The 535,725-nt window shown below is 35.4% G+C and overlaps 26 protein-coding genes and 1 pseudogene across 49 annotated transcripts; 14 read left to right on the top strand and 13 right to left on the bottom strand.

Moving 5' to 3' along the window:
- Positions 1-4,526: 4,526 nt before the first annotated feature.
- Positions 4,527-12,630, top strand: LOC126756111 (endoplasmic reticulum metallopeptidase 1-like). Its single transcript, XM_050468950.1, has 12 exons — positions 4,527-4,647; positions 7,827-8,455; positions 8,517-8,719; positions 8,794-8,948; positions 9,259-9,648; positions 9,718-9,898; positions 9,956-10,140; positions 10,207-10,350; positions 10,411-10,510; positions 11,723-11,804; positions 11,873-12,173; positions 12,230-12,630. The coding sequence occupies exons 1-12, from the start codon at positions 4,645-4,647 to the stop codon at positions 12,395-12,397; spliced, it is 2,541 nt and encodes an 846-aa protein (XP_050324907.1). The 5' UTR covers positions 4,527-4,644; the 3' UTR covers positions 12,398-12,630.
- A 4,032-nt stretch (positions 12,631-16,662) lies between these two features.
- On the top strand, positions 16,663-31,817 carry LOC126757620 (endoplasmic reticulum metallopeptidase 1-like). 2 transcript variants are annotated; one of them, XM_050471669.1, is made up of 13 exons: positions 16,663-17,142; positions 24,201-24,702; positions 24,790-24,964; positions 25,023-25,107; positions 27,147-27,267; positions 27,340-27,494; positions 27,567-27,950; positions 28,018-28,198; positions 28,268-28,452; positions 28,523-28,666; positions 28,739-28,841; positions 31,173-31,555; positions 31,614-31,817. In XM_050471669.1, exons 1-13 carry the CDS (start codon positions 17,026-17,028, stop codon positions 31,779-31,781), a joined length of 2,703 nt encoding a protein of 900 aa, XP_050327626.1. In that variant the 5' UTR covers positions 16,663-17,025; the 3' UTR covers positions 31,782-31,817. The 2 variants fall into 2 exon arrangements, with proteins under 2 accessions (XP_050327626.1, XP_050327627.1); XM_050471670.1 differs by lacking the exon at positions 16,663-17,142 and adding an exon at positions 22,287-22,366.
- LOC126757623 (trafficking protein particle complex subunit 2-like protein) lies at positions 31,538-44,706 on the bottom strand. The gene is made up of 6 exons (XM_050471673.1): positions 44,592-44,706; positions 43,948-44,120; positions 43,782-43,869; positions 43,617-43,696; positions 43,350-43,546; positions 31,538-31,728 (listed from the first exon to the last, which is right to left on the bottom strand). The coding sequence occupies exons 1-5, from the start codon at positions 44,622-44,624 to the stop codon at positions 43,501-43,503; spliced, it is 420 nt and encodes a 139-aa protein (XP_050327630.1). The 5' UTR covers positions 44,625-44,706; the 3' UTR covers positions 31,538-31,728; positions 43,350-43,500.
- LOC126757624 (endoplasmic reticulum metallopeptidase 1-like) lies at positions 34,838-43,402 on the top strand (annotated as a pseudogene).
- A 250-nt stretch (positions 44,707-44,956) lies between the features above and the next one.
- LOC126757622 (protein Vhl) lies at positions 44,957-46,027 on the top strand. Its single transcript, XM_050471672.1, has 3 exons — positions 44,957-45,052; positions 45,114-45,390; positions 45,458-46,027. Exons 2-3 carry the CDS (start codon positions 45,139-45,141, stop codon positions 45,782-45,784), a joined length of 579 nt encoding a protein of 192 aa, XP_050327629.1. The 5' UTR covers positions 44,957-45,052; positions 45,114-45,138; the 3' UTR covers positions 45,785-46,027.
- Positions 46,015-50,691, bottom strand: LOC126757621 (WD repeat-containing protein 48 homolog). Its single transcript, XM_050471671.1, has 10 exons — positions 50,303-50,691; positions 49,928-50,147; positions 49,411-49,623; positions 48,764-49,342; positions 48,496-48,701; positions 48,332-48,436; positions 48,132-48,271; positions 47,880-48,075; positions 47,611-47,805; positions 46,015-47,545 (listed from the first exon to the last, which is right to left on the bottom strand). Exons 1-10 carry the CDS (start codon positions 50,345-50,347, stop codon positions 47,429-47,431), a joined length of 2,016 nt encoding a protein of 671 aa, XP_050327628.1. The 5' UTR covers positions 50,348-50,691; the 3' UTR covers positions 46,015-47,428.
- A 355-nt stretch (positions 50,692-51,046) lies between these two features.
- LOC126754471 (tumor necrosis factor alpha-induced protein 8-like protein) lies at positions 51,047-71,942 on the top strand. Of its 4 annotated transcripts, none has more exons than XM_050466447.1 (7): positions 51,047-51,255; positions 51,328-51,444; positions 65,867-65,944; positions 66,640-66,794; positions 67,026-67,163; positions 69,129-69,400; positions 69,506-71,942. In XM_050466447.1, exons 3-7 carry the CDS (start codon positions 65,881-65,883, stop codon positions 69,558-69,560), a joined length of 684 nt encoding a protein of 227 aa, XP_050322404.1. In that variant the 5' UTR covers positions 51,047-51,255; positions 51,328-51,444; positions 65,867-65,880; the 3' UTR covers positions 69,561-71,942. The 4 variants fall into 4 exon arrangements, with proteins under 4 accessions (XP_050322404.1, XP_050322403.1, XP_050322406.1 ...); XM_050466446.1 differs by having other exon boundaries at positions 51,047-51,268; XM_050466449.1 differs by lacking the exon at positions 65,867-65,944 and having other exon boundaries at positions 51,047-51,444.
- A 1,070-nt stretch (positions 71,943-73,012) lies between these two features.
- LOC126754473 (39S ribosomal protein L43, mitochondrial) lies at positions 73,013-73,863 on the bottom strand. Its single transcript, XM_050466450.1, has 3 exons — positions 73,646-73,863; positions 73,464-73,570; positions 73,013-73,402 (listed from the first exon to the last, which is right to left on the bottom strand). The coding sequence occupies exons 1-3, from the start codon at positions 73,780-73,782 to the stop codon at positions 73,065-73,067; spliced, it is 582 nt and encodes a 193-aa protein (XP_050322407.1). The 5' UTR covers positions 73,783-73,863; the 3' UTR covers positions 73,013-73,064.
- A 244-nt stretch (positions 73,864-74,107) lies between these two features.
- Positions 74,108-75,169, top strand: LOC126755524 (28S ribosomal protein S15, mitochondrial). The gene is made up of 3 exons (XM_050468160.1): positions 74,108-74,383; positions 74,438-74,571; positions 74,640-75,169. The coding sequence occupies exons 1-3, from the start codon at positions 74,175-74,177 to the stop codon at positions 75,113-75,115; spliced, it is 819 nt and encodes a 272-aa protein (XP_050324117.1). The 5' UTR covers positions 74,108-74,174; the 3' UTR covers positions 75,116-75,169.
- A 99-nt stretch (positions 75,170-75,268) lies between these two features.
- On the bottom strand, positions 75,269-77,123 carry LOC126755523 (cyclin-dependent kinase 9). Its single transcript, XM_050468159.1, has 4 exons — positions 76,770-77,123; positions 76,605-76,689; positions 76,281-76,538; positions 75,269-76,208 (listed from the first exon to the last, which is right to left on the bottom strand). The coding sequence occupies exons 1-4, from the start codon at positions 76,964-76,966 to the stop codon at positions 75,522-75,524; spliced, it is 1,227 nt and encodes a 408-aa protein (XP_050324116.1). The 5' UTR covers positions 76,967-77,123; the 3' UTR covers positions 75,269-75,521.
- Positions 77,124-77,704: 581 nt separating this feature from the next.
- On the bottom strand, positions 77,705-79,894 carry LOC126755642 (zinc finger Ran-binding domain-containing protein 2). The gene is made up of 3 exons (XM_050468354.1): positions 79,596-79,894; positions 79,233-79,468; positions 77,705-79,099 (listed from the first exon to the last, which is right to left on the bottom strand). Exons 1-3 carry the CDS (start codon positions 79,652-79,654, stop codon positions 78,282-78,284), a joined length of 1,113 nt encoding a protein of 370 aa, XP_050324311.1. The 5' UTR covers positions 79,655-79,894; the 3' UTR covers positions 77,705-78,281.
- A 693-nt stretch (positions 79,895-80,587) lies between these two features.
- LOC126757366 (uncharacterized) lies at positions 80,588-81,772 on the top strand. The gene has a single exon (XM_050471218.1). It carries the CDS (start codon positions 80,700-80,702, stop codon positions 81,513-81,515), a length of 816 nt encoding a protein of 271 aa, XP_050327175.1. The 5' UTR covers positions 80,588-80,699; the 3' UTR covers positions 81,516-81,772.
- A 1,231-nt stretch (positions 81,773-83,003) lies between these two features.
- Positions 83,004-88,708, bottom strand: LOC126757352 (putative uncharacterized protein DDB_G0282133). Its single transcript, XM_050471188.1, has 3 exons — positions 87,883-88,708; positions 85,657-86,757; positions 83,004-85,553 (listed from the first exon to the last, which is right to left on the bottom strand). The coding sequence occupies exons 1-3, from the start codon at positions 88,194-88,196 to the stop codon at positions 84,590-84,592; spliced, it is 2,379 nt and encodes a 792-aa protein (XP_050327145.1). The 5' UTR covers positions 88,197-88,708; the 3' UTR covers positions 83,004-84,589.
- A 1,195-nt stretch (positions 88,709-89,903) lies between these two features.
- Positions 89,904-130,772, bottom strand: LOC126757348 (mucin-5AC). Of its 3 annotated transcripts, none has more exons than XM_050471185.1 (5): positions 130,443-130,772; positions 126,523-127,780; positions 91,906-92,304; positions 90,732-90,875; positions 89,904-90,667 (listed from the first exon to the last, which is right to left on the bottom strand). In XM_050471185.1, the coding sequence occupies exons 2-5, from the start codon at positions 127,216-127,218 to the stop codon at positions 90,551-90,553; spliced, it is 1,356 nt and encodes a 451-aa protein (XP_050327142.1). In that variant the 5' UTR covers positions 127,219-127,780; positions 130,443-130,772; the 3' UTR covers positions 89,904-90,550. The 3 variants fall into 3 exon arrangements, with proteins under 3 accessions (XP_050327142.1, XP_050327143.1, XP_050327141.1); XM_050471186.1 differs by having other exon boundaries at positions 130,573-130,772; XM_050471184.1 differs by lacking the exons at positions 126,523-127,780; positions 130,443-130,772 and adding an exon at positions 96,820-100,038.
- Positions 130,773-140,794: 10,022 nt separating this feature from the next.
- On the bottom strand, positions 140,795-154,597 carry LOC126757365 (mitochondrial folate transporter/carrier). Its single transcript, XM_050471217.1, has 6 exons — positions 153,335-154,597; positions 145,853-146,006; positions 145,530-145,779; positions 145,338-145,451; positions 143,533-143,678; positions 140,795-141,102 (listed from the first exon to the last, which is right to left on the bottom strand). Exons 1-6 carry the CDS (start codon positions 153,486-153,488, stop codon positions 140,967-140,969), a joined length of 954 nt encoding a protein of 317 aa, XP_050327174.1. The 5' UTR covers positions 153,489-154,597; the 3' UTR covers positions 140,795-140,966.
- Positions 154,598-159,171: 4,574 nt separating this feature from the next.
- On the bottom strand, positions 159,172-186,318 carry LOC126757358 (coronin-1C-A). 5 transcript variants are annotated; one of them, XM_050471199.1, is made up of 8 exons: positions 185,987-186,311; positions 173,345-173,369; positions 172,512-173,280; positions 163,037-163,303; positions 161,915-162,328; positions 161,547-161,840; positions 159,996-160,196; positions 159,172-159,919 (listed from the first exon to the last, which is right to left on the bottom strand). In XM_050471199.1, the coding sequence occupies exons 3-8, from the start codon at positions 172,707-172,709 to the stop codon at positions 159,647-159,649; spliced, it is 1,647 nt and encodes a 548-aa protein (XP_050327156.1). In that variant the 5' UTR covers positions 172,710-173,280; positions 173,345-173,369; positions 185,987-186,311; the 3' UTR covers positions 159,172-159,646. The 5 variants fall into 5 exon arrangements, with proteins under 5 accessions (XP_050327156.1, XP_050327158.1, XP_050327155.1 ...); XM_050471201.1 differs by lacking the exon at positions 173,345-173,369 and having other exon boundaries at positions 186,259-186,318; XM_050471198.1 differs by lacking the exon at positions 173,345-173,369.
- Positions 186,319-186,768: 450 nt separating this feature from the next.
- On the bottom strand, positions 186,769-188,622 carry LOC126757362 (uncharacterized). Its single transcript, XM_050471213.1, has 3 exons — positions 187,659-188,622; positions 187,433-187,606; positions 186,769-187,373 (listed from the first exon to the last, which is right to left on the bottom strand). Exons 1-3 carry the CDS (start codon positions 188,262-188,264, stop codon positions 186,876-186,878), a joined length of 1,278 nt encoding a protein of 425 aa, XP_050327170.1. The 5' UTR covers positions 188,265-188,622; the 3' UTR covers positions 186,769-186,875.
- Positions 188,623-191,346: 2,724 nt separating this feature from the next.
- LOC126757369 (uncharacterized) lies at positions 191,347-192,127 on the top strand. Its single transcript, XM_050471222.1, has 3 exons — positions 191,347-191,492; positions 191,562-191,663; positions 191,731-192,127. The coding sequence occupies exons 1-3, from the start codon at positions 191,472-191,474 to the stop codon at positions 192,007-192,009; spliced, it is 402 nt and encodes a 133-aa protein (XP_050327179.1). The 5' UTR covers positions 191,347-191,471; the 3' UTR covers positions 192,010-192,127.
- A 5,323-nt stretch (positions 192,128-197,450) lies between these two features.
- Positions 197,451-197,912, top strand: LOC126757371 (uncharacterized). Its single transcript, XM_050471225.1, has 2 exons — positions 197,451-197,515; positions 197,578-197,912. Exons 1-2 carry the CDS (start codon positions 197,501-197,503, stop codon positions 197,890-197,892), a joined length of 330 nt encoding a protein of 109 aa, XP_050327182.1. The 5' UTR covers positions 197,451-197,500; the 3' UTR covers positions 197,893-197,912.
- A 3,118-nt stretch (positions 197,913-201,030) lies between these two features.
- Positions 201,031-201,668, top strand: LOC126757370 (uncharacterized). Of its 2 annotated transcripts, XM_050471224.1 has the most exons (3): positions 201,031-201,190; positions 201,253-201,430; positions 201,488-201,668. In XM_050471224.1, the coding sequence occupies exons 1-3, from the start codon at positions 201,176-201,178 to the stop codon at positions 201,571-201,573; spliced, it is 279 nt and encodes a 92-aa protein (XP_050327181.1). In that variant the 5' UTR covers positions 201,031-201,175; the 3' UTR covers positions 201,574-201,668. The 2 variants fall into 2 exon arrangements, with proteins under 2 accessions (XP_050327181.1, XP_050327180.1); XM_050471223.1 differs by having other exon boundaries at positions 201,038-201,190; positions 201,253-201,668.
- A 482-nt stretch (positions 201,669-202,150) lies between these two features.
- LOC126757363 (uncharacterized) lies at positions 202,151-203,906 on the top strand. The gene is made up of 3 exons (XM_050471214.1): positions 202,151-203,254; positions 203,317-203,450; positions 203,511-203,906. Exons 1-3 carry the CDS (start codon positions 202,302-202,304, stop codon positions 203,693-203,695), a joined length of 1,272 nt encoding a protein of 423 aa, XP_050327171.1. The 5' UTR covers positions 202,151-202,301; the 3' UTR covers positions 203,696-203,906.
- LOC126757355 (uncharacterized) lies at positions 203,902-206,833 on the bottom strand. Its single transcript, XM_050471191.1, has 3 exons — positions 206,732-206,833; positions 206,471-206,626; positions 203,902-206,408 (listed from the first exon to the last, which is right to left on the bottom strand). The coding sequence occupies exon 3, from the start codon at positions 206,396-206,398 to the stop codon at positions 204,479-204,481; it is 1,920 nt and encodes a 639-aa protein (XP_050327148.1). The 5' UTR covers positions 206,399-206,408; positions 206,471-206,626; positions 206,732-206,833; the 3' UTR covers positions 203,902-204,478.
- Positions 206,834-207,078: 245 nt separating this feature from the next.
- LOC126757360 (homeobox protein Mohawk) lies at positions 207,079-212,549 on the top strand. 4 transcript variants are annotated; one of them, XM_050471210.1, is made up of 10 exons: positions 207,079-207,168; positions 208,343-208,582; positions 208,968-209,344; positions 209,408-209,599; positions 209,668-209,819; positions 210,015-210,386; positions 210,609-210,707; positions 211,424-211,545; positions 211,623-211,838; positions 211,914-212,549. In XM_050471210.1, exons 2-10 carry the CDS (start codon positions 208,459-208,461, stop codon positions 212,033-212,035), a joined length of 1,776 nt encoding a protein of 591 aa, XP_050327167.1. In that variant the 5' UTR covers positions 207,079-207,168; positions 208,343-208,458; the 3' UTR covers positions 212,036-212,549. The 4 variants fall into 4 exon arrangements, with proteins under 4 accessions (XP_050327167.1, XP_050327164.1, XP_050327166.1 ...); XM_050471207.1 differs by lacking the exon at positions 210,015-210,386; XM_050471209.1 differs by lacking the exons at positions 207,079-207,168; positions 210,015-210,386 and adding an exon at positions 207,778-208,149.
- Positions 212,550-216,976: 4,427 nt separating this feature from the next.
- Positions 216,977-237,751, top strand: LOC126757351 (uncharacterized). The gene is made up of 8 exons (XM_050471187.1): positions 216,977-218,298; positions 218,515-218,680; positions 231,099-231,461; positions 231,579-231,686; positions 234,046-234,207; positions 234,285-234,389; positions 236,382-236,519; positions 236,592-237,751. Exons 1-8 carry the CDS (start codon positions 217,402-217,404, stop codon positions 237,443-237,445), a joined length of 2,793 nt encoding a protein of 930 aa, XP_050327144.1. The 5' UTR covers positions 216,977-217,401; the 3' UTR covers positions 237,446-237,751.
- Positions 237,752-240,637: 2,886 nt separating this feature from the next.
- LOC126757347 (sodium/potassium-transporting ATPase subunit beta-1-interacting protein) lies at positions 240,638-505,679 on the top strand. Of its 9 annotated transcripts, none has more exons than XR_007666727.1 (7): positions 240,638-242,880; positions 383,293-383,430; positions 390,708-390,788; positions 392,469-392,666; positions 392,777-392,837; positions 430,924-431,011; positions 505,624-505,679. XR_007666727.1 is itself a non-coding variant. In XM_050471183.1 (7 exons), exons 1-7 carry the CDS (start codon positions 242,827-242,829, stop codon positions 422,530-422,532), a joined length of 600 nt encoding a protein of 199 aa, XP_050327140.1. In that variant the 5' UTR covers positions 240,638-242,826; the 3' UTR covers positions 422,533-422,629. The 9 variants fall into 9 exon arrangements, 8 of the variants coding, with proteins under 8 accessions (XP_050327140.1, XP_050327134.1, XP_050327135.1 ...); XM_050471183.1 differs by lacking the exons at positions 430,924-431,011; positions 505,624-505,679 and adding exons at positions 410,178-410,232; positions 422,520-422,629; XM_050471177.1 differs by lacking the exons at positions 430,924-431,011; positions 505,624-505,679 and adding an exon at positions 410,178-416,227 and having other exon boundaries at positions 240,638-240,778; positions 242,142-242,880.
- LOC126757354 (angiotensin-converting enzyme-like) lies at positions 454,727-471,262 on the bottom strand. Of its 2 annotated transcripts, none has more exons than XM_050471189.1 (10): positions 471,201-471,262; positions 466,736-466,870; positions 466,136-466,666; positions 465,900-466,065; positions 461,643-462,006; positions 459,909-460,254; positions 459,621-459,841; positions 457,008-457,148; positions 456,662-456,834; positions 454,727-454,907 (listed from the first exon to the last, which is right to left on the bottom strand). In XM_050471189.1, the coding sequence occupies exons 2-10, from the start codon at positions 466,823-466,825 to the stop codon at positions 454,876-454,878; spliced, it is 2,064 nt and encodes a 687-aa protein (XP_050327146.1). In that variant the 5' UTR covers positions 466,826-466,870; positions 471,201-471,262; the 3' UTR covers positions 454,727-454,875. The 2 variants fall into 2 exon arrangements, with proteins under 2 accessions (XP_050327146.1, XP_050327147.1); XM_050471190.1 differs by having other exon boundaries at positions 466,772-466,870.
- LOC126757357 (angiotensin-converting enzyme-like) lies at positions 473,833-481,845 on the bottom strand. The gene is made up of 7 exons (XM_050471197.1): positions 481,761-481,845; positions 477,603-478,510; positions 477,187-477,532; positions 476,721-476,941; positions 476,521-476,661; positions 474,476-474,654; positions 473,833-474,326 (listed from the first exon to the last, which is right to left on the bottom strand). Exons 1-7 carry the CDS (start codon positions 481,800-481,802, stop codon positions 474,274-474,276), a joined length of 1,890 nt encoding a protein of 629 aa, XP_050327154.1. The 5' UTR covers positions 481,803-481,845; the 3' UTR covers positions 473,833-474,273.
- Positions 505,680-535,725: the final 30,046 nt, after the last annotated feature.

Here is a 535,725-nt window from a genome sequence, read left to right as displayed (position 1 = left end):
TCAACTGAAGTAGACGTTGAGTTGTTTTTGATAACACCAAAATGAAAAATGTCAACTAAAGTGAAGTTGAGTTGTAAACTATATTAGCGGGATAATTAGTTTTATTGAAGATTGAAGATACAGTACTATGAAGAATGTATAGAATTCTTTTGTCCATTCATTTTAAAACTTTAAAATTACCGTTATACATATTGCGTTTATCACTTATATATGTCCATATATGTAGACATGTTTGTACTCAACCAAACTCTGCAAAAAGTCTCTATTTGCAATAGAATTCATTTTCGGCAAGACGTCTCTCCCTTAAGAGCGAAAACACTTTTCAAGTTTATGAGATGTAAGTACGTATAAATGTTTCACTTGTGCGGGGGTTTTTGTATGAATAGTTTTATTCATCAAAATTATTAAGTCGTCATACAATACCCAGAATATTTATATTTATACTAGCTGACCCCGCAGCCGTTGTCCTGCGCGAAATTATGTCTTTTGAATTTAAATGACAAAAATTCATATTGTGTTGATTATCATTTATTTGAGATTTTGCTACATTTTTTTCAATGTAAAGCAGCTTTATAAACAACAATTTTTGGTTTCTGTTCCGGTGTACAGAAAAGATGGTTTTCCAACTCGTGAGCACGCCACGTTTATCTGGCCGTGTGAAAATTATAGCATTTCCAAATTTATGCCACACACTATGTGACTATCCTTGTGTCCTGTCGATTGTCACTTCAAATGCAATTTTCTCTGGAAACGGAATACGTTTGAACTGAAATGGCAAATCGTTAGAACTCAAAAGAAATCCGTAGAATCAAGCATTCTGCCCCATGTATTTGATAGGTGCAATCATATTGCGAAGCATTATAACGACAGATCCAACTTTGAGTCGCAAATGATGCGGTGGCATACCAAGCCTCTCCAAAGAATTTATTTAGAAATTCCACTGGATAAATCACTGTGTTGTCTTCATTGTCAAGACAATCGATCGATTTGTATGACCGCAAGTCTCCCGGAATTTGACTTTGAATCTTCCAGTTTAAGTCAACAATATCGGTATTTTTGCCAGCTAACATGGCGCATGCATTTAAGGAATAATTTGTCCAATGTTCGTACAAACATTCCTGATGAGTCCAACTTTCGTTAATTGATAAACGGCATATGGAATTGATATCAAACCACCGGAAGTATCAACCGGTATTGACCCATTTCCAATTCTTAGCGTATACGATGTAAAATGTCTTCGGCAATGTAATTTTTCGTCGTATCCCATAACTGACGGGAATTTGAAGGGTGATCATCGCCAAAAGTGTGCGAACTTCATTCCAGTGATTATCATGTTCCATCAATTGTAATTGTAATTGTATGTGTAATATCAAGGTATTTCCGAATAGAGCAAATTCTCGCAATCGGTTCACTGACGAAAGTTGAGAAAAAACTCGTAAATGTTAATTTTGTTGCTGGGGGTGTTTCCCCTGTCTGTACTGTATTCTCTTTGTTGAAATAGACTATTTGGTCATTCTCCAAATTAACTGCGAGACGCACAACAGTCGGAAAACGTTCATGAATCGCAAAAGTAAATATCATACAAAGCGCTTTATTGCAGTTCACGTATCGACCGTATCGTTCAAGACCAGTAACCGCCATGTTGCTTCCTTTGGTGACGTATTTACAAACGTATTTTATCGATTACACCAAACTGCAATACGCAACATTGACATGACTTTTGAATGTGAATTAGACAACAGTGGCGAATATAATACGATCCATATGTTGTCAACTGCGATATTCACTACTCTAAGTTGCATGGTCGTCTGATGAGCTACGACGATAGAGTGGATATCAATCATTTCCAGTTTGCGATTCTGAAAGAAAAGCAATTGGATATCGTTTCGTGCATTTATTGTCAGAGATACAAACCGAAGTGGGATTGTGGTGTCCGCAAGGTCCTTGTACCATATTGGTTTTCATCACTTCTTATAATTATGAATCTTTTTCTGCGTCAGGAATTTCCCCAGAAATGGTTTGTTCAATTTGATCTGGTGTAACCACCATCCACCATCTAAAGTAGAATGTGTACGTGTGACAAACCTCTCTGTTGTCACCAAACATTTGGACATCTAGCATCTAACAGCACCACATATACCTACATTACTCCAAGATAAAGTTCATGAAACATCGTAACTGTTGTTTGAAAAGTCGTGCTGTGATATTGTGACGATCGCTTGCTGAATGACCGCGATCCATAATTCCGCACGTAGTATGTCATCGCATTTTGGGAGTACTTCTTGCCTTGCCTTGCTTAGGCTGCCCATACGTTGATGGCAAAAAGTACGCCGACCGATATTACGGCGAGCTCTTCATGGCTTTGTAACGAAGTTCAATCTGCAACACACATAAAGTTTTCACTGAATAATTTTCAAAAAATTTTTCTTTTAAATAGCCGGAATAAAAAAACAAGCGAGCGAAATTGAACTATTCAAATAATTTACAAATCAAAATATTAAAAAACAAAACAAACAAAAATTGAAAAAAAATTTGTACATATGAAAAAAGTATATGTATGTATATAAGAAGATTAAGTATTCATTACACATATCGAGTTTTCATTGTTTTTAATATGCATTCTGCTATTCGGGGCGGAGACAAATCCAACGAATCAATAACCATGAAAATTGGTTCAGCAGATCTCGAGTTATAAGTGTCCGAACAAACCCGTCATTGTTTTGTATATGTATGTATGTATGTATATAGATTATCAAAGATAAGAAAAATTTAAAAAGTAGCTTTTACTTGGACATTAACTACAAATATTACCATGAAAATAACATAATTTAATAATAATATTATCAATTTTGCATGAATTCACAAAAATTCGCAAAATGATATTCATATGAATTGATATGATAGCATGTAAACGTATAAAAATACATGTAAGCCAAAAGGCCAACTTGCGTCTGCAAAAGCAATATACATACATATATTTCGGGGCATAATTTTCATTGAATTCTCAGCTCTGTTCACTAATTTCTGTTAAAATTTCTCCTGCCGAGCCAAAATTGGTGAAATCCACTAATAGAAAATTCATGGCTCTTGACAGTTTACACGCTTGTCCGTAGTTGAACCATCTCTATATTATAAGTTCTCTGGTAAAAGGCATTTGACAGGACTGTCAATCTTGCGGCAAAAGATTATTTCATGAGAATTTGTATAGGGGGGATGTATCATTTTGTTTTTTTGTTTTTTTTTTTTGCAAAACGTGCAATGATACACACATTAAATTTCGTATGTGCACCCTCAAAACAGACCCCAACCACCCCTGAAAATTTCATTGAAATCGGGCAAGCCGTCTAGGAGGAGTATGCGAACAGGAAGTTTTGCCACTTAATTTTATATATATAGATTTTGGTTTATTATTCTGAGTATTTATGTTGAGAAATTCTGTAAAGCTATTTGCAAACACACTAATCTTCATCAGGTGACACCGTAAATACATTGTGACAAAAAGCACCGCAAAATTGACACCAGAAATGATATTTCAAAAATATGTATTTGCTAAGTTTTTAGGACTGTCCTTAATTACTATGCCAAATATGAGTGCGATCTGTCAACCAGTTTGCTTACAGCAGCTACTTAATACGGTATACCTCAAAAACGTTACGATTTTTACAAGGGTTAAAAATATCGAACACCGAATTTGTCTCGAAATTTCTATTGGTTATCAAAGTTCGTGTGCGGAATCGTTGCGAATGTTGGAAAAAGCTTACGGTGCTTCAGTTTTATCAAAAACACAAGCCTACGAGTGGTACAAAGCCTTCAAAGACGGTCGAGAGATCGTCGAAGACATGTTTCGTTCGAGACGACATTCGACCTCTTCAACTGATGAAAATACTAAAAAAGTGAAGTAAAATCGTCAAGCAAGTATTAGAGAGATGGCAAGAGAGCTTGACTTTTCTCGCGAGTCCGTTCGAATGATTTTGGTGGATATTTTGAGTATGAAACGCGTTCTTGCTCGACTCGTCTCGATAAAGCTGAATTTTTTTCCAAAAGAGTGCCGTAAATAGGTCTCTTTGAGAGCCTTATAACTGCCGAGAAGACATGGATTTATGAATTTGACAAGCAAAAAGTCAGCAATCTTCGAAAGTGGCCCCATTTTCGGCCATTCCAAAAAGTGCTTATGAAGAGTGTTTCGAGAACTGGAAAAACCGTTAGTATAAGTGTAAAACATCTGCTGGGGTTAATTTTAAGGCGACAAAATAAATATTGATGAATAAATAAATATGTTGCGTCTTATTTACACTTTCAATTTTGTCACAATGTATATGAAGTTAACGGTACTTGAGCGTTATCACACAAGTGTCTTGATAATATATTACTTACAATTCACTATCGCTATAATTAAGTACTTTAGATTTCACACTTAATCAATTTATAATTCGAACAACTCGTGATTTTGTGAGTGTTTTTTTTTTCTCATATCGCTGCAATTTATAGTAACAATCTTATAAGAAACCCATATGAGGCATGTTTCCATTCATCAAAACATTTATTTCGTCGTTAGTGCCGGTGTGAAGAAGTTCATTTTTAGTGAGGAAATAATTCGGAAAGACAGCCAATCGATAATCAAGTGTAGTTGATAAATATATATAAATGGTATATACAATAAATGTATTAATGAAATAAAGAACATAAATATATAAACGTATATTTCAATGAGACAACAACCGATACAAAAGATACAATATATAGAACACCGTTTACACGACATCTGTCGACAGACCCCGACATATCCGGGTCTAACTAACTGGAACAGCCCTGGATTTTTATCCAGCCAAGCACTGTCAACTCGGCACCATCCCTCTAAATCACTTCAAGTATGTTTTCTGCCGCTACAACAACAACACAAAATATATCTACGAATAAAAACAGACCTATCCTTACTTGAACATGTACACATTGTTTAATCAAATGATATGATATGAGAATTACTGGAAAGATATAAAGCAACCCGCCCTTTACACGGAGCCAGAAAACTGAAATAATCGCGTATTCGGCATGTGTTCTACGGTTCATTCTGAAAAAATTTTCCTAAGAGACTATGGGTCTAAAACCGAATTCAAGCCAGCAATGTTTAAGGCGAAGCTTTTTTGGGATCATAAACATTTTTCGCCAGTTTTCTTTATTATTTGTCGAAATCGGCCAGATTGGTCAACTATATCACATATTTCCAATTTTTCAGATTTTTTAAACTTCACCCCAAAAATCGCTGGCTCGAACTCGGTTTTAGACCCATAGCATCTTGGGGAAAGTTGTTCAGAATAATTTGTACATCATTTGCCGCATTTTATAGAAAAAAACCGACCCGCTTTAATCTACAGTGAACTGGTGTATGGTGTATGTATATAACGCAGGATTGCTCTTGCCAACAGGTGCTACTTCGGACTGAGTAGGCAATTGAAAAGTAAAGGCCACTCTCGACGAACAAAAGCTAAACTCTATAAGTCGCTCATAATTCCCGTCCGGCTATATGGTGCAGAGACTTGGACGATGACAGCAACCGATGAGTCGACGTTACGAGTTTTCGAGAGAAAAATTCTGCGAAAGATTTATGGTCCTTTGCGCATTGGCCACGGCGAATATCGCATTCGATGGAACGATGAGCTGTACGAGATATACGACGACATTGACATAGTTCAGCGAATTAAAAGACAGCGGCTACGCTGGCTAGGTCATGTTGTCCGGATGGATGAAAACACTCCAGCTCTGAAAGTATTCGACGCAGTACCCGCCGGGGAAAGCAGAGGAAGAGGAAGACCTCCACTCCGTTGGAAGGACCAAGTGGAGAAGAACCTGGCTTCGCTTGGAATATCCAATTGGCGCCACGTAGCGAAAAGAAGAAACGACTGGCGCGCTGTTGTTAACTCGGCTATAATCGCGTAAGCGGTGTCTACGCCAATTAAGAAGAAGAAGAACTGGTGTATGGAAAAAATGTGATTTTTGAAAAAATATCATTATAACTATATGCCATAAAGCACATATGTTCATACTATATATCCTCAATTTCAGCATTTTAAATGTTGAGGAAGTTTCTACTATTGCATATCTGTGAAAAGTTTTCTCATCCGATTCGGCCATCTGCCTCTGATTGGAAAAGTGAAAGAAACATTAAAGAAACAGTGCTTGAAAATCCTTGTGTTGGCATTAGATGGATAGTATTTCAACATATTTTATGGATTGTGTCAATAACTTCGATTAATATTTTGGATATGAAGCTTGTCTAAGCTAGACTCATACCAGAAGACCTGAAACTTTTGCAAAGACGATGTCGAGTAGAGGTCATCAAATGCATCATTATTGGTTACAAGATATTTTCTCTACGACCTTTCTCGCTTCCTCGCTGCACGGAACCTAACACTCTCCCCCACTAAATCTACAGCGACCATATTCATAAACTGGACGAAGGAGTACAGACTTGACCTTAATATTGCAGTCGAAGACGTTAAAATTCCGACTGTCAATAAGCCTAAGAATTTAGGTGTGACGTTCGACAGCCCGTACTCCTTCACTCCTCACACGACCACGATCATTGCCAAAGCACAGAGCCGCAACAAAATCCTGAAGTCGCAAACCGGCAGCACATGGGGTAAAGACAAAGAAACGCTTTTGGGAAAATAAAAGGCTTCACTATGTCGCACCATTATGGTCATCTGGATGCAGTGAAATACACACGAGTAAGCTACAGACATTTCTGAATATTGAACTCCGGTCTAGATGCCTCTTAATGTCACCTATCGAACACCTGCACAGTAGGGCACGTATGCTCCCAATTAAGGAGCATAATAAAGCTTTCATAGAAATCATACCTGCAGTCACCTGCTCGTAGCGGAACCGCCTCCTAGAAGCATCAAGAGGTCCTTCCTCAATAATTCGCCGACCAGACTTCAGGCACAACAACCTTCAGTCATGCACTGACCGCCATAACATATCCCCTCCCTCGCAGTGAATGGCGTACTAGAAGTCAAACCACCACCTATTGCAGACGACGAGCTCAAGTTGCCCCGAAAATCGAGAGTTACTCTTGCGCAGCTTCATTCTGGATACTAAAGCAGGTTAAACTCCTACTTATACCGAGTCGACCCTGACTTACTGGACCAAATATGTGTCCAGCGTGCAACGAGTAACGGCATGACACTAATCACCTCTTTGCATACCCTGCTATCCCTACCCCTCTCCCTATGGTCCGACACAGTCGAAACCGCACGTTTCCTGAACTTACCATTAAATGACCTCGAAGACAACTTATTTAATCCTTACTATGCCAACGAGGACTAGGTAAACCGTAAAATGATTTGAATTTTAGGGACGTTACTTTCAGTACTCCCGGTTAAAGATCTTCTACCCGATTACGGAGTAGACCTTATATATAAATAGTTACCGCGTTATCTTATTATTACATGGGAGATCCAAAAAGCAGCCTTCTCGAACAGTTACAAAAAAAGTTGGCAAGCATCACCTCTTCAGCGTTCTAATTTTTATTGTTGTCGTAACGGTAAAAAATTATTACTAAGTATTTTTGAGAAATGTTGCCGAGTTGATAATCAGTCGTATACAAATCTTGGACCGTTCTAATTATGGAGACTCGACTGACATAAGAATCGCCGATTCTGCTCGATTTGAGCTCTGCTAGGGTAGCTATAACATATTATTTCCATAGTATATATCGATCTCAAAATATTATTTACTCATCACATATTTATCAAACTCTAAAATTATTGCGTTTTCTTTTCATCCGACAACTATTTTTTTAACTTTTTATAAAAACGAAATTTTAGCTCAGGCGAAATGAAAAACTCAACTGGTATTATGCGGCTTGCTTCACAGCATTCTGGATAATACTCTATGCGGCAATAGTGGTCCAACAGGTATACCACCTGCCCACACCACTCACACATAAGGATGCAGCAACCCACACAGACGAATTTATTGCTGGACGAGCTGAGGACTTCCTTCTTAAACTAACTAGTCTCGGTCCTAGGGTAGTCGGCAGTGAGGCAAATGAAGTGCAAGCGGTGAAATTGCTAATGGATGAAATTAGTGAAATTGAAAATCAAAAGAGTGATTACTTTGATTTTGAAGTGGATAAGCAAGTGGTCTCAGCTCAATACTTTTCCACACGTTTGTACCAGAGCGTACAAAATGTGATAGTCAAACTGAGTGCCAAAACCAGTAGGAGTCCAAACTATTTACTGATAAATGCACATTTTGATAGCAAACCAACAAGTCCCGGTGCAAGTGATGATGGCGCAATGTTGTCCGTCTTATTGGAGTTACTACGTGTACTGGCAACATCCAATGGACCACTTGAACATCCGATAGTGTTTTTATTCAATGGCGCTGAGGAGGAGTTGCTCTCTGCATCGGTCGGTTTTGTTCGCCAACACAAATGGGCAAAGAACTGCAAGTCTGAGCCGTAAAAAAATATATATAGATTTACTCTTAATTGATATTAATTTTTTTCAAAGGGTCGTAATCAACTTGGACGCCGCTGGTTCGGGTGGTCGTGAACTACTATTTCGTACTGCTGCCAATAGCCCTTGGCTTATGAACTACTATAGGCGGGTGCCACATCCGTTCACCAATGTCCTAGCTGAGGAACTCTTTCAATACAATTTAATACCATCTGACACAGATTTCCGAGTTTTTAGAAACTATGGTGGTATGCAGGGTTGGTGTGCTTCCATGATTGTCATGATTTATAAATATTTACATTCCAAATAAGTAAATTTGTTATTCTTACAGGTCTTGATTTGGCTTATGCCTATAACGGTTACGTTTACCATACGAAATTCGATAGCTTTAGTGTTTTTCCGAAAGCCTCCCTTCAAAATACTGGCGATAATGTGCTAAGTTTGGCGAAATCTATCGGTAATTCGCCTGAAATGAGGAATATCATGGTAAGTAAGAATGTTTTGATTCAAAAGCTCAATTTTAGAAATAACGGTCTAATATTCTTCTTCTCTACTGGCGACTGGCGTCGAGGAGAGTTTTAAAATTCCACTTACGACTTTTATTTCCGGCCCGTTTGAGATATACAGATTTCGATGGAACATGAAATTCCTATTATTCGTATCATAATTTTCAATAACACATTTGAATCTCGATCAAAAATCGAAAAAAAAAAATATTTTCGAAACTCCTTCGTGAATCTACTTATAAATAGTCCTGAGCGTTATTAATAATATTTCCTTAATTTTTATTCCTCAGACTAGTAACTACCAACCTGAATATTTAATTTTCTACGATTTCCTCGGCTGGTTTGTGCTTTCTTATACGCTGAACACCAGCATTATCATCAATCTGGTTGTATGTGCGGCCGCTTTGCTTGCGATCGCAATTTCACTTTACTTTATAGCAACGAAATCAAGTCTAAGCTGGCTTCCATTCACCAAGCATTGCCTACACACACTAAGCATACAAATACTCTCACTCGCATTGGCTGCTGGCATACCGTTACTCATCGCCTACTTTATGGATATTATAGGGTGTTCCATGTCGTGGTTCTCTGCAAATTGGTTAATATGCGGCCTTTACTTTTGTCCAGCATTTTTCGCTTTGGGCATTTGCCCCGCAATATTTCTGGAAAGTACAAAGAAAGTAAGTTAACACCGTTATTGTGTTTACCAGCGCTTTTATTGATTTTTGTGGAATGTTTATCTTTTCCAGCACGTGCTTAGTTTGAATTTTCGCATACAGTTATTTATGCACTCACATTGTCTGCTGCTAATTATTTTAACCATCACTTTAACCTTTTTGAATATTCGTTCGGCTTATATGTGCATGTTGCCGGTGTTGTTTTATGCAGCAGCTTTGATTATAAATTTAATAACACAACTGCATTATATCGGTAAGTACTGTTAGTTGCAGTGTTGGTACACTGACTTGATATTCTCGTGTCACGCAGGTCATTGGTTTGCCATTTCCGTTATAATGAGTCAAATAATGCCGTTCATGTATTTGACATATGTTGCGGAGTATTTATTTTTCATATTAATACCGGTAAGTGGGCGCAATGGCGGTTCGACCAATCCGGATTTAGTAATTTCTTTGGTTGCCATTTTAATTACGATTCTATGCAGTGGATTTTTGGTAAGGCAAATATGAGTTATTTATACACATTTCCTTGACAAATTTTTATTTTTCTTATTTTGCCAGATACCACTGTATTTTTGGTTTCGCAAGGCACGTTCGCTCATAACTTGCTTCTTGGCTGTCACTGTAGTTTCCATTATATTAGCTTCCACCCCGATAGGCATACCCTATACCGCACAATTAGCACCACAGCGTTATTCAATTCAGGTAAGTTTCGACAACAGATATCGGTCGAATAAGCAAACTTACGGTTTATTTGTCTAACAGCACACAAATCAAATATATCATAACCTCGATGGCAGTACACGCATCAACGAGTCGGCGATTTATGTCTATGGAGAAGATCGACATATTGAGACAGCGGAAGGTAAGTTGTTCGGGAAGAGGTATGCGATTTCAGTAACAGAATAAGTTAAAAACAAAGATGTATTCAAATTCGACTTCAATCACGAAATAGTATTTTCGGGTTACTAGCTCGTTTTTATCAAAATTATTGGTTGAACCATCGATAATCTTACTCTTCCTCTGCTTTCCGCGGCGGGTAGCTGTAATACACTTCACAAAACAAAGTTTTTTACTCTGTCTGTATGAAATGACAGCTCGTAAATATATCTTCAGATTGCTTTTCGTCCGAAATTCGGCAATTTTGCTTTTTTTCATACCCATTGAGCCAGAAATGGTCCTCATCGCTGAAAAACATTTGGCTCGAAAACGTCGGATCTTCTTGGATCTTTGCAAGAGCCCATAGAGCGGAACGAAGTCACTTGGGAAGGTTGAACGGCCTTAGTTCTTGCACAAGTTGTATTTTGTTCGCTTTCAATTTTAGATCTCGACGTAAAATGTGCCAAGTCGTTCCACACGTCAGACTGAGTGGCGTAGATAAAACGATATGACAGAACCTTTCCAAGCTACTTAGTACCGTATTTATTGGGGCACTGCAACCAAATACATTACTAGTTTAAGGGCAAATCGAATGAGTCTACTGGTGAATGAAAGATACGGGAGAATTTTCCTGTCATCAAATAAAAATAGCGTCTGACTATGACAGCGGAATGGAATCATAAGCTCCAGTTATGATTAAAACTTGATACCAGCCAGAGAAAGCGGTGAAATTGTAGGCTCCATATTCGTTCCAAACAGCACCTAAAAATTTGACTCCTATTCAGATCGCATTTTATATTAAACTTTCAAGCACCATATTTTTTAATGTTTTATATCAGTTGAAGAGATCGTAGGTCGTCTAGAACGAGGCACAAACTACCTTCAACGATCTCTTGACCGTCTTTGCAGGCTTTGTACCACTCATAGGTTTGTGTTTTTGATAAAACTGAATTACCGTTAGTCTTTTCGTTCATTCGTAACGATTCCGCCCACGAAATTTGATCAGAAATACAAAATTTGAGACAAATTCTTTGTTCGATATTTTTATCCACTGTAAAAGTTGCAACGCATTACTGATAATGTGTAATGATTTCTAGAGAACTTTAGCAGTTATCGCTGGACGCGAAGTCCTCTTAAAAGCAAATGCCTTTTTTTTATAGGGACAACATATACTCAGACATTTATTATTCGTTTTCAGATGTGATAAATCGCTTCGTAGCAATCTATGAATCCAGCGTTGTATGCAACGATCCATCGACTTGTCTACAAAACAGGCCCAGGTTAGTTACAAGTACATTACAAAATTAATTAATCTGAATTTTAATTGAAATAATTTTTTTCCGTTTAGCATTTTCTATTCGCCGAGCAGTTTGTGGCTACCCGTCAATGAGTCACCGATTATACCCAGTGAAAAACCAGTGCTAACGCTTACTTCCACAACTGTTTTGAATTCAACCAATACGCGACGTTACAATTATACTTTAACCGGTCCAGATCACATGGCGATTTTTATTGAACCAAAAACGCCTGCCAAAATCGTGAATTGGTCCTTTGATGAAGCAATTTTGACTACAGGAAGAAAGAATTTTGCTATCACATTTTCATATGGCGTAGATAGCAAAGCGTTCGAATTCTTTATAGATTTAGAGGTTTGTTATTAGATCCAGAGATCATGCGTGCTAATTTTATCCGCTTCTAATTTTAGCACACCGCCAATAATGGAACCTTGGGTAATTTAGAAATTGGTATTGCTGGTAATTGGATACACCAAAAAATTCAACGCGCTCAAATTTTTGAAGAATTCTTAAAGAGTTTTCCGGATTATGTAGCAAGCGTCAGCTGGATTGCCAGCTATGAAAGTTGGCTATTTTAATGTCTATTTTTAGGGCTTAGGTTAGGTTAGGTTTCACTGGTCAGCTATCATGCCATCCGTAGACCTACTGGTCCTTGGTAAAGCCATATGGAAGTTTTGTTTCATTTGAGGTGAAGTATCAACGCTTTTAAGAGCTACTTGATATCTAAGTTTGATACTTCGTCAAGTCCTTTAATGGTTAACCTTTGAGAAATAAAAAATATTTAAAATAAAATCGAACACAAGAAAAAGTTGTCTAAAATGTTTTCTTATCGAACTTACATATACATATACCTTTTTTTTGGTTTTTTTTTAAACGATTATTTACTGGTAATGAAAAACGGATCTCATACGACTATACTAAACGAAAACGGTCGTGATCGAAAAGCGGTGAGTCGGCGTTAAGTGCCTCATCAGATACTCCGAGAGCTTGATTGGAATGTTCACCTACATCCAGCTTGTAGTCCAGATTAAATGATTATTACGTGTACCTGCCAACGGCGAATTATTATTTTTTTTTTAAAAAGCTAGTGAAGTCGACGGCCACAGTTTTTTACCAATGCCATAGAGTATTTCTTATGATTGTACCTCCAAATATCTGGATTGTTTTCGAACCAAAACCAAAATTTTATTGTAAATAACGGGTGATCCAAGTACAGGTTTTCTTCAATTGCCTTTTCTTGGCAGATCATGCGTGAGTCGTGTCAAGCTGTCATGTTATTTTTTTGTTTAGTATTATTTGGCATTTAATCATGACAAGATGAACAAGAGAATGTGTTTTGCGCGCTTCGCTCAACTTATGGTCGACATAGTTGGCTTACTGAACGTACTCGTACTATTCGCATTACCTATCTTGAGACAGCACATTCATTATTGGAGTGGTCTATCTAGTCTGTCCAGCACGAAGTGAACAAAATATAGCAGCTGGAGCTAAAAGTATACACGAAGACCGTAGAGAATCGATTTGGCAACTTGGACTGACGTATAGAACAACTTGGCATATTTTACGTCGAAATCTTAAATTAAAAGCGTAGAAAATACAGCCAAGCTATATGGGCTCTTGAAATGTTCCAAGAAGGTCGTTTTCGAGCCAAATTTTGTTCAGCGATGAGGACCATTCCTGGTACAATAGTTATATAGAGTAAACAAGCAAAATTGCTGCAGTTGGGATTCGAAAGCTTGCGATTCGAAATGGATCACCCCCTACCCCTTTTTCCTTATAATGTGCAGAAACATGGACGACGATGAACTGAGATGAGAAAGCTTTTGGAATTATTGATATGACCGTTCTTCGTACGATCTTTAGAGCCGTACACGTGAACGATGAATATAAAAAAAGATGAAACCACGAATCAAGGGCGTCCACACAACCAATGGAAGGACCAAGTGCATAGCGACCTGCCATGGGATGTTAAACTGGCGTAACTTAGCAAAGGATAAAGACAACTGACAAAGTTTTGTGCTCTCGACTCACGGGCACTTACCCAAAATCATTTTAAAACATAATGGCAAACCCTTATCTATATAGAAAAAATATTTAGTAAAATAACTAGTCTTTTATTGAAAGCACCGATAATTCTATTACTACAAATATTGGTTGGTAAAGAAAAAAGAAAAACACCCCACAATTTGCTCCAACTACCGTGGGATACGACTTCTCAACATCGCATATAAGCTTCTATCGAGCGATTTGTCTGAAAGATTAAAACAAACCGTTAACAAATTAATTGGATCTTATCAGAGCAGCTTTAGACCTGGAAAATCAAGAACTGACCAGATATTCACCATGAGCCAAATCTTGGAAAAGACCCGTGAAGAGAGGAGGGTCGACACACACCACATCTTCGTCGATTTTAAAGCTGCTTTTGACAGCTCGAAAAGGAGCTACCTCTATGCTACTATGTCTGAAATTCGTATCACCACAAAACTAATACCGCTGTGTAAACTGGCATTGAGCAATACCAAAAGCTCCATCAGGATCGGATAGGATTTCTCCGAGCCTTTCGATACCAAACGAGGTTTCAGACAAGGCGACTCCCTTTCATGCGACTTCTTCAATCTGCACCTGAAGAAAATAATTCGAGCTGCAGAGCTGAATCGAAAAGGCACATTGTCAGCCTCGAAATCTAAAGCAGGATAACTCTTTCCAACAGGTGCTACTTCCGACTGAGTAGGCAATTGAGAAGTAAAGTCCTCTCTCGATGAACAAAGACCAAACTCTAATAGTCACTCATTAAGTCCTTTCTCAATCAACAAAGACCAAACTCTAATAGTCACTCATTATTCCCGTCCTGCTATATGGTGCAGAGGCATGGACTATGACAATATCTGATCAGTCAACGTTACGAGTTTTCGGGAGAAAGGTTCTGAGGAAGATTTATGGTCCTTTCCGCATTGCCAACGGCAAATATGGCATGCGATGGAACGATGACCTGTACGAGTTATAAGGCGGCATTGCATAGCTCAGCGAATTAAAATACAGCGGCTCTCTGCCTTGGTCATGTCATTCGTATAGATGAAAACACTCCAGCTCTGAAAGTATTCGACACAGAAATTTCCAATTGGCGCCAAACAGCGAAAAGTAAGAACGACTGACGCGTTGTTGTAAACTCCGCTATAACCGCGTAAGCGCTGTCTACGCCAATAAAGAAGAAGTTGAATGAAAAAACAAGTAAGGAAGGGCTAAGTTCGGGTGTCACCGAACATTTTATACTCTCGCATGGTAAAGTGATAATCGAGATTTCGTAATACGTCATTTACATATTTTTCAAATACCGTATTTTTGTAAAGTTTTATTCCACTATCATCATTGGTTCCTAATGTTTATACTCGTATTATACAGAGAAGGCATCAGATGGAATTCAAAATAGCTTTATATTGGAAGAAGGCGTGGTTGTGAACCGATTTCACCCATATTTCGTACATGTCATCAGGGTGTTAAGAAAATATTATATACCGAATTTCATTGAAATCGGTCTAGTAGCTCCTGAGATATGGTTCTTGGTCCATAAGTGGGCGGCGCCACGCCCATTTTCAATTTTTAAAAAAAGCCTGGGTGCAGCTTCCTTTTGCCACTTCTTCCGTAAAATTTAGTGTTTCTGACGTTTTTTGTTAGTCGGTTAACGCACTTTTAGTGATTTTGAACATAACCTTTGTATGGGAGGTGGGCGTGGTTATTATCCGATTTCTTCCATTTTTGAACTGTATATGGAAATACCTGAAGAAAACGACTCTGTAAACTTTGGTTGACATAGCTATAGTAGTTTCCGAGATATGTACAAAAAACTTAGTAGGGGGCGGGGCCACGCCCACTTTTCCAAAACAATTGCGTCCAAATATGCCCCTCCCTAATGCGATCCTTTGTGCCAAATTTCACTTTAATATCTTTATTTATGGCTTAGTTATGACACTTTATAGGTTTTCGGTTTCCGCCATTTTGTGGGCGTGGCAGTTGGCCGATTTTGCCCATCTTCGAACTTAACCTTCTTATGGAGCCAAGGAATACGTGTACCAAGTTTCATCATGATATCTCAATTTTTACTCAAGTTACAGCTTGCACGGACGGACGGACAGACAGACATCCGGATTTCGACTCTACTCGTCGCCCTGATCACTTTGGTATACATAACCCTATATCTGACTCTTTTAGTTTTAGGACTTACAAACAACCGTTATGTGAACAAAACTATAATACTCTCGTTAGCAACATTGTTGCGAGAGTATAATAATATCTTTATATTTCGTACGCCTCAGTGATTTCAAAAAATAAATTTTTCTTTGAGCGAACTTTTGTTAAGCCCCACGTACAATTCTTACGTATTAACTAATTATTGGTATGTTTTTGTCGCTGCGCTAATGACGAATGCCCTGAGGCGTAAAATTGCGCTGGGCAGTGACTAAAATTAAATCACTTTCAGTCAAACTGTCAACAAACATACAATGAACGATAATTTATCTGTATATATACTTACAATTATTTAAATTTATATGACGTTATGGAGGTCAAGTATATAGTACATACATATTTTTGGCTAAGGGCATTTAAGGGCCCTAGTTTTTCGCCTACTGCTCGCACTCCCGCTGCAGACATGCGAGCTTTGGTCACTTTGTTAATGCTCACTGTTCAAACAATTGTGTAACTTCGACTCAGTCAGTGACCGGCAGCTTAAGAGATAATTCCTACGACTTTAGTTCTTGAAACTCAGTGTTTAACAAAAAATTCTAAAAAAATATTTTTATTTAAATATTTGTTATTTTTGGAAACGTATTAGATAAGACTAAAACATCATTAAACACTGGAATGTGTGCTCTTGGGCAACCGATGTTAGCAAACACACAAACATACGTGACTCACGCACACATGGCCGTGTGTTTACAGAGAGTTTGAGCTTAAATTCATGCAGATTAAACAAATGACAGCGAAGAATTGTTGTTGTTGAAAAAAAAACGAAAACAAATTAACAGAGATTTGATTTTATTATTTACACAACGGATCACCCGCAACTTTATCAGCGCGCCAAAAGCAACAACAAAACGTATAGCATAGCTGCACAGGGAGCACACGGCTCCACCTCTTTCGCTTGATCTCTATGCGCTAGTTCATGTTTGTGTGTGCTTAAAGCTGAGTTTTTTTGGTTTGTTGGTGCAAAATGTTAACTCTCAAAACACTGCGACATTGGTGGCAGCATCAGTTGAGTCGTGACGGCCTACGTGATTTTTTCGTTCATGCAAACTACGCGCATTTTCGGCATTTTTTCCAAAATAAGGTAAACAGGCGGGTACAAATGAAAAGTTATATAATCTATACGATATTGATACATTTATTGGGCCATATAAAATAAAATTTCGTGTTTTCATATCTGGTGTTTTTGGAAATGAATAACTAACTGAGGTGATAAACAATTAGAGCGTCAATTAGGTGTTTTGTAAATAGTGTGGAATGAAAGTGAAAAATAGTAATAAAAACAATAAAAGCTAAGCAAAACTAACTAGTAAAGGGCTAACTTAAGCTATAATACCCTTCACAAGTGTATTTCTTATAGCAAATATATTTGTATACATAGCTTAATATGAAGCATAAACTGCTCGCGATCTTTTATGAGGGTTTTTATCTTTATTTTGAGCTGTCAGTTTGTATAACCGATATATGCTATAGTTATCCTATCTGAACAATTTTTGCGGATATTGCAGCATAATCTTGGATAGTGATTCCTGCCGAATTTCGTGAAGGTATCTTGTCAAATAAAAGAGTTTTCCATACAAGGAATTGCTTTTGATCGGTCAGTTCGTATGTCAGCTATATCCTGTAGTTATCGAATCTGAACAATTTTTGCGGATATTACGGCATTCTTTTGGATAGTAATTTCTGCCGAATTTCGTGAAGATATCTTATCCAACAAAAAACTTTTCCATACAAGGAATTTCTTTTGATCGGTCAGTTCGTATGACAGCTATATGCCATAGTAGTCCAATCTTAACAATTTCTTCAGAGATTTTAGCGTTCTTTTGGAAATTAATCCGTGCAAAATTTTGTGTTGATATCTCAACAAATGAAAAAGTTTTCCATGCAAGGACTCGATTTTCATCGAACAGTTCGTATGATAGCTATAGGCTATAGTAGTCCGATGTCGGCAATTTCGATTAATGAAGAAAAAGTGTCGGTGTATACACAGTATTGTCTTTATATTGGCCAAATATCTTCAGAATTTCCCTCTTTTCCTTTTGGGTGTTACAAACTTCACACCAAATTTTAAACAAGTTATCAGCGTATAATTACAATAATTTAATTTGATTTATAACGCACTATAAATTTCAATATATGTATACTATAAATTGTTCGTAAACATATTTCAGAGAAAACAAGATAAAATATGTGAACTTGGATATTGATAATTATTATAAAACGTTTGGCTTTAAGTGCGTGGACCGCTATTGTCTGGTTGTAAAATAAGCGTTACATTTTCATCGTAAAACTAACCAGAATTGTTCTTCCACTATTATATTATAAATTTTGACAAAAATGTTTCAAATAAATCAACCAAAAATTTAATTATTCATCAATATTTATTCACGTACCCCCCAGATGTACAATAACTTATGGGCAATATTGATTTTGGGCGGCTTTGCCTAGTTTTTTTTTTTTTCGAATCGACTTTTGGGTCATTCCGATGCAATTTCAGTTTGAGCAACAAGAAAAAATCTGGTGAACTCGGTAGTTGATCAATGTTATTCAATGCTTTGGCTTTAAATTCGGTCACAATATTGGCTCGATGCGATGGTACATTATCATCGGGTAAAATCCATGAATTGTTCTTCCACAATTCCGACCATTTTCGACGGATGTTTTCAAATAGAACTTCTTATTAACAATCTGTTCCTGCGGAATACATTCACGATACACCGAACCATGAATATCGAATAAACCAATGGGCATCATATTGATTTTTGGGCGGCTTTGCGTAGTTTTTTTTTGGCTTCGGCTCGCTTTTTCCCGTCATTCCGATGATTGTTGATTGTTTGCATGCCAAACTCATAAACCCATGCCACAGCGGCAGTTATAATGCTCTCCATGAATGTGAGATCGGAATTCGCAAGATCAAGCATATCCAAAGAGACTTGTTTACGTTACTCTTTTTCGGAAAAAATTCCGCTTTATCGGGACGAATCGAGCAAAAACGCGTTTCAGACCGAAAATTTCCACCAAAATCATTCGAACGGAATTCGCGTGAGATGTCGAGCTCGCTTACCATCTTTCCAATACTTACTTGACGATTTCAAGCATCAAAAGTGAAGGATACTTTTTTAATATTTTCATCAGTTGAAGAGGTCGTAGGTCGTTCAGAACGTGACTTGTCCTCAACGATTTCTCGACCGTCTTTAAAGGCTTTGTGCCACTCTAATGCTTGTGTTTTTGATAAAACTGAATCATCGAATTTAATTTTCGAGTGCTTTATTGTCACAATGTATTTTCGCCGACTTGGCACATCTTCCGCAGCCACGGATAGACTTGAGAAACAAGAGACTACTATTACCAATAGCGTCATAGATCGCCTTAAGATATAGAAACAGCAAGCATAATCGCATTTAATTCAATTTTTTTCTTAACCCATTTTACGAGACAGTATACATACCTAGGCGCTCATCGAAATTCGAAAATAGTCCCTTTTCCATAATCTCACACAAAAATCTTGAGTTAGTAAATCGAAAAATTGCCTTAGAGTACAGACTGGCTCACAGCATAGTCGTTAACTAAGGCTTACTTCATTTTTCCTTAACTGGAAGTTATTTATTCGTTCAGATCACTCATACGCTACGGTGTGTTACTTGCATATAGTTGACAGAAAGGCTTTTATACGAAGAACTTTATGAGAGGAAGATGTAAAATGTTGTTGTTGCTTTGTAAAAAATATATTTAATTGACAGAGGCAACACTTCCGTTAATATACAGTTAATATGATAAAAAAATAAGATATTTATTAAAAGTTACAAAAAAGTTACTCATACGCAGCGGCAAATCTTGAACTATTTGGTTATTTTATTTATTTCTATAGTTTTTCCATATTACTTTTTATTTTTTTTTACGTACTTAATATTTATTATACACTAATATTAGTATAACTGTTTTATAAATAATAATTATCTGCTTAATACTAAGCTTTAACGAAGGTCTTGTGGGTATAAAATTTAGTTTATAACTAATTAGATTGATATTAGATATTAGGCAACTCTGAAAGCAGTTGTCCTTTGTCAAGCAATCACCCAATGCGAGATTTTTGTAGAAGAAATGTCGGCTTCTACCGATTACATATATGGATTGCAGTGAACTCTTCTTAACCAAAAATCATTAAGCAGTTCTAGAGACAAGATCAATCAGAAATATGACCAAAGCAACTGAGGAACTTTTATAACGGGAAAGTGCAGTAATAAGATGTTCACAACATTAATTTCGTACAAATGAATATGTAAATGCTACTAATAGAGTAGAGTTAATAGAAATAAAAAATTATAGCTTCTCGTCATCTTATCAAGAGACTACATATGCCGCTACAGAGCCCTAAACAAAGCTTAACTTTGATCATTTATTCTGAGAGTAAGGAAAGAGGAATCCACTTTCTTTTCTTCAAGTTTTATAGTATTATTGTCTTTAGTATATAAAACTGCCTTAACCTCTCAATATCTAAAGCCACCTGTTATTTATTCTTAAACTGTATTCCTTTTTTTAATTCTAAAATGATTGATCTTCGAGCGACTTAGATAGTGATGCGAGCATCAGCGAATACCCTACGTTGGTTGCCTTTTATTTTTCGTGATTTGCCAACCCTAGCATTGCAATCTGGCAACTGACAATTTTAATCTAAATTCTGATTTTTTTATGTTACCTTTACTCAGTATGTTTGGACGTACCAGCGTTTTTTTGGACATTTACAGTAACTTAAAAAATTCATCTCGGTCAAAAAAAAAAAAATGAATGACTTCTTTTTATTACCGTGCATAAAGAATAAACTAAGAACATTCTTTGACATTTATTTTTTTTTTTTTGAAGATTATTTCTTTCGAATGTTGTCCACGGCTACATCTCAAAAAAACACAAATACAACAATTCTTTGCTCACACTTTCATTGCTTTATCAGGAGTATACTTTAACCTATTTATATCCAAACTATAACAATGGCAGTTAGCAACAAGTACAACAGTGTTGCTTCTTAACTTTACAAGGCAGTTTGATAAATTACTATACGTTTCATCGACACAATAAACATCAGAAATGATAACTAAAAATAAGAATTAACAATAAAATTTTATAAAATACAACAACAAATACATATATGATATCGATCTCAACACCTAACAACAAGGCAGACGTCAAGTCAATATTGATTTGATTGATAAAGCGATGCTAAGTACAGTACTGATTCTACATACCTGCATATACATAAATGTATATGTATATACAGTACATAATCAGAACGCCAAGCAACGTAAAGGATATCAAGATTTGATTACAAGAAAAATAAAAAGAAAATTTTTCTAACAAATCAAGCATACTATAGCGCCGTTTGATTAGGGTTATTAACATGTTTACGCTTTATCAGATGTGGCCATAAATTGGAAATAAACATTTATAGACCAAACGATAAATACGCGAAGTGCAAGGTGAAAATTTCGTAATTTAGACGGAAAAGGCAAAAAGATGGGTCTAAATAAATCTTAATTTTCTAAAAATATTTTATTAAATTTTACTTTATGAACAAAATAGTCTACGGCAATCGGATTACTACATCATATAACTGCCATACAAACTGAAAGAGCGGAATCAAGTTTTTGTAAGGCACCTTCGTATTTGTGAAGGCTATTACAGCTACGGTGTTACCGAAGTTAAAGTTGTTTTTTCTTTAAAAGGTATCTCCTAAGAAATTTCAAAGTTCATGCTATTAAAATTAAGGCGTGCGAGTTTGAAACTATAAGCTCAATAATTTTTTTAAGAAAAATTTTTGCAAACTCTTCAATATTTTCATTGTTTTAACTTTAAATTTGTATACAAGAAACTGTCAAAAATATATTGAGTATCCAAACTTAGTCTGGCCCATAAAATTCTTTGAGAATTTTTGTGTAATAAATCCGGAAAGGCACCATAAAGCTCATTAAGCACCAAGCTAAACAACAGAAATATTGTGCGGTATTTGTCACGTAGATCGAAGCATATAGCTCCATATATGTAGTGCAAAAGTACCCAGCAATTTAGCTAGCGTATGATAAATATAACACGCTTGCTTATCATTTTTATATCTAAAACTCCGTTAACCTTTTTGATTTTCTTTCTTTAGTGAAACAAAATCACCAGCCTTGCATTCTAATGCGTAGCGAAGATTTGTTTAAATATCAGCCTGATTTCAGTCTGCACTTACATATCAAAAATACTCTCTAACCATCGGGAACAAATTGTAATTAGGGAAAGTGAATAGCAAAATGTCAGAGGAAGAAGTGAAGAAAGTGAGTAAAGAAGCTTAAAAGGACAACCTTTTTTTTAATTGATTAAAGTGATCTAATATTGCAAAAGATCGGTAAAAAGGAAAGGGTATTTGGGTTCGGTACTTAGCATAGTGTTATGTGACTTTGAACACTCTAAGGACGTGCCAGAAATAATGAACTATTTTCAGTTCGTTGTTGAACGAGACTAACAAAAATTCCTGCCAAGTAATACACGACAAGTACTACACTACGGAGTTATTATAACAGCGCTTTTGATATCTGTCATTAACCATGACTAAAGCCTTTCATAATACAGGACTTCTGTGCAATAAATTTTCGGGAAGTTATCAAGGAGTAGTAGGCAATATTGGCCTCATATACCTTCTGATCAAATTTGACTCGGACTGAAACGAAAAAGTTTTATTTATTTTGTCAATAGATGTCGTTGCAGACGTATATCTCCAGTGCTACCAATCACATTGAGTCATACCATAAAGTGTTGGAAAAGTGAGATTTTAAGCTTAAAAAAAAATTAAAATCGGGGAAGTTGAAGAAAGGTTACGGTGAAAATAATGAAGAAATTCGCTATATTTTGAAATTTTCGTATAAAAATGAAAGTTTACGGAAACGATGCTGTATCAGTTTATGTAGCATAACAATGGTTCGCTGGCTTCCCTTCTGGCAATTTCGATGTGAAAGATGCACCTCGCTCTGGTCGATCTATCGTAGAAAAATTCGATGAAACGAAATAAAATCGAACCATTTCTGAAGCGAAAGGTAACAGGAGACTAAAATTGGATCAAATATGACAATAATGTGCGAAGAAGATCATGGTACAAGCGTGGTGAAGCTCAACAAATGATCGTAAAGACGTTTCGAAAAGTTATGCTGAGTGTTTGGCGGGATTGGAAAGGAATTATCCACTATGAGCTGCTCTAGCCTGGTCGAACGATTAATTATACATTTTACTATCAACAAAAATGGCCAGAACTGATCAACAGAAAGGGCTTCGGACTACCATTTGTTTCGATCAATGCAGAACTCCCTTATTGGAGTAAAGTTGGCTTCAAGAGAAGCCTGTGAAAATTACTGGTGGCAATTTTTCGCTGAGAATCCAGAAAATTTTTACACTCATGCAATAATGTCTCTAGCGGAAAAATTGCAAAAAGTGGTCGACCAAAATGGTACATATTTGGTTAATTAAAGCTCATTATAAATATAAAAAAATAAGTTGAAGTTTGATTAGAAATACGAAAAGACTTTTTCGACTACATACATATATTTGAAACTATACAAATATCTAGCGAATGGCGCTCCTGAAGGCTCCGAAGGACTGAAGAATATCCCAGCCGAGGCTTATAATTGGTTCAAGAGTTGACATACCCAGAAGCCTATATGAAGACAAAAATAAAGATTCGTATTAAAGTACTTGCAAACGTCTGAGAAATATATTGATAGAAAAGTCAATCTAAAAAACTCTTCCAAATCACTTCCTCAGCAGCATTATCAAATCGAGAAGCATTTACCCAAATACTAGTAAACGTAAGGGACACAATGCACATTCAATACGGAATCCAATTTTATTATAGAAAAAACTTCACTAATCGGCCGAAGGTAGTAGTTTTATAAAAAATCCTATTAAATACACGCTTTAGAGGTTTTCTTCTTCTAAGTAATGATAACTGGTTTTGCAAAAATGTAACGTATAGAAAGCGGTCTTTTCAAGTCCTAAAATTACATTTATATCCGATAGTTGGGCCTTTAATTACTGTTACTATGAGAGCTACAGCTATAGAATACTTAAGTACTAATATTCATTTAGAACCAGGAATGACAACCACTTAATTTTTTCCAGGTTGCACCAGATGAAGAGAAGGAAATGACTTATCACAAAAAACCAACCTCGAAGGTGCCATGGTACTTAGCGCCAGCCTTTATGATCTTCTGGCTTGTGCTTATATTTGCTGTTGTTATACCAGTTTTCTTCTCGCTACCCACTGGACTTACCATTACAAATGAAAGTTCCCATCCCAACAGCTTTATAGCGGAACGTGCTGAACGTATACTTATCAATTTCGATAGAATCGGACCGAAAGTGGTGGGAAGTCATGCAAATGAAAACCATACAGTAGAATTGCTACTGGAACAATTGGAAGCTATAAGAGATGTTATGCACACCGATCTCTTCGAAATGGAAATAGATGTGCAAGTGGTTTCGGGTGCATATATACACTGGACTATGGTGAATATGTATCAGGGTGTACAAAATGTTGTTGTACGTTTCAGAACGAAAGCAAGCACGAGCGAATCGTATCTACTGATTAATAGTCACTTCGATTCGAAACCCGGCAGTCCAGGTAAGTGTATAAGAGAGCGCCAAAGAGAGTGAGAATTTGTTTGTAGGATAGAGAAACCTTTTCTAATTGCATCAATAAACTTGACAGGCTCCGGTGATGATGGTGCTATGGTTGTCATAATGCTCGAGACATTACGCGTAATCGCCACTACGCGTACACCTTTTCAGCATCCCATCATATTTCTATTTAATGGTGCCGAAGAGAATCCTCTGCAGGCTTCACATGGCTTCATAACGCAACACAAGTGGGCCAAGAATTGCAAGTAAGTTTAAGATTGAAGGATTACGAAAGATTACGAATTAATTTACGAAAATTCACAGGGCTCTTATTAATTTGGATTCAGCGGGTAGCGGAAATCGTGAGGTTCTCTTTCAAACCGGACCAAATCACCCGTGGTTAATGGACGTAAGTCACTATAGAAACTATTACAATGATAACGATTTGTAGACGCTTAAAAGCATCCAAAACTACCCTCGAAAAAATGTATGTACATAAATAGCTCTAACCTTGAACTTATGACGCAAATCTCAAAGTTTCATCCTCAAGACAAGTATAAATTTGCCTAGTCGATACACGGCGCAATAGATAGATAAACAATTTTATGATTTTATTTGAACTTCTTAACAAAAAATTCTGTTATCTTCGAGTTATATCCAACTATCTGTCCACGCCGATAAGATTGAGGCACGAGCACTTACCGTGGAAAATCTTATCTCAACAACAAATAGTACCGCAAAATACATCGGTTCGCATACATACAGTTATGAGTAAGCACCAACTCTTATATGAGTCGGCGAGTTTGCGTGGGGTTAGCACAGCTTTTATCTTATATCAGCACCGTAATTATTGCTGAGCGTTGTTTGGACAATCAAATACACGAGTTGTATTCCCAAGACCTAAGCGATTTTGTATTTTTAATGGCACACTTACTTCATAAATTAATTGAGCACTTTATGGTTTTCGCAAACGATAAAGAAGTACGCGCCGCCTACAACTTTCGATAAAAGCCGATATAATACTGGTTATGATTAGATAAGCACACACTTATTTACCATCATTCATATATAGATATTTAAATCATGTAAACGTCAGTACCATTAGTTGTTCACCGGCTTAATTGCTTATATGGTTTGTTGATAGAAATACTTAATCTATATATAACGGTTAACAGATTTTTATCGGACTGTGAGACCGGGCGTTAGCGTGTATTTATGTAGATATGTATTACTTTCTACCATATATTCTCTTCGACTCTTCGTTTGAGTCTCTTGAGGACTTCCATGTAAAACTTGGCGTTGATGGTTTGTACAGGAAGAACAAATTCAACGTGATATCCCAAAAGACAATGAGCATGGTTTTCACTTTGGATTTGCTCATTCTTCCCTTTTTTGTGGAAGCAATCATCTTCAACGATCCATGACTCGTCACTTGTGATTACGTTATTCAAACGGGTCTGTCGCAGATTTACTGAGTTTCACACAGAATTCAATCGCGTATCTCTGCTCTAACGAACACTGCATTTTCGGCTTGCACCACTCACAGAAGCACGTCGCACGAAAATGTTTGTCCCTACTCTCCAGGTGCTCGGAGACAACTGACCAACCGCTCATTTGTTAGCTAGGAAATCCCTCTACCGAATCCAGTCGGTGCGCGCACGCTCCGAAGTACAGTCGCGGCGGAATCAGTCCCATTACTTTCTGGACAAACCCTGTACAACGGAAAAGCATGAACGATGAGGTAACGAGATGATAAAGCAGAGGGAACTGATCTCCGAAAGCCTTTGGAGCTGTCCATGTGAGCGATGAGAACCGAAGAAAACGGAACCACGAAATGTATCATCTCTACGTCGACATGAATATAGTAAAGCGCATACTAATTCAACGAATGAGCTGATTAAGGCATGTCGTACACAACCGCACGCTCCTTCAATTCCAAACCTATGGGTGGACAACGGGAGGACCAAATACCTAGGGACCATTCTGACGAGACCTCGAAATATACATATAGACTGGGAACTGGCGAAATTTTGCGTTCTCGGCTCAGACCGACCCACAATTGTAGTGCCAAAGAATAAAAAGATAAATAGTTAACATGAAGTTGAGATCTACCAGGACTGAACTTCGAAAGTTTTAAAGAGTGACAAGCCATATAAAAAGTTTTCCAAGGTTATGCTTCAGAAGAATATTAAGCTGAAAGCTTTCCAAAGTAATTTGAGCTTTTAGAGACTTTCAAGGAAAAGCAGAAAACTTACCAAAGCTTTCCAAGGAAGAGCTTTACAAATGTGTTTGAACTTTGCAAGTGTGATCAACTAAAAAGTCAAATATAATAATTAATATGAAATTTTATTTTATAATAGAATTAATGGGAAATTTCGGTTTTTAAAGATCTTTGAATAATTCCAAATAATTCTAGGGACATATTCTAATTGATTTACTTATCCACAGATTTACCGTAAAAGTGTTAAGCGCTCATTCGCGTCCACATTCGCCGAGGAAATATTCCAATCCGGTTTAATACCTTCGGACACGGATTTCAGAAACTTTCGCGATTACGGTAATGTACCAGGTAAGTACAGCCAAGCATAATGAAAAGACGTTGATATAAATCTTATGGATTTTTTTATGCGAATTCAAATAGGACTCGACATGGCACACTCATATAACGGTTATGTGTATCATACGAAATTTGATGGCGTCAGCCTTGTGCCACGTGGAACACTGCAAACTACTGGCGATAACATACTGGGCTTGGTGCGTACTTTTACCAATAGCTCAATATTAAAGGATCCATCTGTAAGTAAAGAGAAATAATAAAATCAACCAAAAAACATGTATACATTATATGATTTTCCTTACCACACTCAGCGTCACGCCGAGGGTCACATGGTTTTCTACGACTTCTTCGGTTATTTCGTCGTCTCCTATACCGAATCTACTGGGAAAATTCTCAATACCTGCGTCTCTGTGGGCGCTATACTGCTCACATGCATCTCTATGTACCTGATGGCAGCTGATTCTTTCGTTTCCATCGGCTATACTTTGCGTCTATTCTCACTCATATTCGTACTACATTTGATTGGTTGGATTTTGGCCATCGCATTGCCGCTACTTATGGCGACGATGTTCGATAGCGCTGATCGTTCGATGACATGGTTCACCAGCAAATGGCTTGTTTTTGGTCTATACATCTGTCCTACGCTCATGGGCTTGAGTGCGCCCACACTGCTATATTTGAGCATAAGTCGTAATGTGAGTGAAGAAATTATGTAATTAGTTCTATGTACAGTACATTTTCCTCTTTCCTTTTCTCCTAAAGGATAAAGTATCACAACCGTATCGCCTGCAAATGGTCGATCACGCGCACACATTGATCTTGTCTATAATTTGTATTCTTCTAACTTATTTGAGCATACGCAGCTCGTACTTCTTAATGATTCCACTACTTTTCCATGCCATATCCTTGGTCATAAACATGGTGACAACGCTGCATAAACGAGGTAACTCGGTTGATTAACAATTTCCATTTAGACTTTACACATTCCTCCTCGTATAAATCTCGCACACAGCCTACTACTGGTCAATCTTCGTCATGTTATGTCAAATTATACCCTTCCTCTACTTCACCTATCTGTTTCATGCACAGTTGATCTCTACAATGCCAATGATGGGTCGATTTGGTAGCTCAAGTAATCCGGATTTATATATTGCTATCCTTACTATTTTGGGTACTATGTTATCTATGGGCTATTTGGTGAGTTTCTACAACTTTTATTGTCCTTTATTGTATATTCTTATTAAGTTTTTCATTTAATGTATTTCAGATTCCGCTACTCAATATTTTCAGTCGTCCGAAGTTGGTTTTCCTTATTCTGCCGGCTGTTACACTTGTTATAGCCTTGACTGCAATGACACAGATCGGATTCCCCTATCGGCCAGCAACCAACGTACAGCGAGTCAATTTACAAGTAAGTTCGCATAAGCACATATAACCATTCAACCCCCGCGTGGATAAATAATTGATTTTATTTTTAATTCAGGAAGTGCGACGTGTGTTCTATGAATACGATGGCACGGTTAGTCGCAACGAGTCTGGTTATCTGTTTGATTTCCAAGATAGACGGAAACAACTTCCTTTTGCACGTAAGTAGATTTATAAAAGTTTAATTATACTCCTTTTAATACATAGAATGAAACGTTGGAGACCGAGGTGGAGGCCATGCCGATCCCTGTGATCCCCGAATAAGGGATCTCAATTTGGAGATTCGGTAAATGGTAAACCAATACAAACGATCGAAATGGATAGAGCACTTAAAGTCCTTTAATCTCTCCACCGGTGTGAGTTAGCTTTCGACTACTGTCAAGGCTTTGTTTAATCCGAAGAGATATGATGACCGAGTTAAAATTCAATTTAACGGCCATGCCTCTTCGAACCCGAAGCAGTGCGCGAGCAATTTTAGCCAGCAATTTACACTGCAGCCTTGGATAGACAAAACCAAATGATGTGTTACTCGACGGCTCTGCAAAATGCCAAAAGACGGCACACTGATGAGGAGGTTCAGAGTGTCATTCATAAGGCGAAAACGTTCAAATCCATAGGGCCTGATGGAACCAAAATGCTGACGCTAAAGCATATAGGCTCGACGTCAGTAAGTTACTTCACCAAGGTCCTCAACCTGTCGCTGATCACTCTTCAAATACCCGATGTGTGGAAAGTCGGAAGAGTGATCCCACTACTAAAATCTGGGAAACCCGCCAAGGGCAGTCCTATCGTCCGAAAGCTCTCCTCTTCCAAATAGTGAAGACACTTGAGGTCTTGCTACTCCCGACCTTCACCCACCTGAGCCTAGCAAACCACCAGCATGGCTTCCGAAAAGTGCACAGTACCCCCACAGCACTTAGTCATATACGCCCAGATAGTTCGTGGTCTTAACCAGAGCCAATCCTGTTAGAGAACGATCCTCGTAGCGTTGGACTTGTCAAAAGCCTTTGACACAGTCAGTCACACAACGCTACTGCAGGACATCGAAAAAACTACGCACCCTCCGGGACTGAAGAGGTGGACCATAAGTACCTGAGCGGTCGTCAATCATCCGTACTATTTCGAGGTAAAAAACAAAACTGAGAAGAATTATACAAGCGGTTTCGCAGGGTGGTGTCCTCTTCACGCTATTGCTTTACTACTAATTCACAAAACTCCCATAGCCGCCAGAAGGAGTTTTTATCATAATGTACGCTGATGATTGCACGTTGGGCAATGAAATCGATGGCATGTGTTCACAGGTAAACGGCTATCTCTCCAACCTTTCGCACTTTCTCTCTGCACGGAACTTAACACTCTTCCCCTCTAAATCCACAGCGACTATATTTACAAACTGGACGAAGGAGTACAGACTTGACCTTAATATTGCAGTCGATGGCGTAAAGATTCCGACTGTCAATTACCCTAAAATTTTAGTTGTGACTTTTGACAGTCTATGCTCCTTCGCTCCTTATATGACCGCGACTATCGCCAAAGTACAGAGTCGCAACAAAATCCTTAAGTCGCTAGCCGGCAGCACATGCGGGAAAAGACAAAGAAACGTTGTGGACAACTTACAGTACAATCGGCCTGCCGACCCTTAACTACGCCGCACCAATATGAGTGAAACGCAGACGAAGAAACTCCAGATTTGTCAAAATACTATTCTCCGGACTAGGACTCGATGCCTCTTGATGCCTCTTATCGAACACCTGCATAGTGAAGTGCATATGCTCCCAGTTAAGGAGCATAATGAACCGCCTCCTAGGAACATCAAGAGGTCATTTCTCAACTGCGCTGACGACGTCAAACAATACGCCGACCAGACTTTGATCGCAACTAACTTTCGACAAGCATTTCACAGTGGAGCCATCAACACCTTCACCAACTTCCTTTCAGTGAATGGCTTACTTGGAGTCAAACCACCACCCATTGCAGACCAGGAGATCGAGTTGCCGCGAGAAATGAGAGTGCCCCTTGCGCATCCTACTTATCCAGAATAGACCCCGACATATCAAATATATGTCCTGCGTGCAATGAGTCTCCGCATGACACTGGCCACCTGTTTGAATCCTCCTCCAACCCCACTCATCCGACACCCCTCTCCCTTTGGTCCGACCCAGCGGAAACAGCACGTTTCTTGGGCGTTCTGTTCGATGACGTCGACGACAACTTAGATAATCCTTACCAGCCTAACGAGGATTAGGTACAACAACTAACGTTGGAGACACTATATATACATATATACTATAGTATATTTAAATGATAAGAGCCGCTTAGTCTTTCCGTCTGTACAGACACGAACTATCCCCTAAATTTATGAGATATCAATCTGAAATATTGCATATGTTCTTTTCTTTCAAAAATACTATAGCATATAATATTCATTATTCTATATTAATTTAATACTACTTTCCAAATACATAATATGATTTCTTTATACTCTTACTCAGCATACGTTGATCTGGAAGATCTGTATAACATTAGCGATGATTGTGATAAATATATGATGTGTGGCATGCCCATATTCAACCATCGCACAACGAAATCGCGTCGACAAGCCAGTTTTCTACCACGTGAAGTGCCCCTTCAATTGCCCGGAGTTCCCCAACTGACACTTCTTAGAAAAAGTATCAACACTACCACAGAGACTATACGTTTCGAGTTCGAACTTGAAGGACCATCGCATATGAGCATTTTTGTGCAACCACTTGAAAAGGTGACGGTGAGTGATTGGTCCTTCTTGGCCGACATGTTGCTAAACGAGCCACCTTTCCACGTGTACTTCTCATATGGCAAAATTAGTACACCACTCACATTTTACATTGATTTGAAGGTAAGGGAATTTTATTTTATTAAAAATATAAACATTAAAGACATTTGTCATATTGCAGAAGGAGAATAGTGAATTTGACGAACCGCTAATGCAGTTAGGCATTTCCGGACATTATATTAGCTTTGAGCACGAACGCGATGCAGAAACAAAGAAGTTCCTTGCGACATTCCCATCTTATTCATATATTATGGAATGGCCGAGTTCCTATGAACGTTATATATTTTAAGTAAATGTTAATATTAATAATAAAGATTTAGTAAGAAAATTTTTAAGAAATGCCGCCCATGATTTTTTGTACTGCACGATCGAAATTTCTGTGAAGGAAATCATATTAGGTTGTCAAATATCTCCCTTCCGTTTCTTTGAAAAGTCTTGACATATGGTTTGGATATTGCGTTTAACAGTTATAGACGTGTAAACATGGAGTTCACTAACGCCGAAATTCGCGCTATTTTAAAGTTTTCCTTCCGTTAAAGGCAAATCCGCTAGAGAAACGTTCCGTGAGATTAATGGTGTTTTTGGGGATGGTACTCTATCACTTCGAACAGCGGAGGAATGGTTTCGATGATTCAGAGCGAGTGAAAAGGACACCATGGATAAGCCAGCCGGCGGAAGACCTGTGACGACGAATACCAATCAAATCATGGAAAACATCGAGTTAGACCGGCATGTGGCATCTCGTGACATCAACCAGAAGATGAGAGTTAGTCACCAAACCATTTTAAACCATCTGCAGAAGGCTATATACACAAAATGCTTGATATTTGAGTGCCGCATGATTTGACGCAAAAAAACTTTCTGGACCGAATCAACGCCTACGATATGCTGCTAAAATGGAACGAACTCGACCCATTTATGAAGCGGATGGTGACTGGCGACGAAAAATGGATCACATACGACAATATCAAGCGAAAACAGTCGTGGTCGAAGGCCGGTGAATCGACCCAAGCTGTGGCCAAGCCAGGATTGACGGCCAGGAAGACTTTGCTGTGTGTTTGGTGGGATTGGAAGTGAATCATCCACTATGAGCTGCTCCTATATGGCCAGACGCTTAATTCTACTATCTACTGCGAACAACTGGACCGCTTGAAACAAGCGATCGACCAGAACCGTCCAGAATTGGCCAACAGGAAGGGTGTAGTTTTTCACCAGGACAACGCCAGACCACACACTTCGTTGATGACTCGTCAGAAGCTACGGGAGCTCGGATGAAAGGTTTTATCGCACCCACTATATAGCCCGTACGTAGCGCCAAATGATTACTACATGTTCCTGTCCATGGCGAACGCCCTTGTTTGTGTAAAGTTGAACTCAACAGAGGCTTGTGAAAAGTGGCTGTCCAAGTTCTTCGCAAATAAGGAGGGAGACTTCTACGAGGAAGGTATTATGAAGTTGCCGTCTAGACGGAAACAGATTATCGAACGAAACGGCAGATATTTGAACTAATTTCTATCACTGTAACACTTTATATAAAGCATTGAATAAAGAGCAAAAAAGCGGAGATAATATTGTTGTTTCCTACACACATTCAAAGACCATCTTTTGCCATCTCTGCCAAAATCACGCCGCCGATAAAGACCATATCTTTTCGTTGGGTTTCAGGTTGCTCTTTGTCAAAATGCAACAGTTTTTCTTGTCTACATACATATTGAGCCAGAAATGGGCTACATCGCTGAACAGTACTTGACTCAAATACGTCGGATCTTCTTGAAACTTTTGAAGAGCCCATAAAGCGAAGCGATGTCGCTTAGAAAGGTCGAGCGGCTTAAGTTGTTGCACAAGCTATAAAACTTTCAATTTAAGATCTCGACGTAAAATGCGTCAAGTTGTTCCACAGGTCAATTCAAGTTGCTGCGAAAGACGCATATATGTATGTATATGTATATAGTATTCCAACTGCTAGTGAGCGGTTTTTAACCGGTTTATATATATCGCATATAAGGTTCTATCGAGCGTTTTGTCTGAAAGATTAAAGCAAATCAACAAACAACAAATTGATTGGATCTTATCAGTGCGATTTTAAGCCTGGAAAATCAACAACTGACAAGATATTCACCTTGCACCAAACCTTAAAAAAGATCCGCGAAAAGAAAAACGACACGCACCACCTGTTCGTCGATATCAAAGCTGCTTTTGACAGCACGAAAAGGAGCTGCCTTTATGCCGCTATGTCTGAATTTGGTATCCCCGCAAAACTAATACGACTGTGTAGACTTACGTTGAGCAAAAGCGCCGTCAGGGTCGGAAAGGATCTCTCTTAGCCGTTCGATACCAAACGAGGTTTGAGACAAGGCGACTTCCTTTCGTGCGACTTTTTCAAAGAAGAAGAAGCGATATAGTACACTAAAATTTCTTAATCACTTCAAATTGTTTCTCATATAACACCATTCTAAGGCATGAACTCCGAGAATATATTTCCTGTGGAAAACTATAATTTTAATTACGTAGACTTTGAAAACAATTATTTACCGAATCTCAATAAAAATAAACTTTGAAAAAAATACAATTACAATAAGCTGTTTTACACTTTCATTGTTTTATTACGATTATAATTTAAAATATTTATATCCAAACTATAACGATGGTAAAGCAGTTTGGTAAATTACTATTGGCCTCATCGGCACAATAAACATCAAAAATTATATGTAATGATAATAATAATAATATTCTATAAAATACAACAACAAATACATATTTGATACCGATCTCAACACCCAACAACAAGGCAGACGTCTAGTACTGCTTCTACATATGTCCCTTCATATATATTATATGCATATGTATATATATACATATAAGGTACATAATCAGAACGCCAAGCAACGTAAAGGATATCAAGATTTGATTACAAGCAATATAAAAAGAAAATTTTTCTAACAAATATAGCACAAGATATCGCCTTTTGATAAAGGTTATTAACATTTTTACTCATTATCGGATGCGGCCATAAATTGGAAATAAACATTTATAGACCAAACGATAAATACGCGAAGTGCAAGGTGAAAATTTAGTATAGAGAACGGAAAAAGAAAAAAGATGGGTCTAAATAAATCCTTAAGTTACATATTATCATATATGTAAGCATATGTTGTGCAAAAGTACCCAGCAATTTAGCTAGCGTATGATAAATATAACACGCTTGCTTATCATTTTTATATCTAAAACTCCGTTTACCTTTTTAATTTTTTTCTTTAGCGAAACAAAATCACCAGCCTTGCATTCTAATGCGTAGCGAAGATTTGTTTCAATATCAGCCTGATTTCCGTCTGCACTTACATATCAAAAAATACTCTCTAACCAACTGGAACAAATAGTCATTAGGGAAAGTGAATAGCAAAATGTCGGAGGAAGAAGTGAAAAAAGTGAGTAAAGAAGCTTAAATGGATAATCATTTTTTTTTTTTAATTGGTTAAAGTGATTTATTAAAACAAAAGATCGTTAAAAGGGAAGGAGTAATACGGGTGATCCTAGTAGAGGTACTTTTTTCAATAGCCTTTTTTTGATAGATCCCAGGTGAGTCGTGTTTAGCTGTAAAGTAATTGTTTCTTTAGTTTTGTTTGGCATTTCGTCATGGAAAGACTTACGACTGGACAGTGTTTACAAACCGTTCAACTTTATTATGAAATTTCACGTTCTGTAAAAGATGTTTTTAGCGCGCTTCACTCAACTTATGGTCAACATATTAGAGCTACTGAGCGTACTATTCGCAACACCATTCCCCATTTTAAAACCCAGCATTCATTATTGGTTTACATTCGACCAAATAGACCACGTCCAGGACGCACTTGAAGAAAATATAGCAGCCGTAGCTGAGAGTATATAACAAGACCGCGGAGAGTCTTCGCAGCAACTCGGACTGATGTATGGAACGACTTTACGTCGAGATCTTAAATTGAAAGTGTACAAACTATAGCTTTACAGGAACTGACGCCGCTCGATCTACCCAAGCGACATTGCTTTGCTTTATGGGTTCTTGAAAAGTTCCAAGAGGATCCGACGCATTTGAGCCAAATACGAGTATTGTTCAGCGATGAAGTCTATTTTTGACTCAATGGGAATATAAACAAACAAAATTTCCTCATTTGGAACGAAGAGCAACCTGAAGGGATTCAAGAGCTGCCATTTCTTCCAGAAATGAATCGGCGGAAACATCTTTCCCAATTTCGTCAAAAACGTGAGAACGTAACCGTCAATGGCGACCGTTACCGCGCCATGATAAAGGGACTACTTTATGTTTGAAATTGAAGCTCGTGACCTCAGCGTTATTTGATTTCAACAGGACATCGCCACTCCTCACACATCGTATTAATCAATGGATTTATTGAGAGCACAATTCAGTGAACAGATAATTTCACGTTTTGGGCCGGTCGATCGGACACCAAGAACGTGTGATATCACACCGTTAGACTTTTTCCTGAAGGGATTTGCAAAGTCTAAAGTCTCTGCGGACAATCCCGGTTCAATTCAGGCCTTGAAACGCAACATCACGTGTGTCATTCACCAGTTAGTAGTCGGAGCGCACGAACGAGTCATCGACAATTGAACTCAACGGTTGGACCATCATTTGAAAGAGATAATCTTCAAAAAATAAATGCCAAAGAATGTTCTTTCGAATGATAATAAACATTCCTTCATTAAATTTGAAGTTTCTGTACTTTTTTTTCGAAATTTGGCAATATTTTGTATTGTCGGCTCAGACCAATCCACAATTCTAGTATCAAAAGATTGTCAATATGAAAATGAGTTCTACCAAGACTGAACTTGGAATTAGAAGTTTTGAATCTTTTTCTGTAAAAAAGGAGACACCTTAATTGTAGATTTTTCCTTTAAAATATCCTAACAAATTACTATAAATTATACACCTCCGTTAATTTTCACCAGGTCGCACCAGATGAAGAGAAGGAAATGATTTATCACAAAAAACCAACCTCGAAGGTGCCATGGTACTTAGCGCCAGCTTTTCTGATCTTCTGGCTTGTACTTATATTTGCTGTTGTTATACCAGTTTTCTTGTCGCTACCCACTGGACTTACCATTACAAATGAAAGTTCCCATCCCAACAGCTTTATAGCGGAACGTGCTGAACGTATACTTATCAATTTCGATAGAATCGGACCGAAAGTGGTGGGAAGTCATGCAAATGAAAACCATACAGTAGAATTGCTACTGGAACAATTGGAAGCTATAAGAGATGTTATGCACACCGATCTCTTCGAAATGGAAATTGATGTGCAAGTCGTTTCGGGTGCATATATACACTGGACTATGGTGAATATGTATCAGGGTGTACAAAATGTTGTTGTACGTTTCAGAACGAAAGCAAGCACGAGCGAATCGTATCTACTCATTAATAGTCATTTCGATTCGAAACCCGGCAGTCCAGGTAAGTGTATAAGAGAGCGCCAAAGAGAGTGAGGATTTGTTTGTAGGATAGAGAAACCTTTTCTAATTGCTTCAATAAACTTGGCAGGATCCGGTGATGATGGTGCTATGGTTGTCATAATGCTCGAGACATTACGCGTAATCGCCACTACGCGTACACCTTTTCAGCATCCCATCATATTTCTATTTAATGGTGCCGAAGAGAATCCTCTGCAGGCTTCACATGGCTTCATAACGCAACATAAGTGGGCCCAGAATTGCAAGTAAGTTTAAGATTGAAGGATTACGAAAGGTTGCGAATTAATTTACGAAAATTCACAGGGCTCTTATTAATTTGGATTCAGCGGGTAGCGGAAATCGTGAGGTTCTCTTTCAAACCGGACCAAATCACCCGTGGTTAATGGACGTAAGTCACTATAGAAACTATTACATTGATAACGATTTGTAGGCGCTATAAAGCATCCAAAACAACCCTCGAAAAAATGTATGTACATAAATAGCTCTAACCTTGAACTTATGACGCAAATCTCAAAGTTTCTTCCTTAAGATGAGTATATATTTGCCTAGGCGGCACTCGGCGCAATAGATAGATAAACAATTTTATGATTTTATTTGAACTTCTTAACAAAAAATTCTGTTATCTTCGAGTTATATCCAACTATCTGTCCACGCCGATAAGATTGAGGCACGAGCACTTACCGTGGAAAATCTTATCTCAACAACAAATAGTTCCGCAAAACTACATCGATTCGCATACATACAGTTATGAGTAAGCACCAACTCTTATATGAGTCGGCGAGTTTGCGTGGGGTTAGCACAGCTTTTATCTTATATCAGCACCGTAATTATTGCTGAGCGTTGTTTGGACACACGAGTTGTATTCCCAAGAGCACCTAAGCGATTTTGTATTTTTAATGGCACACTTACTTCATAAATTAATTGAGCACTTTATGGTTTTCGCAAACGATAAAGAAGTACGCACTGCCTACAAATTTCGATAAAAGCCGGTATAATACTGGTTATGATTAGATAAGCACACTCCTACTTACATACATTCATACATACATGTTTAAATCGTGTAAACGTCAGTACTGTTAGTTGTCTAATTGGCTAATTGCCTCATTGCCCATATGATTTGTTTCTACAAATACTTAATCCAATACGCGTTTAATGTACCATAAACCGGTTGACAGCATTTTGTCGGACTGTAAGACCTGCCGTTTTTTTTCATTGGCCGCGTTTTTAACATGGCTCGCCTTCTCACTATAGCACGCCTTCCACATTGACATCTACCCTGAGGATACTTGGTCTAAGACCGGAAGTGTAATAGAATCGTTTCTGGCCACTCGCAAGTGAATGACACACAGAGAACCTTCGTCACTTGCATGAACTTCTACACAAGACTCCATCCTCCAGAAGAATAATATTTCGAGCTGCAGAGCTTAGTCGAGCAGGTTTAATCTTCTAGAAAAGTGTACAGATGCTAGTTTATGCCGATGATATTGATATCTTTGGCCCCGACAACCGCGCCGTTAGTTCTGCTTTATCCAGAACGGATAATAAAGCGAAGCAAATGAGTCTGGCAGTGAACGAGGGCAAGAGAAAGTACCTCCTGTCATCAAACAAATAGTCGTCGCACTCGCGACTTGGCTCCCACGTCACTGTTGACAGTCATAACTTCGAAGTCGTAGATGAATTCGTCTGACTTGGAACCAGTGTCAACAAGAACGTTAGCCTTGAAATCCAACACAGAATAACTCTTTCCAACAGGTACTACTTCGGACTGAGTAGTCAATTGGTAAGTAAAGTCCTGAGTAGTCAATTGAAAAGTAAAGTCATCTCTCGACGAACAAAGAACAAACTCTACAAGCCACTCATAAACCCCGTCCTGCTATATGGTGCAGAGACATAGACGTTAACAATATCTTATGAGACGGCGTTACGAGTTCTCAAGAGAAAAGTTCTGCGAAAGATTTATGTTCTTTGCGCATTGGCAGCGGCGAATATCGCATTCGATGCGCTATACGAGATATCCGACGATATTGACATAGTTCACCGAATTAAATGACAGCGGCTGCGCTGACGAGGTCATTTCGTACGTATGGACGAAAACACTCCAGCTCTGAAAGTATTCGACGCAGTACCCGGGGGAAGTAGAGAAAGTGAAATGCCTTCACTCCGTTGGAAAGACCAGGTGGAGAAGGATCTGGCTTCCCTTGGAATCTTCAATTGGCGCCAAGCAGCGAAAACGAAGAATGACTGGCACACTGTTGTAAACTCGCGTAAGCGGTATCTACGCCAATAAAGAAGAAAAAGAAGACCTGCCGTTAGCGTGAATGTAGATATGATTTACTTTCTGCCATGTATTACATATCTCCAAAGAAAAGCTGAATCAGGTGAAATCTTTCTAAAATCAAACTTTCGGATTATTTTAATATTTAAGCTTTCGAAGAGCTTTTAAAGATTTAAATACCATATACAAGGTTGAGCTTTACAGGCGTAATTAAATGAAGGTTAAAAAATCGCGACTGAAAGTTAATACCGCTGCGAACTCTCACTGTTATGCCGGAAGGACCTCTTTCGAGACGTTCGATACCAGACCACGTTTTAATCAACGTGTAATAAAAAGCTGGAAAATGTGATAAGCACCGCTAGTTGGTAAATCACAGTGAAGGACGATGCCACTGATGCACTCAGCTGACATTGACATCGTAAGCTTCCACCGCCTGCGCTGCCTTTTCCAGCCTAGAAAAGAAGCGAATTTGAAAAAGTGAAGGACTTCGCTTGTCTCGGTAACAGCATAAATACCACCAACAATCTAAGGGTGTAGATCAAGCGATGAATAACTCTTGCCAACAGGTGCTACTTTCGAATCGGTAGAACAGCAGCAGTTTCTTCTCGCGACGAACAAAACTTACACTCTATGAGCCTCGTAATTCTTCAAAATTACACTCTATAGGTCACGTATCATTCCCGCCTACTATACAACGCAAAAACATAGACGATGAGGAACCGAGATGATAAATCAGAGGATATATGAAAGTCTTTAGAGCTGTCCGCGTGAGCTACAGTTACCGAAGTAAATGAAACCAAGAAATGTATAAGCTCTATGGCAACATGAATATAGTAAAGCACGCACTAATCCAACGAATGAGCTGGTTAGGTTATGTCGTGCGCATCCGTACGCTCTTTCAATTCCATACCAATGGGAGGACAACGAGACGACCAAATACATAAGGACCATTCTAGCAACATCTCGCAAACGATAGACGAAAATTTTGTGTGTCCGCTCAGACCGACCCACATGTAGTGCCAAAAAAGGAAAACATAGTTAATATGAAATTAAGTTCTACTAGGAGTGAACTTCGTGGATATTCCATATTATAATGATTGTTACCTAAGAGCTTTTAAAAATTGAGATACCATATTAAAAGCTTTCCAAGGTTAGGCTTCAGAAGTGTATTAAGCGGAAAGCTTACCAAACGAGCCTGAGCTTTTAAGAACTTAAATATCACATAAAAGCTTTCTAAGGAAGGGCAGAAAGCTTACCAAAGGAGCCTGAGCTTTCAAAGAGTTAAATACCTCTTTTATATGGTCCAAGGAAGAGCTTTACAAATGTGTTTGAACTTTGCAAGGGTGATCAGCTAAAAGCTAACTAAAATCAAATAAGATAATTAATATGAAATTTGATTTTATATTAGAATTAATGGGAAATTTCGTTTTTAAAGAACTTTGAACAATTTTAAATAATTCTAGGAAGATATTCTAATTAATTTACTCTTCCACAGATTTACCGTAAAAGTGTTAAGCGCTCATTCGCGTCCACATTCGCCGAGGAAATATTCCAATCCGGTTTAATACCTTCGGACACGGATTTCAGAAACTTTCGCGATTTCGGTAAAGTACCAGGTAAGTACAGCCAAGCATAATGAAAAGCCGTTGATATAAATCTTATGGATTTTTTTATGTGAATTCAAATAGGGCTCGACATGGCACACTCATATAACGGTTATGTGTATCATACGAAATTTGATGGCGTCAGCCTTGTGCCACGTGGAACACTGCAAACTACTGGCGATAACATACTGGGCTTGGTGCGTACTTTTACCAATAGCTCAATATTAAAGGATCCTTCTGTAAGTAAAGAGAAATAATAAAATCAACCAAAAAACATGTATACATTATATGATTTTCCTTACCACACTCAGCGTCACGCCGAGGGTCACATAGTTTTCTACGACTTCTTCGGTTATTTCGTCGTCTCCTATACCGAATCTACTGGGAAAATTCTCAATACCTGCGTCTCTGTTGGCGCTGTACTGCTCATATGCATCTCTATGTACCTGATGGCAGCTGATTCTTTCGTTTCCATCGGCTATACTTTGCGTCTATTCTCACTCATATTCGTACTACATTTGATTGGTTGGGTTTTGGCCATCGCATTGCCGCTACTTATGGCGACGATGTTCGATAGCGCTGATCGTTCGATGACATGGTTCACCAGCAAATGGCTTGTTTTTGGTCTATACATCTGTCCTACGCTCATGGGCTTGAGTGCACCCACACTTTTATATTTGAGCATAAGTCGTAATGTGAGTGAAGAAATTATGTAATTAGTTCTATGTACAGTACATTTTCCTCTTTCCTTTTCTCCTAAAGGATAAAGTATCACAACCGTATCGCCTGCAAATGGTCGATCACGCGCACACATTGATCTTGTCTATAATTTGTATTCTTCTAACTTATTTGAGCATACGCAGTTCGTACTTCCTAATGATTCCAATACTTTTCCATGCCATATCCTTGGTCATAAACATGGTGACAACGCTGCATAAACGAGGTAACTCGGTTGATTAACAATTTCTATGTAGACTTTACACATTCCTCCTCGTATAAATCTCGCACACAGCCTATTACTGGTCAGTCTTCGTCATGTTATGCCAAATTATACCCTTCCTCTACTTCACCTATCTGTTTCATGCACTGACGTGCTCTATAATGCCAATGATGGGTCGATTTGGTAGCTCAAGTAATCCGGATTTATATATTGCTATCTTTACTATTTTGGGTACTATGTTGTCAATGGGCTATTTGGTGAGTTTCTACAACTTTTATTGTCCTTATTGTATATTCTTATTAAGGTTTTCTATTTAATGTATTTGAGATTCCGCTACTCAATATTTTCAATCGTCCGAAGTTGGTTTTTCTTATTCTGCCGGCTGTTACACTTGTTATTGCCTTGATTGCAATAACAGATCGGGTTCCCCTATCGGCCAGCAACCAATGTGCAGCGAGTCAATTTACAAGTAAGTTCGCATAAACACATATAACCATTCAACCCCCGCGTGGATAAATAATTGATTTTATTTTCAACTCAGGAAATACGACGTCTGTTCTATGAATACGATGGCACGATTAGTCGCAACGAATCTGGTTATCTGTTTGATTTCCAAGACAGACGGAAAGAACTTCCTTTCGCACGTAAGTAGATACATATATAAAAGTTCAATTATACCCTTTGTAACATCCAGAAAGAAATGTTGGAGACCCTTCCTTCTTCTTTCCCCGGCGCCTACTGCGTCGAATCCTTTCATAGCTGGAGCGTTTTCATCCCCTAAATTTATGAGATATCAATCTGAAATATTGCAGATCTTATTTTATTTTAAAGATGCTGCAGCATACAAACTAACCGATGAAAATCAAGTTCATGTTTGGAATCTTTCGTATTTGTGAAGGGTATTATCGGTTTCGGTGCAGCCAAAGTTAAAGATTTTCCTCGTGTTTTAATATTTATTATTCTATATTAATTGAATAGTACTTTCATACATAATATGATTTCTTTATACTCTTACTCAGCATACGTTGATCTGGAAGATCTGTATAACATTAGCGACGATTGTGACAAATACATGATATGTGGCATGCCCATATTCAACCATCGCACAACGAAATCGCGTCGACAAGCCAGTTTTCTACCACGTGAAGTGCCCCTTCAATTGCCCGGAGTTCCCCAACTGACACTTCTTAGAAAAAGTATCAACACTACCACAGAGACTATACGTTTCGAGTTCGAACTTGAAGGACCATCGCATATGAGCATTTTTGTGCAACCACTTGAAAAGGTGACAGTAAGTGGTTGGTCCTTTTTGGCCGACATGCTGCTAAACGAGCCACCTTTTCACGTGTACTTCTCATATGGCAAAATTAGTACACCACTCACATTTTACATTGATTTAAAGGAAAGCGCATTTTATTTTATTAAAAATATAAACATTAATGACATTTTTCATATTACAGAAGGAGAATTTTGAATTTGAGGAACCGTTAATGCAGTTAGGCATTTCCGGACATTATATTAGCTTTGAGCATGAACGCGATGCAGAAACAAAGAAGTTTCTTGCGACATTTCCACCTTATTCATATGTTATGGAATGGCCGAGTTCTTATGAACGTTATATATTTTAAGTAAAGTGTTACATATATACATGTATATATTTTTTTTGGTTCACATATGGGCGATATTAATAATAAAGAGTTAATAAAAAATGATTATCAAATCACATTTAAGCATTGCCGCCCATGATTTTTTGTACTGCACGATCGAATTTTCTGTGAAAGGAACCATATTAGTAAAAATAAATATTTCAAATAGTAAATTTTACGCGTTATAAGCACTTACTTAGAAGCGAGGGGCTCGCCCGGCGCATAAAATGGATTACAGACAGCATCCGTGTAAAGCATATGTAAATTTCGAAACATCTATTAGAGCAAAGCATTGTGTTAATATTATGAGCAAAAATGTACATAATTGCTTTTTCCAACTTTTATCTGCATAAATACTCACCGCTCTCACTTCATTCTCACGCAGTGCTATATTTCCTGAATCCACAACTATGACAAACTTAATTTTGGTGTTAGTCACAAAGCCATAACTGAATACGAAAAGCAAAGGAAGAATTAGATCAACAAATTTTGTATATACATATAAATATATTTAAAAAATCGCATACATCTTATGTGTCTCAGTCGAGTACAGCATACCCAAGTAGAGTTCTTTGGATTCTGGCGTAGCTTTACTGATAGGCTGACATTTTTCCTCAACGACATCGAGTGCAGCATGGACCCGATACTGAAGTTCCAGTTCCTTATCCATATCAGCTGTAGTTAGGTATAAAGGGGCATTCTGAAATTAAAGATATTTTCTTTAAATAATACGTTAATACGTTCAACCTGGCACTCGAGGTATTTCAAGGCTCACATATTTGTGTTTACATTTCTAACCAACTTGTTTTGTGATGGCTTTGTTTTACAATTAGGCTTTTATAACTTAAAACTAAAGACAATATGCTTAAAAATATCTAAATTTAAAAAGGAAACGTAAAATAAGACCTCCTGATTGTTATAATTAAGTTTCCGGTATTTTTCAAAATAGTTTTCTTTTTTTTTGTGGTTAATGTGCATTATTTCATCTGGCAATTTTCCATTTTTCGAGTCTCGTCATTCACACTTTTGTTTACAACCGCAACAAATGAGAAAAAACTTCTCTTCTATATGGCACAAAGCATAAATGCAGGGAGAGCATTTTAATTATACCTTACCAAAATGCATAGTTTTTTTTATCACAAATGCACTTCTTTGTATAAATAAAACTTACATCTTTCCCAATTATTGAAATGCACACAGCCATAGTAAATTTAAGAAATCAAATTTATCATTCTTGAATTAGCACACTACTACTCCACGGAGCTTGATGACAATTTATAATGTCGTGCTGCCAGATAAACACATTCATACCAAGTATTTTAAAAATGGTGATTTTTATTAATAATATTTTATTAGATAAGTTAAGATAATTGGAAAAAATAAAAAATTATTCTAATTACCTAATTAGAAAAGATGTAAATTAATATATATATCTTATGTTTGCGAAAAGACATATGCAAAATGATACAAAAATTTTCCGCAAAGCTGTTTGGAAATAGAATGTCAAAATGTATAAACATATGATAAATCAAAACACAAAGATTAATTAATCAAAACATTATAAGCAGGAATAATATTATAAGCGACTCTTTACGATATTAAGCAACAAATTTTTTGCTATTTGCGGCAACTGTATAAATAACCGTTCCTAAGTAATCATTAGAAATTTAACATTTTCTTACATTTTCCACAGGAATTGCGGTATATAATTAGCTGCTATGGCTTTGCCCCCTTTTGAACCACCTGATGAAGAATTCCCGTTCCACAGAAATGGATTTTGTGAACCTCCTTTTCAGCCCTGTTATGTGCTCTTCTTCAACACCACAAATCGCCATATCAAATTGTTTTGGTTCGACAACAACGAGACTAAATATCATACCTCATTAGCGCCAGGCCATCACGTCAAAACCAATACCTTCACCCATCATCCTTGGATATTTTGTGATGAGGATAGTAACGAATTAATGAGTGTAAGTGAACACTAATCTGTGGAATTTGTTCCAAATTTTTGACAGCACCAACTTAATATGATTGTAGGTGAATAACCTACCTAGATATTGGCCAATCCCATACAAAATGCGCAATCCAAATAATCCCGCACGTATGGTGCCTTGCCGCAAAGAGATCAGAATACAATACCCTTTACGAACTTTACGCGAAAGTTGTCTTTGCCGAATTGTAAATACGTTGAATCCATTGCATCCAATAGCGGCGGTTAAGATAATTGATGAACGTATGTCCGTACCACATATTTTGAAAAAAGAACTAAAACGGCGTTTAAGACGGCCACTGGGGACCGAACCAATCAATGAGCAGTGGGAGGATAGCATAGTTGTAAAATATAATATACCAAGAAATCAATAGATTTTAGTCTGATAAAAAATTTGTTTATAGTTAATATATATATATGTATGCATGTGTACTCTAAAGTTCCTAAAAGCATTAAAGTGTTTCGCTTTTAAGATTTTATACACTCTATACATATATGTATGTATGTATCTTTCCAATTGATTTTCTACTGGTTTAGCTCATAACTACCGCTAATGTACGTATAAATTCTAAGGTCGTATTTTATAAAATAAAAACAAATGTAATCATATATACAAATTTGTCAGTTTATTGGCATGAATGCAGTTGCTTATATTCCTTGTGTGAAATTTGAATTTCTGTATACTTTTAATGTATTATATATATTTTTCTCTTTCAATATAGTAAATTAATTTTATAATAGTTGCTGCTGTTATAGCAGAATTTTTGATTTCGTAATTTATTTTCCTTTTCTTTTATTTATATAATTTCGTATAGAATAGCTTTAAACTTATATTAAAGTAAACAACTTGTAGATAATACGCGCCACATACATTTTATGCATTAATACATATTATTCAATATATCCAAGACTAATATCTTAAACGTCGCTAGAATCCGTAAAATATATGTAAACAATTTTCAGACCGAGCTGTACGCTCGTTTTAAAGAATATTTAGACCACAGATATGAATACATAACAGATTTTGACAAAACATGTTTTTTCTAACACATAGGCATAGAAAATCTGAACACTGCCATTGTTCTACAATGCACTTTTTTAAGTTATTACTTTTAATAACGCAGAATTCGTTCATAACAATTTAGTTTACTACGGTTCATTTCGCGCAACCGCAAGCTGAAAATGAATCGCGCAAGTTCATTCCTTTGCGAATCTCACTTTCGCAATATCGTGTAAATAAATATGATGGTGTTATAATTTAATTACAAATAGTTTTTTTAGTTGAGTGCATTTACGTTGAATGCAAACGGTTTGGCGTTTAAAAGTTGGTAATTTTTAATGGATTATTGTGAATGTAAATTTCCTATACAGTATTTTCTTAAATGCAGAATTATTATAGGATTGAAGATAAACTAAGCAAATGTAATGTAAGCAAAAATAAAACAAAAAAGTTAGAAACAAAAAACGAATTAAATCCTTAATGCAATAACAAAAATGCATCCAAAAGTGAATTGGGCGTTAGAATAACCAGCTTATTTTTATATGCGCACATATTTAAATGTAAAAATTCTGTATATATTTATTTTGTTTTTGAATGCACGTTTTGTAAAGATATCGTGATTTCTTTTGCGAAATAAATAAAACAGATATCAAAAATCGTCAAACAAATGGTTAAACTGACGACACACATACTTATATGTGGGCGCATGAACATAATCTCTACAAACATAAGCACTAGCTCCCATCTAGACTAAGACTCACTAAAAATATTCATTTCTTGTTTGAATGTTTTGCAAAAATAAATTGCACTAATTTTCATTTTAGTTCGAAGCCAATATGCACTACATTTTTGACACCTTTCGTTGCTACATTGGAAATTTTGCAATATCTTTTTGGGCACAACGAAGCCAGATGGTGTTGATTAAATGGTGGCGAATGTAGGAGGATTCGTCTTTACTCTAAGCATATATGTTGTTGGTTTTGTTGTTGGCGTTGGCGGTAATTTTTGTCGAGACTATTCACAGTTTACCATCATAGCTAAAATTTGGCTTTGTCTTATATTGGAAAGTCAAATCGGTCGACTGTTTCCAAATGAAGTGACGCACCGTACGCAAGTCCATGTTAGGATCTACCACCTATTCGGATTTAATATGCATATAAATATATTTACAAAAATAAAATAAATCAGATTTATACTCACAACATCGTTACACCATAACTCGATGCGATCCTCTGCAGGTACTTGTGATCCCTCGGAATTCGCATCACTTTGACTATTCTGCGAAGAATTTGAAGCGTTACCGCCACTCGGTGTTGTCTCTGCGCCCAGTACTTTTTCCAAAACATGCTCGCACACTTTGCGACATTGTATAAACTCGTTGGCAACTAGACGATCCTGCAGTACAAGAAAATTATAATAAGTATACGCGTGATTTACTTAAGAGAACCGAATAAAAAACAAGAATTCACCTTTTTGGTACGTTCAGGTTTAATCATTTGTGGGTGCGGCTGCAGGAAGAAGGGTATTTTTAAGAACTTCGGAATAGTCTTCTCGATCACTACATCTGTGACCCACTGTGGTACGGTTTCGTGCAATAACGTACTTTCACTCTCTCCAGCTGCATCACGCACCAAAAGTCGACAAACCGTACGTCCACCTACCTCACTGTGAAACAGTTATTTACAGTTATTGAAAATGTAAAATATTTCGTAAATATTTACCTAAAAATAACCGGTGTGTGCTTGGGCACTTGAAAGTAACCATTTCCATGGCTATCTGGCTCCAATTCACTTTGTGGTAAGCTGTGCGGTGGTGTCCAGCTTTCTAATAATGCTTCCAGTAGTAGTTTGCCATAATTTATCTGGAAATAACAATAAATCGTTAGACATTTTATTGGTTTTATCATGACATGTTTACACACCTTAGTCTCTGATGTTGGTTCCGCACATTCTGGAAGTCCAGCCTCTATAGACACCCACGCAGCAAAGCAGTCAACTTCATCCTGGCCTAATACAATTGTTGGCATCTAATAGAAAGAGTTTAAAACTGAATTACAGTACGCTTCCTAACTTCGTTATGACTTACTCCAGTCTTTAAATCCACCGTAAACCAATTTGGAATGTAAACTTGTTTATTACGTTTCTTCAATTCTTCATCAAAATCCACTTTGCCCAAATCCTCTTTTTTCATTACACGCAGCACATCGTAAATAGCAACATTCTCCTCAGTATCCTTGGTTACTATATAACGTTTGTCGTTTAAAACGACACATTTCTTAACGGCCGCACCACCTAGTTTTTATATGAATACATTATTTATTTTATATTCACCAGCTTCATCTTGAAACTTTTACCTTTGATGCATGTCAGTTCTGTGTTCGACGCTATCGCCCACTGTGCGTCCATTCCTCCACTAGATGTTAAAGTACATTTGTCATATAACGGTAATTTCCAACAGCGTATATCTGAATTCCACGTGGTGGCCCAAACACCTGTTTTATCAATGTTATATCCAAGACTAAGCACTGGCGCACGCTCCTCACAAACTAATACCGAATTACTTGGGTTCCTTAACTCAGTTACTATGATATTCTTATCTCGACTGCCGGAAATCACATACTGAAAGTTTTCACTCATCAATAGCGCCCAAACACCTTCCTTGTGTACATGTAACGTCTGTATACACCGCTGTTGGCCCAAATTCCAAAGTTTGATTGTTCCATCTGAACTGCCAGAGACTACTTGACTGCCATCAGGTGAAACTACTAATGCACGTACATTTTCAGTGTGACCTCGCAGCTTCATGCTTCGTGTACAGGTACGAGGATCCCAAATACGTAATATATTTTCCGTTGAACCGCTAACAATAACCGTACCCGAAGGGTTCATAGCCAGACTGTATATAGAGTCCTTAGAACCGGTGAGACTAGAGGCTATGGTGGTAATAAATAATTTATGTGAATAAAATTGCATAAGTTAGTGGAATAATAGTTTGACTTACTTGTAACGGTATTGTTGCTGGCAGTCAGTGCGGTTAGGGTGTTAACGTCCCAAAGAAAAATTGCTTTGTCCAGCCCTGCACTTGCCACTTGTTCGCGATCTCTGGCATAGGCCAATGCCTGCACATAATCTCGATGTGTGCGTAGCGTTGACATGCAGAAGCCTTTATGGGCATTCCACACTTTGACGGTGGTATCACAGCTGGCGCTTATTACTATAAAATGTATAAGCATAATTTAATAATTGACAAAAAAAATTCTGTTGCACTATAATATCTTTCACAAATAAAAAGGAACATGATTTTAATCATTCAGCTTGTATGGCAGCTCCAAGCTGTAGTTGAGTATCGGCGGTACCGACAATTGGAGAGAAAAGAACGAATTTTCAGATCGATATCTCAAAAATTGAAGGACTATTTAGCGTATATACAAACAGAAGGACGGGCAGACAGATAATTCATTATGCTGTTCAGGGTATTAAAACAAAAAAAAAAAACAATAAAACATTTATATACTCACAATTTCTGCCATTACAACAGAGCACTATATCATTAACCCAATCGTTATGGTGTTCCATTGATTGTATATATTTCTCTGAAGATTCTGTTCTTGTGTTCCATACTCGAATAATAGCATCACGCCCAGCGGAATATAGCTTGCCATTATTGGGATCGAGTTGTAGCGCATTTACACCGTTTCTGTGTTGTTTTTCCTCTGCATCTCGTATTACAAACGACACCTAATTTGAAGCAATGTGAAAAAATTAGTTTACACTAAGCTTGTCCCATTCTTATTAAATTCCTTTACATCCACTTTTATGTGCCGGTAATGTATTGCATTTGCAATTACTTGGCAAACCACTTCAGTGCATTTAGTAATCACTTTATAACCTACCTGCATTTTCTTACGTCCACCTTGACAACCTTTATGCGTTAACATGTCTGTTACCACTAATCCCAATCAATGGTAATGTTACTTTGGCAAAGCAATGCTGATGCAATTTTTTCGGTCCGATTGAATATATAGACGTTGGAAAAAATCGTTGTGCCCTTCTATTTATGGTAACAAGTGTATGCCGTGGGAAATACTAAGATTTTTTTCTTATTTCGTTTTGGACAAGTTTCTGAATAAATTCTTTTTCGTCTACATTTATTTTCACACCAAAATAAAAAACAATTAAAACTTGTTAAACAAATTTTCACTAATTGTCCTTTTTGCACAGTTGTTCTCTTCAGATTTCTATACTCTTTCGGATAACTTACGCCTGCCTTGACTCTCTTTCGCTAATAAATTGTCAACATTAATGACAGTTCCACGCTGCGAATGTCAATCAAAACGTACCGCACTTGAAATCTGATAAGAAACATTGATAATGTTGTCATATGCATAGAATTTTTCTGAATATTTTTACGACATGAAAAAAATTCCTTAAATATAAATATATATATACATATGTTTATAAATATATGCCCTTTGCTGCTGTATACAAAAATTTGTTTAATCTTTCTTTTTTATTGGAAATTAGTAAATTTTGAAGTAACATTACTACGCTATGTGCAACTCTGTAGAATTTTGTTGACAAATAAACCCTAATGTGGTTTTGAGTATTTTCTTTTCAATTCAATTCTATATCTTTGGGCGATTGGTTGTTTGGAAATTGCGTCGGGCGATGTTGTGCATAAAAATAAAAAACAAAATTGAAGATAATAAATTAAATTTCAAGTTCTAATGACGTGCATTTGTGATAGCTATCCAAATAAAGCAAGTGTATATTTATGAACGTAACGCGAAACCAGATAGAAGTGAACAAAGGCACGAAAGCTTTGTGACGACTGAAAGTTTTTTAAGTGAAGTTTTTATGTGAGGAAATTTAAATAAATTAAACTAGGAAAGACTATAATTGCATTGAACTTCCATAGTGTTGTTTGGTGTAATAATAGCAACATAGCTATTGGCGGCATAACATTGGGAACTACTCTACAACTACTGATTCATTGTCATAACTTTTCAGGATAGCATTTTAGGAATTGTTCAAGGTAGGTAAATAAAAGTTTATATCTAATGAATTTGAAATGGATATAAGCAGCTACTACTTCAATTGTCAATCAATAATAGCCAAACTTATTTATGCATTTTTTTGCCTAAGAACGCAAACATACACATGCACAACGCAAACATTTTAGTGATAGCCCACATTAAACGCCTTATATCCTTGAGCGTCGTTGAACGGACGAAACGCACCCTTCAATCAAGAAATTTTACCATCATAGACCAGCGCATAAAAAGTCCTAAAACATGATTGTGAATGAAATAGCAGTGGGGTGTTGTTAAGCATGCAAAGGCACGAACGGTGAAATGAAACTTCCGCTACTATATGCCTATATTTGCGTTTGTTCAATGCATGAAACGAAATATTTTATTATTTATACAAATGCGTAGCATATCCATTCCACATATGATTTGTCTATACTTATCATGGTTAAATATCTGTTCTTTCTGTGGTTTCAGTTCCTATAGTATTTATAAACATACATACATACATATATTTGCCCCTATCCATACATACTTATGTATATACATACATATATCACATTTGTTGATTAAATTTTAATTCTGAAAGTTAATTACATATATTTTATTTTATTTTATTTCTCAGTATGCTACAAAACAAATTTATTTTGTATATTAGTAGACAATAATTTAGTATATATGCTCGTGCATTTAACGATATTATGAAATGACCGTTATTTCGTTTTTCCAATTTGTGCACTGAACAGAGAATATTAAGTTTGCCAAGCTTTTTCTTGTTTAAATACGTAAATATAAATACAAATATAAAACTTTATATCAATAATATTTCTATGCATCAGTATTCCAAAAATAAGGCTTCAAACCATAAAGCACGCCAAGTTAATTTAAATACGCACTATCATATCGTATTATATGTAAATAGAAACCAACTCGCTTCCATAAAAAGCATCTGCCTTCTAAACATAATAATTTCTAACCAATATACTTTTGTTTAAACACCGAAGCAAATCAAACGCTAACGCAACTATCATTTTAAATTCATTGCCTATGAAGCCCATTATTTGCAAAGTGAGTAACTGAAAAGACTCCCAACTGAAAAAAGTTTTTAACGTTTTGGAAAGTTTATTTGCTTCCACTTGGGCAGCACACTTGCTGTACGTTTAATCTGCAACACGTTATTACTTCAACCATATTTGAACCGGCAGTAATTTCCGGCTTTAATGAGGATTCTTTTACCGCTACTTTGTAATATAATTTTTCATTGCTTTTGCGATCATTACATTTAGCTTCGAGTGTCTTATTTAGTTGGCTCAAACAAATACCCCTTCTTTTCCTTCTGAAGAGCATACAACCACCACCAGCTAAATACATATTTAGATTAAAACATACATTAGTATGCACATTCATTTCAATTCGTTGGCACAGCCATAACAGTCGTTGTGTCCAATCACTTGCTTCTATTGTGCTGTCACATGCCCTCAGTAAGCCCAATGTGCCACCGCCGCTCAACGGAAACAATCCCCGTATGTCCAACGTATTTGCGGCATTTGGCGCGCATATACGCTTATTGGCTATATACATATACATACATACACATGTACTGTAAAATAAACATATATAAAAACTTTTCTATTTCATTTGAAGCTACAATTCATCTGCCTAAATGAATTCAAGCAAATCGATTGTTTGGGCTTGTCAACAATTGTATTAAATTCTTGTTAGTGTTCGAAAATTGTATGCACACATTCAAATAATACATACTTGGATAATTAATCTTTATGCCGTAAGCTAGGGTGTTAGTTTAATTTATTTGCGGACTATGTTATTCCCAACTTCTTATGTCAGCTGTTTTGTTGGACTGTATAGTATTGAGGTTTGTTCGTATACAAAAAGTTATATATATGAATGATATAAAATTATTCAACTATATATTTCGAAAAATTAAAATATTACACTTTTTTGTTGTAAAATCGTTGCATTTAGTGATGCCTTAAAAAATATGTAATTTAAATATTTGAGTCTTTATTTAATATTTGTGAAACTATACATTGTTTTATGAACTACGATTTTTCTTAATTATAATGTTTTGCTAACACCAAACATATGTTATAGATATCATTAGGTAATTACTTCCTAAGTTATTTCCCTTACAACTTAATTTCACGCAAAGATTTTCGTGTAATGTCTGTACTCTGTTTAAAAATTCCAAACGCCATAACTTCAACTTGTATTTGATTTGCACGGAACATGTAGACATGCCAGTATGAACAAGTGTTCAAAGTCACGTTAAAATGTGCAGTTAAAAATATTTACTGCGCTATTTCAGCCTGTCGACGAGGTGGGTGGCATCTGGCTGAGAAACAGGCTCTAAATATGCTTTACAAGCATTTGTATGTACTTGCATAAATATGTAGACGGGTTCATATTCACTTCCATACATGTAGATGCATAAATTTACAGGAAGTGCAATATTCATTCAACTAAAATATGCATTTTGCAACCTGACCAACTAAAAATAAATCACTCTAACAGCATGACTAAATTATTCGTGTAGGCATGCAGAGATTATGAATGAAAAAGTAGTCACCTTCGTATATGTACATATGTATTTACGTGCATTTATGCAATTTGTAGAGATTCACTCAGGTATTCGTGGCATGCCTCTCTAAATAATTTTAATCTTATTTATTAAAATGTTTCAGAAATAAGTATTAACTTTGTATTTAAAAATCTGGCACTCATATGACAGACAGACAGCACAGGGCGCTTCGATTTTTTTTTTTTAATTAGCGATTTTTTCTCTCCCGAATCTCAATAAGTGGTCATGCAAATTCATTCTAGGTATAACATACATAAGTATATGCATAAACTATAAAAATGTATGTACATATGTATGTCGAAAGCAATTTATTTTCAAAGTTTCGCAAAACCGCAACCTATTCTATAACTCAGAAAATTTATCCATATTATTGCCTAATGAATATGTAGCTTTAATGAATATGTAGCTTTCATGAATAGTTCGCTTATATACATAGATCTAAATGCCAATAGCAAAGCTTAAATAATAAAGGAAAATAATTAACCCGTGCGCTATTGTTTATTAATAAAGGCATACATATGTATGTATGTATACCATATACCCAGTAGTCAAATCTACTAAATAATTTATAAACTACTTCATAAATAACCATCCACCGTTAGCCCAACCGAATTGAAAATAGTGAACGGAAAATTATTTAGTAGTAATTTTCAAAACTGAAAGCTTCATAATTTCTTGCAGAAAGTTCTAACTGTTATAGTTGTTGCTGTAATGACAAAAATAAGTCTGATTAATGTTGCCAATTGGCATTCTTTCGACAAATAAAAATCCAAGTCGGTCAGTTTATGTAGACCCGACGCTTGTTTGAAAAATACACGAGTGATGGGTTTTTAGCTTTGGTACCGCCGACGTTAACGTAATTTTTTTAATTGAACTCGATTGCTATTTGAAAACTTATGTTGAAATAATATTTTTTAGCGTTTATCAAATTCTTTTACTTCTTATTGCGGCATTCTAAAAATAATAGTTCCATAATTATCACAAAAAATGTTATCTTTTCTAATAAGCTCCAGTTTTTATTAAAAACAGTGCCTTAAATTGAAGTCTTACACAATTGTATTTCCACAAAATCAAATAAATATTTATCATACAAGTACACGGTCTATTTATTAATTGATAAGCTCTTTAAATGTATACAAATGTTGATAAGTGCCACCCAGTGTCAGCGTCCGAAGAAACAAACAAACAATCATGCCAACAAAAGCTTAGCAAATCAAGTTTATTCCGTGCGTTAACCGACCAGAACTGTCAACAAATATTTTACACACAAATGGATATATACTTATGTATATATGTATGTATTTATGTTTGTGCATGTGCAATAACGCCTTCTCAACTAATTCATTGCTGAAATTGTGCGCACAATTTTAATCCAGTTTAATAAATCAACGCTGAACGTCTGATTGTCTGCGAAAAAGTTTCTCGACAGCAAGCTTTTCACTGACTCATAATGCATTTACGTAAATACGTAGTATTTTACCTTATCACTCGTTATCATTTTAAAATTACATACAAATTTCGTTACTTTTTGTTTTGTGTTTCCTCCGAATGTGTTTTGTACCGTTACAATTTGATTACTTTTGCTCGACTGTCATTACTCGTGCAATTCCTTCGCCTGCGTTCACACGCCACCCAGCTGATACAGTGCTACAATTAATATTCGTCGACACTTTATTGGAATGCGAACATTTGCTCTTTGTACGAGTCACTCCACTGAGCATTATAAATATTAGTAAATATTGTCATCGTCACAGCTGGAAATGATTCATAAATAAATTGTAGAGCACATATGATTTCCTTGCAAACTATATACATATGTACATATATATATATATATATATATGTATATACTTACGTATTTATATACGTATCTGGGCATGTGTGTTCTCAAGATGTATAAAGAAAGTGAGTGGATTTTCAAGAATTCGTCAAGATAAAGAAAATATTTGGCAAGCTGTCAAAATTTCATCACAATGTAAGTGAAAAGCATATGATAAAAATTTGTATGTAAAGAAAATTATGAACGCTACTCGTTGAACGCCCTCTAAGCACTCTCATAGCAACTTTAACGCACCGAATATTCTCTTCCAAGGCGTCAATCGTCTCGGGCTTGTCTGGGTAGACAAGTGATTTCACATAACCAAAAAATAGTCGATTGGTGTTACATCCCACGATTCAGATAATGGCTCTATATCGTTCCCTATTTACTGTAAAATTTTCACCGACTTCATTTTTGAAGAAAATTCCCAAACATTCCCTATGCGCATAGAGTACACCAAACAGTGATTTTCTAAGGATGCAATGGTGTCTCAACAATCTCTAAATGCGACAATTTTGCTTATTGCCGCACCCATTCAACCAAAAGTGTGAACTTCATCGCTGAACAATATTTTCTTGTGAAAGTCGTGAGTCGTCAGTGCGCACTGTACAGAGTCCCTCAGGATGCGCGTTATCGACTAGAGTTAACGTTGTCGAATTATGCTGAGCAATTATGTCGACCGAATTCTGGACGCAGCGTGTGATGTGTTGTGCCAACCGAACCGAATTTAAGGTTTTTGCCTTGTAATTGCAAAATCAAAACAGCTCTGGCGCAAATCTTACATTATTTAATTAAATTCAGTGGAACTAACTTTTTAAGGGGAACTCTACACCGTAATCGCAACTTTTCCACCTTGCTTAACGTTGGCGTGCAGTAGCAATCGCTTAGCGACAATTAAAAAAGTTCACTTACATACTTCACTTGCTTTTAATAACTTAGAGAAAGTTGAATTGGAAAAGTTTATCGCTGCGGTGACCATAGCAACGGATCTTTTCATCCAGTTTGTGGCACGAAAGTTGATTCTCGTACATGCTTTTGAACTTGCCAGCAGTAAGAATCGCCAATTAAACAGGTGCAGGTCTGGTATATAGAATCATATTTGCATACAGGGTTGTTCATACATAAGTTTCTTCTAAATTTTTTTTTTTTTTAATATTTTAACAATTGTCAAATGTTTTGTTAGATAAACGTTTTAATTTGATTTCACAAACCGAGGAAGGTCGATTGAAATTCCTACAACATCGTTATGAGTTACCAGAATTTTATCCGACTTATTTTTCTTCTTTATTGGCGTAGACACCGCTTACGCGGTTATAGCCGAGTTAACAACAGCGCGCCAGTCGTTTCTTCCTTTCACAATGTGGCGCCATTCGGAAATTCCAAGCGAAGCCAGGTCCTTTTCCACCTGGTCATTCCAACGGAGAAGCGGTCTTTTTCTTCCTCTGCTTCCCCCGCCGGGTACTGCGTCGAATACTTTCAGAGCTGGAGCGTTTTCGTCCATTCCGACGACATGACCTAACCAGCGCAGCCGTGGACTTTTAATTCTCTAAACTATGTCAATGTCGTCGTATATTTCACAAACATAGCTGATCGTTCCATTGATTGTGATATTCGTCGCGGCCAACGCGCAAAGAACCATAAATCTTTCGCAGAACCTTTCTCTCGTAAACTCTCAACGTCAACTCATCAGATGTTGTCACCGTCCCTGCCTCTGCACCTTATAGAAGGACGAGAATAATAAGTGGTCTTATAGAGTTTGGTTTTTGTTCGTCGAGAGAGGACTTTTTCCGAAGTAGCACATGTTGGCAAGAGATATGCTGCGTTGGATTTCGGGGCTGACATTGTTTTTGGTGTTAATACTGGTTCCAAGATAGACGAAATTATCTACGACTTCGAAGTTATGACAATTAACAATGATGCGGGAGCCAAGTCGCGAGTGCGACGACTGAATGGAAACATTTCGTTTTGCCCTCGTTCACTACCAGACCCATTCTGGATTCGATAGTTCGAATTATTTTCCCCAGCACGGGATTGAAGTAGTCGTACGATAGGTATTCGCCTTGTCTGAAACCTCGACGAGCTGAAGTCCTTCCCGGCAACTTTTAAACTAAAGGTTGTTATTTCGTTTAAATGTCCAAAAATGCACTAAATTTGCACACGAAGCATGTACTGAATTCTTGAAAGTCCATTTCAGCTTTTCAAGTCTTTTTGGTGGAATTTGAATCGTTATTTCTAACTACTAAGAGCAGCCTCTGCCAAAATTATATGGAAATAAAAACAATATGTTTATGAACCACGGGTTATAAAACACCAAAAAGCCATCTTTCATCAAGTTTTTTGTTCAGATATTCATACCTTTTGCACATAAAAATTTACTATTTACATTATTTGCATTTTTTAGAATGTCTGTAATAAATTAGCACCACATTTTACATTTTACAGCTATTTCACCTCTCCACATCCAATCTGCGCTTATTCTTTAGTTCTTGTGTATTATTAATAATTATTCAATCAAGAAAATAAACACATTAGACAGACTTATGCAAATAGTATTCGCATAACTTCTTACCTGAGAAGCACTGACCCCTAGCAAACTAGTCGAACAACTTGTCATAGCTAAAGCCGATTTCCGCTTGTTTACGAAATACCCTACTGCGGCATTCATTATGAAATCTCGCACATACTTGTCGCTGTCAACTCAGACTACTGTCTAACGTTTAAAACAAAAACAAAAGCCATAAAACAACAAGCTGCGTCTGTCTGAACTGTGGCTCCTCCAGCAGCTGGAGACTTCTGCAGCCCGCCATAATTAACAAACATACATACATACAATTTTAAGAGACACATGTAAGTGCTTAAACCGGCTGAGCGAGAGTAGAACACCCAAAGAAAAGAAAAAAAGAAAACAGATGTTTCCCAAGCAGGTTGTGCTGTGTTTGCGCATGTGCGCAGGGGTATTTATAGTTTGGAATTTAACTGAAATATGCGATTTTGTAAATAGAATGCGCGCCTGGAGCAGCTTGCAACTCCAAACAAACATATTTTATTCGAAGCAGGTCAACTTACACTGATGAACTGCTGAATGAATTGTACTTTTTTTGGTTTTGCTGTTGGTTGCAGAAAATATATGTATACGAGGGTTGGCATTTATATTTCGGGATTGGAGAACAAAAACAAATATTAATCAGCGAATATATGTAGCTTTATTGTTTTTTTTTTAATATTATTTATTAATATTTATAAACTTTTGCATGCGTTTGAATCAGTTGTCGAAGCACTTTTGTCACACTGATTCAGGTATCTCCAAAACAGGCGTTCTAAACTTACCAACCGCCGCTTCAGGTGTCGAAAAACGTTAACCTCTTAGTTTATCTTTTACGTAGGGGAATAAAAAGAAGTCATTCGTTGCCAAGAAAGGACTATACCGGTGGCTGGCTTATCAAATCGATGTTTTAAGTACTCAAAAATGCAGTTGTTTCGGTCGATGTGCGAGAGCTCGCATTGTCATGGTGAAGAATGATACGTCTTCAGCAAATGATTTTCCAAATTTCTTGATAGACAACCGGCAAACAAATGGTTGTATACCACTCAGAATTTATTGTTCTGCGTTGTTCCAGTGGTATCGTAGCGACATGTCTAATTTTTACAAAAGATCAGGCAATCATTTGATTGGAAGTGGTTTGTAAGCGAACAACTTTTGTGGGACTCGACTCGTGTGGTAGTTAACAGCTGTTTACTTTCGTGGTCATACGAATAAAGCTACGATTCATCATCTGTCATGATGACATAGACGTGTTTCGATGCACCGTTGTCGTATTTTTTTCTTTAGCAAATCTCTCCACCAATCAATACGAGTCTTTTGTTAGCGATTGACAAATTGTGTAGGATCCAGCGTGAACAAATTGTTTTTTTAATCCAATGTTCATGCAATATTAAATCTCACGATAGATCACATGACGATCTTGTAATATCAGTTTCTGCACAGCATCAATAGTTTCTGGAACAACTACAGATTTGGAACGACTTTCGTGAAATTCGTCTTGGAGTGGTTTACGACCTCGATGGAATTCATCATACCATCGATAACCACTGGTCCTTGATGGAACTTCATCGCTAAAAATTTAATTAAGTTGAATGATGTTTGGTTGCTTTTCCTTTGTTTCAAAAGTTGTAAAAAATCACGCGCAAAAATGTTCAGAATTTAATTCAATTTTTTTGCCGAGAAGAACATCAAAAATGTCAAACTTGACGATGATTTTGTGAGTTACCCCATTGCTAAACTAGGGTATCCAAATCCGGAAACATAAAAGGCAACCTACGTATGCTTGGATGTAAGACCACCTGACATCATGACATACTATATATATTTATGTAGGTACAATTGAACATCAGCTGTTTTCATTCATGCCATTTCTTAGACCAGTCTAATACATACATATACATATGCATATATTTATACGTACCTAGGATTGTGTATGTTTAGATTATTAATCAAACATGTGTATAATTACAGTCTCTTTAGTCTTAACAGTCGCATATGGTGTTTCTAACCCGAATACCATATTAAAAAGCATTAGAAACCCCAAGTGATCTAATAATAGAAAATAGTCGGTTAATTTAAACCCTTAAATGTGATCCCGAGTAAAAAACAACTACATTTTCACTCATTTATCATCAGTTTTAATACAAATATTTATTATATCCCCAAAAAAAGACTCTTTTCAAAGGAGTCGTCCACTTTTTCATACACTTGTTATGAGGCTCGGCTGGGATGGCCTTCCATACTTTTAGCGAAGTTTGGTTTCTTCGGTTTTGGCTCATTTTTTGAGCATTTTTCCTGTATTGTTGAACATTTTCGACATATTCATACACCCACGACTCGTCACCAGCAATGATGCCCTTAATGAAAGAGGGGTTCCCAGCTACATTGTCAAGCATTTCTTTCACGAAAGAGTCAGGTCTTTGGGTACGAGTTTACCACTAACACGCTTCATATTCAAAACATTAATAACCGAAATATTTTGAGTCGACTCTTATCAAATCAGTTGTATCCCTAATGACAATACGACGATTTTCAAACATTGTCATTAAGAGAGATAGCGAATTGAATGAAGCAAGTTTTCGATGATGTCTCGACCGCCATTCAATGCTTTGTGCCACTCAAATACTGGTGTTTGTGTTGAGGTAAACTCCTCAAGACCAGTACAAAGATCGGTCAAATTTGATCTAAAACTCCGTTATTTTTTTTTGTAAATTTTTTTTTTTTAATATAGCTAAAAATATGGTGTTTAGTACGTCTCGAAACATTCAATCTAGATCTTTTAAAAATTCACGAAAATGGCATACAACCTTAACATTCCCAACAAAAAATTTGAAAATTCCTGAAAAACTGCAGAACTATGAAGGAATACCCTCTAATACTCCAACTTATAATTCACTACTAATTTACATACATCATTTATTGTTTACATACTTTCATTTGTAATCTAACCGTAGAAGACCTAATTGCCCCATAATTTATTAATTTCCATTGAGTGGAAACTTGTTTGTATTGTTGTAATTCGACATGTAACAACTCGTGTTGCATAAGTGCTTAATCCTCTTGACTCATGGTTCCTAAAAAAGATTTGATAAGATAAAAATTTATCGAATATCGAAACTCACAGATAAAAACGTTACCCTTTTAGTGACTGAATCAAAAGTTGTTGTATTTGCCATAATAATTATTCTCCTTCATGGCTCTTAGTACGGTTCCGGTGATAAATCATTAGCGGAAATTATTGTGTTTTAACGAGGCAAGCGCCAATTTTTCCTAATGGTCAATTATTATCGCTTGTTTGTTGTATTTCAATTTTGGTTAGACGAAAATTCCATTAACTTTTGACCTTTTTGTGTTTTCTTTTATGAGCTTATACTTTATTCTATCACATAGTAATTTTGAAATATTAAATTAATAGACATTGCATATTTTTAAAATAGTTTGGCAATTTCTACGGCAGGTTAAGGCAACATTTTTTTGTCAGGGCTAAAGTAGTACTTTTCACACATGAATCTTTTATATTTAGTTTTTTTTTTCTATCTAATGCTGGTAGTTTAACATACTTTTGGATGCATTTAAACCCATTGTCGAAGCTCGTTTGCCACTCTGATTGAGGCATCTCCCAAGCATGCCTTTTGAAGACATCAACCGCCTCTTCAGGTGCCGAAAAATGTTAACTTCTTAGTTTATTTTTTACGAACAAGAATAAAAAAGAAGTCATTCGGTGCCAGTCGATGTGTGAGAGTAATCCTGATTTCGTGAAATACACCTGGCAAACAAATGGTTGTATACCACTCCGATTTTACTGTTCTGCAATGTTCCTGTGGTATGGTTCCGACATATCCAGTATTTTTAAAAGAACAGACAGCCATTTGCTTGGAAGTGCTGCATGCGGCTCAACTTAAAACACACATACAGTCGACTGATGTTTATGTTCGGGCTCATACGCGTTAATCCACGATTCATCACCTATAACGATGTCATAAACTTGTTTCGAAACACCATTCTCATATTTTGTTTATAGTACATTTCGACCAATCGGCACGAAGCCTTTTTTGAGCGATTGACAAATTGTGAAAGATCCAACGTGAACAAATTTTTTTACAGTCCAATGTTCATGCAATATTGAATGCATGCTAGTCCCAATAATGTTCATATTTGTCTCAATCTTACGACGGGTCACATGACGATCTTGCAAAATCATTTTGCGCACAGCATCAAGATTTTCCGGAACAACAATAGATTTTGGACGACCTTCCAGAAATTCCTCTTAGAGACCTCGATTGAATTCATCATACCATCAATAAACACTGGTCCTTGTTATAGCTTCATCGTTAAAAATTGAATGAAAATCATCGATGCACTGTTGCTGAGTTAATCCACGTCGAAAGTTGCAAAAAAATAATCACGCGAGAATATTCGGTATTTTTGTTGAGAAGAATATTTTAAGTTACTGTAAACAACACAAATAGCGCTCTTATGTCAAAATGTTCTGAGTATGCATGCCATCAAAAATATCAAACTTTACGATAAAGTTGTGAGTTGCCAGATTGCAGCACTAATAATATATACAGACAGGCAAATGAACATAGACGGACATAGCTAAATTGACCCGAAATCGAATAAATTTTGAAGGGTCTGCGACGATCTTGGATGTTACAAATTTCAAAGCAAACTTAATATACACTGTTGAGCGTTTAAAAAGTGTCGCGGATTTGTTTGAGAACAGGTCATACAGAGCAGGAAGACTGAAAGGTTAAGGACGCCACTAGAATTAAAACGAAACTTCAAGAAGTGGTACTATCTCAAGTTAATGAAAACTATTGCAAATTGCATAATTACTACTCATCGACCGTTTTTCCGGATCTTACCTGTAGCTCTTATTTGTCGATATTTTGATTTATGTTGACTTTACTTTCATTGATCGTCTGTCTCTCAATATTTTACAATCCGTCCAATAATCTGACGGAATCCAATTGATTTTTCTACTCAATCCCCAACCCTTTGCTAAGGATGACCACATACTTGTTTACTCTGACGTCCGCAGTGTGTCACTTAGTGCCGTCCTGCTCGTATCAAATGCGGTTTACGCGCACATCCAAGCGTTTGTAGCCAAATAATTCAGTTTGCCATGACACCACCGACCCATCAAAATTTTATTTGCTCAATAATATAACCTTTGCGTGAGCCTCGCAAGGATTCGTGTTTGTAGTTAAATTATAGTACCATTAAATACATTTTCCCCATACGCCAGACACTGCCATGTCAAGGTAAAAGGTGCTTGCGCCTTTCAACTAAATTTTTAATTTGTCGACGTGGCAAGTACACGAGTCTGCACAAATAGAATAATTGTAAAGCAAAGAACTTAGACCGGCATGTGGCAAATTCAGCGCGTACGCAGCACCTACACATACGCGCATATCAGCCTATGTGGACTATGTGAGCTCACAGAAGTAGTTGAGGGAGGTCCTCGTAGCTAACTGTAAACAAGAAATACTTGCACACGAACATATAGACATGCGTTAATGTATTCTTAGCACGCTATTGAGATTTAAAAATACACTCAACAATATATACAGACATGTAGAAATTAGAAACCGTCATATATAGTAAAAATATGCGTTGTTCTAAAGTTATGGCAAACATATAGTAGCATAGTTCTAGTGAAACGAAACCTCAAATTATCACCATTAACGTTTTGGTTTCGTCCTACTTCACGCAAGCTCTCAACTCGTAGTACAACGTAGTCTTAAAGTCGACTTTCATTCAATATAAATTTTAATGTCATTTGACTTGCCTTGATACTTTTAGATAGAGCTTTAAATGTAATGGTATAATTTACTTGACTGTTTTTGTTTTGCGGTCCCGGTTTTGTACCCGGTCAGCTCGCCAATATCTCTTATTGACCGATTCAGCACTTTTGAAACGCGTCTCTATCAAACGCAGCAAAATGCCCGATTTTACTACCCTGAACAAGGTATATTATGTTTGACATGAAGTCTTTAACAAGAAGAAGGAAAGGTCGGAGACCCTCAAATACAAATGATCAGCGTGACGAGCTGAACAGATTTAAGCATATCCGTCTGTCTATATATATATGTTTACTAGTCCGTCAGATAACGTTATGGTATTTTGCTTACATTCTTTCCCCAAAAAGTTGTTTGAATTGTCGATATCAGACCAGTATAGCCCTACAAACTGATCGATCAAAATAAAGTCCTTGTATAGAAATCTTTTTGATTTGAAAAATTATCGTCACGAAATTTGGCATGTATTATTGTCCAAGCCAAGGCTATAATATTCAAACATATTGTTTGAATCGGATTACTATTGTATATAGTTGCCATACAAACTGATTGATCAAAATAAAGTTCTTGCATGGAAAACTATTTTCTTATAGAGTATTGTCCACAGCAGCGCTACAATATCCAAACAAATTGTTCAGATCGGACTACTATAGCATATAGCTCATCAATTGGTTTTTCGGGTGTTGCTGAATCCTTAAGTAAATTGGAATCAAGAGACAGATAACTCTACTATAATTTCCTATCGCTCTGCCATATCTTCCTCTTTTGTATTTTTTGTTATTGTCGTTGTGGCGGCAGAAAACATTCTTGAAATAACTTCGAGGAATGTTGCCGAGTTGACAGTCTTCGATCGGATAAAAATCTGATCCGTTCTGATTACTTTAAACCGACTATCGTGCAAACGGATATTCGTTTAAAGATGGAACAATAAGATCGGGAGATTGTAGAAAATTTGCCTCATACAAGCCTTTCATCCGCTCTATTTATGGTGATAATATTTAAAAAAATCTATGAAATCGAAATATATATACATATATATATATCATCTGATCAAATTTGACCCGAACTGGTTTATTCAAACTGACCGTGCAAATCGGATCTCAACATCTCTTACCCATAGACTCAACACATTAGTGAAGAGTTGTCTATTTTTAAGGCAATAATCGACCTTTGTTTGAAAATTCAGGAAATTCATGATTTTTTTATTAATCAAGATAAAAATCAATTATACAATATATTTGAACTCTGTTCATTTATTGAGAGGTTTAAGGTACAGCAGCGTAATTGAATTACTTTAAGATTACGAAATTATAATTGTTTAGAACATTATACAGTAAATTAACTCAACACAAAACCTAAGTTGTCATAAAACAGTTAATTTATATTTCACATTTTGCTTATCGTTTCTAAATAAGTAAATAAACAGCATATAAATATTCTAACATTCCACTCAACACTGCATCAATGAATATTTATTATAATTTTGCAAATTTTCCCAACTGCACACGTAAAAAGCCTGCACTCACTCCTTAATGTACATACATACATATGTTTGTATATATTTCCAAATTATTGAAAATGAAAATCTCTTGCAATTTCGATTTTTCTTCTTATCCCATTTAAAAAATTGCATACAAACTAAACAAAACGACTACGATGTCAGGATTTGACAGCAAAATGGCAGCGGAAGGCTTGCGTCAGTGTCTGCTGCTATGGAGCGTCGACTATTGGAATCTAGAAGGTAAACAAGCGAGCACTCAACCAGTGAACCACAATCACCATATATCGCATATGAGTTATGGAAATAAAGCTTTTGGTTCTTTTGATTTTTCCAATTTAAATACTTAATGCCGTTAGATATTTTCGTTTGTGTGCTTGTTGTGTGTGAGGTACGTTTTGTGCCTTTGCACTTTTATGCCTTTTGTAATGTATTCAGTTTTTTCACATTATAATAGTTTTTTGTTTGCATAAATCAATTCTAGACCTTTTGTGTTAGTGGATAGTTATTCTAGTTTCCTTGCCTGACTTCATTGCAATAAAAAAAAAAAAAACTAGAAGTAATTATTTTCTCATGCAAATCGAAAGTAGTGCGCAGCAGACGCCCTTCATTTGAATGCAGTGGAGGCATGTGTTTTGTTGTTATTATGCACTTTCTTACAAATAAACGTTTCTTAAAATAGTTTTTTAATTTTATATAAAGTTTTTATTTTCTAAATAGTTTTGCAATTACATATTTATAAATCTATTATAAGGCGTATGTTGAGTTGTGTGTTTGAAAGCTGCGTATTATAGTATTTGTTATCTCAATTGTATTATTTATAAAAATTACGCATTTAATGCAAAAAAATAACTGTTTTGTAATATTATAATTTCATTTGTATTTATAATTTCATATTTTTTATTATTTTCATTGTTTCTTTTTTCACTTTTCTTCAGTTATGGCTGACAGCGCTTTCAAGTCGCGTGACATTGGCTTGCGTGCCCAGAAGAAGATCCTCTCGCGCATGGCCACCAAGAATATAGCGAAAACCTTTATTGACGGCACAACCGCATCGCTTCTTGATAATTTATATCGCCTTTGTAAAATGCATGTAAGTGCGCGCTCCAATCAACTTTTTCACCAGCTCCATACAAACATATGTACATATGAATAAATAAAATTTAATAACCACAATTTGTGAGAACTTTTCATATTAAGTATCTTTATATTATATACTCGTATATACTTACATACTTCCTTAATAAAAGCTGCCTCTTTTCTTACACCAACTTTCAATTGCACAATTGTATTTACATTTATATATCTACATACTTTAATGCAGACGGGCAACAAAGTTAAAGCGGAGAAGCTGATAAAAAATATAATAAAAATTGTTATCAAAATTGGTGTCCTACATCGAAATAATCAATTCAGTGCCGACGAACTGAAGGATGCGGAAGTCTTTAAGCGGAAGTTTCAAGTAAGTGTAATCAAAATATGTTTGCATATAAATATAATTAAATGCAAGTAAATATGTATATAACAACAAAAGTAATTGCAAATAATATTATAATTTATAACCAGTAAATATTAAAAAAAGGGAGATAATTCTTTAAATGTGTACAACTTATGTACACGAGTACACTATTCAGCTTTCATTAAGGGGTTACATGGGTTTCCTCGGGTAAAAAACAGCCTTTTTTCAAAAATTTTTTTCTGATAAAAAAATGAAATACATATTTTAATCGAATTTTTTATTGTTACTCTATTAGCAAAAATATTAGGATATTTTTGGGAAAAAATATTTTAAATATTTATTTAATATATTAATATACATATTTATTGAGTAGTTCTCGAGAAATCTTTCCAACCGACTTCAAAAACACAGTTTCACAGAAAAACGCGTTTAAAGACGCCGGTCTTAGCATAGCTAGCCTCGAGCGCACAAGTTCTGAAGGCTGTATCTCCGAAACTATTAATCGGATCAACTTGAAAATTGAGGACAATATTCTAGAGGTGTTGTAGAATTTAATAATTTTGTCAATAGATGTCGTTGCAGTCGCATATCTCCAGTGCTACCAATCACATTGTGTCATACCATATAGTGTTGGAAAGATGAGATTTTAAGCTTCATTTATCAAAAAAAAATTAAATTCGGGGAAGTTGAAAAAAAGTTACAGCTGTTCAAAAATAAGTCAAAATAATGACAAAAATCGCTATATTTTGAAATTTTTGTATAAAAAAGGGAAGAATGCCACGCAAGCCACCAATGAAATTTGTGAAGTTTACGGAGACGATGCTGTATCAGTTCGTGTAGCACAACAATGGTTCGCTCGCTTCCGTTCTAGAAATTTCGAAATTTCGATTTACACTGATGGAATATTGTCTCTAGAGGAAAATTTCGAGTCATTTTTTTTATTTATTTATTAGTATAAATATAAAAAAAGTAAGTTGAAGTTTGATTAGAAATATTAAAAGACTTTTTCGACTACTCAATAAATTAACTATTTTCATCCATTTAAAAATAATTTTTTAACGGTATTTAAAATATGAAAATTAGACATATTTCGAATGTATTTTGTATACCACCCTTATTTACCTGATCTAATACGAGTAAAATGTATATTGAACCTGATGTACTATGTAATCAAAATTGAACCGAACTGCCAAAAAAGAATACATTTTTTAGCAGAAAACTTGAGACCACTCAATCTAATTTTCCAACAAATTGTGATCAGCCTCGGCGGGGATGACGAATTTTGTTTACTTTTCCCGTTTCGGCTTATATTCAAGAATTAGGTCTTTCGATATGAATCTAACATGGACACGCTTCATACCCAAAAAAATTAATCAAAATTAGTTGGGTCGATTCAAAATACATGTGATTTCCTCTGCTATCTCTCTAATGGCAACACGACGATTGATCTAACACTGTTTTTTTTTAATTATTTTATGTTATCGTCATTAAAAGAGGTGGATGGATGACTCGTATGAGGCAAGTTTTCGATAACTTCTCGACCTTCACTTAAATATTTGTGTTCGCGATGAAGTAGACAAAAAACTTCTGCAACATTTTCAACGATTTCGTAGCCGTGATTCCATTGGAAACACAAAATTTAAAGCAACTACGTTGTTAGCTTTTTTTGGTGGTAAAAATTACCAAACAAACAAAGTGATATATGAAGATCTAACTTCACACTAAGATCAAAAAATTTGCACCGATCGGGGTAAACATTTTTCGGCTTGGACGCGCAGTTTTTAATGGTCAGTCCGAATCAATTTTGATCCGATAGAAACTCATTAAACAAGAGCTAACGTTTTTATCGTTTGTTTCAGAGTTTTGTATTACAAAAAAAAAAAATTACCGACTTGATTAATGCTTAAAAATTAAATTTCACCATACAATTTTTTGAAACATTTTATTTACTTAATCTAATTATTTCAGAATACACAACTTGCAGTGATTTCCTTCTATGAAGTAGATTACAGCTTCGACCTGCCGTATATGCAAAAGTCCATTGCTGAATCACATGCCACCCTCAAGTCAATTGTCCAACGACATCTCACCGAAAAGTCGCTAAATCGCATCGATGAAGTCTTTAACTTTTTCGGTGATACCGCACTCTTAGAGACCGCCTTCAAACCCAATTCGCCATATCGTGAATTAATGGGCAAAATTGTCAGCGACATAAATACTGCCATGGAAGCGGGAGACATGTAAGTAAGCGTGTGCGCCGTGTATGTGCAACACAAAATTTGTATTATGGACACTTTGACACGCTTACACACTCAACTCCTCGTCTTGTCTCGTCTCGTCCAAAGGACTGCAAAGTACTTTAAACGCGGCGGCAAAAAGCGAAGATGTGAACGCAAATGAAAGGCTTAAATGGAATTTAGGTCATTAGTATGGAACAAGAAACCAAAAATAATATATATAATAACAATAAAATAAATTACAGCACTTTTATCGAATACGCTTGTCTTAAATATTATAAATCACAAAAAAAGAAAGAAACATAAAATAAATAATGATGATGATACTAAATATATGTATTTGCGCTAACAAATAATAACAGATGTGACAGGCGTTATTGATGTATGTATGTATTTATTTATTTATGAATTATTATGGCGTTGATTATGTCATTGCCGATAATTGTGTTTTGATAATACGAATATTTTTGATGCTATTGATTGAGCATTCTAATGTTAACAGCGTTATTGATAAATTCTATCGATAACAATGATAATAATATTTATTATAAGCTAGTAAATATGAAACAAGCAAACAAAAAAAGTAATTTTTGAACGATTATTTTTCTATGGTGATATTAAATAAATAAATAAATAAAAAAAAAACTAGCACATAAAATGAAATGCAAACAACAACAAGGAATATGCACAAGTGCTGAGCTATTGATACATATTGAAAAGAAAGCATTTAAAGACAACAAAGCACAATTGTACAACATAAATAATATTATCGTTTATTTTAGTGTGAAGATTTGATTTAAAAAAAGTTTAATAAATTAAGAGAATTGAAATTAAAATTTCGAAAGATGCGTTACAGAATAAAAAAATCGGTTAAGTTGCAAGAAATTTCTTAAATTCTAATTCATTAACATAATTAATTTGTTTCAATAAGCAAAATTTGAAATTCGTCAATTATAAGTATTATTATTGATATTGCTTTCGCATTACCTTCGTATTAACCACTCAAATTAAACGAAAATATTATTCATGCGTACAATGGAATTGCAATAACAGTTTGGCGTCCTGTTCGTTTATTGATTGTTGTATCAAATGTATTGTTATTATGTAGACTAAGCAGATAAGTTTAAGAAGCTAAAATAAAAAAACAAAAAACAAATCGTAATGCATTCACAGGCTACAGAGTTGCCACAAATTTAACAAAAAAAAAGACGAAATTCGAAAAAAACCAAGTAAAAAACAATAAAAGCAAACTTTTTCTAAATTAACTACTAAACATTTGTATTAGGTACGCATGTGTGTACATAGTTTCAATACTATTTTTATACTACGACATATGTACAAGTCATTTCAACAGAAAATTAAAATGAAAATGAAAACTCTGTAAAAGCTCAATTATTGTCTGAGCATTAGGGATTTTTTCAACGTAGTAAAGACTCATTACACTGCAAAAAACTAAAACTAAAACTAAATTTACCCTAAACATATGTAATTGTGTACGTTTGTACGTTTGTAAACTACTATGCTAGTGTATATGTACTATGTATTTTAAAGGACTACGCAAATTATAATATCAATTTTGTATTTTCTATACTAAATGACTAAACATGAGTTAACTAAACTAAACATAACTAATATTAAAAGTTTTCGAGCTAACAAACTGAGCCTTTTGCGCATTATAAGCATTAAATTGAGAGAACGTTACAAATAATGCCACTGACTATTAAAAATTCGTGGCTTTCGTGAGGTACTATATTTACTACGCTAAATTGAAAAACTATTAATACAAAAAAATATTTCGCTGCATAAGTATATTGAAAGCATTCGAATCACTTTTTAAAACATTGCAAGGCTAATGTACTTAATTAATGAAGTTGAAGAAGTTAAAACTGAATTGCGCCGATCAATCATTGATCTCGTTTGAAAGAAAAGGATTTCAGGCTCGGCTTATGGCAAAGACATTTTCTCAGCAATAAAATTTATTAAAGCGCTGGCCAATACTACTATAATAATAATTTTGCTGCACCCTGAAATGCTTAGCAGAGAAATGCATTTAAGAAAAAATTGGTTTTTTCAATGCCATACACAAAAAAAGTAACGTGACGTTTTGAGCAATAAATCGCGGCATTTTAGTGTTTTTTACATTAATAATCGTAAACAAAAATTAAAAAATACCGTTGTACGAAAGTGAATTTATTTATATTTTTAATTATTATTTTTTTAACTCGGTAATTGAACTTCAAATCTAATTCTTGATTTTTCTCACTCTAAAATTGAATTTAACATTATTTAAATGGAAAAACTTGTATCCATAGTACTTGATTGGTCTTTAATATTTCCTTTTTTCCAATATTCGCTATGTGTAGTTCTATTAATAAAAGCAATGCATCACATTCCATGAGCTTATGCTAACCAATGTATAGATTTTTCGTTAATTGCACTTAAAAACACTTAATGTTTCCATATCCGAAAGCAACCTTAAAACGTTCTTTTAAGAATCGTAACAAACATATCGTTTACCGTTCTTTATTTGGATATACAAAAATAACTACATACATATGTACATGATTATTGTACTCAAATAATGTACTCGTATTTACCCACTGATATACCAACGATTATTATAATGTACAAGCGTGCATATACACACATACACTTACACGCACTAATACACTATAAAATTATACAATTCATAAATTTACTCAAAAGTTACCTTGAATTGTTATTATATTTTCTTTTACAAACATATTCTAAAATATAAAAAATCTTGAAATGTATGCTTATTCTTTATTTACAAAACGTATGGTGCATATTTTTTTATATTTTTACTATTAAATTAAAGTTGTATTACAAATTTATATTTCATATTTTTTGCGTCTAAAAATAATTCCTTATATTCAAGATGTAATGTACATGCATACACATACAAAAAATTATTGTTAATGAAAGAAACAAAAGTTATTTTAATTAGTTTACAACTATAACAGGTACATATATATTTATATTATTTGATATTATATGTAGTTGTCGTTGAAGAATGACTGAAGGTGTTATATTTCTTTGAAAATGCAGTAGCAATAATAGTCATATCAAATTGCTGTTTAGTTTATGTGCGAGTATTGTCATGAAATATATTAATTTAAAGTATTTTGTATTTATGCTAAAAATTTGGTGTTTTAGTGGTAGAGGAATACCATTAATTTGTTTTATATGTTATTAAGCCGTTTTAAGTTTTAATTTATTAAAGAATAAATATATGTTGAACACCACAAAAAAGGGCACTTTATTAACTTCAGCAACAATGTAAGTATCAACTGTTTCAAAAAAAAATTGAAATTTTGCTAAAATGGATGGCTGGCTTACTTGTTTTTCTACAAAAATTATCAAATATACACAACAGATCAGTATATCAGAGTTATTGTTGTTGTTTTTTACATTTCTGAAATATTTTAGAGGAAAGCTGCCGAATTTACAATACTTAGCCGGATAAATATCCTGGTGCGTTCCGAGCCTTACTGGCGGAATCTCAACACAGCCCTAACATCTGCTCCGGGGTTGCATTGACACGCACAGTTCTTACATATCCTTGCCGGTTTAAAAAAGATTAACAATAGCATATTTTCTTTTCAACACTTTAAACTATATTTTTTGTTCTATTAATTAATTACAATTATTCAGCACGTTTTTCTTCCAACACTTCATCTGTGGATTTGTTTTTATCAGCAAGACGCTGTTGTTTAAATAATTCAATAAGTTTATCAGTCGCCGATTGTTCCACATCGAGTGGTCGTGAAGCGTCTGCGTTGGGATAGGTTGCCACGTTTGCCTCTGGTGCTCGTAAAGTAAACGGCGTCCATGGACCTTGTATTGAAGGCACATCAGTATGCCACATTTTACGTAAACGCAATGAACTTGAACTACCATTCTGCGTTTTCAGCAGTTGAAGCCATTTGGAAATGTCATCTTTATTGGCATTGCGGCAGTTTAGCCATTCGCGATCACCATTTACTAAAATTCAAAATCAAATGTAATATTTGTGCATATATTGTGTTAATACATATTTACTTACAATATTCACCAACTAGTACCGGTCCACGATGACGGCGAGGTTTCACATAAACCACTACACCGGGATTTTCTTTGGCAAAGTCAACCAGATGGTTCTCAATGAATTCTCTATTTATGTAAGCACAAAATGTTTTTTAAATGTAAACATTGCAAGCAAGTAAAGAAAATTTTATAGGTGAGTACCTCATGCCACGGCTAGAGCCATTGTTCTTACAGAACTTTAATGTAACACGCTGCAATTGGCAAACATAGCGTCCAATGCCATTTTGAAGCGGCGCGCGTGGAAATCCAGATTTAAGGAATAAATGACTGTTCGACATTTTAATTTAGAACTTAGTATCTGGTGAAGAATCAAATTATTACTTATGGAGAAACAGAATAAGAAGCTAACCTATTTGTTATGGAATAAACAGCTGTTGCAAGGGTGGTTCTGTATTGTTTAATACTGAAAACAAAACCTAATGTATGCATATAAGATCTGATGCAAATGTAATTATTATATTTCAAGCTTATAATTCGACAATAAATAAAGGATAAAATAACGTGTATCCTACAATTTAATATAAATATTTATGCAATTATTAAATTTTTTATGTATAACAAAATAGCAACACTGTTGTGACATAACCTACTTTTAGTTGACATTTCGTAAAACTAATTTAGTAGGTTATTTTGCTTTTTGATATTGTTCATAATTTTAACATAAAATAAAATGAACTTTGGTAAAATTCTTCGCACATCCAGCCTACATTGGCAGTTGGCACGGGATTACGCCTTCAAATCGGATTTGAAAATCAAATGGGTACGTCCCGAAAAAATTCCCTGCACAAAGCCGGAGAAAAGTGGAGATTTAGGAAAATTGCCATCAATTAATGAAAAAGAATTACGATTGGATTTTAAAAACTCCAAAGAGTTGCAAGAGTAAGTGAATATTCACTTTAGCTATTGAATACTATAATTTTTTTTATAATATAGCGCCGATCCTCTCGTACAATCACTCTTTCAACTTGAAAATAACCCCTTAGCAGAAACTTCACGTTATTTACGTGACCAGATGATCAAAGAAGTTCAACGACATCCGCTTGATTATGGTTCTATGGAAGCCAAATGTAAGATCTTTTGGAAATTGTTAATGCATTAGTTTCTGTTAAATAAAAATACAATTTTTTCAATATAGTGGCACGAATGACGGTGAGAATACGAAGTATGCAAGAACAACTTGATAAATTTCCTAGAAATGTCAAAGTGAAGGTTTCTTTAAAAGAACTAATTGACAAGCGAAAGAAATTTTTGAAATATTTACGTCGTTGGGACTATAGAAGATTTGAATTTATGTTGGAGAAGCTTGATTTAGTTTACAAACCGCCACCAACAAAATTCCATTGGGTAACTAGAAAGGAATCCCTACAAAAGCTTACTGATGCGCATTGTGAACAGATCAAGGAGGATCGCCTTGCTGAATATCGTAAAGTGTTAAATGAGCAGAAGATTCCCTTTTTAGAAGACGCAATTAAGAAAATGGAATTTGTACGCAAAGAACAAATTGATTTAGAAATACCACTCACCGTAACAGAAGAGCAAATAGCAGACTTTAAAAGAGAACTTGAATATCTGAAATCCGAACGAGAAACAAAAACGGAAGATAGAGAATAATTAAAACCAAAACACATTGTTAAAACATTATAAAATAAATATTCGTTAACTAAATTTTATTGTCTTGCCATTAGACAGAGAAAATATATAGCGGTCCTAGTTGCGCCAGTTTAAAATTAACGTTTCTATCTATAGAAGCAGAACAACTAAACATTTACAAATATAAACGAAATTTATTTGCGCATACATTTTGCTGCTTCAGCCTTTAATTCAAATACACACACTAATTTTCATTTAAATTTAAATATATAAACTTATAACTAAAGCATGTACCTAATGGTAAATCTGAGTTAAATTGAAAAGTAAGAAAATACGGTTACAACGAACGGTAGCACAAATCTTCCAACCGTGTTAATGTTCACGGCATTCAACGAAAGTCGACAAAAATACTAAAAAAAAATAAGGACTACCAAACACGGTCTATCAAACTATTATCCTGTGGTTTTTGATTCATTGTCGCCATTTGTTGATGATAATTTCTCATTTGATTATTGCGACGTGGTTGTGCCAAATATTCGAACATACTTTGTGAATGCTGTGAAAGCATTTTGCTCAAATCACTAGGCATTGGATCAGTCCAAAAGAAGTCATGATTAAGCGCCGTGTCCGCATCGATACGTTTCTTTGGATCAAGTGTCAACAGCTTATCAAGTAGATCACAGCCATTTGGGTCTTTTACATAGGGTCGCAAGCGTTCTTTCACACGACGCTTTTGATTTTTAGGTAATTCCACCGATTTATATAATTCCAATTCTTCGACTCCAGACCATACATCCGGTGTAAATGAACCGCATAATTGAGAAATGAAGGTAAGTTGTTGTTGTTCTGTATTTCCTTGCATAATGGGCGAACGTGTCCACATTTCAGCCATAATGCATCCAGCACCCCACATATCGACAGGTGGACCATAATTACGATCACCGAGCAGCAATTCAGGCGGACGATACCACAACGTAACAACCCGATTTGTATAACGATTTTTTGTATCGTTTTTCGGTATACTAAATGCACGCGCCAAGCCAAAATCCGCCAATTTCAACACACCATGCTTGGTAATAAGTACATTTGCTGCTTTCATATCACGATGCAGGATCTGTAAATGTTACACAAAGAAATATAGTCTAATAAATTGCACATTGTTTCACGAATTTGTAAACATGTTTACCTTATTGCTGTGTATATAATATAAACCGTTTAATAGTTGCTGCATAACCTTCTTGATTTCGCCAAGACTGAATTTAACATTGATGTTCGAGAGCAGCCCGGCCAAATCGTGTTCACAAAAGTCGAAAACCAAGTAAAATGTTGAACGGTAGCCGTTACTTGCAGTCGCTTTTGTACGGCAAATTTCGATTAGATTCACCACGTTTTCATGCTTTAACAATTGCAGTATACGTATTTCACGAAGGGCAGTAATAGGAAACTGTAATTTAATAAATTTATATAATTGTTGTTAAAATGTATTTCACAATAAAAAAAATGTTCTTACGCCTTCTTTTTCGTTATCCATTAGCACTTTCTTCATAGCGACGAATTTTTTGTTACCCTTCTTTTCGCGAGCTTTGAACACTTCACTGAAAGTGAAAGCGAATTACAATTAAAAACCGTGGACACATAAAGAAATGAGTGTTTCAATTTTGTTGACTACACTTACCCGAAAGTGCCTTGACCGATTTTTGCAACCTTCTCATATTTAGAAGATTCATCACAATATGGAAAATCATATTCTTCGATGTATTTCTGTTTTTCGGCCAATGAAAGTGTTCGTGATGAACTAGAGGACGTCACGCCAGGCGTCGACTGCATTGAATGCGGATGCGGAATGTGTTCATCTCGTCCACGAGAGGACATGCTGTATGGCCAATCTTGCCTAGTTTTAGGATTTTTTTTTATATTGTTACGTTGCCGTTTTCGATCGTGTTTGTAACCTGCACAATTTCAGCCTTTTAAACTATTTTTTACTAATAAATAATAAATAATCTTTCAGCAACGATCTAATATTCTTAGAATGTAATTACTTTTTGACAGTTTATGTATTTTGCAGTGATAGCTGTCATTTATGAGCATATGATTCGAGACTCGAAACGATGAGGTGATTCACGCACTGTGTTTACTAAAATACTGCCGGAAAACTCTATGCGCAACTTTCTTTTATGTCATATTTTGGTAAATTAGGCTATGTTCACACGCTGACTCATTTTGTCGCCCAAATAGATTTTTGTAGACAAAGACACGACGCAGGAATCGTTGTGCTCGTACTCGTTCGTTGCTACTCAATCCGACATTCCTTTTTATTGCGTTCTTTTCATAGTCATATAGCGCTTGGCTTCAAATAAATTTTTATATTACGTTCGGAAATTTGTTTTTAATATTTTTTTTTGTAAGTAATACGCAAATGTATTTAAATATAATATAAATGTGTTAGATGTGAATTGTCCCTCGCGTGGACGCAATAAGCGATACCGAAAGATAATTCCACGATAAAGAACGACAAGAACGCCTTCGTCTGAACGCAGCCTTATACTGCAGCATGAGTACCCAAACCCACCCATTTCTTTACCTACCTTGAGAAAACATTTTAAAGTTAAATACATGTCTTTTAAATTATAGTATTTATTGCATATAATGGATAAGACCTTGGATATAATTTTATCATTTTCAATTCATGTACTTCATACGAAGCTCTTCTTATATACCATTAAAGTAATAGCAAACTAATACATTACGTTAGAGCTGAAAAGCTAAGTATGTGAAATTTTCTTAATTTTACAAAAACAAGTCATAAATAACTGAAGTAGCTTGACTGCAATGAGCTACGTTCATTAAAGTACTAATATAAGTTATAATGCATATTTTATTGTTCTTAAAATACCAAAATAGTTAGGAATAAAATCACTTCAGGTTAATATGTATGAACAAAGGAATAATTGAACAAACAATAACTATGTGCAAAATCTAAATTGTGAAGATAAAATATTTAGTAACGTCTATATATTTTTCAATACACAACTGCTTTTTATGTATATACTCCAAGCACAGGCGTTATCCTCTAGGGACATAATTTTAATCAGGATAGATTGTGATAGAAGACGCAATAGTAATTAAGAAATGCGGTTGCATTCAATTTTTTGCTTATAAGTTGTCAATAGTGTATAGTATTATGCGTTCAGTGACGATTTCTCGAGCTGCTAAGAGATCGTGAACGATTGCGACCGCGTCTTTGTTTGGAAAGCGTTGGTGATTGGGAGGTACGCCTTTTACGTTTTGCCAATGTTACTGATGAACGAGAAGATGATCGTGAACGTGATCTTGACTTAGATATATTACGTCCGGCTTTTCCGGACATATGTGAAGAGGTTCGAGATGTTTGTGAATGCGTTTTGGAAGGTTCACGTGAACGCTTACGTGTGGATGGTGCTGATTTAAGGCTGTTTGACACTGTAGTCTTCCGATCCTTGGACGTACTGCGTTGACGTGATTTTCTTGATCGGCTGCCCGAACGAGAACCACCAGAACTGGAACCTGAGCGGGTACTTGAAGTATAAGATGATGATGAAGAACTTGAGCTGGAAGATGTAGAAGATCTTGATTGGGATCTCGAACCGCTGCGAGACCGCGACAGTGAACGTGAATGTGAACGAGAACGTGAGCGACTGCGTGAACGAGATTTTCGTTGCTCTAAGGATTTTGTGCTTGATTTGGGTTTTTGTTCTCCTCCTCCAGGAGTTACTAAGGTAACTGGCGTTATTTCATCGTCACCCCACAAATCATATTTCGAAAGATCACCGCCATCATCTTCTTCGTCGTCCTCTTCTTCGAGAGCATCTTCGTCTGTATCGTCATATTCTTTTTCATCGTCATTGGATTTTTCATTATCTTTCATCTTTCGCTTTTTCAAGCGTCCATATTCGTCATAGTCACTGTCGGAGTCAGAGCGGTCCTTATATTCGACTACACCACGATCATTATAGCCACCGCCATAACCTAAATAAATGAGATATATTAACATATACACAACTAATTTTTGATTAATACACACATTAAAAAAAAAAAGTTAAACTGAAAACAAATATTTTTAATGATACGAAAACATATTAAATCTGGATGAGTTACTCACCAGTACGCTCTTCGACATCGCTAAATTTGGGTGCATTACACATATTGCAAGTTTGTCGACGGGCCCAGTTTACGTTGGCACATTTGCTGCATTGCCAATCCTCAGCTGAGAAAAGACCTCGCGATTTCTCGGCGGCAGCCTTGCCTATTTCAGTTCCCAATTTCTTCTTGGCTGCGGAACCTCCACCGCCAGATGAGCGTTCCGGGCTGCGTTGCCCAAAACTCGCATGACGGCTTCTGTAAGGCAAATTTCAGAAATCGTCGGAAGAAATTTTAGTTATATGATAAAACAAATAATTGGCTTTTTGCTGCGAACAACACTCGACCACCCTCCTCAGACAGTCGACAGTTAGCTGCAACTCACTCGCTATCACCGAAAGCGGCACCAACGCCAGCTCCTGTTCCGGTACCAGCACTCGACATTTTTTTTCTAAACTTGTTTTTTGCTTTCTTTCCACTTTTTCCGGCCAATTATTTGCCGTCACCTTACTGCTACAGCGTAATTTGCATTAAACGAAACTATTTATTATAATCTTTCAAAATATATGTTTATTTTTAATATAATTTCTATATAGCAAACAAAATTAATTTTGGAAAATAATAGCAGAATTTTCCTAATCGATTTTTTAAGTTCTACAATTTTCGCGTGCTTCTCTTTTCTTTAGATCTCTTCTTCTTATTTAATTACAGAGAACGTCAAATATTTTGAATGCATTCAGAGAACAAACGGAAATTTGATTCAAACAGGGTGTTTTTTAATTTTATTTTTTCTTTAAGTTAAGTATTTACAAAAAATATTATTTATTAATTGATGCTCTTATTTTTTTTGTGAGAGACACAATATATTAATTTATTCCCGGATAGAAATCAATAACTGTTCATAAACCAAGAAATTTCATACACACATGTGCAAGTGATGAATAGTTAGCAGAGAACGTACATTTTTGGAAATTCATCATGAAATACGCCAATTTGTACAAATGTACTTATGTGCTTTATGGTGAAATCCGCTAATATAACACAACACAACATAAACCTTCTTTTCAAATCTACCTTCTCTGTAGTCAACTTAAGGTTGGGAAATATTTCAGCTGTTTCAAAAATTAAAAATATCTCTATCAGATGGTAGATGTCTCTACATTCAAGTGGTGAACACAATGAGCGCGACAGACTGCAAACGACATCTGCCAAATATTAGAATACACACATTCTTAGGGACACAGTTATTGAGGCAGTCGCAGAACTACATAACTGTGTCCTTAAGAACATGTGTATTCTAAAATTTGACAGATGTCGTTTGCAGTCTGTCGCGCTCATTGTGTTCAGCACTTCATTCTCTGTATGTTTATGTTTTCCGCGGTCGGGAGTGTGTTTGTTTTCTTCGTAATTTCATTTATTAGTCAACTCGTCGATTCCTTTGTCATACTCAAAGCATAGTTTTTTTTTTTTAGAAATTTTATATTATAGCATGGAACCAAAAGATAAGGAAAGTGTTAAGGAGGATTTGGTTACCACAAAGCCGACTTTACTAAATGTTATGTGTTCAATTTGTTTCGATTTTTATGAAAATAGTGATCAAATCTATTCCACAACCTGTGGTCATATATTTCACAAGAAATGTTTGTACATCGCACTTAAAAATTCAAAGACCTGTCCAGAATGTCGTCGCCCATCGGGAAGCAACCGAGTACATCCTATATTCCTCAATTTTGGTGAGCGCACCGAAATGGACTTGAAATGGAATGAATCGAATGCTTCTGATGCCTATGCAAATATACCTATTTGGACTCCAATATATGGTTTAGAATGGAATGGCTCACAACGTGTCCCGCAGCCTCCACCAGAACCAGACGAAGCAATTCAAGCAGGTACAGATTTCGAAGGTAATCCCACATATGTGGCTCGGGTTTATTTTGAAGACGATCTTCTGCCGGCCGGTTATGTGCCATCTAAAGGAGTTGCATATGCGTCGCACGGTTGTAATGGCTATACGTTGAGTGAAAATATCGAATTATTGAATAACTTCAAACACCAATGGGTAGCCGATTCAAATGGTCACGTACCAGAAGGTGCTGTAGTTGGCGGATATAGTGAAATCGGTGAGGATTTGTATGTGGCACGAGCACAATATAATCATAAAATAATGTTGGGAAAGGTACATCCGTCGCACAGGGTAATGTATATGCCATACAATGGCATTGAAGTGCATACAAGTGAATATGAAGTATTGGTGCAAGAAAAGGCCACTGTTCAAAGTGATGGAGGAACGAATAATGAAGCTTAAACAGAAATAAGCAAATATTTGATTACGCACTTGCAACATATGTATATATACATATTCGTTGGATTATTATATTATTATTAAAAATAATCAGTTATACGGCGGCAAATACGAAAAATCCTTATCTTGTCATAAACATTTTTTTTTATAAATATGAAAGTCATAAGTGATATTAGAAAGAAATGTAATAAATCCTTAAATTGTACTTACTGTTATGTAATCATATAAAAATTTAATTAAAAATATACTAAAAAAAACAATTTTTAATTATTTTATTTTTTGGTAAATAATTAATAATGTCTTTGGGGCAAATGTGAAAAATCTTGTGCGGTTGCATGTTTCATATATGTACATACATATGTATGTATGTATATAATTTTTTTTTTTTTTTTTTTTTTGCTTTGGGATTTATGTATGTTTAAGAAAATAAATCGAAATGTTTATATTTAAAAGATTATCATATATAAAAATGTCAAAGATCGTACATTAAATATGAAATCGCGTCGAAAACTCAATTAGCATGCCGCACATATGATGAAGTACGTATTTTTTTATATGATGACGCAGCACTAGTAAGTATACATATGTGGAAAATATTTTATATACATACATATGTATCTAAATATTTGTTTCCAGAAATATTAACATTATGAAGTTATTTTGTAAATAGTGATAAAAAATAGTATTCTCAACAAGATTTTTATATCATAAACATGGTATACAATGTTTTGCAGGAAGTTAAAAGGATTGGAAACTCTATAAAGTATATAATATATGTATATAAGTAGGTGATCATGATGATGAGCTGAGTCGATTTAGCCATGTCCATTTGTCTGGCTGTCTGCATACGCGAACTAGTTCCTCAGTTTTTGAGATAGCGAACTGAAATTTTTTACACATTCTTTTCTTTCAACGAAGGTGCTCATTTGTCGGAACTGTCGATATCGGACCATCTTAGCATATAGTAGCTGCTATCAAACTGCAATACAAACCGAAAGAAGATACAAAATGCTTATACCCTTTTATGCTATAAAAATGTTGCTGTTAAGAAGAAGTGAAGGGAACTCAAATTCAAGTTGTAAAAAATTTAAAACAACATTATTTTCCACTTAACAAATCTTTGATTTTATTGTTTTTTTGTTTAACTAGCTAATAATTAATAAATGTATGTTATGTATGTATTAAAACTATTTGCTTATGTACTAGGTGTTCAATATCTTTCATTTGTTCTCTTAGAAAAATCATACAGTATGAAATTTTAAATTCATTCCACTCTACACGCGCTCTTCAACACCCAATATTGAATTGTGTTACATAATTTGATTTCGCAATGTGTTTAGTTTTCATTCATTCACTGTAACTAATTAATTTATGCTTACATTTACAATTTTTTTTTTAGAAATGTGTTTTTCTTGATTTAAAATATCTGAATTCGCTTGTTAGATATTGGTTACATAATTGTTGTTAAAAAAATATTGTGACAGCTGTATATTTCATTTAAGTTAAGACCGACGATTTGTTTGTATATTTTTTGCGTAAAAAATATAGTATATATTTACAAAGTATAATTAAAAAAAAAAAAAACAATTTGTTTGTATGTTTGTGATGTACTCAATGTGACTGTTATCGATAATTAATGTTAAATTTAATTTAATGTCAATGGCAACACATAATGAATGGAGGTACTAAGAGGCTTATTATGTATTTATTAATTATTAAATGTTCGTTCAACACTTTGACTGACATAACAACGGGCAACTTGTGCTATGTAAAACTAACACAAGTAAATGGCGCACTATATAACCTGTTAAGGGACATAATAATGATTTCAAATGCTTGCCTATGTATTTTATAAATAATTGTATGGTAATATTTGATTAGTCAATTGTTTTTTAAGTTTAAACATTAATATAACTAGTTACATTAGAAATGTTTTTATTTTGGTTTTATGTTGAAAATTGGAGTAATTAAAAAACAGTTTCTCTTTAGTTTGGTTATGAAATGCAAATCAATGATTAAACATATTAAATTGAAATCAAATCCATAGCAATATTATAAGAGTTCTGTAAATGAAAGTAATTTGTCCAAATTGTATTACTGATCATTACAATTACAATTTCAATTTCTTAAAATAATTTTATAGTCCCTTTTTATACTAGCGTTATGTATATTTATAATTGAAATAATATATTTTAATAAAATAATGCAATGTCTAGGTCAAAATATGTTACAGACGTAGACGATGGGCTTAGCGTTAACTTCCAACTAGATAATTTGTGCTAAATTGTATGCTTTTATTACAATTTTTGCTGCAAACCGTGCGATTAAACTACTGCTATATACAATCTTATAAAAGTTGATTCAAGGTTACTGTCACATGGCATTGATAATGGTTATACCTGCTGCATTTACCAAATTATTATATGCAAGCTTACTTTTTACAACAATTTTCATTGCTCACCAAGTGTTAGTCAAAATTCATTGTTAAACTGTCAAAGATGCAATTTAAAACAAATTTCTTTGTTGCTCTCACAGCTGATTTGTTTTTCTATTTTTTATCAACAGTAAATAAACCACAATCAGTTAAAAATAAAAATTTTAAAATTGATATAATTACATTAGTAAATTAAACTAACGTTTAATCGCACAGCCTTCATAAAATGCTCAATAACTGCTGATGCTTTTTTTAATCAAATTAAAGATTTAAAACACTTTTGATTTGATTGGTGGTTATAGTTTTTAAATAACAACTGACTACTAACATACAACAATAATAGTAAAAGAAAAAAGTATTAAATTAATAAAAAAAAAACAGGCATACAATTTGTACCTGGATGAACTTAGCTAATAAATGTGTGTATAAGTAAACCGTGAATAATAATAATAAAGGAAACAAAATAATAAAAAGTAAATAGTATGTAAACCACACATGCAGTGTAATCGACGTCCCTCTTTTTTCGTCAATATAGTTCTTGTTATTTGCTTATGCCATTTTTATGACGCTTTATGTTTTGCTTTTCATGCAACAAACGTTACCGCGGCGCATGCTCGGCCACCTTCAACGTATTGGCCTCATCTCACTTCTTGGAAGACAAGTAGTTCATATACTTGGCAGTTTGACGTGCATTGCGCACCAGTTCGCTGTTGTCATTTTTCGTATCCCATGTATTGTCTTCGGGTTGGCCATGTAAGCTATGGGTATCCTCCCAACGTTCTTGACGCTGCTGTTGGTTTTGCCGTGGAAAGTTGCGATTGCGCGGACGACGATCAAATGTGCTTGACGCTTCACTTGCCAGGCTGCTTTGGCTACTATAACGTGGATTGAAATTACGTGAACGCTGTTGTTGCTGATGTTGTTTATGCGTAGAAGGGCTTTGGCTACGACGATACGTTGACGCATTGCTAGCACACTCATCGGCGTCCTCGAAATGACGTGATTTGCCTGGACGGGGGAGGGTACGGGCGCGCGATGAACTGCGACTATTCGATTCGGGTCCATTGGAACGATATGAAGAGTTTTCATCATGATATGAGTTATGCATGATATTGTTACGTGATTGACGCCATGAATTACTGTGTATGTTAGTATCTTTATGTTGTTGCTTTTGGAAGCGCGGTGGTTTATCATAGGTTTGACGATTATTAAAATTACGATTGTGGCCGCGTCGATAATTATTGCCACGCTCATAGTTGCTAATGTAGGAACGTTCACTGCGATCGTCTGCATGCTGGGACTGTCTGTCCCAATTGGAATTGGCAATTGAGTTGAAATTACTACCGCTACGTTCCATTTTCTCCTGCGAATGTCGCAAACGATCATTTATGCTGTACAAACGAATGCTGCCGCCGTCGCTGCGCACACTTTGATCATCATCGAAACTGGTGCTAAAACGGCGTTGTTGATTATTTTGTGGACCATCGTTATTATGAAATTCGTTCTCGCGATTAAAACGTGGCGCACGCCAACGAGGTAGCGGTTTTGATTCATCCTGATCTTCATCATGTTGTGACGCTGACGACTGGTTATCATGTGGACCATCCCTTTGGGAGAAATAATGAGATAAGTTATTGTCGGATTAGGCAAAGAGTATATGACGAGATTTATAAATAATTTGTGTTTAACTTTTCCTCCGTTGTAGCTCACCTTTCGTTACCGGCATTTTGCTGATGTTTCAATGGACGCGGTGAATTACGTGGTTTTTGTGAACGCCTAGCATTTCGGCTAGAACTATCATCATCAGTACGCCGACTAGTATTACCACCTGATGAATTTAATTTGTCACTTCCATTACTTAAGCGTCCCCCAGTCTTTTTGTTATCAAAACCTTTAGCACCATCATCATTATCATTGTATTCCTGTTCATAGCTATTAAACTCATTGCCGAATTCGCCTTCATATAATGCATCTTCACACACTTGCTCACTCCATTTTTTGGTTGACAGCTGTGTGTCGTACAAATCATGTGTATCATTTTTCCTATCATCATTTTCAAGAACTGCATTGGTAGGCGCCTCCACCGATGAATCTGTACTAGTATTAAGTGGCGGCTGAACCTGAGGTGGTAGTGGTGATAACGGTTGCGGCTGCACTAATTGCACTTGCTGCGCTGGCACATATACTGGCAGTGATTGTGGTTGCAAAGCAACATTGACGTTGTTATTGCCCTCATCTTCTACGTCTTGCACTAAATATTTTGTGTACATTTGCTCGAGTTGTGTACCCAAATTTGTAAAATTACTATAGTACAGATCGAGTGTCATTAGCAATAACGCTTTTACGGTGGCACTTAATGCCGGTTGCTCAATCAAATTACGTCTTATGTGGTAGAGCAGTTGTGTCAGTTCGTCTTTATGTTTAACGCGTATTATATCACCGTTTAGTGTGATTTGTGATAGTATTAATTTAGCTAATTTCACATTAATAGGTTCCAGTGCGCTAACTTCGCGTATAAGTAAGCTAAGTAAGGATTTGCCCAATATCGTAATAGGCGATTGGTCAGCTAAACGCACTCGGTTATAATATTCACCCAATAGCGTAATAGAATTGTAAAGACGTTCCTTATCGTGGATACGATATGTATCGGCATTTAAATAATTTGCTTCCAGCACCTTTAGCATGGCACTACGTATTTTGACATCTTTCATTGCCAGTTGGTCAAAGTTGTGCGATGAAAAGAGCATGGCGAATTTCAATGCCATCTCACCGTCCGCCAAAGCCTTGTCATTAATATAATCCATGCATTCACTGTGAATTAGAAATTATATGTTACATATGTATGTTAAATAATTTTAAAACAAATACATTAAAGTTTAAACATATTTAATCAGTATAAAAAAAGGAAAAAAGTATGATGTTTAAGGTATAAAAACATTGCATTCATAGACAACAAACAATAGACTAGTTTAAGCCAATAATTATTATGGTAAAAAATTTGTTTATAGATAATTTCTGATTGTATTAGGGCAATGACCTGCAACGTTCAATTAAAAAAAAAATTAATCATAATCAGTCAATAGAAAATTTTTTTCGTTGAAGATATAAAGTAGAAAAAATATGGTCACTTATCGTGCAAATGTACGCGTACGTTTGTTTGTACGTACATAAACAAACAATTAATTAAACACATTTGTATCTTGAACTTCAATTGTGGACGCAGAAAACAAATGCACATCGATATGAGTTGCTAACGGTTAAAAGCTCGTCATATGTGTATGTGCAAATACATACAGACAAGCATTATGCAAGGTCAAGCGGAACATCTGGTTATTTTATGAAGTTCACTGACAGGTGGAATTAAATACATATGATTATTTTTAAATTCAGATTGGCAAATTAAGTAGCATGTTTTTAAAACATGTGGGTGATAGTAATTTCTTATGTTTTTGTCCATACTAATAAGAAGAAGCTAACAAGCAAGCTTTAATTAGGTTCAAAACCTTTTATAACTTATAAGAAAGAAATTTATAGAATTCTATGTATACTTCGTTTTCGCATTTTTATGCGTCCATGAGCGAAAGCTATAAAATTGACACAAAATAACTTTGGACGTATGTATTTAATCTAGGCAGTCTTCGTTAAAGCAAAACTTGCAAGCATTCATTCACTGGACAAAATCGTATTAGTCACATACTCTACAAACGTTCGTATGTATGTATTTATGTATAATATAATTATTTGTTGGCTTGAAAACAAAAACAAAGAAAACTAAATTGACAATTGGTTCATGCTTATAGATGTACGGTTTGGTTATCGTGCTGTAAATGCCAGTACCATGTGCAAAAATTTGTTAATGTTAATATAGCTCCAAATAAGTGTTCACATACTTCGATATTTTTTAAGAAAATTATTGCAATACCATAAGTTACTCACCATAACATATTTTCATCGTGTACTAGCATACAGAAGTCTGATCGGATAGCTCCAATTTTATGATTCATTTTAATGCCGTCATCCTGCAGATCGAGACCTCTTATCATTTCTACAAGGTGATCGTAAGAACAAGCGCCTGGTGGCAAGTTAAAGGCTGAGTTTAAATTTCCTGGTTGTAGAAAATTACAAACGTCGTTTAGGTTGCTTACTGCACTACCACTTTCAACGTAATTGGTTCTATCTTTGCCTCCAAGTTTGATATTGCCAGCAACGCCATTCCTGTTGTAATGGGCCGCCGCATTATTATTGGCCATTGTTATTTGCAATATATTCTAATTGCTTTGTTACACAGTGGCTGCAAATTTGCTAGTGCACAATTCTTTCTTGATGCTTTTTCCAAATGCAATATAATGAAACTATCGAATAATGTCCTCCGTTTACACACTTCTTTCAGTTGTTCGTCATCAATTATGCACAATTCCTTATTATAATTCTTGTTTGTGCGCAAATAAAGCGGTCAACTCTCAATATAAATGGCCGAAAGCAATATAATGCGATTTGAAGTGACGTACGAAGCACCGAAACACATATACGGGAATACGGGAACGCGGACAAGAAGCTAGGTAGCGAAGAAGTCAAGCAAGTAGGCAATAAAAATTAATGGTCGTGATGGCGCTATTCATACCAATATCACCGTCCGTCTTTTCACTCCAAACTCCAAGTTCTGCAACAAGTGCACTTTTATGCCACAAATAATGTAAGTTATCTATATAATTGTATTTGCAATTTGTTAAAATAATAAAAAAAAATATATAATTAGCACTGCGTCTCGTGGAAATGCGTTTTTCACTCGCGCTTTTTCAAGAAACAAGAAATTGAAAGACAACTAAAAGAAATATGAAAAATGCGAAAAATGTCAAAATCTTCAAACTGAAATGTCAATCAGAGAACGAAGCAATAGTACAGTGTCTCTCAAATGGTGCTGTATTGCTGACAAAGCATTCCAATTGGACCATTTCATTACGGGAATTTAATATTTTTTTTAAATGAACAAGCTTAAAATTGTGTATATTAATTATAAAATACTCAATTTTTCTGTGTAACATGTTATATTAAGTTAAATACATCTCTAATTGAAAAGCCAAAAGCATTGCGACCCTGTTATAATTCGTTTCTTTTGTATTTTCTCGTTTCCCTTTCCGCCTCATTTTGACAGTTGAAGTTGGTGCGCGCGAAAAGAAACGTTTAGAAGCGTCTTTTTAGTGTTCTGCATGTTTGGTATAAAATCTAATAAATTTAAACAAATACGGCGTTTACTATTTTGTGATTATTTGTGTGAATTAAAGTGTTTTCAGTGATATCAATATTTCAAATATTTGCATTTTGTGTTTTGTGCTCTTGTAATATTTTAGCGTACTTACAAGTGGAGCTACCGCAGGCAGAAAGAGGTACGTAAAGTTTTTTTTCTGATAAATTGTATTTAGTCTAATTTATTCTGAAAGTAGACGGCAGCAGTTTCCATGTGATGTATGAAGTAACTTCCTTTTGGATCACAGCACTTAAATGGATGATGCGGTCTTAATGTGCAAACAAAGTATGTATGTATATGAAAACAAGGCGGAAACTACCTGCCATTTATATATGTATGTTATTTTATCCACGAAGCGTCACTAACCTTTTGAATCATTACAAATATTGCTTGTTAAAGCCACTTTTTGTCAAGCAAACCATTTTTCTATTTAATTTTTAACAGGAAGATGCATGGAAATGTATCCAAAAATAAATGAATATTTATGTTTACTTAATACCACGCTGTTATTCAGGTGTGCTATAGAAATATTTCTTATTTGCGTGTTAGCTATTGTTATCAAATGTGGTTGGAATCCAGAACACAAATAAGACAAATAAAAAAACATCTCAAAATGCTTATCGCAGAATACTTTCTCTATAAAAAACAAAACCGAATCCTAAATAGTTATCATAGCATTTAGTTATCTCGAGTAGATGTGTTACCTCTACAATAAAAATCTCATTTAATTTTATTTGATAAAAAAGATTAACATAACAAGCATTTAAAAATACATAGTACATATTTACGTGCGATAAGGCACTGAAATATACGAGTACGACTACATAAATACATACGCGTTTGAAATTTGGTTATGCAGGCGTATGAGGGCGTATAAAATCTGTAAATCGGCTACGAATAATTTAATTTTAGTTAGTTGCAATAACGTATATATGTATGAGTTTACCAATTATTTTTTTCTCTTTGCTTTCAAGTACTTAACAACGACGTTATACACTTATTCATACTTAAGTTCTAAAGTTAAAATTTATGTCTGCATGTATATAGTATTGTATTTATCTTGTATTATGTAAGAGTGTGTGGATTTAAATAACATTTTAATTTTACTGATGTATTATGCAACAAATCTATGTAAATATAATTTGTATGATTTAAATTTTGTTTTCGATTCATCGTACAACGATAAAGTGCGCGATGCTCAGTTAATGTGGCAACGGACTTAAGACTTAAGGCTATTGCGCAAAGCGAAATGCATTCAACTGACAAAGCATTCGTTCAATTACAATTAACTTAAATGTTTCCCAATGGATGCAGCAAGTTGTGTGTATGATTTTATCCGTCTTTTCTCAAGGGAACTGGTCAGCAGGAACATTTGCCTTTGCTTTCTGTTGACGATTGTTCTGCGGAACTATTTAGATTAAATTTCTCACTGTCAGCTAGGTCAGCGGCGCTGATCAATTTGTCGTTGAGTAAAATCTGCAAAAGTTTTAAAAATAATTATAAAAACTAAGAAAAGGTGAATAACAATATTTACGCTCACCTTGTTCACTAAAGCCCTGGCGGCCTCATCAATATTGATATTTTCCTTGGCTGATGTCTCATACCAGCCGGCAAAACCATTCTCACGTACATACTCGTCCATTTTCTCGGGTGTGGTCACAATACCTTGTTTTTCCTGATCGCACTGTACAGAAAATTGCAAATAATTATTGGAATACTTATGCATATGTACATATGTAATTTAAAAATATAAATATATTATATACATATATAAATATATTTTTCTTAATCTTTCTAGAGTTCTTACAACTGTTATATGGAAAACTTTTTTATATGACAACTTAGCTTATAAAATTTATCATAGGTTACACTACTCAACAAATCTGAAGGAAAAATTTGCGACTGACGTGCTAAAAAGTCGGTGGTGTATTTTAAGTGCCCTGATTACGAATTTGAGTTCAAAAATTTTTCATCACGCACAGCTTTTTTTGTAATTTTAGTAAATGGTGGTGATTCTCCTTGACTACAACACAAAAAATACTACGTGTTTGAAAATTTTTAGTATCATTTTCGGTTTTAGCAACCCAAATAATAGCAAGAAACAGCTTATAACAAAACAGCGCATTATAGCATACAGCTGCAATACAAACTAACCGAACAAAATTAAGGGGTTACATGGGTTAACAAAAAATCGAATATTTTTATTCTCTTATTAAATTCTACAACACCTTTAGAATATTGTCCTCAATTTTCAAGTTGATCCGAGTAATATTTTCGGAGATACAGCCCTGAGAACTCGTGCGCTCGAGGCTAACTAGGCTAAGTGCGCCGTCTTTAAACGCGTTTTTCTCGAAATTATGTTTTTGAAGCCGGTTAGCGAGATTTCTCGAGAACAACTCAACCGATCTTCATGAAAATTTTCACAGGTCTTTGAGATACAGTACTTAAAGGCTTGGGCGAAGGATTTTTTTTTTAATTTGTCGCGAAATTTTCACTGAAATTTTAATTTTTTTTTAAATGTCTGCCAAAACCATAAAAAATTATAATACAATATTTACATAATTTTTTTTAATGAAAAAAAAAAAAATAAACTGTTTTTACTCATGTAACCGCTTAAGATATAGATCTTTTTACATCACTTTGTGAAAAAAATACGCCTGTGGAGGATATTCTACATAGCTTCGGCACAGTCGAAATTTCTTGTTTTAACTTACCTTATTAGCTAACAGTATACAGGGTATCGGGCTGCCATCGGGTAACTGAACTTTCGAATCCAAATCCTCTTTCCACTTACTCACACAATCGAATGTGCCACTGCGTGTTACATCGAACACTATGAAAGCACCAACGGCTTCTTTATAATAAACACGTGTCATATTGCCGAAACGTTCCTGACCGGCAATATCCCACAGTTGTAGACGGACGGTTGTATTTGGATCCCAATGTAGTACTTTCAATGCGAAATCTACACCGATTGTGGCACGATAATTTTGACTGAAAAACTGATGCACATAGCGTTTGATAAACGACGTTTTGCCCGTGCCCAATTCGCCGATGACTAGAATTTTGTATAGATGCTCACGCTTCTCTGTGTTCGCGGAGGTCATAATTGTCTGAAAAGCAGAAAGCAACAAAAATTTTGTTATAGAAACAGATACAACTTAAATGTATTATAGATTTCACTACTAAAGTATATACTATAATTATATATAAATATTTGTATAAAAATATATTTTATATATACGATTCATCTTCTGTTTTTGAGCTTATGTGAGACTACTAGTCGTACTGTTTAAGGCTCACTCTGGCATCACTAAAGCGTGTATATATTGATCTTAAATTAGAATTAATTGAAAATTTAAAACGTCGTTGACTAATTAGTCACTGCGCAATTGCTCGGAAACAATGAAAGGAAATTTCTGTTCCAAACAGCATGTGCCTATAGTAAGTGTTTTGTTTGTATATATGTTCGTGTGCATGTCAGGCATGCTTTAATCTCATTTTCATTAACACACTGCACATTTGCGCATACATACACCTGTATTTAATACTTTATGTATTTGCATTTAAGCCTTTAATCTCTAGTTTCAAATCGTATTAATGTCAATAGGGCTTCGTTGAGGAAATTATCTTTGACCTGCCATTTCTTATAAATCGATTTACATATTTGACTGATTTATACCAATGCCGTAGTGTTTTGTTCCACTAGTTCATATTGATATTAAGTAGGGCAAGCGAACTCGCTTTTTTGGTACCCATAATCTTCGGAAAAAATGCATCAAAAAATTTTTTATATTTTCCACATAGAAAATACTTGAAACTACCAAAATTTTAACACCCTGCATTAGTTTGAATGATATTAAATAATGGTCTATCGTAAGTACTACTATGATTGAAAGGAGAATTTTTAATTTAAACTTCGCGCGTTTTTCGAATTGGTAAATTTTTTATCTGTAAGTTGGTAGTTACTTAATGTTTTTTGTCATTAGTATTTGAGATACGCGTCGTTTTGTGAGGCTCTAAAATTGAATTCTTCGATGTTTACTATGTCTGAATTTATTAAACAAAGAAATCTCATACTGCATTGGTTATTCGTGACAATTTCGCCACATTTTCAACTCATATCGTGCTGCAACCACCGCATACGCCTGATTTACCTTCGTGTAACTTTTGGCTATTTAGCAAATTCACACGACCACCTCGAGGATACCGTTTTGACTCAATTGAGGATATAAAAGCTGAATCGATGAAGGCTCTGATGTCCATCAAGATGGAAGATTTTTCCAAGTGCTATGATGACTGGAAAATTCGTTGGCCTAAGTGTATTGCAGCGGGAGGGGTTTACTTGGAAGGAGATAAAATGGACAAAATTCAACTTTCAATTTGATCACAGTAATATCTTGAATCGTCATCAGTTTTTTTATTAGTAGGAGATATATGTAAGTGACACCTAATGATTATTACAACGAAATAGCTTGAAAATAGTCTATACACTTCTGACTTTCTGAATTTTAAAAATGACGTCAATAAAATTGCCCGTGTTTTGTCCTTGCCCAATTCACCGACGAATTGTTTATACAATTTACAATAAAATTGTTTATAAATGTACAGCACCGTGGTGAAAACTGAATACTTTTAATATACTTTAATATACTGAATCTAGTCTATATACTATTCTTTTTTATTGGCCTAAGAGGATGGAGCCATGTGTAGAACATCACGCAAGTGAGGAAAGTTCTCTGAGCGCCATTCACTTGGGAGTGGCCAGAAATGGTTCTTCCGGTTCCGGTCTTAGACCAATTACCCTCTGGGTAGCCAAAAAAAATCGTGTGAAAGCGGGCTAAAGTTAGAAGACTAATAATCCCTACCCAAGGTTGTATGCTGGGTTTGGCACCCGCTAAACACCTTCAATGAGAAAGGCACAACAGCCTTGTATGAGAATCCCCTCTTTTGATGACGACCACTGCAAACGTGTTAAGAGTCTATATACAAAAGAGAAAATGAAGAACGGTGATCTAACAATTGAAACCTAATTTTTTAATTTTGGATGATCCAGCACCAATGTAAATGGTCAGCATGACGAGTCATCCGAAGCAGCTCCCCAGTTTTTGAGATATCTAACTGAAATTTTACACACATCCCCAAGGAACAGTTCAGTCGGAAGGGCTTATATCGGACCCCTTAGCATATAGCTACCAGACAAAGTAATCGATCAAAACCCAGCTCTCGTATGAAGGTATTTTTATTAAAGAAAATATTCTCCCGAAATTTGGTTTGGATTATTGTTGAAGACAACAATAAAACCTCCGAAAAAGTTTTCAGATCGTATCACTGTAACATAATAGCTGCCATGCAACTCAGTCTCAAAATCAAGTTCTTGTATAGGAAACTTTGATTTTTGTGAAGTTAGATTAGGTTAAACCAGATGGAGTTCAGTTACTAGGTCCATGAGAAGTATTCGCTCCTTAAGAAGCCTGCGCTCGACGCAAATTTTAACAGACTCTATTGCCTCACTATCGATACCTACTCCAGTGTATCACACCGTGGGAGCCCCAGATGCTTACAGCGTAGCCTTGCCAATGCGGGACAAGTGCACAAGAGATGCTCCATTGTTTTCATGTCTTGCTCTAGAAATTTCATGCAGTCTTCTCAATTTGCCAACCCCATTTTATGGGGCCTGTTTGTATTTTGACCATGTTCCTATAGTATCTTCTATCGAGTGCAAATAGAAATTTTGTGCAATCCGATCTTCCGTTTTGCACATGACTTCTGAAAAGTATTTGTAGCGTCGTGAACATTTTTTACAACATTCTTCGTACATATGTTCTGTGTCGTCACAGAAATATGCATGCGACTAATGTCGCTTAGAAGCATTGTTGGGAACAAAATATCCTTTATAAATAAATGAGATTATTGCTGAACCTTGCCCAATCAATACATAGCTGCGATAATGGAACGTTCTGTCTACCAGTGTCTACATTAACTTTTTTGTTTTTGTTTGAGTAAAATTATTCAGCAAAAAAGATAAATTTTGTGAGAATTTTGAATTCTTATGCCAAAACATTCAGAATGTTGGAAAAGTCCTTTGGTGATAATCGCACGGTACAAAATAATTCAAAGAGGGTCGAGAACGCGTTAACAACGAACCACGTCCAAGACGGCCGTCAACATCAACTGATGATTAACACGTTAATAAAGTAAAGAAATCGGTGCTTGGGAATCGACGATTAAAAGTCAGAAATCTTACTGACATCGTTGGTATAACGAAAGGATCAGTGAAAACCATTTTGAAAGATCATTTGGGACTAAGAGAAGTGAAAGCGCGATTGGTTACAAAATCACTTAATTTTTTCGAAAAACAGCGTCGCGTTAATGTTTGTGAAGCAATGCTTTCCGATTACCAGGATGCCATGAAACGTATTATTACTGACGATGAGTCTTGGATCTATGCTACTATTTGAGTGTTATGCGCGAAGCGATTCGTAAAAAGAGGCCGGACTTATGGACCGAGAACTCGGATTTCGCAGCATGATTATGTTCGTCGCATACTGCATTGATTCTTCATAAGTTTTTCGCCAAATTTTCAACCAATATCAAGCCGCAACCACCGTATTCGACTGATTTAGCTTCGTGTGACTGCTATTCAGCAAACTCAAACCACCGGTCCGGGGAAATCGTTTTGAGTTAATTGAATAATTGAGCTACCCACATTGAAGACTACGCCGGAAATTGACTTTTACAACGGTTTCGAGGATTGGAAAAAATCTTGGCGCAAGTGTAGTGGGTCCAAGGGGGATTACTTTGAGGGATACGATGTAGATGTTGAAGAATAAATTAAAAATTTTAAAATTATGAACAAATTCTTATTATTTGTTGCTGATATCTAAATCTTGTTTTTATTTTAACATTATATAACTAATATTTAACACTTAGAATTTTAAAGGAAAACGAAAAATCATATTTCATATATTATGTAGTTATCGGAGAAAATTATTATGAATATATTTTGATACCAGGAGCTTGCATGCTAAAAAAAATATTTTAGCGATTTTCATGAAGGATAAGAAGAAATAATACTATAAACAAATTAATGAAAATAACTTAAAACTAGAAACCCTCTTTTTTAACTACTCTAGTTGTAGATCTTCTTTCTATTCTGTGTTATATAAAAAAAAGTTTCATGATTTATCAATTTTTTTTGCTGCCCTCAACGCCGATTAAGTAAGCTTGGAAACTTTATAATCGAACCATCATGAAATATTTAATATATTTATATTTAGCAATCAGGGAACTAACACTGTTTTTATTTAGAAAAAGTGAAAAGAAAGCACTGAATTCAAATAATTCGAAATCAAGCAATTGACATTCAATTCAGAAATTCCAAGAATGACCACGGTAAAATAAATAGAAAATTACCGTTTCTTTAATACAGGAAAATCACGTGTTAAATACAAGAGCAAATACCCTAGACACTTGCTAGGCTTCTTCAATTGCGAAAGAGAATGGGGAAATATTTTCTAGCAACTGTTGCGCCAATGTAAAATCACTGTTAGGTTTTTCCCACACAACACTTAATTGCAAAAATAAGCAACAAGGAGCATGACTACACACTTGCACTGCATGCTTACCGGTTCGATATCCTGCTCCATGGTTAAATCGCCAAAAGCCGGCATCTGATTATCGTCTGAATCGTATTCCGAATCTACTGAGTAGTCGCTGGCAGCGGTTTTTTTGTAATTCAATTTTTGGTGACGTTGCTGAATACGCTCGAAATCCTCGTCAAATGTTGACGGTTGCGATATATAACGTATACGTCGACGACTGGACTCACTGTGTGAATCGCTACTCGGATTTGAATCGTAAGAGCTGTGATCGTGCAAAGGACTGTCGAAGGATGTGGCCAGCGGACGTACCACGCTACCAACGGCAAAACGTACAGTCGGCTGTAGAGGAGGACCGCGCGTTTGCTCCTCTTGATCGAAATCGTCACTAAACGCGTGTCCTGGCAAATTGGAATTGCGTAAGTTATTGCCCGAGTAGTCGCTTGGTTGTGCACTTTCCGCCGAAGAAACGACGTCGTCTGCACCACTGCTGCTCGCTGTGGTAACTGATTCGTCAGCTATGTACAATAATGCTGCTGACTTGTCCGCGTAAATGTCACTGTATATGTCGGGGTCTGGAAAAATGACTTTACTCGATGATGGGTGACGAAAATGTGACGATGATCGAGTTTCAGGTGGTGTGCTTGTTACTGTTGGTACGTGTGGTGGTGTGTACGGAGGCGGTTGTTGGTAATTCGACAGCGATACATTCGAGTGCAAAGAATGCGGAGGTGATGCAGTGTCGTCCACCAATAGTTGTGGTGCGACCGACACTTGGTGTTGCTGATTGTGTGGACGCGATTCCTGACGTTGCGCTTGTTCGGTTTGTTGCAATGGTTTATCGATAGATGCGTGAGACTCCAATTGAAATTGTATCTGCTTTCGTACTGCTTCTAATGTGGCAACTGATGTGTCTGTCTTCTGGGTAGGCGCGTCTAGCGCAACTGTAGCGTTTGTTGGCTTCGTGTGGTTTTCTTCAATGGTGACGACATCTGCTATGGCAGTTACTGTTCCTTCATTTGTGGTATCATCCGTTATTGGTGTTGGGATTGCCAGCGTTGGTATCACGTTGCTGCGACTTGCGAACTGTGGTGTGGTCGCCGACGCAGACGCTTTTGACGTAGCTGTACTAGCTTCGTTCTTTGCCCCAAAAGAGGTTAGTACTGTTGGACTTGGTTTAGGAAAACGATGACCGCGCTGCAATGGATTTGCTGAAGTGTGCATCAATTCGGTTTCAGCTTCTTTGCTTGATTTTGCTGTCACGTCACTACTACTTCCAACTGTGTCCGCCGCTTTAGTTGACGCACTTTTACTCGTTGCTTGATTAGTTGTGGATTTACCGCCTTTCGCGCGCTGTCTTTTACCGGCAACGGCTGCTGCTATACTAACTGCTCCGAAAGTTGAACGCTGCTCACGTCCCGGCGACGGTGAGTTGAGTGTGGCTGCTGCGCGCGTGCTGCCCTTGCGTACGGCGCCTGTGCTGGCCGTTGTCGGATCTACTGTTGGAGGCTGCGCGGTGGTAACTACCCGACTTGGTTTGGCAGGGGCGCGTTCGCTGGGCGGTGTGTCACGTGTACTCTGTGTGATAACGAACTTCTCGTCGGTGGTTATTGTTGTTGTTCGTGTAGTAGATGTTTTTTGTACTGTTGCAGCGGTGAGTTTTGGTGTAGACGTTGGCGCTGTACTGCCACTGGTGGTGGCTGTGGTCTTTATTATGGTCACTGCCGCTTCTTTAAGTGTACTCTTCTTCGTTTTGAGCTTCTTCTTCTTCTGCTTCTGGTCCGGTGCACTCTTGGTAGGCGATGCTACGGCGCTTTTATCTTCTGTTATCGTTACCGGCGTTTGCACGGTGTCACCGCCACCAACACTTTCACAAGCACTCGGTTGCGTCTTATCTTCAATAGGTGTAAGATAATCCGTTTCGCTTGGTGCGCCCGTTACTGCAGTGACGTTAGTTTCATCAGCTAACTGTTTCTCGCCGACTTCTCCCTCTTTTAACTCTCGCGCTGCAGAACGCTGAGTATCACTGAGTGATATTGTTACCTTGCGCTTTTTATGCTCTTCGAGTTCATCAGCCGGTAGTAAATGTGCGTCATCTACGGCATCGGTGTCTTCAGCGAGTGTTTCTTCTTTTTCTTCTTGACTACCCTGTACTAAATCACCTTCCTCATCTTCGTCAATGCTCTTCTTAGTACCACTTGCTTTGGATTTCTTCAAACCGCCGAGCAAAAAACGCTTTGCTAACTTACTTTTCTTCTTGGGCTTCGCTGCTGGCGATGCGGTGGCATTGGTGTCACCAGTATCTTCTCCGCCGCTAGATAATACCGTTTCCGGCGCTGATGCGATCTCGCACGAGGCCCCACCAGCTAGCGAACTCTCAGTGGAGGTATCCTTCGAGACGCTATATTTTTTCCGGCCCGAAAGTTTGCGTAATGCCGACGTAAAGCGCGAACGTGCCTTACTTTTACGCCTCGTTTCAGGATCGGATTGAACACATTCACGATTGGCACTCAAACTTTTCCCACTTGTGCTCGCACTATCATTTGGCGTGGCCGCAGCCGTTCTTTGCAAATGTCCCGAAGACGTGGTCGCTCCAACTTCTGCTAAGTCCAAAGTTTCATCATCCGTAAGAGTTGTTGGCGGAACTTCAATGTTTTGCATAGTACAAATGCTACTACTTTGCCGTTAGCTTTCCGGTCAAAGATTGCGCACGCCGTACTGGACGTGCCACAAACTCTCACAAGCGATTGCTTCCCTTGAATCAGTCACGAATGAACAACCGGCTTTTGACACTAAAAACACAACCAATCACGAAATTCCCTCGCGCTCTAAGGCATTCTTGTTGAAATCACCTTTAAAAAGTATTAATCGATTTTGTCGTTGGTCACACGTCCAAAAAGATTTTCTTTTATGAATGTTTGTACGTTGTATTTGTAGGGTTTCTTCTTATTTTAGATAACTTTGGCACCATTTGAAAAACTATTAGACACTTTATTGTTCATATTTATAATCAAATCAATTTTCGCCACGAAACAATCACCGAAAATTAACACCTTCCAGATTTGAGTATCCTCAAACTTTTATATATTTTTATATGTAACTATGTATGCACATCCTTTCAAAATGCTGGCCACATCAGCATATAGTACTTGTAATTTGCATCATTTTCACTATTCACCGGGTCTTCGCCGCTTGTGTCAGCCAGCAATCTCAGTCAATCACCATTCAAATTCGCACTGAATTTGTTGTGTTGTTCTGTTGGCTTTTATAAAGTTTTTACGTGTGTTTAGTGCAAGTGCAACAGCAAGTTGTTGTGCTGAACTGCGCTGAGCTGAGCTATGATGTGTCCGCTAGTCGTCAGCGTAAGCCAACCGCAAAATGTTGCAGGTGTCGGCTGGGGGGATGATAACACAGCTAATTCGTCTACATACAGCAGCAAGAATCGGGTGGTTTTCATTTCACCAGTTGCTCTGTTACGCTTTGCGTCTAAGTACATTTCGGTTTTACTAGACTTTAAGCCTTTCAGCAAACTTGGGTGCTAGAGTACACGGTAAAAATCAATGCAGACAGAAATGGTCGAAGTAAACGTGTACATAATAGAAGTTGAACCTCAAGAACGAAATGAAAGGTTGCGAAAAATATTTGAAATATAAAATGAAATTCGAAAAGCAGAAAGTATTGTATTTCTAGATTCTAAGGGCCATAAATACGATTTGTGAGAATTAAAAAAAAATGTTGTATCAATTGTTTTGAAATTTTAATTTTTATTTATACATATTTTAAGAACATTACTATTTTGAAAAAAATATTAAATATTTTTTTGAGTTATAAGCGATTGCCGATAGCGTCAAACCAGGTCCTCCACTGCTGCACTGATTTTGACTTTCTCCGTGGGTGAAACCTAAAAAAAAGTTCTTTAATTGAAGGTATTGTTCATCAAATGACCTACCGTAAAAAAATTTTTTGACAAACGCCTGTTTTTTCTTTTAAAGAAAAAGTTTAATTTTTCCCGAAATTTTGATCTTTTTGGCCTACCAAAATTCGATATTTGATCAGATAAAAAAATCTAATTTAAAGATTAACTGATGTAGCGGAGTGAACCGAGCAGCTACACTTTAAAAGACTGTGTCTCAAAAACTATTTGAGATATCGATTTAAAATTTTCAATCGCTTTTTTTAGAAACTTGACACTAGATTTACTGAGGGCTTTATTCAAACTCAACCTCAAAATTTTGTAATTCATTGGGTGATCAGTTTCAAAACTAGTTTTTTAAAGGTTTGAAAAGTTTAGAATTTTTTCTATAGAAGAGAACTCCCGAAAATGCTATTTATTATCACGGCTTCTTTAGGAATTTTGATCAATTTTAGGAAAAATATACCAATAGAATTAAAATAAATGCGGGTTTCACGTTTTTTGTCCAGAAATGATTTAAGGCTGCTATTTATTAACTTGGTATAAAATTTCTTACTAATATATCCATCAATAAGAATCAAATATTTTTTTACCACTGAAACCTTTGACAAATTTATTTAAATTATTCAGCGGCGGAACTTAAAAATGGCGAAAATACGCGGCTTCATTGGTTCCTTTGGTGAAGTAGAAGTCCATGGGTTAAAGTTGTGACTTTGGAACTATCACTTGATGTTGCGAATCCTAATCGAGATGTCATCCAGAATTGCTTACCTTCTGATATCTCCAGTCGACTAAAATGCGAGGAGACGCTCAGCCAAAAATATCAAAACACGCCATTTTTCAAAAACTTGGCAGCTTCCAATATCAATGGCCTCCCATAACGACTATCAATTAAATTTTCCATATACGATATATGTTTTATGACCTCTAGATGATAGTTTTTACACGCCTTAGCAAATTTTTTATGAGCTGAAACTCTCTAAAGCGAATACAGTTTTGGAAAAAGGACCAAAGTCGCGGATGCTAGATCTGGCGAGTACGAAAACTGAGCAATATCTTTTGAATGTGTTTCGGTGACTACTATTTCTACTAATGTTCTATTTGCATAAATATCTGGTATTTTGGCTTGAGTCTGCCGTCGATGCCTTTTCAAAATAACATTAAAGCGTCGGTTGCCGAGACAATTTTCTTTCCTTTTTTGATGTTATCATCGCATTAGCAAATTTTTTACGGCGCTTTATGTCACTCAAATGCTTGAATTCTCAATAAAGTACACTCAGAATACACTAGGCAACATTTTGAATGATTTCGTTGGGGTTTTTAAAAGAGTTATTTACTAGTAAAGGCCTTTTTCCTACATAAGATTAGAAATTTTTATTTTCAGTGTACTCTTGAGTAAGAGTTTTAGTTGTAGTACGAATTAAAAAAAATTAAAAAACAGCAAAAGCATGTTTATATATAATATATTATATATTATAACTCAAATCTAAAAATTTGTTTAATAAAAAAAATTCCATAAAATCCCTTAGCACGAAACTATAGAAAAAACCAGTAAGGAAGGCGCTGAGTTCGGGTGCAACCGAACATTTTATACTCTTGCCACTTGCAGGAATGAAAGCCAGGGTAAAACCTTATGGTGATGCCAGAGAAGGAATCCAAACAGTTTTATATAAATACTTATATACTCTATATAACAGGCTCAGGGAAGTATTGACCCGATTTAACCCATTTTTGATATACAGACATATCATTGTCAGAGAAGGATTTTCCATGATTTTCAATTATATGTCTCACACATTGACCGAAAATTTCGATCAAATGTCACCCAGAGATACTGGCTTCCACATACTCGGTACCTAAGGGCTTGAACAGCTTCGGTTGGATTTGGACAATTTTTGGTCATAAGATGGCATACCTTAAAGGAATTATTTGTGTAAAATTTGATTCAGTTATATTAATTACTTGTTGATTTAAAATTATAGGTGAAGACAGACAGTCACCCGGATTTCTAAATTTTTCTTATCATCCTGGCATATATATATATAACCTATATCTAACTCGGATAGGTGAACAAAACTATATATATATATATATACTCTGTAGCAACAGGTTGCAAGAGTATAATATTGAGTTAAAATTCAAATTTGAGTTTCACTCATGCATATCATCTCATTGACAATTAGACTTTCTTTCCCTCTTTTCTACAAATAAACAAAAAAGTGACACATATATGTACTTATATACATATGTATATGTATGTAGAGAATATGTTATATATACGGGATACTCAATTCGGCGTAGCTTTTGAACTACAAACAATTGGTATTGAGTACATTTGAGAACGATCAAAAAATGTTCAAGGGAAAAGGTGTACATACTACACTTACATACATACATACATATGTACCTATGCTCATAAATAGGATTAATTTAGAAGTCTTATCACATATTTTATAAAAAATATTTTCTTTACATATGTAAAGTTGTAGATGCAAATGGTATGTATGTATTAGTTATGCTAATAAATATAAAAATATAAGTCCGTTTGAAAATACCGCTGTTTGTTGAAAATAATTGAGTCCACTGTATGATTAAGCAGTTGTCGGGCGATCTTTGAAAATTGGCATTAACATCATTTCTTTGGCGATAAAATATAAGGTCAGCAATCTAATGTGTTGGGTGTGAATATGCAACTGATTGCAAGTATGCAATACGATAGTATTAATCATTGAGAATAATTTCATTCATGCGTGTAGATTTTTTTATTAATTATCTACTAATTCATAAATTTACGTGATACATACATACATACAACTTTGGCATTGACACATTCCGGGAACACAACTCATGAATGATGGCAAACTGCATTTTTACCCTACACACTAGTAGATTTGGCAAGAATTGCACGCTGAAAATAATGCTTAAATATTTCTTGGTTAGAAAATCGGTTAGTTATTAAATAGCGACTGAAACAAATTTTGGATGAATAAATTGAATGATGATATATTTATTATTTCCAAGCTAGAAAATCGGTTAGCAAGTGAGTAGTTTTGAAAAAGCGACTAAAGCATATTCTGGATGAAAAAATTGTGATTTTTAATATTTTAAAGCATTTAAAACCCTTTAATTATAAAACACAATTCTTATCGAAATTAATATTTTGAAGTTTAAAAGTAAGTTCTTATTTAATTTTTTTATTCTATTGGATCGTCCGTCCACTAAGTGGTTTCGTTTGTTAACAACAGCTGATATTGAAGCTTTTCAGAGCCAACTTTCACACTTAAGCGCTTTACCATTATATGCATTTTCGGCATATTTTACTGTTTTACTTAGAAGGTATGTTGACCGAACCACAATGCCAAAATTGGTTTGCAAAATTTTCTTCCGGCAATTTTGATCCTGGGGATGTCAGGAATCTTGAACCCGATGTGAATAAAATTAAGTCGTCAGTCAATGCAAATCGTCGAGTAACAACTCGATAGATTGTTTACATGAAAGGTTTAGGATTAATTTCGAAGCTTGATTTATGGGTTCCTCATGTTCTTCAGGAACAAAACTTGCTTCATCGCGTTAACGACTCTGATTTGCTTGTCAAACGTAAAAGAAGTGTTCCATTTTTGAGCCGCATGGTTACTGGCGAGGAAAAGTGAGTGTAGGTCTAAATGGATGAACCAGTTCCAATCACTTCGGTGGCCGATAGTCAAGGAAAAAAGTTTATGATATCACTTTGGTGGCATTTCAGAGGAATTGTTTATTTTGAGCTTTTGACCCACAATACCACGATTAAGTGTTATGAAGTGTGTTATGATCTGCTGGACAAATTTAGGGATGAATTCAAACAGAAGAGGCCACAATTAATCAATAGAAAAGGTATAGTGGTCCACCAGGATAATACGAGACCTCATATAAGTTTGATGACTCGCTGTAAGTTTTTGTAGCTTGAATGGGATGTGCTACCACACCCACCTTACAAAAATTTTTGAATGGGAGAACCTTCACCTCAAATCAAAAACTACATGGATTTTTTCAGTGAACGGATCAAACGTTTTATGAGCGCGGCTAAAAAAGGCCTTGGCCTAAGATTGGCCAAAGGTATTGCATCAAAATGGAGAATCAAATAATTTTATAAAATGTTTTACTCAATAAAAAAATCGTGTTTAAATTAAGATTTTACTTGGTGAACGAGCCAATATTTCAAAATCATATGTAAATCTTCCGTCTGCAGCAGAGTTTCAAATGTAAAATTAATAATAATGATGAAAGTTGGATATATTCCTTAGGCCTTGGCCGAACTTCACACCTCCTACCTGTGGTTTGTAGCCTTGTTTTATCCCTGAAAGAGGGATTTATACTTGATCTACCTATTTTTGAATTCAGATTATTGATTTCTTCTCAAAATGTGCATGTATTATAAGCTTTGATCATAAACTTTTTACCCCTAAAAACTTGTCTAGCTTGAAAATCTCCAATTTATTAAAGAGTAATTTAAGTACACAAAACAAGTAGATTTTCAAACACAATGTAAGTAACGGTTAAACTACTTAACTAAAGTTTTGAAATCAAATCTCTATAATGCATGCACATGCCCACTCGTACTGCACGGATAGCATCTTAAGTAACTGAGCAGCAAGCAAACTTTGTAATGCGGAATTACAGCAAATTTCAGTTATATGTATATCTACTTATGTATATAACTATACGAAAGTATATTCAAACACAATTGCCTGTCAGAGCTCAAATAGAAACTTCGAATGTTTCATTATTGGCAACACCTTCCTAAAAGTTGTAAAGACGAGCCGAAATGTGCAAAATAGTTGCTAATGAAATATTTTTCTTCTCACCTGAATTAAGAATAATACATTTATTTATATCAGATATAAAGACAATAAATTGCCACACCACTTGTATTTATTCCTAATGTCAAAAACTCTGCTGTCATTCTATGCAAACTCTGTCCGGCAGGGTTTACGAGCAATTGCAAACTTTGTGGCATTCGTTCGAACAGGAACCGATCATTGACGCAGAAAGGGCGACAACAGCCGGCATTATTATGGCTTCCTTACTAGCGTAGCATAGCATATCTAACGTTAGTTAATATTACCAAACACGATATTTCCGATCGCTTATAGTTACTCTGAACGCATGTGCTTACAGATATTTGTATACCGCATCGCAAGTGGGCATGTATCATTTCACTACGTTTATAGTTCTTAATGATAAGCAGACGGCTTATGATTGACAACTAAGGTTAGAAAGAAGGGAGACATACATACATACATATGTTTACTTGTATGAGCATAAACATGCAACAAGCATATTCTGGAATTTATTATGATTGCAATAATCGATTGTTTTTGTTTTGCCTTAGAGCAATTCTAAAATACGCAGTTTGCTTATGAGCTCATACAGAGTATTTACATATGTTGGTAAGTATGTATGTCTATGCATAACTGTCTGTAGATAAGATTTTGTATGACTAAAATGCTGGACCACCTATGTGCATTGTATATAGTAAATCGTGTCAGAAGTATTGTCTCCTATTGAAAATGATTTTCTGTCACCCTTATTATCACTACATCGCCAAGCTTTGATTGGTTTAGGAATTTAGTACTGAGAAAACAAAATGGTTCCCATTAGGAGGGTGGCCTGTTAAGTCAGCGACATTTTTATACTCTCGCAACAATGTTGCTAAGGAGAGTATTATAGTTTTGTTCACATAACGGTTGTTTGTAAGTCCTAAAACTAAAAGAGTCAGATATAGGGTTATATATACCAAAGTGATCAGGGTTAGAGTCAAAATCCGGATGTCTGTCTGTCCGTCCGTCTGTCCGTCCGTCCGTGCAAGCTGTAACTTGAGTAAAAATTGAGATATCATGATGAAACTTGGTACACGTATTCCTTGGCTCCATAAGAAGGTTAAGTTCGAAGATGGTTCGAAGATGGTTCGCCCACAAAATGGCGGAAACCGAAAACCTATAAAGTGTCATAACTAAGCCATAAATAAAGATATTAAAGTGAAATTTGCACAAAGGATCGCATTAGGGAGAGGCATATTTGGACGTAATTTTTTTGGAAAAGTGGGCGTGGCCCCGCCACCTACTAAGTTTTTTGTACATATCTCGGAAACTACTATAGCTATGTCAACCAAACTCTACACGTTTTCTTCAGGCATTTCCATATACAGTTCAAAAATGGAAGAAATCGGATAATAACCACGCCCACCTCCCATACAAAGGTTATGTTGAAAATCACTAAAAGTGCGTTAACCGACTAACAAAAAACGTCAGAAACACTAAATTTTACGGAAGAAATTGCAGAATGAAGCTGCACCCAGGCTTTTTTAAAAATTGAAAATGGGCGTGGCCTCGCCCACTTATGGACCAAAAACCATATCTCAGGAACTACTCGACCGATTTCAATGAAATTCGGTATATAATATTTTCTTAACACCCTGATAACATGTACGAAATATGGGTGAAATCGGTTCACAACCACGCCTTCTTCCAATATAACGCTATTTTGAATTCCATCTGATGCCTCTTCTGAATAATACGAGTATATACATTAGGAACCAATGATGATAGCGGAATAAAACTTTACAAAAATACGGTATTTGAAAAATATGTAAATGACGTATAATGAAATCTCGATTATCACTTTATTGTGCGAGAGTATAAAATGTTCGGTGACACCCGAACTTAGCCCTTCCTTACTTGTTTTATAAAATAATTGTTTTTTAAAGCAGCTTATTTTACTATTTTTAACTCTTCCGAATACCTATTAATTATTTAATTTATTCGTTTCAATAATTTCAATTATTTTTTTCTTGATTTTACGATCGCAAAATTGATTCTCTTTTAAGAAATATTCGGTATAAGCATAAAAAGCCGAAATCGGAAATTCTACTGTTGTATTTGACAACAACCCATGCCAAATTTCATGAAGATATTTTATCAATTAAAACAGTTTTTCATAAAACAACTTGATTTTCATCGTTCAGTTTGTATGACAGCATTATGATATAGTCGTCTGTTAGCAGCGGTTCCAACAAATGCTCAATTCCTTGAGTAGAAAAGGACATATGTATGTATGTACATGAAATTTCAGATCGATATCTCAAAAACTGAGAGTCTAGTTTGCGCATATATAGACGGGCGGATACATATGTAGACGGCATAGCAGCATCGATTTACTTGTAGGTCGTGTTGTTGATCATTTTTAAGTTCTCCATTAAAGACTGTCCACATAACCGAATATCTTCCAAAACTGGACAAATTTCATGAACAAAACGTTTTCATTATTATTTTCATACAAAAGCAATTCTTATAACCGTGCATGAGTACCAATGGCCGTACACGGACACCATTTTGGTAATAGTGCTTTCAAATTATCTGCGATAAGCGGACAAGATTTCATAAAATTTGTCAAGAAATTTGTGTACAATTTACAGTTTTTAAAATTTTTATTTACCGGACAAAAACACACTGCGACAGTGGGTGTCCCGTTATGAGGAATTTGACTGTGTTTCATATTTTATGTTCTGACTGTTACAAAGTTCGTGACAAGCTGAACTGAACTGGACTGAACTCATCAGGTTGGTATTTGATTTTTAATGCCATGCCCAAAAAGGTCTACTGAGTCAGTTAAGAATTTAAGGAAATCTAAATGGAAATGAAACTCTAATCAATTTTGGTTATAAATTATTCAGCAAAAAAGAAGTACTAATTGGTTGCAATGGTTTTCCTCTGGAATTCAGTTGATTCATAGTAAACAAAATTTCCCTCAATGTAGACTGGAAAACTTTGGTTAGATTTTAATAATAGTCGAATTTCGATATATTTGTTAGTTTTGAGAGAGCTCCTCAACGTTATGCGAATCTAGACGAAAGCTCCTTTTATATGTTAAGCATTAGTTTACGTAGTTTAAGTCAAATAAAAATGTACTGGAACTACTGAACTTTACTACAAAAAATAGCGCTTAGACCTACTTCTTGACAGTCATACTATATACATATGTACATATGGATATATACACAAACGTCTAAATCGACTCAGCTCAACATATGATCATTTATATATACATATATTCCGGAAGGTCTCCGACGCTTCCTTCTGGGTGTTACAAACTTCGTGACAAACTTAATATACCCTGTTCAGGGTATAAAAATAGTGCTAAGACCAACTTCTTGACAGACATACCATACGGATATATGTATGTACATACATATGGATATATACACAAACGTCTATATGAACTTGTCGTTCAAATCATTACAATTCCCTTATAGCGCACACTTTTATTTATGCTTCTGCCTAGTGTATGTACATATGTATGTATGTTTAATATGTATGTATGTATTAAAGTATACATATGCGAGTACTTAAATTTCTTAGCTTACCACAATGACCCAATCATTTAGTTACCCCAACTTGCGTTACATCAATCAATAGTTGATTAACTAATAAATTATATTTTTAGATGTGGTAAGGATGAACCACAGCAATATATTAAGTTTCACTGTGGTTTCTGCATAACTTTTGCTCTGTTTATTGCAAATATGTGCGGGTATTGTGAAATGTGTTGCGAGTTCAGAGGCTTTAGATGCTTCAATGTATATTGGTACAAATGTTTAATAGTATATTTTATGTATTACTATCAAAGGATTTGTTGATCTATTGAAAATAAGTATAACAATTTTGAGAAATGCCTGGATTTAATCAATTGTTTTACGCCAAATTCTATCACACATTTTCATCTTTAAAGCGATTATATAGTAATAGAAACTATAGGCACATGAAAGCAAGTTGGATTAATTTGTGATAACTTCGAAACATTGTTTTCGGCTTGGCTTCTCTAGGAAATACCTTGTCATCAAGTGTGACCAGACTGATTAAAAACAATAGGGTCCTTACGTACGTTGTCAAGTATATTTTGTGAAAACAACTTGAGGTCGTTTTTTTACAAAAGATTCAGATCTCATGGTATAAGTCTAGCCCAAAACACTTCACAAAATGTGATGAATCGATGCTTAAGAGATGTTGAAAACCTCTGATATGAGCGCACATCTTCTTTAACTTTTTCAAGAACAGAGTTTCATGAACTTCACCAACTTTTAGGTGAACAAAACTATAATAATTTTTGCGACATATTGCGGGGATGTCTGTAATCTATAGGTATCTAGATAATATTTGGTAATCCGACGTCGTCTGCTCTTATATTATTCTTATTAATTATATAATGATAACGCAATACCTTGCTCTATGAAATTTCTAGAAATAATCCGACATCACTAAGTACAAGTGTACCCATCACATTCGAACATATTTGTTCTACTTTTTTGAAGCACAACTACTGATATGAGTACATATAAATTATTTTTCTAGAACATTCATAGGAAAACTAGTACAAGTTAATAAACTTTATATAATAAAATTTTATTACGACAGCATATATTAAAGAACTTAACTTAGTTTACTTGAAGGCTAAATATAAATGGCTTTCTTGTCTCGACAAAAAGGCGTCATACACGCATATGTGCATATGTATTATACTTGTCCAAATTTGCGAAAACAATCTGCAAAACAATTTTATCTCATACTGAAAGGAAAAAACATCTTTAAAGATTCAGTTCCACTACATACATATTAACATACTTTTGTGTGAAGAGTAAAGAACCTCATCGGATTACCAATGCAAATTGGTGTAGGAAACAGATGAAAGTCATAGGTATTTACATATAGGAGCTTATTTGCCAAATCATAGTAACTTTTATATGAAACCCATTTAATGGAAGTGAATCTACAAAACAAAGTTTTGCCATTGTAGAACTGTACGCACAGTTGCATAATAATTGTGCTTTTTTTAAGGCATATAACATTTATTTAAAATGGAAAGCGAATGAAATAGCCAAAATGTGGATTTATTATACCCTGAACAGGGTATAATAAGTTTGCCACGCAGTATGTGATACCCAGAAGGGAACGTCGAAGCCAATGTAAAGTACATAAAGCGTCCACCAGCAAGTATGAAGTGATGTTAAAACAAGAAAAAATGTTAACTTCGGTTGCTATAGTTAACCGATCTGAACAATTTCTTCGGAGATTACATTGTTGCTTTAGAAAATAACCTGTGCCAACTTTTGTGAAGATACATTGTCAAATGTGAAAGTTTTCCATACAAGCATTTGATTCCGATCGTTCAGTTTGTATGGCAGCTATATGTTATAGTGGTCCGATATCGGCAGTTCCGACAAATGAGCAGCTTCTTGAAGAGAAAATGACGTTTGCAAAATTTCAAAACGATATCTTTAAAACTGAGGGACTAGTTCGTATATATACAGACAGACAGACGGACAGACAGACGGACATGGCTAAATCGACTCAGCTCGACATACTGATCATTTATATATATACTTTATAGGGTCTCCGACGATTCCTTCTGGGTGTTACAAACTTCGTGACAAACTTAATATACCCTGTTCAGGGTATAATGAAATATCACAATCTAATTTTGTCAAAATAGGTTCTCTTTTTTCGTTATGCAGATAATTTTATGCCGTTTCTGATTTGAAGAAAATGTCTTCCGAATAGCCTCCACGGTTCCGTTTGCATCTCTTCATCCGCTTTCACAGCATTTCGTCTGGCATTTCGGCTATAGTGAATTAAATTTTGGCTTCGAGCACGTCGAGCGTTGATTTAGATTTAAGGAATTATCTACATGGGTTTACGGGTTTCGAAAAATTGCATTTTTTTATTAGCTTATTAAATTCTACAACACCTGTATAACATTTCCCTAAATTTTCAAGTTGATCCGAGTAATAGTTCCGGAGATACAGCCTTGAGAACTTGTGCGCTCGTTAGGCTAAGTGAGTCGTCTTTAAATTTTCATTTTTTTTTGTAAAAATGTCTACCAAAAATCCAATTACCAGTTTTTTCCTTCGTTCAAGTTCTAAGTTAAAGTTTTAACTAAAACAAGTATTTTTTCACTTTAGATGATTCTGTAAGGAGTTATCCTGCCAACGCGACGTTTTTTTTCCGAGGGTTCACCGGAAATGGCGTCGCTATGGCCGAGTTTAAAATATTTTTTTTCCAAAAATTTCAAAATTTATTTGTGTATATGTATTGTGTATGTCTGTAACAATAAAAAATTCTTATAAAATATTTAATTTTTTATATGAGAAAAAATTGTTGGAAAAAATGCTGCTTTTTACCCGAGGAAACCCCTTAACATACCCACAGAGAAAATAATCTAGAGCCATTAAATCACATGATCTTGGCGGGCTATTCGACTGGGCAACATCTTGAATCTAACGAGCTTCGGACGTAATGTATCCAAGCTTAGACGTGAAATATGGAATGGCGCCCGTCTTATTAAAAATAGAAATCGTGCGCTTCGATTCCATCAAATTTCGGTGAAAAATGGAGTCAAGATCTTGTTATAACGCTCACAATTGATGGTCATTTCCTGCGAAAGAAATAAGACCCGATGATGCCACCATACTACAATCCGTACCAAACGGTCAATTTTTTGCGATGCAATAGCCTTTCCTAAACCACAAGGGGATTTGACTCACCCCAATAGCGAGAATTTTTTGGCGAAGCCACTAAGCCAGAAATGGGCTTCATCTGAGAAGATGATTTTCCGATGAACGTGAATTTGTGTTTTTTGGGAAAACATGAATTTTTGTAATAATCTTGCACAATTTCAAAGCGTTTTACCAAAGTGAAACGTGATTCGTGACTTGTTTATTTGTGGGAACCGCTGATATCAGACAATAATAGGAAATAAGTAGCTTATGCAAACTGATTGATCAAAATTAAGTTCTTGTTTGGAAAGCTTTTTTATTTGATAAGATATCTTTATGAAATTTGGTGTAGATAATTGCCCAAGGAAACCCTACAGTCTTGGGGAACTAAGCATGGTAGCTATATATTCGAAAGATCTAGCAAAACTTTTATCATTGAATGCGAACCGTTAAGGTTAAGTCAGTATGGATTATAACTGAAAACAACCGCACGACAACCGGGTCTATGTAACCGGACAGAAGTGGATTTTTATTTGGCCAAGAACTGTCGGTAGCACTCGTCAACTAGTTTTCTGTTATTCTTTAAGTAATTTTAAACCTCTATAAACACCCTTTATACACATAAACAAGAATCTATTAACCAAAAGTCAACATTGCAAAAGCAGTGAAAGGAAAATGCTTTTAGTTTTAAGATAAAGGCGCTTGACTTAGTTCGTATTGAAATCAACAACTTTGAAAGCTAATACATAAACTCATATCTACACATACATCCACCCAACTATTCGTATGTATGTATGTATGTTCAAAAACAACCGCACCTCAAACGCCGATAAAAGTGAAAAGGAGTAGCGTTCATACCTTTAGCCGGTATACCCTTAAGAAGTGTCCTAGTTATGCGTGTAGTAAGCGCTGGCATGTTTAGCACGCTGATGGCCATCTAAAGATTAGCTTCGTGCATTTATTTTGAAATCCATATTTACCTGCTAGCTCTATTCAATATGAATATTTATAAAACTGTAAGCCAGTATAAATATACGCATGATTATACATATATGTAAATAGGTGTACTCGTATGTATGTACATATATGCAAATATAGGCTCATAATTATATGAAGTTCTCACTCTTTTAGAGCTGAAATCCTTTTTGCACAAAATATTACAAGCTTTAAACAGTTTAAATTGTATATGACAGTTGTGACAGTTTCATTCGCGCATTTCTATGAGTATGTGACCTCATTTATTTTAAAAGTTATTCTTCTGAGATTTATTCATTCGAAACTTCTAAGCGGCATTTGAAAAGCTTTCAACATTAATGGTGCGTAACCTATTTATTCTCAATACGGTCGTACTTATTTGGTATAATACTGAACATTTGCTCCATTACTCTTTTCATTAACCGCAGAAGTCGTGTGATGGTGAAGCCCTTTCGGTGGATAGTTGGTTGAAATCACGTTAATAAAAACTTGTAAATTTATAGTAAAAGTTTTATTTAAAAGCAATTAACTGTGTAAATCTCCTATAATACCACAAATAAACAACGTAATTTGTTGAATATCACTCATACGCCATGCGGGTCCAAGCTTCAAATTCAATTCACCACTTCATATTACACATATGTAATACATTTGAAGCTATCTGTTAAAGCATAATAATGGTAAAATATAACCAAAATTAAAATTTTGTTCAATATTAGTTGTTTCTATTTTATCTTCTTCTTCTTTAATTGCCAATTCGTATTCGAATATTGGTGATCATATAACATTTAATAATACATATGTACAATATTAATAAGCTTAATAATAATATAATAATTTAATGTTTACATGTTAAATATATCTATTGTATATTAAAAAATAAAAAAAATCGCAGATTTTGAATTGTCGCAGCATATTTCTCTCTATCTCGCGCCACATCTATAAGGTTGCCAACGTTCTGGATTTCTGTCCATTGTCGAATGTTTCGAAGCCTCGAAAGTCTATTGTATATCGTTATATAATATTATCTATTTTAGGTGACGATATAAAACGTACCATATAGGATCTTTATATTATATGTAGTAAGAATTAGGTAAAATTTGTCATTTAATGTGGTCATGAATAGCTATGCATAAAGGAAAGTAGGGAGGATCTTTTACCTTACAAAAAAACATCAAATTATTCTTGGAAATACAAGTTGTAGAGCTTTCTAAGTGATATAGAATTTTGGTTTTTGGTATATATTGAATTAATATTGCTCTGTTGTATGTGTTTCTAACCGATATTTGGCGTTCGACACATTCTAGGTCATCTTCTAGAAAAAATTATGAAATTTTTGTAGGATGAATAACGGTTTTTTTAAAACGACGCTACAAAATTATACCGATTCTTTGCCATTTCATCATTGAAAGATATACGATCTAACAACGAGTCGAAATTATTAAAATTTACTACGGAAATTCGGAGTCATTGGAATCAAGTTTAAGAGCGGTACGTCCAATTTATGACAATGAGGCTCATTTCTGGCTGAATGGCTTTGTCAATGAGAAAAATATGCGTTATTGGTCAAGCAGTTACCATTGCATCCCGAAAAAATTACGGGTTGGTACGGTTTATGGGACGGCGGCGTTATTGGGCCGTACAGCTCTACTTCTTTCTATAATACACGGGCAAGCCGAATCAATAAACATTTTTTCTAAGATTTGTACAATCTTTTTTATGTTTGAGCGAAATTTGAACTCCATATGTCAAAATTAAATATTTTTGAAATTTGTATTTCCAATGGAATCACGGCTAAGGAGTCGCTGAAAATATGGCAGAAGCGTTTTGGAGAGTCTAACTTATCACGAATGCCAGTATTAGACTTTCACAAAGCATTCAATGAAGGTTGTAAAGTCATCGAAAACATGTGAGTCATCCATCCACCTCTGTTAATGATGTTAACATCGAAATATAACAAAGTAGCGTGCCTGAAAATCTTTATGTTAGAGGTAGTAGAGGATCTGGACATCTCTTAGGGAACCACTCAACTCGTTTGGTTAATGAAGTGTGTCAATGCTAGACTCGTACAAAAAAACGTCAACGTGAAACGAGTTACTGCTGGCGATATGTTGGCTTATGAATGTGACAAATCTAACAATCTAGCGAATCTACTTTGAAATCTAATTACTTTGCTATATTTAATTGTATTACTATATATTTTATTTTGTCCAATAAAGGTATTCACTCGGTTACAGAAAATGAGAGGGTTCTCCATAGAGGCTACTAAAGTATTATGCATCCCTTATGTTTCAACAAGAAGGTTCTGTTTGCAGACATTTCAACTAATTTCAGCGAAAATAGTTCATGTAAATCGGAGTTTCTCTTTTTTCACTTATTAAAGGGATCTACGCAGAGTCTAACTTTTGGCCGCTAAGATGTTTTTAAGCATATTATCGCCTTCATGATACACTGAAGGTCTTAAACTCGTATTAATATATGATTTAAAGAGAAATAATCACCTAAAAATTCTGTTTCCATTCACAATATGCCGGTATAAAATATTGTATAAGCCGTGTTCGTATCGGTACTTTCCGCTCATTACGTCTAAAGAGCTCTTAAATTGGGTTTAGTGGAATTTTTGTCTATAAAATCTATTTCGTTCAGTAAATTTCTCATATTTAGATTATTTGGCATGATTTCTAAATACATATGTATTTAAGTTATTCCTTTAACTAAGGAAAAGAAAGATCGGTATGAGTAAAAAATGAGTAACAAAATTTTTAACTACCTTCAATCTGTTTTCAATCTGTCTGCATTTCAATGAAAAATACTTTTATAAAAGCAATATAATCGACGGTTTTGAAATGCATTTATGGACTTCGGATAAATAATATATTTCAGAACAAGCTTCATATCTTCAGTGGTTGCCAAATAATTCTTTTACAACGACGAACTTGTTTACCGCGATCGTAATTATATAGAACATGTATACTTGCTTATATATAAGTATGTACATACATACAAGTATATGTAGTCATAATACTGCATACTTCGTTTTACATTGATGCTGATAAAAATTATCTCTCGACAATGCAACACACGAAGCTTCACTTTCGGTGCCGGGTGCAAGATGCTATGGAATTTGTATATTATACAATAGCATTTTCTGTGCACTCCATACCCATATGCCACGTTGCTGGCGTCTTCATAAATCATTTTACAAAATCTCACTTTTATCGTAATGACTCGAGATTTGATTATTTACTATACACTTTTCCTTGCGATAACGCTGATCTGTCTATTACTAACCATATACAATCATTTGTGTTATTCCGTTATGTCTACTTTGCGCTCGCTCTCAATGAAAAACTGCTCACGAAGATCTTTCTAGTTCTACGTAAAGGCGACAAAAGCAAAAAACATTAGCGAGTTACTAGACTGACAACTTTGCCTAGTTCATACATAAGTACATATACATATATATATATTGTATTACCAGTTTGTTGAACCACAGACACCAACAAGTTGTTTACTTTAAAAATTATCTTTAATTGTTATAAATAAATAGTGCACAAGCACTCCATGAAAATATGGGTGAACGCATAACACTAAGCAATAAATATACTTAACTAAGCACACTTCATATTTAATAAATGCTGCACTATTTATTTTATGATCTTCATACATATAGTTATGCGATTATATATATTATAAGTGACGGAGATTGTAAAATAACTAGAAGTTTTAACATACTCGTACATATATATTTGCATATTATAGCCGCTGGCAGACAGAATAGTCTGGACACAGACACTTGCTTAAGTATTCGGGAAGGTCTCGGCGAAATTGCCCACTTATATGAATAAAGCAATTAATCCGGTTTTGCTAAATTCGAAGTAAACAAGCATTACATTGTATTTGTAAGTACTATGTACTTAAGTAAATTTGTATACTTAGTAATGTTCATACTCTGATTGATAACACTGAGTTTAATCACTTTGTTTTGTGTACGAAATGAGAGTCAGTAGCTAGTTGGCTCAACATACTTACATACATACATACATTATGCCGAAATCAATAAATTTGGACAATATTCTGTTTCGACAAATATTTCTCAATAAAAATGTTCTTTACTGCATTTTGTAAATATTTAAAGTTAAGAAAAGTTTTGGAATCAACTTCAGCCCTTTTAGCTAAAATAAGCTGACAAGAAAAGTGATCCTAACCCTTGTTTGAAAGAAAACAATGTAGAAAACATCTTAACACTTTCTTCGTGACTTTCCCGCTTTTACGAGATCAAATCTTAAACTCCTGGGAGCTCACACTTTCAGACACCCCGCTGGGCTAGTGGGAATAGAAATAAAATACTTAAACAGATTTATATTGCCCTCAAAGCACTTTGTCGACGTATAAATTACAAGAGTTCTATATTATGATTTTATAAAGAACTTTATATACCATATATATAGTAGTCCAAGATCGTAGAAATCAATGTCTCAAGGACGCTTATCGTTGGCTCAACTTTCATAGTTTGCGGTATACTTAAGCACTATCTGGGCTGAAAAGTCCATGTCTGACCCAGAGATCGTGCCATAGATATCCGTGGTTGAGTTAGTAAACATTATTGACTTCTCAAAGGAGGGCGTGGTTAATATCGGGTTATCCAAGTAGAGGTACTATTTTCAATAGCCTTTTTTTTGACAGATTACGCGGGAGTCGTGTCAAGTTGTCACGTTATTTTTCTTCAGTATTGTTTGGCATTTTATCATAGAAAGACTTATGTACGTCTGAACAACGTTTACAAATCGTTCCACTTTATTACGAAAATTCTGTTCTGTAAAGAATGTGTTTCGCGCGCTTCACTCAACATAATCGACTTACTAAGCTTACTATTCGCAACACCATCACCCATCTTGAGACACAGCACTCATTATTGGATAATACTCGACCGAAAAGACCACGTCCAGCACGCAGTGTAGACAATATAGTAGCTGTCGCTGAGAGTGTACACGAAGACCGTGGAGAGTCGATTCGCTGCCGTTCGCAGCAACTTGGACTGACGTATGGAACGGCTTGGCGCACAAAATACAGCTTGTACAAGAACCATTTAATTTGAAGTTTCTGTGTCTTTGGGTTTTAGGGAACCTCGAAATGGATCACCCTTTATCTTACACAATTTTTTACAAAAGAAAAAGAGTTGCTTGCGATGTATTCTATCAAACTGGCACTACTCAAAGTCTATAAAAAATTATTTCTGTGTTGACTTGAGGAAACATGGATCCAAGGATAAAACTGAGTGAAATTGGAAGTGCTGAGTGCTGGCCGATGAAATTCGGCTAACAAGGCTTTAACAGGAATTTATAGAATTATTTGCTTCGACTCCCCCAAAATGGCAAAACAACAAGTCAGTAAACAATATTATTGTGCGATATTGGATAATTTGGATATCGAGATCAAAGTTAGACGAAATTGTTATCCAATATTTTTGTTCACGATCGCTCTTCAATACAATGTTAAACAATAGTAAAGGGCTTGTAAAAAGGAATCCACTAATTTGCATTAAATTTAGTTAAGAGTGATTCAAATTAAGTCAAATATGCACCGCTTTAATTCTTCTCCTATTGGCCACTTCTGAGCGATTGCTTCCGTCAGACGATCCGGGTCTGAGTTAATAGTTTGGCCGTGGGGCAGTGGAATACGTTTAGTAGACGAAACCTTGCCAATCCCACCAAACACTTTGCACATTTGTGACCGTCAATCCGCCTCAGAACAATTCAACCACGACCGTTTTAACTTGACCTTGTCGTGATTACTTGGGTATGTGGACTGATTTAATTACATACATATGTATGTAAGTGCTCTCAAAATAAAAAAGTTCTGATAATTTATTATACTGTTTGTTATCTTGTTGATATTTTATAATTATTTGAGTAACATATTTTACAAATATTTATTATCTATGTAGATATGTACAATATCATATATTAATTAAATCCATCTTTATTTAATTCCAGCCAACATAACGCTAAGGTGAGTGACTTTAATTTGTAAACGATTTTTTTCAAAAATAAATTTTTTTAGTTACTTTTAATGTATAGTATTTGCCCTTAAGTAAAACTAGATTTTGAGGTATACAAAATTAATGACTATATTTCATTCACTATATATTGTATAATGATTAATTGAAAATTTACCATTAAGATAATTAAATAAAACAAGTGTGTTAAAAAGCATTGAAAACAAACGCTTAGTTAAAAGATTTATACATATTTACATGAATGCTTAAACAGCACAATATCAAACGATTTCAATATAAATAGCCGCACAAACACTATGGTACAGTGAACTACAACTATAATGGACTGCGTGTGTGTATAGTTTTGTTTATAGCAATCTGGGGGAACTTATTTATATTGTAAATATATTCAATAAAACTTTACTATTTTTCTTGGAGTCTCGTGTCAACTGTCACCATGGTGGATTAAAAATAATTACACGGACTCAGGCAACCATCCGATCAATTTCACCATTTGAGACTTCTTTAAAGTTAATTTCTTGTTCATCGCTTCGTATAAATAAAGCCAAATACTTTACTTTTTTAGCTTTACTAACTTAAGCATTCTCTACTCCAAAGTTTTCTTAAAATTTTTCCTAATTCTCGGAACATACCAGAAGTATTTTCTATATAAGCTCCAAGTCAGCTGTTTTACGCTCTCATTGACATCACTCGCATACATTTTAAAAGTATTTCACTGTGAGCGCATTTGTGTGGCACTCAACAACGAAGGAAATATGAACGCCGAAACATTTAACGAAAAGCATGGTATTAAAAGTGAAATAATCGATAGACATTGAAAATCAACTATTTCTTATTTGATTATTCACCACTTTGCATAAAAATAACATACACAAGGTCAAAGGTCAATTAGCAGCTCATGATGGGGGGTAGATTTCGCAGGTGGTGCTTTTGAAACACACTAACATCATAAAAATCATGTGCCATACAACCCACTGAACGATATTGGAAAAGCGAAATTGCATGTCTTGAAGTGATTATTGCATAAAAATAAAAAAAATTAAAAATTTATCGTGTGTGCCTGCACATACACATACATACATACGTATTGCAACCGACTGCTAACACTTTCTCATAAAAGTTGGCACGTCATGTGCATGTCATAGTCGTCATTTCATTTTTGCCATGTTAATTAAGGCTTTGCACAATGTGTCTTCATACACGTTAAATTCATACTTTCATATGTACATGTATACATACATATATATGTATGTACATGTGCTGTACCTATGCGTTTACATTCGTGTAATTTTTATTTTTATGCAATAAAAATTGTGATATAATTTTGGTAACAAATGAACATACATACTTATATACATATAATATACATATGTAGCATATGCAGATATACTATAGCTGTATACTAAGTAAAGAAAAATTTTATGAAATCTTGAACTTAATTAAGTGAATGTGCCTCTGGTTGGTCATCTGCAAAATATGAGCTTGAAAGTTTAATATTTTGAGTATACATTGCGACAAAAAACTGGAAATTGTAAATAAAACGCAAAATATTTAATTATTCATGAATAATTATTTTGTCGCCATGAAAATAATATCCACCAGATGTAATACACTTATGCCAACGATTTTTCCAGTCCTCGAAACACTTTTCTTAAGCACTTTGGGGATGGCCCTAAGCTCCTTCAACGAGTTTTGTTTTATCTCTTCGATCGACTGAAAACGGGTTTCAAGGAGCGGCAATTTCAGTTCAGGAGCAAGAAAAAATTACACGGTGCCTAAGTCTGGTGAATATGGTTGTTGTTGTGGGTATTTATTGCGTTTTTGGCTTTAAATTTGGTCTCAATGCATTATCATCATGTAAAATCCATGAATTGTTCTTCCACAATTCCGGCTGTTTTCGAAAGGTTTTCTCACTCAAACGCCACAATATGGCCAAATAGAACTTTTTATTGACCGTTTGCCCCTCCGGAACAAATTCATGATGCACCAAACCACGAATATCGTAAAAACAATGACCATCAACTAGATTTTTGAGCGGCTTTGGCGGTTTTTTTTTTTGTTTTGTTTCGGCTCGTGTTTTTTCCCTTCATTCCGATGATTGTTGACATGTTTGCATGTCAAACTCACAAACCCATGTCTCATCGGCAGTTATAATTATCTCCATGAATATGGGATAGGAATTCGCGAGGTCAAGCATGTCCAAAAAAAATCTGTATACGGTACTCTTTTTGAAAAAAAATTCTGGACAGGTCGAGCAAGAACACTTTTTATGCCGAAAAGTTTGCACAAAAATCATTCAAACGGACTCGCGATCTGCCGAGCTATGTTGCCATCTCTCTAGCACTTGCTTGACGATTTTCGAACACCATATCCTTCACTTTTTCAATATTTCCATCAGTTGAAGAGGTTGAGGATCGTGCAGAACAAGGAAATTATATAATAAAATAAGACTAAACTATAAACTTAAAAGATATGAAAATTTAAATAATATAAATTGAGCACTGGGTGTGCAATAAGAAAATTTTTGCGGAAGCTTTTAAAAGAATTTTCGAGTGAACCTTTTCTTAGATACTAGCTCATGTATATATTTTTGGTAATCAACGATAGGAAAAAGAGATTGCCTCGCAAGGAAATCAACGATGACTGCTTGGACAACTAAATGCAGTTTTCTGTAAAGCCATAAGTTTCTGAGTACCGTGTACGATTGGACGCAAAGATATATCAGCGTTGTAACGAACTGGTCGGCCGAAAGTGGCCTCACCATTAAGAAAAACTTAAATGGTTCTATTTACTAGGAGGTACAAGATCCAGGACGCATCACTGCCGCGGGTGGGAAGCATGCGTTTGCAACCTGCGGATTCAGTGAAGTATTTAGGACTCGGTCTGGATGGGAAGTTTGCATGGAAGCCTAATATCGAAGAGAGCACAAAGAAGAAGAAGAAGAAATCGATTGCATTGTACTGCTCCAGAGAAGCCATTGGCAAAAGATGGGGTCTTTCCTCGAAATTAGTCTACTGGCTCTAGGACACCATACTCAAGCTATAATGTGCTATGGGATCTTTGTGTGGTGGCGCGCCTTAGAAAAGCACACATTTGGAAGTTAGAGAGCGTCCAACGAGCAGCGCTCATTAGCATGCGATGTGCTCTAAAATCGACTCCTACCAAGGCACATGCCATTTTGAATACATATATTGCAAATAGTATCGCTCAAAAGTGTATGGCCGCGAAAGTTGCCATCAGACTCAGAGTATCTGAAATGAACGAGTGTCTGTCGAAAATCTTCGTACGCTTAGACTTTATACCGGATCTTTTAGGATCATGCAGTCGCTATAACAAACTTTGGCGACTGTTTCTTCTTCCACATACCTGTGTAGAAGTTGTGGGTGGGTAGAAGCCATGGGAGAATAGAGGCAGTTAGCTTCTTGACGGGTAGGTCAAAGCTTTAGGGGAAGGTTGATGGAGGGGTTTACTGTTAGGAATTCTCTGTCAACTTCAGTTTCCGACTACTTGTTTCACAAACCGTGCGTTCAATACTGTGGGTGCCAGACCACAGAGAATCGCAGGCCAAAGTAAAGCTAATTAGCTAGCAAGAAATGGTATCCTAGCTTAGCTCTTTGTAGATGGAGAATAGGTCGGTGCTGCCCTCTTCTCGTGTGTTCTACTACTGAATGGCTGGGCTTCGCGGAACTTGACGAACGCTGGGCTACAATCTTCTCTTGGGCTGTCGCAAAATCATTTTGGTCCAAGTTTGATCGCATGAGATTTTTTCCCTCAGTAAAGCCAGCCTCTTCCAAGTTGTGAAGATTCTAACAGGCCATTGTCCTTTTGGCGTCCATGGCGCAAGTTTGAGAATCCTACCGGACGCCTTCTGACGAAGCTGAATGGAAGAAGACGCGGTGGAAACATCTCAGCACTCTCTTCTTAATTGTCCCGCGTTTACGAGATTGAGACTTTACCACTGTGGAGCTCACACTTTCAGATATCCCATGAAATTGGTGAGAATATAAATTAAATGTCTAAACAAATGTTATCGGCCACAAGATGTTTTTGTTAACTTATAGGTTCGAATTACAGAAGTTCTATTTTTATGGATTTTTTTTTCGTTTCGAAATTATATGTGTTTTCATGGAATTGAACATTGTCAATTTTTTTTGTTTTATTTCATGCAATTTTTTTTAAATTTGTTACATGCTTTTAAGCATGCTCTGAAAATATATTTTCCGTTGTGCGCTAGAATTTGAGAAGAGACAAACTCAATGGCAGACCCTTCAAAAGAGTTGAATGTTTTATTATGATGTGTTATTATTATCCCTGATGTACATCTGAGTTGGTAATTTTAAAGCTTCTATATTCCGCATTTCAAAATTTTTCCTCAACGAACTTAGGGTGGCATATTTTGCGTTTCTGCACAAAAAGCTGTTATAAAATTTTTCCCAAATAGGTAAACAACTCTATAGACACAAACATTTATACACACGTAGCATAATCAATTTACCCCCAAATTCGTAATGTCATTTTATTTACTATGGCACACTTCACACGTCATTCGACCATTCAAAGACGAATGCCATATGCCGGAACCATGCGTTGGGAAATGTTGCGTGTAGAAGAGTCGCAGACACGCATCCACCGTTGTACGCAACGAAGTGGAAAATTACGTGTACCGTGTGTCTACACACATTTATGTATTAACGAAAGCTTGGAAACAACGAGGCATGGAACACGAACTGCAGCAAATTATCGACAAACGAGCTGACAAATAGCGGCTAATGCGGTAGAGGAGCTAACTTGTGGAAATGAGTGGACCAAAGGTAAACAAACAATGGAAAAGGCGAATAAAACAAAATTGCTAAACGTAAACAGAGAGAATACAAACAAAAACATTAATTTTAAATAAAGGCTGCTGAAAAATAAAAGGGAAGACATAGTCAGAGAATTGCAAGATTGAAATTTAAGACATGGCACGTTGTAAACAATTGCATAATTGGTGCAGCACTAACGGAGCATAAAACGTGAAAACCAACAACGTTGCGCACTGCACGTTACAACTAGTACACCTTTGTAATTTAAATGCAAGCAATGTCTGCACGAAAACGGTGTCACTATAGCTAGCATAGTCTCTGTATGTTGGTGAGGTTTGATACCTTTTGGAATTTATAATGGCGTTTTGAACTTGAAAATTTCTATTTTATTAATTTCACTTTTATATCGGAAACGGTATTGTGGGTGCATATTCGACATTCCATTCCGTTTCATATTATTAACAAAAGGCTTTGTGTACTCATATTAATTTTACAAGTACTAAGTTCTCTTCTTGCCACTCTCGCTTTCCATCTTTCTTTTACTAGAAAAAATTTGAGTTTATTTATGGAAAAACTTTAAAATTATTACTAGTATGGGAATCAACCAATCCGTAACCTTAGTACCAACGAGCACGTAACTATTACGAGATGACTAGTGTTATCAAATCGATAACAACATCGGTTTATACTTCATTACCCAAAAGCGCTCAAAGAGAAAATTATAATCATGTAGTATATTCAAAAGAAATACTTACATATATCCTGTATGAAATATTGAACTTGAGTTTGGACGGAGTTTATGCGTTCGTGGCCGAAGATGAAACGCAGAAAGACGGGTATATACATATGTATGTATCTGTAGAACGTGCTCCGAAAACTCTTTTATTAGCCTGAAAGTCCTTTCACGGGAATTCTTCAAGTATGATCTACATCGATTATTTGGAGAACTACTTCACAGCAGTGTTTGACATGTTTTATTAGCCTGAAAGCCATTTAGAGATCCATCAGGCATGATTTACATGGATTACTTGGATAACTACTTCACAGCAGTGTTTGCCGCTGTAATTTTGTGATCAACATAGAAACGTGGATGGACTGGTATGCAACAGAGACTAAGAAACAGTGGATTCACCCAAGAAATCTGCTTCGAAGAGGGGGAAAACTGCTATTACTTCGGCTGGAAAAGTTGTTTAGAGGAAATCACTAATGATTACCAAGAGAAGGGTAAATCGATCACAAAACTCTATCTTAAATAAATTCGGCACCGTATTGCAGAAAAATGGCACGATTTGGCGAAGAAAGAAGTGATCTTATATCCTGACAAAGCACTGACTCAGACTCGCCGTCGTGTTGATTGAGTTAGAACACGATATGCTGTTCCAACTAACTTATTCCCCATATTTGGCTCCTTTCGAATTCTTTTTGTTTCCAAACGCTAAAAAGCCTCACGGCGATCAAAAGTTTCCATAAAGTTTTATTTTGTAGACCACCAGAAAACATATTTTTCAGATGTGTTAAAGAAGTTGGATCATACTCGTACATAGCTGGGTGAAGTGTACCGAGTTATGGAGAATTTCAACACTGTGTTTTGAAATCAAAATCCAAAATTTTCGTTATTTTTTATTTATATTATATTATTCTTAGCATATTCGAGTTCTAGGAATATCTTATACTGCCTATAAACAGCTACAAACTTGAAATGTTTCCTAAATTATTCACTGGTAAGCTTTTTGATGCAACGCTCCCAACTTCATATATTCTGTAACTAGAAAACTCAATACAAACGAATGACGCCGCTAGTTAGAAGTGGGAAGAAATCTTTTATACTTATATTGATGGCGTTTGGTTTCAAAGCATTCAAAAAATGTAACTATTTTCAGTAAGTTTCCTATGTACTTGTAGTTCAGAAGCATTAGTGCCGCAATTTATTTTGTACGTAACCGGTGAAAACAGAAATTAAATTACTCACATTTAACGTAACAGCTGATCAATTGACAAAACCAATTGTCAACTGTCAATAGATAGCAATTAATTCCACACAAATGTTTGCTTTTGTTTTATTGTTTGAAAATAACAATACTACATGAGCTTATCGAAAATGCACACAAATTCCTAAGTTAAACAATAAAATAAAATAATACGAATAAAATGCGATGAATCACTATTATTTTGACCGTGAATCCCGCAAGTCATTTGTGAAAATTTATTTGTGAGTGGACTTGTGCAGGCATTCTTTCGAATCTAATCAATGAGCATACGAGTTAGATATGAATTGGCATTGATAAAGTTTGAAGTCAGCGCAAACTATAACAATTTGATGTGTCATAAAGAAAAAAATTAAAGTTTTGCCTACATATGGTATATACGAAGGCAACGGAGGCAGTTATAGGAATATTTAAATATATAAACAACTACTTCTAAAACTGCTTTCAGAGTTCACTACTGTGTATTTTTAGAAAATGTGCTTTAAATTTGTGCTATCCAAGTTCCAACTTACCCCATTTCGTAACTGTCCATTATTGCGATTTATATCGGTGCCATTGTTTGGGCTACCAGCCGCGCCATTTGCCACGCCTACGTTCATGCTGATCGCTTCCACAGCGTTATGGTCGATTTTATGTTGATTATTTGTATGCTTCGCTTCACCACTATCTTTCTTTGTTCCTGGACTCACTATAATCTGTTGGGCATAGAATGGCTCCTCGGTGCGTAAGGAAAATGATTGCGATAGCGTAGCAGCTGACGAGTCGTTACGCTTTTTTCTGCCGAAGAGCGGAGATTGTTTCTTGCTTAGAGCACCCAATGCCGCTGCGTCTTCTTCCACCGCACTATATTCCTGAATAGCTTGTAAATTATCGTTATGCAGAGTTTTATCTTTGCGTAGGTCCACAGTTGTTGATGTCGAGACAATGGCACTTTTGAAACGATCAAAACAGTAGGGTGGTGTTTTAGTACAATTGAGGCATGCGCATAATGCTGATGATATTGTCGGTGTATTCGAGGCGTTAAAATCAAAGCTCTCGTCGTCTAGTGGGTTTGGCTTATAAGGCGCCACCGGTGGCAGTCCCTTCGGCGTGTATGGTGATGAGCATTCAGACGAAATATCGTTATTGATGCAAATACAATCGGTCAGATGGATCGAGAGTGCAGGTCGTGAATGCACCGCTACACTGCGTATAATCGCGCTGGCCATACAATGAAAAGGACGGCTCGTCGAGAAATTGTTCGCAAAGCTGGTGCGAATGTGCGAATTGATGCGTTCAAAATACGTGATTGCCGGTGTTTGTGGGACGGATATTGAATAAACACGTGTGGTGTATGCGCGTATTTACTGCAGATCGTACGGCTGGTGATCTTTGGACGGCAGTTATTATCACTCTTCACTGACGATTATTGCAATGATTCACACTTTGTTTTGATTCTTATGGTTATTTTTATTACGAAATTATCTGTTTTCTGGCACACACTTAACGGTATTACACTTGTAGGATTTTGTAAATATTACACTTATACTAAAAGTAATGTTTGGTAACCAATTTGTTTGTATGTATATGTATATGTATGTGTATATTTATATTGTTCACTTTTAATAGAATGCAAGACGTTGGGAAGTTTATCAATCATTCATGGCTTTCAAGGTCAAAGTACTTTGTTATCTGCTTGCTGTTTGTTGCTCGCTATCACAGTGCCTGCCATGAATGTTTTCTTTCATAGCGAAGTCACAGTTCAAATCTATTATAAATGCCGTAAATGCTCTGCAATTAAAATGCAAAAAAATTAATATTTAATAATTGAAGCTATTAATGTTAATAAATTGAATGAAAACTGATTATTAAATTGTTAATTAAAAAAATTTAATATTATACATTTTTCTTTCAAATGAAAATGTGTTTTTGAAGAATTAATTTTTAAATTTTTGTAATGAGATTATTTAAAATATTTAACTTTTTTATTTAATGTTTGAATTTATATAAAAAAATTAAAAACTTTATTTTAAGCATAAAATTCTTGTTTAAAATTATATATTATTCAAGCATTTCTTTGGAGAAGAGGAGTGAATGAAGGATGAGAGGAATGAAGTGAAGTTAGTTAAATTTATGTTTTCATATTAAAAAAAATTTTTGTTATCCAGTTTTGTTTTATGATTTAACCATCTAATCAAATTTAACCCAGACTAAAAAAAAAATTAATACAAATCTTCATTCTCGTCTTCAAAACAGGCGCCTGAGCCAATACAAGCATGCCAACGATTAATATAATTTTTTATGCACTTGTTAAAAGCCTCGGTTGGGAAGATCTTCAAGCCCTTCAGCAATTTTTGATTTTTTCAGCTTCGACTCATTTCTGAAGCCCCATTCGTTAGATTTTTGGTCAGTTTCGACATTCATATTCATAACCCACGTTTCATCATCAGTAATGATGAGTTTAATGAATGTGTGGTTCTCGATTACATTGCCAAGCATCTCTTTTGCTTGACAACTTGTTTGCAAAATATCCAGGTACTCGTACCAAAAGTCCATTCCTTAAATTTTTGGTCAGTTTCAACGTTCAAAAATCCACATTTCAGCACCAGTGAACTTGATGAATGTAGGGTCCTCAGTTACGTTGTCAAGCATCTCTTTTGCGACCTGTATTTGACAACTTGTTTGCAAAAGATCCAGGTACTCCTACCAAAAGTCTAGCATTGTCAAGCATCATACGTAAAATACCAACCATAAAGTGTTGAGTTGATCTATAAGAGATGCGGAGATGCTTTGCTATCTTTCTGATGCCAACATTATAATTTTCAAGTACTGTTTTTATACTCCTTTCGATGCTATCGTTACTAACAGAGTTGGACGACTTACATGAGGCTAGTTTTTGATGAATTCACGACCCTCAGAAGCTTTGGGTCACTTAAATTTTTTTGTTCGTGATAAAGTAGACTGCCGAAAACACTTCTCCTAAAATTTTCAAGATCCTTAGCCGTAATTGAAAGCACAAAATTCAAAGCAAACTCATTGTTAATTTTTTTCTATCGTAAAAACTGTTAAACAAACTGTTCGCCACGCCCACAAACAGCTTCCTAATACACATTATTTGACAGCTAATAGTTGTAGTTTTTATCAGTCCGGATCAAATTTGATCACATGCTAAATAGGTTTACTCCGAATTTTCCCTTGTTATACCCTGAGTAGAGTGCATTAAGTTTGCCACAAAGTTTGTAACACCAAAAAGGAAACGTCGATAAGTATAACAAGCTGAGTCGATTTAGCCATGTATGTAGGTCTGTTTGTCTATATACATATGTATGTATACGCGAACTAGTTCCTACATTTTTGAGATATCAGAAGCTGGCCCTTTTCCGGAATTGTCTATATGGGACCACTATAGGATGTATGGCACATAACTGCTAAACAAAAAGAACGTTCAGAATCAAGTTCTTCTATGAAAATCGTTTGAATTTTACGACATATCTTTATGAAATTCGGCATGAATTATTGCTTTAGTCTATAAATCTAGAAATCTGCGAAGAAAATTTTTCAATTCGGATCACTATTGCATACAAGCTGACCGCTCAAAATAAAGTTGTTGTAAGGAATCTTTTGTATTTGTGAAGAGTATTAAACGGGTTGCTACGATGCAACCGAAGTTAAAGTTTTTCTAGTTTTTAGATTAGAATTTAGAAGCATTCAACCTTTGTACATTTGATCATCATCAACTTTGGGCTGCTTTACGCGTTTATTTGAATAAAATTTCCTTACCACATACATACATATGTATGGATAGAATTTTTCGCAATCTTCAATCACTGTTTAATTGAATTAAAATTCATTGCTTCGGCTTACAAACCATCTTCCGTAGAGTTTAATGAACTGCATTCAGCGGTTTGGTCACTTTTTTGTTTATGCAAACGCAGAAAAGTTCTAAAGACCTCAGCGAAAATCAACTCCAAAACTGAATATGTTCAATTAGAAACAGTAACAGAAGAAAAAGTAATAAATAAATGATGAAAGTAAAAACAACAAATCGCGACGAAGCACGCAAATTTTTTTTGGTCAACAGAATTTATGCAAAACTGGTTCGAAGTATCACAACAAAAAGCAATTAAAAAGAAAAGAAAACAAACAGCATAAACAAGCAGCAAAAAAATAGAGCACCTTCTCAGCTACTGTCAGAGATATATTATCGAAATGCTGTGCTGTTGAGGGACACAACTGTAAAGGCAACAACAAACGCAATTAAAATGCTCACGGTGCTTTTGCAAACGCCATTTTGGCATTTAACTTTTCACTCACAAAACAATTGGCGAAGAATAATTGACATTTAACTACTTAGGAACACTACGGAAAAGCACGACTCCTTCGTTTACATACAGACACCGCCGAGGCATGAATACATCAAAACAAAAGCATTGATACAAATGCGAGTACAAACCTGCTCGATTTTTGATTTTTATTTTATTTCGATTTACTATACGAGTATACCTCTAACATTTGAGGCTGTCACAAAAACAGTTATGCACTAGTACATTCAACACCCACAACAAAGCAAAAAAGCTTAATACCTAGCCGTAATTGCCAGCTCTTTCTTAATTCGAGACGAAAATTTTCGAACGTGTCTTTGAAAATAAGCGAAATTTAATTAAATCACTCTAAACCCGGAAAATTGCATATTATTACAAGCATTAATATACGTATAACAAGCTGAAAATGTTTGAACCGAAAATCGCACAGCTGCGCCCACGTCCAGCCGCAGTTGTCTCACTTCGCTAACTAATTCGGCAATGTAACAGCGCAGCGACAACGCGTCCACCAAGTCCAATGCAAGTAGAGCCACACACATACCTACGTACATAAGTTCATAGCTGGTAGCAGTGCCCGGCAACGTCGAAAAGTCGAATTGCGCCAAACACGGTAGAGCAAGCAGCAAACGGAGACCGGCGGCCAGCCAGCTGTCGTGGCAATGAGAGAGCAATCGGTCGGGCTGTGTACTGCGCCAGCGCCGACAACGGGCTTGATAACGTGTATATAATAATAGTTACTTACGCTTTGTCGCTATCATTTGCAACCGACCTCCTCGACCGAGCGTAAAAAGCAGAACAACAACAGCTGTGCTGACTTTTTGCATACTTAGTCATTGCCGAGTTGGAAATTGAAAGTGGTTACGGCTTTTAAAAAAATTACGGTTTACGAATGACATCCTTCATGCCAGCTAGTTTATTTGTTTTAACTTTCCGGTCCCAAACTGTAAAAAAATTAATTTTTTTATTGGACTTATCCACTAATTTATCCATAGAGAGAGTAAAAGTGCAATACTTCAATTGGTTGTATCAGGGTACAGGATAAGCGGTTCGTTCATATTCTCAAAAAAACAGATTTTTTATTATCATGTTTGGTGATAGTTCTTGTTACGTCCTGAGCAAACATTCCTCCTAAATATTAAGGAGTGTCCCCGTTTGGGGGGGATTTGCCAGAAATAAATCCGAGTTCGCTCCGGTTAAGCAGCCCCGATTGTAAGTTGAACACAAATTCGTAAACCATAACTTCAGTTATTCCAAGTTCGGAAGTATAATTTAAGTATCTATGTAGCTGTTTCAGAAACTATTTCATTAAATCTAAATTTCGAACTCTTAAACTAATCATTGTTTTAATAGAAACCTTTATTATCTTCTTCAAAATGGTCTTCTCTTGAGTCAATTGGTTATTCCTACTTCGCATACAACTTAGTTTTGGCTTGCTAGTGCTTTAAGACTTCGAATGAGTTTGTTTTATGATTCCAAACGACCAAGCCCAAAGGTTTAGAGCGAATATTTTAGTTTTAGGAACTGAAGCAAAAGTCACAGATAAACAATCTGGATTGAAACTTTCGAATTAGAGACTCTTCCACTCTCTTTTGCTAGCTGTAGGTTTTTTTATAGAATGATTAATTTTCCTCTTTCTCTGCTTCCCCCGGCGGGTACTGGTAGTGTTTTCATCCAATTGAATGACATGACCTAGTCGCTGTCTCTTAAATCCGTTAACTGTGTCAATGACGTCGTATATAGTACTTCGTACAGCTCATCGTTCCATCGACTGCGGTATTAGCCGTTACCTATGCGCAAAGGACCATAAATCTTCCGCAGAACCTTTCTCTCGAAAACTCGTAACTCATCAGATGATGTCATGGTTCATGCCTCTGCAGCTTAAAGCACGACGGGGATGATGAGTGACTTGTAGAATTTGGTCTTTGTTCATCGAGAGAGGGCTTTACTTCTCGATTCCCTACTCAGTCCAACGTAGCACCTGTTGGCAAGAGTTATTCTGCGTTGGATTTCGAGGCTGACGTTGTTGTTGATGTTAATGCTGGTTCCAAGATAGACGAAATTATCTACGACTTCGAAGCTATGACTGTCAACAGTAAAGTGAAAGACAAGCTAAGCAAAGCCAATCCAAGCCAAGCGAATGCGACGACTGTTTGTTTGATGACGGAAGATATTTCTTCTTACCTTCATTTACTATTAGACCCATTTGATTCTCCTGCAAGGCGGTAATACCATTAGAAATAGTTCCAAATTTATATCCAACTTTTTTGGTGAAATGCGATAGTACTCGCACTAATAGCAAGCTTTAGTATTTTCTATCTTTAATAAATAAAATTTGGAATAATTTCCTTTTGGGTATTATCTCAAGCAATAAATTTGCTTAAAGGTCTCCAAAATTGCATTCGTCTCTTCAATCTTGGTATTTTGCCTTGGTCGACATAGCTGAGCGCTCGCCTAAGATGAAAGAGAATAATATACATCTAAGCAGACCAGTTGTAGTATGTAGAGCCAACCTAAGCTCAGCCCTTTCACTTTTCATGAGACTTGTACAATTTAAGCAGAAATTAGACAGCAACGTATTGCTTAACATGAGTGACGTATTTTACAGGTAAAAATTAAAGCACCTACAAATGAGCATATACTTGCATATATGTTACGACAAATATAACAGTAATCATAAATATATACAGTAATTAAAATTTAAAAACACCTACAATTTCACCCAACGAAAATGAGGCGAAAAACGTCATCAAACGGATATTACTTCGTTCCTTTGTTTGACGTTTGTTCTTGTTATGATCATTTAACAGCGATTTGCTAAACGCTTTCATATTTAACATTACTTAACAAATATAACATCGAATGTGTTCGCTGCGTTTGCTACCTGGTATAAATGTTAGAAGTCATTGGTTTTTGTTTTATTGTTTCCGTGTCGACGATGTCGAGAGCGTTTAGCACCTAAGCATTTCTCACTGCACTTTATGTACATATGTATGTATATGTATATAAGTAAATATGTATTTAGAGATGTGTATAAATTCTCTGCGAACTCTCCGTCTTTTTTATCATTTTTGTGCATTGAATTTCAATTTGATAAGCAATGAACTGAAACAACGTATGCAAAATTCTAGAAACTCAGACAATATATTATATACTAAGAGTGAATAAGACGAAACACGATTTCATTTTATTCTCATCAAGTGATTACAAACGATATACGCGGCCAATCGAGTAGTTATATTTGATGCAAGTTTAAACACAATGTAAAATAGCGTATCTATTTATATGGTGGATTAAATTTCATTTACATAAGAGTCGATGTGCTTATTATACAATGTATGTACTATATAAATATTTCTCAGTACTAATAAACCTAATAATAATGGAGATTAGCACACGGCAACCTTATAAATATTGAAACTTGTATTATACCTTACCAGCCGCTAATGACTGTCGGTCACTGAGTCGAGTTCGCTTTATTAGGTATTGCGGTGATGCTTTAAATACGGTGTATGCACTTGAATTTGTTGTAATTATAACAATTTATAAGCAATTCCATATGAATGATACACTTTTAAACTATGCTCTCTTCCACTTGGAGGAAAATTTTTAGTGGAAATGCGCCCACATAAAGTGAGATTTATACTTTAATATTTATTATTATTGCTGCCTTTATGCCGCGATGTCTGAATTTGGTATCCCCTCAAAACTAATACGGCTGTGTAAATTGACGTTGAGCAACACCAAAAGCTCCGTCAGGATCGGGAAGGACCTCTCCGAGCCGTTTGATACCAAACGAGGTTTCAGACAAGGCGACTCCCTATCGTGCGACTTCTTCAACCTGCTTCTGGAGAAAATAGTACGAGCTGCAGAACTAAACAGAGAAGGTACCATCTTCTATAAGAGTGTACAGCTGCTGGCGTATGCCGACGATATTGATATCATCGGCCTCAACACCCGCGCCGTTAGTTCTGCTTTCTCCAGGCTGGACAAGGAAGCACAGAAAATGGGTCTGGCAGTGAACGAGGGCAAGACGAAATATCTCCTGTCATCAAACAAACAGTCGTCGCACTCGCGACTTGGCTCTCACGTCACTGTTGACAGTCATAACTTTGAAGTCGTAGATAATTTCGTCTATCTTGGAACCAGCGTAAACACCACCAACAATGTCAGCCTAGAAATCCAACGCAGGATAACTCTTGCCAACAGGTGCTACTTCGGACTGAGTAGGCAATTGAAAAGTAAAGTCCTCTCTCGACGAACAAAAGCCAAACTCTATAAGTCGCTCATAATTCCCGTCCTGCTATATGGTGCAGAGGCTTGGACGTTGTCAACAACTGATGAGTCGACGTTGCGAGTTTTCGAGAGAAAAGTTCTGCGAAAGATTTATGGTCCTTTGCGCGTTGGCCACGGCGAATATCGCATTCGATGGAACGATGAGCTGTACGAGACAACAGCGGACAACGAGAAGACAGCGGCTACGCTGGCTAGGTCATGTTGTCCGAATGGACGAAAACACTCCAGCTCTGAAAGTATTCGACGCTGTACCCGCCGGGGGAAGCAGAGGAAGAGGAAGACCTCCACTCCGTTGGAAGGACCAAGTGGAGAAGGACCTGGCTACGCTTGGAATATCCAATTGGCGCCACGTAGCGAAAAGGAGAAACGACTGGCGCGCTGTTGTTAACTCGGCTATAATCGCGTAAGCGGTGTCTACGCCAATTAAGAAGAAGATTTATTATTATTATTTGTATTATTTTGCTTTTTTTATACCCTGAACAGGGTACATTAAGTTTGTCACGAAGTTTGTAACACCCAGAAGGAAGCGTCACAGGCCCTATAAAATGTATATATAAATGATCAGTATGTTGAGCTGAGTCGATTTAGCCATGTCCGTCTGTCTGTCTCTCCGTCTATATATATACGAACTAGTCCCTCAGTTCTTAAGATATCGTTTTGAAAATTTGCAAACTTCATTTTCTCTTCAAGAAGCTCCTTATTTGTCTGAACTGCCGATATCGGACCACTATAACATATAGCTGCCATATAAACTGAACGATCGGAATCAAGTTCTTGTATGGAAAACTTTCACATTTGACAATGCATCTTCACGAAATTTGGTATAGATTATTTTCTAAGATAATAATGTAATATACGAAGAAATTTTTCAGATCGGTTCTTGCATGGGAAACTTCCTCATTTGACGATATATGTACATATCTTCACGAAATTTGGTCTGAATTATTGTTCATAGAAATGATGTAATATCGGTAGAAATTGTTCAGATCGGCTCACTGTAGCATATAGCTGCCATACAAACCGACCCATCGGAATCAAGGGCTTATAAACTGTATAAGTCCCTCATTATTCCCGTCCTGCTATAGGGTGCGGTGGAACACAGCATCTAATGAGTTGGCTTTAGGAGGGTTCGATATAAAGGCTTTAGGGTTTTTAGATTTATGGTGACATAGGTAACGGTGAATCTCGCAGTCGATGCAACGATGAGCTGCACGTGGTATACGGCGACATTGACATAGTTCAGCGAATCAAGAGACAGCGGCTGCTCTGGCTAGGTCGTGTTATCTGGATAGAAGAGAAGACTCCAGCTATGAAGGTTTTCGATTCAGTACCCGCCGTTGGAAGCAGAGGAAGAGGTAGACCTCCACTCCGTTGGAGAGATCAAATGGAGTAGAATCTGGCTGCACTTGGTATTTCGAATTAGCGCCAAGTGGCGAAAAGAAGAAACTCGCGCTGTTGTTAACACGGCTATAACCGCGTAAGTGGTGTCTACGCCAGTGAAGAATAAGAAGAAAACAACCAATATGATTGTAAACATTTTACCCGCTCGTCGAATAAATATGTTGAGTTCTTTAACAATGTTCTTTAATACAGATTTATGCTAACACCTGAAGGTATTTCCCCGGCTTTGATCCTTGTGAAAGCATAAAATGTTCGGTGACAGCCGGACTTAGCTCTTACTTACTTGATAATAATGGCTTTTTTACTTGGTTGTTTTTCGGAGAACAATTTCACTTAACGGGATTTGAATCTACAATTTACTTAGAGGTAATCATGCTTTTAGGACAGTCTTTGGAACAGCATCCCCACTCTTGAAATCATCATATACTATACATATGTTTATAAGCATAATATTGTTTAGAAAAAATATTACTCATACGCTTCGTACAACCGCGCCTTCACATGGATCTAATTATACCCAGCTATATAACTATCATAATCTAGATTAGATTTACAACTATTAATATAAAGACCCGCTCACCAACCAATTAATGCAGGTTGCCTGCTCGCGGCCAATTGTTTTACCGTTTCCCATGCTACGTATAAATAAATACAAACATATGTGTACAGTAAGTGTAAGTGAATAAATAAGTATGTCGATACGTATGTATACTTTTAACAATGGCCGCAAGTTGCTTTAATTCAGGTTGCACTAAGATCCGTTGCAAAATGTGGAGTTGTGTAACAACTTTTACACCGGCAATTATATTGTTTTATTATATACATATTTATTTACTTAGTTTTGTTGTGCATCTTGCTCTGCTCTTACTTCACTGTTTTAACGTACATTTGGTTTGAGATTATGTTGTTGCGAGTTCGTGATATTCAAAATGAAAGTAAAACTTCGTTTCTTTCTGCCAAGTAGCGGATCTTTCAATGTTTCTTTCCGTTATATTTTTTATTTTTATTTTTTTGCTGTCATCTAACAACTCACCGGAAGGTGATCGACTTGGCATTAGATGCAGAAAATCGATGTGCAGTTATCAAAAGTAAAAACAATCAATGTCGCTCACATTGAACTGGTTTGGATTGTCGGTGGATAGAGGCCTTGACATGCCGCTTAGTAATTAACGGTGATTGCTCTTAAAGTGAACATCTGTGCGTTTAAATATTAAATTAGTTGGTTGCGGTTAGTAAGATGTTATTAAGTGTGCGAAAAGTTTATTTAAAAGTGAGTGGATTACAAGTAGTAAGAGTTCATATGCTCTTATATCCATCAACTATAACCGGCACCTGCGCTTCTGATATAATTTACTGTTTACGTTTTGATATTTGAAGTACATTGTCTACATACATACTATATTATAATATAATGGTACGCATAGTCTTTTTTAAGCAGCTTCTGAACGACTTTCGACCGTTCTTGAAGCAAAGTGGTGCTACTGGTTTTATTTTTATACCCTGAACAGCGTACATTTACTTCGCTACGAAGTTTGTAACATCCAGAAGGAAACATTGGTGTCCCTGCTTCTTCTTCTTAGTTAACAATAGCGCGCCAGTCGTTTCTTCATTTCGCAAAGTGGCGCCAATTGCAGATTCCAAGCCGAAGTCCTTCTCCATCTGGTCCTTCCAACGGAGTTGAGATCTTACTCTTCCTCTGCTTTCCCCGGCGGGTACTGCGTCGAATACTCTCAGAGCTGGAGTGTTTTCGTCCACTCGGACGACATGACCTAGCCAGCGTAGCCGCTGTCTTTTAATTCGCTGAACTATATCAATGTCGTCGTATAACTAATACAGCTCATCGTTCCATCGAATGCGATATTCGCCGCGGCCATACATCTTTCGCAGAACTTTTCTCTCGAAAACTCGTAACTTCGACTCATCAGATGTTCTCATCGTCCATGCCTCTGCACCATACAGCAGGACGGGAATAATGAGTGACTTATAGAGTTTTGTTTATGTTCGTCGAGAGAGGACTTTACTTCTCAATTGCCTACTTAGTCCGAAGTAGCACCTGTTGACAAGAGTTATTGTGCGTTGGATTTCGAGACTGACGTTGTTGTTGGAGTTGATGCTGGTTCCAGGATAGACGAAATTATCTACGACTTCGAAGTTATGACTGTCAACAGTGATGTGGGTGCCTAGTGGCGAGTGCGACGACTGTTTGTTTAATGACAGGAGATATTTCGTCTTGCCATCGTTCGCCACTGGACTGATTTGCTTCGCTGCCTTATCCATTCTGGAAAAAGCAGAACTAACGGCGCGGTTATTAAGGCCAATGATATTGGTGTGCCTATAAAGTATAAACATATAAGGTGTGTTCCAAAGTGAACCGGACTTTTTGAATCTAGCGCCCCCTGGTGGCGCCATCTATGTGTCGACTGGTGCGTTAGAATTCGCTATCGATTGTCTAGTGAGAGTTTCATGACATTTCATTGATTGCAAGTGAAGTTATTGCGTTTTAAGTATCAGTATATTTGTGTTATTGGTTCGAAAATGAGCTTCGAACAAAGAGCCAACATTAAATTTTGTTTTAAAATTGGTAAAACCTTTACCGAAACGTTTCAATTAATGAAACAACTTTATGGCGTTGATTGCCTATCCTGTAGCAGAGTGGACGAGTGGTTTCAACGTTTTCAAAGTGTTCGTGAGGACATAAATGACGATCAACATGTGGGCCAATAAAAACCGTGATCACCGGAAATTCCATCGAAACTGTGCGTGAATTCATCAAAAATCAGCCGAAATCATCATTGAAATTCATGGAAATGGAATTGAACATCTCCAAAACATCGATTTATCGCATTTTGACCGAAAATTTGGGCTTACGAAAGGTATGTGCATGGTGACGACCAAAAATTGCTCAGAATCCAACATTCGAAGGACGCTTGTGACTGATTATTTGACCAAAAATCACATCTTAACCATTATAGACTGCCCGTATTCATCTGATATCGCACCGTGCGATTTCTTCCTTTTCGGAAAAATGCATTTGCCCGTGAAAGGAAAGCTTTATGCAGACGCAGAGGCCATTCAAAAAGCTTGCACCGGCATACTGGCGGCCTTACCGGCCAATGAGCAAAAACACTCGTTCGACATGCTTTTGGACCGTGCAAAATGCTGTATTGAAGCAGAAGGAGACTATTACGAATAAAATAAATTGATTTTGCCGAAAAAACCATTTGTTGTTTTTTTTTTAAAGTCCTGTTTACTTTGGAACGCACCTTGTAAATGAACTGCGTGATGAGCTGAGTCGATTGTGAAAAGTTCTTGTGCGGAAAACTTTTTATTTGACGAGAAATCTCCATGTCAAAGGATTATTGCCCAAAGCGAAACTACAATCATTGTTCAGATCGGACCAATTCAATAACGTATTGCCATTTTGCAGATAATTTCATAATGCTACTCTCATAGAAACCCTTGGCCCTTTTGGCCAAAAGCAGAACCACCGATTTTCATAAATTCACCAGCAAAATCGTTAGTCATAGACAAGTACAAGCAGCAATCACTTGATGCCAGATCTAATATAAGGTGGATAAGAACATGCCAGCCAAACTCCCGGTGCTTTTGGCGAATCACTATCGATGCGTGGGGCTGACGTTGTCTTGATCGAATGCAAATCCTCTCTGAATGACCAAAGTTGGCTACTTTGGAGCGATTGCTTACTTCAGATGGTGCAATTGTTGACAGTACAGCGCCGAATTAAGAGTTTGGGCGTAAGGGAGCAGCGCATTCTTAGAAGATTCCCTGCCAAAATCACCAAACACATAGCAAAACCTTCCTGACGTTTACTGTATCATAGCATAAAGCTATCTGAGAAGCTCTTTTATTACGAAAATTTATCTCTCTTACGCTATATAGCGTAAACCACGTAACCTAAAACGTAAGTAACCGATTACTATTGGAAAAATTATGGATATCTTTTATTACACCTATTGTGCCTGTCGCAAACAAGCAGTGAAAGGCATGAGAATACCATTTATTAAAATTCATTAAAATCGCAGGAATATGGCTTCGCGATATGGCTTGATTATGAAAAACGTTTTCTAGTATCAAGATACTAATGGAAATTTATTAATTCGTATGCAGTTACGTTATAGAAATTTGAATATGTATTTAAAATTGATTTAGAATATAATTTAAATACTCCGAAATCACTCAGAAAACTGACAAGTGAGATAGTGATGCCTACATTCAGGCGTTATGACATTAGCAGAATATAAATATAACATACTTTTAGGCGCAAGTAAATTATATAGGCACACGCAACCAACAGCACACATATATACAAATATATATGTTTATGTGTATATACATATGTAGCATTGTTCGATCAACGCTATGCCGACCTGCCTAGAGCCGTAAACAACTGCTGAACACAAGACTTTACTTTTGCTGAAAGAGAGCGAGAGTTAAGCAGAACACATATTTTTTCGTTATATCACATTTGAAAGTAGATGCTTTTATTTAACAAATAAAATTTAACACTTCACGTCGATATTACAAAATTTATAAGAAGAAGGCTTAAAATTAGCAATTGGAATAGGATTTTTACGGAGTTTGACCAACGCCGATATTGATAGGAAAATAGCATATTTGATAGACAATGATACCGAATCAATTTCAGCGTGCGTTGTATTATCTTACACAGGCAAAGAGGAAGAAAGGGTTGCGGTGACGCAATCACCCATAAAACGGAACCCAATTTGATAATTAGAAAATTCATAAGCATACAGAAGAAAAACGTAACTAAAACTGGCATATCGTATTAATATTACAGAGTAGCTTTCTTAATTAGTTCATATTAGGTAACAATAAAATATAACTACTAAACACTTATATAGGCGTTATAAAGCTATTTAAACCGAAGGAATTAGTTAATTTTTGGTTTAGTCTCTTTGTTGAACGACTTCTTGGCGTCCTTATGTTTTGGTCTTCGATCTTTGCAACAAATAGTGCGACACATTCTCATATATAACAAACGTTATCATCGTCGCCGGCAGCACCCGCGTCAAACTGGCTTGGATACCTTTGTAGAAACCGACCGCACCTTCGTATCTGCAATTAGTTTGGGGCGAGAAAGAAAATAAAATGCGAAGATTAATTAATAAATGGTGTACAAAGACGCTTACCTCCAACGAACGTGCAAGCAGTATTTTAAATTTTCATTCAATTAGCAAATAGATTCTGCAAAACTGTTTCAAGACTTACATTTTATAATGGTTTATATGTATATGTAAAATTTTACAATTAATTTACCACAGTTGCGAATTGGTTAAGATTGAAGCACGTGCACACTACTTACTTTTTTCGTGAGCTGCTTACATTTTACTGTTTTTTATGTTTTTTTTTTTTTTGTGGGTTGAGGCCCACAGGTACGGCAAGCTTGGGCATGTGACCAAAAGCATGTTAAAGGCGCTAAACAAGTTCGATCACACACGCACACTCACCGCAGGCATAAACGCGGCAGGAATGGGCACCAACTACGAGCACCTAGTAAGTTGAAAAACTACCGTTATTCGTACTTTAAGTTAATAAAACCTTTTTTGAACGCTTCAAGTATGTGTTTACCATCTTGACAGATATAATTATGCTTTCATAAAAGCTTTTTTTTAATATTTTCATTTTTTTTCATCATTTGTAATAGAACATTACATTTTTCTTTACATAAGAAGTTGTGAAGAATCTTTTTGCCAAATGAATTAATTACTTACAAACTATAAACATATGTTTTTTATATTTTTTTTCTTATGCTAAGTTTAAATAAGTGGATTTTGAGCTCATTAAAAGTGTTATACGGCTTGTTTACTTTTATTGTGCAAGATATTTACTTCATATTTTTTGTTATATTCTTTTATAATTTTTTTTGAGAACTCGTTGTGCATATTACGTTTAGGATATAGATAAAGTTAATAGCTTATATAAATGTACGTATAGATTATGATACTGCAGCTTACGGACCATAAGTTCCAACATTTACATAAGTTACGCGTATTAACTTATAAACGAAAATACGAAATTTCAAGACTGAAGTTTTTTTCTTTTGTGTTTTTGTCAAGCAATATATTTATGGACATACATACATATTTTAAATAACCTAAATCTGTTGCTTGACGTTTATGCTTATTTCCTTTTCGTTTATTATTCGTCAACTACAAGCCAATTCATTTCATATACATAACTACGCAAGAATACGAACAAGAAAATTTGTATCACAATTGCCGACAACATACATTTGCTTTCGATTAAACTTACAAGAAAAATAGAAAAATAGTTGCTGTATAATTTTTCTAAATTTACACAATTTTAAAATATACTATTTCGATTTTATTAAATTAGTAAATGGTCTAGACTTATGTAATTAAGTTGTACAGATTGGCGGTTTCAGTGATGAGAAGAATAAATTATGATATTTGTTTTTTTGTATGCCAACATGAAGAGAAGACTTATGGACTAATGTCTATTTAGTAAGTTTCTCTACAAGCTATTGGAATCTTTAACTTAAAATTATTTCAAATAAACAGCAGTTACATTAGAAGAGAAAAAAAAAGAGAGAGTAAAAGAAAAACTTAACAAAAAAATTTTAAAAAATTAAAAAAAAAAATTTAAAAATTAAAACAAAAATTTTTTTAATTAAAACAAATTTTTAAATAAAAAAAAAAATTTTTAAGTAAAAAAAATTTTAAATTGAAAAAAAAAACTTAAAAATTGAAAAAAATTTAAATAAACAAATAAAAATCAATAAAATATTTATATTAAAAGTAATTAAAAATACATAATACAAAAAAACTTAATTCAACTACAAACAAAAAATTTAAACTATTTCTCAAACGCAGCAGTTTTTTACTTTTGCTCTAAACCAAATGCATTAGAAATAAATAATCGAAAGTAATATTATTAATTAAACTTCCAACAATTTTACTGCATGGTGTAGTTTTCGCTGCAAAAAGCACGCTTGTTTTCCGTTAAGTCAATAAACTATGCGCTTCTCCGTCGCCAATAAATTGCAAATCTTTAGTTTCTTACAGCTACTTATAAGCTGACGTCACATTCTATTTTGTTTTTTTTTTTCTCATAAGTGTAAGCAATACTATATATATACATATGTATTAAGCAAATATATTTAGACACATTTCTAATTAAAATGCTGCAAGTAGTTTATATATATCTATAGTGGAAAAATTTTTTGAATATTCGATCTTTCAATTTTTTAGCGCATATGTTGTTGTTTTTTGTTATGTTTTGTTTCAGTAAAGTTCTTATCTACTTAATGGAAAATCGTTTCACACGCGAATCTTACACTTCTATTCGCTAACTTGCTTGCTTTCTTTCACTCTCTTCACTTCACTGTATATTACTTCACTTAATCTATACACAATGCTTTAATTGGTTAATTTTTCCCAAATAAGCATGACCATACAAATATTCGGTGTGACATGAACTAAATATGGTGCTAGGCCTTTATAAAAACCACGCATACGTTCGTACCTCCATGTTTGCTTAATGCAATCCCATGAACTTGTGTAATTAAGATGATGATCCTGCATGCGTGCACGTATCACCTGATAGGGATATGTGGCGGCAGCAGCGATAAGCTTCGATATAGCAGCGAATGCCAAATACTCCGATGTGGCCTGCAAAAACAAATTGTGAGGAAATATGCGTGAAATAAATGGGAATTATAAAATGTTACAAATTTTTAAAATAATTTTTAAAAAATATAACAAAATATGCTTCTAACTTTTTTAAAATTAATTTAAATATTGCGCATTAGTTCACTTCCATTTATTTTATATCCTTAACATGATATATTAAGTTTTTAACACCCAGGGGGGAAATTCGGAGACCCTATAAAGTACATATAAATGATCAGCGTACCAATCAGCGTCGATGGCAGCCATGTCCATCTCCCTGTCTGCCTGTACATACGCGAACTAGTCCTTTAGTTTGAGATATCGGTTTGAAATTTTGCATACGGTCTTTCTCACTACGAAGCTGCTCATTTGTGAGAAGCGTCGATATCGGATCACTAGAGCATATGGCCGCCATACAAACTTAACGATCAAAATTAAGTTCTTGTATGAATTTCTTTTTGAAGAGATAACTCCATGAAATTTAGCATGGATTATTATACAAGGCAACGGTACAATTTCCGTAGCATTTTTTAAATCAAACCACTGTAATATTAATGTGAAAAACAGCTGTCAGAGTTCCTTTTTTTCATTCACAACAGATTGAAATTGGCCATTTTTAACAATGTTGCCAACGAAAAGTCAGGATTAATTGGGAGTTACCAACGGAGTTAACTTCACTAATTCCTGAATTAATCCGGATTAAAGCAGTTAACGCTGCCGTCTGTCCAGCCTATAACATATAGTTGTCATACAAACTGATTGATTATTCTCTTTTACGTTTGAAAAGTTTTTAACGTTTTTTTATTTGCGAATTTAAGAAATGATTAGAAAAGTCCACCTCACACTACCCGCACGCCCGTAATCGTTTACTGTTACCTGTGACAGTTTAATTAAATCGCTTTGGAAAGGAAGCACTTGTGCTTGAACAACAAAAAAAAACTTCGGTATAAGCAAAATTTATTACCATGTTTTTCGGCAGAAAGTAATTAACAAAAAAGTGCAACGTACGAATGTTTGTGGTATATTGATTCCGTGTTATCATTTTTGTGATAAAGATAATAAATAAGCAAACAGACAAATTTCTGCGAAAAAGTCGCTCGACATACAAGTATATTTCAAAGTCAAACACACGCTATACATATTGTACATTGTGTTATTTGGATGATGGCCAAAAGAAAAACACTCATTCACACATTTTAAGAATGAAGAGCGGAAAATTGCGCGTGTGGCCATCGGCAAATCATGTGATGCTTGTATGGGCTCTTATAGTTATGTAGCTTATATAGGCGAAGGATATGCAAATTGAGATTCTAACTAGTCAATATGTATAAACATGTTTATTACGGATGGGTAAAATAAGTAAGACGCGTGTGTAGGCTGAAATTGCGTATTTTTTGGTTTTTTTGTTGCAAAAAAATATAATAATAGGAATAAAAGTGTGGCTAACACATTTCCCTTATTAATCTAATTTCTTTTTATTTTTTTTTTTTTTATTTTTTAAATGTTAACATTTTTTTAAATTATTTTTTTAATTTTAAAATTTTTTTTTTTTTTTTTTTTAATTATTTTTTTTTTTTTTAATTTTTTTTTTTTTTTTTTTTACTTAAACAATTTTTATATTTACTTTTTTTTATATTTTAAAATTTTTGTTTTACTTACCAATTTCGTATCGATCGGCAATTTGCGGTATGTATTGTAATAGTTCTTCATCTCCTCATAGGTCATGAATTGCAAAGCACCATGAGACACGCCAAGTATGCCGGGTACAAAGCCCTGCAATTAAACATTAAAACAAAACAACAAAAAATTAATATATATTTTATAGTAATATTTATCATTTAACAAACTTACCCGGTACAAACCACGTACACCCTCCTTGCGGTAGATCTGCGCCAGCGCATCCACCATACCGCGATATTCAGTGTGTTTGCTCGAAGCCTCAGCGCCATATTGTAAGCACAAACGGGTCTTCACCACCCAAATGGGGTTTGTAAGAATCAGCGTGAGCACACCAGACTCAGCAGCGGCCAACATATGCAATGTCGGACCCAATGGCTGTGTCGTATTGCCGCCCTGAATGAAGGTCTTAATTGTGTTGTAACTGTAAAAAAAATATATGAAAAACGCATAAATTAATTTGATATTCAGGCGTTTACATGCGCACAAATACTTACAACATGAAATAGAGACCCCATGAGGAACCTGAACCCCAGATATTTGGTGTGACACCCTTGTATAGGCCGCGGAAGCCTTCCTGTCGGAAGATGGTTGAGAATGCGCTGCTCAGACTGCTATATTGTGGTACTGTGGTTGTGCGTCCATCATTCACTGTAAGATTGTAGAAAGGAAATTGTTTGTTTTATTCATTTTTGTGGTTCAACTTTTTGATTTTTTTTTTCATTTGTTAATGTTCTAATACTATAAAGTTTCTACTTAATAAACGTAAGACCTAGCTAATTATGTATAGGTGTTGTATAATTTAACACCACACGGGTAATGGGAGCACGGTTTGTTGGCATTGACGTCAGTATATTTGTATTTACATGCTGACGCTAAATTTGTATTAACGGGTGTCTGCTTTCGAGAAAATATTGTATTATTTCGAATTCAAATTCTTATTTCTCGCTTGTCATATAGTATATTTTTTCTAAATAAAATAATTCTTTAATATAAATTAGTTCTTTTCAACAAAATAATATAAGAAATGTGTGTATAATTTATTCACAAAATTCTGGTGCATGATTTCGTAGCACAAATTTAATTTTCTACACATAGTAGATACATATCGTCACCTAAAATGCAAAACAACATATCATCAAAAAAAATTTAAAATCGTTATCAGATATAATAACCAATATATAACCATTTTATAACGAAAACTGTAATTTTATTTCAATATGAGAGTATGATAATCAATATATAACCATTTTATAATTAATACTCAAGTTTTATTTCAATATGAGGAGTCTCTATTATATCGATTTTTCTTCGCCTGTAAATTTTTGAAAAGTGATGTTACGTTATTATGTATTTTTAGTGATGATATATAAAACCACATATAGTATATGATGGGAAATTAAATGAATTCTAATATAAACACTCAGAAAATGTCTTTGTCTACCTGCAAAACAAGAAATGCCGAAGAGTTCCTAAAATTGTCAACCCCATAGCAACAACGATAACAAAAATATTTGCAAAAAATATATTTTACTCAAGAAAAAATATATAACAAACATAAATACATACATACATATGTAGTAATTAAGTTTATTTCTCTTTTTATAACATATATCTATTTGCATTTGTACATATGTATGTGTCACATCACAAATAACTGCATACGTCAAATACATTTTTTGTTACCACAGACGAGCCCTCTTGCGCACTTAGCTACAGATAGTCGCTTTAAAAAACAAACGGACAAAAAATATATGTATGCATATGTACACATTCACACGTATATATATATATAGAAATAAATCAAGTGGGTTTAGATGAAAGTGCAAACATTACCATTTTTATACCCTGAACAGGGTATACTCGTATTAAGTTTGTCAGAAAGTTTTTGTAAAACCCACAAACAAACGTTGAAGACCCTATCAAGTACATACATACATATACAAGTATACAAATGATCGGCGACGAGCTGAGTCGATTTAACCATGACAGTCTGTCTCTTCGCCTGCCCGTTTATCCGTCTGTCGGTATATACGCGAACTACTTTCTCAGTTTTCGAGATATCGATCTAAAATTTGCCATACGCATTTTTCTCCTCAAAAAACTGATCATTTGTCGGAACCGTCAACATTGGACCACTATAGCATATAGCTGCTCCACAAACTGAATGATCAAAATCAAGTTTTTGTACAGAAACCTTTTTTATTTGACCAAATATCTTCACGAAATTTGACAAAGATTACCTTTCAATCTTCAAATAAATTATTCAGATAAGATCACAATAGCATATTGCAGCGATAGGAACTGACCGATCAAAATAAATTTTTTTAATGGAAACCGTTTTATTTGTGAACCGTTCGAACGAAGTTAAGGTTTTTCCTTGTTTCAATTTAAAAAAGTAAATGAAATGAACTGCAAATTAAGTAAAAACCATTTTCATATATTATTTTATACGCTGATAAAGAAAATTGAAATTCTAAATAAGTTTAAAACTTAATATTTTTAGTATACATAACGCTTTTAAAAAAAAACAGAATAATGCATTATTTTTCTTTAAATAAAAAAAAATAAAAAATAAAACTTTACTTTCATTAAAAGTAAAATCTACAGAATGTGTTGTCACCCTTAAAAACAAAAATTCAATGCAAAAAATTTTATACCACTTGCTTGTTATTCTCACGTCCGTAACCCTTGGCCCATTGTCGAATATTCGAATATGTGACAATAACAAAATATATAATTAACACAAAAACATCAGATATTTTTAATAGTCAACCTGCTATCGCTTAGTAGCAAGCTATTAATGCTAAATACCCATCAACTCAGCTGTTAAAAAAAATAATAATAATAACATGCAAAAATTAATAGCTGCTATCGCCCGACCGAACAGATCACTAATATTTATGAAAACGCTTATCAGAATAATGATAAATGTATATATTATATTTAGTTATTTTCAGGCATAGCAACGTGCTAAACTTTTGCTGTTTAGAAATCATTATTTTTCTATTACATATATTTATTATTTGATGGAATATATATAAATATTTGCATATTTAACATTATAGCTTTATTTACAAAATGCAAGCATTCATATTTGACATGAGCCATTAGATAGCAATTAGATAAGCCATGCCAGTTTCGGCAAAAACATTTATAATAATTATATTTTCGTTATCGCCGGACCGTTAATGTACATGTGGCAAAAAATAAAGAACAACTTCAAGTGTTGACAACATTCTAAGCTAAAAATACAATAACAGTAATAAAAACTCAATTCAGTATGATGAGCAAAACAACTTCAGAACTTCGCTGTACAGTCTGTATAGCAGTTTCTTAGTTGTTTTCGCAGCATTTGGCTAAAAAATGGCCATGTGCTCAAAAAAAGGGGCTCGTCACTGGCACGTTTACGCACACGATGTTTTCACATCGAAATAGCTATTTTTAGACATTACAATTTCATTAGCTGATTCGCACTTCTACGAGTTGCTTACGTAAGTAGTTAATAGTTTCGCTGCTGACAGAAATATTTCTTGTATTTTTTAATTAAAGCAATGGAGAACTGCAATATTCTGTTAGAAATTAATATTAATTGTAATACTGCAAAGCTTTTGTCCTCCACTCATAAGCACAAAATGCAGTCATTTAGTTGGCAACAAATTTTACAGGAGATTTGCTGGCCTTGAGCTGGGCTTGAGGCGACCACATCAACTCGCTCATAGAAGCTAGCAAGTCTATGTGTGCAGAAAAACAAGTTTTTATTACAAAAAAATATAAGAAAGAAGTAGAAGACGCAAAAGAAAAAATGTTAACTTCGATTGCACCGAAACTGTAATACCCTTCACAAACGCAAAAAATTCCTTACAATAACTGGACCGCCATCTATCAGTTTGTATGGCAGCTATAGTGATCCAATCTGAACTTTTTCTTTTAAGATTAATTATACCTTTGCATTGGACAATAAGCCGCGCCAAATTTCGGAAGAATGTCTCGACAAATAAAAAGTCTTCAGTTGGTATGCCAGCTACGTTGTTGTTGTTGGAGCAGCAGAATTCTGCCGGGTTTACAGACCTTAACCGGATAAAAGATCCTGGTCTGTTTCGGTTACGTAGACCCGACTGTCGTCGAAACGTTGTTCCGATATCGACAGTTCCGACAAATGAGCAGCTTCTTGAGAAGAAAAGTCCGTATGCGAAATTTCAGATCAATATTCCAAAAACTGATGAATTAGTTTACGCATGTATGTATATATAGACAGATATGGCTAAATCAAGCCAGATCGTCACGCTTTACATGTTTTGTAGGACATTACACGTTTCCTTCTGGGTGTGTGTTACAAAATAGATGCATCCTGTTCAGGGTATAAAAATACAAAAAATAGTATCTAATCATTGGATTATTACTCATACATAAGTACATAAGTACACATGTATGTATGTATGTAATGCCGAAACACACATGTTGACTCATATACTAAACTTAAAAACTGCATTTGGAGGTCTTTTCAAGCAAATGATTAAATTAAAAAAAAAAACTTAAACAAATATTAACTGCTTTTGTTTTATATTGACTGCATACACGACAAAACTTACGAATTAAAAAAAAAACACATAGTAAAACTGATGGAAACATGAACACATAACAAAACAAAAAACATAAATAAATGTTTATAATACACGTCAATAGGTTGATAACATTGTTCAATGTAAGTTAACAACCGACTAAACAACATTGCAATGGGGCAACAGTCAGGAAGTGAGTGCGTGCACCAATATTTTCCGTGTAAACAAAAAACTAAACAGTCGAAACAAAGCAATATTCAGGTTTCCAGCTCGCTGTGGCAGTTGCATTTTGAAGTTTTGCTTTTGCACAGTCAAATGAGATGACTCACCCAATTCAACAGTTTATAGCCAGTACTTACTGACGGGCGGACGGGTGCGACAGAAAAACCGAGGCAACGAAGCAAATGTTTACGAACCCTGGGCAAAATCACTTGAAAGCGCTTAGCAACACGCTGATATAGTACACTCGATCACTCACACACAGCAATGGGTTGAGTATAAAAGAAGCAAACATTTCAAATAGACAGGAGCGTAGTATATACCACAAAGAACGTATCGAATAATAAACATTGATGGAAATAGGTACATACCTAAGTATATATGTACATAGATAGGTATATTAGAGAGTAAATGCAGACATAGGCTAGGTTTTTTTTGCTTTTAGTAGTCATACGAGTTTTTAACTCTTTTTCACTTTAGCATTGTCTGTGTTTGTTGTTTGAATAATGAATATAGGTATCATGGCAGTGTTGAAATCACGTGATGTTTGAATGTACATATAAATAAACAAATTTTATGCACACACTACATACATACATATGTATAGAAATTAGTCTGAAATTAACAGAATTTAAATTGAATTTTTTATGAGGAATATTTTTCGAGAAATTTCAGTTCAAATGTATTTCTTTATTTTAATAAAGCTGAACACTTTGTTACTGAAACAATATTCTCCCCCAGTGATGTACATATGTATGTATGAACTTTTGTTTGATGCCTCTAAACAAAACACAATAACAAATCAATTGTTAAGTACATACTTGTATGTATGTAAGTATGTATGTACATATGGTGCACACAAAGAAACTAGCGTGTCATTAGAGATTTCTCAAGAATGTCGTTACTCAATCTGTGGCATTTTTCACAATGGCAAGTATGAAATACACGAGACGTAATCTTTTATGTATTAAACAGCTGACAGACAAGAATGTTTTTCATATACAAAATGGTTTATTTGGCATTCTAATAGACTACATTAGCAAATATGAGAGCTGAGATAAAAGAATATCCAATAAGAATAACCTAAGGTTTCAAAAACTTCTAAATTAAAAAAAAATTAGATTAATAGATTAAAATATGCATGACAATATTTTTCATCCAAGTGATTTTCAGTTAATAATTAAAAGTGTATTCAACAATATTTGGTTTACTGTCCGCTTAATAGAAAATAATCAATGTAAATAATAATACACAAAAACAAATTTCAATTACAACTAGAAACAACTAGACTAGTTGGAAAAATAATGTGGATTAGTACCGTCGGTCAGACGTGCCATTGAAACCAATCAGCAATTACTTCCTATACATTAAGCACATATTGTTACAAAGCAATACAACTTAGGCATCAGGGTTATTTGCTTGAAAAATTTTTATTAAATTTTTCCATTTCACTTTGCGTTAATACATAAAACGATGCACCGGTTGGACACAGACGGTTGAAATGAATTACATATTATTGTTTACAGACGCTAAACGGAAGTGGTTGTAGCAAATGAAAATAATGTAAACAGTGCGTAAAATGTGTAAATAGCTTAATAACTTTACAATCGCCAGCTCTAAACGCAATTCGCCAAAGTTAAAAACAAATATGTTTACATAAACCTGTAAGGCTGATATCATATAACTAAAGACGCACGATTGTGTTGTTAACTAATTTTTCGTTTAAAAACAAAGACGTGCAAATAACTATTGACGTCAATCGACAGAATTTACCCAACGATAAGCTGAACCCTTCAGTTTCCGAGAAAATATGAATAATAGTTATAAAATAAGAAAAACACATATTTAAAAAAAAAGATTGGTGCGACAGTGTCATCAGCTGACATGTGCCGATAATTATCGGCACAAGCTTTTTGTAACTATAATAAATAAAATTCGTTTTCATAACAATTTAAATGGTTGAGAAATAGCGGTAAACAACTTTGGTCGACAACAAGTCTCTGATGCATATAAACTAAAGTAAAATCAATAATCGGGGCGTTAATAGCATTTAACAATGAATTAGTAATAAACAAATTAAACAAAAACAAGTTGAAACGAGTGTTATTCCCCAATCCCGTTAAGTGTGCAATTGTGTTTTGTTTTCATTTTATTTTATTTTAGGCCATAATTTTTATTGTTGATTACATCTAGAATTTTGTATCTACAAATTCAAGAACTCTATTTTACGGTCACTGATATAAGGGCTTTTACAGCCCCACACTATAATATTTTATTTAAAGTTTAATTTTATAAATTCAGTATGTATTTTATATTCTTTGACTAATCAGTTCATAATATACGAAGAAACTAGCTGACCATGGTGAAGTCAACGGAAAAAACCATGTACACTTGATGTGTTATATTTACGTATGCACATACACATGTACACACAAGCCGGCTTAATGCGAATTGTATACATTACCAAACAATATGAATCTAAATACCTCCGCGCGTGTATGAAATTAAATATGTAATATGTACATATATCGCAACAATATTTGCGATGATGTCTGCAATAAGTTTGCTGTAGCTTTGGTTGCGAGTATTCGCCATTTGTTTGCTTTATAAAATTAATTCTGTCATTCTATAGTGCTTTATTTATTTTATTTCACTATTTGGTTTGGCAAAATTTCCATTTTCCTATGAACTGTTATCACGTTCCAGACTCGTGCGAACTAGCATTGGCTGTGGGCGATTATTTAGTTAGCTATTAGTTAACTACTTCAGGAAACGTATTGGCGTACAAACGTACATACATTACTATTTGAACATTGTACTCGGCAAAACATATACATAATTGGCAAAAGAGAGATAAAGTTGTTGTAGACATCTATAATTATTACTCAATTTTTAATTGGTTTGAATTAATTGACTTTAAATTTTTTGCGTCGTAGTCAAATCGCTAAAATGGATGATGACTATAGCACGCGTTCTTAGATATTTTATCAACGAAAGGTTAATATTTAACAAGCCAGTAAAAATTTACCGACTGATAATAATTCAATTATTTGTCAAATGAAGGCATAATACGTTTTCATTACCATTCAAATACTACTTTTTTTTTCTAACTCAGAAAGTAATATTATTTGCGTACTTTTTACCTATATAAAATGTATTTGTTCTAATATTGGGATTGATTGTTAAAAGGAAACTTACCAGCAAAACGAATTTTTATCAAGTCTAACGGATGCAATATTAGCGTCGACGTTACGCCACCCGAAATGCCAGCTACTAAATGCTCATATTTTACATGAGAGGATAAATTCAGTTTCCCTCCAAATTTGGTAGACTTTGTATTCATGGCAGCCATTTCTGCAGAGTCCTTTTTATCTTCCTGTTCCTTCGGCGAAATTTTTGATGTTTTTCTGTTGGTGTCGGTAATTTTGTCGATTTTGTGTCCAGTTGGACACTCGTATAACTTTTATATACAAACTGTGTATATTAATCCTTATATTTTTATAACCGACTACTCGAACTGCAGCGCTTTGTGCTTTTTGTAGTTTGCTTATTGGCTTTTTAATATTTCTAAGTTCCTTAATACAGTTTTAAACTGTGCTATAATTTTCACACGTACAGCAGAACGATTCTTTTCCATTCATTCAATTAAATAATTCTAAAATTGAGTTATCTCTTACTTTTATATCAAAACTTCATAGCTCTTTGGCGAATGTGCTGTTCCCGCAGCAATTTTTAGTTTCTAATTGTTATTAGTGTCAAACTATATAATAGATACTATTTTGAATATGTATTCTAATATTTATTTGATCAAAGGAACTCCTTATTCTTTGTGCGTAACTGCTCCGCTAAGCTGCTCGATTCAGTTCTGGCACTGGTTTCGTCTTTTTTACTAACTAAAAAGCTCCCGTTTTCGCCTTTCAGTGTAATAGATAATTCTTTTGTAAAATGACTGCTAAACATCTTCCCGTGGAGTAAGTAATTGCTGCAATTCTTTTTATTTCAGTATATATATGAAAAATTCCTTTATGAATCGTTTTCTTTGCTCACGACTGTATTTTGTCTTCGGCTCTGCCTCTGTATTGATGATGAAATTTCATCGACCCGTTAACTCAGTCGTGGAAAAATTCACAAAATCGTCAATAAGTCGTGTTTAATAAAAATTTCCCAAAGTTTCATTTATATTCCTGTATTCCACTCCTTTTTGCATTTTCTATAAGCTTATTAAATAAATTATGTAATTCTCCGCAGTCTGCAATTTTCTTTGTTGAACTTGTAATTATTATTCTCTAGCTGTTATTCCAAGGGTTATTGATTTTCCTCAACATTTATTTGTTTACACTTCAATTGACTTATTTTATTTCTTACTGAAAATATTTTTTATTATTTAGCTTGCGAATATTCAAGAATTTTTCACACTATAAATTTTCCAAACTGTACTCAGCAAATGTCAAAATGTGACTGCTGAAATAGTTGACAGCGCACAATAATATCGGTTGGCATCGCAAGATGCCAAAACCGGTTTCGCTGATACGGGTCGGAAATGCAACACTTTAAATCGCGTTGCCACTCCACTAAATAAATTATCGCTGATATTGTTTTTCACTAGGAATCGAAACAAAAAAAAATTTCTATATAAAATTCTTATAATTATTTTTGAATTTCTATAATGTCAGAGAGTGTGAAATGAGATTGTTTAAATGTTTTTCTAAGGCCTCCTTTTTATTTTGTGGCGATAATTAAACAGGAAGTGACATTTGCTAATAATTCGTTGAAACATTTATAAAAACAAAGAATTTGAATTCCTTCGACGATTTCATTTCAAATTTCTTTTTGTAAATGTTGATTTTGAATTATATCCCTACCGAAATAACTGCTTCAAGAACTAATCTCAACACACTAAACTAACTAATCAAGACACATTTGGAACGAATAGTATTAAATGAAAATGTATTTATAAAGGTATTTATCTTGGGTTTAGCATATTCACAAACTTATATCAAAATTAACGGTTGATCAAATTGAAAGGTGAATTTGTAATTTATACTTCCTGTGTTTTTCAAATAGGTACATTTTTTTCTGTTGGTAGTACTTAGTTACTGACATCTATGCTTAATTTCACGTCAAAATATTCATTAGTATTTGAGATACGCGTCGTTTTGTAAGGCTCTAAATGTGAATTCTTCGATTTTTGCTATGTCTGAATTTATCGAAACAAAGAAGTGTGATTAAATTTTGCTTGCGGAATGAAATTTCGTCTGCAGAAACGTTGAGGATGTTGCAAAAAGCCTTTGGAGATCAAACTCTGTCTTCTAAAAATGCCTACAAGTGGTATAAAGAGTTCAAAGCCGGTTGTGAGAGTGTTGAGAAAAATGTGATGTCAAATCACCCAAAAACATCGACTGATGAACATCACGTCAAACAAGTCAAAGAAATGGTGCTTGAAAATCGTCGATTAACCATTAGAGACATTGCTGATAGTTTGGGCATATCATTTGGATCGGTGCAGGCGATTTTTAATGAGGAATTAGGCTTGAGAAGAGTCAAATCTCGAATGGTTCCAAAAACACTAAATTTTTTCGAAAAAGACCATCGTGTTAACATCTGTGAAACGATGCTTTCGGACTATCAAAACGTAATGAAACGCATCATAACTTGAGATGAGATTTGGCTCTACCCTTACGATCGCGAAACAACCGATCAATCGAGCGAATATCGTGCTGAAGGCAAGCAGAAACCGAAAAAACCACGTCAAAGTCGCTTAAAAATCAAGGTAATGTTGACAGTTTTCTTCGATTATCGTAGAGTGGTGCATTATAAATTCCCTTCGCCGGGCCAAACTGTCAACAAGGAATATTATTTGAGCGTTATGTGCCGTTTACGTGAAGCTATTTGCCTCAAAAGGCCAGAATTATGGGCTGACAACTCTTGGTTTTTACACCACTATAATGCATCTTCGCATACCGCATTGGTTATTCGTTATCATTTCGCCAAATATTCAACAACCACCTTACTCGCCTGATTTGGCCCCGTGTGACTTCTGGCTGTTTAGCAAACTCAAAAGACCACTCCAAGGACATCGAATTGACTCAATTGAGGATATAAAAGCTGAATTGATTAAGGCTCTGATGTCCATCACGACGGAGGATTTTTCCAAGTGCTATGATGACTGGAAAAGTCGTTGGCATAAGTGTATTGCAGAGGGAGGGGATTACTTTGAAGGAGATGAAATAGATTTGCAAGAATAAATAAAGACTAAAAATATAAGAAAATTCCTTTCAAGTGATCACAGTAGCATTTTCGACCAACCTCCAGAAGAATTTAGGAAAAATTGTGACGAAGATTTTTCTGCTTAAACTTAATTCGAAACCAAAAAACTATCTATTTTTAAAAAATTATATATTTTCGCGAACCCGTAGCCAATCTCCAGAAGAGTAAAAGTGGTCTGGCGAAGAGAAAGAGTTTTCTGCTATTATTTTAGACATGAACCTGATAGCAAAACTGTTAAAATTGGTTACCGTGACACCCAAAACCGATACATATTCTGTTTCGAACATCAAACCAATAATATCTGAATTCATGACACCTACTACTTTTTTTTTATCGGTTTCAATTCTGATTCCGGCAACTATCAGATTCCACAACACCCCTGATTATCCCAAAAAAATGTTTCTTATAAAAACAATCCACATTAATATTTAGTCTGGCAACTGAAAATTAACCATTAGAAATAAATATATACAATATTATCGCTCATTCGTTTTTATAACCGTTTTTTATTTCGTCTGTATAAATATTATCAAAAACTTTATTTTATGTGTAAATCACTTTTCATTCACACATATTTAGCGTTTGTATATTTTATTTAATACATACTCATGATTATTTATATGCAATTATGTTTGTATAATGGTTTGCTAGTTGAAAATCGGCAGGAAAGCATTAATGTAGCTTTTTAAGAGACAATGATTCTCATAGTATATGTATGTATGTATATAGAAAATGTAAAAGTGTAGAAAAGAAAACAACTAAGAATTACAATCGCATTTATTGAAACACATTCCATAACAAGGCATTTTTAGCAATATAAAAAGTACACAAAATAATAATATAAAAATAGCGTAAAAGAGAGACATTTCAGAACAAATTAAATATTTTTAAAATAACGTAATGTGAATACATTAAAATTATAACAAATGAGACAAAAAAAAAACAAATAATGTTCACAAAAAATAAAAAGAAATTAGAAAGTACACAAGTTTCGAGGAAACATAAAACATACTAATATCTCAAAGAAAAGTAGTAAATAGTAGCTTTCTTAATTTACGTACATACGTATACATAATTTATTGGTTTGACTGGACCTTGTCATGTTCTTCACAAGCAGCAAGCAATTTGTTTTTTAGTATCAAAGCTAGATTTTAGCGCCTGCAACATTTGCCAATGCAATAAGTTTACCTGCTCATTTATTTGCTTCGCCAGCAGAAACATTTTCTTCACACACTTTATGATTTTTATTCGCTTAATATAAAATTTACAACGATCTTGTTTTTAAGTTTTTCAGTTATCAAAAATTTCTATATAAATATATATTATTATGTTAATTAGTTATGCTTGTCGCATACTTGTAGTAGTAGTTTGCTTTATGCTTTACATATGTATATATATTTTTTGTAATTATGTAAGTATATGTATATATACTAAAAATACATTATTAATTTGGCATAAATTTTGTATAAGTAAGCTAATTTTAAAGAGGACGACTCGCAGCATTAGACAGACAGCAGAAACATGAAAATATTCACGTTTGCAGTTTCGATATTTCTTCCGATCTAACCATATACAATGTGAATTTTAGATTTTATAATTTAATATTCTTATATTCAAGTCTCTGCTATAGCTGAACTCCGTGTTTTAGTAGTTTGTAAATTCTTTTTGGTTAGTTATTCTCCTTCCGATTTGTTCAGTGGCGTTATTTTTAAATAGGACTTTTGTGAATGAATAAAAGCAAATAATTGAACAATAAGAATGCACAAAACTTGTCATATTACAATTTGTTTAAAAAAATAAATAAAATTCTTAAAATTTTTGTCAACAAATTTTGTGATTTTAATAATAAAGCAGATTGCAGATTAAAACTGAATATTACACAAAAAAATTGAAGTTTTTACTTTTATATTTTTTCAAATAAATCTAAATAACGATTGTGTATTGATTTGTATTGAATCTGGTTAATTTGGTAAGAAATTCTGCGCACACAACATTTGTAGTTCAATTATTCGCCTAATTTTAGTTCAATTTATGCATTTTTGTATTAAGAGTTATTAATTAATCATAATCACTTGCTAAAATTTTAAATTTTCCTTTGCGCATGCGCGTTGTTAACAAGCATGCAGATTTTCGTAGCAAACATTTGTTTTTAATATGCGCGTGAAGCAACAACTGAGTGTAAATACATAGTTATGTATCTTTATTTTGTTTATTTTGTAAGGTTATTTTACAACGCGAATATTTGTGAGCTAAAAAGGCAGCAACGGCGGGAGAAAAACACATACAAGTGTAAACAACTAATTAAAAAACGTTCACTATATTTATGATAAATGTACAAATAGTGTGGTTAATAGTTATACGTATGTGTGTAAATTGGTTTTAAGTGCGCCATTTGAAGTCAGTCTGAACCATTTTCTTAGTTCCACGTAGCCTGAAAGATTTATATTTTATTTTACAATGAATTCAAAAAGTTTTAATTTCATTTAGGCCTATAAGTGCATATTTTTAATTAACAGTTAATTTTAGTTTTGTAGCAGAGAGTGTGTGTAGCTTTTATAAAAAATAAATTGAACTAACTATACGAAATGACTTTGCTGTTCGAAAGCATATAACCATTCGAGGCGTTATTTTGTTTAATTTCGGCACAGCTAAACTAACTGAAAGTGTGCGCACTTAAACAGTGTGTGATTAGTCGTCTACTTAAAGCTCTCTGTTTTACCATTACTGAAAAGAGCTTGCATTATGTATAAATAAAAAAACAATACACATCAAGTTATAACTACTCTTTTACAATGGTAATTTACAAGTTTTCGTTTTGCTTTATTTTGTGTTGTTTTTTAGTTACAGACAACTTTTAACGATTTTCTAACAAGTTTCCTCTTTTTATATTATTTCTTGTTTTTAATAGTTATTTGCGATTTATTTTTTATGGTCTAACTAAAGCACATTTATACTGATTTTTGATAGGGCGCGCGTGTGTGTGTGTATGTATGTATTGACAATTTACAAACAATATATGTATATATATAAATTTTTTAATTTTATTTTAAAATGTAATAATGAAAATGTATCTTTCTGGTTTTCATAAAATTAAAAGGTGGAAAAGCTATTTATATATTATTTTAAAAATAAATTAAAAAATCGATAAAATAATATTAATATTAATACAAACGAAACGTATTTTGAATCGATAAAGCGTCGCGCAGCAAGTTTAATTAAAAATAGTTATATATAAATTTTTAATTAAAATTCATCGTCGTTCGCGGCAGTCGGATGACTCTGATCGTTGGCACTGCTATTATCGTTGCTCTCCTTTTGCGCGCCGCCATCCGTGGCCGCTTTGGACGAAGAATTGCCATTGCCGGCAGTGACGGGCGCCGCCGCTGGTCGTGAATCGGTATCGTCGCCTTCTTGTGCGCGCACAGCCGCCTCCAGCGCGCGTATACGATTCTCATGCTTCACAATGATCGCCTTCAATTTGCGTATCTCATCGGTGATATCGCGCAGATCCTTTTCCTGCAAACAACAAAAATTTTAAAAATTATTTCAGTTTGTTTCCTTGTGTTCGTATTTTGTTTATTTGGTTACTTACACTGACACCGCTCACAAAACCGCACCCGCTCGATGCATTGTTGTTATTCGATGTCGCATGATTACCACCAAGCGCTGCGCTGCTCGCACTCTTCGAGGTGCCCGCTGAGGCCTTGTTGAGGATGTTCGCCTTCTTTGTCACCGACAGCGACTTGCTGGCCGATTGTGAGACATAGCCACCCTGTACAATAGAGACACGATCCTATTTAAGCGTTTTAGCATTACTGTTCCGCTCGCTATGGGAGCGGAGGGTTTGGAAATTAACAAAGAACACAACGAAAACACAACAACGCCGCAAAACGTGCGTGTTAGCGGTGGTGGTGATGATGATGAGATTATCTAAGAAAGTTGTTGAATGTATGTGGATGGTATGGTGCATGCGTTGTGAAAGTTTGCATGAAAACGGATGTTACTTCGTAAGTAAGCTTGCATGCATTGATGTCTGCTTTGAAGGTGATTTAAAAATGTTTCTAATATTTCTAAGATGTGGAATGTATGTATGTATGAATTCGAAGCTTTCTTTGATATATAGCATGTATGTATGTATGTATGTATATTTTTGTATTGCATGTTAATGCATGAAATGATTTTTTTTATATTTTGATGTTAATAATATATTTTCTTAACATCTTTGCTTGCTGGAAGCAACAATTAAAAAATAAATATGCTTAATTTTGCATTTTGTGTAGTTTATGCTGTGAGTGGTGTATAGCGCAGTTTAACTAGCATTGAACAATTGAAACGTTTTAATTCAAACTGTAAACAAGTTCTTTCAAAAATTTCGAAGAAAAAGATAACAAATATTAAGGCTTAAGTTAGTTGTCATTCAAACAAGTCAGTCAGCTGTTGGCAGCCATTGAACAGAACCAAATCGTAAATGCAAAATACCAAACGCACAAAATTTTAAATTGGAATACAGATTTTCAAAAATCATAAAAATTATATCGTATAGAGTAACGCATATTGAAATACAGAGATTGTAGCGCTGCCTTAAGCAATAATCTTAGGATATTTTGTCAAATAAAAAAGTTTTCCATACAAGAATTTCACCTCGATCGTTCAGTTTGTATGAAGCGCGGCGGTTCGCTTCTTGAAAACAAGGACGTGTGCAAAATTTCAAATCAGTATCTCAGAAACTGAATAACTAGTTCACGTATCTGCAGACAGACGGACCGACAGAGAGAGAGAGAGGGAGATAGAGTGGCTAAATAGACTCAGCTCGTCACGCTGATCATTTGTAAATATATGTTAGAAGGTCTCCGACGTTTCCTTCTGTTACAAACTTCGTGGCATACTTAATTTACCATGTTCAGGGCATAACAAATTATTAAATTTAGAAAAATTTGGAATTTTTATAAATGAATGAAATGTTTTGGGCTCGTAGTCGACTCAATCCTTGGCATTAACTTTCCATTCGTTTACATCACCGGATCGTTTTTATCACCGAAACATAAAATTAAACCGAAAAAAATATGTCTTGATACTAAGTCCATACCGTTTATGTATTCCAATTTTATAATTCACTGACACACTCTACACCCAATACACTTACTTTTAATGAAAATGTCAATGGTTCGGCATCATTTCCCGCAATCCAATCCTCGGCAGTTTGTGCCGCATCTTCGGCTAAGGTATCCGGATACAGATCCTCTTGAAAGAGATCCGATTTACGCGGCACTGTCATCGAGATCACCTGACACAAGCCGTTATTGTTTAGCCGGTAGAATTTAGCTATTTCGCAGGTTGTGACATCGCAGCCACGCTTTGGCATCATGCCAATACCACGTTGGGGATCTGGCGTTTGAAATGTGTTGATGTAATGCACGAACGGTGGCTCGGGCGTTATCTACAGTAGAAAAAAAAAAAAAAAAAAAAAAAAAATTAATACATTTTTTTATTTATTGTAATTTGTGCAATTACCTCAAAGTAGCGTATAACAGAATCGCCTTTACCGCATAGGTAAATCAAATTCGTGTCCGCATCGTAAAGTGGGAACATCACACCGTTTGATGTGTCCAACTCCACCATGACGATGGGTTCATTAAGAGCATCAGGTGCGCGCAGCGAATACTGACGTTCCGATGAACGATTGAAACCGGTGGTGAAGATGAGACCATGACGCAGGAAGATGGCACGCGTTGCCTTCGATCCTTCGTGACAAAGTGCTTCGCTTTCTATTTCACCGTTACGTGGATCATAGATACGTATCTTTTTATCCTTACATGTGGTCACCAATTTCGAACCGTCCCAGTTGAAACATGCACTATATACAACATCCGGATGCGAGTCGATGTGAACGAGTATTTCGCCAGTACCCACATTCCAAATGACAACCTATGTGAAGAACAGAAAAGTTGTTATGAGTTTGTATTCGTGATAAAGTAGATTCCCAAAAATATTTCCAACAATTGATTAATCGTACAAAATTCTTATTCAAGTAAGCTGTTTAACTAAAAAAAAAAAATAATCCCTCAATCCAAGTCCGGGTCAAATTTGATCATGTGGTATGGTATTTAGTTATTTATCTGTCATATTCAATTAACCAATATTTATTTTTTAATTACAAAATATTTTTTCTTCCTAGATTTCAAACAAAGCCAAACAAGCCCAGTCCGGGTCAAATTTGATCTTATGACATTTAATTATTTCTCTGCCATATTCAATTGTATCTTTTTTAATTACAAAATATTTTTTCTTCCTAGATTTCAAACAAAGCCAAACAAGCCCAGTCCGGGTCAAATTTGATCTTATGACATTTAATTATTTCTCTGCCATATTCAATGGTATCTTTTTTAATTGCAAAATATTTTTTCTTCCTGAATTTCAATTAGTAACCGTAAAATTAAACTGTTTTGTATTTTTTTTTGTGCTCGCAGGTTCTAATTCTAAAATATTTACCGTTTTCTTCTATCAAGTTGAACATCACTATAAAAAAAAACCCACCTAATATTTCTTACATTTTTTTCGTTAAAATTTTATGAAATCAATCTGATTTACACTAACTCTACAAACTTGAGCACAATTATATTCAATTAGCCTCACCTGATTGTCCGAACCCGCCGTCAGCAGAACATTCAATGCTGATGGATGCCAAAGCACAAGACCGACACGACGTTGATGGAACACCAAATCGACAACTGGTTCGGTGAGCGTGCGTGACAGACCGCCATCGGGTATTTGCCAAACCTTAACCACACAATCCTCAGAGCCGGAGGCGATGACATTGTCATTGTGCGGACACCAGGCAATATCTAGAACGGGGCCTTTATGGCCTCCCACCAATGGATGATCGGCAGCTATGCGACCAACCTGCAAACATAAAAAATTAAAAGTTTTATAAGTTAATATAAATAATAGAAAGATCAAGTGTCAAATAATAGAAGTAAAAAATAACATTAAAATTATACATATTTATTTGTATAAAAAAAACGAAAGGGAACAGCTGAAAGTATTCTATTTTTGCATATGAGTGTCAAATTAATTACATCGTTACACCCGCGTAAATATGCTTATATTCAAATGTACGCATATATATTTGTAGTTGGCCTGTGTGACGTTATTTCAACCTCATTTCCTAATTTCAGTCCGCACATCGCATATTTCATTTTCATTTACGGTCTTCAAGTGCGCCCCTCTATTTTTGCCCCAACTCTTTTCAATGTTTATTTGTATTTTATGTGGATTTTCAGTATTTTCATATTTTCGTGAAAAATAAAAATGACATAGTCGTCGAGCCACCGATTGCCACACCAGCACAATTCGCATTCGATATTTATCACCTGCTGTGAAAAACACTCCTTGCCGCACGCAAACTTGCTTGCTCACGTCACATCGGTCCAATATTTGCATATACATATGTACATATACATATATAATATATATGTATGAAGTATATTTATGCATATACATATATTTCAGGAGCTTGTGCTCGTAAATAATAGCAATGTGCCGTGAAAATGCGTGAAGCAGGTGCTCAGACTCATTCTCTGAGATTTGTAATAGCTCCCAAGCACCGAAACCGAAACACCTGACAGCCGGTCATTAATAGCATTAAATTGCGAACTAAATACATGCATACACATGAACATATGTTTATTTGCATGTCAGTATGTCTGCACTGGTTTATATTTGATAAATATATTAATTTTTTATGCAGATTTAGAAGCGTTTTATAAATTCAATTACTTTAAAATGCCATAAAATACTTTAACCGATTTGAAAGTACTAACCAAACTAGTTTTTTGTAACATATATGAAAATTCATATAGACGAGAACTGCTAGTTTACATTTTCGCTTTTAATCTTTAACCATTTTAGTAATTCGTTCTATTTTAAATGCGTCTAACTAACTACATAAGGGGTTTTTCCAATTCTGTAGCACTTTTAACAGGTCAAATTGTTATTATTTATAGAGTTTGTTTAAACGTCTTGCTATGGTAAAAATAATGAAGAAATTATGCCAATGAATTTTTACATTTCCAAAGAGGAAGGAGTGGCAGTGAGGCACAGTCCAGATTTTCAGCACTTACGTCATTATTTAGATGAAATTTCACCACTTTTTTTAATATTCAATTATTCAATGGCTTCAACATTCAATTTTGCGAATATCATAAAAAATAGTAATAAACAGAAACAGCTGATCGCATAAGACAGAAAAAAGCAATAATGAATATTTTTCAGTGTTGTGTTGACATGGGAAAATTATAAAAAATCTCCTTTTCTGTATTTAATTTAGAAATTACGGGAAATAAATTAATACCTAAAAAGTACGTAAGCACGTTGAAAATAAAAAAATATTTTTCAACAACACTTGTATCCAAAATCCATCAATCATTAAAACATTTAAAAATAAATTGCGGAAAACGGTGGATTAGCAAGCTTCTAAGTATTAAAGGAAAGTGATGTATATTTAGAGAGATGAATTGACAAAATAGCACTAAAAGATTTTTTCCAAAATGGGTAGATTTTTGTATAATATATTGTATATACATATCTATATTATTATACATATTGTATATCACAATTATTAGTTTCTTATATATTTTTTAAATAAAATATAATATTCTGCACTTGACAATTAACTTAATGCAAGTAGTGCTCATGTGTTATATCTGCAATATGTAACACATGTGTAATTAACAATTTGCTACAGAACAAACAACAACAAGAAAATGTTTTGAGGAAATCCCTTTATTTGGCCAACAATTGCGAGTAATCTAAAAATAAAACTGAGCAAGGAAGGCATAAAAATAAGAAAATCAGAGCAATTTTGTACATATATATATAAATAGACGATTGAATCACGTACTGAGATTAAACCATTTCCATCATTTCAGTGACTAGTCGGGATTTAGCTTTTATGTAGATGTTTGCAAAAATCAGAGGTAAAGTAATGATTAAGAAGAGTAATTAACCATCATATACGGAGTAGGGGCTCCGGGGTAAAGCATGACACGGATAAATGATCAATTCAAACGAGGTTAGAGCTCCCAAAGTACAGCCCTTGGCCGAATAAAATGCGGGTCAATTCCGGTAACGTAAAACCGGCTGTTGTGGGAATTGCGCCTTTGCGCAGCTTTGTTCTGGAAACTGTAGGAGGTTAAACTCCCATTTATCCAGAGTCGACCCTTAACCCTATTAAAGTACATTAAATTCTGAAAATATATATTATTTGGACATGCAAATGGATATAAGCCCTGCATTTAATTAATTGCTATTGTAGTTCTGATATGAAAAAAATAATAAACCGTTAGAAGTTCATTGCTTTAGAAGAAACTTTAATTGCTACCAATTCTTACATCATTCTAGGCTTATTTGTTAGAAAACCAGCAAATTGTCTGCATGGTTGGTACATCTCTCGATATGCGAATGTTTGGTTGAGTGCTGAGAGACGCAACGTTGATGAAAAACTAAAATTAAACATTTATTTTTAAATAATACTTCACCATGTTCGCAACTCACGCACACACACACAAGTTAGGTGGTGTTTGTGTGGCAGTATAAACTTTTATTTATTTTTTGACTATTTGAGCATATTATTTCACTAATCAGTGAAGAATAATAAAACAACGGTGTTTTAAAAAAATTAAAAATCTTTAATTTGAAGCTGATGGGTTTTCTTTTTTTATACCCTGAACAGCGTATATTAAGGTTGTAACCCCTAGAAGGAAATCCCGCAGACCCTATAAAATAAATATGTAAATAATGGGTTATCCAAGTAGAGGTATTTTTTTCCAATAGCCTCTTTTGACAGATCACGCGTGAGTCGTGTCAAGCTGTCATGTTATTTTTGTTCAGTATTGTTTGGCATTTCATCGTCGAAAGACTTATTTACGTTTAAAGCTTCGCTCAACCTACGGCCAACATAGTCGGCCTATTGAGTGTAATATTCACAACACCAACACCCATCTTGAGACCAAGCATTAATTATTGGAAAATATTCGTCCGAATAGACCACGTCCAGCACGCAGTGAACAAAATAAAGCAGCCGTAGCTGAGAGTAAATAACAAGACCGCGGAGAGTCTTCGCAGCAACTCGGACCGTGGTATGGAACGACTTGGCGCATTTTACGTCCAGATCTTAAATTGAAAGCGTACAAAATACAGCTTGTACAAGAACTGAAGTCGCTCGACCTCCCCAAGCGATATCACTTCGCTCTATGAGCTCTTGAAAAGTTCCAAGAAAATCCGACGTTTCCGAGCAAAATTTTATTCAGCGATGAAGTCTATTTCTGTCTCAACGGTAAACAAGAAAAATTTTCGCATTTGGGACGAAGACCAACGTGAAGGGATTCAAGAGCTGCCATTTCATTCAGAAAAATAACGCTTTGTTGCGGTTTGAGGGCCGGTGTAATCATCGGTCCATATTTCTTCAAATGCCGGTGCAAACGTAACCGTCAATGGCGGCCGTTATCGCGCCATGATAACCGACTATTTAATGCCAGAAAATGAAGCGCAAGATCTAGGCGACATTTGGTTTCAAGAAGATTGCTCCACTTCCTACAGAACGCATTAATCAATTGATTTATTAAGAGAACTTCGGTGAGCAGATACTTTCACGTTTTGGGCCGGTCGATTGGCCACCAATATCACACCGTTAGACTTTTTCCTATGGAAATATGTAAAGCCTAAAGTCTATGCGGTCAATCTCGCTTCGATTCAAGTCTTGGAGTAAAAAATCACGCGTGTCATTCACCAGTTACTACTCGAAATGCTTCAACGAGTCTTCGAAAATTGGAAAAGATTACTTAGATCGGGATACTATAGCATATAGCTGTCATATAAACTGAACAATCAAAATCCTCATATTTTATGTAAACTTTTGTACTCGTGAAGGGTACTATGGCATCGGTGCAAATGCGTTTTTTCTTGTTTATTTAAGGAATATTACACAACAGAAAAATTTGGGAAGTGAAACAGCTTTTTTTCATTTTCAATTTTTGAATATAGTACTGCAATTTAGCAATACTGCAAACAAATGCTGACACATTTTAATTATGAAATTTATAGCTAAAAAAACTTTCCCAAAATTGAATTTATTAGCGCTTGAAAGAAGTGGCTGCAGCATGCCAAACGTACACCAGCAGCCACGCAACACCCCCCACGCCGCCGCATGCTGTGTGTGCAGCAGCGCAAACGTCGCTAATTTAAATTAGAATTTTTGCGCGCGTTACCTCAATTATTGGTCAATTGCCAAAATCTATCGTAGTCGTATGCTATTTTTAAGCGATATATTCATTCTAAATGAAAAATCACTTTCGAATACGTTTACGAAATTCTGCTACAAACACACACACATACACACACACACGCTTGTATGTATTTATTGTATTCGTGCCATTTCCTCATTCACCGCACTTTCCCTTCTACATGCAGCACACGCAGCAACAGATATAGAAGATAATGTTTTTTTTTTTGTTTTTGAACAGATTTAGAAAGTAAAACTTTTTGGAAGATTTTTGCTTTTGGCCTACGTTTGGCCTTACGTTGCGCACAGCAGTAGGGGTGTACGCCCACACCCAACGCTTCACCAAAAACGCAACGCAACGGCGCGAGCAACTAACGACCAGTGGTCAGTTGGCTGCTAGTCTTTTGTTGTTTCGGTGCCACTGCTGTTTGGCGTTGGCTGGCGATGGTCTGCGCTGTGTTGCTCGCATTCAAATAACCAACGCGAGCCATTTGTAGATTTTCGTGTAATTTCGCATTCATTTTGCACCCGATTCGCGTTCACATTAGTTCGCAGTTGTGTTTCGCATTACTTTCACATGATTTTAAATTTAAATTAATTTTATTTTCTCATTTTACTGCAATAACCCTATGCCTCCGCAATTCTAATTCATGCCACGATATTTTTATTTGCTTATGCAAATCATAAATTTATTATAAATACAAACTGGGCTAAATTTAGTTCCTTTTCCCTACACGCGCTGTCATGCATACATTCCCACAAACATATGTAAGTATGTAGATCGGTGTGTGCGCATGTTTGTGCATGCATGCACCTTCTTAAGACTTCACCTACCGTTAAGACACACAAAGAGCGAAATTTTTATTTTAACCTTAACCTTATTTGGAAACGGCTTCAGCAGTCCAATTAGAGAGAAAATACATTTATTTAAAGTGTGCATGTGTGCAAGTGTGTATGTATGAAAATATGGTGTGTGCATGTATAAAATGCTTTGCATTGGAAATATTTAAAAATAGCTTTATTTATATAATAAAGACGTTGAAGATCATTTGAATTTTGTTTTTGATCTCACACATTTATTTATTGTACGAGTTGAAGGACGAAGTTTTCTTTGAGTTTGTGTATGTGTTTGTTGTTTACACAATTTTGTAAAATGCTGAAAATATGTTGGCGTTGGAAGGCTCGCGGTCTATTTATCATGATCAGCAATTAGTAGAAGAAACTATTTAAAACTGCGCGAAGAAATTATCAACGGAAGCAATTATAAATATATTTACATACAAATATATACATATGTACATATGTATAAATACATACATATGCGTTTTATAAGTATGCATATATATATGTACATGCATATGTATAAGTTATCATGCGCACTTCCTTGAGCTGTCTTGACGCAAACGTCTTGGCTTTGGCGGTGACTGTTAGATAGAATAGTAAAAATTTCCACTTTCAATTGAAATATTATAATTAAATATTCCGTGTATGCTTAACTAATTAACTACATGTAACTCGTATCCAATCCTTATCAAATCGCTGCCAGAATTGGATTTATCCCACAAACACTGTACTCTAAATTCTTTATTCCTGTGAAAGTACATTCGATGCCATTAAGTATGGAACTCGATTTCTTTTACATGGCTATCACGGACACGCCTGCAGAAGTCCAGGGGGCCTATTCTGTAACTCGATTCGAAAAACAATTTACTCGAATTCGGATTTTGTATATTCTGTAACTCGATTTTCGGATTTTCAAGCAAATTTTCGAGTAAAATATTCGTTAGCTTTTGAGTTGTAGAAAGCAAAAACGGAAATTGTACGTATTTTTCCTGGCACAACTTTCGCATAATGATAAAGTAGATCCGAATTTCGAATAGAATACATTTTCGAATCGAGTTACAGAATAGGTTACCAGATGCTGAACTCAATTGCCGACGGTTTTCTGGTATAAATCGGTCGATACTGCTGCAATTTCACGTTCATTATTCGTACGAAGTTCATCAATCGTCGCTGCCTTGTTGGCATAGGCCATAGACTTGATGTAGCCTCACAGGAAATAGACGGCCAATTGACTGGGTCATTTCGTGAGATATAAACGTTCACCAAACTTGGTTTTCAGTAAATCGATTGTGACATTCGCTGTGTGGCGCCGTCCTGTTGGAACCACATATTGTCCAAGTCCAATTCGGGCCCAAAATATTCGGAAATCATTGAGCGGTAAGCGTATGTAGCCTACTACACCTGCAAACGAATACCTAACAGGAACTGGTGCCTTAAACCAAATATAGTCATATGGATGTACATATACGGCCGTCATTTAACAAATTATAACCTTGAGCACTGGTTTGGTGGCCAGCATTAAAGAAACAATAATATCCTGTCCGAACGAGGCGCTTAATATGCTCCTACATCAACTGCCAAAGCTGAGTTCACACGAAACGTAGTAGCAAGTTCGGCCTTCAGGATACAGGAATTAGGAAGTTGGAACAGGAAAGAATATGACATTGCGCCATCCTGCACCAGGTATATTTCAATGCTCACTTTCGGGTGAGCATGCCCTCTAGAGGTTAATGGAGAAAAGGATTAGAAGGGGAGGAAGATACTATCTCTATCTATAATGACGGATCCAAAATGGACAGCGGAGTAGAAGCATGAGTATACTTCAATGAATTAGACATCTCTGCTTTTATCTGTCTACAGAACTCAGCCAGTATATTCCAAGAAGAAGTACACAGTATAGAGAAGGCCTGTATAATTATTAGGGTGATTCAAAAAAAAATTTTTTTTTTTCGTTTGGTACTCGGAAAAATAGGTTCGTAGACACCTCTAAGAAAACTTATACTATGAGTTTCAACATTCATAATAATTATTTTTCATTGAGTTATAAAATTCATAAGAAATAAAAAAATTTCCCAAGAATAATCAAACTTCAACCGTTAATATCTTTTAAACGGTTGAGTTTACGAAAAAATCGTGAAGACCTTTTTTGTAGAGCATTCAATTTCCTACAAAATCTAAGGAACAAGATATTTTTTCAAGTAGTTGGAAACGAGATATAAATTTTTCTATAAACAATTAACTCATGCTTGGAGAGGCTTTTCTTAGAGGTGTCTACCAAACGATAAAAAAAATTTGTTTTTTTGAATCACCCTAATAATTATATTGAATAACCACGGGAGGACACGGAAAGTAACCATATACACGGATAGTCAGGCAGCACTGGTAGCCTTGTCGCCGCCAAGAATTAATTCTAAAGTAATAATCAATTGCAGGTAAGCTTTAAGCTCACAGGCAAGACAACTCCACTTATGCATAATTTGGGTTCCCAGTCATAGGAACATTTTCGGCAACGAAATGGCAGACGAGTTGGCAAAGCTAGAAACCTCTTTAGACGAATCAGAGGCGGAGCTTAATATCACGCCCATGTACAAATAGCTCAGAGCAGATGGAAATCGAAAACATCATACAATATAACAAAGCAGATATGACCCAAGTATGACAAAAATAGAGCCAATGACTTATTAAATAGATCCAGAAATAGTATATACAGACTTACAGCTACTACAAGGTGGCTTCCAAAGTAAACAGGATTTTTTGAATCTATTTTGTTTTAAAATTGTTAAAACTTTTACCGAAACGTTTCAATTAATGAAACAATTTTATGGCGATGATTGCCTATCCCGTAGTAGAGTGCACGAGTGGTTTCAACGTTTTCAAAATGGTCGTGAGGACATAAATGACGATCAACATGTGGGCCAATCAAAATCCGTGATCACCGGAAATTTCATCGAAACTGTGAAATTTCAGCTGAAATTATTATTGAAATTCATGGAAATGGAATTGAACATCTCCAAAACATCGATTTATCGCATTTTGATCGAACATTTGGGTTTACGAAAGGTGTGTGCACGGTTTGTTCAGCACAAATTGACTGACGACCAAAAATTGCTCAGAATCCAACATTCCAAGGACGCTTGGGACCGATTATTTGACCAAAAATCACATCTTAACCATTATAGACTGCCCGTATTCATCTGATATCGCACCGTGCGATTTCTTCCTTTTCGGAAAAATGCATTTGCCCGTGAAAGGAAAGCGTTATGCAGACTTAGAGGCCATTCAAAAGGCTTGCACCGGCATACTGGCGGCCATACCGGCCAACGAGCTAAATCACTCGTTCGACATGCTTTTGGACCGTGCAAAATGCTGTATTGAAGCAGAAGGACACTATTTTGAATAAAATAAATTGGTTTTGCCAAAGTAACTAAAAGGTTCTAATTGCGCCCATGTGGGCAGCACTTTTATCGACCTACCTTACCTATTTTTTCAATGATTTATAACATTTTTTTAATAAAAACAAAATTAAGGTGATACAATAATTTAAAAATATTCGAAATAATAAACAAGAAAAATTGGCTGAGAATATATTGGGTTGGTTTTGTTTTCAAAAATATTCAAAAATCTTTTTTTTATTTAATTTAAAAATTTAATAAAAATAGTAACAACATAATGAATAGATTTAAATAAAATCGAAAAAGATATTGCTGCCACCTGACAAGACGACCGTCAAACAGTGTAGTGTAATGAACGTATTTGTGATAAAAAAAATAGTTTTCTTTTCTGCATGACGCACGTAGTCCAACCCAAACGTCATTTCACCCACACAATTTCCGAACGTTTCTTTTCACTATTTTCTACACCATTTTAATTATTTTATAGAAATCGCCAGTAAGTCTATTCTAAATTCTTTAAACGTGCGTTAACGCAAAACTCAAATAATTTCTTATATGTACAGGCATGTATGTATGTGTATGTGTGCTTACTTACCTTATTGTGTGGCAGTACAATGAATGCTCCGCCGCCAGCGGACTCTACAATGATCGCCAAGAATTTCGGATTCACCGCACAGAATGTGGAGTCCCAACTGCTTTTTGAGACGCGTATATTGTCGTAGCATTGCTCACGTTTCAGTGCCTGACCGTAGACGTGACGAAATTTCGAACTTCGTACAACGCGAAATGACATTTTTGTTTTTGGTTGCTCTTAGTTTACTGCTCCTCTACAGTTGCTACTGCTACTATGAGTACTACTACTATGTATGCTTACTGTAGTAGTTGTTGTTGCTGTTTTAGTGGTATTTTACCGCTTTTACTTAGGATTACTAATTATTTTTTATTTATTTTTTTTTTTGTAACAAAAACTTTATATTTTTTTAATTCACCTATTTTGTTTTTATTTTGCTTTGTATTCGCGTTTTGCTGAGTTAGTAGTTGGCAACTTTGTTGTTTTTTTGTTTCAGTTCTAACGGAAATGTTTGGATTTCGAATCGGTGTTAGTCGTCGTCGTGGTTGTTAACTTGGTTTATTTATTTGTAAATTCTCGATTCTTGACGCTTGACGATTGATGTTGCTCGATTTGTTAGTTTCGTGCTTTTATTGTTGCTATTGTATATATTTGCAGTTATGTATTGTGTATTTATGCTATTTGATCTGAAGTTGACTTTGTTTGGTTTACTGTTGTTACAAGGCTTTGCTACTGCTTGTCAACGCGATTTCTTCCCTCATTCGTGCACAACACACTTTTTGACGTGTCGAATCTGCCAATTAGAATGAAAAACTATAAGGTAACTGCTGCTAGATTAAATAAATATATTTGTTTACAGATAAAACTCCGATAGTGTGTTTACTGTAAACAATTTAAAGAAAAAATGCACTTTATGGCTTGTGTTTATTTAATAGTTGCGCTCAACAACTTTGTATTTATTATATTATATTTTTTACGTTGATTTGTGCTGTTGTCGGATCTATGTAAACATAACTGCGTCTTTTTATGACATTTTTTTTAATTTATTTTTTTTTATTTAATTTTTTTTAAAAAAAAATAACGTAAATATACACTAAAATACAAAATAAGTTTAACGAGGGAAAAACGATGTTTCATAAGATTTGAAACAAAAAAATTTTGGTTATAAAATGATATATTGTTATACAAATTATATATTGGTTATAAAATGGTTATTGGTTATAAAATGGATATATATTTGTTATATTTTACAGCGGAAGCTGAACATTTTATGCTACACATACATATGTATGTATAGGTATAAGCTCAACTTCGATTTTTTTGATATTACGTTGTTTTTAAGACTTTTTTCAATTTTTTCAACTGATATTTTTTTTATAAAAAACCAAATTTTACATATATATGTATGTATGTATGTATATTACAATGTTACATATTTTTTTACATAAAAACTTCTATGCTTTTCCAGTTATGAAAACTGCCTTTGCAAGTTCATTTGCAAAATTCAGTGTCAAAATATCGTTAGCGACCGCAAAGCTGTAATTTATACATATATCGTAATCGATATGTATGTCATACGAAAGGCCCTAACCTACGACAATTTTCCCGTAACAATTTTAACAGTACACACACACGTTATACAGTTGGATGTGCATCACAGCTTGCTAATTAAATCTTTATTACTTTTATGAGCTTGAAAGATGATATGTTTAATTTTCAAGTGTAAAACACAAACAATTGATAGACAAACAAACTTGAAGAAATAAAACCTTGTTATAAGTATTTTAAACATTGTTTATACATATAGTACATGCATATTATATTTGCCTTTCCATTTGATCAAATTTGAGCCGAACTGTGACCAACCTTTATTTCCTAACCTTTTTCTTATTCTCTCCTTCAGCAAATTTCGGTTTAAAAGCGCCATTTAATATATTGTTGGATAGTTTCGAGGTCATATTTATAATTTCTCTTCGTCAGTAAGGATGCTTTTGATGAATCTGCAGTTTCCAGCCAAGAATGACATGAAACTCTTTCATTTGTGAGAGAGCTTGCAAAATTCACATTTTTTAGAACAATGATGGCTCTAATAAAAAAATTAGTTCAAAAATGAATTTTCAAAACTTCCTGAACTCCATCGCTGCTAACGTAATCAGGGAACGCGTTTGAGCGACAAATGAAGGAAAAAGAGAGAGTATTGCAGCATGCCATCTTTGTCTCAACTACGTAGCCAAGCAACTCTTTTTCGGTCTCTACTTGAGATCGTATTTGCAATAGATTCAGGAATATTACGACATGCTTTATACCCAAAAAATTAATCAAAATGATTGTCATTTACTTGGACGACTCGCATGAGGCTAGCTTTCGATGACTTCACGACTTCACTGAATGCTTTATGCCACTCAAATACTCGAATTTTTGATATAGTATACTTCCAAACATACTTCTGCAACATTTTCGAAAATTCTGTAGATGTGATTCCACACACACAAAACTTCAATCAATTTAAATGGGCCAGTCCGGGTCAAAATTGATCATATGGTACTTGCAATCCCACATTTCGTAATTTAGAATAATTTCCTCAAAAATATAATAAAAATAAGATGATTTTATTTTTTAACAAAACTAATTAATTTCTTTGTAAATTTTTCAAGGTCAGTAAAATCATAAACGCTCTTTCAATTTCCTGATCTGACAGAAATGCTAGATAGTTTCTATATCGAAAAATAAAATATCGAAAATAAAGTATTCAGTTTTAAGTTTACAAGTTTTCGGAAATAAAGCTTTCAACACGCGCCTGTTTACTATACATTCTGTTTCTATTTCCTTGTGCATATACTACATTTCTGTTGCCACTAAAACGGAAATGGCGCGATAGCACCACTATAATTTCTGACGAACAATTTTATGAGTCAATATGTATGTATGTATGTATTTAAAGAAAATTTTGTCATAATTTCTTTTTCAACACCTCGTACATTTTTTGACCTTCGGTAAAAGGAAAAAGTCAAAAAGTATAAAACAAAATAGGAAAAAGGCGATAGAAAAAAAATTAAATAAAAATAAAAAAAAAAAAAATAAAAAAAAAAAAAAAAAAAAAAAAAAAAAAAAAAAAATTAAAAAAAAAGAAAAAAAAAAAAAAAAAAAAAAAAAAATTAAAAACAATATTACTTATTTAGCATAACTTTTGAATCGATAAACAATACAAATATTTAAACAATAAGTTTTTTTTTAATATTATTTATTCTTTTTTACCAACATACTTATGTATTTATGTTATTTGTTAAGCGTTAACCCACTTTTTCAACGCTTAACACGGACGGTCTAGCGTGTTGCCATAATTTTTGTTGCGCAAACAACGCATTCAAAGATGTTTAGTCAATGGGCTTGTGTCATATACATGTACATACATACATATGCATGGTATATAAGGTAAAAACCATAAAATTTTGGTTATTCAATAAATTTGGTTGACACAGTTCGATAGTTAAAATTGTGTGTGTATAGGGAGTTGCTGATATTTTTCCACACAGATAACGGCAAACACAGCGCTTGACTGCCACCGATAAGTCGTGGGTTCAAATCTTATGCCTTGGTTGGATAACATCAAAATGTTAGCGTGTCCATACATACATATATACATACGTGAATATGGAAACACAAGCAGACAGTAGTAAATCTGCATTCACTTTCTGCCGTCTGTTTTTATAATGAGATAAGTGAAATCGCAATCCACGCTTTACAAATCATAACTCTATGTGCGCTTAGCATTCAAGAAAAAATACATAACCAAGATAAGTATATACAAATAAGAACATTAGCCGACTCTTATACGGAAGTCGATAAAAGTCAGCATTGGCATTTAACGACCGCATACTGTTCTTGTTCTGAGATAAAGCACACTTTTCCACTTCATGCATATGCAACAAGTCTGACATTTACACATAACTGTGTGCAGCACGACTTTATTATGTATGTATGTATGTACAGCTACTGATATAAAATTCTGACATTTAGCACGAGAATGTGGCAGACAGTGAAACCAAAATGCACTTGCAAGCAACAGATTAGCGTTACATACATATATACATACATTATGTATTAGGGTGTTCGTTAATTTATAAAATGATTATTTTCTGCCAACCCCAGATGCTTCAAGAGCTTTATTATACCCTGAACGGGGGAAACGTCGGTGACTTATGTATGTATACACTGTCTACGCCAATAAGGAAGAAGAAAACATACGTATAAATGATAAGCGTGACTGAGAGTCGATTTAGCCATGACCGTCTGTCTGTATATACGCGTAGCAGTCTCTCAGTTTTCGAGATATCCTTTTTAGAGCAAAAACTAAAATTTCAGGGGGCATTTACAAAAAAAATCAACTTGGGTAACTAACGCGCACCCTAATGTATATATACAATAACGTAATGAATATTAATAGTAAAAACTAATTGTAAACATGTAACTTGCTAGTTTTTAGTGAAATCGAAAAAATGTGTGCTTTTCTTGCACTTCACGCTCCCCTTTGCATTCTATGCATTCACTGCACTCGTTGATATTGTCAATTTGCTCCTAATTTGTCTATGAAATCATAAATAAAAATACGCGCATCATAAATTCTGTATTTGCACGCGCAATAGCCATTTAATAACGCTCCATTGCATACCAAAACAAGGCGGACACAACGGCAGACATCGCAAAAGCCAACGTGGATGACAGCATTGCTAAAGCGTGGCAAGCGTTATGCTGCAACGTGAAAATATTTCAAGTTTAATTGCGATTGCAATTTTTTCACACATTTAGCAAACTATTTCGTTTCAGTGTGTAATTAATTACAAAGTTGTTATTTACTCTCAACGAATGGGATGGCAACTTAGCAGCATACTAATCGATATTAAACGGTATCAACTGACAGCACCAGCTTCAAATTTTAAATGACTAATCTTCACATTATGGAACGATTTTGAAAAGTTTATATCTATTATTATTATTTTTTAATAAAAACAGTACTAATGCATTGCGGAGTGACCACGAAAGAACTTGTTGCATAATTACAACACAATATGCCATACACGTTTGGAGTATATAGCGACAGTACAAGTGTTAGCGGCGAGTGTACTTGCTCGTAAAATGCGAGCGTCTTGTAAAAAATGCACACAATATGTGAGGGAGCGTACCGCTGTAGTAAGTAGTTGGTTTAATTGTGTAAAAATATTTCACTGATGTCTGCAACGCGATAAGAAACCACATTTGCCTCTACTGCTGCCGCATATTTTTGCTGCTGATGACACATCACAAGCATTCGGTATCGGCGATGGAAAAATAGCAAAAAAAGAGTAAGGCAAGAAAAAACGGTAACTTCGGTTAAAACGAAACTATAATACCCTGCACAGATTTCTTATAGCATAGAAGGGTATAAAAAGATGTGTACCTTGATTTTGAGCCGTCCGAAACTTGTGGAGATTTTAGCGTTGGCTTGGACAACAATCTGATATACATATATCGACGCAGCTCGTCACGCTACACATATATCATACCGATGTTTCGTTCTGGGTGCGAGATGAATAAAATGTACCTTGTATAAATGAACCAATAATACGTTGGTTGCCTTTTATATTTCGGGATTTGGCAACACTAGACTGTTGCAGTCTGGAAACTCACAATTTTATCTTAAAATTTGACATTTTTGATGGTACATATGTATGTGTACTCAGAAATTCTTGATATACGAGCTTTATTTGTGTTGTTTACAGTAACTTAAAATATTCTTCTTGACCAAGAATGAAATTAAATCGCGAACATTTTATTTTTCACAACTTTAGACGTGGATTAACTTGGCAACAGTGCATCGATAAACGTAACTCAGTTTTTGGCGATGAAGCTCTATCAAGGGTCAATGTTTATCGATGATATGGTGAATTCAATCGAGATCGTAGAGCACTCCAAGACGAATTGCGGAAGGTCGTCCTTAATCAGTTGTTGTTCGGGAAACTATTGATGCTATGATCAAAGTAATATTGCAAGATCGTCATGTGACCTATCATGAGATTGAGACAACTATGGACATTGGTGGGACTAGCATACATTTAATATTGCTTTTGACTGTAAAAAAAAAAAAATTGCCCACGTTGAATACCACACAAGACATTCTTCATCACGAGAATGGTAGCTCTCCAAATCGACTGAAACAACTGCATTTTTGTGTACCCAAACCATTGGTTTGATAAGTCGTCCTCCATAAAGTCCTGACATGGCACTGAATGACTTCTTTTTATTTACGTACGGAAAAAATAATCTAAGAGGTCAACGATTTTCTACACCTGAGGAGACGGTTGATGCGTTCAAAAGGCATGTTTTGGAGATAACTCAATCAGAGTGGCAAAAGTGCTTCGACAATTGATTCAAATGCTTGTAAAAGTGTACAGATCTTAATGAAAAATATTTTGAATACAATAATGCGAATTTCGATGATTAAAATTTGTTTTCATTCTCGAAAGCCAAAATATAAAAGGCAACCTATGTATAAACTAACGGTATAATCATTTTAAATGTACTGAAGCACGATGTGGTTAAAGTAAAAGTGGTTCATTGCATAAAGTGCATTTCTGCAACAAGTATCAAGTCAATATATTGGCACAAACTCGTTGACTTTCAATTTTTCCATGAATTAATAAAATAATAAATATTAAGAAAAAAAAATTATAGAATAATATTTTATTAATCTAATTGCAAATTATTGGACTAACATGTACACTCACCTAGTGCAACCTACACCTTCATTTATTTAACTTGTCTTATCAAAGTAAATATAACGGATATTATTGATAACATTATTCGAAGAAAAAAAATGTGTTGAAAATTCGTCATTAAATGAAAAGAACTAGATACAGTTACAAAAAGACCCACATAAGTCGATTTTTTAAGCACAAAAATATATTAAAGTATATTAAGACAAAAAAGCACCAGGAAATTCAAAAAAATTTATTTTGCAAAGTTGATAGAACTGTCCTCAATTGTGATGAAAATATTAAAAGAGTGAAGGATATGGTGCTTGAAAATCGTCAGGCAAGTGCTAGCATCCATTTGAATGATTTTGGTGGATACATATTTTGTGTATGAAACGCGTTCTTGTTCGACTGGCCCCGATAAAACTGATTTTTTTTTTCAAAAAGAGTACCGTAAATAGGTCTCTTTGGACATGCTTTATAGTACGAATTCCGATCCCACATTCATGGAGAGTATTATAACTGCCGATGAGACATGGGTTTATGAGTTTGACATGCAAACAAGTCAATAATCATAGGAATAGAATTCATTTTTAGTCGACGAAGAGATAAAACAAAATTCGCTGAAAGAGCTGAAGGCCATCTCAAAAAGGGTTACCAGAAAAATCGTTGCTATAAGTGTATTACTTCTGATGGGGATTACTTTGAAGACGACAAAATATATATTGATGGATAATTAAGAATATTATGCGTTTAATTCACAATTTCCGGGTACTTTTTAGTCACAATTTAAATTATTTCTATATGACAATTCATAGTTTTAGGCATCGAAATGCAGTTGAGAAAGGTTTAACCTATCTAAAAAAAAATACATACACATATTTATACATATGTACATATGTATGTATGTACATATACATATGTACACCGAACCGACCTGCAACGTTTGTCTACAAGCTCGTAACCATATTCTGGTGGACATTTCACAAAACCTTTCGTCTTAATATTTCGTCGCTCACAATCTGCAATCGCAGTCATATTTATGCCATAAGCATTTTAGTACAAATTTGGCTATCGATTGCTTATCAGATTTGTGTTGAGAAATTTATATTAAAACAATAAGTATAATCAAATCGATGAATAAATTATTAAAACACATTTCATGCCATGATGTCATCCAGCCGATGAAATGATTTTTTTTTTTTTGCGAAAATGTATAAAGCAAAGTGATAAAAATGAAAGCAGAAACAATAGCAATTAATACAGTGTCTATACAAAAATAACAACTAATATAAATGATAACTTTATCATATCTACATATTTATATATGTACTTGATTAAATTATACTCAAATATTAGTACATAGTATACATTTTATGTATTACGAAAGTGCCAGCAGTAAACGCTAAGTCACTGAAATTTATGACTAATTGCAGATATTGCTGCCGCAACTACCACCCATTACTTATGGAACCAAACAAGGTAAGATAGTTTTGTTTTTGTAGCGACAGAAAAAATTCCTGAAGTAATTTCGACGAATGATACCGAGTTGACAGTCACTGGCCGGATAAAAGTCCGCCCCGATCACTTAGATCGGACTGTAGTGGGAACGGAACAAGGTTAGATCGACGGCCATATAAGATCCTGGTCGATTCCGGTAACGTTAACACGCCTATTAACGTAATTGCCACAGCAGTTGGTGCTACTTAAAGGTAGGTGGACCAAATTTATATCCATTCTGCCAAGAAGAGGCAACTCGGTAGCATTACCAAAATTATTTGCATAAAAATTTGCAAATAATTTTCTTAATTCACCATCAAAGATAAGTCAACAAATGTTTTTTATCTATCAAAAGGAGGTTCTAGTTTATAGTAATCTATAAACAGTTGATGGGTTTTATAAAAAGCTTTTTAATAGAAAAAGACTATTGCTTCGTTCCAAGTTTGTGCAAAAATGCCGTATTAAGGAATACCAATGAACATAATTTACGATCTTCGCATTCGTGGCTTTCGTATTGAACACAAATCTCCGTATGTCTGTTTGGTAGAGTGGAATGTTTTCTGAAAATCTGACATAAAACTTGGATCCTGATTCTTTTCCGCTTATTGGCTGAGCGAGCTGAGTCAATTTAGTCTTGTTTCTTTCTACCAAAGAAGCTGCTTATTTGTGGGAACTGTCGATATCGGACCACTATAGCATCCGTTCTCAAGACAGTCGGGTCTAAGTAACCGGAACGGACCCAGATTCTATTCAGTCCGAGGACTGTCTTTTCGGTACCATGTTTCGAAATTCGTCCATGAATGTTTTCAGTATCTACAACAAAAACAACAAACACTTTAGCATATACATAGTTGCCATAAAAGATATAAGATATGACCGATCAAAATCAAGTTCTTGTATGGAAAGGTTTTTTATTTGGTGTTATATATGTACATATATATACATTCCAACCTACCGATCAAAATCAAGATAAATATCCTTTTATACCGCATTTTGCTAAAAGAAATTTACGTGTGAAGGGTATAATAGCTTCCAACCAAATTTAACGTATTTTCTTCTTTTAACTTTATAATTATATCCAAATATCTACTAAATAAATATTAATTGTGACTACTATAGAAGATCGTAAATCAACACGCTGCTGCAGGAGACATCGACAATATCTAAGATCAGTCATACGCACATATGTACATATGTATATTTGTACAAATATATAAATGTACAAACACATATACTCATGTGTATATGTAAAGTTTGCGATACAGTAGCCAAAATGCAATCGAAGACATGGAGACGACTAAGGCAGCACAGCAAAAGCGTACATTGCAATGATGAGCAATGCCAATGCGCTGATAAAGACGACACAATCACTTGCAATGAGTCTCCACGCTCGCGCTAGCACCACTGCTGGTGCTGCTAATGCAGCTGCTGTGTACGGGGCCCTGTGGTAGGCAATAAGGATGATGACGCATTCGCTTCGAATCCATATCACACACAAACATTTACACACACACACACACACAATTGAGTAGTTAATTTTGCCCTTTTTGCTATTGCTATAAATTATTACATTTTTTTTTGCATGTGTGTTGCACATTCACCAGCTCCAGTGTGCTAATGATTACTGCATTTATAAAGCTTTTTCAAATTATTATTGCTTCTGGTGACAAAAGTGCCAAGTGTCTGCCTGTTTGTCTCTGAGACACTTTGCTACACTAAATAGTTGCATATATGTACATATGTATGTATATTCTTTCTGTCTGTCTGTTTGTCTGCCAGTCCGCCTGTTAGTTAAATGTCTGCCGCTGTCCAACTCGGCACGGCAGCTATCTTTAGCTACACTCATATGAATATGTATGCATTTATCTATTTTGTAGTTGTTTTAATAGGTTTGTACGCTGCTGTTTGTTAGTTGTATATCTGAATGACTGACTGACTGCCTGCCTGCCGGCCTGCCTCACTGGCTGATGGTCGATTGCATTGCCGCAAGTTGACAAGTTGCTCAAGGCGTTGAAGCATTGCGTTGCTAAATCACATTTTTGATAATACCACTTTGGTGATGTTGCTGCTTGTGGTTTCATTTTGAGTTTTCGAAATATGCCTGCGTCCGCTATGCTGACTAGGCTATGGTTAGTCTGCGCATGAATGCTTGCTCGCCTGCGTCACATTGGTTGCATGCCAGCGTGTGTGCCTTGCTTGCTGTGCGACAAGTGAAAGTGGAACTCTATTTCTAATTTTAAAACAAGTCGAGTACTTTTTGTTGATTTCTTTTTGGTTTTGCTTAATTTGCCGTTTTATATATTAATATGTTCTCTTCGGTATGTATGTAGTTTTGTTCTACTTATGGATTTAACTGAATTTCTAATTTTTAATCAGTTTTTAAATTGTAAATGGAAATTTTATTATCAGATAATTTGTAAAATCACAATATTCTAGAGTACATTATGAAACTCCATAAATCTCGTGAGCTACCGAACATATAGTACATATGTACGTATGTATGTACATATGCGTTGATAATCAATGTTAATTAGATTTCTACATAGTAATAGATGTATTTGTGTATATCTGAATATTTTCGTCCACTGGAAAGTAATTTCATACAAACATATGTATGTTACATAGCTATGAAAGTCGCATATTTATTTGGGTTCCTACTGCCTACAAAGTGCAAAATTTTGAATTTAATAGCAGATAAACATATAGCATTTTTATTAGTCTGCAAATACGTTACAAAATTTACTTAATTTTTCGTTTGTCCGGCTTTCCTACTTATGCCATATATAGATAGGCAGTCGGCCGCAGTATGCCGTTCTTTGGTGCTGTGCGTGGGGGCACTAACCACAGCCAGCAAACATACAAACACTACATTCATACACAGTCTCGACAGCCATATGATGCAGACGACTTTGGACGTGAACACACGTTTGCGCGCAAGCGCTCCAGCGCTTTAACAAAACAGCGCCACTCACTTCACCTCGATTTCTTGCCGCACTCTTTCACAGTTGGAGGTCACGTTGTCGATTTGTTTTCACACTTGCTTAGCCATTTGATGTTAACCTTTGCTTTACATGATTTTTGTTGTTGTTGCTGTTATTATTTTCCTTTTTTGCTACACATTTATGATTTCTTAATGACTTTAGCAGTTATTATTTGCTATATTTGCATGCCGGCTACTGTTCGCTGGCACATACATACATATGTATGTATGTATCTACAAACGTATGAGTATATATAAATACATACATACATATCTACGTACATTAATGTATTATACATTGGTAGCTGTGCAATAATTAGTCGAGTAGTGCGTGTGGGGAGATGTGTGGCGCCCCATCTCATATGGTAGACGGTTCGTTTACCCGTTGGCGCACACTTTTTTTATGTGAACGAACGTAGTTTTGCCATTATCACGATGAGTCAGTGCGAGTTGTTCGATGCAAGAGTCCCTATGCTTAGAGCTAACACTTAAATGATGTCCATAAAATCGGCTCTGACTTTAAAATGCAATTACGTTTGAAAAGAAAAAATTGCAAAGTAATATTGGCATTTCCAAATCAGCAAAAGCTTTCGTGAAATAGGTATATATTAAAAATAATCTCTATTTATTTTAACAAAACGGTAAATTAAGTTTTCTACGATCTGCATGATGAACTTCGTTTGTCTTCCGTTCGTCCGTCTGTCTGTATATTTACAAATGAACTGATCCATCAGTTTTTTGAGATATTGATGTGAAATTTTAAACTCCCCAAGAAGCTGCTTATTTGTATTGTAGTTGTTGTTGTAGCGGCAGAATTCTGCCGAGTTGACAGCCCTTGGTCGGGTAAAATTCGTGGGAATGGAGCTGCTCATTTGTCGGAACTATCAATATCGGACGTCTACAGCACAAGCTGTCATGCAAACTTAAAGATAAAATTCATGCTCATGTTTATATGCTCCAAATTGACATAAATTATTGATGTTGTAGAGTAAGAGAGTCCTTGGCCGGATAAAAATATTTCAGATCGGATGCCATGCAAACTAAACGGTTAAAATCAAATTCTTGTACAGAAACTTTTTTATTTATAAAGGGTATTATATCTTATAGCAACTGAAGTTAAATTATTTAATAGGAAATATTTATTATCAGCTCTTTAATAGATGACATTCATATTTTTTATTAATATTTATTTATAATTTTTTAATGTGCAAACATATTTTAAGTAACCGTATAGCAATTATTATTTATATAATTTCAGTTTTCCCTTTTACTTGTGGTTTAAATACATTTGTCGTTTGGCTTTAGTACACTTGAATTCTTAACGTAAAAAGAACATTCGCCGGTTTTCGCCCTTTTCTAGCCACTACAAAAACAATGCACTGTACAAATGTCCTTGTGTAGAATGACTTTCGACTTGTTGCACATTAGGCCTATTGCAATGACCAAGTGTATGTGTCATGTGTAAATATACATACATGTAGGTATCTATAAAATGTGAAACAATATTCCGTTACGTTTTGCATATTCAAGATATGTATAAGAAAATATGTTTTGTGTAATTTTGCGGCTGCTATTTCTAAACAAAACAATGTATATTTATGAATTAGAATGCATTGACAGCAAAAACTTAACAAAACAAACAAAAATATTGCATTCTCTCAAAATTTACGGCGCTCCCAAGTAAAATATAGAAGCTTACGTGTTGCAAACAGCATGCGGGGAGCAGTGCAGTACCAATCGACAGAGGCAGCAACATTTTTATTCCCTTTTTTGGGTGTTGGACTCAGATAACACACTCTCGCGTTTATCTTGCGGATACGGCGCGGTGTGTGAGCAAGAAATCACCATGGCAAAAAAATAACCAACACGATAGTTGCTTCGTTTACTCTAACGTACTCTTGGCACTGCAAATGTGCGAATTCCGCACGCACACAAGTTAAGCGACCAGAAGCACACATCAGCACACACATACATACCTTGAGTGTTTTGCGTAAAAGTGAAAAAAAAAAACATACATATATTAAAACTGCCACAAAGTATTTTTCACCACTCCGGTGTTTTAGTTAGCAATCCTTTAGGCATTTATTTATTGTCCTTTTTGGATGTAATCATTTTGTTATATGTAATTACATTTTTAATTTGTTAGCATTTTTACACTGACAACACAAAATTGACCCATAACAGCACAAATCACGTCAACACTTTGCGCTTGACGCTTGACGCAGAGAATATCTCAAAAAATATAAATGAAATACAAAAAAATTGCCGCTCAGCGTTTCACATTCACTCACTTTTCTTTAGGATTCACTTTGGATTTTTTCAATTTCAATTTCCCTTTATCACAAACGAAACGCGCACAAAGTTTCCCGTGTAGCTAAAATAAATTCAAATAGCTTTGTTGCACAGTTGGTGTACAAATTTCATCCGTGTAAAATTTCTATTTTGAAAGAATTGAGAACTTTTAAAAAAATTTTAAGGGGAAAGAAGAAAATCCAACAAGAACGAATGAAGAAAACTCCCGACTGCCGATTTCCGACTGATTACGAATAAAAACTAAACTCACTAATCTGACGACGAATTCCGGTAGACTGGTGAACTGCTAAACTGGCAAACTCGATTTCTCATCAACTGACACAAATTCAACTAACCAAATTCCGACATAAACACGAATCGCCAATTCACCACAATCAAAATAGTGTGTTATAAGAAAACGTCAAAAAATGAGTGGTGCCAGATTATGCATATATATTTATAATCTACAATAAAAAATAAATACCAGGGAATTAAGAATTTATCGCATTTGGCCGAAAAGTTAGGTACCACAACAGACCAGTGGTCTAAGCTGTCGAAGTGCGAACACGGTTAGGATCGACCTCTAACTTAACCTAAAGAAATGTTGCTACCACCTCTAAAAATATGTTAAAAGAAAGGTATTTCGACACTAGAGAATGCTCAGCGGAAGTTTATATTGGGCGCTAATGAAAATATTGAGATTTATTTGTTTGTAATGTCTGTTGTTTAAAGCCCTTAAAGACACAAATTTTTATATTTCGTTGTCGACAATAAACATATATTTAGTTTTTAAATGACTTTTAATTTCGTATTCCTTTTTTCATATGCAATAAAAATCGAACATATACACTCGTTATAGGCCCTGGTCAACCCTTTTTAATCCACATATCAAAAGCGAGTTGTTTCCACAAGTTTTCCAGTTTTCGCTAAATAAAGAAGTTCTTGTATTTTTAATTGTAGCATCGCTCGTATGTGCGGTTCCCTAACATTGGCCAATTGTAAACCAATACTTTCACCAAACACTTGACACTCGCGCATTTCAGAAGGTGCTAAGCCAATCGGTACGGCTTGCAATTGATTTGGATGAACAATGGTAATGGGTGTTTGATTAACAAGTGGTGGGACGGCAGATTGTGGCGGTTGTGGTGTTTGCGGTTGTAGAGGTGGTGCGTGTATTATATTTGGAATGGGCATTGTTGCGGCAGAAGTAGACGATATGATGGGATCATTTTGTATGGCATTTATTGAAACTTGGCTATGAGGTTCTATATCCGCCCTTGTAGCTTCTACATTTATAGAAATTGGTGGAACACCAATAGACGAGCAGACACGCTTCCGTTGCACGCGAAAAGATGTATCCGGCTTAACATTAGCGTGAGGTGGATTCTAAAATGCAATAGGTTATTTCGTATAAAATCACAACTTAAAAGAAGTAATTTTTTTACCATTTCATCATTTGGGTTGGCGAGCGCAACAGTTTCTGGTTTTGAATTTTGACGTTGAATAGCTGTTTTTGACTCGTTAGTTGATATTGTATCCAGTTGTCTTGTTGGGGAAGGGCTAACCGCTTCAGATTTCATCATAGACCTTCTGCTCCTTTTTCTGCTATTGGCATTAGTCTAAAAACAAAAATATTTTAAAAACTGCAATTTATTTTTTTAACTTACTTACATTTGTTATAGCTTTAGCATCATCTATTCCATTTTCTAAAGCACTTGTTTTAACATTAACTGTTGAATCGCCAAGTGTCAGTTTGGAATCTGTCTCGTTTGCTTCCGACCATATCTCGTCTTCGTTAGTTACCTCACATACAGATTCACAAAACAATGATGGCACAACACGTTCCTGCCCCTCTTGGTATGCATCCAAGTCATCAGATGCCGTTAATGCCTCCTTGAAAATATCATAATACTCCCACGCAATTAAAGACTGCATACCACTATCTTCCTTCAATCTATTCTTCTTATAAGTTTGCAGCATATTTCGATATTTCAAATCACAGACTTCCGCAGTTAATGAAAAGTCGCACAAACCTTGCCGTCTCATTTCAGTGGCAATCTCAGACCACAGTTCTTTTTTCTGTCTAATACGTTGTTGGAACTCTAGTTGCCTTTCAAAACGCAATTGCAGCATAACTCGTGTGCATTCTGGTGTCCACCGGGTTTGCGCTTGAGGCGATTGTATCTCCCAATTTTCACCGGTTTCGTTGCAGTCTGCGGCTTCAGAGTCACCATTTTCTTCGAATTGTGGTTCAGTTTTGTTTCGCTTTGATTTCATTTTATATCCCTTTAGGTATTTAAGTGATCTAGTTATTTTTTTCTTTAATTTATGAGTTTTAAATCATTTGCGGAAAATCTGCATTCACCATTGATACCAAAATTCACGATTTGCTTCAATCAACTTTCGTTTGCTTTTTCCTTTTTTATCAACTGTTGCCAAACAACAGCCAACCTATGCAAAAACAACAAAAGTAAGCACACCAAAATGCACCACCACTAAGCGCTATTGCTTTCAACTGTGTTGCCACCATTTTGGTGAATCTGTCAGCAACGAAACGCAAATCGAACATCGTTTTTCAAAACACCGCACAATCGATTTAGCATATTGCTTTGGTGCAAGGGCAGCGGTTGTATTGGTCGACGATTTGACAAACTCAGCATTGCAACAACAAATATGTATAAATCCGAGACGAAAACCAGATGACAACAAACCAGAAAAAATATGTACATATACTATGTATATGCGTGTGTCATATAAGTAACCCAGTAATGAAAAATCGCAGTATCTGTTGGAAAACATTAATTAAGTTTAGGTATTATATAATATGTATATATTAGTATGACGAAGTGAGTTGATTTAGTCATGTTCCTTTGCATTTGCGCGAACTATGTAGTTCCTCCGTTTTTAAGATACCGATTTAAAATTTTGTACAAGTTCTTTTCTCGCCAAGAAGCTGCTCATTTGTCAGAATCGCCTATATCGGACCACTTACCACACCATATAGCTGCACAAACTGAACAATCGGAAACAAGTGCTTGCATAGAAAGTTTTTCATTTGATATGATCTTAGACAATGCTGCATTTTTCGAAGAAATTTTTCAGATCGGATCGCTATAGAGTACACTATTGTAGGACTCCCAGAGGGATTCTAGTGCCTAGACTTTACTGAAATTATGGAGGGAACACTTCTCCAACCTGCGAAAGCATAACGACATGGTGAACTCGATTCTCCAATCGATGACGATGAAGAAGACGTTGCATTTCCCGACCATGAAGAACATCGAAGCGGCGGGAGCCGATGGATTGCCGGTCGAGCTATTCAAACACGGCGGCGAAGAACTGATAAGGATGCATCAGTTTCTTTGCAGAAAGCGGCGGGAGCGACGATGGATTGCCGGTCGAGCTATTATATATAATAACGGTTCGGCGAAGAACTGCAAATCATCAACTGACCAGATGCATCAGTTGAAAAGAGAATGGTGTGTCAAACTGCTTTTGACAGCACGAAAAAGAGCTGCCTTTATGCCGCTGAATTTGGTATCCCCGCAAAACTAACACGGCTGTGTAAGCTAACCTGGAGCTATACCAAAAGCTCCGTCCGGATTGGGAAGGACCTTTCCGAGCTGTTCGATGCCAAACGAGGTTTCCGACAAAGCGACTCCCTTTTGTGTGACTTCTTCAATCTACTCTTGGAGAAAACAATTCGAGCTGCAGAACTAAATAAAGAAGGTACCATTTTCTAAAAGAGTGTACAGCTGCTGGCGTACGCCGATAATATTGATATCATTGGCTGCGCCGTTAGTTCTGCTTTCTCCAGACTGGACACAGTTAACAGTCATAACTTCAAAGTCGTACTTATATAATTTAGTTTATTTTGGAACCTGCCGACAGGTGCTACTTTAGACTGAGTAAGCAATTGAAAAGTAAAGTCTTCTCTCGACGAACAAAAACCAAACTCTACAAGACACTCATACCCGTCCTGCTATATGGTGCAGAGCCATGGACGATGACAACATCTGATAAGCTTGCGTTACGAGTTTTCGAGAGAAAAATTCTGTGGAAGAACCATAGTTAAGCGAATCAAGAGACAGCGGCTACGCTGGCTAGGTCATGTTGTCCGAATGTTGTAAACCCGGCTATAACCGCGCAAGCGATGTCTACGCTAATAAAGAAGAAGTACTATATTTTTGTTACGACTTTGTGTGAAAGCGGGTAGGTCCGGAGTTTTAGAAAAAGGAAAAATCGCAATATCGGTTGGTAATTCAGCTACATTCTTTAGAAAATTGTTATTGTTGATCTAGAAAAGAACGACAGAAACAATTTCCAACTCCCAAAGCAACTGTTTCCATGGTTAATATAAATGTATGATGATCTCTTTGAATCGAGAGTGCTGTCAAAAGGGCATTTTTTTATAACCTTTGTCAATGGGAAACATAAATTTTGAGATAATTTGGTTTTTTGGGATATTTTTCAGATTTCTTCGGACAAACGCTATTATGTCGGCGATTTGACCTTGTTTTGATCGACAACTGTAAGTGTTAATTCGCCAAATAATTTGAGGCTATCAACTCAAGTCTAGACAACTTAAGTCCTTGGCGGGATAAATAGTTTGGATTCGTTCGGGTTACGCTTTCTGTCGGGAGAACGGGTTTCTTAATAAGTGATTTTTGCTTTAAGGGTCAAGAATATTAGAAGTAGCACTACCTCGACTTTGTACTAGTGCAAGATTGGACATCTAATTTGTTCCAATATTGTGGAAGTAACTGTTATGCGAACGATGTTAGCATTATAAGGATCCACAATTTAACATTAACATGACATTCATGTGTATTTATAACATACTTATGTACGTGTACATATGTTGATATGATTGTATATATTCAACTATAAATACCTGCAATATAGTAAATAGGGCACTGTAACCTTGTCCTATACTGTAACAGCAGTCACTGTCGTTAAAGCAATAATGGCTTTTGCAATCCATAGATATTAAGTCTGAAGATCATCGCTGCAAGAACCATTAAAAGACTTGAATAGTTGTCAGATTCTTTTTGCCACAAATAGAAAATGTCTACTGCTTACAAAAATCCCCCAATGCGTTACAAGTGGACATACATTTACATATGTATGTACGCCTAGAAATATTTAACACACATATATTTAACACACATATACTTACATATACATATGTATGCTTTTCCATATACATATGCACTCGAATGAGAAATAAAATATCATAAAATCTAAAAGCCAGCTTTTCATGCGATTTCGATTTCTGATCCTCATGCATTACGATGCGCCGATTTCACTATAAAAGATGCGTCAACCTGTGCACCCAGATCAGTTCCGATTGCAATTTAGGAGTAAACAAATCACTTCTTAACGAATTCTGAACGTTGCCGCTCCAGCAAGTTCAACGTTTGAAAGGCGTTAATTAATTTATGAATTTGGTGGTAATTAATAGTGTAAACACTTAGTCGAAATATGGGGATTAACAGCGGAAAGGTAAACGAACACTTAAATGTAGCAACAATAACAAGATGTCTAATAAAATTTTATATTTTGCGCATACAGTACCTTTTAATTGTTGGCCTCCTGTTGCTTGTTGGCCAATATAAAAGCGTTAGTGGGTATCCTCAAGCTGCTAAGGCTACTGCGCTGGCAAGCGCAGATGCGGTACGTTGTGTCCATTACATTTATGCCGAGCACATAATTTTTTACTAAAAAGTATTAAATTTTTTAGCAATCCAGTGGTGAGAACGCCGGTGCCCTTGCCGTGGCGTCTGCTGAGGCAGATGCCGATTTGAAGGGTTCGGAAACCTTTGGTTTTGGCTACTATCCGGGTGTGATTGGTGGTGGTGGTCTATATGGTCATGGCTTAGGTTATGGCGGCTATGGTTACGGCGGGCGCTGGGGTTATGGCGGCTATCACGGTTATGGCGGTTATGGTGGATATGGTGGCTACGGAGGCGGTTATGGCGGTGGTTTCTATCGACGTCCCATTTATCCAGTGTGGGGTTGATAGTATTACTACAAGTATATAAATATCTGCTCATCATCAGTATTAAAGGCATCGCTTAACGGTTATGGTACTTACGTATATGTATATATTACAAATATATTTTCTCTATATTAAAACTTTAAATAATGAGTGTTTTAAAATGAACTACTAGTTATTTGAGCGCAGTTGGGGGCAAATAGAAATGGTTTGGTCCAATCTTGACAACAAGCCGCATTATTACAACTTTTCCTTTTAAGTGCATTGAGATAAATCACTGAAAAATCAATACGTTCTCTATAAAATCAACTAAAAGGTTGAAAATATTTATGTACATTAAAAGAGGGTCGAGAATGGGTCGAGAATGGGTTGACGACGCGGCACGTCCAGGGCGAACATCAATGATCAACACTTATGATCAACACTTATAAAAAAAGGAATTGGCGCTTGGGAATCGAAGATTAACAGCCAGCGATCTTACTGGCATCGTTGGCATATCGGAGGGATCAGTGAAAACCATTTTAAAAGATCATTTAGACCTAATAAAATTGAAAGAACGATTGTTTCCAAAATCACTTAATTTTTTCGAAAAACAGCGTCGCGTTAACGTCTGTGAAATAATGCTTTCCGACTACCAAGTTATCACGAAACGTCTTATTACTGCCGATGAGTCTTAGATCTATGCTTACGATCCGGAAACAGGCGATCAATCGGCCGATTATCGTGGCAATGGTGAGCCGAAGCGGAAATAACCACGTCAAAGCAGGTGAAAAATCAAGGTTACGTTGGCAGTTTTATTCGATTATCGAATTCCTTCCGACCGGCCAAACTGTACAAGGAATACTATTTGAGTGTTATGCGTCGTTTGCGCAAAGCTATTCGTAAAAAGAGGCCGGAATTATGGGCCGACAACTCTTGGTTTTTCCACCACTACATTGATTCTTTGTGAGTTTTTCGCCAAATTTTCAGACAATATCGTGCCGTAACCACCGTATTCGCCTGATTTAGCTCCGACTTCTGGCTATTCAGCAAACGTTTGAGTTCGCTCCGGGGAAACCGTTTTGAGTCAATTGGCCCAAATGTATTGGGATCAAGGGGGATTACTTTGAGACGACATTGATTTTGAAGAATAAATTAAAAACTTTAAAATTATGAAGTATTAGTACTATACAATGGAATAACAAAATTTCATGTGCGGAATCTTTGCGAATGTTGGAAAAGGCTAACGGTGATTCGGTGGTACAAATTCCTCAAAGAGAGTTCGTTGACGACATGCCTCGTTCTGACGACTTTCGACCTCTCCAACTGATGAAAATATTAAAAAAGTGAAGAATATGGTGCTTGCGAAACGTTAGGCAAGTATTAGAGATATGGCAAGAGAGCTCGACATCTCTTTCGAGTCCGTTCGAATGATTTTGGTGGATATTTTGGGTATGAAACGTGTTCTTGCTCGGCTTGCCCCGATAAACCCGAATTTTTTTTCAAACAGAGTACGATTGTTATCGAATTTAAACCCAAAAAGGCAATGAATACCATGGATCAACCACCGTATTCACCAGATTTGGCTCCGTGTGATTTTTTCTTGTTCCCAAACTGAAATTGCCGCTCCGTGGAACCCGTTTTTAGTCGATCGAAGAGATAAAACAAAATTCGTTGAAGGAGTTGAAGGCCATCCCAAAAAGTGCTTCTGAAAAGTGTTTTGAGGACTGGAAAAATCGTTCTCATAAATGTGTTACATCTGGTGGGGATTACTTTGAAGGCGACAAAATAAATATTGATGGATCATTAAAAAATTTACATTTTATTTACAATTTCCTGGTACTTTTTTGTCACAAAAATTTCGGTTTGTAGGTGTGGCAATAGTTCGATTGCGCACAAATACTTCTTTGAGTTGTTTTGTTACACGTGCTTAAAGATTTATCAATTTTTGTTCAAATTATCGCTTGTTGGACAGACGGACGGCCGACAGACTTCCGGCAATCAATTCACTTCGCTATTGTTATCATTTTGATATTTGCAACTATATTCGTATGGTACATAGGTGCCTTTTATATTTCGGGATCCGAAAACAAAAACAAATTTTAATAATCGAAATTCGCTTTATTGTTTTTCAAAATATTTTTCATTAAGATCTGTACACTTTTGCATGCGTTTGAACCAATTTTCGAAGTACTTTTGTCACTCTCATTGAGGTATCTCCAAAACATGCCTTTCGAACGTATCAACCGCCTCTGCAGGTGTCGATAAACGTTGACCAATTTGTCTATTTTTTAAGGACGGAAATAAAAGTCATTCAAAGCCGAATTGATGATCGAATGGATGTTTCGAGTGCTGAAAAATGCAGTTGTTTCAGTCGATGTGTGAAATTTCGCATGATCGTGGTGAAGAGTGGCTCGTCTTCGGCGGTTGGTTTTCCTGATTTCTTGAAAGACAACTGGCAAACAAATATTTTTGTATCACTCAGAATTTACTGTTCTGCATTGTTCTAGTGGTATGGTTGAAAAATGTTCAGTTTTTATATAAAAGCAGGACAACATCTACTTGAAAATGCTTCGTGCGCGAACAACTTTTGTTGGATTCGGCTCATCTTGAAACATGCATGCAGTCGACTGGTCTTTACTTTCGCGCTCATACGCATAAATCCACGATTTATCACCTGTCACGATTTCATAGACATGTTTCGAAGCACAGCTGGCGTATTTTTTAACATTTCTGATGACGATCGAACAAATGTTGTGGGATCCAACTTGAATTGTTTTTACAGTCAAATGTCCATGCAATATTAAATGTATGCTAGTACCACTAATACTTGTAGTAGTAGCCACTATCCTCACGGTAGGTCATATGACGATCTTGCAATATCTCTTCGCGCACATTATCAATAGTTACCGGAACAGCAACAGATTTAGGACGACCTTCACGAAAGCCCGTCTTCGAGTGATCTAGGACCTCGATTGAATTCACCATACCATCGATAAACACTGACCCTTGATGGAGCTTTATCGCCAAAAACTGAATTACGTTCATCGATGCATTGTTGCTGGGTAGATCCACGCCGAAAGTTGAAAAAAATAATAGCATCAAAATTTTTGCAGTTTAATTGAATTTTTTGGCTCAGATGCATATTTCAAGTTACTGTAAGCAACGCAAATAACGCTCGTATGTCAAAACGTTCTGAGTAAGGATAACAACAAAAATGTCAAAATTTACGATAAAGTTGTGAGTTGCCAGATTGCAACACTAGGGCAGCCAAATCCCGAAATATAAAAGGCAACCTACGTATTAGTGTATTTAAACATGTCAGAAGCAAAGCTCTAAGCGACATTTGATCGAATCATGCCTATCTTGTCGCTTTTGCAGTTTCTGTTTAATTAATGTTAGATTAGGATTAATTTTTCAGGGAATCAATTATCTTTTTTTAATCGTATATGACATATTTGTATGTATGTGTGTATATTTAAGGGGTGTATAAATGAAGGTCAAACAAACACCTAAAACTGAGGCTTAATCATTATCACGTTCCGGCATTTACGCTTCAATTTCGGCTTCAAAACCAGCAGGAACAACAACTACACCAAACACAGTTCGCGTTATCATTATAAATAAATGTTACTTTTTTTGATTGTTTCTTAAGTTTTTTTTTCTTCTCAAAAACAACGCGTTTATTATTGTTTTCATTGTTTTTTTAAGATGCACATATTATAATTCAATCAAATAGACGAAAATATAATATTTTTATACCCAGTGAGTGAATTTGCATGTCAGTTGATTCACAGTGTCTACTTGGTGGGTGAATATTTTATGTCGACCAATGTGGATCGGATCATGCCGACAAAATTCGTACAGGATAATAGTCGTCCGTCCGTCCAGCTGTCTGTCTGTATGTGTACTAGAGCAGGTCGATTTTTTTCTATAAAATCGCGTATGCGAGAAATATTCTACGGCTCATTCTGAACAACTTTGCCTCGGAGCCTAAGTGTCTCAAAACGGTTTCGAGCCACCGATTTTAAGACGAATTTTAAAAGATCGGATTAATCGGTTATAAGGGATATATAGGGATTGTCCGGAAAGTAATAGGACTGAAGTATAAAAACTTTCAAAATAGGCTTCTTCTGCGTCAATGCAGCGCCGCCAGCGAGATTTCCAAGCATTGAAGGCGCCACGGAAGACATTCTCTGGAAAAGCCTTGGGAGCCGAGTTGCATGCTGCTTGGATCCCCTCTGTCGTCTCAAAATGCTTGCCTTTCATCGGCCTTTTCAGGCATGGAAACAAAAAAAAAAAGTCCGGGGAAGCCACATCTGGGCTGTAGGGCGGCTGCAGAAGCGTTGACCTTGGTAGCAGTTCGCAAGAAAAGCGGTGTGAACCGGGACGTTGTCGAGGTGCAACTTCCAACCGGCTGCGATGTCTTGTCGGACCCAGTTGACCGTTGGTTAGAGTCTCTTAGGACCTCCACGTAAAACTTGGCGTTAACGGTTTGTCCAGGATGAACAAATTCATGGTGAACGATGCCTTTGACGTCAAAAAAGACAATGAGCATCGTTTTTACTTTGGATCTGCTCATTCATCAGCGATTTCTTCACAGTCCTCCAAAAAGGCCTGGTGCCACCGAAACACATCATTTCTTATTAAAGCAGCATCTGGGTAAGCCTGCTTAATCATATCAAACGTCTGTGTCGCAGATTTAACGAGTTTCACACTGAATTTAATCGCGTTCTTCTGCTCTAACGAACGCTGTATTTTCGGCTTGCACTAAAACTGGCTCGAAACCGGTTTTGGATCTATAGTCTCTTAGGCAAAGTTGTTCAGAATTATCTGTAGAATATTTTGCGCATAAGTCATATTTCCGTATTTTTGGCTCACTGCAAATCAACGCGCTGTAATGTATGCGAACTATTGTCTCAGTTTTTGAGTTATTCATCTTGGATTTTGTACATGTCTTTTTCAACTCAAGATCTTGTATGGAATTTCTTCTTACATGCCGAGATATCTTCACGAAGTTTAACATTGATTATTGTCCAAGGTAACGGAAAAAATCTCCGAAAAAGATTTTCCGAGCGGACCACTGTTACATATAGCTGTCATACAAACTGATCGATCAAAACCGAGAAAATGGAAAATTTTTCATTTGAGGAGAATATCATAAATTCGATAGCAACAGAAGTTAACATTTTTTCTTGCTTTTTTTGTGCAGATCTCAAAAACTCTTAAATTCTCGAAAATTTTTTGATAATTGCAATGATTAACTGCGCATTGGGTTTAAAAAGTGCAATTATTTACTTTTTATATATACAAAAAAAAAAAAATTGTTCCCGTTTGAATGTAAAATTTCGTCATTTGTTATGGTTTTGTTATTTCGGCATTTTGTTGATAACCCACCAAACGTGTTTTCTATTTTTTGTTCATCCCAACAACTCCTCCACACAGGTATAAAAGCGCCAAAAGTTCTTGAAATTTATTCAGTTTCATTGCAAGATTTAATAATTACACAAGTGACAATTTGAAGCGTATTTGAAGAATGGCTAAAATAATGGTAACAAACCCGTGCCATTTTAATATGTACAAATTATTTACCGTTATACTTGTACTTTACAGATAATCCTCGCTGTTTGCGTTGCCCTAGCAATGGCGCATCCAGATGGTTATGGTGGTCGTGGAGGAATTGGTGGCGGTCAAGGTGGTTACGGTGGTGGTAGTCTAGGCGGACACGGTGGTGGTGGTGGTTACGGTGGCGGTGAAGGCGGCTTTGGTGGACAAAGCGGTGGTGGTTATGGTGGCGGTCTAGGCGGATATGGTGGACAAGGTGGTGGTAGTGGTTATGGCGGCAGACAAGGCGGACATGGTGGTGGTGGCAGTGGTGGTGGATACGGTGGTAGCGGCCGTGGTGGATATGGTGGCGGTGGCTACTAAAACTTTTCTAAGGCTATAAATCAATTGACGTATTAAAAGTATTCATAAAGAAAAAATAAAAACCGTTAAAAAAAAGAATTTCTAGCTAATTTTTTTTATCATAAAATAGATAAAAGGAATTCCTGTTAGCTATACTTGATGGCTGCCCAACGTATAGTTTCTTCAGAATTGTTAAATAAGCACTAAGTTTTGGTGAAACCAAATGTTCGATGCTCTCAGAAATTGTGAGAGAATAAGGTGCGTGAAATATTCCTCTGTCTATACAAAATGAGGTCTTGGAACCTAAGACTGGTATATAAAGGGTGATCCATTTCGAGGTCCCCTACTTTTTTAAAGAGAAAAACACGGGGATTGTTTATTATTATTCGAAAGAACATTCTTTGGATTCTATTTTTTGAAGATTATCTCTTTCAAATGTTGGCCGTGACTACGTCTCAGATGCTCCATTCGATGAGTCCAATTTTCGATGACTCGTTCGAGTATTTCGACTTATTTGAAAACGGGACCACAATCGTTTGACGAGCTGAGTCGATTTTGCCATGTCTGTCTGTCAGTCCGTCTCTCGGTTTATACGGGAACTAGTCTAACAGTTTTTGAGATATTTTAAGGTATTTTTTGTATATGTGAAGGGTATTAGTTTGATTATCTCAATTAGACAATAAAACATAGTAATTTGAAATTTGGAATTTTTTCAATAAAAATAAAAAAAGTTTCTGAGAATAATAATTTTGTCACGGGAATTTTTAAAGTTTGAAAAGTCAACTTTATGAATATGTGCTGGCTATTTTTGAGAAACGAAAATTAGTTGGTGAAATTTTAGTTTGAATGAAAAAACGAAAATTCCTATATTAAATGTATGGGAACCTAAAAAAAAATAGCGACCCCTTAGAGTTAAGCTACAGCGCCTGGCTTGAGGGAGGATTTTTTGTTTGTCAATCACTAACATTTTAGGGGGTAAGAGTTGAAAAAATAAAATCAAAAAATTTGTTTGAAGCACCCTAATGCACACACGCCCACAAAACATGCACATATATGTACATACATTTTGAGTTCTTACTTAGAAGTTCACTGACGTCACATAATTTTTGAATAGAAAATGTTAAGTTCAACTACGTGAGGCGGCGCAAATTCAAATTCAAATTCATTATTTATAACAATTAAAGCTGGGCTTGCCAGCTTCATAAACATCCAGACAAGTGGGCAAAGGAAGATATGTATATGTGTGTATGAAAATTTCTCATATGTTTGTGTTCTGTTTACCTATGCTTAGACACAAATATGTTTGAAATAAAACATTTGTTTTAAGTATGTACATAACATTGCATACACATTCATACATACAGATTCATACACGTGTTCGAAATAATAAGAACAATTAAAGTGAACGTAAAAATCCAAGCATAAAATGTTTGCAAGATGATTTTTTAGACGCTGTAACTTGAGTAAAAATGGAGATATCTTGATGAAACTTTCTATGTGCGTTCCCTGGAAAAAAATTATGAGTTCGTAGATGAGCGTAATCGACCCACTGTTCCGCCTACCCAGCGCTTATAGTTGACTTTTTACAGAAAATATAGGTAGTAGTGTGAGATATGTATATAATTGAAATTTGGAGAGACCTTTCTTGATAATAGTATGTATATCTGCGTATCAAAAATGGGTTGGATAGGGTCAATACTTCCTTTACACCCTATAAATATAAATTTTCGGACTTCCGGTTAACTTTATACCACATACATATATCGGCCAATAAGCACTAGGCTACGCTGCCCTATCGCAAAGTCCTTTCGACCCTACACTAACCTAGGTGGATCGTGTGCAAGTAGTCCACTGACCTCTCCGCCTTCAGTAAGGATTGCCTTTCCCTAGTTGTAGGTGATATAATTAGACAGTACGCTATCGGGGTCCAAGCGGTAGGGTTGAGAATTTTTCCGAATGCCAGTTGTAGAATCTGTTTGAAAGAAAACTAGGCAAAACCAGATGAGATTTCACTGAGCTGGAGGGAATAGAAATAAAACGTCTGTGGACCACAAAGCGCTTTGTCGACTTATGAGATCTGATTACAAGAATCCTATTTTATGATTTCACAAACGATAGCAACCGAAGAGTGATTGTCAACTTGAGGATCAGCTATTGAACTTAACCTAGCCTAACCTTCCGCAGAGATACGCTTTTTGGAAAGGATCGACAAAAGTGATTTAAACGCACAAAAACTAATGGCATCTACAAGTTACTGCCAAAATGTAATGTAATCCCGTTTTATTTTATTGAAATTTATCTGTCGATATGATTTTTCTCATAGCAGTGGAGAGCCAATTCTGAACTCAATCCACCTGATTACTTGCCGTATCTTCCTTGAACGTGAAATTTGACGTTTCTGGCCTTATTCCATACAAATTTTTAATTTTTAGTAACGGCTAAGTTCTGTACTCCGCCGTGTTTTGTTGGCACAATTGTAGTAGCTTACAGGATAACGTAATATACGTAAAACATTTTAGAGAAAGGAGTTATGTTCGCCTTTCAAAAATTTTTAACAATGCTTCGATTCCGTACATCTACATCTGTAAGATGCCAGGATATACTAATTTTTACTCGAGTTATTCGTTGTTCGCACAGACGGTCGGTCGACAGGCAGATAGACTTTCGAAAATCAACTATCTTCATCATTTAAAAAAAAATTTTATATATGCATATAAGTAGATAAATGGATAATAGTTTTTAAAGGAATTAGGCTATTCAATTATGTATGTCTCGAATCTTCAAGTCATTAATCATTGCACATTTCTCTTTGTTGTTCTAGCAGACTTTAATTAAAGTAAAGTAAGCTTTCATTTTTTCTAAGATTTTATTTGTCTTGATTAAAATATGAAAATAAACACAAATATATGTATGTATGTATATATGTATACGCAGACATCTTTTTAGTTTTTAAAAACCGAAGGTCAAACAAACACCAAAAATTGAGGCTTAATCATTATCATTGTCGGGTATTTTGGTTTCATTCATTCATTTGGCTGCAAAACTGGCAGGAACAACAATCACAGCAAAGACAGTTTCGTGTTATCATTGTAAACAAATACTAATTTTTTTTTATTATATTTCGGGGTTTTTTCTCAAAAACAATGTCGATTACTGATAATCCCACCAAGTGTGTTTTCTAGATTTGAATTCATCCTATCAGCTTCTGCTTTCCAATATAAAAGCACCAACATTTTTTAAAATGTTCAGTTTCATTCAAAGATTTAATAATTACACAAGTGACAATTTGAAGCCTATTTGAAGAATGGCTAAGCTAATGGTAACAAATCCGTGCCATTTTAATATGTATAAATTATTTACCGTTATACTTGTACTTTTCAGATAATCCTCGCTGTTTGCGTCGCCGTGACAATGGCGTATCCAGGTCATGGTGGCGGTCGAGGTGGTCACGGTCAAGGTGGTTACGGTCAAGGCGGTTACGGTCAAGGTGGTTTTAATGGCGGTCAAGGTGGTCTAGGAGGCGGTCAAGGTGGTTACGGTCAAGGTGGTTATGGTCAAGGTGGTTTTAATGGCGGCCAAGGTGGTCTAGGAGGCGGTCAAGGTGGTTACGGTCAAGGTGGTTTTAATGGCGGTCAAGGTGGTCTAGGAGGCGGTCAAGGTGGTTTTGGTGGACAAGGCGGATATGGTGGCCATGGTTATTAAAATTTTCGATTATATATAAAAAGTTTTAACACCACAATTAATTGACGCGTTAAAAGTATTAAAATAGAAAAAAAATAAAAACTGATAAAAAGGAATTTGGAGCTAATTTTTATTGATAATAGACAGAAAGAATTCTGGTTAATTGCACGCAACAAACAGTTTTTCCAATTGTGAGATTATAATTCGGTAGCTGTGACTTGAGATGATAAATTATAATAAAACAACGTAACTGTTAAAATTTTCTTATAGTTTTAAACTTGTCACCTCAAACCAAAATTCATAGTACCTGATTAGTAACTACTTATATAAACGTATAACCGGTTGGAATACTTAAAAATCCAAATATACCAATAATCCTTTGCTGTGCTTTTAAAGCATAATATATTCAGATTATGTAATAAATAGTTAGATCATAAAGAATTTGTTAAATGGAGGCTTTGGGGGCATTAAATAGTTCCCAAAGTACTCAATCAAAATAATTCTGTGTTGCCTTGTGATATGTAATAACGAATAATTGGCAGCTACACTTTTCTCCTTTCACTTTGACAAACAGCTGATTTTTTCTGACCAAAACAATCGATTATTAATTCGCGTTCTTCTGTTTTTTTCCAAACAGCCCCAAATACGTAAATTTGCATTGAATAATAGTTGAAAATGAAATAAAGTTATTTTTTAAATAATCAATACAACGTCAGTGAGTCGAATTGGTGCGACGTACGGTGTTCATCATGGCAATGTTGACGCGTCGTACATCACCCGGCTCACCAAAAGCTTTACAACGTTTTCAAAACTGCATATCCTTTCTATGGCCGTCATTGCATTCAGGTACATCTCAAGACAATAGAATACAGCGTAAGTCCACCCAACTGGACACAATTGATTGTTTAACGAATGAATTAGTGAGTCGCAATTCAAAGAAATGGGATGAACTACGAGACACGCTTATTAAGAAAACCAACAAAAGTGATTTAAGTGCACACAACTTTAGTGATCACAACGAAATGGTATCTACGAGTTTCGGTCAGAATGTGAATATGTTGTCCAAAGGTGTTGTAAGCGATTTACAAGCTATTCGTTCACCACAACTGGGGCTAGATATACGTTCTTTATCTCAAGCACAACTGGACAATTTATTATTATCTACGGTGGAAATAAAAAATAAACCAGATTTTCTATACCTAATCAGGCAATGTTTACGTCACAAACAGTTACCATCGAATGAAGTACTCTTGGCTTGTCTTAAATACCTCATGCAATTGTGTCGTTTGCAACAGATTGACTCATTGGCAGATTTGTGTAAGCTACATGAACATCCACTTGTTAAAACCTATGCCAATTTCGCACCGTTCAAAGCAATGGCACTATGGCGAAGTGGAAGTGCCGATATAGCTTTAATGACATTGCATCGCGGCTATGGGGACTGTATGGAAACGGATGAAGGCAGGCGAATGACGCGTAACGTATTTCGTACTATTGTTGAAGAAACATTAGTGCAAAAGAGCGATGCGGTCTTAGTGTCACTGATGCAAGTGGCACGCTCAATATATAAAGAACAAAAAGATATTTTTGTTGTCGCCTGTGTGTGGAAACAGTGTTTCGCTAGTGAATGGTTCTGTGACCAAAAATCCGCAGCAGAGCTTTATGAACATTATAAAGAGCTACAATTACTTGTCGCGCGACGGTATGTTTTGTTGTGTATGTACATACGGTACGAGTTAATAACACAAATATTTTCATCCATAGTTCAAGTTCTCTTTGTTCATCATTTTTACGTGCGAATAATGTTGATGCTGTACATCGGCTAATTGAAGCGTTTTTACAAAAAGATCAACGAGAAGCTTGCGCAAATTGTCTGGGTCAATTGTTTAATCACCAATGTGAGTAATTGGTTTTTTTTTTTTGAGGAAGTATTGAATTAAAATGTTCTAATTTTAAAGATTTGCGGAGTGATTTAAGAGCTTGTGCTGAGATCATTAAGTCTTGCAGTGAACTAGGAATGCCGCTAAGCGCAGTTCAAAATGAACAATTTTTAAGTTTGTTCCTTAATCAACCGGCAACAACTGCTGTACGCAATGTGGGTCATCAATCAAAACCAATTAAAGAGTTCCAGTATAAATTTTAAAATATCGCGAAATAAAATATGACTTCAGATGGTACTTTATTTTTTTTAAATTATCTGTAAACGTTTTTGAAGTAAGCGAAACATATAGTATTTATTTTTTGTTGTTAAATAGCGAAATGTTACACTTTACACCTGACAAATATTTGTAAACTTGCACTAATAATTAATGGTTCACTATTCAAAGTTCTAAATAAAGCAATAAACAGTTCAATATTAATAAGTATTATTTATAAATAATGCATTAATATATTTTAAAAGTATTAAATTCGACGTTAAGGAATTATAGAATTAAATTAAGGTTTTATTATTTTATTTGGGTAGATCCTTAATTATCCTATTATCATTGCAACGTGTTACCAAAGGAAGGTAGCGTAGTGCCTCTAAGCACGTACGTCCTTCCGGTCCTCAAAATCAACACTAGAGCCAAAGGCACATTTATTTTTTCCATGTGTATTTAGCTTGGATCTAAATTTTAAACATTTCTCTCAAAATTCAAAACGTTTCATATGTGTATATTTGTCGATAACAATCAGCTGATATTTGGCTCGTAAACAAATCGCTGTTATCGACTTGCTACTAATTTTATTTCCGTTTCCAAATCATGAGCAAAACTGCCAAAAGTTACCGCTTGCAGAAAGTAATTCGAATCTTTAATTTAATGATTTTGATACTGTGAAGTCCCAATAAAAAAATATAATATAAACTGCATTGACCATTAATTTCTACTTATCCACATCAAGAAGTTCAAACGTATTTATCGAAAATAATACTGCAATTACTATACTAAGGGTCGTTATTATTCCCGTCGTCCTCATTATCGCTTTCACTTATAAGTGTCTCTGATTTGTTTGCCTCTGTGGCTGCAACTGTTTCCGGGACACCTGTACAATCCCGGCAACGCAGTATAAAATGTTTTTGGCAAAGCGGACGTAGGCATTGTTGGCACCGCGTTTTTGTTTTTCGCGAATTTTTACTGGGACACTTTCGGCAACATAAACGACTTTGTAAGTTTTTTGGAAATAACTTGATACCGTCAGGTATTTTCATTTTATCTGTTTGTAAAAAGATAAAGTTAGTTTCTCCATGTGCCTCGCTTGTGGCGCTGGCGAATAGTTGGTCGGTTGGCTCACCCAGAATTTCGGAGATTTGTACTTTTTGTGGCAATGTTAAACGATTCGAATTAAGTTGTCGTTTAAGTTGTTGCTGTGTTAGATATAGACCAAGATGTCGTTGGAAGTTTCTTTGTTTTATGCTTTTATCGCCATTAGAAGAAAGCACAAAAAGTATCCATGAATTTAATGCGGCATAGTCAAGCATGTTCTGAAAGAAATTAGCCGAGAAAAGAACGCCATTGTATGGTATTGTATGTCTCGTTGAGTACGTACAACATTCTTTGTTGTAAGTTTTGCATGCATTACAGCTTAAATTGTATAAACGTTCTACATTTATTGTTTTCGGAATGCCGCTGGCCAAAAATTTTCCCGGACAAGTTTCGCTTGATATTAATGTGCAATGATCCGAGTATAATCTTCGCCAACCACTGTTCGACGCGTGGTCTGCTGGCAGCTCCAAAGCATTATTGGGCAACATGCCTACTACAGACAAGTCCATTTCCATCAGTTTATTCGTTAGTTCTACGCTAATAAATTTTGGCGGAAGTACTACATTTCTTTTGCTTCCTTTAATGTCGGATACCAGTCGTAGCACGTCACGTTCCGTATAACCCCCTTTTGGGTGCAGAATCGCATTGCACATATAAAGAGTCTTTGCATCGCATAACGTTAACAATTGCGAATCTTCACTTGAATTTGTCAAATTAATCAGCACTTCGTCAACGGAACAATTACCACTTGGTGCATAATATGAACGACAGTTTACTAAAAACTTGTTCCATATATCCAATACTGACCGGGAATTATATTTCTTTCCATTTACGTCATTTTCTCCAAAGCTTAAACATTCGTATATAAATTTGAATCTTTTCAGAGGCATTGTGGCGCGAAATACAGCATTTCCTAACTCCAATGACCATAATTCGTCCAGTGGTCCATTATGAGTAGCATTACGAAATATACCACAAAGATAATTAAGCCCTATCCAAGCGCGAAACTCTACCGCATCGATTAACCGTTGATGTGGCAATTTCGCTCTCCTTTCCTTTATCTCTATGTTGGTGTAATGCAAAATTTGAGTGATAATTTGTTCATCAAGAAGTAAACTCCACATTTCCAGTATACTTCCCATTGTGTGGGCGGGCCCTTTGCCTCTAGGTTGCAGCAATTGTAGTGCAGATTGAAACTTTTCGTTTTCAGCTCCATTTGTTCTCGCGGTTTTCCATAAAAACCCATTAAGTCCTCTGAATTCATCTTGACGTCGCTTTCTTTTGTTAAGTTGACTTGTTGCATTGTTTTCATTATCATCACCCTCACTTTCATCAGTTTCTAGTATGTCAGCATCCTGATATGTGTATGTGTAGGAATTTTGTGAAGTAATTTCCACATTGTTAAATAAAGGATCAATGCAAGTTTCGGATTCTTCCTTGAAATCCGCACCGCTTGGATTTACATCCACCAGCGTATCAAATTCTGTTGCAGGAATAGAATTTAAAACTTTCAGTAATGAAGTGTTATGCTGATCGCATTCATCCTCTTCTGAATCATTTGAACGTTTTATGTTCGACAGCACCTTTGAAGAAAAACTCATAGTCGCTGACCTGATACAGATAGATATACCATTTTATTGAAAACATGTTTATTATCATATGAATTAACTTACGTGCCCTACACAAAATATAATGGGTTAATAGGTATCCAGGGTTGCAATAGTGTTAAATCGAGCTCCAATTCGTGCTTAAATTTCATTAGAATAAATTCGATTACTATCAACGCAAATGAAAGGAAACGCGCCTTAAATTTTGTTCCACGAAGTACACTGAAATCAAAATATACACTTTCAACATTAATCCAAATACGTGTGATTCAAATTCCACAGCCCTGTAGAAAGTGCATAGCAAAACAAATGGATAACTGCACCTACATCTTCTTAATTCTTTATCCACGAATATGTTGCCAAAACGGAACTGTAAAGGCGCAAAAGCGAAGTCAATTCTGCCTTCGTTCGCTGCTTCGGCTGTCAAATCGGCTCTAGCTCGATGTTCGTTTCGTCTACTTTTTGATAGCATTTTAGGTATTGAATGGAATCGTTTGTTGTATGGTTAACGCAATCGGTGTAAAACTGTGAAAATTCCGCGAGCATATAAATCGAAATTGAAAATAAATTTCAAAGTGGTATATAAAATTGAACAGCTTAAATAATTGTTTTGTGTGTACACAATAACAAAATTTGTGCGATGAAAATGTCAAATTGACATTTTTGACTAGTTGACGGACAAAACTTCATTTTTTCTGCTTTGTGAAAATTATCGGTATTTCGCTGTGTCTACTGCTTCTATTTGACATTCAACGACATTTGAGGTATGGAATATAGATATTGGTGATGTCAACGTAGCGCCTATGGATCTTTACAAAAGCTCATACATTGGCTAAATAAATAAAATAATAAAGTTTCAGTTTGGATACAAAGAGACAAATATTGGAATATCGTAATTTTCTGCTGTACATAGATGTTACAACGGCCTCGGCCATCTTGCGCAGAACTTTGGCTATTGTATACTCCACTTCTGACCTATTTTTTTTTTGTTTTTTTTTTGTATATATTGAGTATATAATTAAAACGCGTAACTTAACCGAATATAATTATTCCTACATTAAAACATGTAGATTCGGTTCGTTCGGTGATGTTTTGGTGAAAAACATCTCCCTTAGCATCATACCAAAGCCCGCTGGGTGGTAGAACATTTTTATATTTACTTATGTATTTCATATATTTCATTCTTATTTAAAATATTCCAATGACATTTCCTTCCAATTGCATTTTTCTATATGTCACTTTCTCACCAATTATTTTGTTTCCGCCATTTTGACAAAAGAAACGAAATACTTTTTTTGCTTTTAAATTATTATTCTTTTATCAATTCTATTTTCGTTGAAAGAACACAAAAAATTCGAGTATATCTGTTTCATTCTCTCTTTAAGTTGGAATGGTGTAAAACGTCATGGAGAACAATAGATGACAAATGTCAAACGCGTGCTTCATATTTCGTGGCGTTCAAGTTTATTGAAGGAAAAAAGTTTGAAGTTTAATTAGTCAAAAATCGCAGTAGAAATTGACGTTTTGTGGATTTTGTATACAAATGCATGTCAAAAGCCACTGGAGCCGGCAAACTACTGTATGATAAAAACGCAAGTCTAGAGCTATCTAGGAAAACTATAGGAAGCATCCAAGCAACTGCTGACTTGTGATCCCTAAGGCAACTTTGTTAAAAAATTGATTTTAGAAAAACGCTTTAATCGTATTTAGGAGACAAAATCACTTGAACACTTATATATCAAATAGTAAGCAGACGTTTGGCGGCATATTTTAATTTTGACTCTGAATATATCAACTTTTGAATTTTGTAAGACGCTTTGATTTTTTTCTTTGAAATATCGAATTAAAAATAAATTGTAGCATTGTTGATGAAGCCAATTGGTTACACTAGTTGTATTAAAGATTTTAAAAATAGTTTTCGTTTTGTATCATCCCCAGGTTACACGTTGGGCTGCTCCAACATACGTTAGTAAGAAGATTGCTAATATAAATGATTCTGTAGCATTGATCGTGCGAGTTATAAGAGGAAACAGTCACTATTTCAAAGATTCAAAATGCTCTCACCGGACACACTGCATCACGAAGAAGTCAATTTGGCGTTAGACCGACAAGTACGCCAAGACATACAGGATATGGCGCAAGAGGCGCAAATACAAGCGCAGATTATAGCGCACGAAGGTAAATAAAAATCCTATAATTGTATGTTATTAATAAATATACTGTGACGTTATGCTAGCAAAAACCCTTAGTACCGATATTTAAGACTTTTAGTGAAAGACAGTAGCGTTGACAATAGCTTAGAATGGAATGACAGACCGGTGGCACTTGACATCGCCATGCCGGCTTGTCAAAATACACTATTTGACAAGGAAATGTCACTTGCATGCCAAATTGTAAAAAAGTTATTTGGTTTACACACTTGCAACAGACTAATTTTTAGGTATTGATTATATGAAAATATTTTGTTGAAGACAGTTCGGTCTTGAGCGGCATCAAGTGGGTGCTACAAATTAACGCAAATTGCAATATCGTATATAACACAAATTTATATCTTTATTTGTAGCGCGAGATCGATTTCAATCTACATCGAGCGTCGAGGAAGATGGTCAAGAAGATATTGAGCATGACGGTGTCACCGTTTTGGGTGTTGTTGAAGCCGATGATGATGATGACGTACATCATCATGAAAGCATTGTTGAAGAGGATTTGACCGAACACGATTTGTCTGATATGCAAGATGTCAAAGATTTCAAGGATATGTTAATGGAATCCAATGATGGCAATGCGGACAATTCTTTAATGCGCAAGCGACGCGGCAACCTGCCAAAACAATCTGTTAAGATCTTAAAACGTTGGTTGTATGAACATCGCTACAATGCATACCCTAGCGATGCAGAAAAATTTACACTATCACAGGAAGCTAATTTGACAGTTCTGCAGGTGTGTTATCAACTGTAATATTTGTAAATATATATTTGTTAACTTTAAATATATTGAAAAAAGGTTTGCAATTGGTTTATCAACGCCCGAAGACGTATATTGCCCGAAATGATACGACGTGAGGGTAATGACCCCTTACACTTCACCATTTCAAGGCGCGGTAAAAAATTGAACTCATCAATAAACTCATCAAATAGTTTAAGTGCAAGTGGAATTGTACCAAATCCTATTACCGGCAGTCCAGCATCTGAAGTGGTAAGCATTTTTAATACATATACACGTAAAAATGTATTTTAAAATATTTGTTTTGGTTATTTTTTTAGATCGTTGGCGCGACGGAGGAAGTTGAGGGTGATGAGGTGCATGATGGCGTCGCAAATGTACTAACTGCGTTAGGACATTTCGTACAAACGCCTGGCGGTCACATGGTTAAAGTTGAACCAGACATGGAGTACGATGATAGTGTAATTTATAGGTATGTCGAAAATAATTGGAAGTCTTCGGACAGTTTAATATTTATTAATTGCTTCTTTTTGTTTAAATATTATATAAATGTATTTTGCTCTTGTCAACCTCATTCATTAATCACCAAATATTGCATTTATTTCGTCATCAATCAATCAATCAAAAAATCGAATAATTCGAACTGCCTTCAAAACCATGCGAAAAGGTGGCAGCAGGCGATTGCTGCCAATCCGCAAGGCTTTCAAAATTTGCATCCACAAATTCAGGCGAAAATTTTGGCAAAAATTCAAGCCGCTAAACAAAGGCAAGCAGCCGCCAATGCAGCCACCGCCGCTGCTGCTGCTGCACAAATGCAACAGCCTTCATACAATACTAGCACGGGCGTTATGCAAAATCCAGATATTGCTGCTGTTGCAGGTTTGCCAGCTTCTCCGCCATCTTCAATCAACTCGTCCGCGGCGGCACATTCTCAGTATCCGCACAGTACGAAATACTTCTATTCACAAACACTCAATCAAATTTTTCACATCCAGAATAGTATGCCGCAAACGAAGAATTCATATTTCAATGCGTTGAGGTAGTCGGACAATGGCTTGTGTTGTAAATGCTTTGCTTTTTTATTTCATTGTATAGTTTTTCGCTGTTTGTGTGGTTGATGCACTATCATAATTTAATGTAATTTTATTTGGAGCATTACGATTTTTTAATAGCGAATTATATTTCACTTTGGTTGTACTTTTGCAAACCAAGGTTTTGTGTTTTTGGTTTTTAATAATAACGTGTATTTATATTCTTACAGATCGGAAGATGACAGCGTCAACGAATATGATTCGTGCGAGCCACAAAGTGAGGAGGAAGGCAAATTTGAAAGCTCAGACGCTTGGCAAAGCGTTATGAAGTAAGTTTTTACAATGCGAATAAAGCATTTAACTACACCTATTGCGAACAGCTCAGTAGTAAAATTATTGTAGCTCTCTTGTATATATGTACAAATGTTAGATTTGAGTCTTTGATATTTAACTATTGTACAAATGTTGGATTTGAGTATTTGAACGTTAATTTTGCTAAAACATCATTTTTTATGTATTTATTAAAACAATATTTTTTTTCTAATTTGTTATAAAAAAAGGTGTAGTTATTTGGCTGCCCACAATTATTTTCTCTTTTACTATTATACTTCTTTGAAATTTTCTTTCTATTTTTTTTTGTGTTCAATATGTTTTTCGAAAATTTCCGATATTTACACGTATTTTTTGGTCTACAACCCATGTCTATTGCCTGCCTGGAACTTTTCAAAATTTTTCCAACATCAATACCACCACCACCATCACTACTGCCACTATGATTGTACCACTACAAAAACAAAACACATATAACCTATGTAAACGTAAAACAACACACCCCCAACAACAATATCTTGTTAATATCTTCGTCACGTGTGTGTTTGTACGTTGTTCATCTCAAACAAAAAAAAAACAAAAACTCCCACCCACCTCCTCGTTCCTACGCTCATACCGCTTCATTTTGGTTATATGTGACTTCACCGTCCGTCCCGAAATGAATGCGTAAACTTATTTCGTCTATTGAACGTTTCTTTTACGGGACTGTTTTCAGTACCGAGGAAGTAACGACCTCTAGTCCAACTGCAACGAATAACACCTATTGGACGACGGCATCACATCCGCACACGACGACGGCGCAATCTGCAATAGGTGTTACTGGCGCAACAACAACAGGTACGGCACTACACTCTAAACGATGCATAATCGTGTAGATCTACTTTAATTGCTATTACTTATCTCTTTCCCCTCAGGCAACAATGTGATAGCGGCTGCCAATGTGAATGCGCTGGTCACCCCAATCGAGTGTAAAGCTGAACCGGGCGTAACAGTGGGCGCTGAAGCAACGGTTGTCACATCAGGCGTCTCAAATGCGTCTAACAGTAATAATAATAGCGCAAATGCAACAAATAACAATACAATTACATCAACCGTACAGGTTATACATCCTGGCAGTCATCTGGTGAAAGGTTTGTCTGCACTTTTCTACCCACAAAATATCCGAAACTACGGTAAAACTGTCATAAATATTACTTCTTTTGCAGGTGTCATCCGTGACGATAAAGATAAATTTAAATGTTTGTACCTGCTGGTGGAGACGGCAGTGGCCGTGCGCCAACGTGAGAAAGAGCAAGAAGACGAAGATGTGCATGTGCTGGGAAATTAGTTAGGCGACCACCAATATCACGCAATGAACAATACAACAAAACGAAGAAATTCATACATCCACGAACTGTTTGCAGTGATGTGTCTTTTGTATAGTGTCAAAAATGTGAAATTAAGCCTTGCTTTGCAACAGTTTTATTTATGCTGAAATTGCTGATAGCTCATCGTTGTGTGAGCAATAATAACACTTCTAAGCACTAGTTAGTACCATACATATAGCGCAATAATCGGTTACATTTCAAATATTTTCTGCTTGCTGCTAATGTTCAATATTTCTTATAGCATATGTTAATTATATTCGTTTTTCCACTTTAATTTCGCAACTACAATATTTACATTAATTTGTCAATGTTTTACATGAATTACATTAAACGCGTATTTATCACTTTCTAATAATTAAGTGTTTTGTATACTTGGTTTGCAGATGCTCATATATCTACAGATTATCAAATGAAAATACGCCAATTTGCCAAATAGCTACTAATAATAATAAATTATATTGCTTTAACTTTAAACTTCCTCTATTTTTTGCAAAAGTGCATTAGACAAATTTACAACAATTTCGATAATAAGGGATTGTCGCAACAACTGATTACGGTCTCTTCTGCGCGGTGCAGAAAATGCTAGGATTCTTTTTATTTATTTTTTTAAATATTCAATACTTTTTTTTTATTTTATGTTACACACACGTGCAAAACTCTGCGTGGTATTGCATGAAAGCGAATATGTTAATTTGTCTTTTATTAATGCTCCATTTAGTTTTTCCATATCCTTCCTTTGGATTTTCTACATTTTTAAAATAAACAAAGAACAGCTGATATGTCGCTTGAGAGTTGTTATAATGTATGGTATTTCCCGCTACTGCCGCATTGCATCATTTAAAACTGTCAAAAATAAATTGTGCACGTATATTGAAAAGTCTAAATTGATTATGAGCAGGATTATCTCTGATTATGAGTTTGAAAAAATGGAAATCAGGTCCGTAAATAATTTTTATTTTTTTTTTTTTTATTGAGTTTCGCCATATTTCTCAAAAAGCCATCAAATATGTGTTAGCAAATTTTAGTGCGTTTCTGCTTAACCTCTTGTTTAAATTTAAGAAATTATTTTTTACTTTACTGATGCAGTGTGGCGAATAGCTGTCTAAAAAATTAAAAAAGAAAATTTTTAAATTTGATTTTACAAAAAAAAATTAATTTCACAAAAAAAATTTAATTTTACAACAAAAATTCAAATTTAGTTTTACCAAAAAAAAAAAAAATAAATAAATATATATTAAATGCGTAAATGTAACATATTTCAAAGGGTTTACTTACAAAACTAGTTGATAAGCATTTTACTTAAACGCGTTGTACACATGTAAATTAATTGGAAGAGCGAAGAAAAACTTGTAAACAAATATAGAAATGCATAAATAATTATTAGTACTTTTCGCAATTTGGAAAAAATTTAAAAAAAAATTACAATTATTTTTTACGGTCCAAACTAGCACTAAGCCTAGACAATAAGCTTTCTTTTAAATGATAACTTTCCAGCCCGCTAACTTTTCGTTCTACGTCATAGATATAAATAATGTCGGTACCAATTCTTAATTTCTGACCTTTGTAATACGAAAATGTGTAAAGAAATTTAGCAAACAAATTAAAAATTTACTTAAAATCAATTAAAATATAAATATAATACAAATATAAATATCGCAAATTGTTAATCATAAATGAGAAACAATAATTCATATATACAAATAAACCACAATTTGTCTAATGAAATAAAAATTTAAAAGTGAAAATTACTAATTTTAGTAGTTACATATATACATACATGACGACTGAAAGCATTGTTTTCGTATTCCTTAAAGGAACAAATCAACTTGGTATGATTTTTAAATTTTACCGTTACATACATATAATATATCGTTATTTATTTTTTTGCAGCGTTAACCAAATACAGCGGCTTATAAGTGAAGTTCCTTGTGCTAGACTATCCGCACTAAAATTTGCTGCATTATAAATAAAATAGCACAAGAACACGCTTTCCTGACTCAAAAACACATTGTGGATCTCTATACTGTTGCAAGGTGTTAAATTTTGAAATTTAGGACATTAACTGTATCGGGACTGACCTTTCCACTAAATTAAGTTTTAATCACCCAGCAATAAGGTACAATTTTCTTTTTAAATTACATTTTTTCTAATATTTTTTGTGTCAATGTGATTCTTTAATAATTATTTTAAAGGTTCTCAGTGTTTTCCAAAAAGTTTTGCATCGAATTTTATTAACATTGACTTATCCGTGGAACTTGAAATTATGTTTCGTGTTCACCAACAATAATTTAAAATAATCAATCAAAATCAAGTTCTTGTATGAAAAACTATTTTATTTGACAAGATATATTCAGGAAATTCTGAATGGATTATTGTTCAAGGCAACGGTACAATCTTCGAAAAAATTTATAGGATCGCATTAACCGCACAAATTGTTTGTTAAAAATCAAGAGAAAGATATGAAAAACTATTTTATTTGCTATAAAGAAATGCATCTGAAAAAATTTATGATCGCATTAACCGCACAAATTGTTTGTTAAAAATCAAGAGAAAGATATTTTATGCTATAAAGAAATGCATCTGTGATGTGCATACCAGCTAAGGTTCCGCCGAACGTTAACATTTAATGTTAACATTTTTTAAATATAAAATATGTACGTATATAATTTATATTTATTTTTATTATTATTATTTATTTGTTTTCATTTCAAACCACTCCATTCCTTTGAATTTGTATTTTTTTCTTTTTATTTAAAGAATTTGTCCCACATATACATATATGTACATATTTTAATTTATTATTTCGATCTATATTTGAACATAAAACATTCAAATATATTCCTAAAATTTGATTTTTTATTAATTTATATTTCCGTAATTCATAATTTTCTTTTATTATCATTTTATTATTATTTCAATATGATTATTTAAATTAAATTCGTATTTGTTATACTTTTATTTTTTTTTTATAAATTTTTTGTCTATTTTTATATTTATATGTGGTTTTTTTATATTATCTTATAATATTTGTTTTTAAATTTATTTACTTTGTATTTTTATTTAATTTTTTAATTTTTTTTAAATTTTTTTACCAGTTTTTTTAATATTTTATTTATATTTTTTATATGTTTTTATTTTTGTTTTTATTATTATTTTATTTCCACATCTTATTTTATGTATTGTAAAATTTATTAATTTATTTTATTTTGTTTTCGTTTAGATTATTTTATTAACACAAAAATACATACTATATATTTTCTTATAATTCTATTTTATATTCAATTTCGTTTACATTTTTTATACTATTATTTTATTTATATTTTCTTGTTTTTATTATTATTTTATTTCCTCTTTTTATTTCATGTATTGTAAAACTTATTAAATTAATTTTTCTTATCATTTTATTTTATATTCAATTTCATTTATGCTTCCATTCATTCCATTCCATTCAGATGTTTCTTTTATAGGTTATGCGATTTTCATTTGCTCTTATTATTTCAATATACATATGTATGTATGTAGTAATTATTCTTACTGCCAACTTTTGCCTACATTTCACTTAGATTTTCCTCACTTTCATATAGTATACCCAACAATAGACATACCTACATATGTACATATGTACTTATGTCTAAAAATATATACTTTCAACGGCTTTTTGTGTCAGCCCCATTCATTAAGCCGGCATAACTGCAAGTTGTCTCAGCAATTTATAACTGAGAGTTTCGCCAACGGCTTTACAACTCATTGCACTCATATTAGTATATATGCATGTATGTGTGTGTCTAACTTTGCGGCTGTGATTGAAAGTTGCATTCATGTGTGTGTGTTACCACTCGTGTATGACGTATCCGCTAGCGCTCTCAGTTAGTCAGCTTAGTATTCGTGCGAATAAGAGTACGATTCGTATAACCGGAGATTTTTATATGTATGTATGTAAGTATATGGTACACATATCACCAAATTCGGTCATAGACGAGTATAATGAACTCTACGGTCAGAATGTCAGTGTAGATTGTTAGTAGTTGCTCGAGTTAATTGGCTATATTCTACTTCGCATCTCACCAACAACAAATATACTTACCAAATTTGGTTTGCGGTGCTTACCGAAGTTGGCGTCGATTTGCTGCTTGAACGTTCTTAGGCGGATACAATAACACATAAATCTCGTGCGTGTCAGAAAAGAGAGTGAGACTGTTGGTCAGTTTTGAGAATCAGGTTGCAACGTTGAACAGGTGTTTTCAATTTCTGCAGAAGTAGTTCGAAAGCTTGGACTGAGTCCAGAAAGTTTTTAGAGAGAGCATAAATTATATTATTTATTTGGAATTGTAATCTAACTTAGGAGATAATTTCACGTTTTGGTCCGGTCGATTGGTCATCAAGATCGTATGATATCGCACTATTCGATTTTTTGGAATGATAATAAGCATTCTCCATTAAATAGATCACCATTTAGAAGTTTGATGATCCGCCAATCTGTCAGCAGTCGAATTTGTTGAGCTGAAAACCATTGCAGCTACAGAAATGGATGGTAAAAATAATAAAAATTAAAAAAAAAAATATTTTTTATCGATAAATTATTTATTACTTAAACCTAAACGTATTTCAAAATTAAAATCGTGAGTCAGCATTTCCCAATGAGCGGTCATAATTTCCCTATGATACGTGCAGGGCTTCCCAAATATCGTTTAATAAGTGAATAGATCAAGCCATTTCTGCTAAACACACTTCCGGTTTGTTTTATATGACGGTGTTTTTTATGACTGGTGTAGTCATACTACTTACACATTCTCGATGCATCAGCATAGGTCACCTTTACATACATACATACTAGTACTTAAAAAATTTTTTATATACTTTTTATATCGCCCTCACATTGGTTGTGGTAGTCCGTACAACCAGCAGTGCCACTCAATGAGCAGCTGTTGCCAGCAATGCGCATGCCCAACACATATCGGTGTAGCGTACCAGCTGGTCGATATGCGCACAGCAAGGTCGCCTTCGCCATCGTCAACGCCATTGCCATCGTTCGCCAGCTCGCTGGCTTTTACGCTCGCTCGTAAGCATTGCACCAGTAGAGATTTGCTCATCGACGTGTACGTACGGAATTGGAAACTCGTGCGGTAAGGTCGTGCGAACGCAACACTGGTTCGATAGCGGCAATGTTCGGACGCGAATCGCTTTGTGCTAATTAACATTTTTTGTTTATAAACAAACAAAACAAAACGCCGGGACGCCAAATATAATTTAAATACACCTATGCGCAGGCAGGTGCACTAAAAATAACTGTTTAGATTGCTAAATAAATCAAAATGCAAATGGAATAATGGGTGGCAGCAGGAGTTACAGCGTGAGCAGCACGAGCAGCGTCGCCAGCAGCACGAGCGGAAATTACAGTGAATACAGCGCCGCCGGCAGTGAGGAGCGTTGCAAGGCGACAAAGTTGGTATACAGCCGAATCGCCAGTCAGCGTAGAGCAACTGCCACAGGCGCGGCTGGCACAGGAGGTGGTGTAGGAGTAATGGCGCCACAGACCAACCCACAGCAGCAGCAGCCGAAAGTACAACGGGCGCGGTCACAGCGTATTATGTGTCGCTGTTGCCTATCGGAACAACAGCCGGCGACACGTCAGTCTTTGGGATCGTGCTCCGAGCAGGAGCTGGATGAAGAAGAGGCCGCGCACTTGGAGTTTGTGCCGTTGGACACCTTGGCCATGGTGGATTTGAGCGACGACAGGTTTGCAGCTACGTCGTCAGCGGCCACTGGTGACTCATACAAGCCAGCGTTAAGCAGGACATCCCCGGCCAAAGGCAATAAAGTCAATAGTATGTCAACAACAAGCCCTGCCAACAACAACAGTCGCACTGGCAGCAGTAGTACTAGCGGTGGTAGTAGTAGTACTACTGGTAGTATCAGCAGCACTCTGCTCGACTGTTTGAATGCTTGTGCGCAAATAGGCGCTTCACTGGCGGACAATGAACTGCCTCAGCACATCTGCCTTGACTGCTGTCACACGCTGGAGATGTGCTGCGAGTTCATACGTTGTGTACGGAATGCGGACAAAATTCTACGCAGACGCTGCGCGCTGCCGGTAAAACGGGTGCGACAGCAGCAACAACAACATTATTGGCAGCAACGCCAAGCAGCGGGCATGCCGGCTGTCAGCGCTGCCGTTTATGGCGAGGAGGGGCCAGCTGCGAAACGTAGGCGGCGTCGCGAAGAGGTGTGTCTGCGTGTATAAATATATGTGTGTATGTGTGTATATGCGCACTCGTATACTTGCATTGCAATTGCAATAGCATTACTCGCTTTAAATACTTATGTACATATGTATGTATATCATTTGCTATTTTTGTTTTACATCGTGTATTACTATGAAGTTGCGTAAAGAATATGTATTTTTAATTCAACGTGTGTAAAAAAATCTATTTTATCACAGAAAGTGTCGCAAGAACATCGCTTGAGTATCGCTCGTGCCGATGTCAGTGCAAAAAGTCTCGGCAACAACACGCCCAAGTCAATATCCTTGCCGAAGTCGTTGGCGACGCCGGCGTCAGCAGCGCTGTCAGTAACGTCAACGCCAAAGTCATCGTCAGCTGAGAGGGGTAAGTGCGTAAAAAAAGCTATATATAAATATGTAGTACATAACAAATTTTCGACTTATGTATTTGTATAAACATATATGTATATATGTGTGTGTGCATATGCGCCTTGCACGCCGCATGAGTCAGCCTGTCATTTGTTTTTGTTTTTGTTTACTTATCGTTTTTGTTTTCTTCGTATGACTTTTAATCCACCACATAAGGCGATTGAAAATGTCAGCTGTGTTGTTGCAAGTGTTTTTTCGTAAAAATTCTGCGGATTTTGCGATTTTGGAATTTCAATAAACTTAATTTAATGCAAAAATATTGTGTGAAAGTAAGAAAATATGCATTTTATATTACATTTAGTGAAGTGTGTGCAAAAATATAAAACATGCGTTGCTTATGCGGTGGAGTGGTTGGTGAAGTTGTTGCAGCAGTTGCAAAGCTGGTTAAATAAATCAAAAGTGTTGCTATTTAACTAAAGAGTTTTATATAATTGTTTTGTGCCGGCTGATATATTTTTAGAACAAAATGTATGTGAGTTAAAGCAAATTAAAAATTCTGCTGTTTAAGTGAAATTATGAAAATGCAAGCAAACATTGTCAGCTGGTATTGTTACCAGAGTTGTATGTATGTACATATGTATGTATGTATGTATGTATGACCAGAATGTACTTTTATTTGCTTATATGCTCTATTTAGTACAAAATGCAAACATGCATACATACATACATATGTACAAGTATGTATATTCATATGTACATATATTTAATTGCTTTGTAAAAATTTAAATTAAATGTGAGTACGTACATACATACATATGTACATACATATGTGTATCTGGATAAATAATAATACACATGTACATACTATATACAGTACAGCATTTAATATAGCATAAAAGCTTAAGTAAAAAGTAGAATTCTTATCTAGAGATTCTTATTTTGATCGGCCAGTTTGTATGACAACTATATTATATTTTAACGGGTCTCTGCCGTTGGTTTCTGGTCGTTACAACCTTCACGGTGAACTTATTATTGGGTAGTCGAAAAAGTCTTTTCGTATTTCTAATCAAACTTCAACTTATTTTTGTTTCATTTATAATGAACTTTGATGAACCAAATATGTATCATTTTGTTCGACCACATTTTGCCATTTTTCCGTTAGAGATATTATTCCATCAGTCTAAAACTTTTCTGGTTTCTCGGCGAAAAACTGCGACAAGCAATTTTCACAGGCTTCCTTTGAAGCCAACTTTACTTAATTAAGGGAGTTCTGCATCCCCTTTCTGTTGATGAGTTCTGGTCGTTTTTTTCGATTGCTTGCTTCAGTAAAATGTAGAATCTATCGTTCGACCAGGCTGGAGTAGCTCATAGTGGATAATTCCTTTTCAATACCATCAAACATTCAGCATAAGCTTTCGAGGCGTCAATCCTGGCTTTGCGACCATTTGTTGAGCTTCACCACGCTTGAACCATGATCATTTTCGCACATTATTGTCGTATTTGATCCATTTTTCGTCACCTGTTACCATTCGCTTCAGAAGTGGTTCGATTTCATCTCGTTTCAGCAAAGAATGACAGATTTTAATTCGGTCAATTAAATTTTCCACAGGCAATTCATGTGGTACCCAACATCGAGCTTCTTTGTTCTTCTTTATGTCGCTATCAAGGCCAGTCAAGACTGTTATGAGATCGGAACTGACACAAAAACGCAAGCAGCGGGAAATGAATCAAAGAGTTTTTATAAATTTTGTGGTCTTTACCAATATTTTATATGTAGGTGTATACATTTTTTTTCATATTTAATGAATACATTAGACTTACGAGGAAAGTGAGTACTCCAACTTATCTGAAGAGTTTAAATTTGTTGTAATATTTAAAAAATAATATTTTCCAGTTTTAACCAATAAGTTAGTCTTAAATATTTCCAAAAAATAATTAGGCTTGTGCATATTTAGTGCTAAAGTTCCAAACCAATTGATTTCTTAAGTAGCCTACTCCTTTGTATTTTGGTTAAAATACACTTTAGGGTAGTAGGCTCAAGGCGCTTTGTCGATCTGTAAGGGTCTTATGAAGCAGTATATAAGTGTTTATAAGTACCATAACGGACCGAAGTTCTAAGTTGCCTATGTGAGTTCCTTCTTAGGATCGATCTTTTAACCTAACCTAACCTAACACTTTAGGGCCTTAAAACATTATCAAATTGATAACATACAGTAGTTAAAAAAAATCAGTAACATACCGCGCCTACTGTCCAAACGATGTTAAGGACTCTTTATTTCCCCCTGAATATTCTCTTGAAAAAGCTGATCCTTATGACCATACCACTTTGAGAGCAAATATTAATATAAACTCATTTTATACACTCAACTAAAGCTGTAATAAAGATTGATATGAACTTATTTCTTCAAAGTTCTTTTTTGTGAGCTCTAGACCGGCCTAACGCCTTAAATCTTCAATGTTCTTACTTATTACACTCGCTTTAAAGATACCAAAACTATATTGTCATCTCTCTCATAAGAAGTGCATTTAAGAAACCGGTTCTAATAGCATAAAGTGTTACATCCGCTGGTCTGTATCATTGAAATCTGGCAGTTACAAATAATTTCAAAGAATGGCTCAATAAGTAATGTGCCGCATTTAATTAATGTAGCACCTGAGGTCTTTTACCAATAATAGCCACTGGTTTGGCACAATTCAATGCTATTCTTTAGAGTTTTGCCGTTGTGCACCAACAACATTGTAGCATTTACTTTGTGTTTTTTCTGAGCAATTAAGGCATTTAGGCGCCCAAGCGTTCAGCAGCTCTGATTTTTTCACCAACAAACTTGCCTTACTTTCTTACTCATTAGTCAATTCTGAGGCATCATTATCACACTTCCCTTTCACTATGCGGTAGGCAAGCGCTTTTTGTTTTCCTCTACACTATTTACTTCAAGACTACGCTTTATTAAAGATGAAATTATGCTCTATGCAGTCAAGTAAATATGTAAATGCTTTGCGATTTGCTTGCGTTCCAAGTGGGCTATTGCTACCTGCGGAGTGAATGTTCAATACAATGCGGCAACGGCACATAGCGGCGCAGAAATGTTCAGTTATGCAAATTATTTGGAGAGATAATGGCGAGTAGTCAAAATGAATGAAAAGAAGTGTCAAACAAATGTTGTGAATTTCAATGAGTTACGAAGTTGCGAAAAAAATAAGAAATTGAATTGCCATTCTAAAATTAAACCATACAACTTTGCGAGCTAATAAGATTATTAAGGCAGTTAGTAAGGTGAAGCGTAAAAAAAATAAGAAAAAAACGTTAACTTCGGCTGCTCGGAAAGTATATGTAATACCCTTCACAGGTTCTTGTATTATAGCATAAAAAGATCTTTACCTCGATTTAGATCGATCAGTGTGTAAGGCCACTATGTACTAAAGTGATCCGATCTGAACAATTTATGCGGAGATTGTAGCCTTTCTTTGAACAATAATGCATGCTGAATTTCGTGAAGATATCTTGTCGCATTCTTTCGTCCGACCATATTCTACAAAGAATCTGATGCATGCTCCTTATCAGTTCTTCGCCGCCGTATTTGAATAGCTCGACCGGCAAATCCATCGGCCCACCGCTTTGTTGTTCTTCAGACGGGTAATTGCTATTCGAACCTCTTTATCGAGCCATGGAACGTCCGCTCCATCGTCATCGGTCTTGATACCTTCTGTTAGTCGCCGCATCTTTGTATACAATTTTCGAGCATCACCCCTGTCGGCCAGCTTGTCAAGCTTTTCGTATTCACGCATTTCATTTTTTGTCTGCAAATGCGTCTTGTTTCCCTCTTTAACTCTCGGTATCAAGCACGTGTTGTGGTCGATTGCAACGTTGCAAGGCAAGCAGTCTGTTTTCTTTCCACTGCGACACCTCACTCCTCATCGTAGCAGCTGCTTTTTTTCCCTTTTACGAAAACCAATGGTTTCGTTTATAGCTGTACGTAAGGAGCTTGAAGTGCCGTCCAACAGTTCCCTTATACCGAGTTGCTGATGAGTGGTCTCAGAGAGCAGGAGTGCAAGTCGGGTAGAAACACGTTCGGCTGGCTCTTGTGATTGCAGCTTCTCGACGTCGAACCTTCCTTGGGTTTGTTAACGTGCGTTTTTTGCTGCATGTCTAAAACACTTGAGACGTGTCTTCCATCCATCACAACATGATCGATCTGGTTGGTGGCTGATCGATTCAGATATAGCCAGGTAGCTTGATGAATTTTTCTATGCTGGAACCTAGTACTACAGATAACCATATTTCGGGTCACTATTTTGACATCGTGGTGGGGGCAGCTCTCATAGCTGCGCTTCAAGCGCTCACAGAAGACATCTTTGGTCATATCGTCCTCCTCTTCCGTCGAGGTTTGGGCGCGAATCAGCGATGAGTTAAAGAAGTTCACTTTGATGCGGAATTGTAGCTAGACGTTCATCCACCGGGGTGAATGGCAGTAGTAAACGCCATATGGACCTAGTCGCCTCAGTCCTTGTCCCGTCCATCGCATTTTTTGAACGGCAGTGATGTTAGCCTTTACTCTAACGAGGACATCTACCAGCTGGGCAGCGGCACTTTCCCAATTAAGGGACCAAACATTTCAGGTCCCTTAATTTGTAATGTTTAACATGTTTTCAGGGGTCGTCATCGAAAGGAGGGTCACTCTTCCGAGACTATTTTATTCTTTTCATTAGTAGTCTTAAACCCGGGTCCTAAACCAAGCGCATAACCCTATGGTGGGGATTTTTCGCCTTCTTAAAGGTATGTTTTTGGGCTACTCAGAGGTTACTTGTTTTAAGACCGAAAGTGAACTGCTTGAGCCATATGTAAAATAATCGTTTCTGGCCACTCCCAAGTGAATGGCAATCAGAGAACTTTCCTCACTTGCGTGAACTTCTACACGTGGCTCCATCCTCCATACTTGCATATTATACATAAGTAATTCTAAAATACTTAAGTAGACTCAACTGCAATGATATATGGTATATGTATGTTCATATTTTTATTCAAAAGGCGGTAATATTTAGATACATACATATGCATACCCAAACAGCCACTACAAAAGAACTTCCTCTGCCCACACAAGCAGCGCGCCTGGAAACAACCGCGGACCTGAGTTATTATTTTTTACTCATTTGTGTACAAATAAATGCAGCGATTAAATGCCAATGCCTATTCATTTTATATGGATTAGGTGATGTATGTACATATGTATGTATGTACACATTTGTATGTACTTTATGTACATACTTCTTAACCCACTCTGCTTATAAAAATGCTCGCGTACGTACCAATGCGTGCTTGTACGGGCAAATAAAAATAATTAGTCTTATTTATTATTTCATTTACATGACCATTTTGGTGTCTTAAGACATTACGTTTGGACAGAAAGAATAAATAAATTGCGCAAACTGTGATAAAACATACTTGCTACTTTATGTTAGGGTGTGACAATTTTTGCTGGAAAAAAAATTTTAAATAAATTTCATAGAGTTAAGGTATTGATCCTATATACCGGATTCTCCCATTTTTTTTTTAAATATATACTATATATTTGAGACACTTATCTTTTATTAATACAGCAGTTTAAATCCTCATTTCCGGTATATATCTATTGTAGGCAGAAATATGTATTATCAGATTCTCTCCTTTTTAAAAAAAAATATACTATATATCAAAGACACTGATTAATGACGTTCTATTCCGAGGCAAAAAAGGCCAAAGGTACTGAAACTGACGTTCTATAGCAGGTAGGCCTACTTGTGTTTTAATTATAAACTAACAAACTTAATAAAAAGAGATCTAGAGCAATTAATTTACTATTTAGAAGCTATGAAGCTAAAAGTGATCACCCTAATGCCATGCATATTTGCTCAAGTAAAACAAAAGTGGTGTATATTTCAAAACAATGAACTGACCAGGTATATACTATATGTATGTATGTACATATATTATTAGCGTTTAGCATTCTAGAGCTGAGCTCATAGACAACAATGCCGTTAATTAATTTTGAAGCATAATAGTTTTGAGTGGGTGTTGTGTATTAAAAACTCTAATGTCAACATGACAGCCTACGTTGGAGCCGCACTCGATAAGGGGGAAAGCCTACACTGTCTGTTTCACTGTCTGCCATAAATATACACACACACACATATAAAATTAAACATGCATGTGAAAAAAAGTGATTACCCGCGGCTTAAAGGTAGTAAATACAATTGAGCGATCGGCCTTAACTTGGGAGTTGAAGTTTTGGTAGCGGTTTGGCTGCCACGCATACACATACATACATATAGACATATTTACCCACGCAAGTCGCCTCGGTCATACATATGTATGTTGATCTCATTTATTTACTTGTTTACTTGTTTTATTGACTTATTTCATTTCATTTATTTATTTTCTCTTTTCATGAGCAAAAATTTCGATTTCATTTGCCTGAAAGTGAAAAAGTTATATATTTAACTCAAGAAGAAAACGTTAACTTCGATTGTAGCTAAGCTAAAATACCCTTCACAAACACAAAAGGTTTCTTAATGCTTAACTTATTTGGCATTCATATGTATAGACATATTTACCCACGCAAGTCGCTCGGTCATACATAGTATGTTGATCCATTTATTCTGTATCTCGATTCGTAAATGTATTATATTTAATAAAGAAGAAAAATTCGGATCTCACAAACAGAAAGGTTTCTTAATGCCATTATTTGCATTCAAGTTTGGACCACCCTGTGCCTATTCGAAATTCGGAAAATATACGTACAATTTTCGTTCTTGTTTTCTATAACTCAAAAGCTAACGAATATTTCATTCGAAAATTGGCTTGAAAATCCGAAAATCGAGTTACAAAATATAAAAAAATCCGAATTCGAGTAAACTTTTTTTCGAATCGAGTTACAGAAAAGGCCCCCAGATGGTCCATCCGTTGAGTCCAATTTTCGATGACTCGAATGACATGCGTGATGTTTTGCTCCAAGGCCTGAATCGAAACAGGATTGTCCGCATAGATTTTAGACTTTACATATCCCCGCAGGAAAAAGGTGTGATATCCTACGATCTTGGTGGCCAAGCGACTGGCCCAAAACGTGTAATTGTCTGCTCACCGAAGTGTTCTCTGAATAAATCTTTTGATTGATACAATCTGTGGGAAGTGGCGCCGTCTTTTTAAAACCAAATGTCGTCGAGATCGAGAGCTTCAATTTCAGGCGTCAAATAGTCAGTTATAATGGCGCGATAACTTTTTCCAATGACAGTTACGTTCTAACCGGCATCATTTTTGAAGAAATATGGACCGATGGTTCCACCAACCGTTTTTTTCCTGCATGAAATAGCAGCTCTTGAATCTCTTCAGGTTGCTCTTCGTCCCAAATGTGGCGGTTTTGCTTATTTACATTACCCATTAAGCTAGAAATGGGTCTCATCCTTGAATAAAATTTGGCTCGAAAATGTCAGATCTTCTTGGAAGTTTTCAGGAGTCCATAGAGCAAAGCGATGTCACTTGGGAATGTCGAGTGGCTTCAGTCCTTGGCACAAGCTTCTTTTTGTACGCTTTCAATTGAAGATTTCGACGTAAAATGCGCTAAATCGTACCATACGTCAGTCAGAGATGCTGCAAACGGCGCCCAATCGACTCTCTACTTTCTTCGTGTACACTCTCAGCTACGGCTGCTATATTTTCTTCACTGCGTGTTAGACGTGATCTATTCGGTCGAGTATTATCCAATAATGAATGCTGGGCCTTAAGATGACAGTTTGACACGACGCGTGATCTGCCAAAAAAGGCTATTGGAAAGAGTAACTCTTATCTTAAAAGTAACCGTTATATTCTTCTGGGTGTTACAAATTTCGTTGAAAATCTGTTTAGGATATAATGAATGTTGTAATATTTGTGTAAAATTTTACAACAATATCAAAAATAAACTCTGAATTCCTTTCTCGCTGCATTCTCCATCGGAATTGTGGATAAAAATGTGCCAGGCAACATTAATCAATGCCCTCGAATGCCATTTCTAATGCATAATCTTACACTACAATGCATTTATTTTCTCAAAAAGTATATACGTATGTACATATGTATGTATGTATATAAGATGGTATGTTAGCATGTACATACATATGTATATATGCCCACATTCAAGTACAATTGCAACATATTTGCCCTGCATTCCGATAAAGCAACAAATCCACATTCGAAAACAAACGTCTGCACACTCAAGGCAGCACAAATTGAACTTCATATGGCATCATGCTTCAAATAAATTAAACAATTTATTCAAAAAGTCAGCTACCGCACACAATTTTACTCATAAATATTTATCTACAAACCCACTAGACGCTCTGGTGTGCCATAGGCGAGAGATATGCAAATGAATATACATACATATTTATATCCACAAACATAAATTTATTACTATATACTCCTTTTCAAGCCATATCTAAGCTTTGTCACAACAACAATAGCAATAAATATCTTTATTGGTTTAAATAGTGATTCACAGATCAACAACGAAATCCCTTCATATTAATTAATTTGTCTCCATCCACTGAAAAATATATTTCATTCATATGTTTGCCTTCTTTCATACCGTTATTTATGTATTTATATGTATATATTTACATATATAGTTCGTTTGTTGTCAATTAATTAATTATTGAAACGTTTTAACTGCTGCTCATGCTCTACATATAGTATGTGATTCTTCACAGTTCTGTTAGAAATATTCTTTTATATTTTGAGCTCAATAGACAAACTCACATACGCAGTTTTTTTATCGAAAAATTGGGAATATTTGGTGGTATGTTTCAACAACTCTGAACTTGCGCTCAATACCTTATATTAATTGACTATTTCAAGTAGTCTCTATACTATTCTTTCGAATATTAGTAGTCGAAAAAGTATTTTCGTATTTTGTCAATAGATGTCGTTGCAGTCGTATATCTCCAGTGCTACCAATCACATTGTGTCATGCCATATAGTGTTGGAAGGGTGAGATTTTAAGCTTCATGTGACGCCATTTTCGGTGACACCACGGAAAAAAGCTCCGTCCGTGTTGGCAGGATAACTCCTTACGGAGGCATCTAAAGTGAAAAAATAAGTGTTTTAGTTAAAACCTTAACTTAGAACTTGGACGAAGGAAAAGAAAACTGAAAATTCGATTTTTGACAGACATTTAAAAAAACACTGAAAATTTCAGTTAAAATTTCGCGACTTTCATTTTTTCAAATAGTTGTAATCAAAAAAAGTTCTTCGCCCAAGTCTTTAAGAATTGTGCCTGTGTAAAATTTCATGCAGATCGTTTCAGTAGTTCTCGAGAAATCTTGCCAACCGACTTCAAAAACCGTGAAAAGCTCGTTCAAAGACGACGCACTTAGCCTAGCTAGCCGATTACTCGGATCAACTTGAGAATTTAGGAAAATATTCTGGAGGTGTTGTAGAATCTAATAAGACAACAAAAAATTCGGTTTTTTGAAACCCTTAAACGCATGTAGCCCCTTAAAGAAAGGAATTTTTAAATTGTTTGTTCACAAAAATCTTGCTGGGCGCCAGATTCTAAAAATTCTGCATACTCGTTTATTATTCGAAGCCAAATTCATGGAATTTCGTTTTTGTTTTAATTGATTTGGGAGATGGTGAGTCATCCACTTTTCAGCTGACTCAATCAAATAAATTAAGCGATGCTCTAATTGTAATTTTTGTGGATTTCTTTAATGTTTCGCCGTAACACTCTATTTTTATAACTTACTGGCTTACAGGGATGAAATGGTTTTTAAGCAAGAAAAACTGCTGTACCGAATATCCTTCATAGGTACATTTCTATAGTATAAAGGGAACATCATAAAATTTTTTCTTATCTTCAGTTTGATCGTTCAGTTTGTAGGACAGCTATATGCTATAGTTGTCCGATCTAAACAATTTCTTCCGAGATTGTAGCAATGGTTTGGATATTCATATTTGCTAAATTTCGTAAACATGCCTTGCCACATAAAAGAGTTTTCCGTATAAGGACTTGAGTAGGATCAGTCAGATCGGCGGTTCCGAAAAATGAGCAGCTGCTTGGTGAGAAAGAGTCGTATGTAAAATTTCAGGATGAGTGACTAGTTCTCGTACATACAGACGGATAGGCAAACGAGCTTGGGTAAATCGACTCAGCTCGTCACATTGATCATTCATATAAACACTTTATAGGGTCTCCGATGTTTCCTCTTGTTTATGACATCGTGGCAAACTTATGCCCTGTTGTATTCGACGTAGAATTCCAATATTATATTTTACAAAGTTTAATCAAGTCAAACAATTCATGAGAGTTGTGTGTCTGACTTCTTCAGAGTAATGGAAGCTATATTTCAATGATCTCGATTTCTCATATATATATTTTTTAAAGAACTTGAAAGCGTGGGTATCAACTGAAGCTAGAACTAGCACAGATTCGATTGATAAAATGTAAATAAATAAAAAATAATAATTTGTGGATTGGAAGTGTGCATAGGGACGCTTGAAGTGTATCTCAACAATTAAATAGGAAAGTAGTTTTAGCATATCAAAGCACAACTAACGGTTAAGCAGCTACGAGTCTGTTTAACGCCGAAATAACTAAAATCTGATACTTGAGACAATCATCTCAAAAGACCAGGTGGCTTACATACTGCGTGAAATATTGGTGCTTAGAAAATTCTTGGCGCGATTGGTGCTGCTTCTGCACAATCAGGACAACAGGCGCAATCGTGCGATCCTTCACAGAAGTTTCTGTTTTGCTTCCACGTTCACGAAATGAACAGGCAACTTCACCGCGCGAACCTATTCCGAAAAAGACAAAGACGCTCCATGTGCTCACAGTTTTTTAGGATTTCCAAGGCACATCGGCTACCTGGATAAGGAGAAAATCGTCACGAAGCTATACTATGTCAAATTATTGGAACGATTCGTCGATGAATTGCAGAATAAATGGGCCCAAATGGTGACCCAATATCGTTTTCTCCACATCTGTCCCGGTGGAGTATGGGGTCATGTGTAGAAGTTCACGCAAGTGAGGAAAGTTCTCTGATCGCCATTCACTTGGTAGTGGCCAGAAACGATTCTTTTACACATGGCTCAAGCAGCTCACGACTTCCGGTCTTTGATCAAGTATCCTCTGGGTAGCCTAAGAACATCCGTTCGAAGGCGAGCTAAAGTGAGAAGGCGAAACATCCCCTACATAGGGTTGTGCGCTGGGTTTGGGACCCGCCACGTACAAAACACTACCAATGAAAAATTACCAACAGCCTCGGAAGAGAAACCCCCCTTTTGATGACGACCATGGCAAACGAATTAAGGACAACAGGTGCTACTTCGGACTGAGTAGGCAATTGAGTAGTAAAGCCCTCTCTCGACGAACAAAAACCAAACTTTATAAGTCACTCATAATTACCGTTCTGCTATATGGTGCAGAGGCTTGGACGATGTCAACAACTGATGAGCTGACGTTGCGAGATTTCGAGAGAAAAGTTCTGCGAAAGATTTACGGTCCTTTGAGCGTTGGCCACGGCGAATATCGCATTTCATGGAACGATGAGCTGTATGAGATATATGACGACATTGACATAGTTCAGCGAATTAAAAGACAGCGACTACGCTGGCTAGGTCACGTTGTCCGAATGGACGAAAACACTCCAGCTCTGAAAGTATTCGACGCTGTACCCGCCGGGGGAGGCAGAGGAAGAGTAAGACCTCCACTCCGTTGGAAGGACCAAGTGGAGAAGGACCTGGCTACGCTTGGAATATCCAATTAGCGCCACGTAGCGAAAAGAAAAAAACGACTGGCACGCTGTTGTTAACTCGGCTATAATCGCGTAAACGGTGTCTACGCCAATTAAGAAGAAGAATATATTTTATAGCATCTCTGACATTTCCATTTAGGTGTGTCCCTTGACTGTAAGACGACTGAGACTATTTACTAAACTAACTGTAATGGTAGAGAGTAGAAGGTTCAGCTGTAATATATGTAAGCAGTCGACCTCACAGGTCTAACGAATTCTCTCTTCCGCTCTATAAACGCGATAATCACCAGCATAGCGGATTTAGCTGCTAGGCGCAAATTATCACAGTAAGGTAAAGTGTGCTTTGCAAGGTTTTAATGGGTGCTATACTGATTAAGTTGCACGAAGGGGAGTTATGAGCACATAGTGATTATTTATGAAGTCATTTCCTTTGCCAACATGCGGCGCTTAAGTAATTGGCAGCTTTAATAAGCATGTTGAATGTACTTAATACACAAAATATATACATACATATGTATGTATACAAACATATCTCCATAGTTATATATATATACATATACATATTTACTATACATATAAGTATATACCGACTTCATTTCAACCCACTTCAATTATGAACATGCGATGACCTAACAACCTCAATTTGCTTTTCTTTCTTGCAATTTCAGATGAATTGTTGGACATTAGCAAAGCACTGGACGGCGTGGAGAGCAGCTTTGTGCGCTCATTTGACAGTGGCATTGAAGTTGACGAAGACTTGTGTTCGGTCAAATCGAGCGATTGCAGCGCGAATGAGTATCCGTTACGCTGCCATCTGGCGAAGTATGAAGGCTACACTTATGTGGTCGCCGAAACGCTTTCACATGATCTCGAACGCTTCCACAGAAGTGGCCGACCGCAGGCGTCTGCTGGAGGCGGTGCTGCTGCTGCTGCTGTTGCCGCCACCACGCCAGCGACTTACAAATGCGGTTTCTGCATATTTGAGTGCAGCGTGCGGCAGGAGTTGAACAAACACTTGCAAATGCATTTGGGTGAGCTGCTGGCGCATTGTTTCGCTGCAATCTGCATAAATGAATGCATTCACTGCAATAATATTTGTTTTTGTTTTTTTTTTTTCTTTTTCTCTTTATTCTTCCATATGCAAACAGGCCCGCCACAGCACAGCTGCCGCAAGTGCAATTTCGTTGGACACTTCAAGTTTCTACTGGCGCAGCATATGCGTAATGTGCACCACTGCGCCTTGGAGGGGCAAGAAGGTAGGCAGCACTTTCTAGTCACAGTACACAACGCATTTGCGCGTAATCGCTATAAATAAGTTATATTGCTTAAATACTAACACTGTGTGAGCAAACATTTTTATACCCATCGTATCTTGTTGCAAATGGTAGAATAGTTTTGAAGATTCCAAGTGTAGCCAGGTCCTTCCCACCTGGTCTTTCCGGAGTGGTCCTCTTCCTCTGCTTCCCCTGGCGGATACTGCTTCGAATACTTTTAGAGCTGAAGTGTTTGGGGTCCAATCGGACGAAATGACGTAGCCGCTGTTTCTTAATTCGCTGAACTATGTCAATGTCGTCATATATCTCATACAGCACCGCGTTCCTTTGACTGCGGTATTAGCCGTTATCTATGCGCAAAGGACCATAAATATTTCGCAAAATCTTTCTCTTGAAAACTCGTAACGTCGACTCATCAGATGTTGTCATCGTCCATGCCTCGGCACTATATAGCAGGACGAGTGTCTTGTAGAAATTGGCCTTTGTTCGACGAGAGAGGATTTTACTTCTCAATTGCCTACTCAGTCCGAAGTAGATCGCATTGAATTCCGGATGTTTATATGTCCGTTCGCCTTTCTATGCGAGCGATATCTTGGTGGATCATGGTACACGGGTTCGTTGGCACTCTGACGAGGCAAATATATATTGCTACAACCAAGTCACAAATGTTGCTACTAAATTCAAGCAGTATGCCTACAGGGTCCTAGTAAGGAGAGACTAAATTATTTCTGAAATATTACCAAAAAACAGGCTTAAGTCATTCCACTAGTTATGTTGAAGAATACAAAAGTCAAAAGCATTCAGCAGTTATATCCACTTCCAAGTTAGAAAAACTAAATTTTTTTTTCTAAGAAGATCCTGTAACCGATCTTCAGGAAGAAAACCCGAAACTAAAACTAATCGATCCAAACGAGGTTAGGTCTCCGAAAGTACAGCCCTGCGCTCCTCCACTCCTTATACGGCCACTATTATTGCGGAAGTACAGAGCCGCAACAAAATCCTTAATAGCTAGCCGGCAGTACATGGGGAAAAGACTAAGAAACGTTGTTGACAACATATAAGACAATCGGCCGATCGGTCCTTAACTACGCCACACCAATCTGGTCGCCTGGATGCAGTGAAACGCAGACGGGGAAGCTATAGACATGTTAGAACACTGTACTCCGGACTACAACGGGATGCCTCTTAATGTCTCTAATCGAACAACTGCACGGTGAGACCCGCATGCTCTCAGTTAAGGAACATAATGCACTCCCCTCCAAGCAGTTTCTGCTGGGGTGCTTTCGTAGAAATCATTCCTGCAGTCACCTGCCTGAAGCGTAACCGTTTCCTAGGAACATCAAGCGGTCTTTCCTCAACTACGTCGACGGCATAAGACAATACGCCGACCAGACTTCGAACGCAATTAACTTCAGACATGCACTGACCGGCATTCACAGTTGAGCCATAAATAGCTTCACCGACTCCTTCTCAGTGAATGACGTACTTGGAGTCAAACCACTACCCAGTTCGAGTTTCCGAGAGAATCGAGAGCGACCCTTGCGCAGCTCAAATATATGTCCAGCGTACAACGAGTCCCCACATAACACTAACCACTTCTTTGTATGCCCAGCTACATATCTACATCCTTCTCCCTATGTTCCAACCCCGTCGAAATGGCACGTTTCCTGAGCCTACCGTTGGATGACCTCGATGACAACTTATCTTGGCCTATGGCTAAGTCAGATTTTTATGCCGGCAATGTCGGTTTGTAAGATTTTTTTAATGAATTGAATCTGACATATTTTTCTTATAATAATATGACCATAATATAAAGATTATGGAACTCCCGGCTGACTTTATACTGCATATATCGGTTAATAAGAAGGCATTTCGCTACTAGAAAGTGAAGAAAAATTTCGATTTCAAGCTTTGAGTACTCCATATATGTATATTATACAATATATAAAGAATATGGGTATTTTCTTCCCTCACCCAGGTCCACTCTACAACATTCTTCGCAATCTCCCAGAACGTCTAACAGCTGGGATTGGCCTGCTTTAGCCCTTCCCTACTAATTTTTTTATAGAGCGTAAGTGGAAAAAATTTGAGGGTCTCTTATCAGCTAAAGGGGTTTCTTGAACTGTATCACCACAAAAAAAAAAAAAAATCGTGAATAATTTTTATAAACAATGCATATCTACATACATATGTAAGTATGTATATTTATGCATGTATTGGTTTTCTTATCATAATTCATTTGTTTACCACAGAAGTAGCGAGTTCATTTGTATGCACTCTTACATATTAATATTAATTTTGACGTCATTTCTTTATTTGATTAATGTTTTTGTTATTGTAGTCAATCAAAAATGTGCCGAACGGGGTGGCGGTGATATCGCACGCGGTTACCAGGGCGTCGGCGTCGGCGCGGCAGCGGAGAGCCCCAAATATCATTGCCATTTATGTGCAGAATGTTTTGTCAATTATGATGGCTTGCAACAGCACCGAAAATCGCACAAAGGTGTGTCATTGTAGCAAATACACGCTTCATAAATAATCTAATATCGATTGTTGTTTACTGTTTCTTGCCTTTTGTAGTGTTTTGCAAATGCACCATGTGTACGTTCAAGAGTTCGACGCGTGAGAATGTTTTGGAGCATATGGCCAAAGTGCACAAGGTACTGGTTGAGCGGCGCTTAAGCGGTGAGTAAGTGAGGTGGGGTGGAAATGATAGAATACGGATACAAAAAAAGAAGATTTTATTATGAAAACTCAAAAAAAAAAAAATCAATGTATGGAAGAAGCGAGAAAGATGTGTAATGTGTTAGAAAACTACTGTAAGTCTGACCCGTCTTTTTATCGGTCTGCGAAGTTTGTTTCAAAAAAGGGGAACATTTAGTGGTACAGCCTGAAAAGGGCGACTTTAGGGATTTAAAAAAAATATAGTTTGTTAAATGTTTTAAAATTTGAAGGGTATATTTATACACCTTTAAAGAATTAGAAGTGAAGAAAAAAAGTGTTCGAGTTACTGCTGGAGTGGTTCCGGCCTTATCCATCGGTAAAATCAAAAAATCTACTAAAAGTTATTACCTACGGTCGAAAGAAAATACCAAGCAAGTATTGAATTTTACCCAAAATTATTATTTTCTCCAGCAGTAGGTTGAAGAAGTCGCACAATAGGGAGTCGCCTTGTCTGAAACTCCGTTTGAAACTCCCGATCCTGACGGAGCTTTTGGTATTGCTCAACGTCAGTTTACACAGCCTAGTTTTGCGGTGATACCAAATCCAGACCTTTATGTCTTTTCTTGATGTCGAAAGCAGCTTCGAAATAGAAGAAGAGGTGGTATAGGTCTATCTTCTTTTCAGAGACCTTTTCAAGATTTTACGAATGGTGAATATCTAGTAGTTTTGCGCAGATTGTGAAGTATCCCATTTTGTGGATTGGCAGAGCACACTTAAATTCCAATCATCGGTCATACTTTCTCCCGACCATATTCTACAAAGAAGCTGTGGCTGCTCTTTATCAGTTCTTCGTCGTTGTTCTTCAGACGGGTAATTGCTATTCGAACTTCTTCATGGTTAGGCAATGGAACGTCCGTTCCATCGTCATCGATTGGGGAATCGGGTTCACCATTTCCTGGTGTTACTATGATTTCACTGCCATTCAGCACGCTGGAGAAGTGTTCCGGTCCGGTCTTGAAACCTTCTGTTAGTCGCCGCATCTTTTCGTAGAAATTTCAAGCATTATCCCTGTGGCCCAGCTTGTCAAGCCCTTTTTTGGCCTCTCACTTTTTTGTCTGCAAATGCGTCTCGCTTCCCTTTTCATCTTTCGGTATCCATTCCATCCCGCACGGTCGATCGTAACATTGCGAGGTAGGCAGTCTGTTAACTCCCCACTACGACACGGTAGTATCGTACCAGCTGTTCTTTTGCCTTTTCCTAAAACCAATGTTTTCGTTTGCAGCCAAATTTGAAATGCCAAATCATAGTTCCCTTATACCGAGTTGCTGATGAGTGCTCTCAAAGAGCAGAAGGGCAAGTCGAACAGAAAATCGTACGTCTGTCTGTCGGACGTGAAATCTTCCTTGTGTTTGTTGACGTGCGTTTTTTGCTGCACAGAGGCGGGTGCGAATCTTGGCTGCAACAAGGTAGTGGTACGAGTCGATATTAGGACCTCGGAGCGCATGCACATCTAAAACACTGGAGACGTATCTTCCGTCTATCACAACATGATCGATCTGGTTGGTGATTTTTCGATCCGGAGACAGCCGGGTGGCTTGATGAATTTTCTTACGCTGGAATCTAGTACTACAGATAACCATATTTCGGGCCCCAGCGAAGTCGATCAGTCTCAACCCATTAGGGAATGTTTCATCGTGGTGGCTGAATTTACCGACCGTTGTGCCAAAGATACCTTATTGTGAACTATTTGCTCCAAAAAATATGCTCGTTCCGGGTTTATCCTTTGCCTGCAATAAGCAGTGACTTTAGACTTTATCTGATCCATAAATCGAACATGTCGGAGTTATTTCACTAGAGGTTCCTTCATTTCGCTTCAAGGGTCGCTAAAGTTCTAAAAAATAAAAATAATCGGAAAATTTTGTAATCGTGTACGATATAAACGTACTCTATGTGTATTTAAATAATATTTAATAATTAAAAAGCCATACAATTTATATCTTCTACTTGTTTCAGTGAAATATATACCGCTCCAACGAATCAACGCTCAACACATGCAAGAGCTTACGCCCACAAAAAATGTAAGCGTCGCTACGGAAACGAAATTTATACCAAAGGACAATAAGTACCGCAAACATTTGTGCCAATTTTGTGGTTAGTACAACAGCACTCCCGTTATTTTCCCTCAAACACCAAAAATGTATAAAATCTTATTATTTTTTTCAGGCAAGTGTTTCGACCGGCGTTTCCATTTGCTCAAGCATGAGTATGGCGTGCATCGCATCGAAATCGAACAGACGAATAGCGACGTTGATGTCGTGATCCGCACGAAATTACCCAGCTACGGAGCTGGTGGCAACTCTAGCAAGCACACGAAGCTCAAGTATTTGCGACAACGCAACGCCGTGCAGGCGGCACGTCAACAACGTTACATCGAAGATCTTGCGCTGCTGGACGAACAGCAGCCAGGACAGGATATTAGCAATAAATTTCAATGTGAAATCTGTATGGCAGTATTTATGTTCAATTTCGAATTGAAATATCATATGCGCACACATAAGACCAGCACACATACACAGACCACGGTGGGCAGGGATTTGGCTGATAAGCGCACTGCCACGCCTCCGCCAACATTATCAACTGCTGCTGTTGCTGCAGCCGCCGCCGTCATTGTACAACCCGAGCCGAAGCTAATAAACGCAACTGTTAAGGAATGTGCGGAGATAACAGTGGAAAATCGTGAAGCTGCTGACAACGGCGAGTGCGATGCGGAAAGTGATGACGATGTTGAGGTTGAAGGTGATGGTGAAGGTGATGGTGATGGCGATGCCGACGACGAGACTTTAAAGTTTACGCCTGACATCTCGCATAATATCGACGCCACTTTGACCGGCTTGTCCGATGGCGTGGACTTGGATTTGATGGCTTTGGTGGCGCCGCAAATGTCACCGCTGGATTCGCTGGATGCTAGCCCGGCCAGCAGCAATAATAGTTTCGATATCAACTATGATGATCAATTGTATTTGAATGATTTCGATTTGGGTCTGCTGGATTGCAGTGGCGTGTTCGCGGGTTTTTAATCTGTAAAATTAATTTTAAATTGTGGTGTATTTGTTTTTGTTTTAAATATTTTTTTCGCTTGTTTCGAAAGAGTTTGGAGTATTAAAATAAGAAAATTTATACCTACACGCATACAAACACAACAATATAGACATTAACACACACGCACACATACACAAATTCGAGGAGAACAAAAGTCAGAGACTGAGTCAAGTGAAAAGCAATACAAAGACAATTGTTGCAATATTTTTTTTCAGTAAATTGTATGCGCATTACGTAAACTAGATGAAGACACTTACTTTGGTAGAGCAGTGTAAATAATTTTTTAAATAAAAAAATCATAGTAGGTTGAAACTCTTTGGAAAAGTAAGAAAAAATAACAAAAATTAAAGGAAAAGCAATTTATGGTTGAGCTGAGGTCGGTAGGAGCAAGCTAAGGAACGTGCTTGAATTTTTAAGGTTTACAAAGGGTTTATCTCGATTTCCGGAAAAACTACGAGTCCAAGAGAAAAAAGTTAATTGGCGAAGTTGTAGCTGATGAAAAGATCTACAACTCTTGCATTAAAGGCTGTTGCACATAACCTCAAAATTTATATGAAAATTTTGAATAAACTACTTTTTTCTTAAATTTTTGTAATTTTTTCTTAAATTTTTGTAATTTTTTCTTAAATTTTTGTAGTATTTTCTTAAATTTTTGTAATTTTTTCTTAAATTTTTGTATTTTTTTCTTAAATTTTTGTAATTTTTTCTTGCCTTTCCAACGAGTTTGAACCTGCTATGTATTTTTTCACGTTTTCCAATTTTCAAATTCTTCTACACTGGTCTATTTCTAGTAACAGTAGCAATAATTTAATATATAAAGAATATTAAAAATCTTAGTAACCAAGTTTCAAGCACAAATATCAAAAAGTAGCAATAATTTTTACTTGAAACGCTCAAATTTTTTTTATATAAATCAAGAATATTTTCATTGTATTTACTTACAAATTTGCACAGATTTTTCTTAACTCTTTTGTATTAAGGTCTTGCAAATTTTTCATAGGCATTACTAATTTATTATAATTAATTGCAATTAATACTTTTGTCTGCCACTGCATACTTGCTAATACAACTTTTAATTCCTAAATTATTTATTTATTTTTAATTTAGTATTTTATGCTAAAATTTCCTATGTTTTAAGTATTATTTCCGTTTACATCCTTCGCCTCCATTACCATATGTAATTTATTTTTGTAATGTAAAAAAAAACTAATTTAAAAAAATAATAATTTTGGTACCATTAATTTTTTTTACAACGTACCTTTCAATATTGCATTTCACATATTTATACACATGTGTATAACTTTCCATTTATTTGTATAAGTACTTAACCCGCAATTAATCAAAAAACTAATGATGAAATCATTTCGAAAAATATAAAATTAATAAGCATTCACAAACAAAGAAATATTTGTTTTATTTATGGAGGAAAACTTGAACTGGTATTATTTCAAATTTTCCAAAATATTATGGATTCCAGTTCGACACTTGTATGTTAGCAATATATACCCTTAGTTATACGTAAGCGCTCTGCCTTCAACCTTTAGTAATCCTAAAATGCTACAGAAGTCCGTTTTTTCAAATTCCAATGTCTTAATTGCTTAAGAAAAGGTTGAAAAACCTCAAGACAGGTTCCGGCAAATGCAAAAATTAAAAAAAAATGAATTTACGAAACTTGTAAAGTGGTTTTCAATAAGAGCGCTACAAAAACGGTTTGGGATATCAATGAAATTCTTTATTTCTGTGAAAGTGCATTCGAAGCTATTATGTATGGAACTCGATTTCTTTTGCATGGCCATCACGGGCACGCCTGCAGAAGTCCAGAAGCTGAACCCAATTTTCGACGGCTTTCAAACATAAAAAGGCCGATACTGCTGCAATTTAACGTTCCATATTCATACGATTTTCATCAATCGCCGCTGGCTTGTTGGCATAGACCATAGACTTGATGTAGCCTCAGAGGAAATAGTCTAACGGCGTTAAATAGCACGACCGAGGCGGGCAATTGACTGGGCCATTCAGCCAGAAATGAGCCTCATCGTTGTTGCTCACCCCAATTCACGATTCTGGTGGTTAAGCGGCTTCAGATATTGCGGCAATTTCATCTTGCAAAGAGGTAGGACAAGATCCTTTCGCGGACCTCACAAAGATGCACAACGCTTGAAAACGACGTGTGTTAGAGACTGATTTGGATCTTCCTCAATTGATGCATTAGCTGCAGCAATATTCTCTACTCGACGCACTTCCTTGTCTCACTGGCACGGGAACATTTTGTACTGTGCCTGTGAATTCAAACTTTTCCACTAGACTCTCAATTATGATCTGACAGGACTATTACGACGAATATAAATTGGACGTGGCGCTCTTAAAGTTGAGGCTACTGACACGAATTTCGGTAGTATTTTAATTTTTTAAACCCAAACAGTTTGAGATTGAAAATACAATTTTCATTTCACAAAAATCGGAATTAAAAATTGGAATTGAAATTGAAAATCTATTTTTAAGTACAAAATTATTGATTAATAAAAATCGCAACCCTGCTTTAAGCCATGCTACAAACAGTGTTTAAATTATTAACTCGGAATTTTCAGCAAGATGGCTTTAGACTAAATCGCTTAACAGCAAACTGTATATTTCATCTAACGGTTTTTTTTGCATCCTCTTTGCATACTCCATGTTCCAAATAACGGACTTTTTTCTCCACCATTTGAATTCAAATGCACTTATCATAGACAAAAACCTCAAAAAATCACTCAATTCACATTTGAAAACAAATATGCCTTCTTTTTCACTCACAATTATAATATGCAGATGTGCAACAAGTGGCTAGTAATAAAGAATATTGCCATATTTTTGCAATATATAGTTAATAAAATTTACATACATTCCTAAAACACCTTAAAGTGTCAACATCAATCATTTCCGCCTCCATAACAGCAATTTTAATATATAAAATAAACGATTTGCTACATTAAACATGCGCCATCACATTTATATACGCATAAAAAGTAATAAGCAACCAGCTGGCAGCCACTTCAAACACTTTTCACTCATTCGGAGCGAAAGAGACAACACTAGTGCGCCTCCTATTAGTTAATTGCTCAATGCTTGCGGCGGCCACTATAGCAAAGAAGCCATCATCAAACTAGTTTCAGTTTAGTTTTATCCGTTGGACGAGTAAGTGTGTAGTGAAAAGTAAAATTCGTGCATGATTCCCGATCGGTGCGCTAGTGTGTCGTCGTCGCCATACAGTGTCGCGTTCAGTGTGTTAGTAAACGAAATTTAGGCAGAAAACAGTTGGTTAAATGTGCAAAGTATGAAATTCATTTAGAATTAAGTCATTTCATAACAAACGAAACGAAATAATTGTATATTTCACGCGTAGGAAAAAATAACAGTACTTTGCGAAGTGCATTCGCCGCTAGTAAATGCAACGAAAGTGCATAGGCATTCGCAGTACAGCAACAAGAAGCAAAACAGCGAATGGACTCTTTTCGTGGTGTTTACTTTGTTGTTGTTCTTATTACGTGAATGCGTTGCGGTTTGAAGGTGTTTGCATGCGTTAAATGCGGGTCGCCTACTATTGTGTGTGCGAGTTTGCGTGTATTTGTGTTGAATTCGTTGATGTGTTTCTAGTTTGAGTCATACCTGCGGAAAAAGAAACAAATTCCAACGCAGCGCAAAGCAATTGTAAGCCAAGTGGTGAATGAGTGTGTGCAAAACAGAATTGTAGAATTAAAAGTAAATAAATTATTAAACAAATGGCAATTGGAAATAAAATAAAAATAAAAGAGTAGAGTGATGATGAATTAGTAAACACCGGAAATGATAAAAGTGTTGGAAAAAGTTGACAAACCGATCTCAGTACATACTAAGTGCTAATATATCTATGTATGTGTATGTGAGCATATGCAATTAGAAAGCAGTAACAAAGAAAGTCTAAAGAAATGCTTGCAACGATCTGCGCTATTGCTATTTATTTACCTTTGTTGACGTAGGTCAATAACTTATTGAGTTGTGTCGATGATATTGAAAAGCATAAGTAAGTTAAGTGTGCACTAAAAAACGTGAAGAAAAGTAAGAAATTAATTATTTGAGCTATTCAAACGTACAACAAACAAAACAATCAATTCAAGCAACAATAGAAGTAGAAGGTACGAACAAGATAAGCATAACAGCAGCGCAATAACAACAATTGTTACCGGACATTTCTAACCAGCACTAGGCAGAGAGGTGTAAAGTGAAGTCAGCATACGAAAAGTGGCATCAGCGGCAAACACAACGAGCTGTTTACACGCACACCTTTGCACATATTGCTACTTCCACTTTGTTCGCATTCTTGAATTTTTGCTGTCCGTTGCCAGCAAGTCGCATACATGAACTTGGTGCGACTGTGTGCCGGCAGAAAGCAGGTTTTCCTATAGTGGAAGGCAGGAAGATATGTAAAAAGTAATTACAAGCAATATACATACATATATATAGATGTATTAATGTGCATTTGCGCGTATGTGTAAATAAAAGAAGTGAGATCAAGTCGTAGATCAAAAAGGGTAACGAGTAGAGCGGTGACAGTTGCAAGAGAAAACGAATTGTGCAGAAAATTTCCAAGCCAATTAGTGTAAATGTTAAGAAAATATAAAATTAAATAAATACTAGTGCATTTTTCTGTAATTGCAGTGCGTTTTTTTCGAGTGTAAAGAGTGCAACATAATTAACCGGTAGTGTTTTACCGCAATCTTGTGCTTGCAAAGTTGTTCAACGACTTTGCAGTAGTTTTCGACAATTTTTAGTGAAATCGTGCTGTGCCACAATAAAAAGCGCACGACTTCAACGGAATTCAACGCAAAACCACTACAACACTTTTGTGCAACAGCAGCATTAACAACAACCAAGTTTATACAAAAAAAGACTACCAACGTAAAGCATTTGCCAAAAGTTCTGACTACGGCATCACCTACTTTTGGGCACTTCAATTCGAGTGCATAGCCAGCTGCACCTACGTTTGCAGGCCGGAAATGCCAGCGTGCTAAGTAACTTGTGAAAGTCGCCAACTCCTTTGTGCTTTGCTTCTGAGTGCTTGGGTGCATACATATACTAAATCCTTTCACATTGTGCCGACTTTTAGTGTTTTCTTGGAATATTGAGTCAGCCCTACATTTGTACGTCCCTAGCGTTGATTCATCTTAGCTGGGCAATAAATAAACGACATCTACAGAACGGAAGCTGCCGCACTTGCAACATTTGCAGTGGCATATTTCTTGACTGCTGACTTCGTTTTCCTGCGGGCAGTGGATAGCGCTTTTTAAGCTGTATATCCACATATCATTTTCTGTCCCCAACTTTTTAATGGAATAATTATGTCATGGGATCTTGTACGCGACGACACTTTATGCTGTCAACATGCTTGCTGCAAATGGTAAGTTTTCAGAAAAAATATTTACCAATGTACATATGTATGTGCAAATGAGCATATTTTTTCTAGGTCATTTTTAAAGAGCGTATATACATACGTATGTACATATGTATGTATGTTTTGTAATTAGCAACGAAATATCGGTTTAAGTGCTTTCAATGAGTTTTATGCAATAAGAATTATTAAGCGCGTATAAGAGTGAGTGGATAGCAGATGTGTGTATATAATTATTATAATTATACGTTTTCGGAAGGGCGATAATATGCTTTAATGAAAACAAAAGGTGTTAGATTTTGTTGTCCAAAGTTTAGATTCGATTAGAAATAATAATATTTGAAAAAATAATATTAATAATAATACTTTGTTCAAAATTTGATAAAGCGAAAGTGAAAAAAATCCTTCCTTATTCTTTTACCAAAATCTGTGAAATTGAAAACATATTTTTTAAATGCTAATAACTAATGCTATTAGAAAAATTAATTTTTTTTTTTTTATAAATAAATAATTAAAATCAAAAAACATTAAATTTGTCTGCGCAGAAATTATATTACACTTCACAAGTGGATTTCTCATGGCATAAAAGGGTATAAGATGTCTTTATCCTGTTTGTAACTCGTCAGTTTGTATGACAGCTATGTATATGCTATATTACTCCAATCGGAACAGTAGATTTGCAGATTACACCGTTGCCTTGGAAAATAATCCATATCAAATTTCGTGAAGTTATCTCAACAATAAAAAAATCACCTGGAAGTTCGAAAATCTTTGTATTAGGTATGTGGGAGCACGATTCATCCAATTTTTGACACACAGACATATCATTTTCAGGAAAATATTATCTCTGTACTTCAATTAAATATCTCCAAGATTTGAAATGTAGAAAATCTGAAAAACTGAGCCTCTCATATCACTACTTCTTCCAAGGCAGATTATTATATACATATACCATATACCAATAGTTCTAAGTTTGTGAGATTATGTGGACACCAAAATGATTAATTGAGGATCATTTTTATATATTTCAAAAAAATAAGTTAGTTAAATAAATATTTCCGGTAATTCCATTTACTTGTTATAAATATTTTTTTATTACTTGTGATGACGTAGATTCGCAGTTCCAGCGCGATATCCATTATCAGCTTATCGAATGGGAATTATATACACTGTTTTTTATACCCTGAACAGGGTGTATTAAGTTTGTCACGAAGTTTGTAACACCCAGAAAGAAGCGTCGGAGACCCTATAAAGTATATATATAAATGATCAGTATGTTGAGCTGAGTCGATTTAACCATGTCCGTCCGTCCGTCTGTTTGTATATATACGAACTAGTCCCTCAGTTTTTAAGATATCGTTTTGAAATTTTGCAAATGTCATTTTCTCTTCAAGAAGCTGCTCATTTGTCGAAACTGCCGATATCGGACCACTATAACATATAGCTGCCATACAAACTGAACGATCGGAATCAAGTTCTTGTATGGAAAACTTTCACATTTGACAATGTATCTTCACAAAAGTTGGCACAGGTTATTTTCTAGAGCAACAATGTAATCTCCGAAGAAATTGTTCAAATCGGCTTACTATTTACTATTTGGTATGGATTATTTTCTAAGGCAACAATATAATCTCCGAAAAAATTGTTCAGATCGGATTACTATAGCATATAGCTTCCATATAAACCGAACACATAGTTACTAAAAGAAAATTCACCTGTGAAGGGTATATTAGCTTCGGTGCAGCCGAAGTTTACGTTTTTTCTTGTTTTTATTACGTTTTATTTGTATTTATTTTTGCAAAAGTGAGTAGTAAAAATGAATGAAAAGGAAACAAGTTGAGAGCATTAACACCTTTAATTCAATTAGTGCAAATGAAAGTGATAAAAATAGGTCGCTAAATGGACAGGCAAACAGAAAAATGTGTAGTGCCTATAAAATTTGTTGTAATCGTGCTTTAATGCGTGCGTTTAAAGACTTGTTGTAAGCGTATTTAAGAATTTAATTTTTTTCCTGCTTCTCCTTGATCTTTGTGGCGCAATTTAAATGTTTAATGCAGCTATGAGCTTAAATAGTGGAGATTTAACGGTATATTGTCTTACTGCTTTTGTTGTGATGAAACTGCCGTAGGGACTAACGTAAAAAATATTTATTCCTGAAATATTTGTTATGGAGTTTCTCATCATTTGTCATCACTACCAAGTAAAGCTGCCCAAACTGGAATAAAACCTTCGTACCTCAAACCCTTTAACTTCCACACTCTTTAACAACATTTTCTGCACAGAATGCAAGAACATGCAGTGCCTGCAAATTTATTTTAGATTAAAAAAAATTTCGTATTCAAGTGTTGAAATGTTGAATTGCATAATCACTTTAAGATCGACAACACAACTTGCGGCATTGGCGAACGCTTTTCGTTGCAAAATTGCTGCCGTCAGATGAAAATGCTTAAAACCGAGATAAAACCAAAGTGGGGGAATACCATACATACACACATAAATGCCATATGCAGCACTAAAGGCACCCGTAGCTGCGCGGTAGCTTCCATATTGGAAGTATATCCAGCAAGTTGCTTGCCAACAACCGCAGGAACCCATAAGAAGACATGATTCTGCAGATAAATATACATAAGTACATGTATGTATGTGTATGCGGCAACTTTTACACAAATATGTAACGCTGACTTTCTATATATTGCATTATGGCTGCATGCTGCACGTGTGTGTCCGTTGCGCGTAATGCACAGTTGGCAAGCTGCTGCAGCGCCATAAAGGCAAGAAGCCACGCTACAACTGAGACTGAGAACCAACCAACGAAAATCCCAAGGAGATTTTCCAACAATCTTACATATGTTTGGATGTGTTGGATTGTTTCTGTCCTTGTTGTTGTTGTGCCATATGGCGTGTTGCGGCGGCTCCTACTTCAGTTGCTTGTTGCAATGGCTGGCGTTGGTATGGCAGTTGAAAATAATCGGTTATAAATTTTCCATAAGCAAGCTTTAAGGAGCGTCGTCAAGTACCATGTGTAGAAATGTGCTCGTTTGTGTCCTGTAGACATTTGTTGGATGCTCAAGACTGGTTTGAAGACGCGACAATTTGTAATAATCTACTGACATGACGATGAAGTGTTGTTAAAAAGTAGAAATATCAAAAATGTTAAGCAGATAATAGATAAATATTGATTTGGCTTAAGCGGTTACATGGGTTTCATCGGGTAAAAAACAGCCTTTTTCAACAATTTTTTTCTCATATAGAATATGAAATATTTTATTTTTTTCTCACATACACCATAAATAAAAAATAGAAAAAAATATAAATTCATCTAAAGTGAAAAAATACGTGTTTTAGTTAAAATCATAACTTAGAACTTGGACGAAGGAGAAAAGCTGAAAATTGGATTTTTAGCAGACATTTTTATAAAAAAAAAATGAAAATTTCAATGAAAATTTCGCGAAATTTTTTTCAAATAGTTGTAATCGAAAAAAAATCCTTCGTCCAAGTCCTTAAGATTGTATCTCAAAGATCTGTGTAAAAGTTCATGAAGATCGGTTGAGTAGTTTTCGAAAAAGCGCTTTTAAATTTTGTGTCAAAATTTTCAATGCGGTCTTCTGTGAAAGTTTGGTTTATTGGTTTTGGCCATTGGTAGGCAAAAATCCGGGTCAACTCTGATAACGCAGCACTGGATGTTGTGACACGTGTTCATTGCCACCCATTGAATCCCGCTCATTTAGCCCCTCCCTCAATGTGGTCCGACCCTGCCGTAACAGCACCTTTTCTGGCTCTCGCGTTAGATGATTTCAATGAACATTTACTCGTGCATTGCGAACTAGACAAGCTACAACTACAAAAATAGACAAAGACTACAACAAAAACACCACCAATAGGTCCACCTGGACCTATTACTGTCGGGGAAGTTCATATTAGTCAGATCCATGTGTGGTTATGGAGGTCGGTTTCTGGATCTGTCACTGAGTCAGACTGATATCTGAATTAAAATTACAGCAACTAACTCACTAACTGTAAATTTTTAACACAAAATATAAATAAATAAATATTTTATAAATAAGACTGATCTTAATTAGAAAAAAATTTCTTCACTTTTTTATTCCTCATCGCCTATCGGATTTCATCCTTATTGGTACTAGTACGAAACTAGAAAAAATTGTTGCAGCGATAAAGTTTGATAATGCGTACCACTTTTGGTACTCAACTGTACTGAATGCAACCAGCTTAGAATGTGTGCCTCTCTCTGCAGGGTATATGCGTGTGTATCGCGTTTGGGAAATGCAAGCGGCGGCTGTGGATATTGAATTGCTTGGGCGACCTTCGGGGATTGCGCCTCCCTGCAATTTATTGCATTTGTGAAACCAGTAAAAAAATTAATGTGCTTTAGTGCATTTGTTGTTGCTCAATGCACGCAAAATATGGAAATTATATATATGTACATATATACATATATACAAACATGTAAATTTGTGCAAATTTTGCATTTTAGCTGCGAAAATATAGAAAGTGAATTTGCAGGTTTAGCAGAGATTACTCTTAAGCAAGCACTACAGATAATTGCAGATCTGCAAATCTGCCAAATTATGGCGAAATTTGCTTCTAACACCCGACCGTTATTATCAGTGGAAATTTCACATAAATAAAATTGCAAAATTTGCATGCGAAATTTATGTTTTACTTTCTACGAAGCACGCAGCGCAAAATAAAAGCATTTTTTTCGTATTCTACTCTTACTTCGCTTTGTGTCCACTCAATGGCTGGCAATAGTGAAAGCCGCATAATCGTTCGATCGCCAGCAAATTGCTGAAACCGGCCAAGCAAAGCGAAGCAAAACGAGATAAAAACGCTGAAGAGTGGCCGAGGCGCTAGTAAAAGCAAAAGCAAACGAGTTAATAAATTATAAATAAAAATAAGTGCAATAAAAATCAAAAATCATACTCGTTGCATGTTTTGTTGTTGCTGTTTTGCATAAAAACATCAACTAAGCGACGCTGCAGCGCTGACAATGCAACGCACGGCAAAAATTAAACAAAATTCAGTGGCAGCAGCAGCAACAACAACATGCTGCAAATGTGGTTGCAACAGTTAGGCAGCCAAACCGGCGTGTCTGCATGTGGCAACACATGTCGCTCACTCGTTTTCTTGCCGCTTGACAGTTTTTGCGCTGTGGTGTCTTTTGTTGCCGATTTTTAATGTATTTTTGCAGACGTTCTTTTATTAGAAAAAATGTATACCCAGAACGCTCAAATTTTGCACACATACTTTACTCTCCAAGAGGTTGCTTATTTGTAGGAATTGCCGATATCGGACTACTATAGCATATAGCTGCCATACAAACTGTTCAGGCAAAATTAAGTTATTGTATAAATAACTTTTTTATTTGACAAGGTGTCTTTACCAAATTCGACGCAGATTAGTATTAAGGCCAACGCTACAGTCTCGGGTAAAATTGTATAGTTCGCAGCACTGTGGCATATAGCTGCCATACAAATTGGCCGCTCAAAATCAAGCCCTTGTATGGAAAACTTTTTTATTTCGCAAGTTATCTTCACAAAATTCCGCCAAGAGTGTTTCCTAAAGTATTTCTACAATCTCCGATAAAATTGTTCAGATCGGACCAATATAGCATATAGCTGCCATACAAAGTGATCGATCAAAATAAAGTTCTTCCATGGAAAACTTTTTTATTTCGCAAGTTATCTGCACAAAATTTGGCGTAGCATATTTTTCAAGGCAACGGTACAATCTCCGAAGAAATTATTCAGATCGGAGCACTATAGCATATAGCTGTCATACAAACTGGCTGATAAAAATCATGTTAAAGACATTTTTTATACACTTTTTTGCCATAAAAAATGCACTTGTGAAGGGTATAATAGTTTCGGTGCAGTTATATCTTCTTTTTATTCATAAATATAGATATGTGTGTATGCTTGCATGTATTCTATGCTTTGTTGCTGACTTTGCCTGCCCTGCGGCAGTTGATAATGCGCGCTATTCGCTTGCTTTTTATGTTTTGGCGGATCAATAGATGCACTCACACATACATAGATATGCACAGTATGTATGTATGTACATTTGTATGTATATGGCGCTGGCTGCCAACAAACTGCCTGCTGCTGCAGCAATTTCTGCTGATGCGCCTGACGAGCAACTTGATGTTGTCTTCAATTTGATTTCATTTTGTTGTTGTTGTTGTTGTAGTTAATATAGCGCTTCACTGCGCTACTGCCGTTTTTGTCATCGATGCTGGAACTGTATTTTTTCGTTGTTGTTGTTGTCACGGCTGTAACGTTGTTGTAGTTGCTGCCACTGCTGTGGTTTTTGTAGTTGTTGTCACTACTTTAATTTCTGTTGTTGTTGTTGCTACATCTGCAGTTTTTGTTGTTTCTGCTTCTGCAGCTTATGATGGACCTCATTTCGCCCAAGCGTTGCAATTCAGTGGCTCTCAACTCTGGCCACAACTCGCAGTATTTTAGTGGCTGCTAAGCGAGTTGTGCTGTTACTTTTATTGCAAAAAAATACAAAAACAACAACAAGCAGCTAATTTTGTTGCGCGCTTTCTATATATAATATTTCAACTACATGGGGGCCAAGTGCAATTCGCTTGCAACTCATTGCTGCTGCTGATTGTCTGCACTGCTGCTACTTGCAACAGTAAATTTGCTGCGGTTGACAACTGAAATGTCGCGTTTCACGTGCTTTGTGTGTCAGCAAGTCGAGCGGCTGATCGAAAGCTGGCGGCTGAGTTGCACCTAATGTGTGGAAATGCAAAATGAACTCACTTGTTTGGTTTTATATTGAGTTTTATTTAAATTTCTTCATGCATATTTCACACTTCTATTTTTTACATGTATGTATGTATGCATCTTTATAAATCTGTTTGTATTTTTTGACTAGCTGTCGTACAGAATCTATTCAACTTAGGTTTAAATTTTGCGAATTTTCAAATAGTGTCTTATGTTTTTTTTATCAGATGGCAACGCCATAAACTCAATTTAGTTGAAATTCTCGCTAAATAAGCCTCTCTTGAAGTCCATACTGATTCTTTGTTACTTTTGATTATTTATAAAATCGATAAGGGTGGCAACCCTGTAAAATTGGTGCTTAAAATCAATTCTTAAAAACATATGCACTTTTATAACTCACTGTATTGAAAATTTTCTGTTTAAAAGCCATTATTATGGCATCTCGATATACCATCTGGAAAATTTGACCCGGATGATTTAAAATCAGATGGCAACGCCATAAACTTAATTTAGTTGAAATTCTCGCTAAATAAGCCTCTCTTGAAGTCCATACTGATTCTTTGTGACTTTTGATTATTTATAAAATCGATAAGGGTGGCAACGCTGTAAAATTGGTGCTTAAATTCAACTTTCAGAAATATACATATGCATTTTTATACCTCACTGTACTAAAAATTTTCTGTTTGAAAACTATTATCAAACCATTTTTACTTAGATTAAGGTGGCACTGCCATATACCATTTGACAAATTTGACTCGGCCTAGCAAAAAAAAAAAACAATTTTGACGTATTTTAATACAAAATTCCGGCCTTCTCCGTGCATGAAACCTAAAAAAAAACTTCTATTAGAAGATATTGTCTCCACAATGTCTTACGGTCGAAAGAAAGTCTAGTATTGGCATTATGAAGGCGTTAAAAAAAAGCAGAATGGCCGGTGAAAATTCGATTTTTGAAAAAAAATCTTCTTCTTTACTGGGGCAGACCGCCTACGCGGTTACATCCGAGTTTACAACAACGTGCCGGTCGTTCTTCCTTTTTCATTCCCAATCTTGAGGCAGCTTTTGGTACGTCAGTTTACATAGCCGTATTAGCTTGGCGGGGATCCCTCATCCGAGGCTTTTGCGGGTTCCAAACCCAACTCATTTGCCTTTAACTGAAGCAAATTCGAAAATTCCTGTTCTGAGACAAAATCGTTTAAAGATAAACTAATGGAAATTGTCGATATCGATTTAAAATTTGGTAGGTTATTTTTGAAGGTATACCCTATCGAAATGTGAAAAAATATATTTTTTTTGTAAATATCACATTAAGTGTGTATCTTAAATATTGTTTCTTGACTTATACTATCGTAGTTTAAAGCAAGAAAATTGAAATATTCATACTTCAAGGTCAAACATAACGATGGAAAACCAAGACAAGCCCATTGGCTACTCCTAATGAACACTTGTCAAAAGCTATTTATGTGACAGGCACAACACCTTCTCAGTTCCGTTCGACTCAAGAGAGCATGCGATACCACATTAAGTTGGTACAATAGCTTGTGATTTTATCTTCATTTCTTATACTAGTTGCATGTTCGATTCGCTTGCTCTCCAAGATTTGGCGATTCGATTCATGGAATGAACAAACAAGTTATTACTTTTGGCAGAATGGTGCTTGGCTCATCTCATTTCATCATTCTAATTGTAACTTCATTCTATTTTGGCCTGGTACTTTGTTCACAATTAAATTTTGGATTATTTGATTTGACTTACCACATACATTTTAACTATTGTATATTATATAATTTGCGTCTGTATGTATTTGCAAAATTAATTTAATGTGTCTTTATATAGTCAAAATGATGTTCAGCACCCTAGAATGGCGAGTAATCATCAGCAATGTGTCACTAAAGTGCTCTACATCAATTAATTAATTAACTAAATTGTTCATTAATTGGCAATAGAGCAAAAGTTCACTGCGCTTGACATTCAATTTAAACGCGCCCACATGTGTGGGATTATATATTAAATATACATGGACTTATATGGAAATGTGTATATGTATATGCGTACATACATATATAAAGGCTATAAAACCAAAACTACAATTTTCATAAAAATACAAACTAGAAATTATTATTTTTTACATTTTGCTTGAATGACATCTATAAATTATTAATTTAATTTATTTAGTAATAAAATATATACACTCGAAAAAAATATAATAAAAAAGTAGAGAAAACGTCAGTTTCAGCTATACCGAAGCTCTGATACCCTTCATAGGCGCATTTCTTATAGCGTAACAGGGTGTAAAAAGTTATTTGTCTTGATTTTGATCAGTCACTTTGCATGACAGCTATATGTTCTAGTGTTCCGATCTGAACAATTTTTTCGGAGACTGTACCTTTGCCTCAAATAATAATCCATGCCGAATTTCGTGAAGATATCTTTTAAAATAAATGAGATTTCCATATAAGAACTTGATATTGATCGTTCAGTTTGTATGACACCCACATGCTACAGTGGTCCAATATCGGCGGTACCGACAAATGTACATTTTCTTGAAGACAAAAGCACGTGTTCAAAATTTCAGCACGATATCTCAAATATCAGGGTATAAAAATATACTTATGTATATATAACCATTATGACTATAAAGAAAATCAAGTTAACTCGCTTCTCCATCGTCATTACGTAGGTTGCTATATATATTTCTGGTCTAATAATGTAAATAGGCATATTTATCAACGAAAATTGTTTTTTTTTTTTTTTTTTTTTTTTATTTTTTTTTTTGTCGATTGCTGTTTTGTTTGGGCTCATACGCATAGATCCATGATTCGTCACCTGTGACGATCTTATAAACGTCTTTTGAAGCACCGCGATCGTATTTTTTCAGCATTTCTTTACACCAATCCACACGAGCCTTTTTTTGAGCGATTGTCAAATTGTGCGGCATCCAACGAGAACAAACCTTTTTACGGCCAGGTGTTCATGCAATATTGAATGTATGCTGGTGGGAGAAATGCCTAGGCATGCCTCTATCTGAAGGTATGTTACATGACGGTCTTGCATTATCAGTTCACTTACGGCATCGATGTTTTCTGGCACAACGGCTGTTTTTGGACGACCTTCACGGAATTCGTCTTTGAGCGAGCGTCGGCCACGATTGAATTCATTGTACCAGTTTTTCACAGTGCTATAGGATGGTGCTTCATAGCCATACAAAGATTTTAGTTCATCGATGCAGTCTTGTCGTGATAATCCACGTCGAAAGTTGTGAAAAATGATCGCACGAAAATGTTCACGAGTTAATTCCATTTTTTGGCCGAGATGAATTTTTTAATTCCCTGTAAATAAAACAATTCACGATTAAATGACAAAACGTTCTGAGTGATGTTATGATAAAAAATGTCAAACTTTCCAATGGAAATGTCAGATTGCACCTGGCAACACTTAGTGTTGCCCTAGGCCAGAATATATATAGCAGCCCTCGTATATGTCCGAAAATGTATTTCTATACAATTTTATACGCATTTAGGCAATGTTAACGTCATCATTGTAATCATTTGTATTCAACTGTCAGCTGTCATATTTCGCGCTTTTAGTTTTATTATGTTTATGGTTTCTGATTTTGGCCCGCAGTCACCAGTTTTTGTCGAAATAATTTGCTTGTTATGCTAATTTCGATTATTTAATATATTCATATAAGCATGTTGCTACAAATAAAAGAGTAAAATAATTATATATATGTATACATATATAGGTATTTGTTTTTGTCTAAAACAATAAACTTATGCGTGCTGATAACTTTACGATAAGGCCACTCGTCATGAATTTCTGCGATAAGCAGAATATACTTGGAACGCTGCTCAGTAGCTGTTTGCTTAAATAATTAAACACATGTATGTAACTACGTTTGTATGTACTTATATTTAAATTTAATATTATTTCTATTAATCAGCCATCGTTGGCTTATCGTTATCATTAACGAAATTTGGGGAGAAGATATGAATGCTTTTGTTCGGTTGTTCATTGAATTTCATTTTGAAATTTTATTTTAAGATATGTACTAATATGAGCAAAACAGAGTAAGACTTCGTTCATAATTTTATAATTCTTAATTTATTCTTCAAAATCTATGTTGTCCCCCACGAAGTAATTCTCCTTGGTTACAATACACTTGTGCCAACGGTTTTCCCAATCCTCGAAACAGTTGTTTCCGCGTCGTAAGCATAGATCCAATACTCATCGCCAGTAATAATACGTTTCATGGCATCCTGGTAGTCGGAAAGCATTGTTTCACAGACGTTAACGCGACGCAGTTTTTCGAAAAAATTAAGTGATTTTGGAACCAATTCACTTCACTTTTCTTAGGCCCAAATAATCTTTCAAAATGGTTTTTACTAATCTTTTCGATATTCTAACGATGCTAGTAAGATCTCTGACTGTTAATTGTCGATTCTCCAGCACCAATTCGCTTATTTTATTGATCATCAGTTGATGTTGGTGGCCGTCCTGTGCCTGGGTTCAACGGGTTCTCGACCCTCTTTCAATAATTTGTATCAATTAAAAACACTTGCTCACTACAAATAATTATCACCGAAGGCCTTTTCCAAAATTATGAACGTTTTGGCACCAGAAATTTGTTTCCAAACAGCAAATTTAATGGAACTTCTTTGTTGAATAATTTCATTCATCGTAAAAATCGCCGAATGCACTTTATGTGTCCAAAGATTTTCGATTGGGTTTAGGTCCGGGCTGCATGAAGGGCCGTCTAATAGAGTCACCATTTTTTTCTAAAACCATTGCTTTGTACCACGCGCAGTATGTTTCGGGTTGAAAATCGCTTGCTGGTAAATCCACGTTACGGGCATATTGTGATCAGCATATTGTAACATTACGTTGTCCATAATTGACATGTGTTTGAACTGATCCTTATGACATGGCACCCCAAATCATTATACAGCCGCCACCATGTTTTAAAGTGTATTTGAGGTCCAACTCCTTGCATCGACGCTTGCAGACATACGTTTTTCCACCTGAAGAAACCCTATTTAGCTTGCTTTCATCAGAAAATAAAACTATTTTTCACTCTTTTAGTGTCCAATGCCGATATTTCTTTGCAAACTCTAAGCGGTTACTTCGATTGTGTTCAGAAAGTTATGGCTTCTTCTTTGAAACTCTTCCAAAGAGTCCTGCCTCACGTAAACATTTTTGTACAGATGGAAAATTTGTGTTTTCTCCGAAAACCGCAACTCGAGTTTGATTTGCCGTCTTATGGGAATCTCCTTATGTCTCGCGAATAATTAACTGGTCCTCGCGAAGAGTCGATTTCCGACCTCTATTCTTTCTTGGAACTTGTTTTGTCGCTTTATTCTGTTACACTGTCTCCGTAGGATTTCCCATCTCTGTGCATATGCACGATAACAGCCCTACTGTCCTCATCGCAAGACTTGCGCTCACCCATTTTTTTAAATTATTTAATTACTTAATTGTAATCTATTTCAAAAAAAAATATAAATATATAGTTTTCTTCGCCTTGAAAATCGCTGGCTGGATTCCCGTTTAGATCCAACTCTTTCCGCATATTTCAATATTTGATATTAGACGATTCTAGTGATGGTTAATTCTAGTGATTTGATCTCAAATTTTGAGTAACGAAGATTCGCATTCAAACGATAAAATTTATCTATTGAACACTGCTAACTTGCCAATTGGTGGTCTAAACCTTGTGGCATTGAAATTGATATCTGTTCTCAAGTGCCTAGCATCCAGAATACTTCACTTTTTGTATTGAAAATTCTGGCAAGCAGATGTCTGTCTCTCATTCATAATTTTTGGAATATTTCTGCCGCAAAAGTGTGTGAATGCTATGTTGCCAATGAAATAGCAAACCGGAAATGACGGATTTCTCTTTTTCAAAATGATTTTTTGTGTCACATTTTTTCGCTATACATATATATATGTATGTATGTATGTATGTATGCCCCTACATATGGATACATTTAGGGATTATCTGTTGTTCATCCTGCTTAAAATGAAAATATTTGCGATGCGTAGATATTTAGTATAAGTGAGCACATATGTCATTAAGGAAGAAGAAGCACATATATATGTATGGCTTCAACTAGTCATTTGCCAATTTCGTGCGTTTCTGTATGTATGCTTGTCCTATTTACAAATATGTATGTACATAGATACATTAAGTAGTCTCTTACACATATTGTTCATATTTTTCACGCTACTTTGTTTCTGATTTTTTATTTGAGAACTTTCTGCCATTACCATTACAGAAAAGGTCATTCATTCATACTCGCATCCATATCCATGACTTGTGTCACGCTGTGCAAAATACGGCTGCCATGCGTGCGCAGTTAGTATGTGCTATATTATGTATGTTTGTATGTGTTCACCTATGTGTCTGTAAATCGGTGTGATGTGCGAAAAGATAAACTTCAACACTTTGGCTGTGAAAATGCGGTCTATGAACTCATTTGTGTCTTTTCAAATGTAACGGCCATATGTATGTAAATACTGTATATATGTATATGCCTATCTATGTATGTAATTACATTTAGAAATGCACATAAATATTACATACGTGAGGCAAATATGTTTTTGAGTATGTTTTTTCAAGCATATACATATGTATGTATGTGTGGTCATATGGTTGTAATTTTCGCTTACCGTTTTACACAACAATTTCTATTATTATGCTTTTGTCGGTAATTTCGCATACTGTTTCGGTCTTTTATGCTTCCGTGCATAACCAAATTATGCTATAAATTTTTCTATTATTTATTATACAATACTCGTCCATATGTTTACCTGTCTTTCAAATGTGGTGTTACAATGTAACGGTAAATTTGGGTTTATCGCGTATAATTTATCTATGATTTAAATTACATAACCGTGTGGTATTTGTATACAGTTCTGATTAAAATAATAGCACCATCACAATATAGAAATATAATATGGAAGGAATTATGGCCAAAACATTAACCAAAATGTCTTGGGTCGATCCATAATATGCTTATGTTGACATCCTCTAGCACTGTTTCTTTAACTTTTTCTACTTGTATGTTATCATCGTCATTAACGAAGGTAGATGAACGACTGGCATGAGGCAAGATGACTTCACAACTTTTACTGAAAGCTTTGTGTCGCTCATATACTTGTGTTCGTGATAAGGTAGATACACCAAAGCACTTCTGCAATATTTTCAACGATTTCGTAGGTCTGATTGCAATGGCAATACGAAATTTCAGGGAAACTCGTTCCTTATTCTTTCTCCATGGTAAAAATCACAAGACAAACTTTTCGTGTATAATTGACTTATAGAGATCAAATTCAGACTAACATAAAAAGGGTTGTAACGATATAGGGGAAATTTGCTCATCTGTTCGGTTTGTTCGCGTAGTTTATATGGAGCATCCGGGTCCAATTTGATGAGATGACACAATATAGATTTGGCTAACTAACAACACAGGCTTTTTGAGACCTTGTTCAGATATTATCTATCGGTCGAACCCTACAAAAACTGCTTTGTTGCATCAATTTTAAAATCTACAAGTTAAGCTTTTAATTTGGTAGAGCTCATAAGCTCATCTGACTCGTAAGACGTTATCTTCTCTAACACTTCTACATAAGCAACTCCTTAGCAAAACAATATCTTACCGAATAAGAACTAGTAATGAACTATCATTTTGGCCACCTTACTGATATATAGTACATAGATAGGACCGACCAAAGTCAGGGTAAATTCCGGTAGCCTAAAATCGGTTATACGATGATAATAGTTTTTTCGAAACACTTGCGTTATTCTGAGTTCTGTCACATACGACTTCGGGCTGAACATTTTCCTTTAATGGCAAATCTAAAGCATTCTCGCTTATCCAATCCTCTACACAAACTAATGTTGAGCTTAATTTCTTTGAATACAATTCGTTAGACGACTTTTGGAAATGTAAAAATACCTTTTATAAAAGAAAGGAAACTTTATTGTTACAAGAGCTAAATTTTTTATCAGCACTAGTTATAGATTGGACGGAAATGTGGAGTAAAATATAAAAACACGGGGTTATGCCACTGTAATGAGGCCGCCGAATACTCTCTTTTATTAGATTTATCATGCTAACTGTGTTGTTGTGTCGTCCAATGTTTCTAATTTTTACAAGAGAGTATTGCTCAAAATTTGTGAGCAGAGAAATGGCGAATCGAACACGGCTATTATCTGAGTAACTTCAACGCTTCTTTATCTTCTTTATGGGCGTAGACACCGCTCCCGGTTACAGCCGAGTTTACAACCGTGCGCCAGTCGTTCTTCCTTTTCGCTGTTTGTCGTCAATTTAAGATTTCAAGTGTAGCCAGGTCCTTCTATACTTGGCCTTTCCAACGCAGTGGAGGTCTTCCTCTTCCTCTGCTTTCCCCGGCGGGTACCGCGTCGAATTCGAATTCGGACGGCGTTGCCGCTGTCTCCTTATTCGCTGAACTATGTCAATGACGTCGTATATATAGTAGGACTAGGATGATGAGTGACTTGTAGCGTTTGGTTTTTATTCGTCGAGAGAGGACTTTACTTCTCAATTGCCTACTCAGTCCGAAGTAGGACCTGTTGGCCAGAGCTGGTATCAAATTCAGACAAAGCGGCATAGAGGCAGCGCCTTTCGCGCTGTCAATAGCAGTTTTAAAATCAATAATGAGATGGTGTGTGTCGATCCTTTTTCACGGGTCTTTTCCAAGATTTAACGTATGGTGAATATCTGGTCCGTTGTTGATTTTCCGGGCCTGTAGTCACACCGATAAGGTCAAATCAGTTTGTTGACAGTGTGCTTTAATCTTTAACACAGAATGCTCGATAAAATCTTATTTGCGATGTTGAGGAGGTTGACGCAGCTTGTGGGGTCTCCCTTTTTATGGATGGGGTTGTTTCCTCCATAAACTTCAACGCTTGATAACTGTAATTTTCGAACAAAATGTTCTAACAACTAATATTATGAAATCAAAGCACTTAGTATCGAAATCATGTTGCTTTCGGTGATTTGTAGCCAGCAACATGTTGCTAAGGCAATCTATTAAGTGATTATTTCTTGTGAAAAAGGAATAAAAATATATTATTTTTGTATTATAAATATGTGCTTAAGCTTAAAACGCACCCACCACTTCGGGATAAAAATAATTATGCTGTCACAAAGTCACATTCTATCGATGTCATCAACTGCTGCCTGCAATTATTATTATATTGTTAAACACATATTTATGCTACAATATACATATGTATGCATTCATGCAAGCCATTAATTTCCTTTTCATGTGCGTAATTAATTTATAGCTGACGCTCAATTTTGCATTAATCGTTTTTGAATTCTCGACATGCAGCCGAGTGTGTGATTATTGACTTTTAACTTGGCACCAACTCAACTCAACTCAGGCAGCGCTTCACCTCGTTCAAGTGCATTAGTCACACCAATACGGCGAATGACGGAACCTACGGAGCACGACGGAACACTTAACGCCGACGTGTGCACAAACATATGTAAATAAATAAATGTAAAAAGAAAAGTCAAACTGAGAAACTCATTCATTTCTACTTCTACATATGTATGTATGTATATCTAGATATGTTTATTTTTGTAATCAGATGAGCGTTGAGACTGAATACTCAGTTAGTGTGACACAATCGCAGGTAGAAAATAAAATATTGCAGCGGCAGTCAATGAACCACTCGGCGACGTTGCGCAAGGTTTTGGTGAAAATAATATTGTTTACAAATAAAAAAAAATGGAAATGAAATTTAGTGAAATGAAGGAAGGAAATGATCAAAAGTTCGTTGAAACGGCTGAACCGATGGACTAGAAATTTTCAGAAGATCTTCCTAGACATAAAGTATTGTATTTGTCAGTTTATAATCAAAGAAATAAAATTTTGTTAAAATTTCGATTTTTAAAGCCACTCTGAAGTATAAATTTTTTCACAAAAAAATGGGTTTTTCTTAAAGCCGCCATTTTGAAAAAAATAAAATTCTGATTAGCCCAACAATTATTTACTGTATTTGTTTATTACTATAATAGTTTTTTTTTAGGTTTTTGATATTGAGATAATTTTAAGGGGTTCCATGGGTTTCCTCGGGTAAAAAACAACCTTTTTTCAACAATTTTTTTTATCATATAAAAATAAAATATTTTATTAGAATTTTTTATTCTTACAAACATACACTATTAACATAGAAATCCTGAAATTTTTGGAACAAAATATTTTAAACTCGGCTTTTGCGTCACCATTCCCGGTGACCCCTCGGAAAAAACATGCGCCCGCGTTGGCAGAATAATTCCTTACAGGATCATCTAAAGTGAAAAGATACGTGTTTTAGTTAGAATCATACATAACTTAGAACCTGGACGAAAGAAAAAAACTGAAAATTGGATTTGTGGAAGGTTTTCTGAAAATTTCTCGACTTTGTTTTTAATATTTGTAATCGAAAAAAATGCAACGTACAAGTCTTTAAGAATTGTATCTAAAAGAAAAGTTTAAAAGTTCATGAAGATCGGTTAAGTAGTTCTCCAGAAGTCTTGCCAACCGACTTCAAGAAAAGAGTTTCGAGAAAAACGCGTTTAAAGACGGCGCACTTAGCCTAGGTAGCCTCGAGCGCACAAGTTATCAAGGCTGTATCTCCAAAACTATTACTCGGATCAACTTAAAAATTTGGGTCAATATTCTAGAGGTGCTTTAATAAGAAAATAAAAAAAATCGATTTTTTGAAACCCGTAAGCCCATGTAACCCCTTAAGAAAGCTTTTGCAAATGTGCGTACCTTACTTTTGCCATTCTTTACCCATATCAGGCTTTGCTGAAGCATCGTTCATATTTATTAAGCGTTTAAAGTGTTTTAATTTAGGTAAATTTTGGTTATATTTTATGAGTTTTGCTTATTCATTTTATTTATTTACTTTTACGCTTTATTTGGGAAATTTTAATAAATCAAATAAAAATTTTCAATATGTATTTTTTACTTTTCGCCAAGTTTTTGTACACTAGCATCTATCTCGTTACCTACTTTTTCAGTTTCTCTTTGCGAATTATAAAATATCAAAATACATATATGTATAAACATTAGGGTGGATCAAAAAAAATATTTTTTTTTCGTTTGGTACTCTGAAAAATTGGTTCCTAGACACCTCTAAGAAAGCCTCTCCAAACATGAGTTCTTAATTGTAACGGGAAGGTCCTCCTTCTTACAGTTTTCTATTTTTTCTTATTATCAGATAAAAAAATTTATATCTCGCTTCCAACTACTTGAGAAAATATCTTGTTCCTTAGATTTTGTAGGAAATTGAATGCTCTAAAAAATGGTCTCTTATGATTTTTTCGTAAACCCAACCGTTTAAAAGATATTAACGGTTGAAGTTTGATTATTTTTTGGGAATTTTTTTTATTTCTTATGAATTTTATAACTCAATGAAAAAAAAATCATTATGAATGATGAAACTCATAGGTTTTTGGAGAGGCTTTCTTAGAGGTGTCTAGGAACCTATTTTTCAGAGTACCAAACGAAAAAAATATATTTTTTTTTGATCCACCCTATTAAACATACTACATCTATACGCTATTTATTGCTTTTAGCTTTATTCTTTATTTCGTTACTACTTTCAACAATCAAAGCTCATTTTACACCCGATTGCATGTCGTCATTGTCGCCAAAGGGAAACCTAAAAACTACACTTGTAACTGTATATTTGAATGCACATACATACTATGCATATGTATACATATGTATTCTGGCATCATAAAATAAAAAATAGATAAAGGAAACGAAAAATGAAATCATTCGATTCGTGCTTTTGTCGTCTTTGTTTTGGTAATAAATTAACACGAATTAGTCGCCACAAATTAACGAGAATTGACTGACTTATTTTCCATAAAAATCGCTAATACGCAATAAACGTGATAATCTGTGTTGCGGGTGCAATCAGCGATATTTGCTTCCAGGTATTAGATCGCAATAGCATCAGCAAGGGATTTTATAATTACTTATTTTCAAATGCATTGATATTTATTTTCAGATACTACATACAGATTGCCAGTATAAGTGTATTGCATTAGCAGATTTGTAAATATAAGAAATCAAAATAAGGTGTTATATTTTGTATATACAATATTGTGATATTTATGTACTCGTATTTAAAAATACCGATTTTTAAACTTTTAGAGAAACTTGGCTTTTTGGTATATTTAATACTTATGTATATTTTCAGTTGTTCAGTGTACTTATAAGTCACTCAAACTCATTTCCTTGACTCATATTTTCTAAGCGTATTTGCATTAAGACTTCCATTCGAAAAAAAATATTTGCAGAACTCAGACTCTCAACTTAGTAAAAAAACTTTCCGGAAATTCAACATTACCATATTCCGCCACCGTCGAAAGACTATTCAATAATGCTTAATTTGTTGAAATATAATTTATTAAACGATCAGCGTTTGCAACTAGAAATATTTGCTAAAGAAAATTATGAAAATTTATTTGATTAAATTTAACATGAAAATTTTTGAATTCAAAAATAATTTCACAACTTATTACACCAACATTTTATCAGTTTTTAATACTAATTTTGGGAATAAAAAATTATTGAATCTGAAAGTATATTCGTTCGGTTTGCCAAAAGATGCGTAACTTGATTATCGTTCTATTGTTTAAAAATGTGGTATATATGTACATATATGATACATATGGACTACGCTATCCTTTCATATTTCTAATCAAACTTCAATTTATTTTTTTATATCTATAATGAACTAAATATGCACCATTTTGGTCGACCATTTGTCATTTTTTGCTAGAGACATTATTCCATCTGTAAAACTTTTCTGGTTTCTCGGCGAAAAACTTGTGACAAATAATTTTCACAGGCTTGTCTTGCAGCCAACTTTACTCCATTAAGGAAGTTCTGCATTGACCGAAGCAAATGGTAGTCCTATGGTGCAAGGTCAGGGCTATATGGTAGATGCAACAAAACCTCCCAGCCAAGCTCTCCCAGTTTTTGCTGAATCATCAAAGATGTGTGTGGTCTAGCGTTGTCCTGATGGAAGTCGAAGCCCTTTCTGTTGATCAGTTCTTGCCGTATTGCTTACTTCAGTAAAATGTAGAATCTATCGTTCGACCAGGCTGGAGTAGCTCATTATTCAATACCACCAAACATTCCAAAAATCCTGGCTTTGCGACCATTTGTTGAGCTTCACCACGCTTAGACCATGATCTTTTCGCACATTATTGTCGTATTTGTTCCACTTTTTGCCTCCTGTTACCATTCGTCTCAGAAATGGTTCGATTTTATTTCGTTTTAGCTAAGAATCGCAGATGTTAATTTGGTCTATTAATATTTTTAAAGACAATTCATGTGTTATCCAAACATCAAGCTTCTTTTTGTAGCCAGCCTTTTTTGAATGGTTCAAAACCGTTTGATGATAAATGTTAAGTTCCTTAGCGATGTCATGGTTGCTTATGTGACGGTACTGGTCAATTTTTTCCATAATTTCATTGACTTTTTCAACGATAGGTCGACCAGAGCGAGGTCCTTTCTAACACTATATGTTATGGCACTATGTGATTGATAGTACTGTAGATATACGACTGCAACGACATTTATGGACAAAATACGAAATTCCCAACATACAATATTTCATTAATTTTATCACAAAGAGCACAACTCCAAAAAAAGGAAAATTAAAAAAGCATGATGATCGAATTTTTCCTACAGGGCACTCAACATTTTGACTCAATACACCAGCTGTCAGTTATTTTTAGCAAAGAAAAATCTGTTTCCATCACTACTTGTTGTTTTTGTTTTTACTGCTAGTCGCATTTGCATAGTTGTGTTGGTTTTAGTCTGTTTTTAGTGTCTGGCAAAATTTATGGGCAAAATACCAACGGCGACCAATTCGACATACTTTTGAGGCGATTTTAAAGTGACATTTAGTGGCGATGCATCTTCGGCGTCTGACTAACGCACTGCGTGTGTATTTGTCTATGTGTGTGTGCAAATCATGGCTGAGTGCGCCCAGCCCAGTGCGACCCAACCCAACCCAACCCAACTCATTCGGAAGAAGTCATTTGCATGGCCAATCGAGCGTTAAGTGACTTTTGTTTAGTTTACAGTTATGCTTTTTCGTATAATTTTATTAATGCCGTTGTTTTATCACTACATTAAGCTTCGGCGCGCTTTGGTGCTTTGTATATTTATATGTGTGTATGTGTGTGTGTGTAAGTTATTATGATTATTGTGTTTGTATATAAAAAGTAGATTTATTCTTTAATTCATTTCATAATTCAGCTATTTTATTGTCGCTTATTAAATTTTTTACAACTCGCACTTTATGAAATGTCAAAATAAAGAATGCTAAACATAATTCAAAGCAGAAATTATGTTTTGTTTAAGTTGCTTATCAACTTCATTCGTAATCTACACAATGTGCACTTTCCAAATCACTTAGTCAAATATGTGTGTCACTTAAATCAATGATTTCATTATCTCTTCGTGAAGATTTTTTGTGGTTATTGTTGTTTTAGACGATTTGAAATCATTGTAAAATGAAAAAAAAACAGGGATAAAATAAATAAATGAATTTTAGAATTTTATAAAAATTCAATCCGGGTATAAATAACTTAAATCAAGTACGAAAATGTTTAACGAAAAAATTATCCAACCCAACAAGAGTAGAAATGTATATGTGTACATATGTATGTATTTTGATTATATACAAGAATTTCATCATTTTAAACTTGATTAACGAATATTTTCTTAAAAAACATATATTTAGTTCTACAATGCATTAATAAATATTTTTTCTTTACAGGTATGTATTACATTAATATATTTGAAGCTTCTTGCACTGGTAAGCTAAATTGTAAATTTATATTTTCATTAATAAAATGCGTTTTTGCCGAGTATTTCAATCTCAGCCTTTTATAATTATTAATGTAACAACATGAATACAAAGAGATTTCTGTTTCCCAATGCTTCTTTTTCTTTGAAAGAACAGCATCTCTTTGGTCCACAGCAGTCCTCTTCTCACTTCCAAATTCAAATTGATGTTAATGGAAATATGCATTGAAGCCAAGTCTTTCTCTATTCGGTTCTACTAAATTAATTAAAGAAATCAGGAAGTTAAAAATTGCTTGTAAAAATCCCTCACCTTTGCGAGTTGGCCTTTCGAACCGTACTGCAATTTAGGATTGGTTCAATGTTTCTAAAAAACTGCGATTACGATTTTAGTAGAAAAAGGTGTAAGATGACAAAACTAGTATTTTAAGTCGAAATTGGGGAAAATATTCATAGAAACTTTGTTAGAATCGCACCACTTAATCATTCAATAATTGTTATGTTTTCTGTTTGGACAAAACATTTATGGACACTTTTGAAGGTTTTGCCGCCTGAATAATTGTTTTATGTTGGATCTATGTACTATGCAAAGATAAACTAAGCTGGATATATGGACCTTCTTCCATTTCCATTCCAAGACTCATCGCTAGTAATAATATGTTTCACGACATCTTGGTAGTCGGAATGCATAGCTTCTAAGACGTTAACGCAACGCTGTTTTTTGAAAAAATTTTGAAATCAATCGTGTTTTCACTTTCCTTAAACCCTAATGATCCTTTAAAATGGTTTTCACTGATCCTTGCAATGTTCCAACGATGCCAGTAAGATCTCTGACTGGTAATCGTCGATCCTCAAGCACCAGTTTCTTTATTCTATTGACGTGTTCATCAACAGTTGATGTTAATGGCCGTCCTGGACGTGGTTCGTTGTCAACGCGTTCTTGACGCTCTTCGAATGATTTGTACCACTCAAAAACACTTTCTCACAACAAACAATTACCATCGACGGCCTATTCCAACATTTTTAACGTTTAGTCACCAGAAATTTGATTTCCACACAAAATTTAATGGAACTTCTTTATTGAATACACACTTTATATACAGGAACATGGGTAATGAGGAACAGAGAGAGACAGATAGAGAGAGAGAGACATATAGCTGTTCTCCACAAGGTTTTTGGAACCTTCCGCGTGAGCTATGAATATTGAAGAAGTTGGAACCACGAACTGTATGAGTTCTTCGGCGACATAGATATGGTTAGGCACATAAAAATCTAACAAATGCGCCACGTCGTTCGCATGGAAGACCAATGTGTAGACCTGTCGGTACTTGGGATGCACAACTAGCTAACCTCACAAAGTATAAAAGAAACTGGCGAAGTTTTGTGTTCTCGGCCCAGACCGCCACACGGTAGTGACAAAGGAGAAGATGAGGCAGAAGATAAGATAGTTGACAGTCCTTGGCCAGGCGTCTGGGGCCGCGTATGATAACCGAAAATTCAACATCTTCCTACTGTGCCGAAGATACTTATCTACTGCTCATCTACTACTACTCCGTTCCCACGAAAATCGGGTTTAAGTAACCGAAAAGGACCCGAATTTTTGTCCGGCCAAGGACTGAAATTTCTTCAGCAATATTTTCTGCCGCTATAACAACAACAACAACAACAACAACAACATACTTCTTCTTCTTCTTAATGGAATAATCACTTGAAACTAAAGCTCTCTACTAAAAAATGTTTCAATTTCTCTCTGTCTCTGAAATATTTCTGCAAGCAACGTTCGAAATCGACGCGCGTGACAAGCTGCTGCGGTTGCACTTAATTGGTGGCATGCTGCTCAACGTGCCGCCAACAGCGGCAGGTGACATTTCAACAACGCTGCTACAAAAATACAACATTTTCATAGAGTGGATATAAATATGTATGTATATTACACGCGTGTGTGTATGTACATTTGCTTGTATGAATGTAGCTGTGTCGTGGCGGCTTTGTGGGTGATCGTGCTCGTTTGCGGACGGTCGATCGACGCACAGCCATGCAAATGCATAAATCAACCGTTAAATGATTGCGTAAAATTTATGCATTTTTTCACGGTGTTTTGATGTGTTTTTGTTATTGTTTTCCTTTTGGCGGCACAAATTTCCGCTTAAATGGCGGCGTTGGAATTTTAAATGGATTTGTCAAAGTGCGCTTGACAGATGGACAGCAGGCAGCTAAGGTGGAGTGGAGCTAAGGTAGCGAGGAGCGTGGGTGTGGATGGTTGTTTTAGGCGAACAAGTGTGAGGAGTGGCAGATAGCGCGCTGTGGCAGCGAGTCTGCTGCTCAAACATTTGCTATTTCAGCTGCGACATTTTTAAGATTTATTGACACTTTAATGGAGTGACATATTTCACAGTTGTCACGCAGTGAGTGTGAGAGAAAATGCATGTGATAGTGTGTGTGTGTGTGTTGCACATAAAACATTAGCGCCAATAAATCAACCAAGTTGCCTAGAAATTAATTAAAATAAACTAACTTTAGTTCTAATTTTTCAATTTATGATATTTCTGTGTATGTGTTATGTAAATATGTATGTGTTATGTGTATATGTATGTATTATGGTATATGTGTATGTATATAAGTATAGGTGAGTGAGTGCTGAGTGTGTTTGCGCTCAGCGCGCGAAAAGTTTGCGCCTCAAACAAGGCCCAAACTCGAATTTTTCATTTGCAGACAAATTCCCATATACAAAAGCTATGCTTTCGGCTTTTACCGTTATACTTACGAGTGAAAAAACTCATTGTAAACACAACCTAATTTTTTGAAGTCAAATAAAATAATAAATATGTGGCCGAAAGCGCCGCAGGAGTGCAGCAAAGTGGCGGCTCTTTGGCTGACACCAGGAAAATTTGTTGTCGGCGCGCAAATAGTTTGCGGCAACAAAGCCAACAGCAACAATGGTGGAGTTGCCTGGTTCGGCTCGTACCAAAAATTATCGTTGCACACATGTGTGCATGTGTGGCGGCAACGTGAAAGTGACAAAAACTTGGTCGTCAGACTTGCCTACAACAAAAACCGAAAAAAACAACAACAACAATGACAACAATGACAAGAAAGTGGCGAGCAATGCGCGAAAAGCAAAAGCACGCGCATTAAAGTTCAAAGTAAATAAAGTGCCATAACGGCAATAACAAACAAAAAAATATGCACAACAACAACAACAATGGTAGTAAAATTGCAGCAGCAACCAAAACAACAACAATAGCGTCATGCAATTGCAGTGCCAGCCATATGACACAGTTTTCAAGTCTCACTTTTTTAAGCAATTTTATTTTTGGTTTCGAGCTTTTTGTTGTTTGCTGGCATTTCGCTTGCGGCTCGAGCTGTGCAACACGCGTGCCAAAAACAAATACACTTGCATCCAAGCTTACACACATACACACATGCATATGTGCCCATATATAGCCAGCCAGTTTGCCACTTGCCGCATTCCAACGTTCGTGCGGCACTTTCATGCGCTCAGGATGCTGCCAGAAGCGGCGGCAATGACTTGTGCAAATAGAAAAAGTAAAATACTTTCAAGCTTCGCTATAAGTAGTTTTATTTTTTCTCGCATACACATTTATTAATATTTATTTATTTGCGCGTATTTGGGTCTTGGCACTCGCGTGCGTCGCGCATGCACTTTGTCACTTTTACTTTTGTGTGCGCCGCACTTACTTCGCGCTCGTTTGTTCAATAAAACTTTTACAAGTGTTGCCACTCTGAGGCACTTAATGTGTGCACAAAATGCTGCAGAAAATGGTGGAGATATTTTTGAGTAAACAGCGTTGGTTAAATACAATTATGCTTGTACTTAAAACAATTCGTAAGCTCATTAGGGTGGTTCAGTTTGTTCGTGAGCGGAGTTAAATAAAATAATCGACGCTGTAATACCCTTCACATGTGCATTTCTCATAATAAATGCCACTTAAAATTGCTTCAAAAGATCTTTATCTTAATATGGATCGGCCAGTTTGTATGACAGCTATATGCTATAGTGAGCTGATCTGAAAAATTTCTTTAGAGATTATAGCGTTGACCAAAGCAATAATCTGTGTTAAATTTCGTGAAGATATCTCTTCAAATAAAATACTTTTTCTAACAAGGACTTGATTTTGATCGGTCAGTTTGTATGACAGCTATATGCTACACTGAGCTGATCTGAAAAATTTCTTTAGAGATTATGGCGTTGACTAAAGCAATAATCTGTGTTAAATTTCGTGAAGATATCTCTTCAAATAAAATACTTTTCCTTACAAGGACTTGATTTTGATCGGTCAGTTTATATGACAGCTATATGCTATAGTGGTCTGATCTGAAAAATTTGTTCAAAGATCATAGCGCTGAGTAGAAGAATAAACTGTGCCAAATTTTGTGAAGATATCTCTTCAAATAAAATACTTTTCCTTACAAGGACTTGATTTTGATCGGTCAGTTTATATGGCAACTATATGTTATAATGCTACAATAATGGCAGTTGCGACCGAGTGAACGGTTTTCTGGGGAAAAAAGAATGTGTGCAAAATTTCAGTTCCTTATCTCAAAAACTGTGCGGTATTTTTGTATATATAAGGTTTTTCCTGAGAAAATTTTTCACAGTATTTCAGAAAACAGAAAGAAGAAAAAGTCTACCAATTTTTTCAAATAGCACATATTTTGACGTAATAATTTTCGATTGAAAAAGTTGAAAATAAAAACGCATAAACTTGGTTATTTGAATTATTCATATCTTCTTCTTAAAGCTTTTCATGTAATTTTTTGCCATAGGATTATTACAATTCTCCGGAAATCGAAATAAACCGCTATTTATCGTTGAAAACTCCCCCTTCCCTTCCACTTTCTGAACCGTAAATTATTTTCCTTTCATGTTATATTCTTTCCCTTTTCCAATGGATTTTTCTGGTCGAATGACCGTAGGCTTACTATAAAAAATATTTATGCTAAGTTATGCTTCAGACCGATCTCCGCGACCGCTATCACAATAATCCTATTTGGACAGTTAAAATACCTGTGTTTAGTTATCCACTCTCATGTTTTGAAAAAGCGCTTTGATCCTAACGCAAATCTTAACTGATAGCTAATATCTATTCCATCTAAGCCGAAAGTACAACATCCAAGCTGTTTAATCCTTCCAGACCACTTTGACAAGCGGCGTCCGTCAAAGAGCTCAAATAAGTAATTGAAGACTCAAGGTCGTTGTTCGCTTAAAATATCTTCTATTATGGCAAGGTAAACCTTGCTCAGACTGAATTCAAGTGCCTCAGTGAATCTTTTGCATTCTACTCCCACAGCCGTGGATAGCTCATCCGTATGGCGATAGTTACTGAGAGGATTGCGAATTTGTCCGGTAGCAACGAATAATATTTAAGCTTATTTTTATTATTGTGGCAGTAATTGTAATAGACCATAGGTCTTTCTCAACCTGGTCTGTCCAAGGAGTGGTGGTGTTCCTCTGCTTCAGCCGGCGGGTATTATGTCGAATACTTTCAGACTGAGCCAGCGTAGCCGTTGTCTTTTAATTAGCTGAACTATGTCAATGTCATCGTATATCTCATACAACTCATCGTTCCCTCGACTGCGATATTCGCCTTCGCCAATGCGTAAATGACCATAAATTTTCCGCAGAACTTTCTCGAAAACTCGTAACGCCGACTCATGAATTGTTGTCATCGTCCATGCTTCTGCCAGGACGGGGATGATGAGTGACTTGTAGAGTTTGATCTTTGTTCGTCGAGAGAGGACTTTACTTCTCAATTACCTACTCAGTCCGAAGTAGTACCTCTTGGCAAGAGTTATTCTGTGTTAGATTTTGAGAGTGACGTTGTTGTTGGTTCCAAGATGGGCGTAATTCTGTACGACTTCGAAGTTATGACTGTCAAAAGTGACGTCGGAGCCAAGTCGCGAATGTGCCGACTATTTGTTTGATAACAGGAGATATTTCGTCTTGCCCTCGTTCACTTTCAGATTTATTTACTCCGCTGCTTTGTTCAATCTGGAGACGCGGTTGTTATGGCCAATGATATCGATGTCATCGGCGTACGTCAGCAGTTGTACACTCTTGTAGAAGATTGTACCTTCTCTATTCAGCTCTGCAGCTGGAATTATTTTCTCCAGCAGGATATTGAAAAAGTCGGACGATAGGGAGTCGCCTTGTCTGAAACTTCGTTTGGTATTAAACGGCTGGATAAAATCTTTCTCGGACCTGATGGAGCTTTTGTTGTTACCCAACGTCAGTGTATGCAGCCGTATTCGTTTTGCGGAAACTCCTTTTAATTGGGGGTATTTTTCTAAGTGGCGGGTCCCAAACCCAGCGCAAAATTATATAGAGGGATACTTCGCCTTCAGAGGATACTTGGTCTAAGATCGGAAGTCTTCAGCTGCTTTAGCCATATGTAAAATAATCGTTTCTGGCTACTCCCAAGTGAATGGCGCTCATCAAGTGAGAACTATCCTCACTTGCGTGAATTTCTACACATGGCTCCATCCTCTTATACATCCTTAGTTATCTCAGCGTCCTTGAAATTTGCATCGTTTACTCGTAAGGCATGACTTGGATTCTTTTTACTATGATTTTGATCGAAATTCAACAATAAATTCCAGAAGTTTTTTGTCAAATGCTTTTGTCGACATTAAAGGGGCTAAATTCACAAACTTTTATCGCAAATAGAATATGAAATTTTAATTATTTTCTCGCAAGTTTTAACCTTACGTTTTAAAAGTCACGTGCACACTCACATACATATGTATATGCAGAAGTAGAGATACTTTTATGCGCAAATGACGTTACCGCCTCTTTGTGATCGCAACAATCGATGGCGAATTGCGGTCAATTAAAATATGCGCGAAAAAAACTCATTAATATGTGCGTCATGCAGTGAGTGCCTCACTGCTTAATTAATAATTTCATTTATTATTATTTTTTGCTCATAAGCGCACAATGCAACCGAGAGGCATAAATAATAATAGTATTGTTGTTAATTAAATTGGCAATTGCAGCAAAAGGTTGTGAAAAGGAACAAATAAATATAAATAATTATTCAGAGTTTGAAAGGGCAATATAATGCATTTATAGTAAGTAGGAAGTAAAAAATTGAGGTGAATAATTTTAGATAAACAATTTCTCAAATATCGTTAAAATAATGCATTATGGAGTTATTGGAAGTGATGAGTTCACACTTGAAGTGTATAATAATAAAATGGAGAAAATTATTTCGTTCAACTAGAAGCTAACAAAAATTGTTAGTTTAATATCTATGTAAGCTGGGGATAAGTCGCATTAATTCATCATTCCAATTTTAAGTTCGTACATCTTCAGTCCCCAGATTTTTCAAGTTTGTCTCTTAGGTCTCATCACCTGTTAATATAGAAATTGGTATGAATTACAACAACTTTTAACCCTATATACCTATTATTATCTATTATTTGAGCACACCGTCTGTTCTTGTATTTTCCATATCAATGTCGTGGGTCCTCGGTAAAACAGCCTTAACTCGTCCAAGCAAGTCTAAAGGTGCTCATTTTTTATTCTCTGTTGATATATGGCTTCACATCATTGGTTATCTATTTCAGAATCCACTTTAAAATGTGAATAGAAAGTACCCGGAAATTGTAAATAAAACGAAAAATATTTAATTATTCATCAAAACTTATTTTTGGTGGGCTTTTTGATTTCGGCTCGTTTTTTACTCTCCATTTCGCTGATTGTTGACTAGCTTGTATGTCAAACTCATAAACTCATGTCTCATCGATAATTATAATGCCTCCATGAATATGGGATCGGAATTCGCACGATTAAGCATGTCCAAAGAGATTTGATTACGGTACTATTTTTAGAAACAAATATAACTTTATCGGGATCGAGCAATAACGCGTTTCATACCCAAAATATCCACCAAAATCATTCGAATGGAATCGAATCTTTCCATCTCTATCACACTTGCTCGACGATTTTCAAGCACCATATCCTTCGAAGGTCGTCCAGAACGAGGTTCAGAACCTAAAGGTACTGATATTTTATTCTCTGTAGATATATGGCTCCACCTCTAACTAACTCTTATCTATTATATTTCAGAATCCACTAAATATTGTTTGTTTACTAAGAATCCACTTTTACCTCATCACATGATCATTTTTAATTCGAAATTAATATTTAATCATTGAAAAAGTTTATACGTCCAGCTTTTTAATGTTTTGTGGAAATTTAGTTAGATTGCGATATTTTGTATGGGATTCAAACTCTGAAAATATTGAAGTTATACCCTTAGTTAGAAAAATCTATAATTTTTCAACCCCTATTTTTTCTTATCTAAGAATATGAGACCGACATAGAAACTACTTTAGTAAACTAGAGTATTTTTAATGGATAATTCAATTTTAAAATCTTTATTACACTAAGTTCATAATATTTGTTTGAGAAGGCAGAACATTTTCTATTTTTCCTCTCTAGGACAAATATTTCTCGAAAGATTGGAACTCAAGATCCATCGACAGTAATAAAAACAAATCCATTCCTCTCAAATTTAGTGATTAATTTTCTATTATACAATCTGATCCAATTTTAGACGGACTGACAAAGAAAACTACATTTTCACGCATTTTATTACAAAACTTTATTGCCTTCAAAATAAGCTCCTTTTGTGTTTTGGCATGCCACTGCTTAATCCAATTTCCTATACACTTGCTATACGCTTCCCCTGGGATGACCTTCAGTGCCTTCAACAAAATTTTATTTTTTTGTGTGTTTCGCCTCATTTCTGACGTTCCAGATTGTTTGACAATTTCTACGTTATATTGATAAATCCATGTCCCGTCATCTGTATTGATGCTTTTATATGAATCAGAGATCCACAGTTACGTTGCCACGCATCTCTTTTGTGACTTTTACTCGACGTCGTTTTTTTCGAAGATTTAGATCTTTTGGTACGTGATTAGTAAAGACACGCTTCTTAGCTAAGACATTAACCAAATTGTGTTGGCTCGACCAAAACAATTCTATATGCAATCAATACATCCCATAGCCGTGATCCCATTGAATCAACACAATATTTCAAAATTTTCGTGCAACGAACATAATATAGGGTTTTACCAATATAAGAAAAAAGTTTTTACCAGTCCGGGTCAAATTTGATCCTGAGTTTTTTTTTCAGAAGGATGCAAATTTTCCATTATGCGACTCTAGTGAGTAATATACTGCACAAAATTTGAAAAAAAAAAAATTGTTTACCTGTCCGGGTCAAATTTGATCTTAAGTGTATTTTTCAGAAGGATGTAAGTTTTCCATTATGCGACTCTAGTGAGTAATATACTGCACACAATTTGAAAAAAAAAATTGTTTACCTGTCCGGAACAAATTTGATCTTGAGAAGTATGCAAGTTTTCCATTATGAGACTCTAGGGAATAATATACTGCGAAAAATTCGAACTCAAGCCACAAAATCCCAAGAGAGTAATAGCACCAAATTCAATCCAAACAAAATTAAAGATCGTCTATGTATTTATTTGTTGTATTATGGCATTTCAAAAAAATATTTTTATAATTTTTTTCAGATCATTTTCATATTTCCACACTTAATTTCACACTTTTTCAATACAATTTTAAAACTTTTTCATTTAAAATACTTTATCATTGTGTATATTGCTCAATTACTGGACTTTGCTGGCAACTAACGGTCATATTTTATTTTACCTTCTCGTATATTGAAAATAAACAGGTCATTATTATGTGATTGCCCTTAATAATATGACTGATAAACGATCTAAATATGTAAATTCTTATAAATAATAAATAATAGTGTGGCGCAATGTTACGAATTGGCGTCCATTCAACACATTTCACAATATTTTTATAAGCGAGAGCACACACACAAACACACGTGCATGAGAAAATGTCGCACTTTAATTTACACAATCAGAACAACAAATAAATTCTTTATTAACAATATTAATAAATCAAAATTCTTGCGGCAGAAGATAGAAGAGATGCACAAACATATTTTTGAATGCTTATATATACGTTTATGTATGTATGTATGTATGTATGTACAAAACATTGAAAAGGTAATAAAAGATAAATTTCCATGTCAAACAAACTATAAACACTTGTCGCAATGTTTGTCTATGTGAGTGTGTGCATGTATATAAATTTCATTTTTTATAATAAAATCAAACGCAGCCACAAACACACATATGTACATACATACTGTTGTGGTCTACGCAACCGCCACCTCAAAGCCACTTCGGCCTCCATTAAATATTAGGCAGACGAGTTTATTACGCCTTCACCGCCTCCACTTCCGCCTCCTACTGCAAATGTGTCGTGGCGACACAACGAACCGGCTGTAAGTCAATAATAACCACAGACAAGTCGTTGCGAGTTATGATGTGCCACAGCGGCGCAGCAATAAGCGGAATAATGCGTCAACCTGACGCCTAAACAGATGCTGCTTCTGCCACATCTCCACTTACATATGTACATATATACAAAAGTATATGATATTTGTATTTGTATATTTATTGCCACTATTTGTTTTGCATTCGAACGGTGTTGTGTGGCGCACGCAATGCGAAAAGTGTTGCGTTGGTGGCTGTGGACGCAGCGGTGGCAAATCATGCGTTGCGTATGAATTCCTTTAATGTGCGTTGGGGCGCCATAAGTCACCGAGAAGCAGTGGAAAGTGTGAAGCTTTCAATAAAATAGACGGTCATACTTATTTCAAAGTGTTTTGATGGTTATATGAACAAGTATAAATTGAATTTGTTTACTTTTTCATACCTCACCGTAAAATATTGATCTATAGGTATGGCAATAACTCTATATTTGTTGATGTAGTTAAAAAGTTATACGATTCGAATATTATTTTTTGAAACATTTTCATTTTTGAACTACAGCGTCCTGAAATTTGGACATTGATCTTACACTCATGTTGCTGGGCTGCCTAATTGGCAGCGTTTTTTAATTAAATTATTTTTAGTAATCGTTAAATAAATTGTTTAGACATAAGACCATTAAAAATAATATAGAATATTTGTATATTGGTTATGTTTTATAACATTAAATTTTTAGAATTTTGTTTTCAAATATTTTTGTAAATTTTTCTTTCATCTTTTGGCTCTCCAATATAAAAAAATTGTTTAATATTTATTCTGTAAATAAAGCCATGTGTTCTTTGAAATCATTGCTTTGCAAAAAATCAATATCTTTCTGTTGCTTTTGAAAAAAAATTTAATTTTTTTTATTCTAAATTGTTTACTTAATTTTCGCAATATGTCTAAGTACTTTTATTAGGTAAATTTGCCCAAAATTTTCCACACTCAATAAATTCCTATTTATACACACTTCAATAGTTGCCAGGCGAAAGTTTTTGGCGTGTGTCTTAATTATAAACAAATTTTTGTGTTTTTAGTTTATTTAGTTTTTGTCTAATATCGAGGTTGTTGAGTTGTTTAGTCGAAGAGACCGAAACCCATGTCGTCGTCTTCCTCGGACTCCGACTCCTCCTTTGTCTAATATCGAGGTAAGGTACAATGATCTCTCTGTATTATGGCGCTAAGACTTAAATGTGCCATAACATCAGTTATGATGAGTTTCTTGAGCTTTTCTAGCTGTAATTTTGCAGCATAAATAATTTTCGTCTTTGAGGAATATGAACAAATTTAATAATATTGTTGCGAAAGCTTGCTAAAAGCTTTTGAAAGCTTTTTCTAAATTATATAAGTTACCTGAATTTTTATTCCTGTGAGTTTGACTGTGAGTAGATTTCATTCTAGTGAAAGCTTGCTAGAAAGCTTTGTAAAAGCTCATCATAAACTATAACAACAAACCTAAATATTTGAAGATACTATTTATGGTTCTTTAACTTCGATATAACCTCGTAAGCTATATCTGCGCCAATAAAGAAGAAGATTTATGTTTCTTTATTTAAATAATTGAACAAAATTTCGAAAGCTACAAAAATGTAACGTAAATACTTTCCGTAAGCAGGTATTGAGCATCTTTTGAAACCAATTTGTGTCGCTTATATTGCTTTGCACCTTGAATTTTCACATTGAATCTTTACCAGACGTAGAAACGACGACTTTACTTCGGCAAACATTTGATATAGAAGTTAATTTTTGCCATTTTTAAATTAAAATCTTCCGATTTTTGTTTTCTTTTCAATATTACCTTTAAATATTTTTGAACTGATCGAAAAGAGTATGACCATAATACTATGTATAGGTTAATAAGATACCTAATATGATTGTATTCCACTCACAATTTCTTTGAGTAATGAATTTTGATTTTTTTCTGTAAGGGTTTTTCAGCACTTGAAAATATTTCTCCACTTTTGATCGTCACAAATTGCGAGTGTAAAAAGATTTTCGGTTGCACCCGAGTTTACCCCTTTTATTTCTTTTTGAAGCCAATTATTCTATGACAAACAAGAATCAATCTAATAATTTTTAAAAAATGTAACTCTTCTGAAAAAATATTTTTAACTATAAACTAGCTTATTTTTCTTAATACCCCTAAATTGGTCATTTAAATGGGGCATTGATCTCCGGGAGTGTTTTTACCACAGTAAAGGTCATTCGCTTCATGAAGGGTTATTGTCTTTGCTAAATGTAAACAAAAGTTTCATTGACCTCACCTAGTCTTTGACCTCGTAAGGGTTGTTGACATCACTAAAATAAAAAAAACGACCTAGACAGATATTGGAGTAGGTTATCTGGCTTAACCAGAAACCGTTAGTATCAAATTTAAAATTTAACCGCAATGAATATATCATATTCCTCTGAGGTATGCTATCTATAAATGATTAAAATTGGACTATATTTTTTAAGGCCACAGATACTGAATGTGTGAACCTAAGGTTGGCTTTTTCCGAAAATATCGGTAAATCTCTGAGGTACATTAAAAAAATTGTGTAAGCATCATTTCATCAAAAATGGGTAAGATCTGGTCAGTATTTCTTCCATATATCAAGCTTGATAACCATACATATATGTACATATGTAATCATACATATCGATCAATCTGTGAGGTATCATAATGAATTTCAGAGAGTTTTCTCTTAAGTCACGAGTAAACTTTTCCGTATAATTAATAAATCAATTGGGAGAGTTGCATACTTTTCAGCGCGAAGTTAAAAAAAAAATTATGTGTTATTTAAATAAAGAATTTAATTTAATTTAATAAGTATTTTTACTAAATATATTATTTAAATTTTGGAAATAAATAAAAATGAAAAATTTGAGTTCTTAATTTATTGCCATAATTATAGCATCTACTCTTTGTCTTCAAATCGTAGAAATTTTTTGTTCCATGTTTTAAATGTGTTTTATCCTTTGTACTAACAATAGACGTCCTCGATTCGTCTTCGATTCGGCACTTTGCTAGCTATAACTGATCTCTACTCTTCTATGAACAAATTTAGTTATGAAAGCAATAACAAAGTAGAAGTCTGTAAAAAAAAGTATGTAAAGACCCTTAATGAGGTATAAACGTTTGCTATGCTATAACTATGTGACTTATGCTACTTGCTTGTTCGATTCTTCAGTCTCTATGTGGTATCAAAGGCAGCTAATAAGCTCACTCATTTATTGTTGTTTAATTTTTCCATTTTGTTTATAATTTTTAAATGCAATAACAACACTTATAAGCTAAATAAGTTTTATTTATAAATAATTATGTATATACATTAGGTCGGGTCGATTTTTTTACCTTAAAAGAATCTTTGAGGAAAATGTTCTACGGTTCATACTGAAAAACTTTGCCTAGGAAGCTATGGGTACAAAATCGGTTTCAAGCCACGATTTTTGGGGCAAATTTTAAAATATCTGAATTATCGGGTGTATGGGAGATATATACTGTTGTTAAATCTTGCTGATTCCGACAAATGTTCAAATAATATTCAAATGCATCTACGTATTAAATTTCATTGTTATATCTCAAAAAGTTACGAATAAATTTTATATAGTCCCTAAAAACTTCGTCTTGAAAAACGGTGGCTCGAAACCGGTTTTAGAACCATATTATTCTTAGGAAAGTTTTTCAGAATGATTTTGAACATTTTCGGCATACTTGATTTTTCTATTTTCTTGTCTCCCTAAAGATCGATCCGCTCTAATGTATCTACATAACATATGTATTTATGCTTGCCATAGGAGAATGTTAGCGCTGAAATATTTGTGCGTTTTGTGCGAAATTCTAAAGCTCTGGCATTTCCTGCTAACTAATTAGTTTGGCGTGGAAAGATTTTATGCGAGAATTTCCAGACGCAGCTGCAGAACACCAACTACACAGCCATTTATGGTGGAAAACCAGCGTGCCACATATTTCGCTAGGTATGAATCTCAGTGAGTGGCATATAAATGCTGCTAACTTATGTCTGTGGCATTCATTTCAACGCATTTCTCCGCATAATTTTATGCAGCAGCATTTCTCAGCGTTTAAAAAGCGTGAAGCATGCTCTTTATCAACTTATTTATGCATGTTGCAACATACAACGCATACAAATTTATATCATTTATGCAATATTTTCTTTTTTCCTTCGTTTTCTATGTCAGCAGTGTATTTCTGCGACGCTGTAAATCTTTGAAGCGTAACAGCTTTCGTCAACCGCCAACTCGCTCCCACCGCTGAGAGCCCAATGGCATCAGTTTATGTTTACTAAGCATTTTCCGCACTTCACTGGCAACTTTGGAGCCAACTAGCGCTTTATTAAACACATACCTAATTATATTTGTGTTTGGTAATATGTGTGTGTGCCGTTTCCACGCCACTGCGCCTCTCCACTCTTTGGCTTACACTCCATTTCATTTGAACATTTCAAACGCTTCACATTCATTTATTATGGGCATAATAATCGCCAGACGCAAACGTGCGCCACAAGGCCTTTGAGTGTGTACGTATGTATGTATTTTTGTATGTGTGTGTGTTTGCAAAAAATGTTTTCGACTGCTAAAACATACTTACGCATAAATACAAGTATAATTATCTGCTAGTGCGATTTGCTTGAAATTACTATGATTACTTTTTTATCCGTCTTGATTATTATTCTATTGCTGCTGTTGTTGTTATGTTATTATTCGTAGGCAAGTTTAAATATGCTTATCTAAGTTAATTTATACAATGTACGCACGCTTAGCCGCCTAGTGTGAGAAATCTTTTATGTAAATAAATAGCAGGCATTTAAATACAATCACACACACACACACACATAAACACATACAAAACATATACTCGTGTATGTTTATAAATAGCTGGCTCGCCCGCTGCTTGAATATCCACTGATGCTAAGCGTCTGCATATTTATTTAAATGTTCTCATTTATTGCTGCCAAATTTTTGTTATTGTTGCTGGGAAATACATTATTCACAAACAATTTAATTTTCTTTAATATTTATGCCAAAAAATTTTTTGTTATGAGAATTATTTTGCCTTAATAGTAGGGTTCTTACTGCACATTGTCCAATAGGCTTTTACTATGCGGTGGGGGCTTAAAGTTAAATTTTGTATTTAAATTTTATTTAGAAATTTTTTTAATTAAAACAAAAATAACAATGCTAATCTTTTTTTAATTTTAATTAATTTTTTTTTGTAATTATTTTTAAAAATTTTGTTAATATTTTTTAATAAATTTTAAATTGTTATTTTAGATCCAGTTTCCTTTTTCTTAATTTTTATTTGCTTTCTCTTAGTTTTTTTACTTTTTTAATTTTTCATATTTATTTTTATTTTGTTTTTATAGTTTTTTAATATTTTATAATATAAATTTATAAACATATTTTAATCAAAATATGTTTGTAATTCTTTACGTCAGTAAACAAAGTAATTCTTGGTTTTTAAAAATGTTTAAAATATTTCCGTAAATTTTTTTTATATTTTTCCTTGATTTCTAACTTTTTTAATTTTTTATATTTAATAAATTTGTTTTTAATCAAAATGTGTTTGTAATTAACTGAATATTGTTTTTGAATTTTTTAAAAATATTTTCATATAATGTCTTATAAATTTTTATGTGTGTATTTATGTTTTCTTATTTTCCTATTTTTTAAATTTTTCTTTTTCAATTTTTTATATTTATTTTTGAATCTTTTATAATTTTTATTTTATAATTTATTATTTTTCTTTATTTCAATCCAAATATGTTTGTAATTACTTAAATATTGTTTTATTAAGTTAAAAAATATTTTTAAATTTTTTAAATTTTTTTTTGGTTTTTTCTTAGCTTTCTTATTTACAAATTTTGTTTTAATTTTTTAAATTTTGTATAGTTTTTTAATATTTTATAACTTACAATTTTGTTGTAATAACTTAGATATTGATTTTAATTATTTAAAATTTGTTTCTTATGTTTTTTTTTTCATATGTTTTTATATGTTTTAATAAGTTTTTTTAGTTTTTTTCCTTTTCTAAGGTTTGTTTTAATCTTTTAAATTTATTTTTTATTTTTTATAATTCACATTTTTCTATTTGTGTTTGTAATTACCTAAGTATTGTTCTTAAATTTTTAAAAAATATTTTTTGTGTATTATTCTCAGCTTTTTATTCCTTTTTTGACATGTACATATTTTTTTGAATGGTTTTTTATATTTTAATTGTTTTTATTGTAAATATTTAATTAGTAATAATTATTTAGTTTTTTTATTTGATAATTTCTTTTAATTAAATATATTTTGAAATTCTTGTTCAATATTATTTTCAGAATTCAGATTATTTTATTTTGTTTTAAGTCTTTTAATAATTTTTTTTAATTGTTAAATCATTAATAATTATTTAATTTTTTTATTAATTTATTTTAAATAAATTTTTTAATTTGAATTTTTTTTTGATATTTTTTAGAGAATTTATGTTTTTTAGTTTATTTTTGAACTTTTAATATTTTTTTGTAATTATTTAACTACTAATAATTACTTAATTTGTTTGTTTTAAATTACTTCTAAATAAATTTTATATATTTAAATTTTTTTGTTTTAATTTTTTTTTTTAATTCTATTTTGTATATTTAATTTTACATATTATTTAAATTTAAAAAATTAATAGTTTTATTTTATCATAGCTTTATTTATATACTAAATGAATATTATTTTAAATTTGTTTTATATAGTTTAATTAAAATATTATATAATAATTTAAATGGGTTTAAATTTTTTTTTGCCTTTTTGCGAATTCAATATTTTCATGTGTTTTTCTGTTTTGTTTTTAAATACATACTTATTTGTTTATGATTGAAGTTTACACTTTATGTTAAACGAAATATTTTAATTTTTTGAAGTAAGTTTTTAATATTTATTTCTTGTTTTTGTATTATTTTTGTAAATTTTTATATATTTATTTAAATTTTTTTTTTAAATATTTTTTTATTGTGTTATTGGTTTTTGGAAAAAACAATTTTATATATCTACTTTGAATTTTTGAAAATATTTTTTATGTATTTATTCTTGTTTTTTATATTTTTGGAATTAATTCTTTTTATAATTAATTTTTTTAAACAAAAATTATGATATTTTTTATAGTTTTTAAAATTTCATAATTTTTTTTAATTTTTTTTTTCTTTTTTTCGTTAATTTTTTTTTGAAATCCTTAAAATATTTGTTTTTCATAATTTATTTTGCGAATTCTATTTTGTATACTTATTGAGATTTTTTTTATGTTTTTGATAATTCAATTTATTTGATCAAACATTTGGATATATTTTTTACAGTTTTTAATAAGTTATTACCTTTACTTTTTTAATTGTTTTTTATTTCTTAGTTATTTTTTTTCTTTTGAAAGATCTGTAAAATATTTTTTTATATTTTTTTAATCTATGTAATTTTTTTTCTATTTTGTATATTTATTGTGTAATTTTTATGGTTTTTTTTATTATTTTACTAGTTTTTTTTAATTTTTTAAAAATTGTAATTTTTATAATTCATTCCACAGTTTATTTTAAACTAAACAAATGATATTATTAGTGAGATATTATTAATTTTTAATTATTATTTTAATATTTATTATTTTTTTATATTTTCTTTGTTATTTCTGCACGCTTTTTGTTCTCTATTGTCTGTGCCAACTTTATTTTTATTCGCTGATCTTGCATCTTCCATTGTCTGACGCTTTCGGATTGCGCAAGCTATTTCAGGGGAATTCTATAGATGTGTGGCATGCACCTGTTGACATTTTGTGAAAGCAAGAAATGATAAATTTATTAGACATTTTATTTGTGTGGGCAATAATAGGCGCGTCATGGACGGTGAATGTGCCGTTTAGTTTAAATTGTTTTTATACAAAATAGCACTTTGTTGTTATTTTTGTGCATTTATGTATATATAAATTGGCCTTATAGTTTTATTTATGCTTAGAATTTGTTTTATTGTTGTTTTTTAATATTTATCTTATATTCTTATGTTTTCGAAGTTATACATTTTCGTGATCTAGCTCGTCGGAGCCAATAATTTTGTTGTGACAATTATCATTATGTTTAGTAAATTGTCGGCATGTGTGGGCGCTGAATGATCTGTTTCAGAGCTTTATAAATATATTTCACCAATTTTCTTTTTTCGAAAACGAAATTTTTTATCTTTCTCAATTTGTTCTATGATTACTTAAACGGTTTTGGTACTCTGTGCCAGTCGTTTAATTGTTCCGATAGTTGGTGCCAAAGGCTTTTTTATACTTTTCTTCCATTGCTACATTTTCAAATATAATATTTTTTATGAAATGGAAAATTTGTATACATTTTGTTTATTGAAACAATTTAATTCGCCGAATTCCTTTCCGAAGAAACCTTCCAATTTGTTTTATAAGTTTGTTGGTTTCTTGACTAGTTTGATTTTTGTTAATAAATCGTATTTCGCAATTAGTATTTTTCCTTACATAGTAAGTCTATCTATCTGCATATATACATATGTATTTTAATCTAACTTGCCGCCTCGACACCTCTTGTCTCATGAAAGCTCCGCCGCTCGATCGTAAAATTTTCGCGCAACTCAATTGGGGGATTTGTGTTTGTGTGTGATTTTGACAGCTAATGGCTAAAACGCATTGAGAAATGAATATTTTTTCAAGTTTTCAAATATTTCGTAAGAATTTTAATTGCAAACGTGTCAGACGCCTTGAGACATATTGTAATTTATGACGGAATATTTGCACAAAGACGGGTTTACTATCTGCAGATAGGTATATATTATGGCGTGTGTCATTCAATTTATATATGAGAGTAAATATGTGCAGATTTTCCTGATAGGCTGGATTTTCCTTAAACTGGTATTGGTGTCATTTGGCTTTTTCATATGCAATCTAAAAAGTAGGAATTAAACTTAGACACTATTTGGGTAATGCCGTATCTGAAAGGCTTACAGTTTTATACATCAAAACAATTTTAAATAATAATTACGACAGTTTCATTCCGTTACCTTTTTTGTTTGACGTTTGATAGCAAATTGTAGCAGTCCGTGACGTCATGAACTAAATGAAAGCGGTTAAGGGGTCAGTAAGGTAAACTTTTTTCAAAAAATTTTTAATTTTTTTTGCATTTTCTGTTCCTTTATACCCTTAGAATTAATGTAGAAATCCACTTTACCATTGAAAGGTTTCGATTTACATTCATTCTTAGGATCTCCCATTAAACCCTGTGGATTACACTGCTTATGGTTTCTTTGAATTTGCCCAATGTTTTTTGATCTGATGATTCTTACAATAGAAAGCTTGCAGCGAGGAAAATTATGTAAACTATTTTCTTCTGGAGAAGTGGTTTCTAAGAGTTACACAATTATCTTTTAGCTGATGTCAAATAAGTGATGTTACTGAAAGGTCTGTGCTCATACCGAATAAAACAAAAAAATTCAGGTTAGGTTAGGTTAGATGGCTGATCAGAGATCACACGTGGACTAATAGACGTAGTCCTTAGTGAAGCCATAGAAAAGAAAAAATCCTGTGTTCGAACTTAAAAATTGGCAAAACACTTAGTAGCCAATACAATTTGCACAAACGTTTAATTTTCACTCCCGCCAGTTCGGTGGGATGTCTGAAGGTGTGCACTCTCAAGTATTTAAGTCTTAACCTCCCAAACGCGGGACAATTGTTTCCACCTTATCTTCTTCCATACAGCTTCTGCAGAAGGCGTTTGGTAAGATTCCCAACCTTTTGGCTTGGCAGGGGCAATGTCCTGTTGAAAGCCCCACAACTAGAGAGACGCTGCCGATTCTACCGATAGCGGTTCTAAAGTAGCTTTCTTTGCTAGCTCCTGCAGCTTTACATTTACCTGTGATTCCGCTGTGGCCTGGCGCCATTACAAGTCTTTATTGGCTGCAAACACGGCTTGAAAAACACTGCAATAGTCAGGGAGTCTAAAACTGGAGTTGATAGATCGCTTCTGACAGTAAACCTTTCCATCAACCTTCCCTCCAAGCTTTGACCCATCCGTAAAGAAGCTCACTGTTCCCTCTCCCAACGGGTTCTTTCCACTCACAACTCCCTCGTCGGTATAAAGGCAGAGAAGGAGCCGCCAGAGTTCGGTTTGGCGACTCTTATGTTCCAAGTGATTTGGCATGAATTCAAAGTGTGTGAGGATTTTCGAGTGTTCAGACATGCGTTCTTTTAGGAATCCAGATTCTCTGAGTCTGATAGCAACATTCGCAGCCATACACCTTTTGACGATGGCTTCGGGCAATATGTGCAAGTTGGCGTTAATTGCCGTGGATGAAGTGGACTTTAGTGCACCATAAGTATATGCTGATGAGCGTTGCCCGAGTTTCTTTTTTGGACTTTTCTGGGATCCTCCACTACATAAAGATTTAATGTAACATAATCTAGAGGAAGACTATTAAGTAACCTTCATGCGGCTTGAAAATTGTTTCTATCAAACAACAAATTGTAATTTTTCGGATCAAAATTAGTGGCCAGTTACATTTTCAGCCGAATTTAGCCATTTTTTCTGGTTTTTCTGCTATTTTTATCCATATTTCATACCGCTTTGCTTGATTATTTATGCCAATTCCTTGAATGTGGCGAATCGAACAAGCACCTAGTAACAGCTTTAATGAGGTATCTACATGCTTTCTTGTATTGAATTCAACTTTGTTGTTGCTTTCACATGAAAATTTATTAGCAGAAGAGCTCTCAGGGAGTCTAGTATAATATAAGTCTAACTAATGTATAAGATTAACGTATTTAAAATATGGTTTCCTTAAACTAATGCCATGTCACTTGCGGAATTACGGACAGCGCAAGTATATTTGTGGGATTAAGGTTGTTCAATATTTGTCCAAATAAATATTAATCTTTGCAGAAGTTAATCCGCATACATATATGTATGTATGTATTATATGCTTTATATAAGCCATGCTATGATGACTGTGTTATGTGTTATGTACATGGATATTTATGTGGGCTGATTAAACAAAAGTCGTGCTTTTGAGACAATTATAAGACAAATGGAATTTGAAAATTTAAGTCAATTTAAATTAGTGAGTAAAATTAGTCGATCTGCTGAAGAAATTATTGGTTTAAAAATGTATATATTTTTTTAAATTATATTAGTATAAGTAAAAAAAAATATCTTTTTTTGAAATATTATTTTTTTAATATAAATTTTTATATTATTTTTATTTTTGCAATTTCTGTTTTGAAAAGTTATATCACGAAGTAAAAAAATATCTCTTTGGAAATAATATTTTTTTTATTATAAACTTTTACATTATTTTTTTTTCAATTCCTCCTTTTAAATATTATTATTTTTTTTTAAGAAAAATTTTCATTAGTGTTTTTTTATTACTTCTTGGCCCTACACCTTGCTTTTCTAATCCCGAAACTCTGCTGAAATAAATTCCCTCTAACAAGCTGTTCATTCCTTCAAGTTGGCAAATGTAACGCTCTTTAATTTTCAATTTTCCACCTCCACCTCTGCTGCTACAACTACAAAGGCATGTAAGTACTTATTTAAGCACACAAGGTATTGTTTTAGTACTATAATATCGGCTGTTGTTGTTTAATCGCTTTGCTCGTATTGAATTTCCAATAAGAACTACACATTAGCGCTCTTTGCTGTGTTATTTGTTTTTGTTTTTGTGTTTCTGTGGTAGTTAAGACTCAAGAAACATGCATTTTAATCCACTTTTATTTTCTCACATTTTCTTTGCTTGGCTTTTCACTTTTTTCCCCCAAGCTGTTTTGCTGCCGGTTTCAGAATGTGGCAGACCAACGGTAAGAAGTCTTTAAGCAAGGAAAGAACAAACAAAAAATTAAAAAAAAAAACAAATATTAAAAAAATAAAAAATCGAAAGAAAATAAAAAATTAAAGAAAACAAAAAAAAATTAAAAAAAAATATGTAAGAACTAAAATTAAGAAAACAAATACTTATAGAACAACAGCAACTCATATGTATGTATATATGTATACTTTAGATGCACTTGTCATAGGTATATACATACATATGTGTATAATATTGTAAAACCCTCATATCATGTTTGCCTAGTCCTTCTTGTTTATTTCCACACCGCTGTTTGCATTTCTTGTTTGCTCACTTGCTGGCTTCTTCTTCTTTTTGGCTGCTCAGGTTCCTGCCGCTGCTATATGCCGCTTTCAACTACGTGCCCTCCGTTCACTTAAATATCCAGTTTTCTTCAAATATTCCTTTTCAATCATAAAGCCGCTCTAGAGCGGCAGTCAATCTGCCTACTTATTTAGGCGTCTGCCTACGAGCAGCGCAGGTACATTCCTATTATATGTTGGAACTACATACTATATGTATGTATGTTTGTGTGCAGTGGTATTCAGCGCCTTAGTTGTACTCGTGTTTCCTGGCGCACATTTTACTTGTTCATTAGTTTTACCTGGAACTGCTGCATAAATAACAAGCTAAAGTAAAAACAACAGGAACCTTTTTTACTGTGCACTCATATTTAGTTGTAAACAGTGGTGAGCAAATAAATTGAGTCATTTCATAGCTATACGGCAAATGTGGCTATTCTCACGATATATGTTGTTTTGGCTCTACGAAGGCGTAGTCAACGTTCGAGTAATGTTCTATGATGTCTTCGTCCGGTGAAGGGCTCGAAAAGGCTATATTTGCTAAAAAGCTTGAACGTGTCCACGCGGTTCTCATAGGCATCTCTTGTGGACTGCGGACTACACCAATGATATCACTTAATGTCATTTTACATATATGTAGATAATATACTCTTGGCTGTGAAGTTCGCGCTAAGGCTCAGGAAAGCTGGGAACCTGAAGGAGTCCAAACAAGGACACGCTGAAATTCTTTTCAACTGCAACAGCATCTCAGAAAACTTGGATCACTGCGTCGCAGAGGTCTTTCGGGCTCTCTCACAAGCTTAGTTGAGGCTGTCAGACCACTGTAGGATTTTTTCAGGCAGAAGTGGCTGCTTTTAATTTGGCTTATTGCTACGAAGTGCAGCCTCTTTCAGAGAGGTGAGCATTTACTACGACAGGATTGTGGAAATACTAGCGTTGAGATGGCTTATTGTGCCCTCAAAGCTAATCAAGGAGTGTCTGTCTTCACTAGAAAAAACATCACGCTATTTAATCATCGGACTCATTTGAGTGCCTGACCATAGCGGAGTCGCTGGCAAATGCAAAAACCAACGAGCTGTAAGAGGGGGTACCCTTGCCCTACTCATATTGGAATGTGACCCAGTTGTAGCTCCACTGGCATTTTGTACTTTAGCACTGAACCCGCTGTTGTCGACCCGCTTCGGTGCGACTGCTAGATCTTTTGATCTTTTGGGTTAGAGTAGAACGCAGAAGATCTTCTGAATTACTTGTCCATGGCAAAATGCGGTACGGCTAAATATCTTGGCGGACGCAAGTTGTTAAAGTTGTATTGAAGATTGTGGGGTGGAAACATCCAAGGACTTTCTTCTCCATTGAAACAGTCGAAGACAGTCTTACCTTCACCGTACCAGGAGACATAGCCGACACTGACATTGCTTAACTTTTCTTTACAATATTCGGAAGACGAATTTTTGAAATCTCTTCGAATACCTCTCATATGAGGTCTAATGAGTTCAAATTTCCATTTTTGAAGAATAATTAAAAAAAAATTATTGTCTCTGAACTCAAATTACAAACTCTCCTCCGGTTTAGGCAACCAAATATTTCTCCTTTTATAAATTTATTAAACTTTGTATTGATTTGATTTGAATACTCAGGTTAGGTTAGGTTAGGTTAATCTGGTAGGCTAATGAGCCACGCATAGAATAGTTTTGGTCCTTTACGATATCAGATGGAGTTCAGTCCATGAGAAGTAGTCATCCTTTAGAATGCCTGCGCTTGACGGGAATTTTAACAGACTCTGTGACCTCACTATCGATACCTCTTTAAGTGTATCATACCGTGGGGACCCCAGATGCTTACAGCGTAGTTTTGCCAAGTGCACAAGAGATGCTCCATTGTTTCCCTGGTACTTTGCTCTAGACATTTCCAGTAGTCTTCTCGATCTGTCAGTTCCATTTTTCATCTGCCCATATACTTATTTTTTTCCAAAACAATAATTGTCGTAGTGCTGTTAATATTTTTGTCGCAACTGCATCTATTCCTAGCAACTTGTTCGCCTCAGCTCCTCAGCTGCGTGTTCACCAGCCAGACGAGTTTCACGTGCATTTCTTCAATGCCAACAACATAATCATTAACTCATTGTGCTTGTACTCTATATTTCACACATACATATGTATGTCTGTCCGCATGCACTTGTGTCCGCATGCACTTGTATCCATATGAGAGTGTCTGTCCGTCCTTCATCATCATCAACACACAATCAGCAGCTTCAACTTGTGCTCTATTTGACTATCCCAAAGGTTCATCTGTTGCCTCTGTCTCGACCGTATGCGTTCAGCTGTGCCGCGAGTAACCCGTTTTTCAACACACGCATACGCACATACACACACATACATATGCACTTGCTCACTCATTATTTCTCTAAATCGCATTTTTATAGCCTTTGTGTCGTTTATGCCACAGCGCGCTGCAGCGGTTGCACATTTTCATTTTATTTGATTGTATTTATTCTTTCTTAAAATACGCACATTAAACAAGTAGTCCTCTCGACACTTCAACAAAAAAAAAACAAAATTTTTCGCTTTCTGCGTTTCTTTGTCTGCTTTGTACTCGTACATGTGGGTATTGTGCTTCCAGTCGGCTGCTTCGGCGCTTTGCGCAAAACTTTTTCAATGTGGCACCAACGGCTTATTGTGGTTATTGTTGTTTTTATAGCAATCCACTAATGTTTAGTCTCGTTGTTTTGAAATGTCCGTCATGTCTGTTTGCGAGCGATTATTTGTTTATAGCAATTCATAAGCGTTAAAAATGTGTGGTTGAGGATTTGAAGAGTGTTCCATGAAATCTGTGAAGCTGTGTGGATCTACATACATATGTACTGTATATGTGTGGATGTTGCCACCCAAAGTCGCCACTGTGATGACAGCTTTCGGTGAACTTGTCGAGTATGAATTCCTGGAACCGAAATTGATGACTTAAGACATAAAAAATAGCTATGAAATATTACAAGGGTCCGCATAGTAAGTAAGTTAAAAAAAAAAAAAGAAATTTCAGATCGATATCTCAAAATCTGAGGGACTAGTTCGTGTGAATACAGACAGGCGGACATAGGTAAATGGGCTACGGTCGTCTTCCTGATAATTTTTTTAGAGTCTTCGACGTTTCCTTCTGTGTATTACAAACTTCGTGGCAAACTTAATATGCCCAGAGAGTTGTTTTATACTCTCTCAGAGAGTGAGAGAGTGTCGTGGTTTATAAATGACCTTTTGTGGTTGAACGGTTCTCGAAAATGATGACTTTTTTTCTTGCGAAATCGCATTATTTACCCAAAATTGTTATTTAGTTTTTAGGCTCTTACAACAAAACCACGTTTTCTGCAATATGAGAAGTTCTGTTATATAAAATTCTTGTCTGGTTTCGATGAAAATTACTCATATATGCCGCTCTAATTGGTTTCTAGTAAGCGACCATACATTACCAGATTCGCTGACATCATACTAGCGAGTAATCATGCTTCATTTACCCGAAAAAAATGTATGACTGACAGCTGCGTGTCAGCTCTTAAACAATTAACAACAAATATAACATAATTTAACGGTTACATAAGTGAGTGTTTAAGATATCTGGAACATATAGAAATAATTAAATTGTTATTAAAATTGTTGAATACAATTTGTATTAAACAATTTGTGGAAACCTCTTATTGAGAAAAATATTGACAGTATGGTAATAAGTATTAGTTGGCAATTCGGTTAAGCTTTCTCAATTATTTCTGGATCTCGATATTCATACTCTGTGCAGGGTATATGAAAATTTCGAGTTTGTTTGGAACACCTAAATGAAAACTAAGGAGACCCTATGAATTATTCTGCTATGGGCAAAAAATAGTAAGACTTTTTAATATAAATTTCGCGCGACAACCTATTCGTTGAAATATTTTTTTCCAAGGTTGGTATGACTGTCAGTGACACCTTCCAGCCAAATTTCACTTCAAAATAATCATTAGTGTTTAGTATACGCTTGTCTTTCTGAAGTAGTACAAAAAGTGTCTTCGTACGATGAATTAAATTGTTCAACAAAGATGTACTAATAAATTTTGTATGCGGAATCAAATTTCTGGTGCTGAAACGTTAAGAAAGTTGGAAAAGACCTTCGTTAATAATTGTTTGTCGCTTTGATTGGTTCAAAGAGGGTCGAGATCTCGTCGGCCGCGAAACACGTTCAAGATGGCCAACAACAACAAGTGATGATCAGCACGTCAATAAAATAAAGGAATCGGTTCTTGATGATAGACAATTAACAGCCATAGAACTTACTGGCATCGTGTGAGTATACGTAGGATCAGTGAAAATCATTTTGAAAGATCATTTGGTCAATTTTTCGAAAAACAGTGTCGCGTTAACGTCTGTGAAACAATGCTTTTCGAAAGTCGAAAAAACCACGTCAAAGCAAGTCAAAAATTAATGTTCTGTTGACAGTTTCCTTCGATTATCGAGTTGTTGTGCATTCCGAATTTCTTCCGACCGGTCAAACTGTAAACAAAGAATATTATTTGAGTGTTATGCGTCGTTTGCGCGGAGCTTTTCTTAAAAAGAGGCCGGAATTATGGGCCGACAGCTCTTGCTTTTTGCAACACGATAAATGCACCGTCACATAGTACATTGATTCTTCGCGAGTTTTACGTCAAATTTTCAACCAACATCGTGCTGTAACCACCTGTTTTAGCCACGTGTGACTTCTGGCTATTCAGCAAACTCAAATGACCGCGCCAGAGAGATAGTTTTGAGTCAATTGGAGACATAAAACGTGAAACGCTACGCGTTTTGGAGGCTCTTTCAGAAATTTACTTTATCAACTGTATTAAACGGTGGCACAAGTGTGTTGTGGCCAAGTGGATTACTTTGAGGGGGCCAACATAGATTTTGAAGAACAAATTTAGAATTTTAAAAGTCGAAAGCGTCAATAAAGGACCACTATAGGATATAACTGTCATAAAAACTGTAAAATCGAAGTCAAGTGCTTGTAAGGAAAACTTTTTCTTTTAACAAGATATTTTGACGAAATTTGGCATGGGTTATTATTCAAGGTAACGGTAGAATTTCCGCTGAAATTGTTCGGATCGGATCACTATAGCATATAGCTACCTACAAACTGAACTGAATGGTCAAAATATAACTCTTGTACGGAAACTTTTATATATGTGAAGAGTGTTATAGCTTCGGTTTAATCAAAGTTAACATTTCTTCGTGTTTGGCTTTTAAATCGTCCTGAAACCCCGTGAAGTTAGTATGAAAGCCAAAAATATACCCAAAGTTGGACCTTGTCTTAGTATGGATGAAAAGTACGTAATGACGAAATGAACATTTCTATTTAATATACAGCCATGACGTATAGCCTTTTCCAATAGTTAATAGATCGATTTACCGGCCTTTGCTCCATTAAAGCGCTAATTGAGATCGATTTGCCACACAAAATATAAATCCTATTTTATTACATTAATTCTTAACCGAATTGAAATCGAACTGAAACTAGAATGTAACACTGAAGGTTGTTGTCCACACTTTAAATTTTGCATATTTTAATTCTGAGGGTTGTTGTCCAGGCTGTCAAGTTGGTTGTGTGCTTTGATAATAATTTATAAAATAACAATCAGCTGGTGAATTTTAGTCATCAGAAAGACTGCAAATTGAAGAAAACAAGCAAGTTAACAGTTGATCATTAATCGAACTTATCGTTGATCGAGTAACCGGCTAAATATAATCTTAATATACTAAATTAATTTGGCTATGCGTAAAGACTATTAGTATGCACTGTATTTAAGGAAGAAATTTTAATTTCTATTTAATGTATAGCCATGACTTGAGCTCTCTGACCATTGCCGTACCACTTCCAACCCTTAGATTTTTGTCACTCTTTTTTAGCGAAGTCATTCAAAAGTACTTTTTGCAACAGAATTCCGTTCAAAGTAACACTTACAACACAACTATATCCCGTAAGCAGCAGGAAATACCAAACTAAACGACAAGAAATCGGACACTGTCGCAAAACATGAATAAATGAACACACATAATGTGCTCGTTGGCTTTAATACTCAATATACTATATACAAATATATATATATATATATATATATGCATCTGCACACAAGGATCAAACAGCTAAATATCAGTTCTTCCAACCAGGCAACCAGCCACTTTTTATGCTTGCAACTCTGCTGTCGATAGTGTTGTTGCTAGTGGCAAGTTGTTGGTATTGGCGTGTTGAACGTTGCATGTCGGCGAGTCTGTTGTACAAGCAAGCTGTAAGCCCATTCAAGCATTAAATGACAGGTGCATGAGGTGTACATGTCATTTTTACACAAACACACACATGCATCATTAAGCCACACACATATACATATTTATATGTGTGTGTACGCCCATGCACAATATCCACTGGGTGCCTTGAACCGGAATCAGTGTGAGTTGACTTTTTAACTTTGTTATGCTACTCGTATTTTTATATTTTGCTATTACAACAACATATTATCTGTTTGTTTTTGTTGTTTGCTGTATTTTGCGGTTGTCATCGTACGGTAGCACAGTTGTTATTGCAGCTGTTCATATGCTGCTTATTGCTCTTTAGTTACGCTTAGTTGTTGTTATTTTTGTTTCTTTTTTCACTTTTTTTCTAGGCGTTTGACTTGTAACGGCTATTAAGGGACAGCGAGTTCACAGTTTTTCTTTATTTGTTATAAAATTAAATTGACTTTCTATGTTGATGGTGGCGAATGTGGAGAATGTGGCATAGCGGGCAGTGCGAAGCGCTTATAAATATTCATAACTCATTTCGAAAAGTTTTGAAATGAAATTTAATTCGCGGAAATTGACTGAATTACATTTCTATACATACTTGCATACATATATACATATGTATGTGTACATGACTTTTTTACTACACTCTTTACCACCTGCCAAGCAATTGTGTGGCATAAAAAGTAATATCCTTAATTGTTAATGGAATAATTAATGTTCGAAAGCTATGCGAAGTGTTTATGTCTTAACCTCCCAAACGCGGGACAGTCAAGAAAGCAGAGTTGAGCTATTTCCACCTCATCTTCTTCCATACAGCTTCTGCAGATGGCGTCTGGTAAGATTCCCAGCCTTACAACATAGACGCCAATAAATGGCCTTTTAAATCCCTCACAACTCGGGAGACGCTAGTCTTACTGAGGACAAAAAAATCACTAGACCTCTTGCGATCGATCTTGGGCCAAAAGACTTTCGTGACAGCACATATACCTAAGGTGGCTCAGCGCTGTCCAAGCTTCCGCGAAGCCCAGCTATCAGTAGAAATGCCTGATTGGAGGGGAGCACCGACCCGTTCCCATTCTATCGATAGCGGTTCTAGGGTGCCTTTCTTTGCTAGCTCCTGAAGCTTTACAATTTCCTGAGATTATTATAGACTAGAACACTACCAACACTAACTTCAAAGGCTTGTTGAAATAATTTGGTTTTTATTTAATGAAATTTTAAATTTTTTGTTTATTTTAGGCCAAACGGTTAGATGGGAAGTATTTTTCCAAATATTTTCCATGATAACACTATAACACTACTCAACAAATCTGAAGTTTCCTTCATTTGCGACCGTTGTACTAAGAAGTCTGTGGGGTATATGAGGTATCCTGGTAGCGAATTTGGGTTCAAAAACGTTTTTCACCTAAAATTAGCTTTGTCATTTTAGTAAATTGTGGTGGTTTGATTACTAAACACCTTGACTGCAATACAAAAAATCCTACGTCTTAGGAAATTTTTACTAGTATTTTCGATTTTCTTCTTCTTCTTCGTCTTTACTGGCGTAGACACCGCTTACGCGATTATAGCCGAGTTAACAACAGCGCGCCAGTCGTTTCTTCTTTTCGCTACGTGACGCCCATTGGATATTCTAAGCGAAGCCAGGTCCTTCTACACTTGGTGCTTCCAACGGAGTGGAGGTCTTCCTCTTCATCTGCTTATTTTCGATTTTAGCAACCCAAAATTAGCAAGAAACTGCCTCTAATCACAGTCGCAAATCTTTGCAAACTGGTGTAATTAATACTGTTTATTTCCGGATGCACAAGTTTTCTAAGAACTTGTTTAAAGTACTTATATGTAGTTTTAAAATAAAAAAAAGTGTTTGAAGAAGTTCTTCAGACAAAACCTTTAAACATCATTACCCACCTGATTCTTGATATGAAGGAACGAAATAAGTCATCGAAGGTAGATATAGAACTGCATATCGCGTGGTGTTATCAATGCAGTGTTTTTTAGTGTTTAAAAAGTCGTCTTGCAACTTTTTTGTAATATTTATAATTTTTTCGTGTTTTTTTTGCCGTATTTCAGCTTGTTTTTCACATAATAAATAGTTATAAATCATTGAGCCTTATCGCGAACTTCGCGTAAACGTCATTCCCAATGAATAAAATCCCAAATTTGTGTTTTCTTATCGTGAACTTCACATGAAAAAACGTTCCTAACCGTAACTGTTATTTTTTTCACGAGAACTCATAAAATTCATTCACAAAGCAGTTGAGAGGAAACAATTTTCTTTAAAATGTAAGTTTATTTTATTAACAATTTTTTTAATCTAAGAAACTGTTATGAAATAGGACTAATTAAGTATGGATATGGGAGCTAGTTTAGTATGAACTTCACGGAGAGCAAAGTAAGGAAATTATTTCTATCTTTTAATTTCAAAGAACAAGTTGTTGTATAATCGACAAATAATTATAATTCTTGGGAGAAAATATTCACAATTCAATTTTATATTTTTTTAAATAAACTTTTATAACCACTTTAAGTATACCGTAATACATCTGAAGCATCAAAACGTTTAGAAAATTTAAAATTCGAAGAGCGCCTAAAGCCAGAAATGTAAACATCATGTCAATTTATGGCACTTTTAATTTTTTTTCGAAATTTCGGTTAATTTTTATTATACAAAGTCTGTCGCAAAAGAAACAGCACTGTTAAAAAAACAACAAAAAATTAATATTTTTCAAAAGTTATATTTTTTTAATCAAAGTAGTTTCCTTGTGCTTCGATACAGCGTTTAGCCCGGTCAATTAGCATTTCAAATGAGTGTTTAAGGTCATTTTTCGGAATGCTCTTGAGAATATCGGTCGTCGCCTTTTGGATAGCTGAAATGTCCTGAAACCAGTGTCATTTCATGGGCAAATGAAGTTTTCCAAATAGGTAAAAATCACAGGGTGCCAGATCAGGTGAGTAGGGTGAGTGATTAATGGTTAATATGGAGTTTTTTGTCAAAAAATCAGTGGCAAGCGTCGACCGATGACACGGCGCATTATCGTGCAACAGGCGCCAGGACCCTGCCTCACGGTATTGTGGTCGAGCACGACGAATGCGTGACAAAAGACGCTTCATAACACCAAGATAAAAGATAGCATTAATCGTTTGGCCAGGTGGGACGAACTCTCGGTGTACAATACGGAATCCTAAAAAGAAATCAGCATTGTCTTTATTTTTAACTTCTGAAGACGACCGACTTCTGATCGTCACAGAGGTCCTCACGACCTTCTTGGAATCGCTTAAACCACTCATGCACATTACTACGGGATGGGCACTGATCACCATAAACTTTTTTCATCATTTGAAATGTTTCAGTAAACGTTTTCCCAAGTTTAAAACAAAATTTAATATTTGCTCTTTGCATTTTACGACCGATGACCAAAAGCTGCTGTCACCTTTTGATCGATTACATCGATTGTAGTTATCCAATTGTCTTAAAATTTTTACGAAATGTCAACAAGAGATCAAACTTTTTATTTCATATACCCACCAATAGGTGGCGTCACCAGAAACAGTTATATTTAAAAAGTTCTGTTTCTTTTGCGACAGACCTTGTATATACCATATATTAAAACTCTGCCAGCCTTAGCTTAAGGTAAGAAAAAAAGCAGAAGTGACTACCACGGGCCAAAGTAGAATATTATAGTATTCTTTGTCCTAATAATTCTATTATTTAATTGAAATTTACCATTATTCTTACATACACTAGTCAAATATGTTTGCATACAAAGGAATAAAAACATAACAAATATTAATTGAAAGCAAAATTCATAGTTTCTAGGTACTAGTTGAGTACCCTTTACGATACAACCCCTCTCTTAAGCGCTTTGGCGTTGAATTTACGAGATTTGACTTCTCCTCCAGTGTGATTTTGCTCCATTCCTCAATGACAACACTTTTTAGCATTTTTTTTCGAAGAAATATGGTTTTGGTGGATTCGAAGTTCTAACTTATTCCATATGTGCTTAATGGTATTGAGACCTGGTGATTGCGGGGGTCCGATGTAATTGTTTGGGCACATTGTAAAGAAGCCTAAGTTTAACCATTTCTGCGGTGGGCTTGGGGTCATTGTTCTGTTGTAACAAATAGCTATCCTCCAAACTCAGTTTTGATCTACTTTGCTTAAAATTCGCTTTAAATATATTCAAATAAACTCTATTATCCATTTTTGACCTTTAAATTTTCGATATTGCCCACTCTGTTATTAGACATACATCATTTCATCACCATCACCGTGTTTTACTGTCACCGCAAGATATTGTTTATTGAATACAGTGCCGAGTTTTCGCCACACAAACTTCAGTCCTTTTATTGTAAATATGCAAAATTTGATTTCGTCTGGGAAAACTGGGAAAAAGAACCTGTTTCCAAACCTCCGCTGGCTTATTGATATACTCATTAGCAAATGCAACTCTCTTTTGCCTGTTCGTCAATGATATGAATGACATTTTCCGTGCGACACGGCTTCTAGAACCAGCATTTTTGAAAATTTTACACACCGTGTCACTGCGAAATGTTTTCTGGAACTTTATTTTAACCTCTTACGCGACATTTGAAGCCTTCACTTTTGGATTTTTCTGCAATTCGTTAAGGATATAGCGCTTTTCATGATCATTTAATTTAGGGGGACGTCCTGAACGAGTGTTTGATGCGGTGGAACCCATCGATTTATACGTTCAATCACTCTTTGAATCGAGTAGTGTATTCTGTTCACTGTTTGACTAATTAAACGGAAAGATTTTCCTTATTTCCATAACTTCACGATTATATCTCTTTCACTGGCACTTGTTGGCTTTTCAATTCCATTTCACAAAATCTTTTTTTTATAACTAAAATTTCACAAAAATACTTTAACCACTACGAAAAAATCTGATTTAACTAAAATCAGTGCAGTTTGACCTGAAAAAATCCTAGGATTTTCATTGTTTTGTTTTGTACGCAAACTTATTCTGACTAGTGTATGTAGTCATCCGTCGAAAGGGATCTGTTTTATAGGCTAAAAATCATTTTGAGTATTTTATTATGGGATGTTAAATCCTATATTCTCCAGTCAAAAAATATATATGTATAGGCAACAAGCTAAGAGAAACTAACTGTTATACATGTGCAAACAAATCAAGAGAATACCTCAGTAAAGCCGTAGAATCGCTAACTCGCTCCAATTGACTTATGACGGTTGTTTGTTCGATTCGCCGCCCTCCAAAGACCGAAGTGGAAGAAAAAAGCGCTGAGTAATATTAAATATGCCTTGAAAATCTTTGATTTCGTATTTACGTCTAAATGTTTTTCTGCATTTTTCGGTATTTAATATTGACTCAAAGTATTATGTCTTTATGTCATGCCATTTATTTTGATCGAAGCTAAAATTTTGATTGCATGTCTGCTTGATTAAACTCCAAAACCCAATTGCTTGGCCTAAATCTATTTATATTTCAATACATATGTATATATAGTACATAAGCGAGTATTAGCTATTATGCCCATTCTTCTAACACCCTTGCAACTCCGATTACTGCCGAAAGAGTTTCTTGTCTTCTGCTAGTGCGCGGAATGGCTCATAATCTTACATATTTGCAATTTTATTTATGCAAGCGCACCACCGTTATATATTGTACTTACATATAGCTTTCGAAATCAGCCACTTCCCATCTTCAGCTCAAATCCATTTTCCATTTATAAGACACTCCTTTGACGCTGCTGTCGTCGCCGGCTGTCAGCAGGTTGCAGATTGCGAACGAATTCTTACTTTCGTTCCAGTTTCGTTGCGTTTTGTTTTTGTGCTTTCTAACATTTTCGTAGCTGATACACGAACATTACGGTGAAATTGAAAATCATTTGGCAAACGTTCTCGTGGCTCGTTTCCGTTGTTAAAATTTTAATGTTGCAATTTTCTTGGCATTGGCACAAAGATCATTGCAGCCAACAACAACCAAACACACACAGATGCAAGTTTAAGTGTGTGTGTGTGTGTCTAGGCAAGTTGCAAGTAGAATGCAAGTTTTTCGAATGGGGCAAGAATGGATTGCCGAATGACAGCAGAGCAGCGACGGCGGCAGAGACGTTGCCTGCACCCTCGATAATCTCCGGCCAGTAATGTTGGCACAAAAGCAACAATAAATCGGAGAAACATTTGCACGGCATAAAAACTGAAATATGGGCTGTGACAACAACAACAATTACAACAACAAGGTATTTAAAGTGCAGCTCTGCTAACACAAACGCAAAAAAGTCGAACGTTTTGTTTTCGCATTTCACATTTTCGAGCAGCGCTGCCGCTCATACGTGTCCGGCCAGCGCTTGGCGGCCTTCATGCTTAGCCCCCGCTGCCTGCTGGCCGCTCGGCTGTTGTGCGCATTGATTCATTCGGTGCAATCACGTAAATCGTATGCCATTACATTTGCAAGCATAATAATGCCAATAATATGCTGACAGCAAACAGCAACAACAGAAAACAATACAAAAATTAACAACAACAACATCAGCACAATAAGTTTAGTCAAGCCCTACAACATTCGAGTTTTGCCCTACACGTCGTTGTGGCAGCCCCAATGCATTCACACATACACGCCCTCAGACACACACACACACACATGCACAGTGATTTCTTTCGCCCCTCTTTGCAGCCGGTTGCATTATTTTCGCAATTTCACAAATGCTCACATGCGATCTCGTTTTCAATTTTATGCCATAAAATCTTTCGTTGTTGTTGTTTTTGTTGTTGTTGCTATTGCTGTTGATTTGTTGTTTCGTAGGGATTTGCAATTCGATTAGATTTTCATAACTTTCCACCGGCTGCCGCCAAAGCAATTTCCCGCTTTCAAAGGTAATTTTTCCAACCCTCCAACAAATTGCTTTTGACCAGGCTAATCCATTGTAATTTCATTAAAAACATATTGTTTGTGCATAATTTGTTGTTGTGAAATGCATTTGTTACACTTTCATTTTATTTGATAGACAATTTTGCAATTTTGTTATTTACCTTTAATCTCTTTGATACTCGCGCACAATTCCTCGGGGTATTTAGAGCTTATTCTCCCAACGGTAGTTTGTAGTAATGAAATGGTTAAATATTGCTTGCGGATGTCTGATAATTTATATAACGGGTGACCGAAGTAGAGGTACTTTTTCCAAAAGACTTTTTTTTGACAGATCACGCGTGAGTCGTGTCAAGCTGTCATGTCATTTTAGTTCGTGGAAACTGAATCAGCTCGACCTTCCCAAAAAACATCGCTTCACTTTCGAGCTAAATTTTGTTCAGCGATGAGGCCAATTTCTGGATCAATGGGTATGTTAACAAGCAAACTTGCTGCAGCTGCCATTTCATTCAGATAAAACAATGGTTTGGTGTTGTTTGTGGGTTGGTGGAACCATCGGTCCACATTTCTTCGAAAATGATGCCGGTTAGAACGTAACTGTCAATGGAAACAGTTATCACGCCATTATAACCGACTATTTGACGCCTGAAATTGAAGCTCTTGATCTCGGCGATATTTGGTTTTAAAAAGACGGCGCCACTTCCCACACATTGCCTCAATCAATGGATTTATTGAGAGAAGACTTTGGTGAGCAAATAATTTTATGTTTTGACCCGGTCGATTGTACACCAAGATCGTGTGATATCACATCTATATGTGGATATGTAAAGTCTAAAGTCTTCGCGGAGATTCCCCCTTCGGTTCAGGACTAGTCGAAAAGCTCGAGAATTGAACTTGATGGATGGGCCATCTGGGACGTAACCGGCCAACATTTGAAAGAGATAATTTTCAAAAAATAAATGCCAAAGAATGTTCTTTCGGATGATAATAAACATTTCCCATTAAATTTTAAGTTTCTGTATGTGTTTTATCTCTTTAAAAGAGTAGATAACCTTGAAATAGATCATCCTTTATAAATGATTTCGCATATGCTTGAAAAAAAAAAATTCAAAACAAGTCAATCGCCGATCAAGCTCCACAAAATCTTCCAGAGGCGTAGTTTGAGGCTGTTGGTGAATAAAGTTCTAAAATATACTACCAGATCTAACATTCAATGCGATGCTATACTTATATCCATCGATCTGCTTTCTCACATTCAGCAGTTGGATTCGCTGCACTAAACCTTTGAGAGTGACAATCGAACAAGCATACTATGGTGTATTACTCATATTTTGATGCTCTCTTGAATAGAATTCAATTTTATTAAATTATTGTGGCTGTGGCGACAAAAGACAGAGCTTAAACATGGCAAATCGAAGACGTATACTATTTTTTTAGCGGTTATACATGATTGCTGTTTCTAGGACCCCTTTGGTTTTATTCTGCTGGACTAGCTTTCTAACCAGTAACCAATTTTGCTTGAGACTACCATGGTTCTCTGTAGCTTCTTTGTTATGCAAGTTGTGCTTATTTCAAGCCAAGTTCTTGCCAGTTGACTTCTCAAAGGCAGTGAAAGTCTTTCCTTTAATTTTTATCTTATTTAGCATTAAATTAAAGGCTTTACTCTCGATAGTTAAAATCTTCCGACTTAGATGAAATATGCACCGTTTTGTGTAATAACTTGTTGCCATATTAGAGATAATTTTATAATGCCACTTTCATAGAAACTTCGTCGTAAAAAAATCGTCTCGTTGGTAAAAAGTTTGGCGCAGTCAATTTTCAGAAGCTTCTCTTGAGACGAATTTTTCACCAGCAGAATTGTAGGTAACAGGTAATAATAACTTAGTCCCAAGTCTGGACTATACGGGGAATGTATAAGAACAGGGCAACTTCTGGCGAGTCACTATCTTGTGTGGGGCCTCGCATTGTCGTGTTGGAACACAATTCCTCCTTAGCGATGGTTTCCTTTAAACGCTCCAATTTTTGACAGTACAAGTCCGAATTAAGAGGTTGCCCGTAGATGATTCTCTGCTTATCCCACTTCCCCTAAAGCAAAACCTGACCGTCAATCCTGTCTTGGTTACGGTTTACGATGGCTTATCGTCATTTCACGGCAAATGTTTTCAATTGTCATTGTCGCATATAACCCACTTTTCATCACCAGTACCGACCCGCTTCAGAAATGGATCGATTATGCCGCGATTTAGCAACGTTTTGCCAATGGAAATTCAATCCATGAGATATATTTTTCGTTAACTCGTGTGGTACTCATACAACGGAACTTATTTAAATGGTACCAATCAGTTTTTGTTCAACGTTAAGCTGGTGTATAATCAATACAGTTCTTACATGACGTTCAAATTCGATGTTTTCCATGTATTTATCGATATTTTCCACAATTGGTCTTCCAGAGCTTTTGACATTCAAATTACTGGGACAGAACCGACAAACTCAAAATTGATTGTCTGTTATAGTATCAGATCCATAAACACAAATCACATTATGAACAATCTGATCTAAGCGATGTCGTGGTTACTCTTCGCTGGTGTCCATCTTTGACGTGTGCTCAAACAATACTTAGAAGCAATCAAAAAACTGTCTGAGAAGTTTATTTGGTACGAAATCTCGTCTTTATAACATCATATAGAGTAACTGTATCAGATTTAAACCACCAGAGATACGGTTTGCTAAAGTTATATATTGGAAAAATAATGGATTTATTTTTATTAGTCCTTTTACATTGTAGGTAGGTGATTTCGAAGATTGCGGCAGACTTGACAGCCTTTGATGGTATTAAAATCCGCGTTCGCTCCGGTTTCCCAAATTCGAATCATTAAATTGTACATAGTCTACATCTATTCGTTCAATATACATACATATGTAAAATATAATGACGCGCTAGACGAATGACTTGGGTCTGGCAGTGAACGAGGGCAAAACGAAATATCTCCTGTCATCAAACAAACAGTCGTCGCACTCGCGACTTGGCTCTCATGTCACTGTTGACAGTCATAACTTTGAAGTTGTAGATAATTTCGTCTATCTAGGAACCAGCGTAAACACCACCAACAATGTCAGCCTGGAAATCCAACACAGGATTGCTCTTGCCAACAGGTGCTACTTCGGACTGAGTAGGCAATTGAAAAGTAAAGTCCTCTCTCGACGAACAAAAGCTAAACTCTATAAGTCGCTCATAATTCCCGTCCTGCTATATGGTGCAGAGGCTTGGGCGATGACAGCAACCGATGAGTCGACGTTATGAGTTTTCGAGAGAAAAATTCTGCGAAAGATTTATGGTCCTTTGCGCATTGGCCACGGTGAATATCGCATTCGATGGAACGATGAGCTGTACGAGATATACGACGACATTGACATAGTTCAGCGAATCAAAAGACAGCGGCTACGCTGGCTAGGTCATGTTGTCCGGATAGGCGAAAACACTCCAGCTCTGAAAGTATTCGACGCAGTACCCGCCGGGGGAGGCAGAGGAAGAGGAAGACCTCCACTCCGTTAGAAGGACCAAGTGGAGAAGGACCTGGCTTCGCTTGGAATATCCAATTGGCGCCACATAGCGAAAAGAAGAAACGACTGGCACGCTGTTGTTAACTCGGCTATAATCGCGTAAGCGGTGTCTACGCCAATTAAGAAGAAGAATGACTTATGAGGTGCTGTTTTAATTCGTCGGTAGGGTACTCCTGAGCTCGGATCCCATGAGTAGTCGCCGAATATTTGGAAACATTAACATCTAAACATGTTTGAGTATATATCGTGAGAGGGTCTTATTAATTTAAGCCTTATTTACTACAATCTTAATATCTTAGATCTAAGAAGATCCGATCCGATTTCGGAAAGCCTCTCCTTGATCCGTATTTGTTCTCTCAAAATGTTTATTCAACATTTCCATGACTTGTGTTGGTATCTACTCCATATACCAACCAAAATTAGCTCTCCCTTACTTATCAATTATTATTTAGCTTTTATTTGGCTTGCAAAGCTTCGCTGTTTTGCTATTTATTTTTGCGCATTTTACTTTCCGCCTGAGTGATTATTTTGTATTTGTAACTGCAAAATAATACAATAACTATAAAAGTAATGAAAAGAGAAAGAATGTATTGAAAAAAGAAAAAACTGAAAAAAATGTTGTACAAATTAATTCGAATAAATTGACTGCACTGTGGCACAAAGCCATAGTAGTTACGCTTTGGAAAAGTTATTTTTGTTTATTTTCTAATGCGGCATTGTTTGGTCAGCTGTTGCTAGTTGGAGCGGTGAGAGGAAAGGGGTTAGATATTGAATAGTTATATTGTAGAAAGCGCATACGATGTATACATTTGAAATCCGCTCTCCCTGCTGGTATTGAGTTGCCAACGCAGTTGCGCGTACGTGTATGTGCGTAGATACGTATGTATGTGTGCGTTTTTGAAAAAGTCATTAGCAACGGCAGCTTTGCGTTTGTCGCTCTTCAATTTCACACTATTTTCCGTAAAATTTTACTTTTCATGCAGCTGCAACTAATACTCTTTACTATTTTGTTTATTTTCTCTATTTAATTCGCTTGCCCTGGCTTTGGAGCTTATGTTGCATATATGTATGCACATGTATGTATGTGTGTATATATGTGTTTCTATGTGTGTTTGGCTTCAGTTTATAAATTGATTGATGGAATTTAATTGTTGGTTGTTAGTTCAGCAAAGGATTTTGTGTGATTTACTAACTCACACTAAGCAAGCTCTAACGGTACCACAACTGTGTGTGCATGTGTCTTTGTTTGTTGCATTGTTGGAGAAATTAATTTCGAAATATAAATAAATAAAAAGTTCTAAATCAATTATGGTCTGTAAATGGCCATTAGCAATGTGAGCGGCAGCTGCAACTAATCGAATTGCAAATAAATTTACGACACAGCCACAACTTGTACTTAATTTCTGAAATATGTATGTATGTATTTTATGCTGTGATTTTTAATGCATTTATTGAGTATAACATCAAATTGATATTTGTTTTTCGATATTAACTGGAAAATATTTTCTCTCTTTTGCAGGTATGTACTCGTTGAATGCTTGAAATTTTAAGAATAATAATATGGTAAGCTAGTATTAATAAATACAGTTATTTATTAGAGCAAATACTTGAAAAATATATATATTTTTTTTAAATTATAGCAGACTAAAAAACTAAAAAAAAAACAAGAAAACACGTTAAAGTATAGAAATATACCCAAATAGTACACAAATCATATACATTCCTTATAAGAACTTGATTTTGATCGGTCGGTGGTCCGTTTATGTCGGTCAGTCATTATATGCTATAGTGATCCGAACTGAACAATTTCTTAGTAGATTGCATCATTGTCTAAGACAGAGATCTATGCACACATCTTTTTGGGCTGATGAGGGATAGCCAACCATCACAAGGCTCGAAATCGTCTCGCTGGCGAAATCGTCTACAATCTTTTCCATCCCTTTTAGAATGAAGCAAGTAAGGCTAATCCTTCATTCTAAAATGAATTGAAAAGATTGTAGACAATTATCGCTGAAAATTGCACCCGTAGACGCCGGTCAGCACGCGTACAGAGTAGGCAGATCCACTAACACTGCTCTTTGCGAACTTACGGCTGAACTCCAGAATTAGCTGGAAATGGCGAGGTATACCGATAACAATGTCATAATGGCACGAGGTAAATTTGAGAACACTCTCTGCGATATAGTCCAAAAGCCTTTAAGTCTAGTTAAGGGATGGGGCAATACGGTAGGGTTTAAAATCAACCTGTCAAAAACAAACGTCGTCTCTTTTACTAAGCGAAGATTTCTTCCGGACTTGAGACCCGTAACACCCTAAAGAGGTCAAATATCTTGGCATCACGTGGAATTAACACTGTCCAGAGCCACCAAGGCACTCATGATATGCAGACGCCTAGCCGGTAGATCCTCGGGCTGCAAACCAGGTATCCTCTGGTGGCTGTATACCATGATCGTAAGGCCTATTGTCACTTATAGAGTGTTTGCTTAGACATCGAAAGCAACGCAGTCTTCGGTAGGCCTTCAACTATCGGAGCTGCATCTGCACTTCGGTGGCAATGCACACTTGCCCACCGCAGAATTGAAGTCATGCTGGAGCTTACACCGCTGCATCTAGTGATCAAACAGGCAGCCACTCTGTTGCTCATGGCAGCAGAGGGTTTTGGCAAAGGGAAGATAATGTCGTCTCAACAAATGAAGGCGTTACGAAGAGGGTAAACTTCTCAAAGAAGTTAAGAGTTACTCTGGGTACTAAAGAGGAGTGGAGTGATTCCACGCTTCACCTACTACTGATGGGCAGCACTATCCAGTGGTATACTGACGGCTCTAAAAACTATGGAAACTGGTCCCACACCATAAAGGAGTTACTCCACACGGAGAAGAGAGCGAAGAGAGAACGACACTGGCAAGAGGCAACTCGTATCACATGTTTACCGATCCGGCAAGTTCCAGCTAGAACTCATACAATTATTGAATGTTGAGCTTTGCTGGGGCAAGAAGCTCACTACACCTCTTACGATTTACTTTAGTCAGAAGAAGGTCTTGAGATCGCACGGTTGGCAATATTAGAACAGAACTTTCCGAGCTCGCGTGAGGTTTAAGAATTCAGTAGTGAACCAACAGAAGTGAACCCGTTCCCAAGCTGCAGCTAGTGAAACAAAAGTACTTCACCTAGTAAGCTCATCAGTCTTGCAGTTTACAGTACCCAAACCAGAGTAATCATGAAGTAACACGTTGCCGAGTTAAGTAGTCCGGACATCCCTCCATTAGTCTATTGGGTACGTCAGTGAGCCTAATATAGCCGTCCTGCTATCAGACTGGATAGTCATTACTTTGAAAGAGGCTTCACGAATGGGAACCTTGAAATTGATGATAATAGATAGCGATCGACAGTATACTTTAGCACCAACCCTCCCTTAAGCTTTGATTCAACTGCAAAAAACTCAAAAACCCCCTTCGCAGCGACCATTTTGCTTACGTGCCTTCGGTGGAGGAAAACGTTATCTATATATTCAGCTTCTCTGAGTCGGGGAAATATTTTCGCGACCACACGCTATTCGGCTATGCACATAGTCTTTTGCCGAAGGAAAAACTGATTGAGAACTTGCCAATACACACACTATATGTTGTACACTAAAGCCACTTTTTCTCCTTTCAAGGCACCCAGAAGTAAATAACTTGTTAAGATACTATTCGTGAATGACCTTTCCTCAGAAGTTCGAAGATAAAGATTTAACTTTTATTGCGTTCAACATAAAAAATATTTAACATCAAACTGCTATGTGAGCTCCAAAATTATTGATATCCAAGTCCTACGTCGAACCATTGCCAGAAGAGTGTGAGTGCGAGAAGAGTGCTGCAAGTTGACCCAAGCCAGCCAACAGCGTTAAACAAGCTTCTAGAGGGAAAAACTAAAGATCAGATTAGCAAAGCAAAGGTTAAATAAACAAACACGATGACTAAGGAATTTAATATTTAGAAAGTGCTAAAGCTGCCTAAGTACACCACTACGTATGAGTAATTGAATTTAATGTGCAACAAGACAATGTTGGCTGTTGGCAGCGTTGTAAACGACAACTAAACATTTGCTCACACGCAAACACACATCACAAACACATACATGTATGTAAGTATATACAGCAAACACATGCACCGTAAGTGATATGAGTGTGCAAATGAGCTGGACTAGACAAAGTAGAAGAGGTAATAAAATAAACATGAAAATGGACAGCTCGGACATGAATAAACAGCATTTCACTGCAGTGTTGCAAGTTGCAGGTTGCACACAGAAAGAGTTGCACGTGCATTGGTCATAGCCAGCAATTAATTGCCGTCAGCCGCGGTCGCTATAAACATGCAAAAGCAAGACAAAACAAAAACGAAAACGAAAACCAAACAGAGGCACAAAAGACAAATGTGTCGTGAGTCAGTGAACAGGTATGCACAACTAACGCACACACACACATGCATGCGTTAGTGGCAACAAAGACGCACCATGAAATGTGCAAAAAAATAGTTGCAAGCATAGTAGTGGATGTATTGCATTACGGCGAACAGCTTCTGGTAAACACATTAAAATTTTGGATTTATTGACTGCGCGAACGCGTCAAAGTGCATGGCAGCGAGGTGCAAAGTGCGTTTGCTTGCAACTTGGCTGTGTTTGCCAGCGTGCGAGGGTTGCTAGATAAGTTGGATGATTGCCTATGCAGACGATATAGCGCTTATCGTCAAAGGAAAGTTCCTCAGTACTGTTATTGACGCAGAGGAAACAAATTGGGCAATCGTAAACGGTCTCGCCATCAATCCAAATAAAACCGAGATGGTTTTATTCACTAGAAGATAAAAGATCTCGGCGGCACCGCTGCCGCGAATGGGAGACATCCGTCAGCAACCAGCCGACACAGTGAAATATCAAGGGCCCAACCAGGATAAGAAGCTTTCATGGAAGGCGAATGTCGAGGAGAGAGGCAAAAAAAAGCATCGATTGCCTTCTACTGCTGTAAAGGAGCCATTGGCAAAATGTGGGTTCGCTCATCGAATGTAGTTTTCTGGCTCTACGACACCATAGTGAAACCCCTTATCTTTTATGGAAGTTTTATGTGGTGGGGGATTCTAGAAAAGACCACACTTGCAAAGAAACTCGAAAGCGTTCAGCGATCGACGCTCATAAGCATGTGTGGAGCACTAAGGTACATTCCAATCATGGCACTTACCGCCATTCTGCACATATTGCCCGGGGACATCGCCGGAAGGTATATGGCTGCGAAAGCGGCATGGGTCTGAACGCTAGGAAATCCTCTCTTACTTTGACTTTCTGCCGGATCACTTGGACCATGAAGTCGCCAGACCGATTTTCGGCGGCTCATTCTGTACCCACATACCGGCGAGGGAGTTGTAGGTAGGAAGAAGCCATTGGAGGAGAGAGTCAGTGAGCTTCTTCACGGATCGGGAAAAGCTTGGTAGAAGGTTGGTGGAGGGTTCCACTGTTGAGAGCTCTCTATGAACTCCAGTTTCCGACTTCCTGACTACTGCAGTGTCTTCCTCCTTCAGAGAAGTGACTATCCACTCAGATAGCATAGCGGCATTACTAGCCTTGAACTCATTTACAGTGCGTTCACGGCTGGTCGAAGAGTGCCTAACCTCGCTATCAATAGCATCGAATGCATTTGTGATAAGACTGATATGGGTGTCAGGCACAGTGGAATCGCAGAAAACTGTAAAGCTGATGACCTAGCAAAGAAACGAACCCTAGAGCCGCTATTGGTAGAATGGGAGTGGATTGGTGCTCCCGTATCCTCGTGCGGTCTACTACTGAATAGCTGGGCAAAGATGAGGTTGAAACAACTCAACGCTTCCTTTCTAACTGTCCCGCGCTTGGGAGTTCACGACTTAAACGTCTAGCATCTATATAAATGTGGAAACAACTTTCCTTCTTGTCTGTCGAATGGAAATCAGGAATTAAACGTCTAGCTTTATATGAATGTTTAGCTTTATGGTGTCCTTCGATAAAAAATAATTATGTTAGGTAATCGAATGGAGGTTCATTTATATATAGCCCTACAGGTGATATTTCATTCAGTCTCATGAACTCCAAAACTCCTATATATCTAAGCCGAGTTCTAAATTATGATGGTCAGAAGAAGATAAGGTGTCTTTCATATCTACTTCACTGCACTTTTGACATGTGTCATTGATGAAAAATGCCTATACGACTCATGTACGATGCCAGTAAGTTGAGACCTGTGACTATGTAGGACAACAACCGTCCTGCAGTATTTCTGAGACCGTGTAAGTAAGAAACCCTCCACTCCCTTGCACACGATTTTGCCAATACTGCATGTCTTTAAAGCATTCAAGCTCACCCTGAACCGTTTGTATGGTGAAAGCTTTCGGAAAATGCTTATATATCGTTTTTAGCGACTTCCGCCTTTTCTGACCTGGAACTGGTAATTATGTTAGATTTATTTGACAGAGTTGCATCCCTATGTCATCTAACTGTCACTTGTCATGAAATGTCAAACTCATAAACTTAACTATATAGTTATTCACAGCTAATAAATCAAAAATTCAAACTTCCCGACCTTATCCAACCACCTCCGTACGCGAGTAAATGCACTCACATGTTTATGGCAATGCCGCCAAGTGGCCTTTGGCTGCCAGCCACTGCACCTCAAATGCGACACCTACTGTCGGCTGGCAGGCAGCTTTTTGCTGTAGCTGCATTAGCACGAAACGCTTTTGTCCTTTCCATCACTCTTTTTCCCACTTTTTGGTTACTCAACTTGTGCGCTTAATAAGGGCTTGCATTGTGTTTGCTGATACTTTGGGGTTTTTGCACTCGCCTATAATGCAACAACACTCATAAATATATATTATAGCATAGACGCGCTTGCCCCCTCGCAGTTGGATACCTTCGTCACGCACTTGTAGTACTCACAAAGATCGTTTCAGTTGTGGCATTGCATGTCGCGCCACTGCCGATGTTAATTGCCTGTAATACGAGTGGGTTTTCACAGAATCGCTTAAGTGGCGACAGACGTGAGTCGCGTGGCCATTTGCAATGTTTTAAATTGCATTTTATTGTTTTTAATTTTTTTCGAATTCTTTGCAATCTTTCATTTTAGTATTTATTACGTTTTAGTTTGTAATTAATTTTTTTTCTGTTGCTTTGTTGGTTGTCTTCTATGAAACTTTTAATGTTAGGTCCCAGGTGCTTTATTACTTAGTAAGCTTTTATGTTGGCTGGCTAGACACGAAGTTCGAATACCTTTATGAGAATGATTGTTGCTTAGTTTGGATTATTGTTTTGAATTCGAGCTGAAAATTGTTAAAATCATGAATTAGAAACAAAAATTTTCAAAATATACACCGTTTTTAAGATAAAAAACATCCTATCTTTCCTGAAACAACGATTAATAAATCCAAAAACAGTAACTAATAAAATTGACTGTGAGCCTCACAACTAGTTTGATCAAATGACTGTAAAGCTCATCCTCAGATGATCTCAAGTGTGAAAATTTTAAGTGCAATAAATGGTGTAAGTGCTACTTGTTGAGATCATCTGAGGATGAGCTTTTCTGTCATATGTATATACAGTCATTTGATCAAAAATGACTCGGACTGAAAAAAAATACCGCTCTTAATACAGATCTTTATTATCGCTTTCAAGATTGGCTCCTGAGTCTTTAGTGCCTTCAGTGAATTTCCGTATTTTCGGTTTCGTCCCATTTTTGAAGCGTCGTTCGCTAGATTGTTGAACAGTTTAGACGTCATATTAATAAAACCACGTCTCATTTCTCGACTAAAAAGACCACACTGGCTGTAGAATTTTACTTGCCCCAAATTATCACAAGCCATGGCTGTTTCAAAGCCTATTTCAGACGATTCAAACACGAAAGAGATGACATTTGTGATATTTGCGGAGGCGAGATTTCAGAATACAGGCTCTACATTGTGGTACAAAAGGTGTTGCCGCTGTTCACAATACGAGCAAGAGCGGCGATACTTAAAGCAGACATTCAGTTTACAGCCAACCTCTGAAAACTTGTAAACTTGGTTGAATCAAAAGATAAATGAAACGCGCAGAAGCGGGGAAGAGAATTCCACTGGAGCGCGGACCAAACAAAGGCATTTCAAAATTACTAAAGGATATGGGAATGGTTTGGAGACAAACATTGCACGGGCGGAATGAGATATCAATAAAAGTAGAGCCAAGTAAATTCAATCTCTAATTGGAGGTATTCAGACTATTGCAACAATATGAGTTGCTCAAACTTATTCTTTATGGGTTATGGCTTTCGATGCTTCCACTCTTACAAAAAAAAAAAAAAAAAAACACAAAATGTCTTGTCACCAGGAATAATGCTTTTGATAGATGTAAGATAGGGCTCAGTTGTCAAGCACCTATTTTGCGTACTTCATCCTGGGTCGCTTTTGTAAAATATTCAGGCCTGTTGAGCCCATTACAAAGAGATTTCGAGAACCGCTGCTATCTTTGATCTTTGATGCTAAGAGAATGATTTTCTAGCATTGTTTCTTTAACTTTTGCGATGTTATCGTCATTAACAAGTATGGCTGCTTTGTGCCACTCAAGTAATTGTGTTCGTGATAACGGGTGGTACAAGTATAGGTACTTTTTTCAATAGCATTTTTTTGACAGATCACGCGTGAGTCGTATCAAGCTCTAATGTTATTTTTGTTCAGTGTTGTGTCTGTGTTTTATCTTTGAAAAGCTGGGAACCTCGAAATAAATCACATTTTTCGATTTAGGGAAGAATGTTTGTAATGTCTTTGGACTAGATTTTTCATGCAAAGCACTACCAGGACATATTATCTTTTTCGTTGAACTTAATAACATCAGCTATGTTAAATGGCGAGTTGAGCGTAGATTTGGCATATTTCAGTATGGCTCAATAATAATTCTCTTATTTATTGACTCCAAGCGTAGTCAGGAACGAAACTAAAGTCGTCTTATCTGTATTGGTTTTTAGTTTGTACCATGCGTCATTATTTCAGAATTTGGTTGCTGTGGATCTTATCTTGTCTTGCTAGAAATTTCGATAGATGGCGCTGCTTTCATGTTAACTACAAAACTGTTATTTGCCAAGCGATTTCCATTATTTTTTGTGGACATTTTTTTTTTATAAAAATTAACATTTCTCAGCTTTTTTCTTAGTAAATTATGAAAAAGTCAAAATTTCGATGGAGACGTTTTTTTTCCACACCATAATTAAAATACAAATTATCACAAATAATTGTAGTTCACTTCATTAAAGTGTTTATTAATTAATTTACGTATACTTAAACCGAAAAGTACAAATTTTCAAGGAGAAAATGCCAAACAAACTGACAAATCATTGCTTTCATTGCAAGGGAGAGATACCACACAACAGCCTGCGTTGTGTTTGCATTTCACTTTAGTATAATATTATACTCAATATATAAATGTGTATATGTATATACTTTATATATATGTAGGTACATATGTATATAGTAGCTAGGAACTTGTTCATACAAAGCGGAACAATATTTGCTCAATAGCAATATTTTATTGTCGATGATGTAATCTATTTGTTTGTACTCAATCGATTTGCCATGCAGTTGCAGCTCAAGGTGCACAGACACATATTTGTTTGTTTGTTGGTATATACATATGTTTGTATGCAGGAAAAGTCTACAATGAAAATGCACGAAAATATTTCTTTGCAAAATATTTATTCACTGAGTCACGAAAATTATAGCGAGGAAATTGTGTCGTGACATAGTTTTTATAGATCTCAGACAGACCACAAGTTTTATGCCAGTACGTATGTTTGTATGCATTAGTTAGGCGTTTGATCCGAATTTACTAAAAATTTATGCTGAAAAACTTACAGGTGTTCTTCTTGGAGCAACTACGTATATATCGTCACATAAAATGCAAAATAACGTAACATCGCTTTTCATAAGTTTATAGGCGAAGAAAAACGATATAATAGAAACCATTTAAATTGAATTGAAATTTGAGTTTTTGTTATAAAATGGTTATATATTGGTTATTATACCCTGAACAGGGTATATTAAGTTTGTCACGAAGTTTGTAACACCCAGAAGGAATCGTCGGAGACATGATCAGTATGTCGAGCTGAGTCGATTTAGCCATGTCCGTCTGTCTGTCTGTATATATATACGAAATTTTGCAAACGCCATTTTTTCTTCAAGAAGCTGCTCATTTGTCGGAACGGCCGATATCGGGCCACTATAACATATAGCTGCCATACAAACTGAACGATCGGAATCAAATGCTTGTATGGAAAACTTTCACATTTGACAAGATATATTCACGAAATTTGGTATATGTTATTTTCTAAGGCAACAATGTAATCTCCAAAGAAATTGTTCAGATCGGTTAACTATAGCATATAGCTGCCATACAAACTGAACGATCGGAATCAAATGCTTGTATGGAAAACTTTCACATTTGACAAGATATATTAACGAAATTTGGTATATGTTATTTTCTAAGGCAACAATGTAATCTCCGAAGAAATTGTTCAGATCGGTTAACTATAACATATAGCTGCCATACAAACTGAACACATAGTTACTAACAGAAATGCACCTGTGAAGGGTATTTAGCTTCGGTGCAACCGAAGTTAACGTTTTTTTTTGTTGCATCTGACAGCGATCTCGATTTTGTATTTGATGATACGCTGTTCTGAATTTTAGGTCACGATATATACTTAGTTAGCATAACGGTTTGTTCACTACCTTAGAATAATTGTATTTTGTCTCACTCTGTCTCTCTACAACTTTTCTATTTTTTGGTTGCGTAACTGCTTGTATTAAATAAAGCTATATTTGCTTTTCGAATGACATCAGTTTGAGAATACTTAGCAAGTAATTTTCATGTAAGTGCAAAATTCATTTTACATTGTTGTTATTAATTAAGCACAGCTCTCATAGTAGGCTCACTTCCGTGACAAACTCGATTTTAATATTAAATTAAACTCAGAATTAGAAATAAGCTCAACTACCCCTGGTTTTACTGTTAATTTTTTTGTCGAACAGAATCAGAACTTAATGGATTTTAAAATATGCTCTATTTGCCCAGTCCTTCATTTCTTCATTTTTTTTTTAAATAGTAGTTCTCCTTCGCGGTTTTTTAATGCGTTTCGCTTTTATAACAATTTCAACAGCATCAACATTTAGGCAATAGCTCTCTTTTCTACTTAAATTTATTAGGTCTTAAAGTTGGCTTTGTTTATATTGGTTGGCTGTCACGTCATATAGAGACTTACACGTCCTTTGTATTGTCAGAGCATGATTAAGTTTAATTTGAGCTAAAATATACGTCATATAGGACATCAACTACTTTTTCGCACATTAAGTACGATTTGATATCTAATTTTGGTACTTCATCTAGTCCATTGAACTGCGATATCTAAGACGAGGTCTGAATAAGGTCGGGCATAGGCAGAGGAGGTGTTCCAGCATCTCTCTCTCATGCCTATGTTACTTCCCTGCACTTTAAACTTGTGTCATTATTAGTAATGTTAATATGGCTCATACGGATACTCCTAAGGTATTCTATCCCACCCTGATCCGTCTTTAAGTCCTTCGGAAGTGTCATAGTGTATTGTTGTTAGCGACTTGCGTATTTCTTGGACTGGTTTGTCAGCTATTTCCCGTTTTCCGGAACACCCTTGTGACCCCAGTTTATATGCAGCCGCTATCCGGCAACCACTGTATCTACTACCTCCCTGCTTTAAAGGACATTCGTTAACGCAATGCGATGTAAGATTATTTCATTAATTGTCGATCGTTTTCTTCTTTCGCCTTTAACTCCTTCTTGTTGGGTTTTGCCTACTCTTTAATGCCGAACTAGCACCCGGAAAGAATAGAAAACGACGCTTTTGAAGTATGAGTATTTCATGGACCGTGGCGCCTTTGCGTTGTAAAACGGGTTTGCCAGCAAACTACTTCTCCCACTTTCGTTTGAGCTGATATCGTAACCATCTTTTTTCATCGTTTGTCTCTTTGTTGAGTTTTTTGTCAGAGAAACTTTTCTCCTAGCTCTTTATACCTAACATCAGGTAACTCATTAGCGTTGGCAAAAGTATCTATACATTCCCCTTTCCCCAGTGTCATTGATCACACCTGCTCCAGGAACTCAGTTGGCCCAGTTGCCAACCCGATACGGTATTGGTAGCGACGTCCATTGCCCAGTTAGCACCCGTGAGGAGGATATAGTTAAGAGGCTTCGGCCACAAGTCTTAAACTTGCTGTAGATCTTCGAGTTTCGAGTTAAGTAAAACGTGGTATTCGTCGGAAACTCGTTATGTCTGCATTTAAATATTGATAAAGTATGTTTTCTATCTCTTTATAGTTCATTAAATATCTATGATCTTTACAAGAGAGAGAGAGAGAGAGAGAGAGAGAGAGAGAGAGAGAGAGAGAGAGAGAGAGAAAGCACTTGATAGACAAATTGAGAGTTAGATGTGTAAAGATAAAGAGAGAAAGATGCAGAAAAAGGACAGAAATGTTTATATTTATATATAGAAATATATATTTGGATATATATACTATATACTCGTATATTTATAAACGGGAAATATATATATGTATATATATGTATATATACTTAGAGAAAGAGAGTGAGTGAGGGGGATATAAAGACCAAAAAGACGGAAGAGAGAAAAAATAGCAGTAGAGGGACGGAGGAGATAGATAGTGAGAGAAATTGACGAATTGAGTGAGAGGAGTGAAAAGGTTGCTTTATCATAAAAAAGAAAGCAAAAACTATTTTTGGTAATTGTTTAGGAGTATCTACCTTCCGATATACATATCTACACATGGATTATATTTACTATGGATATGGAATTTATATTATATAAGAAGTAGTCCTTCGAAAATCAATATAAAATTCTTTATATTCATCACAGAAAACCAAACCAAAGCACCGGCGACTAAATGAAGAAATATACTTATTCAATTAATGCTTGATTACAGTGATGGAAGAGAACGCGCGCGCCGCATCTAAACATTTCGCGTCATTATCAGTATAACCTAATTTTCATGCCAGACACGGGTGGGCCATCAATTGGCTTACTCGGCGCTTGTGCGCTAGCTAAACTATTTTCCTCTATTTTGAAGCACATGCGTCTGTGTGTGCGTGTGTTCGCGTGCGCGCGGCGAGCGAAGCCACAAATGGGCGGCCACAATTGGAGTAGCTCCCAAGACAGCGCTGTCGGACAGACACCAATTCACCAAATGGCAAAATTCCAGATAATGGACGAAGCGTGTGGGAGGCGACGCGACTTTGGCAGCGCCGCGTGAATTACACGCTCAGCCTGTTGGACAAGAACATGTGTTTAGTCATTAATTACGCGCGCACACTCTCACACACACAAGCGCACAAAAGCTTAGCATAATCGCTGAATTGCCGTTGATGAACTTCGCTGCGATGATGGATGGAAAATAAACGATGAGTTTGGGTACAAAGAGAGAAGAGGAAGAGACACAGAGAGGAGAGGTCGGTGCTAGAGGGGGTTAGCGAAATAGAAATTAAAACAATTTGATGCTGTGCGTGGAGGCTGCATATGTGTATTATATTATATATCCATGTCTGTAATAAATTCCACTTAATTTAATTTCTTAAATTTACTTGTGTCTCTCTGTTAGATTTTTTTGTAATTTTTATGTGTTTGACCATGATGACGAAATTTCGAAATTTTTTATAACAAATACCTGCAGTCTATTAAAAATTGTTTACAAAAATATTAATTTATTATGTTGTTGCATAATTAACGAAATTTAGCTCCAAACCAACGTAATTTTACTCATACGCCCCGTTCGTCCCACGTGAACGCCTCTGCCTCACGCATTGCATAACAACACTTTTATATCTTGCGTGTGCCGTTCGGCGTGTTGAAACATTGCCAGATTGCTCCTCACAAATTTAATTGTTTGCATTCGTTTTCTTTTTCGCTTAGTTTCGGTTATTTCTATTAAGTTTGGCATTAATATATTTGGTATACTGGCTAGCGCAGCAAGAGTTTCGGTTGCTTGCCCTCGTACCCACGTAAGTTTTAGTATAATTAAATTGTGTAAGCGTGTGAGTAGAACACGTGGCTCACTTAATTGTTGTTTTCAATAATTTTTATAATTTTTTTCATGTATTTTATATCTTAGTTTGAAATTATTATTCTTCTTTGTACGAATTCGTTAAAATATTGTGTTGCCCGAGACTTCTTTATTAAAATGAAAATAAATCTAAAATTTATTATATTATGTGCTTGAGAACTTGACTATAATAGCTACAAGTATAAAATAATCGGATGGTTCGTGTAAAATTTTTATTTCTTATATGTTAGCTTCAATATTTATCAAAGCATTTTGCAAGAACAAATTATTTTTTAAGTACTATGACTTCTAGAACCCCAAAGGCACATGATGAAATATTTCTTCCCAGTTTCTCTTATTTAATTTTGATCGGTTTTATTGCACTTTCTGATTAGGAAATGGTTTCAAGACTAGTTGATGTGGTTCGAAACTTTGCTGACATTTCAAATACAAAGACACTTCAGTTATATCTCTCTATATAATTTTCAATTTCTCAATAAAATCAGACTCTCAAGTGACAGTAAAGTCAGACTACCAATAGTTGATAACTGTTTCGTAAGCTCAGTTGGAATTTGAATTCTTTTCCTGCTGAATTATTTTATAAAACAAAAAGCTTCATACTGTTTTGGTGATCTTCTATGTTCTTCATTTCTCACATAAAAATCATTATCTCTGAACCGTTGAAACCATCTTTTTGCATGTTGCTTCTGATAGAGCATGATCATCATATGTCCCAACAAGCATTCTACCACTGGCGTGAGTAAGCTTTGGAATACTGTTAAGGCTTTGTCTAACCCGAAGAGATATGATGATTGAGTGTAAATTTAATTTAATGGCCATGCCTCTTCGGACCTGAAGAAGTGAGTCAGCTATTTTAGCTGGCAATTTACACTGCACCCCTCAGTAGAAAAAGTCAAGGCATGTGTAACCTAAAGACTATGAGGAGGTTCAGAGTTTCGTGAACAAGGCAAAACCTTTCAAATCCATTGCCTCTGATGGCATCAACATACTGATGCTAAAGCACTTAGGCTCGACGATAGTAAGTTTCCTCACCAAAGTCCTCAACCTGTCGCTGACCACTCTTCAAATACCCGAATTGAAATTCGGAAGTGTGGTTCCATTAGTAAAACCTGGGAAACAACAAAGAGGATTCCTATCGTCCGATAACTCTCCTCCCCCCTGTAGTGAAGACACTTGAGGCCTTGCTACTAATCTAGCAAACCACCCCCATTGCTTCTCTTGATGCCTCCTGTCGAACATCTGCACAGTGAGTCCCGCATGCTTGCAGTTAAGGATCGTAATGAACTTGTTTCCAAGCAGTTCCTGCTGGGGTGTTTTTGCTGAAATCATCCCTGCTGCCATCCGTTTGAAGCGGAACCGCCTCCTAGGAGCATCCAGCGTTCTTTCCTCAAGCACTGATTGCTATACACAGTGGTATAATAAACACACTCACCGACTTTTTCTCAGTGAATGGCGTACTTGAAGTCAAACCACCACCCATTGCAGACGAAATGTTCGAGTTGCCGCGAGAATCGGGAGTGACCCTTTCGTAGGTTCGTTTTGGATACTGTAGCCCCGTCGAAATAGCACGTTTCTTGGGCCTACCGTTGGATTACCTCGATGATAATAGATAACCGTTAAAACAACAAAAACACAGGCATTCGATGCGACTCTGCAGCATTTTTCTCCAAATGAACACAAAAAATTACTGGTTTCCGCAAACCATCACTTATCTCACCTTTGCTGCTTTAGATTCTTTGGTATATAATCCAATTTTACCCGGCCTGATATAAAAAAAAAATTTTGATGCATTATAATGCAAATATTTATTTTTAATTTAGTCCCCTGAGCCAATACCAGCGTCCAATCCAATCTTCTATAGAGTTGTTTTTAAGCCTCAGCTGGAATTGCGGTCAGTGCCTTTAGTGAATTTTGGTCTTTTCGATGTCGGCTCATTTTTGGAGCTCCATTCGCTGAACTGTTACGACAGTTTCGACGTCATATTAATCGACGTCGTTTTTGCAAGGAATCCAGTTTTTAAGTGCGTGTTACTCTTCGTACCCAAAACACTAAGCAAATGATGCTGAGTGGTTCTATTAAAGATATCTATTATTGCTTTAAAGCCAGTTCGACGAGTTTAAAGACCTGTTGTTTTTAACTTTTTCGATGTTATCGTCATTAACAGTGGTGTATACTTCGGCCGCTATGTGACGCGGTATGGCAGGAAAACACGAAAAATAGTCCTTGTGCCTTTTAGTGGATTTACAAATTGCTTTTTGGCGATTGCCACGCAACTATCGGTGCTAGGCTAGCGTAGGATATGTCAAATGAAAGCACTATATGTAAGCGACAATGACCTCCACTGGAGATTTGAAAATGAAAAAGTCCGGGTCAATTTTGATCGAATGGTCATCTTGAAGAAATGTATAAAAATACTACTGGCATCAACAATTACACTTTTACCATTAAATAGACTAAATACAATTCTATTGAATAGCTTATCTATCTTGCTGTGTTATTTTTTGCTTATATTTCTTCGCATTTTTATTTTATACACGCTCCACTTTAAGCCGCTCTAGCAACTGGCGGCAAATCACTTTTTTGTTTACTGTCCATTACCACCTCAGCAATTCCGGCATTAACTAAATACCCACAGTTCATTAGCTGCACACGGAATTCGGCCAACAGACTTGCCACAATTAAATAGAATCGATGGCGGTGCAACGCAGGCAGCCAACAGCCGCAGCCGCAGCCGGGACCACCCGCCATTTAACAACTCAATCATTGAATTTAAATCTCTCATTGCCGCAGTCGGGAGTCGGCAGCCCGCACTTCGCAAATTAGCGCAAAATTCCCAGACAGAGGAAAAACAAAACAGGAAAAAATAAGAGAAAATAGAAATTAAAATAGAAGACAACAAATCCAATAGGCAAATTAGTGGCGATTTAGGTCGAAGAATTTTTTTTATTTATTTATTTATTTACTTACGAACACGAGCTGCAACTCCTCGCAGAAAATGCGCCTTAATCACATTTACATATTTACAAGAAAAGTTTAATTAGAAACAATGCTCCATGCGCCCGCTCGCTCTTAGGAATGAAAGCGAAAGCTTGGAAGAGAAGTGAAAAATGCAACAAAAAAGTTATAATTTTGAACTTTGCTCTCTAATTATGCAGTTTGAAGCTCAGACAAATGCGCTTGCTAGCTAATATCCACTTATTCACACACACATACACACAAACATATTTGAAAAAAATAATGCTTAAACACACACCTCACACCTTCATGAGTGCGCTACCTTTGAAAAAGGCGGCGAAAAAGTTTGCTCTTCTTTCACTCGCCTTAACTTTTCATTTCTCATTCAGTGTTTTTTTTTCAAATTTTATTTTTATTTTTGTTTTTGCCTTGATTTTGCTCCTGTTGCAACATTTGATTGGCAACGCAACGAAGGTCAGTCAATACTTTGGGGATTTGAGTACATTTTTGATTAGGTACAAGAAGCGAAAGTGTAGCAGCAAATGTTCGAATCAATACGGTAAAAAGTTTTCGGTTGAGTTCGAGTGCAAAATTGGCAGCGAAAGTTAGACACAAATAATAATCTTCTCTTTTATCGGGGAAGTTGCGCTTTGTTGTTATCGTATTGGTTTTGTTGTGCGGAAATCATTAAGCTTGGCGGATGGGATCAGCATTATGATTGGAAAAAGAGAATTTTTGGTTTTTTGTGAGTGCGATTTTTAAGCTTCGTATGACTTCGAAATTAACTCTAATTAGAAGGGCAGATACCGTTTGGACGCTTTAACTTTTTGCTTTTCTGTGCATTGCGGACTTTGTCTCTTGGTTGACTTACTGCTACAAAAGTGAGTCTGATCCGAAAATCGCAGCTACATATATTTAGCTTACAAAAATTGAGTTAGAAAATGGGTCTTAAGAAGGTTAGTGACAGTTCAGATGTGCCTCTGTACGATCCATGTATTTTCACCCCCCTAGCCCTACAACCCTTCAGTAGCCTATGAAAAAACGCAGTTTGTTAGAAAAAAATAAATTTTTGGTTTTTTTTCACGATTACCTGGTCACTATGTATAGATGGTCGTGGTCTCTAATTAAAGTGCTCATATGCGGCTTCATGTCAAACATAGCTTGCGTCATCCAGTTCGCCTTTTTTAGGCGCTAATGGCTGCTAAAGGGTGTGATGAAAACAGGCAAATTGCTTTTTGGGCGATTGTCATGCCCTCAACGGCGCTAGATATTGATATGGCAAAAGAAAGTCCTCTTGACGATCCAATTTATTTCAGCCATCAACATTACATATTTCGGCCGCTAGATGGCGCGGTATGGCGAGAGTGGTCCGATAAATACTTAGCGCAATGATTTGTTTCTCAACATATTCTCCTTCTAGCACGATACATTTGATCCAGCGATGCTACATTTTCATTAACCGGTCTGACTAATACGCTTTCTGTAAGTCCCAAATGCACCTAGAAAGCCTTGGCGATCCTTCCAATCATTTTACTCCCTTACAAGTGACTTCAAGTTTGAAAACAAAAAATAGTCGCAGAAGGCCAAATCTGTAGAATTGGGTGGACGCGGCAAAAGTTTGTACCACAATTCGACTAATTTGGACGTGTCGAGGGTAAATGTTTGGGTCATTATTGAGAAAGAGATTTTTTTTGTCAAATGGACCGGTTTTTCTTGCAATATGGTGTCGAATTCAGCATAGTGAAGTTCTGTGACTATTTAACACCCTTTGCCACATCACAGTTAATTCCGGTAAGCAGGTTCGCCGGTGAAATCCCTGGTTTCTGCTTGTTTCGATTCTAGTCCTTCCAACATTAGTCTCTGATGTGCATCAGTGGATCCATGTTTCATCGACGATATCGATATTACGCTAGTATTTCGATAATCGTTTTGTAGCTCAGAAAAGTAGACTGCATAATATAATGTATTCGATATTATAAAGTGTTGCCTACATTTTGGCGCCAAACGTATAGATATATAGTATGTAAGGGCATGACTTTCGAAAACGTAAATCATAATTTTATGGGTACTTTTCTGAGCACTATCGAGTTTTTGAAAGTCGAATTTTGCCGTTATGCGTCGTGCATGCTGGTTAACTGCAAAACTACGCTCAGACGAGAAGCTAATATATAAATTCTTATTTTCTACCTTGCACTATTTTATCCTTGCATAACTTCGTCTTGTACATATACATACATATGTATGTATGAATGTATCTACATTGTTGTAAAAAAAGTTGGAATTTCTTTGTTATGCCATGTTATGTTATGTGCACGTGTGATAAGTGGCAATAGATTAAACTTTAACACAGTTTATGCATTCATAGTTTGTTGCCAAGCGCTGTACCCCAGTTGCACGGGTGCTCGGAAACAAAAGTGCAATAACAACAGCAACAAAAGTCGTAAATCAAAAGTGCATGTAGCACACATACACATAACAAGTTTGAGACATAAAAAGAAGAGAAATTCGAAAAATTTAATATAAAAAGCGAAAGCAAGTGTAAAGGGTTAAGCAAAATCCACTAAAAACGCTTAAAAATTATGTAAAAGGGAGCAAGAAAAAGCAGAAAAATATTAAGAAAAATAAAAAAAAACGTTAACCGAAGCTTTTATACCCTTCACAGGTGCAACTTTTATAGTATTAAAGGGTATCTAAAAACTTTAATATTGATTTTTATTGGTTAATTTGTATGGCAGCTATATGCTATAGTGGCCTGATCTCAACGTTTTTTTCGGAGATTGTATTATTGCCTTGAAGTATCATTTATACCGATTTTCGTGAAGTTATCTTGTAAAATAAAAAAGTTTTCCATACAAGAAATTCATTTTGATTGGTCAGTTTGTATGGTAGCTATATGCTATAGTGATCCGATCTGAACAAATTCTTCGGAGATTGCACCATCGTCTTAAAGGTTAATCTATGCCAAATTTCGTGAAGATATCTCGTCAAATGAAAAAGTTTTCCATACAAGCAATTGATAACGATCGTTCAGTTTGTATGACAGCTATACGCTATAGCATGCCGATTTCGAAGATTTCGAAAAATGGTCGGCTCTTTGAAGAGATAAGAACTTGTGCAAAGTTTCAGAACTATATCTTAAAGACTAGACCTAGTTCGCGCATATACAGACAGAATGATGGACCGACGGACAAGGCAAACTATACCCTCGTCATAATGGTCATTTATATGTAAGTATATTTTATAGCGGTTTATCTTTGTGAATGTTACAAACTTCGTGGCTAACTTAATATACCCGTTTCAGGGTATAAAAAGAGAGTCATTCACCAACAACCACAAAGAAAGTTGTAAACATGTAAATATTATTATTACAAAAATGCAGCCCAGGTCATTGGAAAGGCGTTAAAGCGAGCTTAACAACATGCAACATGCCTTCACACAAACAGTTAGCTACAAGCAGTCGGAAATACATTGACCCACACATGTGAAGACGCAGGTGACTCGCGGAAATAGCGTGGGCTACTGGAGTTTTCGCTGCAGCAAAGCACATGGCAGCAAATTTTGGGCTGTGGCAAGAGGGAAAAAACATTTTTTCGGCTTTGTGGCACGCATGCACTACTTGCCGCCCACTCGTACACGCCCCACGCGCCACCTTCGCCTTCAACTTTTGCCGACTTTATTAATTTATTGCGACGCTGCTGTGGCTGCCACCAAAGACTGTCTGCTTGTGAGCTGGTGGGTGGGAGGCAGGGCGAGGGCGCGGTTGCGCTACTCGAAGGTGCAGCACGTTGCATGTTTTTGTGTTTTTGTGTTTTTATGTACTTTTGCGCTTTTGTATGTATGTGTGTTGGATATTGGCGGAAATGGCGCTCGTGCACATTTGTATGCGCTCGCATTTTTTCATATTTATGCGCGCGTGCTGGCAAAGTGGGGCATGGACGTGTTCATGTTGCAGTCTTTCAATGTTGCATGTCATATGCGGTGCGGGCGTTTGCAACTATCTTGCTTATGCGCTTTTATTTATTTATTTACGCGTTGCAAAGTGCGTGCTTACTCAGGTATGAGTGTATATGTGTGTGTGAGTGTTGGTGTGGGTGTGGGTGCGATCGTGTTGATGTAATCACACTTGCAACACACCTCTGCCCAGCCATTTGCAGCGCGCTGTCTGACGGAACATTGAAATTCATGTCGAGCATCGCCATCATCCACTTGTTTGCTTGTATTTGTGTGTTTATTTTTCTTCTGCCCTGAGAGCGAATGTTATTTTGTTGTTGTTTTTGTTGTCTGTGTTTTGCGCTTGTTTCTCGCGGCTCTTTGTGTAATCTTTCATTCATCGAGTCATTCATTTTAGCGCCTCTCATTGCTGCTTTTGACAGTTGACTGGCGAGATAGCGTCGTCATTCCGCTTGATTGCTGGATCTCTTGGTGAAGCGTCGTAAAGTGTGGCGTATGTGTTGGTGCGTCAATAAGATTTGCCACATTGCCTTGAACTTGCATGTTGTGCATTGTGTGGATACATAAATCGACGAGTAATATTTAGTGATATGCAGCGATAACTTTTGAACTCGCTTGCGGGTTGTTGGTTTAAAGTGGAAAGTTTGCAAATAAAGCGCTTCAGCGAGCCTTATGGGTATGAAGTTGGCAGCTTGGATCAAATATCTATGTAATATTTGAGATTCGGTGTTATAATTTTGTATACTTTATATAATATATGGTTTAGCTATGAAATCATTTTTATTTAAGGTTTTTGTAAGTGGAATAAGAGACATATTCCTTAATTATGCTATCTTAATGAGCAGAAGGAGGATCCGAGTCAGCAATGCAGTTTGTTAATCTATATTTTTAACAGGTCATTTGAAAAGTCCCCCGTCCTACCATAGAGAAAAACAAACTTCGTATATTTTATTCAACATTTTTAGCTCTCTTCAAGGATGATACACTGATTAAAGCGACCCTCCAACTTTTCGATACCATTTTTATAGAATGATTTGTATTTTGCTTCAAAATAGGCCTGGGTTTCGGCGTTTACCTCTTCATTCGACGAAAATTTCTTCTCCGCGAGCATTTTCTTTGAGATCTCTGAACAGGAAATAATCGTTAGAGGCCAGATCTGGAGAATATGGTGGTTGCGGAAGCAGACCGAAGCCCATTTTAGGACTGTTTGCCATCGTTGTCACTGGCTTGTGACATAATCCATTGTCTTGGTGAAACCGCATTTTCTTTTCCTTCATATACGACCGTTTTTCGGTAATTTCGTACTTCGAACGATCCAATAACGCGATGTAATTGTCGCTGTTGATGGTCTTTTCTTTTCAAGGTAGTCAATAAAAATTATTCTATATGATAATCCATTTGGAGGTTCAATACTTTATAAGTAAAAAAACAAAAAAAACAAGTAAGGAAGGGCTAAGTTCGGGTGTCACCGAACATTTTATACTCTCGCATGATAAAGTGATAATCGAGATTTCATTATACGTCATTTACATATTTTTCAAATACCGTATTTTTGTAAAGTTTTATTCCGCTATCATCATTGGTTCCTAATGTATATACTCGTATTATACAGAGAAGGCATCAGATGGAATTCAAAATATTGTTATATTGGAAGAAGGCGTGGTTGTGAACCGATTTCACCTATATTTTGTACATGTCATCAGGGTGTTAAGAAAATATTATATACCGAATTTCATTGAAATCGGTCTAATAGTTTCTTAGATATGGTTTTTGGTCCATAAGTGGGCGAGGTCACGCCCATTTTCAATTTTTAAAAAACGCCTGGGTGCAGCTTCCTTCTGCAATTTCTTCCGTAAAATTTTGTGTTTCTGACGTTTTTTGTTAGTCCGTTAACGCACTTTTAGTGATTTTCAACATAACCTTTGTATGGGAGGTGGGCGTGGTTATTATCCGATTTCTTCCATTTTTGAACTGTATATGGAAATGCCTGAAGAAAACGACTCTGTAGAGTTTGGTTGACATAGCTATAGTAGTTTCCGAGATATGTACAAAAAACTTAGTAGGGTGGCCACGCCCACTTTTCCAAAAAAAAATTACGTCCAAATATGCCCCTCCCTAATGCGATCCTTTGTGCCAAATTTCTCTTTAATATCTTTATTTATGGCTTAGTTATGACATTTTATAGGTTTTCGGTTTCCGCCATTTTGTGGGCGTGGCAGTGGGCCGATTTTGCCCATCTTCGAACTTAACCTTCTTATGGAGCCAAGAAATACGTGTACCAAGTTTCATCAAGATATCTCAATTTTTACTCAAGTTACAGCTTGCACGGACGGACGGACAGACGGACGGACGGACAGACAGACATCCGGATTTCAACTCTACTCGTCACCCTGATCACTTTGGTATATATAAACCTATATATGACTCTTTTAGTTTTAGGACTTACAAACAACCGTTATGTGAACAAAACTATAATACTCTCCTTAGCAACTTTTTTGCGAGAGTATAAAAAAAACACAGAAACTTCAAATTTAGCGAGGTATGTTTATTATCATTCGAAAGAACATTATTTGGCGTTTATTTTTTGAAGATTACGTTGAGTCCAATTTTCTCTGACTCGTTCGACTGGTAACTGGCGAATGACATGCGTGGCGTTTTGCTCCAAAGTCTGAATTGAAGCGGGATCGTTCGCATAGACTTTAGACTTTACATGTCCCCACAGGAAAAAGTCTAACGGTGCGAAATCACACGATCTTGATGACCAATCGTCCGGTCCAAAACGTGAAATTATCTGCTCACCGAAGTGTTCTCACAGTAAATCTATTGATTAATGCAATGTGTGGGAAATGGCGCCACCTTGCTGAAACCAAATGTCGTCGAGATTACGAGCTTCGATTTTAGGCATCAAATAGTGGGTTATCAAGGCGCGATAACGGTGTTTGATGGCTACGTTCTCCCCGGCATCATTTTTGAAGAAATATGGACCGATTATTCCATTGATCCGTTGGTTTTTTTTGATGAAATGACAGCTCTTGAATCTCTGGTTGCTCTTCGTCCAAAATTTATTTCGTCCAAAAAATTTTCGTTGGTAACATTTGCTCATTTCACTACGTCTAAGCTCAGCATACGAATGAATCCTTGATGGTTGATTTTCCTGGATCAGTGTCCGGAAAGTCGTCATTGAGCAAAGAAGCGGTCTTCTTCTGTAATAATTTGCACGCAGTAAGTAGCTTCAATCCACAAGACTACAATTCAGTATTTTAGACCAAAATTGTGGGCATAATAGAGGCTGCTAACCTATTTCTCACTGAGCTATCCGCAGTGACAATACTTAATGTCACCGCATTAATTTATATAAGCGAGCAATAACTAGACTCTCAGTAGGTAACTCGGTCGATATGATCTGGGTACCCAATTATATAGGAATCGAAGGAAATAAAAAGCCAGACGAGTTGGCCCGCTCGGTGGCAGTCAGGAACTCAATTTGTTTAAGCTCTTTCAAGGAATATTTGGTAGCAATAGACTTTAGAGAAACACCTTTAAGTTTGGAACACTAGCAACACAGGGCACATGATGACAGTATATATGACAGTAGTCAGTCAGTTTTAAGTTAAGTATGCCACTGCAGTATATTTCAAGCTGACGTCTTTGCTATTGCGAAAATTGTAGAGCTGGCCTACAATACACCTTTAGGCAATTTCAGGGTCAACATTTACGTGAAAAGCCAAGCAGCAGTCAAGGCAGTAACCTCGTATCGCGTATCGGCCAGAAATGTCTTTTGAACCAGGGTAGCGGTGGAAAGTGTTGCCAGAAGCAAGCAACTTAACTTCTACTGGGCCAGGCTCAAAAGGCATCGAGGGCAATGAAATAGTGAACGAGTCACGAATGGTGTATGGCTAACGAAAATGTGATCAACATTGGGAAAGCCATGCATTGTCTATACGACGATCTGAACAGAAGCATGGTAAAGAAAATCAAAACCCGATGGAACGTGGTACCTGGGTGCAAAACTGTAAAATATGTGCAAAACAGTAGGTCGGAAGTACACAAAATTCCTATTGGCACTCGATAGAAGATACTATAGGAACATGATCGGAATGCTAACTGGTCACAGTCTCTGTGGCGACACACGACCGCACAATGGTGCTGACGGATCGAGAAGACTGCAGGAAACGTCCATAGTAAGGCACCAGGGAAATAATGGATAATCTCTTGTGCACTTGTCCCGCATTTATAAAACTACGCTTTAAGCATCTGGGATCCGTGAGCTATGATACACTGAAGCAGGTATCGTTAGTGAGGCCGCAAAATCTGTTAAAACTCGCGTCAAGCGGAGGAATCCTAAAGAATGACTACTTCTCATGGTCCTAGTAACTGAACACCATCTTGTATTGCAAAGGACTAAAACTGTTCTATGCGTGGCTCATTGGCCTACCAGATTAACTTTACCTAACCTACCAAATCCACCACCTTTTTAACGAATCAAATGTTGAGAACAGTATAAAGGAGATAAAACCAAGAAAGAAAGCAATATTGTCCTGATGATAAGATTTGACTCCTCGTGAATTTTAAATGTGTCCAAGGCTCAAATATTCGCAATCTTCAATCAAAAGTGAAAAAATTTGGATTTTGAAATAAAAGAAATTAAGTTGAGAAAAATTTAGTAAGATTTAATTTAATGAAATGCGAAAAATCTTCAGCATTGGTTGCCCTAATACGGATTTACATAAATACAGTTGAAATCATAAAAAATTTGGTTAGACGCGTTCCTCCATTGCATAACTCCAATTTACTTTTATAGCCGGCCCAAAGGCCATAAATTGACCCAAGCCGGCGATAAACAACCAAGCCAAACTATCAAAAAAGTGCGTTTATCAAAATTACCTGCGAAACTACTTTCCTCAATTACTCACACCAACTAAATGAATACACTAATTAGCTATAAAATGTGTGTTGGCAATATTAACCGTTATATATGTGTGTATTATCCGTTATACAATCAACTGAAATGCATAAATTGCCTACAATGAGTACTCAAATAGTTTCAGTTTCACCACTTCCACCGCAAAACCACACCTTTGCCCCCACTTTTCATTTCTGGTGAGCCGGCAAACTAACTTTACTCGTTTTTTTGTTGTTTTCTTCTTTGCTGATTGCCACCAAAAACGCATTTGTTGCAACAAACGCGATGAAACTTGACTCGTAAATTGGAGTGACCGCAGTTAATTATGAAAACAATTAAAGGAATTCAGCAACACCGCCGAATAACCGCACCTTGCGATGTCGCCCTCACCACCCGCCTTTCGCTTTTATGTGGCAACGGCGGCGCTGCGACCCATTAGCCTTAACACCATTTGCAGTCGAAACGAAAATAACAAACAGTTAGTTATTTCAATGTTTGTATATATATATGTGTGTGTTTTATGTTTGTTTGTATGTGTGTGTTTACAGAAGTGCAAGCTGAAGGAGGCGTCGGAAAAGCGCTCGCCTTGAATACCAAAAACACCAAAAGTGGTGCAGCAGTTATGTACTCCCTTCTCTTCTTCCTTTCTACTGGTCACCTTCAACATTCACCGCACAATTGCTCGGGCCAAAAAGGAGGTTAGCTGCAAAGCAACAACAAATCAGTACAAAGTGCAGCATGAAAAAGCGTATCGCGTGCCTTCGGCTCGCATTTCGGTTGACGCGACCACCCAAACAAACGATAAACGTCTGCAATTTATAAAATTAAGTCTGAAGGCGACACTCCAACGAACAATGGGCGAACATAAAAGAATAAAAACAACAACAAGCGAAATGTAATTGGTAAATGCAAACGGAAGTGAAAAATGCGCTCAAAATGAGATTGCTTTGTTTCATAGTGTTTGTGATTAAGTGCGTGTTTTGCTGTGCATGTATGTGTGTGTGTGTAAGTATTCGTGGAAAAGTGCAATTAAAGCGGTGCAATGAAGTGTCGACGACTGCTCGAACCACCAACGCCCAACACGCAATGCCAGGCGGTTGTGGAAGGGGGGCAATTTGGTTGCTTGGTCGTTGATAATGCTACTTGGGCTCAGGGGTCTGAAAAAATTCATTAAGAAATATGCAATTTTATAGTTAATTTTACTGTATAAGACTTACGGAAATATTTTAATCGACAATGAGTTATGTTGAAACCTGCTTCAGTAATGTGTGTCTATTTAGTATTTAGATCTTCACTACTTTTATCGACCTTCTCATCTTGAGTGAGGGAGCACGAAGGCCTACTTTCAAGTCTTGATCCAAGTCTCATCTAAAGGACGCTGGTCCCACAGACTTATACTGGACATCCACTGGTCAGGCGGCATGTGGACCTGGATTTCCATCTGACCCAAATACTTATGGGGTTCTTTAGAAGCTGCCTTTACAATTTCCACAAAGGCATTAGTCCGAACTGTCCGAGAAAATACGGCAACTTCAGCTATTGTATAAAAATCCTTTCTACTTGTATATAAGAATTTGATTTTGATCGGTCAGTTTTTATCGCCGCTATACTCTATAGTGGTCCGATATTGGAGATTTCCGACAAATCAGCAGTTTCTTGGGGAAAAAGGGTGTGCTCAAAATTTCGGATTGATATTTCAAAAACTGAGGGTGGCTGAAATCAGCAAAATCATGACCCGCTGAAGGAGAGGGGCGGTGAGCTGCTTTACGGATGAATCAAATCTTGCGGGGAGGGTTGATGGAGGGGTACGTTGTCGGGGACTTTCCATCAACTCCAGTTTTAGGCTTCCTGATCACTGCAGAGTCTTACAAGGGAAGGAGCTGTCATTAAGGTAGCAGTACATCTACTGCTCTAGAGCGCAGTCTCCTTCTGAGTGGTGACTATACACTCCGTTAGTAGGGCAGCGACATTAGCCTTGACTTCGCTGACTGTGGAGGAGTTCCTATACTCCTTATTTCTAGCGTCAAATTTCTTTAGGATTAGAATGGTTTGAGTGCCTGGCCACAGCTTTATTGCGGTTAACTAATACTGATGAGCTTGCTAGGACAAGTACCTCAGTCTCAGTAACTACGGATTGAAAACGGATATAAGCTCCGTTGGTTTCCTGTGGTTTGCTTCTGGACCGCTGAACCTCAGAACCAACTTTTAATGGTTATAAATGTTTTAACTGGACACTGTCCCATCGGGATTCATGCAGTTAGATTGAACATCTTACTGGATGCTTGTATCAGCTGTTTGGAAAAAGATGAGATAGAAACATCTTAACACTTTGTCCTCGAATGTTCCTCCGATTTTGCTAGAACAAGGCAAAACATCTCGGTTTTCATACACTTAGACATCCAGGTGATAAACTAGAAATAGACATCAAGCCCCTTAGCAGACTTATAAAAAGTTCAGGACATTCAGCGCCGATAGCTAATATCTGGCCATAGGAATTTTTCATTTGACTTCACAAAGCACTGAGGACAATAGTCTAAGTGCGATTCCTCCGCCACCTAACCTAATGTTAAGCTCAAGCATTCAGCTTTATTATAATATAAAGATTTGTCACTATGTTTTAAAAATGATTCCGGCAAGTAACCGCTGAGACTGGCTCGAATAAATTCCAGCCGACAGACCCGATTTTCGCGCACTTCGGGCCGTATGTCAGCAATAACTCGTCAAATATTCTCTTTCAAGGCCCAAATCGACTCAACCTTATCTGAGTAGACAAGCGGCTACAAATCACACCACAAATAACAGTACAGCGTTACTAAACCGTAATGCGTTCACCATAATTTTCTTCAAAAATTGTATTGTTTCGTTTGCTGTATGGCATGTACCACCGTCCTGTTAGAACCAAAGGTGTCCGCATCAACATCCTTCAATTCAGGCACTAAAAAATCATTGATCATGGCTCCATGGCGTTCCCTATTGACCCTAATTTTTTGTCTGCCTTCATTTTTGAAAAAATGTGGGCATACCAAGCAGTGATGTTTTAAGAATGTCATAATGGTGTTTGAAAGCGTTGTTTCGCTGTAAGTCTGTTCATTACGAAATGGTGAGCCAAACTGAGTACAAATCAGGTAACAACTTTCAAAAAGATTAACTCCAAAATAAATAGTGTCTTATTGAAAACTAAACGTATAAAAAACACACTGTAGAAATAAAGATTAATCAGAATTTTGATTTTAGACAAAGAAGGGCTCTTCCTTGAAATTATCATTTAAAACCAGCGTGAAAAAAATGATTTAGATTAGAGCACTCTTTATTCCACTTTCTTTATTTGCTCATATTTTTCTTACATGAAGGTCCCTCTCAGTTTCCCGAATTTTCCTCTATACTCCAGTTTTCTAATTCTATGCAGTATCTTATACTTTAAAACTTTTGGTTAGTTTAGGGATGGTAAGGTAGGGGAGTAATAAACACTGATTGTACTCGACTCGCCAATAAACCGAACTTAATTTTTAATTCTTTGAAGAGATTGGGTCATAAGTAAAAACTAATTTGTCCGTCTTTTGAAGTTCCCAAATAGGAATATTTTGATTTGAATTTTGAAGTTGAGATTATTGCGAAAATAATTTGTTTTCAAAGACTCGATTTTGATGACTTATTGTCAGTATTTGATATATGATATGTACATATGTATGCACCTCGTATAAGTAGTATTAGCTCTTACTTTTTATCTCCATTTGATTATGCTGGTCTCTGGGAATTATATCAGCTGTTGTTCGATTCGCCACTCTCCAAAATTTAACTTAAGGAACAACATGTGTTTAGAAGGATCGCCGGCAAAGAGTATGGGATTACCACCTTTAGCAAATGCTTAGCCGGGATTCACCTGCCGCGATAAACTTAAAATTATGAATTTTAAAAGCATTACTTATTTTATGGTAATCTCAAGAGCCGGGTATGTTTGGTGAATATCCATATTTGGTTCAGTTAATGTTATTATATTTGTATATTTAAATTTGCACCTTCTATGTTTGCATATTTTCAGCATTATTATACTATCACATATCAAATTTCATGCTTTCAAGTTAAAGTAAATATTTACTTGGATGACAGCGAACCCACAACAAAATGTTTGTCTTCCTTCAAATATAATTTTCTATGAATATTATACAATAAATATACACAAGCCTACGGAATTAATATCGTAAATATTTATGGGTCCACAATGTGATGTATTGCCAACGACAAAATCAGCAGTTTGACGTTTGCGATTAGTTCGTCGCACGCGGAAAATCGAAACCGAAATGCTGTCATCGATACGTCAAAGCGCTGACAGTTTAAGCGGGTGACAGCCACGTCAGGCCACCGACGACAGATATGGTGCGAGCATTAGCATAACGCCAGCACGCAGTTGGCAGTCCAAATACTGTTGGCAACAAAACAAGCAATAATCCGCTCCAACTGTTTTGTGTGTGTAAGGAAGGGGCTTTCGAGTAAAGCACAACAAAGCGGATGAGATTATAAAGTGGCGGTGCAACTGTTATGGTGGTCTACACATAAGGAATATTGAGACATTCTTTAGAGGCATATTTACTAAAATTACATAATTTTCTGTTAAGCCATTTGGCAGTGTATAGTGAATGTTGAGTTTTATGGGGGAAAAGATTTGTTATCGATCAGTAAAGCTATCTTCAAGCTATCGGAAATAAGATCTTATGAAGCTTGATCCAGTGTGACGGAGAATACTGAAGAAGTTTATATTTTGATAAAATTGGGGAAGATCAAATAATAAAAGAAGTTGTTACAAAGGAAAATAACTAATATTGATATTTTGAAAGCATGGACCTGAGAGTGAAAGGAGGAGCCGCTGTCTTTTAAGGGGGCATTCAGGTCTCAAGTTCTACTCAACCGATTAACAAGAAATTTTACACAGAGCTCTCTTATACATTATAGTATCGCACTACGAAGAGCTTTTGAAAGATTTTTCTTTTATTTTTATTTTTTAAAAAATTCCGAACCACAAAAAAACGGAAAATACGAAACTTTTTTTCAAACCTCCACCATTTTGTAATTTTTTTTTTTTTCAAAAACGTTTCGTAGTGCGATAACTACACTTTTACTCTTAACGGATTTCGCATAAATTTTTCCAGAGCCAGCTCACAACCCTGGTGAGCGGATGTTTTACCTTTCCACTTAAGTTCGACTCTAGCTACCCAGAGGGCACTTGGTTTAAGACCGGAAGTCGTGAGCTGCTTGTGCCATATGTAAAATAATCTTTTCTGGCCACTTCCAAGTGAATGACGCTCAGGAGATTTTCTCACTTGGGTGAACTTCTACACATGGATCCATCCTCCTTCTAAAGCTTAGCTTGGGTTTTCTAGTAGGCTCATAAGCCACACATAGACCAGTTTTGGTCCTTTGAGATACCAGATGGAGTTTCTATACAAAGTCTATGCGAAGTAGTCGCGCTTGACTCGAATTTCAGACTGTGTAGCCTCATTAACGATTTCCTAACGATACGTCTTCCAGTGTCTCACACCGTGAGATGCCCAGATGCTCTAAGCGTTGCTTTGCGATTGAGGGACAAATGCGCAAGAGATACCTTATTGTTTCCCAGGTGCTTTGCTTTCGACACTACCTGCAATCTTTTTGATCTATCCAAGGTTGTTGGAAAAACTTTTAATTTTTCGAACGGGTGACTTAAACTCATAAACAACTGGGAATCTACGCAAGAATACCTAATAACCCACTAAGTGATCCCTTTAGGAGCTTGCCTGTGGCAAAAATCAATACAAAAGACAATTTAGTTGTAAATTAATTTCTATTGGCGACAATGGTTACTAGTAAACATGCGACCGTCCATTACCCACGGCAGTTGGGCAGTCCCTACTGCCATACCCATGTCGTGTGTGTCCACAGAAACGTTGGCACTGATGTCAACGTTGGCTGTCAGCATTGATAGTGCTTGCTGGAGCATGGGAAGGTAGTGATGATGGCTCAAATGGTGGTATTAGCAAGAGTCATCATCACACTTTTTCACACACACACAAACTCATTATGGCTGACGAAGCCATAAATCTGCCAAATTAACTTGAAAGCGCTTAGCGACGGATAAAGTGAGAAAGATAGTGGAAGAGAGAGACCGTTGTCTGCTGTCAAAAAGTAGTGTTCAACAAATGAAGTTTTCACCCCCTGCCCTTCCTACATTTCTTAGTTATCGCTCATCAACTCATATTTACTTTACAACTAAAAACTAATAAGAAGAAAGAAGAGGAAGACGCTCTTTTCAGAGTTGCATGCGCTAAGTGGGCGTCCCAGCTGGGCGGCGGCAGCAGCAGCTTTGCATGTCAAATGACACAAAACTTTTGCCGCGTTAACGGTAAAGGGAAGTTGTTGGCACATTTACTTTCTTATTCGCTGAGCGACTTTTAAGTGCTTAGCTGCTGCAAATGTAAAAAGCTTTAATCCACTTAACTAACAAGCATTCGAATAGCTAATTTTAATACTCATAACTGCTACAAAAGTATTTACTCACTCGTCGTTGTGCTCAAACAATTTAATTCCTGCATAAATGTGCGTTTTTGTAGCTGCAGCTCACTTAAATAGAGTGCTGTAGGTTGGAACTGCGTGCTTTTTGTGGACCTGCCTCCTTCAATGACAGCGAAAGTTTTGCTTGCTCTTGCAAAATTTCCACGCCAAGATTGGCGGACAATGCCATGCATTTTCTAGCTAAACCCTTTGCGTTGACATTGTGAGGAGTGGCTCACTTTTTTGGCGCGGTGACTTTGCTTTTGATGCTCTGCTAAATTTTTGGCTTATTCTTTTGACAGTGTTTGTTTGAAAACTTTTTTCATGACATACTCGAAAGATGGTACAAATTCGTTTTTAATTTGAAAAAAAAGTGTTTGCTGAAGACTAAAGTATCCTTTTAGAAAAACGAAAAAAGGCTGCCTACAAAAGGAAGCTCGATGATATCACATGAATTGTGTGTGAAAAATTTAATGGACCGTATTAACATCTGCGATTCTTTGCTGAAACGAAATGAAATCGAACCACTTCTGAAGCGAATGGTAACAGGCGACGAAAAGTGGATCAAATACGACAATAATGTGCGAAAAAGATCATGGTCCAAGTGTGGTGAAGCTCAACAAATGGTCGCAAAGCCAGAATTGACGCCTCGAAAGGTTATGCTGAGTGTTTGGTAGGATTGGAAAGGAATCATCCACTATGAGCTGCTCTAGACTGGTCGAACGATTGATTCTACATTTTTCTGCCAACAACGGATAAGATTGAAGCAAGCAAGCAAAAAAAAAAACGGCCAGAACTGATCAACAGAAAGCGCTTCGCCTTTTATCAAGACAACGCTAGATCACATACATCGTTGATGACTCGGCAAAAACTGAGATAGTGTGATGCATCTACCATATAGCGCTGACCTTGCACCATCCGATTACCATTTGTTTCGGTCAATGCAGAACTCTCTTAATGGAGTAAAGTTGGCTTCAAGAGAAGCCTGTGAAAATTACTTGCCGCAGTTTTTCGCCGAGAAACCAGTAAAGTTTTACACTGATGGAGTAATGTCTCTAGCACAAGTGACAACCACACATCTTCTTTGTTTTATCCATCTAGAGAGGTTTCGTATGATTGTGGTACAATGCTTAGCTCCTGAGAAATCGTGTCAGTGCTTACATGAAGGTTAGACTCGATGATTTTCATTATTTTATCATTATTTTCGATAATTGGGCTTCCAGAACGTCAATCAAAATTATCGGAACTGTATCGACGAAACACAAATTTAATGTGATTGGCTGTTTTAGTATCAGGACTATAAACATCATTCATATTTTCAGCAACGTGGCTTGCATTTTCGCCTTTATCGAAGAAAAACCAAGCAAAAACTCTCTGTGCGGTTCTTTTAGTTCGAAATCTTAGCTTGTTATAAAGCTTGATGGCACATATACAGCTTGTGAGATACTGATTACTAAACCATCAATTGGAAAATTAATCGATTTCTTTTTGCTTCGCATTATATACTATTGAACTATATTTTCGGTCTTTCTTTGTAGCAGGAGAACTTATGGATCAATATAACCCAGCCGTTTGGTCGGCGGGTTAAGAAATTCTATTTTTATCTATTATGAGTACAAAAAAACTATTTTACCCATTAAGTCTTGATTTAAGTTATATTACCACATTTTAAGTAAAACTAAAACTGATAATTTATTAGAATAACAATTGTTATCTACTATACTAGTTTACTAGTTTGCACGCCTAGAAATATACTAATGATTTTTTTTTCTCTCTTTCAGGTATGTAAATTTCCAAATATGTGCAAAAGTTATACTTTTAACAAGTGGTAAGCTAAATTTAACTCTTCGGCTTCGCCAAACGACGGTCTTTTGTCACAGACTGTGCTATTTTGAAGACAAATCGTCTCAAAGGTAATGGTTCCGACCAAGTAGGGCAGTGATAGTATCATATCTTTGCTGGTGATCCTTTGTCTTATTTCCAACTTCTTCTATAGCATCTGGAATTCGTGAAGGAGCTTGATCGTCTAAAGTTTACATTTTAGAACTGAATTTGGTGTGGTTAACGTCTTTTGTGGGCTTTTATGGGCTTCACATACATCCGTACCTGTCCCTTAACCAATTTTAGCAAAGTTAAAACTCCACTACTTTGAAATTTGGGACTCATTTGGCTCGAAGAATAATACCTCACTCATTTCATCATATACCCTTCACATACCACTCACTATTTTCTTCTTCATAAACGTCTTTCTTTAGTTGTGAAGCCCTTACTATAGTTTCAATAGTATTAAGGCATTCTCATATACACTCCTGATTCCAAATTTGTTGTATTACTACTTGTGCTCATGGAAAAAGGTGAGGTCGAAACACTTCATTGTCCAGCTTTTGCAAGACTGAGGTTATAACATATCGGCAGTCATACCTACGGCGAGCCAGCATAGCTAGCCGAAACTTCGTTGAGCCATGTGTGCCTTTATTATCAACTTTTTAAGAATTCTAGGTACCAGAACAATTTTCTTTGTTCTCTTGGATTGATTTGGGTATTAAAAAAAATATTTATTATATTTTATAAGAATGATTTATAACTAGATACACAAGCATTAAATTTCGAACTCGAGTTCGTGGCATTTCTAAAATTGTTATACCATATAATGAAGCTACGCCTTTGACTTTTTCTGGAACTAACGTATCTTTCTTAATTAATGCCTTAGTATCCCTATTTTTAAGGTAACTTTCAAAGAAAGTCTAAAAGTCAAACAAATCAGGGTTGAAATACCTTTTATGTCGAAATTCGATACCAGCGCCACCTGTAGAGTGAATGTTGGACAAATTATGACTTTTCTTTTAATGTATTGGATTCCGCATTCAAAACATCAATAAATCTGATATTTTATAAATATATGCAATTAAATATATCTACACTCTACCGCAATATGTATGTTGAAGAACTTATATTTTTGAACAACAAAGGACCTTAAATCTCCGCATCCCCATTTTATTTACGTAACTAAAATTTAAATTTCAGCCTTCAGCTAGCCCAGTAGGCCTCAAATATAGTTAACATAAGTATTTCATATTGCATTATTGCCGTTAACACATTATGCATTCTCCAAGTGTGAAAGCTTGGGCTTGCCAGTAAATAAATTTTTGGATCCACAGTATATCGTAACTGCAAAAACCAAATGTACAAGGGCTACAAGCAACCCAAATAATATTTCAGACGAACTTCGTACTCAACTCCGCTAGTGCCATGAAAATATTGCCTTTTACCACAGAACTTGAAACAAACACGTGCGTATATATGTTCATATGTATAGTGTGTGCTACTTTCCAAAATCCGAAATCCAAAATAAAAGGAGCATTTATGTGGCATTAGTGGAGTTGGTGCCACATTTAGCCGCCGCAGTGTAATTTCACTCATTTTCAGCCACTAAATTTCATGCTACTGCTTATGTTTGTACATTTTCAATTGTACTTTATTGTACCAGGAAAAAACAGCAAGTAAGGGTCTACTAATTTCGGGTGCACCGGAATTTTCAGTTACTTTAAACTTTTAAGTCGTCTGATTAGGAAAAGTAGTTGGATCCTTCTTCTATCTCATATATTTTTGATATCAAACAGGGTTAGAGATCTGTCTGTCCGTAAAGCTGTAACTTGAGTAAAAATTGAGATATCATGATGAAACTTGGTACACGTATTTCTTGGCTTCATAAGAAGGTTAAGTTCGAAGATGGGCAAAATCGGCCCACTGCCACGCCCACAAAATGGCGGAAACCGAAAACCTATAAAGTGTTTATAAATAAAGGTGAAATTTGGCACAAAGGGTGGCATATTTGGACGTAATTTTTTGGAAAATATATACTAAGTTTTTTGTACATATCTCGAAACTACTATAGCCATGTCAACCAAACTCTTAGAGTCTTTTCTTCAGGCATTTCCATATCAGTTCAAAAATGGAAGAAATCGGATAATAACCGCCCACCTCCCATACAAAGGTTATGTTGAAAATCACTAAAAGTGCGTTAACCGACTAACAAAAAGTCAGAAACACTAAATTTTACGGAAGAATTGGCAAAAGGAAGCTGCACCAAGGCCTTTTTTAAAAATTGAGAATGGGCGTGGCGTCGCCCACTTATGGACCAAAAACCATATATCAGGAACTACTTTACCGATTTCAATGAAATTGGTAATAATATTAACACCTGATGACATGTAGAAATATGGTGAAATCGGTTCAACCACGCCTTCTTTATAACGCTATTTTGAATTCCAATGCCTTCTCATATATACATTAGGAACCAATGATGATAGCGAATAAAACTACACAAATGTATTTGAAAAATATGTAAATGACGGATAATGAAATCTCGATTATCACTTTATCATGCGAGAGTATAAAATGTTCGGTGACACCCGAACAGCCCTTCTTACTTGTTCTCATCTTATTTCATATATTTTTGATATCAGGACTAGGAAAATATTTCCACCAAATGTCAGACATCAGTAAGAAAATTACCGTTATTTTCGGTCAATCGTAAGCACTGAGCTCATATACAGGATTTGGGGGTTAAAACAGAGATTGTTCGATTTCGAAAATTTTTAGTAAGAGTTGCCATATATCTCTGTTATGTTTCGTTATCTTCTTTGTTGTTTCTAGAGCAAAGTAAAATTTAATGAAAGTAGGCGTGGTTGTGGATCTTCTCGATCATTCTTATATTTCGTTTCCGGCTTAAAAATCGTATATACCCTTTGCAACACATTGCGTTAGTTACAAAAAAAGCAATAACAACAGCAAACGATTAGCTACCGGTGGCCATAGCGTAGCGGCGGTTATGAGTCGAACATGTGGTAGAGTATTTTTGGCCTGCTGCCCAATGCCTGACATGACCGCAACATATCCAGTTATGTTCGTATTTTATTTCACAGCCCATATGCGCTGCTGTAAATTTGCTCGTAACTGTGTGTTCGTGTGTGTGTGTGTGTATGGGTGCGCAGCTAGTACCAATGACCGGAAAAGTAATGCGGGCTCACGACCTATTGTACTGCTGCAGAATTTCGTTTCAATTTGTTGTGCTCTTTTCTTTTTGTTATTTTTGTTTTTGCGCCTATTTGAGTTTTTGACCAATACAAGCTCTGTGCGAGTGCCTGCTGCTGTCTATGTACTTAGCAAACTTACTACTCGCTAAAACATGCATTCTGTGTTTGTATGTGTTTATATATATGTATGTATGCGAGTGTATGTGTGTGTGTATTTGTTTGTGTGAATTTCTGCAGTTCTGCAGGATTGACCCATTTCAATGTGGCTATTATGCTGCTTCTTTGTTTTCATCACATATTGTTTTATTGCAATGATTTTGGACATTTTAAATTCGGCAATATTGCGTTGCCAGAGCGATGTATTTTATATATTTTATTTTCGTAAAAATTTTAATTGTTTCGGTCATATTATTTTTGTTGTTTTTTTTATTGTATTACTATTCATTTTTATATTTTTTAGAACAACAAATTTTATTTTGTTTTAAAATTAATAAAATTTTTGCAATTAATTAAATTTAAATAATTAATTATATTTAATTAATTATTTTAAAATAAATTTAATTAATAATACCTAAATAAATTTAACTGTTTTTTTTAATCAATTAAGTTGTTAATAATAAATTAAATTTAATTGAAAAATTTTTTAATTAAATAAATTGTCAATACTTAAAAAGTAATTATTTTTTTTTTATTCTATGTTTTTTATTTTTAATAAATTTTTTTGTTGTAATTTTTTTGTTTTGAAAATATTTTTTATTGCATTTAACATTTCTAAATTTAACTAATTGTGATAGCTGACTTTACTGTAGTAGAATTTTGTTTTGGTTAAAAAATATAACTCATATATTTCTCATATTCTGAAAACAAAATATACTAATTATTTTAAATTAATTAAATGTTAAAAATTAATTAATTAATTGATTAACTTGATTTTTTTTATAAAATAATTAATTAATTTTTTATAATAAATAATTATAATTATGTAATTAATTACAGTAAATTTAATTAAAATTTCATTAATTAATTACATTTAATAATTTTAAAAAATTTTCTTTTAGAATTAATTAAATTAATAATACATAAATAAGTTTAATTGAAAAAAAATATTTTTTAATTAATTAATAATAAGTAATTAAATTTATTTAAAAAGTAATTAGTTTTTTAATTTTATTTTACGTTTTTATATCTTATAAATTACATTGTTATTTTAATTTTCATTTTGAAATTAAATTAAATTTATTAAAAAAGTAATTAATTTTTTAATTTTATTTTATGTTTTTTATATCTTACAAATTTCAATTTTGTTTTATTTTAATTTTAATTTTGAAAAAAAAAATTTATAAGTTTTTATTGTACTTAACATTCTTAAATTTTAGCCACCCGTGACAGCTGACTGACAGCCCAGAATCGGATAAAATTGGTTTAAGCCATTACATGTCTCTTAAAGACAAGTAATTTTTGTATATGTAATCGGGCAGTGGTTAGTATTCATAAATATATACATTCTTACTAAGAAGCTTGGTAAATTCATATGATTTAGGGCTAGTCCGACAACTACTTAATTGCATATGTCGCTACTATCGCAAGAGAAATTTACTATCGGGGTATACACAACTTTTGCGGACCTTGGTTTAGACCGCGTGTGCTCGGATGTTAGAAGAATGAAAAAAGCTCCAAAACAGTCGGTAATTCGATTCTTATAAATCGAAAAAGAATTAGCACTTGGATACTGCATATGGTGACTCTTCTCTTTAAGGAACTTCAAGAATTAGTTTTACATAGTCGGCGTTTATGAGTCATGTGGCTGACACGTAGAATAATGTAATAAAAGCTCACGATCTCGTATTGGCAAACCACTGATTGAAGATCCGAGCCCTCTCCGGACGACAAATGCAATCGCAAGACCATTTAACAGCAGTATTAGATGCAGTTCAACCGTAATCCTTGAGAGTTGCTCTGTCGTTTTGTACCCGTCACCAAAAATGGATCTACAGGTAAACACCAGAGATCAATTAACAGACGAAAAACAAAAAACAGTGAACTTAATCAGGCGAATCTGTTCCTAAGCACGCGAAGACTATCTTAATGGCCGGAAAGGGGAAGACTATCGTTTTCTTGGACTTACATCGTCCTATACTTAGAGAAAAGAAAAACGGTTAAAGGCCGAATTATTGAGCTGATTTGATGCCAAACGGCAGAAAAGATCACCCCTTTTGGCCTTAATCGGTTGAGTTATTGGTCAAAATGCTATCCCATTCTCTATATCTACCAAATTTTTCGCATTAAAGAAGTTGAAACATGGCTAGATGATCTTTGAAATTTTTTTTGTTTTGTTTTTTTACTTTTTTAGGCTATGTCTTTTCTTGATTTAAAAATTATATAATTCCTAAACTCATGAAGTTTTTCAATACATTTACATTTTTTGTAGTGTTTCGTTTTGGCGTGTGTTTTTTTCTATAATATTTCTGCCTCGCCACTAGTTCTCTAGTCTAGCTTAATCTTCAGACACTCACTGTGTCCACTTGTGTGTGCATTTTCGATTGAACGCAGACTAGTTTTTCGCTTATCATTTGGCTGCTCGCTGTAGTTGTGCTAGTGTTTTCATGATTGTAGTTTTTTCTGCTTTTTTTGTAGCAATTCCGCACGTCCCTTTCGCAACTGGCCAACTGATATGAGTTTCATTCATCGATTCAGTGAGTCAATTGATTGTCTTCGTGCGCTTATCAATTTACTGCAATTTAAACTGCTGCGGTTGTGTGTTCGTTTCAAAGCGTTTGACGTGGTTTGCCTTGTGCCAGGCAGTCTGACTAACCGAAAGTGCACACATACACATACATACATGCATTTATGTGAGGTATTGATGTAAGCAGAGTAATAATTCTATTTGCAATTTGACTCATTTCAATTGGTCACACATACACACATGCATACATGCATATGATACTGTTATGTCATAAATTAATGCGCAAAAGAGGAAGATTTTATTACATACACACATACAGTTGCCTCACTTTCATAGTTATATACATACATATAAGTATGTGTATACTCATATGTATATGTATGTATGTGTAAATGAAATTTGCAACTATAATCTCTAATGCATAATTTATTTATGCGCATAATTCGATTACTCAATCGACTGAACACTTTTTTATAATTTTTTGTTTTTTCTCGCACTCAGTCACACGCCAATTTCGCTGCGCAAAAAATCTGCGTGAAATTTAAATCTTAATCAAAGTCATAACTGCACTGTTCACGTATAGAGATATGAATATATGCACATACATACATATATACATATGTGAATATGTAAAGTGTTGCATTGAAGCTCAGTGCAAATTGCATTAAATTGCTCAAATGCAGTCGTTTAGCTGCACATGCGTACACATTTTTGCACGCATAATCGCACATTTCACTACCCACATACACACATACATACATATATGTAAAGTATATCAATTTTCTCCGCTGACTGCACATTTCGATATTTTGTTGCATAATTTGTGTTGTAATATGAGTCGGAGAAATGAAAATTGCATAAATTTCGCAGAATTTTCATTTGCATTCATTCAAAACTGCACTTTCGCTGCGAAATGTGTAGCGTACAAATTAAGACTTTTCGATGCCGAAATCGACAATAAAGATTCAACTATTTGCTTGCTTTCGTTTTGCAGCTGAGTATTATATTAAAGCTCTTCTACGATACCTTTTTATATTTTATCAGCCTTTTGAAGCGAGTCGAGCATATTGGTACCATTGAATGGATTCAGTCATCTGAATATAGGTTAACCCAATCGGTACTTTAAACAAGAAAAAACGTTAACTTCGGTTGCACCGAAGCTAAATACCCTTCACAGGTGCATTTCTGTTAGTAACTACATACATATGTGTTCAGTTTGTATGGAAGCTATATGCTATAGTAATTCGTTCTGAACAATTTTTTTTTTGATATTATATTGTTAAATTAAAATCCACGCCAAATTTACTGAAAATATACGTCAAATTAAAAGTTTTCCATACAAGCCCTTGATTCCGATCGTTCAGTTTGTATGACAGCTATATGCTATAGTTAACCGATCTGAACAATTCATTCGGAGATTACATTGTTGCCTTGAAATAATATAAAATTCGGTGAAGATACATTGTCAAACTAAAATTGAAAAAAAATAAAATAAAAAAAATACAAAAACTTGTAGTGAAAATTGATTTCATCGGCAGTTCCGACAAAAAATAAAAGAAAATGACGTTAGCAAAATTTCAAAACGATAATTAAAAATGAGGGACTAATTCGTATATATACAGACAGACGGATTTCGGACATTACAGACGGAAGTGGCTGATTCGATTTAGCTCGACATACTGATTAATTTATTATAAATAAAAATTAAAATTATCGTGACAAACTTAATTACCCTGTTCAGGGTATAAAAAGGCTCCGCTGGCTTTATGACCACGGCCTTTGATTTTCGTTTGGGCCTGTTATTTGTTCTCTGACTAGCAGCTATATTCCTATTGTCCTTATTTTGCGTTTTTATGTGCTTCCTCCCCCCTTTTTAATCGTTTAGGCAAAAATTTTTGCCAGTAATTCGTTTTCGTTCGTGGTTGCAATTATAATTAAAATTAAAATTCGCGCGCAAAAATAAAAGTTTTAATTGATACGGGGGCGTGATGCATCTGTTTAGAAGTCCGCGTTTTTTTTTGGATTTTCTGCGATTAGACTTTTTCTACGGTAACTTTTGATTACGTCGAAGAATTCGTCTAGTTGTGTCTTTCCTTTCTTAACATCCATACTGACGTTCTTCTGTTTTGCCATCGCCATCTTCTTTATTTGCATATTTCCTTTTTAGGAATTCTGGTTTCCCGTCTAAATTTGGGTATATGTACTCTTGTTTCGGTGAGTTTTGAATACTATTGACAGCTGAAGTGCTTTTCCCTTCTCCTTGTTTTGCTGATGCTGCTTGTGTGGCCGGAGTTTCCCTGAAAGCTGTTTTTTCTCCAGATATGACGGGTTGTTTTGGCGTGACCGTGAGTTCAGGGGATCTAAGTATCCTACCATTCCCGTATTCCTCGTCCTGGCGATCTTTATTTTGTGGTTATTTCTGTGTGTGTCTTTTTGTTGTTGCTGTGTATTCATTTTTTTCTTGTGGGTCTCCTCTTCAAGCCGCTATCACTGCACATTGTAGCAGTTGCTCTTTGTGAACCCCCTGGTTATCTATGTAAGCTCTGAGGTCATGAAAGGATGACACAAGTTCTTGGGATTTATGTTCAGAGCCAGGTTTGGACACGAATCAGGATTGTGTGTACTTAAAATATAAATAAAAAGTCGGTAAAAAATGATTATTTAAATAAAGAAATGTTTTCATTTGTAGCGATTTGCCGAAAAGCTATCAGAAGTCGGACCTTTGGACTAGAAATCCGCTGAAACAAAAAAACAATTGAATTTTTGTATGACGTTGACTGTGACAATCACTTAATAAGAAATGACCAATTTTTGTTGTTGTTGTTGTAGCGTTAGAATTCTACCGAGTTGACAGTGCTTGAACGGCTAAAAAAATCAGGGTCCGTTCCGGTTACGTAGACCCGACTGTTGTGAGAATGATACGACTTCGTCTGCACGCTTGGTTGCAAAAATTAAAAATAATTAATTTTTTTTTAATTATTTTTTTTAAATTAAAAAAGCTAGTTTCAAACTGCAAAAAGCAGTGGCAACTGTTATTGTTTTTAATTAAAACCCGAAGTCCTCAAATTTTTCTACGCAAACAGCTTTAATGTAGAATAAATCCTAAATGTTACGTATACGCCATGTACCCCTTTTGATTCCCTTACATACACTTATGCACCTATTAAGTGAACATCTGCACATAAATTGATATTAAATTTAAATATCGCTATAAACAAGCATCAAAAACTAACGGTAGTTATTAAATGTCATCAATTGCGGTTAATTTCGAAAATCAAGCAAAGCCAAAACCGTGCACTTCACACTAAATGCTTTAAACGAGTGTGGTAATTGAAACAAATTATGAGTGATAATATTTTATTAGAGTGTACTCCAGCACAGAATGGCCCATTAAATTTGTATTAAGCGAGCGCTGCGTTTTTAAAGCACAGTTACATATACTTGCGTATATAAAAGTGTGTTTGTGTGTGTGTGGTTACAATTACAGCGTCATGTGGACTTTTATGCAGCAATTTCCACTATCATAACGCTGTCATTACTTGTTGTTTGAATATTCAATTTCTGGCCACAGGCGGTTAGTTGGTCACGATCGACTTGCCGGCCTGCATACAATTGCACAGTGGCTTATATGTGTTTACATGTGTGCTTGTAACTACCGGCAGGCCATCAATGATTTGCGCTGTGATAAACTTAATGTAATTTAATGCAAATATAGTGGAAAAATATGATGTGTTGTGATGCGTTAAGCAGTGCGACAGCATTCTTTTCTGTCTTTATATATTGTATGTATGTATATGCATGTATATGTCTGCTTGTGTGCTGTGGCGTTGAAATGCTGTGTGATTTAATGCTGAAAACAAATCATAGATTTGTGTAGGTTATGGTTTCACTCTGCGGTTATTGCGTGAAATTAAATATGTGCAGCAGAGTGGGTATAAAATAGAAAAAATGTTCACACCGGCTCGAATACCCTTCACAGTGGCATTTCTTAGAGCGTAAAAGGGTTTAACAAGTTCTTCAACTTGATTTTTATCGTTTAGTTTGTATGGCAGCTATATGCTATAGTGGTTCGATCGAAATAATTTCTTCGGAGTTTGTACCGTTGCCTTGAAAAATATGCTGAGCCAAATTTTGTGAAGATATCTTGTAAAATAAGAAAGTTTTTCATACAAGAATTTACTTTTGATTGATCACTTTGTATGGGAGCTACATGCTATAGTTGTCCGATATTAACAATTTCTTGGAATATTGTAGCGCTCTATTATATAGTACTCTAGGTAAAATTTCGTTTAAATACCTTGCCAAATAAAAAAGTTTTTCATACAAGAACTTAATTTTGATCGTTCAGTTCGTATGACAGCTATATGTTATAGTGGTTCGATTTGAATAATTTCTTCAATAATTGTAGATTTGCCTCAATAAATAAGTTAAGCCAAATTTTGTGAAGATATCTTGGAAAATAAGAAAGTTTTTCATATAAGAACTTTATTTTATCGGTCAGTTTGTATGACAGCTATATGTTATAGTAATCCGATTTGAATAATTTCTTGGAATATTGTAGCGCTTTATTATATAGTACTCTAGATAAAATTTCGTTTAAATATCTTGCCAAACAAAAAAGTTTTTCATACAAGAACTTGATTTTGATCGATCAGTTTGTATGACAGCTATATGCTATAGTGGTTCGATTTGAATAATTTCTTCAATAATTGTAGATTTGCCTCAATAAATAAATTAACCCAAATTTTGTGAAGATAACTTGAAAAATAAAAAAGTTTTTCATATAAGAACTTTATTTTATCGGTCAGTTTGTATGACAGCTATATGCTATAATGGTCCGATTTGAATAATTTCTTCAATAATTGTAGATTTGCCTCAATAAATAAATTAATCCAAATTTTGTGAAGATAACTTGAAAAATAAAAAAGTTTTTCAAATAAGAACTTTATTTTATCGGTCAGTTTGTATGACAGCTATATGTTATAATAATCCGATTTGAATAATTTCTTCAGATATAGTACTGTTGTCTGAAAAAATAATACATGCTTAATTTCGTAAAGATATCCTGTCAAATAAAAGAGTTTTTCATATAAGAACTTGATTTTGATGTTCAGTTTTGGTTATAAAATAGTTATATATATATTGGGTATCATATAAGATTTTAATTTTTTTTTTTTTTGATGATACGTTCAGGGCATACAAAATTGCAATGTTTAACTATACCATATATATCTGCTTGTAGATATGTGTCACTCCTATGAGTTCATCAAATTTGTGCGGCGTCAAGTGCATGCAGCGGTTGGCTTAAATGAATAAAAAAAATAAACTCGTGTCTGTTTTTGTAAAAAAAAATAAACAAATTAAATTGCAAGCACTCAAGTGCACATGTGTGTGTTTGTAATTGTTTGCGGTTGAAGCTGTGCCGCAATTAAAGGCAGTGTGTCAACATTGTTTGGCTTTTCGAGCGCAGTCACTTGTACTGCTTTTCCGGGAGTAGCGGCTGTTTGCTTTCGATTTTTTTCCACATTTCGTGTTATTCTTCTTTTCATCTCTTCCTGCTTCGCATTCAGCTTTGCATACATTGCCATTGGCTTTGCTTAAGAAGTGGGTATAACTAAATAAAGTGTGTGTCTTGTGTAAATGTGTGCGACATGCCCGCTTGCAAATCCTGCTAACACAATTCCTTGGCCAATCATTTACCCTGTACGTGTGCGCCGCAACAAGAAATGCTAATGGGAAGAAAGAGAGAGAGAGAGAGATCGGTTGGGAGGAGAATTAAATCATTGTATCGTCAGGCGTAGTTGCTCTTCACTAGGGTGGGTTAGAGTTTTTGCAATTACCGTTAAATTTTTATTCGTTGAGATTCTTAATTTTCTTGTTTTATATTCAAGAAAAATATAAAATATTTATTTTTCGAAATACCATTTTGATCTGATGAGTGGAGTTATATGGAACTGTTTTTATATAATCTGATAGTATCCATTATGTTCATTCAACTTAATCTAACCTTATTAAAACTTCATACAAATACTTCATTTAACTTAGCATAAGCTTACTTAACTTATTCAACCTCAACTGAGCAGATTTTGCCAAAATATCGAGTACTAACCTCTCATAATATTATATATTAAATATGCTAACCTCAAAAAATTTTGGTACCCCAATTATACAAGTAAGACCTGCCTCGTGGATAAAAGTCAACTTTACATACTCACCTCCACACTTGCCACACTTCAGCTGCCCTCTTTTCTAACACTTTTACCGCCAACTAGCCTCCTAGTCAGCTCACCTAGCAAGTGCGCTTCATAATATAAAGGACATGCTCCACTTAATCGCTTGCACATTGAAGTCGGCCGCCTGGCTGCTTGGCTGCTTGACGAACTGACTGCTAGAAGTTTGCACGTTGCATGCCAAACGTGATGTGGCACAAACAAAAGGAATAAAAGCCAAACAAATAAATCTTACACAGCGTGCGTCTACGGCAGGCAACTAACTCTTAGCTGCAAACACTATTGTTTATGCAAGATATATATATATTCATACATATATACATTTACTTCTTTATGCTCTTTCACTTGCTGCATATATATGTATTTGTGTTGGTTTTTCCTGGTGGCAGTTGACAAAAAACTGCGTGTGGAGCGCCAACTTATTGCACCTTTTTGCTGCAGTTTCAATTAATTCTCGCCACAATCTGCCGCTTGCCCCGCTTTTCGCTGTTACATTGTAAGCTGGAGTGTATTTTACGACTATAAGGTTATAATTCAATATGGCAGCACACACACACACATGCATTTGTAATTAAGCTACAAACTAACACAGTGTGTTCTGTTCGCAACTACCTGTGCCAAGTTGTTGCTTTTGTGGCATTAAAATGTTTTTTGCCTGTGGCTAACTGACACTTTTCAAGCACAATATAAATATTAAAATATTCACATACACGCACAAACATTTAAACACATGTATACTTACATATGAGCATCTGAATTTCATAAATTACGAGCTCGAGCTAAGCTCACTGCCAGATTTTGGCAACAAAATGCCTGTTCACATGTTCGAGAGTTGTATAACTTACACTACCAAATACACACACAGGCATATATGTGTATATTCACACACACATACATATCTGCATACATACATATATCTATGCACTCATACATCTTTATGCACTTACTTACCTCCTTACTTACTCGTAAGCTCTCTCTAAGCCGCCTTGATGCGCTGCAATACAATTTGTCAGTTAAAAACCGACAGTGCAATAAAGTATATTCCATTTGACAGCCGAGCTGAGTGCAAGCCTCTTCTGCTTCTTCTTTCTTCTTCTATAATCCGCAAAATTGCCGATTATTGTTGGAAATTGTGGCAAATCCTTAATGATCCCACAATGCAGCCATAATTTGACAAAATCCCCAAAGTTGCTTTAGCTTGGGTTAATTGAATTTTAGTATGCACTAACACACACACGTATACACACACATGAGCAGTGCCATATTCTGTGTATTAATTGAACTTAATATGTGGTGGCTCAAATCTTTGAAATTTGTGGTAGTTAAGTCAGTTAGTGCGTGAGCTTTTAAGTGAGTCGAGCTTAGAAATTTGTTTTATAACAATTAATGAAGAGTAACAGCTATGTCTTCAAGTTATTTCTAATATAAAAAGGGAAACTCAGTATAGTGCGAAGAAGGCTTGAATAACTTTAAAATTGGAACCAGCTGAACTCCCCCAGATTTTAATTCCTTAAGAATAGCTCGGCCTGAGCATTCACTATATGAGTAGCTTGTACTTTAGACTGAGTCGGGAACTTGACCTCAGAAGCCAGTACGGCTGCGCAAAGCTTAACCTGAGCTGAGTTCTCTTGATTTCCACGTGGGATCTCCATGCACGGCTCTTATCTTATGTAAGTCCAATATATTTTGCACTTGTGCTTGTTGGTAGTAACTGACCACATATGTATGTAAGGCCAATTGTGGACTGCCTAAGGCTATACATTTGGTGAGCCACGGTTCTAGAGTGGCCAACTGCGCATGTAGTTTGCTCAAGGCGACAGTATAATTCCTACAAGACACCAACAGTGCAGTATCCTCCTCATAGGTTGTGGCCAAGTAAGAACCAAGCCAAATTTTTGTAGCCTATATTTATGTGAACCGTATTCCAGTAATGGCGTTCTGTATCGACCGAAACAAATGGTAGTTGGAAGGACCAGCCGCTGCTCTCCCCAAATAGTTTTTGACTGATCGTGGACAATAAGACTGAACATTGTCGTGATGTAAAATTATTGCCTCCTATCTAGTTGCAAATCCGGGTGGTTTTTAGCAACCTCTTGCTATATATTTGGTGAGTTGTTGTCAATAGCGTTTCCCATTAATAGACTTGATCCGGTTTTAGAAACTAATATACTATATACGCCTATATATAATCCCACAATATATAATATTCACTTAGTGTCGTGGATATTCAGCTTTTCTGTTGAATTCGCTGGTTGATCAGATTTCACATAGGACTTTTTGAGATGAGTGTTGTTGTAATGAATCCATTTTTCATCACTATTCACAATCCGATGCAAAATGTAGCTTTCAAACAGAATTTCAGACGTGCAAAATCGTCTTTGAAAGTTTCTTGGCTTCAATATATATAACACCTATGGTTACGCTACTAATGGCAAACATCACGAACATAATTATAGGCCATCTAAAATTGTCAAATCACTTGATATTGAAAATAAACAATTACCTTTCTTCCGCCCAACCGATGCAAGGGACGCAATCTGCATATAGGCGGAGGGATGTTTCGCCCTCTCACTTTAGCTCGCCTTCAAACGTATGTTTTTTGGCTACAAGGGTTCCAGAGAGCAATATTCCAATATAAGTCTAGCCAAAATGGTAAAAAGAGTTTCAGTAACAAACGAATCTCTTAATTCTTTAAACCATCATTCAAAGATTGCCTACACTTGGGCGCTATGTTAAAATGACTTTCATTTACTTTTAACTCGTTGAATTTTGTTGGAAATTTTTATACGCTGGAAATCTCCGAGTACGTATATATATCATGCATATTTATAGAAGCTAAAACTATGGATATTTTTCAGCTTCTTGTGTGTAATTCTTTAATATTACTCCTCAATGTAGGCAATCTTTTTTTGTTATTTTCCATTTCCTACTTATAATGAAATATAAATATTAAATTTAAAAAGGTGATAACATAAAAGTGTTTTTAGATATGAATTTCTAAATTTCATTGATATGTTATAATTGTGGCTCTCTTAGTTTATAAAAACTACACGAAAAATAATTTCTTTCCTTAAAAATAACCAAAATTTATTTACTTTTCCATTCATGCCATAAAGCCATTAGTTTTTCTTTATGTTCTTGCAAAATCTCCATTAAACTTATTAAAATTATTTACTTACGACTCAAGAGAATTCCTGCTTCTTCTTCTTGCTGAGCGAAAACTACTCGATGAGAGTGGAAAACAAACAAATGCAATAATTTGAAAGAAATTCAGAACTTTGGCAATAAAAGCAAATTTTCCACTTAATTTCACGGCGGATAGTTGGAAAGAGTCAACCAGGCTGAGGAAGTGAAGAATGGAAATAATAAAAACAGACAGAATTTAAGAGGGAGAAACTATTCACAAAAAAAAAAAAAATGAAAAAAAAACGTGAAGAACTGAGAAAACGAAGGTGATGAGAGCGAAGTTAAAGACATTTTTCAAACAACTGACCATAAGCGAGGCACAGGCGAAACATACATACATACATACATACACGGATTATATGGCGCGAGTGTGCGAGTGAAAAAAATGCGAAAACTTCAACGAAAGTGGAAAAGAAGTTTCTCTGACCAAAGTTGCCACCAGTCAGGCTATGAAAATCAATTATTATAATTGAGCGCCGAAAGAAGATTAATAGTATTAGCTAACGAAACTGAGTGACAGTGAGAATGAAGAGGTGCGAAGGTGAGCAAATGATAAGAGCATGAGATTTAAGTTTTTACAAAAACAAAAGCAAAAACAAAAACAAAGAAGTGTTTCAAGAATAAATTGTGCAAAAGTGCAATTCTCTGGAGTAACTCGCGGGTAAAATACTGTGCTGTAAAATTTTTGTCTCTTGTTGTTGTTGTTGTGCGAGTCACAGCTTTGCCGGCAGCGCCGCAAATAAGAATGCAGCAAATTGCCGAGCGGTTGCTAGACAAGTAGACAGATTAGCGGACAGACAGATAAAAATTGTTGCGAGACAAAACAATGCAATGCGGCAAAATGGCCGAGCGAAACACAATAAAAACAAAACAAAACAAAAAAAACCACTCACAACAACAATAAGAAGCAGCATTGTTGCCATTGGCGACAAAACAGGAAATTTATACTTTGTTGTGATTATCTAACAAATTTGCTCTCGCATTCGTAACTCGTACAATGCCCCACGCATTGTTGTTGTTCGTATAAACGCCACTTATTCTTCTTTTTCAACTGTCTTTTCCTTTTTTTGTTGTTTTAGCGCTACTGCAGCTAATACCGCTGCCTCACAGCCGCCCGCGGTGCCGATGCGTTGCATTGCCTCTATCGGCGCTCGGTTGACGGCTGTCGGCCGTCGACTGTTGCCTGCCAGGCAATGACCAAGCTCGTCTGTCTAACTGCTCGCCTACTTTGCCTCACTCGCTTCACTGCAACTGCAAGTGTTCTGGCTGCTGAAGCTGCCTCAAGCAGCTGGCTGCATTTGTACTTGGTAAGTGACTGGCCTGTCAGTTGCTGCCACTGCCAGTTTCGCCATTTGTCTGTCCGTCAATGTGCATGGTTTTTGTTGTTGCACAGTGCGCGTATATTTGGTTTCAATTGCCAAAATATTGCAATATCATATTGCAGTGGCTATTGTCAGTGGTGGCGATTATTGTAGGGGTGAGTGGGGGTAGTTACATATTTACAGTTATTTGTACTAATTTCATCAAATATTTCATCATATTATATAGTTTAAACTATAGGGTTTTGTTGATGTTCTTACCAACTGATCCGAATTGACAAACATTTTTTCGGGTATTTTAAGGGTTTATGTGGGTTTCATCGAGAAAAAAAACGGTATATTTTTAAAATTTCTCGATGTTTTTTGTTTTTTGTTTTTTTTTTTTAATTTTCGCTAAAGACCTTGTAAATTACATCTCGAAGACTTGTGTAAAATTTCCTTAAAATCGGTTCAGTAGTTCGCGACGAACGACTTTGAAAACACAGTTTCGAGAAAAACGCGTTTAAAGCTTTATGTAACAACTTGGCTGACCTGGGACCCGTAACTTTTCAAGGCTATAACTTCAAAACTATTACTCGGATCAATTTTAGCATTTAAAACAATATTCTAGAGATGTTATAAAATTAAATCGATTGTTTTGAAGTCGGGTTCCAAACCCTTTAATACAAATTTTTATTAACGGCGTCAGAAAAACTCTTTTTGAGCCAATACAAGCCATCCAATGTTTAATCTAATTTTCCATAAATGAACCTCTCCTTATTTTTGAAGCACCATTCGGTAGATTTCTGTACAGTTTCGTTATCATATTTCAAAACCCACGTCTTGTCATCAAAAATGTTGCATTTAATGAATGTAGGGTCCTCAGCTTGTCAGTTGTCAGACATCTTTTTTGAGACCTGTACTTTTTGATATGGAGAGTTTATGCAAAATATCCGGGTCTTTTGGTACGAGTTTAGCATTGACTTGCTTTATACCCCAAACAAAAAAATTAATGAATTTAAAAAAATATATTTTTAAGTCGATCCATAAGTTATGGAGAGTCTCTGCTATCTCTTTTCTGAAGTCACAAACGTAAAGCACTGTTTCTTTAGTTTTAATTTTCGATGTTACGCTTATCGTCATTAATAGAGTTCGATGGATGACCCGCATGAGGCAAGCTTCACAAATGGAAAGGTTTTCCAACCTAAAAAGAGTTCGGATCCGGGTCAATTTTAAACAAATGGTACTCTTAAGATTACTCGCCGAATAATAACTATTTGTTTCTAGCAGTAGCCAGCCATCATACATATGACAAACATATCAGCCACCATACTTCTCTTCTTAAGTGTTATGGACTGGTTAAGCTTCTTCGTTTGTTTTTCACTTATTCTTCGATATACATATGATGTAATATTCTGTAAAACTTTGCCAGTATAAAAACATTTTAAAAGCAATTTGGTGATTTTATCTTGGAACTTGATCTTTTTTTCTTTAAAAACAATGATTTACAGATTCTCCCTTGAATCTTAAAGGGTATACATGGTGCGCTCCAAAGTAAACAGGACTTTCTGAATCTTGCGATTGTCCAGTGAAAATTTCATGACATTTCATCGATTGGATGTGAAGTTATTGCGTTTTAAGTGTCAGTATGTTTGTGTTATCGATGCGAAAATTAGCTTCGAACAAAGAGCCAACATTAAATTTTGTTTCAAAATTGGTAAAACTTTTACCGAAACATTTCAATTGATGAAACAAGTTTATGGCGATGATGCACGTATTGTTTCAATGTTTTCAAAGTGGTCGTGAGGACGATCAACATGTGGGCCAATCAAAATCCGTGATCACCGGAAATTCCATCGAAACTGTGCGTGAATTCATCAAAAAAGCCGAAATCATCATTGAAATTCATGGAGATGGAATTGAGCATCTCCAAAACATCGATTTATCGCATTTTGACCAAGAATGAGACTTTTTTTGACAATTTTTGAATAAAATAAATTGATTTTGCCGAAAAAACCATTTGTTCTGTTTTTTTTAAGTCCTGTTTACTTTGGAATGCACCTTGTAGGATTATTTTATTTAGCATTTACATCATCAAAACTGGCAGAGGTTGAATAACCGAGATTCAAAACACTTCTCTCTTACTTACATTTGACAAAAAAGCCGCTGTTTCACATGTTCATAAAAAAATTAAAATGAGTTTGGGTATGTCCCATGCGGCTTCTATTTACCTAAAATTTTTGATGAAGGTTAAAATATGTTATGCTATGAAAGTTCTCTCTAATATTTTTTATAATATATTATATAATATTTTTTAGTACGCAGTTGATTTATAGGTTTTTCCACGAAGCTGAAGGGTTCTCTAGTCGATTTTAGGTATGGGATTGATTGTGTTAAAATTCAAACAGCCAAATTTGGCAGAGGTTGAATAACTACCATCAAAATGTCTTCTCTGTCCTTTCCATTCCAAAATAACCTTTGTTTCACAAGTTCATAAAACAATGTATAGAGAGTTTAGGATATATACGACTTCTATTCAATTCAAGTTTTTGTTAAAGTCGAGAATGCTATGAAAGTTCTCTCAAAATAATGTTTATTTAGCACATAGTTAATTTAGAGGTTTTTCCATGAATCTTGAAGGCTTTCTAGCCGATTTCAGGCAATATAAGTATAGGATTAACTTTTTTTATTATTTACACCGTCAAAATTGGCAGAGCTTGCGTAACTGACATCCAAAACATTTATCCGCTCTTTCCATTGCACAAAATAACCACTGTTTCACAAGTTCATAAAACAATATAAAGAGAGTTTAGGCTGTATGCGACTACTATTCACTTTAAATTTTTGATTTATGTTGGAAAGTACTTTAAAATACCTATTTAGCTCAATGAGTCAATTTCTACTTGAAAAAAAGTCATAAAAATCTTTATTTTTATTATAATTATATACAAAGCTAACGTAGGCCTCTAAACTACTGACACGAAAAAAATGGCAACTTAAAAAAATAAGAACTGTTTTATTCGGAATTATAAAACTAATACACAATTCTACAGAGAAATCACAAAAAAGCATACACACTTTCCTATTACTAGACAAATACCCGATAATATCCCTTTTTCCCATATTTATACTACACTCATGTCTGCTGTACTATATGTGACAGCATATCTATTTCCAGCGGCAGTAAGTTGACACGTTTTCGAAGCAACAAAATAAGCGTTCTCCGAACTCACTGCTCTGTCAACTCTCCTCCCCTCTGTCATCTCTCACTTCCCCCCTCTGCCCTTATGATCGGTGCTTCAAAGCATGTTCTTATATTACTAAATATTTGTTGCACTCATTTCGAGACGCTGGTTGCCAAGTTACCATTCGCGCTGCCACCTTTTTTCGCGAGTGATTTTTTCCAGGAGCACGACGGCGCCACTCGGTGGCCTTAGTGATATTTCTTATTAAATTTATCGAATATTTCCGTCTATTTTGTATTTCTTTTCATGCTTCAATTGTTGTTGTGCTTATACCGGAAATATGAAAAATTCGTTCGGGCACGTACAAGCAATGACAATAACAACAACAAGAGCGAAGCAGTAGTAAATATAAATTGCAACTAAATTAAATTTAGTCGTAAAAAGTTTGACCACAAACACTCGAAACCGAGGCGGGCGGCGTGATTAACCACTTTCCGCCGCCGCCGTCGCCGCCGTGTCCGCGAAAGTTGTTCACCGCCGCTCGTTGCTTGTGGCTAAACGCGAACTCACACTCATTGTTGTTAGTATTGTTGTTGTTCAGCTCAATGCCAACAGCTTCCGTCGCGGCGTCAGCTTCTGTGGCATTTGAGTTTTACAGCGGCCGCGAGTACGTGCCACCGTGAATCAGTAATTTGTGTGAAATGTTTGATGTCCATAGTGTATGGGTGTGTGTTTGTATGTTTGGGCAAACTTTTTGTAGGTGTTCTTCGCTCGCTGCGCTGTTCGCTTGTTCACTTGCCCGTTAAGTGCTTGTAATTTAATTTGTGTAAATCATGGCTGTCCACTCCGCGCTGCAACAATATGTTGTAGCAACACTTCACACTTACCATACTTACATTCAAACATACTTTTGTACTTGTATACCGTTATTTGAAACAAAACTACCGCTCGGTGAATTGCTTAATGCGGAAGCATGTTAAGTGTTGTAATAAAATGAATCAACATTTTTGAGTTCATTCACTTTGCACTTTTTATTATTGTTCAACATATAATTAAGAAAAATACGTACATATGTATGTGTGAATGATCAAATAACGTTCATTGATAATGTCTTCAACTGACTCAAAACGGTTTTCCCGGAGCGGTTCTTTGAGTTTGCTGACTAACCAGAAGTCGCACGGAGTTAATTAGGCAAATACGGTGGCGAAATAGTATTCCTTGTTGACAATGGCTGGTCGAAAGGAATTTGGAATGCACCACACCTCGATAATCGAAGAAAACTGTCGACATGAACTTGATTTTTCACCTGCTTTGACGTGGTTTTTTGTTTTCGCTCACCTTTGCCACGATATTCGGCCGATTTATCGTCTGCTTCCGGGTCGCAAGCATAGATCCAAGATTCATCGCCAGTAATAATACGTTTCATGACATCTCGGTTGTCGGAAAGCATTGTTTCACAGACGTTAACGCGATGCCATTTTTCAAAAAAATTTATTACTTTAGAGCCAATCGTGCTTTCACTTTTTCTTAGACCCAAATGATCTTTCAAAATGGTTTTCACTGATGATTTCGATATTCCAACGATGTCAGTAAGATCTCTGACTGTTAATCATCTATCCTCAAACACCAATTCCTTTATTTTATTGACGTGTTGATTGATCACCAGTTGATGTTGATGGACAACCTGGACAGATTCGTCGTCAATGCGTTCACGATCCTCTTTGAATAATTCGTCCAAAACAAAAACAGTTGCTTTTTTACAACTATTCTCAAAGTAATTTGCTATAGGTCCAGGAATCGAGCTGTTTCGACTCGGTCGCTTCACGTAGCAACTCGAGCTCACGGACTGCGATGGATGGTGTGTCGACTCCAAGGACGTCATTTACTATATAGTAAATGATTGTGTTAATATCGTCACTGTGAATGACGTTCAGTAGAGTTTAAAGTTTGTCAAGTTTAAAATTACGTCGGTATATTACTATTCTCCACGACGTATTGTGTGAAAGAACTCTTAATGTTCTTAGGAGGCGGTTCACTGTAGGTAGACGACTGCAGGTTTATTTATGCCTAAAAGTACCAATGAAAACTGTTTGGTGAGAAGTGCTATATGTTCCTTAAACAAAAGCCTGTGGACCTCTGTATGTAGGTTTTCGAGAGGAAATTGATATCAAGAGACATCCTGTGACGGGCCGGAGTACAAAGATCTGAAATTTCTGCACCTTCTTCCAAATGTGCTACCTGCTAGCGACCACTTCGCACTGGAATCTTGTACTTTGGTAATGATTCCGGCCATATGACAGTGAGGGAGTAGAAACTAATACACGTAACATGTTGAGGTCTATTCCGAATTCCTGTTTCCATTTAGTGTGGTTGCTGTGGTGCTGTGTGTGTATGAAGAAGCGAAACGCATATCGTCGATTCTATGAAGGACCTAAGCGTATGTTTTCAAAACGAGATTCTATTATTCTAATTCAGTCAATCACCATTTCGTGAAAATAAACACTACTTCGGGTTGTAACGTTATATTGAAAAGCTGTGTCCAACAAATCCCATCAGTATGGGAATGAGTCGGTGTTCTCCTGTCCACTTGGGTTCTGACGCTGTATATGTGGACCCCGCGCGAGCTTAGCAAGCGTTGGTCAGCAGGCGACACACGAGAGATTGCGAAACCTTTTTGAGACAGAGTTATATTGAATTACTTACTTCTAGCAAGGTTCTTCTTGCCGCAATAAGAGTGGTTTTAACTGGTAACTGTCTTGTTAGCTTTTAGGCGGTGCGACAAAAGATTTTAGCGAATGCTACTTGCCAAGGTGGCATGGAGCAAGTTGAGGTGAAAATACCAAGCAACTGTCTTCTCCACTGTCCAGCGTTTGCCAGACTAATGAAGTATCTGGTTTGTCATACTTTCTATGAACTAGGACTAGACGGTCAAGTCTCAATAAATATGTGGCAGACTGAATATAATTATACAATATTAGATTATTAGAAATACGAAAAAACTTTTTCGACTATCCAATATATAGTAATATTATACTAATGATATTTTTTTCCCTTTTTCAGGTATGTAAAATTTCAAATATGTGCAAAAGTTATACCTTTAATAAGTGGTAAGGAAAATTTAACTCTTCAGATTCTCTCATATCCTCATATCATAGATCACATGCGTAATTTCCAACTTCTTCTGCAAAATCTGGCATCAGAAAAAGATCAAGTTCTTTAACGTTATCATTAAAATTTACATTTTTGAACCAAATCCGATGCTGTTTGTGTATTTACTGGGCATAGCTATTTGAAAACTTGTGTACTTGTCTCATAATCGTTTTTCTTTACTCCTGTTCCGTCGGCACACATTTGTCATGAAGAATAATTCTTCTCCTCATTATAAGGTGGATGCATAAAAAAATTACAACCAAGTTCCAGGAGCTTTTGGCGTATCACTGTCGATGTGGGTGTGTTTGGCTTGTGGTTGTCCTGACGGCACTCATTTCCTCATCTGTTGGCCAAATCTGTCCATCTCTGAACTATTGCTTACTTCGGACAGTCCAATTGTTAGGAGCACTGGCCCGAATCAAAAGTTTGGTAGCAGGGTAGCAGCTCTTAGTAGATGACTCTTTGCAAATCTTACCAAACATATAGTAAAGCCTTCCTGACAGTTAGACCTGGCTTGTCCTCCGTTTCCACCGACTTACCGCACTTCGAGGACGACCGTTTTTGCTTAATACGAGTATCATCGTCACTGAATCACTTTTCATCACCATGGTCTGCTTATATAACTGATAAACTGATAAATATGACGAGCTGAGTCGATTTAGACATTTACGTCTGTCTGTCAGTATATACCCGAACTAGTTCCTTGGTTTTTTGGATATTGATGTGAACTTTTGCACACGTCCTTTTCTATTATTATCCAAAGAAACGTACAAAACCGAAAAAATTGCTCAGATCAGATATCGGTAGCATATACTGCCATAAAAACTGAACGATGAGAATCAAGCCTTTGTATGGGAAGCTTTTTTGTTCGGCGAGATATCTCCAAGAAACTTGGCACAGACTATTGCCCAAGCCATCTATGTAATTTGCAAAGAAATTGTTCAGATCGGATCACTATAGCACATAGCTGCCATACAAACTGACCAAGAATAGTTTGTTCTTGTTCTGGTGAAGTTACATGGAAATGTCTTCTACAAAATTATTATTATAAATTTTTTTTCAAAATGGAACCTACCAAATAGAGAAAGGAATAAATTAAACTTTTTCTTAATTTTTTTTTTATTATTTTTAATAATTTTTATTATTATTTTTTTTCGTTTTTATTTTTTAACATATCTCTTTTTCGAACACCAAATACACCAGCAATTAAATTGAAGCACAGAAAATCATTTAATTGGTATGTTGAATCACTGCAGCAGCAACAGCAGCAAGCAATAGCCGCAGCAACCGCAACAACAGCGGCAGCAGCGTTCATAATGCGTGCAACATGAGCAAAACCGTTAACACAGCCGACGTGTCATGAATGAATCATCACGTAATGTGCTGAGACACAGCTGCAAACGTACTCACATACATACACACATGCAATTAAGACCACATTAACGTAAATGTGGAAAAAATTGGCAACACAGAGACATGCGGCATGCTTACAAGCACTCGCATGAGCCTGCGCGTTATCATTAATCTCGCTATAGACACACTCACATACAAACATTTAGTCACACTTGCACCTACGAGAGCCACCTCACTCGCCTCATTTGTAAGCCAACTTCGACGTCATGTTGCACTTGGCTTGCGGCTGCTGCAATGGTCATTACGCACACACATATATATACATACATATATATGTATATATACATACATATATGTTGGCACTTACGCACTGTCGCATTAATTAGCGTTTAATTGCAAATGCAACATTAATTGCTTTCACTTGTCTCGTTGTTGCCTGTCGCGTATTTGTTGTGATTTTCTCGCTGCGATTTGCTTTTATTGCCACATCCATCTGTTGCTTTCGTGGTAATTGCCTTGTTGTGGCCATTGCTATGGCTTTACTTGGTGCATTGCTCGCAGATTGTTTACCTCGTGCCACGGCACTGACCTCGCTGCCCACCGTAAGCGTCACATGTGTCGCCAATCGTGCGCCGCTCTTCAATTTCTTGCGCTTTGCTGCTTTGCTCTGCGGCTACACACGTTTCTTTGAACTAATTTTCCGTGAATTACTATGAAAATATATTGGTTTCTATTTTTGAGTTGTTGTTGTTGTTTGTTGTTATGCTTAGTCCACTTTTGTGCCGTTGACACTTTGTGTTATTGACTTTTGTCGCACACTGTTGGCAAAAAAATATTTTTTTTATTTGATTTTCTAATTATGGTAGAAAATGTTGTTATAATTTTTGTTTGTTGCAAAAGTGAAATTCAGAAATATTCAAAGCTTTATTGCGAATTGGTAATTGTGATGTATTTGCTAACTTTCTTCGGAATTCCTCAAGGGATTGTATCCACTTGCAAGTCAGCAAATAAGCGTCTTTTCTTGTGAGTTTTTTTTTTTTCGAAGCGGCATTTTATCCAATAAATAAATAAAAATAATGCACATTTGTAGTATTTTATGTATTTTAGTAAGCGGCAATTTATTTTGAAAAATTTTGGATGCCCTTGTTCCCGTAGTCGAGCTCCAAAAGCATCTCCGCGAAAATGTGTCAGACAGCGAAGAAGGTTTTTCTTGGTGGTCTACAACTTTGCTTCCGCCGTTTTTTTGTAAATTTAAGACTTTATTGTGTAAAAACGGTCACAAAAATGTTATATACATGAACTGAGGTGCTCGTTAGCTAGACCGTGTGCCATCGATCGGAACAAGTGGTAGTCAGATGGAGCAACGTCTGGAGAATACGGCGGGTGGGGTAAGATCTCCCATTTCAGCGTCTCCAAATATTTTTTGACCACCTTTGCGACGTGAGGCCGAGCATTGTCATACTGGAGAATGACTTAATCGTGTCTTTCCTCGATCTGCTGTGATGGTTTCACTTGGCTTTAGCAACTCATAATATATCACCCCCAGGCTGGTCCCACCAAATGCAGAGCATGACCTTGGCGCCGTGAATGTTCGGTTTTGCCGTCGACGTGAGGCATGTCCAGGCTTTTCCCATGACTTTCTTCGCTTAGGATTATCGTAGTGGACCCATTTTTCGTCGCCAGTTACAATGCGATGTAAAAATCCCTTTCGGTTGTGCCTTTGAAGCAGCTGTTCACATGCAAAGAAGCGCCGTTCGACATCTCTTGGTTTCAAGTCGTAAGGTACCCAGTTTCCTTGTTTCTGAATCATCCCCATGGCTATGAGGCATTTTGATACGGCTTGCTGTGTCACTTGCAACGATTCGGCCAATTCCTCTTGGGTTTGAAACGCATCTTGGTCGAGTAATGCTTCCAATTCAGCAATCTTCTCCCTTCCACCACCATGCTGGTCTTCGACTTCATAATCACCATTCTTAAAACGTTGAAACCATTCGCGACATGTTCTTTCACTTAGGACAGCCTCACCGTACGTATCCGAAAGTATTCGATGAGCCTCAGCCGCACTTTTCTTGGAATTAAAAAAGAAAAGCATAATTTCCCGGAAATGTCGAGAATTCGGCTCAAAAAGTGACATTTTCAGTTGAGAATAAATTTGGGATGCAAACAGATCTCTACAAATATTTTGTTGGGTTAGTGTTGACACAAATGTCCAAGATCGATATAAAACGATTTAATCGACCAGTGCTTGACCCAAGAAACATCTATTGGAAAACGGCGGAAGCAAAGTTGTAGACCTAATATTAAAAGATAAATAATTTTTCTTGTAATATTTCTTTCGGAAACCAGATTTCTAGCTTTATCGTCATACCTAAAACGATGAAGATTTAATTTAAAATTATTTCTGTTACTTATTAAGATCTTTGGACTATTTGCGTCTATTGTATACTGTCTTCATTATCCAACTAGATGACAACATTGCTGAGAACTTATTTATTTATTTAAAAAATGCGCCTAAATGTAGGCAACACTTTGCTTGTTTCGTTGAATACAATAAAAAAGTTTTGCTTACATTTAGTTTTGAGTTAAACAAGAGTAATTTAGGTTTAAGTTTGAGTTTAGATTTCAATAAGCGTTAAACCCCGTAAATTAGAATATAATGATCAATTAAGTGTAAAATATAGGCGCAAATATTAATAACAACAAAAAATGTTGCCTACCTTTAGGATTCAATTAAAGGGGTTACTTAGATTTCTCTTTTTTTTCTCTTTCTTGCAAAGTAATATTGTATATTTCCCTTAAATATTTTAATGCGGTCGTGGTATTCCATTATTCATAATTGTATAATATTCGAGAAGACAAGTATTTGTACGATCCTAAATATGAATACGTTGAAATTCTTCTTAAATGCGTTATAATATCCGGTAAACAATTATCAGCAGCGCAGAGCTAACTTCTAATGGTTTCTTCTCTGTGTTTGCGCCTGTGAAGGCCCTGTAGGTCCATTAATGAAGGACAAAAGGCGCATACACTGTGTCATAAAAATACACGGACATTGTAAATTAAACGAAAAATATTCAATTATTCATCAATATTTATTTTTTCGCCTTCAAAGTAATCTCCAACAGATGTAATCCACTTATGCCAACGATTTTCCAGCCCTTGAAACACTTTTCATAAGTACTTTATCAGGTAGCCTTCAGTGCCTTCAGCGAATTTTGTTTCATCTCTTCAATTGACTGAAAACGTGCTCCACGGCCTCAATACGGCCAAATTGAACTCTTTATTGACCAGCTGTCCCTCCGAAGCAAATTTTTGATGAGCAAAACCACGATTATCGAAAAACAATGAGCATCACCTTGAGTTTTAGCTGCTTTGGTTTGTTTTTTTTCTTGGTTTCGGCTCGTTTGTTTTGCTCCATTCCGATGATTCTTGACTTGTTTGCTTGTTATATGCTCATAAACTCATGTCCCATCGCTAGTTATAATGCTCCCTATGAATGTGGGATCGAAATTCGCACGATCAAGCATGTCCAAAGAGACTTTTTTTACGGTACTCTTTTTGAAAAAAATCAGCTTTACTGGGGCGAGTCGAGCAAAAAGATTATCAAGATTATCAAATGAAAAATTTTTTGATTCAAGCACTTGATTGCGAACGTTTACCTTATATGATAGGTAGATGCTCTGGTGGTTCGATATTGACAGTTCTGTGAAATGAGTAGCTTCTTGAAGAGAAAAAGTCATGTGTAAAATTTCATATCGATATCTCAAAAACTGAGGCTGCAAAAACAGACGGGCAGGTCTAAATGACTCAGCTTGTTATGCTGATCATTTATATACATACATATACTTCAAAGAGTCCCCGACGTTGCCTTCTGAGTGTGACAAAGTTCGTGGCAAACTTATTATACCTTGTTCAGAGTATACAAAAATTGTTGTTGGTCTTTCTTTATTGCCATTGCCTGAGGAAAATTTCTGCTACATGTGGCTCATATATACATACAAACATATTAGCTGTAAATTCGAAATACCACATTAAATTTAATTAATTCTACCCACAACTTCAAAGGACAACAACAAATTATGGCAAGCAGGCAAAGATTACCACAAATTTTCACGCGTGTTGCACGCAATTAAAACGAGATTAAACAGCAACAACAGCGCATTCCCACTCGCTACGCCGCTCCATAATTTCATACTCCTTTCATTTCCTTGCACTTGGCCATTTTTCACATAGTTGCAGTTGCAATTGCAATTGCAAGCACTCAGCTGCCGCTGCCACTGCTACCACCGCTGTTGCTGCCACTGCAAATGCCATTTACACTGCCACACATGCAGCTTCATGCCCTTTGCTCGACTGCTTTTCACTGCCGAATTACTGACATTCGCCAGAATTTTCCGCATTCGCCATTTTCATCATTTTGTGCGCATTCCGCGCGCTTGCAACAAAGCAAAGGCAGGCAATGAAGTGCCACACACAGGCATAAGCGTGTAGCAGTAATAAGGTGAACGAAGCGTGTGCAACAAAGAGCAGATGTTGCAACATAAAGAAAAGTGTGGCAGGGCGGCAGCGGTGTGGCAATGCAGCGCAGGCAGTTGCAATTGAGGCATGCCACTTGCTGCTGCAACAGCTGTCTGGGAAATTTCACTTGCCGACTGTGGTTGCTGCCGCACGACGCAAAGTGCTACAAATCAAGAATATCTACTGTTGCGACTTACTCCACTTCCTCCTCTTGCTCCTCACTTTGTGCTCTTTACCCGTTGTGCTTGAAAGAAATGCTCAAGCACGCGCGCACTCACTCAATCATCGCAATCCAACGACGTGGCAACATACTCGCATCTGCAGCAATAAAAGCGCGCTGTTGCTGTTGCATGCCACATTTAAAGCAATGCATTGCGTGTGGCAGCAATTGTTGTTGTTGCGAATGTTGTTTTGTTGTTGCTTTAATATTGCCTGCAGCTTGATTAATAATTTGCTTGTATTCTTTTAATTACGACTGAATGTTTTTCCGCTGCGCTGATTAATTGTTGCACAGCCGTCGTGTTGCCGCCGGGCAGAATTAGAGTAGAGTCTGTTTACTGATTTCAAACAAAGGCAAGTAAGTGGGCCATTTGTGCCTAATGATGTCATCGCATTACTTGATGTTATGATATTTTCGATTAAAGAACACAAAAGAATGGTAACTTCGCCTACACCGAAGATATAAGTTAGGTTAGGTTAGCCTGGTTTGGTAATGAGCCATGCATAGATCAGTTTTGGTCAATAGACATCAGATAGAGCGCCGTTTGCTAATTTATGAGGTGTCGTCAACCTTTAGGACTTCACTACACTTGATGCGAATTTAAGTTTGCTCTGTGGCCTCTTTTAGTATCTCCGTGGGATCCACAAATGCTTGAAGTGCTGCCTTATCAATAAGTTATAAGAATAAGGGAACATGAAACACAGTTTCTCTGGTGCCTTGTTCTTGACAGTTCCTGCAGTCGACTTAATCTTTTGATCTTTCATTCTATTGATCTCTGATCTCGTCCTCATTCTGCAGACGTGTGCCGCCACCAGACTGTGACCATTGAGTATTCCATTCATCTACCCCCTTCTATCGAGTGCCAGTAGGATCTTTTATATTTCTTATCTACCGCTTTACTCATTTACTTTTGCGGATTTGCACCCAGGGAGGTCATTCCATTACGTTTTGATCTTCCTTACCATGTTCCTGTTCAGATCGTCTTATAGACAATGCATGGGTTTACTAATGTCGATAGCGGTTCAGGGAGATAGCCGTACACTACTCTTGGCAATCTTATCTACCTTTTCATTGCTCTTAAAGCATTTGTGAATAGACACCTAGTAGAAGTGAAGTGTCTGTTTGCAGGCGAAACTCCCCACTATTGTTCTGCTTCCCAAAATACTTCTACTCGATTACTCTTTCGATAAATAGTCCAGCTAGATGTAGCTTCACTGTTTTTTCAATTGCGAATACCTCTGCTTGAATTATATTGCAGTGGTCAGGTAGCTTAAAAGCCTTATGGATCATGTAGTCGGTGTTTGCCAAATCGCCATTACCCACCGAGTTATACCCAAAGTTTTTATATGTAAATTCTCTTGCAGCCAATAGTTTTCCCCCCGATTTTGGCGTGCAGTTTTCTGCTATAAGTGGCAGGTTTAGAACCGCCTTTGGAACAGTTCTTAGAGCTCCCGTTATGCACAGCTCAACGAGGCGCTGAACCCTTTCCATTGGGTTCCGGAAGGTTGACTACTACACCGTAAGACATAAATTGTCTTTGTAAGAGCGCATGAGGGAAAAAGCCTCCAGATTGTGCCGAGGATCTGTCTTCATGCGTACAAGGCATTGCTGGCGTTTCTTACTCTTTCTTTCACATCGTGCTTCCACAGCCGTTCGCTGTTCAAGATTACCTCAATATACTTGGTGCGGTCCTTGAGTGAGATTTGTATCCCTTTGTCAAAGGGAGTTCTACAATTCACAAATATAAACTTCTACTCAAGAACTTGATGTTGATCGTTCAGTTTGTATGGCAGCTTTTGCTATATGGCCCGATATTTGGCGGTTCCGACAATTCAGCATTTTCTTGGGGGAAAGCCCCATGTACACAATTTCAGAATTTCCTTACAAACTTCGAGCCAAACTTAATAAACCTTTTGCAGGGTATAAAAATTAAATCTAATTTAAACTTAACATCTTCAAATCGAAATTCGATGTTAAGACTTACTTGACCCTCTCCCAAAAAGTATTTTGGAGGGAAGCAAAGCGTATAAATATTTATTATATTGCGTCATATAGGTTAGGTTATATTTGAGGCTGGTTTCCGCGACGGATCGCTCGTCACAGTTCTTTGTGTTACTATAATAAGTATCAATTTCTACCATAAGCAACAAGTCATAAGCTTCAAATGTGGTTTGAAAGTGATTTCGGTCTTTCACCAGATTTCGGTTTTTTACCAGATAGCTGTTAAAATTTTCCAATAGCTAAATTTTTTGCTCAAGAATAAATCCAACTCCAATTTTCTCAGCTGAGTTCGATCAGCTTATAATCAATCTAATATGTGGGTGTATGTCTTCGCTAAATTATTAGCAAATTTCTCATCCCAAACGTGATATTTTTGTGAAATGAATGTAACCCATTTTTACATGTTCTAAAAACGTGTCGTTATTAATATTGTTAGTAATAGGAAAGTGGTTCCGAGAAAGTAAATATATTTGAAGGTTTTTCTGTAATGGTGGTGGTCAGTTGACCATGTTGGAATCATTCCGTTGCTTAAAAATATCACAGGTATACAGTTTTTTTGAATTTTAAGTAGTAACTCTAAGTTTCAATTAGTCATCTCTTAAAAGTCGAAAAACCGCAAGTTTTTTTTATTTTATACGAGTATCACATTATTGTTACAGAGAATTAGACTTAAGACTTCAATTGTTTTAAACTTATGACTGATGACCACAGAGAGTGTATTAACAGTGAGTCATGAGCCGTTTGGTGTGTAAACGGTGATATTGTCCACTGAATGATTATTTCAAACAATCAAAATACGGAATAGAAATAAGAAGAAAATAGTTCCAATTTTAATCTGAAAGAAAAACAAGAATTTGGGTTAAACACAAACAAATCATAACGTTGTTAAGAATCTTGAATGTCTTCAGGAAAATGATATTTTTATATAATATAATTATAATCAAGTAATTTGAATAAAACCGCCGTTATTTATTCCGCATTTCACACTCTCAAAAAGCGCTTAACACTAAATAAAATCGCTCTAATTCCTAGCAAGTTATATTTACAATTCTTTCAACGAAAGGAAATGAACAACTAGGACAAGTGTACAAATTTACGAGTTTTCAAAGTGTCCCCTCGATTTACAAGCCATAAAGTAGTGCCACAAACTTGAAATGAACTAAGGTAACACACATCCACCAATACTGCGTCTCCTACTTATAAAGAAATTTAAATAAGAATGCCATTAAGAATGGGAATAAAATGAAGAGCACTCAACCAAACTCCAGACTGCCAGAGTTAGCCATATATTTACATGAGCATGTGTGTTGGCAGGTGATTTATTTGCGATAAAAGCAAACTTGACCTCAACAAAAATTTATTAAGAAATCAACACTTCTAACCACAGCTGTGCTTATTCCGACTTTTTATACTTATAGACATGAATGCTGGGTACACGACTGGAAAAATTTGTAGAAGTGGAAATATTTCTAGTCCAGCACTGCTCTTTTTTGTACTAATTAAAAATGATTTATTAATCAATCTCTAGCCGTTGATAAATATTAACTGTTCACTTGACAGGTATTGAGTATTTGTACCTGAATTCATAGTCAATGACTAAAGCACTTGGACCAGGTGTATGTTTGTCTTACTCGTTGCGGAATTCGGAAATTAAATCGTTACAATGTGCCTCTTTATGGTAAATTCTCCTAAATCTACAACGATCTGAAAAAATACATCCCTGTACTCACATGACAAAACTAAAATATAGAGAAATCATTCCTATAATAGTGGGTTTTTAATTAATCTATGAAGCTTATAAGACTTCTGCCTTATTGTATAGTTTACTACAACTTTCGCTTGATTTCTGGTTCTGGTTCTGGAAGCTTAGAAAATTGATCATTGTATAGTTTACCACAACTCTCCCTTAATATTATATTTGGTTCAGGATCTATATAATTATTTTCGTAAGCATATAGTTATTAAAAGGTCCTCGATATCACTTTCATATAAAGTTTTTAATCTTTCTGACGTTTTGTCAAAAATGTTCATCAAAATTGTCTTTGGTGTCAGTGGATGATCCACAGATAACGCCCTTGGCAAGTTATTAGAATAAATTGATGCTAACGATTTGAATTATAATTATTTTCCATATATAAACAATTATATTCATTTCAAGAAGGCTTCGCAAAACCAGTGTTGCAAGGCAACTGTAAAAAATAATACTTTGTATTGTAAAATACTAGTTTTTCGAAACTTCCTACGAAAGAAAATGCCCAATTATTTTTTGTTTTACAAATTTTTATCTATCAGTTTTTCTCTACTCCTTTGACTCCACAAATATCGGGAAGTAATGTTATTTATAGCAAATGCTCGCATACTTTAAGCAGATATCTGTCCAACTAACTTTCTAAGCGTACATTTTCGAGAGGAGTTTGTGGAGTTTAGTACAAAATTAGTACTGAATGTAATAACTGCGTGAATTATAATATTTTAAAACCATTCAAAAGAGTTTTAGTACCAATTCTAACCTAAAAAAAAAGAAGTGGACTTCTGAAATATATGGTTTATTATAATTCTTCATATTTTTTAGTATTTGATAGAACTACGACGAAAAACATGCTAATATTTCCAGTTTTCAGCAATATTTTTAGATTTTGAAAATGAAACTTCGTTTCAGTAAAATATTTGGTACTAAATATTTTAGAGTTACTGAAGACAATCTAATGACCATTTAGACCTTAAATAGGCGTAGTGAGGTGGAGAACCCTTAATATTTATCTCTAAATATGTGTAAAAATTAGTACTAACTCTAAATTGAAAACCGAACTGTTCGATATGAGTTATTTAGTACAAATTTTGATTCATCAACGATTCCTCATGTTAGAAAACGTGACAAATCTTTATAAAACTTTTATATTAGTTTAAAAAAGGCCGAAAATTAGAACTTTTTCGAAGTCGTATTAATTTTCTTCAAAGTTTTAGTACTAGTTAAATATGAATGATAGTAAAATTTCTGGAAATGGCACCAAATCTTTTTTACTTGTTAAAAAATCACCGAAATTTCGAAAAATTGAGCGATATTGAAGTTATCCAGACATTTCTTGAAGTAGCTACAAATTTTTAGTACTAGATAAAAATCACCGAAGTTTCGAAATTTAGTACTTTTTACTGTTATTAGTACTAAAATTGAGCGATATTTAAATTTTTCGAACATTTCTGCAAGTTACACAAAATTTTTAGCACTCGTTAAAAATCACTGTAATTTCGAAATTTAGCACTCTCTACTATAATTAGTACTAAAATTGACCGATATTGAAATTTTCCGGACATTTCTGGAAGTTGCAAAATTTTTAGTACTAGCGAAAAATCAGTGAAATTTCGAAATTTAGTACTCACTACTGTCAGTACTATTGAATTAAATTGATAGTACTAAAATTTTTAAGAAAATTAGTACGACTTCGAAAAAGTTCTAATTTTGATTTTAGTACTACCTAATTTCCTGTATCTGTTGGTTAAGAAATAATGTTAAATACGAGTATAGTTAAAAATATTTACTACCAATTGAAAGTGCACGAAATTTCGAAATCGATTTTAGTACTTCTTAATATTCACTATCTTTTGGGTAAGCAATAACAACAAGTATGGTCCCGAAAAAGTACTAAATTCGCTCTACATTGCTGATAGCTGCATCAAATTTTTAGTACTAGTTAAAAATCGCCGAAATTGCAAAATTTAGTTTTCACTACTATTATTAGTAGTAAAATCGATATTAGTACTACGTAATTTCCAGTATTTTAGAACCAATAAAAATGTTTGAAATTTCGAAATTTAGTACTCTTTACTGTTATTAGTACTAAAATCGACTTTGGTAATTCTTAATATTCACTAACTTGAAGACAAGCAATAACAACAAATATGGTTCCAAAAAAGTACTAAATTCACCATAACCTCATTTGTTCTGAACTAGCTGTTCTTTCTACAAGGAATCGGATTTGCATACTTGTGAACTTTTAGAACCGTATACACACTAGCGCATGCATATATGCATATCTAAAGCGGATGAACATTAAAGGAGAATGCCTGATTGAAAAAGTAAATAAATAAAACTTTGAATGGCCGCTTTGCCTGGCCGAATGACCCATAAACAACGCAGAAATAAAGCAATAAAAGCGAAAATGAAAATTATAGTAAACAACACGGAGCAATTGAAAAACATGATGCTTTTTATTATGCGCGCACAGTCAACAACAACAACAAAATAAAACTATCACAACAACAACAACAACATATAAACAATAGTGGAGCACGCTCTTGGCGCTAACAAAGTGGAAGAGTGTGAAAAAAGTACGAAAGCAACAATTTCAATATTCAAGTGGAGACATGTGTGTGTGTTTGTGTAAGATATACGTGTGTATATATGAGACATGTATGTGTGTAAGGGATTTTTGTATGTAAGTGTTATATATGTATGTGCGTATAAATTGCGGAAAGCCATGTGCGGCGAACACTCAAGAATTAAATTACAATAAAAATGAAAAACACCTTTGTAGTTGTGTTGGTGTGTGCGTGTGCGGCGCGTTCACTACATTGAATCGAAGGGCGTTTCGAGTACCACAAAGTGGAGGTGGCAGGTGGCGCGTAGTGCCAGCGGAAGCTGCATTTGAAAACAACTGTAAAACCAGCAAACGAATTGAGCCCTAAAGTTTCGAGTGGAAAATCCACAGGTCGACCATTGAAAGGTGGCCACAATACCAATTGAGGAATTCGCATAAAAACCGAGGGTGACGCTTGACAAAGCCGAAAATTCAGCATAACGGTATACATAGAGTACATGCTGTATGCATTGCACTGAGTGGTAAAGTGCTCGTGTCACGTCGCGCGTTGAAATAAAAGTTGAAATCGCAAAGTGGAGAGCAGAATGAAAACCAATTACATAAATGCCAACTGCAACGGGAAATGTGAAAGCGTTCTCTACAGCAACGCGCACAACTAAAATGGAAATTACAACAACAGCACGCGTTACTTAGTTTCTGCGTTTATGTGTGTGTGTGTGTAGCTGGCTTTGTGGAGCGTTTATTTTCGGTTTCGTTAAATGTTTATTTATGCTTGCTGCCATGAAAAATCACTTCAACAACATTTCAGCTGGTCAAGTTGTTAATGTGTCAACAGGAAATCGCTGCCGAAAGCTATTCGGCAACTAAAAGCAAAAAGGAAGTATAAAATAAATGGCGTAAGGTGGCACATAAAATAAATATACAAAGCGTTTAAATGCATATGCGAACACACATGTCGGTTACATGAAACCATAAACAGTCGATGTAAATATGTATGCACGAAAAATTTCCCAAGCACGCGCCGGAAACCAACACACATGCGTTGGGTTGCAGTTTGGGTAACGCACAGTGGGTGTGTTTCGAGCAAAATGTTAATAAAAACAAAGCAAAGAAATATGTTAACTTCAGTAGCACTGAAGCTATAATACACTTCACAGTTTCAAGTTTTGTTATAAGAACTTTGCTATAAGAACTTTGTTATAAGAACTTCGTTATGAGAACTTGATATTGATCGGTCAGTTTGTATGACAGTTGTCCGATCTGAATAATTTCTGCGTAAATTGTATCCGTGCTCTGGATAATAATTCATGCAAAATTTCGTGCAGATAATTCATCAAATAAAATAGTTTTCCATATAAGGACTGTATTTTGAACGATCAGTTTGTATGGCAGCTATATGCTATAGTTGCCCGATCTGAACAATTTCTGCTTAAATTATACCGTTGCTTTGTATAATAATTCATGCAAAATTTCGTGCAGATAATTCATCAAATAAAATAGTTTTCCATATAAGGACTGTATTTTGAACTGTTTTGGATAATAATGCACAATTTCATCAATAAATGTAGCGCTGTTTTGTAATAATCCATGCCAAATTTCGTGAAGATATCTTTTCAAATAAATGCGATTTCCATACAAGAACTTAATTTTGATCGGTAAATTTGTATGACAGCTATATGCTATAGTCGTCGGATCCGAAAAATATATTCGGTTATCGTAGCATTGCCTTAAATAATAATTCATGCCAAATTTCGTGAAGATAATACATCAAATAAAAGAGTTTTTCATACAATGACTTCATTCCGATCCTTCAGTTTCTATGGCAGTTATATAGCATAGTGGTACGATACCGGCGATTCCAACAAATGAGTAAGTTTTTTGAGACAAAAGAACGTGCGAAAAATTTCAGATCGATAACTCAAAAACTAAAGGACTACTTTCCGTATATACAGACAGAGGGACAGACAGACAGATAGATCTATCGACTCAGCTGATGCCAAACTATTAAGTGGGTGCATAAGAACCTCTACACGACAGCTGGTTCTTCTTTTCCGAAACTGGCCACGATTTTATTCGACCAAGAGCTGCAATTTCGGCGATCTACCCCATTTGGATCGGTAAGTTTTAGGTAGTCGACTGGATGTCGTGAAACGCAGACGAAGAGGCTTCAGCTGTATTAAAATACTACACACCGATTGATTACAAGTACCCTCTTGTTGTCTCCTGTTGAACATTTACATAACGAGACTCATGCTTCCAGTCAAGAAGCATAATGCATTCCTCTCCAAGTTGTTTTTGCTGGGAAGTTGCTATACCTGCAGTCGTCTTCTTGAAGCGGAGTTGCCTACTATGAATATCAGGAGGTCTTTCTTTGATTACGTCGTCGAATCGAACAGTACACAAACCAGACTTCGGACGCAACAAACTTTAGACACGCACTGAACGCCATTCATAGTACAGTTATCAATATCCTCACCGACTCTGTCTCAGAGTATGGCGTACCTAGATTCAAAACACGTAATCTTTACAAAACCAATGAACCCCATTTATCTGACATCTTGAACAACTTGTTCCCTAAGTTTCGATCCCGTCGAAATAGTATGTTTCCTGGACGCACCGTTAGAACAAGAAAATATTTGCTCCTCTCTTAAAAGAAAATGAGCTCTATTGACTCAGTAACGCCTCAAAGGCGCTCACAGTGTTCGAGATTATCGTTATCTAACTTTCATATATCCAGCTTTTCTGCGAAAATCAAAATTTTTTAGATTTTTTTAATAATACTGAGATCTATTTCTCATATTTGTGGAAAATCAAAATTTTTTTAGAATCTTTAAATAATTGAAGCTTTCGAATGAATTTTTCGTCAAAATAAAATTTCGCAAAATTTATTTTTTTTTACATTGAAATCACTAAGGATAAAATGTTAATCAAAAGAAATAAAAAAAAAAATGTTACTATTTTTTTGTCGACACCGACCCACTGTGCTTTGTATATGTCACAATATTTTGAGCACGTGGCAAGCTACTTTATGCAGCTACATATTTGGGCAGCGTTGGGTCAAGGTTAACTGCCGCAGCAGCACATGTGCAACAACAACACCACAACACAAACGGAGGACAACACGAATTCATGGTTTGTTTACTGATCTTACTCACACCGCCGCACTCAGACTTTACAGCATTACTTCGCCATGCTTTCACGCAGCTTATTTTCTCTTTGCACGTATGGGTGAGTGTACGAGCGCCTCACCGTGTCATTTGTACAAACATCGCAGATTTTAGCACCGGAAATGGAAAATACATCGGAGTGGTGGTCACGACTAGCTGAAACCGCACACCACTCACTTGCGTGCGTGTGTGTGTGTAATTATGTGTGGTTGCCTGTAGAAGACGCGAAATGGAACACTAAGTGGCTGCTTTTAGACTACTGCACGGTTATGGCGCTTGTGCAACCATGGGTGTCCACCGCCGCAGGCGCACACACACTCTTTCATACTCCTCTGCGGCTACAATGAATATTTCACATTCGCTCTTGAATGTTGCACTGATTCCTCTGCAATTATTACGAAACAATGGCCACTTTTCGCTCGTTGGCTCTCGCTCTCCCATCGGACAGCTTAATCACACAGTGCAGTTGTTGTTATTGTTGTGCGCCACTTGTGGGTTGTGTGCGGCTTAAGCGCTTCGGAGTGTCTGTGTGCGCCACGTGTGTTTGTGCGTGCCTTTGTGGCAGGTGCATGGCAGGCATTTTGCGGGCACCTCAGTGTCGCTGTGCGGTTATTAATTGTTTGTTGCATGAAACGTGTTCATAATGCGGAGTTGTTGCATTTTAATCGCTTTGAAAACCGTTACAATATTTATTGGCGGTATTTCAAAAGTGTCAGCGTGGAAAGTAAATATGTCTGTTGGCGGTTAGCTGAAATAAATTGAATTTCGTGGCATGCGAATGCATTTTTTGTTCTAATGAATGTGAATTTAATATGAATGTGTATGAAAATATATATGTAAATGTGTTTATTTTGTTTAAATTCTATGGAAAAGTTGATAGAGATGAAAGCTGCAGAGTGAACCCACATTTATTTCTATTTGTTCAGCAGTTTTATGAAATTATGTTTTATGAATTTTTTAAAATTATATTTTGCTGCGAAGAATTTTTTATCGGTATTCAAAGAGTATAAGAAATAAATTTTTAAGTGTTTTGTTTAAGAGTTGAACCTTATTTTATCACTTAATTTAGGTATTATATCTGGTATGCTAAGCATGACTCCATACACACCAAGTTTTCCAATAGAGATGATTTGATTCCTAAGTGTCATTTCGGACATTTTTAACACAATAAAGAGCTTTTCCTTCTCTTTTTTATCTTGTTTCTTTCTCCCTCACTTCTTCATTTTCTCTCTCTCTCTATCTATATCCCTATATCTCTATCTCGATCTCTCTATTCTTCTCTTTCTCCTCTTTATAAGTATATATCTATTTCAGTCTTTTTTTTTTATCTCTATCAATCTTCCTCTAGTCTTTGTTTTTAACAATCTCTCTCTATCAATCTCTCTCTCACTCTCTTTCTATCGATTCATCTATTTTTCTCTCTCTATCTCATGTAAGCCCATAGATATTTTTGATCGATTCGAACTCCTACGCAGTTAATGAATTAGTAAAAAGACAAGCAAGCTTTTGACCCTCAATACGGTCTGAAGCTCCGAGATTACTACGCGGCGTACCAAAATAAAACTATGCCACTCCAAACATAAGTTCACACTTATAACGCTACGAAACATGGAATCTTGTTGCATCTGGCACTTTTCAAACCGATGAAAATGGTGCCACTGTCTCTAAGCCTTTGCGGTCACGCACAAATCAAACAGTCTCTCTGAGCTGAAATTTTCAAAAGAAAATGGTGGACATGTTCTGAGACGATATCCAGACACAATCGCTCGGAGCGCTATCGACTGGAATCCACAAGGCAGTTGGCAGAAAGGTCTGCCCGCGCTAACCAGGAGAAAGAACTTGGACATCGAAACATCTAAAATGAAAAAAGTTGAAACATTGTGAGAAAAAAGAAGAGATGAACTATTAATTGGAAGAAATAAAAGTATAAGTTCTCCAGCGCGCTTGAATACTGCGAGAAGAGTTTGGCGATGCGATTGACCTCAAAAAGTTGTCATTTAACACCATTACACTACCTCTTGTGGGTATATTTGGGTGTATTTGAAGTCATTGGTCTTTAGCAATAGCCCAGACACTCTTCAAGTTTTAGAATGCAATATTGAACGTGCTACTCATGACTTACGGGTTGAGTTAGTGGAAAAAGTACTCGGAAATTTGGTTCATCGAACTCGTTCCTACAAAAAAAATGTCGGGAAGGCCATTTGAGTGATAACTTAATGATATTGATTGCACTTCGAAAAAAACATTTTAATTTCCTTAAACCTGTTTTGTTTATGTTTTGAAAAGAATCATATCACTCTTATTGTAAAACCCTCTACTTGTTTGGTAATGTTCGAAGGAATAAGATTTTCGATAATAACTAGTTTTTTTAAGGCACTTTAAATTTAAATTTTTTCACCTAAAAAAATACAGTTTTTAGAATGAATCTTGGTTATAATAAGTTTTTGGTTTTTGAATTTGATTTCAGCAGAAAAATCTTCATCGACAGACACCTTTTTCGTCTTTTCTTTTTGGTGATCTACTAGGCTATCAGGGGAATCCAAATTTTTTTATTTTTTCCATCGCCGCTTATTGAAGTACATTAAATTTTAAAAGTATATTAAATTTTTTATATTTATTAATTAAAATGCCTATTCTAAAACATTATTCTCGGTAAACATCGCTTAACCCCTTCGCATTAACATAAGACTGTTTTAACTAAGACAACAACCTGATTTTAATGTAATTTTCTTTAACATTTAATTATACTTATTAAAAGACGAAATTACGGTCTTCTCTATATCATCTATATCTATAACTATATATACTTATATAAATCTGAACAATCGCTTATCTTTGAGATCTATAATAAGTTGTCTGATCTGCCTCGTTCCGACAAATAACATATGTCAAAATACTTCTATGTATTAAATTTCATTCAGAAATCCCGCAAATTTACGAATAAATTTCATTATTATCAAAAGCAAAACTTTGCCTTGAAATCGTTGGCTCGAAATCGGTTTTCGATCCATACTTTCTTAGGCAAACTTCTTTAGCATGATCCATAGAATATTTTCCGCATATGCGATTTTTCTGTTTTTCGGCGCGCTACAAATCGAACCCCTCTAAAAAGCATCAACTTAATAGATTTTGCCTTTCAAGTACATGAAGGCTTTTTATGAACATTATTGGGTCTTAAATTAGTTTCTTCAACGCTGTTATCATGTATGGTAGCACATTATCCTTGTTAATACTACTTTTCTTAATAGCATGATAACAGCGCCATCCAGCGGCTTTAAACTTAACTTTTCCTCGATATGTGCTGTTACATATTTCATATGTGTAGGTGCATATTATTATAAAGAAAATTGTATTGTTTATTGAAAAAAATCTGACATTATGCATAAATACAGTTGAGTATATTTCAGTGTTTATTTATTTAATAAATAAAGTGCTAATTTAATTATATTTTGCAATTTGACTTAGTTAATGTAAATAAGTGGTTTTGGTAACCATGTAATTATATAAATTAGTTGTAGTAAAATTTTGCTAGTTATTTCTTTTACTGCAGTCAAATGTTGATTTACATACATACTCCCATATATATCTATTTGCATACATTTGTTCAAGTATTTGCAAAATTATTCGACTGCACTTGCTTTGCTGTTTATTTGTTGGCTTCAAGTATGAGTTATGCATGTCAGAACTACTAACATTTAAACATAGATATATCTACATATGTAAACAAGTATGTACATATATACTCACTATATTATTCAAGCTGTAGTTACTCTTGCTTATCCGAGTAAGGTAATCACATCAGCCACTTCGAGTCAATTAGTTTCAATTACGGCACACATGTCAGAAAATGACACTCAACTTAGAGTGTCAGTACGCAGATAAAGTGGTAAAAAAAATAGTAAATTGAAAATAGACTCCATCTTGCAATAGATACATTGGATGTTGAAAACTGAAAATGAAAATTATTAAGAAAATATTTTCTTATGTTTTGGAGGAGAAAAAAATTACTTTTTAAGAAAAAAAAAATATTTTTGGTTTGAAATTGATGTGCGAAGCGTTTTTATGGAATTCTTAGTTACATACATATGTATACATATACTTATTTATCTATTCTGCATACATTTTAAGCCTAGAACTCTGCATATTCACAGCATTTCTGCAAGCTTGTTGCTTTTTGCAGTTGTTGCTCTTGTTCGAAATTGCAATTGCGCAATAGCACACATCTGTCGATTCTAACACAAACTGGCATCAATTATCGCTTCAGTGCGAAATGTCTTAGTGTGTGTGTGTGAAAATTATGCAATGTGCAAATTTATGCGTTTGACTGCAAGGCGAGTGCCCAAGTGTGAATGACCAGGTGCCTACTTGAAGTGCTTGTACAATGGCAGAAATACAAAGGAATGGAGGCTGTACGAAAATGTCAAATAATTGTTGTTCGTAATTCCATGAAGCTCAATTCTTGATAGAAGATTATTTTGAATATATCATATCTCACCAATAGCTCACAATATATCGTCACCCAAAATGCAAAATAACGTATTATCACTTTTCATAAGTTTACGAAAGGAAAAACCATAAAAAAGTCATATTGAAATAAAATTCGAGTTTTGGTTATAAAATGGTTATAAATTGGTTAAATATCGGTTACATATTGGTTATAAATTGGTTAAATATCGGTTACATATTGGTTATATATTGGTTATGTCTGACAGCGGGTGGTTGAAATTTTATGATACATACATATATGCAATATGGCGTAGTAAGCAATGAAAAACTCAATTTCCATTCTTTGATGATACGTAGTTTTGCATTTCAGGTGACGATATGTATAGAAGTACATACATATACCACATGTATATATGTACGTATATATATATATTAGGGTGGGTAAAAAAACGAGTATTTTTTCGATTGATGCTTTGCAAAATAGATACTCAGACACCTCTACGGCAATTTCTCCTAGTATAACCTCTTAAATGCAATGTTAAGTCTCTTCACTTCAGAGTTTTATATTTTTTTTCTTATTTTCAGCTAGAAATTTCATATCTCACTTACAACTACCCGAAAAAATAACTGGTTTCATAGATTTTGTAATAAATTTAATTTCTCGCGTCTTCTCTGCAAGCAGCTTGACATTCTCTCCTACTAAATATACATATGTATTTAATAAATAGACGAAGGAGTACAAACTGGATGTTAATATCATCTTAAGGATGTGGCGTTAAAACTTCGACTGTCAACAACTCGAAGATTTTCGGAGTTATATTCGAAAGATTTTGCTCCTTCACTCCTGTTGTTGTTGTAGCGGCAGAATTCAGCCGAGTTGACAGTTCTTGAGCGGATAAAAAATACGGGTTCGACCCGACTGTCGTGGGAAAGGTTCCTTCACTCCTCATACGATGTGCTCACTGCGAAAGTACAGACTCGCAAGAAAATCCTCAAGAGGCCAGCCGGTAACAGATGGGGAAGATCAAAGACTCGATCTTGATTGATCGGCCGATCATGAACGTAGTGAAACGTCGACTAAGAAACTTCAGACGTTTCAAAATACTGCACTCTGAAAGATTGCAGTACGCCGATGTCTCCGGTTGGATATTTACACAGTGAGGCTCGCATGCTTCCGGTCAAGGAACATAATGAACTTCTGGGAATATCAAGAGGTCTTTCTTTGATTACTTCGACAACATCGAACAATGCGTCGATCAGATTTCGAACGCAATAAACTTTATCAACGTACTGACCGCAATTCACAGTGAAGCCATCTACATCTTCACCGACTACCACTCAGTGAATGCCGTACTTGAAGTCAAAACATCACCCATTGAAGACGAAGAGCTCGTCTTACCCCGATAATCTATAGTGACCCTTGCTCAGCATCGTTTTGGATACTGTAGCAGGTTAAACTCCTACTTATCTAGCATCGACCCCGACATATCCAAAACATACATATATATTCAGGGTCCGCGCATTAGTCTAAAGACCTTTTTGTGTGTCCAATGACCCGCACTCATCTAACGTCCCTCTCCTTATGATTCGACCCCGTCGAAACATCAACATTCCTGGACCTATCGTTAGATGATTTCGATGACAACCAACCCGAACCTTACCACCCAGGCAGGGACTAGGTAACCTCAACAACAACAATAATCAGTATTTTTTTTAAATAATTTTGGACTGACTACATTTGCACTTCGAAATTTTATTGAACATTTTTCAACTGTCAAACCCGTGCTTCATTGTTTCCGCAGTGTGACGTCATCATAGCAGTCGCTAATAGTTTTGTACTAATTAAATTCAATTAAATTGACAATAACAAATAGCTAACCAATCAGCAAAATCGAAGCCATCAATTCAAAACATATGGTAACAATTACATATGTACTTCTGTATATATATGTATATATTCCATATGTATATAGATGTCTGTATATATATTTAGTTACTTAAGTATATGACTTCATACTCGCATTTAGTGTAATGTTAATGACTTTGCGCTGCGTAAAGCGGCACAGTGTTGCAATTGAGGGTAGTAGGTCAGCGTTGACCGTACAGTGCATTAAAATGCATCCAAGTGTGCGTGATAGCTCGTAAACGCAAGCAGAAGCACATAAATTCCTTTGCACTCGGTTGCACTGCGGCTACAATTCAGCTCATTGCACATTTGATTGATATTTTAATTGGAATTATTGATGCGTCGCACAAGCATACAAATGCACATATGTATGTAAATATATTTAAATATAATTATTTAATATTTCTCTTTGATTTGTATGACATTTTATTAAATATTTTCTTGTTTTTCTTGTTCTTTTGCAGATAACAATCATCGAACGCCAAGTATTCGACTTTCTCGGATATATGTGGGCGCCCATTTTGGTCAATTTCTTTCACATAATTTTCATTATTTTGGGATTTTATGGAGCATATCACTTTAGAATAAAATATATAATAACCGTAAGTAGAAATTTTTGAAAGTGAATGATTTTAGTTTTCGTTAGCGAGTACATATTGAATTAAAATTATGGGGTCTGATGCTTAGTGGTGAAAAAAAAAAACGGAAAATCATTATAAATGCATATGGGGTATTCCACACCAAATCGACCACTTTTGAACCCGGAGTGGGCCGATTTTTTTTTTAATTTCTTTTACTTTTTTCATTTTTGAAAATTTGACAATCTTTTTTTTAATAAATAAAAAATATATAAAAAAAATCGGCCCACACCAGGATTAGCAGAGATAGTTTTGTTTGAGGAAAAAACAAAAACAAAAAAATGGCGAACTTCCAAAAATGACGATTTTACTTAAAAAAACCGATTATTTTATGTAATTGATCGTGTTAAATTTTTTTCGTGTATTTTTTCGAAAAGTTCATTCAAAAACAAAATTAAAAAAAAAAGTTCCCCAAAGTCAGTTTCCACAAAAGTTATGGCTATTTGAAAATAAAAAAGCCTGTTTTTGAAAAATTCATAACTTTTTTGAAGTTGGACAAAAAATTTTGAAAAAATTCTCAAAAATGTTTTTCAAAGGGTAGAAAAGGATGGATAAGTTTCAGCAAAATCTAAAGGGGTCGGGTTCAAAAGTGGTCGATTTGGTATGGAATACCCCATATAACATTATCAATTTTACTTTATAAAAAAACGAATACATATTTTTTAAATCGCTTTTTCTTGAGAAATATTTTAAAGGAGTATTCTTTGTAACTTTCCTGTTATACATATATTCCGTCGCAGAGGCTGAATTTCTTCGCTTGAATTTGTATAGTTTTCAAAATTTTGAGCCCATAGTTTATCCACGTACACGGATGGTGTAAGCCATGGTGGCTGTTCATGTACATTGCGCTCTCATAAGATAGATCGCATCGGCGGTTTTGCATCGGCCACTAACTGAAGCATAAGCATAGCGAGATGCTTTGGAAGGGACAGACTTGGACCTAGATAACTCGTAAGCCAACATGCTTTCGATCAAGTCCTTTATAGGTTATGTTTCTAGTTTCTGTCTTAAATAAATTAAATAAATTTTTCAAAAGCTCAAAGGTAGACGAATCCTTAGTAATACATTTCAGCATTTAGAGCTCTCCTTTCAAGCATTGTTTTAACTGTAGATTCTTTTTTATGAATTTTTGTTACTTTTTCTAAATTTTTCAGATCATTTTCGATTTTTTGATCATTTGGAAAGCAGTTTTTTTCTTACAATATATATTTCGCAATTGATCGTGGAAAATTAACAAAACTATGTTAGGTTAGGTTAGGACTGTACTGAGAGTGGTGGTCATAATACTGCTAACGGTTTGTAGACATCTAATCGTTATTAAGAATTCAATGTCGTCCGCATATGCCACCATGTTAGGGGCCTTGCCACCCAAGTTCCTTAGCAGTTTATTCACCACCAATTTCCATATAAGTGGAGATAGCACTCCACCTTGCGGAATACCTCTATAGACTGCTTTGATAATTTTAGCGCCGTTCCGTTTTGTTCTTATCCTTCTGGAGGTCAAGTGGCGTTGTATAGCAGCATCAACTCCTATTGACTGGATATACTATTCAGAATAGATTCCGTAGAGACATTGTTGAACGCTCCAGAAATGTTCAGGAATGCTTTGAGAGCGTATTCCTTAAAGTCAAGAGCCCTTTCAATATTGAATACCAGTTTATGGAGTGCAGTCTCTTCTGATCTGGCTTTCGTATATGCGTGCTGCGCCTAGGACAAGCTTCTGGGGGCATTGATGTTAAGCTTATCGGCCTAAACTCTTTCGAGTTGGTTGGGTTGTATCTACCTGCCTTCGGTATGAAAATTACAATGGCCTCTCTCTATGAGTGGAGCGCATGCTTTTAGCCACGGCTTGGATAGACAGAGCGCATTCTATAGCAATGCTGGAATGATTCCGTCCGTTCTGAGAGATTTGTGTTTGTCAAATAGGCGAATTTACCATTCTAATTTATTCTCCGCAAAGATGTGTTCGGTAAATTAGCAAAAGTAATAAAAATTATTTAATTTCCTATAATATTTCTCAAACATTTTCATATATACAATGTCTTCGTCAATCTTAAATGCACAAAAATCAAATTTAGTATGGGCTAGTTTTGTATAAAATACGAAAAAATACTTTATTCCCAGTTTCTTTACTTAGCGTTTAATTTTAGTGATTTTCATTTAAGTACATACCCTTAAACAATACAGGTCAGTGTATTTTCGTTACATGCCACCAATAATCGATTGACTTTGTGCTTAATAACAGTAATTTTCTCACTCTTTTGTAAGACTTGATTTCAGTGCTCATATAAATGTTTTATAATGTACATATAATATAAATATTTGTACAGAAGTATGTGCATATTTTTGTATATAATTATATTAGTCACATACAACAACACTTACCTGTCAACTTAGCCCAAAATAGTCGAATTTCGTAACACAAATGCAACTCATTTATTATTGACGTCACATTCTAATTTTTTGGGTTGTTGTTGCCACATTTATGCAGTAGGTGTACTATTATAAGGCCTACTCACGCACTTGGTACAATCGTCGTAGCCCAACACCGAACACTTGACTGTAACGCTATTGGTTCTGGGTAGTACTTTGGTTAGTGTGGCGCACGTTTCCGCTTAATAGCCGACAGCTGCTTTAATTTCCAATAACCAAAAATATGAACAAACAAAAAAAATACAAAAACAAAAATAAAAGAACTAAAATACCAAAATAAAAATGCCTAGTATTATAAACATACATATTTATTTCTTTATTATTATTCTACACAAAAGCTTTTTTTGGCTTGGGCTCAATTTGATTGCTTCGACTTTTTGTATCCAAATCAATATTTGGTACAAGAAAATTGAATTCTATTTATATATTATCATAAATTATGCATATGACTTACTGGAAATAACTTGTGCTTTAATTGTTTCGCTGCTGGTACTCGTAGAGTTATAAAAATCAGTGTTCAAGCGGTCGTCAACTTTAAAAACAAAACCTTTTCTATTCTCCAATCGGTCAAAGTTGGCCACTTCTGGGCGACTGCTTCCCTCAGACGGTACAATTAGTGACAGTATAGATCCAAAAAAGTTTAACTGTATCGGTTTACCTCATAGTAGATGATTCCCTGTCAATCCAGCCAAACATTCAGCAAACCTTTCTGAGAGTTAGTCCTGGCTTAGCCGACGTTAGCGCTGGCTCATTGTGATTGGGCCTTGACAATTTTCACTTGAGTTTGACGTAAGTGACCCACTTTTTAGCACCAATAACAGTTCGCTTCAAAATGGATCGATTTGTTTGCGATTAAGCAACGATTCGAAGATGGAAATTGGTTCATTGTTGTTTTTTGCGTTAACTCATTTGGCTCCCAAGACTTGTTATTGTATCCAGCCTTATTTAAATAATGTCAAATTATGTTTTGGGCCATGTACAGCACTAAGACAGTGTGTATAAAATTTTCGATTCTACATAAGTTTTCATTTTCGTAGAATGCCCCACTTCATCCTTCACTTACAGTTTTCAAAAAAATGTGTAAATAATACATTTGATATTCAATATATGTAATATACAAGTATACTATATATACATATTCTTATCAAGAGAATTATCTAAAATTTTTTTATTTTCATATAAATAGTAATGTAAACACAGACAAGCGGCGCAAAGATAATAGAGATAAAATAGTAAACTTCCGTCATCAAATGGTGATAACGAGCTGACAATAAATAACAATTCCCCACATTGTGGTTATCTCTGCTGCAAATATATATCCACAAACCTACATCTGTATGCGTATATAATATTACGATATCCTTCTATATGAATTTGTAAATGTGCAAATCATAAAGAATATCAAAAAAACAAGTAAGGAAGGGCTAAGTTCGGGTGTCACCGAACATTTTATACTCTCGCATGATAAAGTGATAATCGAGATTTCATTATCCGTCATTTACATATTTTTCAAATACCGTATTTGTGTAAAGTTTTATTCCGCTATCATCATTGGTTCGTAATGTATACATACATATGTATATTATACAGAGAAGGCATCAGATGGGATTCAAAATAGCGTTATATTGGAAGAAGGCGTGGTTGTGAACCGATTTCGCCCATATTTCGTACATGTCATCAGCGTATTAAGAAAATATTATTTACCGAATTTCATTGAAATCGGTCTAATAGTTCCTGAGATATGGTTTTTGGTTCATAAGTGGGCGATGCCACGCCCATTTTCAATTTAAAAAAAAGCCTGGGTGTAGCTTCCCTCTGCCATTTCTTCCGTAAAATTTAGTGTTTCTGACGTTTTTTGTTAGTCGGTTAACGCACTTTTAGTGATTTTCAACATAACCTTTGTATGGGAGGTGGGCGTGGTTATTATCCGATTTCTTCCATTTTTGAACTGTATATGGAAATGCCTGAAGGAAACGACTCTGTAGAGTTTGGTTGACATAGCTATAGTAGTTTCCGAGATATGTACAAAAAACTTAGTAGGGGCGGGGCCACGCCCATTTTTCCAAAAAAATTACGTCCAAATATGCCCCTCCCTAATGCGATCCTTTGTGCCAAATTTCACTTTAATATCTTTATTTATGGCTTAGTTATGACACTTTATAGGTTTTCGGTTTCCGCCATTTTGTGGGCGTGGCAGTTGGCCGATTTTGCCCATCTTCGAACTTTTAGAGGAAGCCAGGAAATACGTGTACCAAGTTTCATCATGATATCTCAATTTTTACTCAAGTTACAGCTTGCACGACGGACGGACGGACAGACGGACGGACAGACAGACATCCGGATTTCAACTCTACTCGTCACCCTGATCACTTTGGTATATATAACCCTATATCTGACTCTTTTAGTTTTAACCGTTATGTGAACAAAACTATAATACTCTCCTTAGCAACTTTGTTGCGAGAGTATAATAAATAATATGTAATGTGACTATATAATAAATGAACCAAGCAATCTACTGCACGTGCTTATCAATGTTTATATCTCAATACATATATAAATAAAATGTCACCACAAACACACCGCTTCAAATACGTATGTTTGTTTATTTGTATGCCTGACTGTAGATATGAAACAAACAGCTAGAAAGCGCCCACAACAAATAATCACTGCATAAATAGCAGAAAGCGATGAGGAAAGTTTATATGAACTCGCTTTGAACCCGCAGCTGTGATAAGTTTTGCTTTTGCGGCTTGGTGTGGCCAAGGCTTTTGATTTTGTAAATGCATTTTTCTTATTTACATATGCAAATGCGTACATTCGCCCCGTTTGATAAGCGTGCTTTTTATCTAAGTTTGAGCGAGTTAAGTGAAAGAAAGATGTGTTTATGGCATACGTACATATATGTATGTATATACATAAGTGTGCCATTGACTTGGCTTAGTATTTTTATACCCTAAAGGAGGTATATTATATCTACATATACATTGTGACAAAAGTACCAGGAAATTATAAATATATTGTCCCGCCTTCAAAGTAATATCCAACAGATGTAGTACACTTATGCCAACGATTTTTCCAAACCTCGAAAACACTTTTCATAAGGACCTCTTGGGATGGCCTTCAGCCCCTTTAGCGAATTTTATCTGTTCGATCGACTGAAAACGCGTTCCATGGAGCGGCAATTTCAGTTTGGGGAGCAAAAAGAATCACACAGAGCCAAATCTGGTGAATACGGTGGTTGATCGATGGTAGTTATTGTGTTTTTGGCTTTGAATTCGATCACAATCGTGTGAAATCCATGAATTGTTCCTCCTCAATTCCGGCTCTTTTCAACGGTCGCCTTTATACGTCCAAATAGAATTCCTTATTGACCGTCTGTGCCTCCGGAAAAAATTCGTGATGCACCGAACCACGAATATCGAGAAAAACGATGAGCATCACCTTGATTTTTGAGCGTCTTTGGCGTGTATTTTTTGTTTTCGGCTACTACTATCATTGTATGCAGTTATAACTGTTACATATGTAACATACCAAACTCCAACACGATGGTTTTCACTACGGTGCGCCTAAAAACATACAAAGTCAGTACGGTACCCAATTTATAAAATATTTTTTATTGCCTTCTAGGTTTCAAAGACTAATACAGAATTTTTTGAAGCTTTAGGTGTGACCAAATGTAGGTATACTGGATATGAACCTGCCAAAATTTGCAATATACTGTCTATTGCAGACAGCTTTCATAATATGTTGCCTACATTTCGGAGCGCGTAACAAAATAATATGACCTTTAAAAGAATTAATTAGAGTAACGGGTCTAAATTTGCTCAAATATGAAGTAAACTGTGCTTTCTTTTTAGAGTGCCTAATTCTAAAAAAATATTAATTAAATACGAGTGTTTTGCCACAAGTTAGTGGTGTATAGCATACTTATTGGGGTTATTTATATAATTATGTTTATGTGTGGGGTAGCAATACTGGAAAAATAGAGTTTCGAAAATCTTAACAGTTGTTAGACTTTTAACTGATTATTTGCATATTTACATTCGTATATACACGTATGTATATACTGCATAAATACAAATATTCTGGAACAAATCTGCTTACAAACTTTCATGCTGCACATTCAACATCTGCCCATAATTACCACCAACGCCACGCGCTCATAAATGCATTTTCAGTATTAATTCAGCAAATTTATATTCAACAAGTTCCCCCCAATTTGTACTAATTTTTTTTTTAATCTTATCTAATCAATTCTACGTGCTCGCTCGCTATTTATATATAATTATATACATTTGTATGTAATAATTTTCAGCGAAACCAAAAATTGTCAAAAAATTCTTGTGACGGCACTGTCGAATTCGACATACAAAACATATGCTACTAAGAAAACACAGAAATATTAAAGCTTATCACTTCTGATTGTCGCTGCGCTCAGGGGGTGTGCGCATACGCCGTGGCGTCGTCGATAGCAAATCAGCTTGTTATTGCATTGCTAAAGTTTATTAGGTGCTTAGAGATAAGAAGTCGCATAGAAAATTTGCTTTTGACGATTTATTTTTGTTGTTTGGTATTTTTTGTTTTTTTCGGTACAATTTTTTTCCGGTTGAGTTGACACACTTTAAATGGGGTTGACCGAAAACAGAGTCAAACAAAAAAAAATTGTTAAATATTTTATGGAGATTATTATTTAGTTAGGGGCGTATATAATGTATATATTTATGAATATTATATACATACATATATATATTTATATACACATACTAATATATATAATTATGTATTGTTATATACTCTGTGTTTTTCAGTATTTAATATGGAGCTTCATTTGGATCGGTTGGAATGCTTTTCTCATATGCTTTTACCTGAATGTAGGCATATTGGATCGGGTAAGTTATACATATAAATATTTGGTAGTATGCATAAATATGTATAACAAAATTTGTATATAGTAAATAACATTCAAAGTGTTTGGGAAAAATACTCAAGATATGAACTAAAAATAGGCCAAAAATTTCTTTAAAAAATAAAAAAAAATTACTTATAAAAAATGTTTGTCAAAAAAAATTCTTGAGAAAATTTTTATTATTATATACAAAAGGTATTATACGATTTCAAAAGTTATACAATCTATTTAAGTTCAAAATATGAAAAAATTTCTTTAAAAATTTGCGCAAAAATTTTTTTTTTAAATATATTAGTTTTAGGTAAACTAAACTTTTAAAAATTTAAAAAGATATATATATTAAAAAAAATAATAATAATTCGTAAAAAATCCAAAGTTTCCTCTAATATTTTTTTCTATACAAATTGTTTTTAGAAAATATGTATTTAACAAAATTTAAAAAATAAAATACAAATCTTTAAAAAATTTAAACAAAAAGTAATTAATTTTTTTTAAAGAATGCTTAGTATTTCCCATAAAAATTTTCCACAAAAATTAAAATGAATTTGAAAAAATATATAAACATATTTTCCATAAAAAATATAAATATCTTTGAAAATTTTAAACAAAAAAAAATAATTATGTATACTAAAAAGAAAAACTGTTTTCAATAAAAGGTTTCACCAAAGATTAAAAAAAAGTTAAAATAATATAAAAAATATTTTCCATGAAAATGTGAAGTTTTTTCTCATAGTTTTTTTTATAAAAAATTTTATTATTAGAAAAGAAGAACCGAATTTTTAGCGTGTTGATGTCTCACTATAAAGAAAAAATTTGGTAAAAATTATTAAAAATATTTCTCATAAAAACATAGTTTTTGTTTTTAGAAACATTTTAGTATAGGAAATATGTAATAAGATTCAAAAAATTAATAAACTATATAGACTTTAAAATCAAAAAAAAATTTAACAAAAGGTAATTACATTTTTTGAAAAATATTAAAAAATACTTTTCATAAAAATTATTTCAAATTTTTTTGTAATAGTTTTAAATTGAAAAAAAATTATACGAAATATACTCTAAGATTTAAAAAATATATAATATATTTTAACAAAAAGTAATTACAATTTTTTTGAAAAATATTAAAAAAACTATTGGAAACTATTTTTCATAAAAGGTATTACAATTTTTTTCTAATATTTATTTTTTGAAAATTAAAAAAAAAAATTTATAGCAAATATAATAATGCAGAATAAATAAAAAAATATTTTTTTAAAGGAGATATTTATAAAAAAATAAAGTTTTTTAATAATCTTTTTTTATAATATTTTAAAAATAGTAATTAAAAAATTTTGGAAATAAGTAATGCATTTTTTTAATAAAAAATTGTTAGTATATTTTATCAATTTGTTTTGTGAAAAAATTTAGTTATAATGGCGTTTTATATTAAAAAATATTTTTTTCTCTCATTCATCAATTCCGTATTTATTTATTTTTTATTTTTCATTATTTTATTTTTTTTTTTTAATAATTTTTTTTTAATTTTATAATTTTTGTTAATTTTATATTTGCTAACCGCCTATGCTTTCCAAAAAAAACATTTTTCATTAAAATAATACATACGTTTCTAACATATTCTTTGTCTCGCATCATATTTCCCCCCAAATTTCTTTTCTCTCAATAGGACAGCGACCTGCTAAATTTGGGCACCGGTAGCGTCTCCTGGTTTGAGGTGAACGGTTATGGTTGCAAGCCAACATATCCAGTCAATATCACCTCCGATGATCCATTTCGTCCAATACGTCCGGAACGTGTGGACGATTGCTTATTAGATTATACTATAGTCGAAATTGTACAGTCGGGTGTGCAATGCGCTTTAGCGGTGAGTAATGACCTAAGAACATTGCTTTCCTTTTATGAATCTATGTAATATCTCTTAATATGTAACGATTTTTTAATATTTTATAAATATTTTCTCTCAACTTTTTTCAGTTACTTGGTATTTTAGGCGCCATATTAATAAGTTACATATTCCTCGATGAAGATGACAGATGTAAGTTGAACATTTTTTAATTATTACATATTTTTTTTTAAACAAATTAGTAGGAAATAATTTCAATTAATAGGTGTGAATTAGATTTGGTGCAGATTTCGACTTTTATATAATAAAAAATAAATAAAAAAAATATTTTTTTATGCAAAAATCTTGTGAAACTAACACAAAAGTATTAAAAAAATAAGTTTAAAAAATAATATGGAACTATAAAAAAATATTGAAAATATAACAAAGGTGAACAAGAATGGCAAAAATACCAATAGTAAAAAAACACTGAAAAAATGATATTAAAAGTTTAATAAAACAAAATAAGAAAAAAATATAAAAAAAATAATAAATTAAAACAAAGAGTAAAAAATAGCGCGTTTGTAATTTAAACTACTGAACTTCATAAAAAAATATTAAATATTAAAGTTTTCACTATATAAAAAACTAGGAAATAAATATAACAATCAAATAATTATTAAAAATTAAATGATACCCAGCGGGCAGTAAAATGGAATTAGTTAAAAAAATATAAGAATGCAAAAAAAAAAATTAATATTACTTCAGTAAAAACATTATTGTGTAAAAGTTTTTTTATAAAAGAAATATGCTCTCCATAAAAAGTGCAAACTTATAATATCGTTTATGTTTTTAAAATATTCAGAAATAATCGGTTTTGTAAAATAATTTTATTTGAGGGGTGAAAAACGAAAAAACGCAGTTTCTACTCATTCCGCTAGCGAAAAAAAACGTGTTTTAATCAAAATGTATTTTTCGATAAAAAGTTCAAGTATTCGATAAAAATCGTTTTCGATAAATTTGTTTTAATTGAATGCCAACACTTGCTTATGTGATAAGATTTGATATTTTCGATTTTAATATAGAAAATAACGCAAAAACAACAATAAAAATATAATATATCGATAAATTTTGCGGTTCCTTAACAGCTTTATATGAAAATATATGGCATCATATATGTACTATATACCAAAAAATTAGAAAATGCAATCTTATAATATCGGTTATGTTTTGAAATATTCAGGAATAGTTAATAGTAGTTAATTTATTAAAAAATAATTCGATTTGAGAGGAAAAAAACGCAGTTCATACCCATACCGCCAGTGAAAAAAGTTTTCTTTAAATCGAAAAATATTTATCGATAAAAAATTCAGGTAGTCGATTAAAATCGATTTCGATAAATTTGTTTTAATCGAAAGTCAGCACTTGCTTTTATGTTAAAAGTTGATATTTTCGATTTTCATTTGAACAATAATGCAAAAACAACAATATAATTATAATGTATCGAACGTTTGGTGTATCTCCACAGTTAACATAAAAAATAGAAAATGCAAATTTATCATATCGGATTTTTTTATGTATGGTTTGATGTATTCAGGAAAAGTTACTCATTCCGTCATCGAAATAAGCTCTCTGAAATTAAAAAAAATTGTATCGATAAAAAAATTAAGGTCATCGATAAATTCGATTTCGATAAATTTGTTTTAATCGCAGGTTAGCATTTTCTTTTATGTTAAAAGTTGATATTTTCGAATTTAATTTGAACAATAATGCAAAAACAACAACTTAATTATAATATATCGATAACTTTTGAGGTTTCTTGTCCAGTCCATTTCAAAAATAGAATTCTGTTTGCATATATGTATATTGATATATATCTATTATATATTCCTCGAGCAGCTCAAGCTTTTGAGATTTGTATAAAACGATTATTTATTAATAAATACCGTTACATAAAAATAGTAAAAATTTTATATTCCACATCTAAAATGAATTTTTTGCGGGAGGGTTTTCTCTTTGACTGTTAATAATTCGTTTTTAGTATTTTTCTGACCTTCTCATTCATGAAATGAGCTTTCCATATCGCTTACTGATTTAAGCAAGCCTTAATAAGAGAGTTACAATAAAACCTCACTTGCGCTTTTAGACGTCTTACTACTAAAAGCTGTTTAGTCTCAATTTACTGCCATGCTATTGTTATCATTTAAATGGACTCTAGAAAGCCATCAAGTACTAAATTCGAAACCTCTCAACTACAAAGTTCCTTCAAACTCTTTTTCGTGACATATGTCTGCTTTCGCTTTCAAAAAACTGCTTTCTTTTGCTGCAGAAATCCCTCGCTCAATGCCACTGTCAAAACAAACATAATAACCCCGAAGTGATGTGCGCCCACCAGCAGCAGCAATATCGACATCACTCACCTTCATATTGACATTAGTGTCAAACGAGAAACTTTTCACTTTCACAACGCGCCCCACTGCACCGCACCGCCAACGCATAGAAACTGCAGTTTTTTAAACTCATTTCGTTTTCGTTTTCATTGCCACCAACAGCGACGACGCAACCGTGACGGCGTGCGACAAAAAAGCTGGTTAAATCCAACTCCCACACACATTTGTATGCATAAAGTCGGCTATCAGTTGCTGGCTTGACTGGCGCTTGTTTGTTGAGCCATTTTTCCTGCCACGCACACACACACGCTTGCATACATACATATGTATATGTACACTTGCACGGCCTTTTCTTTGTGTGACAGTCGAGTCAAATGCTGCTTTACAAATCAATTCAAGTGCAGGCAGCTAACTATCTCCGCATAAAGGAAATTTGCATTGCCATTCATTTCGCTGTCACATGTATATGTGTGCTCCCTTTTTGTTTGTGTTGCGGCCGTTGTTGTTGGTGGTGATTTCCAAGTGAAACGGGCAGAAATGTGCTCATCAGCAGTCAGTTGTGCTGCCAGTCGCAGCCGTCGCACCCAACTCAAAATGTCAAGTATGAATGAAACATATACCCGCCTACACATATAGGCATACATACATATGTACATACATCCTTATGTGTGGACTAGTTTGGTTGCAGCACGCCTGTAGTTCACTCGCCAGCAGAAAGTCCTCCAAAGTGTGCGTCTCAGTACTTATCCTCGCGCTTGCCACATAGACGGCGCATGCGAGTGGGGTAAGCAGTTAAATGTGTTAGATATAGTTCTAGTGTGCGTGTTTATATGTACGAATATTAGGGTGGTTCGTAATATTTAGGAAAAAAGGGTTTCAGTTTAATTTTTTTTAATCGTTGGAAAATATGTATATATTTTTTGTATGTTTATATTGACGAATATTAGGGTGGTCCGTAAAATTTAGTACAAAAACAGCTTTCAGTTTAAATTTTCGTTAAAAAATATTTTTTTGATTGCTTATAAGGATATGAAACGTCTTTGAATATAACAACATTAGGGTAAGGCTAAAGAATTTTGAAGTATTAAGTAGCAACTTTTTTGTATGTTTGATAGCCTCCTTAATTTACATACTATATATGTACATGTATTTATATATGCAAGTGGAGCAAGAAGTGTAGCATTCTGACTAAAGAATATAAGTCGATTTGGAAAATTCTGATTGTATTACATATTTGAACTTTCTATATTTTAATAAAATATTTTTTGTGTTGTCATAAAATACTACAACTAACTAAAAAATAACCAAAAAATATACAGATGGAAATTATAATTTTTTTTTAATAAGGCCCCAACCATCACGTCTGACATTGTCAGTCTAATTTATAAATATAATACATTTTTTGTGTCTTTGCGCAAATCGCGTTCCAATATGACAGCTGGCTTAGCTCCCACCGTTGTCCTGGTGTATAGCAATTTTATGGCATACAGTGCGTATGAGTGACATACTACATTGACGACGATTAAAAGCCTTTGGTGCTGGTTGTGTCGGCACAGTTTCAGCTTGTGAATGTTGATGCTCACTCACAGATACATATACAGTATTGCGTGAGAAAATAGCAGCATAAAAATATTTTGGGGCTTCTATGAAGATTTCACGATTTGAATTTATGTATGTGTTATTTTAATGAATTAAAACATTGTAAAGCTCCTTTGCAGGTTTTTTTTCAAGAGTAGAAGTTGTTGAGGATTTTCAGCCTTGCAATAGTCATTAATGAACAAGAATAATTTTTTTTTTTATTTTCTTCACTTCTTTTTTTGTTCATTCGCTTTAAATATTTTTTAAACAGGTGGCAACGCTCCAAAACAATACGCCGTCCGTATATCAACATTACAATTCTTTTTTAATTTTTCATTTATTGAAATTGAAAAAAGTGGCAACCTTCTCAAAAATACTCATGATTCTTAAGCATTTCTACATTGATATCCACTATTGGAATACTAAGTTTATTTGTTTTGTTCTCACTATATATTTTTTAAACAGGTGGCAACTCTTTCAAAAAATATGTCGCCACATTTCTTAAACACATTTTTGGGCCTCCGTATTTCAACATTTAAATTTTCTTTTAATTTTTCATTTATAAAAAATTGAAAAAAGTGGCAACCATCTCATAAATACTTATGTTTCTTAAACATTTGTGCTTTGATATCCACTACTAAAATACTGAGTTTATTTTATCAACTTCTTTCAATTCATTTTTAAAATAGGTGGCAACTATTTTCTGACTTAATTTTTACATAATTAAAAATATTAAATTTACCTCGTTCATATTTGAATATTTTACTTATTTTTTAAATTTAATTTTTTACAAAAACGCAAATCAGTGGCAACTCTTCTTAGAATGTTTCTAGCAATGAAGTTTCTTAAATGGAATTATTACAATTATTTTATTCCATTAAATTAATTTTTTTAATTTAATTTATAAATTTTCTTATGATTATTATTATTTTTTTTTGATGATGAAATTTAAATTTTTAAACAAATGGCAACACTATAAAAAATATTTGCAACTAAAAGCTTTCTTAAATATCAGTGCAGCCGTTTGTTTTTTAATACCGCGCTTAAAAAAGTTTTACAGGTGGCAACATTTTGAAAAATTATTTTTTAAACTCATATATTGGTGTCCATATTACAATATTTCGCTTACATTACAAATACAATTGTATAAAAAATTGCGAACAAGTGGCAACTCTTGTCAAAAATATCTCCACTAATCTCTTTAGTTTAATTCTCTTATTAACACATTATCATACTCTATTGATAATTGTATTAAAATAAAATTTTTAATCAAATGGCAACCCTCCTATGGCACATTTTCAACTGTAAACTTACTTAAGTATCATAGAAGTCCATTTTTTATGGTACTGTGCATAAACATTTTTCTTTCTATAAATTTAAAAAATATATAATTTATTCTCTATTATTGCACGCCACTGTACTGTGTGTAACCCTGTGAGTACTAAATAGATGTTTTAAGTTATTATTGAAGAAGTTAAGACAGAAAAGATGTTGTAGCCAACTCATGGTATATACTCGTACAAACCTTTTAATTGCATACTTCTTTATTATCATTGATATACTAGCTGATCAAAATTAACTCGGACTGTCAAACTAAACAACATTTTCATGTATTTTAATATAAATCTTTACTATCGGCTTCAAAATAAGTAAACTTCTCAGCCAACACAAGCATGTCAACTCTTTATACAATTCCCGATATGGCATACATACATACTATGTATATATTTTAAGCCTCGGCTGGGATGGCTTTCAGTGAATTATAGTTTCATCGGCTTCGGCTTCTTTTTGAAGCACCATACGCTAGACTGTTCGGCAGTTTCGTTGTCATATTCATAAAAACTTGACTATGCCAATGTGGAAAAATATTTTATTCGGTTTGCGCAGCAGTTTATATAAACCAATTTGGGTCAAATTTGATCAGTTGTTCGGAGTCTGCCTTACCAATACGATGGCCAAAGAATTTTACTTATTTATACTCAGCTTTAAAACCGTAATTAGTAAGAAATAGTTTTTACTAATCATGCTAAAAGTATGAAATTTCCTACCAGCCATCTAAACCCCGCCCTATTGAACAGTTACGCAGCTATAAGCTGTATCAAAGCGTTTGTGCGCCTGTTACAGCCGCTAGCAGTAACGGTACAGTGGTCGATTACGCACACAAGCTTTACGAGTAAACTGCAAAGCTTGCTACACAACACTTAACGCGCTCAAACGAACACACACATACTCACTTATACACAAACCGACGATGACGGAACACATGTTTACAGAGCTTTTGCATATTCCTGGTTTGAACTGGCGGGCCTTAGCCTTTTGTAGGCAAACAAAAGCGCGGAAGTGAAATCGCAATTTTCCAACGAATGCATGCGAAGAAAAGTGAAAATGAAAGCAAAATGACAAAGATTGCGAAGCGAAGAAAAAAGCACACTGCACGCAAGCTAAAAAAGCGTAAAAGTAAAGATGAATAAAGCGGGGCAAGAAAAAACAGTGAAAAATAAAATATTTAAAGCAGAAATAAAAGTAAAATCGAAAAAATTCACAAATGCAAGAAAAAGGGTGCGCATGCAACCGTGCTGCCCCTGCTTTGTATGCACAACTATGTACCTTGACATGCATTCGAGCAATATGCCGTTAAAAGTACACACACACACATATATGCTTGAATACACACATGTTCGCATGTGCCTTTATGTGTTCTTGCACTTTTTTGGCATTTCACTGCCAATGGCTTCTTTACGACGCTTTCTCTTGCTCGATTCTTGCGTGCCGTGTCTTACTATGCAAATCTCGTGTCACACACACACATACACACGACTATGTGTACACACGCATGGCAAAAAAGTGTGCAAACAGTGATATGAATTTCATGAGATTACCGACAGCAAGGCGCTCATAATCTCACAGCAAGCACACTTGCCTGTTTGCTGGCGGCCACACGCCGTTGGCAGTGACAAATTATGTGTCCTTAAGCGAGATAAAAATAACTGTGCATATGTACATAAATATGTGTGCAGCTTTGCAAAAATATTTTTTTTTATCAACCCCGCCATTAATTGGCAGAAATTGGTGTAAAAAATAGTCTTGAGTGCGAAAGGACAGAGTAGAAAGAAAAGAATATCTTGAAGTTAAACGAAAAGTCACAGGAGAAGTGCACGCTTAGCACAATTCTTAGTATGTAGTAAGCTCGATGTACTATATATGCCCATCATTATCTCTTCAAAGTAAATCAGCTAGATTTATGGCCAAAGTGAAGAAGTATTTAAAAAGAAAAAGTGATCAGCTCCACCGAAGCTTTAGTACCCTTCACACGTGCATTTCTTAAAGTGTATTAAGGTATAAAAAGATTTTTTCGTAATTTTGATCAATCATATATATGCAATAGTACTTCGGTATCAGCGGTTCAAACAATTGGACAGCTTCCTTAGAAGAAAAGCACGTATGCAAAATATGAGATGGATATCTAAGAAACTGAGGGATTACATCGCGTAGGGAAAGTGAAACGGACAAGGCTCAATTGACTCAGCCCATCACGCTGAACATATTCAGTTGTTCTGGATGTTACAAACTTTAATAAACCCTGCTCTTGATATAATGAATTGATGTGAGATTTACTTTAAATAGATGAATATTTATCCGGTTCATTACCGAAAACTGCAGATCTTAAGTCGGCCAAAGAAATTATTGAGTGATCAATTAGCTTCTAGTGAATACTCAGAAGACCTTGCTGCAGGCTGCCGACGTCTGTTCTTCCTAGAATACTTAAAATATAGCTTGTTCGAATCGTTTGTTTCTACAAAATAATACACTTTTCAGCATTCTTAAGCAATATTATTGAAGAATTTTCAGTCCCACTAGAAATATTTCAGGCAATTAGATCTTTCGTCAGAATGATATATTACAAGAGTTAGTAAGAATAAGAAACAATACCAATAGACTCTAAAAAAATAAAGGAAAAACAAAAATAAAGACATATTGAATCGAAACTCAAAAGTTTGTCTATCGAGACACAATAAAAGAATATCAGTTTGAAGATACGCTTTTTCAATATTTTTGAGTTTTTATACTCTCGCAACAATGTTGCTAACGAGAGTATTATAGTTTTGTTCACATAACGGTTGTTTGTAAGTCCTAAAACTAAAAGAGTCAGATATAGGGTTATATATACCAAAGTGATCAGGGCGACGAGTAGAGTCGAAATCCGGATGTCTGTCTGTCCGTCCGTCCGTCTGTCCCGTCCGTCCGTGCAAGCTGTAACTTGAGTAAAAATTGAGATATCATGATGAAACTTGGTACACGTATTCCTTGGCTCCATTCGAAGATGAGCAAAATCTGCACACTGCCACGCCCACAAAATGGCGGAAACCGAAAACCTATAAAGTGTCATAACTAAGCCATAAATAAAGATATTAAAATGAAATTTGGCACAAAGGATCGCATTAGGGAGGGACATATTTGGAAGTAATTTTTTTGGAAAAGTGGGCGTGGCCCCGCCCCCTACTAAGTTTTTTGTACATATCTCGGAAACTACTATAGCTATGTCAACCAAAGTCTACAAAGTCGTTTTCTTCAGGTATTTCCATATACAGTTCAAAAATGGAAGAAATCGGATAATAACCACGCCCACCTCCCATACAAAGGTTATGTTCAAAATCACTAAAAGTGCGTTAACGGACTAACAAAAAACGTCAGAAACACTAAATTTTACGGAAGAAATTGCAGAAGGAAGCTGCACCCAGGCTTTTTTTAAAAATTGAAAATGGGCGTGGCGCCGCCCACTTATGGACAAAGAACCATATCTCAGGAGCTACTAGACCGATTTCAATGAAATTCGGTATATAATATTTTCTTAACACCCTGATGACATGTACGAAATATGGGTGAAATCGGTTCACAACCACGCCTTCTTCCAATATAAAGCTATTTTGAATTCCATCTGATGCCTTCTCTGTATAATACGAGTATAAACATTAGGAACCAATGATGATAGCGGAATAAAACTTTACACAAATACGGTATTTGAGAAATATGTAAATGACGTATAATGAAATCTCGATTATCACTTTATCATACGAGAGTATAAAATGTTCGGTGACACCCGAACTTAGGCCTTCCTTACTTGTTTTTCTTAAATTTGTAGGCAACATATTCTAAAAAATCCTACCACATATATCACAAAATATTGAAAATAGAAAATATAGTGATTAGGCAGACCTATATTTATATATATAAATATATTTTTTCAAAGAAGAGGTTGATCTTAACATGAGCATCTTAAACTACTTTATCGCGGCAAATAACTTCAAACTCTTAATTATTTTCATAATCGTGCCTGATATAATAATTATACCAAGCATACGGTTTTTGTCTTCGGAACCGGTACCGATACCGGATAACCGATAGATAACCGATAATGTTGTCATTAAACCTTGCACTATCACTAAGCAAGACTATAATTTTTCAACGGTACCGAAACAAACACGAATTTGTAACCGGTCAAGGAATGTCAACACCATTCCCACGACAATTATGTCTACCGAAACACCGAAACGGACTTAGATTTTTAATCGGCCAAGGATTGTCAATTCCAGCATTCCTCAAAGATACATCCGTAATGATTTCTACCGCTGCAATAACTACAACAATATCTTGATCTTTAAACCGGTTTGTAGTTTTCCAATCTCTTCTCATATTTTTGTCACGAAAATCTTCTTATGAACTCCTTTAGTGCTTCAGTTCTAGCATATAATTTGTAGGTTCCTCTATATGTCGGTTTTTCCGCAAACGTAAGAATAAGATTTTTTGTTATGAGCGGCCAGGTATGATTTTATAAATGATATTATGAATTATTCAAGATGTCGAGTTCGGTGTTTTGTTGGTACACGTGCCAATACAAGTATGATATTTTGGGTTGCTGCTCCTAATCTGAGTATGTTGTTCTGGACAGTTCGTCATTGATGGATTTATGGACAATTATTAAAATTTTTATTGAAAAAGAAAAAAGTGGAAATTTTATCAAATTAATCGTTTGAAATTCGTAGATTAAGCTAAATATTCTATTCTGAGAAAGTTCAAAAAATATTTTTCTTAAACTTATACAAATTATTTTTTATATAAATTTTTAGAAACGAAAGCAAAAAAATTCCATCGCACATATAATATATGCATATAATTTATTACAAACGATTAATAAAATAAATCTTCGTTAAAATAAATAATAAAAAAGTTAATATAACAGCGATAGCACAAATAGTTTTTCAATCAATTATAAATAATCTAACTTTATAAACACATAATTCACAAAAATAAAAAAATGTTTTTAGCATTTTTGAAATAAAATCCGAAAAAATCAAACAACCAACTCAGAAGTGTACTCAGATTATCGATTTCACATAGATGCGGTATTAATTTTTTAATTTTTTTAAAATAATAAATAATAATGTCAATAAATTAAATAAAAATATTTCCTGCTCACTACCGTCTCAAAAAGTCGAAATCTGCCACCAAATGCTTTCGCCACACACCAACGGCTAAATAGAAAATTAATAAAATTAATACAAAACAAAAAAAAAATTAATAAAATTAATTCAAACAAAATTTTAATAAAATTAGTAGTTTTCTTGCAATTATATTTTTTTATTTTACATAATGACTTAATACAATTTTTACTTAATACGTATATTTTCTCCAATATAATATTTACCTTTTATTATATTAATTTTAATATTTTGTAATTAAAATTGTCTATCAAATTGATTACCAAGACAACTGCTTGTGGGTTTCACTTTTATACATAATTTTGTTTTTAATTTTTTTTCTTCTCACAAGACATTACTCACCCACTCATGTCATTATATGTAAATATATAGTTAAGCATTTGAAGAAGCGTTTAGTTTTGGGCAGTTAGTAATAAGTTTGGCTAGAAAGTAGTAAAAAAGTTGAAAGTAAAATAATGAGCTTGAAAAACTTGTGTTCTAGATTTTGTGTTTTATGCAGATTTTTTAAAAATTTAAAATTATTTTATTATTTAATGAAAAAGTTATTAAATTCAATCCTTAAGCGAAATGAATAATTTTTAGAATTAATTTTATTTTTATAATTTGTTAATAAAAGTTTAATTTTCACAATTTTTTTATTGTTTTAAAAATTCTCTTTTTTAATACAAATTATTTGCATATTTTTTTTTACAATTATTAAAAATAATTATGGTAAAATTTAATTTAATTATTTTTTTTTGATTCTTTTATGATTTTTTTATTTGGTTTGATTATTTATTTGATTTGATTTTTTATTATTATTATTATAATTTTTTCATTTAATATTTTTGTAATTTATTATAATGTTTAAAGAAAAAACAGATTTTTTCGAAAATAATTATCTTCGCAATTTTTAATTTTTATTATATTATAGATCCTATTTTTTAATAAATTTTTTTTTTTTTTATTTAATTACATTTATTGAAAAATGATTTTAATTATATAAATAAGTTTTAGCATTGATATTTCTTCTTAATTTCTTATACTGTAAGTAAGAATACTTTTTGAAAATTTTTAAAAATTATTTTTGATTTAATGAAAAATAAATAAAATAATTTCTTAATAAATATATTTTTATTATTAAAAGTTTTTTATAATTTTTAATTTTATTAAATTTTTTTGTTATATTTTAAAATGTTTTTTTTTGTTATTTAATTTTATTTTTAAATTTGTTTTTAACATATAAATATTTTTTTTAAATTTTTTAGTTTTAATAAAAATTTTTCTTAACTTCTCATTTACAAAAAAAGTTTTTTTTATTACTTAATTTTATTTATAAAAAATGCTTCTAATATATATACATATATTTTGAATTTTTCAATTTTATTAATTTTTTTTAATTATTTAATAACAAAAAAAATAGTTTTTTTTATTCTTTAATTTTATTTATAAAAAAATTGTATAATATATACTTTTTTTGATTTCAAAACATTTTTTTTATTATCTTAGAAAAAAAGTGTCTCTTTTATTATTATTTAAGTTTTTAATTTTATTAATTTTTTTTTTTAATTATTTAATTACAAAAAAAATTTGTTTTTTCATTATTTAATTTTATTTATAAAAAAATTGTATATAATTTTTTTTTTATTTTTTTTTACTTTTTTTATAGGTATTGTTATGTTAGAAAAAAAGTTTCTTTTTTTATTATTTAATTTTTAATTTTATTCAAATTTTTTTTAATTATTTAGTAACAAAAAAAATAATTTTTTTTCTTATTCTTTAGTTTTATTTATAAAAAAAATTGTAAAATATATAATTTTTTTTGATTTTTTTATTATCTTAGAAAAAAAGTGTCTCTTTTTATTATTTAATGTTTTAATTTTATTACAATTTTTTTTTTAATTATTTAATTACAAAAAAAAATTGTTTTTATTATTTAAATTCATTTATAAAACATTTATATAATATATATAATATTTTTTATTATTAATATATATTTTTCATTTTTTTTATATTTTTTTATTATTATGTTAGAAAAAAATGTTTCGTTTTGTATTATTTAATTGTATTTATTCAAAAAATAATTTAAATTTGATGCTTAATTGAAATAAATGATTTTTATATTTAATATTTTTAAAAAAAATTTTAAATTATTGAAAGAACTAAATACTTTTTGGAAAAAAATTTTTTCGGTGTTTTTAGTTGTTTTTTTTTTTATTTTAAAGATTCTTTTAATAAAAATACTTTTTTATATATAATTAAAATTTTAAATATTAATATTGGACTAAATAATATTTAGAATACAAAATTTTTTGTAAATTCTTTAAATTGTTAAAAAAAGTTCTATTAGAGAAACAATTGTTTTTCATAGTTTTTTTATTATTTGGAAGATTTTTTTTTTTAATACATATATTTTTTAACAATATTAATTCCAAAAAATTTTATAATTTAAACCTTAATAAAAATAAATAATTTTTACAATTATTATTGCTATTTTTTTACTTTTGACGTGCGTTTTACTAATAAGAAGTCTATTTATTATTTACAATTTTAACTTACTTTATATACATAAGTCAGCGATCTATTGCGCTATTTCTTAAAAAATTACTTTCTGCCCAGACTAAATGTTTTGCATGACTCGCACGTTCAACCAAAACTTAAAAATCCATTTGTATGAAAATATTTTGCCTTGGTATTAATGGAAATCATCACTCATCCTTTCAAATTTGATTGAAGCTTTTGTTTATCCTTCGGCCTCAAGTAATTAATTCACCCTCGTACTAAACCATTATATAAGCGCCACATACAAATAATTCTATATAAATATGTATATATGTAACGCATGTGCTACTAATCCGACCACAATTTCACTAATGTATTGTTTAAGCTGCAACATACTATATAACCTTAGTCAACTTTTTATTTTTTTATTTTATTTGAAAAAAATATATATACAATAGATATGTATACCATATCCCTCCATCTGTATCAAAAGTTAAGTCGGTATGCTTTGTTTGCCTGCCACATCAAATTTATATCCACTTTCACTCTCTCTCTGCTCACCCTTTGTCTTGCTATCATCGTTTTTTGTTTGCTTACATTTCCAACTTTTCACTTTAATTTGAAACTCATTCATCTTTCTGCAACGAAAAACCGCAGAGCTGCATTCAGATCTGTTGTTTTGTTGCTTTTTCGTTGTATATATGTTGCTGTATGTCTAATTCATCGTCTGTATATCAAGCGTTATCATGTGCTGAGCATACATAAATTGTGTTTATATTTTTATTGAAAAATAGAAGAAATCATTTGTTATTTGTTATTTGCTCGGTGCTCAATGTCATCTGTGCTAATGTTTGTGTCAATGAGTGTGTGCTCACTTTATTTGTGAATCCTTGAGTTTAAATTGATTTAATGTAGAGTGATTGCGAAGAAGATTGCAGCAGTGAAAGAAGTGAGAAAGGAGATACGTTTGAGATTTACGTCAGAAATAGCTTAGCGACATAGTCGAAGAGGAGACGAAGAAGAGTTTCTTTCAAAAGAAAAATAGTCGAAGTGAAGTTCCCTCTGCTGCGAAAGAGTCACTTTATGCTTAGGTTCGAATTTGCCCAAACTGCTGAAGTAAGTCCTCCCCTAGTTTGGTGGGCTCGATATAAATCATTTAGAATATTATAGCACAATTTAAAAGAAAAATTAAGAATAGAAGTACTAATTGTCAGAAAAGCTACTTTAGGTCATGATGCCATGTATCAATGATTTTTCTTTCAAAAAACGAACAAGAATAAACTGACACTTAGTCATCACTGTCCGATTAATTACCGACTGTCTGATAGAGTTTTCGCTTTCGGTACGTTTACCGCCTGATTATTCATCTATTTCAATGAATCTGACCTTTCTTCATTATCAGTATCAATCCATTGCGGTCATCATAAAAAAGCGCATATCTTTCATTGCGAATCTCTTGGTGACGCTCTTTTTACTTAAAAATTCAACCAAGTAAGTCTGAAGCTCTGTAAACGACCTTAGAGCACATACAAAGTCTGCTCCAAAAGAAACAGGACTGTTAAAAAAAACAACAAAAAATTAATATTTTTCAAAAGTTATATTTTTTTATCAAAATCAATTAGCATTTCAAATGAGTGTTTAAGGTAATTTTTCGGAATGCTCTTGAGAATATCGGTCGTCGCCTTTTGGATAGCTGAAATGTCCTAAAACCAGTGTCCTTTCATGGGCAAATGAAGTTTTCCAAATAGGTAAAAATCACAGGGTGACAGTTCAGGTGAGTTGGGTGAGTGATTAATGGTTAATATGGAGTTTTTTGTCAAAAAATTAGTGACAAGCGTCGACCGATGACACGGCGCATTATTGTGCAACAGGCGCCAGGCTGCCTCACGGTATTGTGTCGAGCACGACTGCGTGACAAAAGACGTTAACACCAAGGTAAAACACAGCATTAATCGTTTGGCCAGATGGGACGAACTCTCGGTGCTCGGAATCGTCAAATCAGCATTGTCTTTATTTTTTACTCTTTTTTGATTTTGGCCGGGCTTCTGGATAGGCACTGATCACCATAAACTTTTTCATCATTTGAAATGTTTCAGTAAACGTTTTCCCAAGTTTAAAACAAAATTTAATATTTGCTCTTTGCATTTTACGACCGATGAAGTCAATGGGAAATTCGAGATTAACTTGTATGGCACTTTCCTTGGTTGGTTGATTGTGCTCCTTGGTGCAAACCAAATTAATCCTTATCCAGCAACTCAGTGCATGTGGTAAAAAACCTTATGTTTTTCCTCTCAGCTGCCTCATGTCTCTGAAGTTGGAGCATTGGGTGCCACAGATGTGCCATCTCGGCCAGCTTTTCAATTTTTGGAAAATGGGATCTTAAGAGTGGGTGCCCAGCCATCACGGCTCATTATCAACACTACCCCAAAGGAACTTTGCGGTGTGCACTGTGTTGTTAGTGTTCCAAGACCTGAGTTGCTCAAGTTTCATTACTTCAAACAGGGAGCGGCCAACTTGTTTGCCTTTTCGGTCCCTTTTTTCCTATATCGCTGGTTACCCAGATAATATTAACCGATTTACGTAATGAGATTTTAGTTATGACCTGCTTGCATAACCTAACACAGTGAGCCTTAGTATATACGCTAGGGATGGGCTTAATTGTCTCTTGGCTGTCCAATAGAAGGTTTATGGACTTGAAACCAGAAGCACAATTGGTACATTCTGCTAACAATTTCCGCATGAAAAAATTATATAGTCATTTAGTTTGAAACTAGCCGCTGCGTATGGATTACTATAGAAGAGAACTGTTTGTATTCCCATTTCTCCTTTAATCCATCGGTGAATACGTAGATTTCGCCACTGAAACTGTGGTTCACAGATCCGCTGGTTCATTATTTTTTACATGTGTTTAATTCCTCCTGTATCTCCTTTTGTGGGTGCTTTACCAATTTAGCCTGATTTCATTATCAAAGTCGAGTAAAACGACATGCCCGCAGTGACGTCGAGTTTGGCTTCAGTGACCAAAAATCGCAAGCGAGCTTGCCGTCAGTATGGCTTCATCCTTCAATTAAATATGTATATGAATTGGCCAGATATCGAGAATTACTTTCAGAGCCTCTGTCGATGTAGTTTTCAATACATACAGACCAGTTGCATGTGTTTCGGGGGTTTAACGCAACACTTTTCGTTTTGCTGGTATGGAACTTTTTCGTTTTGTTAGTATGGAATGGATGACACTTGTGTAGCGCCAATAGACCATGTGGAGTCGTAAGCTGGGTTTGCTACTTTCATAACTTCATTTAATAATTTTCAAAATAATCTCTTCCTCTTGCCACATAAAGTCACTCGTTTGAAAATATTTTACAGAAATAGTTTCTTATATTGAAATAGAAAGTAAATCACGCCCAAAATCCATATAGAGCTTTACTTTTACGTTAGAACTTGTTGTCATTAGTTGGTGAACTGAAGAGAGAGGGTCGACTCACTAAAATTAAAAGGCTTCGCTAACAAACCTTTAGGCTATCTGAAGATATTAGAGAGATCAGTGTTGTGTATTAGGGAAGAAGCTCAGCCGATTTTTTTAGATGAAAGAGAGGTTTCGTGAGCCTTGTGGATTCCAATTGATAGTATTCCGTGTCCGATTGAGTCTGAATTTACCTTAGGCCACATAAATGCAATCACTAGTCTCAAAATATTTCGCAGAAAGCTTTGCTAGCAAAGCATCAGGCTATATGAGGTGTCAATCAACTATCTATTCTAATAGGAGAGGCTTTAGTTTATATCTTAGTGGAGAAGTTGTACGATTTTTTTAGAATTTTTTTAGAAGAAAGAAAGGTTGCATATTTCCGCTCAGTTTTCAAAAACTGCTGAACTTTTTTAGAGCAACATTATCATCACTCACTTGCAAGCACCTTACTAATTGTTTTGTGTATAAAATTAAAGATCGAAAACTATAAATATATATTTATCAATTGTGACACGAAAACATTTGCATAAACTTTATATAATTACGAACTGTTATTATTTCCCGAACGCCAATTTATCGTTTATATGTGTGTATTTGTAATTATGTACGTATGTATGTATGTTGTAAATCTATTGAATGTCCCGCAAGCATAACGACATGTACCTATTTATGTATGTAAAGTATATATATATAAACATCATTATATCGACTATACAATAACCAAACACATTGCCACATATTCACATAAACATTAAAAAACAAAAAACAAAGAAAAGAAAATGCAAACAGAAGAAAAATCAAACACACAACTTAACAACAAACATCATCAAAATTTAATTATAATTTTTTATTTATTTTTGTGCAAGCCCACAAATGAGAACAAAATAATTTTGTAAATTATATTTGAATATTTATTTTCGATTTAAAAATTCAAAATTACTTTTTAGTAAAAAAAATGAAAATTTGTAAAATAAAAAACTGACAAAATTCAAATGAAAAATATTAAAATTAATAAAAATAAAAAAAAAAAAAAAATAGAAAAGAAAAAATCAAAATCAAACAAGCAACTGACTAAAAAAAAAACAGTTCCATATGCCAACAACAAGCCAATCTACAACAATTATAATTCTTTGGTTTACAGTCGATTTCGTGAATGGCGACGCCAAGAGTCCCCAGCACACGGTGGTCCATCCAATGTACGTGAGCTACAGCAGCATACCGACCTCGGCTAGCGCTAGCGCTACATTGCTCTCAAATAAGCATCACAACAATCACCAAGCACCACTTAACAATAACAACCACAACCACCAAATTCATGCGCAACAACAGCAACTGCAACTGCAGCAGCAACAACTCCACCATCATCAGCAACCAAATAATTTTAACAGTAACACATTTCTAATACACACAAACAGCATCAGCAACAACAGCCATAGCCATAGTCATAGTCAAGGTCAGAGTCAGAGACAGAGTCATAGTCACAGTCAGAGCAATAGTCGCAGCCGCAGCCACAGCCGCAGCAATAGCCAGAGCGGTGGCAATGGCGTCGGCGGTGGCGGTGGCGGCGGCGGCGCGTCAAAGAAAGGTCGTGGCGGCGGCGATGGCAACAGCAACTATCACAGCGCGAGCAAAAATAGCACTTTAACCCGCATACTTTACAGTCCGAAGAGTAGCAATAAGATCGGCGCCACGACGGGCAATACGATTGTGGTGGCGACGGAGATGTTGCAGCGGCAGCAATCGCTGCCACAGACGCATACCGCCAATTTGCATGGCGCGCAGCATTATTATGACGACAGCACCGCCAAGGCGGATCAGCTGTATACGAACAGCAATCGACGACAGTTCTTGAACGGCACAACAACATATCAACAACAACAGCAAGTTGGCACACCGAACTCCTCGACGCACGACAACACGACCTCGTCGCTCTCGTACGCTTCGCTGCAGAATTCCAATTTGAATTTGACACAGAGCTTGCGCGGTGTCGGCGGCGGCGCGGGCCCCGGTGTTGGGTTCGGTTACGCAGGCAGCGGCGGAGGTAGTGTGGGGGGTAGTCGTAGTGGTGGCGGTGGTGTTGGTGGACACATGGGTGGCGGTGGTAGAAGTGTGGGCGCGAGTGTAGGCGGTGGCAGCGTCGGTGGTTATGGGCGTGTCGCTGGCGTCGGTGGTGGCATGACGTCCGCCTCGTCGCAGGCCACGCTCAGTCCGCTTAGCAATAGTCAGTTTAGCCTCAGCAATAGCCTGAATAATAATTACAGTAATCATAGTGGCATTAACAACAACAACAACAACATTAACAATAACATTGTGCTAAGTAATCCCGCTAACTATATGAATAATAATAATAATAACGGTAGCATGGGCAGCGGCGTCGGTGGCGGCCATTTCGCGCGCATACACGCCAAACCCAAACCACCCAAGTCCACGAGCTACAGCAGTTTCATTAACAATGGCAGTGGCGCTGCGAGCCTGAATGGCAGCAGCGCTGGCACTGGCACCGGAACCGGCACCGGCGGTTCCATGACTAACGTACACCGTCCCGATATCAAATATACACAAATGTCCAATGAGCGTTTGTCGCGCAACCTTGAAGAAGGTCTGGAGGATGACAATTTCTCGCTGCAGAATTTCAAAACCGACGATGGCGTCACTTATGTGCCCTTCCAGAAGCCAACACCGGGCGCGCTCTTTGTCGGCCAGAATAATAATCCTTCGTATGTGTCGTTGAACTCGTACGCCGGCGCACAGATGTCGCCTAACAATAACAACAACAACAACAATGCTAGTCCAAATACCATCAACAATAATGCGCTGCCGCAGTTTGCGCGCAGCATTTCACAGCTGGCGCCGCCACCGCCGCTGCCGGAGAACGGTGGCGGTGGTGAGATACTTTTAGAGCGCGGCGCGGTGCTGCAACCTGCCTACAATTACCCGTCGCCACCGCAAGCGTCACAGCAAATGCTGATGCATTCACCGGGTCCACCACATATGCAGCAGCAACAACAACAACTACAGCAAAGCGCGCAGGTTGTGTCAGGCGCGCAAACGCAGCATTCGCCACAGCCACTACTGAATCCTGCCAATCGTTTTCTCTACCAACAGAACGGCCTACCATTCCATCCAGCCTACAACAAGCCCATACCGGTGCCACCACCGGTACCCACGCATACGTCGCCGCCCATGTCTGCGCCATATCAGTCACACTTGATGAGCCCAGTCGCCAAGCAGCCGCCACGACCCACAAACATTCCATTACCCACCATACCGGCACATTCATTCGACACACCCATTTCACCCTCAGAGGTTACGCCTCCACCACCTCCTGCGCCACGTCCACACATTTTCCAACCACGTTCCGGTCATGCGCCCTATCCGGATCTCTCACCGGAGGTGACCGAAAAATATGCCATGCCCACACAGTATGTGCCACGTTCGCCGGTCGCTTCGCGTATTGCACGTCGTCAACGTCAACAACAACAGCAACAGTCGCATAATTACCACCACCATCAGCCAGCGCAGCCGGCTGCGCATCATGTGAACACGTCGGCGAATTTTTGCGATCAAGTGCGTGACGCGCCGCCCGGCTACATAGTGGACGCAGGCTTCAGCATTGTGCGCGCCAAGAGTTATGATCGTTTGGCCTCCGCATCAAGCACAACCGGCTCGATGCGGCGTGATGCCAAAGCTGTTGATGCGCCGACGCAGTCACAGCAGCAGCAGGCGCAAGTTAATGCCGAAGCGGCGCCGCATGTAAATCGACGTAGTGGTCGGCGTGATGCCGCCGGTCGTGTGCGTCCACGTTCCTATTGCAATTCGATGTCGGGTGGGGAGGGCGTAATACGCGGTAGCTTGGTCTACGAGCGCGACTTCGCCGTCCAAAGTGGCGTTGTAGCCACTAGTGGCACTGACGGTGTTGGCGGTGGCGGTGGCGGCGGCTGCGTTAGTGGAGGCAATGGTGGTAGTGGCGTAGTTGAGGGCGGTGGAAATGTTGGCGGTGATCAGTTGGCATAGGCAGAGGCTGGGAAAGTGAGTAGTACAGTGTTGGATACACAAAAGGTACGAAGTCTTAATGATCGCACGCGTTATTGAGTTAGCTAGTATGAGCCAGCTTTGCTAGACAGATTCTTTGACAAAATGGTTAGTTGGAAAGGTGTAGCTTGACTAATGAAAGAGTTTACAACCTCAAAATTAATTGGATGAGACATAGGAAGCTTGCGCTGATTTGAGCTAACTCATATCTAATAAAGAAAGACTTATAGTAAATTAGAAAACCGGAGATTAGAATTTGAAATTATATATTTGTAAATTCATTTAGACCCAAAAAGCATAAACATTTAAGTCTTCGTTTAATTGAAAGTTCAATGTCACTATCTGTATAATAAGAAAGCTGAGCGTTACTCGCTCTAGCGACCACTTTACTTACTCCTAACTATTAGTCTAAAGCTCTGAAAGCTACTAGCCAAAAAACTGCAAAGCTTTTTTAATAAAAGAAAGTAAAAGTTAGAGGAAAAATTAAAGTTTTTGTGGATCATTAGATTGGCATTGTTTGCCAGACACTTTTCACTTTCCAAAACCGTTTCATATTGCACTTACTGCCTCTCCAAAGTCACTGAGAACTGCCACTATTTCTGAGAAACTTTCACAACTTTTTAAAGCTTTCATTTCATTTAGATGGTTTTGCTCTACTCATTGCGAAGCTTTCATTTTTCCACCTTAATTTCATTGCCTTTTCGTCTCTGCTCTCTCTCTCTCTCTCATGTCACTCCTTCAGCCGCTCAACTCATGCTTATACATACAATTTCGTTTTCATTCCCTCTTCATGCCATTAAATTTTGATTTGCATTTTACTCTTTGTTTACTTTTATTTAAAGCAAACTAATTTCCATTTTCTAGACTGGTAGACTACGATTGCTGAGTTGATTTATTGCTCTCACATTAACGGTTGAATGGTTGTTAAAGCTTCTATCAAACACACACACACACACTCTCTCTCTATGCTGCTCAAATGCGCGCTTTCGCACACAAACTCAGCGTGCGCTCTCAAACCTATACGCTCTCTCTCTCACTCACTCAATTGAAACGCTACCGTTACTTAGCATGCCTGCGCTCTCATCGCTCTCTCGCCGCGTCATTGTTGTTGTGCGCGATGCAAGCGTATACGCCACGCTTGTTGCATGCGCTGATGTTGCTGTTGCTACTAAAGAGATGTTGCCGCAACATGTTGCTAAATGCATAGAAATCGCATTGCCAAGCGGCTGCCAAGTAAAAAAGTATGTAAATGCCATGCGAATTTTGTAATGAAGTTAAAAAATGCAGCAGAATGTTTGCTAATGGCATGAAAATTTTTGCTTAAAAGTTAAAACAAAAACAACAACAAAAATTAACTTCATGTTGTGTACTAAAAATGTGTTAATCCAAAAATTTGTACGAAAAAAAATGTTTAAAAATATTTGGTGTTGTTAGTTTGTGTATTAAAACTGAATTTGTTAACCTCGACACACACACACACATTTATAGAAATATACAGTTATATAAATACTTACATGTACACTTCCTATTTCTGTACTGAAAATTGACTTTGTAAATTATTTTTATGTTATATAACGAACACACACATATATGTACATATTTACTTATTTGTTTATATACATATATACATGTATGTACATGATATATATATACACTTTATATATATATACTTTATTGTATGTACAATAACCTTAGTTCTTGAAATAATACTGAAATGGGTATTTGATTTGTTTCTAACGGACTTAAGCAATAATTTATGTATGTAAATGTTGAAAACGCTCACAAAACTCGAGCCACAAATACGATTAGCTTAGCTTTAATGTAAAATTTAAATTTATAAGCGCCAACGACGGCGTTAGCAACATGTATACAATGGGCAAATGTTGCTAGTGCTGATAATGAGAAAAGAATGTTGCTACAGTGTTGCAGGAGAGAAGTAAAGGAAGGAAGTAAACATAAATGAATGAGAGATGTAAGAAATGGCAATAGTTTAAAAAAAAACAGAGTGGGACTAAGCTTACGGTTAGACGAAAGATAAGGATAGACTAAAAAGTAGCATCAATATTTTGAAAATTTAATATTAATATTGAAACAGCGCTGAAAAATATTGTTTGTAAGAGAATGAGAGGGATCAAATACTAAAATTTGGAAAAGTAATTTTAAATACGGAAATAGTGCAGAAAATTAGTGAGAGATTTATAGAGAACGACATTGAGTTTTGAAAAATAGTATTGACACCGTGACCGTAAAATATTTTTGATGAGGGTATGAGAGGAATCAGCATTGAGATTTGGGTAAATAATTTTTAATATGAAAATAGTGGACAAAAATATTTTCTGGAAAGTGAGCGATGGATTTACATTAAGAGAAAGCAATAGAAATAGGTTGACAATGGAGAAAAATGATCTTATGAACGAAAAGAGATAGAAAAAGAGAGAGGCACCACTGCTTTTGAGAAAGAAAAAGCAGAGAAGGTTCTTATAAAAAATGTAAATATGAAGACACAGGAAATGAGAATATTTTAGAGACAGATAGTTTTATAATAAGATGCAATGAAAGATACAGAAGGATAAATGGCAATAAATAAAGGTACATAGAGAACTTCAGATAGATAAAGATAAATGCTAAAAATGCAAATAAAGGTATTTGGAGAGCTTCAGAGAGATAGAGATAGATGCTGATACAGTTGCAAATAGAAGTAGTAACGGTACTCACAGCATATGTGCCAGTTAACGCTACAGAAAGACCTATAGGTACATGTCTTTATCTGAACTAGAAAGAGATACATAAAAGCACAGATTTCTCTATTGACTCAAATATGCAGGTCTATCTGATGCATTTATGCAAGCTGATGAGGACTCTCGTATAGACAAAGCTTCAGATACGGTATAGAGGGAGTTTTAGGTCGATATTTTCGACACTGGAACAGTTATTGAAGAAAATAGGTGTACCAAAACAGATAATAGTGAAACAAGATATAGTAACTGAATGCCAGATGAAGAAAGGATTTTAGAACTAATTTCGTAACGGTACATATAATACCTTTAAACATACAGTTGAGAAACTTGAGACCGTTATAGACTCTGCCTAAGTATGATTGACTCTGCAGAAAAAATCTATAGACATAACGGTGGACATAATAATTGATAGGAATAAGAATATATATACGAGAGCAAAAGTGAATAAAATGGAAATATTATAAAAAAAAAAATTACTTTAAAAATTTTTATAATAAAAATCATTTGAACGTAAATTTTTAAATGATAAAAAATTACGTCGCAAATATTTCAAGCTGCTAAATTATTGAAAACTTGAAACAAAATTATTTGATTTATTTCTCATATCTAAATTACGAAAATATTGCCTTAGTCAGCATTTAGGCCTTAACTTAAAAAAAAAGCAGTAAATATTTGTTAATTTTTCACAAATTTTGTATAAAGAAATGATCAGCATGCCTTTGACTAAATTTTATAAAATTTAATTTTAATAAATTTTAATTTTAAAAATTTAATTTTGATCTCACTTTAAGAAATAATTAAAAATTGAAAGAATATAAACACAGTGCTGCCATTTTGAAACTTAGTTTTCGCAAAGCGAGATTTCTGCATTCTTTAAAACAAAAAAATATGTAGTTACAAGCCATATTTTATAAAAATTTATGTAGTATTGTTAATTTTTTTACGCAAACAATTTTTTTTGAAATTTTAATGAAAAAACTAAAATTTAAAACATAAACAAGAAATAAATTGAGAAATAACTAATAAAAAATTTTAAAAATTAATTAAAAAAATTAAAAATTAATAAAAAAATTTAAAAATTAATAAAAAAATGTGAAAAATTAATTAAAAAATTTAAAAATTAATAAAAAAATTTAAAAATTAATAAAAAATATTTTAAGAAATAATAAAAAAATTTAAAAAAATAGTAACAAAATTTTAAAAATTAAGAAATAATTAACAAAAATTAAGGAAAATATTATAAAAATTATTAAAAAATTTCCAAAAATATAAATAAGAAATTCCAAAAGTTTTTTTTTTAGGTTAGCAATAATTAGTAAGTGTTGCGTCTGTTGCAAGCACTCGCACAGTGGTCCACGTGATTGGCGCAGTTAGTATGTAGCAACAAGAATAATAATTGAAATTGCCTTGGTAAACTATGTGTATAGTCGAAGCTTAGATATGTATGTATGTATTACATAAATGTATTTCAAAATTATATACAAAAACGAAATAAAAATATATTTAGACCTGAATAAAATGTAATGATACTTGTAATGATGCCGAGCCCTCTCACCTGATTGCCCTTGTATGAGCGTAGAACAAGCTAGAAGCGAGTTGCAATTTATTTTTTATGCATAGTTTTTTTTCAAGCGACTAATTCAAAAGAAAATATATTAACACAAAACAACAACAAATAAGTAAATAATGTTCTTTTAATTTGAACTGTGATATATATGCGGAAGTTGGAGTATATAAAGTTAATATGGACGAGCAGAAAGCGAAAAAAATAGAAATAATAATAAAAAAATTTAGCTAGTAAAGTGATAGAAGGAAACAGCTGATGAAGAAAACAGTTACAAATATTTTGCATGAAAAGCAATTTAGAGATTTATTTACTGGCGATTGTATGACGCACTTCGATACAGCGGAGTGAATAATTAGTGAGAGTATGAGAACAGGCAGTATAAGGCTGTGTGCACACTTGGCAGTTAAAAGATTTGAATTTATACAATTTTCATAAAAAAAAATAGTTTATTATTTTTATGGTTTCGAAAAAATAATTTGCAATAACAAATTATATAAATTAATACCATTAAATATTTTCAAAAATTTATTTTACATTTTTTTTCATCAATAACAAAAATTAAAATATCAAGACGTTAATTTTTAAAACTTTTCTTGTAAAAAATTTTTGCTATCTTTCAAAAAAAATTAACACAAAAAAAAATTTTTTTAATTAAAATTGTTAAAAAAAACAAAAAAACAGATTTCAAAATAAATTTTTAAAAATGATTAAGGGTTACATTTATCAAATTTGTAAGTAAAAAAAGTTCAGTTATTTTGATGGTTTTGAAATAAATAAATTGAAAAATATAAAAAATAAATTAAAACTGATAAAAAATTAATAAAAAAATTTTGACAAAATTAAACATTTTTCAAAAATGAATTTTAGTAATAAATTGATTAAATTTTTTTAATAAAAATTTTACATTTTGATTCTAATAATTATTTTTTAAAAACGTTTATGTAAAAAATTTAATTAACTTAACGGTTTTGAAAAATATAAATATGTAAATTAAATTAAAATAAAAACAGAAAACAAACATGAAATAGCTTTCAAAATAATGTTTAGAAAATATTTTTGAGTTCAATTTAATTATAGTTTTTCCAAACATTTTTTTAAAATACTTAACAGTGTTAATTTAGAAAATTTTTCAGAAAAAAAATTTATTTTTATAGTTCTGAAAAACAAATTAATTAAATAAAATTGGTTAATAATTAAAAGAAAAATAAAATAGACTTAAAATTAATTTTTTTTTAATCATTTAGAATTCAATTCATAAAATTTTTAATAAAAAAAACAGTTATATTTTATTGTTTCAAAAAAAAAGTTAATTGAAAAATATAAATAAATAAATTAAAAGTGTTTAAAAATTAAAAAAAAGTAGAAGTTTATTTTCAAAAAATGTTTGAAAACATTTGATTTATAACAGTTTTTTACAATAAACATTTTTTATAGGTTTGAAAATAAATAATTTACTTAAAATTAGTTAAAAAGTTAAAAGCAAATCGAATCAAATTTAATTTTTGAAAATATAAGTTTATTATCGTTTCGAAAAAAAAATTAAGTGAAAATTATAAGTAATTTCATTAAAATTATTAAAAAAAAATCTACATACATGTTAAAATAAATTTTTAAAGTCTAAAATTTTTTAAATTTATAAAATTATTTTTATTTTTATTTTATTTTTTTTCTTTTTGTTTTTTTTTAGTTTCAAAAAAAAAAAAAATGATTTAAAAAAAAGTAGAAAATATTTCCAAAAAACAAGTTTGAAAACATTTAACATTGTTAATATGGAAAGATTTTATGCAATAAAAATTGTAAAATTTATAGTTTTGAAAAAATAAATAAATTTATTCAAATTGGTTAAAAAATTAAAAGAAAAATTAATGGACTTCAAATTAAATTTTTGAAAATACTTTACAGTTCAATTAAAAAGATACATAATATTAAAAAAATATATATATTTAAAAAAATTAAAAGGTAATTAAAATTAGTATAAAAAAATTTAAATAAATGCCAAAATAAATTTTTGAAAATAGTTTAGGCTTAAATTTATACATGTTTCATGTAAATAAATTGTTTTGTTTTTGGTTTCAAAATAATTTATATATAATATATGTATATAAATAAATAAAAAAAAAATATTTTTAGAATATTTTGAAATCAATTTTATGGCATAAAAAACTATTTTGAGCTTTATTTAATTTTATAATTTTTTTGTTTTTTCATTTTGAGTAGTGATTTAAAAATTACATTCAAAATATTTAATTTCAATATGGTTTTCTGCCGAGTGTGTACCCAGCTTAATATGCCGGAGTTTTAAATAAAGAAAAGCCTGAAGAAAGCGTAGTAATTGAGAATCAAAATTTTATATTTACAGAAAAAAATAATGCAAGCATTAGTGATTATTAAAAAACAAAGAAAAAATATATTAAAGTAAAAAAATAAATTAAAATCGCAAAAAAAAATATTTCAAAAATAATTGTAATGATTTGTAGTTGCCTTTTTGCATAACAATAATTACATTGCACGCAAGTAAAAACGTAATAAATACAAAAATTAATTTAAATTAAATATTAAAAATAGAATTTAAATTAAATATTGAAAAAAAAAATAAATTAAATATTAAAAATAAAATAAAATTAAATATTAAGTAAATAATTAAAATAAAAAAAAAAACAAATTAAAACCACACTGAAAGTAAAACAAAAACTCTCAAACTTGAAATATTTACTATTGTTGTGTAGTTGCAACACCCACACACATGTATGTATGTACTTGATTATTATGTGTGTCGGCTAATTAAGCTGTTATCCAACACCCAACGCGAGCATGCGTTCGCTGTGCGTGTGCGTTAGTACTAAATCACTATCTCTCTCTAAATGAAAAAATAATAAATTAATTGAAAATAATTGAAAATGTTAAAACTGCAAAAGCAGTAAATACATCCATGATTACACACACATACATACATATATAGTTGAATCATTTTTTATAATTAAGCTTACCGACACTGAAAACACGAACGGTTCAAAGAGCATTTTAATTGAGCTAAACTCAAAAACGAAAGTTGAACTTACTATTATTAAATGTTGTTGTAAAACTCAAAGCAGCATAAATGCGAACTTTAATTTAAATATTTAAGAAAAAAACAAAACAAAAAAATACTATTAGTAAAAACTGAGTATCAGACATACAAACAAACTAATAAATATACACGAACTAAAGAGCATTAGTAAGAAATGATGTTTCAAATAAATGTTTTCCTTTTTTCAAACTATACACAAGAAAAACAAAATATTGTTGTAATTCTTTATAGAGTTCTGCTTATAATCCTTATACTTTATGCAGGTGCTTCTGACAGGAATTTGAGGACGAATATTTAGTGTTTTACTAATAAGCTTTCAAATTTATTTATTAACATTTTTTAAATATAATTTTTGGAATTTTTAGTGTTTTCCGAAGTTTTTATGTTTTTTACATTTCTTATTAGAAACTTTTACAAAACAAAGTTTTGCATTTTTGACTCTCCTTGAAAAAATAATTTTTTTTTGCATCCACACTTCATCTTTGAAGTATAGAAAGCAGATTTCTAAAACCTGTAAAGGCCAATAATCCATGGCCATCCATAATAAACCCGGAAATATTTAATATTTATGAATTTTTCTATTTGTCGCCTTCAAAGTAATCCCCACCAAATGCAATACACATATGCCAACGACTTTTCCAGTCCTCGAAACACTTTTTATAAGCACTTTTTGGGATGGCCTTCAGCTTCTTCAGCAAATTTTGGTTCTATCTCTTCGATCGACTGAAAATGTGTTCCACGGCCAAACAGAACTCTTTATTGATCATCTGTCCGTCTGGAACAAATTCATGTTGAGCCAAACCACGAACATCGAAAAAACAATGAGCATCACCTTGCTTTTTGTGCGGATTTGGAGTAGTTTTTTTTTTAATTTGGCTCCTTTTTCCCTCCATTCCTATGATTGTTGACTTGTTTGCCTGTCAAAATCGTAAGCCCATGTCTTATCGGCAGTTAAAATGCTCTCCATGAATGTGAGATCAGAATTCACACGATCAAATATGTCCAAAGAGACCTGTTTACGGTATTATTTTCGAAAGAAATTCGGCTTTATCGAGACGCGGGCAAGAACGCGTTTTATACCCAAATCTTGCGATCTCTCTAACACTTGTCTGACAATTCATGCTCCATGTCCTTCACTTTTTCAATATTTTCATCAGTTGAAAAAGTCGAAAGTCGTCCAGATCGAGGCATGTCTTCAACGATCTCTCGATCGTCTTTGACGGCTTTGTACCACACGTAGGCTTGTGTTTTGATAAAGCGCAATTACTGTAAGTCTTTTCCAACAAGAGAAGAGAAGAGCAGATAATTATATCCGGTAGTTACATACATATAATTATTTCATGAACTTATATAAATTATCTTAGGATTGAATATATATCATAGCTAAACAACGCAGTGAAAACTTTAGATTGTATTATATAACGAAAAAAATAAAATGGATCCAAGTAGTTGTGAGGATTGTGTTCGAAACTCCTTCCTTTATTAAGAACTTTTAAGATCTCTTTCTTTCTGATAACCCACTCTTTACTTTTATTTAAAAAAAACTTGCAGCTTAAAAGTAGACCTCTCCCACTCAGGTGCATAGACTTCAATTTTTAGTATTTAAAGTATACTTTCAGGCGATGTAAAGCAAAATAGCTTAGTTTGGGTAATTTATAATAGATTTTTTATTATAAGAAATATATATATTTTTAATTTATTAAAGTTTTTAAATTTTTTTTTATTTTTTTAATTTTTTTTCGGTATCTGGCATTATTTCTTAACACGTAAACAAACCTTTTTTCAACCTAAATTGTGCTAACCACCCTGTTTATGATTTTTTTATTTGTAAATTTTTCCCTAACTTTTGTTTTCTTTTGGTGATTTGTGCTAATTTAAAAAAAAGTAAAAAAAAACCTAAAACAACAACAAACAACTAACCAGGTAACTCTGTGCAACTGTTAAATCATAAATAATATATACATATGTGTGTGCATAGCATGCCGCAACCACACAAAGAACATGCCATAAATATTAATAAGCCCACACTTCTTCTACTTTTCGCTACACCTTCGTTACACCTACGCTTTGAATACACAGTAAGGCATGTTAACAAGAAGTCCAAGCACCGCCAATCGCTCTACTCCATCGAATTCGGACCCAGCATCGACACGATACGCAGTCGCGCCGACACCATACTCGACTACGACGATCACCTGCATGGCCGTGACGATGGCGGCGAGTTGTCGCCGAAGCCGATGACACCACGACGCGTCAAGCGCCGTTCGGTGATGGCGCGCGGCACGAACAGCCGCCAATCGACCACCAGTCGGCGCAGTCATCATGGACGCGGCGAGCGCGGTGAAGGCGGCACACATGGCAGCAGCAGCAGCGGTGGCGGCACGCATCCGCGTAACAGCACACGCAGCTCGCGACGGAAATATCAACAGAACCCGGTGACTAAACTCTTGGATCAACAACAATTGCAATTGCAGCAGCAACAACAACAACAGCACCTCCACCATCATCATCCGCATGGTGGCCATCATGGACAGCCGAAACAGCAGTTGGGCTCATTCCAGCACAAGGAAATACCAGCACCGCTGACGGCCTCGAATTTGCAGACCCTAAATCAGGAAATTATAAATAATACAAGTGGCAGCACAGTTGTAAGTGCCGCGGCAGCCGATGCCGGTGGTACTCTGAATAATATTTTATTGAGCGGTGGCAGTCTTACGAAGACCAATAACAATCATTATCACAGCTTCCGTAAGAATATACCGCCCGATCCGATTTATTACAACACCAATGCGCAGACGGGTCTCTACCAACAAACGTGGCAATCGAATTCACAATCACCGATTGTGGGCGATGAGCCACCGCCAACACCTACCCTTACGCCCACACTAGCCGGTCACTTCAATCCGACTTATCAACATTCGACAACGAATCTCAATGACGTGGAACACGTCGACGAGTTGTATAACAATCGACCGCCTTCGGTACGTTCCAGTTACTCGAATTTCCACGGCACGCGCCCTCTCTCTTCCTACCTGTCGAACTCGGCTGCTACGGAGAATGTATTCGCCGGCTTAACTGGCGCTACACAGTCGCCGACTGCTGGTACGCAGCAGGCGCAGCAACAACAACAGCAATCACAACATTTGCCAACTCTGCCGCCGTTGCCGCCGCATGTGGCACCGGCCACACCGCCCTTGTATCAAACGAATCCGCTGCATCAGCATCCGCATGTGGCGGGTCAACAGCATATACCGCCTTTGCCATCGCCAAACTTTCCCAGCACGCCACCTCAAAATATACCTTTCGGCAAGCGAACTGCGTCGCGTGAGAGTATACGATCTATGGCGTTCCTGAATAGCGGACCACCAGCCTACAATCTTAACTATCACACGCCACCCGACTCAGAGACGACGATGTGATGTTGAGGTGGCCTAAATATTAGCAGAGAAGAGAGAGTAAATTGTGGCATCGCGATAGTGTGGGAAGACCAATCGTGCTAAACTTGACTACAACAAAAACCGTCCAACTTGACTGGGTTTTAAAAGTTACTTTGTAAACTATTTAATGTAAATTAAGCCCTAGAAATACATATATATGTCTAATATACATATACTGTGCCTAAAGTTTTGTGGTTAATTTAAGCTTTCTCAAAGCAAAAGCTTTCTGCAGAAACATATTTAGAAAATGTTTTCTAAGCTTTAATATTGGATGTTTGTATACCTTTTGGACCTAAGTCAACAAATTTTGTAAAGCTGCAATTCTATAAAAGCTTTATTAAGAGGAACCTGAAATTTGCATACATTTTTTACTTAAAGTGAAAGCTCTCAAGATCAATCATCACACTTTTGCACAGCTTTAAGATAACACACTTGAAAGCTTTCGATATCAATCATTATCCTTTTAAAGCTTCGGAACATGAAATTTTCATAAATTTTATACTTAAAGTGAAAGCTCTCAAAATCAACCACTACATTTTTGGAGAGCATGAAGAGTACATACAAAAAAAATTAAAACCGTTAGTCATATTTTTGACTATGAAAATGTGTGCCTTTAAGTAGTAACTACTTCTATATAAGCTTTCATTCGTTTTAAACTAACTTTACAAAATATCAGGTAAAAATAAATTAAAGAAGCTTTCAGTTCATAGAAAATAATAAATTAAATATTTACATTGAAAGATTCGCAGCTAAAATATTAAGTTAGGGAGAGCTTTCATTTCTTAAAGCTTAAATAAAATCTTCCGCAAGTAAAGCTTTAATTCTATAAAATATTTTATTATTTTTTAACATACATTTGGATTTATTTATCTACATATATTTATGGAAAAGCTTATCATTTAGTTTGAGAAAAGCTTCCTTTAACAAAAGCTTTCTTCGAGTTAAAATTTCATATTTAACATACATAAATTAGCTTTCATTGAAATTAAAAAAAAATTGTTTGAAAAAACTCCTTTTAACAAAAGCTTTCTTTAAAAAAAAATAAGCTTTTACATTTAACAATAATTAGCTTTCATTGAACTTTTAAAAAATATATAAGAATATTATGAAAATTTGAAATTATAATTTTTATTTTTATAAAAAGCTTTTATTATAAAAAAGCTTTATAAAAATAAGCTTTCATCTAAATAAAGTAGCGATAACTAATTTTAAATGTATTTCTAACCCATTTTAAACTCTCGAAATTCATTGCTGTGCTTTAGTACAACTTTTATGAAAGTTTTGAAGCTTACATAAAAGCTCTGATCTCAAAAATTATTTCCTATATATGTATTTCTATGGAAAAATAATTTTTGGCTTTATTAATTATTTGTTTAAAAAATAATATATTGTACTTTAATCAAAATTTGAATTTACTTGGGTAAATTTGAAGCTTTTGAAATTGGCTTCAAAAATAAAAATTAATCGTAAAATATTCTGTATTAAATGAAAAAAATTTTAAAAATTTTCTATTTTTGGAAAAACAAACGCATTTATGTGTGTAAAAATCATGTAACTTGTGTGACAAGTTCTTAAGTGGTTGGACTTCCATTAAAATATAATTAACAATATAAAAAAAGTAATAAAATTAATATAGTTAATCAAAAAATGTTAATAAGTATATTTTGAGTTAACATACTTACTTACCGAGGTATACTTTTAAAAAATAATTGACTTTAATTTTTCATTTTATTTATAAGATAACTGTTCAATGAAGCTTAAATCACTTAGTAATTTAAATTAGTCATCAGCAACGTAAAAAATACTTAATTAATTTAAAAATATACTTCAAAATAATTTCTTTATGCGTTTAAGAACTTAAATTAGGTAATAACTTATAATTAATAAAACCAAAGTAATAACTGTAAATATTAAAAAAAATATCGCAAATAGTCTTTTTTAAGAAAATTAATGCAAAATAAAAACAAACAAATTTTATTGTAATACAACGAAATCACGTGTAACATTATGTAATTTTGAAGAACTATGAAATAAAGATATATGCAAAAAATATGTACTAAGATGGTGTTCTTTTATTTTTATGACATAAAAAAGCTCAGTTTGAGTGCAACTGATAATATCGTAGACACACGCTCTCAGCTTTTATGATAACTCACATTGACTAAATATGGGCAAAATATAGTAAGACTTCGTTCATAATTTAAAATTCTTAATTCTTATACTTCAAAATCGATGTCGTTCCCCTCAAAGTAATAAAGGCAATTTCCGGAATAACGTTTAATGTGCTTCAATTGACTCAAAATATAATTCCGACCTCTTTATACGAATAACTTCACGCAATCCCCGCGAAATCCATACCAAACATTGACATATTGTGGATGCATTTGTATTTTGAGAATTACTTGAGAGTTCTCAGAATCCCAAAAGCAACAAAGTCTAAATGTTTAGTAAATTTTCATTTCATTGACGTTCTAAGCCAAACAGCGTGGTTAGCATAATTTAGGTTGATTCGGAAAGGTTTCTTACTAAATAACCTCGAACAGATTGTCCGACAATAATCAAATATAACATAAATAAGTATAGTCTCTTCGGGGATAATCAAGAAATGTGGTGTTACACAGTATTCTATTTTGTAGTAGTTGAAGCCTCTATAAGGCTATATAACCTAGAACACCACCTTTTAAGATGGTCCTTAAATAGTAAAATATATGCATCTCACTCCAATTGGCCTTATTTTACTGCAAGTCTTCTTATTTAAAAATTTTTGTAAATTATGAAAATTTATGTGACGATTTCATTTATTTTCTCCTACCATAAAAGTGGTAGGTCTGCGACAGATCAGTCTCTGAATGCTGCCAACATGAAATATTGGGTAGTCAAAAAAGTCTTTTCGTATTTCTAATCAAACTTCAACTTTTTTTTTTGTTTTATTTATAATGAACTTTAATGAAGCAAATATCTACCATATTGGTCGAATACTTTTTGCCATTTTTTCGCTAGATACATTATTCCATCAGTGTAAAACTTTTCTAGTTTCTCGGCGAAAAACTGTGACAAGTAATTTTCACATGCTTCTCTTGAAGCCAACTTTACTCCATTAAGGGAGTTCTGCATTGATCGAAACGAATGGTATTTCGATGGTACAAGATCAGAGCAATATGGTGGGTGCATCAAAACTTCCCAGGCAAGTTCTCCCTGTTTTTGTCGAGTCTAGTGTTGTCCTGATGGAAGACGAAGTCCTTTCTGTTGATTAGTTCTGGCCGTTTTTTCCATTACTTGCTTTAATCACATCAGTTCTTGACAATAAAATGTAGAATGAATCGTTCGACCAGGCTGGAGTAGCTCATAGTGGATGGTTCCTTTCCAATCCCACCAAACACTCAGTATACTCGTAACCTTTCGAGGTGTCAATCCTGGCTTTGCGACCATATGTTGAGCTTCATCACGCTGGGATTATGTTCTTTTTGGCACATTATTTTCGTATTTGATCCACTTTTTGTCTCCTGTTATAATTCGCTTCAGAAATGGTTCGATTTCATTTCGTTTCAGCGAAGAATCTCAGCTATTAATTCGGTTCATTAAATTTTTCACAGACAATTCATGTGGTACTCAAACATCGAGCTTTTTTTTGTAGTCAGCCTTTTTTAAATGGTTCAAACCCGTTTTATGATGAATGTTAAGTTACTTAGCGATGTCATGGCTGCTTATGTGATGGTCCTGGTCAATCCTTTCCATAATTTCAGAGACTTTTTCAACGATAGATCGACCAGATCAAGGCGCATCTTTTACGAAAACGAATTTTTCAGAACGGAAGCGAAGCGAACCATTGTTGTGCTGCACGAACTGATACAACAATCTCCGTAAACTTCGCAAACTTCATTGGTGGCTTGCGTGTCATTCTTTCCGTTTTCATGCAAAAATCTCAAAATATAGCGAATTTCTTCATTATTTTCACTCATTTTTGAACAGCTGTAACTTTTTTTCAACTTCTCCGAATTTAATTTTTTTCTCAACTTTCCAACACTATATGGTATGACACAATGTGATAGCACTGGTGATATGCGACTGCAACGACATCTATTGACAAAATACGAAAAGACTTTTTCGACTACCCAATATAACTATAAATACAAAAGATTACAAAAAATTTATATCTTCGTAGTAGTTTCCCTGTAAAATGTTATTTTTCGTCTTATAAAGCAGTTGTTACATATTTAGCCATCACTGTATTGCACTTGTCTTGGGTAAAAAAACTTTAACTGCTTAGCAAATACATGAACCAAATAGTGGGTTTATTATCCAAGACACTTTCAGCTATCCAATACATGCACCAATTGGTAATTATAACGGGAATTTTGCTGTTAGGATACTGTAAAGAGATTATTTGCCTCTAAAGATAGAAGATAGTATTTAAGTTTAACTGACGGTGTAATTGAAATAGCAGGTCCCATTGCTTGTCGATACTTAAAAAAAATAAATTTAACGACCATGGTCTCATACATGACTTAAAATCCAGAAAACTCCTTTAGTCAAGTTAGGTCAGCATAGAATGTTTAATATACATACATATGTAGGTATAAAATAATATATCACATAAGAATCTAGGACATATAAAATAATATATCATTTTTTAAGAAAATCGTCGTCTGAAATTAGAATTTACGGTCTGTTAAGGGAGCCTTTCATTCATGGAAAAAAATTACTAGTGGTAGGGAATACTAGACAACAAGGACTATGCCACTCCAACAAAATAGCAACAAGTACACCATAAATAAATATATTTTTTTTGTTTTTTTTTCGGTTGATCAGGTTGGCGTTCCATTTTTCTTATTGAGAGATTTACATCTGCGCACTTTCTTTTTGCCGCGGATTATCCTCCAGTTTTCTTCACTCTCCAGCATGACCCTGATTAAATTGTCCGTGTTTATTGGGTCAATCAGGTGTTCTACGGCGAAGCGTTCAAGAAATGTGTGTTCAGCGTCGTCCTCTGTAGTATCGTCGTATAGACAGGACGGCACTTCGACTTTTCCCTTTCTGTGAAGGTACTTTTTGAAGTATCTGTGACGGGATAACAGCTGAGTAGTGTAAAATTTACGGCCAGTCCATACGTTTAACCCTTTTATTTGTCTGGCAGTCCATCTGCCGCGACTCTTATGCTCCCATCTTCATTGCCATGCGAGTATCGTGTCTTTCTTTATTCGGTCAATTGCGTTCTTGTTGTTTTCGGATGTTTTCTTCAGCTCCCACAGCTTGTTCCTTTCGTATGCTAGAAAGTCAATTGGGGCATTAGCGCTTACAACTAATATTGCATCAACTGACACTGTTCGATAGGCTGATGAACTCTGAGCGCTGCGGTGCGGTGCCCTCTGGCCACTACCTTACGCCGGTTTTTTTAAGCACACCTGCTCAGACTTCAGCTCAGTATAATAGGACGCTGATTGTCGTCGACAGTTGGAAGTGATTTTTCTCTTTCCTTGGATTTGTACCCAGAGGTTATGTCTGGGGCCATTAGTCTAGTAATTTGTGAAGGTGATTTTTGCTGCCTTTTCTGGGGTATGTGGATTTGTTACCCAGAGATTAGTCGTTTTTCCCAGTCTTAGCTGGAGGTTGGTTACTGCTTTTGTGTTCTGAGAATATCTTCGTAGTCGTTTGCATTTGTATTTCTGAAGTCCGAGCCAATTAAGTACGATTTAGTATAGCACCGTAGCTGATGTTCCAAAGTATGGACCCAGAATCCTTGTACTACTACTACCATATATTTAAGTTATGAAATCTTGTTTTAATGATGTACCTGAATCGGTTTGAGCACAAACATCAAGTCTGTCAAAGTTGGAAAATACCTTTGGAGCTTTATAGCGTATGTATTTTTGGACCATTGCGATACTATTTGAGTAGTTATGAATAAATCTTATATATTTGAACCTCTGCGCAACAAGAATCATTTCAAAAGTTAGTGAAGCACTCAACTCTTCCCAGGAAAGCGCGAAGCTAGTAAAGTCTCCATTCCCAGTAAGGAGTTTCATCAGTTGTTGGTCAGCGCTTCTATTACAGCACAGATTCCGATCTACTTATAAGTCTAGCAATTTGGAACTGAAAAATCGATTTATAGAATTTCAGGAATCGATCTCATGACAAATGTTTCGAGTCATTCAGCTCATTCGAAGTTAAATAATATGAAATAATAGTTGTATGGTCTACGTAGTTAATTTCTGAGTATTTTATAGAGGTCATTGTGTGCATTGGCCAAATAATTGTTCAAAATGCAATAAGGAATATGCGCTATCTGAATATAAAGCGCATTCAAAAGAGACCGTTGAAGATTTAACTCTACTGCCTCCCATATTTAGTAACAAATAGCTACAGTCTCAACTTATACAATTTAATTACAGAAGTAACGAATGAATAGCAGCATTGAGAAGCTTTTCGCCAACATTTCGACCAAATTATCATTGTCCTTCAAAGGACACCCGACTCGAATAATGCACGAACTGTGTGACAATGATTGATTTAAATCTGCACGCACACAAACTTGATAAATACATATGTGAATATTATGGTCACTTGTGCAACATGCAACAAAAGGCGACCCTTGCAGGCTTGCCATACACAATTATAATAAAAGAAAATTGGTTGCATTTAACGAATTGGCCTCTCAGCTGCAGCAGTTCACTTCCTCTCGCTTCTCATTGTAATGATCAGAGATGCAACTCGATAAACGATTGCAGCAACCATGACTAAAGAAAGAGTTGACGAAAATTTACAGCCATATTTACAAGTCGTTAGCAGTTACTTGTTGTTGTTGTTGTAACGAGTTGCATTCACGGCAATAAAATTCATTCTTTGTGTGTGGCATACAGAAAGTGTAATTAAAATACTCAAAATAAATTGAGTAAAGCACGTTTTTGTTCAAATACGAGGGAGACTCGATAAGTACCTTGACGGGTAATCAATGGGTAAGATTATATAAATATGTATCTCAATGAAGTTATTGTAGTCTTCCTTTTATAAATTAATGCTTCATTATTTCTTCTTCTTTTTTTTTACAGCCCGAGCTCCGATTTATAAGTGATATCATAATTTTTCCAAAAATTCAAAATTTTCAGAAATTTGCCAATGATTTTTTTTGGAGAAGTGGTAAGTCTTGGAAAATCTTTATATTTTACGTTGTATAGATAGATAGAATATTTAGATTAATATTTTGTTTAACAAGTTGCTGATTTCCGGCTTTGTAATGCAATTTTTTGAGACTGTGAAATCACAAAATTGTAAAGAAACTAAAACCACTAGGCTAGACCCTTTATTTTCCTATCAAATCCTCGAAAAAATAATTTTTATTCTCCAAACTATTTAATTTCCCTATATATACACCCCTACTCAGACTTTTTCTCAGAATTTTGTTTTCCAAATAAATGAATCCTCATTTGATACTTTCGAACTCTTTGTTTCTGCATTTTTTCTAACTATCTTCTCCTCTTTCTAATCGTTTACTCTCAATTTGCTACTCAGTATAAAGCAATCCATAATACTCAGAACAGCACCATGATGTTCTCAATGCAAGTAATTTTTGATATATTTAGAGTAAATTATAGAAATCAGATGCCAAATTGATTTCTCCCAAAAACTGAGTAGTTATCTATATCAGGAATATCATTTTTGGAGTTGAAAAATATGCTCAACCTTTCCCGAAATCTCTGTTTTTTCGGTACAGTATTGAATTGTTGTTACTTACTGTTATGAGCAAAAAAATAGCAAGACTTTGTTCATAATTTTTAAATTCTTAATTTATTTTTCAAAATCTATATTTTCCTTAACAAAGTAATCCACATTGGCCCCAACACAATTGTGTCAAAATTTTTTCCAATCCTCGAAACAGTTTTAAAGTCAACTTCCGGAATAACGTTCAATGTGTTCACGTTTAATGTCCTCAATTCACGGTTTCTCCGAAGCTTGAGAAGTCACACGGAGCTAAATTAGGCTAATACGGTGGTTGCGGCACGATATTGGTTGCAAAACTCACGAAGAATCAATGCAGTATGCGTTAAAGCATTATTGTCGTGCAAAAAAAAGAGTTGTCGGCCCATAATTCCGACCTCTCTTTACGAATACCTTCGCGCAAATAACGCATAATACTCAAATAGTATTCTTTGTTGACGGTTGGGCCGATCGGAAGGAATTCGATGTGCACCACACCTCGATAGTCCAAGAAAACTGTCAATGTAACCTTGATTTTTTTACCTACTTTGAAGTGGTTTTTTCAGCTTCCGATCACCTTTGCCACGATATTTAGCCGATTGATCGTTTGTTTCCGGATTGTAATCATAGATCCAAGACTAATTGCGAGTAATAATACGTTTCATGACATCTTAGTAGTCGGAAAGCCAGACTTCAACGCGACGTGCTTTCACTTTTCTCAAAATGATCTTTCAAAATGGTTTTCTCTGATCCTTTCGATATTCCAGCGATGCTAGTTAGATCTCTGACTGTTAATCGTCGTTTCTTAAGCACACATTTCTTTATTTGTTTGACGTGTTAATCATCAGTTGATGTTGATGGTCGTCCTGGACGTGGTTCGTCGTCAATGCGTTCTCGACTCTCTTTCAAAAATTTGTATCAATCAAAAACACAGACGTCAATCTCGGCGATTACCTTTTCAATATAGCTGAATATCTTTACAGAGAGTATTCTTTTAAGGTTTGAGAACAATAAAATATTTTTGGCGACCAGAAAGGAATATAATACATTATATTGTTTTGATGAAACAGCACATTCCTTTCCTACAAATTGAGTTGATTGATCCACTAATCATTATCACAGATCAGTTACCACTGACCAGCTCCAAACACCTCTCAAAAACATTAGTTCCTTATGCTTTCTGATGTATTAAGCGTTCGCGTGACATGACATGACATTTTATACAGTAGTTTCGCATTCCCAAATATTTATGAACTATTTGTTTAATATGTTCCTTGGATATATTGGGTTGTTCACTAAGTAATTTCGTGTTTTAGTGTAATTTAAACATGATTTTTTTTATTGTGTGAAATATTTTATGAAATTCTACTTGTATATTCTCCATTTTGATCCAATACTTCTTACCATCTTTCGGGCAAGACATTGATTCCACGTTTAACTAAAATTTGATCCTTGCAGACAAATCACTTCCAAGTGGGTTTTGACGTTCTGATTTGAGGTGAAGGTTCTCCCATTCAAACAATTAAGCAGAGACCGAAACAAGTAATAGTCTGTAGGTGCATAGTCTTGAGAAGCCACAGCCACAATGGCTTTTAGCGAGTCATCCAACTTGTATGAGGTGTCGCATTTTCCTAATCTCTTTCTAATTAATCTCTTCTAATGATTAATTCTGACCTCTTTTGTTTGAGTACATCACCGAATTTGTGCAGTTGATCATAATACACTTCAGAATAAATCGTGATATTGTTGTATAAAAGCTCAAAATGAACGATCCCGTTGAAATCTCATCAAACAGACAACGTGACCTTTGTTTAATGACTGTCGGCCTTCGAAGTGATTTGAGTTGGTTCAACCACGTTTTGTTGTTATAGCAGCAGAGTTCTGCAAGTTGACAGTCCTTGGTCGTATAAAAAACCGGGTCCGTTCCTCTTAGAATAACATTTCGTGAAGAACTGGTTCATCCATGGTCTCTAGCGCTTTATATTCATGTATACAACCACTTTTCATCACCTGTAACCATGCGTTTCAAAAGTGGATCACTTCTCTTACGTTTAATAAGCAAATCACAGTCGTTAATGCGACAAAGCAAATTTCGTTCTGTTAGAACATGAGGAATCCATATGTAAAGCTTTGAAATAATTCCTGGAGGTTTAATATGTTTGTGAACGGTCGCGTTGGGCAAATTTAATCTTTGAGTTATCGCCCGAGTTGTTATTCGACGATTAACATTGACCAACGACTTTATCCACATCGGCTTCAGGACGCGTTCCAGGACTTAGTGCATCCTCAAGACCGAAATTTTGCAAACCAATTTTGGCATTGGTGTTCGGTTAAATGTGAAGTTGGCTGCGACAAAAAGAGAATAAGATCAGCGGTTGTCATCAAACGAAATTACTTAAAATTTTGGTGTATTAGAGCTCGTATATACTATACATATGTAACTATTCAAACGAGTAAATTTTAGGTATCAATAAACTTCATACAAAATTGGGTTTCGTAGTTAAATCTTAAAATTTCAAATTTCACCGAAATACTGAAAGCGTTCATGTAGTCAGAAAGTTTTTTACAAAAATAAATTATTTAGGAAAATTTTTGAGTTATTTAAAAAAAAAAAAAGAATCTGAAAAAAAATATTTTAAACAAATTTAAAAAAAAAAATAGTTTTATTTTGAAAAAAAAAAACAATATTTTTAAAACATTTTTGAAGAATAAAAATATTTTTGTTTCCAAAAATTTTTTTTTTGTGAAAAAGAATTACTTTTAAAAAGTTTTAAAAAAAAAAAATATTTAAAAAAAAATTTTGAAAAAAAAGTTATTTTTAAAAATATTTTGAAACAAAAAAAGTTTTTGTTAAAATTTTTGAAAAAGAAGTTTTTTTTTTAATTTTGAAAAAAAGTTATTTTTAAAAAAATTTTGAAACAACAAAAAAAATTTTAAGCAAATTTTGAAAAAAAAATATTTTTGAAAAAATAGTTTTTTATTTTTTAATTTTTGAAAAACAAAATTATATAAAATAAAAATATAAAAAAAATTATTCAATCAATAATAGGAGGGTCCTAGTAAAACCCATCATCAATATTTTTTAGCGTTCTTTGTGTACAACAACAATTTTCTTAATCAAAATCAAAATTTCATCAACATTTAAAATACAATATTATAAAAGATTCGTCTAAATACTGCGAATTAGAATTCGATTCACAAAGTGCTTATGTCAGCTCAAGGTCACACATGCATAAATACACACAAGAACGATGTGTCTAACAGCATTATGAATGCAAAATTTCGCAAACAATTTGACAACCAAATTTTCACCTGCACAAATGGGTCGAACTCAAATTGCGAACACTGATTCACTAATACATTTATACCTCTGCATTTGTATACTCGCATTTAGTGAAGCATAACTATTTCTTTCACAGAGTTGAAATTAATTGAAATTCAAATATTTGCACAAAAGCTTTCACACACCAAAAGTCAACCGCATAATATTCTCGGAATACATACATACATATATACCTATATAAATACCGTTTGAAAACACATGCACATATACATACATATATACATTTACCAACACACATATGCAAATACTAACGTGCCGGAATAATTCGTAATGTGGTCTTTGCTATGCGAAGCATTTCGTTTTGCATTTTGCCTCGCACCTCAGCTTTCGTGCTGTTTTCCCCAGAATGCACAACAACAAAAACAATAACGGAGTACCTTCACCGGCGGTGTTTCGACTGTTGGGTCAAAGGACGACAGTTGAAATTTCTTTGGCAAATTATGCGATAAACATGTTTACCCAAGCATTGAGCTCGTCCATTAGCAAGGCAGGCGATGAGGAAAACAATAGGCAACAACAACAACAACAATTGTAACAATAACATTAAACCGGAAACTTTGGAAAATATGCAACGGATTGACGATTTGTTAGGTGCCATTGGTTGGCCTTCAAAACAATACGAAATATATATTCGGTCACGACGTTCAGCGCTTTTGACTTCTGCTCGGCGGTAGGAGAGGTGAGCGAAGGGTTAGGTGGGTGGCCAACTATTCTAAAGATTTGGTCGAAGCAAAAATAGTCTTCGTTTCGCTCGATTTGCCTACTTTTTCTTGTTTTTTTTTTTTGTTTTTGTTTTTTTTTTGTTTTTGATTTTTTGCTTTGAACTTCATTGTTTTTGCTGTCGTCTTTGCTGCTTACCTTCAAAGCACCGAAAAACTGCTGGACTGGCGCTCAATAAAGGACAATGCAAAAGCTTGAAAACATTGAAGTTTCGTTTTTTATTTGTTTTAGTGCCAAAAGTGAAATTCTTCAAGTGTATTTATTTTGTTTGTGTAATTGAGCAGGTGAAATTTGTTGAATGTTTATTTAACACTTGACTGAATGAACTCTCGGTTGGCGATTTTATTTTGTTGTGCTCTGCTCTGGGATTGGAACAGCTCGTGCATCCTTGAGAATCTAAGCTACTTGGTTTTTGCTTGCGTTTAAAGATTGCGGATCATTGTTGTGTGATGGGTCTGAGAGAATTTGTGTAAAGCAGTTCTTGGCAATCGTAAAGAACTGCTGTGAATTACGTCAAGTAATTTCATAGTTTCTCGCGTTGGGTGACTTTGTAATCCGAACGGAATCGTGATTGCAAATGTCGTTAATATGTAAAAGAATTTACGTTTTTGTTCCACTCTTTTGGGAAGAATAAGGTATCTTAAAATGAAATCCATTATTTTTGTATTCTATTAAAGGTTTTAGCATAGTTAGAATGAACCAATGTAGGTCAGATATACACCGTTTTCAAGATAATTGAAGGTAATTTCATAATACCACTCTTATAGAACACTTGTTGTTGCTGTTGTAACGATTATCTAGTCCCCTTAAGGCGGTAAAGTTCAAATAAGTTGTCATCGAGGTCATCCAACGGTAAGCCCAGGAAACGTGCTATTTCGACGGGGTCGGTCCCCTCTCGTCAGATGTTTAGGGTTAGCTGGGCAATCAAAGAGGTCGTTAGAGTCATACGGGGGCTCGTACATAACTATATTTGGAATGTCGGGGTCAACGCTGCATAAGTAGGAGTTTAACCTGCTACAATTTCCAGAACGAAGCTGTGCAAGGGTCGCTCTCGATTCTCGTGGCAACTCGAGCTCGTCGTCTGCAATGGTTGGTGGTTTGACTCCTTTTACTGAGATTAGATTAATAAATGAGGAATGCGCCGCGATCTTAGGTCTATTGTGCTTGGAGAGGAGTTCATTGCTTTTGAGCACATGTCATTGATAACATTGCCCGACGTCGTAATCAGCGTACGATGTGACAGAAATTCTCTCTGGTGGTTGAGGGAGTTTCAAAATGTAGACATCAAACAGTAATGAGGAGAGGACACTACCTTGCGGAACCCGCTTTTTAATTCTTTACAATTTAGAATTTTTACCTTGAAACAGTACGGATGGTTGCCGACCACTCAGGTAGTTCATATTCCACATCTTCAACCCTGGAGGGAGGAAAAAGATTATTCGATGTCTTCAAGTAGCGTTGTGTGGAGGTACGAGGATCGTCCTCTTGCAGGGTGGCTTTTGATTGAGGCCATAAAATATCTGGACGTTTCTGATGATAAGTGCTGTGGTGGTGCAGTGCACTTTACGGAAGGCATGTTGGTGATTTGATAGATTCAGATGGTGAGTGAAAGTTGGGAGTAGCAAAGCCGCAATATACCGAATTGCTGGCTAAAATAGCTCTCCCGCACTTTTTCGGGTTCGAAGAAGCATGGCCATTGAATTGCATTTCAATTCGGTCATCATGTCTCTTCGGGTTAGACAAAACCTTGACAGTAGTCTAAAGCTTACTCACGCCTGTGAAGAGGTTGCAAGACTTCAGGTGCTCTACCCATTTTGTCCGCTGATATTGATTTACTATTTGCCGAATCTTCAAATTGAGATCCCTTATTCCTATATTCATAGGACCTTTCGTTCCGATTGATAACAAAATTGGGACAGACGATTTGCACAAGCTACTCTTGAGGTGATTTCAATTGCTAACGATAGCAACTGCTAGAAATCACTTGGTGGTAGGTCCTGACTATAAGGTAGATGCATAAAATCTTCCAAACAAGCTCTTGAAGCTGCAATGACAAATCACTATCAACGTTTGTGCTCGGGCGTTGTTCTGATAGAGCAAAATGCCTCTTCTATTAGCCAAAGCTGACCGCTTTACTTCAGACGTTTCAATTGTAGTCATTGCAGATATAGCGTAGTATATTCTCAATGATATTTTTTATTATAGAACAAAGTCTTTACAACTTTTACTATCCTTTTAATTATACGCTATCTGCTTTTCAAGAACTCTTGAATGGCAGGATCATTGAGTGTTTCATATATCCTTGAGAAAAAATTTAAAATACCTTTTTAGTTTCCGATTCCACAGATTTCCTCGAAACTTAGGAAAAATTGCATTCTAATCCTCCTCTAAAACTCCTTTGTGATAATGTGATAATGCCCATTTAGACACCTTTTTGTACAGACATTCTGTCCAAACGTAATCGATTCTCTCTAGACGAAGTTGAGAAGAAAGGTTTTCTCTTGTCGTTCAAGCTATCAACCATAACCAAAGCCAAAAAAGCTATCTTAAATTCAATATTTTCTCAAGTTTTTCGTTAGCTTGAGTCTATATAGTATGTGAAAACATAATTTGATCGAAATATCTTAGCAGTCTTCTTTTCAACTATTTTGGTTTTAAGCACTTATAAAGAGCTGAAAAGAAGCGCTGAAGCCCAAGTATGCGAAAAGCTCGTGAAATTAGACACACTTTGTTTTGTGGCGCTTCTTCAAGTCGCTTGCAATGAAATCTACTTTATGTGTTTTATAACTAAAGCGTTTATAACTTGCATAATCGAAGCGTTTATGTCCAAAAGTCGAAAAAATTCTACTTCTCAACTTCAGAATATTTTTAGGAAAACACGTTTCTTTGATATTTTCGAAAATTACTTTAAAACTCGATCAACGAAACATATTGTATCCATTAAAGGCTTTTTCTAAACTTGTTTTCTTAATGCTTGCTCTACACATACAAGATTAAACTTTGAGAAATAATCGTTTTTCGGTTCGTCATCTTTTTGGGCTCATTAAATAATTGTTGCCTTTCCAGTTTCTCCAATATTTCAATCTTCCATGAAAGTGAACTTACTTTTCCATCCGTTTTCAGCAGAACAATGAACCCATTTATGCTTTTATCTATCTTATTTTCACTAGAACTGAATATATTTTTGTAACTCGATACCTAAATAGTTCTCGGAATAGAAACAAATGTGTCTTTTGGTCTACTTCACTAGAACACATTACTGCTAATTGAAAGAGCTTGACAGATGTCATTGTAGCACAAAAGTGCCTAAGTTTAATAAATAATTACACTAACATTAGGAGATTGTTTGCTATGTGAGGAAATTGGCTCGTGCATCCTCATCAAAATCTTGTCTGGCTTTAGTAAAATTGGCAACTGAAATTTATATAAGTATGTACCAGCGACATATAATTGGCCATATGTCTATAAATAGAAGTGTTGCTCTTTATAAACATAAAAAATTTAATCATAGCGTTATTACACAGCCACGTACCTTAATTTTGTCATGCTCTTTTGAGCTTTAAATGACAAGCATATGTCTATAATATACGTTGTTATTTTCGCCTAATTAAGCATGAGGAATATTTCGTGGTGTGTGTCTATGCTAAGCAATCTGTAACCAGACTAGTCGCGAAGTAATGAGTTCCGGCTTTGATTTTTACATTAAATTGTTAAGCGGAACAACTTTATCTAAAACGTATGGTGTTCATTTGAAAGTTGTTGGAGGAACGTGTCACCATTATGCAGAATCAGTGTTCGATAGCTGTTCGATCTAATCTCCTACCGTATTTCTGTCTTAAAAAACTTGTCAACTGCAACTTTTGGTGATAAAAATCGCCCTTATTGACATATGGAGATCGAACTTTACATGAATGTTGAAGCAATCTGAGAAGGAAACTTCGAATTGAGTTGACTTAGCCGTGTTCGATTGTCCGTCGGTCTGTATATACGCAAACTAGTCCTTTAGCTTTCGAGATATAGATCTGAAATTTTCCACAAATCCTTTTCTCTCGAAGAAGCTGCTCATTTTTTAAGACCGTCGACATCGGAATACAAACTGAACGAACGGAATATAGTACTTGTATGAAAAACTTTTTCATTTTACCAGATATTTTCTCGAATTTTGGCACAGATTATTGTCAAAAGCAACAGTGCAATCTCCGAGGAAATTTTTAGGATCGCAGGACTATAGCATATAGCTGCCATACGAACTTAGCGTTCAGAATCAAGTAATTGCATGGAAAACTTTTTTAACTACCAATATTTCTCCACAAAATTCGGTATCTATTATTATCTAAAGCATTACTATAATATCTGAATATTTTTTTTTAGATCGGAACACTATAGCATATAGCTGCCATACAAATCGACCGATCAAAATCAAATTTTTGTATGAAAAATATATTTGTAAAGTGGTTTCCGGCTTCAGTGCAATCGAAGTTCTACTTTTTGTGGTTAAAAGTACCAGTCCGGGTCAAATTTGATTGAGTTGTAGGTTTTTCTACATAGGAAATAACGGAAATACCACAACCTGTAGCTTTAACAAACTTCTAACGGAGATCTTTCAAAAAGTAATCGAAAGTCTTTAAGTATTTTTCGAATTTTCAGTCATTTATTTCAACCCTTAAATATCTAAAGACCAGTACTCAACCTATAGTAACTAGTTACATATAAGACCAGTACTCACTCCATAATAACTAGTTATATGCAATTTTTCACACAAACCAATTGCTTATGTAGATATTTATGCTTTAATTTCACATGTATTTAATGTACATTGTCTCACCCCACACCATATAAGTAAATCTGTAACCCTGCAAGCTTGTACCCAAGTGTGGCGTGTCGGTGGTGGAGTGCGACATTTCATAAATTTAATATCCAAAATGTAATTTGGCCAGCTGATGTCCTCTTGTTCTTACTTTGTTGACACCCACACACACACACACAAACACTATTTACATGCTTATACTTACACACACACACCTTTCAATTTCTTTGTCTCTCGTCCCTTGAACTTGTTCGTACGCTCCACACTTTGTAATGATCTTTTTCTTTGGATTTACCGACACCGTAAAATGCCAAAATCTGTAACAACACAGGAAGGAAGGACATTGTTGACACTTTTTCTGCACAGCTGTGTTTCTGTGTGTGTGTGTGCTTGAGTGTGGCCGAGTGCATGTAACATTTTGTATATTCCGCTTGGTTGTGCTTGCTTGGCAGCCGCCTACCCTGCTGCTTAACTACTTAAATGCGACAGCATATGCTAGATTTTCGTATGAATATTAAATAGCCTCAGCTTACACACACACATAGCTATCATTACATAGTTGCTTGAAGCGCAACAACTGACTTTGCAGAAAACTTTTAATATTTTTGAAAGTTTAGCTAAAAATTGCTTAACTAAAAGGCGCTTGACCGAAACCATTAAATTTGAATTTTATTTTGCTAAACAGTTTCTTTTTAAATTTTCAACGCTTGAATAGCTTGAAAACAAAAGCGATTAGTTAAGCTTGCACTTTTTGGAAATTTTTGAAGTTTTGGGAAAATGCGTTGAGTGTTCAGTACAAAAGTAGTTCTTAATCCTTTCATTTGTGTATATTTTCGAAAATTTTTTAATGATTTCAATAATTTTTCAAAAATAAAGTTTTTATATAAAAATATAATAAGCATATTTGTATTAGATATATTTTTAATATTTGTAAGAGGTTAGGCCAATTTTGCATTTTCAAAAAAATTATTATTTTTTGGTTTGAAGTCTACTTTCGGGCATTATAACTGGTTTTTTAACTGGTAGAATAATGAAAAAACGTATTCCCTATCCAATCTACTATAGTCTCAAAGCATTTGAGTCGCTGCAGCGCATACAACTATAAACGTGTCGTTTTTGGCACTATATTTTTTTCAAATCGGACGTCGAGGGTACTCGAAGGCTTTCGCACATATCTGAACCTCTAACATTTTCCCTGACTGAATCAAGCCAATTTTTGAACCCTGTTCTGATGTGAGCCGTATTTCAGTGATTGCGTACTCCAAACACCAAAAAAAAATTTAGTTAGAAGGTGTAGAATCTACCCTATAAAGCGGGTAAGACAATACTTACCAAACGCTGTTTTCCAAATTATTTATAACCGCTTTTGCAACATGAGGCCGAGCGTCGTTACGATGGTAAATTATTGTTTCGTGTATAGTCCCAAATTCCAATCGCTCGCTTTCATTTGTAGGGTTGTTGTCGATAGCGTTCCCGATTAATGGTTTTACCCAGTTTCAAAGGCTCATAATACAACGCGCTCTTCTAATCCCATCAATTCAAAGCATTTTCTTGTCGTCAACGCCATTCGGATTTACTGTTGATGTGACTGTTTGGCCAGGTTTCACTTATGATATTTTCTATTTCGGGATGTCGTCTTGAATCCAGTTTTAAACAACTGTCTCAATTCAATGTAAAAGCAACTTCTTTTTGTGGCGTTCATTAAGCATAGCTGACAGGAAAAATAGTCATTTAAGTTGTCTTAGCTTCTCATATGGCAGCCAATTTGCATACGTTTAAAAATATCTGCCTGCTCTTCAACATTTTGAAAAAGAATGAATGAATTAAAAATGGCTTTTTGTGTGACTCTCAAATATTCCGCAAGATATTGACGATTCTGCGATACTTTTGCAATAACTTTCAGCGAATAATACTTCAATACCACATCTTGCACTGTTTTTGATCGCCCAGGATATTTGCCGTCCTGCAAGCCATAATCATCATTTTTAAATCGTTCAAACCACGCTTGACACCTGCGCTTATCTAGAGCATGTTTATATTAAACTTCCACCAAAATGCGATGTCTTTTCGCTGAGGTTTTCTTCATATTAAAGTAATGAAGAAGAACTTTCCCCAAAAACACTTTTTCAGGCTAAAGATTCAATACCTTTGAGTGATAAAAAATTGTTGTTTTTACTTGAAATGAATGCCTTATACTGAAAAAGACGGTCAAGGGCAGTAGCTTTCCAACGCCTGATCGGAATACGCGAACCGTAGAATAACCATCTCTAACCGGAAAAGTACTACTGTGGGCAAAAATTAGTGAGACTTTTTAATTTAAATTTTTGCGCAAAAATCCATTTGTCGGAATATTTCTTTTCCTAGGTTGGTAAGACTGTCAGTAACATCTGTGCTAAATGTCATATCAAAATAATCATTAGTGTCTAATATACATTTGCTTTCTAAAGTGCATTCGGCGATTTATACATTGAGTGAAATTATTCAACAAAGAAATTTCATTAAATTGTGTGTGCGAAATCAAATTTGTGGTACCGAAGTGTTCAGTGTGTTGGAAAAGGCCTTCAGTGATAATTGTATGTTGCAAGCAAGGGTTTTTGATTGGTAGATACAAACTATTCAAAGAGGGTCGAGAACACGTTGACCACGAACCATGTCCAGGGGGGCGCTCAACATCAACTCATGATTATCTCGTCAATAAAACAAAAGAATTGGTGCTTGAGAATCAACGAATAATAGTCAGAGATCTTACTAACATCGTTGGAATATCGGAAGGATTAGTGAAAATCATTTTGAACGATCATTTGGGCCCAAGAAAAGTGAAAGCACGATTGGTTGTAGCATTGGTAAACCAAAGCCGAAAGAACCACTTCAAAGCGGGTCAAAAATGAAGGTTTTGTTGACAGTTTCCTTCGACTATTGAGGTGTGGGGCACTCCGAATTCCTTCCGACCGGCCAAACTGTCAACAAGAAATACTCTTTAAGTATTATGCGTCATTTGCGCGAAGCTATTCGTAAAAAGAGGCTGGAATTATGGGACCACAACTCGTGAGCCACGTCTCATACTGCATTTTTGAGTCAATTGACGACAAAAACAACTGTTTTGAAAATTGGAAAAGACGTTGGCACAAATGTATAGTCATTGACCCAACAAGCTAAAGTAAATCTAAAAGTATACCTTATTTTATAACAAGTCTTATAAGGAATACGGTTCCATTATTTAGTTTGCTTCAGATAGCATAAGTTTCTAGAATCACCTTCGCCCGTAGAGCCTCTCTTGAAATATATGATTTTAAATACTGGTCCAGTGGCCGCTATTTTCTATCACAATGTAAATAATTTTTTTTTTACTTAATTATAAGTTTAATACTACCTGAACTAGTGCTTTTCTCTTTTACTCCGTTACTACTTTTATTAAAAAATCTCATTGCTTAACATTTATTACATATTAACATACATATTTCATACCCCTAAAGTTTATTTCATTTTAGTAAAAGGCTTCTTTATAATATCCAGCACCTAAAAGTGTGCTAAAGTTTTGGGTATTTCTATTATAATTAACATATTTAACACCTAAAAGATGGCTACAGTTTTATACACTATAATAATTGGCACTGAAAAGATTTGTGACGCGCAATTATTTCTGCAGGGCAATTTTGTTATTTTGTGTAAATTAAAATTTATTGCACGATACATTCAGAAGTGTTTGGTTTTAGTGAAAGGATAAATAGTGCAAAAGTGATGTGAAAAGTTCTTTTTTAATGTGATTTTGTTGCTATAAAAGTGAAGTGTTTTATAAAAGTGAATAATTCAATGTGAAGTGAGTGAAATGTGTATACGTGATTTTTTAATATTTATTAGTGTTAAGTACGTAAAGCAACGAGATTTCGTGTGCCCAAAAAATAAATCAAAAAGTTGTTCAACCAAAGAAAAAGGTAAGTTATCAAACTTAAACAATTTAATGTCTAATTTTACGTTAAGAGTCTGTAAAAAATATCACTGGTACGCGATATTTGTCTATGTGCGCCGTCTGTTGCCCAGAATGATTATGTTCATCAATACGAATGTTCATAGCAGAGATTATCTAAATGTTTTTTAATCGTTGTACTGGAAACCAATCGATTTTTAGTGGTAGACCCACTAACTACTTATTTTTTTCATTTTAAATGGGAGAGTGGGAAAGCAGTGAGGACTTCAGGTATGATTAAAAATAGATAGTTGACCTATAGATGGAAGCACAGCCCGACTTTGTAAATTCTGCTGGAGTATAACTCATCCATCATACCTGAAATCCTCATTGCTTTGCAACTTTCCTCTTTAAAATAAAATAAATAAGCAGTTAGGGGGTCTACCACTTAAAGTCAATTGATTACCATTGACTCATCGGTGAACATATACATACATATGTATATATTTCATCAGTTTTGTCTTTATCTGCATTTTAGTAGAGTTCTTAGCATACTATATATCGTTATATCCGTTCCAAAAGCAGGTCCACTTTTCTTTGTGGCGTTGAGAATTGTCGACAGCCGTCGTACCTGTCAATGATACCTAATTCTGTAAAGGCCGCGGGTCTACATAAAATATATGATTTTATGTTTTCTATACCTCGGTAAGTTCGAAGCAATTCTAGCTATTCTAACATATGACACTATAAGACTAGGTGCTCTGAATAACTTTACTGACTCTGTCACAATAACTCTTTTGATTTCTCTTGAGACCTCTTTGATGCGGATTGCCTTATTTGCGAATACAACGAGGTGCCTGCTGCACCTTTCGACAGTGAACACGTAAATTTCTATTTCCGTCCTGTTGGTAACTGAATCTTTTTGAGAAAGAACATGTTGTCATTTCCAAATTGCTTTACTACATAGTATGAGTTCTAAGGACTAGTATGATGCCTTGAAAGTAGAGTGTTTGAGTTAGAGCGCACGATTTGGGATCGTAAATGTATTCTCGGAACTCTAGTTTTTTTTTTATGAGTTCCTCAAAGGTATTTAAAAAAACTTAAAAGTATTCTAAAAGAGATCGACATTCTAAGACACCAGTTCTTTGGCGTAGACTTTCAAACCTTTTCTATATTTAACAGACCTTGAAAGTATTCTAAAAGAGTTCGAAATTCTAAAGTATCGGTGTTTTGGAGCAGACCACCAAACCATTTTGATGTGTTTCTGGTACATCTAATGCACGATTTGGGATCGTAGACCTAACTTTGTGGCAATGGTTTTTCTACAGGAGCTCGAAATTCTAAACCACTAATTCTTGGGCCTAGACTTCCAAATTTTTTCTATGTGTTCTTGCAAGATTTGTTTTTGTTTATTATTTCCCCATGTAAATGAATGAATGTAATTGTTTTCTTCATTAGGTAAGGGGTTTTGTTTGAATGGTAGTATCAGGGAACCATGATTGTCCGTTTTGAAAATTGCAGTGGATTGGCCAGAGGTACATACATACATATTTTCACTATTCTACCAATTGCCTAATGTGTCTCGACCCCAAAAACTACTTTAAGCCGATAAAAAAGTGGAATTTTCGAAATTTTTTAAAATACCCTACACAACATGTATCATATATTGTTTTCTATTTTTTTTTAATTTTGAGTTAACTCTACGTTGTAATAGGCTTACAACCCTGCACTGCATGAGACGTTCGCTTCTCAAAGTAGTTATTTTAGAAACATATCAATGGTTACGTTCTCTGCATGGCTTTCAAAAAGTTGATAATGGTACAAAATTTTGTATTTGCTTTGCTTTATAATACACATAAGGTCGTAGTGAAGGACATACCATACAAATATAATTATTTACAATGATGCCACCTTTTTAAAGTTTAAGCAAAAAAAATATGACAGTAAAAGAGAAAAGGAAACTGAATACATTTAGGAATTGTTATAGCACAAAATATTTTTTGGCAAGTGTTGCCACCTATTTAGTGATTTTAGTTGAAATTAATAAACTAGGCTTAAACGAATACTTGTAATATGGCTATGGAAACTAACAGGTTTAAAAAAGTTTATAGAAAAAATAAAATTTTGAAAAGGGTTGCCACCTGTTTACAAATTGTAATGTAAGGTGATAAGAAAAATAAAAAATATGAACAAAACATAATTGTAATATGTTTAAGAATTCTTACAGTTAAAATATTTTTGAGAAGCGTTGCCACCTATTTAGTGATTTTAGTTGAAATGAATAAATTAGGTATAAACGAATAATTGAATGATATGTGCATAGAACCCAACAGGTATAAATAGCTTTTTTAGAAAAAATAAAATTTTGAAAAGGGCTGCCACCTGTTTACAAATATTAATATAATGTGATAGGGCAAATAGAAAATATGAACAAAAAATAATTGTAAAATGGGTGTCAAACTGAAAAAGATTTTATATGAAATCACACAGTTGTAACAGGGTTGCCAACTTTATGAAATTTGCAGTATAATTATTTTTTTTAATGAATTTTTTGCAATATGCGAATTAAGTTAAATATAATATAATTTAAGAAAAGTTTATATTAGCAATTTTTTCAGATACATGGGTTACCACATGTTTGAAAACTGTATATATTATAATTTTAATAGAGAAGCTAAAGCAAAATTTCAGAATGATGTTGAAACTGAAAAGGTTTAACAAAGCTTACAGTTGAAATGTTTTTTTATAAAGATTTTATCGAAATTAAATTGTGAATAATTCACAACACTGGCAACGCTGTTTGCTTCATATTATTCATATATTTTTTTAGAACTGCTGTCACTTGTCTAAAAACTATACAATTATAAAATTTTGTCATAAAAAATAGTCTCTAGTTTTTCTCTTGGCTCTGGTACAAAAGTTGGTAACCCTGTTTTCGAATTTTTTCCCATTAAATACTTCCACGCATATCTCATGTACCTCTCTTAGTCCCCAACACTTGAAAATATTGTGCTTTGACGAAAACGCTCACCAAACAGCCGGCTGGAGAGACGAATTGCCAATATTTACGCTCTAATTTGTGCCTCCAAAGACCGCAGAGTCGGCACAAACCTTGTATCACACACATACACATGCATACATACATACGTGCCATACAAAGCCTTTTCAGCAAACAAACATAAAATCTTTAAAAAATTACGCAAACCGTTGTGTTGCAGGAAAAACTGTCCCAACTGTCTGTTGTTGTGCTTAAAAGAGCAACAAGCAAAACAGCAACAAAAACAACAAACATGTAGAGTTTGCGTGCAGCCGCATGCTTTTTGCTTAAACTTTTCCGGTTTTTCAGCCGCAGCGAGTGTGTGTCGCCCGTTTTTTAAAGCCTTAACGAGTTTCACTTTTACCCGCCGCCCAGGAGGGGACCCGTCCGCCACTCTGCCAAGTACAAAAACAAATTGACCGCAAAAGCGCAAACAACTTTTGAAAATGTGTCGGTGTGTGTTGCGCAGATGTGTGTGTGCGTCGGAGCACTTTAGGCATTCGCAACGGTGCGCTGCTGCTTGTGGTGGTTGTTGCTGTTGTTCGGTAGTGAAAGTGGAAAGTTCGCCTGTGTTTGCACTTTAAATAAAATAAAATAGATTTACTCAGCCAACAGGCCGGCATTTACAAAAATACTTGAACACATGCACAGCTGGACCCCTATACATGTGAGTGTGTATGTGTGGATATGTTTGTTTGTATATGCATACATGTGTGTGTTGCATATAGTTAGTTGGATGCGCTTGCTTTGCTTTACTTTATAATTTATTTACTTTGCCAACTTCAACTTGCCTTTCGTTTCATTTTCGTTTTACCGTTATACGTTTCGTGGGTTTTTCCCCAGCTTTACATTTAATTTCAGAGTTTTCACAATTTTCAAGGTTTTCAGGCATTCTGCAGCACTTCTGTGCCATTTTTATGCCTATACTCCGATTTTTACCAGCTTTTGGCTTTGCCTCATCTAATAAGAAGTCGCATATGTATATAAAAACATATGTATGTGTGCATGTATGTATATATATGTATATAATGCGTTACTAAGTTATGTACATACTGAAATATTTTCACTTTTGCACATATTTAATGGCACCGTTGGGTGCGCAAAACTGTGTCAGTTCGCATTCGGAAAGTTTTCGACTGGCATTACAGGCCACGTGCTCGCTGCCGGTCGGCATTATTGGTGTGCTATTAAGTGGCTCACTTGTTCTTATTAAAATTTAAATTGGTCTTTGGTGGGAAATTATTGAAAAAAGTTTTATAATTCCGCAATCCACAGGTTAGTTATGGGTGGGCATACACATAAGCATTAGAGCGGGTCGATTTTTATTCTATAAAATCGCGTATTCGAGGAATGTGCTAAGGCTCATAATGCACAACTTTACTTCAGAGATTAAGAGTCTCAAAACGAAGACGAAGTTAAAAAATCTGAATAATCTGCTACGTGGGAGATATGTGATATAGTTGTCCGATCACACCGATGCCGATTCAATAGAATATCAAAATTCTCGTACGTATTAAGTTTTATTCGGAAACCTCAAAAACTGACAAACAAATTTTTATGATCCCTAAAAAACTTCACCCTAAAAATCGCTGGCTCGAAACTTGTTTTAGACCCATAATCTTTTGAGTAAAATTGTTCAGAATGATCCGTCCACATGCGATTTTTTCGTTTTTTGGCTCCCTTAAATCGACCCGCTTTAATATACATATGTACATAAATATATACGTTTTTTTCAGAATTGTTTAAAGCGCCAGATACAAATTATAAGGTGGATGCATAAAAACATTCCAACAAAGCTCCCTGAGCTTTTAGCGAGTCACTATCGGTGTGTGTGGCCTATTGCTGTCTTGATGGCACTGATTTCCTCACATATTCGATAAAGCTGTCCATTTTTAGTCATTGCTTGCTTCAAGTCGTCCAATTGTTGAGAGTACAAGTCCGTATTAAGAGTTTGGTCCTAGGGGAGCAGCTTTTAGTAGATGACTTTTTGCAAATCGCACCAAACATACAGCAAAGTCTTCCTGATAATTCCGCTTTCGTTTGATGTCGTCGTAACTGAACCATTTTTCATCACCAGTAACGGTCCGCTTCAGAAATGAATCGATTTTGTTTTTGCGATTCAGCAACAAGGGAAATTCGATCCGTGGGCTTCTGGGCAATCGAACTTTACTTAGGTACTGAAGGTCGGACTTACTTTTACTAACCTTCTATTCACTTTAACATACAATTTTTTATTATAATACTTTTGATCAATATACTTACCATAACTTAAAGACAATAATTCGAATGGTTACTTTACCAGCAGAATAAACAGTATAAATTTCAAAGTTCCAGTTATATCTTGAGTATACTACTATACTATATAATGGTACTTGAGAAAAAAAGAAATGTCTATACTATCTTCCAAATAGCTAATAGCATTACTAAAGCCTTATGCCGTCGATCGGTCATTATACTTTCGCTGGACTTGTCTACAGGATTTATTGAAATTACAACAGTGGCTCTAAATCTGCCCTGAGCAGTAAGTTTTCGGAGTTGTGTAGAGCAACTGGAACCGTAATGATGTAAGTCCTTATGGTTTTATGTCGGACAACATGTTCGATATTTTTATCTCAATATGTAACCATTTTCTAAAATTAATTTCTTCATTATGGGGACCAGCCTTTGAGCATCCTTGGTATTAAGAATCAACATTGTGCCCTCAAGACCATATTACCGTAAGACCAAAATTAAATAAGCTGGTTCTGATCTTTTATTTGCTGTAACCTTGAAGCAGATCTTTCGTGTGGATTTTCTGTAACTATTGCCGATTTCCATTTTTAAAAAATAGGAAAGTTCTTATTGTTGGATCGTCACGAATATTGAAACAAATCTACTTATTCGTTTTTCTTTAGCGGCAATCTTAATTTTATTTTCATGGACAGATAAAATCCGGAGTTTTTATCAGACTGTCGTGGGGAAATCTTATTGTCCTTTTATAACCGTCTTCTTCTGTTTAATATATGCCCACACATTTTCAATAGGGTTTGCATCGGGCGACAGCGACGGCCAATCCAATGAGAGTTTTTCAGTCAACAGAAGCTTCTTCATTGTGTTGCGCCATTTCAGATCATGAGTATGAAGAAGGGTTCGAATAGTTTCGTACGTTATATCTAAACCTTTTGCCATTAATTTTGCTTGTATTGCCGCAGTGTTCCGCGAAAAAAGATTCACCATTCTTTTTTCATCTTTTTTGTTCACTTTTCCCATCGAACCACGTTCTGGTAAATCATCGACATTTTTGGCCACTTTATATCGCTGTATCCACTTCTGTATAAATGCCTTCGACTTTCTCATATATTAAGCAGCCGCTGATTGCGACATTTTGGGACCTTTCGGGTGGATGCAAAGGAACACAGCCTCGTAACGCGACGCGTACTTAGCACTCATGGCGTTTAACGTAATTCTCTTTCAAAAGATCAACGAAAACTGAACCTTTGTTGAAAATGCATCAAGGACAAAGCTTCCCTATATCGACTCGCGAAGGAATTAGAGCGAAATCTTTCATTAACTGTCGGTAAAGTCGACCACGCTCTTACTTGACTTACTGTATTTTTCGGTTTCGCCTTATTATGGAGCTCGATTGTAGAACAGTTTCGACATCGTATTTATAAACCCATGTCTCATCGCAATAGCGAGGTTTTTGATGATTGTAGAGCCCTCTGTTACGTTGTTAAATATCTAGTTTGCGACCTCTGCTCGATGTCGTTTTTGCTAAAGATTCATGTCTTTTGGTATAAGTTTAGCTTTGACATGGATCATACCCGAAACATTAACGTAAATGTGTTGACTCTAAACATAAGAGTCTATGAAATTTTCTGCTATCTCTATGATTCTCCGACAAAGATTTTCAAGCATGGTTTCTTACAAGTTTTCGACGTTATCGTCATTTAGAGAAATGCATAGACGTCTTACATGAGGCAAGTTTTCGATGACTTCACGACCTGTTGTGAATTTTTTTGTGCTACTCAAATACTTGTGTTCCTAAGAAAGTACCAATGTTGGGAAGAGTTCCATAAAGTCAGTTTATGCACAAGTTTAAATGGATCAGTCCGGGTCAAATTTGATCAGATTTTAGTTAACATACAGAATACTTCAATTCAGGAACCTTCAGTTTTACTGCAGTTTTCCTCGGTAATTTTAAATCCATATCAGCGCTTTGCTTTCAATTATAGTTTACTTATATATATACATACATATATAGTATGTCTTTAAAAAACATTTTTTTCGAAATAAAATCCAGTATTTTTCAAAGAAAATATATGCAAAATAACGTAACATCACTTTTCATAACTTTACAGGCGAAGGAAAAACGATATAATACTCATATTGAAGCAAAATTTCAGTTTTGGTTGGAAAGTTATATATTGGTTACATATTGGTTACGTATCGGTTATATATTGGTTATATCTGACAGCGGAAGTTGAAACTTTTATGTAATTTCAATTTTTTTTTATGTTACGTTGTTTTGCATTTTAGGTGACGATATATACATACGTAAAAGACTTACCACGCTCATACATATTTCTAAAATCATTAATTTTTCCATTTTCGAAAATCTCACCTTAGCACTGAAACTAAATTCTCCGAAATCTGTTTGGCTAAATCCCGCAGGCGGAATCCATTCATTTAAAGCAACCATTTAAAAAAGGTGGCCATATAAATAGCTATTCTATCAAATGTTCGCCAGGGCATATTTAAAATAAACCATTTCTAAACCATTTTTATTACACCTATTTGTTCACTATTTGTACCGCATGTTTGAAGGTCAAATAACCACAAAATACCAGAAACTGTGTGCTCAACGCAAGATGAGACAAGCGAAAAGGTTGAAAAGAGCAACCAAAGGTGCCAGCGAGTAAATTTAAATCAGCATTAAATGGTCTTATTTGGCGAAATTGAGTTCGGCCGAGAGGTAGTAAAGTATAAAATAAAGAGATGACATAAAAACTAGAGAGAAAGGTAGTGAAAAGGTTTCCGCAAATTGTTATATGTGCTTGTATGTGCCTAAATGTGAGTGTGTGTGTGTGTGTGCGTAAGAGGTCAAAGTGGCTATGAAATAAGCTACCGACACTTTGTAGATCTCGAAAGTTTATGCGCCATAAAGTGTGTGTCCATATTATACATATAGTACATACATATGTATGCTGGTGTATGTACATATGCATATATGGAAAGTATATGTATATCACGTGTAAATTTTTTCACCAGTGTGTGTGTGCCTTTGCGGCTAGGTGCTTCTGTGTTTGCCTCAAACTTTCTATTGCTGGCATGTTGTTAAATTATGAACTTGTTAGATTTTTATCCGCCTGCTGCTGCTGCTGCTGCTGCTGCTTGCCACATTATCCGCCTGAATTTGCTCGTGTTTTTGGGGACCCCAAATAATGAACAATCATGTGCACATGATGGCTGCGATTATTTAGCTGCTGAGTGAGCATATTATACAATTTTATACCCATGTGAACACTATATAACACCGTTCTCCACGCATACATGCATATTTACATGAGTGTGTGTGTGTTATTGCAGGCATCACTTGACATGCACCGACGGCACTTCACAATTTGGCTGTTGAGCGAAGTCGTCTCAAATAAGTAGTTTTTACCTCATGCGTAGAGTAAAGGAGTGGAAGTGCCTGTGGGGACTTTTGTTTATATATTGCTGAAATTATTTCTCGAAACAATTAAAAATTTGTTGGACAAGTTGACAGGCTAGTCTAGGGTTTAATTAGCCAAAATAATTGTTTAGGTATACCGAGAAAGTCAACGCTATCTAAAAAGTTAATAAGCAGATAGGAGGCTAAGAATTTTCCAAGAATTATGAGCTTGAAGCTGGTAGAAAACATTTCTTAGTACAAAATTGGCAGAAAACGGTTGTAAGGGCTGCTTGATCTTTGTGTTTTCGTATATTATCGGATTTTTCCGCAGCTTGCCGTAAAATATTTTAATTATTTTAGTTATTTTGGGAAATAACTTCGCCACCTGGTCTTTCCGGCGGAATGGAGGTCTTCTTCTTTTCCCGGCGAGTACTGCGGTGAATACTTTTAGAGCTGGAGTGTTATTGGATTTCGTGGCTGACGTTTTTATTGTGTTAATGCTTTTTCGAAGATAGACGAAATTATCTACGACTTCGAAATTATGTTAGTTCAATAGTGACGTAGGAGTCAAGTCGCGAGTGCGGCGACTGTTTGTTTGATGACCGGAGATATTTTATCTTACGCTCGTTCACCACCAGACCCATTTACTTCGCTTCTTTGTCCAACCTGGAGAAAGCAAAACTAACGGCGCGGTTGTTACGGTCAATGATATCGCTAATATTGGCGTACGTCAGCAGAACCATAGAAAATCGCCTTGTCTGAAACCTCGTTTGGTATCGAACGGCCCGGAGATGATCTTTCCGATCCTGATGGAAAGTCAGTTCACACAGCCGTATTAGTTTTGGGAGGATACTAAATTCGGACATAGCTGCATAGAAACAGCTCCTTTCGTGCTGTCAAAGGCAGCTTTGAAGTCGACGAAGAGGTGCTGAGTGTCAATTCTCTTTTCACGGGTCTTTTCCAATATCCATGGCGAAATATCTGGTCAGATGTTGATTTTCCAGGTCTAAAGCCACACTGATAAGGTCCAATCAGTTTGTTGTTGCTTATCCGACTGATCTTGGAGGCGACGTAATGCGCTCACCGAAAGTTTCTTTCAATAAATTGATTGTTTTATTGGCTATAAGGCATGTATCGTCGTCTTGTTGGAACCAAAGGTCGTTCACATCATTAACCTTCAATTAAAGCACGAAAGGGACATTAGCTATGGTTCTAAAGGGTTTCCTATTGACTGTAACATTATAGCCGGCTTCATTTTTACGGAAATTCGGACCTCCCCTGCCTATAGGGCACAGAAAACATTAACTTTTTGAGGTTGTTAAGGTGTCGCAACAATGGCTTTTGGATTTTCTTCACTCCAAATACCTGAAATTTCTTTATAAACGAACTCATTCAAGCAAAAGTGAGTTTCATCATTGAATAAATGTTTCGTTTAAAAATTGGGATCAATGGCCATCTCGTTTGGGGCTCATTCGCCGATCTCTGATGCGCTTAATAGTTGTTCGCATTCAACGGGTCGGATTTTGTAAGCCCTCAAATCTAAATCTGTAAGGGAAAATCTTTCATAAATTGTTCATAGTTCCAACAGTAAGTGGGATCTGAATATATTTAAAATAATATTGCTTAGAGCATTGGTATATAAACATCATATAATATTTGTTTGTTTTTTATCTTGCATTTTTAAAGAAATTTTAAAGAAATAATATCGCAATTTAACCAGTTTAAAGTTTTTATTATTTTTTCAAAATAATATATTTAATATCGCATCATAATCATATCATAAAAATATCGATATAGATATATATATATACATATATTTATATTATTAATATAAAAAACGAATTGTGGTGCCCAAAAGCTTTAGGATGAAATGTTGTAGTCCTTGCTGCATCCTATTAAAGAAAAAGATTTAGAAAGTAATATTGTTGTGAGTAATTAAAGTCAACACGTTGACGTACTATAGTGAGCTTAAATATAAATTATTATATATACATACATATACATACATATATTATATATAAAATAAATTTATTCAAGTACATACAAATACATACATATAGCCCAAATTTTGTGGAAAGTTCCTCACGAAGTTTTTAATTTAACTTTGGTTCGAAAACCCATTCGTCGAAATATGTTTTTAGGTTGGCATGATTGTCAGTGACATCTGTGCCAAATGTCACATCAAACTAATCATTAGTGTTTAGTATACGCTTCTCTTTCTAAAGTACACAAAGTGCATTCGGCGATTTTTACGATAAGTGAAATTATTCAACAAAGAAGTTCCATTAAATTTTGTGTGCGGAATCCAGTTTCTAAAACCAAAATGTTAAGAATTTTGGAAAAGGCTTTCGGTGATAACTGCTTGTCACAAGCAAATGTTTTTGATTGGTACATATTATTTTAAGAGGATCGAGAACACGTTTACGACGAACCACGTCCAGGACGGTCAACAACATCAACTTATGATCAACACGTCAATAAAATAAAAGAATTGGTACTCGATAGTCGACGATTAATATTCAGAGATCTTACTGGCATCGTTAGATTATCGAAACGATCAGTGAAAATCATTTTGAAAGATCAGTTGGGTCTAAGAAAAAAGTGAAAGCACGATTGGATCTAAAGTAATACATTTTTTTGAAAAATGGCGTCGCGTTAACGTCTGTAAAACAATGCTTTCCGACTACCAGGATGTCATGAAACGTATTCCTACTAGTGATGAGTCTTGGATCTATGCTTACGACCTGAAAATAAACGATCAAGCTGAAAAAACACGTTAAAGCAGCTCAGAAATCAAAGTTAGGTTGACAGTTTTCTGCGATTATCGAGGTGTGATCCCCTCAGAATACCTTCCGACCAGCCGAACTGTCAACAAGGAATACTATGTAAGTGTTATGCGTCGTTTGCGTGAAGCTATGCGTAAAACGAGGTCGGAATTATGGTGCTTGATTCTTCGCCCGACTTATGTAGCTCCGTGTGATGTCTGGCTATTCAGCAAACTCAAACGATCGCTCCAGGGAAACCGTTTTGAGTCAGTTGTACACATGGCAAGTGATTCGCTACGCGCATTGAAGACTATTCCGGAAATTGACTTTAAGAACTGTTTCGGGGATTTCAACAAGTGTATTGAGCCCAAGGGGTTTACTTTGAGGGGACATAGATTTTGAAGAATAAATTAAGAATTTTAAAATTTTGAATATAGTCTTACGATATTTTACTCATAGTAGTAAAATATAATAATAAGTATATGAAATCATATGGTTCAAGCTTTTAATACTCCAACATCCAAAATTTTATAATTTTTTTTAGTTATTGTCTCAACAACTGGACTTTTGAGTTATCAGAAAGTTCTGGGTCTTTGGGAATGTCTCTTGTGATATATTAAATTGAAAATATTTTGGTCCTATATGATAGACATGACTGTCTGGTAAGCGTTTTCAACTTCTTCACTGATTCAACCATCTAAGTGTAGTCGCACCTCGGTTTTATGTTACTAACCCTTTTATTTTAGGTGGGAGTGAATTTGTAACGAAATATTCTTCTACTAAAATTCCACCGATTATTGCAAAAGTGTGAACTCATTAAAGTTGTGCACCCTTCTATATATTTACTTATTATTAACACGCATTATAGCGCCCATACTCACTGGTCTCTGAATCCCAACCGGCTTCCACGCCATTCTTTTTATTCTGCTCCTTCAGCCAAGTGTAGAGCGGCGCATAATATTCCATCACACCTTTGCCGCTCAGCTTACGCTCACCTGTGGCGATTTCCATCAAATCACGCCAATGCCTGGTTGCGCCGGCCTCCATCATTTGCCTGCGGAGTGAAATCATTCAGTGAGCCTTTTTTCGCATGGCAAAGCTTAGAAAGGAAGCGGTCAGCTGTGTGTGTGGGTGTTTATATGCAAATGTGTTTGTGACTGCGTGTGTGTGCTTATGTGTATGCAAATGTGTGTGTAAGTGATGCGTGCGCAAACGTATGGTACTTACCTCATCAAATCACCGGCCTTCGTACTGCCATGAAAATCACAGTTGTGCAATGGATATTCCGGATCACCGGGTCGATATTGTTCGCTGGCCAAACAAAATGCCCGATAAAACTGATAGCCCAGTATTTCCGAAAGCAATTTCCTGTTAACAAAATGTGAAAAAGTGTATTCGGTGAGGCACAGCTCACAGTTGTTGTCGTTGTTGCAGTTAGAATATTTGAATATACAGAGCTTTTAGAAATGCACCATTCCATGGAGTCTGCTGCGGAGACTAACTACTTTTAGAAAACCTTCGCTACGCGAGCTGTTGAAATGTTGCGTTGGCGGCAATGCTGCTGGCGCACGGAGGTCAGAAAAATCGAAATGTTCGCCTGCTATATACTACATATGAACATATGTGTGGCAAGAGTATATATGTATGTATGTAGCTGGCTGTTTGTATGCCAAAAATTCCATCGCGGCTCCAGCGCACTAACTCCGCCATTGACATGTGTCAATGCATAGCTGTACTATGTGAGGTAAAATACAAATCGCTCTGTTTGTATGTGTGTGGGTGCTTTTCGGCGCAATTTTCGCCCGCGGTCTCATTTGTGCGCCCTACTTGCTGCGGCTTTAGCACAAGGTTAATTTAGTTGAGGATTTCGAAATTTTTTTACTTAAATCTATTAACAATCGAACAAGGGCTCTAAGCGAAAATATTTGACTTGAAGCATTTTTTGAGGTCCCGCTGGTAATCAAATACCAGTTTCTACTAAGGAGAGCTTACAAGCTTACTCAAAAGTTATAGAATAAAAAAAACATTCTCGTCCTTAAAAGATCAATTTCATTCTAACTTTTTCTGTGGCAGGTATGAAGAAATGGACTAAAAAAATATAAAAATTTGTACAGTAAAAAATTCAACAAGTGGCAACTCTTCTCAAAATATTTAAAAAGGTAAGCATTGTCAGATTTCTTTTGTTTGATGCCCGTATTTTTTAGAACAGGTGGCAACTCTTCCCAAAATATTTATAAAGATTTAGAACAGGTGGCAACTCTTCCCAAAATATTTATAAAGATAAACAATGTCAGATCTCTTTTGTAAGCCCATATTTTCTTTTGATTTAATCTTTTCCATGTAATAGGTAAAAATTTAAATAGGTGGCAACCTTCCTGAAAAATTATTCTCAAAAATTACAATATTATTATTTCATTTTATAAGTTAATTTTTGTAATGAGTTCTAAATACATAAGTGGCAACTCTCGCAAAATTTAAATAGGTGGCAACCTTGCTGAAAAAATATTCTTTAACATTACGATTTTCATTTTTTTATTTTATCATCTAAATTTTATAGTTAGTTTTAAATAAGTGGCAACTCTCATTATTACTTTATTTTATCATTTAAAATTTTTAATGACTGTTAGTCTTATTAAATCGATTTAATTTTATACTCATATAGCATTTTACAAATGTAATAGAACAAAAAATATAAATAAATAGGTGGCAACACTCCTGAAAAATATTTTTAACTGTCTATAGTTCGATACTCTTATTGCATAATTCATATTTTCTTTTTATAATTTTATTTGTAATATGTGGCAACTATCGTAAAAACTGTAACTCTTGTAATCAACTGTTAGTCTATTAAATCGATTTAATTTTGCGCTCAAATAGTATTTTATCAATGTAAGGGCACAAAAAAAAATTAGTAGGTGGCAACTCTCCTGAAAAATATTTTTAATTGTAAGTTAAGTCCTCTATAATTTGATACACTTATTGTAAAATTTTTATTTTTTATTTTTAAATATTTTATTTTTTTTCAATTTATTTGAAATATGTGGCAACGCTCTTGTTTTTGAAATATTAGCCTTCTTAAATCTTTTTAATTTGATACCCATATTGTAATATTTATAAAAAACTTTCTTATAAATTTTGAAGACCCTCAAGAAGCTTGAAAAAGTATTGAAAAAGTTGGAGATTCTCACTGAGAATTTTAGTGAGAAATGTGTTCTTGATGTATTGAGGTGTTCAAGATCCGACAGTGCCATGGGATAGGTTCTTTAAATAATATTAAAATTTAGAACACTTTAAACTGCTATTTTAGTAGTAGTATCTATTACTCCACTACCCTCACTTTCATTTGTTTAACAAGGTTATATAAGTAGTTAGAAGTCTATTCTATACTCATCCAGCATGGACCTTAAGGTCCACTGTGAACTGAGTCCTTTGAAACTTTCATTCCGAATCGTTTCTTGTTGTTTTTGCAAGCTTAGAACGACTGAAAGTAATGAGTTTGAACCTCCACTCTGCACAGAAATAAAGAGTACCCCAACTACAGCCAATTTATGTGATAATCTTTAACGCAAAGGGCATTGGCGTGGAGCTATGAACCTATGAATCCCAATACTTCAAAATTTTTCCATTTTTGTAACCCAATGATTTTCGCTAAACTTTTAGTTCAAACTCAAAGTTTTTGATACTTCAATTTCCAAAGAGCCGACTATTTCAGTACTTGACCGACATATAAATCTGTAAACAAGCTGACCTGAAACTGCTCATTCACAAACTCGATGATTATTCCTCAAAAGTAATACATCTTTCTCGTGAAAAAGGCATACATATGTATGGTCTACTCACTCGGTATTTGGTTTCTCTGGATTCAGGCCACGATAGAATTTAAAATCAGGATCAAAAGTATTCTCATTACGACGCTGCGGTGGCACAATACCAGCATACTTATTCTGCAAATTCCAGTAAGCACAATTCAATTCCTGAGCGCCAATATGACCGTCCATCACGTCGACCAAAAACTTGTCATTTATGAAGTACTGTGGTATCGCCAAAATTGTGTGAATACCCTGAAGAAACGAGCAAATGGAACTTAATTAGCAATTTATAGGTCTTTATAATAGTCGCTTGTCTTACCATACGGAACAGTCGATTCATTGATTGTTCCTCACTCAAGCTGTGATTGAAGAGCAAATGCAATCGGTTGAGATGCCGTGGCGTGCCCGAAGCGATAACGGCCGCTTCGCCAATAGCAGCTGCAAAACCCGGGCAAGGCTCGCTGTCCACGCCAAAAGGCAACCGTCCACGATAGAGATTATATTGCAGTTCGGCCATATTACCGTGCATTTGCAAGAGTTTCTTATAATCCAACTTGGGGCAATAGCGTAGCGCCGCTTCCGGTGGAAAGTAGAATACTTCAGCGTGGCAATCGGAACCGATTTCCTCATCGCCAATGCGACGTGAAAAGCGTTCATAGAAAGAGCTGTGTGGAATAAAGAGTATGTTAGAAGTTAGATTAGTTATGCATATTTGAATTTTAAGAAAAGAAAGCAGAACCAAAAAAGTATGGAATCGAAATATCGTGGAAATATCGTTGAAGAGCTTAGGTTTAGGAGGTTTAAGAGTTTCCTACGAAACAGTATTATGGAAATTCCAGTTTGGAACTTCACGATTTATGTTCGGAGCCAGTGTTTCGACTTCAATTGGTTGGTAATTTCGGAGGTAGGGCCTCTAAAATTTAGTATTCGTGGTCGATATTTTTAATCCCAAACACCTACTGTCTCTGTCCAGCTGGTATATTAAACAATTCTGAAGAAAATTTCTGAAAATCTGTTCCGTTTCAAGAAGAGCTTGGAGGTCATAAGAAAACTCGAAACTATGAAGCTGATTAAATTGAAAGGAAGCTTGAGCTTATATCTCTACTATCGAAAAATGGTAAAATCATTCAGATAAGGCCAAAGAGATCTACTGTTTTAAGTAAACCTGAGGACCATAGACTTGCCTGTGTCGGGGTTTAACAGTATAAACCTGATGTTTTATGGATAACTCCACAAATTTAGCTTGACTTTTGAGTTGTTAGTGCTACAATCGATTAAAAACTTGGATCCAACAAAAGCATATATATGTGGAGTAATTAATTTCTAGATTCCTTTTAAAGAATCACAGAATATTCAAATTTAATGAAGAATATCTGTTGAGTAAAATTTTCGATGACTCGTTCGAGCATTTCGACTGGTAACTGGCGAATGACACACTTAATGTTTTGATACTAGGCCTGAATCGAAGCGGGATTACTCACATGGATTTTAGACTTTACATAACCCCACAGGACAAAGTCTAACGGTGAGATATCACGAGATCTTGTTGGCCAAACGATCGGCCCAAAACGTAAAATTGTCTGCTGACTGAAGTGTTCTCTCAATAAGTCCATTGATTGATGCGATGTGTGGGAGGTGGCGCCGTCTTGTTGAAACCAAATGTCGCCAAGATCACGAGCTTCAATTTCAGGCAATAAAAAGTCGGTTATCATGGGGCGATAATGGTCGCCATTGACGGTTAGGTTTTCATCGACATTATTTTTGAAGAAGTTGTAAAGTATAAGGATTTTCGGTTTGACTCTTATAACTTTACGTCGGGTCTCAAAAACTCCTAGTCTCTACTCCACAATAATATTTTTCCAGACCATAATTCTATCTTTACATTGGAACTTTACTAGACTACTTCAGTCTAAGAAACTTATTTCGGCTTTGGCAGCTAATTGGCTAGCTAGTTAGCCATTTGAACTCTCAATCTTGGTATTTCTCTTACCTTGAAGTTATGAGCGTTGTAATAGCTTCTACATATATTATTCATAAATAGATATGTACTTACTCCGACATATGATTCAACCCGATGGACTCAAAGAATTCCGCTGACTTTTTAATAATCTTCACTGGTGTCACAAGTATTTCCTCTAGCCGCTGCTTAACGGTCGGCAACTGATGCGTCGGAAAGGGTGTGCGGAAAACAGGGCGCGGCGACCAAGCCTGTCGCACAATTTGCTCCAACACAGGCGCCGGTATGGCGCCCTCTTCGGCATACAATTTCTCGCCATAAGTGCTGCGTACACTTTTCAGTAGATAGGCGTGTAATTCCTGATATAACGGCATTATTTCCCATACGACATTCTCCAGCTCACGTTGAAAATTATCAGTATCGTAATACAGATACCAGGTACGTGATGGGGTTATGTGGCCTAATTGGGAACAAGAGCAAACAAACATCATATACAAGCATTGATTTAACGGAAGAAGTCTAGGTAAGTGGACGTGTGTGGACTCGAGGTATATGAGTGTGTTGGTGTATGATGGTGAGTGTGTGTGATGTGTGTATGCGCATATGTGCTTCAGGCATTTTATTAGTGGTGTTGGTAAATGTCGTTTTCGTTTGTGATTAGTTGAATGGCATCTTGTTCTCATTGATTTCTCGTCAATCACATGGTCATTGGTTGCCTCATTACCACCACCACAACCAGCACCAGCACCAGCAGCAGCACACCGCCGCAACTGACTTGACAGACCTGACATCTCAAGCGGTTGCTCGGCATATTCAGGTTGTGCTACTTCTTACATACACATGGAGGTATAAGGGCCTTCGGGTTATGCGTCCACCGGTCAATTTACCTAACATATTTATGTGCACACACACATACGCAGCCAGGCATCGCGTTATTGCACAAAGTATAGTAGTATATATGTGTGTGTGCGTGTGTCTTCTAATTGACTAGTTGTATGTGCCATTTTAAATGCAATTTACGACATCTATTTGCAATTTCATGCCCGACACATTGAAGGCGCACATTGCTACGACTGACTCGCCTTTGGCTGCCTGACCGCCTGACCGCATGGCTGCTGTGCCAACTTAACAAACTGCTATTTAAGGCGGGGCGGATGCTGGTAGCGAGTTAGTGGGATATTAAGTTAGCTTCCTGTGTCTTCGATTTGTATATTATTATATGCTTGAGCTTGTGCTTTTGAAGCATCACTGGTCGGAAGAAAGCTAGTTTACAAACATGGCAGTGAACTAGTTGGAAGGCGACGATACTTGACGATTATATAAAGTCATTTGATAACGAGACTCTTTTCATTTCCATTAATTAATAAAACACACAACTAGTTAATTTGCGATCTTCACTTAAACTAGTCCGAAAAGCATCAATCTTAGATCAAGGTATCTCAGTATTCATTATTGGATAATATTCAACCGAATAAACCACCTCCAGCACGCAGCAAAGAAAATATAGCAGTCATAGCTGAGAGTGTACACGAAGACCGTGGAGAGTCGATTCGGCGCCGTTCGCAGCAACTTGGACTGACGTATGGAACGACTTGACGCATTTTACGTCAAGATTTTAAATTAAAAGCGTACAGCTTGTGTAAGAACTGAAACTGTTCGCCTTTCTGAAACGACATCGCTTCGAACTATGGGCTCATGAAAAGTTCCAGGAAGATCCGACGTCTTCGAGTCAAATTTTGTTCAGCGGTGAGGCCCATATCTGACTCAATAGGTATGCAAACAAGCAAAATAGCCGCATTTGGGACGAAGAGCAACTGGAAGAGATCTAAAAGCTGTCATTTCATCCAGAAAATCAACAGTTTGGTGTGCTTTGTAGGACGGTAGAATCATCGTTCCATATTTCTTCAAAAACGATACCGTTGCCGTTATCGCGCCATGATAACGACTATTTCAAGCTCGTGATCTCGGCGACATTTGGTTTTAACAAGACGACGCCACCTCAGATGCAGATAATTTCACGTTTTGGGCCGGTCGATTGGCCAGCAAGATTTTTTCCTGTGGGAATATGCAAAGTCTAAAATCTATGCGAACAATTCCGCTTCGATTCAGGCAATTTAGTCGCCAGTTATCAGTCGAAATACTCCAACGAGTCATCGAAAATTGATGGACCTTCTGAAATGTAGCCGCGGCCAACATATGAAAGAGATAATCTTCAAAAAAGGAATGCCAAGGAATGTTCTTTCGAGTAATAGTAATCATTCCCCATTAAATTTGAAGATTCTCTGTTTTTTCTTTAAAAAAGTAGGGAACCTCGAAATTTTTCATTTTGTTGGAGACCAATTCATCGCCAATTGTACTCAACAAAGTCTACTCCAGGTCTACTCTCCTAAATGATTATACTCACAATTTGTTGCAGGATAATCACTTGTACGTACATATATATACATATGTGCTTCTTCTTTGTGTTTTGCGCAGAAATTAGGTTAACATTACGTCTATGGGTTACCGTTAGTTTACGGATGGGTGTGTGTGTGTGTTAGCCGAAACTGACATGACTTGCGTAAAATTTATTTAATGCGCAATTTATTTCTTTTTTCAAGCAACCACGACACTGCGGGGATTTTAATTGCAAATCGCTGCTGGTAAAATGAGCCTTGAAGGTGTCTAAATTTATTTTAATGCTAATAATTCTGATAAAAAGCGTAGTGTAGAAGCTGGGAAAGGAGTTATGAAGCATAGTTAAGCTTTTCTTTCTTTTCTATTTCCATAAGGCAGTTTTCCTCTTCATCTGCTTCCCCCGACGGGTACTGTGTCGAACACTCTCAGAGCTGGAGTGATTTCATCCATTCGGACAACATGACCTAGCCAACGTAGCCACTGCCTCTTAATTCGCTGAACTATGTCCATGTTGTATGGCTCATCGTTCCATCGACTGCAGTATTCGTCGTTGATCAATGCGCAAAGGACCATGAATCTTTTGCAGAACCTTTTTCTCGAAAACTCGTAACGTAATTGCTTACACAGTTCGAAGTAGCAAGAATTAGTTAAACGATAGTGAGTCACCTTATCTGAAACCTTGTTTGATATCGAACGGCTCGGAGAGGTCCTTCCCGATCCTGACGGAGTTTTTAGCAATTTCAGACATCGCGGCTTAAAGGCAGCTTCTTTTCGTGATGTCAAGAGATGCTTTGAAATCGACGAAGAGGTGGTGTATGTCGATCCTCTTTTCACGGATCTTTTTCAAAGTTTGGCAAATTTTTTCAGGCCTAAAGCCACACTGATAAGGTCAAATGTGTTTGTTGACGGTGGGCTTTAATCTTGCGCACTGTACGCTCGGTAGAACATTATGTGCGATGCTGAGGAGGTTACTTGGCGCAGCTAGTGGGGTGTCCCTTTTTGTCCGTACTTGCTCCTTATCAGTTCTTCACCGCTGTATTTGAATAGCTCCGCTAGCATACATCGGCCCCCGCCGCTTTGTTGTTATTCGAACTTTTTCATGCTCGGAAAATGAAACGGCCGCTGCGTCGCCATCAATTAGGGAATCCAGTTCACCATCTTCTAGTGTTATAGTTTCACTGCCATTCAACAGGCTGGAAAAGTGTTCCCTCCATAATTTCGGTAAGCTCTGAGCATCAATCATTTCTTCACCTTTGAAGGTTCTACTAGAGTATAATCAGGTCTTGAAAACTTCTGATAGTCGCCGCATCTTTTTGAAGAATTTTCGAGTACCATCTTTGTCGACCAGCTTATTAAGCTCTTCGTATTCAGGCATTTTGGCCTTTCTTTGTGATGATCTGCAAATGCGACTCCCGAAGAGGAATCTTCAACTTCCGCATGTGTTTTGGTCGATTGTAACGTTGAGAGGTAGACAGTCTGTTTTTTCTCCATTGCGACACGACACCAGCTGTTCTTTTGCCTCCTTCGATAACCAATGCTTCCGGCTGCAGGTGTACATAATGAGCTTGAAAAGCCGCCCCACAGTTCCCTTAGTCTAGTTGAGTCGATTAATTAGACCTCGGTCGTTTTCCAAAACGTTAAAATCTACTCAACAGACTTCATATGGATTTGGATCCGCTTAAGAGTTCGCAAGAACGTTTTCAAAACAGTTTTCGAGTGTTTTGTGTCATTGTAACAATAACGCTTCAGATCTAAACGATCTGTTTCGATCGGATATTAGCATTATGATGTACTGCACCTATTTTTAAAGTTCAAGGGTTCTCCATCTTCCTAAATCCAATTGTTTTATAGTAATTCTTTATTATATGTAGATAAACACCGTCTTGGCTGTTCACCAAACCCAGACTAATAATATGACTAATGAAAAATAAAGTCGTAACCTCTTTAAAAACATACCGTTATATGAGGCCGCCAGGCGCAGCATTCGCACATATGAGATGAAAGCCGATTTGGCACGATTACGATCCGCCAACACCGACCGCCATTCACGCCAAAAGTACTCCAAGTCAGCCAGACTCTTCGTGCGCATCGCATGATTCACTATCGCCGGCACCATAGCGACCTGGAAAGGCAACAAAAATTAATTTTGCATTTCAGTTTCGTGCCTCTTTTCGACTATTTCGCAACTTTACCGTTTGCTGACAGTCTCCCAGCGAGCAAACCATGCGTGAGGTTATAAACGTTTGCATCGTATGCAACAAATCCTTGGCTTCCTCGTAATCCTTATCCGGCAGACCGTAGAGTTGCAATTTTGCGAGACGTCTCACACGTCGCCGCAATACTGGATCTTTCAGCTGCATCACCGGCACGGTGCTGAGGTTCATCGCCAATGCATACACGAGGTGGCGATAGTCATTTTCGATTTCTTGCTTAATCGGCGCTTGATTGATAGCGTTGTAACCGCGTCCTTTGGTGGTGAGATTGAGGAAACTGCTGCGCCGCCGCGCCCAAATGCTTTGCATACGTGTCGAGGCCCAGTCTAAATACTGATTGGCATGTGCCTCATAGACGGCGGCATGTGGATATTTCGTTGCGTTCGTGGTGGCGTTAGTGGCTGTCACAACCGGTGTGGCAGCTTGTGCAGCAAGCGCCGCACCTGAAAGACAAAGTAGCAAGCAGAGCGAGGCGAGTAGTCGGCAGCGCGTGATAGTGACATTTGGTAGCTGGAAGATTAGTTGCAAAATTGTGTTGATAAAGCGGTGCTAGATTCTTTTGTTTTGTTTTTTATTTACAGTTATTTCAGTTTTCGCTTTCTTAGCTTTGCTTACCAACGCTTGCCGGTGTGGGGTTAAGTGTCTATCAATCATTTTGCTCGCTCGCATTGACAGCGACACAGTGAGAGAAGCAGAGCGCGTAGAGAAATGAAACTGCAAGAAAGTTGAGCGGAAAAGGAAATTACAAAAAAATTAATGTACTTATCGCTAAAAAAATACTACAAAAAAAAGTTTGAAGAAATACGAAATAAAAATTAAGCGCGGTCAGTTGAGTAGCTGATTGCGCGCCCACACCAGAGACGTCTCAATGAAATTAGTGATAAGAAAGAACAAACAGAAAATTTTACCGCAATGTACTAGACTTCTAGTAGCCTGACTTAAATGTTGTATTTACAGAATCATTCGAATTATATATGCATATATGCATTGACTTAGTAAGGAGGAGGGTGAGTGTGGGGGTTATGAACATCACCATAATACTTCAAGAAACATGACTCTCTGAAATACTTTTTTCTAATATTTTTATTTCAAATATTAGGTTGCCATATCTCCCTTCCGCCTTTTTGCTCTTTATTCATTGCTTTATAAAAAGTGTTAAAGTCATCGGATTTAGTTCAAATATGCGCCGTTTCGTTCAATAATCTGTTTCCATCTAGACGGCAACTTCATAATATCCCCCTCGTAGAAGGCCCTCTCCTTATTTGCGAAGAACTCGAACAGCCACTTTTCACAAACCTCTTTTGAGTTCAACTTTACACCAACCAGGGCGTTCGCCATGGACGAGAACAGGTCGTAATCACTTGGCTAAATGTCCGGGCTATATGATGGCTGCGATAAAACCTCCCTTCCGAGCTCCCGTAGCTTCTGACGAGTTATCAACGAACAATCAATGAATTGTCCTGGTGGAATACTACACCCTCCTTGTTGGCCAATTCTGGACACTTCTGGTTGATCGCTTGCTTCAAGTTGCCAGTTGTTCGCAGTAAATGGTAGAATTAAGCGATTGGCCATATGGGAGCAGCTCATAGTGGATGATTCTCTTCCAATCCCACCAAACACACAGCAAAATCTTCCTGACCGTCAATCTCGGCTTGGCCACTGTTTGGGACGATTCACCGGCCTTCGACCACAACCGTTTTCGCTTGATATTGTCGTATGTGATCCATTTTCCGTCGCCAGTCACCATTCGCTTCAAAAATGGGTCGAGTTCGTTCCGTTTCAGCAGCATATCGCAGGCGTTGATTCGGTTCAGAAGGTTTTTTTGCGTCAAATCGTGTGGCACACAAACATCAAGCTTTTTTGTGTATCCAGCCTTCTGCAGATGGTTTAAAATGGTTTGGTGACTAACTCCCATCTTCTGGGCGATGTCTCGAGATGCCACATGGCGGTCTAACTCGATGTTTTCCATGATTTGATCGGTATTCGTCGTCACAGGTCTTCCGCCGGCTGGCTTATCCATGGTGTCGTTTTCACCCGTTCTGAATCGTCGAAACCATTCCTTCGCAGTTCAAAGTGATAGACTATCAACCCCCAAAACACCGTTAATCTCATGGAACGGATTTGCCTTTAACGAAGGAAAACCTTAACACAGCGCGAATTTCGGCGTTAGTGAACTCCATGTTTTCACGTCTATAACTGTGGAACACAAAATCCAAACTAATCATGCATAGCGTCGTTTTGTAGGTTATGTCAAGACCTTTCAAAGATGTATAGTATTGCCAGATACGAGCTCCGTAGCGCTTTATAGATAGCCGCGAAATTCAAAAGACAAAAAGGCGGACGGGAGATATTTGAAAACCTAATACTATCCTTCTGTTCTAATATTTTTATTTCAAATGTAAGACAAAATTTCGTATAAAGTGAAAAATATTTAAGATTCTGACTTAGACGTGAATTTATTGTCGCAAATGTTTGATGTTTTCAGTTAGTTTCTCAGCAACTATGAAATTATATTTGCATTCAATGCGGTAATAATGTAATGTAGAAGAGGCAGAAACCGGATAAAGTTATAATGAAAGTTGTTTTTTAATTATAGCTTACTTAAGAGACTTCGTCTAAGTTCATACTAGTTCTTCAGTTGTTTTATCTCTAACGAAGGTATAAGTTAACTTTCTACAACTTTCTCTACATATAGTGCCTAATAACTCTTAAACCTTTTTTACAAATAATTTTTTTTCGTACAATCAACTCTTTTCGAGATTTTGCCATTGTATTGTTACTAGGAGATCTGGAGTTCCATTAATTGTTCGGAGAGAATGGTATTAATCGATTGTCCAATTAATGTAGAGCCTTAGTACTTGGGAAAGTGTTCCTACTCTTCAATTTCAAGGCTGATAATGTTTTCGACAACTCGAAATTTAGATTCTTACATAAAAATCTGCTCTTAAAGATATTTTTGAACGTTTTCTAAATATTGAGACACATCGCTTTGGCATAATTCGACCATATTTTGTGTATCATCCTCCTGTATCGAAATCGACAGGATGGCTTCGTATTCGTGAGTATTTATTTAAATTAAATTAAGTGAGTTTTATAGTCTAGAGGCATGAGTTTTAATTATATTAATATAGAATAGTGTTGCAATGGCTGAAACTTGGGTAAAATTTACTACTTTCGTACCACTTTTTTTTACTGTTTTGTTTTTTTTTTTTTGATAAAATAGTTAAAAATGAAATTTTGGCGTATTGTTATTTCTAGACAAAGATAAGTCTATAAAGAAGACTCTTTAAATATTCTAATTCAGGTAAATCGGTCCAGAACAATCCTAGAAATCTTTGGTATCGTTTTGTAAAAGACAGTTTGGAAAAAAACGCGTTTAAAATTTCGCGAACTGGACGAACCATATTTATATGCCGGGTCGGCAAAATACCTAATTCTCCGAAAATTTAATAATAAATAATTTTGCAAAATTCTCTTAGAGACATATTCTTCAATAATTAAACTTAAGTAATTAAACTTTGAAAAATAAAAATCGATTCCTTTGTTACTAGACTAGAACGACTAGAACACCCCATTAAATGAGTTGAAATGTTTCACACATCTACTTAAACGCTACAGCTCGACGAGTCTATAATCAGTGGCATTAAAAATTGTTGCGATAACTTTGTGAATGAAATTATTTACTTAAAAAACTGACTGATAAGACAAAGTTGAGAATTTGCAAAAAAAGGCTTTGAAATTATATATCTATCTATGTGTATATGGAGCGGTTAGCATCACTCCTAATTATAATAGATCAACGAATTCACTGGTTGTTAGCAGGTAGCACTGTATTTAGCTAGTAAAATATTTAGTCCAGTTATAATATTAAACACCTCATATTGCGTGCACTAATTCGTCTTATTCCGTTTTGATCATCGGTCGAGATCACACGTGTTCTAACGCGGTCAACATAAACATTTCGGATTTTCTCGTAAGTAACAGACTAACCGCAACATATACATTAGTCTTTCTGTTTTCAACTATTCATTTTTTCAGTACCATCAAGAAATTACTTTGGAAATATCCCAAAAAAATGCACTGAAAATTTGAGCCCTTAATATTAACATTAAGAATAGGACCAAGGCATGGAAAAATTTTCCATTGAAAATACACGACAATCGTGATTTTTTATCTTTAAATTTCTATAGCTCAAAGGCATTTTATGGCATCGCTTTGACTTTAGACACATATTCCTCAGAATTGTACACTCTACAAAAGTGCCCATTGCGACAGAGACGAAACTCACACCGGCGCGGTAGTACGGGGCTCTAAACCTGATTTTTCGACGAAATTCGCATTTTTTTGTATATATCTCGTAAATGACAAGAGATATAAAAAAAATGTACATGACAGACTAGTAGGAAATTGTATTTGCTACAAAAAAAGTGTGAGGTCAAAATCGCTATCATTCATACTTCTCGAGATATTCGGCTTTTTAAGTAACCATAATATACATATAGTACTATGTAAAAATAATATTGTGTATGGCGATTTTTACGCAGTATCTACAAACTGCTCGATCAAAAATAATAATACCTTTTTTTCGATTTTTTTTTTTATGAGAAAAGGTTTTCTTTTATTCTATAACTTTTTAAGTTTATCATAATCAGAACAGCTGTGTTTTCCTTTTTTCCTTCAAACTATTTTGCATTATTTAATAAATAAATATTCAAAATTAATACTTTTCTTCAAAGATTATTCTTCTATTTTCGGCACTTCAGACAAATGTATGTATACATAAATCTATTAGTAAATCTCATAAAACTTTTGACGATGTTTTTCCGGAAATTTTCTTTCAAACACAAAATTATTCGTTGATCAATGTGTACCATATATAGACCCATACCATATATATATATATATATATATATATATATGTATGTGTATCAGCACTTAATTTGCACTCAATATTAGTTTAGTTTCTAATATAATTTTTTAGGAAATTAAAATATTTTTTTTTCAAGAATAAAGTTTTTTTTTTTCAAAATATATATGTATTTACTTTAAAAGTCTGGTGTTGAAATACTGATTTCCGACACTAATCGTTCAAAGCCGCGGAGAAGACTGAAAGTTTTGGAAAAACTTCTGATTATGGCAAGCTGGATGTTGCGAGCTTATCAGCTATTATAAATACGCGCTTAAAACTAGAGAATGAGCGTGAGATTTGAGAAACAATTTTCTGGGCACAGTTTTATACCATTCATTGGTTTTTAAGAATATTTATTAAGGTGATTCTCTTGAAAGTGAATACCATAGACTAAACATGACTATGGTGTTGAAGTAGGACTATCGGCGCTTGTCTTTTGCTTTACCCCATATATCATTTATATGTGGTTTATGTTCTCAGGTTAAAATCAAAGTTTAAAATGGAACTTGTGGTTCGCTGTGCCCCACAGTATTGAACTTCAATATATTAAGAAACACCGGAGAGCACTACGTGTAAAGAAAACCATGAAATTTGTGCCTTGGATAGTTCTCTCATATAAGTATTTGGGAACCCTATAACATTCCCATGTTAGTTGAAGGCAGAGCATGTCTACTGTGTTATAAAAACCAATAAAAGACCATAAGATGCTTAGAGCTTAAATGACTATTTAATTAATGTTCTCTCGGCTCCACATTTCATACTATTATATCTGCTGGGAAATACAGTATACGGAGTTCAAAAGAATTTGGTATTTCAACATACACTTCCGCAAACTGAGTGGTCTATGCTTTACAAAAAATCGAGGGAAGTATGTGCGAGAAGAAATCGCTACAGCGCTATTGGAGGAGAATACTGTCGGGAACTATCCATTGACTTCAGTTTGACACAGTAGATCTACTGTTTCGAAGCGCAGCCTCCTTCAGAGTAGTGACTATCCACTCTGATAGCAGATCGGCCATTAGCTCGCTGACTGTATACTCGAGACTAGTGAAAAGATGTCTGTCTTTGGGTTTGAGTTGCTTCATGACTAGGCTGTTTTGGATGTAGAAGTAATACAGGAAATTGTAAGCTTGATAAGCTTGCTAGGACAGGTTCTTCAGACTCATTAGCTTGATAATGGGTACAGGTAGGATCTCATCTAGCTTTTGTCCTTCAGGACTGGATAGTAAGGTCTCAGGTATTTGCTATAAGTCTGTGCGGAGAAATAAATCACCACCACAACTAGCGCAATGAACGTAGAATTATACTCAGCACCAGTCAAGCGGTACTTAAAGCGATCTCTGCGTACGAGATCAAATCGCTATTGGTGCAGGAGTGTATAGAACGGCTGAACAGTCTATCAGATCGCAACCAAGTGCACCTTATCTGGGTACCCGGTCACAAAGGTATAGCCGGGAATGAACTGGCTGATGAGTTCGCCCGCTTCGCAGCATCCACCAACATGGTAGGACCCGAACCTTTTAATTGTTGGTTCTCATATCACAAAGGAGCTGCTCCGCAAGCATGATGAAGTGGGCAGAGAGGAATATTGGCAAAAACTTCGAGGCAAGCGCTAAGACAAGTTGCCTTCCATGAGACAAACTCTGGCGAATTGTCGCATTCTACACTGGCCTTTGTAAGCTTAAGAAGCATTTCTCTAACGTGGGCCTAGTTTCTTGTGCAAATTAGCAGTTCTGCATCATGGAGCCTGAAATTCCAGAACACCTGCTAATTGACTCAAACTAGGAATCATATCGCCTCAATAGCACCTAGCAGTATATTGGAATTTATCAATATGCTGGGGTTAAGTGAGTTGTTGTGACTTAGGAGAGGGCACAACAGACTCGCGGTGAAATCATCATTTTTTTATCTAATCTAATCTAAAGCTTCAGGCTAGTCAGCTACTAGCAACTGCCCAGTCGCAATTTCTTTCCATTCCAGGATAAATCGTAAGAAGTCTAGTGAACTCTTCGTCCCCCATAATTATAGCAGTTCTAATTGTACGATCGGGGTTCATGGAGCATCGGATCTCATACTCTTAGATATCCAATGGAAATAGAAAGAAAGCATCTAAGAGAATTTGTGTCGGTTTTAAGGCTTTTTGTAGAGACTTAGTATTGCTTTTTTATCAGAGTTTTAGTTAAGGTAGTGAGGGTGGTGGATCAGCCCTCTAACGTAGCCTTACCTAACGTAGTTTCTCTTTAAATTCAATGGCAAACTAAGATGTTGTCTATATAAAATGCATGGATGAAAATGGTCTCAGAGCCGTGTGAACGCGACACCAAGAAGTAAATATAAAGTCCTCAGGTTTCTATGGTGACGAAACGAGTTGTTTGCTTCTCTATCTCCAAGCTCTGTTGTAATATTCTTAGGTACGCTTAATTTGACTGAAATGTTGTGAGAAGTTGTCTCAAGACCAAAGATAGTGTGAAACAAAAAAAAATTTTTTTTTTCCTTTTTCGATAGTTAATGCCTTCAAAAATAAGGTTTTAGTCCATAATTTTAGACTGTCACGCTAGGTGGGCTCCTTACTTACTTCCGAATTCAGCGTTTTAATAAAATTCATGATTACTATTCCAATTTCATTATCTCAACTGACTTTCATTTATCGTTTTCATCGCTCTCATATCTTCAAGATTTCAATAATCCTTAGTTTGAGTTAGGCCATTTCATTAAAATATATTTCCTATTACCAGATGTTGCTTCAAAAAAACTACAAGTTGCTTAATTCGATTTGTGAAAACGTGGCGCCTTTATATTAAACTACTTGACTATCGACTTAATGTTCTTTAATGTTAAACAGCAGCTTCATCAACACTTGCCTCAATCTATGTGACTTTGGTTGACATCACGTTTATAAGAATCTATTCACAGATTTTATTGTTGCAACCGGCTTATGTGAAAGTAAAACAAAAAATTCTAAAGAATAAAAACACTTTTAAACATTATGTTGCCATATACAATAGCGTGTGTGTGTGTGTGTGTGTGTGTGTGTGTGTGGGCGTTTGTGTGGGTGGGTGGCTGGTTAGTTGGCTGGTTGATGATGTTGACGGGCAGCTGTGCTGGTGTTGTCGCTGCTTGAGATTCCGTGCAGATTACAGTTGGAACGTGCTGACACGTGCCACGCATTCACGCCTGCCGTGTGCCCCTCCTCCTCCTTCTCACACGCTCAATAAAACACATTGGTGGCGTTTGGTGGTAGTGTGGTGCCAAGCTTGCATTCTGCGGCAAAAAGAATATAAATAGTGAAAATGTGTGATAGATGAGGTAGATAAGTGAGCGTGTATGAGCATGTGTGTGTGTGCGTGTGTTTGTGTGAAAAGTGCGAAGCGTGAAAAAGCGTTTGGCAAATGACATTTCTGTGCACTCACTATCGATGGGCATCCAGCCGACACGCAGGTTCTTGCTAACATTGTCCTCGCTGATCCACGTGTTCAATGGTTCATAGTACTCCAGAAAGGCTGTGGCAGTCATATTTGTTAATTTTATACTGGTCAGTGGTTTGATGATTTCACGCCAGGGCTTTGAAGAACCGGCGCTCATCATGTCGCTGAAAGAAAGAATTAACGGTAAATATTTATGTGGGTATATCTTTTCTCATAAAAGTAGGTGTCAGTTAAATATAACAAATTAAAAACAAAATTGAGATAAATTTCGACTTTTCGAAGTCTGAGCTACATTATAATTAGCTGTATGTCTCTTGTACAGCTCAGAAATTGAAGAAATAAGCGTTTAAGCTTTGGATTAAGTTACACTAACTGGAGCCACAGGTCCTTTGTGATGTCAGACGGAGGTTCATTATTAATACGAACTGAAGTTTACGTCCAGCAGAACGTCAAAGCTTTTTGAGATGATTAATGGAGACTTCGTGTCTAATTCTTATACTTCATGTAAACCCTTTAAATGCGAACTCCAAGATATCTAAGCCGAGTTCTCGATAAGGCCAGACATAAAAAGAGGTTGTGTTCTAGCCTCTCTCATGCCTACTTCCCTGCACTTTCTACATGTGTCATCGTTAATAATGCCTATACAGCTCGGATATGATCCATGTAAGTTGTGTCCTTTGACTAGGCCAACAACCATCTTGCAGTTTTTTCGAGACCCATGTGAGTAGAAAGTTTATGTGTTTTTCTTCCGTAGCGATCCGGCATGCCCCTAAGCCATACCATCTTATTTGATCCACTGTCAGCCCTTTCGAAAGTCTCATTGTGTATCGTTTTTAACGACTTGCGTACTGAAGTGGTTCGGTAATCAAGCATATGACACTTTTGGCAATCTCAGAATCCATTTCGTTTTCCGGAACGCCCTTGAGGCCTCAAACCTAGTATATATGCCGCAGCTTTCCGGCTGCCACAATATCTTGCAGCTGATTTCGCTGCTCAGATATCACTACAATCTCAATTGGTGGCCGTTTGAGCAATCTTTCAAGTGCAACCGTTGAAAGGGTTTCATAGCGGGAGCAATGCAGAGAGAAGTGAGTCGCTATATTTGCTCCAACGGCTTCCTTTATGATAATTTATTGACAGCGGCCCACCACATCAAAGTACCGCATATAAGATTGGCTTGGCTACCTCTGTGTAACACCATTGCATGAGGACAGGTGATAGGCACCACGTTGACCTTAGCATATTCTTACATGCGTTAAGAGCACCACTAGTCTTTTTCACCCTCTCTTCTACATTGAGCTTCCACATCAGTTTGCTGTCCAAAATTGCTCGCATATTCCTTAGTAGTTAACTCTACCCCGTTGAGCCATGACTGGATCTTTTACTTCCTTGTAAAGAGTACCAAATCCGTCTTGCTGGCATTTATATTTAGTTTAGCCGATAATGCCCATTGGTGTATGACCTTTAGATTCGTATTCTTCACGCTACTAATTGTGTCTAGGAATTTGTCCACCACTAGCATAGCTATGTCGTCTGCACAGGCTATAAGTTTGGATACGTTCCTTCAAATTTTCCCGGAAGCTCTTGTAGCAAACAAAGGACCACAGTTGAGGCCACAGGACACCTTCGGAGGAGTTCCTGTTCACGCTAATCTGAGCAGTCTGACTTCGTTCCATTCTACATTAATCCTCCTGCAGCTTGACAGAGCTTCCGGAATATTAACGACTGCGCCACTGGAAACGTTTGTAAATGCTCCGCTTATGTCAAGAAAGACGTCCAGGGTATACTTTTTATTCTCTAGGGCTCTCTTTATATGTCAAGTTAACGAGTGAAGTGCAGTCTCAGTGGATCTACACTTCGTATAGACCGGATGAGCCTTCGGCAGACTAACTGATGGAATCTTGTCCCTAAGTTAGGTTGGAGTGTCCTCAAAAGGAATGAGGTTTGACTTAGAGGTCTACATTCTTTCGTTTAAAAGGGAATGTCTAAAGGAATGATACCAGCACAGTTGATACCTTCACTCTACTTACTAAAGGAATTTGCCCGCATGTTTGTCGCCATGAAAATCGCAATTGTCCAATGGTTTGTAAGCATTGCGCCTTTCGAACTCGCCTATGTTCAGACAGATGGCGCGATAGATTTGATAGCCCAAGAACTCATCGAATAGTTTTCTGCAAAAATAAAAATTTAATACAATGTTCATTCAAATTTATTCGTGATATTTTCATACTTTGTGCTCCGGAACTGATCAACAATGCCCTCATAGAACTTATAGGGCATATCATAAACACCGGGATCGGTCTGTAGTGGTGGCTCCACGCCCATATATTTCTGCATCAGATTCCAGTAATGACAATTATAATGCTCCGGCTGCACTCTGCCATCGATCATGTCGACCCAGAGTTTTTCGTGCACAAAGTATGTGGGCAGAGTGAGCATAGTGTGAGTGGCCTGAAATAGAAGAGAGCAGAGCGTAAAAAAAGTAATAGAAGAGAGTAGAGCGTAGAAAAATTATAGAAGAGAGTAGAGCGTAAAAAAGCTCATAGAAGAGAGCAGAGCATAAAAAATTAGTGAGAAATAAATGATTTCATTTAAGCTAAATGTTGTTTACTTTTTTTTCTATTTTGATACCCACTCAAAAGTGTTTCTTATCACATTTCGTACCCAAAAATATGCTAATTCTTATCGCTACTCACCAAACGGTATAGACGGTTCAAGTTTAAGAGATCATCATAATCGTAATTCTGTAAAATACCTAAGCGTTGCTTCAAATGCTTCGGTGTGGACACAGATAAAATGACTGCCTCGCCCAAAGCCGCACCAAATCCGGGGCATGCTTCCTGATTGAGTCCAACGCGGAAATTATTCTTCTCGATCGCATATTGCACGGCCGCAATGTCGCCGTGTGTCTGCAGCAGTTTCTTGTAGTAGACTTTGGGGCAGAAGTGCAACTCTACTTCACCAAAATCGAAGATGCGCGACTTGCAATCGGGTCCACCGGTACCGGCGCCCATTTCGATGAAGTGGTCATTCATGAATTCGCTAATTGAAGAAGTATTAAACAGAAATAAATATACATTTAAGCAGACACTTTCGAATTTCTGAAACCTACTCTGTGAGATTCCTGAAGCCAAGCGAACCAAAGAATTGCACACTAATATTAACCAAATCGAACGGTTTCAAACCCGCGCCATCCAATTCGGTCTGCATATTGGGTAACTTCCGTTGTACAAAGGGGTTCTGCAGCACTGTTTCCTTCTTCCATGCCTGATATGTCACTTGCTCCATGAGATGGTGTGGTATGAGACCTGTCGGTGGTATGACGTCATCGCCGTATTTGTGCCGCAAAACGTTACGTAAATGTGCGTGGATTTCCCGATAGAAGGGTCGCAATGAATCCATCAACTTTTCCAGCTCATAGATCAGATGGGGATCTTCGTACTGATCATACCAGAAGGCCGAGGGCTGTACATCTGGTGTGCTCATATTTCGGTAATACGCTATGTAGTAGTGCAGCGCTTCCTTCACTTCGGCGGGCATTTTATTGCGCCATTCCTTCCAGTAATGCTTGATTTCATCAAGATCATCACTGTTCGTGAATACCGTTTTGATTTGATGCACGAACGCCATATTGCATTTGCTCGGCTCCTTCATGTTGCACACCCACTTCTTCCGTGACATGTTCTTCAGCGTGCTGGTGGCACGCTTGAATTTATAATTGATTGGCGGATATTTAGCGCCGCGCAAGATCACCTCGAATTGTCGTTTCAGCAGTGGATCTACAAAGTTTTGCCAATCGAACTTCTGCATTGTGCCATAGAAGGGTCGCAACTTCTCGCGCATCAAAATTTCGGGGCTGAGTGTGTCGTCAGCGAATTGCCGATATGCCGTAGCGCTGGCCCAATAGACATCGTTCATTTGTGTGAGCAAATACTGCGCAGCTTCTTCGTTGAAAAATTCGGGCTCATGTGGGTTGCTGTGATTATATTGTGCCTCTGCGAAGCAGATAAATGCTGTTAACTGTGGAGGAAATTTATTTTAGTTAATATTTTGTACATGGGTCCGACTTAAATCTTCAAAGCACACACATTTCAACTTCCATAACTCGCAGTTCTCCATAAATCAAATTTCCTTCCACACCTCGAAGTCTCTCAAGCTCAAGATTTCTTTGAGATTATGGCGATTCGAGTTAAGGAAGTTCACCTGTATTTATAAATTAAGGTTAGGATAATTTGGTAATTATAGTGATTTACGTTAGAATAAAAATTGCTATAAAAATATAAAAGGCGTCTAGTTATTTGGTCTGGATGCTTCATATTCACTCGTTTGTATTTTAATTGTTGTTGTATCCATAACTTTGTCGGACTTTTAAGATATATATTTCTCAAAAATATTTTCATTTACTGAAGTGATCTGTATACATCGCTACGGAAGCTCAAGAATAACATTTATGAGGGAGCGTAAGGCATCTGAGTTGATAGCCCTTATTTCTTACAATCTCCGGAAATATGTATATGTTTGAGAAAGTAAGGAAATACATTTTATCGATTTCGTTTAGAGCCAATAAAGTCAAAAAAGAAGACAATGTAGGACGGAAGTTAAGTAAGAGTTCAGCGGTAAATTAAAATTTAAATGGACGGAATGTTTGGACTTATCAAAGTTATTCTCAAAGTTCTTAAATACTTCAGGTAATCTCTATATGAGTTGAGCATTCTTTTGACAGCGCTTAAAAAAACAGGCCATTATGTTTCAATACAATATGCCGAAGTATTTTGAAATCTTAGAAATAAAATACCATAGATCACAAACATATTTATTATCATAAAAAGGTATAGATACCATATTGTTGGGCACTACTTTCAATACCCTTCCTCATACATAATGGGTTGTCAAAAAAGTCTTGCGGTATTTTTATTGAATTTTTTTTTTTATTGAAATTGAAATGAATTTTTGATGACTCATGCCCAGCTCTTGACCGATGCTACGGCTGCTACTATGCCGGTCTCTTTCGACCAATTCAGCGATTTTATCGCAATTTTCGACGACAGGCCTTGCGCAGCGTGGCGCATCTTCGCCACCTCTACACCAGAACGAAAACGTTGAAACCATCGTTGTGCGGTGGAAATGGAAACTGTATCGGGTCCATAAACTGCACACATTTTTTTGGCGGCTTGAGATTCATTTTTGTCTTTATATGCCGTATTTTCTCTTTATTTTGCTCCATGTTTGTGACGCTATAACTCACGAACGACTTAAAATAAATGACAATCAATCAAACACGTGTTAGTGCGTGAAATGAGCTTTCCAAAAAGGTATAGCATGACCCGATGCGACGAATAAAACTAGAACTACGCGCTTTCAGCGCCAACTAGCGAAAATACCGCAATACTTTTTTGACAACCTATTATATTGATTGTTCTGATGTGCGCTCTGAGAGTTATATTGACCAGGTTCACTTAAAGTCTGCATTAAGTCTAATTTTATATCACTTCAATTCTCAATAATAATGTTTTTAAGAATTTTAGGTTTTGTGAATGAATACTTTTTACCCTGAACAGGATATATTAAGTAACAGTCAGAAGGCAACGTCGAATACTCTATAAAGTATACATATAAATCATCAAGCTGAGTCGATTTAGCCGTGTCCGTTTGTCTGTTTGTATATGCGCGATCTAGTCACTCAGTTTTTGAGATATTGATCTGAAATTTTGCACACGTAATTTTCATCTCAAAGGTTGGGCATTTGATGGAACCGCCGATGTCGAACCACTATAGCTTATAGCTGACAAACAAACTGTACGATCAAAATGAATTTCTACAAGTAAGGAAGGGCTAAGTTCGGGTGTCACCGAACATTTTATACTCTCGCATGGTAAAGTGATAATCGAGATTTCATTATCCGTCATTTACATATTTTTCAAATACCGTATTTGTGTAAAGTTTTATTCCGCTATCATCATTGGTTCCTAATGTTTATACTCGTATTATACAAAGAAGGCATCAGATGGAATTCAAAATAGCTTTATATTGAAAGAAGGCGTGGTTGTGAACCGATTTCAGCCATATTTCGTACATGTCATCAGGGTGTTAAGAAAACATTATATACCGAATTTCATTGAAATCGGTCTAGTAGCTCCTGAGATATGCTTCTTGGTCCATAAGTGGGCGGCGCCACGCCCATTTTCAATTTTTAAAAAAATCCTGGGTGCAGCTTCCTTCTGCCACTTCTTCCGTAAAATTTAGTGTTTCTGACGTTTTTTGTTAGTCGGTTAACGCACTTTTAGTGATTTTGAACATAACCTTTGTATGGGAGGTGGGCGTGGTTATTATCCGATTTCTTCCATTTTTGAGCTGTATATGGAATAGCTATAGTAGTTTCCGAGATAAGTACAAAAAACTTAGTAGGGGGCGGGGCCACGCCCACTTTTCCAAAACAATTGCGTCCAAATATGCCCCTCCCTAATGCGATCCTTTGTGCCAAATTTCACTTTAATATCTTTATTTATGGCTTAGTTATGACACTTTATAGGTTTTCGGTTTCCGCCATTTTGTGGGCGTGGTAGTGTGCCGATTTTGCCCATCTTCGAACTTAACCTTCTTATAGAGCCAAGGAATACGTGTACTAAGTTTCATCATGATATCTCAATTTTTACTCAAGTTACAGCTTGCACGGACGGACGGACAGACGGACAGACAGACATCCGGATTTCGACTCTACTCGTCGCCCTGATCACTTTGGTATATATAACCCTATATCTGACTCTTTTAGTTTTAGGACTTACAAACAACCGTTATGTGAACAAAACTATAATACTCTCGTTAGCAACATTGTTGCGAGAGTATAAAAATGGAAACCTTTTTTGACGAGATATTATCATGAAATTTAAAATGAATTATTGTCCAAGATAACACTGCAATCTGCGAACATATTGTTCAGAGCGGACTACTATAATATTATAATAAATGGTCCAACAAAATCAAGATATAAATCTTCCTATACCCTTTTATTCTAAATTCTCCTGCGTAGGCTAATATAGTTTGAGTCGAGCCGAAGCTTACGTTTTTCATATTTAAAATTTTTTTTCTCGGTTTTTCTTGTTTAGCACAATTTAATCCTGTTGTTTTACTCTCTCAACTTTATTTTTTCTTCTCAAATAACCAATATTGTTTTCGAAACATTTTTATTTCCTTGTTTTGTTTTTACCAACTGTTTAATACAGATATGTATGATATTAATTTCAAATTTAAGCTTAAATGTTTTAATACTAACAAGCAGTATTGTAAACTGCCCGCTCCACTTAGGGAAGCTCATGTTTCTTTCGACTTCGTTCACGAGCTCTCAACACCGCGCGCGCCGAGCGCTAAAATTAAACTAAAATTCTTGAAGTTTATCAACTAATGGCCTGGCTTTGCTTCAATAATGAATTTTTTATTCATATATATGTGTGTATACCATATAAAGAATCGTGATATGAGCTGACCTATGCATGGTCGGAGCTGATAACCCAACACAAGATGCATATACAAATATAATACAAGAAATAGATCTTTATATACGCACAAGTATGTGTATAACATTATTAATAATTTTTTTTAAAATAGGGATAATTTGTCTGTCTGACTGCGTTTCTTTTCAATATCGCTGCAGAAATTAAAATTTATTACGTAAGCTTTATTTTGATGGCGCTTATCAGGCTTAGGACAGAGTCAAGAACTTTAAGTTAATGAATATAGAAAAAAATTCGAAGATGACAAAATTACGATATAAAGAACAGAAAGCTCTAATTTGGTTTCAATAAGAATGTATGATAACCAATATATAACCACTTTATAACCAAAACTCAAATTTTGTTTTAATATGAGTGGTTTCTAGTACTAAATCGTTTTTTTTTTCGCCTGTGAACTAAAGAAAAGTGACATTAGGTTATATTATATTTTCCATAACTTCCATAACTATTAAAAACCATAGAAAAAATCATTAATGAATAAAGACAAGCCATTATTTGATAAACTTTAAGAATTTTAGTTTAATTTTAGCGCTCGGTGCGTGCGGTTTTGAGAACTTGTGAACGAAGTTGAGAGAAACAGGAGTATTCCCATGCGGTCCTGGCAGCTTGCGATACTACTTGTAAAGCTAGAAAATTTAATCTCAAAATTGAAATATAATTGGCACAAATAAATGCAAAAAGACAAAAAAGAAAATAGCTCTTGTTTCGAAAAAAGTATTTGGTTAATAGAAAAAAAATAAAGATGAGAGGATTAGCCAAATGGAATAAATTGTGCCAGGATAACTCCTTACAGAATCATCTAAAGTAAAAAATACGTATTTTGATAAAAACCTTAACTTAGAACTAAAAATTGGATTTTAGGCAGATATTTTAACACAAAAAAAATTAAAATTTTAGTGAAAATTTTCGACATTTTTTTCAAACAGTTGTAACCGAAAAAAATCTCTCCCTCTCAGAGACCTGTTTAAAATTTCATAAAAATTGGTTGAGCAGTTCTCGAGAAATCGTGGCAACCGACTTCAAAAAAACAGTTTCGAGAAAAATTCGTTTAAAGGCGGCGCACTTAGCCTAGCTAGCCTCTAGCACACAAGTTCTCAAGGCTGTATCTGCGAAACTATTACTCAGATCAATTTGAAAATTAAGGAGAATATTATAGAGGTGTTGTAGAATTTAATAAGACAATAACAAAATTTGAGAATTTGAAACCCGTAAACCCATGTAAGCCCTTAAAAAGGAAGATCGCATAGAAAAAAAATATATTTCAATTTATAAACTTCGGCCCCACTGAAGCTATAATAGCCTTCGCAGGGGAATTTAGCACAAAAGTGTATAAAAATACATATGTACATATATCTTGATTTTGTTGGACCATTTATTATGCTAGTTATATGCGATAGTACTCCGATCTGAACAATATGTTCGCAGATATACTACAATCTTTATTCCAAATTTCTTGAAAATGGTTCGATATCGGCGTTTCCAACAAATGCCCAGCTTTTTGGGATAAAAATGACTTGTGTAAAAATTCAAAGCAATATCTCAAAAACTGAGAAAGTAGTGCTCGTATATACAGACAGAGAAACGGACACGATTGAAACGACTCAGCTTGATTATTTATATAATACTTTATAAGGTATTCGACGTTCCTTCTCTGACCCTGTAAAAATTATTCCGTCACAAAACTTCAAATTCTCAAATTGGTATAAATTGAAACTCAGCTCAGACTTTAAGTGAACCTTTTTTATAAGTACTTTTTTGCAATATTTTATAACAGTATAATGATTCAAATTTCATCATTTTGATTTAACAAGTATTTGAGAATTTCATAAATCTACATATTTAATGATAATTAATCAAATAATTTCTACTTTTTTCAATACCAAAATATTTTTAGCACTAATTTTATTTTTAATATATTTTATATTTACAAAAATATATCTACTTTATTTCTCGTATGTTTTTCGAATTTGTAATTTTTTTTTCTGTAAGTTGATAGTACTGTTAGTGACATCTATGCTAAATTTCACGTCAAAATATTCATTAGTATTTGAGATACGCGTCGTTTGGTGAAGCTCTAAAAGTAAATTATTCGATTTTTACTATGTCTGAATTTCTTGAAGAAAGAAGTGCGATAATGCACCATCTCACCATCATTCGCTTTATTTACCTTCAAGTAACTTCTGGCTATTCAGCAAATTTACGTGACCACACCGAGTACACCGTTTTGACTCAATTGAAGATATAAAAGCTGAATCGAAGAAAGCTCTGATGGCTGGATGATTCTTTGGCATAAATGTATTGCAACGGGAGGGGATTACTTTCAAAAAGATGAAATGGACAAAATTCACCTTTCAATTTTATCACAGTAGTATAAATTCTTAAAACAAAAAAGACACACAAGTTGAGGGATTAAGGAAGTCAAACGCATTTTATTTAGTGTGAAGTACAATCGCTGCAATTAAGTTCGGAATATAACCTCATTCAAAGGTCTCCACGACTTTTGTTGCAGGAACGAATTCGATTTACTCAACTTTCAAGTACTTTTCTTACTAAACCAAGTCATATGTCAAGAATAGCTCGTTTAATATTAACTTCTATAGCTTGAATTGAATCTGATTTAGTGCTTAATATCAATAACTTCAAATAACCCCACGAGAAGTAGTCTAATAATGTTAAATCACAACTTCTTGGAGGCCATTCAATGTCAGAATTTCTTGAAATAATCGAATCTCCAAGCTTTTCTTGCAATAATTCGCACGTATTCTCGACAGGTTGAAACCAGTTGTTGTCAAGTTCATCTTCTTCCAATTGCCGTCATAAAAAATTGGTTATCATTGACCTATACCCCTCTTCATTGACAGCAATGGTGTCACCAGCTTCATTTCGAAAGAAGTACGAACCGATGATTCCACCAAACCAAAAACCACACCAAATTGTCAATTTAGGTGAATGCAATGGTTGTTCATGAATCATCTATGGGTTTCCTTCGCATCAAAATCGACTGTTTTGTTTATTTACGCACCACTCAGATGAAAGTGAGCCTTATTGAGCAAGATTATTTTTTTTTAGACAATTGTTACCGTTTTCAAGTTGTTCCAAGGTAAAATCGGAAAATTCACATTTTCTGTGGTCTGATGGATACAGTTCTTAAGTGAGGACAATTTTATATGGATGCAAGCCTAAGTCCTTTTTCAAAATCCGCCAGGTTGTCCAAACTCTTTACCACGTCTTGAAATCGACAAATTGCGGTCTTCAGCAATACTTGCTTTAGTATTTTTAGGTATGTTTTGAACATATCCAATTACTTTCAGCTTGTTGACAATTTATGTATCATTGCTTGTCTATGTTGACCGGATTATGAAATTATTTATGCAATTTGTACGTCCCCTTCAGCAAAACTTTGTGAAATATTTGAAGTAAACATTATACCTTCCTTCATAATTAAGACTCTTAAATATGGCGGTCATGGGTTGTTCTATGACCCATATGAGCCTTAAGGGCTAAAGTTAAAATTCAGCAATAAAGCACTTTCGCACAACAGCGACTTGAAAGCATTCTAACTGAGCAGCATTGAACCTAAATAGCATCAAACCATAATATTAGAGTACACCATGACCCATGTATGTATATGTGGCTGTGTGTGTAGTTGTGTGCCTAGAGCATTTGTCACCTGAGCCGGCTTATGCAGGAACAACAATAGTTGTTAATGGCTCATAAAAAACCAGCAGCTCTCCGTAGCTTTAAAATGCTCACAGCACATTTGCAGCCGTGTTTATTGCCATGCGTGTATGCTTGTGGGAAAACGCTGGAATGCAAAATATGCATATACAAAAGTAGATAATGTATGTGTGTGTATGGGTTAAGAGAGTGTGGTTGAATCACTGACACAATGTAACAATTTAAAATGTTTGTAGAACACTTAAGTTAGTTATGTGAGCAAAGTGAGCAACTCTCGCCGATAAATATAAATATACTATATACATACATACATCTATACATGTGTATTTAAGTAATGTAAATATATGTATGTATGATGTATGTGATCTAAATAGTTAAGTTGATATTGCTTATTATTAGAAGCTCCTTGGCTCGAAGGAATGCTTCTGTCTGTTTTGACCACAGCGATTACTATGCGACGGGCTGAGGATGGAAGAGCTAACTCTGATTTTTAATCTGTTAATTTTAGTTTTGTCTTCTATCTTACATGCATTTAAGCTTCATATATTCCTTCTTTGTATTCTTTTGTTAATTTTATCCTCCGTATACAACCAGAAGGAAGCGTCGGAGACCCTATAAAGTATACTTGTATATACTATAAATGATCAGTATGTTGAGCTGAGTCGATGTAGCCATGTCCATCTGACTGCCTGTTCGTCTGTCGTCTGTCCGTCTGTCTGTATATATACGAACTAGTCTCTTAGTTTTCATCTTCAAAAAGCTGCTCATTTGTCGGAACTGCCGATATCGGACCACTATAACATAAGTATGTATAGCTGCCATACAAACTGAATTGAAATCAAATGCTTGCATGGGAAACTTCCTCATTTGACGATATATGTATCTTCACGAAATTCGGTATGAGTTATTGTTCATAGAAATAATGTAATATCGAAAGAAATTGTTCAGATCGCTTCACTATAGCATATGGCTGCCATACAAATTGAACGATCGGAATTAAGGGCTTGTATGGAAAAATTTCGCAGTTGACCTGGTATCTTCACGATATTTGGCATGGATTACTGCTTAAGGTAATAATATAATCTCCGAAAAAATTGTTCAGATCGGATTACTATAGCATATAGCTTCCATACAAATTGAACACATAGTTACTAAAAGAAATGCACCTGTGAAGGGTATATCAGCTTCGGTGCAGCCGAAGTTAACGTTTTTTCTTGTTTTTTTTTTTTTTTAATTTCTTCAATTTTTACCAAAGCATTTGGTGACTCTTGTAAAGTGGTTGTAGTATGAGGGCCAAAGAGCTTGTCAATAAAATAATTCTGGACAAATATTTCGAATTATGCTTTCTCACTGATCTTGTTTCTGGAAATAAGTATATTAATCTTCTTTGGTGATTGTTTACTGGGACAAGAGAAGAAGGAGAACATTATTTGTAATTAGACACAGCTTTCGGAATTTTTTCCGGGAGTTTTGAAAAATTAATCCAATCTTCAGAGAAGTCTTTTCAAAAGGTTCGCTAAAGGTCAATAGGTTTCACCTTAGTTTACGATCAAACTATGTATATTGTACTCAATACTTGACGCTTAACTAATTAATTTTCCTAATATGCTTTACATATTTACCGATATCATAGGTATATTATAGCTAGGCATGGTATTGAAAATAATGTTCTTCATTTAATAATATATATGTAATTTTTTTAGTAAAAAGTCAGCCATGGGTTAGAATAGGTTAGGCCATATGCACTCGAATTTGATCAGTTTTAGATGTGTGGTGGAATACCTTAAAGGTAATATTGGATTGATTTAGCTTAAGAAGTTCGAGAGATATATATATACATTAGACCTATTATCGGACAAGACCACCATGCCTCTTTTCATTATTTGAATTGACGGCCTTTTTGTGGGCGTGACAATGGCTCATTTGCAATAATAACCTTCTATAAGTGCTAAGGAATGGGTGTGCCAAGTTTGATCAATATATCTGAACTTTTACTCAAGTTATCGCTTGCACTGACAGATGTATGGCCGGTTAGGTTAGATGGGCAATCCCTCAGCAAGGCAGGGGATCACTTTTTGTACAGGCTTTTTTGAAGATAAACGAAAAACGCCATTAGTTGCATATCAGCTATCGGCAATACACCCTAAACTTAAAAAAAAAAATCTCCTTATGTGTTTTAGTTTTATTTCCGCAATTTTACCTGGATGTCGAAAAGTCTGAGATCCGAGATGTGCTGAGGAGGAAGTGCTGCTTTTCTCATCTTCCTTCAAATATCTATTCCAACTAGTATCCGATTGAACAATGTACAGTTAGAACTCCTATAACCTTTGAAAGATGGTCTTGGCTGAGAGCAAAGAATTCCTCAGGCCTCTTATGATGTATCCTGGGCAGAAAGGACTTTGCGAATACCAGCTTGCTGGGCTGGTGTCTGAGGCCCAATAGTACAGTGGTGAATCATATGAAGTTATCAGTTACAGAGTTTCCTATAATACCGTTGTGGTCAGGCACTCAAACCAGTCTAATCATAAAATAAGTCAATGCTGGAGATAAAGAGTTCTCTTTTCACTAGCCTTAACCGCACAGTCAGCGAAATTAAGGCTAACGTCGATATCTTACTTTCAGAGTGGATGGTCACCACTTTTCACCCATGCGTTTCTCGAAAGTATGTGAGCAGAAGCGACAGCTAGGACGACCTCAAATTATTCAACTCAATTATTTTAGAATGAAATCGAAGTGTGGGAGATTTCCAGTCAGTTGAGGCAGCTGTCGCGACAATAAACCTTGCGGCTATATCCACCAGTGCCATATGTAGCAAGACGTTCAAATATCTTAAGAACTAACTTTGGCGAGAGCTCTGCCGATTACCAATGGTTACTATACAGCTGTACAGGGCTACCGCTGCCTTCCTTGCTCTTTCCGTGATGTAGAGTTTCCACGAGAACTTCTTATCTAGGATACTAACTCGGTCAGCGGGCTGAGAGTATAAAAATCGTGCTCTCTTAAAAATTTTATAACACAATAAGTATAGGATTATATTTTTGTATACTCAAGAAGGTCTTAAGTTTATCACGAAGTTTGTAATACTAAGAAAGAAACGTCAGAGATCCCATAAATAAATATGTATATACCATAAAAGGTCCTCAGGACAAGCCGAGTCATTAAACCATGTCGGCATCTCTGTCTGTATATACGCCAACTAGCCCCTCAGTTTTTAAGATATCGATGTGAAATTTTGCATACATCCTTTTCTCACCATAGAAGCTGATCGTTTGTCGGAATCACCGATTTTGGACAACTATTTCATATAGCTAGCAAACTGACCTAGCCAACTCAAATCTCTGTATGGAAAACTTTTTGAATTGAGCTATATAGCTGCCATTTAAACTGACCGATCAAAACCAAGATAGAAATCTTTTTACTCGCTTTTATGGTCTAAAAATGCACTTGTGAAAAGTATTATGACTTCGGCGTGGTTAACGGTTTTTTTTCATCGAAAAATATTTTTTTATTTCTAAGACATTGAAGGTCAGGCTTTCGGAAAGTTTCCCTTCCATGTTTAATTGATGAGACTGCAGTTGAAATGACCTCAAAATAATATTTTTTTATGGTCTGCTAATTACTCAAGGAGATAAACTTTCATTTAAAACAAAGGTGACGAGTTTATGCTCCACATCGCGAATAAACACCCTAAGTATTTTTTTAATTTTTAACAAGGCACTTTCCATCACTTGTACCCTTAAATATGCTACATATATGTATGAGTTTGCGACTTCACTTTTTGCCGCATTTGCGTGACTTACCTATAATTCGCATTACCCCGCACCCTCACTCGTTTGTTATCCGCCCTACCACTTCGCTTGGTCGCTCCCCTTCGGCTGCATATAATTAACTTAACCGTACACACCACTTCCACCTTCCCCCGCCATATTTTCACTGTCGCATTTGCATGTTCTGCGGGTTTCAAGTCAAAGCAACAACAATAAACCAGCAAAGAAATAAACAAAAATGTCTCGGTGGCGCGAGGAAAAAAATCCGAAAAGCAAAAACATCGCAATCAAAATGAGTTTTGTGATTTCCTTACACACTATGAATTCCGCTGTTTGCTTTAATTTTTCCTGCGAACACAAACATCATAAATGTAAGTGTGTGTAAATTCATTTGAGTGTGTGTGTCGGTGTGTGTGCCCCGCCACTTGTTCGTCAACACACTTATTTTCGCTGTAGTGTTTTGTTTGAAGTTTCTCGCGTAAATTTTGTTGTTCTTTCCCCTTCCCCTCCCCCCTTTCGTTGCGTTTTCACTTTTCTTTGTGCAACAAACTTTATGTTGCACACACAAATACTCTGCCACAATGTGACAGTTAACACTACTGCCCCTACAAATAAGTTTGCTTTGCGCCCTAACACGATTTCTCTTCTTCTACTGCTGCTTCTTCTTCTACTTTTTCTTCTACAGTGCTTCTTCTTCTTCCCTGCCTGCACTCATATTTGCGCGCTTGTGCATGTGTGTGTTTTTGTAATTGTTACACATAGACAACAACAACAAGCACAACAAAAGCGCCTGTTACAACAACTACATTGTGTGTTGTAGTTTTTTTCCTATCCTTTAGTAGGTTACTGTTGTCCTTATTTCCAGAGATGCACTGCAGGAGCAGCTAAAAAATAACGGGATTTTATTTTAGCGCCATGAATTTTACTTCATTATTCGCCTATCTCTCTACTCTTTGGTAATTTTTGCCGGCAAGCGGGCTGCTACACTTCGGGTTATTTTAACAGTGCTCTGTAAACCGTTTCGTTTAGCAGAAAATTACTTTGTCTTTATGAGAGTTTGATTTTTCTGAACCATCTTAAAGTTTATGCAAAGAGTGTTTTGTGGAAAACTACAAAGTAGTTCAGCTGACGAAGCATAGTTTTTATGGTCCTTCTACATACATTTACTATATAAACTGAACGATCAAATTCAAGTTCTTGCATGAAAAACTTTTCGACAAGATATCTCCACTAAATTTGACACGGATTATTGTCCAAAGACACGCTTCAATTTCCGAAGAAATTATAAGAAAATATGATCGTTGTCCTCGCTCTATGTGAAAACAGAAGACGATGAGCCCCAGAGATATATTAAAAACACAATTACGAAAGACTCAAACAAATCTTTTAAGTGTTTTTGGAAGAACATATGATAAAATGATCAACATACTTTGCTTCTTCTGCTTTATTGGCGTAGACACTGCTTGCGCGGCTATAGGCAAGTTTACAACATGGCGCCAGCCCTTCTTCCTTTTCCCTGTTTAATGCCAATTCGAGATTCTAAATGTAGCCAGGTCCTGCTCCACCTGGGCTTTTCATCCAAGTGGAGGTCTTCCTCTTTTGTGTCGAATACTCTCAGAGCTGGCGTTTTTTCATCCATTCGGACGGCATGACCAAGCCAGCGTAGCCACTGTCTCTTAATTCGCTGTCAATGTGGTCGTATATCTCGTACCGCTCATCGTTCCATCGACTGCGGTATTCGTCGTTGCCAACGCGCAAAGGACTATAAATTTTCCGCAGAACCTTTCTTTCGAAAACTCGTAACGTCGACTTGTAGAGTTTGGTCTATGGTCATGACTGACAAAAGTGACGTGGGAGCCAAGTCTCGACTGCCACGACTGTTTGTTTGATGACAGGAGATATTTCGTTTTGCCCCCCTTCACTACAAACCCATTTGCCTCGCTTCTTTGCCCAACATATGATCGGTAGTTTTACACTCTTTTAGAAGAATATACCTTCTCGATTCAGCCATACAGCTCTAATTATTTTCTCCAGCAGTGGATTCAAGAAGAAGTTCGAATAGAAATTACCCATCTGAAGAACAACACACTTTATACTCTATCAAAAAATCAAGAAGATGTTTTAGGTATCCTTCGAAAAAATATATGTGCTATGCAAACTGCGAGTTCAAGTTCCATTCATAATCTCACAAAGCAATGAGAATGTTTTCACAAAAGTGTGAGGTCTCTCAGGGACTTCTACTAAATTGCTGAAAATAGTTTTACAATAATTGAGTTAATGTTTGAGAGAGAGATTTGTACTTTGAAGCTAAAAATCGTTCAGCATTGTCATCATCATTCTGACATGAGAAGTTGGAAGATGTGTCGCTAAAAATCGGCATCTCCCCTCCAAGTTCTTCAAGACTTACTGCGCCTCTTGATTCGCGCTATCGTAAAATTAGTGGAAATATATATGTGACTTTATTTAAGAGAATCTTAGACCTTATCAAGAAACAAATTGTTTTCTTTTAGATTAGATAAACTTTAGAAAATTCTTAGTCTTTAACATCCTCTCCAGAGTGTAGTCCTTTGTTAGTGTTGTATTGCTTTAATTTTCAGACAGAGTTTTTATTTTTGCCCTTATCATAAGGATATTTTTTCGTGAATAATCATGGGCAACTTTCCAGCTTGAGGTCGAGATATTCCAGATAGATACGTCCTTTTACAGACAATGTGTTCTCGTGAATATTAATCAGCAAATCGAGGAAAACTTTCCAAATTGAGGTCCAAAATATTCCAAATAGACGTCCTTATCAAAAGACAATGTTTTATTGAAATATTATTTAGAAAATCATGGAAAACTTTCCAACTTGAAGTCAAAGAATTCCAGATGGACATCCTTTATCATAGATAATTTTTTGTCGAGAGTAGTTTACAGTGAAACGTGCCCATCTTCCTGGACGTTACTAATCCGTGGACGATATTTTATTGAAGATATTATTTAGAAAATCATGGCCGACTTTCCACCTTGAAATCAGATGGACGTCCATTATCATTGACAATGTTTTCTCAAGAATTTTATATTCGGCCAATCTGGGCCAATATCCCAACTTGACGTCCGAGATAGTCCAGTTTTTGTCCATTAATCATTATCAACGTTTTCTCGAGTATAGCAAATCAGGCCCAGCTTTTCAACTATAAGTCTAAGATATTCCAGATGTACGTTCCTTACCCATAGACAATGTTTTCTTGAGGATATTATTCAACAAATTGGGAGCCACTTTCGATGTGGTTATTTCAGGTGGATGTTTTTTTAATCATTGATCTACCTTGATTATGAAAGACTCTAAAATTTAGAAGGTCATAAGAAATATACTTAATTTAACCTCAATTATTATACTGTCAGCCTAAAAGTCGGCAATACTTTAAAATTTTTAACAAATTTTGATAGTTTAATCTGATCACGAGCATGATGAAATATCCTTAAACCCACTTTATGTCATGAAATGCAAGCTGTCTTGAAACAATTACCTTTTTATGCATAATTCCTTATACATATCCTTACATTGTTAGCTACTTTACATATTGCTACATCCAAACACACATACTGCCATGCGCGCACACCGCACGGAAGCCTCAAACAACAAGTTTGTAGGTTAGGTTAGGGACATACGCAAGTATGACGGCAGCTACACCGGCAACCGCCAATAAAGCATGCATATGTGTGAGTGTGCACAAACACACCGTCATCAACATGTACACATCTACACCGTTATGTATCTATAAACAGATACACAGTTAGCTGTGTGTATAAGCGACATTCAACAGCCGCCGCGGCAGCAAGCTTTCGTCACGACCCGCAAAAGCGAGAGTATTGTCGGCGCACGTTGTGTGGTGAGTACCGGCCACTATACACCACACTTCACCACAAGCACGCCTTCCATTCTTCTTTTGTTATGCCGTTCGGGTCATTTGGTTGGCTCGCAAGGTGTAATACGGGGAAATTCGAGCACAGCGAGGCAACGGCTGCCGACCAGGCAGGATTACGTCAATCGGAAAAACCGTTCAGTCGCCGACGAACCTCTCACACGAATTGTGGTAAAAGCGCTTTGAGGTGCACGCGTACAGGTCGCCAGCCTGAAAATTTCAAACAAATAATGGAAAAAATTCAACATCCAGTGAATATAATATAAAGAAAGTGAAAGAGAAACAAAAAAGAAAATAAATTTCTGTGTGTTTGTGCATTGCTGCGCTGCACTAAAGTGGAACAACAGTTATTTTAAGCCGAAGCGGCCGAAAATGCGTGGCAGTGCGGCAGAAAAACGAAGCAACTGAAGTGGAAAAAAGTTTCAAAATTCTTTTGGCAGGAAATGGCTTATAAAGTTTGGAGCCCAAACTTTGCCTAAATCGTGAACGAAAAATATTATACTAACAACAACAACCCCAAAAACAATATAAACGACTCCAATCGGCACGAAGTCAGTGGGAAAAAGCTACAAAAAAAGGTATATTCCTAACCTAAATTCCCTAGCACACTTCGCACACAAACACAGCCACACGCCACAACACCCATACACATACCGCGCGCATACATATGCAAAAGTACCGTTAGCTGCTTGCTAGTGTTGGTGGCGTTGCCATACTGGCTATTGTGTGCAACGGCGTTGTTGCAACTGCAGTTATAGCGCGCTGAGCTGCCGTTGGTGGGCCCCGAGCGCGTGAGTGAGAGAGTGTGTGTGTGTGTACGTGGGGTCCTCCTCATTGCCAGTGTTGGTGCAGTGCTGCGTTCTAACGGCGTGCTTGTCGGTGTCCGTGTCTGTTGCTATTTCGCGTTTTTGTGTCGGCGGGCAGACGGTCGCTTGGTCGGCCGGTCGGTCGGTCGGGCGTTCGGTTCGGTCGCTAGCTTGGCTGCTGGATGGGGTGTCGGCGTGCACGCCAGCATTCTGCAGTGGCTCAGTGCGACGGTGTCGGTGTGCGTGCTAGCGTGTGCGTTCGCAAAAATTTGTGCGGTGGAACATTTTTCAAAGTAAAACTCAAAGCTTTGAGCTGGTGGGATGAAAAATATTTTTTTAGATATATTTATTGCTAATTAAAGGTGTGCTAAGGCTAAAAATAAATTAGTGAAGTAAACTGAATTGAGAAAAGTCAATAATTTAAGAAATTTGTTGAAAATAACGGTAAAGTAAAATTGAGAATTAAAGAAAAGTAACTAATTTGAATAAAAATAATTTTTTTTTCAAATTTTTAAAGAGAAAGCATAAAGAAAAGTAAACAAATATTAAATGTTATAAAAAAGTTGCAGAAAAATAGTTATTTAATAATAAAAAACCAAAGCGCAAACAAAATAGAGATTACGATTCAGAGCAGTGGATATTTAAAGCGGCCAATTTGAGCTCTGAACATAAGAAGAAGTGAAATATTTCATAACTGAGGACAACAAAAGCTATAATTAGAAGCATGCTTCAGAAATTAACTGACGGTATACTAGAAAATAATGAAAAAAGCATGTTTTTAATTTAAGAAAAGCTTAAGCTAAAATTGTAGGCGAAAAAAAAAATTAAAGGGTAATCAAGATTATAATATATTGAATAAAGGCGTGAATTTCTTTAAAGAAAAAAGTAAACAAAAATATATGAAATTAAATTAAAATCATAACATATTAAGTAAATGCGGGAAATTCTTAAATATAAAATAAATAAGAAATTTATTAATGCAAAAAAAAGAATAACATTAAAAATGTTGGAATTTCGTCAAAAAAAATTTAATTATTAAAGTGAAAAAATAATAATTGTTTGATGTAAAACGCATTTTTTTATTAAACAAAAAAATATTGAAATAAAAAATAAAAATATATTGAATAAAAGCTAAGATAAATAAAAATTATCGTAAAAAAAATAATTGACGAATAAAATCTTGCATGAAAAAACGCTAGTAAAAATTAAAAAGTAAAAAAATAACAGTATGTTGAATAAAAACTAAAATTTCTTTAAAAAATTAAATAATAAAATTCATAACATTAAAAAAATAATAATATTTCAAATAAAAGCGCGAATGTCTTCAAAATTAAACAAAAATTATCTCAAATAAAAAAATTTTAAATAGAAAAATAATGGTATGTAGAATCAAAATTATAATTATAATAAAAAATTAAAAAAGTCATTAAAAAAAATAATATTAATATTTCGAATAAGAGCGCAAATTTCTTAAAAAAGAATAATATTATTTTCATTTAAATATACATATATTAAATTTTTTTATACTTAAAATAATAACAATAATTTAAAAAAGCTTCACTTTTTAAAACATATCTAAAATTTAAATTCAATAATTTTTTTCTACATATAAGATAATGAAAATATTTTGAAAAGAACTTTTGTTTTGAAAAACAAATCTAAGAAAAAAGTACAATAATTCTTAATAAAAGTTTACGTTTCTTAAAAAAAAAATGAACAAAAAGACTTTTAAAATAAAAAAATTAAAATAAAAATATATTCAATAAACATTGAAATTTCTTTAAAAACATTTAAATAAAAAATTTATTGAGGTATAAAAATAGTAGAATATTAAATAGAAACCTCCGCTTCTTAAAACAAAAAAAAAAAAAGTTTATAGAAGATTAGATTTCCATATATTTTAAAAGCCAACAGCAAAACTTAAAAGCTTGGAAAAAAATGCCAAAAAAACTAATTAAAAAAATATATATTTTTTAAGTATCTTTATATAAATTTTAAATATTTTTAAAAACATTAACAAAAAAAATCAAAAAAATATTTGAAAATTTATATAGAAAAATTTTAATCTAAAAATTACCAAATTTGCATGCATTTTTACATTAAAAATCATTGCTTGTCCCAGACTTTAGATATATACATATACATATGTACACACATTTACGTCTATATATGTATGTATATGTGTTAAAATCTATGTCAAAGCGAACGCGCCAAATGGAAGTGTCGCAATGACCGCTGGCTTACTTGGCAACAGCCGGCGATGACTCTTGGCAATGCAGCAACTCTGCCAATAACTTTAATTGCATGAAAAATGTGAAAGTATTTCGCATATATTTAACAAAACGAATAAGGGAACAAAAACAAAACGGAAGTTGAGTTATTTTTCATATAATAATATTACTTTATATTAAGAAAAAAAAGGAAAAACGAATAATAATTAGAGATGAAGGCAAAATGTGAATTGAAAAATAAAAAAAATATATATAAAAATAAAACTTAAACTAATAAAAGCCACAAATAAAACAATGAAAATAAAAAAAATTAGGTAAAGCCAACAGTTTATATTGAAAAAAATTGAAAAAGTAAATAAAAAATATGAAGAAGAGAAATATTAAAAATAATAAAATATAATATAAAACATAACAAATAAAATTGATAAAATTTTAATTAAAAAAAAACATTATAACAAGATAAAATTCAAATCAAGCTAAATACAATTAAAAAATAACCAAAATTTTAATATTTAACTAGAAAAAAAATAATAATAAAAATATAAAAAAAAATAATAATGGAATAATTAAAAAATATAAAAAATAAGTATTTTAAAAATATTATTATAGGAATAGAACGAAAAAAATGGGACTAAGGCAAAATGTGAGTTTTAAAAACTCTTGAAAATAAAAAATTTATAAATAAAAAAATATAAAAAATAAAAATAAAAATATAAATATTAGTTTTAATAAAATATAAAAAATAATAAACAAAACTGATTAAATTAAAATTTTAAAAAAAAAACTTGTAACAGGAAAAAATTCAAAACAATAAAAATTAAATTAAATAAAAATATTGAAAAAAAAATTTAAAAAATAAATATAAAATATAAACAAGAAATATTATAAACCAATAAAATATAAAACATAATAAATAATAATGATAAAATTGAAATTAAAAAAATTGTAAGCAGAAAGAAATAAATAAATAAAATTTTAATAACAACAAACTTTTAAAATGTAAAATAAATTTAATACTTATAAAATACAAAATCAAACAGTCACAATCGCTTAAAGCTTAAAAAGAAAACAAAAAAATAAAAAACCCAAAAGTCTTTAAAAAAAAACCTGTTAAAAAATTATTGAGGCAATTATTGAAATAATCGTGCACAGTTATGCTAAAAGCGCATATAACACTAACTATATTTGTACAAAATTATAAACAAAAATGCACAAATAAATATGTCTAAAAAAATTGCAATTCATAATAAATTTCTCATGTTTTTTCTCAGTAAAAAGCAGCAAAAATAACAGCAAATAAATCAAAAAAGCAATACAAGCGAAGAACTTTAAACAAAAGTGAAAAACTCCAAACAACAATTTAACGCAAAAACAGTTTGCATTAAATTTGTGCAGCGAGTGTGAAAATTTATTTTGGCGTGTTCCATGTGCAATTAAATAAAATAACTGATAACTGTAAAAAATGCTGAAAAAGTGAGTTTAAAAATGCGCGCACTTCTCAATACGAAATGTGTGCGTGTATATACTTAATATGTAGGTCATAAAAAATGCAATAGTCAATAAAATATATACACATACATACACGCATATGCCTATGACGCTGAGCTTGGCTGCATGTGTGTTAACGGTAATTTTTGCGTGCGAAAAATTCAAGCTGCTCAACATAGAAAAAATAACCAATAAAAATAGTAATAAATAGCAGAGTAAACTAAAGAAGGAAAAAATACATTAATAGAAAATAAATAACAACAACAACACATAAAAATATCGTTTGATTGAAAAAATCGCAAATATTTATAAAAACTCATATGAAAAAGTTACTAAGTAATTACGTTATGCTAACATCATAAATTCAGTTTTCAATAAAATAGTGTTAAAAATGCATTGCAATTTAAAACAGTGAAAAACAACTGAGAAAAAGTGCTTTCCGTAAATAATAAATCACTGCAAAGATAAAAGTATAAAAATATGTATAAAAATGTCTGACTTTGTGCAGAAAAAATTTCCGATTTCAGAATAATTTTAAGGTAATTTCAAAATATAGAATGTGTGTTATTTGTTTTTGTAATACACTTTTTCTGTAGGGTTTTCTTAGATTGTTGGAATAATTTAGAGTTCGCAACACAAATGTTTCATGATAAAATAACAGATTCTTCTTTTTGGCTTAAAGTATAATTTGAAGTCTTTGATTATTAAATAATAAACAGCGAAAAAGTGAATTAAAAGCCGATTCGCTGCAGTGGCAATCTTTAAATCATAATTGATTTTTACAAAGTGTCAACTAACTATGCTTTCGGGTGACGAATGTTTTTTTTGGCCATCTCAAACCTTCAGGAATATCAATAACATTATAACGGTAATTTCGCTAATTAATAATGAAAAATAATGAGAAAAAAATTATATCAAAATTTCTTTTACAACATATATACGTACTTTAAGATCAGCATGGCGAGGCAGTCCACTGATGAAGAATCTCTCTAACGGTAAAAGTTTATTTTTATTTCCCTTTCATCAGGATGTTAAAATATGAGACTTTTGAGATCTAGACCAGTTAGCAAAATCGGAACACTCAGGGGTGTACATGACCGCAAGGTCCTTCTAACGCTATTGCAGTTGGCGTCAATAAAAGTTCAAGTAAACTCTTCGCTCTGAAGGAGACATAACTGGAAGCTGTCCCATCAGAGTTCAAAGTGTAAGATTGAACATTTTACTGACGTTAGCCAACTGCAATAGCTGTTTGGAAATGAACTGGTCTGAATCAAAAGTCTAGTACTGAACCAGGAAGCGTTGAGTTGTTTCCACCTCTTCCTCTTCCATACAGCTTCCATCAAACGCATCGGCGTCTGGTAAGATTACCAAGCTTACACCATTGACGCCAAAAAGACAATGGCCTGTTAAAAGACCCAAAACTAGGGAGAGGTTAACCTTACTGAGGGCAAAGAGATCACTAGATTTCTTGCGATAGTGAAAAATTGAACTGAAGTACCTTTGTTGACATTTTACTTCGGTATGCTATGCCAAATTACGATAGAAAGGCTTTTTGTGGATGAATGTTTCAAAGCCAGCGAATTATTAAATTACGGTAAACACATAGCATATATAAATTTTAAGTCTCAAAATTTTCTCATTATTTATTAGCGAAATTACCGTTATAATGTTATTGATATTCCTGAAGGTTTGAGATGGCCAAAAAAAGCATTCGTCACCCGAAAGCATACTTAGTTGACACTTTGTAAAAATCAATTATGATTTAAAGATTATGACCTTTTCGTTCCTCATCTTCAATAGCAATTATCTAAATATTATTTCTATGTTCCGGCTAAATAACGAAAAACCACGTCAAGAATTGAGTATGTCAAGTTGGCTACCTGGGTCAAGTAAATATAGTACGTCTTTATATACTTAAAAAATGACATTAGCGAAATTTTATGCTCCTCAAATGCGGTATATTTTAACTTTTACGAGGTTTTTGTAAATACAATCGTTTAAGCGGTTACATGGATTTCCTTGGGTAAAAAGTAGTTTATTTTCTATTTTTTTTTCTCATTATTTAAAAATGAAATATTTTATTTGTACCTTTTATTATTACAAACACAGACTGTTAACAGAGAAAGAAATTTTGAAATTTTTGGAAAAAAATATTTTAAACTCGGCCAGTGATGCATGAAAACAGATGCACGCGTGTTGGCAGAATAACTCCTTACAACATCATCTCAAATTAAAAACCATATGTGTTTCAGTTAAAATCTTAACTTAAAGCTTGGACGAAAAAAAACTGAATATTGGATTTTTGGGAGACATTTTTGGCAGACATTTAAAAAAAAATTAAAATTTCGAAACATTTTTGTTTTCAAATAGATCTAATCGAAAAAAACTCCTTCGCTCAGGTCTTTAAAAATAGTATAGAATTTAATAAGACAAAAAAAAATCGATTTTTTGAAACCCGTAAACCAATGTAACTCTTAAAAGATATTAACGATTGAAATTCACTATTTTAAATCACTCAGTAAAAAATATATTTTTTATTTGCAAAAGCCATCGTCTAGCAGGAAGTTTTCTGATTTACAAAAACTACATGTACAATATTTCGATTGAGTTAAGCTTATCAAAGGAAAAGAAAAAAAATAATTTTTGTAGATAGTAGTGTATTATCCAATGACAACGCTGAGGTTAGGTCCGGTCATACTTAAAATATTTGATTAAGAAATTTTTATGAAATTTTTTTTTAATAAATAAAAATTAAATTTCTGTTTATCTACCTCATGAGATTGAAGAACTTTCTTTTATTTTTATTTTTTTTTTAATTAATTACATTAAATTTAGTTTAATAATTCAAAAGAGTGTCTAACTGAATATCATTTCCATACCAATATTCATATAATTTTAATATGGTTTCAAAATATACTAGAAATTTCAATATTACGTATACGCCACGTCTTCTACTTCTACTAGCTTTGCCGCATATGCACTCAAATTACCAGCATACATAACATTTCTGTGAGCATAAATTATTTATTTAGGTCCATTAATTCAAACGCTACATTTAGGCTATCACGCTCTATATCTTTCGCATACGCTCTCCCTCTATCTCGCTTCATCTCCCTTCGCTGTATCTTCAATAATTAAACGTATACCAATTCTGTTGAAAGTACTTAGTGGAACCATCTCGATGCTGCGCCAAATAGAGTTATCACTTGAAAGGCATAAATTTGCTGCTTGCTTTGCTTACGGTGCTTACCGTTGCACGCTTCACCTCGCTAACCCCACCACGTGACTGGTGTGACCTAAAATAGTAAAACACCGGAGCTCGCCGACAAAAGTAGCCACATTTACGGCAAACGAACACAGCGAAGTGAACAGCAAATAGTCGAGATTGCTGTAAATGCGAAACATGAATAACTGTAAACACACATACATACATATATATTCATTTATGTGTATATGTGTGTGCGTGTGTGTTTCAGCGCATGAAGGTGCTTGAATGCCGCTTTAGTAAATAAATCCTCACAATGCTAAGTTATAACCTTTACAAAATTTGTTGTTGTTGTTAGTTTTTGTTGTTTTAGCTGCAGTTGGCCATTTTGTAGTTCGCCAGCGAATGCTGCCGCCACACCACACTCAAACAGCTGCGCAAACAAAGCTCCACTCACACAATCACAACCGCCCGCTGTGCCACTTGCGCTTATGCTCCAACATTTCGTCGTGATTTCTTGCTGATTTAGTTGTTCTCGTTATTGTTGTTGCTGTTGTCGCCCACTGTTGTGTCGTATTTAAGGTAATTAATAAATAAAATACGACATTTAAGATAAATGCACGGCAATCGCTTGAGTAATGTGCGAAACGTGTAGCCAACTACCATTGATTTGGCGCATTCGACAACATCAACAACAACAACAACAACAAAAAGAGTAATAACAACAAAAACGCAACCGCCAATCGTTGCTTACGGCACCTGAGCCCCTAAAACCGACCCCAGCCGCTTTCGCTTTATGGCTCACTCTGTCACTTCGCCTTCGTCGTGCCCCACTTTCTCCCTTTGGCAGCTCAGCTTCTCGCACTTCCTGGCATTTCGGCTCGTAATAATACCGCCGTCGAATTGCGTAGCGTTTTGTGGGTCACTGCCGATTTGTTTGGAATTAATGTATTAATTCTTACGCTAATTATAATTAATGAATTTTCCACTCGCTACAAGTTCGGCTCAATTACCTATGTGAATGCTAACAACAACAGCTAATGGAAACATTTTCTTGCCACTAAACAAGTCAACGGCTAAAAATAATTCATAATCAGATAAAAAATTGTATAAACTTATATATAAACTTATTTTTATTCGTGACCTATGCGTCCATAGGAGTTTCGATGAGTTTAGTACGTGACCGCTACTTGTTTAATTGTTGTTGTTGTAACAGCAATAAAATATTAACGAAATAAATTTAAGTATTACTGGCGATTTGGTAGTCCTTGGCTGGATAAAAAATTAGGTCTAATTTGCTTACCTTGACCCTTTCTAAGAAGGTTTTCATGTCAGAAATACACTTCAAGTACAAAATTACGCACAGAGAGTCCAACACTCAAGTGATTTGCAAACGATGACATTCGAAAATTATTTTGAAATCAAAGTACATTTCATATTCGAAAATCCTTTTTTTGAGGAAATTTATCAAGCGATAGCAGATGGGATCCAGTTAGCAGGTTCATGAGGAGAAGTCATAGTTCAGGATGCCTGCGCTTGACGGGAATTTTAACAGTCACTGTAGCCTCACTATCGATATCTCTTCCAGTATATCATACCGTCGGGAACCCAGATGCTTACAGCATAGTCTTGCCAATGCGGGACAAATGGACAAGGGATGCTCCATTGTTTCCCAGGTGCCTTGCTCCAGACTTCCTGCAGACTTCTCGAGCGTGTGTATGTTTGAATCTTCTTTCTCAGTTGAAGAATGGAGTCATTGTTTGCCCAACCACTATTACCCACCGAGCCATACCCGAAGGTTCTATATATAAATTCTCCTGCCGCTAGTAGTTGTTCCGCCGATTTTGTTACACAGTTATCAGCGAAAAGGTCTATAGGTGGCAGGTTTGCTACCAGTTTAAAAACCGCCGTTGGAGTTGTTCTTAAAGCTCTCACTATGCACAGCGCAGCGAGACTCTAAACCTCTCCATTGCCTTCCGGTAGGTGCATTTCCGTTCGCCTGTCCGCATATGCCACTATCTTAGGGGCTTTGCTGTCCAAGTTCATTAGCAGTTCATTCACCACTAATGTCCATAGAAGCGGAGATAGCACTTTACCTTGCGGAGTATCTCTACAGACTTTCATGGTCTCGCTAGCGTCCTTTTATTCTGCTCTTATCCTTCTAGAGGTCGTAAGGCTTCTGATACAGCGATGTATAGCAAGACTAAAACCTATTGACGGGATACTATTCGGAATGTATTCCGCACAGACGTTGTTGAACGCTTCAGATATGTTCAGGAATGCTGCAAAAACTGAAAATCCTCATCGCCTTATTTGAATATTTATTTCAGTTACGAGAGAAACGCGGTTAAAGGTTTACGTGCCGACGTTGTCTGTTCTGAACGTTTCAACACTTAAACGGTTTGGAGAGGGAAATGGTCTTCTTCACTATTCTACCAATTAAAAAATACTTTCGGAGCATAAAGTGTACCTCAAGGCAAAAACAAAATAATCAATTTTTTGTAAATAACTACTAGACTGGTATATTCCTCTAAAGGGCCTCTGACATTTCGTAAATTAATATGAATATGAGCGGCTAAGCTTGGAAAGGTTCAACGAATGGCCATCTGGTGCAGCATCCCCGACTACATGTACCAATTTACTTATATACTATATATTTATATGTACATTTATGTTTCGTGTACTCATGGTATAAATATGTTCATCATATACAAATCTAGACATTCAGCGAAGTAGCTATGTATGTTCACTATGAAAGCACCCGGAAGTGTTTGAAAGTAATCATAAATGGTTTCCATGTCGAAAGCGCAAATCCATTTCACTGCTTTTATCTATCCATTCATTCATTCACAAGGCATTCATGGCAGCGCCGCACAGTTAACACTCCATGGAAAATCAGCAAGCCAATGCTATAACAGAGGTATGAAGTTGACTTTTCCGCACGTTTCGCCCACTCGCCCTCTTGCTGCAGCCTTCACTTCTTGCATTTTATAGCGCTTCACTTTGGTCGAAACGTGTCTCGGGGTGTGCAAAAAGCTCTCCTTCTACCTCAATTATTTCGTGTAATAGCTTTTAGTTTTATTACTATTCTAATGACTTTAGCATAAAATGAAAATTGCAACAACACTTCCTGTGCTGGCTGTGCTAACTGTTTATCTAACAGGAAATTAAATATATGTGTGCCAGTATTTATTCTGCTCTGTTATTATTATTTTTAAGTGAAATTACTTTCCGAGTGTTCGAGTGTCTGCTTTAGTGGCTCATTAAGTTGAGAAAATATGTAGCAACTGTAAAGTGGAGCAGAAAATGTGTCGAATTATAAGTCACTTAGCTTGTTTTATAACGAGAGCAATTCATTTATTTACTTACAGTTTATATCCATTAGTTGGTTGTTTTAAGTTATAATTTCTATGTGACATTCAGCGAAAAAGAATCGAAAAAAATTCCTAGATTAATTCAGTAATATATTTTCCATATATAGACTTATTTTTTGAACTTTTAAAACCGTGTTTCTGATTATTCACATTAGAACTTTTAATATAAAGAATTTTTGTTTATTTTTGATTCCACACATTTTTGAGGCACAGATATGCCATTGTCACATTGCCCTCTCGATTAGTTTTAGTTGATACATAAGTATATATTACAACTGTAAGATAAACAAAATTATTACACTCTGTAGCAACATAGCAGCATAAATGTTAACAAACAATTTGGAATTGCTGTTATAATCCCTGGCAAACAACAAAACAATGTAATTAGTTCGTTTTATGTTACTGCAAACCCGCCGAATGATCGGCTGTAATTTCGTTACAGCATACATTACAGTGTAGGAATGTTACATATTTGCGCATACAACAGTTGTTGTCTCGTCATCGCGAAGCAGGGCAGCAGCACTGCAGAAAACTATAAGTGCAACAGAATGACCGAATGTTAATGCAATTTCACACATGCTCGTTAACATTCTCTGTTTGATAATCGTATGTGTCGGTAAGTGCGCGTCGGTACGTGATCGCGATCAAAGTTTGTGAAAAAGTAAGAAATTAATCATTTAGTGGATTTTTTTTGAGTATTATTGAAAAATTATTCGAATTTGTGAATGCAAAGTGATAAGTGTATGTTAATTAGTTAAGTGAAAGTGTACAAATGCAATTTAGCAAAGCAGTGCACAATATTGTTGGCTTGGCAAACATGTTTCAGCATGCACGTGTGAAAAATGTGCGTTTACTCGAAGATTCCAAACTGCGCGTTATGAACGCAGCAAATATACATACATACGTATGTATAGTAGTAAATCTAAGTTTAGTGAAAAATTTATCAATATTGGTGATATTTTATTGATTTTATTGTTCTTTTTGAAAGTTCGAAAAATTCTAAAACTAAAACAGGAATTTTTTATACTTACATTTAGTACGCGTAGATACATATGTATATGTATAATTGATCTTTTAGCTTTAGTAAATATATACTATTTATGTACATATTATATTAAACTCGTAATATGAAAAGTTTAATGCTTCATCCTGTTTTCTGCTTTCTTTTCAGCTATGCCTGCATATTCCAGTGTCCAATTAAAAATAAAAAGAAAATCATAAAAGCTCTAAAATATATTCCATTAAAGTATAACTTTGTGCATAAATCATAAAATAAAAGAAAAGTGCTAAAATATTAAAATATAGAAAAAAAGAAAAATGAAAATTGCAAAACTTGAAACAATAACTTCTTAAACTCAGTAAACATAAAATGCTACTAAAGTACTTAAGTTGAAAAGCTTCCGCTAATTAAAAATATAATTAAAAAAAAGTGAATTAAATAAATAAATTAGTGTAAGATATATTAAGCTGATAATTTAGATTATTATATAATAATAAAAAATATACAAAAAAATAAAAAAATAAGTGAAAGTGTGGTTCGTTGGAAAAATTGTTTTTATCGGTTGAAAGTGAGTACGAAAATTAAGAAAAAATAAAAATAGTTTTCGTGAACGCGGTAAATCGCGCCTAAAAACTTATTTAATTACTAAAAGTAAATATAATAAATATACTCTGGCTATCTGTATATAAAAAAATAATGTTATTAAAAATATATAGTCGTAAAAGCATGCACAGTGTGTCACAAAAGTGTTGAAACTTATAAATATTAAGAAAATAAATTAAATAAAATCTCCAAAAAAAATAATAATAATAGAATAAAAATTTAAAAAATGTAAAAGCATGCGTAGTGGTCACTTAAGCGTTAAAATTAACCAAAACCAACAATAACAAAATATAATAATAATAATTGTGTTATAAAGCAGGCGAAATAACTTCGTTAAAAGCATTTGCTGCGGCACGAGAATGGGATTGGCGCACGCAAAAGGTGAGTCCACCAAAGAGAAATTCTATACAAAGCATAATAAAAAATAAATAAGGGGGGAAAAAAATTACAGCCTGAAGCCCTTTCAGCTGCTTGCCTTTGCTTCACTCGCTGGTGCGACGTGACGTATGCGCAACATTTTTAAACATTCAAGTAAGCCGCCAATAGCGGGCAAGCGAGTCATTCAAACATACTTTCAAATAAATGCGTATATATAGTTGTTTATTTGTATATGTGTTTCGTGTGCATATATGTGCGTATATATTTTTGTATGTATGCATGTACGTCTGCAGTTTATAGGCACTGGGCGATAACGAATGTTAAAGCACGCCGCGTGAACACGAGATTGAATGTCACGCATATGCGCTGCCGCTGCCTGTCTATTTGTGTGTGTGTATGTGTGTGCTTGGCTGGTAACAACAATTTTGCTTGTAACTTTATGTATAAATAATAAAGGCAAAGTGAAAAGAAACAATAACAATTTTAAAGCATCTCACGCGCACCAACTACAATGGCCTCATAAAACCGCAGATTTTTTGTGATTTATACCCACTCTGCATGCGCCGTAAAAAGTCCATATTTGTGATGGAGCCACAATGGCTTAACCGCGCGCATATGTGTACAGCGTGCTATAAACTAACGTATTAATAAAGCTTTTTCATGCAAAGTGAAGCCTGGTGGGTTCATATTCTGCACAATATGTTTACGTGTGCGTGTTGTTATACTGCAGCTTGGCTCGATTTGCGTTTCCTATAAATAAATGCAGCACATAAATACTTAATTTTCGGCTGAAATTCGAGCTATTGCAGTCGTTTGCTTGTATGGCGGAAAATAAAATACTCTTTTCAATCTATTTTTAGTTTTTTTGCAACTTTTTGCTGTCAGGCATAGTTTTTGTCGTTAATTTGGTGCAATCGTTTGTACAGTTTTGGGTTTTCAAGTGAATTCCTTTCATAAGCAGCGCAAAGTCAAAACTATTTGTGCAATTTTTTTAATTTTAAGAAATTTATTTAGGTCAATACGATGGAATTTTATTGTTTATAATTTATTTTGAAACGATTAACGGGACAAAGTATTTTTTTTTTGTCCCAACTATTTGTTGTCTACCCTAACATGACTATATTATTATTATTACGTTTTTATTGCTCTACTTATGGTCAAACTACTGACCAAATCCAAATGGAATTTGTAGCTAATTGTAAGGCACCTAAATTTTGTTGAAAAATATCACTTTGAAGCAAAACAATAACATTTGTTGGTATTTGCGATAAGAAACAATAAATTTTTTTCCATTTACTATAATTTAGAAAATATTGTTATGTTATGAATAAAAACTTTCCGCTCTTTAAATTTCTTATTTATTTTAGAGCCGGAATTAAATTAAATTTTTTTTAACTCAAATTTAATTGCAAAATTTTTTCTCTAATGAATTTTTGTTAGTAAGGTAATACATTTTCCTCCTACATCAACAAAAAAGTCTTTACTTTGCTCAAAATCGTTTTATAATTATTCTCAGTTAGTCGCTGAACAGCTGCCCAACGAATGGCTAAGTATATAGCTTGTTTTATTTTTTTATTTACCCATAGTCTTAGTTGATAGAGTTTTTTTATTCAAATTTAGTATAAATTAAATTATAATAGAGAATTATAATAATTATACTTACAATTTCCGGGCACTTTTTTGTCACATGTAAGTACAGTCAAGGAAATTCTCAACATATACCCTTCGATTTTGCTTTTCTCTTTGGAGAATTAAAAGAGTGCTTCTGTAAACATTAAGAACATTTGAGTAGAAGTTTATTTGCGAAAACCAAATAAATGATGGCAATGACAAAAACAAAAGTAACCAAAACATGAGAAATCACCCGGAAAAAACTCTTCACACAGCTACGATACGATATGAAAATTTGCTTGGCGAACATTCCTGTTTTAATCTTGGTGCTTGGTCACTGCTTGTAGACATCGGTGCATAGGAGTTTTTAAACTTTTAGTAATATCCATCGCAATTTTGTCTCAAGCTTGGGTAAGGACAGTTTTTAGGGTTGCTTTTCTTTTCTAAAACATTCCAAATATGTAATCGTCTTTACATCTGGTGATTGTGATGATAAATTTATTTACCTGTAGGCATTATAAGGCAGTGCCGAAGAAGGCGTGCTGTGTGCTTAGAAGTAGCCTTCAAGTTGAGTTTCAATATGTTTTTATAGGCACAGCGATCCATAGTATGTTCTGCAAAACCTAAACGAGCAACTCCGGAGGAAGTCATGGCAACCAAAACTATAAAGCTGCCGGCTTCATATTTGACTATAGCCATGTATGTATAATATGCTTCACATTTGGCCTGTTCTAGATCCCACATCTTTTTTTTGCATTTTGTGTCATCGTGCAATCTTGCAAGAACTATAAAATTAGCCTATTTTGTTGTTTTTGCCATTGAGAATACTGCCTTATCTATAAAAAATTTTTCCGACGTCCGATATTTATCCTTAAAATTCATAAATTCAAAAAAAAATTTAATTAACGAAAAAAGTATTATTAAAAAATAATTGATTTTCACATTATTTTCAAAGAACTTCAGCACACACTATCATTATGCCTTTGGAAATATAATATTTAAATATAAAATTTTAACTATTTATTTATACGGGTCAGATTTTCCAAATTAAGAGCACTCCTAACTGCCTTTTTGTCTTATTTTAATTCCTTATACAATTTATTTAAAATATTCCTCAAAAAAAAATTAGAAAAACATTTGATGTTATTTATTTAATTAATACCTTTGGCTCTGCCAGTACAGTACATTTCAAATATGTGTCATTCCCATTCATAACTATACGTTTTGCCAATAAGCCGACAACAGCGACAGCTATCGATCTTTGAAATTTCGTACAATTTAAACTCTATAGCAAAAACAGTCTTATTGAAAAAAGTACTTCTGCTTGGATCACTCGTTATTTAAACACTGCAATCTAATTTAGTTGAAATCACCCAACGGAAGTGTCACTTAAAGCTAGTCAAATATACTTTTTGGTGTTAAACTCCGAGTTTATGACAAGAATTGCTAAACAGCAATTTAAAAGTTCAACTTATGAAGCATTAAATTCTATTATATGTATACTATACATTATTTCTATACTATAGACATATAATTTCAGTTTTCTTGGTCTACAAGAATTTCTGAGAATTCTTCAAACTTTGAATGCTCTCAGCTCTGCTAAAGTACGTTCAAAGCAATTTGAATTTAATGGAGTTTATTTAAATTGTTCTTTAAATTTAAGTTTATCTGTGCCATAGCTGCATTTCATAAATTACAAAAGAAACACATTTTTTACTTTTTTTGTGGTTTTTTGTTTTTGTTGCAATGCTTTGTGTTAAACAAATGTTGCTTTGGAAATAACAAAGACAATTGCTTTCTAATTGAGACAGCAGTGAAATATTTTCGGAATAACCACATATACACTATGTATACCATACACATAAACACACACACACACATACACAGCTACGCACATTTATTCTAATTTGTTGGGGAAAACAAAGTGAAATGTCCAACTGAATTAAATCCGACAAGCAACAAATTGCTGAAATTTCTGGAAATCAAAATTATTTCATGAACAAACAAAATTTGTCTGCGCCTTGAGTAAACAGCAAGAACAACAAAACACAGAAAATTTCCTGCAAAAATGTGTGCATACAAAAGGCAACAACAACAAGCACGTAGCACAGAGATCTCGAAAGCACTTTGTGCAGATTTTTGTTGAAATTCAATTGAATTTTCTAATTCACTTTGCGGTGTCTAAGCAAGATTTATTGTGTTATTTGCAAATTTCTTGCCGCACTGGCAACTTCTTGTGTGTTTCTATGTATGTGTGTGTGCTGGCGCGATATGCATCAAAAGTCATACAATACCCACAAAAATACACGAGCTTGTAGCTGAGTGAAGCCCAGCGGAAATGAAATGAAATTGTGGGCACAAAATGGAATAACTGTTTCGCAGGCGGTAAATCAATAAAACGCCAAAAAACTCGCTGACGCGTTGACTCGCTGAATCGCTTTGTGTTTGTTGTTGTTGTTATCATGCGATAGTAGTCTTGGCTTTACAGTTATGGTTGTGTGTAATTGTTGTTGCTTGTAGTTGTCGTTGCTTGTAGTTGTTTTTGCTGTTAGTTTTCATTGCGTGTTAGTGCAGTTTGCCGGCAATCGAGCCGCATGACTTTGAAAATTGTTGCTGCTTTTGTTGTACTCTACTCGTTTGAGTCTACGGAACTCTTGTCCGAAATACATAAGCGATTTTTTATATGATTTTGTCGCTCAAAATACCAACTATATACTTCCGCCCGCGCGCAACCTAAGAAGAAAGTATTCAATTGCCTTTTCATTATTCCCTTTAACTTATGTGGCTTGTTTTTGTTTTTTACTGTTTCAAATATTTGCATATTACAAGGAATAATAAAGTACTAGCTGACCCCGCAGCCGTTGTCCTGCGTGAAATTATGTGTTTTGAAATGAAAAAAAGTTGAAATTGTATTGTGTCGAAAATGATTTATTTTCTATTTTTCTACATTTTTTTAATGTAGCTCAACTTAATAAACATAATTTTTTGATTTCTGTTCTGGTGCGTAAATATACAGAGAAGATGGGTTTCCAACTCGTCAACACGCCACATATATCTGGCCGTGTGAAAAACATAGCATTTCCCGATTTCCTTGTGTCCTGTTGATTGTCAACGCAAAGGGAATTTTCCCTGGTAATTGAATACATTTGAACTGAAATGGCTGTCCCTTGTATTCGATAACTGCGTCATAATCAGTCGGGTTCCATTACACAGTTTCGGCGCATGAAGATTGTGAAACATAATAATGACAGATCCAACTTTTAGACGCAAAAGATGCACTCAAGCAATTGCAGTTACGATACTTTGACCAATGCTCGGATAAACATTCGTGATGAATTCATCTTCCGTTGAAGTGAATTGACAAAAGGGAGGTGAAATTGATATCAAACCACTGGAAGTATCAACCGAAATTTGCCCATTTCCAATTCTAAGCGAATATCCGTACAATGTAAAATGTCGTCGGCAATGTCATTTTTTCGTATCCCATAATTAACGCGAATTTGAAGGCTGATATGTCGAAATGATCTTCGCGAAATGTATGCGAACTTCAGTGGCATGCGAAGTAACTATCGCATTGTCCTGCACAACAGTCTACAAACTTTCATGAATTGCAAAAGTAAATATCCTACAAAGCGCTTTATTGCAGTTCCCACCCATTCGATACTGCTGATCTCATATCGTTCAAGGCCAATAACCGCTATGTTGCTTTCTTTGGAGACGTACTTGCAAACGTATTTGATCGATTTCACCAATCTGCAATATTCAACATTGACATGAGTTTTGAATGTGAATTAGACAAAAGGGGCGTATATGGTACGATCCATATGTTGTCAACTTCGATGTGTTGTTAACGTCGATATTCACGCCTCTAAATGCTAAATGTTCTGCCATTGTCGTCTGGTGAGTGACGCCGATACAGTTAATATCCATCATTTCCCATTTCCGTTTCCGAAAGAAAAGCACATGAGTAGTGTTTCGTGCATTTATTGTCAGGCATACAAACCAAAGTGGGATTGTAAGGTTCGCAAGGTCTATGAACCATATTGGTTTCCACAACTTCGTATAATTCTGATCTGGTGTAATCACCATCCGCATCCAAAGAAAAATGTGTGTGTGCGGCAAATCTCTTTTTTGCCACTCAACAGAATACATTCAGCATCTAACAGCACCATATATACCATAGGTTGCTTCAAGATAAAGACCATCAAACATCGCAGCTATTGTTTAATAAGTCGTGCTGTGATATCGTTACGATCGCTAGCTGATTGACCGCGATCCATAATTCCGCACGTATGTCATCGCATTTTGGGAGTACTTCTTGCCTTTTCTTGGGCTGCCATACGTTGATGGCAAAAAGAACGCCGACCAATATTAGCGCGACCTCTTCGTGGCTTCGTAACAAATTTCAATCTGTAATTGATCACATCGTGTGAAACACACATAAAGTTTTCACTGAATAATTTTAAATAATTTTTCCTTTGGATAGCCGGAATAAAAAAGCAAGCGACCGCAATTGAACAATTCAAATAATTTACAAATCAAAAATTGAAAAACAAAACAAACAAAAATTGAAAAAAATGTGTATGGAAAATGTTACTTTTTAGAATTGTCCAATTTTCCGACTTCTCCTCATGAAAAGTATAAGGTATTTGTTTCTAAACCTTTCCCGATCCACAACAAATAACCTTTAAAAATTTCATCAAGATTGGTTCAACCGTTCTCTTAGTGTTACTAACAAACATTTATTTTTATACATATATGTACATATGTACATATGTATGTATGTATGTAACGTTTGTATGGGGGAAAAGAAAAGGGCTGTTTTTAGGGGTTTTCCGGAAATTATTCGAATTTTTCGCGCCGTAAAAACCATCTTTGAACTTCAACGAACATTTAAGAAAAAGAATTAGCAAAATTGGTCCAGGCGTTATTGAGTTATGCGCGTACATACATTTTTGGTATTCATTTTTATTTATATACATACATATGTATGTAGATTTCGGCTTTCAATTACCAAAATACTTAAATTTTTTTCTGATATTTCATAACTCAGCTTGCAAAATGACTATAGCGAATATGTAATAGTTTCTTTTCTGCGTTGGAAGTAGTTGTAAGTTTCACATAAAAATCTTTCCAAACAAATTTTATGATATTTTATAAACAGAAAACTTGATTAGAACTCCTTCACTTAAATTTAGAGTCGAAACCATCGTTGTCGACTAATACTGCTTCCATAACCTAAAATCTATCATATTTACAGTAGACTATTCAAAATTGTGCCCCAATAAGTCTATAGCATTGTCTTGAACAATAACTCATGGCAACCTTCCTGAAGTTATCTTGTCAAGTAAACAATTTTTCCGTACAAGAACTTGATTCATATCGATTGGTTTGCAAGATAACTTGTAATATAGTGAGTATCAGCAAATGAACAGTTTCTTTGGAAGAAAAGGACGGAAATTCAGCGACTATTTCGGGTATTTAGTAAGAGTTTGATTCATTGACACGCCTTATATCCAAAGCTTTAACCAAATGTGTTTACTCGATTCATAAAAGATGTTGAGATTCCCGGTTTGTTTCTTGTTTCTGTAAGTTTTTCGCTGTCATCGTCTTTAACAGAGGTGGCTGAGCGGCTCGCATGAGGCAAGTTTTCGAAAACTTCACGACTTCCACTGAATGCCTTTTGTTGGTGATAAAATATACTCTCCAAAACACCTTTTGACCACCATATAGTGGTTATACCACAAAGAGAGGTTTCCTCATACTGTCTTGTATGGCTAAATCGACTTAGATTACCACGCTTATCATTTGTACATACAAGTATATATACTTTATCGGATATCCGACTTTTTCTTGTGTCTGTTACAAACTTGGTGCACTTAATTGACTCAAGCTGCAACTTGATTTAGACGGGCACATTTACATAAATTTTCATATTTTTTGCTAGAATAACCTTGATTTTATTTTTATATATCGACACAAAGTAGAGTCAAAATGTTGGTACACTTGAGAAATTTTGACTCAGAACTTATGTTACACTGCGCGAAGCCAATTTTTCTCTGTCGGAAACAGAAAAAAGTCACAGGCAGCCAAAGTTCGCGAATGCGGTAGCTCAGCGAAGGTTGAATTTATTCATAGGAGTTCCTCTACAATTATTCTGATGGCTACACGATGATTTTTGGAACATTTTTTCTTAAATTTTTTTGATGTTTTGTCATTAACAGAGTTGTTGGAAGTCTCGCATGGCAAAGTCCTCGATGACTTCACGATCTTCACTGAATGTTTTGCGCCATTTAAATAATAGTGTTCAAGATAAAGTACCACAGACTTTCAAAACACTTTTGCGATTCCCTCAGAAATTTTCAAGCAAAGTCGATGTAATTTTTTTCGCAGTAAAAATCGCCAAAAAAACTATTCCCAGAATCACGCTTATTCAATGCCATAAAAATAGAGTTGAAATATCACATCATGTACTTGAAAGATCTGCAGTGATTCTTTTCTATAGATCCTCTTCTTCTTCTTTAGTGGCATGGACAACGCTTACTCGATTATAGGAACTCGAATGAGACTGTTTTTTTACTTTTACTCTGAGCTGCTTTAGCTATATGTAAAAGAATCGTTTCTGGCCACTTCCAAGTGAATGGCGCTCAGAAAAATTTCCTCACATGCGCGAACTTCTATCATCAGATTAACAGCAGTTGCTTCAACTACTTTCTCTACAATAGCTTCCTGTTTTTTCCAAATATAAAAAGGAATATATTTACAGATGAATCGAATACTCGCTAAACTGTTAGGAACTTTAAGTAAAGCCGAAATTTCTGACGAATGAGACTTTTTTTCCCCTTTTGTATCATATAGCTGTCATACAAACTAATCGATATGAATAAATTTTTTGTATGGAAAAAGTTTTTATTTGAAAAGGTTTCTTCACAAAATTTGACATACTATTGTTTTCCAAAGCAAAGCCACAATCTCTAATATCCTTTTATGGTATAAATATGTACATATCTCTGAACGGGATTATAACTTCGATGCAGAAGATGTTAACATTTTCTCTTGACTATGCTATTTGTATATTCCTAATCCTGTTTTTTTTTATTTTTGGTCTCATTTTCCAATTTCTTTCGGAAGACCTTGAACTAAAAATCCATTTTCTGCCTTATTCTGAAATATCATCTTTTTTTTATACCAAATATAGCACGCGGTATAAATATTTCTGTGCAGCAAACTCAATTGCCCAAATGACTTATTTACTGCCAAACCAAAGTTGACTTCAAACAAAGGCAACTTTAACTTCCGTTTATTGATTTTTGTGCAGCCAACTCTATGTAATCTACTCTATTGCTTACTGACTAATTGCCACCATGGCGAATGCATGGACGCAAGGAGTTTCATTCACCACAACGGTACACTGACTCAGCTAAAATGTTGCAGTGTGAATAAAATGCTTCGAGCAAATATTGTGGCTTTGGAAGCCGCCGTGTATAGTGAAAAGCGAAAGCATTCTATATACCACATACTATATAAGTATACCGTTACATGCATGTGCACAGCGGAATAACGGCACAATTCACTGCGACTCACATTTCACTCGGTTGGCCTTTCACTTTTCCCACAAGCGCACAACTCCATCACATAAAATAGTTCACACACACACACACACACATACAAATATGTCGATGTATATGAGTCTGCATACTAACAGTGTTCCTGCCCACTCTCTGCGACTTCATCGATTTTGCATGTCGCGTGCTGTCGCGCTTTCAATGTGATTACTTTCGACGATTTCTGTTTGTACTCGCACGAGTACTCCGCCTATTTGGCCATTATAACGGCTTTATTGTTGCTGTTGCTTCACTTTTATTACCAAACACACACATACATACATGTAGACAATATGCTGATGTGCTTGTGTTTGTGTTGGTGCCCGTCTGTCTTCGCTTTTATTTGTGTTTCCAACTGAAGTTTTATTGAATTTTATTGCGGCAGGAAGGAAGCGCGCGGCCGTTTCGTCTTTCGTCTGCTCCATTTTGAATTTGGCGAAAAATTACGAAATCAATTGTTCAGAGGCGTTTCGACGCTAATAAGTTTAAGTATCTGTTGTGGCATGTGCTTGTGGAACTTAAGTTCTCTCGTAATTCACCACACGTACTTTAGGCGAGTATTTAATAGCCTTTTTGGGCCGTCGAGTGCAATTCAATTTCCCAAACACGCCAAATTCGGTGGGCTTTAGATATAATGCGCTGATATTGACTTGAAATTTTACGAGTTTTATGCTAATAAGTATTGTGGGAATGGTTATTTAGTTTAGGCTTACACGGAAAATTGATAAAAGCTTTAAGATTAGTTCCCAATTTTTTATGCTTATACTGACTCTCAGAGTATTGAATTCTCTATAAGAACCAAGATCCGCCAGGAACGTGTATAGGTCTATAAACAGCGCTACTTTAAACACAGGGCTTGAAAATCTGCCAACATTCATATTCTATAGTAAAAGAGGAATATGTTGAAGAATATTTTCACGAAGCTTTTCAACAAGGGAACAGATGGCAGTCCAAATTAAAATCAAAATTATTATTGAACATTAGAGATTTCTCAACGACAAGATTAAAACTTTTCCTTGGATTTTCTTAGAAGTTGCTGAAAAGTATTCAGTGGTTTAATAAGGTCCCTTTAGTTTTGTAAAACCAACTTTCTTATAGTTTTTTCTGATTAAAAAAATCGAACAATATATTTGAAAGCTTTGAATGAGGTTTTGGAAAGCTTTTGTCTGTGAACTTTTCCGATTTTACCTTAGTTTAGACAGAATAATATAAAACCAAGTTTCTTGTCGCTTACTGAAATATCGGAATATCTATATTCTATATTTAGAAGTATAATTTTGGCACAGAATTTTATAAAATCAGCTTTTATGTACCGAAATACCAGAAAAGATTTTGGAAAACTTTTGCATTATACTAACTGATCAACCTGTACGTTAGATTTAGACTAAAACTATCTTTTATGTCGCCTACCGAAATATAAGAAAAGCTTTTCGAAAGCTGTTTTTCAATGTAATGTTCCAATAAAATCAGTTTTTGGATTGCTGACTGAAATATCAGTTTTTCGAAAGCTTTCGCCAATTTATCTAATATTTTACCTATACCTAAGTTAAGACTTATGACTATCTTTAATGTCCCTTAATATAATATCGGAAAAGCTTTTCGGTAGTTTTGGACTTAATATTCTACCCATACCTGAATTAAGACTTATAACTACATTTTATTTCAGTTTAGGTTTTTATAAATTCAGCTTTTATTTCGATTTCCAAAAATATGAAAAAGCTTTTGGAAATATCAGAAAAGCTATTCGGAATCTTTTGCCTGTGAACTAAATATTCTACCCATACCTGAATTAAGACTTACACACATAACTTTAGCTCAGGATGTTATAAATTTAGGTTTTATGTCGACTTCTGAAATAACAGAAGAGCTTTGCGAAAGCTTTTACCAATGAGCTAAATATTCTATATGTATAAATATAACTTTGGCTCCAAATGTTATAAAACCAATTTTAAGTGTTTTACTGAAACATAAAAAAAGCTTTTCGAAAGCTTTTACCTATGAACTAAATATTTTATATATATAAGTATAACATTTGCTCATATTGTTTTAAAAGCAGCTATTATGTCGCTTACTAAAATATCAAGAAAGCTTTGCGGAAGCTTTTACTAACTTACTAACTTTTCTACGTTTACCTGTGCTTAGACATACTAGTAGATCTGTGAGGCAAGGCTTCAAGTATCCGAGAAATTTGCTTCAACAATAGATTAAGACATTAACTGAGCTTTCAATTGAAGGAACGACGTTTAACCAATAGTTTTAGACAAAAGAAGTAGAAGATTAGACAATGAAACATAAAGTTTACTTTCATTTTGTTATGTTGATGTTTTTGTGAAGCCTAATTCTTGCGGAGCTTTAGCGCACTCTATTGAACTTTTCTTCGTGAAATACTTTCTAACTTTGTTAGTTCAATTTGAAGCGACGACGATTCGCAAATATACAAACAAAAATAAAATAAAATCAAATCAAAGTAAGAGCGAAATAGCCATAAATACTTAAAAGCCACTTTTCCCTGATTTCCCGTTATCAAAATGATGACATATAATCATGAATATCTTAAAAATAACTTAATATCACAGCTAATGACATTCCTTCCAATCATTTACAAAAACAAAATTCATTTCCAATTAACTTAAAAGCCCTTGAATAAGGAACAATCAGAAAACAACAATAACAAGAACAAACGCCATTTAACCGCTTAATTATTGAATACTGCACATTAATGGTGAAAACTTTCTGCCATTACGCCAACAGCTGTTCATATTTCGGCCAACAACAACAACAACAACAACAAAAACATTGGCCTCACTTTATCGGAGTAAAAGTCATGCTGTTGGTTCAGAGTTTGGCAACCGAATTCTTTTGCCATTTAATTTTGTAATTCAATAGCTACAGGCAACAACAACAACATGCAGCTTGAGCGACAGCCGAGAAACTCGAAAAGCGAGCAAAGAAAATTATATGGCTAAAAGTTGGTTTTCATGGAATTTTTCGTCGCTCGTCCACTCCCTCCACCGTCTTGTTAGTCTTGTGTTTAACGGTTATTATGACTTGAAGCTTGTGTTACTTATGCTTTGTTTACCACTCATCCATCTCACTGACACTTGGCTTTGGCTCGCAGGAAGCAAGAGTTTGTGTGTGTGTGTGTTGACATCTGTGTGTTCTCTTTATGCTGATTTCTCTTTTTTATTTACCTTTTTTAAACAAGGTATATTAAGTTTTCTTCAAAGTTTGTAACAGCCGTCACGAAAACTCTTCTGTCTTTTATAAGAGAAGTCTCTCGGTTTATGAGATACCCTACGCTTTGTGACCAAGAAGCTGCTCATTTATAACTGACAATGATGACTACTCTTCTTCGTCTAGAAACTGGTCCATTAAAATCAAGTCCTTGTAGATAAAGCTTTAGGTAATGTTAATTTTCATTCGAAAGAACATTCATTGGCATTTCTTTTTAGTTAAGATTATCTCTTTCAAATGTTGTTCATGGCTACGTCTCAGATGATCAATGGACAGATCATCAGTCCAATTTTTGATGACTCGTTCGAGCACTTTTGAATCTCTTCGGGTTGCTCTTCAACCGAAATGTTCGATCATAATCAAGAAATATAAGAAATACACTCGTGTAGGGTATTATAGCTTCAATGCAACCAAAATTAACGTTTTTCTTTGCTTTCATTATTATTTTTTTTGTTATTTTTTCATTTTCGCATTTGCTTTGCTGCTTCAACTGTGTATAATTAAGTTTGTGTGCCGTTGCGCTGTGCCATGTGTTGTTCTTGCCGGCCATTTGTTTTAGTTGTTGTTGATTTTATGTCCATGTTTGGCTTTTTCTCAAACCATTTCTTGAGTTTTTTCTTTTGTTTCTCTTTTGTCACACGATTACATTAATCAATGTTCGAGCTCAGCGAATTAATTTATAATGTTTGAGAAAGCTGTGGGTGAACAGATAATTTTGCCGCAGGTCAGAAGTGTCAAAAACAGGCCTCTGACTTTAAATGGCTGCATGTTAGTGACTGTAAATAGTCATTAATTGTTAGCGGTACTTAATGTTCATTTGTTTTTGTATAAACGATATCACTGTGCAAGGGAGGGAGATTAAAACATACGGCAAATGATAAATGGCATCTCATTTCTCTTTAGGAAATTGATTTAAAGATGTTGATTTTCTTCCAGCAAAAAACGTTTTTTAGTGTCATAATGTTATTAGCTTTTATTGGGTGTCAGTTTTTTTCTTATACTTCCTTTGTTATTAGTGCACCAGCTAGGAGAAGAAATAAAATTAGAATTTTTGCTTGCAGAAAAAACGATGATGATAATAGAGATATTTCCAGTTTGCAGGGTTTTGTCTATGTTTTAACGATCCATTGTACTTATCGCAAGGTATTAAGGTATGCTCGAACAACACAAAAAAATAAGAAACAGAGAATATATTTCCAAATATTTTGAATTTCACAATCTACGTGCCTTTTAAGAAAGATGGTTTTGTGCAGGAAAATCTAAAAATTAAAGCAACAGACAGAGAAATACCTGGGGTCATGATTTTATAAAATAAAAATTGTGATCTTCTTACCAGAAATATATCGATAGTAAGCAAATAAGCATTTAATACTTGAATAGCTGAAACATTCCGCTATAGTAGACAATAGAGGTCTTATGTTTAATAAGAAAAAGTAGAAAGGTCTTCCAAATATTAACCCGTTTTTTCTATAAAAGCATATAAAAATGTTATGATATCCCGTTAAGATAAGATAATTTAATTCTGAAGAAGTGACTGTGATGAAATTGAAAATTTTTAATTTATACTTCGCATGTTTTTCGAATCGGTAAATTTGTTTTTTCTGTAAGTTGGTAGTATTATTAGTGATATCTATACTAAATTTCACGTCAAAATATTCATTAGTATTTGAGATACGCGTCGTTTTGTGAAGCTCTAAAAGTGAATTCTTCTATTTTTACTATGTCTGAATTCATTGAACAAAGAAGTGCGATAATGCACCATCTCATAATGCATTGTTTATTCGTGATTATTCCACATTTTCAACTAATATCGTGCCGAAAGCACCGCATTCGCCTGGTTTACTTTCGTGTAACTTGTGGCTTTTCAGGAAATTCACCACCCCGAGTACACCGTTTTGACTCAATTGAGGATATAAAAGCTGAATCGAAGAAGCCTCTGATGGCCATCACGACGGAGGATTTTTCCAAATGCTATGAAGACTGGAAAATTCGTTGGCATAAATGTATTGCTGCGGGAGGGGATTACTTTGAAGGAGCTAAAATGGACAAAATTCACCTTTCAATTTGATCACGGTAGTATAAGTCTGCTTGGTTAGCGCTTCAACTGCATAAGTGATTTGAGCGACTCTAAACGGCGGTCTTCTCAAAACTAGAGAGACCTGCTTCTTCCGCTGCTTCCCCAACTTATAATTACAACAATGAAATCATTTAGTGCTATCGCCTTAGACATACGCTTCAAGTAATATTTCTCTTGAACATGTATTAGGGCGAATATGGTATGGAATTTTGTAAAATGAGAGGTTTATTCGTCGAGTGGGAACTTAAGACCATATTTGAAAATAGATGCATCTGTAATTCTATTTTTACGGTCCGTTCTAGTTACTTTGCCCCGACTGGTTTTGTAACTGTATGCTCTTTAATTGTTGTTGTTGTTTATTTTTCTGTTTATTTCACTGCTATCTTCATTTGAAAAATGTTTACTTTTTACTTAAGCTGAACTTTTGGTTAAACATCCGGTGTCTTTCCTATTATTAATATAAGAATTCAGTAAGATTTTAAGAACTGCTGTTAAAGTAAGAATTTTTGGAAACTTCATTCTGTGCATAGTTTTTAATATTTAAGGAATTTCATCTCTGAGATCAAGACGGAGTAAGAAAATATTCTTATATTATAAACTCTTAGTACTCACAAATATCGATTATAATATATGTATACTTCATTTGCAAGGCAAGAGACTGTTTGCTATTTATTCTTTTTCTGCTAATTTAGATGCGGTCAGTATACGAGAGTTGCTAATATCAAGCTTGAGAAAAGTTGACTTGTTTTTATCTTAGATTAGGTTAAATGGTCCATCTAAATATCTTTGTATGGTAGTGGGTCATTTTATCTACTCCCCCTTTTCTACGCCAACGCAGAAACCTCCTTGCGATCTCGTAATGGCTCGAGCTGTGCACTAAGGGTATCCCTTGCACTTCAGGAATATTTGACCATTTTTCTCCGTGTTTTTATGATATAAATATCCGTCAACAATCAAAAACATATTTTTCACTCCTTCAACGAGTTCTACGTTCATTTTCACTGCAATTTAGAAAGCGAAGATAGTTGCAATGTTAATCCGAACGTTGTTTAGGACTAGTTCCACAAATTCATTAGAAATATGTATGTACATTAGAAAAATAATGATAAGTAAAAAGTGTGCAGTAGAAATTTAATTACGGAGAAAAAAAGAAATGATAGAAAAAACGGACTAGAACAAATGGTGTACAATTCCATGGATAGGTTCACGATGGTTCATTTTGATATCTATTGTAAATACTCTAAAGTAATGATCGAAAAGACCTTCAAACAAGTAAGGAAGGGCTAAGTTCGGGTGTCACCGAACATTTTATACTCTCGCATATACATATTTTTCAAATACCGTATTTGTGTAGAGTTTTATTCCGCTATCATCATTGGTTCCTAATGTACTATATATTATACAGAGAAGGCATCAAATGGAATTCAAAATAGCGTTATGTTGGAAGAAGGCGTGGTTGTGAACCGATTTCACCCATATTTCGTACATGTCATCAGGGTGTTAAGAACATATTATATACCGAATTTCATTGAAATCGGTCTAATAGTTCCTGAGATATGGTTTTTGGTCCATAAGTGGGCGAGGCCACGCCCATTTTCAATTTTTAAAAAAAGCCTGGGTGCAGCTTCCTTCTGCCATTTCTTCCGTAAAATTTGGTGTTTCTGACGTTTTTTGTTAGTCGGTTAACGCACTTTTAGTGATTTTCAACATAACCTTTGTCCACCTCCCATACAAAGGTTATGTTGAAAATCACTAAAAGTGCGAGGGTATTATCCGATTTCTTCCATTTTTCAACTGTATATGGAAATGCCTGAAGGAAACGACTCTATAGAATTTGGTTGACATAGCTATAGTAGTTTCCGAGATATGTACAAAAACTTAGTAGGGGCGGGCCACGCCCACTTTTCCAAAAAAATTACGTCCAAATATGCCCCTCCCTAATGCGATCACTTGTGCCAAATTTCACTTTAATATCTTTATTTATGGCTTAGTTATGACACTTTATAGGTTTTCGGTTTCCGCCATTTTGTAGGCGTGGCAGTGGGCCGATTTTGCCCATCTTCGAACTTAACCTTCTTATAGAGCCAAGGAATACGTGTACCAAGTTTCATCATGATATCTCAATTTTTACTCAAGTTACAGCTTGCACGGACGGACGGACGGACGGACAGACGGACGGACGGACAGACGGACGGACGGACAGACAGACATCCGGATTTCGACTTTACTCGTCACCCTGATCACTTTGGTATATCTAACCCTATATCTGACTCTTTTAGTTTTAGGACTTACAAACAACCGTTATGTGAACAAAACTATAATACTCTCGTTAGCAACATTGTTGCGAGAGTATAAAAATGACAGAACGCTTAGAGTCTGTCAGAAATTTTTTGAGGGGGGTAATGTAATTTTAGGCTATTTCACCAGGTTCGCAAAAGATATGACTAATGAGATGTTTTAACCTCAATCTCACAAACGCTGGACAATGCAGAAGGAGGTTCCTGGATATTACCACGTTATCTTTCCCCATACAAATGTAACAATTAGCGTTCTACTACTACTTCTTCTACTTCTAGCGTTCTACTCTAGTCCTGAATGGTCTCGTAGTCGCCCAAAGTCTAGTAGTTGACCAGCGCCTATTATTATCAACTAATGGATAAACTACTCGTTCCCAATCCGATGTAATCGTGACAAGGGTACTTTCTCTTGCATTCCATTCTCCCGCTATTCCGCTAAGACCAGGCACTCAAGCGAGTCTAATAAAGTACCTTGATGCTATCGGTAGTGGGGACAAACATTATTTGACTAACTTCCAGCGAATAATGAACGAGCTCAAAGCTAGTATTACCGCTCTGTGGTCGGATGTTCTCCTCCCTAAAATCCTCCTACATCACCTGCTATCTTAATGGTAGTCAACTCTGCTTGAAAAACGCAACAGTGACTCATTAGCCTTAAACTCTGCTTTAAGGAGAGTTTCTTACATAATACCTGGACTAAGCAATATTACTTGTATTTCCATGCCAAAACTTTAGACACTTACTTGGTTATAAAATCGGAAATCCACTGCATTCTGATCTACTTATATCATAAAAGTTTAAGTCCAGCACATGGTGTTACGAATATTTGTAAATGAGACGACTGTACTTTATACGCACTCAGTATAGTTTCATAATCCAATTACATACACAAAGATATTGTTTCTCTGCTCTTAGTCTTTGTTATTGTGTTCTCAGCTTTCGACTTTGATATTGCGTACTCAGCCTTAGGGTGTTTGATATAAAATTTCTTTTTGCGCTACAGATCGATGCAAGCAAACATATTGTTGCTTATCCTATTTATTACCACATAAGCACACATATACATATGTTTACATACATATATATGTTATGTGTATAGAGAGGTTCATTTTCTCAACAGATTTCTACAAATCCAGTTATATTGCAAAGCGTGTTTTCACCAGCTGCATAAAAGAGCTTTCACATCTCAAATCTAAAGTCTTCGAAATAAAACTGGCAGCCAAGGAAATGAGGCAAAGTACGCATCTCAACAGCAACAAAATTCATTTAAACTTGAATGACAAAATCGTAAACGAATCGCTCTGTTCGGTCGGTTCGTTCGGATTCGTTTGCGCTGCCGCACATAAGCCTGTTAAGCTTAAAGTATATTTGCAATTTATCTTGTAACTACTTTTGTTTGTCCCTTTGCCTGCGCTGCCGCTGCCGCTTTTGACTGCAACAAACACGTCGTGTGCGTGTGTAACGGTAAAAGAGAAATTGAAAAAAGTGCTTAAGCATTTTCTTAATCAGTGACACCCAAAACCGCAACGTAGCTTGTCAAAAGATGAAAGCGAAACACAAACGCAGATAAAAAGCCTCGCTTGGAAGGGGTTCCTATCTGGGTCACACACTTTGGATGCGCTGCAACGGAGAATTTTTACAAATGTTTTTTTGTTCTTTTTTGCTTTATTTATATAAATAGATATACAGTTTATCATGCTCTGTGTGGGCGTGTTTATTTCAAAAAAGATATGTTTATATATATGGATGTACGTAGACCTTGCCTCGCCTTAGATTTGTGCTAAAGCTTGTGCGCCACCGCCAGCAACCGATACTTTTAGCAGCTTGCAAGCTGAAAGGAATTGCTTCATTGTCAAGTGTGGTTTTTTATTTGGTGACAGCCAAGCTTTGTTGCTTTAAACTTTGATATGTGATATTTATCTAATATTTAGGGATAGGAAGGGCAGCGTGAGGAGATATTGAGTTTGCAGTTGGAAAAATATATGATACATTACATGAAAGAGTGTAAAGAATTATTTCATTGAGAATATATATTTTTTCATTTATCCTCTGGGCAAATAATGCATTGATTAAGGACCTAAGACACATTGGTTATCGTCTAAATAATTTTCAAGCTGCTGGGTTGGCAGTTACTGGCAAGAAGTAATTATCGTTTAATGTGCTTCAAGAATTTTATTGACTATATTTTGTTGGGTTAACGGCAGGAAAACATTCCTAAAGTAATTTTGAGAAATGCTTCTGACTGAACGATCCTTGGTCGCATAAAAGCGGGACTCGTTCTGTTTACGTAAACCTTACTTTCATGACAACGGCGTTGTTGACTCAACAACAACTTAAACGTAAATATTTTCAAACCTTTAAAAACGTTTCTCGGATATCCAAAGGCTCTGCTTGTGATAGCAACTTCTACGCTTTTAAATATATATATCTACACAAGAAAATATAATGCAAATAGGTTGCTGGGTTCTTAAGCTAGCATCCTTGAGTTTTATAGTATATAACTTTAACTTTGAGCTTTTACTTATCTGTAAGCTCCACTGGTTTTCTGCCAGATATCCAACATGCAATAAAGGAGGTCTCAACACTTTATCCAAATGTGTCATCATCGGATATATCAAAGCGCCGATTTATAGTATACTTTCTTTTGTTTTCTTGAGAAGCTCAATAGGCATAGAAAAAGTGTTTCAGCTTTCACTATTTAGTCCTTCCTTATCCGTTGGTAGGATTTATTGACGATTTTTTCCCTGAATTCTTAGGGAATCGATTTAAAGTTCACACGAACGTGGAAACTTGTCGATTAGTTGTAAGAATTGATAGCGATGTTTCTGTCAAGTGTATAACAACACAAAGTTATATAACCCTATAGTTTATTGACCTATCTCCCACCTTTAGTCATTCATATTCAAGTAAAGAGCTCACTATTCCTAATTCACCTATTAGAAAAACGATATTAACCATCCAGCAAAGATGTATTCTAACTGAGCGCTTGAGTTGTGAGAGATCGCACGTTGGTCCGCAATAGACAATGTTCCAACGTCTCATAATCTTACGCGCATGCTCTGCATTCTACAGAATCTACTTTTCCCATTTAATGAAGGTGGGATCTTAAGGGTAAGTGCCCTGTAACCCTATGACCCCTACAATGTCGCCAAGTTCGGTTTTTGCTCTGTCCACATCAACATTGTCGCAAAGTAACTTTGTGGTGTGACCTGTATTTCTTGACTTCCAGACCTCAAGTGTTTCTACAGGGTTTATTGCTTCAAACAACCTTTAAAGGAACTGAATGGCCAAATGAATATTTGGGGAATTGTGTCTCCAGCTGCCCCCGAGTGGGCCAGCTCGTCTGTCTTTTTATTTCCTTATATTTCTCTATGACCGATTACCCAGATGATATTAACGAGTTACCTACTAAAAGTCTGGCTATATCTGCTTGCATAACCTAACTCAATGAGACTTAGTATTGGCTATAGGATATTAATGGATCTGCTGGTTACAACGGAAGTCCACTTGGCACCTTCTGTTATACCTACAATTTTGGCCTAAAAGACCGAACTTTAGTCATTTATTTTGAGGCTGCATTCCACGTCAGGATTATTACGTTACGTTCCTGTTCTATTTTAGAACTGTGATCACAGAACCCAATCTCCTTAAATCGTGGGTCTTCTTTACTCAGCCGTATTGCCAGTTTAACCAGAGTTCATTAACAACGTCGAGTATGATACCATGCCCGTATTGACGCCAAGCCCGCCTCCAGTCTCCTTAAATCAAAGCCGGCTGACCGTAAGCATTGACTCATACCTCACTTCGATGTGTATTAGCCGGATGTCGAGGATAACCTCAAGAGCCTTTGAGGTAGTTTTCAATGCGCATCAGTTGATTTTGATGGCCGCCCTGGACGTGGTTCGTCGTCAACGCGTTCTCGACCCTCTTTGAATGATATGGACCAATCAAAAACACTTGCTCGCGACAAATGATTATCACTGAAAGCCTTTCCCAACATTCTGAACGTTTCTAATCCCCAGCAATTAGACAGCAAGAACTGTTGCACCTGTCTCAGGAGTTTATAAAGGCAAATTTTTCGATAATATCATCCACCATACCACTGCACCATAAGTTAGTATGGGGCGAGCAACATTTGTATAGAGAAAATTCACCATGCGAGGTGGTAAACTCTAGTTTGTGGCAATGCCTCTTCTGCAGTAGATTCGACAAGTTGTGGAAGTGCCGCTTTCAATGTGTTTTCTCCAGCTTTGTTCTAAAATAGTTCTGCCACTTAAGGAGAGGAGATTGAATTGCAAAGTTTTCATTCTTCTTGTGAAAAGACAGTTTATTGTTTTCTCCGGATTAATAGTTGGACCTTGATCTGGTGAGCGATTTGTATACTTTCCCCATCGTATATGTCCTATTTTTGCTGAGCATATTACTCAACAAGGCCAAATGTTCCGATTAATGTGAAAAGAAGCTATAGCCAATAACAGTGTAGCCGTATTAGCGTTGTTGAATGTATCTCCCACGTCAACGGTAATTCTCATTTATCTAAAGAACTTTCAAATGTTCTGACCTCATATACATGCTATCAACAAACTGTCTTTCGACGTATGCGTACTGCCTGAACTCCAAATGGTTTTGTGAAATTTCTCGTTTGATGAGATCGTGGCAAATCTCCGCCATACTCGTTAGTACGAAGGATGTTAGACTGATCGGTCTGTAAGATTTTGGCAAGAAATGGTGTCGGTATGAAGATAGTTTTAGTCTCACTCATTACAAATTTGTTTTTTTTTTTTTTTTCGTTCCACTTACACTGCCTACTTGACCACAGAATAGACGCCACAAATTGCGTTTTGCTATTCTAAGTTTGTGTTTATATTGAGGAAAACTATTCTGTTATATATTCCAACAACCGTTACTATTGAACCACCTAGCCTTGTTAAAGGCTTGCTATAATTCCGCTGAAGGTTATTCAGTTACCTATTCATCACGGTTTGCCTGTCGATCGTGGCCTTCGGAGGGGACATGCTGTTTCAAAGGCTCCAGTAATGCATTGTTCGACTTTTGCTCAGATAGTTTAATGATGCTTTTGGTCGGCCTGAGACGCTTTTTGTGATCTAATATACAAGCTTTTGACGGAACCAAAGCCACTATATGAAAAAAACGCAGGAACTATTAAAAATAAAATATTCCAAAAATAGTTTCAAGATAATGTAATCACTGAGGCTTATTGCTCTCACTCAAAGACCATAAAAATAATACTCTTTTTTATTTACGTTCAAACTCTCTTTGTCATTTGACACACATATTGTCAAAATTATTTCGAAGAAGAAAGAAAAAGCCATATCAAAGCAACTTGAGCGATTTAAAATAAATGAGCCGCCTGCAAATACACTCAAAACAAATAGTCTATTTTCTAGATAAAGACTAAGTAATAAAAACAACAAAAAAGCGCACAAAAGGTCAAATCACAAAAAATTGCCATCATTCAAAATAATAGAGTTCATTTTTTAACAGACCATTAGAATTTTCCACACCTACCACAACTCAGACACCAAAGCGTAGGCTTCCGCTCTCCACCAGCCACCACTCTCACCTAACCGCGCCACCCGAGCTGTCGGGCTGCCATTTGTTTTTATCGCACTTTATCGCTGCCTTGACGCCGCCGGCCATATGCCGTAGATCCTTTTTGGCGGTTATCCTGTTGAAATGATGCTCCATTAAATGCGCATAAATGCGCCAAAGGAAATACGAAACAACTAGTCAGCTATACAAATAAACAACAACAACAGCAACGACAAGAAATGTGCCACACTGGTTGCTGGTTGGCAGCCAACAGCCAGCAGCATCGAGCATCGTTTAGTTAATGTGTTGGCCTAATCCTTTAACCGCAGCAAAGTTCAGCCAACAACAAAAATAAAAATGTAGACAACAACAACAAAGCAACAAAGCGGCAATAACAAGCAATGTAAATGAAAATTGTGTAGCCAGCAGCTGCCGAGTTCGCTGCCAAAGATAATGGTGCGAGAATAGAAAATGCCAAAAGCCAACGGGCGGCGCTTGTGTGGGTGCGCCATGACTGCGCAAATACATAAAACAACTAGACACACACAAACACGCACTCACACCACTGTACCTGCCTGCATTTAAAGCAGCGAGCCTCATCTATTTACATTTATGCTGATAGCTTTTAGAGCACAACGCCAAAGCATAAAGTAATCACAAAAAACAAATCCAAAAAAAGGAAGAAAAATCATAGCATAAATACCCGCGCGTAAAAGCGAAATCCACAGCCATTATCCTTGTACGCGTACACATGCCGGTAGCGGTAAATCCTTTCGCTGACAGTCCTGCACAACTGACGCAAATCGTTGCTTGTATATGTGCGCGTGTGTTGTTGTTGCTTGGCTGAGCGCTTGCCACTTTTACTAAATTGAATACTTGCACAGCCACATACACACACACACACATATACACATAAACAACTTTTTAGCAATACTGGCATGCGAATAGTCAAAAGCCAGCGCATTCACGCTTCAAATCCTTTCACTTCCTCCTTTTTCGATATTCCACTTTCGCTTTTGCACGTCGGCTTTCGACTTTAATTTGTTTAGGTTACCGTTATCGTGCTTTTGTCTCAACTTTCCACCGCTATTTCTGTTGCATATAAATATAGAGAGTTAGATTCGGTTTCTACTTTTTCTCACATAAAGTCGTCGTAATCGGCAATCAACGTTCGCCTTAATAGTTGTTGGCCGCGTTCGCTTTGTTCTGCTTTCGCCTCGTTGATTGGGTTGCTCATCCGGCTGGGTGCACCAGCAGACAACACCCAGCGTTTATCTTGATTATAGGCGCGCATTTACATTTTTTGTTTATATTTAGCCGTTTAACGGTTTCTTATGCTGAAAACTCTGGAAATTTCATGAATTTTGCTTTTTTGCTGCAAACTTTAATTAACTTTTTTTTCCTTAAGAATTGTTAAGAAATTTCGAAAAGCGAAGGTAAAGCGTTAACTTAGCGTAAAGAAACCGTAGACAAAGAACAACATTTAGTTCATTAATTTTGGATTACATACAAATTAAGCGCCAATGTTTATGGACTTCAAAGCGCTTAATTAGCTTAAGACTTTAGCTACCAGTATGAATGGAAATAGAAGAATAGAAAATACGGAAAATTAGTAAGAACATATTTTCTGAGCACACGTTGTCCAAAATTAAACACCTGCAGGCTTGGCTGGCAGTCGAATTGCGGCAAAGGCTGCTATTAGCCTCAAAGTAGCAGGACATAAGAAGTTTCCTAAACTTTAACTTTTGAAATCCTTCGCTTTTCGTCTGACTATATGCAATACTGAACCTTTTTCTGGTGGTTCCTGCTCTGCGCCTCTGGCTATGAGACATATTCGGGCGGGACTTAGATACTGTAGAAGAAGCCTATTGAGCTATTTTTTACGGGTTAATCGAAACTTAGGTGAAAAGTGCGACGCGGAGACTACTGTCAAAAGATCTCTATCACTTCTAAGACTGTCAAATCACAGCTGGTCTTTCAAGCGGAGCAGAGTGCACGAGTGGTTTCAATGTTTTCAAAGTGGTCGTGAGGACATAAATCACGATCAACATGTGGGCCAATCGAAATTCTTGATTACCGGAAATTCCATCGAAACTGTGCGTGAATTCATCAAAAATCAACCGAAATCATCATTGAAATTAATGGAAATGTTGAACATCTCCAAAACATCGATTTATCGTATTTTGACCGAACATTTGGGCTTATGAAAGGTGTGTGCACGGTTTTTTCCGCACAAATTGACTGACGACCAAAAATTGCTCAGAATCCAATATTCGAAGGACGCTTGTGACCGATTATTTGACCAAAAATCACATTTTAACCATTTACCACTCCCCGTATTCAGCTGATATACGTGCGACTTCTTCCTTTTCGGAAAAATGCATTTGCCTATGAAAGGAAAGCTTGCACCGGCATACTGGCGGCCATACCGGCCAACGAACTAAAACACTCGCTCGACATGCTTTTGGACCGTGAAAAAAGCTGTATTGAAGCAGAAGGAGACTATTTTGAATAAAATAAATTGATTTTGCCGAAAAAACCATTTGTTCTGTTTTTTTTAAGTCCTGTTTACTTTGGAACTCACCTTGTATACTACCTTCAATATTCTCACGGCAGTCAACACGCCTCTCAATTTCACACTTTCAAACATCGCCCTTAGCATTATGTGCGATCTTTTACATATTTCTGCCTTTTCCTATGACAGTGCCAGCTTAAACTAACCTCATTTAATTCGCATATTTTCGTGAGTATATGAATATATCGATAAGGTAGTTACCTATACTAATAATGTACATACATAAATCATTGTTGTTGTTGTGGTACTATTATTAGACATAAATCATTATTATCTTCACATTCTTACGTGCCACATGGAGTTTTGGGATTTGGTTCTAATAATCATATTTTAAATATATATTTTATCTCTTCATTTTCTTTACTCCTATTTGTGGCACAACCACTGTTCCGTTAATCAAATGCTTATGAACTTTATGAAAACATACTTTTAGTCTGATAAGTAAACATATCATTAAAAACCTATTAACAATGAGCAAAAGAAAGTAAAGCAAAACAAAAAAATCGATTAAACTTTATGCCGGCGCTCAAAATCAAGTAAAACATAAAGGAAAGCATTGTAATAGAAAGGAAAACACGAAAAGCAAATAAAACGTGTGTGCACAGAAGACAGAGTGTAGATAAGAAAGCAGCGTGCAAGGTAGCAAATGGCCGCGAAGAACTCGTAGCAAAGGCAAGGTAATGAAATGACCCTGACTGAGGTCTACTATCGAGCAAGGCCGCTGCTAAATGTTATATACACAAACATATAAACGTTTATTTTTACAAATGTAAATGCACACACTCACAGATATATGTATGTATATAAGGAACCGGGTTCGTGCCCTTGCACACATTTTACTTATGAAAAAAGAAATTATCTAAGCACATACATACATATTTACAATTGATATTACTTATGTGTCTAACAGACGTGTGAGCGTATTGTATGTGTCTCTCTAAAGAGTTCATGGCGGTAAAGCTACAGGGAATCGTTATTTCCTTCAACACTTGTTGTGCTGTCAACTTCTGACACGATACATTTACATTTAAGTATGTGTTTATATATGATATTTACAAGTAAACCTGTATGGTTTATTTACTGACATACCGTTAGAAATTTCCAGACGCACTAAATAGTCATTTCTTTGACCCCAGACATCTGTTAGTTTTGTACATATGTTAACTTTCTACGCGGGAGTATTTATATAAACAAAGGTTGCCATATTCATGTAACTGAGATATTGTTTTTTTTATAAAAGGAGACCCACTTCACGGTTCCCTAATTTTTTTTTTAAGAAAAAGTCAGAAACTTCATACTTAATTATTTATCATTCGAAAGAACATTCTTTGGCATTTATTTTTTGAAGATTATCTCTTGCAAATGTTTTGCCCCAAGGTCTGAATATCGAAGCGGGTTTGTCCGCATAGACTTCAGACTTTGACCAATCGATCGGTTCAAAATGTGAAATTATCAGCTCACCGAAGTGTTCTCGCAATAAATCCATTGATTGTTGCGATGTGTGGGAAGTGGCGCCATCTTGTTGAAACCAAATGTCGCCGAGATCACGAGATTCAATTTTAGGCATCAAATAGTCGGTTATCATGACGCGATAACGGTGGCAATTGACGGTTACGTTCTCACCGGCATCACTTTTGAAGAAATATGGAGCAATGATTCCACCGGCCAACAAACCTCTCCAATACCATTTTTTCTGGGTGAAATAGCTCTTGAATCTCTTGAGGTTGCTCCGTGTCAAACATGCAGCAATTTGCTTCTTTTCATACCCACTGAGCTAGAAAATGTCGGATATTCTCGGAATTTTTCATGTGCCCATAGAGCAAAGCGATGTTGTTTGGGAAGGTCCAGTGGCTGACTCTTTCAGGTCTTCGTGTACACTCTTAGCTACGTCAGCTTTGTTTTCTTCACTGCGTGTTGGACATGGTCTATTCGCTCGAGTATTATTCAGTAATGAGTGCGCGCTTTCAAGGTTGGTGATGGCGGATAGTACGCTCAAAAATCCTGTTGGCCAAGAGTAGAACATAGAAGATCCTTTGAACTACCTTAGCAAAGGTCATCTTACCGCAATCTTAGAGGTTCTTGCTGGACATTTACTAATAGACATTCATTTGGCAAGGCTAAAAATTTTAACGGACGCAAGTTATCAAAGTTGTTTGGAGGAGGGTGAGGTAGAAACATCCTAGGACTTTTTCCTCCATTGTCCAATCTTTTCAAGATTGAGGTCTTACCAGCAATTAGTTCCTCAACAAATTTGTGTTAGACTCAAAGAACTTTGCCTATACATAAGGATTTTGAGATCTATTATTTATAATTTTCAGTTAACCCAACTAATCAGTGCTCCGAGTTTCCTGATAAGATCGACTTCTTATCTTTATCTAACCTAAATAAGAGTAGGACAGTTATACTGTCAAATATACCAAAAACTCTGTTCTGCACTGTAACATCTGAATTTTCGCTTTACCTCGAACGACTTGAACTTAATATATTAAAATTATTTATTTTTTCTTTAAATTACAAAAAATTCTAATCAAATTTCAACCGGACTTACAGACAAAAAAACGCGTTTTATTATAATTCAAGATTGGAATTAAATATCTTCAGCAGTTGTACAACTTTGTGGAAGATTGTGGGCTTAAATATAGGGTGTACAAATGCACATTTGCCAATATATATGAATTGCGAAAAGTGCCAATGATGTGCCACGTTTAACGCATTTGCCTAAAGAGGAGCAATAATTTCAGTGCTACCACACGCAATATTCCTTGTGTGTGCCATAAAAGCTATTGGTTGTGGCCTTTTGTTGGCATGCACAAAAATTGGACAGAAACTAATTTATATAATACCGCACACACTCGTTTGGTTGATTTTTATTTGCATGTGTCCAATTGCTTTCTAGATTGCATTTCATTTGAGGCTCAACTTATTGTGAGAAAGGTTTGCAATAAATGTCTGTGTCAAGCCAATAAAACCAGAGGCATATTTGCACCTTAGAACTAAGGACCTTTCTTCTTCTTTAAATATAGACATATTATTTAAAAAATTTTCTGTAATATTATAGCCAAATCCGACTGCCAAACTGTGATAAGAATAATTGCATAGTTTGCTATATATATATCTTCTGTCTATTTTTTTTATCGGTCATACAAGCAGTTGTCAGAAATTTAAGGAGATTTGTCAATACACATGACAAACTACTTTAAGTCCATTTTAATTCTATTGATAGTTCATACCTAAAAAGTGAAGCATTTAGTAATACGGTTTGAAAAGTGTTGCCAATACTGACTCGTTTGGTTTTTGCAATCCAAAACGAAAGGAAAGACAATTTCACTGTTTTGACTAAACTTGTCATTGAATTTGACATGATGAAAATAGCACGTTTAGGCAACTGCGGTATTATTGAGCAAAAATCTTTGTTGAATAAAGGTGATAAAACTGTTTCATATTAAAATTAATATTATAGAACGTATACAGAAACCAATGAAAACAACAAATTATGACTTATAGCAGTTTAAAAAAAGGGTGGGAAATCTGTCCGCAATAATGACATAATTATGGCATAAGAATATCCCCATATAGGATTTGGAAAACATACATCATATTATTAAGTGGTAATAACTTTTCTGTTTGTATGTAGTGAGTTCTTGGTAGTATTGATAACTCCAAGATGAACATATTTGTCAAATTTTTTATTGTACTATATATTTCGAAAGAGTACAGTGCGGTAGTCACATTCAATGTTAAGAATGCCTTTAACTCGATCTATTTGCTCCCCTGTAATAAGGTTTCTTCAACTAAAAAACACTGCTCTCTTTGCTGAAGATCATCGCCAACTACCTGTCGCACAGGGTACTACTATATGACAGTGACGAAGGACCAGAAAGCTATATAGTGACGGGCGGAGTTTCACAAGGCTTAGTCCTGGGCCCACTTTTGTGGAACATCTTATGTGACGGAGTGCTGCGCCTCCCATTAACCAAGGAGGTAAAAAATAATTGGATACGCGGATGACATCGCAGTGATCGTGGTCAAATAGAGCACCTTGCATTCTTGCGGCAAACAAATAATCGCGACAAAGCTTCAACTGGCTGGGCAAAAGACGAGAGCAGTATTTATTACAAGTAGGAAAAAGCTAGAGGTCGCTACCCTCAATATTGATGGATATGCCATTACGACACAGCAGTCAATGAAATATCTATGAGTGATGTTAGCCTAGAGGCTAAATTATAAATCGAAGCTAAACAAAGCCTGCGAAAAAACGTCAAGGGTGACGGCAGCGCTAAAGAGGATAACGGCTATCATTGGCGGACCAAGCCAGAGTAGATGAGCACTTACAGCCAAACT

Source organism: Bactrocera neohumeralis, chromosome 4 (genome assembly GCF_024586455.1).
Source record: "Bactrocera neohumeralis isolate Rockhampton chromosome 4, APGP_CSIRO_Bneo_wtdbg2-racon-allhic-juicebox.fasta_v2, whole genome shotgun sequence".
Classification (NCBI taxonomy): Eukaryota; Metazoa; Arthropoda; class Insecta; order Diptera; family Tephritidae; genus Bactrocera; species Bactrocera neohumeralis.
The sequence above is the reverse complement of the archived record's forward strand: the minus strand, read 5'-3'. Positions and strand labels throughout refer to the sequence as shown.

Coding starts and splice junctions, on each gene's coding strand:
- LOC126757357 (XM_050471197.1), bottom strand. CDS start 481,802: ATGAGCTTCCCTAAGTGGAGCGGGCAGTTTACAATACTGCTT. Junction 478,511..481,760: donor GGCAGTTTACAATACTGCTT/GTTAGTATTAAA, acceptor TTTCCTCCACAG/TTAACAGCATTTATCTGCTT. Junction 476,942..477,186: donor TGAACCGTCTATACCGTTTG/GTGAGTAGCGAT, acceptor CTTCTATTTCAG/GCCACTCACACTATGCTCAC.
- LOC126757351 (XM_050471187.1), top strand. CDS start 217,402: ATGGGTGGCAGCAGGAGTTACAGCGTGAGCAGCACGAGCAGCGTCGCC. Junction 218,299..218,514: donor GTAGGCGGCGTCGCGAAGAG/GTGTGTCTGCGT, acceptor ATTTTATCACAG/AAAGTGTCGCAAGAACATCG. Junction 236,520..236,591: donor ACATTTGTGCCAATTTTGTG/GTTAGTACAACA, acceptor TATTTTTTTCAG/GCAAGTGTTTCGACCGGCGT.
- LOC126757363 (XM_050471214.1), top strand. CDS start 202,302: ATGGCAATGTTGACGCGTCGTACATCACCCGGCTCACCAAAAGCTTTA. Junction 203,255..203,316: donor CAATTACTTGTCGCGCGACG/GTATGTTTTGTT, acceptor TTTCATCCATAG/TTCAAGTTCTCTTTGTTCAT. Junction 203,451..203,510: donor TCAATTGTTTAATCACCAAT/GTGAGTAATTGG, acceptor CTAATTTTAAAG/ATTTGCGGAGTGATTTAAGA.
- LOC126757352 (XM_050471188.1), bottom strand. CDS start 88,196: ATGGCCAATAATAATGCGGCGGCCCATTACAACAGGAATGGCGTTGCT. Junction 86,758..87,882: donor CACGATGAAAATATGTTATG/GTGAGTAACTTA, acceptor TCTAATTCACAG/TGAATGCATGGATTATATTA. Junction 85,554..85,656: donor CAAAATGCCGGTAACGAAAG/GTGAGCTACAAC, acceptor TTTCTCCCAAAG/GGATGGTCCACATGATAACC.
- LOC126757360 (XM_050471210.1), top strand. CDS start 208,459: ATGCTCTCACCGGACACACTGCATCACGAAGAAGTCAATTTGGCGTTA. Junction 208,583..208,967: donor GCAGATTATAGCGCACGAAG/GTAAATAAAAAT, acceptor CTTTATTTGTAG/CGCGAGATCGATTTCAATCT. Junction 211,839..211,913: donor TGGCAGTCATCTGGTGAAAG/GTTTGTCTGCAC, acceptor CTTCTTTTGCAG/GTGTCATCCGTGACGATAAA.
- LOC126757362 (XM_050471213.1), bottom strand. CDS start 188,264: ATGAAATCAAAGCGAAACAAAACTGAACCACAATTCGAAGAAAATGGT. Junction 187,607..187,658: donor ATGCTAAAGCTATAACAAAT/GTAAGTAAGTTA, acceptor TTTTGTTTTTAG/ACTAATGCCAATAGCAGAAA. Junction 187,374..187,432: donor CCAACCCAAATGATGAAATG/GTAAAAAAATTA, acceptor ATTGCATTTTAG/AATCCACCTCACGCTAATGT.
- LOC126755524 (XM_050468160.1), top strand. CDS start 74,175: ATGAACTTTGGTAAAATTCTTCGCACATCCAGCCTACATTGGCAGTTG. Junction 74,384..74,437: donor AACTCCAAAGAGTTGCAAGA/GTAAGTGAATAT, acceptor TTTATAATATAG/CGCCGATCCTCTCGTACAAT. Junction 74,572..74,639: donor TGGTTCTATGGAAGCCAAAT/GTAAGATCTTTT, acceptor TTTTCAATATAG/TGGCACGAATGACGGTGAGA.
- LOC126757620 (XM_050471669.1), top strand. CDS start 17,026: ATGTTAACTCTCAAAACACTGCGACATTGGTGGCAGCATCAGTTGAGT. Junction 24,703..24,789: donor TTCGAAACCCGGCAGTCCAG/GTAAGTGTATAA, acceptor TAAACTTGACAG/GCTCCGGTGATGATGGTGCT. Junction 25,108..27,146: donor ATCACCCGTGGTTAATGGAC/GTAAGTCACTAT, acceptor ACTTATCCACAG/ATTTACCGTAAAAGTGTTAA.
- LOC126757348 (XM_050471184.1), bottom strand. CDS start 99,453: ATGCAAAACATTGAAGTTCCGCCAACAACTCTTACGGATGATGAAACT. Junction 90,876..91,905: donor GTATACTGTTAGCTAATAAG/GTAAGTTAAAAC, acceptor TTTTCTGTACAG/TGCGATCAGGAAAAACAAGG. Junction 90,668..90,731: donor CCAGGGCTTTAGTGAACAAG/GTGAGCGTAAAT, acceptor AAACTTTTGCAG/ATTTTACTCAACGACAAATT.
- LOC126757621 (XM_050471671.1), bottom strand. CDS start 50,347: ATGTTAACGCATAAAGGTTGTCAAGGTGGACGTAAGAAAATGCAG. Junction 50,148..50,302: donor GTGGACGTAAGAAAATGCAG/GTAGGTTATAAA, acceptor GCTTCAAATTAG/GTGTCGTTTGTAATACGAGA. Junction 49,343..49,410: donor CAGCAACAATACCGTTACAA/GTAAGTCAAACT, acceptor TTACCACCATAG/CCTCTAGTCTCACCGGTTCT.
- LOC126757366 (XM_050471218.1), top strand. CDS start 80,700: ATGGAACCAAAAGATAAGGAAAGTGTTAAGGAGGATTTGGTTACCACA.
- LOC126757354 (XM_050471189.1), bottom strand. CDS start 466,825: ATGCGAGCGAGCAAAATGATTGATAGACACTTAACCCCACACCGGCAA. Junction 466,066..466,135: donor TGGGAGACTGTCAGCAAACG/GTAAAGTTGCGA, acceptor TTGCCTTTCCAG/GTCGCTATGGTGCCGGCGAT. Junction 459,842..459,908: donor TGAATCGACTGTTCCGTATG/GTAAGACAAGCG, acceptor TCGTTTCTTCAG/GGTATTCACACAATTTTGGC.
- LOC126757355 (XM_050471191.1), bottom strand. CDS start 206,398: ATGAGTTTTTCTTCAAAGGTGCTGTCGAACATAAAACGTTCAAATGAT.
- LOC126757365 (XM_050471217.1), bottom strand. CDS start 153,488: ATGGCTGCCATGAATACAAAGTCTACCAAATTTGGAGGGAAACTGAAT. Junction 145,452..145,529: donor GTGTACGTGGTTTGTACCGG/GTAAGTTTGTTA, acceptor GTTTAATTGCAG/GGCTTTGTACCCGGCATACT. Junction 143,679..145,337: donor TGCCGATCGATACGAAATTG/GTAAGTAAAACA, acceptor TTGTTTTTGCAG/GCCACATCGGAGTATTTGGC.
- LOC126755642 (XM_050468354.1), bottom strand. CDS start 79,654: ATGTCGAGTGCTGGTACCGGAACAGGAGCTGGCGTTGGTGCCGCTTTC. Junction 79,469..79,595: donor GCCGCTTTCGGTGATAGCGA/GTGAGTTGCAGC, acceptor TTTGCCTTACAG/AAGCCGTCATGCGAGTTTTG. Junction 79,100..79,232: donor CGATGTCGAAGAGCGTACTG/GTGAGTAACTCA, acceptor TCATTTATTTAG/GTTATGGCGGTGGCTATAAT.
- LOC126757358 (XM_050471201.1), bottom strand. CDS start 172,709: ATGTCATTTCGCGTTGTACGAAGTTCGAAATTTCGTCACGTCTACGGT. Junction 162,329..163,036: donor CGGCGGGTTCGGACAATCAG/GTGAGGCTAATT, acceptor TTCTTCACATAG/GTTGTCATTTGGAATGTGGG. Junction 159,920..159,995: donor GTTTTGTGAGCGGTGTCAGT/GTAAGTAACCAA, acceptor TGTTGTTTGCAG/GAAAAGGATCTGCGCGATAT.
- LOC126757623 (XM_050471673.1), bottom strand. CDS start 44,624: ATGGCTGTGTGCATTTCAATAATTGGGAAAGAT. Junction 44,121..44,591: donor TTTCAATAATTGGGAAAGAT/GTAAGTTTTATT, acceptor CTTTAATTTCAG/AATGCCCCTTTATACCTAAC. Junction 43,697..43,781: donor GTGAGAATGAAGTGAGAGCG/GTGAGTATTTAT, acceptor TTGCTCTAATAG/ATGTTTCGAAATTTACATAT.
- LOC126756111 (XM_050468950.1), top strand. Junction 8,720..8,793: donor AAACTATGGTGGTATGCAGG/GTTGGTGTGCTT, acceptor TTATTCTTACAG/GTCTTGATTTGGCTTATGCC. Junction 10,511..11,722: donor ACATATTGAGACAGCGGAAG/GTAAGTTGTTCG, acceptor ATTCGTTTTCAG/ATGTGATAAATCGCTTCGTA.
- LOC126755523 (XM_050468159.1), bottom strand. CDS start 76,966: ATGTCCTCTCGTGGACGAGATGAACACATTCCGCATCCGCATTCAATG. Junction 76,690..76,769: donor ATCGGTCAAGGCACTTTCGG/GTAAGTGTAGTC, acceptor TTTCACTTTCAG/TGAAGTGTTCAAAGCTCGCG. Junction 76,209..76,280: donor ATTATATACACAGCAATAAG/GTAAACATGTTT, acceptor TAACATTTACAG/ATCCTGCATCGTGATATGAA.
- LOC126754473 (XM_050466450.1), bottom strand. CDS start 73,782: ATGTCGAACAGTCATTTATTCCTTAAATCTGGATTTCCACGCGCGCCG. Junction 73,571..73,645: donor GGCTCTAGCCGTGGCATGAG/GTACTCACCTAT, acceptor TTACATAAATAG/AGAATTCATTGAGAACCATC. Junction 73,403..73,463: donor GGTACTAGTTGGTGAATATT/GTAAGTAAATAT, acceptor TTTGAATTTTAG/TAAATGGTGATCGCGAATGG.
- LOC126754471 (XM_050466447.1), top strand. CDS start 65,881: ATGGCAGCGGAAGGCTTGCGTCAGTGTCTGCTGCTATGGAGCGTCGAC. Junction 66,795..67,025: donor ATCGCCTTTGTAAAATGCAT/GTAAGTGCGCGC, acceptor ACTTTAATGCAG/ACGGGCAACAAAGTTAAAGC. Junction 67,164..69,128: donor TCTTTAAGCGGAAGTTTCAA/GTAAGTGTAATC, acceptor TAATTATTTCAG/AATACACAACTTGCAGTGAT.
- LOC126757622 (XM_050471672.1), top strand. CDS start 45,139: ATGGCTTTGCCCCCTTTTGAACCACCTGATGAAGAATTCCCGTTCCAC. Junction 45,391..45,457: donor ATAGTAACGAATTAATGAGT/GTAAGTGAACAC, acceptor ATATGATTGTAG/GTGAATAACCTACCTAGATA.
- LOC126757347 (XM_050471177.1), top strand. CDS start 242,827: ATGGGATCTTGTACGCGACGACACTTTATGCTGTCAACATGCTTGCTG. Junction 242,881..383,292: donor CAACATGCTTGCTGCAAATG/GTAAGTTTTCAG, acceptor GTTCTTTTGCAG/ATAACAATCATCGAACGCCA. Junction 392,667..392,776: donor GTGTGCAATGCGCTTTAGCG/GTGAGTAATGAC, acceptor AACTTTTTTCAG/TTACTTGGTATTTTAGGCGC.
- LOC126757369 (XM_050471222.1), top strand. CDS start 191,472: ATGGGGATTAACAGCGGAAAG. Junction 191,493..191,561: donor TGGGGATTAACAGCGGAAAG/GTAAACGAACAC, acceptor TTGCGCATACAG/TACCTTTTAATTGTTGGCCT. Junction 191,664..191,730: donor CGCTGGCAAGCGCAGATGCG/GTACGTTGTGTC, acceptor TAAATTTTTTAG/CAATCCAGTGGTGAGAACGC.